Source organism: Rhipicephalus sanguineus, chromosome 4 (assembly GCF_013339695.2).
Source record: "Rhipicephalus sanguineus isolate Rsan-2018 chromosome 4, BIME_Rsan_1.4, whole genome shotgun sequence".
NCBI classification, from domain to species: Eukaryota; Metazoa; Arthropoda; class Arachnida; order Ixodida; family Ixodidae; genus Rhipicephalus; species Rhipicephalus sanguineus.
This window is the reverse complement of record NC_051179.1, coordinates 1,576,913-2,153,628: the sequence shown is the minus strand read 5'-3', so window position 1 is coordinate 2,153,628 and position 576,716 is coordinate 1,576,913. Positions and strand designations below refer to the sequence as shown.

At 48.1% G+C, this 576,716-nt stretch overlaps 2 protein-coding genes across 2 annotated transcripts; both read right to left on the bottom strand.

The window, feature by feature from the left end:
- Positions 1-28,770: 28,770 nt before the first annotated feature.
- Positions 28,771-48,801, bottom strand: LOC119388677 (uncharacterized). Its single transcript, XM_037656130.1, has 2 exons — positions 48,698-48,801; positions 28,771-29,035 (listed from the first exon to the last, which is right to left on the bottom strand). Exons 1-2 carry the CDS (start codon positions 48,799-48,801, stop codon positions 28,795-28,797), a joined length of 345 nt encoding a protein of 114 aa, XP_037512058.1. The 3' UTR covers positions 28,771-28,794.
- A 66,099-nt stretch (positions 48,802-114,900) lies between these two features.
- Positions 114,901-447,225, bottom strand: LOC119389195 (kinesin-like protein KIF12). Its single transcript, XM_049415048.1, has 8 exons — positions 447,214-447,225; positions 443,220-443,352; positions 402,465-402,707; positions 295,377-295,495; positions 224,380-224,484; positions 203,318-203,398; positions 185,272-185,393; positions 114,901-115,015 (listed from the first exon to the last, which is right to left on the bottom strand). Exons 1-8 carry the CDS (start codon positions 447,223-447,225, stop codon positions 114,901-114,903), a joined length of 930 nt encoding a protein of 309 aa, XP_049271005.1.
- Between the last annotated feature and the right edge of the window lie 129,491 nt (positions 447,226-576,716).

Genomic DNA, 576,716 nt, shown 5'->3' with positions numbered 1-576,716 from the left:
CTCATGGTTGACGTTCAGATTCCTTAAATTCTGGTGATAAGTGTTTCTAAATTATGCTCGCAGCTTTACCTTCCGGTTTGTGATGATGTACACAAGTTTCATATACAACAACAATTTGCTCTAAAAAAAATCCCGTCTCCCTCATGACGATAACGGGTGAAATGTTTATGAGAGTTATGTCAAACCTTTGTGCCTTATGATGTGCGGATAATTCATTTGGGACCCACCTTGCACACTTTAGAAAAATTTAGCCTGTTTTGTAAGATGGAATACGGTGAAGCAAAACTGTTATCTAAAGTATTTGCAATTTCGTCCGCTGTGATTCGTCTGTTTTCCATGACGATACCCAAACGTTGATGGCCTGCTCGATCTTTCCACGTCACATTAAGTTATTCCATGTTCGACTTGCACTATCGATTCAGAGATTTTGCTTCGTGATAAACAAATGTCACCATATTGTACTTGCATTCGACGAATAATTTCTGCAGGTTTAACACCTTCCGCAGGTTTAACACCTTCCCTGGTAAATATCTACAATGGGACTGCCATGTTTAACGGTCTGATACACTCTGACTAAAGCGGGAATAAGAGTCACACATTCCAGAGAAGTGTTGTGGACGACGCTAATCCGGTGCTGAATACTATACTCGGCGACAACTTATCTTGAGAGTGGAGCCAAGGCTACGGAGCCAGGGTTTCCGCACATTCGTGTGGCTCCGCAAGTAGTACAGCAGCGTGCGGCTGATTTCGGTTTTGCTTGCTCGCATCATTCACGCATTTAAAAAAACATATACAGGAGAAATGTGAATGGGAGAGACATTTTGATTGTTCAGTGTACGTTTTAGTGTCATATTACGAGTATATTTTTCTTGGAGAACTAAACAATGCATTTCCTGCCGCACACTGACTCACTACGTCATGGACACCTTGTTTACTTCGGAAAACGGGCATGCTGAAAAGGTGGTGCTGTCTATGAAATGGAAAGAACAGGAAAGCATTCTTGCAAAGTGAGCAATAACTGTATTTTACCTATGACTGTCCGCCACTATTTCAGTCTCATAATAAATAAAGCAGCGTTTATTTCAGCAAGGCAAATGAGAAAATTATCAGCAAACTAAAGTACTATGTTTTAGCAGGCATGCGTTTCGGTTCTGTAAATTCCACAGTGTTTTCAAGAAAAGTTGTCGCCGAGTGTAGCAGTGTTAACAAACCCTAGTGGGAGAGATAACAAAAATCGCTTTACTTTTTGACTTCCCCTCGTATATATACATCTGATTATCTTACAAATAATTTTTATTTATGCAAGTGATCTTTTCCTCAGTATTGTCGTTTTGCCACGCTGTAGGCAGTTTACACATTAAGTACCTTTTTCGAAGTTCTGTGCTCTATCAAGACACTAATATTTATAGATGTAAACACATGTTCTGCTAAAAAATAAACATCTTTGTTTGAAAGTTGTGTTCACTTATTTTGGTCAGTTGGACAGGAACGTTGCTAACATGCGTCAGAACTTCACTAACTTCAGGCATCACTATAGTTAAATGTTTACTGAGATGTGCTGGCACACTGTCAAAATATTTCCTGTGTGAACATTTGTGGCCTTTACATATAATTTAATGTTTACAGTAAACTTGATGTACCTAACACAATTTTAAGCATGTGGTGCATTGAAGCACTACATTATGAAAAGTTTTATTGCACATTACAGCAACATTTATTACAGCTATATTTCCTGCTTGAGATCATCCCACTTTGGGACGATGACAAAGTGTAGGCCCTTCTGTAACGCAAGCCAGGGTGACTAGGGCATGCAGCACAGAAGGGCCTGCATTTACATTCGGCCGTTCTTCTAAAGTAAGAGTAATCTCCATTAGGCAAGATGCATCAACCAAGCTTCAATGACCAATAGTCAAAGAAACATTGGTAACAGGTATTTAGGACGCTTAAAAAGAGTGTAATTTTCAAATTAACGTTCCGTTAGCATCTATTGAAAGTTATAAAGGAAATTTCAATTGGTTATCGGATGCCAATAGTCGACTAAATGTTGGTTGCTGGTATATAAGACGTTTAAAAACGGTCAAACAACCTTTAATTGAACGTTCCTTTAGCGTCTATTGAAAGTTATTAAGGAAATTTCTATTGGTTATCGGTGGCCAATAGTCGACGGAATGTTGGTTGCTGGTATATAAGACGGTCTGACGACTTTCAATATACCGTCGGTAGGTTCTATCGACTTTTCCCAATAAACTGTCTATTGACGGTTGGTACAAATTTTTGTAAGGGATAGTAAAAGATAGGTGTGCCTCAGTGGTATTTATAAGCCCACCGTAAATTTACACGTACGCCATGAATGTTTGTTGCTTAATTACACGGAAAAGAAGTGTCCCATCTGAGCGACATTGGACGTCAAGATCTGGTGCCTATATATACTCGGTGACCAAAGTTTGGTTGTGAAGCGCGGGTGCCGAGCGGTTGTCAGTGTGAGTGTTGTATTACTTTGCGAATGTTGTGTGTATGTTTGTGTACGTGTGATCGAGTTTGCGTGTTTCGATGCTAATTTAATAAAAGATTCTCTGGCGCATGGTGCGACAGCGAAAAACATTTTTTTTTCGATGGCTATAAAAATTTACTCCCATACTTACCTGGAAAAGTTCCCCTATGGATGTAAACAAATACTCCCCTCAGTCCATCCTAAACCGCCGTCCTTAACGGGGGTAAATTTTTTACTCCCCTGGACGGAGTATATAAAACCCCCATCGGGGCGTGCGCTAGAGGACAAGTCCATTTACTCCCATCTCGGCTTATTTTTGCTTACAGTGTAGAGGCAACGTCAGTCCTCGCGAACCTGTGCGATCGCTGGCTTGAGGCTTCTTTGTTATGCTCCGTTTGGTTATACAGGCAGTCTACTCTAACGAGATATTTCACATAGTTTGCACTCAGCGAGTGACTACCTTTCAAGCAAGAAGCCAGTTCAGGGGTCTCCAACGCGGTGACCTCGTGAAGCGGGAGCTTGGTTTTCTGCAAAGAGACAGCAACTGTAGACTATCTTGTGCTTTCTGTTCGTCGAAAATTATTATTTCGACAGTAAACAACACAGTTCCTTTCGAAAGTACTTACAGAAATGCCCTGGAGGGCTTCCGCGAGGTGTTTTTTGTAGAGCGCCGACAGCAAAACCTATGGGGATCGTGCCGGCGGTATCCTACCTAGCACGCAATCAGGGGCGTCCGACAGAGGGCGACTCCGTAACTCCTCGCCCTCAATACTCGCGAGTAGTTGCACCAGGGTGGAAGCTACGAGGTGTTACCGTGTAAGCAAGGCTTGCTCAGCGAAATATAGTTCTGTTTATAATTACACCTGAATTGGAGAGACAACTGCGGTACTTTGGCACGTGCTACGTCACAGCAACACATGATACGCTAACCCACGGACGTCAAGAGCATTTAATTATTGTTGTGCCGGTAACTGCCGATATTTGTGATGGTGAATAAACATGGCAGCGCCCATGCATACACGATCCGAACTCGTACTTGCCCACGGTGCTCACAGAAATAAATAAAGTGTTGAATCGGCTGGGTCATCTCACGCTGAGGACAAAGTACGTGTTGTCTTGTTATTGGGATCGGCTGTTCGTTTAGCCACGCATGCTAAGCCATGTCCTCGAGAATTTCATAATGAACCTCGGAAACAGTGCCACATAGACACGTATATATTGCTGTCGAAGCGACACAAATATAACTAAGCGCAAGCGTCTGTTAAGAGCTCCCGACGGTGACTTGATCATTTCGAGGTGCAATCGATGTTGTTTTTTGCGCGCCGCTACCGTTGCTGTGGTGTAGCGCAGGGGTCTCAAACACCTTTCGCTAGTGGCCGGCGGCTTCATACGGAATAGTTTTGTGACGTTGCTAAATAGTATTCGCATTATCCTCTCGCCTATATAAATAAACAGCGCTTTGTTCGGGTAAGAGACGCGTGACTGCGTGGACTCAAGGATTTTTTTCCCGTGCGGTTGTGATAAGTTGGAACAAGACCAGATCAGGGTGATCATCAGATCGAGGAGAGGATTAGACGTAGCCCGGGTCAACCTCGTTTTGCTGGCGAGAGCCGTCATCATGGCCGCCAAGATCACCGACGAACTAGCACGGGAGGACACAATTTGCCCCAACAGGATGCAAAACATCATCGTTATTTCTACTAGAGCACTGCACGGGCCGTGATTTTCGGCCCGGGCCCGGCCCGGGCCCGGAACTCGTTCGAGTTTACCCGCCCGAGCCCGGCCCGGTGATTCAATACGCGACCCGGGCCCGGCCCGAACCCGACAAAAAGTTTCGCCTACCCGGCCCGGCCCGGCCCGACGGCATATCAGGCCCGACAGAGGCCCGAGCCAATAATATAGGTCCAGAACACAGAATCTACAGCAAACTGTTTTAAGTAGCAAATACCTACGCTTTGTTGGCGAATATTTCGCTAACAATTCTACTTTAACCAACGGTAATTTCGTGTAAAAAGGGGTTCACGGTGGAAACAGTTGAGTGGACATACTGGTTACAATGAACGTTTGGTCTACTATCACTGGTCTAGTACTATAGTTATGGTATACTATAACTTTTTTTTTTTTTGCTAATGCAATGGGGATCATCAAGAGCGTTTTGTAGCAGATATTGCAGCAAGGAAAGTGATTTGCAGCATGGGTTCAGTTTCGATAGGAAGTACAATAAAAACAGAGGAGACAGAGAACAAAACGTTCTCTTCAATTTGTTTTTATTGCGCTCTTTACTGAAACTTAAAACATGCTCTAACGACAAAGGCAGTCGTGCACCCGGCTTCTGGATATGTAACACATGTCTTCAACATTTTAACACCTTGCCGCAGCAAGATAGAGGAAGGAAGCCAAGTTTATTACCTTGTTGTAAATACACTAACCTAGATAAAAATTATAACGAACCGTGCGCACCACGTGTACTTTTAGAAACACGTATAGGCAGCCGAAAGGACGAAAAAAGTATTAAATGCGAAGCATTTCTTAGCGAACCTCAGGCACTTTGGGCGTTTCTATCTACGTATCTATCTATCTATCTATCTATCTAGCCGCATACGTCTGGGCGCTCTCCTGGTCGTCTCCATAACTTGTAATACACCGAAATAGGCATAGCAGGGGATCAGTGTATGGCGAACACGATTCACTGGTCATGACATGAATAACGCAAAATACCTGTCGCGTACGTCATGAAACCCTTTCTCTCAGTCACGTGTGGCACATACCCGCTTACCAGAGTTCATGTTATGCGGGTATGTGCCACAGGTAATAGTCTCAACCAACACAGTAACCGCGAACACACACACTGACACGCAAGGAAAGTGATAACAATAATAATAATTGTTGGGGTTTTATGTCTCAAAACCACAATATGATTATGTGAGACGCCGTAGCGAAGGGTTCTGCAAGTTTGACCATCTGGTATTAACGTGCACCGAGATCGTACAGCACACGGGCATCTAGCAATTTGCTTCCATCGAAATGCGACCGCCGCGGCCGGGATCGAACCCGCGACCTTCGTGTCAGCAGCCGAGCACCGTAACCGCTACACCACCCCGGCGGATGCGAGGAAAGTGAAGAAGCTGAAGACCGAACGCCCCTGGAAGACGCTCAACTACTATGCACCCGTCGAGTACGCAGAAATCAGAGTCAATGTTTCCTACAATAAACCTGAGGAGGGAACCAGGCCTCTCATCATTACCGGTGACTTCAACATGGATTTATCAAGACCCAACAACGCCTCTTTATATTGCGTGAAAGACGGCTCGACTGTGGACAGGGCATCGAAAGACCTCGCTGCCACGTCCAGGACAGGAGGCGTCATAGATCATTTCATCGTAAGAGGCATCCGTTTTCCCCCAGCTGCACTATACCTTGCACTTCACTACACTTAGACCCCTCATAGCTGCGATCACGAACGAATCCGATAACAAGTCTGGTCCAGCCTCTGGTGCTCATTGATCACGGTGATGATGACCTTGCTCAATAACTGTCAAGAACCCCTCCTACACATACGCACAGGTTTGTGAAACGTGCGTGCGTTCTCCGTCATTCATAACGGACTAGTATAAGCAAAACTGTAACGCAACTGTAACAACTGCAACGTACGTGCAGTGGCGCCTGCGCGTGCCACTCGGCTGCGTACCACATGTTGTAAATTCTGTTCGTTACACTTTGTCGACGGAAAACTCGCCAGAAAGTCACACGAGGAAGCTTTAGTAACAAGGAAACAACTCACTATATTCACAGAATCAATACAAAAACGTTATCTTTTCTCAGTCTCTGGGTCGCATTAGCCCCCGTTTTGAGCCGCCAGCCCTCCGTCCGAGTTGGAGAGAGGGTTTCCTCCTTGCTTGCGGTTTTCGTCTGTCGGACCCCACTTCCCTCCAGGGCGTCTTCAGATGTTTCGGCTGAGGACGGTCCTGCTCCTTTTCTTTACTTTTGTATTTTCTACATTCCCCCCCCCCCCCCCCCCCCCCAAATGAGCGTCGCTCATTTTAGGTTGGTCTCCAGCGGGTATAGAAGCTGTACCGGTCGCCGAATATTGCAGTGAACGAATGAAAATTTGGGGGGTTTATCACACAGAAATGCTTTCGTGTTATCACACGAGAACATGCCTCTGTTCATCATCGGAATTCGAATGAAGGATGCGCAGACGCACTGATTATGCAAATATTGCCAGATCGTTTACGCTGGAGATGCGATAAACGCGACTATTTTCAGTCTTTCTGGCTTTGATGACACAATTTTCGGTCCAGAGGAATCGAGGATCCTTTCGAGGATGCTTTCGAGGTGGCTGCAGTCTTTCTTGGTTTTCTTGGCATCTTTGTTTGGCTTTATTGCTCTCCATCGGGATGTGCCACCTCCCTGCATCGCTCCCTGCTTTCTGTCTCCAAGAGGAGGAAGTTGAGAATTTCGGAAAGCTTTCCGTTGACGCCGGTCGCCATTACACTCGGGGAGGACGACTCTTGCCCTTCCGACTGGACCGTAGACACGTTAGATTTGCTGGCTCGGCTTGCTTGTCTATGGAATTCGAATATCATGTCTTCAGGAAGCGATGATAAGATTATGTCACACAACATCGCAGAGTACGTTGACGCGCTGACGCCTAGTCCACGCAGACCACGAATATGCATCTGTATGTGGTCATACAATCGGCGCAGTCCCCTTACGTCAGCCGATGAAGATACTTGTGGTGGCGCTCTTAATTTTCCAAGATGGTCTTGTTGGATCCTTTCTTTCATGTTGAAACTTTTTTAGCGCCCACAAAAGACGGAGGACACAGAAAGAAGGTACAAAACGAGCGCTTACTCACAACTGATTTATTTTTTGAAAGGGACTAAACATATAAGCACAACTAATCATCACAAAGCATGCGCGGAGCAAGTCATGAGGCATATTAGCAGATTACAACAAGTTAACCACCATGAATTCATACCAACTCGCCCAGCTTTCAGTTTTACTGCGATCCTTTCTTTGTCACCGTATCTACGCTGTAGTATGTCTACGGCATCCTCGTAGCGTGCTTCAGTCGCCTGCAGCCCTTTGATGGCGGTCATTGCTGATCCAGTGAGAAGCGACCTTAGGTATTGAAACTTCTGTGATTTCTATAGGCCGTCGTTGTCATGCACTGCCTGCTTGAAACATTCCCAAAATGATTGCCAAGAGGATAGCTCACCACTGAAGGTCTCCATGCTCAGCTTGGGTAGTTTGATCCCATGCTGTTGGACTGGCATAGGCATTGTGTGCGTTGGCTGCGCTGTTTGCACGTTGCTTGTCGGACCACTAGTCGTGACAGAAGCTGTAATTCTTGCCTTCAGAAGACCAACGATGTTGTTAACTCTGTCGTCGTACTGCACCGATTCTGCGTACTCTTCTTCGAAGATGTCGTCCGGAAGGCAGCTTTCCAAGTCGTTGTTAACCTTTCGCAGTTCGCTGTTGTTGACTTTGTAGAAGAGCTGACAGTTGCAAGGCGTCTGCACCTTCCAACGCTGTGGTAGCCTCTTTGATTATGATAGTACTCTGTCGCCGCAGGGTCCTTCTCTTTGCCTTGAGCTTCTCCATGTCGTCTTTCCCTTGTTCTTTTTCGCGGGCTGTTGCGCACTTCTCAGACGATGTCCTCTATCCCGGATTTCGGCACCATGTTGTAAATTCTGTTCGTTACACTTCGTCGAAGGAAAACTCGCCAGAAAGTCACACGAGAAATCTTTAGTAACAAGGAAACAACTCACTATATTCACAGAATCAATACAAAAACGTCTTCTTTGCTCAGTCTCTGCGTCGCATCTGCCCCCGTTTCGAGCCGCCGGCCCTCCGTCCGAGTTGGAGGGAGAGTTTCCTCCTTGCTTGCGGTTTTCGTCTGTCGGACCCTACTTCCCTCCAGGGCGTCTTCAGATGTTTCGGCTGAGGACGGTCCTGCTCCTTTTCTTTACTTTTGTATTTTCTACACCACATATCCAGGGAAACTTTCCTAAATAAAGCTTAGTTGCGAGTAACGCCTGTCCTGTGCGTCTGTGTCTCTTCTTTGTCCTGTTCGGATTCGCTCTATCCAGCATTGAAGAATATAAGCACTACATATCAGCTTACCGCGTCTGGTGTTGGGAACACCCATGTTGATGTTGGCATCGTTACGCAACTGTAAACAACTGGTTATATAATACATATGCGACTCTTCAACAGATGAGTTTACGTATACCACTTCCACATTTCTCTAGCGTCATTTCGTAACGTTTCGCTCAATGTGAAAAATTACGCCAGCGCATGCTTCGCATCCCACGGTACGTGGGATCTGCCGAATTTTTTTTGTTGTAGCATTCTTTTCAAGTATCTAGAGATTCCGGCTTTAAGCACGCCGTCCACCGTTGCATCACATATCCTGCCGCGCTAAAGTTTCTCGCACTGCATACGCTAGCCGCAGGGGTGCACATCTGCCTTACGAATTGTGAAGGTGTCGGCAGTCGTTGTTCTTAACATCCACCACTGGAGCAAATTTAGGATGTCTTTGTGGACCTCTACAGAATGAACGTAGCTGTGCAGCTTATCCCTTCATTACTATTGTTCCCGAACGTCGTGGCACTATTCAGTATCACCTATAAAACTCCTCTTTGAGGGCTTCTGCTTGCAGTTTTCAGCAGTGTATGTTATGCACGGCTTGCACCACGCTCTTTTTTTTTCGTATAATAATGCACTGTGCCTTCCTAACGATGTTGTACTGGTAAAAGGTGACCACTGCACTACGCGGGTAGGACTGGCAGGAGGTGGACGAAGCGATTTCAATCTGCTTTTGGTGTTCGTTACAGTTTGGTAATAAAGGCGCGAATAAGCTTCCCGGCGCTTACTCATTGGATGCCTATGGTTCGAGGTAAAGGGACATCACCCGGCACGGAATTCGTAATTGCCTTTTTTCAAGCCTAATATTTCGTCAAATGAATATATTTTGCCTGACGCCTTATGCTGTTTGAACCTATGCTATTCCTGCACATTCCAACGGTGTTGCGGCAGTGTCATGTAGCTCTCAGACTATACCTGTATAGCGCAGGGGACCCAAACGCGCGGCCTGTACGCCTCTCCCTAAAGGCCCGCGGGCCGCACAGGACTGTCTTCGTCCCATTTTTTTTTTCATTTTCATTTTCTTTGTAACTATGTTCTTAAGCTACACAGGCATGACAGGTCTAAAGCTTTTTTGTCGTGAGGCATCCCCTGCGGCCACCATATGTTGATACCTAACCGTGAAACAAAACTCTATATTTCAAAATCGGCGTCCAGATATCAGTCATGTTGAAGATAGGTATCGATATGTTGTTGGAATCCTGCCGCGAAATACCCTTCAGAAACAACACACATGTGATATATGGGAAAGCTGTTATTTTAAATGGCAACGTTAGCTGACATTTGGTATGACCTATCCCCCCTCCCCCCCCCCCCTCCCTCCACGCGCGCTTTTAGCTGCGTTACTGCGCTGGCTCTTGCGGGAGTAAATTTTTGTGAATGCGGCCTGCTAGTGGAGGTGGGTTTCGACCCCTGATATAACGGAAAAAAGGCGAAAGTTAAAATGTTAAAAAATTGGGCACACCAAGCTGGCTGCGCGCGTCCATCTCGCGCCACATGACCACTGGGGGCCGTTACGAAGCCACGGAAAAAGGATGTGTCTGTATAGGAATTTTATGTAACGAGACTCCGCGCACTCCTTTCGTTTTAGTGGAAGCCTGGAAATTTCAAAAAACGCTTCCCCGCTTTGGAGCTCTGTGATCGCTCTTGCGATAAGTTACAGGTATATATTTTTTATAATACATTTATTACGGCCATTACAGGATAACATTTGGGATATAATTAAGATGGTGATGAATATAAATAAAGCACTGAATAACGGCATGTGAACTATATAAGCGTCTGGTATATCTACCTTTATTTCGGCCATTCCAGATAAATCAAGTAGCCCCATATGCAAGGAGCGAAAGAAGTTCAGTACTTGTCTCTAAACAGGGGCGTAGCCAGAAGGTGGGGGGAGGACGGGGGGGTTCAAACGCCCCCGAGATTTTTTCAATTTTGCATGTGTATAATACACGCACACATACAAACGCACACACGAACGTACATAAAGTATGGTCGGACCACGCCCCCCCCCCCCCCCCCCGAAAAAAATTTCTGGCTACGCACCTGACTCTAATAAAATTTCTCCATAAAGCTTGCCCCACATAAAAAACCTTTTTTTTTCGGGACAAAATGTGAAACATCTGTATGTATGCGCAACGTATGTGGAACAAACTTGACGAGACACTAGAAAGAAAAACAATTTCTCTGTTATCAGTAAATTACTCTTTTGCGATTCCTAAAGCACCACGCTCGCCGGGACAAAACTCTTGGTAAGTGAGAAAATGTGCAAAAAGGTAAATGCGGGTGGCGACGGTCCCTTTAAATTCGCGCAGCAGACACCGTGACACCTTAGATTCTGACGGCGTCTAATGGGGCCTACGTAGTTCCTAATCACAGAAATGAAGTACACTGACCTTTGAGGGGGCCATAGACTTAACATACCAAGTTTAAGGAAATTTTATTGAGCCAATGTCCCCAAATACGACAAATACAGTTTGAAATCCGTGACGTCAGGCTCGGAGATTTCGACGCGAAATTTAAAAAATCGAATTTTGACCTTGATTTTCTTGTCTGATAATAAACTTATGATGGTGAAATGAATGACATTCGAGTTCTTAGAGTTCACTTTATCAGTCTAAACCGATTCAGTACTTCACTATAGCGTCCATTTATGAACCCAGGAAAGTCCAAGCCCGGCCCGACCCGAGCCCGCCGCCTCAAACCCGGGCCCGGCCCTAAGCCCGGAGCTTCAGGCCCGAGCCCGGCCCGGGCCCGCCGTGAGAACTACTTTACCCGGCCCGGCGCGGCCCACGGGCCGGGCCGGGCTCGGGTTTTCGGGTAGGCCCGAGCCCGTGCAGTGCTCTAATTTCTACGCCACACCAAAGCAACGCCGCAGCGTACGTAAAGGTGCAGAAACTTCACACAAACCAAGGTGCGTTCGAAGTCGCCGCTTACGTGGCAGCGCCCGATAATACGTGCAAGGGCGTAATCAAGAACGTTGGCCTTTCTTTCGACGACGCAACTCTTAAACGCCTGATCGTACACTACGGAAATCCCACAGCCATCGAGGCAAGACGCATAAAAAAGGCCAAAGTCGTTGCAATCCTCTTCGACGGGTTGGGCGTCCCGAGCACAGTGATGTGCGGAACCGCCATTGTTCCCTGCTCGCTATACAAGAGACAAGTCGACATTTGCAGGACGTGCGGAGGCGTCGGTCATCGCGCCGATGTTTGCCGAAACGCAAACACAACGAACCAGAAATGCCACAACTGCGGAGAAGCGCTGCGGGAAGACGCCGATCATCATTGCGAGCCTAAATGCAAGCTGTGCAATGGCGACTATCCCACCGGAGATCGCGAATGCAAAAGACGCTTCCACATTCCATACGTGGTGAGGAGGAGAAGACGCAGGAAACAAGAGCAAGAAGCAACTACGACAAGACGCGCCAGCCAACGTCACGTTCATGAAGCCCGGCGACGAACAGGTGGCGGGGCAGGAGAACGACTCGAGCGGTCGCAGCCGCTCTTGATCCAGGAGGCGTTCCCGATCCGGAGGGCGCCAACCGACCCGGTCGGAATCAAACAGCCGTGCGCCCTCCCGGGAGCGCTCCAGATCCCGATCGAGAACGAGACCAGCAGCGGCTTCCCAGCAACAGCAGCCAATCAACGGCACCTGGGCCAGCAGGGTTGAAGGCGCATCACGAAGCACAAGAATCTTCGCTTTGAACGTTGGCGGGTGCAGATTGTTGTGATTAGTGATGACACGTGCAGGCTTTGTGCTGTATCTTTAAATGTTTTGCTCTCGGTTTTATCGATTCACTGTTATTGTATATAAGGCATGTGTGATCGCAAATAAAACCATTAGTTGCAAGTTAGCGCTGTGTCTGTGCGTCCCTCTTCTCTGTCCCTGTCGTGGTGCGCTACGCCGTACGAATTATGAAGCACAAGCAGCAAGCCCACAGGTAAGGCACAGTCAGAGCATGCTCCCGACTCCCGCATACGAGCGCTTGAACACGAAAACAGGACACTGAGGAAGGAGCTTGAAGAGCTCCGGGCCTCAATAGCCAGGATATAGAGAGCGGCCACGTAATTAGCCAGCCGAGCTCACCTACACCGCCAACACTACGCATACAACAAACGACCCACAACACACATAAACGCAAAGCCGTAGAATGCGACAGCGATACGACGGAGGAGGTCAAGATGATCCCGAGCGATAAAGAATCCCCGCCGGCAAACACCGAGTGTGCACTAACTAAGCTAAACGACAAGATCGACACGTTGGCAAACACGCTTGCCAACTTCATGGAAACCTTCAAGGCTTACACGGGAAAAGACGACCAGAGGTTCGCGAGGCTGGAGAAGATGGTAGCTGACCCAGCTGCGACGATCGCTCCTAAGAGCCGAAACGCGGACAGCCCAACGGTTACGGCAAGCGTTCCGGAAATAATCTCTAGGGCCAGAGTCCAACCAACCAAAACACGCAAGCTCGCGGAGGAGACGAACCGCGACGCAGACAACCTCCAAAACCAAAATGGCCACTGCTCGTAACGACATCAAGATGTGGCAGTGGAACTGTAATTCACTTCAGAAACGCAAAGCACCACTAACACAACTATTGCTAGCATGTAAAGAAAGGGAAACCTGTGCGCAAAAACCAGACAATTTACAAGACGAGATAGACAGGACGGGTGCTTTTTTTTTTAGCGCCCGTCCTGTTTATCTCGTCTTGTGAATTGTCTGGTTTTTGCGCACAAGTTTCCCTTCAGCTATGCACCATCTCGCCGAATTTCAAGTTTTGTTAAACCATGTAAAGAAAAGCCGCACATAATGCTACTACAAGAATGCAGAGCCTCCAGGGGTACAGGGTAGCCAGGCCGACCCTGCACCACGAACAGATTATGGCGAGAGGGGTGGCTACCCTTGTCCGGAAGGACATAATGTTGGCCAAAAGGGACACCCCCGCATACAAAAAAGGCATGGAAACGGTCCTGGTGGAAATTCTACCACACAGGACCAATAAAAGAAGCTTTTTTGTGCTCAATGTATACAGTCCACCATCAGACAAGAAAAGAGACTACAACAGACTACTTACCTCCGCGGTCAAAATGGCGGGCGAAAATCCACTCATAGTAGCTGGCGATTTCAACGCCAGAAGCACGGAGTGGGGATACGCAAAAAACGAAAGAAAAGGCACTAAACTAGCTCAGTGCAAATGTGCTGGAACTGCAGCTTATAAACATCCTTGCCCTCCCCTCAAGAAAAGGCAATTCGGTACAGCGGGACACAATGCCTGACCTAACCTTCACCAAGAATGTCAGAGCTACCGGGACAACCTATCCGAGGACCTAGCGACCACCGCATCTTGGAACTCACTATCAACAACGAGGCCAAAGCGCCAAGAAAATTCAAACTCACGGACTGGGACCAGTTTCGTAAGATAAGAGAGGAGAAGGGCAGTCCGGACATATCGTACGACGCCCTCCTGAACGAGTTACAGAAGGCAGCAAACGAGGCCACCAAAGAAGTCGAGACGGACGAATCTGTCCAGGCCATGGGCTCCCATCTTGCCAGTTTGCTGCAGAAAAAGCATGACCTCAAGGAAGCTTGGAGCAAAAACAAGCTGAAGAGACACGTATGCGCAAAAATCGAGGAGCTTGGCCGCGAGATTGAATCTCACGCCATAAAACTCTGCGCACAGCAATGGAACAACACGTGTGACGAAGCAGACGGCAAAATGCGCAGAGGAAGCAAATGGGGGCTGCTCAAGCACCTTATGGCGGACAGCGACAAACCAACCAGAGGCGGCATCCAGCTGCAAATTGAATGGTTAGTGCAAAAGCACGTCAAGGAAAATGGTGGTCCCCAAGCTCTCCTCGAAACGCTGGCCGAAAAGTACCTCCCACTTGAAAGCAAAGCCGTTAGCCTGGGAAAACGAAAATCGCTCATATGGAGGTCGGCCGCAAGAGAAGCTAGACGAACCCTTCAGCGATGCTGAGATAGGGTACGCGCTACAGCAACTCAACGGCAGGTCGGCGCCAGGCCCAGACGGCATCGACAATAAACTGCTACGAAATCTAGACGATAAAGCAATCGTAATTATCACTAGGAAGATAAATGAGGCATGGGAAACTGGCACCGTGCCAGAAGAATGGCGTACTGCCAAAGTCTCGCTCATCCCGAAATCTGGCTAGCCGCTAAGCGTGGACAACTGAAGGCCCATATCCTCAATCGTGCGTCGGAAAGGCAGCCGAGCACGCAATACTGAACCGCATCACCGACCACATTGAAAGCAATGAACTCCTTCGATACAGCATTATTGGCTTTCGAAGGGCACTGTCCACACAGGACGCCATGTTGATGTTAAGAGAGCACACAAACCACGGACTCCAGCACATTCCCAAAGCCTTATTAGCCCTGGACCTGGCCAAGGCCAACGCGAACACATACTGAGAGAAATCTCGCACATGAACTTGGGCGAGAAATTCTACAACTACACCAAAGCCTTTCTGGTGAACAGAACCGCCACCATCCGCACAGGACAGCAATGCGGCGAACCCGAACGACTGGGAAATGTCGGCACCCCGCAAGGGTCAGTGCTCTCGCCACTGATCTTTAATGTGGCGATGCACAGGTTATCGGAGAAGCTGGATCAAATCCCCTCCGTGCACCATGCCATATACGCGGATGATATTACCATATGGGTCCGAGGTGGCCCCTCATACGGCACGATGGAAAGTATACTACAACAAGCTCTGAAAACAACAGAAGAATTTCTTCAGCCAACCGTACTTGCACTTCCCCCCACCAAGTCTACACTAACGCTCTTCGATCCACGGCCAAATTCGAGCACAGAGAAGCAGCAAGTACTGCTCAGAGCTAAGAAGCACCAAACGATACCGCAAGTATACACAGTCAAGGTACTGGGGCTTGTATTAAAGGGGCCCTGCAACACCTTTCTGAGTTATATTGGGATTGTCTCATTATTGACGTATGACTCTTCACGAGTCATATGCCGCAAAATTTTTTCGAATCCGCCAAGTCTAAGTGGTGTTACCAAATTATAGAAATCACGTTCCGCAGCTTTCTCCCACCACTCAACGCCGCCAGCGCGCAGAAAGCTGCGCGGGGCGTAGAGAGAGGGAGGGCGGAGGTGCGAGGAGGTGCCCAAGAGTTACGTCAGCGCCGGCGGCATTTTTTTTCTTCATTTTTTTCTCTCTGGCGTCTCGGCGCAACCACGTGGTCTGTGGCGCCATTTCCGGTCGGCTCACGTGGTCCTCGTCGAGCGGAGCCCATCGCACCGTGTATCGCGCGTGCTTGAAAACTGCGTGTCGGTTTGGTAATGTTGGGTGTGCACCTCGGACTGCCGTAGTGTTTTCATCGCTCTGCCAACCATGGACGCAAACCTGCGTGCGCGTTTGGAACGAACGACAGCTGAGATGGGTTTCGACCCACACTCCGATACACCGCCTCGTCGCACTGCTTGCGCTTGAATCGTATTCAACACGGCAAAGCTGCGTGCACCTTTCTCCCAGTGGCGGTACTTCGATGCTGTTTGGTTTTCGAATGCGGGCGCACAGCGAGTGCGGGCTGACAACAAAGAACTAAAGACTAGAAGACAGGATCGTGGGGCATCGGGCCGGCGCGGACCCATAGTCCTCCAACGCTCAAGTTTGCGCAGCGCCGTCCTCCGCCCCAGCGGAGAGAGGGGAAAGCTCCGGTAGCTCGGACGGGTTGCGCTTGCTTGGTTTTCCTAAAGTCCCTAGATTTTCCCATTGCGCGCGCGGAGTACGTGCTCCCCGGGGCTTTTATCTCGCATTTTTCACGCTATGGGTGCCGGTCATTCATCGTACTGGAAAGCAGGCACGCAGTCCTGCTGCATTGTGAAGTGTCAAAAAAGTTTAAAAATGACGAAGAGCCGAAAACTGCCCGTCAATTTCTACCGTTTCCAATGCAAGCAGTGCGAAGAGCAGAGGCGTCAAGAGTGGATTATGACAGTTCGCCGCACTAAGCGATGCTTTCGCGGTCTTGTCACCTTGAAGCAGTTTTTGTCGTACACAGTATTACGAACTATTAACGGGGAGAAACGCGATGGCCATGCTCATTTGAAAAAAAAAGTGCGTTTGTGAACCAAAGCTACAAAATATAGACAGCCGCTGTACATTTCGAGATCGCGCGCTGGCTTTTCGAGTCAACCATTTGTAATGTGACAGCAGCGGAGGATGTTGGCTTAATACACCACAGTTTAAATACCGTACCGTGAGTACTACAAGTGTTTTATTCTGCTGATGGCGGTAAATTAGCCGTCGCGGCTCACTGTAAACAGAATTATGCTGCATGTTTACACAGAGCGTTTATATTGGCCTTGCATGAGACACGCCGTGATTTCTTAGTAGGCTGAGGTGTTGTGCTGCTAAGACCGAGGTCGTGGGTTCGATTCCCGCGTATGGCAGCTGCAATTCGATGGGTGCGAAATGCAGTAACACCGGCGTACTTAGATTTAGGTGCACGTTAAAGAACCCCAGGTGGCAGAAATTAATCCGATGTCCCCCACCACGGCGTGCCTCATAATAATGACGTGGTTTCGGCACGTAATATATAGGCGCGTGAGCCCACGGCTCATGCTCCTTGCATGCGCTTGGGCCGCGGACGATATACAGTTGCCGTTGTGGAAACGAGCTGAAAAAATAAGCAAGGCGGCAATTAAAGTTTCGATGGCTTCGCGAAATCAGACGCGCTTATCATCGGGCAGCGCAAATCTCGGCATAATCATAAACGTGCGCGATCCCAGTGGGTATTTTATGGTATGATGCTGACCAAGCGAGCAGTCGAAACAACCAAAGCGACATTCGAATCAGCGAACACGGTGCGTGATCAGGCGTCGATATTATCCGAATTGAAACACGCCTCTGCAAGAAACATGCATGGCCGAAGTGGGCATGAAACATTTTTTTATGCGCGCATCATTATGCTGTCAAAGGGAGCTCTAAATGATCCAAGGTGGCATTGAACTTGCGATCCGACGTTGTTATCATCCGATGTAAACCTCGGCAAAAGTGAAACTCCCACTAAACTGAACACTGCGCATTGCAATGCCGCCAGTGACTCAACAGGGTAGATGTAAATTTATGCTCTTCACACTGAGCTCATGACAAACTTAAAGCTTCACGACAAACTTGGCATCCAAGCAATCGAAAGTTATCAGTCGAAAACGCACGCGAAAGCGTGCTGGATGTTTGCTGACAGCTCCGAGTAGACACGACTGCTGCAACGAATGTGCGTTTTACCGGTAACATAATTACAGAACTCGCGCAGTCACCTCCCTATTCATGTCAAAGAAATGTGCCCGTTCACCATCGGCACGCACGTAGCGCTCGCACAAACAGCATCGCCCTTGACGACCTGCTCTGTCCCGAAAAGGTGGTCGATCAACCGTCCTCCTCTGGTGAGATTCCCACCGTGAAAACGTTTTTTCCGTCTCTAGGATCTTTCTAAACCTTCAGAGCAAGCGACACGTGAAGCTGCACGTGCACGGCGAGCAGAGAACAGCGCGTGCAGGGTGCGTGAATGTACTGAGAAAGCGCTGTCAAAAGGCAGGTTCGAGGAGAAAAGCGACCGGTTTTTGCAAGAGGCGGCGAAACGCGTGCGACGCAGCGCCCCCTGGCCGAGCTTGGGAGGCCAGGGGGCGCTGCGTTGGAGGCCAGGCCTCCAACGCTCAAGTTTGCGCAGCGCCGTCCGCCGCCCCAGCGGAGAGAGGGGAAAACTCCGGTAGCTGGGACGAGTCGCTCTTGCTTGGTTTTCCCATCGCGCGCGCGGAGAACGTGCTCCCCGGGGCTTTTATCTCTCATTTTTCACGCTATGGGTGCCGTTCCTTCGTCGTACTCGAAAGCAGGCACGCAGTCCTGCTGCATTGTGAACTGTCACAAAAGTTTAAAAATGTGGAAGAGCCGACAACTTCCTGTCATGTTCTAGCGTTTCCAATGCAAGCAGTCCGAGGAGCAGAGGCGTCAAGAGTGGATTATGGCAGTTCGCCGCGATGCTTTCGCGGTCTTGTCACCTTGAAGCAGTTTTTGTCGTACACAGGATTACGAACTATTAACGGGGAGAAACGCGATGATCGCGCTCATTTGAAAGGGAAGTGCGTTTGTGAACCGAAGTTACAACAAATAGACAGCCGCTGTACGTTTCGAGATTGCGCGCTGGCTTTCCGAGTCAACCATTTGTAATGTTACAGCAGCGGAGCATTTGGGCTTATTACACCACAGTTTAAATAACGTACCGTGAGTACTAAGTGTTTAATTCAGCTGATTGCGGTACATTTCCCGTCGCGGCTCCCTGTAAACAGAATTAAGCTGTATGTTTGCACTGAGCGTTTATATTGGCCTTGCATGCGACACGCCGTGATTGCTTAGAAGGCTGAAGTGTTGCGCTGCTAAAATCGTGGTCATGGGTTCGATTCACGCATACAGCAGCTGCATTTCGATGGGAGCGAAATGCACTAACGCCGGCGTACTTAGATTTACGTACACGTTAAAGAAACCCAGGTGGCCGAAATTAATCCGAATTAATCCACCACGGCGTGCCTCGTATTAATGTCATGCGTTCGGCACGTAATAAAAAGCCTTGCATGCCGCTTTGGAAACGAGCTGAAAAAAGAACCAAGGTGGCAATTAAATTTTCGATGGTGTTGCGATCGGCGAGCCATCCTTTGCCGCGGGGCACCGGGACGGAAAAAAGCAGCCGCTTCACTGTGCGGCGATAAGGAAGAGCGCGAAGACACCCCGCTGATTCTCATGCGCCAGGAGGTGCATGGTTTCAATTTGCTCGAGACAGCACCATTGTCGCACAGCACCTTTGTCGCCGGTGCCGGAGCGGAAATGCGACACATGGCGCCTTTGTGCCCCAGGAAAGGCCGCGACGCCGAGTTTCCGCCGAAGACGGACCTGGGACCACCGCGCTGTGCGTCTCCGGCTGGTAGGTCGTCTACGCTCAAATCAGCGCCAGCTGCCCAGACGCCTACCAGTGGATTTGCCGGGCCTGCAGCCGCCGTTCGGCCGCATGGGTGGTCGGCTCGAGTAGCGACATGAGGGACTCATCACAACCCGCATGCTGGCGGCATCCTTCCCCCGACGCGACATCGTTGTGAGAACAATGCGCGTGTTCGGGTTGTGTGTGCGTGTGCTGGGGGCGGTGCCAGCAAAGTGACCTGCAGGATTCGCCGCCCGATTGGATGGAAACGTCTTCCCCTGTTTCCCCAGGTCTGGGATCTAGGGACCGCCAAGGGGTTAAAAGACGCGAGCGGATGCATGCGGAGGACATTCTGGAACGAGCTGTCCAAATGTAAAAATGTAAATAAACCTCTTATACGCTTCTTCTGCTCCTCAGTCCGGTTCCCTCCAACAGCAGCTCTTCTTGAGGACGAGGTCTGCGACCGCCTCCCTCCTCTACAACTTCCCCACTGGTGATCAGCGGATGGGATGGACCTGGTGGCATGGCACTGCAACTGCGGGTGAGCGTTTGGTTTCTGTATTGAGATTTGCCAGGCTTCGGACTTTGGGTTAATAGTTTGAATTCCTGGGAATCTAATCGTTTGGATGCAAAGTGCGGTTGTTTGAGCATCAGTGAGAGGACAAAGCCAGCGCTTGAAAGCAGTGACCATGGACCTGAGAAAGTTGCGTAAGGCAGAATTGTTGCTGTTGTGTGAGGAGTTGGCACTTAAATCTAATGAATCGATGAAGAAGTGCGATCTGTTGAAAGAAATAGATGACAGCGGTAGTAGTGCAGAATACATTGAAATTGCTTGGGAACTAGTTCAGAGGAATCTGAAGGAGGAGGAAACGAAAAGAGCGTACGAAAAAGAGAAAGAGGAAAGAGAGGTAAGGAAGCTAGAGCTAGAAATTGAGAGACGGCGCTTAGCAATTCAAGGAGCTGTAAGCGGTACTCCTGAAAGAGCAAGCGAGGGAGAATCCTATCGTATGGACAAGTGGATCCAGCCATTTAAAATGGGAGAAGATATAGGCTTGTTTTTAGTGCAGTTTGAGAGAACATGTGAAAAGGTGAACTGCGCTCCGGATACGTGGTCGCAGAGGCTTTTGACGTTGCTGCCCTGTGAAGCTGCTAATGTTGTGGCGAGGCTCGATGTAAGGGATGCGGACGATTACGAGAAAGTTAAATCGACCCTCCTAAAAAGGTACCGCCTCTCTACAGAAGCGTTCCGGCAGAGGTTTAGGGACTCAGCAAAAAAATGGAATGAGGACTATGCAGAGTTTGCATATGGGCTGAAAACCAACCTCATAGAGTGGCTGAAGAGCGCGGAAGTTTACGAAAGCCGTGATCAGATCGTTGAGTGCATTTGCCTAGAGCAATTTCTTCAGCGCATTCCTCAAGCAATGAAACTATGGATACAGGATCGAGATGGGGTTGACACGGTCGAAAAGGCAGCTGAACTGGCAGATGAATACGCGAGGCGTAGAAAGCTGAACGCGGAAGAGGGCCATGCCGAGGGCGGAAATACGCCGCGGAAATATTTTCCCACTAAGAAACCTGCACAAAATAGAAATCTAGAGCAGGCAGAAGCCCCTAGAAAAATCCCACCGCTGCCACCAGTGTTGGAAGTTGGGAGGAGCTGTTGCGATCGGCGAGCCATCCTTTGCCGCGGGGCACCGGGACGGAAAAAAGCAGCCGCTTCACTGTGCGGCGATAAGGAAGAGCGCGAAGACACCCCGCTGATTCTCATGCGCCAGGAGGTGCATGGTTTCAATTTGCTCGAGACAGCACCATTGTCGCACAGCACCTTTGTCGCCGGTGCCGGAGCGGAAATGCGACACATGGCGCCTTTGTGCCCCAGGAAAGGCCGCGACGCCGAGTTTCCGCCGAAGACGGACCTGGGACCACCGCGCTGTGCGTCTCCGGCTGGTAGGTCGTCTACGCTCAAATCAGCGCCAGCTGCCCAGACGCCTACCAGTGGATTTGCCGGGCCTGCAGCCGCCGTTCGGCCGCATGGGTGGTCGGCTCGAGTAGCGACATGAGGGACTCATCACAACCCGCATGCTGGCGGCATCCTTCCCCCGACGCGACATCGTTGTGAGAACAATGCGCGTGTTCGGGTTGTGTGTGCGTGTGCTGGGGGCGGTGCCAGCAAAGTGACCTGCAGGATTCGCCGCCCGATTGGATGGAAACGTCTTCCCCTGTTTCCCCAGGTCTGGGATCTAGGGACCGCCAAGGGGTTAAAAGACGCGAGCGGATGCATGCGAAGGACATTCTGGAACGAGCTGTCCAAATGTAAAAATGTAAATAAACCTCTTATACGCTTCTTCTGCTCCTCAGTCCGGTTCCCTCCAACAGCAGCTCTTCTTGAGGACGAGGTCTGCGACCGCCTCCCTCCTCTACAACTTCCAACAATGGCTTCGCGAATTCAGATGCGCTTATTATTGGGCACAAATCTCGGCATAATCATAAACATGCGCGATCCCAGTGGGTATTGTATAGTATCAGGGGCGTAGCCAGAAATTTTTTCGGGGGGTGGAGGGGTCCAACCATACTTTATGTATGTTTGTGCGTGCGTTTGTATGTGTGCGTGTACATATACGCAAGCAAAATTGAAAATTTTCGGGAAGGGTTTGAACCTCCCCCCCCCCCCCTTGGCTACGCCCCTGTATAGTATGATGCTGACCAAGCGAGCTGTCGAAACAACCAAAGCGACATTCGAATAAGCGAACACGGTGCGTGATCAGGCGTCGATATTATTCGAAATGAAACACGCCTCTGCAAGAAACATGCATGGTCGAAGTCGGCATAAAATATTTATTTATTTTTTGTTTGCGCGTATCATTACGCTGTCAAAGGGAGCTCTAAAAAATCCAAGGTGACATTCAACTTGCGATCCGACGTTGTTATCATTCGATGCAAACCTCGGCAAAAGTGAAACTCCCACGAAACTGAACACTGCGCATTGCGATGCAGCCAGTGACTCAACAGGGCAGATGTAAATTTATGCTCTTCATACTGAGCTCATAATAAATTTAAAGCCGCACGACAAACTTGGCATCAAAGCAATCGAAAAGTTATCAATAGAAAACGCACGCGAAAGCGTGCTGGGTGTTTGCTGACAGCTCCGAGTAGACACGACTGCCGCAACGAATGTGCGTTTTACCGGTAACATAATTACAGAACTCGCGCAGTCACCTCCCTACTCATGTCAAAGAAATGTGCCCGTTCAGCATCGGCACGCACGTAGCGCTCGCACAAACAGCATCGCCCTTGACGACCTGCTCGGTCCCGAAAAGGTGGTCGATCAACCGTCCTCCTCTGGTGAGATTCCCTCCGTGAAAACGCTTTTTTCCATCTCTGGGATCTTTCTAAACCTTCAAAGCAAGCGACACGTGAAGCTGCACGTGCACGGCGAGCAGAGAACAGCGCGTGCAGGGTGCCTGAACGTGCGGAGACAGCGCAGTCAAAAGGCTGGTGTGGGGACAGGAGCGACCGGTTTTCGCAAGAAAGGCGGCGAAACGCGTGCGACGCAGCGCCCCCTGGCCGAGCTTGGGAGGCCTTGCAGGTGCCGTGAAAATGCGAGTCTGCTTGGTTGCTGTGTCGCGGTTTCTCGGGAACGTGAGACTACGGGGAGGATACGCCGAGGTACGGCTCCGTGACATACTGAACAGAAAGCGAACGGGACTCTCGCCATACAGCGAACACAGGTATCCTAAACTAGCCGGCGCCAGCATTGTTATCGGAGAAATGCTGCACCGCTGCCTCGGTCGGTCGTGAGAACGTGCGGACGATGCAGTTTCCAGCTGACGAGGCAACACTCGAACGGCTGCCACTCTCAACGGCAACCGGCGATGGTCAAAAGCAAAGAAATATACACGATTTCGGCACTGCGCATGGTGAAGAAAACGCAACTACGAGCAGACGAGCTGTCGGTGAGACCGGAAGTGTTAATATTAATGTTTGTTCGGTGTTTTACCGGCATAACACAATATAAACATACATATTATCTGCTTATTGAACTCAAGATTAACAACGAAGGTAATAATGAAGGTGTTATCGTGATTATAACATCAGCCAGTGGTGGAACTGCCGACAATCGCGTCATATATTGCGGACTAATACATCATTTGTCGAGAGAAGAGAGAGCGATTTTCAGCTGACTGAGAATTTATTGTAAATTCCAGGCCGCTCGCTTCGCTATAATACAGTGAAACCTCGGTGATACGAATCTCACGGGACGACCAAAAATATTCGTATCATCCGAAATTCGTATCACCAGAAAGCATGGAAAATCAGCATGTGACAAAAGAAAGCCGGCGTACATTTTCATTTATTGTTTTTCGGGGCCGCAACAACGTCAGCAAGAACCCTGAATGATTGTCAGTTAGGTTTTTAGATGTAGGCAATCATACCAGCACTCGTAAATATGCGGCCCGTAGGCGCGTGTTTAATTACTGAACCAGGTGCGTTGTGACCAGCGACAGCAGTAGCCCCTTCAAAATTTTATTGCACGACACCAGCGAAAGTAACAAAAGAAGCGCTTTGATGCGATGGATCAAGGCCACAAAATTGTAGAACCACGGTCCTGTGTTATGATTTTGTTATCGCGGGTGTTGGGGTTGTTTTTTCGGAGATTTACAGCCGTTTCCGCACAAGTGCGACCTCAACGGTCGCGCATGTTGACGTTGTGAGGCCCGACTCCTTCGCCAAGACCGTCCTCGCCTTCTTTCGGCCCTCGTCCACCTCTCATAGGATGTCTGATGCATGAGGCAGGCACGTGTAAACACAGTACGACAGCAGCCCGCGTCGACGCGTTAGAAAAAAAAAAGCATGGCGCTAATGTCCTGTGTAATCTAAGCGCGAAGGCACACGGAGGCACATAAGAGCCTCAAAGATTCGTACACACAGTCTGGGAGGCCGTGATGAGTCTCTGAAGGTTTATTCTCACCGTAAGAAAAGTGTTTTTCTTACACCGTGATTCTGACGATTTGACGGTGCGGCACGCATGCCCACGCTGCCGTTCCCGCGCTCGCACGTGCTTGGCGCGTCTTCCGCGATAGCGCGGACAGCACCTCTTCGTACCTGGGCGGTAGCGTACGTTCGTATCAACCGTCGCTGTGTGAAAATCGGTTCGCAACAACCGTACTCCATTACATTGCAGGCCAATGGGCCTTGGCCGGGACCAACGACAAATTCGTATCACCCCGAACTTCGTATGAGCTGTGATCGTATCACCGAAGTTTCACTGTATTTGGCTCGCGTGTTCTCGGGAGCCTCGACTACCGATTGGTAGCGCTTTTTGACCCTGCTCAAAAAGTGTTGCAGGGCCCCTTTAAGCGCCAAGGCGGGCCACAACACGGAGGCGCTGAAACGCCTAGAAAAAAGCACAAACAACTTCGCAAGAGGCATTGCTAGAATCGCCAACAAGAGAGCAGGCCTTCTAGAAGACAACATCATGAAAGCGTATCACGCCTTCCTCCTGAGTCACGTAGCATACGCTTTTCCCTTCCTGAAACTAACCAAGGTCGAAATCAAGAAGGTCGACGCCATGCTCCGCAAGGGACTAAAAACGGCACTCGGCTTGCCCAATAGCACCATTAACGAGAAGCTCGAGCAACTCGGGCTACACAGCACGGCTGAAAAAATCTTTGAAGCTCAGAGAACAGCACTGATTACGCGCCTATTAACAACGCAGGCAGGCCACCTCATTCTCCGAGACGCGGGCATTCGCCCCATTTTTCAAACAGACGAAAAGACGAAACTCACCAACGATGTGAGGAAACACATTAAGGTTGAGCAAATCCCCCGCAACGTTCACCCAACCCTCAACGAAGGCAGAAGGAAGGACAGAGCGAGGGCGCTCATAAACCAGGCAAAAAAGCACAGCACGCACGCACTCTTCGTAGATGCCGCCCGCTACCACGGCAGGCAGGCGTTTGCCGTGTCGTCGACATAGACGGAAAGTTGATAAACGCGGCAACTGTTAAAACAAGACATGCCCACGGAGCAGAGGAAATGACGATCGCGCTAGCCCTGCAGAGCTGCCGAGCACATTCCAAAATTCGCACAGACTCCAAGACGGCGACACGAACATTCGCGGCTGGCCTTATAGCCAGAAGCACCGCTAAACTTACCGTCAACGCAATACGAGAAAACGAGAGTAAAGAAACGCTCATTGAAGAAGAAAAAGCGCAAATCCACACATCCTGGTGCTATGCGCGGTGCTTACGTCACTTACTGAAACCTGTATAGTTAGATGCTTTTGGTGTTCATGGCCTCATTGTGAACAAGGCTTCCGTATGGAAGCCGAAACGTCGTTTCTTTCTTTTTAAAACATTTATTTGGTCGGTGGTTGCCTTTTATTCTTCATCCTGGTTCCCAGCGCACATGGGCCGGAAAGCTGGACTCGACCACTGCAACCCCAACGAGGAGGTCAACCGTCTGGCGCGTGAACTCACACGCCGCGCCGCGGACAACGACCCCTCCAGGTGGGTGCGCTACCAGCACCTCAGAAGCAAAGATCAAACACTCACATACCGCGAAATCACTTCACATTACCGGGGACAAAGATGCACCTTCCCAGCCTGATACACTGCAGTTCTTGCGGACCGATTGGAATTCTGGTGTCATTCGCACAGGATACATCGAACACCCCGAATACATCGCGGAACATATCTTTGGCGCCCGTTTGAGGAGCAAAATATCGAAAAACATGGTGTAGCATTCGTCATTGAGCGTTGCATTTTTCTATCGAAAACCCTGCAACCACTCTCCTGGCTGATGCTGGTGAGGGGTGGTCGTGGAACTCACCTGATAATGTTATCCTTCCGAACTTTCTCGCTGGTTTTGTCGCATAACTTCAAGTTAGTGTAATAACTACACAGGCGTACATATGCATGGAATGAAGAGTGACGAGCTTTATCATGCCTTCTGCAATCAAAACAGTAAGCATGCAGACGATCACAGAAGCAGCTTCATTTATAAGAATAATGCATACAGATGTGTTCAAGTGTTTAAACTGCGCAAATAATTTTAGTTTGAATCGTGTTATGTGACCAATTCACTCAAAAAGTGCAGAAAGTCTCGAACAGCAGATTGAAACTTAGCGCCGGGCGCACCGGTCGATCGTGGCGCACTTTTGGTGGCGTCATCACAAGAGCGACCACCATTCTCCCATTGGTTTGTTGCGACGATACCCTGGGAAGACAGAAAGCCCCATTCGAGTACACCATACTTCTACACTAAGCCGATAAAAAAAATGCCGGCACCCGTCAATGCGTGTTCCCGCCGCCTCGAATTTATCACGTCGTCATGCGCTATGTGACCCGTAAGTTCAAAACGTACGACTGTATTTGCTTTATATTTGCGTCCTGAAGCTTCGAGAGCTATTTACACTGTTTCCAAGATCTACTCTCAAATCCTCGTAGACAAGGCTTAGGCATGGCTAAAAAACATTTGGTCTCCATAATAAAGACAAAGCATAGCTGATGCTTTGTCCCCAGCGTGAGATGACACAGAGCGATAGCCGATTTCGCCCTTTATTTATTGTTGTCAGGATAGATGGGCAAGTAGCATGCGCGATTTCAGATAGGTGCGGGCGGTCGCGTCTGCGTGGGTGCTGCCATGCTGATTTGTAACCGCAGTATCTGGCGGTTACTGATACAACAATTAAGAGCACACGACGTAAATGCAAAGTAAAATAAACATATAACGTGGCGTAGAATCAACCTTGTGAACTTTTGGGCGATTACATACAGAACTACATTAAAGTGTCGAGCTGGGCTTGTTGGTACATAATTTTGGCACACTGCAGCGCAAGCGCGCGCGCGCACACACACACACACACACACACACACACACACACACACACACACACACACACACACACACACACACACACACACGCGCACGCACGCACGCACGCACGCACACACGCACACACACACACACACACACACACACACACACAACGGACGGAACACGAACGACGAAGACGAGCGCTGAACTTGCAACAACCTTTATTGGAAAAGTTTCACATATATTTATGTTGTCCGACGCAGTCGTCATTCACTACACATGCGTAGGAACGCCAACTTTTTATCAGCTAGTAGCAGAGATGGTACGCTTACACAACTCTCCCCCAGATAGAAAATGCGTTCTGCTTCTATGATTTCTCGGGTGATTCGCGTTTTGCTCTTCTTAATGACGGAAGTGTTATGTAGCTCGGGTGCGCAATCCTGACACGTTATACAATGACTGGCTAGGAAACCTTCAACATCCTTTCCGTCACGCACATTTTTTAAATTGTTCGCATGCTCATTTAGCATATCGATTACGCACCTCCCGGTTTGGCCCACGTACACTTTTCCGCACTTTAAAGGGATTTTGTACACCACCCCTTCTGCGCATTCAACAAAGGGCCGCCTGTGCTTTGGGCCATAGACCTGCTGCTTCCTTGCCTCTGGGTCGGTCATTTTGCAGAGCTTAGACAGCTTGTGTGGTGCCGTGAATACCACTTTCACGTCGTACCGCTTGGCCACCTTCTTCAAGTTGTGAAAAAGCTTGTGCACACAGGGTATCACAGCCACCTTCTGCCTGCGCGGTGCGCTGGCTTCACAACTGTGCGGGCGATGGCGCAATTTCTTTAGCAGGCTCTCTGCAACCGAAATGAGGAGGGGCTGGGGATACCCAGCGCTGAGCAGTCTTTCAGCTTGACGCTCGAACGCTTCTGAACCACAGTGAGGGCAAGATTTGCCAAGAGCGTTCTTGAAGCACGACGTGGCAATAGCTCGTTTAACGAGCTTGGAGTGGGCGGACTTGAAAGTGAATGACGTCTTAGTGAATGACGTGTGCGTCGGACAGCATAAATATATGTGAAATTTTCCAATTAAAAGGTTGTTGCAAGTTCAGCGCTTGTCTTCGTCGTTCGTGTTCCGTCCGTTGTGTGTTTTTTTGCGCTGCAGTGTGCCAGAATACAGAACTACGTTTTGTCGTGCAAGCCTTTGACTTCCTTACACCCTGCAGCTGCAACCAGCTTGTGATTCGCTCGCCCCCACACACCATCACGTGGTCAAATATGGCCGCACCCATGCGCCTCTGCGCAAAATAACATTCCAATTCATTGCTATCGCATTCATTGGTTCACCCTTGCGGCGAAACTGTATTTTTTTTATTAAGTATCTACACTGTCATGTGCCTGTTTCCTCTCTGATGTGTCGCCATAATGAGTGCCGCAACACTTGTGTTCTGTGCACAGAAGGACGTACCGGCTGCAGGCTTGACCCTGTTGAAAGCAGCGCGGCGCAGCTTCGGGGCCAATGTGGCCACTAGTGGGTTGGACGAGAGCTTGGGTATACCGCTGGTGCCCCACGAGTTACGCCGTCTGCGCTCCACCTGTGGGCTGCCGCCGATGTCGTTCAGGCTGCGAGGATTCAATGACGTTGCTTAATTGTAAAGTCTCTCTGGTCAGCAATTCTAGTAGGAGAAATGGCTCCCGTTGCAGTTTTGAAATGATCCCGCGACTGTTCGGTCCCTGGGTATTGTTTGTGGTGGGTGCCGCTTTTTATCCCATTACCTCGGCTACTCCTTTCTATCCCGCCGTGAAGGCCGTGCATATGTTACAGAGGGCATTGTTCCCAGTGGTGTTCGGGATGCGCCTGTAGTAAAAGCCTCCTTTCCGGGTTCGTTTCGGTGTCGATTACAGAAGCGCCGTTGAACATACGGCCACGCTCATAGGCGTGCGCAGGGTTCCCATTCAGGGGGGAGGAGAGAGGAGATTCATCGCGGCTTCCCCCCTCCCTGTTAAGTCAATTTATGGGGTAGACTTTTCGCCCCCCCCCCTCTTCTTAGGTGGCAAGGGGGAGGGGCGGCCGCCCCCCTGCCCCCCCCCCCCCCCTCTGCGCACGCCTGTGGCCACGCTTCTCAGAGTGCTCTGCAAGAGCGCTGCGTTCCGCTTCCATTATCCTCACATTGTTTCGGCGTTGGCGGATACTGTCATGAAAGGCCTTGCTTTCACCTACGGAACTTGTTTTCACCGAAGGTGAATGCCACAGCTTTCATGACGGAATCTGCCAACACAGAAAGGGGAACGCAACGTAGCGCTCTTGTAGAACACTGTGAGAGGCGTGACCATCAAATCAATTTTCACGGCGATTCTGTGATCGACGCTGAAACGAACCCGGGAACTCGGCCCTTACCAGAGCTGCTGCACGCCCAGAACACTCCTGGGAACATTAACCGCTCGCTGGGAACAATGCCCTCTCATATCCAGCAATTCCGGACATCGCTTTTATACTCGGCGACAGCTTTTCTTGACATTGGAGCGAAGGCTACGGAGGCGGGGCCTCCGCACATTTGTGTTACTACGCAAGTAGTCCGGCAGCTTGCAGCCAATTTCAGTTCCAGTTTCGGTTTTCGCTTGCTCGCAGCGCTAGTGTGTTTAGCAAAATGTGTGCATGCAAAATGGGAACGTCGCACTATGATGAGAGTGCATACATGCAGCAAGTTACTGTGCTGTATATATACTGGTACATATAAAATTTTCCGCAGTTCAGAACGTTTTCCCAGCATTATTCAGCCTTTATAACAGTGAAGTTTAGATTGCGTGTTCAGTCAACAAAAAGTGTGGCAGCCCAGTATATACGGGTACGCGCCACACGTGATCGAATGTTAACGTTTACAGTATCGAGCCCTGGTACAGGCGAAATGGAAGGCCGGTTGCGGCACGATCCTGCCACGGGCCTGTCTTGTTTCAGTTTTGCTGTATTCGGTTTACGCCCACAAAGACTGTCAGCAATGATCGGCGCAGACTGCGCCTCAGTGTTCGAGAAGCCTCACAATTGTTGTAGATCGTTGTTAAGATTGCGCGCAAGACGCGAACAGTCAAGCTTATTTCAGAGCTTGAGTGGTCACCAGTGATAAGGCTGGAAAGTTCGATGCATGATGTATAAAAGACGGCGCGTCCCAACGATGAGCAGCTTTTCCGCGGCCAATGCTGTACTCGCCGCTATGCTGTACTCGCCGTCTGCTGCCTTCGTCAACGTCATGACCCCGTGAAAATATAATAGCTATGCAAACTATGCAAGATGACGACCGTCTCCACGCACACACCGCAGCAAAAATACGCAAGTACCATGATACCATTGAACTGGAAGATTTTAAGAGAGCTTACGCTTAATTCAATAGAGACTGAAACAGATTTTTTTATCGAGCTTCGCTCGTCAAGCACCTTCATGTAGTGTGATGGCCGCCGTTGTTTTTTTCTATCCCTGTGCATGCAGTATGTAACAGGTATTGTCTATAATAATAATTGTTATTGGTAGAAAAAAACGTATGCATAAAAACAGTTCATATCTTTTATTGTATCACAGCCATACGGGAAAATTCTCGAGGCCCGTGTATTTAGATTTAGGGGCACGTTAAAGAACCCCAGGTGGTCAAAATTTCCGGAGCCTTGCACTGCGACGTCTCTCATATTCATATCGTGGTCTCAGGACGTTAAACACCATGAATTATTATTAACATAACATTTTGCACTTGTGGCACAGAACGTGATAACCATAACATTTTGCTTGCACTCCATGTCGACATAACATTTGGCAAATGTGACCAGAACATGATAACCATAACTCGTTGCTGGAACTCTGTCAACATAACATTTTTGCAGTTGTGGCACTGAACATGATAGCCATAATTTTTTTCTGGCACTCCATGTCGACATAACATTTTGCACTTGTGACAAGAACATGATAACCATAACTCGTTGCTGGAACTCTATGTCAACAGTAACATTTTTGCACTTCTGGCACAGAACGTGATAACCATAACTCGTTGCTGGCATTGCTTGCCATAACCATTTATAATAAACAAATCAAAATAGGTAAGAGCAGGAACACATTGATAACGAAGAATGAGATGGTAGAATACATTAGGAAATGAGTAAATGAAAAATTCGGCAGATCCCACGTACCGTGGGAGTTGATGATATACGAATCATGCGGTGGGTAGGTGACTGTGGCGTAACTTTGTTTACTGAGCGACACGTTGCAAATGACGCTAAAGATTTGTATAAATTTTATACGCACACATATATATGTTTAATTGCCGCATATGTGTTATATAACCAGTTGTTTACGGTTGGGTAACGCTGCCAATGGCAACGAGGGTATTACCAACACCCGAAGCGGTAAGCTTATATGTAGTGCTTATATGTGTCCCGAGAACGCACGCAAGTTTCACGAACCCGTGTGCATGTGTGCAAGAAGTTCTTGACAGTTCTTCAACGAGGGCGTCATCACCGTGATCAGTGAGCACCAGCAGCTTGTCATGACTTGTTATAGGATCCGGTCGTGATCATGGTGACGAGGGGTCCATGTGTAGTGAAGTATGTGGTATAGTAGAGCTGTTGAAATTCGTAGATGTCTCGGTCATTTCGTCGACAAATTGTCTGTCGACAGAGCCGGCGACATGTCGAAACCTGAAGCCACCCTTCGCGTTGGTGAGGTATAGGCCGTCGAGGCTGGTAGGCCTGGTTAGTACTACGAGGACCAACATCAGTGGATGGTGTTTGTCGTATTCGTAGACTGCCTGGGCGTATGTGGCATACGTATCCTAGTCTACAAAGCGGCTGTCAGTCAATCTGGCATCATCCTCGGTCAGCATGAGGCCATCGCCCAGCGTCGTAAGGAATGAAGGGGACACTGCGTCGCTCTTGCGGACTAAGTGCACTTTACAGTGCGATGATGTGAATATCATACGTAACTTTCGTTAATGTATTCCTCCGGGGTCGAGCAATAATGCTTCAATATAGCTTGCTGAATCATAGGAATAAAAACGTAATGTTTATTACACTGCTATAAAAGCGGACCCAGCACTAGAACCACAGACGTTAATCTGATATGACGCCTGTATCGTAGGAGTACACATCGTAGGAGTATCATGTAGTGTTCATTGCTTTCTTGTAAATTTGACAGCAAGCACCACAACCAGAATCGACGTTGCACCGTTATTACGCCTGCGTAGGCTGTTTTTGCAAACCAGTTTATAGACCTGGCGTGGCTCAGTGGTAGAATACCTGATTTCCACGCAGAATACTTGGGTTTGATTCCTGCTGGGATCCCAATTTTCATTCTTTCCATTCCTTGAGTCAACGCTGCCAATGTTCGTTTTCCTTAACGCTCTAGCATTTAAGTTACCAGTGTCTGTTCTCGCCGCTCCTGGGTAGATATAATTTGTCAATCACCTGTGGCGCATACCCGTACACGCGGCCCGTGGCAAACGGGTATGTGGCACACGTGTCTAGTGGAAAGGGTTTGACGACGTACGCGACAGGATTTTCACGTTATTCATGTAATGACCCGACAATCAGATTCGTCAAATCCTCTTACCCTCCCATGCAAATTTTGGTCTACACCAAGTTAACGAGGCGATCATGATAGCATCCAGACGTAGGCGGCTAGATAGATAGATAGATAGATAGATAGATAGATAGATAGATAGATAGATAGATAGATAGATAGATAGATAGATAGATAGATAGATAGATAGATAGATAGATAGATAGATAGATAGATAGATAGATAGATAGATAGATAGATAGAAACGCTCAGAGTGCCAGAGGTTCGCTAAGAAATGCTTCGCATTTAAAAACAAAACAATGACAAGAAGCAGTATCACACTATCAGGTCCCATTGAGGCAGCAATGAAACAAGGCATCAAGCACTACTGGCATGACATCACACAGAAAAATGAACACAATTTTGAGCACTTCAATCCTCAACTAAGAAATGTGGTTTTCGCTAATGCAGCGTATAATGTAAAAGTTCATGGCTGTGATACATCATCACATCAAGCCGCTGTGACAGTACAGTGCACAGTACACGGCCGCTGACACAAAACGCACAGGTTTGAGCCTGTCGCATTTCGATGGATCAGAAATGCCAGACGCCCGTGTACTTATGTTTCGGTGCATGTTAAACAACACCGGATGGGCAAAACTTGTGCAACCCTATAGCACGGCATGTCGCATAACCACATCGTTGTTTTGGCACACAATATCCCAACAATTATTATGACACCACGGCAATGTAACCAGAACATACACGAAGTGCAACGAAACAGAGCTCAGCAGATTAAATTAAAATGAAGTCAATAAGCAATCAAAAGTAACTAAATAGCAGTGACTAATGGACCTCACAAGCAATATCCAAGTTTCTTGTTAGGCACGCGTGCAACCTTTTGATTGAAACTTTGAAAAAGCACACATGGAGATGCTCATGGCAGTTCTTCGATTCCGCTCATGTCAGAGCTGCTTGACTCATCAGAAGTACTCGAATCTGTGCCCAAAGAAATTATGAGACTTTCTGTTTGGCTGTCTATAATGCCATCCCGCTCCCATGTCTCATCCTCAAGCTTTATCACGTGATTGCAGTCTCGGAACCAGTTCTGCGGGGTCACACCTGCGATTCCTTCCAGCAACAGCTGCTCGACTGAATCGATCTTGAAGTCAGTGTTCTTTGAAGCAACAGAGCCTTTGACCTGGCTTTGACCTGGCGTTGCGTACGGCGGGGCTTGCTTGCCGACGCTGACGCTTGGCTTCGACGTCGGGGTTGCGTACAGCGGGGTTTGCTTGCTGACGCTGCCGTTGCGTTTTGGCATGTCGAGCCCGCGTTTCATCCGTAGCAGTTTCCCGCCGACGTTGCCGTTTGCGCTGGGCTTCCCTAGCCCGGAGTTTGGGGTCCGCTTGCCGACGTTTATGTTGCGCTTCGGCGCGTTGAGCCTTCCGCTGCTCCACCCGCTGCTCAGCGATCTCGGCAGGCGTTAAGTGGACAGGAGGTGTTTAGAGAGGGTTTGAGCATGCGCGTAAGGGTGGTCACGCCGCACACCACCACCAGAATGAACTCCGCCATAAGCTGCTTCGCATCAAATAAAGGCGTCCAGAGCATCTACTTTACGGCACGGACGCTCGTAGAAGCTTGGGTCCAAGCGCTGCCTGCAGGCAGAAAACGGTCGATCGCGACTCCATGATGACATGGCGACGCCATTGGCTGGTGGGGTCCTTTGACGGCGAAAAGCCGATTTTTTCTTGACATGTGTAACCGAGTACAGAAGGTGTTGGGTGTGGTGGGCGGGTTTGAGTCGAGGCGGCCGAGGGCCGCGGAATCAAGACGCACGCTCACCAGCAGAAGTGAACTCATTTTTTTTTTACTAGACACTTTTTTAATGCTACATCCTAGAGGGCGCCTAATATTCGCCCTCTACATCCCCCTTTTGGGAAAATAACACAGTAGTACCTCACTCTCATAACCATTGCCTCATGGCACGCTCTACATGTTCAGCCTCAACGGTGGACTAACGCAAAGTCCAGAGTGAGTGCGCGCAACCGAGACAGGCAGTATTGAGGGTGTAGCCGGGGCATCCAGTGGCGATGCAACTGGTAGAGGAGTAACCGCCCTAGGAGTTGGACTACTGGACGCAGGCTCTGAGCAAGTTGGAGTCTGTGGCTGGCGGGCTTCTGGATTCTTGTGGCAGTGGACTGGAGCTGCCGCTGTCACAACCACCCAATGACGGAGACTGCTGCGGAACCAGGTGTCTCCGGCTGCGGACGAGAGCACCTGCTTCTGTCTGGACCACGTAGGAGCGTGGACACTGGGCTAAGGCCTGTGCCAGCATATTCTGCGTCGCGAATCCATACTTTTTTCCAGGGGACGCAAATCCTGCGCAGCATGCCGACAGTCAAGACCTTGACGTCGTTGGGCAGTGTGACGCCTGTGGAAGTCGGCAGCGTGAGGAGCAACGTGGCTGGTGGGACTGGAAGGCGAGTCCTGAGGCTGCGCCCCATCTGCAGCTGAGCGGGGCTGTACCCGGTCACGCCAGGTGCGTTACGGTATGACAAGAGGGCCAAAGGTCAGTCTGCTTTAGGTGCCATTTTGTGCAAAATTGTTGTGCCGGTACTTTGGACCCTACAGAGTTCTTTATCGCCTCAGTGAAGTCAACTACGAAGTTGTCCCAGCAGCGCATCGCACCACTGCCATAGACTACGCTCCTCGGATGTTGTTCATGTCTCCAGGATGAAGCCGTACCATTCCCGTTTACTGCTAGCCACGAACTTTGTCGTGCGGAGCCTGCCTTCAGGACCATTGTGCATTGCTTTCTCATCTCTTTGATCTTGCCCTTGTGCTGTGCAACAGACGAACATTTTTTTGCTAAGCTTTCACTGTTATTCAGAGCGTCGGCATCAATAGGATCTCTTTTTTGTGTGGGAAGAGGGTGATGCCACGCGCTAGTGGTGGCAGAAGAAGAGAGCGAAGAGGTTAGTGGCTGTTGTGGCCGAAAGTAAACAGCCGTTCGCTTCGAGTTCCATGTTTGTCGTTTCCTCTCGCAACAATATTTAATGTAGCCAGAGGCAAACCTGGCCACTGCGTAGAAGCCATCAACGCTCGGGTCGCTCTGCGTTCATACAGTATGCTCACCCTTGCGTTGTGGGCCCAGGAGAAACACCATGACTTCCACGAAAACCTCGCGCATGTTTTTTTTATTCAAAGCAAGTAAGCTTAATGCATACTCCAGCGGCACTGATGCGATGCTGAGGCGTTAGTCCTAAGCGCCCAATTACAAACAGCCAATTCTCCAATTCATGTTCCGCGGAAGTCACTGTCGTCTGCCCATGCCAGATTACAGCGCCTAATGCGTTACAGCACCCTGAGGCTGAACATTCGTTGGAAACTTGTTTCTTGTGTTGTTAGCCACAGTTCTGTAGGCTCACTGGTCGAAGGAACGCTCGGGACGACATATATGCAGCCGCGCTCAGTCTACCGCCCCAATGTACCACGAACAATCTCCAGTACATCCGACAGATGTTCAGCGCCGGATATTCGAGAGTCCAGTGGACATCCGTACATATCCCAAATGACGTACGGCGGACGTCTGACAGACCTTTTCGCGCAAACAAAACTCAGACGTCCTCGACACGTCTTTCACGGGTATTCAGATGTCCGCCGGACTCAATAATTTGTACAAGGGCGTCCAGGGAACACGTGTCGGATTTTAAATGCGGACATCCGTGATAAATCTGGTATTTCTGAAGCCTTAATAAAAGACTTACATGCATCATTCAGTTCCACAATAACAAGCCTAATATCTAAATTAACAGTTGTGACTATTCAAGTTAATATACAGTGCCTTTATCATGCATATTTCGGCTAATTTGGTGCATGTGGAAGCAGTTCTCATACATTTATGATGACTGCCCACCAATGTAACTTACATTAAATATGTTGAATGGGCTCTTGCTGAGGATGTTGTGTCTTGGGGCAATATGTTATCACCCATGCAACCTTCAGTAAGAAGGTCTTTTAGTTGCTTTGAGGGCACATATTTGTAAACGCAACAGCACAGTAAAGAAAGTGGAGCATGGTGCATAGGTTGTTTGGAGTACAGCTTCTAAAGTATTGAAAATGGAGAAGTATGAGTTAGTTTTTTTGGTGTATCTCTTGTCATACTTCAGCTGTTCTCATGCTTTAGAGGTTGTACTCTATTCAAGAATAAGAGCACCAATTATATGCACCATTCTTTACTTGCTTTACTGTGCTGTTGTGTTCACTAATAAGTACCCCAAGGTAAATATAGGACACTCTCGCTGGTAACAGTTGCATGAGTGACAACACATTAGCACAGGGCACAAGATCCACAGCAGTAGCACGTTCAACACCTATAGCATTCCCGGCAAGTTCAACATATTTAATGTTAACTGCATTAGTAGTTTATTTAGTACACAGTCATCAGAAAAATATATAGCTTGCAAATGCGCCAAATAAGCTCAAATATGCAAAATAAAAGGCACTGTGTATTAAGTCAAATGCATGGTCATCCCAGTTAATGTATTTATTAAGCTTATTAATGTGAAACCAAATAATGCATATAAGCCTTTTAATAAGATTTGTGCAGCTTTTCGTGACGATCTGACTGAGGCATAGACTTGCACGATCAACAGCATTTTTATCAAAAAGCATACTGCAAACACATCACTTGTGTGCATAAAAACACCTGGCACAGCAGACCCTGACATATGAACACATTAACTAAAAGCTGATAAGGACCCACAAGAATTGAAAATAACAAGAGAAAGTGTACACGTTAATTTTAGCATCAGCAGAGTAGCACAGAAGAGAAATAATAAATGCACCTTGAAGTCAGTTAACACAACGTAAAGTCTAGTGTTCCTCCAGTAAGTAAAGTAATCTGCCCTGAACTTGTTTTACTTGCCCACATAAAGCAGTGATGTTAACATGTTTTTCTGAAGGAAAACGAAATTACTAGAATAAATTGACTACGCTTACATCTGAACTGCAATACCGCAACCTAAAGGATTAGAACAGAAGTGAACAAATATCTGGCACAAGGAATACACGCACATTTTGTACAGACATAATGGCATGTTTGCAACAATGAACAGTAATCCACATGATGCAAAAACAGATTGGCTCTTTCATTGGATGTCATGCATATAGACTGATATCAATGACACGTTATCTGTAGTAATTTCAGATCAGGAAGAGTATTTTGTAATTATGCCGGACAGTTTGTTCTCGGAAAAAGCATTCACAGCCATAACAAAGGATTTTAGGACGGTAATACTTAAACCATCAGTAGTTAGGCAACGTGCTGTCGACCTTCTGTTAAGACATATTCTTGAGAGAATAGCTCGCAATGTCAAGAAGGCTAAATCACTTACTTTAAAATTGTTTTTTTCAGCGAAAACACATAAGAACGAGATTCCTTTTCAAGCAATTGTTTCAGAGAAAGGCCCCTGGCAAGTCGCTGTATCTAGTTATTTGCAGAACTGCTTACCTTCGTTGAGTTTTCCAGACCCTTTTCATATGCGTAATTCTCAGGCGCTAGTTCAGTTCCTCTCACAGGAGAACCCCGGCTGTTGTAAAGCTTCTAGTATGGATATTGAAGACCTTTATTACTCCTTGCCGCATGAGGACTTGTTAAAATGTGTTAATGAATGTATTAACGAACAAGGGCACGAGACGGTTTTCACCGATAAATGTGGTGTTTCTACCGGGGCTTTTCTAGAAATTCCATGTATTTAAAATCGACGCTGGTAGGTTGGAAGGAAGGCGTTTATGTGCAGAAATCAGGTATATGTATTGGCTCTAAGGTTGCTCCGGTTCTTAGTGATTTATACCTTAGCAAGATTGACAAACTTTTGGAAGGTGCCTTAGGTAATTCTGTAATTAAGGGTTTTCGTTATGTGGACGATTACTTGATTTTTTTAGTGGTGAGGGCTTTGAAAACGTGGTAACCTCAGTGAACGAAAAATTTGAATTAAATGGAGGAGGGCTAACTTTGCTAACGAGTTGCCTCAGAATAATGCAATACAATTTCTACACATTTCCTTAACGTTTCAGAAGGACCACGTGTGCTGGCAGTATGCTCCTAGATCTTCAAAACCGCTATTAAATTTTTCGTCGAAGCACTCGAAGGTTGTGAGAAACGATATCGCCATGTCTTGCCTTAAGTCTGCCCTCACCAAGTCTTGTGAGCACAAGTCGTGTGAGCACGGTGTGAGCACATAACGCACAGCTTAGGCGTCTTTTAGATGTAGGTTATCCCCGTGATGCAGTGACCGCTGTCGCTGAGCGTTTAAAGAAATCCGTTATGTTAGGTCCGAGCATGGTTGCAGAAAGCGATAGGAAGAAACGTGTCGTAGGTATACCGTACATTCATTGCGTATCTCACAGGCTAAAAAAAGTAGGAAGTAGATACGGCGTTAATGTTGTTTTCACGGCTGCCAATAAGCTAGGTAAGATATGTGTCGCTGTGCAGAGGAAGAATGAGCGAGTAAAAGACAAGAAGCGAACTGATATTTGTTTCGTAAAACACACAAGCAAATTCACTGATTGCCGTACAAGTGTGGTGTGTAAGGTCCCATTCAGCTGCGGCCGCTTCTACGTAGGACAGACGGGCCGCTGCATTAACCAGAGATTATTAGAACATAAAAGATCACTAACCCGAGGCTCACCTTCTAATCTTTCGTTACATTGTCGAGATTGTACGTGCACGCCAAAATTCAATGAAGTTTGGCGCATTCAATGAATGCGCCTTCGCATTCAGTGAATGCGAAGTTTTGTACCAACGTTGGAATGAAGAAGCGCGTCTGATTATTGAGGCATGGCATATGGAGAATTGTGGTAGCGCATGCGTGAGCCAACCGTCGATTAACTTGCATAGAAATGAAATCAAATGCCTTCACAATTATCTTTCGCGTAGGCCCCCACGCGTGCCGGATTGAAAGGTTCGCCTATTGCATGGGCATGCGCAGATAAGTTTTCGTGCCTTCTTTCTTTTCCGCCGTTGTGCATCTATTCAGTTCTTAGTCGGCGTTTGTGGTGCCCTGACTTCTTTCTTGTGTCCGTGTTTGCACGCCCTGTCTTTTTTAGAGTGACATGCAAAGTTCGAGAGCGGCTTCAGAGACCCCCATTGCATTATTCGCGATAAAAAAGTCTCACGTATAGACCATTTTCACGGAGAGGAGGAGCGTAGCCTCGAACCGGTGTATTTTCGCCGCTCTCTCTCTCTCCACCGCGTCTCCAACCGCCCGACCGCTGCCGCTGGTGTGTGCGGATTCACGAGTTTTGCACGCGTGGTGCGTGAGAGGTCAACGTGTTTGCATATTTCGACGCGCTGAAGCAATTATGCTGCCGCAAATCGAAATGTCGGACGACAACAGGTTGACGAGCAACCACTGCGCTGTGTTTGGCTGCGGCAACAGGTATACGGAAGCGTCAAGGACTGGCAGCCGAGGCATGCGAAGTGCACAATCCGTTTAAATGACTTCGCTTCTCTTAGGTCGCATGCCTTCTTCTCCCGCATATAGTATATTATATGTGGTGCCTTCACTTATGGCCACTTTTTCAAGTCATCACACAGGTTGTGAATGTGCTTGGGTGCTGGTACACTTTATCATCTGCACCAAAGAGAAGAAATCTCAAGGCTGATGATTAATATCAAGATGTTTGGCCAAGAGTTGTTCTCTCATAACATCAACCTCTCTGATTTCTATGCTACAGCACATGATTTACAATGCCTGCGGCTAGAAAATGTTTCATCTTTGTGCGTGCAATTTCGAGATTATCGAATTAGCACTTTCCAAAATACATGACAGAAAGGCCCGCATGACATGTGTGCTTTGGCGCAGGTAGGCGTCTCTAACGTTTCGTCGAGAGCACGTTCTTTCTCGACTTGCCAATCTTGTGACGATAACTGGGGTAGCGTTATTACAACCGTACCTTTTCTTATTTCGCGCGGCAACCTGGGTGTCGTGAATAATCGGCCCACGTTCGTTAAAGCCAGGTCGTTACCTGGACACGTGCGCTCGTCGTAATGCTTCTCAAATATACGCCAGAAAACAATCTGACAATAATGTTACCAAAAACGGGCGCCCTTTCGGCGTATCGCTAGTGGCGGCGGCGCGCGCCGAAGCAAACTTACGCCATGCCATGCTTCCAGATGTGCAACAGGCCTATTTTCATTTTATCATCGTGTTGTTTCTACGCCGAATTTTGAGCTCACCCGTCGTACATCTGTTTCTTATCATGAGGCAACGATCAGAGGCCACAAGCTTTTAACTCCGACGGCGACACGAATGAACACAGGCATGGGTGTTTGTGCTCCTGTCGTTCCATGATTATTGTATTGCGACGTGCTAAGCGGAACCAAATGGTCTGTTAGGGATTAGAGTTACGTTTAACTTGAATAATCACGGCACGGAAATCTGAGAGTCATCTTAAACACTAATGCGCGCACCTAGCGCGCAGCCGGACAAAGGCCTACGTGTTCGCTCATCTCAATTTACGTTTCTCCGATTACTTCGAGAGTTGTCCAAAATGTTAACGCTCTCTTATAGTGCATATTCCAAGAACCACACAAGGGCAGCTATAACAAAACATACAAAGCAATTACCAATTTGCAGATGCTGCTTAAGAACTGCATTGGCATTCTACTCATCGTCGGCGCTGCTGCGGGAACGTCTCGTGGCAGCCGCTGCTTGCTGTTTCAGCCATTTTAAAGCTGACAGCTAAGCGATTATTTGCCAGCGCCTTTACACTCGAAAAGCGTTGCTCTGTTTTGCCCGTGTACCGCGAATAACAGCAATACCTTGTGAACTGAGCGTATACGCTGCATACACTGCCACGGAACCCCACACACCGGAAGGGCGGCGAAACATCGCAGACGCTAGACGGCGCTGCGGCGGTGGAGAGCTTTAAAAATGGCAGCCTCCTTGTGAAATTGGTGTATACCATTTTTTCCAAGCTTCAAAAAGAACCACGTGACTAGCGCATTCGCGCGCAGCTAACATGCTGTTCTCAGCCGTGGTTTGAGTGAACGAAATCAGCTACGGCCGCGACTCGCCGGCTCCTCTGCAGCGGTAGGCTGATAAGTTCGCGGTTGTTTTTTGGCCCGCGTCAGCCAGTTGGCGCGCGTGACGGTGCAAGTTGTAGCGAGTGCGGGCCAAGAAACCACCGTTAACTTATCGGCCTACCGCTGCAGTGGCGCCGGCGAGTCGCGGCCGCAGTTGATTTCGTTCGCTCAAACCACGGCTGAGAGCAGCATGTTAGATGCGCGCGAATGCGCTAGTGACGTGGTTCTTTTTGCAGCTTGGAAAAAATGGTATACGTGAGATTTTCTTTATCGCAAATAATGGAGTGGGGGTTTCTGAAGACGCTCTCGAACGTTGCATGTCACATTTCTTGCCTAACGTCCATGCTTAAAATGTACAGATGGGCTAGTTGGTGAGCCATGATTCTCGAATAGGCAGCGCACAAAAGCCGACGAACACGTACACAAAAAAGACGCAAACACAAGCGCTGTACTGCAACTCACTTGCAGTTGCAGTACAGCGCTTGTATTTGCGTCTTTTTTGTGTACGTGTTCGTTGCCTTGTGTGCGCTGCCTATTCGAGAAACTAAAGTCTATATTTAGCAATTTAATTAAATAATCCTAATTAACAAATTAATCAATTACGAAACAGAATAGTCTGTAGTGTGCAAGGTGGCTGTCAGCAATTTGCAGCTGATTTCACCTACCTGCCTCTAATATTGTATTTTTTAATCCTTGGCTAAATATGGCTGTGACACCTGGTATATGTGACTAAGACAGACTTGGTGAAGGTATCTCGCACTAAATTATATGCATAACACTGTGGTCTCACAAAAGTATGGCTTTGCAATAACAGCAACGTATATTATGTAGAAAGGAGAATCTTTCGTGACGTACAGTTGTGTATATTAACAGGTTCTTGCAGGTTATTTTACACAGAGGGCTCAATACTGGTCTCACGAAAGTGCGGCTTTGCAGTGACGTCAAGATAGTGATACATGATGCAATGCAGAGTACAAATGAAAGTTTAAAAAACCGCTTGCACTCTGCACTGTGTATGAACTATGCACTGGCACGTTGAATACTAACAATGGGCGAACAAATAGATACATATATAGAACAAACAGAAATTTAGGTAAAAAATATCTCGCATTTAATGTAGTGGTTTCCACGCACATTTTTTGTACAGAGGCACAATAAAAAGCAGCAATAGATGGCTTGCAGCGATCTAACCGTAAATGCCATGTTGGAGAACCAACATGGTGGGGCACAAAGTTTGCGATGTCACGTTAATGTTATCAGTACAGTGAGGTTCTTTATTATGTATGCACAGAGCCCAGAACAATCCAGTGGCATTGTGATCACATTGAAGCCGGTTAACTGTGATTCATTTATATACTACATAGATGTCATCAAAGCCATCATGTTGGAATACAGCATGTTAAGAACTTGCATCCATGAAACATGCAAGCTATCAATAGGAACTTGAAAATGCCCCCAAAAATAAAAACAAAAATACCATGGGGTAGCTACCTTCGGTCTAGAGAACATGCCTTGGTGTTGCACTTCACATAAGATTCGCAAAGTTGCTCAAGGTTCAGTCGCACAAACACACACATATCCAAGCAGGATACAGTGCCTTGATAATGGCTCCAATCAGTTGCAACCCAGTGGTAATGACAATGGCCTCCACTTGTTCTGCAGAAACATAAAGGTGCACAGGGATTATAAACGTATGAGGTACGGGAAAACAAAACAGTGCAAGCTTGCTTTGTGGATATTCATGAAGACATCGCACAATATAGCCTATTTGAATGACCACCTCAGAGGACGAGTCGTGCTCTAGACAGCTAATTTTACCAGTCGAAGGACACTTCTGCAGTAAAATCGAACCCAAGCATGAAGGTTGGGCGAGTTGGTAAGGATCCACTAGGAAGGCATTAACAGCGCATAGACAATAAAAGGTCGGGATAGGCACCAGCAAATCAGGGCTCTTTGCCTCTACTTATCCTATCGTTTTTAGTTATTTGTGCCGTGTTATTACTTTGTTCTTGCGTCACGCTGGTATGCCTGTTCTTTCTTACTCATTTTATGTGCCTACCTTCGTTCTACTGGTTTATGACTACGCTGTAGCGTGGAAGGGACACCCCTGTCTACGGAAGGAACACCTCGGCGACTGCATGCATTTGCACTTACTATGGGAGTTCGCTTTCGCGCTCTTCATCACTGTCACTACTGTACGCAAAAACGTGAGCAGATCTCAAGCGATATCTGTACATTGTTCCCCGCCATCGGTGTCTACGGGTCCTACGTATTCGCGGCAGTCCTCTTAATCAGAGCTCACATATGAGATTTAAGTTTTCTGAGCTGTTCCGACCGCTTGACCATGATGCTTCGGTACGTTTAACAAAGACTCCTCGGAACAAAGACGGTTGTGTTTACAACAATCCCACTGAACGGCTTCATTAGCAAAAACTTAAATAAATTTCTTAGTCTCCTTGCTTGTCTTCTCGCAAGCAGGCCCGTCAGGTGGTTGTGCCGTGTGTAGGAAACCAGAAAAAAAGTTTGACTTGCAGTGCGCGAGTTGTGACGGTAGGCCTAACCGCAGTTTTGTTAACGGCGTCAGCACTCCCCGCGCAAAAAATGGCCCTCTAACCATATGCACAGAATAAAAACTCACTCACCGAGTTTCCAATGCGCACAGTTGTGGTGCGACACTTGTGGCGTCTCGAAAGGCGCGCGAAAAAGCCCAGCTGCATTCTTGTTCCGTTGATCCGGCGATTGCTCTGTCGGTTCTCACTATTGATGGCCATGACGATTGGAGGTGAACGGGTAACGCGAAACCGAAGCGCTACAAAAATATACGGCGACAAGACCCACCAAAACACTGGTTAGGCGAGTAGAGGTTTTCTTTAGCCGTTTTGTTCCGGTTTTCGAAAAACAATTAAAAAGAGGTGGTTAGAAGATTTTATCTTTTCTTGAGCTCTACGCCAGGAGATGATCTTGCAGTATGACTTGCGGTGGCAGTCACTTTCAATGTAAAATCAAACGACTTTTGCAGATGTTTTACATATTATTGAAATCATCATGGTCATAGCATACGTACTTAATGCGTACGTGCTTAATGCGCCGACAAAAGCATAAACCAATTATTGTCCGTGGGAGGACATCCGCGGGACGCTCGCTGCTGGTAAATCCGAAATCAAACATCCACTGGACTTTCAGCGTATGTTAGAGTGCGCGCGTTTTTTTTTTTTTTTTTACATCCGAAAAAGTACGTCCTCCGTTTGTACGACGCATGTTATTTCCCGGACGTTGACGTTCAGCTCTAGATCGGACATCCAGTGGATAAGTGTGGTCCATTGGGGCGACGCAGCGCACATCGCGGTTATGGCGGTGCCTGCTGTTATCAAGTAATGAAACGCAGTTACGTTTCTTATCGATGACAGCAACCTTGACGAGTGAAATCTTGTATGGCTGCGAACAACTCTACACATCTAGAACTTTTTGTTGGGCTAGTTGGTGCATGTTTAACGGAAGGAAAAAGGGGCAAACGAGACTTACACAAGAAGGCGTTCGTCCATGCCACTTCTTGTGTTCGTCTCGTTTGCGCCTTTTCCTTTCCGTTAAACTATATACACGTCACGTGTAATAGCCCGCTCACGCTAGCGACAAGCCTACCGCAACGGCGCGGTACCGTAGAACGCCGGCCGTCGCCGCCCCTGCGAGAGCTGTCCAACGTGCACGGCGAGCTTCGCCGGCGAGTCTTTCGCGCCTCCGAAAAATCACAGCATATCCACGGAGTGAATGATGATGAGTGGGCGAAGCTGCGGAGGTTCATCGGTAAACCATGAATCTTCCGTGAATTCTGCCCAGTACATCATCACCGACGTGAGATCGGGCGCGTTTATACTAAAGGTTCGATGAGAGTTATGACGACTTGCAGGTCACTTTAATTTTACATGTACGCTGTGAATTTTCATTGTTTAGAAAACCATTGCTTTAGAAAACTTCTGGCGTCTTTCGTTAAGCAGCTGGCGTCTTTTCGTTTTGCTTTAGAAACATCTGGCGTTCTTTCGTTTTGCTTTTAGAAAACATCTGGCGTCTTTCGTTGGTTTATTCCATCAATCAACGGCGTTTTGAACAAATTTTTATTGTTTAATCACGCACAGGAGAAATCTCACCAGGCACTACCTTGGAGGTAAACAATGGCTGCTAATGGGAATGAGAGACAGAAGAAGTCGGCTTTTAGCTAACACTTACACTTCTACTTCTACTAACGTTTCCTACTGGAACATGCCAATGGCTGCTAATGGGGAATGAGAGACAGAAGAATTCGGCTTTTAGTTAACGCGCACGCTGCGAATTTTTTATTGTTCAACAACGCACAGGAAAAATCTCCCACCGGCACCACCTTGGAGGTCAAGATCTGGTACTAGCGTTACGACTGGTTACGCACTACGACTACTACGACTACGAGGGACGAATGGGTGCCGCCTTAAGGAGCTTCGCCCCTAAAACAAGGCCGCACTGCCAAAAGCATTTGTCGTCCACCACGAATCTATCAAGTGGCCGCCGTGCGCTCTGTAGCATGTAAGCTCCGAACTGATGCTTCCATGCTCTAGATTCATGTCCTTAAGCTTCGACAGCAATGTATTCGTCCTGATTCGGCGCCGTTTTTGAGAGCCGTAGTCAAATAATCGATAATGTAGGCTTAGCCAGTCGAGATGGGAGCTTCCGAAATCTCGGAGGACATAGATTACGCGTTTGTTAGTTGTTTCTAATCCTCCATAGGTGGCGCCACTTGACCTAATGCCACCTTGGGGACACTTTATTTGGTTTTACGCGACGCCTTTTTTAATGCTGGACAGATTAAAACGCTCTATTGATTGCTCGAACCATGCCTGGCAATGACACGGACGACAACCTCACTTCTAGCGTGAAAAACGCGGAGCAAAAATTTGCAGTGGCTTAGCTCGGCTATGCCAGGATATACGTAGCGTTAGCAAAGGTTCAGCTGATTATTCTTAGCTTTCCAGATTGTCTAGGATTATTAGCCTTCTTCTGTTCATTCTTCGTACGCTGAACCGCTAATTGCCAGGCACCTACTTCGGGATCCAATGAGATAAGCTTCTCGGCTCTACTGCGCCGTCGAGCAGCATTTGCGCTCTCCTTCTCCATGGCGTTACCCACCTGCAAACGCCAGTCAGAGGCGCTATCAAGCGGCTCCAGCGCAGTGTCAGACGGCAACTGCACAGCGAAGACGAATAGCTGCGCTCGCGCCGGCTCCACTGTGTCTATGGCTACGACGCCACTCCTCTCGAATGCGGCGCAGACCAGGAGCGGCGAGCCGCGCGTGGCGGTGACGGAGTCCGCGCGCGCGTCGGCGCCAGCGTGTCTGCCGCGCCTACGACGCCACTCCTCCCGAACGCGCAGACCAGCAGCGCAGACCCGCAGCGGCGAGCCGCGCGTGGCGGTGTCGGAGAGCGCGTGAGAGGCCAGCTCCGGTGACCCAGCTGTGTGACATCACTGATCCTCGCGCATGCGCAGCACGGCTCATGACGCTCCACGCGAAATCGGCTCCGGCTAGGCAATTGTAGCTAACGCTACAAAAGCAAGCAGCTCGAAGCGTCCCGCGGCGGACGCAGACGATGCGGGAAGCCGAAAGCAGACGATGCGGCGCGCCGATGTAGCTCTTCCGTCGCTGATTGGCCACGTCGCTCTCCGGCTGCCGGAGAACGGCGAGAAAATGGGTATCGGACCTATTCTCCGAACGGCAAAGAACGGCTGACGTGCGCGAAGAAAGTCGCTTGCGCACGGCAGCCTCAGAACGGTAAACGGCGAGCTGCCGTGCCGCTAGCGTGAGCGGGCCATTGAACAATCTTGCCGTCAACGGCAATTGTCGCAGCCAAGTCCATGAATAATCGGTTTTGACATGGACTTGGGATGGGAAACAAATTACCTTGATGGTCAGGTGCATCTAATGCATCTATAATGTGCAGAAGGGTGTTCTGAGGGGCCAGTTGGAACATGATGCAGTGGGGGAACAGTGCAAGAACGGGACGAAGAAAAAGTGACCACACAGCGCCTGTGTTGTGTGGTCACTTTTTTTTCTTCGTCCCGTTTTTGCGCTGTTCCCCCTCTGCATCTATAATGTGCTCCAGAGAGCACCAGAACAGTTCGCGTGACCCAGCCGGCTTGGCATGCTTGATGTAATGGGTATGCTATGCATTATCTCAGCCATGCTGGACACTTCAGAACGTAATCAACGGTTGTCGTACTCGATCGCTATCGAAAGTGTCCAGTATATGACACTGGCACAATAATAAGCGCCTTACCTTCATGCAGCGTGCTGCAACAGCGCTGTTGAGCGCGGCTACTGGTCCGTATCAGACAAGTACTTCGAGCTTATGTTCACTTTATGGAACGTGTAATTCTGTGCACCATTATGTTTTTTTGCAGGTAGTTGCTACAAATCGCTCTAAACGTCTCTAGGAGAGATTGCCAGAGATAGCTGAACAGAACAAACAAATGCACCACGCCGACAATAAACGATACTGGAAGTTTCCTGAGGCGCACCATTCAGGCGCAGGCTGTTTCATTTATACATCCCTGGTGCTGCATTTGTTATCAGGAGCGTGTTGAGTCAAGCATAGCGAGGGCTTTCTTATATGCTCGAAGCGAAGCCAACTCTTCCCACCTTCGGCCAATCTTGCAGACTGTGGGCGACAGCTTGAGTTCCTCACTGGTCCGGATGGAAGCTGTGCTTTCCTTGGGCACCTTTGCTTCAGCACGGGCTCCCATCTGCGTTTTTCAGAGTCACTGAAAAGCGCCACGAAATTGCTTGAAGCTCTAAACACATAGAATCTGGGTCTAGTACGTTGCGGCCGATGGCAGTTTATCGCCACCAAGCTTTACATTCGAGGCGTCGTCACGCACGATGGTCCTCTCCTCCCCCAGCGATCTCCAATTAGCCCTAGCTGGTTCCATTTTACCCCTGCGAACTTGTTAGTTTTATCGCTCCATCTAACTTGATGCGACCCCGTTGCTCTAACTGGCCACCGCTAGTTCTGCCCTACACATTTCGTGGCGGGTGCAGGTCCACTTCCTTTGCCTAATATCAACCACGTAAAGAAGCTATACCTGATTGTAACCTGACACACTTTACTGTCTCCCGATCTCTTGATGTTGCACCTGCAATTTTCCGTCCTACAGCTCGGTGCGTGGTCTTCTCGAGTTTCCTTGTTAGCCTCTATGTTACAGCTCCATCTGTTGAAACTTGAATTATGCAATGATTGTACATTTCTCACTTTAGGGACCACGGCAGTTTGCCTATCATCATTTGATAACGACTGCTCTATGCGCTCCAGCCCACCTGTAGCCTTCGGTGGAGTTCCTTTTAACGTGTGGCTTCCCCATAAGTAGTTGACTTAGGTAACATACCCGCAGCGCTTCGCTTGTCTTAGTCCGTCTGTTCCGTGCGTGTGCTGGTACACAGTTGTAGAGACTAAGACTTGGTTGTCAATCGTAAATTCTTTTTTTTCGCCAGGCTATAAATCATTATCTTTAATAGCAGTATTAGAGATGCGAGTTGAGCTAGTTGGTGTGAATTGACTTCAAACATAATTAGTGCAAAAAAGGACAACGGACAAGGCGAGGACTAAAGACAGGGCGCTAAACTTGTACTGAAGGTGAATTAGCAGAAAAAACATGTAATTCACAAGATGCGCAGCATTGTGTGTGCGCTCATTTTGTAGTGGGGTGCACATACACACACACGCACACAAAAGTAATCGCTCTTGCTTGTTGAACGAGGGCATTCCCAGGATTTGGGGACATCTGTACGTGGCGCAATCTCTCGGCGGCAGCAGCGGTGTCCTGCCATAACTGAACGGGGAATTCGCTAAAAATCATATCTGATGAAAAAAGGTAGTCATAAAAAAGAACTCCCGGTTATATGCAGCAGAGACCCACTGGAACATTTTATCAAAATTGCAGTACGGCACTACAAAGCGTGTGGCTTCTCAGGAACACGAGGGGCCCCATTGTACAATATTAAACACACTGGCAAGCCACGTGGTTTGTAGTGTGACACTGTAATTTATAATAATACTCTTTATTTTGGCATGTGGGCAAAGACATCTGTACATATGCCACAGAGATGAGGTAAAAAGGAAACAGACAACTGTTTCCTGATAGGCCTACATCACGGCTGGAAACAAGGACAGCAGTTAGGTCAGCAAAAAACATCCTGAACAGCGCAATTGAAATGCAGAAGTGCATTTTACCAGAATGTCCGAACAAGCCTCTGCTGTATAGAAACAGGAGTCCTTCTTGGTAAATGCCGCTCTTCCAGCTTTCGCTGTGACTGTGCTGCGCTTTCCGCGCAGGCCTGGTGTTTTTTTTGTCAGATATTATATTCTTCGCCTATTTTCTATTCATTTACGGCAGACCACCGCTGTCACCTACGAGAGATATGGCGCGACATGTCCCCAAATCCTGGTCATGTAGTTTCCAAACTTCCAGCAGTTCGCCATGCAGATTACCGTGCAACCGGAAAACGTGTAGTGCTTTTTCATAACAGGTTGAATATTTTAAGTAGGCAACAGATCGTAACAAAGCTAATAAAAAAATTCGGCAGATCCCACGCACTGTGAGAATCGATGTAATGCTAAGCAGCCAGCAAAAAGCTGCATATATCGCCTTGTCTGTCTTTGAGCCAAATGAAATCATTGATGCCATGGCATCTAGTACACTATATATCGCATGTTTGCCATGCACGCATGCATGCACAATCTGGTATATACCATGCCAATAAAACGTATATTCTGCTGTATACAATGCATGACCTGCCATTTATGTTCATAACGCACTCGTATCATGCCATACCAATTTTGGTATATATCCAGTTAACGAAACGGCCGGAAGCGCACCATGACAGTGTCATGTAACTCATACCGTACATGACACGCATAACATGATTCGCATGTTAAGACATGTCATTTATGTTCGTCATGCAGTCACACGCGCAATACCAATTTTGGTTTATATCAAATGAGCGAAATGGCCGCGAGTGAACCATGAGTATGTCATGTAAATTATGCCATACATGACATGCATATCATGGCTTTCATGTTGCCACTTGTCATTTATGTTCGTCATACAGTCACATCGCGCAATACCAATTTTGGTTTATATCAAATGAGCGAAATGGCCGCGAGTGAACCATGAGTATGCCATGTAAATTATGCCATAGATGACATGCATATCATGGCTTTCATGTTGCCACTTGTCATTTATGTTCGTCATACAGTCACATCGCGCAATACCAATTTTGGTTTAGAGTTGAAACCCGCAATAACGAAATCGGCGGGGAAAGCACAAAATTTCGCTCTTGCGGGAATTTCGTTGGCGCGAGAATGCGGCAAGAAAGACATGGAATTTACAAAAAAACACATTTTATTTCCAAAAGTCAGTAAGTTTGCTTTGGCGGGCCTTACCATGCAGCAATTTCATGCCTCTCGATCGGGAATCTCGTTTGCCACGGCACAAAGTTCGCCCCCTGCACTGGTCATTGACGGCGGCACTGCGCTGTCGCCAGTACCGTCATCAAGTGCGCCTACAGGCGAACCTTCCGGCTCCGCTGGATCAGCACGGATCAGCGCAGAATCGTAGACAGCGAGCTGCACGCAACGCCGAATTCTTCGGCGATGTCTATTTTTTTTCTGCCCTTTTCCACCTCACTGATGATTACAGCCTGATCTTCAACGTGGTGAACTTCCGCTTTTTCGTTGGAAGCGGCATCTTCGCAGGCAGCGAAATCGGACGAAGCAATCGCAACACACAGTTCACGTTGCACCAAGCGACCAAACAAACGCTCCACAAATGGCTCCACACACGCGAGCATGTGCGCGCAAAGCCGACAAAGCCAAGCACGGAGCCAAGCCAACGAACGAAACTCCATGAGGAATGTGGATTTGCCTACGTAGTCCGCGACAACGAGCAGGTGTTTCGGCAAGCCATCATCATCATCATTGTCGCCAGCTTTATGTTTTTTTTTGTAAACAATGATGGCGGCTGCTGCTCAAGTGCGCTGTAGCGATAGTTTTGCACAATTTAAGTGTAGCATGAATGCATTTCAGGAGTTTTGGAATGTAATTATTGTTGCGAGAGTAGATTATCTGCGCACTCGTTTCAAAAATTTCGTTAATGAGGGACTGCGGTATGAATATCTTTCGTAGTCGCGAGTTACGAAATGCATTGACTCCTATGGGCGTTCGCCGGTGCTCCGAAAATATTTCGTTGCGGTGAGAATTTCGTTCCCTCGGGATTTCGTTATCGCGGGTTTCGACTGTATATCAAATGAGCGAAATGGCCGCGAGTGAACCATGAGTATGTCATGTAAATTATGCCATACATGACATGCATATCATGGCTTTCATGTTGCCACTTGTCATTTATGTTCGTCATACAGTCACATCGCGCAATACCAATTTTGGTTTATATCAAATGAGCGAAATGGCCGCGAGTGAACCATGAGTATGTCATGTAAATTATGCCATAGATGACATGCATATCATGGATTTCATGTTGCCACTTGTCATTTATGTTCGTCATACAGTCACATCGCGCAATACCAATTTTGGTTTACAGTTGAAACCCGCAATAACGAAATCGGCGAGAAAGCACAAATTTTCGCTCTTGCGGGAATTTCGTTGGCGCGAGAATGCGGCAAGAAAGACATGGAATTTACAAAAAAACACATTTTATTTCCAAAAGTCAGTAAGTTTGCTTTGGCGGGCCTTACCATGCAGCAATTTCATGCCTCTCGATCGGGAATCTCGTTTGCCACGGCACAAAGTTCGCCCCCTGCACTGGTCATTGACGGCGGCACTGCGCTGTCGCCAGTACCGTCATCAAGTGCGCCTACAGGCGAACCTTCCGGCTCCGCTGGATCAGCACGGATCAGCGCAGAATCGTAGACAGCGAGCTGCACGCAACGCCGAATTCTTCGGCGATGTCTATTTTTTTTCTGCCCTTTTCCACCTCACTGATGATTACAGCCTGATCTTCCAGCGTGGTGAACTTCCGCTTTTTCGTTGGAAGCGGCATCTTCGCAGGCAGCGAAATCGGACGAAGCAATCGCAACACACAGTTCACGTTGCACCAAGCGACCAAACAAACGCTCCACAAATGGCTCAACACACGCGAGCATGTGCGCGCAAAGCCGACAAAGCCAAGCCCGGAGCCAAGCCAACGAACGAAACTCCATGAGGAATGTGGATTTGCCTACGTAGTCCGCGACAACGAGCAGGTGTTTCGGCAAGCCATCATCATCATCATTGTCGCCAGCTTTATGTTTTTTTTGTAAACAATGATGGCGGCTGCTGCTCAAGTGCGCTGTAGCGATAGTTTTGCACAATTTAAGTGTAGCATGAATGCATTTCAGGAGTTTTGGAATGTAATTATTGTTGCGAGAGTAGATTATCTGCGCACTCGTTTCAAAAATTTCGTTAATGAGGGACTGCGGTATGAATATCTTTCGTAGTCGCGAGTTACGAAATGCATTGACTCCTATGGGCGTTCGCCGGTGCTCCGAAAATATTTCGTTGCGGTGAGAATTTCGTTCCCTCGGGATTTCGTTATCGCGGGTTTCGACTGTATATCAAATGAGCGAAATGGCCGCGAGTGAACCACGAGTATGTTATGTAAATTATGCCATACATGACATGCATATCATGGCTTTCATGTTGCCACTTGTCATTTATGTTCGTCATACAGTCACATCGCGCAATACCAATTTTGGTTTATATCAAATGAGCGAGATGGCCGCGAGTGAACCATGAGTATGTCATGTAAATTATGCCATAGATGACATGCATATCATGGCTTTCATGTTGCCACTTGTCATTTATGTTCGTCATACAGTCACATCGCGCAATACCAATTTTGGTTTATATCAAATGAGCGAAATGGCCGCGAGTGAACCATGAGTATGTCATGTAAATTATGCCATACATGACATGCATATCATGGCTTTCATGTTGCCAATTGTCATTTATGTTCGTCATACAGTCAATCGCGCAATACCAATTTTGGTTTATATCAAATGAGCGAAATGGCCGCGAGTGAACCATGAGTATGTCATGTAAATTATGCCATACATGACATGCATATCAAGGCTTTCATGTTGCCACTTGTCATTTATGTTCGTCATACAGTCACATCGCGCAATACCAATTTTGGTTTATATCAAATGAGCGAAATGGCCGCGAGTGAACCATGAGTATGTCATGTAAATTATGCCATACATGACATGCATATCATGGCTTTCATGTTGCCACTTGTCATTTATGTTCGTCATACAGTCACATCGCGCAATACCAATTTTGGTTTATATCAAATGAGCGAAATGGCCGCGAGTAAACCATGAGTATGTCATGTAAATTATGCCATACATGACATGCATATCAAGGCTTTCATGTTGCCACTTGTCATTTATGTTCGTCATACAGTCACATCGCGCAATACCAATTTTGGTTTATATCAAATGAGCGAAATGGCCGCGAGTGAACCATGAGTATGTCATGTAAATTATGCCATACATGACATGCATATCAAGGCTTTCATGTTGCCACTTGTCATTTATGTTCGTCATACAGTCACATCGCGCAATACCAATTTTGGTTTATATCAAATGAGCGAAATGGCCGCGAGTGAACCATGAGTATGTCATGTAAATTATGCCATACATGACATGCATATCAAGGCTTTCATGTTGCCACTTGTCATTTATGTTCGTCATACAGTCACATCGCGCAATACCAATTTTGGTTTATATCAAATGAGCGAAATGGCCGCGAGTGAACCATGAGTATGTCATGTAAATTATGCCATACATGACATGCATATCAAGGCTTTCATGTTGCCACTTGTCATTTATGTTCGTCATACAGTCACATCGCGCAATACCAATTTTGGTTTATATCAAATGAGCGAAATGGCCGCGAGTGAACCATGAGTATGTCATGTAAATTATGCCATACATGACATGCATATCAAGGCTTTCATGTTGCCACTTGTCATTTATGTTCGTCATACAGTCACATCGCGCAATACCAATTTTGGTTTATATCAAATGAGCGAAATGGCCGTGAGTGAACCATGAGTATGTCATGTAAATTATGCCATACATGACATGCATATCATGGCTTTCATGTTGCCACTTGTCATTTATGTTCGTCATACAGTCACATCGCGCAATACCAATTTTGGTTTATATCAAATGAGCGAAATGGCCGCGAGTGAACCATGAGTATGTCATGTAAATTATGCCATACATGACATGCATATCAAGGCTTTCATGTTGCCACTTGTCATTTATGTTCGTCATACAGTCACATCGCGGAATACCAATTTTGGTTTATATCAAATGAGCGAAATGGCCGCGAGTGAACCATGAGTATGTCATGTAAATTATGCCATACATGACATGCATATCAAGGCTTTCATGTTGCCACTTGTCATTTATGTTCGTCATACAGTCACATCGCGCAATACCAATTTTGGTTTATGTAAATCTAGCGAAATGGCCGCGAATGTACCATGAGCGTGGCGTTCATGACATGCATGGCGTTCATGACATGCATGTTAAGATTTTCATGTTACCACGTGTCACTTATGTTTGTCATACAGAAATGTGTCGTCACACCAGCTTTCGTATATATCCATTCCTTTAAACGGCCGCGAGCGCCCTGAGACCATGTCATGTATATCATGCCGCACATGATATGCTTGTTATGATTTGCACGTTAGGACCTGTCATTATGTTGGTCCTGAACTCTTGTTACGCTATAACAATTTTGGTATATATGAAATTCACGGAACGGCCGCGAGAGCCCCAAGGCCATGGAATGTAAATCATGCTGTTCATGACACGCATGTCATGATATTCATGTTATGACCTGTCATTTATGTTCGTAATAAGGTCATGTTATGCCCCACCAATTTTGGTATACATCCGATTAAGGAAACGGCCAGGAGAGCACGAAGTCGTAGTCGGCTAGATAGATAGATAGATACGCTCAAAGTCGGAGAAGTTCGCTAAGAAATGCTTCACATTTAAAATTTTTGGCAAGAGGGAGCTGAACGCAGCCGTAGACTGAGCAGGCCGCCTGTGTAATCTCAAAGCACACAGAACCAATTTTACACACATTCCGGACTCGGTCAGCGAATAACGAGGAAGTGAAGTGCAATGTTACGAGAATTCGGGACGCTCGCCATTGAGCGGAACGTGTAATAAAACAACACCGGTATACGCTGAGTGTTTCAGCGGTATGGCACAAAATGTGTAGCGTAGAAGCTAAGCCGTTAGTAAGGGTACAGCCGTGATGTAGCAACATATTAGCCTGCGAATACACCGAACCAGGGCTTAAAGCGCCAGTGCTTGTCTTTCTAGTGTTTGTGGTTTGTCTTCATTTACGCTGAAGTTCTGTTCCTAAATGCTGTCTACCAGCTAGGCCCAACAAAAGTTTTATCGTGGGTTGTTGGAACGCGGTGCGAGCTGGCATACCGAAGAATAAACGCACCGTTTCTAGATATATCGGTCAAGATCCACTTTCGCGTTCGTATTATCCAATTTTGGGCAAAAATGTGATGGTATTAAACGCATGAAAATGCATTAATTCCAAGGGATGTTGGCCGGGAATAAAAACAGAAACCTATTAGGCTGAAAAACGTATTATGCAGAGTCTTATCAACGAGATTCCACTGTATATATATATATGCTACAGATTAATCGTTAAGAGAGGTGTTTGCGATGATCACAATGCAGTGAAGCCAACTCTCTCTAGAACTGAACAAATGCTTATGAATGCTATACAAATACATACGGGTCATTCCACGCGAACTGTCCCAGCCACGCTCGACCATCTGCGATATGATTAAAAAAAATTGAAGACTATCTATCCAAAGCAATAAGTGCTCCGCCTTGGCGGGAAAATTTTTTTCAGTGCCGCAAACCGCATGTGAATTTTTCGGAAAGCTCGAAATTATGGCTCGTAAAACGCGTTTTCGAAAAATCCCTTCTTTCTAAATTACGCTAGGACAAAACTTTCCCTACAGAAGGATCGTAGGCTTTTCACTTAAAATAAGTTTCACGAACGTTTACAGTTTCGTGGGTTTTTTATGTGGCCTTCAATATGGACAATGGCCCACATCGGATATTTTTGCATAGAAAGCCGACCATCCGTGAAATGTAATGTTTGGTATTAACTGATGGCCAGGAAGTTTTACCGTAGCCAAAAATAGTTTGAGACGTACATGGCGTGAAATGGTGTGTACAGCTGGCGACAAAGTTGCAAAAAAGTTCATTTTTGCCCATGTTTAGTCGTAAATTTAACATTGAGGTGTTCGTAGTAAAATTATGCTAAATGGCGGATTTACTAGCAACATTAGTTGTCTACTGAGTGAGAAAGTTCTATCAAGTTACTTTGTGTTAAGCAAGAAACACATTTTTGAAGTAGTGTTCTGCCGGTGTCTGTACTTGCTCGTGTTTTGTCTTCGCAGGAATGCGCCCAGCGGTAAATACAACCTACGTGGGCGCGAGGTTTGCCACGGAACAGCTAGATAACATAATCAACTTTGCCCGTGTTTATTTGAATGCTTTACTAGCGAGTATTGGCCTGAGTCAACGAGAAGTGCGAACCCCGCTACAGTGAATTTAACCGCATACAACTGTCCCTCGAAGGCCGGCATGGTGTGCTTACGCAACAGCGGGAAGTGACACCGATGCGTACAACACCCCGATGCTTGCGCAAATAAGCACGGGCTAAGATGATTATGTTGTCTAGCTGTTCCGTGGCGAACCTCGTGCCCACGTAGGTTGTACTTACCGCTGGACGCGTTTCTGCGAAGACAAAACACGAGCATGTACAGACACCGGCAGAACACTACTTCAAAAATATTTTCCTTGCTTAACACAAAAAGTAGTTTGATAAAAACTTTCTCAGTCAGTAGACAACTAATCCGGCTAGTAAATGCGCCATTTAGCATAAGTTTACTAGGAACAGCTGAATGTTAAAGTTACAACTAAACATGTGCAAAAATGAGCTGTTTTGCAACTTTGTCGCCAGCTGTGCACACCATTTCACGCCATATACGTCTCAAATTATTTTTTGGTTGCGGTAAAACTTCCTGGCGATCCGTTAATAGAAATTATTACATTTCACGGATGGTCGGCTTTGTATGAAAAAAATCCCCAATATGGGCCATATTGTCAGTATGTAAGGCCGCATAAAAAACCCGCGGAAGTGTAAACGTCCGGGAAACTTATTTTAAGTGAAAAGCCTACGATAGTTCTCTGGGGCAAATTTTGTCCTAGCCTAATTTAGAAAGAAGAAGTTATGTTTTTCTCTTGTTCGTTTGTTCTCCTTAATGTGGATTAAAGTCCCGTCAAGGACATGATCGACGTCGATGAAGCAGGAGGCAGGTTGGAGGTAATAAAAACATGAAGGTATATTGCAGCGAAATATTTAGTCATATGTACAGCTTGCCGAAGCACACTGATGATAACATTGACATCAACAGCGTCTTAGTCTTCTACTTAACTTTTCTTAAGTTAAAGCCTAGAACACTGCTACTACATACGACGAACCGAGTCTCACTGTTCGACCACCGAGTGGTTACGGCCCAGACAAAAGTTGCGTCATACGGAGTCTTACTGATCGATTAGTTAAGTGATAACAGCCTAGACTGAAGGGAAGCGAATTCCGTCCAGTCTTTATTACCTTGCGGTAAACAAAGAAAAGCGGAGGTGGCCATTGCTGGTCCGCCTCAACATTCTCTTTTCCAATCCGTTTACCACTCAAATTAAGCCACTCCTTTACTGGGCTGCCCCTAATCTCGACAGCAGTGTTTTTACAGTTTAGACAGGCCAGGCGTTTTGGCACTCATGGCTCTCCCTCTTCTTATCCCACGCTCTCATGGATTCCCACGCTCGAAATATATCGATATTGTAGCCCTGGTGCATTCACGCAATCTTCCCACACTCATCGAGTCGAAACCATAGTACCGGTCGTTAAAGAAATGGTCAACAGAGTGCCCCTGTCCCCTCAAACGGTTCCGGGAAACAAAAGGCGTTTGCGTGTCCTCGCCTCTCTCGCGTTCGGACCGTGCATCGCTGCGACTCGACCCCGCACCAGTCAGCGGGGTCGAGCGCAATCGACCTCGGCCCCGAGCCGGCCTCTGGGAAGCAGAGCAAGGTCGCGTAACGGTGTAACCGCAGCCACGGGGAGCCAGGGGAGGAGACGAGCTGCTCAAAGGAAGCCGTTTGCATTCGAGGGATAAGTGCGCAGTCAAAGACCATGCAGAGAGAGAGCCGAGAAAGAAGCTTTGTATAACGTACAGTGGCGCGCTGTCCCTTCTATCGACTTATGAGCGGCAAAACATAACAGAAGAGATTTTTCGAAAACGCGTTTTACGAGCCATATAGTTTCGAGCTTTCCGAAAAACTTCACATGCGGTTTGCGCCACTGAAAATTTTTTCTCGCTAAAAATATTTTGGCGGAACACTTCTTGCTTTGGATATATAGTCCTCGATTTTTTTTCAATGAAATCTCAGATGGTCGAGCGCCAAGGCTGGAACAGTTGGCGTTGAATGACCCATATATAATTCCCAATGTATTTCGGGCATTTATTCAACGTGTCAATCCAATCAAGCATCAAATGAAATTATTGTGGGAACGATTTTTCAAAAATAACTCGGGATGTGAGCTCAAAGTGAGTAACATTAGTTGATTCACTGGATCCAGAAGCTCAGGCACGACAACGCTATATATTATTTTCTCTACCACTTGCCTAATAAAGTAGGCAAAATACATGCGTCTTTGCAATCACAGCAGACGTGATGCACAACTAAAAGACTGAAAATTGAGTGGCAAACTAAGCAGACCAAGGTGAACCATTACTGATTCACGAGCAGGTAGCTTCACACTCAGATGCCTCGTGAAACAGTATGCTGTGCTAAGACGCTCTGTCTAACAGGGTGGTGGCCCGTGGTTTCAGGAGGCGTTGCCCGTGGTGTTCAGTTTCTCAGTGAATTGCATTCAGCAATACAATGACACCTGTGTTCTTCCGTTCTGCTGACACCCCGTCCACAAACATTCGCGATTGAAGCATTATTCGGAAAATTTCAGAGTATAATTTCCCCGCACAAAGCACTTCTGCCAAAAAATTCAACTCCAGCACTTGTCAAATGGGGGCCGCAGTACCACCGTCGGACTTCCGAGGGGGGCCGGGCCCCTCCTTAAAAAAATGGAGGGGAGGCGCCACCCCCGACTTTAAGCCCTGCACCGAACTCCTATGAGAAAATATCGGCATACGCCCTCAAAACACGCTACACATAGATTGAATTGAAATGGCGTTACACACGGGGTCGTAGTCACTTCATGAAAGGTCTCCGACTTCACTATCAATAGGAATTGCTAGGCCATAGAAGCGTTTATGGGCCATTTCCATTACAGAGAAGAAAAAGCTCCAAGTACAGATACATGTTCTGACGCAAAAGTTCAAAGAAGAGAAGAACACAGTGCACAGGCCGAGCGCGTAACATGAACTAACTTTATTTCGAAAAAAAATTGGCCACATATCTGCGTGCTTCGCTGCAAATGTCGTCTAAAGACGATAGAAGAGGCGCTGCGTGAGGTATGGACGCCATCTGGCAATACGTCGGAAAACATCGAGTGCTGTGTTGCGGCCTGGTAGTCCCGGCGCAGCAGTAGGCGAAGACCGGCGGTGACCAACGCGACCGGCGAGGACGCCATCCAGGCCGAACACGCGGTTTGGCGCGAAGCGCCGAAGCAGAAGAAACGTCCGCACTCAACGAGTACTCTCCACACACTCTTTTATTTACACGTCGCCTGAGTAAAACAGGAATGCCAGAGCGGCGCCCCATGGCATTCGTACAGTGCAATACAGAACCGAAACCGAAACACAACAATGAGCTCGTGCAGAGGGCACGGAGGAAGGCAAGTTTCAGCGCAATCGCATTTTCAGCGCAGCTTAAAGGGACCGACAACTGGCCAGAACGGGTGATTAGATTCTGGTGGAAATGTAAAGGCCGTCAATTATAGTGACAGATTCCAGAATACTTTTCGCGATCTGAGTAGGATTTATATTTTTAAATCGCGTTTAAAAGTAACAAAAACCGGCATGTCGCGCAGCCTAGCGCGAGCGCCATGAACCAGACGTATGCAGTCTTAAGCACTTTGTTGTACCTAGTCTAATGCTTTTACACGCACCAGAACGAGGGCTGAAAATTTGAATATGTATGTTATTGTCAATTCCCGTTTGTTTCTAAGGTAAAAGAAGTAAAGCATGAGATGTGGCGCTGCTTTCGTGGCTTCCAGTGAAACGGAGGCTGCGGCGCAGCGTGTATCCGAAACATATCCCCTAGGATGGCTGGGGCCCATACTGCGCCGCTATTGGCTGGAGATGGTCACGTGACCTACGTGCGCTTCCGGTATTTTTTGTTTGTTTTTGTTTGTTTTCAATCAACATGGCGGCGCCCACGTTCGCGTTTTGTTTTGCGCTGAAGCCGTGCCCGCCGTAGAGATGACGCTGAAATGTTTGAGCCTTTTGCTGACAAACGCCCATACGCCGATCGTTTTACGATGGATGAAGTGGTAATCAACATTAATCCGGGAGCGTGTACACGGCGTCGCCCCCTTTGGCGTGCTTTATAACGCGATCGTGTGGTATTTCTCGTGGGGTTGTCCCTCATGTGCTACTGGACCTACTGGATACCTACGCATGTGGGTATTGATGACAATGAAGACGCCGATCACCTAGCTTCAAGTTGTGCCCACAACGAATGTGACTGCCGAGAAATTTCATGCCTGTTTGACAACGCTCGTATGTTCATCCGCTGACATCTTCTGAAGCAGCACCCTGACCAGCGTGTAGCAAGCGGATTGTTCCCTGCCCGTATTCGTGGTCGTGGATTGCCTCGTCGTGACAGAGCCCTCTTATATAAGTTGGCTCTGTATGAGTGCGTGGGATATTATTCCGTCAAGAGCGTGTAGACAGTCCGTCATGTGGGTCATGTGAGACACTAAGCACAATTTTTTGTGTCCCGCATTCGTTATGCAGCGAGCACGTGCTAATTTGTGTTTACGTCTGTGTTATTTGTTTTTTTCTCCTCTTTCTTTCCCCCCTATCTTCATTTCCTCTGTTCCCCCTGCCCGTTAAAGGAGCAGGCAGGCATTGTGCCCCTTTAGGTGGCAGTTGTCAGCCTGTACCCTCTCTGTTTCCACTGTGCCTTCGTGTTCTCTATGTATTAAAACCTAATAATAATAACAATAACAATTGACACGACGCAAGAAACCCTATAACTTAATTTTGCTGGCGTATGAGTACATTCTTATTCAGCTACGGTGAAAAAAAAAGAGAAAGAAAAGACAGGAGGCACTTTGTGGATATTTGTTCATTCTTCACAACACAGCTCGATGCCGTTAAAATTAAAATTTAGCGCACGCAAATGTAAAAAAAAAACATGCTTCGGGAATTGCGTTTTCTAAATGATAAACTTCCAAGCTTCTGGTAAGTGTAGTACCTCATTTTGAAAAAGGCAGGGAGCAAAGCATACTCTTTTATGTGAACTAATGTAATTTTAATGGGTGCTCTGCTGCATTGAACTACTACTTCAACATGTAATGGGACATGTTATGTACATGTCAGCATGCAATGCATCCATCACAGTGAATTGGACATGCAGAACCAAGTAGTAATGCCAATTGATTGCCCATCAGGGCCCAAATATCGAAACCAAAACAGGACATACATTGAAATGAAGGACGGTTAACAAACTTAACGACATGATCAGAAAAAAAAGAGCACGAACAGAAGAAAGCAGAAGTCGATTCAAGAAATGATGTACTTGGAGAATATATACCTATATTTTGCAAACTCTCAACGTGGTACATTATAGCAGGAACATGTTTACTGTAAGAAATATGCAAAGACAAAATATACAGCACCCCTAGAACTACCCCCCACCCCCTGCCCTCCAGTAATTGGATGCACATACCACTTGAATATGAAGTACAGAAATAACGACATATGTCGTGAAATTGGAGCACAGACTCTTCTTTATTAATGTGATGTTCAAGGTTCACTAATGACATTAAAATAGCAAGCAAAATCCCATCCCATCCTTAAAAAGTGTTTGTTTTCCCTTTCCGCTTGTCTAACAGAACAGTGCACTGTTTATTCTGATGTATACATCATTACCTGCCCAACAGCACATATATTTCTTAACGAGAAACCAAATGCCAGCTGGAACCTCTTCAACTTGTAAACCATGCTGCTATTTTTCTGTATATTATCATTTTACACTGACTGCCACTTTCCATTCAATTGTATATTGTGTCTAGTTTTTTATCAGGCTTGCTTATCACATCAGTAAGTAGATTGCTAGTACAATACATTGTTTTCTAAGGCTCAATACTTCGTTAACGATTTGCTGTTTTATTAGCAAAAGTATAATATATAGCAGGTTCTTGATGCAAGCAAAAGTATCTGTGAAAGTGCTTCAATGAACTATTACCGACTCTTCATTCTAAAAAGACAGGGCGTGCAAACACAGACACAAGAAAGAAGTCGGGACACCACAAATGCCGTTTGTGCTTTGTGGTGTCCCGACTCCTTTCTTGTGTCCGTGTTTGCACGCCCTGTCTTTTTAGAGTGAAAACGTACCAACTAGCTCAGCTCTCTGTTATTCTAAAATACCGACTCTTGTTACAAAATAGGTGTGTGTTTTCAAAGTAGGTTACAAGTTATATGGACGCTATAGTACTTTTTCTGGGAAAAAGTGTGACAAATTTTGAATGAAATGGACAAGGATGGTTAACAGGTCAAGTAAGCTCTTAATTGAATAAATTATAAGACATTTGGCATTATTTGGCACTAGTGTATTTATTAGACATATATATGAACGGGGGTTTGAAACAGGGCCGTAACTAAGGAGAAGTTGAGGGGGTTCTGACACCCCCCAAAATTTTTTCGTGCTTTAACTTTTCGTGTGAAACTAAAATACTTCCATGCCTTCACAGCGACCACCAGTTGCCGCAGTTAGCCGTTCTACACACGAACACCCTTCGAAAAAAATTCCTGCGTACGGTCCTGGTTTGAAATATGCATTACTCATGTTACGCTTCCTAAAAGGCCCTTGTGTTTTTTGACAGGCATGAAATACAGATTAAGAATGCTTCCAGATTTGATGCTTTTATGTTACTTATAATGAATTGGATGACATTCATTCAGGAAGAGACAAATCGGCATGAGCACTACAATAAGAGAGAGCTGAGCTAGTTCGCATTCATGTTAAAAGGGCGTGCAAACACGGGCACGAGAGAGATATCAAGACTTCACAAACGCCGACTAACAACTGAAAGGACACACAGCGGCGGAAAAGAAAGTAAACATAAAAACTTGCCTGCGCAGGCCCAGGTAAGAGGTGATACCTATCGATAACTGTTCAGGATTTTTATTTCTGCTTTATGCATGTTAATGATGCATGCATCTATCTTGACATTGTCGAGAGTGTAAATGCACGACAAAATTCGATGAATGCGCAGTTTTCTACAGGCACAGGAATGAAGCAACACGTCTGATAGTTCAGGCATGGCGTGTAAATAATAATGGTAGTGCACGCGTGAGCCAGCCGTCAGTTAACGCGCATAAAGAAATTAAATGCCTGAACGGTTATCTCTCGTGTGTACCACCACGTGTGCGGACTGATAGGTATCACATCTTGCCTGGGCATGCGCAGATAAGTTTCGTGTCTAGGTACTTTCTTTTCGGCCACTGTGTGCCTTTTCAGTTGTTAGGCGGTGATTGCAATGTCTTCTCTCGTGTGTCTATGTTTGCACGTCACGTCTTTCAACTAGAGCACTACCTTGTGGTAGAGGTTCTAATCTGCACATCTTCAGTTCGATTCAAGCACTTTGTTATATCTGCATTAGTTCATTGCCAAAATACTGTTAAAGTCCTTTTTTCTCATGACATATGGAAGCATCTCTTATGAAACATTTGCAGAGAATTACAAGGAATCCACGACTTTCTACCTCTCTTGGGAGCCCTTACCATGTGAAATGTAAAGCATTATACTAAGCATATTTTAATAAAGGAACAAAGCTCTCATAAGCCTCATTTGTATTTGTACTGCTAGATTCACATACAGAATGAATTTACTCAAGGAATCTTGTAACTAAGTTGTCCCATGTCTCATTTTAGATTGGGCCACAGACACTACTTACTTTTCAGTGACTCCAAGGTCAGATAGTGTATTTTCAATTGCAGACCCATGTACTGTGTCCTTTCGTAAACCCTGTGCTCTAATTACAAAAGTATATCTCCTGTGGTTGCTAAATAGCTATGAAATTTTCATGGGTGGGACCAGTCCATCTGGTAGTTAGTATCCTGGCTGTGAATAATGGTGGGTGTTGGGGAAGCAACATAAATGAGTCACAAAACAAATTAGACTTTGAAGAAGTTTATTTGCTGTAAGCGCACGACAACTGCATTTATTCTAGTAGAGCGTGTGTGATCTCATCATTTATTGCAATAGTGGGAACAATGTCAGAAAATACTCGGGGGCCTTGGGGTCACATCACTGTATGTTCTGCAATATGGTGTTGAATGGAGTTTCCAGTGCAGTCTTCTGGCTCTCTGCTGAAAGTAAAAATAGGAGCAAGACAAAGGCAATTAAAAAAAACTGCGTACAGCAGACTGCAGGGTCGTTCTATGCTTTCCCAGTACCAAGAACTTTCTAAGGTCTTCTTCTTCAAACATTTTTACACAAAAGCAAAATTATTAGGTCGTGAGAGCAATTGTTGAGCACTGTAAATAGACGGGATCATGGTGGCCGGCAATGCTTATTCAACCTGTACACATCCCAGTGACGGCAACAGCTCCACCATCGGTGACGTGTGCGGCTTTAGTTATAGCAGACATGAGTACTTTTTGAGTCGGCGACAGAGAGAGCATTCATTATGGACACCTGAGCTCCAGTATCGACTAATGCCGTGAAAGAAATACTGACAACATGCACTTCTATTAGGTTCTTGTTCGTAGGGAGTGTCAACAGAGGATTGGGATCAGTCGAAAATGATGCAGCACTACCTCTAGGAGCTGCATGATCTCGTTTTCCGTCCGAGATGATACTTAGTTGGTCAGCATGGAATAGCGGCGTGGTTGGGGTGACGGTGAACGAGCAGTAGGGCGGCTGTTAGCAAAGTACGTACAGCTGGGCGAACACCAACGAGGGTCTGCATATGTATTAAATTGAGTTAATAGTGATGAGCAAGTAAATTGCAGCAATAATGTTCATACCTACCCGTCATTTGTGCTACAACTTTGCCCATTGTGACGACCTTGAGCAGCAAAGACATGAACACAGTGCTTGCCGCCATCTCATGCAACCTGGAAGGTTGTATGAGAGTTTGTTGTACTGACCCAGACCGCAACACTGGGAAGGGGGAGGTGGAAGCTGAAGTTGCTATGTATCATGAGTAAGCAGTGTAGAAATTTGGGCTAGTTGGTGAGCGTTCATCTTGGTTGAATTGACTGTTGGGGCAGGAGACTAAGAAGGAAGTGACACAAACAAGCACAGACAAGTTTTTGTGTGACTCCAGTCTTTTATGTGAGGACTGACTGTATTAACTACAGTAAGAAGTATGCACATGTCATTAAAACATGGTGTTTGAGTTCGGTAATTTTAGAAAAAATTTGATTTTGATTGCTATTTCTTCTGACTTCTAACGGATTTATGCAGGTCACTGAAGTTTTAATATCATACAATGGACAGAATTTATAAACAATGTCAGCCCACTGCAGTGGGTGGCGGGATTTTGCTGGGATAGCACGGTGAAATACAATACAAATACTTTTCAGCAAAAGTGCAAGTTAAGAAAACCTGTTTAAATAAAATGCGAAACCTTTCATTCTAGCAAATTTCATGTTGCTCATTGTTTGAATTTACAATATACCAATTATTTATTAACTGCAAAAGAACCACAAGCCTAACGAGTCTGGCCATAAAGTGCGCCAGCATGTACTTCTCCACTTAACTCGAATGCCTAGGCTGCATTGAAAGCACAGGCATCATCACAAGGCTGGTTCTTTCTGATAGTAAACAGTATATGAGTGGAAAACTTATGAATCTTGAAGCATCAGGGAAAGCCTTACTGATTAGCAAATGAGATGTGTATCACAAGGAAATGTCGGGCAGCCTGATGTCATGGATATATAGAAATCTAGGGCTGTCAGCAGAAAGTTGAGACGCTGTGGGTTAATTTCACCTTTTGGGACATCATAGACAAGTATACATGCATGTGTGCATACATTTATTTTGTTAAACATGGTAAAATACTCGTGTTTAGCGACAAAATGTATGTTAGAAAATGCGTGACTGGCAACTGCTCCGAAAGGCTGCTTTCCTGCTCGAAAGTGAGGTTTTAGTTGCTCCAGAAGCTGCGGAAAATTGGTTACAATTGATCACATCCCAAAGTACACATTAGACCACGCCATTTGAAAGGACCTCGTGCTGGGCATGTCCCTGTTGGTAATTTCATTTTTAATGACAAGCAATAAAAAGAATTATATTATACTGCAGATCCTGCCTAATCTTTTTGAAATTTTAGTCCCTAGCCTACTGAAATCCAGAGTTATAATGGTTGACATAGATAGTAGGAATAGATCAAGAGAACTAGGAGCAGATAAGAAACAGTGCTTTCCAACAGTACAGAAGTGGCAAACGTGGGCCTTTCATCCAATGAAGGTCAGCGAATATCGGCACAAAACATGTTCATTCGCAGTAGTACCCATATTTCAAAGGATCTGCCTGCCGAGGTGTCTCAATGCCGAATTAGTTGGTTTTTCTTGAGTGCATTCGATTGTTCCCGTTAATAGTTTTTGCGGCCTTCCTTACACTTGTCATACACCTTTGATATGCGGTAATTCTTTTTTGTTTGTTTTAAGTAGCTGTGTTTTTTTACTCCTTACTTGTCATACGCGACGACATTAAGATGCTGTGTATGTGATTTTTTCAGATACAATCTCGTACTGCTTGCTGTGATTTCTCCTCTCATCTCTCTTTTTCTTATTTCTGATCAACTAGGTGCGTAATAGTATTCTTTGCTTGCTTTTGATAAACTAGCTATGCCATTTAACATTTACTTTGTCGTGTGCAGTGCCGAGTGCTGTCACATGCAGCAGTAAGGTTCCGTACATGACAATTTCTCTTATGTATTCTCATGTTGTTTCATTTATTCTTGCATCGTTTTATATTCACTCCTGCCCAAGACCGACAGTACGTACGAGATAACTAAAACAAACAAACAAATAAATCAATAAATAAATCAGATTTTCAGGTTCAAATCTGTGCTTACCAAGCTGTATTGTATGCCTAGTGCTACCTCCAAGGCAAGACTGATGTTCAAAAACATTTTCTTGGGGGAGTTGATGCTTGTTGAACAACATGATACCACGCAGAAAATTACTAGAACGATTAAGACTAACTCTAAGCTGCAGACAGACCATAAAGAAAGCTACATCGGGTGGACCATGCATTTGCATCAACCGGACGAGGGAACACACTATTTAAGAATAGGGTAAGAGCACATGTCTTTCTGTGAATGGTGTTCTGGTGCAATTTTATGGCATCTCTTCAAGGTATTAGAACACACAGTTTGTTCCAAAATTTAACACCGCTTCACGTATTGTGGTGTTCTAATCCTGCTTCAAGTAAAAGATCTTCAGCCTTGTCGTCTAACATAGTATTTTAAATAGGGTCCCGGAAGTGTCCTTTCAATGTGGTCATGACATTATGTCTTTGATAACATGCACTGTGAAGTACTCTTCTCTCACAGTCATTTCTTTCAAAACATGTCACAGTCTAGGAAAGCTTCCTGCAGTTAATGCTTGTTTGTGGGCTAGTTGGTTTTGAAGCACAGCGAAATGATAAACGGCGCGAAATGGCACAGACAGAAGGAGACAGACGTGTGCACTGACTCGCAAATTATTTCATTTTCAGAAGTGCATGAAATATAGAGCGTTTCTTTTTTTTATGAGTGCACATGTCTGTCTCCTTTTGTCTTTGTCTTTTCATACTGTCTGTCATTTCACTATGCTTCCTCGCAGTTCTTTTTTTCATGCAAAACATATTTGCAGTTCGTTTCTCATATCTGTATCAGCAGCACTCATGTGTAATATGTTCAGTGACAGTAATAAAAGGAATGTGTACAATATTTCTAATAACTGTGTCTGCAAATATCATGCGTGTCTGTACTGTCCAATTATGTTTTTGAATTCAATAACCAACTTTTGTTTCACAATAATACACTTTTTTTTTCTCAATATTCATGTTGCATGGGCAACAGTGGACACTACTACTTGCACTGCATGTCTGATTCAACATGATAGAGATATGCATTGAAGCTGGCATGTACTGTTTACTGCTTCTTATTTCAATTTTTCAAAACAGCACAAAACGTTTTTGGACGTTAGTTTAACCATCAGTCTATGAGAAGAACTGCGCTCCCTACTTTTAATGTGATAGAGTGATCAAAGGCTTTGAAATTTTACGGATTGGCGAAGAGATAATCGGACAGGCTAAGTTACTATTTTCGAAAGACAATTTCTCTTCACCGTGTATTTTTTACTGCTAAATGTTGACAACATCCCACTAGTCTGTGTTAAAAAAAAAAGGGAGGGGGGGAGCACCCGCTATGCGCATTTCAGTGTCCTTCCTAAATGAGTATACTTGTATCTAGAGAACGCCAAGGCTCCAACCGCTACTATGCGTTTCATAAGCAGTGGTACTATACAGCGCGAAAGCTGGAAGGCGGTGCATCGCGTCATAAGAAAAAGATGACAAAGGACTCTAGGCACCGTGCATACGTTAGGAGCCGCCACAGTCGCGCGCGGCCTCCAGCGCCACAGCGGCCACGGCCGCAAACTTGACGGGATATGGGAGCAGACGACGCAAGCGGCAGCAAGCCTCTGCGCCGTGTTCTGCTGCTTCGCTCGACGCGTTTTCGTTTCCGTTCACTTTCAAAAGACGTTAAATTGTTAGCAGCTGCCACAGACCCTTGATGTTAGAGGGTATGCTTCTTTTCGCCAGACCTCGTGCAGGGGAACGCGGCAGCATAAAATGCATGAGCAAGGGAAGACGACACGGAGGCTACGGGCTCGTTGAGCGAAACTGCGCGCCGCTTCGTTCACTAAACGATCACAGCTTGTCACCCTCAGGCTAACGTGGCAGCAGACTTGGCGGCTGCTTGAAAGAGGCGACAATACCGGCGATTGCATTGCGTTCACAGCACCGATTTCAACCAGTGCACCCGAGCGTTCGTCACAGCGGCTGTTAGCTAGCCATGGCACTGCAAAGCGTGTCAATTATTATTACATTTGGGTTCAGAGAGCTACGTGCTATAGATTGTTTCTTCCAAGGAGCTAATCTAAATAAGAGCAGAGAGCTTCTCGATCGAAGCGAGGCTGGCGAGGCATGTTCACGGCTTCGTGGAAGAGACGTTGCACGGCGGATCGTCAGTCACGGGGAAGTGCGCACCACAGATGCGAATGAACGCGCCGGGAAGATCCGTGAAAATCGAGGTATGTCGCTTAAGTTTGCTTTTTCTTAGTTACAGGTCATGTAATGGTTTCTTATCACTTAAAGCAGGGACATCCGTGCGGCCAACTGGGAGTGCCGTGCCGGAGTCGCAGGAAAGCATAAAACCGCCGTGGCAGTTCCATTGTGCCTGAATGAAATTACTTGCGCATCGAAGACAAGCAAACCGCGATAATGGGGATTTCCTTTAATTAAAAACGTCTACCCGAAACACTCAACTGTGGCAATCACACAAAAAAAGAAAAAAGTGAGCGAGTTTTTTTTTCTTCTTCTCTCCTTTTGTCAGCTTCATTACAAATAATCTGGAGGAACTTCTGCCTCTACAGTTAGGGCAAAGAGCATCAACGTCGAGCACGTGCTGAGGTTTTTCGGCAGCACTGAGTGCACTTTGTCTGACGTGCTCCGGGCAGAGGCCAGCGACGCGGCATCACAGTCCCACCTCATGCTCCTTCCTGCCTCTACTCAAGCACTGAGCTTGTTTGTTTTGAAACGGACTATTTGCTCATTTTTATGTAGGCTCTCAGGCCAGCAGCTGAGTATATACAAGCAGTATGTCGAAGTGCCACATCAGGAAGTGGCCGAACTGTCACCACGCATGTTATTAAACAGAAATGCTTTGGCAAATGAGCGTTTCTGCATGATTATACTGCGACAAAGGTGTGAAGTAATACCTTTTCGTCTTGGCAATGAGTCTGCTCTGCGATGTACATTTAGTGCACTTATTTAGGCCGGCACATTTTTTTTCTTTTTTGTATCTCTAAGGCGCACAGGGTAATTGACATGCTAGGCAAACGTGCAGATTGCGTATGGTCTCTGATAGGAAACCAGTAAACTCGCGTACCTGGAGAATTTCTGTAGGTGTTACTGCACCCAACAGCGCAACAATTATTCTTAGAGTTTGGCATAACCGACACAAAACGAACAGCCCGCGAGAAGGCCGCGCGCCGTCATCGCGGAACCGTTGAGCGAGCAGGGCGAGCGGGTGAGAGTATCCCGTCAAGTCTGCGCTTGTTGCCGCTAGGGGAGCATTCATGGGCGGTGGAGTTACGTCTGCACGGAGCCTATAGCAAGAAGCAGCACCCCGTCACAAAAGACTGCAACTTTGAAACACGCGTAGATTACGCGCGGAACAGAAGACCGCAGCGTAAATACCACAGGTAAGACAACTACTTACCTTAAAACAGCTAACATCCGAAGGCGTACAAGTGCCGCGTCTTCCACGCCCGCCGACAGCGGACATAAACGCCGCCGTCCCAAAAGCCCAAACATATCGGCGTCATCTCTACAGCGGGCGCGGCTTCGCTTATGGACGCCGCCATGTTGGCGTAAAACAAGCAAAAAACAAAAAAAATCCCGGAAGTGCGTGTAGGTCACGTGACCATCTCTGGCCAATAGCGGCGCAGTATGGGCCCCAGCCATCCTAGGGGATATGTTTCGGATACACGCTGCGGCGCATGCGCGCGACGTCCGGCGGCGTTTCCCGCGTAGCTCGACTCTCGTCTGCTCTCGTCGCATCGGACTTTTGAAGAGTAGCACGCGAGTTTGCGCTGCTGCTCGCAAAATGCCATCGACTTACTGTTCTGTGGAGGATTGCTACCACCATGAACAGCATTGCTGGTGTATCCTACCACTTGTTTCGTTTTCGAAGGCTTAGCTTGGCTTGGCTTGACTAAAATGTGATAAAGCGACTGTGTACGGCCAAAGTACTTCTATAAGAAGCCCCAGAAAAACGCTATAACTATTGTAAAATAATTTAATAGGCTAGAAAGCAGTAGTCGCGGCACCGCGGGCTTTGCAAACGTAACATTGCCTTTTCATACTTAGGGCATAACTTGTCACCACTGCTGGCGTATAATCGCTATCGCGCTCACCTCTCACTGTTTGCAGCATGTGATATTAAGACTGCATAATCGCTGCATATCGAAAAACTCTGATTACAAATGTTTTACGGCGTTCTCCGCGTTACCACTCCGTGATTAGAAGCTCTGACCGGTAAGCTTCCCAATGCACTCAAGAAAACGGGTACCACAAAAGTTGGTTGTCGGTCCCTTTAAGAAACTAGGGTCTTTAAAATTACGTATGTATGCATTTTCTATTAAAGGAACACACCACCTAATGCTTACCTAGTGATGTCGCGCCTCAGATATGCGTAATATTTGCTTTTTGATCGACAATGTACACAAGTATGAACCTAGTTAGCCGTTCAAGATGGCTGGCCCTTGGGCAAGTGGTTCAACTTTGGCTAAGTGGCTGAATCGAGGGACGTGCCGACAAACAGAAAGACAGAAAGACAGACCAAAATTTCTCTGTTTAAGTATCCCAAGAAAGACTATCGTCTTTAAAAAAGACGGAAAGGCCCCTTAGGTGCATGCGTACCGCCGCTGCGTCGCTGATCAGGCATCGAGTAAAAAAAAAATCACACCATATCCGCGGAGTGAATGATGATGAGTGGGCGAAGCTGCGGAGGTTCATCGGTAAACCTTTTAGCTAACACTTACACTTCTACTTCTACTAACGTTTCCTACTGGAACATCCCAATGGCTGCTAATGGGGAATGAGATCAGGACGTCTTGAGGGGCTAGTTGGTTCATACTATGCAGGAAAATTTGCGCTAAACTAGAAAAGGACAGACTGGTTACGCACTACGACTACGAGGGACGAACGGGTGCCGCTTTAAGGAGCTTCGCCCCTAAAAAATCACAGCATATCCACGGAGTGAATGATGATGAGTGGGCGAAGCTGCGGAGGTTCATCGGTAAACCGTGAGATCGGGCGCGTTTATACTAAAGGTTCGATGAGAGTTATGACGACTTGCAGCTCACTTTAATTTTACATGTACGCTGTGAATTTTCATTGTTTAGAAAACCATTGCTTAAGAAAACATCTGGCGTCTTTCGTTAAGCAGCCGGCGTCTTTTCGTTTTGCTTTAGAAACATCTGGCGTTCTTTCGTTTTGCTTTTAGAAAACATCTGGCGTCTTTCGTTGGTTTATTTCATCAATCAACGGCGTTTTGAACAAAATTTTTATTGTTTAATCACGCACAGGAGAAATCTCACCAGGCACTACCTTGGAGGTAAACAATGGCTGCTAATGGGAATGGGAGGCAGAAGAAGTCGGCTTTTAGCTAACACTTACACTTCTACTTCTACTAACGTTTCCTACTGGAACATCCCAATGGCTGCTAATGGGGAATGAGATGAGGACGTCTTGAGGGGCTAGTTGGGTCATACTATGCAGGAAAATTTGCGCTAAACTAGAAAAGGACAACACAAAGAAGGAACACTTCTTTGTGTTCTTCTTTGCGCTCGATCTGTTTAAGTGTTCCTTCTTTGTGTTGTCCTTTTCTAGTTTAGCGCAAATTTTCCTGCATGGGGAATGAGAGACAGAAGAATTCGGCTTTTAGTTAACGCGCACGCGGCGAATTTTTTATTGTTCAATAACGCACAGGAAAAATCTCCCACCGCCACCACTTTGGAGGTCAAGATCTGGTACTAGCGTTACGACTGGTTACGCACTACGACTACAAGGGACGAACGGGTGCCGCTTTAAGGAGCTTCGCCCCTAAAAAATCACAGCATATTGTCACGTGGTCGTGACGTCGACGAAGACAGCAGTCAGCGTTTGCAGGATGAAACTGTTTATTTGGCCGAACTTGTGGCCGGAAAATGAGAACTCGAACTACAGCAATACACGCTGTACAAAGATAGCGGCGAACAGGGCGTCGTCCGTCGATCAACTGACAAGCGGTGAAGCGCGTCGGCATTTAAACATGTGCCGTCGAATATTCCAGCGTTATCGCTGGCTGTCCTGCAAATTCTAGAATAAGCTCGAGTGTGCGCGTCTTGCGCGCAATCTTAACAAAACGATCTACAATGATCGCGAAGGGTCTCGAACAATGAGGCGCGGTTCGCGCCGAGCGTTGCCGACAGTCTTTGTGGCCGAAAATCGAATACAGCAAAAGTGATAAAGAAACGCACGTGGCAATGCCCCCCTCTGAAAAAGCATCGTCCCGATGCTTTAAACAGAACAGGCCAATGCATGCAACAATAAATAACAAGAATAAAGCAACAAAGTAATATAAACAATAAGCACAAGAAAGAAAGCACAATAATAAAGCAAAATGACAGTCCTCAGATTCGCTAACGTGCGTAATATGGTTTCAGGCGCACGACATGGACGACTTCAGGTCGTGCACGGCGCCGCTGAGAGTTCGTAATGCCGTCAGGGACAACCTCGTAGTCGAGTGCGCCGAGGCGTCGAAGTACCCTGTACGGTCCGAAGTATCGTCGAAGAAGCTTCTCACTGAGTCCCCGTCGGCGTATTGGCGTCCATACCCATACACGGTCACCGGGTTGGTATTCCATGTGGCGTCGTCGAAGGTTGTAGCGGCGGCTGTCACTCGTCTGCTGGTTCTTGATCCGTAGGCGGGCGAGCTGTCGTGCTTCTTCGGCGCGCTGTAAGTAAGCGGCGGCGTCGAGATTGTCTTCGTCGGTGACGTTGGGTAGCATGGCGTCGAGCGTCGTCGCCGGGCTTCTTCCGTAGACCAACTTGTACGGCGTCATCTGCGTCGTTTCTTGGACGGCCGTGTTGTAAGCGAAGGTCACGTACGGAAGGACGGCGTCCCACGTCTTGTGCTCAACGTCGACGTACATAGCCAGCATGTCGGCGATGGTCTTATTTAGACGCTCTGTGAGGCCGTTGGTCTGTGGGTGGTAGGCGGTGGTGCGGCGGTGGCTCGTCTCGCTGTACTTGAAGATCGCCTGAGTTAGTTCCGCAGTAAAGGCGGTACCTCTGTCTGTTATGAGGACCTCTGGGGCGCCATGACGCAAGACGATGTGCTCCACGAAGAACTTGGCTACCTCGGCGGCACTGCCTTTGGGCAAGGCCTTTGTCTCGGCGTAACGGGTGAGGTAGTCAGTTGCTACAACGATCCACTTGTTGCCGGAAGTCGACGTCGGGAACGGCCCCAGTAGGTCCATCCCGATTTGCTGGAACGGCCGGTGAGGTGGTTCGATTGGCTGCAGAAGTCCCGCTGGCCTAGTCGGCGGTGTCTTCCGTCGCTGGCAATCTCGGCAAGTCTTAACGTAGTGGGCGACGTCGGCAGCAAGGCGTGGCCAGTAGTATTTTTCCTGTATCCTCGCGAGCGTGCGGGAAAAGCCGAGGTGGCCAGCCGTCGGGTCGTCGTGCAGGGCCTGCAGAACCTCTGGTCGCAGTGCCGAAGGAACAACGATGAGGTAGTCGGCCCGGGCCGGAGAGAAGTTCTTCTTTACGAGGACGTCGTTTTTCAAGAGAAATGACGCCAATCCCCGCCTGAATACTTTTGGAATAACGGCGGTCCTGCCCTTGAGGTATTCCACAAGGCCCCTGAGTTCCGGGTCGGCTTGCTGTCGTTCAGCGAAGTCGTCGGCACTTATGGTTCCCAAGAAGCAGTCACCATCGTGGTCGTCCTGCGGCGGTGCGTCGACGGGGGCACGAGACAAGCAGTCGGCGTCGGAGTGTTTTCTTCCGGACTTGTAAACGACGGTAATGTCGAATTCTTGAAGTCTTAGGCTCCACCGCGCGAGGCGACCTGAAGGGTCCTTCAAGTTGGCTAGCCAACACAAGGCGTGGTGGTCGCTCACAACTTTGAAGGGTCGGCCGTAGATGTAGGGGCGAAACTTCGATGTAGCCCAGATGATGGCCAGGCACTCCTTTTCTGTTGTGGAATAGTTGATTTCTGCCTTTGATAGCGACCGGCTAGCATAACTGATGACCCTTTCCAATCCGTCGGTCTTCTGCACAAGGACGGCGCCGAGTCCTACGCTGCTTGCGTCGGTGTGGATTTCCGTATCGGCGTGCTCGTCGAAATGCGCAAGTATCGGAGGCGTCTGCAGGCGTCGTTTCAATTCTTGAAATGCCTGGACTTGCGACGTTTCCCACCTGAATTCGACGTCGGCCTTCGTGAGTTGCGTCAGTGGCTCGGCGATCCGTGAAAATTCCTTGACGAAACGTCTGTAATAGGCGCACAAGCCGAGAAAACGGCGTACGGCCTTCTTGTCGGTGGGCGTCGGGAAGTCAGCGATGGCAGCTGTTTTCCGCGGGTCCGGGCGAACACCATCCTTGCTGATCACATGACCCAAGAACAAGAGCTCCTCGTACGCGAAGCGGCACTTTTCAGGCTTCAAAGTGAGTCCGGAGGTCTTGATTGCTTGAAGTACAGCTTCAAGGCGCCGAAGGTGTTCGTCGAAGTTTGAGGAAAACACAACGACGTCGTCCAAGTACACGAGACATGTCTGCCACTTCAAGCCGCCAGTACTGTATCCATAACCCGTTGAAAAGTCGCAGGTGCCGAGCAAAGACCAAAAGGCATGACCTTGAACTCAAACAGGCCGTCTGGCGTTATAAAGGCAGTCTTTTCTCGGTCTCTCTCGTCGACTTCTATTTGCCAGTAACCGGTCTTGAGGTCCATCGACGAAAAGTACTTCGCGTTGTGTAATCGATCCAGGGTGTCGTCTATCCGGGGAAGGGGATACACGTCCTTCTTCGTGACTTTGTTCAGGCGACGATAATCGACGCAAAAACGGAGAGTCCCATCCTTCTTCTTCACTAGCACCACGGGGGATGCCCACGGACTCTTCGACGGCTGGATGATGTCGTCGCGTAGCATTTCGTCCACCTGTTTCTTCACGGCCTCCCGTTCCCGTGTCGAAACCCGGTAGGGACTCTGACGGAGTGGTCGAGCATTTTCTTCTGTTATAATGCGGTGCTTAGTAAGGGGCGTTTGTCGGACCCGCGATGACGACGAGAAACAGTCCTTGTTTTTCTGCAGAAGGCATCGAAGCTGTTGCTGTTGGCGAGCGGGAAGACTTGGGTTTACGTCGAAGGGTGGCTCAGGTGTTGGGGTAGTCGTCGTAGCTTCGTCATGATCTGAAAAGGCAAACGCATCGCTGACGGCCAAGATTTCTTCGATGTATGCAATCGTCGTGCCCCTGCTCAGGTGTCTGTATTCTTGGCTGAAGTTCGTTAGCATCACGCTTCCTTTTCCTTCATGCAACCGAGCAATGCCCCTTGCAACGCAAATGTCGCGGTCTAGTAGCAAACGCTGATCGCTCTCGATGACACCTTCGATGTCTTCAGCTTTTTCGGTGCTGACGGGAATTATGATGCTGGAGCGAGGCGGGATGGTAACTTGATCCTCGAGCACGTTCAGGGCATGGTGACATGGATTCGTATCCGGCGGTGTCGTTTTGTCCGACGATAGGGTTATCGACTTGGTTCTTAAGTCAATGACGGCGCCATGATGGTTTAAGAAATCCATGCCAAGTATGACGTCCCTGGAGCAGTGTTGCAAGATTACGAAACTCGCAGGATACGTGCGATTATTGATTGTAACTCTTGCTGTGCAGACTCCAGACGGCGTTATTAGATGGCCTCCAGCGGTACGGATTTCGGGGCCTTCCCAAGCAGTCTTAACTTTCTTCAACTTCGTGGCGAAAGGCCCACTGATGACGCAATAGTCGGCTCCAGTGTCGACGAGAGCAGTGACGTTGTGGCCGTCAATGAGAACGTCGAGGTCGCTAGTTCGTCGTCTTGCGTTGCAATTGGGTCGCGGCGTCGGGTCACGGCTGCGTCGGTTTGTTCCGCTGCTTCGACGTGGCGTCGTCAGTTCTTCCTCAGGCCGTGAAGTTTCGACGTCAGGGCTTCGTTCGTCTTGCGGCGTGTTCTTTAGATTTCGTTGCGGCGTCGTCGTCGGCGGCGGAGGATCTTCGGTAGTTCGTCGTACAGCAACCGCACCTCCATCGGTTGCTGCCCTTAGTTTTCCGGATACGGGCTAGGTGACCGGCCCCGGTTCGGGCCAGTGTACTGCCGGCGGTGCGGAGACATGTAGCGGCCGGGCGACGGCGAGCGGGAAGGTCGTCGTTCTTGCCAGTGTGTTCCGGTGAGGTAGTCGTCGATGTCCCGAGGCCGTTCGCCTGGCTGCGGGCGCGGCGCGTTGACGGCGAATCCTCGAAGCCCCATCTGTCGGTACTGGCAGCGGCGGTATGTGTGGCCGGCTTGCCCGCAATGATAGCAGAGCGGTCGGTTGTCAGGGGCACGCCAAACGTCGGTCTTTCGAGGGGCGCATGGTTGTCCTGTCGGCGGGCGGTATGGCGTCGGTGGTGGTGGCGGCGGTGCCTGACGTCGGAACTGCTGCGGCGGCGCGGCGCCTTGACGCGGGCGAGGAGGGGCGGCGTTGCGTCGGGCTGCAGCAGCATAGCTCATGGCTTGCGGCTGAGGCAGTGGCGGTTCAAGGTTGCCCAGGGACTGCTGGATTTCTGATCGAACGACATCTGCTATCAAGTCCACTTGAGGCTGCGCCGAAGGTAAGAGCTTGCGAAGCTCCTCCCGCACGATCGCTCTGATCGTTTCACGCAGGTCGTCGGAGCCGAGGGCATGAACAGCTGGGCTGTCTTGAATCAATCGGCGATTATATTGGCGGTTACGCATTTCCAGCGTCTTCTCAATCGTGGTTGCCTCTGAGACGAATTCTTGGACCGTCGAGGGTGGGTTCCGTATCAGCCCAGCGAAGAGCTCTTGCCTTACCCCTCGCATGAGGAAGCGGACTTTCTTGTCCTCGGGCATGGCAGCGTCAGCGTGGCGAAACAGTCGGGTCATTTCCTCTGCGAAGATGGCCACGCTTTCGTTTGGTAGTTGCACCCGTGTCTCCAGCAAGGCTGCGGCCCTTTCTTTTCTGGGTGTTGGGACCTTGGGCTGCCTGGTTTGTTCGGGAAGGAGCCCGTGCTCTGGCTGCAGTCCCTTCTGCCTGCGGCTTGTTCGACGATCCGGGTTTTCTTTGCTGTCGTCCTCCTCGCGGCTTGGGCTTGGGTCAGCGCTTCGCGGGGGCGTCCGGATCATGGAAGAAGCAGCACCTCCACCAGATGTCACGTGGTCGTGGCGTCGACGAAGACAGCAGTCAGCGTTTGCAGGATGAAACTGTTTATTTGGCCGAACTTGTGGCCGGAAAATGAGAACTCGAACTACAGCAATACACGCTGTACAAAGATAGCGGCGAACAGGGCGTCGTCCGTCGATCAACTGACAAGCGGTGAAGCGCGTCGGCATTTAAACATGTGCCGTCGAATATTCCAGCGTTATCGCTGGCTGTCCTGCAAATTCTAGAATAAGCTCGAGTGTGCGCGTCTTGCGCGCAATCTTAACAAAACGATCTACAATGATCGCGAAGGGTCTCGAACAATGAGGCGCGGTTCGCGCCGAGCGTTGCCGACAGTCTTTGTGGCCGAAAATCGAATACAGCAAAAGTGATAAAGAAACGCACGTGGCAATATCCATGGCGTGAATGATGATGAGTGGGCGAAGCTGCGGAGGTTCATCGGTAAACCTTTTAGCTAACACTTACACTTCTACTAACGTTTCCTACTGGAACATCCCAATGGCTGCTAATGGGGAATGAGATCAGGACGTCTTGAGGGGCTAGTTGGTTCATACTATGCAGGAAAATTTGCGCTAAACTAGAAAAGGACAGAAGAAGTCGGCTTTTAGCTAACACTTACACTTCTACTTCTACTAACGTTTCCTACTGGAACATGCCAATGGCTGCTAATGGGGAATGAGAGAGAAGAATTCGGCTTTTAGTTAACGCGCACGCTGCGAATTTGTTATTGTTCAACAATGCACAGGAAAAATCTCCCACCGGCACCACCTTGGAGGTCAAGATCTGGTACTAGCGTTACGACTGGTTACGCACTACGACTACGAGGGACGAACGGGTGCCGCGTTAAGGAGCTTCGTATTAATTGTTTCTTTGTTGCAGGACCCTTTGCCGCCAGAACCTCAGTTTTTTTCCAGCAAGTACCCGAGCGAGGGCGGCACGCGGGTTGCGACCATGCCGCCACCGAAGGAACACTTCTTCAACGTTCGTACTCCGCCGGGGACGTCGGTGGACGAAGTAATCGATGCCTTGGAAGGCCTGGTCGGCATTCAGGAAATATACAGTGTCCAGCACCATGGAGGCTTTGACTTTCAAGTCGGCGTCAACTCTGTTGCAGCAGTCCAAACATTATTGGAAACCGGCGGTCTTCGCCTCGGAACCAGAACAGTCCCCCTAGTACCGGTGGCACGACAGGTGGCAAGTGTCACTTGTCTGTACCTGCCCTGTTACGTACCAGACAACGAGGTCGTCACAGGCCTGAAGTCTTACGGAACCACGTTGAGAATCGAGGAGGCCAGATACAAGGACCGTCCCAGCATCCGCACAGGAACAAGGTACATTAAAATGGACATGCGACTGGAAAACCCACTTCCGAATTTCGCGCGAGTTGGGGGTCATCGTGCTACTTTCGAGTACCGCGGCGTACGTCGTCTTTGCCGCCGCTGCAACCAGGAGGGTCACTTCAAGGCGCAATGCGACACCCCGCACTGCGCCAGGTGCGGCGTCTTCGGGCACCGCACAGATACCTGCACCGAACCGTGCCGACGCTGTGGCGGCGCTCACGCGAGCGTCGACTGTACCGCGAGGAAGTCGTACAGCATGGCGGCGGCAATGGACGTTGACGAATTCCCGGCACTCGGTACGGCGACCGCTGCAGCGCAGACGCAAAGGCATATGACTACCCTGCGCCCGGCGAAACGACCGAAGCCAAACGAGGACGGCCCGGAACCGCAAGTTATCCCTGAAAAAACGCTCGCGCAAGCTGCGGCCATTACGGCACCAACGGCACCGGCGCAGCAGCAGGAAGGCAGACAGACAGATGCGCCGACGCCAGCGGGCATGCGCAGCGGCGAGAGGCAGGAGGAGGAAGGCAGCCATGGCCATGCTGAGCCCACTGATCTCCACTAGGAGGAGCTGGATGGCGCATCGAGCACGCGGGCGTGAAGCCACCGGAAGCCGCCGTTTTTGTCCCGGAAAAGAGCTTTTCTCTTCTTTTTTAAAAGAAATACCTGTTTGTAGCGCAGTAAACTGTACGAATCGACCGGAAAAGTCGTCAGGGAAGAGATTTCACGCGTAAGTACCTCAAAGTTGCATTACATTTTACGCATTTTGTCCGTTGCAGCACTCCGCCGTATTCGGACGTTGCCGGCACAACGTCTGTCATCTTTCGTGTAGCGTTCGTCGGCGTCTAAAGCGAGGCGTAATCGCAGAGTTTGAAAAAATAAAAAATAAAAACGATCATAACAACAGCTGCCACCCGAGAATATTTGAATTGCGCGACTGAGACGCACAGAAGACGCCGGCTTCCGGGACAAAAAGGGCACCTTCCGGTGGCTTCACGAGCGCCCGCCTCGCAGAGCGGGGATGCGCCGTCCAGCCTTTTTAATGGAGGTCAGTGGCTGAGCCCAACCAAGCTGCCGCCGCCACCGAGGCAGAGAGGGCCGCAGACAGCAGCGAGGGAGAGAAGCGCGGTGTACACGGCACACGAAGCGCGAGCGGCGACGACGAAGGAGAAGACGACGCCGCCAGCGCAGTCAGTTGGGCCAGCGTTGACGAAACGGCCGCCGAGGAGAGCTGCCACGAGGACGGTCAAGGCGTCTGGATGGTAGACCGCCCCGAGGCTCGCAAAGGGTCACAGGGAGAGCGGAAGCTGAGCCTTGAAGGAGAGGACGGGGCCGGCAGCCAGTACCGCTGCGCACAGCCCTTGGTGGAACAAGTCAGGAGACGACGACGTGCCGCGCTGCCGGGAGGCCCCGCAGCCCACAAACGACCAGTCCGTCAGCGGCTCAGTCGAGCAAGAGAAGTCCAGAAAAGCGCCAGGAGAAGGAGACGCGCCGAAACCCACCAAACCGCCCATTTCCAGTCAGAAGCAACCGCGGCCCGAGCCGGCGCCACAACATGGCGGCGCCGCGCAGCAGCATAGCCGGGAGGGAGCTCAACATGGCGTCCAACATGGCGAAGCAGGAGGGAAGACAAGCCGAGGAGAGAAGACGGCGGCGGCTGTGTTGGAGGCCCAGAAACCTGCAGGAACACCGTCGTCAGACGAGCTTGAACCCGGGGAGCTCGTTATCGACGAGCGCGCACCGACATCTCTAGAATCCCCGAAACATACTCAGCAGCAACCGTTGTCGATGCCGGCAGGCGTCGGCCGAGGGCGGAACAGCCGGAGCCGAAACTCCCAGGCCGCCCACGGTGGAACTCTCTTCCAGTCGCTCAGGCCCTCGGGCCCGGGCGCGGCTGACGGGGGGCGCCCTCAACGCAGCGTCAAAAAGGTGCGACGTGACGCCGCGGGGCGCCTGCGAAGCCGCACGTCGGGCAGTGAGCACGAGGAGGCGACGTCAAAACAGCGTCCAAGCCAGCGGCCAGCGGCCGGCGGCCGACGACATGGACACAGACAGCGACTTCTTCTGATAGGTGGGTGCGTTCCATGTTTTCCCCCACCGCCCTGTGTCTTCAAGGCTGTCCTCGCCAACGAGGCGCCGCAGACTGACTGAACATTTCCAGCAATATGCCTAAGAAACCTTCGAATAATTGTCACCCGGGGTTTCCGCCCCGGCAAAAATGTTAAGTCGCTCAATGTCTGTAAACGTCTCTAGGTCGTGCAAGAGGCGCGTGGTAACAAGGTTTAGCGCTGTCAATGCACTATGCATAATAGTCTGTGAACATGTGTCCGCCCCCCCCCCCCCCCCTGTTCTTTTTTTTTTTAAATAGTACTGATGTCTTGTGCGGTTCAGATACCGGAAAAATGTACCTCATTCTCCGCGCCGTGAGTGTGCCGCTGTTTCCCGTCGGTTTCGTGCTGACAAAAGTTCTTACCGGGTGACGCGGTGCGCGTGGCATCTTACATCTGTCCTGTCAAGGCGTGCAACGTGTTTATTGCACTTTGGTATTTATCACCATTAGATATGCCATTATTTAGTTATCAAGGAGCATGAAGGGCGTCATGCGCCCACCTTTCCGAGAATGTGTCCTGTGCTATGAGTGCACAGCTGAGCAATGCTACTGCAAGCGATCTGTCAGAATTGGCACGGTAGCGTGCCCGCGATACCAAGCAACGTGAAGTCCGCGCCAAATGAGCGCCAGGTTTTTTTTTCTTTTTTTTTCTTTCCTTTTTTTTAAGCAGAAACAATTTGTCACACAGGGCATTGCTCAGTCGTGCACAAAGATCAATCAATTGAATTATTCTTGTGTAGCGTGAAAGTGAAAATGTCATGTATCCCACGTGTCATGCGCCGGAGCGGTCACCTGCCTTTTAGGTGGTGACGATAGGCAGTTGGCCGATTCTGCTGCGCACAAGTTTGTGCATTTCGCAGTGCAAGCTGTATTTGACAGTGCCATACGGTTAACGTCATGTTAGCAGCGATGGAGTGGACGAGTTCCCGATACCGGGCACGTGTTTTTATTTGTTTGTTTGTTTCATCTCTAGGGACATTTGATAGTGATATATTCGCCCGGGAACGACATATATCAAGTTGGGCATACAGCTCGAGACACCTGGCAAGAGTACATGGCCAAGTTTTTTTTTTTTCTCTACGGGGATCAAATAGTAGTGAAGTGCAAGCGCAATATGCGCGTTTCTGACCTTATGTCCACAGCTGGGCTGCCATACAGTGAAGTGGCATACTGCCCAAACATGAGTGCCTGATGCATTATGTCCGGTTTTTACTTTCTGAGAATAGGGTATTCTCGACAGTATAATGGTATCTCATGCACGACGGCCCCACAAGACGCGTGTCTAGTCCCCCCCTACCAGGTGTTGACGGGGGCCTACCGTAAACTGTGAGTGAGATATTTGTTGCATTTCGTTTGCCTAGGTTCCACTCGTAGTCCAACCAATTCGTGTTCTCGCATCGCTTAGTGAAGAATCTGTCACTCGGCAATCTTGTTGTGTTTACATGGTTTCTAGAATATCATAGGCACATAAATTAGGGGCAGCAGGAAAAAAAACCGTCACGTCCTTTTCTGTTCTCGATAAATGTAAATGTCTCTAAAAATAGTCACATGGAATGTCCGGGGCTTGCGCACCCCACAGAAAGAAAAGTTGGTAGTTAGAACAGCCAGAAAGTTGCAGTGCGACATTTTATGCCTGCAGGAGACGAACATAGATACTTTAAGCAAAGCCAGGGAACTTGAAAAGCAGTTCTCAGCCCGCGGGTTTTTCTCATTTCCCACACACCAAGCGTGTGGCACAGCCATAATAGTCTTTAATTGGTCTCTCCTTAACGGGGGCCATTTCACCTTCGACCCAGATGGTCGAATGGTAGCGTTCGACTTTGAGTTTCAGGCGGAGCAGTTTAGACTCATTAGCATATACGCGCCGGTAAAAAGTCATGCCATGGCAGTCTTTTACAGGCAACTGAACCCGATGCTCCTGGAAAGGAAGCACTTAATCTTAGTAGGGGACTTCAATTGCGTTTTGAATAATTTAAATGATAGAATAGGCCCGGGTAGAGAAAAAAAAGACATTTATAGTCTAGAATTAAGGAAAATAGTAGAACAATTCAACCTCGCAGACGCTTATGTACTGCGCCACGGGCAGACCTTCCAACACACTTGGTCGCGTACTAGCACGCAGGCGCGTCTAGACCGTGTGTATGTGACGTCGTCACTACAGACAGCAGTCGTAGACTGCCAGGCGGTTGATCCACCCTCGTACGCTCTAGGCATCTCTGACCACAGGCCGGTGGTAGTGGCATTAGAGGTTAAAGACAGGTCGCCATCCGTGGCGAGTGGACAATAGACTCTTTAGTGACGAGACGGCGAGGGCCAGTCTATGCAACCGTCTGGCAGCCTCTATAGGCGGCCATAGTTGGGACGCTCTCAAGCAGGCGTGGCGTGACATCTGTACCGACGAGGGAAAAAAGTTGAAACATCGTTACTCTGGTCTGGTGAGAGCAACGCTTCAGCGCATCCGGATAGTCGAAAGAGGGGATCCCACCTCCCTACTTATGAAGACCTACGCTAATGACTTAAAGTTAAGATTAGCACGGCTAAGGACGCTGACGTCCACCACGGCAAGCTCTTACCAGGCCAGACATTTACCCAGTTCTCACCCGGAGGTGCTTAATTATGTCAACAGTATCGTAGTCGGTCGGATGGAAGACCGTGGCAACTTGAGCAAACAGGACATAGCTAGGTTCTGCGCACACTTTGAAAGCATGGGGATGCGTGAATTACGTCTTGACTTAGATTCACTCCTTAATCATCCGTTTTTAAGCAATCTCCCACAGCTCTCCCCCGAGGAGTATTGCAGTTTAGTTGCTCCCATAACCCTGGAAGAATTAACGATAGCAATGCGCCACCTCCACAGAGGTTCCGCACCGGGAAACGATGGCCTAACAGTCGAATTCTATAGTGCATTTTGGGATGTCATAGGACCCACCCTGTGTGAGGTCTTGAATGTATTCACGAGTAGGCACACGCTGCCACAGTCGTTTAAGAGTGGCAGGATCATCCTGCTTCCAAAGACTCAAGAACACCTAGAGGACCCCCGTAACTGGCGTCCAATTACCTTATTAGGTACAGATTACAAAATGTTAACTACAGTTTTAACCCTGCGTCTACAGGGAGTCATGCCCTCGCTCATCACGTCTTGGCAGTCGTGCTCAGTGGTGGGCCGTAATGTCCAGACCCTAAACATGCTTAACAGGGATATCATAGATTACACGAGACAGAGACAAGCGAGGGGATGGCTCACCTCCCTGGACCAGGCACAGGCCTTTGACAGGGTTGAGCATAAGTTTATATTCGCCACCTTGCTGGCGTTTGGTTTTCCTAGACAATTTGTATACCTCATAATGGAACTATACAATGACATAAATAGTGACCTGTCTATAAATAATGAAACCGTAGCCTCTTTTCCAGTCACGAGAGGCGTGAGACAGGGATGTCCCCTTTCCCCCCTGTTGTTCGCGCTGACGGTAGAACCCTTCCTTATCCAAGTGGAAAACACCCAAGTGTCCTTGGGTTGCAGACCCCAGGCAGTGGCACAGTCAAAGTAGCTGCTTACGCGGATGACATAACCATATACCATAGAGACGAGGATAGCCTCGCCGCTGTTCTCAAGATTTTTTCTGTATATGCTGAGCTCTCCGGGGCAAAACTTAATTTTCACAAGTGTAAATCCTTATGTCTTCATGGGTCTCCGCTAACATGTCTTCACGGCATCGCCGTGGTAGATAGCGTGTGCATTCTAGGGATAAGCTACAGGGCCAATGGAGCGACCAGCGAGAGCTGGGAGGAGGAGGTGAAGGAGCTAAAACAGCAGATCACAAGGGCCCTAGAGTTTAACTTCCCGTACTATGTACGCCGGTACTTACTCATGGGCGTCTTTACAGGTCGCCTCTGGTTCTTGTCAAATTCATTAGTTATGCCCTACCAGGTCGCACGTAAGGTCAAGTCTCAGTTTATAAGGTTTTTCTGGAATTCAAAGACTCTCCTGGTAAAATATGAACAGTTAGGCTTGCCTCGCGAGAGGGGCGGATGGAATATCCCTTCGGCCGTCGTCTTGGCAGACACCTACGCTCTGAAAACAACCCTCAGGGTTTTGCAGTTACCAGAGGAGCACCCCGCCAGGAAACTGGCGACGTACTTCCTAGGAGTGCAAAGTCGTCTGTTTTTGCAGACGCAGGCACCGGGGCCGAAGGCGATAAACCCGACGCCCTTCTACAGGCATGTGAACGGAATATACAAGCGCATCGCCCAACTGAACCTGGACACTCCCCTCCTGGAGTGCCAAAATACAGAACTAGCACAGGAGTTATTAGTAAACTCTGGTTGCGAGGCTAAGAACCCCGGGTTTCCGTGGGTATTGTTGACCCCTAGTTGGCTGCCAGGCAGCATTTAGGATGTGGTGTGGCGTTTTGGGTGGTCCGTCTTGCCTACGGCGGACCGGATGTACGAGTGGCATTACGTTCGTTCGGAGCAGTGCGTGCACTGCCAAAAACACGAAGATAACAAACACGCGTTGATAACCTGCCGCGTGGCCAAGGTTTTCTGGTCCCTCGTGGACAAGGCGTACCACCCGTTGGGTATAGAAAGGTTTGTTAAAAGAGGCAGGTGCCCCAATGGCGCACTGGCACATCTAGTGTTGGCCGCCGGGATGTTTACATTGTGGGAAAACAGGGGAATAGCAGTCAAGCAGGCAAAGGCTCGCCAAAACCAGTGGCCGCTGCTGATGCGGATGTACAATATTGTATTAGATCACCTGGACACAGAATTTTTTCTCTTGGGCGAGGAAGAATTCTTGAAACGTTGGTCGTGTGCATTTGTAAAAATCGCCAATAACAGGGTTACGCTCACTTGTGCCCCCATACAGGGACTACGAACTACATAAAACCCACTGCCATGTCTTGTGGTGTGAGTGCTATAATATTGACTGTGAAAATGTGAAATATTGTTTGTGGATTTATTGTGGAACCTGTGCCAATGTAACTCAGTGTCAAATCGATTGTGGAACCGTATCTTCTGTGGAACCAGTGCTTTGTAATTTTGGAGGAAAAATAAAAATTCCCTTTTCGCCCCTAAAAAGCCATACTCGCTTTTCAACAACTTGTATAGAAGTGTCGCTAATACACTGCGTGTCCTTGTTCCTACCATGATAGGCTTCCACCAACTCTCTTCCCAAGGTATCAGAACTTCTACCCAGGATCTTAATCTCGCGAAGTCGCGCTGTACGATGGACCGGTAACTGCGCATTACTTTTATTTTTCAAGGAAAACTCATGCTCCCGCGCACGGTCGTTAATACATCTCCCAGTTTGACCTATGTTGGTCTTCCTACATGATAGTGGTATGACATACAGAACGCGGATGGGGCACTTTACGTATGGCCTGGCATGTTCATTTTGGCACCCATGCCTTTCTTTTTCTTTGCATACGCATACGCACAGGCCTTCCAACTTTCGAGGGGCGGAGAGCACGACTGACACGCCGTGTTTTCCGGCAACATTCTTAGTTGTGGCCCACAACTTGTGGGACAAAAATTCGGAGATCCCACGTACCCTGGGAATCGATGTTATGCGAAGCATATGCAGGATGGTGACTGTGGCGTAATTTTTCACATTGAGCGAAACGTTACGGAATGACGCTAGAGAAATGTGGAAGTGGCATACGCACACTCATATGTTGAAGAGTCGCATATGTATTATATAACCAGTTGTTTACATTTGCGTAACGATTTTACACTTTTAGTCAGCGACAGTTACATTGTGACGCACCACAGATGCAATCCGAGAGCTCTGCGCGTGCGCGGAAGCGGGGGCGGCAGTGTTGCGGCCGTGGATGCCCCCAGTTGCGGTAAGAGCTGTGGCGCCGCTCGACGTTGCTTTGGAAGCTTATATTTGTCCGTTATGACGGAGAACGCGCGCACGTTTCACGAATCCGTATGTATGTGTAGAAGGTGTTCTTGACAGTTCTTGAACAAGGTGATCATCACCGTGATCAGTAAGCACCAGCAGCTGGACCGGACTTGCTAATCAGATCCGTTCGTGATCGCGGCTATGAGGAGTCTAAGTGTAGTGAATTGCGAGGTATAGTGCAGCTGGTGGAAATCATGGATGCCTCTTACGATGAAATGATGTATGATGCCTCTTGTCATGGACGTGGCAGAGATATCGTTTGATGCCCTGTCCGCATCCAAGCCGTCTTTCACGCAGTATAAGGACCAAGCGTTGTTGGGTCTTGATAAATCAATGTTGAAGTCACCGGTAATGATGAGAGGCCTGGTTCTCTCAGCAGATTTATTGTAGGAAGCATTAACCCCGGTTTTGGCGTAACCCACGTGGTCCAAGTTGCGGACCACTTGGACGAGTGGATGGTAGTTGAGCGTCTTCCAGCGGTGTTCTGTCTTCAGCTTCCTCACTTTCCTTGCGTCCGCCGCGGTGGTGTAGCGGTTACAGTGCTCGGCTGCTGACCCGAAGTTCACGGGTTCGATCCCTGCCTCGGTGGTTGCATTTCGATGGAGGCAAAATGCTAGATGCACGTGTACTGTGCGATCTCGGTACACGTTAAAGAATACCAGATGGTCAAAATTGCCGGAGCCCTTCGGTACGGCGTCTCTCATAATGATATCGTGGTTTTGGGACATAAAACCCCGGCACTAATTATTATTATCACTTTCCTTGCGTGTCAAAGTGTGCGTTCGCGGTTACTGTGTTGGTTGAGACTCTGTATCACATGTGGCACATACCCGCATAACATGAGCTCTGGTATACTGGTATGTGCCACACGTCACTGAGAGAAAGGGTTTCATGACGTACGCGACAGGTATTTTGCGTTATTCTTGTCATGACCAGTGCATCGTGTTTGTCGTACACTGATCCCCTGCTATGCCAATTTTGGTATATTAGAAGTTATGGAGACGACCAGGAGAGCGCCCAGATGTAGGCGGCTAGATAGATAGATAGATACGTAGATAGAAACGGCCAAAGTGCCTGAGGTTCGCTAAGAAATGCTTCGCATTTAATATGTGAATGTATGGTACCACTTCAGGTCCCCGCCTCACTCGTGCGTCGCTGGTGCTTTGCGGCTTCATGCCTCTCGTCTTCAAAATGTTTTGGGAGATTGAACCAAGGACCGTACACGGGTAAGCGGCTGCCCGTAGCCTCTCTTAGTGCACTGCAATGCTGGCCTGCAAAGTTCAGCAGAGCCGACTCCAGGCATAGTTTCGCAATACCTCTTTTTACTAACGTGGAGTGCCCCGAATCATAAGGTAATAAATGTTGTTGCGCACCTGGGTTGTACTGCCAACAGACATGACCTCTTGTATGACGTAACCTTAAATCTAAAGAAAAATAGTTTTTGAAGTTCCCAATTGACGGCTGTCTTCCCATTTTCAAAATATTCTAGAAATTCGCTGTTTTCAATGCAAGAAACCAGCATGATTTTTTCGAATACATTTGAGGTGGTCGCCAAAATGGCTGGGTCGTTTGGCATGGAATGACCCTTGGAAGGGGCAGTGAGGGTGAGCGGAGAATGCAAAGCTTAGCATAGTTTTGTACAGTACAGTATAGCAAGAAAAGAAAAAGGGAAGTGAGGGAAAGGCCACCGCTGTTTCTTCAGTCTTCTAACCACTATTGCCTAGCTGCCCATATTTCTGCGTTGCTCATTCGACGTATCCGCACTTTGCGTTTTCATCCGTCGACGCCCACCTTGTCTTTGAACTCTGAATAAACAAAATCAGATCTTAGAGCCCCCTGTTCTACTAGTTACATGCGACAGAAGCGATATCGAGAGCCGCAAGCTCGACGCAGACGTCAAACATTCGACCACACGATCTCGGAGGCCATGCCCCGGCAGTTTTGTATTGTGAATCAACGAAATATCAAGGGCTCACTCGCACGATTCGTAATATTCGCTCCACAAGTGCTAAATTCCGTGCATATCGCAGGCATTACCTTTTTTAAAGACGATAGTCTTTCTTGGGGAACTTAAACGCAGAAAGTTTGGTCTGTCTTTCTGTTTGTCGGCACGTCCCTCGATTCAGCACTCGGCCAAAGTTGAACCACTTGCACAAGGGCCAGCCATCGTGAACGGCTCACTAGGTTCATACTTGTGTACATTGTTGATCAAAAAGCAAACATTACGCTTATCTGAGGCGCAACATCACTAGGTAAGTACTAGGTGGTGTGTTCCTTTAATAGAAAATACATAGATACGCAATTCTAGAGACCCTAGTTTCTTAAGCTGCGCTGAAAATGCGACTGCGCTGAAACTTGCCTTCCTCCGTGCCCTCTGCACGAGCTCATTGTTGTGCTTTGGTTTCGGTTCAGTATTGTACTGTACGAATGCCATGGGGCGCCGCTCTGGCATTCCTGTTTTACCCAGGCGACGTGTAAATAAAAGAGTGTATGGAGAGTACTCGTTGAGTGCGGACGTTTCTTCTGCTTCGGCGCTTCGCGCCAAACTGCGTGTTCGGGCTGGCTAGCGTCCCCGCCGGTCGCGTTGGTCACCGCCGGTCTTCGCCTGCTGCTGCGCCGGGACTACCAGCCCGCGACACAGCACTCATGTTTCCCGACGTATTGCCAGATGGCGTCCATATCTCACGCAACGCCTCTTCTGTCGTCTTTCGACGACATTTGCAGCGAAGCACGCAGAGACGCGGCCAATTTTTTCCCTTAGCACTGAAATTGCAGTCACAAATTATTAGCAAAAAGTAACGCTTTTTGCTGGTAATATCACTGCGTGAGCGATAGGTCATACTGATGAATGCAAACCACGTAGGTGCGTACACGTTTGTTTCACTGGCTTTAGGTCGAAAACTTGAACGCCCTAGAAAATTCTGTCAGTGGTCCATGTTCGGAACGCACGCACATGTTATGTTTTAGGTGTGACGAAAAAAATTGAATGACACTTTGTAAATTCCAAACTCTGTTCGGCGAAAGCCTGTGGTGATTCGACTGGCTATACCATGGTATCGGAGGAATCCACAATCCTGGGGCGCTTCTCCGAACCGCTTGCCGTGGATTCATCACCGAGCCGCTTGGCAGCTATCCGACTAAAGCCTGTTTCAGATGACAGCGATTTTGCTCCAAGATCGGAGCGGCTGCCGTCGCGGGAGACCTAAAAATTCCATGCATCTCCACAAAGTGAATCATGTCGAGTGGGCGAAGCTTTGGGTATCGTATGGGTGAGTAACGTGGCGTTACCCGAGCGTTGCCCCATATAATGTAAATTGAGCGACATAAAGTGACATAAAAAGTCGACGACAAAGCTATGTCCTAAGGTATATAATGTCTACGTTGAAGTCACCGACTACTATAAAGGGTTCGGGCTTGTAGGTGTTTTATATTGTTCCGTCACAATTATGATTGATATTCGTTTATTGTAAAGCTTTCTTTTATTCAGATACACATGTATATGTTTCGACTATAGCAATGGTTTTCTATATACCGTGATAGCCGACAGTGAGAGTCGACGACAAAGTTAGGTCCTAAGTTCCTTAATGTCTACGTTGAAGTCGCCCACTAGTATAAAGAGTTTGTGCTTGTAGGTGTTTTATATTGTTCCGTCACAATTGTGATTGATATTCGTCTATTGTAAACCTTTTTTTATTCACATACACATATATATGTTTCGACTATAGCAACGGTTTTTGATATACCGTGACAGCGGACAGTGAGAGTCGACGACAAAGGTAGGCCCTAAGGTCCATAATGTGTACGTTGAAGTCGCCGACTAGTGTAAAGGGTTTGCGCTTCTAAGTATTTTATATTGTTCCGTCGCAATTATGATTGATATTAGTGTATTGTTAAACCTGATACCTGATGTTTCGATTTTACACGATACTGTGCCGTGGGCACGAACAACGGACAAGCCTCGACCCTAAGGTGCTTCGCCCCTAAAACAGGTTTTAGAGCGACCGCTGGTCGCAGCGATGGAGATCGCCGGAGTTGGAAAAATTAGCTAGCGGCAGAGCGTCTGCCCAAGGTCAACCAATGGGAGAGCAGTGACGTGGGGAGCACGTGACTGCCGGAATGGAACCTAGGAGCGGGCGTGTGCGCCGGGAGGAACTCGCTTTCCTAGCAGACGACATTCGCTGCAACGAGCTGGCAGTGTAGAAGCGCCGTTCTTTTCCTTTTGTTTTTCTCTACGGCGCTTTCATGAAAGCAGAAAAAATCGTTCGCACGTGTCATTTTGTTCTTTTGCATTTTTATCGAATCGTGGCACCAAGGTCCGGACAAGGGGGGCCCTACGGCACTCCTCACTTGTAGTTCGCAGCACGTTTTTGTTTTTTCTTGTTTACTACTCTGGCCCAGCACGTTCGATAGTTTGCTGTTTTCCTTGTTCAATGTTCACGTACCCCAAAGACGACAAACGCCGCCTTTTTACTGGAATGCCCATAGGCAAAAAGACAGATGAGCTCCTTCAGAAACGCACAATATTGTCGACTGGGCCGCTTGCATCCGGTTGCCGGCCCAGATGGCGCACCAACACCTTGCGGCATTCGAGAGCAAAAGCCACCGAAAGCCCTGTGAGAGCCTAAAACCACAAAAGCCAATTCTTTCTTTTGCTTTTCCATGGCCAAGCGTATCAGAGTGCAACAAGACTTGCGTGGTAAAAAAAGAAAGTTGCAACAGAAATAAACGTGACTACTGAAGTTGTTTAATTGCACTCTGATGCACTGCACCTTTTCATCATTGAAGGTTTAGGCGCGTGAAAATCGAGCGCCGAAGTAGGTGAAACTCGCAACCCAAGCGCACCAAAACAAGCGAATTCGGAGAAAGGAACCTGCGGCGGGCGCTTTCCACAACCATCACTGCGCATCGCAGAGGCGCACGCCGCGCGAAAGCGGTGCATGTGAAACCAAGCCGCGTCCGAGCGTCCTGGTGCCGCTCGATTGCCGCGGGTCGCGCCGCTCAGTCGGTCGCATGTGAAACGGGCTTTAAGCGCGAGACAGACGTTACGAGTTGCCATGCGATGCGATGGCCGACGCGGCGGTGCGGCAACCGGAGTGGTGGCGGTCCGATGCAATGTAAGGTCACCATTCCGGCTGCCGCACCGCCGCGTGGGACGTCGCATCGGATGGAAAATCGCACCGTCTGTCTCGGCCTTTACTCGACTGCCGCAATGAGACGTCTGACAAAGGAGTAGAGTACTGCACGGGCCCGCTTTATGAAGCCCGAGCCTAGCCCAGGCCCGTGGTTCCAAGCCCGGGCCCGGCCCGGGCGTTCATTACTAAACTTATCCAGGGCGCGCGTGTTCATGACCAGGCCGGGCCCGGACCCACTAGAGGATATTAGTTGTTGATGACGATTATTAACGATGCCTTGCGCTTTGTAGCGGTCGATCGAACGGAAAATCCGGTGTGTGCATGCATCGAAATGTTGCTTTGCCCGCGGTGGTAGCTCAACGGTTAAGCTGTTTCACTGTTAAGTCCTAGGACGCAGGTGCGATTGCCGCGGCCACTGCGGCCGCATTTTAATGGGGGCGAAATGCACGAACACCCATGTACTTGTACAACCACTTGAGGACACCCATGTACTTGTACGCCCACTTGGAGTTCTTCAACGTGCACCTTAGGGTGCACGTTGAAGAACTCTAAGTGGTCGAAATTATTCCGGCATGCAATGCATAACGCTCGCGTGTGCTCAAAGGCCCGACATAGGCCTTTTAATGAGCGGGCCCGAGTCCAGCCCAGCCCGCAGCCTCAGGCCCGAGCCCGCACCAGGCCCGCGGCTTCATGCCCGGGCCCGGCCCAGGCCCGCACTATCAAGCCCGAGCCCAGCCCGGGCCCGCCGAAAACCTCTCCGGACGGCCCGGCTCGGCCCGCGGGCCGGGCACGGGCTTTTGGGTCGGCCCGGGCCCGTGCAGTGCTCTACAAAAGGGCGTTACCGCGCGCGCCACTGTGCCATCAACACGCGTTGCGGAACAGTTGCGCAACGCGCGTTGGACGGAGCAACGCCCAACTGCTGCTCTGCGCCGCTGTGCCAGCACGTGATCGCTGAGAGAGTGTGAGCAGGAAAGGCCACGGCTGGCACCGTGCCAGGGCATGATCGGACGGACGGACGCCGTGGGTATAAGACCAATGCCTCCTTGACTAGGGTACCTTGATGCCCGCGCGCTACGCTGAGGGTGAGGACAGTTGCGTCGTCTGCTACGATGACCGCCATTGCGCCTCCCGCCGCAGCTAGGCAGCATGCGAAACGCGCTACACAACGCGTTTACGGTGCACGGATGCGTCCGAAAATAAGTGCACGCTAGCGAGCTTTTGTAGCGTTAGCTACACTTGCCTAGCCGGAGCCAATTTCCCGTGGATCCTCATGAGCCGTGCTGCGCATGCACGAGGATCAGTGATGTCACACAGCTGGCTCACCTGAGCCGGTATCTCACGCGGTCTCCGCCAACGCCGCGGTGCGACTGGCCGCTGCTGGTCTGTGCGTTCGGGAGGAGTGGCGTCGTAGCCACGGCAGACACACTGGTGCCGGCGCGGGCGCAGCTATTCGCCCTCGCTGTGCAGTCGCCGTCTGACACTGCGCTGGAGCCGCTTGATAGCGCCTCTGACTGGCGTTTGCAGGTGGGTAACGCCATGCAGGGGCGTAGCCAGAAATTTTTTCGGGGGGCGGGGTTCAACCATACTTTATGTATGTTCGTGCGTGCGTTTGTATGTGTGCATGCCTATGTACGCAAGCAAAACTGAAAAATTTCGGGGGGGTTTGAACCCCCCCAACCCCCCCCCCCCCCGCTTGTCTACGCCCCTGACGCCATGGAGAAGGAAAGCAGAAATGCTGCTCAACGGCGAACAGCCGAGAAGCTTATCTCATCGGGTCCTGTAGTTGCCTGGAAATTAGCGGTTCAGCGTACGAAGAATGAACAGAAGAAGGCTAATAATCCTAGACAATCTGGAAAGCTAAGAATAATCAGCTGAACCTTTGCTAACGCTACGTATATCGTGGCATAGCCGAGCTAAGCCACTGCAAATGTTTTCTTTTTCTTTTCTTTTTTGAAGCTTAGATACCCTTTAGTGCTTTTCTTGCGTGAGTACTTACTAAGGAAGCATGTAATTCATGTAAGCTGACGGCCTGTGCATGCGTTATGCGCTAGAGGTAGATGTAGACTTTGTTATGTTGAAAACGAATCCTCTTGTCAAATGACTAGAAAATGACTAGAAAGAATTAAGTCAAATGCCTTACTCAATTTCCTCGTAAACTCTGCATTCCAAATAGACAAGGAATCGTTTAAAGTATTTATATACATGTCAGCAGCAGCAGCAGCAGCAGTATATATATCCCAACACACGAACTTTAGTGATGCGAAGCTACCTAAGGGCGAGTAAGCCGGCTTATTTTGCTAAGTTTACAAACAATTTACTCCTTTATTAAAAATGACATCAGGCATATTGTACAAAAGATAAAGGACCGAGGGGCAGTATGGTGCAAATATCCTGCTAAGATGAAATGAGAGTTTTTTTATGAATATTATTGCTGACATTTCTTGCTTCTAATCTGGGGCCGCATTTGTATCGGCACTCGAATTGCACCTTGAGTCCTTATCAGAATGATGAATACGTGTTTACTACGCCATACAACTTTTTTTCACGCGCAGTGTCTGTGTGTTCTTCCTTTTGTATCTGCAGTTTTCTTTTTTTTTTGATGCCCGAGTGCATGCCCATGTTACTGTTTCCAATACTGTTCTGCATTTTGTGCTGCATATCCAATGAGTCGTTTATTTGTCTTTTTAATTAAAAATATAATCGGGGGTCTTACGGTCCAAAACGATAGTAGGATTACTACGCACGCCGTAGTGGAGGGCTCCGGAAATTTGGACCATCTAGAGTTCTCTAACGTCCACTAGCATCGCACACTACACGGGCCTTTAGCATTTCGCCTCAACCGAAATGCGACCGCCGCAGCCGGGATCGAACCCACGACTTTCGGGTCAGATGGTACGGAAAGAAATATAGAAAACAAGAACCCGCCGTGGTTTTAGTTATGGTGCTCGACTGGTGACCCGAAGGTAGCGGGATCGAATCCCGGCCGCAGCGGCCCCATTTCGATGGAGGTGAAATGACAGAGGCCCGTGTACTTAGATTTAGGTGTACGTTAAAGAACAACAGATGGTCAAGATTTCGGGAGCCTTCCACTATATACGGCGCCTGTCATAATCATATCGTGGTTTTTGGGACGTAAGTTCTCACAAATAATTACTATTAGAAAAAAAAAGACGGATCTGATCTGCAGAAAAACAGCATAATATATTCCATGATACATTTCACATCACAAAAACAGCGAAAGCAGACATCAAAGGCAGATACAGGACCAACCAAGTGCACTAAAGAATGTTTGCGAAGTAAAATGCAGGACTCATGCACACGTGAACCAAAATATTTCAAGCATGTAGCTGATATCAGTGTGTCCATTTATTACGCAAGGTTGACACCGGCAGAAGTTATCCTTGCATTTCCATTCTAAATAGCGGCCGGAAACTTACGCTGCAAGTGCATAATGTGTTCTTCGGATGACGCTTGTCACGTTTGATTTTTACTGTCCAAAGAAACCTCGTATCTTCGAAAACGATACAGCTCCCAGCGTACCTGGAATGATTGATGCACTGCAGCACGCCCCACCCGGCCATGGTGACAGTAGCGAGCGCGTACAAGTGGTGGGAAACGAGCACCGACCTAACAACAGCACGCACGCCACGCACAAGTGACCGGGCGGCCACGCAAAAATGGCGGCCACGCTGCCGCCAAGGCCGAGGAGGCGGCAGCTGCCCTTCAAAAGCTGACATCACTACGCATCGAGGCATTCTATCCTTGACTAGATGCCCGCCGCGTCGCTTGCTTTCCCATTGCGGCGGCGGCGGTTCCCTCAGTTCCCCACAAATCCATGAGGCGGCGCTCATAATAGAGTCTTTTAGCAAGTTACGGAAATACGGTACGCAAATACGGTAAGGCAGTACGGTACCGCTCCTCCTTTCCCGGTCGTTGAGCGGCCAAAGCACAACCAGCGGGAAAGGAGGAACGCTACCGTACTCCCTTACCGTATTTGCGTACCGTATTTCCGTAACTTGCTAAAAGACTCTATTGTATGGAACTGCGCAGCGCGGAATACAGGACGAAGCACTTGAAGAAGCACACACGGACAGCGCTGACTCTCGACTGAGGTTTAGCACGTTGCCTTTCCGCGGAGAAAAAAGAGGGAGAGGGTACGGAACAGGGTATATCGGCCCACGCGGCGGGCATCTAGTCAAGTAGGCATTGATGATATATTAAAGGCTTTCGACTTAAAAGATCGGCACGCACAGAAGAACTTGGCCATCGGCTGGCTTGTACCGACAGTTCGCTCTCCGGCTACGCCCCACCTGCTCTGCTGTTTCAGTCGTCGATGAATACGAACTCAATAAACCCCCGTAACGATCGGAGGGGGGGGGGGTGCTGGGTAAGGAAATGTGGAACTTGACTGTTGGACACTCAAGGTCGTCTCTATTTTGCTATAAGAGGGACCACCGCAGCCACAGACCGGTGCCCCGGTGACTGAAGTGGTCTGCCCTGGCCCGTTGCGTCAACGCGACCGATCAGTATTCAGCGGCTTGCTGTACAAGAGTGGCTCGCTGTATAAGAACGGGTGAGCGTGCGCAACCCCTGGTACAACGCCGGCAAGCTTATTTACCTGTCATTTTATTTGAGCGGTGTCGCCAGCGCGTGGCAGCGAAACCAACGAAGTGATTCGCCGACATGGGCGGCCTGCAAAAAGTATTGTAACGAACGTATTCGGCCGCCCCGCCGTTTGCTAGCGTCGAGACGAACAACGTTTGCGTGAGGCATTCACAAGTTTTATAGAAGACGTAGCGTCCCTGCGTAACCGCGTCGACGTCCCAATGGCTGATTCCGAAAAAAATATCGACTAACATTTAATTAGATGAGGTTATAGCGCACACAAAAGGCACGACAGGCGAAGTAACTGCCTCGCTTCTTGGTGGGCAGCTCAACCGTGTCATTAGGAAAGGCACGCCTGACATGAGGAGAGGAAACATTCCGGTGCTCGCGGGGGCATCGAGCAGTGCTGGAGCTAATCGGGGAGGCCACGGGTGAAGAGTGGGCTCTCTCATGAGGCGCTTGTGATGGATACGGTGCCGTCTACCGGTGCCAAGCGCACTACAGTTTTTATCATCTGCAAGTACCGATGGGACGTCTGCGTAACTGATGCATGACCGGTTGGCTTTTTGCATATTTTGAACTTGCCATAAAATAGATATCAAACTGCTCCAGTGTCCGAACATTAAAGAACATTTCATATGATAGCATCCAGAATTATCCAGTGAAAATCGATTGACGTCCACGTAGCCACGCAAGAAAATCCATACCTGCAGCTTGGTGCTTTCCGGCGGCTTCTCAGAGGTGCCAGGCCGATGCATTGAGTTCCTGCGCGCAGAAATAACAGTACAACGCCTGTCAGTGCACGCTATTTGGAAAAGAATGAACGAAATGCCCCACACCACTGGCGTAGCCAGAAATATTTTTTTTCTGGTGGGGAGTGGAATCGCTTCAGCTCCAACTGCTTTCCATTATCTATCTATCTATCTATCTATCTATCTATCTATCTATCTATCTATCTATCTATCTATCTATCTATCTATCTATCTATCTATCTATCTATCTATCTATCTATCTATCTATCTATCTATCTATCTATCTGTCTGTCTGTCTGTCTGTCTGTCTGTCTGTCTAAAAGAATTGCAGGTGCACGTTCACGCAAAAGCGAGACAAAGAGATCTGTCGTTTCGGCCTTGGACTGGTCTTTCTCAAGAGTGGAGTTTACAGGTACATTCGTTCATTTTAGACCCGGTCGATCAAAGAGAGAAACCACGGAAGCGTTGCTTTACAACAGCGAGAAAACCGCGCCAACGAAACACAAGCACACACACACACACACACACACACGTGCACGCGCGCTATGTCATAAGGCATGTTCAATGAGATGTAAAAGTTGGAGAAGCCTTTGTACAGTAACAAAAAAACAAGAGCAAAAGAAACAACAACATAACATGTACTCCCTTAAAAACAAGCAGTTATTCCGTGTACGAATACAACCGATGAGCTAAGCTCCTTAGAAATGGGGTGCAAACGACTATGCACCTTATCTCGCTGCTGGCTTTCATGAAGGTGGTAGGGTGGGGAAAGCGTCTGCTGCGCTCGGTGGCGGGAACTGCTGAGCGAGTGAGTGTGCGGCACGCGCAGCGCAGGAAGAGGGAGGCAGGTGGGAGAGGGGTGGGAGCGGTGATGCGGCAGTGACCTTCGACGGTGGCAACGGAACGCAGCGCTCGGCGCGCGCAGTATTTCATTGTCTTCAGATGCGAAGCATCTCATGCTCGGGGGTATGTCTCGCGGCCTTGGCCTGGGCGTCGGCACTCACACTACGCATGCGCAACTCTCCTCCTTCCCTCTCTCCAACAGCTGCGCGTTACTCACTCCACTTCTCTCCCAGCACCTGCTTGCGCTTCTCCTGCGTTCTCGCTTCTGCTCTCGCGGCGCATGCGCTACTCTCCTCCTCCTCCTCTAGTCTCCTATCTTTCAAACGCGTAGAGCGCTGCCCGCGTCGTCCAGCGCTTGCTTCGGTTGACTTCTCTGAAATGCGGGTTCGACGTGCCGAAATTCTCTCCTGCAGAACGCTGCGATGAGCGCCAGAGCATGTGCGTCTCCTACCCCTCTCTCTCCTCTCCTACGCTGCCCCCCTCTCGCGCGCCTGTCGACCGCGTTTCCCGCTTGCCCTGTGAAAATTAACGGCCAGGCTAGAGGGAAGACACGACGCGCGTAGTGTTCCTCTTCGCGTTCCACGATGCAAGGTCGGTGGCACGCCCGCAGTCGGTAGCATGCCCAACGAACGCCAACGGAACGCGATCGCGCAAGTGCTCCGGCTTCGCATTGCCTCATGGTCCCCTTTAGCGGGAGATGGTGTAATTTTTGCGCCGGTGCCGGGTGGGGAGACCGTCTGCTACTACCTTCGACAAAGCGCCCGTAGTGCGCTAGAATGATAGTTGTAATTTAACGATCCAAGATATCGGTGGTGAAATTGAAGACGACCATTATAACCAGTTGTGCACAGAGCTTATTTCTTTTAAACTCAAATTTTTGGTGCGCTACAGCCAAACCGCTCAAGGCCTGAACATTTCCTCCTAAATCACCGGCCACTGCAACCTGAAACGATGCTTAAGAGAAGGGAGCCTCGACGGCGCGGATGAGTGCAGGTCCAAGGAGCTACGCTCCTAAAAAAGATCTCCGCCCAAGCACTCCGTACAGATGGTTAACCAGCGAAACTGAAACGTGCAGCCCCGGTGTTAAGCCGTCGGTTAATCCCGACGGTGTACACCTCGTTCTTGCGTTCCTGTCAGTAATTCCCTTACTAAAATGGATTTAGACAGGCTATAGACTGTCTAAACCCGTTTTTAGACGGTCTATAGACTGTCTACATACATTTTTAAGGGATGGACCTTGTTTGGGACTCCACGCATGAACTCCATGTCTCAGTCAAGGGCATCTCTCACGAAGTCACCGCTCTCTAGTTGTTGACGAGCGATGGTGCTCGTAACATCGTTGGTACGGAATGTAACGGTGATATCGACGACGTTTAACCGAATCACGTTCATGGACATGTACAAGATGCGAGCCGGTCCCACGACTCGACGGTTCGAGCACCGTATCTCACTGTTGGCTTTGGAGAACGGCGCGGCGTGTGGACGTGATTTTCCGCGGACGTCCGAAGTATATCTGCAGAAAACAACTCGTCCGCGTGTTCGTCGTAGAGTAGGGACAACGGGAACCTGCCCTTCTCCGCGAGCAATGGCTAGGTAATGCATGCCATCGACGAGACGAGTTGAGTCCACGGCTGCGTCGTCGAACACCGCCATGTGGCTCACTGCGTGAATGGCAGACGCGCACTGAACAGGATCGTCGGGATCCGTAACTTCGGCAGTGGCTTCGATCTCGTCTCCGTTAATTGGCTCGTCTCCAGGGACGGCGTCTGACTTGGCGGGGTCTACTCGTATTTTGTGATGTCAGTACAAAGGGGTGTCGATGAGGTAGAGTAGCCAGGCATTGATGTTGCATTTCTTGACGAGGCCCCGCTTGTGCGTAGGCTTTGCGAGGAGACGGCGCTTGATATGTACATCGATTGCTACGTCGTCGGCGATGTTACACGGCATACATTTCAGGATGTTTTGCATGTTGATGGGCATGTTCACAACTTGTCCCTTGATTGCATATTGTCCGCTGCCGTGTGTTAATCACCAAATGCACATGAACGGCAGACGCGGGGTCACTATTCGTTCCTCGACGACGTTGAGGCTGGGCAAATATGAAGGCATCGGAGGGTAAACGTAGCCGTTGACGGTGCTTAAATTTGGCAGACCACCTTTGGCAGACTGCCTTTGATTGGCGATTCCTTGCATGTCCTGCAGACCCGAAAGTGACCGACATCGGGAGCAGCCGAGAACCACCGCGTCAGTACCTCATTGGCATTGTTCTGTTGTTCTTGATACCGGATCCGGTCGATCGTATCCAGGTTGTCAAATCACAGGCAGTCGCAGCCACAGCTGAAGTGCCACTCAAGAAACTCCCGCCGAAGGCGGGCGTTTCCCCCAGGGAACGCGTTCGCACCATCGCCACGTTGAAGCTGCTCTGCCCGCACCGCCGCCTCCTCGCCGCTTCCTCCAAGCATCTGCCCGCCATGACGCGGATGCTTGGGTACGACGGAGAGAACGACGTCACAGACGGCGCATCCAATGTAGAAGTTTCTGCCAGGATCGGACGGACGGACTTTCGTTTCGCCTAGCCATATACCGCATTGCTGTAACAAATATGGTTGATCCCTCCGTCATAGGAATTGGAATAACACGAAAGTAAAGCGTGCCCTTATAGAAGTAACTGAATGTTTACTGTACATTTATATAAGAGAGTTTGCATAGTGTATATTGATGTCTGGCAGCTAATGGCACCGTTTAACGTGTATGCACCCACTTTGATGATTGGTGGTACAACTCCATCCCGACGACTAACGTCCATGTTAAATGATTAAACAAACCCTTGTGGTAGCTGTAGTAGTTAACGGTGAAAGCGTAATCAGAGAACGAGGTGTGATAGCCAGAAGAGCGTCGCATAGTGGACGCAGAACTTGGTCGCCATCCCGCAGCATGTTAAAATATGATTGAACACCACGGCCGGACTAGAGGGAAACGCAAAGCGCGTCGTGCCGCCCCGGTAGCCCGGCCGCGATTTTTCTCGGGGCGAGCTCGTGAGACGGGAACGCGGTGTTACAGCCAGCAGAGGCAGGCGCGCGTCGCAGAGCTATTTTTGGTTTGGATTAGCGTGATGCTATGAGCGAGGCCGACGCCTTTACGGCGCTTGGGCTAATGTCGCCACCTCGCGGTGTGTTAATGCATTGACAAAATTTATCTTCTATTGAAAACGCGCCGAATAGCACGGACGTGTAGCGCGTCGCAGGTGCTAATCGCGGAGGCCATAGTACTCACGAATTACTTTACCTTACCGCTCCCAGAGGGCAACACCACTCCGCCGACCGGGAGAGTGGTAGATATAAAAGGCGCGTTTGTAAAGCATCTAGAGTCTGTGACCATGGCGCAGTGGATAGCGTGCCAGTCATCTGCTGTTTGCGGACCGAGCGGTCGTGGGTTCGATGCCCGTTGACGGAACCTTTTTTCTTCGCCATCTGATCGTGTGAATTTTTTCAACGTCATTCCCGTGACGGAAATACGTCACTGAAGTCTTGGTGGACCCCGGCATAAACACTTTCGTGCAAAAAAAAAATTAATGAAACGGCCGCAAGAGCCCAAGACCGTGGCATGTAAATCATGCTGTTCATGACATGCATATCATGATTTTCATGTTATGACCTGGCATTTATGTTTGTAATACGGTCATGTTGTGTCATACCAATTTTGGTATACATCCCATTAACGAAACGGCCAGGAGAGCTCAAAGTCGTAGGCGGCTAGATAGATAGATAGATAGATAGATAGATAGATAGATAGATAGATAGATAGATAGATACGCTCAAAGTCGCGGAAGTTCGCTAAGAAATGCTTCGCATTTAAAAAACATGGCTGATCCCTCTGTTATAGGAATCGGTATAACACGTAAGTGAAACGTCTCTTCACAGACGTAGTTGAGCGTTTGATATGCATTCTGTCGCCCCAAGGGCGAAGGAATGGATGCTATAGCATCAAATTGTAATTTCACGCGAAGGACGGCAGGCAGCTCTAAACTGCAACGCGCTGCTCAAGCAGAAAGGACGCAGGGAACGAACATACACAGAATGAGCTTATTTCTGCTGTAACTTATTCTGTGTGAGCAGCGCGCTCCTTTCGCAAAAGCGGCCGCTGCAGTGAGCGAAGTGACCTTGGTGCTCTCAACGCAAACTTTCGATGAGAGCACAAGACGTACAAACCACCGCCCTCACGAGATAAGCGCGCGCACGATCGACCACGCCCTGTAGAGGCGCGCGCTCATGACGACGCGTGGAGCGACGACCTTTCAAGCGCGCTGTTCGAACCCTTCGCGCCATCTCACTAGTGACAACGAAAACACGCTGATATACCACCGATCTCCGAGTACCGCCACTGGCAAATGGTGTATAAAATAGCTCGCCGTTAGCATAGCTAAGAACGTGCCCTCTGTGGCTGAATCATTTCGCGCCGCGCGCTGCGGAGCGAGGCGTCGTAAGTTCGACTCACGGTGACTGAACTTTTTCTTCTACTTTTTTATTTGCCCTTTGTTAGTCTTTATACTTTACAACGTCACATCCGTGACGGAAATACGTCAGTAGAGCCGTAGCGGACTCCGGCATAAAACACATTCGTGTTAAAATTTGGGCAGTTACGTACTAGTGGTGCGAAGACTGACGAAACAGCGGAACTGGTAGCCGTGCCTAGCATCTCGGCAACCTCCAACTGGCCTAGCTCTGTCGTCCTGTCGCTCCACTAAACTATGCTCCGCCCTCCTTTTCCTCCTTACTCATTGCTCCTTACCCTCACTTCCCTACCCAATCCATGCTATACTGCACTGTACATGGTGTTACGACCGGCTGTGGAATTCATCATGGCAGGCGCCGCTGAGCGTGAAGCTGTCTGTGAAAAAGTTTCCCTAAGGGTAGGGGCTTGGAGGGAGGCACAGAGCGCCACATTTTTCTGGAGCCAAATAACCAAATACTCAAATGCGCTACCAAACGTAAATAATATCCTACGTAAGTATTACCAGAGTCATTCAATGCTTCTTATGGTCACGAAACTGCCGCGTCAGTTTCATATGGAGCCAGCGGCCGCCGCCAGAAGCGCAGCTGTGCTTGAGAGGCGATGCGAACGCTGCTATCGCTGGGGTTGTGTGTGGGAAGCCTCGGTGTTTTAAGCTTTCTAAACTTCCGCAACGGTCGCTTTGCTTTCACGCTTTTACTTCTAGCACTCAGCATGCATAAATACATTTCTGAACGCGTTTTCTGTTTTAAAATGAGCACCCGGGAGGAGAAAAACTAGCTCAATTAAAACATGCAGCTCGCGGTGGTATCAGCAGAAAAAATACAAAAATTCGGGGATTAACGACAGAATACCAAGATATATAATTACGAACGCCGTAGCAGGGGACTTCTGTATGACTTTTGCCACCTGCAGGCACAGCTGTTTGCTCGTAAGTCGCTCGCTGTACGCCGCCGGCCGCAAGTTGATTCGTCTCGCCTTCACGCTAGATGTTTGACAACAGTTGTGGCATGTAGAGAAAGACACAGTTTGACCTGTACTTTATTTCAGAAGACATCATTCTCTGTGAAGCATATTCTACGCAACGTTTCTTCCACCTGCACCGGCAACGCACTCACACCGGCCGCCGGCCGGCTTGGTGCCGACGACGTAGCGAAGCCTACTTCGTATCGCTTCGTAGTTGTAGCAGGTAACTCTGCGGGAATACAACCGCTGACGAACAGCTTACTTTTGTTAACGCTGGCAGTGTTCTTCGTAGTTCTTCCTCATTCGGCACATTGAAGCGAGTTATCCGTGGCGTCCGGGCTCGAAGGCTTGCACTTGTTTGGGTCCGGAAGCTCGTTAGGGAAGAAACGTGGGTGAGCGCGCTCGCTCGCTCGCTGCGTGCGCTGCGAGAGTTGCACTTGACTCTCATAACAGGTTCTATTCGTTGTAATAGTGGTTCGCTTTCACTCTGGCGTACAACCGATATGACTTGTTTTAGTCTAGCCGACAGGGCCGAGCAGTGCAGCACTTAGCAGGTGATCGGCGCGCAGTTACACTCCCCGTTGGTCCCTTTCTTGCCAGGCGTTTGCGTACGACACGCACTACGGTGCGGTCTAAACAGGGCGTCGGCGACGCTCGGACCTCTTCACAGGCTGACTCGCGTGGTCGTTTGCATGGTGGTCGCACTGTAGATGAGCGAGATCGAGGTTTGCGCTTTGTGAGATACGAAGGAAGTCCTTCAAAAATCCTTGGAACGGTGTCAGCCTTCAGCGTTGGTTTGTCGCGTTTCTGCGACACGGAGTCGCCGTTGATGTTAAAATCATACGCAGTGATAATGTCCGAGGCGTCGAAATGGTTCGCACACACACGTGTATACTTCGACTCAAAGTTAATTATCACCGCTTTCTTGCAGTGTTATGGCCCGCTTCCATTTCTCGCGCTGCTGCTTGTCTAACGGTAAACAAAACGACACCTTTTTGTTTCCCTTGTAGCCGGAACGGCACCCCGGCACGCAACATCTGCTAGGCATCCTAGTCCTGCGACAGCGTTTCCTCTAACTTGAACATATGATATCCAGCAGCTTGTCTCGCACTGCGCGAGTACGCGGACGGCGCAGACGATCGCCTCTGTGGCGCAGCGGCGGCGCGTTGCGGCATTTTCGAGCAGCGTATGAAGCGCGCCCATAGCGTGACGGTGCAGTTTCGTGACCATAAAGAGAATTGAATGACTCTGGTATTGCCCAATACTGGCAAGCAACGAGCGTCTTAGAAAAGCGTTTTCCGGAGTACCAAAGGTCGTGTATCGCCGCAGTAGGAATTTTAAGGACATGTTAGTGCATGCAGAAGTAAACCCTCATTCTACTGCCCACATAACACCTTGTTTTCGTCCAAGATGCAAGACTTGTAAACACCTTGAAGATGACGTTATAGTTAAAAGTACCGGAAGTGATTACGTCCATCATATGAAATCTAGTTTTCCCTGCACTAGTGCAAACGTTACCTACATGATCGAATGTTCATATTGTCAAAACGGTACAATGGCGAAACGGGACAACCCGTTAATGTTAGATTAATTGGGCATCGCGCGGACACGGCGAAGAAGTTACCAAAAGCAGTGGTACAACATTTTATAGTAGCAGGTCATAACTTCGAAGATCTCAAACTTTAGATACTTCAGTCAAAGTGCCGGTCCCCAAGAGACAGAAAATATACAGAGTCATACCTTATTGACAAGTTCAATACACTCCAGCCAGCAGGTATTAACGTTTCTAAGGGGGCTCTTGAATCTATTCGGTATGGTGCATATGTTGGGACCTAGAAAGGAAGACAAAAAGGAAGCGGAGAAGCGACCCACTACGCACGTGTTTTAGGGGCGAAGCTCCTTATGCCGTGGGTCTGTCCATCCTCCGTTTGTAGCGTTGTAGTAGCCACCTCTAGCTCGTGAGAAGCGCGCGTTCTGGTATGCAGTAGAAGAAGAAGACGACGTTGACGAGTGAGACTCTCGTGCGTGTTTGCCTGTGTGGCATTCTTTCTTTACTGCGCGCGTTCTGGTATGCAGTAGAAGAAGAAGACGTTGACGAGTGACACTCTCGTGCGTGTTCGCCTGTGTGGCGTTCTTTCTTCTTTACTACGTCTCGTGTTTTCAACGACAGCCGAAGACAACATTTCAGAAGTAACGCGCCATGAGGATCCCTCTTGGCACGCTTCTCGCTCGGAGTCACCAGATGGAAGACAAGGCTGCGGAACGGAGGGCACGGAAGGCGGCGGCAGCGCGCGCTCGCAGACAGAATCCTGAGGTGAGAGCCCATGAGGCCGAGCTGCACGTCGACGCCGCGAAGCAGATTCCGCCGTTCGAGCCCGCGAAGCCGAAGCTGCTCGACAAGCTGCATGGCTGCAGCGAGAAGACCCCGCCGTTCGAGCCCGCGAGGCCGAAGCTGCTCGACAAGCTGCAGGGCTGCGGCGAGAAGACCCCACCGTTCGAGCCCGCGAGGCCGAAGATGCACGGCTGCGGCGCGAATCGGCATCGTACACTCACCGTTGCATTGGACTGGCGAACCTGCTGCCTCCGGCGGCACACACACCATCACGGTCCTCCCTGGGGTTCCCGTACTGCTGGCCGCTTTCCACTGCCCTACGGTGTCGACGATGGATGCTACACCGAGACCCCCCGGAACTCAACACCACCAAAGCTACTGCGCCTTCCGCTTGCAGGGGGTGAGCGCACCGTCTAATGCGCCGAACGATGTTGACCCACCCCCACATCTGGTATCGCATTGGGCCTCGCAGCGTCATCACACAAGAACTGTGACGTCATCAGAGATACCACGAAACCACTACAAAAGGAGGCAGCCTCGCGGGTCACCGTGTAATGGGCTTGGCAGCACGACAGCGACAGCTATGGCTCGACCTAACTGGCTCGTCTTGGCTATGCAGGTAACTAACTGCCGTTGTTTGCCAGCAATCACTGACTTGGGCAATTTGACAACGGGTATCATGACCATATCGACAATACTAATCACTACTATGATTTGTTAGCGAGAACACGGAGAAGGAAAATAACTGAAGAAGTGTATTTGACGGCAAACACTTCCGCGAATGCGCAACTGCCCTACCAAGCGCGGCAGATCAATGCCCTTCTGCTTACGGTGGCACCTCTGGTGGCCACTTTTGTCCCTATATGAAACATTCGGGGAAGTTTCATGACCACTGAAAAGTATTGAGGGACCATGGTCCTACCTTTTCTTGTCGACCTATGGTGCTACCTACTCATCTTCAGCGTTACTATAAGCCTTATATCGGCTTACGTTAATACTCAAGTCTAATCACACATATATCAACGCACTAGCGTTCATGCGCTACCTCGGGGGGGGGGGGGGGGGGGGAGGTGCCATGACTTCTCCTCGCAAACTCTTTCACGGGAAGTTCTTGATAAAAACGTCTCGTCTGGGTTGCGTATTTCATAAAAATGTCCTTACTGGATTGAAACCACTGATAACTCGCATTTGAAGGTGCAAGATCAAAAGGCGTATCCTAGAGCACCGATTATGTGAGATATTGGCGTCAAAGAGCTTTGACACCATGATCGAGAAAGCTAATTTTACGCTAACAGACTCATGAGTCAGCTCGCTCACGCTCACGCAGACTCAGGTGAAGCCGTGAGTCTGAGTCTGAGTGGGTCCGGCTGAGAAATAAGTTGGTAAGTTTGAGTCCGAGTTAGTCCGACTGAGTAATAAGTTGACGAGTCTGATTCGGAGTGACTCCGGTTGAGGAAACGTTTGGTGAGTCTGAGTCCGAGTGTGCCCTTAGAGCAAAATATATTTCTTGAGTGAGTCTGAGTGAGCTTCAATTGTTTTTGCCGACCTATGCCTCAACACATGCCTAGTCATTGTGTTCAGAGGATGAAGGTAAACTGTACTAATTCTTTTGACAAACTTCTGCAATTTCTTTAGTTGAGTGTGTGTTACATCTGTCTTTACGAAAACATACTTCTTCAGATTTGCATCTGCCACAAGTGGGCACAGTGTCAGGATGTGTCAGTGACAGCACAGTGTCAGGATGATGGTCACTGCTGCGGTCATTGCTACGGACATGATACATTCTTACTTTTATTTTTAGTCTAGTTATCATCATTGACAGGTCATGAAATTTCCCAAAGATGTCCTGTGACACGACACCTGCGAACCATTAACAAATAAATTAATGGTATATTACAAGCATTCTGCTCCATATAGCCCTCATTTTTTCAATTACCAAACAAGGAAATCTTTGAGGTCCCTACAGGCATTCAAATGTCAATGAATTGCCGTGTGATACATATCTCAAGGAAATAAATGAGTGCTTGAGAGACGGGTGTTAATTATAACACCGTTTAAAGTCACCGAAGCAGCTGTAAGAAATAAAGTAGGAACTTAAATGCACGCTGGTACCTCAGCTCACCTTCTCTTTCCTTAACCGAGTATTCGAAGGTGTTACAAGAAGTCTGCGGTGCCTTATGGAAATAACGAAATGTTTGACGACCCTCAAGAAAGTACCAAAGTAACGCCTTAGCACAACAAGAACGGCTATTTGGGCTAGTTGGTTAATATGCATATTGAAATGCGTGTCGTCCACCTTTGCTTTCCGTTCCTCGCTTTTATACCTTTCCTTCAGCACTACCGTGCTTGCGCTGCAAACCCTTTCAATTAGCACAACACGTTGTGGGGCTAGTTCGTGACACATTCTTACTTTTATTTTCAATCTAGTTATCACCATTGACAGGCACGCACATCCGGTTTGGCGCGTGCCTGCCTGTGGTGATGACTGGACGGCGCGCACTATATCATTGCTAATGCTTGCCTCTCTTCGCCTTTCATTTGACACCGATAGTACATGTGCACTTAGTTGGACCAGTTGGTTCTGCATGTCGATGAAGTGGGTACGCTGCTCAGGTGCATTGAGGCAAGCATTGACAGGTATGGTGCAGTTGGCTTCCAGAATAGATTAGGAATTCCTGTCGCAAGCTTTCGGGAACTGGTAACTTTTTACCTGTGCTCTACATACGTTCGCTGGGAGGGAAGCCTTTACCTGCAGCGTAGTGGCATTTGCATAGGGTCTAGTTTGGCACCCATTTTAAGTGAACTATTCTTAGTGTAGTGAGAAAGAGAGAGAAGAGCTTCCGCGTCTGTTGTTGCTGTGCGCGCGATCTACCTTCGTGTTCTGCCGGTGCTACCTCGACCGTTTAAGACGTCGGTGTCTCGCAATAAATCGTCGTACGACATTAGGTCAGATAGACGAGCTTCTCAACAGTTAGTTCGCACATTGCAATGTACTAAAAATCTTTAGGTTTTTAGATGACTTTTTTGTAATTTTTGACAAGAGTTCTACTGGGGCTCACTTTGATGTAGAAGGAACCTTGACCGCCTTTAGGCAGACGTTAGCGCCTTTGCAAGTGACAAATAAACTTCCGTTAAACGGATCCATTCAGTTTTTAGACTTGTATATCATCTTTCACAGTAACCATGCATGCTGGGGTTATCAGCCAAGAAGTAACAAACCGATTTTACCCTATGGATCGGCTCATTCTGAACTCGTGAAACGAAGCATCGCCAACATGTGTCTAAATAATGCATTTAATAAAATCATGCCCTCATCGTGTGCAGCAATGTTTTTTAAAACAAGTAAATCGTCTAAAGGCGTCAAGCTACCCTGACCACGTGTGAGTGTCTGTGTCCGAGGTACTAGTAATAAAGATAGATAAGCAATCTTTTTGTGAACAGAACAGCGATAAGTCTAACAGGAACAAAAAAGTAGCGGTCATCCCATACATTCATCGCATATCACACAATTTTAAGAAAGCTGCTCTGAAGGCCGGTGTGAAGTTAGTATTTTTTGCTCCGCAAAAATTATCCAGATTGTGCAGATTGACAAAGCCTTGTTCCAGTGCTCCTCTCGTCTGCGACATGAACCGCAGGGTAAATTTCTTTCAGTACCAGAAGGGTGTTGTGTACAACATTCCACTTTCACGCAGAAAGGTGTATATAGGGCAAACTGGGCGCTGCCTTAAGCGTCTAAGAGAACAAGCAATAATGCCAGGAACGGTAACAACGGTCACCTCCCAACTCGCTGCCAAAGGTGCTCCTGCAGCCCGAAATTTGAGCAGTGCACAGTCATATCTCGCAGCCATAATCAATCGGCGAGGCTCGTTGTTGAAGCAAAATATATTTTAGAACTCGCAGAATCGTGTGTCAGCATAGGTTCATTGACATTATCAAAGAAAGAGATTGAATGTTCGAGTGCTTAGTAACGTGTAATGCACAGGCCCTGTGTCACGTGCTTGAGTGTATATAAGTGACGCTACTCCCTTTTTCCAACAAGTTGTAAGTTGCGCAGTGTGTGTCCCGTCTCTTGTTCGTCCTCGTCTTTAAAGCGCATCCACTTCATCGATAGTACCTATCGTGTAAAGACAGAATAGTTCGCAGCATACCATTATCTTGTGATTTCTTTTACATAGGAAAATTTTCCCGTTGTATTAATGATAGGCTACGCAAGCGCGCAAATAATGTTAATAATAAAACAGCTAGGTGGCTGGTTGGCAATCCATTGCAAAAATCGCGGTGCAGGCCTACATTTGAACAGCGCAGTGTAATAGCCAGGAGCAAAAATGAAATGACGCGGTTGATAATAGAAGCTCAAGGCATCTCTAAATTAGAAGATAGATGCATCAGCGAGGCATGCATTCCCCTGCATGTGAAAGAGAGCTTTTTGAATGGTAGTGCACATGTGTAATGTGAACTCTCAGAACATGCGTGGTAGCATGCCTATCACTCAATTCTCGAAATAAAACTGTTGTGAGTTCGGGCTTCGTGTTTCTAATTGTGTCTTCCGTCTGTCCGTGTCTCAGACGCGCAGCTTTGCATTCTAATGGCAAACAAGCAGGCTCAAATTGCAACTTTAATCTTGGTAAGCTGTAGAAGGCGGTATAGATTATCCTTGAAAAGGTCATTAGCATCCTGTGTCCTACACACCACATAGTTGGGAATTGAATGTTGCCGATAGAAACCTATAATTTCATGCTCAATATTGCGATGGCACACAACGCTCTGTCACCACGGCCACGACGCGAGATAAAGTATCTTGCCGACAGAGGCGATATCCGGGAGGGGAATTTCATGAGGCCGTTTTGTGACCAGGATTTTGTGATAGGAACATGGGCATCAGATGCAGCTCTAATTCTCCATTTTCTTACACACACTCCCATAACTATGAAATTAGGTGTAGCTTGCGTGTTCGGCGTCCTCTTTTAGCACAGCTCTGCGCTTCATCCTACTGCTGTCGCACACATAAAACTTCGTTTAGACAGGGTTTACGTAAGTATACCGTTTTCTTCTGAGTCTGGTTTGCCGCTTTCCCAAAGTTGTTTCGCCTGCTGTCAGAGCTATAGTCGTTTCCATTCTGCCTCGAATGTTCGGGCGTTGCTTCTTTTTCTCTTTGATCAAGCATTGAAAGTTATGGTGCGCTTTGCCCGGCGTTTCCAAGCGTCCGCTAAGCGACAAGCTGCTGACTCGTATAGACTAGGGGTGTGCGAAATTCAGAGTTTAATCGAATACGAATGGAATAGTGATCATACCGAATCGAATACGTATCGAATACTGTTCCAATAGTTTTCCAATAATATGGCAACAATTTTCAAGACAGGCCTAGAATTCTACAACTTTTATTGCGATAGCAATTATATGGACAGTCTCGACGAGTTCTTGCCGTCGCCGTTGCCGTCATGTCCCTCCCGTGTGAAGTCTAAGTTGATAAGATCCCCCCGCGCATCGCATGTTCTACCGCGGGTAAAAGCGCGCGCGAGCGGGGGCGACGAACGCGGCCGAAGCAGAGATGAAACGAGCCGGACAATTTCCGTCGCTCGGAGGGTGCATGCGATAACATCACCCCGCTCGGCCTACCGTCGAAGCAGACAGAAAACGCCCCGCTCGGCTTTAACGACCATAAAAAGACGCGAGGGGGGGGGGGGAGGGGTCGCGCGAGCAGCAACTTTGAACTTTGAATGTAAGGGCGTGATCGCTGGCGCGCGCTATCTCGACAGCCATCACAGCGGGCGGCTCGTATATCTGTCTACGTGCTGAGCTCTCAACGCGAAGTGACTATGCGGAGAGCATCTCTCCCTGGAACGGTCGTATTCTCTTACACCAGAGTTTTGTAGTTACGTGAGATCGGATACAAAACAGTCAGCTGCCAGCCTCACTTTGTATAACACTACAATTTGTTGCTATCGCATTCATCGCTTCTCCCTCGCGGTGAAACTGTGACTTTTTTATTTCAGACAAATATTCTCAAAGTTGATCAAAGCAGCATTGCCGCAAAAGATACCACAGTTATGCAAATTGAGGTAAGCTCGTATACAGTAGCGACTTGAGCCTTCGAGGTATTTCTTTAAGTGTAGGGTCAATACAGCACTTACTTCAGTATTGGAGGCGGTACTTTTTCACCGCTTTTAAATCATATCAAAACCTGAATGTTAAAGAATATTAAATGAAAGAACAACATGAATCTCATGATAATTATTGTGTATTGAGGACGCTTTCTTTCGGCGACACTGGAATTTAAAGTGAAAATTCCTTCTTGCAGTGATGAGTAAAGCTTCCATAGTCCCATAAAAGCTTGACCTGCGCGCATCCTTGTAATTCACTAATTAAAAGTACAAAAATGATCATTCGCTCTTCCAACGTTGTGTTTCTTTGGAGAAGTACGGCTATTTGGGCTAGTTGGTTGAAATGCATATTGAAAGGGTTTGCAGCGCAAGCACGGTAGTGCTGAAGGAAAGGCTTAAGCAAGGAACGGAAAGCAAAGAGGGACGACACGAGCGCTTTCTTTGGGGTTTCCCGTCGGAGCTGAGTATTCGAAAAGTATTGGAAAAATATTCAGTACTTGCAACATCCGCTAATCGATTCGGCTACTGAATTGAATCGAACGCTATTCGATACGTTATTCGTAATTTTCGAGTCTTCGCACACCCCTACTGTATACCCCTGAAATCGCCCTTTGGCTAATTAATTTATCACGCAAAACTGCTTCATATTCTCCTGGTATCAGGCATCCTTGACCCGGCTTGAATGTTTGCATGTTTACCACGACTGTCACTCACTTTTTTTCCAGGGCGTCCAGAGTTTTGATGAGTCGCTCATTCTCCCTGCAGACAAGCTCGTGGTCCCTGACCAGCATCTCCCGCATGTGGTGCATGGTGGCGTTCTCGACTCTGCGAATGAAAACTGCACACTGTACAAGCCGTATAGATTCTATAACTTAAGCGCCACAGACACAACCGTACGTGACAGGATCCTTCTCAATGCAGACTGTCCGTCCAGATCACCGTCAAAAGTCGCCAATATGGCGTTTCACACTAACTATTGCAATTCTATCAGCAGCCTCAAATATATTGTTCTCACGTCGTCCTTTCAAAGACCACGAAAGGAATATTAAGCGCTAACTTTTGTTAAAACAATTGGAGCACACTCCACTGAGATTCCTATGGAGGCGATATTAAGATCAGAAATCACACAAATCGCAAAGTGTAGGGTACATCGCCCCTCTGTAAGATAGTTTACAGCACAGCTCCTACGCGCCCGTTTGTGGCTTTCGTGTTTTCAACGGCGCGCATGTTTTTAGGGGCGAAGCTCCTTAAGGCGGCACCCGTTCGTCCCTCGTAGTCGTAGGCGTAGTAGTCGTAGTGCGTAACCAGTCTTACGCTTTGACCTCCAAGGTGGTGCCGGTGCGAGATTTTTCCTGTGCGTTGTTGAACAATAAAAATTTCGCAGCGTGCGCGTTAACTAAAAGCCGAATTCTTCTGTCTCTCATTCCCCATTAGCAGCCATTGGCATGTTCCAGTAGGAAACGTTAGTAGAAGTGGAAGTGTAAGTGTTAGCTAAAAGCCGACTTCTTCTGTCTCTCATTCCCATTAGCAGCCATTGTTTACCTCCAAGGTAGTGCCTGGTGAGATTTCTCCTGTGCGTGATTAAACAATAAAAATTTTGTTCAAAACGCCGTTGATTGATGAAATAAGCCAACGAAAGACGCCAGATGTTTTGTAAAAGCAAAAAGAAAGAACGCCAGATGTTTCTAAAGCAAAACGAAAAGACGCCAGCTGCTTAACGAAAGACGAGAGATGTTTACTAAAGCAATGGTTTTCTAAACAATGAAAATTCACAGCGTACATGTAAAATTAAACTGAGCTGCAAGTCGTCATAACTCATCGAACCTTTAGTATAAACGCGCCCGATCTCACGTCGGTGATGATGTACTGGGCAGAATTCACGGAAGATTCACGGTTTACCGATGAACCTCCGCAGCTTCGCCCACTCATCATCATTCACTCCGTGGATATGCTGATTTTTTTTGTTAACACAGTGATGCTACCGAGGACTTCTGATTTGGAGCAATTTTTGGAGCAGCAAAATTTCCGTTTTGGAGCACTTTGGAGCAGCAAAAGTTTTCATCTTGGAGCACTTTGGAGCAGATAATTCTGCATCTGGGAGCACTCTGGAGCAGCAAGTTTCACGTCCTGGAGTGTACTACGGAAGTATATTGCATTAACATTCAAGCACCTGAATATTATTATGGGGCTCTTATGAAAGCTAGAAATATTTCGATTCATTGCAAATCTGATGGAAAAAATCATCTCAGGAGAACTGCATACTTCATTCGCTAATGAAAATATGAGGGCTCATGCAGTTGAGTGTTCTGAATTAACCTCTTCGGCGATTATTTTAGACACTAGCAAATAAACAAACTACAGGATCAATAAAATTGCAATTTATAAATAACACTCTAAACACATCTACGTGGTTATCAGAAGACGTGGTAGACAAACGCCGTGACGTACAACAGTGCCTCAATGCCAAAGAGTCACTGTCCCTGATGCATTCCCCTAAGAAAACTCCAAGGCGAAAGCCAGGTTCTTTTTCTTCTCGATCGATGTGTTGATCCTCCCCCTCCCTCTCTGCAAGCTTTCTGCACCTCACCTGGTTTTGCGCTAGCTCCATGATCAGTGCACCGATCACGGAAGCAGTGTAAAATGGCGATGGCATGTGATGACATCGTCATGTGACATCACGATATATGACGCCATGATGCCGTGACAAGTTTTGACGATCTATGACGTGTTGATGACGACATCACATGATGATTATTTTTTGCATCAATCGAACGCCGCCGACGGTCAATTTTTGTGTTTGATAAAGCATCTAAGGCTTTCTCCCTGCCGTACGCCCTTCTTTATTGGGATTCTCTCGCTTTCTTTATGGAGGACTATAGTGGCCGTGGAGCCGTTGTAGATTTCTTCCATTATGTTTATGTAGGCTTCATCGATGCCCTGATTCCGCAGTGCCTGCATGACTGCTGATGTCTCCACCGAGTCAAATGCCTTCTCGTAATCTATGAAGGCTATGTATAGGGGTTGGTTGTATTCCGCACATTTCTCTATCACCTGATTGATAGTATGAATATGGTCTATTGCTGAGAAGCCTGTACGAAATCCTGCCTGGTCCCTTGGTTGATTGAACTCTAATGTCGTCTAAGGCTTTCGCATTAATATTTCGGATTGAACGTTAACAGCCTGGCCGTTAACAACCTGGTTTTACATACCAAACTGTCCTCCACCATGTCACCTCTGTGCCATGCGCGAAGCAACTTCGCTTATCATCCACTTCACAGCTCCTCAATTTTTAAAAAAAATTTATTGTGATAGCAATTATATGGACACTCTCGGCGGATTTTTGCCGTCACCGTTGCCGTAATTTTCCGTATAAAGTACAAATTAGTAACATCCCCATGCTCATTCTAGCCGCGGGTAAAAGCTCGCGAGCGCTGGCGGCGAACGCGGCTGAAGCGGAGATTAAACTAGCCGGCCGTCTGTCTCCGCTGCACGGACAGCGCATGAGATAGCATCTTCCCGCATGCGGGCCTGCCCTCGATTGCTCATCAAACAGAGAGGAGACGCCCCGCCTGTCTTTCGTAAGGAGCATGGAGGGACGCCAGGGGAGCGGAGGGGGGGGGGAGGAACCGCATCGTTCGAAGGGCGCAGTCGCTTGCGCGCGCGCTATCTCGAGGCATCAGGAGACGGCTCGTAAATTTGCTGTGCTCTCAACGCTTACTTTGCGTTTAGAGAACTGAGAGCACGAAAACGCTTTGGTTCCTGGAGCGGCCATTTTAGATGCGAAGTATCTTATGGCGGAGTTCAATCCGGTGGTGGCGGTGGTGTGCGGCGTGACCGCCCTTACTGCGCTTGCGCATACCCTCTCAACTCCCCCTCCCCCTCTCCACGTCTCCTTTCCTCTTTCCCTCTCCCCTTTCCTCCTCTCCCCTCCCTCTTTCCACTCTTCCTCTGAAACGCGGGCTAGACACACATTCTCTCCTGCGCAACGCCGCGATGAGCACCAGCGCACGCGCGTCCCCTCCCCCTCTCTCTCCTCTCCTACGCTGCCCCCCTCTCGCACGCCTGCCGACTGCGTTCCCCGCTCGCCCTGTGAGAATTAACGGCCAGGCTAAGGGAAGACAAGACGCGCGTAGCGTTCCTCTTCGCGTTCCACGACGCGAGGCCAGTAGCATGCCCAAAGAACGCCAACGGAACGCGATCGTGCAAGTGCTCCGGCTTCGCATCGCCTCATGGTCCCCTTTAGCGGGAAATGGTGTAATTTTTTCCTTAAACCAGCGTTTTGTTGAGTTACGCGAGATCGGATCCAAAAGAGTTAGCTGCTAGCCTTACTTCGTTTAACAATACAATTTGTTGGTATCGCTTTCATTGCTTCGCCCTTAAGCGAAACTGAGTTTTTTTTTAACCGTCAGCTATTGACCCTCGAAAGCGAGGGGCGGACGTGTAACATGGCGTAGCCCCTTCACTGTGGGCCGTCAGCGACGGGCCCGCTACTGACAGCTGCGCATATGCGGCTGCTCCGACCAGGAGATATGCTGTTATTAATGAGATGATATTTTATAAAAGCCAGCGAAAAATTCGAATTGGAACCCTAGCTAGTGAGCTCGAAAGGGCAGGGCCTTTTAGGGGGTAGTTAGCGCAGAGTGATTACAAACTCGGATGTGCTGGTGGAGGGAATTACAAAAAAGGTCTTCTGGATGAAGATCCATGGATAAAGTATATCTCAGGAAAAGTGTCAACGCGTTCCCACCGTTCGCGTGCTCTTCCATAAACGCGAAGCAAGAAAAATTCGATATTGTTCCATATCTACTGCTAGCGATCTCAGATTTCATTCGGCGATGTCCAGAAACAGAAGTGACAGACATTTTAGCGGCACGCATGTAGTCATTACTGAACATTGCTTTCAAGCGGTGCCGTACGACGCTTGAAACGAGCTATCGCAGCGTTTCTGAAACAGACGACGTTCGCCGATGAATTGCCGTCGCACTATCTCGCTACCGATAGGCCTAGACGTCACGAGCCTCTGCGGAGAGCGCGTTTTGCTGTCGAGCTGACTTGCAGAACAGAAGCTGCGTCGGCACCGTGCATGGCATCATGGCTTACTCGGCACGCACGCGCGAGCGCCATTTATTCAGCGGAATAATTCTTGGTCCATGGTTGCGACTTTGGCAGCCCCAAGATCAAGCTGCACATGTTCTGACGCGCCGGCGGTGCGATTGCCGGTGATAGATGCCACCAAACCCTAGACTTTGGCGCAGTTTGGCGCAATTTTTGTCGATATTATCAGGATGGCGCAGTAAATACAATTTGGCGCACTTTGGCGCAGGAGTGGAATCACTGGTTAACAACGACAGGGCGACAGAGGCATTTGCCGGGTCTTTAGCTACGCCGTTTCCGTCCACTTCCCCTGGGAAAGAGAGGCGCCTATAGAGAAAAAAGCAGTGTTGGTGGCAGCGCGTTACAAGTAACGCCGTTACCGGTGACGCATTACTTTCTTCGGTAATTTAGTTACGTACTCGTTATTATTCCGGAACTGTAACGGGTAACGTACTTACGTTACCATTTTTTGGTAACGTGAGGGGTCACGTTAAAGTTTTTGTTTCATTCCAAATATCCGGGAAGTTTTACACAAAACTTCGTTCGTAGGCGCCACATTTCCAGAGCTGTCCTTTTGTCGCAGCGGCGGACTGCTATCGGCCTGCCAGGGGCTGACAATAGGAGCGTCATCGAATGCGTCAGTCGACCACCTATTTACAGTAGGTGCAGACGTATTTACCAAGGCGCGAAGCAAGCTGCCCAACGACAGTTTTTAAATAGAGCAGATGCTCTATTTAAAACTAGTTGTAGTTGTCATATCATCGTCCCTGCAATACTATCGCACTGTTTATCAGTCTTGTTTTCAAAACAAAATTAGCTTCCATTTATCTGTACCAGCGGGCACGCGTTTCTGGTTGTTGAATGCCTGAGTGAGCGAGGCTGACCTTGAAAGCCTTCACATAAGCACTTGTAATTTTAACGCGGTAGCGTTAGAGAGCTCGTGTCGCAGAAATTCCGCTGTCGGCGTCGGCACCGTTGGTTGTGAGCGAAAAATCATCCGTGAGCGAAAAATCGAGAAAGTAGCAAATAAAATAAAGGATAAAAATCTTCGGTCCCAATGAGGATCGAACCCGGGCCGTTCGCGTGGCAAGCAGGTGTCTTACCACAAAGCCACGCTGTTGCTTGCAGTTACTTCGGACAAAAACACTACATAAATGTCATGTAGTGAAAGGAGTCTCGACGCATTTTGTTCGGCAGGTGTCACGACGAAAACGAGCCCATACGGTAGGCGCATTCGCGAGGCCATCAAACTACGTCGAAAAACGCCAGGATAGTGCAGCCATCGCCGCTAAATACACACACGAACTTTCAAACAGCTCTACAAATGGACAACTATGTCCATCTAGAGGAAAACATATCAAGCAAACGCAGCAAACGCTAGATAATGTGCTGCCATCTGTGAGGCATTGTGAGAAATATGTCTCACTTTTTATGGCATCCGAGAGGGCCGGCGCGCGGCGTATATCTTGGAGGCCATGCGACTCTTGCTTTAGATCGAAAGCCTGTAAAATTCGCGCGCGTGTGTGCGTGTGTGTGTGTAACAATACACATTGGAACGAATGGAACACACTGCCATTATCATTGATTGATTCAGTTGAGTCAATTGACCTGATTGATTACTGATATTCTAACACTGGAATTGAAATGTAAGCATTTATTTGTATATTTTTCGCCTTTTTGAATTCTGTGTTTTGTATTGCAAACTACCCCTCCTGCCTGGGCCCATGTGGGCCTGCAGTATGTTGTAAATAAATAAATAAAAATAAATTAATAAGTATGCACTTAGTGGTTGAAGTGCGCACTAGGGGCCGGATTTCGCTATCGCGTTCAACTCTTAAAGGCGAAGCTTAAGGGTCCCCCAATTTTTTGCGGCAGTTATACAAGTTAAAGGGGCAAAAAAATGGGGGAGGGGCGAAGCATGTAGGGAAGGGTGTTTCAGCTCCGCTAACGTGAAATATGTGGAGGGGCGAAGCATGCAGGGTGCGCCGGTGTTTCCCACAGCAAAATCACTGCTAATGGGCAATGAGAGGCAGAAGAGATATTAGACAGACCCGCAGTCCGCTTTTAGTTAACGTGCACGCTGCAAATCTTTATTGTTCAAGTACGCACAAGAGACATCTCCCACCGGCACTACATTGCAGGTCAAGATCCAGTGCCTATATATACGTGGTCGCCGGTGAACGGTTGTGCGGCACGAGCAGTCGGTTTTTAAATGCGAACCATTTCTTAGCGTACTTCTGCGACCTTGAGCGTGTCTATCTATCTAGCCGCCTACGACTTTGTTCTCTCCTGGCCGTTTCGTCATTGGGACGTATACCGAAAATGGTATGGCACAACATGACCGTTTGACGAACATAAACAATAGGTCGTAACTTGAGAATCATGACATGCATGTCATGAACGGCATGATTTACATGCCACGGTCTTGGTGCTCGTGTGGCCGTTTCGTTAGCTTGATATGTACCCACATTAGTATGGCGTGACAATACTGTATTAAAAACATAAGTGACAGCTTCTATCGTGCAAATAATAACACGCATGTCATGTACATCATGATTTACATGACATGGTCTCTGGGCGCTCGCCGCCGTTTAATTTTATGGATATATACCAAAATTGGTACGACGAAGCATTTCATTATGGCGAACATAAATGACATGTGGTAACATGAAAATCATGACATGCATGTTATGTACGACATGGCATACATGCCCCGCTCATGGTGCGCTTGTGGACGTTTCGCTATCTTGAAATCTGGTATTGCGTGACGTGACTGTAAGAAGAACATAAATCACAGGTGAACTAACAGACAGCAATGCCAAGGAGAGTAGAAAAAAGAGTGTTCCACACTATCCGCCATGGCTGCGATCGGCGCTGACTAATACTCCTAAGTTTAATCCACATATATACTCTATAAAGTGGACGGGCAGATGACCGCCGCCGTAGCTCAGTGGTAGAGCATCGGACGCGTTACTCGAAGATCGCAGGTTCGGTCCCTGCGGGCGGCAAGGAATCTTATCGTCCACTTTACTTTCTTCACATTTCTGTCCTAACTACTACAAATAACATCCCCTATACTTTCCTTGGCATTATTGTCTGTTAGTCCTAATTAATATTGTGTCTCACAAAGAAAAACGAGCCCTTGAAAAGTTACCGTCTTTCCTACATGCATGTCATACGAGTATACGGCATGATTTATATGATACTGTCTTGGTGCGCTTCCGGCCGCTTTCTTAATTGGATATACGCCAAAACTGGCATGGCATGACATGAGTGCTTGGCGAACATAAACGACAGATCATGCATTGCATATACCAGAATATACGTTTCGTTATATTAAAGATTGTACATGCATGAATGCATGACAAACATGCGAAATACAGTGATCTAGGTGTCATGACGTGAATGACTTTATTTGCCTCAAGGACAAACAAGGCGATGTATGCAGCTCTTTGCTGGCTTCTTCGTATTACATCGATTCCCACAGTGCGTGGGATCTGCCGGATTTTTTCAGTTAAGAAACTCGCTCGCAGACGCTGCCTGCGTCGGCGTTGTCTCTCACGGGCGAGGGCGCGTTCTCGTTCCTTGCGAGCTGGTAGTTCAGCGTTCATCGCAGAAAGAGCGTTTCCATAGTCAACGCGCGCCGTTCACCCTCTCTCGTCACACGGCGAACGCTGCGGCGGTGGCGCTCTCTCTTGGGCTCAAGCAAATGGACTGTCCCGGCAGCATAAGACGATGCACGCCGACAGGCCGAGACGCTAAGGTGCTTCGCTCTAAAACACGTCTTCTCATTTTCATTCGACTTGGTGAAACAGAATGGAACAGGTGCATTGTTTGCAGTGACGTGTTGTGGGAGAGCACGCGCGCCCATTTCCTTTCCTTAAGGCCCGAACACACGTACGCGTTGCAGCGCGTCAACGCGTGACTTTTTGACGCGGCGTCGCGCCCTCTCCCTATGGGGAGAGAGGGCGCGCGGCTACGCGAAGCTGCGCGCCCTCCCGCTCCATAGGGAGAGGGCGCGGCGCCGCGTCAAAAAGTCACGCGTTGACGCGCTGCAACGCCTACGTGTGTTCGGGCCTTTAAGGCTGGCGCGATCGCGAACTGACGGCGGGAGCCAAGGGACCACTAGGAGAGGAGCACCGTCGCCCTTTCCGGACAACCCCTTCTTTCCCGCCGCTCCTCGCGCCAATCCTCGCATCCCGGCTTGCGGGAAAGGGAACTCGCCCTGCGAGGGAAACAACCCTCGCGCTGGGGAGGGACACGGGAGGTGAATAAAACAACCGAGCAGACGGGCAGACGGTCTCTCTTGCTCTGCTGACCTGCGAGGTACCACCGCACCGCCCCAAGTTCCCCGAGCCGAACATCGACCGAAGGTGTAAGCGTTACCCTTTGTTTTCTACTAGAGCGGACTATCCCTCTATGCGACATTTACGCGTTATTGCTAGCGCAGCAATAAAGTGTTGTTTGTTGGTCTAGCCTGTTGCCTTATTCGCCCGAACCCGTCGTAGCTGCGATGACTCGCGCTACGGGAAGGGGACGTTGACACATGCACGGTACGACTATTTGCGGCTGGGACCGGAGCTAGGCTTCTGCACCAGCCGTACGTAGAGCGGACCCCTTCAGTGTTTACGGGCTGTGCGCTAATATTCGAAAATTTGATATTCAAATGGAACAGTGCGTTCTTCGATTCTACCATCGAATCGAATAACAGTCATTTGTAAGCCATAATATTTCTGAAATTTCAAAATGTTAACTGCAAAGAAGTAAGGCCAAAATTAGCGCCGAAGCACGATAACTGTCATTCCTGTTGGGCATATTAGAGGAATAAAAGGCGAGAGCTCATGTATAAGGCATGCTACCTCGCCTGGGAAGCGCGACTTAATTAACAATGAGCATTCGCGCTTCCTGAACAATTATGTGGATACGTCTATTTATTCCCCCCCAGTTGCTTCCTTTTCTCAACTCCGGCCGTGAGAGGGCTCCAATTTTTTATTTTTAACACGAAAGTGTTTTATGCCGGGGTCCCCCAAGACTTCAGTGACGTATTTCCGTCACGGAAATGAGGTCGAAAAAAAAAAACGTTCCGTAAACTGGCATCGAAACCACGATCGCTCGGTCCGCAACCACAGATGCCGGGCACGCTGTCCACTACGCCACGGTCACATTTTTTTTCTTTATAGACTCTAGAGGCTTTACAAACCCGCCTTTTTTATCTACCACTCTCCCGGTCAGCGGAGCAGTGTTGCCCTCTGGGAGCGGTAAAATAAAGTAATTCGTCATTACTGTGGCCTCCGCCATTACCACCTGCAACGCGTTACACGTCCGTCCCATGCGGCGCGTTTTCAATAGAAGTTGAATTTTGTCAATGCCGCAACACACCGCGAGGTGGCTACCTTACCCCAAGCGTCGTAAAAGCGTCGGCCTCGCTCATAGCATCACGCTAATCCAAACCAAAGTAACTCTGCGACGCACGCCTATCTCACCTGGCTGTAACACAGCGTTCCCCACTCACGCGCTCGCCCCGGGAAAAATCGCGGCCGGGCTACCGAGGCGGCACGACGAGCTTTGCGTTTCCCTCTAGTCCGGCCGTGCGTGTTCAATCACATTTTAAGGTGCCGCGGGATGGCGACCAAACTTTGGGTCCAATATGTGACGCTCTTCTGGCTATCACACCTCGTTCTCTGATTACGCTTTCACCGTTAACTACTAAAGGTTTCTTTAACCATTTAACATGGACGTTAGTCGTCGGGATGGAGATGTACCACCAATCATCAAATTGGGTGCATCCACGTTAAACGGTGCTATAGCTGCCAGATATCAATATACATTGTGCAAACTCTCTCATATCAATGTATAATGAACATTCAGTTACTTCTGTAAGGGCACGCTTTACTTTCGTGTTATTCTGACTCCTATGATGGAGGGATCAACTATCTTTTAATTTTTAGTTGCCTACATTCACTCACCGAAGGAAAGCAAATCAGCACTGCAGTGCGTACCTGCCGCCATATGCCCACAAATGCTGTGTACCTGTAGCATGCGCCCATTCCAATACGTATCGACCTTCTTTTACAGCAAAGCTGTATATGAGTGATGGCGAAACCGGGTTCTTTACGTGCACGTTAAAGAACTCCAAGTGGTCGAAATTTCCGGAGCCCTCCACTACGGCGTCCCTCATAATGATATTGCCACGTACGTTTCTTATTATCACTTTTGCTGTATTCGTTTTTCGCCCACAAAGACTGTCAGCAACGCTCAGCGCAAGCCGCGCCTCATTGTTCGAGATGCTTCGCGATTATTGTAGATTGTTTTGTTAAGATTGCGCGCAAGACGCGAACAGTCGAGCTCATTCTAGAACTTGCGCGACAACCAGCGATAACGCTGGAATATTCGACGGCACATGTATAAATGCCGACGCGCTTCACGCGCGCTAGTCAGTTCATCGACGCTCGACGCTCTGTTCGGCGCTATCAGTGTATTGGTTTAGCTTGACTTTCAGTTTCCCGGCCACAAGTTCGGCCTAATAAAGAGTTTCATCTCGGACGTACTGACTGCTGCCTTCGTCGACGTCACGACCACGTCACATCTGGTGGAGGTGCTGTTCGTTCATGTTCCGAACGCCCCCGCCAAGCCGTGAACCCAGCCCACAGCGCGGAGATGACATCGACGCCAACCGCGAGCTAGCCGTAGGCAACAAGGTCTAGCACCGGAGTACGGGCCTCTACCCGACAAGACTCGGAAGACCAAGGCCAGGACCACGACTGCGGCAACGATGACAGCCACTGCGCCACCGCCCGCGATCGTGATGCAGCAGCCAAGGGAGCCGCCGATCTTTCGGGGATCATCATGTGAGGACCCAGAAACGTGGCTCGAGTCGTACGAGAGGACTGCGGCCTTCAACAACTGGGACCTCAGCGACAAGTTACGCTACGTGTACTTCGCTTTGGAAGACAGCGCCGGGACGTGGTTTGAGAACAGGGAGCCTACCCTGACAACGTGGAACATCTTCCGGACCAGCTTCCTCGCAGCGTTCAGAAGCGTCGTGCGAAAAGAAAGAGCCGCCGCTTTACGGGAGACACGGGTCCAGCTCCCGAACGAAAAAGTGACAATCTTCGCGGAAGAAATGACCGGACTCTTCCGCCACACCGACTCTAACAGGACCGAGGAGAAGAAGGTCCGTTTCCTCATGCAAGGAGTAAGGCAAGAGCTCTTCGCTGGGCTCGTGCGGAACGCACCCAAGGCAGTCCAGGAATTTGTCTCCGAGGCCACCACAATCGAGAGCACGTTGGAAATGCGCACCCGGCAATACAACCGTCGCTTGATCCAAGACAGCGCAGCGGTTCAGGCTATCGGCTCCGCCGATCTGCGGGAGACCATAAGGGCCGTAGTGCGCGAAGAACTTCGTCGAATGTTCCCCTCGTGCCAGGCTGAAGATGCCTCGATCGCAGACATCGTCCGACAGGAAATCCAGCAGTCCCTGGGCGTCCCTGTGTCAGCGCAGCCGCAGCTGCAAGCAATGAGCTATGCTGCTGCAGCCCGAGGCAACACCCCCCTCCTCGACCACGTCAACACGCCGCGCCGCCCCAGCAGTTCCGCCGCGAGGCACCACCGCCACCAACACCGACGTCATACCGCCCGCCAGCCGGCCAGCGATACACGCCGAGAAAGACCGACGTTTGGCGTGCCCCTGACAACCGCCCGCTCTGCTACCACTGCGGGGAGGCCGGCCACACGTACCGCCGCTGCCAGTACCGACAGATGGGGCTACGCGGATTCGCCATCAACGCGTCGTGCCCGCAGACAGGCGAACGGCCTCGCGACATTGACGACTACCTCACCGCAACGTTAGGCGACAAACCAGCGACCTCGACGTTCTCATTGACAGCCACAACGTCACCGCTCTCGTCGATACTGGAGCCGACTATTGCGTCATCAGTGGACCTTTCGCCACGAAGTTGAAGAAAGTTAAGACTGCTTGGGAAGGCCCCTAAATCCGTACCGCTGGAGGCCATCTAATAACGCCGTCTGAAGTCTGTACAGCAAGAGTCACAATCAATAATCGCACGTATCCTGTTAGTTTCGTAATCTTGCAACACTGCTCCAGGGACGTCATACTTGGCATGGACTTCTTAAACCATCACGGCGCCGTCATCTACTTAAGAACCAAGTCGATAACCCTATCGTCGGACAAAACGACACCGCCGGATACGAATCCATGTCAACATGCCCTGAACGTGCTCGAGGATCAAGTTACCATCTCGCCTCGCTCCAGCGTCATAATTCCCGTCAGCACCAAAAAAGCTGAAGACATCGAAGGTGTCATCTAGAGCGATCAGCGTTTGCTCAACATTTGCCTCGCAAGGGGCATTGCTCGGTTGCATGAAGGAAAAGGAAGCGTGATGCTAACCAACTTCAGCCAAGAATACAGACACCTGAGCAGGGGCACGACGATTGCATACATCGAAGAAATCTTGGCCGTCAGCGATGCGTTTGCCTTTTCAGATTCTGACGAAGCCACGACGACTACCCCAATACCTGAGCCACCCTTCGACGTAAACCCAAGTCTTCCCGCTCGCCAACAGCAACAGCTTCGATGCCTTCTGCAGAAATACAAGGACAGTTTCTCTGTAGAAAATTGGTTTAGCGCTGCAAAGTTGAGGACGAAAAAACATGGACAACACAGACGTCAGGTTTTTTTCGTCCTCAACATTGCAGCAATAAAAAAATTTTCTACAGTGTGTTCCAACTACCCCCACCCAAGCTCTTCTGGACTGTTTCTCGTCGTCATCGCGGGTCCCACAAACGCCCCTTGCTAAGCACCGCATTATAACAGAAGAAAATGCTCGACCACTCCGCCAGAGTCCCTACCGGGTTTCGACGCGGGAACGGGAGGCCGTTAAGAAACAAGTCGACGAAATGCTATGTGACGACATCATCCAGCCGTCCAACAGCCCATGGGCGTCTCCTGTGGCGTCTTCTGCTTCGATTATCGTCGCCTGAACAAAATCACAAAGAAGGACGTGTACCCTCTCCCACGGATAGACGACACCCTGGATCGACGCCACAACACGAAGTACTTTTCGGCGATGGACCTCAAGACCGGCTACTGGCAAATCGAAGTCGACGAGAGAGACCGAGAAAAGACTGCCTTTATAACACCGGAAGGCCTGTTCGAGTTCAAGGTCATGCCTTTTGGTCTTTGCTCGGCACCGGCGACTTTCCAACGCGGTATGGATACAGTGCTGGCTGGCTTGAACTGGCAGACGTGCCTTGTGTACTTGGACGACGTCGTTGTGTTTGCCTCAAACTTCATCGAACACCTCCGGCGCCTTGACGCTGTACTTCAAGTAATCAAGACCTCCGGGCTCACCCTGAAGCCAGAAAAGTGCTGTTTCGCGTACGATGAGCTCCTGTTCTTGGGCCACGTCATTAGCAAATCTGGAGTTCGCCCCTACCCGCGGAAAACAGCTGTCATTGCTGCCTTCCCGCCTCCCAGCGACAAGAAGGCCGTACGCCGATTTCTCGGCTTGTGCGCCTATTACAGACGCTTTGTCAAGGAATTTTCACGGATCGCCGAGCCACTAACTCACCTCACGAAGAACGACGTGGAGTTCAAGTGGGGAACGGCACAAGTCGAGGCATTTCAAGAACTGAAACGACGCCTGCAGACGCCTCCGATACTTGCGCATTTCAACGAATACGCCGATACGGAAATCCACACGGACGCAAGCAGCGTAGGACTCGGCGCCGTCCTTGTGCAGAAGACCGACGGACTGGAAAGGGTCATCAGTTACGCTAGCCGGTCCCTATCCAAAGCGGAAGGTAACTATTCCACAACGGAAAAGGAGTGTCTTGCCATCATCTGGGCTACGTCTAAGTTTCGCCCCTACCTGTACGGCAGGCCCTTCAATGTTGTGAGCGACCACCACGCCTTGTGTTGGCTAGCCAACTTGAAGAACCCTTCAGGTCGCCTCGCAGGGTGGAGCCTTAGACTTCAAGAAATCGACATTACCGTTGTTTACAAGTCCGGAAGAAAACACTCCGACGCTGACTGCCTGTCTCGTGCCCCCGTCGACGCACCGCCGCAGAACGACCACGATGATGACTGCTACTTGGGAATCATAAGTGCCGACGACTTCACTGAACGAGAGCAAGCCGACCCGGAACTCAGGGGCATTATGGAATACCTCAAGGGCAGGACCGCCGTTGATCCAAAAGTATTCAGGCGGGCACTGGCGTCATTTTTTTTGAAAAACGACGTCCTCGTAAAGAAAAACTTCTCTCCGGCCCGGGCCAACTACCTTATCGTTGTACCTTCGGCACTGCGACCAGAAGTTCTGCAGGCCCTGCACGACGACCCGACGGCTGGCCACCTCGGCTTTTCCCGCATGCTCGCGAGGATACAGGAAAAATATTACTGGCCACGCCTTCCTGCCGACGTCGCCCACTACGTGAAGACTTGCCGAGATTGCCAGCGACGGAAGACACCACCGACTAGGCCAGCGGGACTTCTGCAGCCAATCGAACCACCTCACCGTCCGTTCCAGCAAATAGGGATGGACCTACTGGGGCCGTTCCCGACGTCGGCTTCCGGCAACAAGTGGATCGTCGTAGCAACTGACTACCTCACCCGCTACGCCGAGACAAAGGCTTTGCCCAAAGGCAGTGCCGCCGAGGTACCCAAGTTCTTCGTGGAGGACATCGTCTTGCGTCATGGCGCCCCAGAGGTCCTCATCACAGACAGAGGTACCGCCTTTACTGCGGACATAACTCAGGCGATCTTCAAATACAGCGAGACGAGCCACCGCCGCACCACCGCACCACCGCCTACCACCCACAGACCAATGGCCTCACCGAGCGTCTAAATAAGACCATCGCCGACATGCTGGCCATGTACGTCGACGTTGAGCACAAGATGTGGGACGCCGTCCTTCCGTACGTGACCTTCGCTTACAACACGGCCGTCCAAGAAACGACGCAGATGACGCCGTAGACGTTGGTCTACGGAAGGAGCCCGGCGACGACGCTCGACGCCATGCTACCCAACGTCACCGACGAAGAAAATTTCGACGCCGCCGCTTACTTACAGCGCGCCGAAGAAGCACGACAGCTCGCCCGCCTACGGATCAAGAACCAGCAGACGACTGACAGCCGCCGCTACCTTCGACGGCGCCACATGGAATACGGACCCGGTGACCGTGTATGGGTATGGACTCCAATACGCCGACGGGGACTTACTGAGAAGCTTCTTCGACGATGCTTCAGACCGTACAAGGTACTTCGACGCCTCGGCGCACTTGACTACGAGGTTGTCCCTGACGGCATTACGAACTCTCAGCGGCGCCGTGCGCGACCTGAAGTCGTCCATGTCGTGCGCCTCACACCACATTACGCGCGTTAGCGAATCTGAGGACTGTCATTTTGCTTTATTATTGTACTTTCTTGCTTGTGCTTATTGTTTATTGTACTTTGTTGCTTTATTCTTGTTATTTATTGTTGCATGCATTGCCCCCCCCCCCCCACTGTTCTGTTTTAAGCATCGAGACGATGCTTTTTCAGAGGGGGGCATTGCCACGTACGTTTCTTATTATCACTTTTGCTGTATTCGATTTTCGCCCACAAAGACTGTCAGCAACGCTTAGCGCAAGCCACGCCTCATTGTTAGAGATGCTTCGCGATTATTGTGGATCATTTTGTTAGGATTGCGCGCAAGACGCGAACACACGAGCTTATTCTAGAACTTGCGCGACAACCAGCGATACCGCTAGTCAGTTCATCGACGGTCGACGCTGTGTTCGCCGCTATCAGTGTATTGCTGTAGCTTGACTTTCAGTTTCCCGGCCACAAGTTCGGCCTAATAAAGAGTTTCATCCCGGACGTGCTGACTGCTGCCTTCGTCGACGTCACGACCACGTGACAATATAATAGTTCTGGGACGTTAAACTATATATTAAATAATAAAATTTGCAACATGAATTTTCGGCAATGTATATACGTTCATGTATTCATGTACCCACTCGCACGGGTCGTGAAGGGCCTGCAGTATACTTAAAAAAAAATAAAACAAATATGCCATACCCTTCTATCTGACATCGTCCTAACCGACGCTTCGGTTCACCAGGTGCGGGCAGGACTTTGATATCGCAGACCGGAAAGTTAGCGCCGGAAGGAAGCAGTGAGCAAAACAGGGCGTTCTCGGTGATCCCTTACATTCAAGGAGTATCCCACCGCTTCAAGAGATTGGCGGCACGCTTTAACGTTAATGTTGTTTCTTCAGCCTCAAGTAAGATAAAGGGGATTTGCCCGAGACTGCAGCACCGGCAAGAACGAAACGAAAAGGCAAGAGGTCAGTGCACCATGAAGCATGGCCTTCGCTTTGTGTCTTGTGTAAAGGGGGTTGTGTACCAGATCCCCCTTTCATGTGGGAAAGCTTACGTGAGCCAGACTGGCCGCTGCCTGAACATCCGTCTGCGCGAGCACCACAGCTCCTTAAAATGTGCTCCGTCGTCGAATTTGGCCTTACACTGCCGTCGGTGTGGTTGCGATCCGCAGTTTGAACAAACCTCCGTTTTATTCCGTCACAGGGTACAATAACCTCGCGAGATAGCGAAGGCTTGCGTCATCCAGAGGCAAGGCACCTCGTGCGTAAGCTAGCCGTCTGTGCACCTACACGATAAGGAATTATCAATCCTTAGCGTAGCTTCATAAGATCGCGTAAATACCTGATGTCGCACGTGGAATAGAAAAGGGTGTATGAAGATGTGTATTTCATTCTTTTTCTAAATGATTGGAGTACTGTACTGTCAAATGTTACTTTGTTGCTTTCCTTCTTTGGTTTTTTTGGTTGTCATTGCTGTCCGGCGCATGAGATATTCTGCGCAGTAGTACGAAATGGTTTCTTGACAGTCTAAAGAATTTTCATGTCATGAGCCTGATGCTTGTGATCGTTGTGATTAGTGATGTTGTGGCGAAGCAATTGGACTGTTTAACGGTTGCGCTCGCCAGCGGCTCCTAGTGGGTCATCCTCTTCTAAACGCCGCTCGCGCTCGGAGCCCGTGCTTTTGCTTTGACTGCCGCCATAGCGCATTGTCGCCGAGTGCCGTCCAATAAACAGCTTAACAAATTGGTGGAGAGTGCTGTGCTCCCATTCGATGCCCCTGGAGCTTCGTTCCCGTACTCTGCCATCTACCATGCCTCAAGACGCCGCTCAGCAAACCCCGCCTCCCACACCGACCACATGCACCGGTGTCCCACGCATCCGCGATCCACCAATCTTCACTGCCGCCAATGGCACCGACGTGGAGGACTGGCTCGCAATTTACGAGCGCGTGAGCGTGCCCAACAAATGGGACGAAGCAGGCAAGTTGGGCAACTTGGTCTTCTACCTCGCGGGAAAAGCAAGCTTGTGGTACAACAACCACGCGTCCGATTTTGCGACTTGGTCGGATTTCAAGACCGCTGTCATCAGCGTTTTTGGCCGCCCTGCAGTTCGTAAGCTGCAAGCAGAACAGCGCTTACGCGAACGAGCTCAGCAGGCCGGTGAATCTTTCACCAGTTATATCGAAGACGTCCTCTACTTGTGTAAGAAGGCCAACGGCACCATGTCCGAGTCTGACGAGATCTGGAACGTTATGAAGGGCATTGACGACGATGCTTTTACCATGTTGCTCTCCAAAAACCCTTCCACCGTGGACGAGGTCACAACACTGTGCCAGAGCTACGAGGAGCTCCACCGGCAACGTTCAATGACCCGTCGCTCTCTATCACGTGAAGAAGAGCTTGCTGGCTTGGCGGCCATACCTCACCAGGCCACGCTGCTGGCAGAAGTGGTCATTCGTGCGCGAGGAAATCGCACGCCAGTTCTCTCTCCTGGCCTTCGCCCACCCGCCGCACGTTCAACAGTCGTCGACGACTCTTCTTCCTCCCCTCCGCCGAGCGATTGGGCAGGAAATTGCGGAGGTGATGCCTGAGTACCACCAGTAACCTCCGGCTCCTGCGCCACAGAATTACGTTCAATATGTCGCCAGGACGCACCAGGCAATCCCTGCGGCTGCACCATTGAGTTACGCCGACGCCGCCGCTAGACCTCCGTCCTTGGAAGCGGGCGTGCCGGCTATGTATGCTGCCGTCATCCCTAGGCCCCTACTGCAACCCACCATGCAGTCATTTCAGCAGCCGCCCCGTCAATCGCATCCTGCGACATGGGCGGGACCTGCCCCGGCGAACCGACGGCGCACACCAGACAATCGGCCCATCTGCTTTGCATGCGGTTATGCCTGTCACGTGGCACGTTACTGCCATCGCGTGCAAACGCCTCGAGTCGCGTCACCCGCCACAAGGCAGTCCAGCCGTGCATTCTACGACCCGCTTATGTCACCGACGTCACGCCCAGCTCCATCCACTCGCAGCTCTCCGTCTTCACGACGTCGCCCACTGTCACCAATGCGGCCACGTTCCGTCGCACGAGAGCAGGAAAACTAGTCGTCGCAGTCCACGAGGCAAGGGCTGCGACGCTATCGAACTGTAAAAGCCCTCAGCGAAGTCCATCGAATGTCATAGACGTGTTTGTGGACGGTGTTCGCGCATCTGCCCTTATCGACATTGGAGCCGCCGTATCCGTTATGGACGCTAAACTTTGCCGCTTACTTCGAAAAGTGATGACGCCACTTTCTGGGATGTCCCTCCGTACCGCGAGCTCCCAGAGTATTCATACTACAGCAGTATGCACTGTTCGCGTCATCATTCAGGACGTTCTGTACGACGTCGAGTTCATCACAATTGCGGCATGCTCTCACGACGCCATCCTGGGATGGGATTCTCTCTCCCGCTACGACGCCGTAATTCGTTGCGCACCAGCCGCCCTCGAACTCTCACCGTTCTCACATTTGACGCCCGCAGACAGTCCAGCGTCATTCACCAAGATCCTCGTCAAAGACGATACCAAAGTTCCTCCAAACTCGTCAACAGCCGTGCCAGTTTACTGCGCCGGTCTCTGCGACACCATTGCACTCCTTTCGCCATCTGACCGCGTTTGCACTAGGAAAGGGTTGCTGGTACCTTTCGCGACCGTGCAAGTCACTCAGGGTAGCACCGCTATTTTCGTTACCAACCCATCGCCCCACATTGTTACGTTGGTGCGAGGGGAATGTCTCGGCAGAGTGGAGACCCTCGAAGAGGCACAAGTTCTGGACGCACCCGATGACTTGCACTGCACCAGTCCCCGTACGATCAGTGCCGTTTCCACGTCTGATTCATCACCCGCGGATGTATTTGGTCCCTCCATTGCTGAGAACCTTACATCGGTCCAGCGTTCCCAGCTTCTGTGCCTGTTGGAAGAATTTCGCTCTTCTTTCGATGTCGGGCAAATTTCTCTTGGCCGCACGTCCGCTGTTACGCATCGCATCGACACTGGCGCCCAATCACGTGTCTCCCACAGAGCGTCGGGTAATTAATGAGCAAGTCGACGATATGCTTCGACGCGACGTTATTCTACCCTCGGACAGCCCATGGGCGTCTCCTGTTGTTCTCGTTGCCAAGGACGGTTCTGTGCGGTTTTGTGTGGACTACCGAAGGCTCAACAAGATCACTCGGAAGGATGTTTATCCGCGGCCGCGAATCGACGACGCGATTGACAGCCTCGAAGGAGAAGAATACTTTTCATCTCTCGATTTGCGCTCGGGGTACTGGCAAGTACCCATGGCTGATGACGCTCGACCGAAGACAGCCTTTGTCACGCCCGACGGCTTGTACGAGTTCAACGTCATGCCGTTTGGTCTGTGCAATGCGCCTGCGACCTTCGAGCGCATGATGGACACCGTTCTGCGCAACTTGAAATGACACACGTGCTTCTGTTACCTGGACGACGCCGTCGTTTTCGCTCCGGACTTCTCCACGCATCTTCAAAGTCTGCGGCATGTTTTGACGCGTTTGAGCAACGCCGGCCTCCAACTGAATCTCAAGAAGTGCGGATTTGCAGCGTGGCAGCTGACAATCCTAGGCTACGTCGTGTCCAAGGACGGAATCCTTCCCGATCCGGCGAAGCTTCGGGCCGTGGCCGAATTTCCCAAACCTACGTCCGTCAAAGAACTGCGAAGTTTCGTAGGACTGTGCTCATATTTTCGACGTTTCATACGCAACTTTGCCACCATCATATCGCCGCTGACGAAGCTCCTCGGGTGTAGCGGGCCCCTACTTTCATGGTCGTCCGAATGCGACGACGCGTTCGCAAAGCTCCGTCGTTTGTTGACGTCTCCTCCCATACTACGTCACTACGATCCTACGACCCAACGGAGGTACACACGGACGCCAGCGGTGTAGGCCTCGGCGCTGTTCTTGCGCAGCGCAAACCAGGGTTCCCCGAATATGTCGTAGCATACGCAAGTCGCTTACTAGAGCCGAGACCAATTACTACATCACGGAAAAAGAGTGCCTGGTGATCATCTGGGCCCTTAGAAAATTCCGACCTTATTTGTATGTTCGCCCATTTGATGTCGTCACCGATCATCACGCATTATGCTGGTTTTCGTCATTGAAGGATCCCTCGGGCCGTCTCGCCCGCTGGGCACTTCGCCTGCAAGACTACGACATCCGCGTGCTGTACCGCAACGGATGCCAGCATGCTGACGCCGACGCCCTATCGCGCTTCCCCTTGCCTGACGATAATGCCTCCTGCTCAGTATCTCACATTGCTGTTTCTTCCATCGACGTTCACACCATCGCCACCGAGCAGAGCAAGGATAAATGGATCGCCTCGCTGATAGACTTGGTCACTGATCCGTCGGCAACACCAACCACTCGCGCGTTGCGTCGTCAAGCCCACCATTTCGCCATTCGTGACGACCTACTGCACCGACGCAATTACAACGCCGACGACCGCCAGTGGCTACTTGTGATACCCTGAAGTCTGCGTGCTGAAATATGCGAGTCCTTCCACTCTGATCCGCCACGGGCGCACTCTGGGGTATCCAAAACTTACCACCGCATTCGACAACGATACTTCTGGCGAGGGATGTACCGCTACGTGCAGAAGTTCGTCCGCTCCTGCCTCGATTGCCAACGCCGAAAACCTTCAACGCACGTGTCACCAGTCGGTCTACAACCATTACCTTGCCGTAACCGTCCGGTTTGGCGCGTGGGCGTCGATTTGTATGGACCACTTCCTTTGACGTCGGCTGGTAACCGATCGGCCATCGTCGCCGCTGACCATCTAACGCGATACGCCGAAACCGGTGCCCTTCCAGCGGCTACAGCGCGCGATGCTGCCTCCTTACTGTTACACCGATTCATGATGCGTCACGGTCCACCCCAGGAGCTTCTCAGCGATTGAGGCCGTGTCTTCTTGCCGGAAGTCGCCGAAGCCATTCTCAAAGAGTGCCATGCTGTTCACCGCAAAACTACTGCTTACCACCCGCAGACGAATGGCCTAACCGAACGCTTTAACCGCACTCTCGACGACATGCTCTCAATGTACGTCGCCGCCGATCACACAAATTGGGATGCCATTCTGCCCTTCGTCACCTACGCCTATAATAATGCCCCTCAGAGCACTACACCATTGACACGATACTCCCCTACAAGCCGGATTCGTCTGATTGTGCGCCTATTTCTGACACAGCCAGGCTCGCTGAAGAGTGTCGCGAGCTTGCAAAGACCTTTACAACGCACTTACAAGAGCGGCAGAAAAGCCTTCGCGGTGGCACCGCCACTTCTGAGTCCACGTTCTTCCCCGGAGCGCTCGTATGGCTCTCGGTCCCTACCACTGCAACTGGCCTCTTCAAAACTATTTCCGAAATACGAAGGCCCCTACCGGGTCGTCGAGCGCACATACCCGGTCAACTACCTGATCGAACCTATCGAACCAGCTTCGGACATGCGCCTTCGAGGGCGCGACATAGTCAACGTGGAGCGCCTCAAGGCCTACTATGACCCACTCATAATGACGAGCTGTTAGGCCGCCGGACGGCTCCCTTTTCGTACCCGGGGTAATTGTGGCGAACCGATTGGTACTGTTTAACCGTTTCGCTCGCCAGCGGCTTCTAGTGGGTCATCCTCTTCTAAACGCCGCTCGCGCTCGGAGCCCGTGCTTTTGCCTTGACTGTCGCCATAGCGCATTGTCGCCGAGTGTCGTCCAATAAACAGCTTAACAATGTATATATTCTTGCGGGTACGAAAATAAACGTGGTTTGAAGTTAGCTCTTGTGCTGTCTACGTCTCTACCTTTTGTGTCCGTGTTTCATGCGCTACCCAGTCGAAGTTATAGGTATATGAGAGCTTGCGCAATGTATACTGGTTTTTGGCAGCTATGGCACCGTTTGATGCAGATGCACCCATGTTCACGCTTAGTGGCACGTCTCCATCACGATGACTAACGCCCATAATCATGATTAAACCGTTGTGGTAACTGAAGTTGTTAACATATATTTGGAGACAGCGAATCGTGAATCCCGCTTAAAGACGACATCAACAAGATAATCAACACTGGTACTCGATATGCACTTCTTCAAAATGTCGTCCCTTAAGGAGAGAAACGGCATGGTGTGCACTTTCTAGTAATGGGTAACCGACGCCTGTGCCACACTGCACTTCAGCAACAGAGGCAGAGGTTCGTAGCTTGAGCCGCAAACGCCTGCGTCCCTCTGGCCTCTGTCTCGCTCCGCCAAGGCACGACAGTCGCCCGTCGAAATCGTGTCCTTTCTGCAACGCGTATCGCAGCAGTTTTGTTAGTCGTTGCTCTCGCAATCGAAACGGTCGGCGGCGGAGAAATGCCGTTGGTGCATGTGGAAGCTGCGCTACTCCGATGAGCCCGCGCACGCTAACACGAAGCGAAAGGCAAAGAACGTAACTGCGTCTACGGTGCCTCCGCGACGCCAGGGGGTCAGTGTACCTCGCTGGTATCGAGACGCTTCAACCATGACCTCCGAGATTGCGCGCAATCTCGGAGTAAGCGCTAGTAAGTGTCGATCGTGACGCATTACTTCCTTTCACCTCTCAGAGACGGCGGCACCGCCCCGCACCGCCCCGCCTACCTACACCGCCAACAGAGAGCACCGTGCGAGAGAGAATATGTGAAAGATATAAAGCGCGTCCGTAAAGTGTCCAGCATGTGCCACGGTATCTTAGTCAGCTAAGCGTCGGGCGTTTAACGTCGCGGCCGCGAGGTCGTGGGTTCGATTCCCAGCTGCGGATCTCTTCCTTGGTTTTTTAACACGAAAGTGTTTTAGCCGGGGTCCACTAAGACTTCAGTGACGTGTTTCCGTCACGAAAATGACGTCGAACAAATATACACGATCAGATGGCAAAGAAAAAAAGTTCCGTCAACGGGCATCGAACCCACGACCGCTCGGTCCGCAACAACAGATGCCGGGCACGCTATCCACTGCGCCACGATCGCAGACTCTAGAGCCTTTGCAAACGCGCCTTTTATATCTACCACTCTCCCGGTCGGCTAAGGTCCCTATATTAAATGCGAAGCATTTCTTAGCGAACCTCTGGCACTTTGAGCGTTTCTTTCTATCTATCTATCTATCTATCTATCTATCTATCTATCTATCTATCTATCTATCTATCTATCTATCTATCTATCTATCTATCTATCTATCTATCTATCTATCTATCTATCTATCTATCTATCTATCTATCTATCTATCTATCTATCTATCTATCTAGCCGCGTACGTCTGGATGCTATCATGATCGCCTCCTTAACTTGGTGTAGACCAAAATTTGCATGGGAGGGTAAGAGGATTTGACGAATCTGATTGTCGGGTCATTACATGAATAACGTGAAAATCCTGTCGCGTATGTCGTCCAACCCTTTCCACTAGACACGTGTGCCACATACCCGTTTGCCACGGGCCGCGTGTACGGGTATGCGCCACAGGTGATTGACAGTTTATATCTACCCAGGAGCGGCGAGAACAGACACTGGTAACTTAAATGCTAGAGCGTTAAGGAAAACGAACATCGGCAGCGTTGACTCGGCGAATGGAAAGAATGAAAATTGGGATCCCAGCAGGAATCAAACGCAAGTATTCTGCGTGACAATCAGGTATTCTACCACTGAGCCACGCCAGGTCTATAAACTGGTTTGGAAAAACAGCCTACGCAGGCGTAATAACGGTGCAACGTCGATTCTGGTTGTGGTGCTTGCTGTGAAATTTACAAGAAAGCAATAAACACTACATGATACTCCTACGATGTGTACTCCTACGATACAGGCGTCATATCAGATTAACGTCTGTGGTTCTAGTGCTGGGTCCGCTTTTATAGCAGTGTAATAAACATTACGTTTTTATTCCTACGATTCAGCAAGCTATATTGAAGCATTGCTCGACCCCGGAGGAATACATTAACGAAAGTTACGTATGATATTCACATCATCGCACCGTAAAGTGCACTTAGTCCGCAAGAGCGACGCAGTGTCCTCTTCATTCCTTACGACGCTGGGCGATGGCCTCATGCTGACGGAGGATGATGCCAGATTGATTGACAGCCGCTTTGTAGACTAGGATACGTATGCCACATACGCCCAGGCAGTCTACGAATACGACAAACACCATCCACTGATGTTGGTCCTCGTAGTACTAACCAGGCCTACCAGCCTCGACGGCCTACACCTCACCAACGCGAAGGGTGGCTTCAGGTTTCGACATGTCGCCGGCTCTGTCGACAGACAATTTGTCGACGAAATGACCGAGACATCTACGAATTTCAACAGCTCTACTATACCACATACTTCACTACACATGGACCCCTCGTCACCACGATCACGACCGGATCCTATAACAAGTCATGACAAGCTGCTGGTGCTCACTGATCACGGTGATGACGCCCTCGTTCAAGAACTGTCAAGAACTTCTTGCACACATGCACACGGGTTCGTGAAACTTGCGTGCGTTCTCGGGACACATATAAGCACTACATATAAGCTTACCGCTTCGGGTGTTGCTAATACCCTTGTTGCCATTGGCAGCGTTACCCAACCGTAAACAACTGGTTATTTAACACATATGCGGCAATTAAACATATATATATGTGTGCGTATAAAATTTATACAAATCTTTAGCGTCATTTGCAACGTGTCGCTCAGTAAACAAAACTACGCCACAGTCACCTACCCACCGCATGCTTCGTATATCATCAACTCCCACAGTACGTGGGATCTGCCGAATTTTTTATAAAGGTAGCGACAACTACACGCGCGCCCTCTAGAGGGGTCCAAGGAGCAGCGATAGCAGACGACGCGCCGCTCGCTCCTGTGCATATTGCGGGCGCCTGAAACCGAACTCGGGGCTCGCTTGAACCGTTAAATTATTAATATTTGTGGCTTAAGATGCTCATTAGTTATCAAACTACGGGGACAATAACTTTAACGAGCACGGAGCACGCTAAATATTGAAATAAAACGCGTGCGTTTCCGAAGCAGGTTCCGAGCGGGTTCCCCACAGCAGCTGTCATGCAGGGCATTTATTTTTTTCTTTGCATATTTTGACATTCAGCGTAACTAGAAGAACAGGTGGTGTTTGGGTGAGTTAAAAGTGCTTGTTTTCTAGCTCGAATAAAATAGGCAGGTAACTTCATCGGAAACTTCGTCGGGCACCTAGCGCTCTTGTTTTGCGTAGCGCAAAATACGCGCTATTATTGGTTTGACTGTGTTTGTCAGTGTTCAGAAGTCTTCCCACGGTTACATGGTATTTTTAACTAAACTTATTTCGTTTATACTCTAAGAGGTTTACTTAGGAGAAGAGGGGATATTCCACAAATGCAGTTGCAGTGCATTTGAGGAATATAAGCAACTTGAGTATACCTTTCAAGATCTAGGAAATATAGTATGCCCACTAGTGTCTCCCCCATTTTAATGTTTAACTGTTTTTAACAACGTGCATTTATCTAAAGCCGTCCCCCTTTTACTGCCCCCGCTGTCTCCGTGTCCCGCAGATATAAAGGTGCGTTGCAATGTTACCCAATGCAATTTCAAATAAATTTGAGGTATGTATACACGTACGGGCCCTAAAACCAGACTACAACCAGAAAAGCTGTGTTGGGTGGCTTTTTGTAGAGATGCAAGAAAAAAGAGTACTTATTGAAAAACTGGGTTTTATTGCATAAATTCATAATAATTTTTTTTCTTTGGTAGTTTTGTTGTGAGCACTGATCCCCCCTCATTCGCTTGCAGGGTGGCTTCCGTTCCTTCTGCCTTGGCAAATCAGCAAAGATGTTCGGTGCGGCATATATGGTTTCAGTCTTTTCCTCCCAGTGTCTTGCAGTATTATGTATTTATTCGAACATGTCAAAACCATTCTGGGTCTCTGGGGAAAACATCACGCGGAATGCTTCAACGAAGAAGTCTTAATCGACACAGCAGTGCGGCAAAACACGGCAAGGTGTGGCAAAAAACTAATCCCAAATGCTCATTTCCCTGTGAGCTTGTAGTGTTGAAGCCACCTCGGTGAGAAATATCCGGGTGTTTTCTGTGGGCACAAATTTCTTGCGACTGATTATGTTGGGCCTTCCTTCAGCATATATTTTTGTCACCGCGAGGAACGAAAGGAAAGGAAAAGGTTTTTTTTTGTCATCTGCGCGGGGAGGCAACCGAAGGCATAGAGACCCGACATACTAAAACGTCACGCACCAAACATTAGGTTCAAACGCGGAATTCCTGCGTCCACTCAACTTCAGGTACATAAACGCTTCTAGTCTGCAACAACAATGCGACAGATGCGCGTGAAGTGCTCTCTACTTGCTAAAATCGCCCCACTCCACGCTTGAAAACCCAGTGATCCGTACCTATCGCCGACACAGCGCTGCCGCCGCTGGACCCTTTGGGCGGGGCGCGAAGGCGAAAAGGTCACGTGTCGCCAACCGACCTATCGCGGGGCGTGGCGGCTGGATCAAGACCTTTCGCTAATTTTCAAAGATAAAGGGACTTTACGGTCGGCGGGGTGGTGTTGCCCTCTGGGAGCGGTAGAGTAAAGTAATTCGCCTTTATTGTGGCCTCCGCGATTAGCACCTGCAACGCATTACACGTCCCTCCCATTCGGCGCGTTTTCAATCGAAGTTCAATTTTGTCAATGCCTTAACACACCGCGAGGTGGCGACCTTAGCCAAGCGTCGTAAAAGCGTCGGCCTCGCTCATAGCTCTGCGACGCGCGCCATATACCTAAAGGTAGCATGTACCTAAAGGTAGCATATACAGTAGCTCTAACTGCACAGTGCACAGCGCGCGCTCTCACGGCCACCGAAAGAAATAAAAGAAAGTGGAGAGAGGAGCAACCTTGGAGCATGGCATATTGGTGGAAGCAAGAGGAAGTGTTGCGTCGTCGGTGTGGCTTATTGTCGAGAGATGGCGCTAGTTTGTTTTTGCGCAACGGAATCGCAAATTACATTCAAAATGCATGGGATCCTATGGGGGGTTGGGAGAGGGTGCAACCGCCTGAGCCGAGCGGTGGCGCCATCATACCGATGCACGAGGCGGATAGCACCAATTAACGTGGATGTGCTCACTTGATGATTGGTGGTACATCACCATCCCGATGACTAATGCCCCGGCATGTTAAAATGTGACTGAACACCACGGCCGGACTAGAGGGAAACGCAAGGCGCGTCGTGCCGCCCCGGTAGCCCGGCCGCGATTTTTCTGGGGGCGAGCGCGTGGGCGGGGAACGCGGTGTTACAGACAGGTGGGGCAGGCGCGCGTCGCAGAGCTATGAGCAAGGCCGACGCTTTTACGACGCTTGGCTAAGGTCGCCACCTCGCGGTGTGTTAAGGCATTGACAAAATTGAACTTCGATTGAAAACGCGCCGAATGGGAGGGACGTGTAATGCGTTGCAGGTGCTAATCGCGGAGGCCACAATAAAGGCGAATTACTTTACTCTACCGCTCCCAGAGGGCAACACCACCCCGCCTACCGGGAGAGTGGTAGATATAAAAGGCGCGTTTGTAAAGCCTCTAGAGTCTGTGATCGTGGCGCACTATGGGCCGATAACATTGACTAATGTTGACTACAAAATACTAATGAAAGTTCTAGCGATGCGGTTGCAAACAGTCATATGTACACTGCTTGGCCCACACCAAACCTGTGGAATAAAAGGAAGGTCAATTTTTACGAATATTCATACAACAAGAAGCATATTAGAGTGTTGTGACGCTGACTTCAGAAGAGTTGCAATGTTGCAAATTGATCTAGCGAAAGCTTTTGATCTAGTTTGTCATAGCATTCTGTTTAAGATATTAGAACACGTTGGCGTTGGCTCTGTGATACTACAGGGTGTTAGAATGGCTTATGACAATTGTTCAACAAAGTAATTGTGAACCGCCTGTTAACTGAAAAAAATTAATGTATGTTCATCTGTAAGGCAAGGGTGCCCACTTTCACCATTATTATTTGCTTTGTACCTAGAACCCCTCTGTGTAGCCATAACAAAAAATTGGCCGCGTATCTGCGTGCTTCGCTGCAAATGTCGTCTAAAGACGATAGAAGAGGCGCTGCGTGAGATATGAACGCCATCTGGCAATACGTCGGGAAACGTGAATGCTGTGTTGCGGGCTGGTAGTCCCGGCGCAGCAGCAGGCAAGACCGGCGGTGACCAACGCGACCGGCGGGGACGCCAGCCAGCCCGAACACGCGGTTTGGCGCGAAGCGCCGAAGCAGAAGAAACGTCCGCACTCAACGAGTACTCTTCACACACTCTTTTATTTACACGTCGCCTGGGTAAAGCAGGAATGCCAGAGCGGCGCCCCATGGCACTCGTACAGTGCAATACTGAACTGAAACCGAAACACAACAATGAGCTCGCGCAGAGGGCACAGAGGAAGCCAAGTTTCGGCGCAGTCGCATTTTCAGCGCAGCTTAAGAAACTAGGGTCTCTAGAATTACGTATCTATGTATTTTCTATTAAAGGAACACACCACCTAATAGTTACCTAGTGATGTTGCGCCTCAGATATGCGTAATGTTTGCTTTTTGATCAACCATGTACACAAGTATGAACCTAGTGAGCCGTTCACGATGGCTGGCCCTTGTGCAAGTGGTTCAACTTTGGCCGAGTGCTGAATCGAGGGACGTGCCGACAAACAGAAAGACAGACAGAAAGACGGACCGAAATTTCTGCGTTTAAGTTCCCCAAGAAAGACTATCGTCTTTAAAAATCCAAGTATTCAAGGTTTTCACCTAGGAGCGTGTGAGGTGAAGATATTAGCATATGCTGATGATGTTGCCGTTTTTTGCAGCGATCAGGAGAGCGTAACCATTGCCATGAACGTTGTGCGAAGGTTTTGTGATGCTACCGGGAGCATTGTAAACTTAGACAAGTGTGCCGGCCTGTGGCATGGAAATTGGCAAGTGGCCCCTGCGGTCCACGAACGAGTCAAAATGGTTTAATAAGCCTAATACCTATCTCGGTGTGCCACTAGACAAATATAGAAAAAACGATGACCTGTGGGCTGAAAAAACCGGAGAGCTCTCTGTTTTGACGCAGAAATGGGGTGGACGTGATATATCTGTATTCGCACGCGCGACAATATGCAACGTCTTCTTGGTATCGCGGTTGGTCTACTTGTTACAAGTACTGCCATGCACCAGGATCAATACACAGAGGATTCATAGGCTATTGGCAGTTTTCGTGTGACAGTCCCAGTATGAACGGACAAGCCGCAACAACCTTTTCTTAAGACTGAAAAGAGGAGGATTGGCTTTACCGCACCTATTCTTGAGGCAAGTTGTTTCAAGGTTTCTTTTTCTACGGACATTCCTTCAAATCAGACTTGCATCAGCTTTGCCTAACTTTATTGTTACTTCACATGATGAGCTCCGTCATGGTGTCAGTAGCTTTCTGCGAGAAGTTGTTTTGGCTTTTCGATTTCTCAGTGCCAGATTTAGTTTGGATTATCTGTCTAATGTCACTCGAAAGCGTTTGACGAGAGATTTGATTGAAAGTGTTTTTTCTGTTCCTTTGTACCGATCTATGTATAGTGGAGGCCAAGGAGAAGACGTTTTGAAGAGAGTTAAAAAAATGATCGTACCAGCCGGAGTTAAAACGTTCTTTTTTAAGTTACACACTGATACGCTTCCGGTTAAAACGTGGCTAGAGCAAAGAGGTGACTTTTTACCTTGGGGATCCAATTGCTTACTCTGTCAAAAACCAGAGTCGATAGAGCACGTCTTTATCGATTGCTGGGACGCCTTTTTATTTTGGGATGTTCTCCAAAGAACACTTAAGAAAGAACTCCCACTTACACCACGCGGGATTCGGTTCTTAGCAATAAAACCGGAACTTTTAAAATACGATATGTTCTTTCTCCTTGGCTTGCACAGTATATGGCGAAGCCCCATGGCAGTTAGGCATTGTGATTTAGATGCTCGGCCAGTTCGTATTTATTTTATTGAACAAATGTGCAAGTTGCGGGAAGTATTTGCAAAACTCTGCTACGATGATGAACTACTGAATGTTATGGACGACCTGTGTCATCTAAAACCATTTTAAGAATGTGTGGCACGTGGCATACTATGCTTAAACTATAACACTAAGCTTGAAGCTTAGTGCGGATGTATTTGTTTTTGTTTGAATGTTACATTCTGCAATAAAGACAAAAAAAAAATCGTGGCGCAGTGGATAGCGTGCCCGGCATCTGTTGTTGCGGACCGAGCGGTCGTGGGTTCGATGCCCGTTGACGGAACTTTTCTTTCTTTGCCATCTGAACGTGTATATTTTTTCGACGTCATTTCCGTGACGGAAATACGTCACTGAAGTCTTGGTGGACCCCGGCATCAAACACTTTCGTGTTAAAAGAGTGCCTGGCGATCATCTGGGCTCTTACAAAGTTCCGACCCTATTTGTATGGTCGCCCATTTGATGTCGTCACCGACCATTATGCACTATGCTGGCTGTCGTCATTGAAGGGTCCCTCAGGCCGTCTCGCCCGCTGGGCACTTCGCCTGCAAGACTACGACATCCCCGTGTTGTACTGCAATGTACGCCAGCATGCTGACGCCGACGCCCTCTCGCGCTCCCCGATGGATGGATGCTATGAGCGTCCCCTTTATAACGGGGCGGTGACAAGTGTGCCACCAGGCTAGACAAAAATAACCCTTTACTCTTCTTTTTCTTAGTGTTGGCCTAGTGTTTTTACTTCAATTAAAACTATCTTACTCCAGAAAAAAAAAACCTAAGTCTTAAGCTCCGTTGTCTGCCCTTTACGGCAGAATGTCCTTATTTTTTTCCAATATTTATTTTTGTCATTTCTCTCTAATTTTCTGCCACCAGTACTCTAACCGTCTCTTACTTATTTCAATCGCGGGTGTGTTCAGCTTTCCATTGTCTCTAAAACCCAAGGCGTCATGTAGGCTCGTGCCCAAACGCACACCTGGGTGGATGTCTCCGCATTCAATCAGAACATGCTCCGCCGTTTCCTATCTTCCCCGCAGCACGTGCATTGTTCTTCTTCTTTACTGAATCTCGCTTTATAACTACCCGTTCTAAGGCAACCCGATCTCGCTTCAAACAGTAAAGCGCTTCCCCTTGAATTATCGTAAAATGCCTCCCTCCTTATTTCATTTTCGCCCTTTCGCTAGTTACTCAAAGCCGGTTTTTTCTCCATAGCTGCCGTCCAGTAAATCCTCTCCGCCTCTCTGACTTTTCGCTTAACGCTCTTTGTTGAGATACTGCTTACACTACCAGCAGCATATTTACTAGTGAGCCTCCCAGTTCTTTTTCTCCACTGTGTGTCTACCCTCTTCCTGTACAAATAACGGAACACTTTCTCTGCCCATCTACTCTCCTTCACATTTCTTAGCCTTTCTTCGAACCTTATTTTGATCTGAGCCTCCCTCGCCTCAAAACCTGCCCATCCCATATCCCCATTTACAACCTCATTTGTCGTCTTCCCGTGAGCACACAACGCGAGGCGTTCCACAGTCCTTTCATTTATATTCATTCCCGATTGCACCTCTGCCCTCATGCACACCACTGAGTTCCCAAAATTAAGCCCCGGAACCATTACACCTTTCCACAGACCTCGAAGCACCTCGTACCTATTGTATCCCCACAACGCTCTGTGCTTCATTATTGCAGCATTCCTGTTTCCTTTTGCTGCCGAGGCTTTTTCCTGTACCTCCATGTAGTTGTCACCCTCATTTATCCATATTTCGAGGTACTTGTATTCGCGCACCCTCGGTATTTCTTGGCCCTGTATTGACACTGCCTGATCACAAGGATCAATGAATACCATCAATCCACATTTTGTTACACTAAATCCTAGTCCTAGAGCTTCCCCTTCTCTTCCGCATATATCCGCCACCTGCTGTATATCCTCTCCACTGTCAGCAAATAAGACAATATCGTCAGCATAAAATAATCCTGGAAGTTCATCTTGGTTGAAACAGCGCTCACAAAACGACGACGAAGTAAAAAGAAACCGCAGGACAGGCGCTGACTCGCAACTAAAGTTTATTAGCAAAAACATGCAAATATATAGGTGATGTGCAACACAAACAAAACAACAACTAAAAACATCAAAAGCAAAAAAAGCAAATAAAACCAAACAAGTCTCAGGCAAGTAAAAGCAAAAAGGCAGGTATCACACTCTGCAGGCGCTGCAAAGGTACGAAAATTCTGCGTCACTCAGCGAAAACGATCGCATGCTAACGCACTTATCTCCTTTTCTTCTAATGTGGAAGGCCTTGATCACTTCCCTTGCTACCTGCTCTTTATGATGCGATAAAATCATTGTGTCACTGAAGAAGGGTGCGCAGCCGCATTCGTGGCAATGAGCGGCGAGAGAATACGGCTTTGTTTCTGAAAATGATCCCATGTCCTAACCTTTACAGCCCCGCCACTTTGGCCTCACTAATAGCAATTTGTGTCTGCAACGCCCGTACGGCAACATGGTACAAGACACAAGGGTCTTGCCCACCAAATGCGCGGGGAGCCTTCGGACCCCTACAACCCTCTGCGACGCATGCCAAAAGGGTATGCAGCGTTTCGCGCACAGAATGGTGGCGTAACGCTCGGTTTTATCAGGAGCAACTTCGATTGGTTTGCGAAAGGGAAGAGGGCTTCCGCTACAACAGACACCGCCAACAAAGTGCGTACCATGAGTGGCGCCACATCATCGACAAATCGACGGACTTCCTCTGTGACCAAGTACGACCGAGCCTTCCTCCAAAAAGAAAGAAGGTGCCTACCCAAGAGGGAAAGGTACTCGTCCTGGGCGATGTGACTGTGCCGGAGGAATGCAAAAGACTGTTGGTGAAAGGACCAAAGTACGCGACAGCACCTTTGCTAACGCCGGTGGACAATGTCGTTCACTCAAGGGAAATTGGCGCCAAGGTGGTTGACGAGTTTCGGGCTAGATGTGTGAGTCGAGTCGAGTCGAAAAAACTTTATTGCAAGGGAATTCAGGACCTCCCAGGCCCCCTGGGTCCCCGCGCGACCCCACCACACTCAAACTAGAGTGTACTAGAACTGGAGAGTGCCCGGAACGAGCTTCGAAAAGGGAAGCCCAAACAGGGTCAATCCGCTTGTAGCGCTGCGATCGGTAGTCTGCAATGTGCCGTCGTTTAAGAGATGCGCGCGGCTCCGCCGAAATGATGCAGGGGTAGAATGCCCGCTTCCCACTCAAAAGGCCCGGGCTCGAATCGCAGCTGCAGATGGTGGGTTTTTATTCTTAGTGTCACCTTTTGTAGCTGTATTGGTTTTCCTTTATTTCTTAAAGCTAGCTTAAGTGTCTACGTGTTGGTTCAAAAAGTAATGCAAACTGTGAAGTAATATAGAAGAAATTTGAGAGCGAGCGCAGTTATTTGCAGCGCCACCGCCCGGGATTTGGCCTCCGAGATTTTCGCGAAGACGAGACTGGAAACAAGATATCACATTTTACGTTACTTTTTTAGCAATACGTAGCAAGAGAAGCTAGTTTCAAGAAAGAAAGTAAAAAACCAACGCAGCTATAAAAGGTGACACTAAGAATAAAAACCCACCATGTACAGCTGCGATTCGAACCCGGGCCATTTGAGTGGGAAGCGGGCATTCTACCCCTGAACCAATTTGCCGGAGCCGCGCGCAACTCTTAAACGACGACACATTGCAGACTACCGATCGCAGCGCTGCAGGTGGATTGACCCTGTTTGGGCTTCACTTTCTGTACATTGGTGCTGCGGCCGTTCCGAGCACTCCCCTGTTCTAGTACACTCTACTCAAACGTTCATGTCTAATAAGTCCAGATGTGTGACTGAGTGCGTGGACGTTGTTGCGAGGACAGGTGAACCACAACGTAAGTCCGAAAACACCCAATCTGTAGTCACTACTTTGTCCAACAGACAGCTCAGGCTTGTTACTGCCGATAAAGGTTTTTTGTCGTGCTTCCTGAAGCGATGTACCGAGAAAATGCTAATGAGGCTATTGAAAAGAACTTTGAAAAAGCGAAAGATAATATTACTAAAGTTAAACGAACTGCCGTGAATTTGCTGAACGCCATGAAGAATTGTTACCGAAGTCAAAAAGGCCAAAAACAGTTTCCTGCATGTATTCTTTGCCGCGAAAACGCACAAACCCGGTATACCGTTTAGGTCAATTGTGACCGAGAGGGGCGCTTGGCAACATGCTGTGTCGGGATACTTGCAGCGGCATTTAGCTACTTTAAATGGAGATGATCCGTTTCGTGTTCCCAATTCTTCTGCCCTCGTAGAGCTCCTGCAGCAAAAAAATCCCGGTAAATGTCAGGCTGTTAGTGTTGACGTAGAAGACTTATTCTACTCAATACCGCATGATGAATTAATGAGAAGTGTGAAAATGTGCGTATGTGATTTCAACGATGAACACGCCTTTTTTGTAGTTGTCAAGTTCCTCTGGAATCCTTTCTAGAGTTAGTATCATTCTACCTTAAATCCACATTTTTTAAACACGAAGAAGATCTCTACATCCAAAAGAAAGGAATTTGCATTGGTTCTAGAGTGGCGCCCATTCTTTGTGAAATATTTCTGAGTGTTGTGGACAGGAAGTTGGCACAAGGTTTGGATGGAATGGCAAAACATATTTTCCGCTATGTTGATGATTATTTAGTGATTTTCGACGATATTGTCGATATTCCGTCAATATCTTGAAGGTGTTCCGCGAGAACGGCAGCGGCCTGAACTTCACGGTTGAGATGATGAAGGACGGAGCCCTCCAGTTCCTAGACCTCCAGTTAGAATTTTTACCCACTCATGTTTGTTGGCGCTACCATCCTCGTTCACTGAAGCCACTTCTGAACTTCACATCAAATCACTCAAAAATAATAAAGCAGGGTTTAGCCCGTTTTTTTGTGTCCGTGCTGCTTTGCAGAAATCCTGTCAGGATAGATTGCAACTAAGCTTTGATGAACAGGTTGTTAGACTTAAACAAGTGTGTTTTCCGGAACACGTAATTGCCCAAGCGTGCGGTAAGGTGCGTAAGCACCTAAAAACAAATGGAACGCAGCCTGGGAATGATGAGCGGACCGCTAGAGCAAAAAAGTTCACGGTCATACCGTACACTCACCGAGTGGCACACGGTTTAAAAAACGTGGCCAAAAGATATGGCGTTGACGTAGTTTTTTCATCTCCTCATAAGCTAGTGTCCATTTGCGCAAAGGAAGCCCGACAACCCGCCCGCCAACGCATCAAGAATCAGCCGATGACCGACAGCCGCCGTTACAATCTTCGACGACGCTTCGTGGAATACCAGCCCGGCGACCGTGTTTGGGTCTGGACGCCGATACGCCGTCGTGGACTCAGTGAAAAACTTCTTCGGCGATACTGCGGTCCAGGCCCGTAGCCAGGAATTTTTTTCGAGGGGGAGGGCACTTGCTGAAAACCTAGCCTTTTTGAGAAGAAACACCTATTTTCATGATTTATTTTTGGTAAAAACACCTATTTCAACAAAATTTTCGGGAGGGGGGTTTTAGCCCCCCCCCCCCCCCGCCTGGCTACGGGCCTGCTTTGGTCCATACAAGGTGCTTAGACGTCTCGGCTCTCAAGACTACACTCTTAGAACAAAGGGAGTGGCCCGACGCCCTTTGCGAGAGTTTTGGCTTGTCCCGCTGGGCACTCCCTTTTCCGAGGTGAAACAACTCCCTCTAGACAGGGAGCGATTCAACGCCTCCTCATGGAGTACAGTACTCCGTCTGCGATAGAGTGAAAGCACTCCTCCGAGGGAGTAAAGCTATCACGTTGAAACAGCTTTGAAATAAAATTAATCGAGCACAGAAAATGGCACAGTCATACGCGCACACATTCACGCAACCAAAACACGTAGAGCGCTCGCAACCAAAACGCATACATTAGAGGATTTTAGTCTGTCCGGCACACCGCTCTACGCAAAATGCTTTGAGTGTACCAGAATACCGGGTTTGAACTGCGCATGCGCACGCCCGGTAAACATGGCCGTGCCGCCGAAAGCGATTGCCACCTCGAATCTATCAAGTGGCCGCCGCGCGCTCTGTCGCTCATCTCCGAACTGATGCTTTTATTTGCTTTAGGTTCACGTCCTTAAGCTTCGACAGCAAGGTATTCGTGTCGATTCCGGCACCGTTTTCGAAAGCCATACTAAAATAATCAATGATGTAGGCTTAGCGAGTGACAATCCCGGAATCTCGGAGGTCATACATTATATGTTTGTTTCTTGTTTTTATCCTCCATAGCTGGCGCAACTTGACGTGGCGGCAGCTACGGCACACGCTATCCGGTAATGTGCTATCCCTTCGCTTTACCGAAATACCGGACAGACTAAAATTCTCTATTAAAACAATACAATACAATAATCTTGACGCGGCTTTTGCAGAATTTTAGTTTTCATTTTTCTTGGCTAGGTACGGCCTGCAGCGCTTACGTGTGGCGTCATGTCAATAGGCGGCCCTAAAGCGGCTGCGAAAAAATTTGGCACTCGAACAGCGTTTCACGGAATAATTCCTGTAATACTTGTCTCTAGGGATAATTAGAAAATGAGCATCAATGTAAACACGCACACACACAACACATACAAAATCGCACACGACACAGGAATCGAACTCACTACCACAAGCACACGCCACAGAGCCACCGCATGCTTCGTTGACTTTTCACGGCCTTATATAGCCCCGCCACGGTGGTCTAGTGGTTATGGCGCTCGACTGATGACCCGAAGGTCGCGGGATCGAATCCCGGCCGCGGCGGCTGCATTTTCGATGGAGGCGAAAATGTTTGAGGCCCGTGTACTTAGATTTAGGGGCACGTTAAAGAACCCCAGGTGGTCGAAATTTCCGGAGCCCTCCACTACGGCGTCTCTCATAATCATATAGTGGTTTTGGGACGTTAAACCCCAGATATTATTACGGCCTTATATATTTACAAAGTGGTTTGCAACGAGAGGGCGGAGCTTGCTATTTTTTTTTTTTTTTTGCATTACCGGCGTGTGTTTGCGCGTGGATTAGGTTAGTAAATGGTTAGCGCGGCGCCATGAACTCACGAAGGCCACCGTTAGCACCTTCAGCTCCGACTTCCGTTCGTCGTTTGTCGTGCCGCAAGAGAAATGATAAACGTGTGCTTTTGTGTGTTCACCATACATTGTGGCTGTCTCGCTCGCCCAAACATTTGCTGATACCGGCGTGACAAGTACCTTTAGGTAGCGAAACTCACGTATGTGTATTCTACGAGCGTGTGCTGTTGGAGCAGTTTTGGTTATTTTTGCCGCGAGCTGCAAGTGTCTGCAGTGCGTTCTCAGCTGTTCGAAGACAATCATCTGTCGCATATTTTTGTAACATACGTCGATGTCAGAGTTCCAAGGGCATTTTAGCGTGCACCTATACAAGCATGTGCATTTATTGCGCGTGTAGGTGCTGTTGCGAGCTGCACGCAGGGTCAGCGGCACCTCTGAGCAGTTAGACGAATATTTGCGTGATGAGCACTTATGCGCGCTGAGGCACGACAGTGCTTCTGAATTAGTCATAGTCAGTATTGAATTGCTTTTATACTCGGAGACTAGCTACCCTTTTACTAAATAACCTCTACTCTTCCGTATCACGCTGCCGTTAAAATGTACGTCGAAGGCGTCCACCAAGGTTAAGCACGATGTCCATTAATTCGCGAGTGACATGTCTCTCTTAAAATAGAAAAGATAATACTGTTGCACTTCTGTATTGCGAACTTCCGCGTGTAGTTGGCACTACTCCTGAAGAGATTGTGCAGTACCTAATAAAAAATGACATTATTGTATGCCTCAGTGAAACAGCTGTTCTTCAGAAAATAAGGTTTCATTTTAATTCGTAAAATATTTTTGTCATGGCAGCACACAACTTGACTTCTTCGTGATTCAGGACTACACATAGCACGAACATGAGTGCAGCAGATAAATAAAAACTGAAAAAAGTGGGTGCCATGTGCACTCCTACTACCTCGTGTACCTGTAGTTGATGTCCAAATCTACTATACAAATTATGCGACCATTGATAAATGATCAACCCATCAATGTTCGATCACAGTTGATCAGTTTCCGTTTACTGCCTGTCGCTTATTTGCACGATGTTTCGCAAGAATCATCGGTTCAACCCATATGGTAGAACGCAAGCATTATCTGTAACATACAGTGGTTCTCAAGGGGGGGGAGTTGCCAGCGAAGCCATTTTAGGGGCTAAGCTCCTTATAGCGGCACCCGTTCGTCCCGTAGTAGTGTGTAACCAGTCTTAAAAACGGAGGGGGCGTGCACACATGAAGGCTCCCTAAAGACAATGCGCTGCGACAGTACGTGATATGTATCGCCCTCTCCACTCCTACGCTTCCCCCTCTTTCTCCTCTCCCGGTTATGCATTGCGGCGGAGCTGACTTATGCTTTCCATGAGATAACTGTAAAGCTTTTACTGCAATTTTCTACCACATGTGCTTTTCCAGGCTTGCATATTTGAAGAGAAAGCGTAGCAAGAAACAGCTGAAATGTGGCGGCAGATCGCACAACTTAGTGACAAGCTGTTGAGATTGAATTGGCGTGGCACTTTAGTTTGACCATTCTTTGCCACGAAGAAACACAATGCACCTATTTCGTGCTGCATGTTGTGCTAACTTATAAGCCTTCCCCTTCCCCCCCCTTATCACTCACTTCAAGGGGTCCCTCATCACTTCCACCAATCCACAAGGGGTCTCCAAAACATCCATAGCTGAAAATCACAACCTATATGTCAGAGCCTGAACAATTTCTTTTACATGTACAAGGACCTTTTTGTTTGAATGCATTACAAATTCTTAAACTTCAAATGATACAATAAATGCTGGTTGCAGTGCTGGGCAGTATCGAAGATACATGTATCTTAGATACTATCTTAGATACTCTTTGGGTATCTTGTATCTGTATCGCGATACGTCTCGAAAGACGAGTATCTGTATCTGTATTTTCGATACATTCGAAAATGTATCGTGTACCTTAAGATACAAGATACTTCTATCGCAACAAAACCATGCGACACAATAATCACTGGCCAAGCTCCGCTTCTGAAGCTGGTACTGGTGCCACTAAGCCATCTGAATAAGGGCAGTGACGTTATTCTATTTTTACGCCAGAGTCATCCAGTGAGGACAGAAGATGAGCAAGACAAGATCGCGGACGTCTACGCCCAGCCCACCTACCTTTTGTTTTCTCGATTTCTTTTCTTTTTAGTTGCTCCAATGCCGCGACACTTGCTCTTAGCCACTGTCCTGCGCCACGTACTCCACTGCGTGCGGCGTCTGTGGCGCAAATTCTGATGTTGTTACAGCGTCGTTATGGAAGATTCTCTTGAGCCTTGCTCCGTAATAAAATGTGGTGCGTGCAAGAATGGGGTTGCTTTGTGTCGCATGGATTTTACATATCAGCGATTAGAAGGATCTCGTGCATGTAAGTTTGACTTGCATGCAGTGAATTAACATATATGCAAATAGGATTCCAACAACTTTAGCACCACTGGTACTGATGCTAGATCTAATAGAGCAAGCGTTTACCTAACAGAAAATAACTTGGCGTATCATATTTTTCACTTCCATCTACATTTATTCAAAAATGTATGACATCATAATTTGATTATTAGCACAAGTACTTGCTTAGCTGTCATTTTCCATCACATACATTACCTAGGTCTCTGCACTGTTATTCCGGTCTGGTCACTGCAGTATGTCCTTTGTAACGCGCTCCCAAAATAAGATTTCTGCTTTATTCTTCTGTCTGCTTTATTTCTACAACTCTTTACACATTTACACGTTGCCAAGGCGATCTTGTAAGCAATTATATAATTATGTAGGTGTGCCTTCAGTTTAGAGTACAAAATATTCTGTTTACCGCTTAAGAAAATAGCGACATTGAGTTTGCATTATAATAATGGAAATCATTAGGAGCCATCTGAAAGATGTTAGGGGATTCGAGGAACGTTGTTTTACTGAATGCTCCGTTTTGCTCATCAGCGTCTCAACGAGCCGTTTCAGGCAATGTTCCACAGGCAATGAGTTTTCTATTGTCTCAACAAGCAAGTTGACAATACTTCATGCTCATAGCTATTAAGGGCGCCGTCTGTATTGTGTTTCTGTACTCATTCAATGTGAATGTTTGATACACAACCACTTCTATATTTTACTTATATTTATTTTCTTGTTTTAGGCCTTAAATATTTTTCTTATTACTAATCGCCACGTAATGGGAGCTATAAGCGGCAATAGCGCGAATAGCGGCGGTTTCCTGCGACGGTTTGTGCAACCATACAATACGTCTGAGACATTTCTGTATTCGAGATGTTCTCTCGTTCAAGAAAAATTGTTAAAGATTGCGCGTTAGTGATTAAATAAACAAAGAACCCCTTACGCTAGCAGCTAAGTAGAACATGAAAATTCATTGCTGTTTTACGTCATCTACGTATACACCAGGGGTCTCAAACTCGGCCTATAGCCGGTAAGCCGCTGGCGCGAAATTTAGCTCCAAGGGCTGGGACAGTGAAGATGGTGGGGTCGGAGAGAGTTTGAACAAAATGACGTTGCCATTTGAAAGGAAGCCTCTCCCATATGTCATATAAAGGTCATTTCTGAAGGGGATTTGAAGTCAGGATTCGAGAAACATCGATGCCGATGTATACAACGAGTGAAATCTGGACGCGGATTGAAATATAGTTTTTGCTTCATGGTTATGTTTCAGCACATGGTGAACACATGTTCCTCACGAAAGAAATGCTTGAGGCCAGTCATGTCTGTGTAGCTCACGAACATACTTATTTAGAAAAAAAATGGGACGGAGACGGTCATGTGTGCCGGCCGGGCCCCTAGCGTATGGTCTCAAACCCCGTATACGCCAAGCACCCCACCCCCCCAAAAAAAAGCCTACCAGCGTTGTTGCTGCTGTAAACCTGTCCGAATATACGGTATTGTGCAAACAAGGTAAAAGTCCACACTTGTATTTGCGCCGTCGTGCGAAGGCTTCTTATTGACGTTATTGTGATTATATGACAACCCGCTAGCTGGGCGGCAAGTTGAGCAGCGACTCCCATCAATTGCAAAAATGACAAGCAAGAACCGCTAACAGCCAAGTGTATAAAAGAGTTGTCCTGAGAAGAAGCTAGAACAAGCCTCAATAAGTTGTTTTGGAAGGCAACTAATGCACTTCGAGCAAGAAGGGCAAAAGTTTTGAGCTACTAACAGACATTTCATTCATGTGAAACAAAATAGGTCACAGTCAAGAAATTTTCGAGAAGTCATTTTCGTGTATAGGCGTTTGCTGATACATTATATGGATCTATAATAACAAATTTGAGAATGTATCGAAGTATCTTAAGATACAATTGCCAAGTATCGTATCGGATACAATTATTGTGGCAGTATCTTGTATATGTATCTCCAATACTTCTGGCCTGAGTATCTTGTATCGTATCGCGATACAATTTCAAAGTATCTTTGCCCAGCCCTGGCTGGTTGTAGTACTTTATTCGAATCAAAACAATACCATCCACAATGTCAATGTAAATTATACATTTTCATCTACCACAGAACCTATGCTCATTATCGAACAGATGAAACAGCATACACAATGCAACTTGAGCACTAATTCACAGCAGTAAAATATTATGAAAGTATAGTTCAAAAGTTTACCACAAAGCACGACACATACACTTCGCAATGCCAGTATGCAAGTACAATCCAAAGAGATGGCATGCACAGTCCAGGGCGTCCGCAGAATTTTTTTCAGGGGGGGGCAACCGCTGGGTGAGGGGGGGGGGTATGGTAGGTTAGCACTAAAAAAGCACTATTTATGGTCTGAGTTACGCACGTGCGAAAAAAAAATCGAAACAACGAATCATTGGATTGGAAAATACATTGGATTTTGTTAATGAACAAATAACTAAACGTAATAAGCAAAATGCGAAAACATAGCACCGCTCTCAACGTGTTAATTTTGGCGCAAAGCTAGAAACATGAAAAAAGACAGAGGAAAGAGTCAGAGGGGCACCAAACTACAAACTGTTTATTGCCGGCAAAGACTGGAAATCAAGAAAACGTATACGCATGCGCAGGGGCGTGAAACGTTGACGTCAGCATGTCAATACGTAAGCTAGCTGTCCATTAAAAACGATCTCTCAGATTGATACGATACAAATGATGTGCCACTGACACAGGCGGACCCATTCCTTAAAATATGAAACGCTTCTAAAAGTTATCTCGCCGTTTGGTCTCTGCTCTTGCCAACAATCTTAGCTTGCTCGAATCGTGGCGTATATGAGCATGCCTTAACATGCACCGGAAGATGCGCACCATCACTTCTAACAATACTATTGGCGTGCTCCCTCAGGTGATCATTACGTCCCGTTTGTCCTGTGTATAGGCCTTGCCATTGTCACAGCTCACAGGAATTTGGTAGACAACATCGGCACGCCGCCTGAAGGGTTTCACGTGCCTCTTTTGGCACCCTTGCTGCTTAGCACTAGAGGTTCGCTGGCACAGCTGTGCCAGTTAATTTGGCGCGGAAAACACAACAGGAATTCCACGGCTAGTTGCCACCTTCTTCAGGTTATGGCTCACTTTGTGCACGCACGGTAGCACTTGTGGTTTTGCACGCTCCCGTTCTCTCAAGTGCTCTTCCAGAGTACTGATTTTCACTTTCCGTAGCAAAGACTCGGCGACATCAACCAAGACCACCCGAGGGAAGCCAGCCTTTTTGGAGTTTGCCAATCTGAGTGCAAATGCTAGTACATCATGTGCGAACACGACCCGCGCAACGCAGATTGAAGGCAATAGATTGAAGGCAATACATTGAACAATCATGAGACAATAGCGCTTTTGTGCTGCGAGGCAAGTAAGCACAAGAAGCATGATCGTTTTTCAAAGCCGGGCAAATATCTAAAAACTGCAAACAATTGTCGGTCTGAAGCTTATGAGTGAAAGTTAGTCCCTTAGAATTCGTCTTCAAGGCACCTAAAATGAAATATACCATTTCATGGTAAGGCACATGACATATCTTATATTAAACAATAAAAAATTCGTCAACATACCTAAAAATAGAAAATGGATGAAATGAAGTAGAAGCACATTGTGGTGCCTGGTCAACACTAGATAAAAAGATGTACTGAAATTGGTGCTACACAGGACTCGATACAAATGCCTTTCTTTTGTAGGTAAATGCCACCGTTAAAAGAAAATAAGGTGCTGTTGAGATAAATATTAAACACAGTCATCGAAATAGAGACCGACATTTCTGCCCTAGCAACAAAATCAGCCTCGCCACTTTCTTCAATGCACTGCTTAACTGCAGAAAAGAGCTCAGGGTGGAACAGCATAAAAAAGATCATTCACATCTACTGAAAAGAGATATCCTGTATTGTCATTGCAACGAAAAAATTCAACACCATATGTTCCCCACTCAATGATCATCATTCGGAACGGTATATCAACCTTGTGGGTTTTAGCGTTAAAATGCTAGCAAGCTATCTGCTTTGGACATATAAATCTGCTTAGACATACGCTTACCCCCAACTTCTTCACACAGTTTACCTACGTTCTTCTCGACTTTTGTCAAGCTCACTTTCACACACTTGAAATTCTTATTAACAGCCTGCAAGGCTTTTTCATTAAAGGCACACCGAGACAATATCACAAAACCATCTTCTCTGTCCGATTGCATTATGCATAAGTCATTGTCTCTGAAAAAAGAGATTAGACGATTCAACGCATGCACCTGGCGTCCAGCTCCTGTTTTGGGCGCACATCTCTGGAGACTGTCAACATCGTCCAGTAAGCACCGCTCACGCTTCTTCGAAGACGCTTTTAAAGACGATAATCTTTCTTGGGATATTTAAACGGAGAAATTTTGGTCTGTCTGTCTTTCTGTTTGTCGGCACGTTACTCGATTCAGCCGCTCGGCCAAAGTTGAACCACCAAGGGCCAGCCGTCTTGAACGGCTGACTAGGTTCATACTTGTGTACATTGTCGATCAAAAAGCAAACATTACGCATATCTGAGGCGCAACATCACTAGGTATAAGTATTAGGTGGTGTGTTCCTTTAATAGAAAATGCATACATACGTAATTCTAAAGACCTATAGTTTCTTAAGCTGCGCTAAAAATGCGACTGCGCTGAAACTTGCCTTCCTCCGTGCCCTCTGCACGAGCTCATTGTTGTGTTTCGGTTTCGGTTCTGTATTGCACTGTACGAATGCCATGGGGCGCCGCTCTGGCATTCCTGCTTTATCCAGGCGACGTGTAAATAAAAGAGTGTGTGGAGAGTACTCGTTGAGTGCGGACGTTTCTTCTGCTTCAGCGCTTCGCGCCAAACCGCGTGTTCGGGCTGGCTGGCGTCCCCGCCGGTCGCGTTGGTCACCGCCGGTCTTCGCCTGCTGCTGCTCCGGGACAACCAGCCCGCAACACAGCACTCATGTTTCCCGACGTATTGCCAGATGGTGTCCATATCTCATGCAGCGCCTCTTCTATCGTCTTTAGACGACATTTGCAGCGAAGCACGCAGATACGCGGCCAATTTTTTTTCATGTTTTAGCTTTGCGCCAAAGTTAACACGTTTAGCAAACTCAGGCGCCAACTCGCCCAAGAACAAGTTCTTTTTTAGCACCACTCGGGGAAGAAGAGTGCATGTTCAGTCTCGCTGCATGCGGGATTTCAACTCGCGCGAACTGATCACCACCAGCGCACAGTACATCATGGTCACCAACATATAACTGTAGTCCGTCAGTTTTCTTTGAATAGTAGCTGCAGCCGTCTCGGGTTTTTCTAGGCGAATTGCGTGATGACACGCGTGATAAAATCATCCTTGTGTTTCATAACACGCTCTCGGTGCACACTCATCATACAAAGGCCGTCCAACCTGTCATTTGTCATTGTTGAGCGTAGCCATGTTTTGACTCTCCTCATTGTACTGAAGGAGCGTTCGACGGTGCAGGTGGTAACAGGCAATGCCAGAGCTACCTCAATGGCTTTTACGACAGCGGGGAAGAATCTCTTGGCCTGAATCAAGAGTTCAGAATAAGTTCATTCTGAGGTGTCCCTAGTTTTGTTGTGCCACATCTCGTACCAAGATATGCTCTCTTCCTTGAAGTTCTCGATGCTATAAAATTCTTGGAGTTCATCAGCGAGGAAAGCAAACTCAACAAGGCTCAAAGATTTCATTTTTGTTGGATGAAGCTGCAGAAGCTTGACGCTCTTCTCATTAGTGTCAGAAAAGCGGCGAGCCAAAGAAGCAGTGAGAAAGTCCAAGTAAGGCACATATATTGCCACGCGGTAATATTTCTCCGGCGACTGTATCCCGTAGTTGTCTCGGTGGGTCTGACGAGAGTAAGGTCAACTTGTTGGCTAGTTGGTAAAGCATGATGACACGGGAAACAGCGCGGTAAACGACGACAAAGAAGGAACACACACACCACACCACACGAAGCGCTGACTGACAACTGAAGTTTATTCGGGCGAAAAGTATATATACACACTTTTAGGCGCACCACGTCACAAACAAAATGACACAAACAATGCATGAAAAAGCACAGAGACACAAAAAAACAGAAACCTTGGACATCGCCACATGGTGCATCGTGACTGGAAGGCGTAAGCGGTTCAGTTGATACGGTTAGCCGATAAATACGAAATTTCTTTGTCAGATAGTAAAACAGATGGACTACTGACACACTTTTCTTTTAACAATGAAATGTGATGCGCTTCGATAATCTCTCTTGTCATTTGATTTTGGTTCCTAGCTAACACGTCACAATACTCAAACTTTGGGCGACAACCACATTGCTTACAATGAATACCCAAATGGCCACTAACGGAACTGGTCACGTTATTGTTATGCTCACGAAGTCTATCATTTAAACACCGGCCAGTGTGGCCGATGTAGAATCTGCCGCATGACAAGGGAATGCGGTAGACGACGTTACTTATACATGACACGAAAGGTGACTTGTGTTGTTTACTACAGCCGATACTGTCATCGGGGGTGCTGTTGACGCGGTTACACATTTTTGACAACTTGTTAGGTGCACTCAAAACGACTCTAACATTGACCCGCTGACCAATCCGCTTCAAATTGTGTGATACTTTATGCAAGTAAGGTAAAACAGTGAGTTTTTGACCTTGCGCATGTCTAACGTTAGTATCACTTGCACGTGCCGAGGGGTTACAAACGTTTATTTCCTTAAAATGATTTTGTGCTACCGAAGCTAGCACGTAGTGCGGGTAACCAGCTCCTATCAATCTAGTCACCTGGCCTTGAAAACTATCACACTTACAGTGCATGCACGATTTTCGGAGCGCGTTCGACATGCACAACTTGGCGATTCCTCTTTTTATCAAATTTGAATGGGAGCTGTGAAACGACAAAATGGGTTTCTTGCTGCGCGGTTCAAAAATCCAACAGACACCCTCGGAACTCCATTTTAAACGTAGGTCCAGAAACCTAATCGAATTCTCAGACGGCATTTCACAGGTTAATTCGAGGGGATTTGCACAGGATCTGAAAATATCTACTAGATTAGACGCGGATTCCTCAAACAAGCCTGAGTCACAGTCTAGGCACACCAGAAAATCGTCAACGAAACGGAAAACTTTTAAAACACAAGAATGGGCAATACATGAGGAAACCTTACGGTCAACACTGGCCAAGAAAATGTCACTAAGAATGGGTGCGATACATGACCCTATACTAATTCCTTGCCTTTGTAGGTAGGTGCACCCCCCCCATGATGAAAAAAGTGATTTCAAATAAAATGACAACAGTTCAAGGAAATTTGCAACAGTTAATCCAGTTGAATTTTGAAAATCTACAGCGCCAACATTATCTATACAATCTTCTACGCACGACAGCAATGCGTCTTGGGGCATAGAGTAGTACAGATCTTTTAGATCTATTGAAAAAGCGGCAAATTTCTGCGGGTGTCGATGCTCCAGAAACTCGATAACGTCCTCAGATCTTTTAATCTTGAAAGGATCACTAGGAGCAAGCAACGAGAGCTTGTCTTTTAGGAACAAGGAAACACATTTTTGCCAAGTATTACTTTCAGATACAATCACTCTGAAAGGGGCGCCGATTTTATGTGTTTTAACTGTAAAAAACATCTTTAGAGCGTTCGAAGTGCACTTGCTCATGCTCTGCGCAAGGCTCTTCAGATTCAATCTTTTGCACAGCTTAAGTACTTCAGACTTGACCTTAGCCAACGACACATCATCTTTACGCGAAAACACGGAGTCAATCGCTTGAGTTCCTTTCACCTTATGTAAGGATTTCGGCATTACTGCGAAACCGCCTTCTTTATCTGCTTCAAGCAGACGTGTTTTCGCGTAAAGATGATGTGTCGTTGGCTAAGGTCAAGTCTGAAGCACTTTAGCTGTGCAAAAGATTGAATCTGAAGAGCCTTGCGCAGAGCATGAGCAAGTGCACTTCGAACGCTCTAAAGATGTTTTTTACAGTTAAAACACATAAAATCGGCGCCCCTTTCAGAGTGATTGAATCTGAAAGTAATACTTGGGAAAAATGTGTTTCCTTTTTCCTAAAATACAAGCTCTCGTTGCTTGCTCCTAGTGATCCTTTCAAGATTAAAAGATCTGAGGACGTTATCGAGTTTCTGGAGCATCGACACCCGAAGAAATTTGCCGCTTTTTCAATAGATCTAAAAGATCTGTACTACTCTATTCCCCAAGACGCATTGCTGTCGTGCGTAGAAGATTGTATAGATAATGTTGGCGCTGTAGATTTTCAAAATTCAACTGGATTAACTGTTGCAAATTTCCTTGAACTGTTGTCATTTTATTTGAAATCACTTTTTTCATCATGGGAGGGGTGCACCTACCTACAAAGGCAAGGAATTAGTATAGGGTCATGTATCGCACCCATTCTTAGTGACATTTTCTAGGCAAGTGTTGACCGTAAGGTTTCCTCATGTATTGCCCATTCTTGTGTTTTAAAAGTTTTCCGTTTCGTTGACGATTTTCTGGTGTGCCTAGACTGTGACTCAGGCTTGTTTGAGGAATCCGCGTCTAATCTAGTAGATATTTTCAGATCCTGTGCAAATCCCCTCGAATTAACCTGTGAAATGCCGTCTGAGAATTCGATTAGGTTTCTGGACCTACGTTTAAAATGGAGTTCCGAGGGTGTCTGTTGGAGTTTTGAACCGCGCAGCAAGAAACCCATTTTGTCGTTTCACAGCTCCCATTCAAAGTTGATAAAAAGAGGAATCGCCAAGTTGTGCATGTCGAACGCGCTCCGAAAATCGTGCGTGCACTGTAAGTGTGATAGTTTTCAAGGCCAGGTGACTAGATTGATAGGAGCTGGTTACCCGCACTACGTGCTAGCTTCGGTAGCACAAAAGCTTTTTAAGGAAATAAACGTTTGTAACCCCTCGGCACGTGCAAGTGATACTAACGTTAGACATGCGCAAGGTCAAAAACTCACTGTTTTACCTTACTTGCATAAAGTATCACACAATTTGAAGCGGATTGGTCAGCGGGTCAATGTTAGAGTCGTTTTGAGTGCACCTAACAAGTTGTCAAAAATGTGTAACCGCGTCAACAGCACCCCCGATGACAGTATCGGCTGTAGTAAACAGCACACGTAACCTTTCGTGTCATGTATAAGTAACGTCGTCTACCGCATTCCCTTGTCATGCGGCGGATTCTACATCGGCCAGACTGGCCGGTGTTTAAATGATAGACTTCGTGAGCATAACAATAACGTGACCAGTTCCGTTAGTGGCCATTTGGGTATTCATTGTAATCAATGTGGTTGTCGCCCTAAGTTTGAGAATTGTGACGTGTTAGCTAGGAACCAAAATCAAATGACAAGAGAGATTATCGAAGCGCATCACATTTCATTGTTAAAAGAAAAGTGTGTCAGTAGTCCATCTGTTTTACTATCTGACAAAGAAATTTCGTATTTATCGGCTAACCGTATCAACTGAACCGCTTACGCCTTCCAGTCACGATGCACCATGTGGCGATGTCCAAGGTTTCGGTTTTTTTTTTTTGTGTCTCTGTGCTTTTAAATGCGAAGCATTTCTTAGCGAACTTCTGCGACTTTGACCGTATCTATCTATCTATCTATCTATCTATCTATCTATCTATCTATCTATCTATCTATCTATCTATCTATCTATCTATCTATCTATCTATCTATCTATCTATCTATCTATCTATCTATCTATCTATCTATCTATCTATCTATCTATCTATCTATCTATCTATCTAGCCGCCTACGACTTTGTGCTCTCCTGGTCGCTTGGTTAATCGAATGTGCACGAAAATTGGTATGGCGTAACATGACTGTATGACGAACATAAATGACAAGTCATAACATGAAAATCATGACATGAATGTCATGTACAGCATGATTTACATGCTACGCTCATGGTGCGCTGGCGGCCGTTTCGCTAGCTTGATATACACCAAAATTGGTATCTTGTGACGTGACTGTGTGACGAACATAAATAACACGAGTTAACAAGAAAATCATGACACGCATGTCATGTACAGCATGACTTACGTGCCACGCTCATGGTGCGCTGGCGGCCGTTTCGCTAGCTTTATATACACCAAAATTGGTATCTTGCGACGTGACCGTGTGAGGAACATAAATAACACGAGTTATCATGAAAATCATGACACGTATGTCATGTACAGCATGACTTACGTGCCACGCTCATGGTGCGCTGGCGGCCGTTTCGCTAGCTTGATATACACCAATATTGGTCTCTTCCGACGTGACCGTGTGACGAACATAAATAACACGAGTTATCATGAAAATCATGACACGCATGTCATGTACAGCATGACTTACGTGCCACGCTCATGGGGCGCTGGCGGCCGTTTCGCTAGCTTGATATACACCAATATTGGTCTCTTCCGACGTGACCGTGTGACGAACATAAATAACACGAGTTATCATGAAAATCATGACACGCATGTCATGTACAGCATGACTTACGTGCCACGCTCATGGGGTGCTGGCGGCCGTTTCGCTAGAATGATATACACCAAAATTGGTATCTTGCGACGTGACCGTGTGACGAACATAAATAACACGAGTTATCATGAAAATCATGACACGCATGTCATGTACAGCATGACTTACGTGCCACGCTCATGGCGCGCTGGTGGCCGTTTCGCTAGCTTGATCTACCCCGGAATTGGTCTTGCGCGACGTGACTGTGTGACAAACATAAAAACACGAGTTAACATGAAAATCATGACACGCATGTCATGTACAGCATGACTTACGTACCACGCTCATGGTGCGCTGGCGGCCGTTTCGCTAGCTTGATATACACCAATATTGGTCTCTTCCGACGTGACCGCGTGACGAACATAAATAACACGAGTTAACATGAAAATCATGACACGCATGTCATGTACAGCATGACTTACGTGCCACGCTCATGGGGCGCTGGTGGCCGTTTCGCTAGATTGATATACACCAAAATTGGTATCTTGCGACGTGACCGTGTGACGAACGTAAATAACACGAGTTATCATGAAAATCATGACACGCATGTCATGTACAGCATGACTTACGTGCCACGCTCATGGTGCGCTGGCGGCCGTTTCGCTAGCTTGATATACACCAAAATTGGTATCTTGCGACGTGACTGTGTGACGAACATAAATAACACGAGTTAACATGAAAGTCATGACACACATGTCATGTACAGCATGACTTACGTGCCACGCTCATGGTGCGCTGGCGGCCGTTTCTCTAGGTTGATCGACCCCCAAGTTGGTATTGCGCGACGTTACTGTGTGACGAACATAAATAATAGGAGTTAACATGAAAACCATGACACGCATTTTCCTCAATGACATACAAGACGATGTATGCAGCTGTTTGCTGGCTGCTTCGCATTACATCGATTCCCACTATGCGTGGGATCTGCCGGCTTTTTTTCATGCTTTGTTTGTGTCATTTTGTTTGTGACGTGGTGCGCCTAAAAGTGTATATATATACTTTTCGCCCGAATAAACTTCAGTTGTCAGTCAGCGCTTCGTGTGGTGTGGTGTGTGTGTTCCTTCTTTGTCGTCGTTTACCGCGCTGTTTCCCGTGTCATCTGACGAGAGGCTTGCCTTGGCACAAATATCACTATGGTTAAGCGATTGGCTGCCTCACTTGCTGTTCTCATGATGTCAGAAAACTGCTCTTCAGCGTTAGTCCGGTGGTCGCGAAATATATTCTGCAGCTCAGTGATGTGGTCGTGTACAGAATGAAAGTTCATGGTTACACTCTGCAGAACGTTCGTAACAGGTTCCAGTCGTGCGCTGTACTTCGCTACGATGTGCAAGCAGACAATGAAAGATGAGCTTGTCGTTGCGCAGTAGAGGATGTGAGCTCGTTGCCTAGTTGCAGCATTCGAGGTTGATTCCATTGATGCGAGCTCCTCGAGGGCTTCAACTATGGCCACGTAATGTTGAGAGAAGGTCCTAATTGACTTGTATTTTGCAGACCACCTTGTTTCACAGCATCGGAATGTTGGGTACCAATTTCCTTCGAAGTACGCTCTCACGGAAGAAGTTTATGGTTTGCTTGATGATGCCTATTGTGTTGCGAATTTCAGAGACTTCGTTCAAATCGTTGATCACGAGTTTCAGTTTGTGGCTTGCGCAGTGGAAGAATAGTGCCTTTGGAAGCTCTTTCTGTATTATTCTGTTAACTCCAGCTTCTCTTCGAGCCATTGTGGAGCATCCATCATACCTCTGTCCAACGAGGTTAGAAAGAATCAGCCCAGCATCCTTTAAAAACTTCAAGATTGCGGCGGCGATGCAAGCTGAGTTCAGCTGATTCAACTCTACAAATTCCATAAAATGCTCTCGAACGCAGGCATCCGTTCCTCTCTTGTCAACGAAGCGAATGCCTATAGACATCTGCTCTGTTCCTGCAATATCTGCAGTTTCGTCCGCAAGGACGGAAAAAGCAAATGCTGTGTTAACTTCAGCCACTATTTCCTCCCTCAGGATGTCGCCACAGATTGTGATGATCTCGTTCTAGACTCGGGCGGAAGTGTACTTTGCATTACCAGGAGAAGATGCAAAGTGTTCTTGAAGCCGGGTATCTCCTGCTTCTACCCGAAAGTAAAGGAGATCATTGAAAACTCCACTGTCAGACTGCTTCCCGCGTACTGGCAAGCCATGCGTTGCACAAAATATCATGGTGGAAATGATCGGAAATAGTGTCTGGCGGTTCCTTTCGTGCAGGGCTTTGTTTAGCTGCTGTACAACGGGTACTTTCTTGCCTGACATCACACCCATAAAGTTCTGTGAGGCGGCCATTGCTTCCTGGTGCCATTGGGATTTCCCTTGATCCCGGCACGCCTCGTGCATTTTTTTGTAGTTACTGGAAGTGCGCACGATAATACTACCTTGAGTACCCCGATGAACATTTGGAGGAAAGGTAACGCAGAAACGACAAAGGGCGTCTTTCAGTAGGCAAGCCAAGGGGCGTAATCTGCCAGCCATTGGTAGCGAAAAGTCCTCTTGCCAGGTGTTAGATCTTTCTTAAATTCATATGTAGCATTTGGCGACCATGGATTAGTCAGAAGGCGTAACTTCAAATTGTCTGGGATGCCCGCGAGTTTAGCTTTGCCTAGAAACTCTCCCAAATCATATTCTTGAGAAATGTTAGTTGCTTGCTTGCTGTTGTCACTGTTATTTAATCTGAAGCAAGGAGAAGTATCATCGTGGCTTACTGTGTCGTGGTAGCTCACTGATGGTGGAACCTCTTCCATGGTGGCGACGACCTCAGGCACTGTCCGTTGGTGAAAGTCTGCATCACTAGGCTGGTCAACTTCTGCAAAATTGTCACACGCCACACTAGAATCGTCCGCCGGACAGCTCGGTGACACTCTGTCAGACATCTGTGGACGCTTGAAGAAGCGTCGGATATCCATAATTGGGGACCGGACGAGGCAAAGCTGTCAGAGTTCCTGGTGGTTGACCACTAGAAAATATACGCACACTGACTGGAAGGATAATTATTCAAATGCTCACGTTAAAAATTCGGCGGATCCCACGCACTGTGGAAATCGATGTAATGCGAAGCAGCCAGCAAAGAGCTGCATACATCGCCTTGTTTGTCTCTGAGCCAAATGAAATCATTCATGCCATGGCATCTAGTCCACCATATATCGCATATTTGTCATGCACGCATGCATGCACAATCTAGTGTACACCGTGCCAATGAAACGCATATTCTGGTATATAAATGCATGACCTGTCGTTTATGTTCATCACGCACTGGTGTCATGCCATACCACTTTTGGTATATATCACGTTAACTAAACGACCGGAAGCGCACCATGTCAGTGGCATGTAAATCATACCGTACATGACATGCATAACATGATTCGCATGTTAAGACCTCTCATTTATGTTCGTCATACAGTCACATCGCGCAATACCAATTTTGGTGTATATCAAGGAGCAAAATGGCCGCGAGTGCACCATGAGTGGAGCATGTAAATCATGCCATACATGACATGAATATTATGGTTTTTCATGTTACCACCTGCCACTAATGTTCATCATACAGTCACATCGCGCAATACCAGTTTTGGTGTATATCAAGCTATCGAAACGGCCGCGAATGCACCATGAGCGTGGCATATAAGGCACGACATACATGGCATGCATGTCATAGTTTTCATGTTACCACCTGTTATTCATGTTCTTCATACAGTCACATCGCGCAATACCAATTTTGGTGTATACCAAGCTAGCGAAACGGCCGGGAATGCACAATGAGCGCGGCATGTAAATCATGACATACATAACCTGCATGTCATGATTTTCATGTTACCACCTCTCATTTACGTTCGTCATGCAGTCGCGTCGCGCAATAGCAATTTTGGTGTGTCAAGCAAGCGAAACGGCACGAGTGCGTCATGAGCATGACATGTAAATCATGTCGTGCATGTCATGCATGTCATGATTTTCATGTTACCACGTCTCATTTACCGTCGTCGTACAGTCGCTTCGCGCAATAGCAATTTTGGTGTACATCGAGCTAGCGAAGCAGCCGCGAATGCATCATGAGCGTGGCAATTAAATCATGACATACATAACATGCATGTCATGGTTTTCGTCTTACCAACTGTCATTCATGTTCTTCATACAGTCACATCACGCAATACCAATTTTGGCGTATATCAATCTACTGAAACTGCCGCTAGCGCATCATGAGTGTGGCATGTAAATCAGGTCATACATGACTTGCATGTCATGATTTTTATGTTACCACGTCTCACTTACGTTCGTCATACAGTCGTGTGGCGTGACACCAATTTTGGTGTATATCACGCAAGCGAAGCGGACGCGAATGCACCATGAACGTGGCATGTAAATCATGACATACATGACATGCATGTCATGGTTTTCATCTTACCAACTGTGATTCATATTCTTCATACAGTCACATCGCGCAATACCAATTTTGGTGTATATCAATCTACTGAAGCTGCCGCTAGCGCATCATGAGCGTGGCATGTAAATCAGGTCGTACATGACTTGCATATCATGATTTTTATGTTACCACGTCTCACTTACGTTCGTCATACAGTCGTGTCGCGTAACACCAATTTTGGTGTTTATCACTCAAGCGAAACGGAGGCGAATGCACCATGAGCGTGGCATGTAAATCATGACATACATGACATGCATGTCATGGTTTTGATCTTACCAACTGTCATTCATATTCTTCATACAGTCACATCGCGCAATACCAATTTTGGTGTATATCAATGTACTGAAATGCCGCTAGCGCATCATGACCGTGGCAGGTAAATGAGGTCGTACATGACTTGCATGTCATGATTTTCATGTTACCACGTCTCACTTACGTTCGTCATACAGTCATGTCGCGTAACAACAATTTTGGTGTATATCACGCAAGCGAAACGGACACGAATGCACCATGAACGTGGCATGTAAATCATGACATACGTCATGGATGTCATGGTTTTCGTGCTACCACCTGTTATTCATGTTCTTCATAAAGTCACATCGCACAATACCAATTTTAACGCGATAGCGTTAGAGAGCTCGTGTCGCAGAAATTCCGCCGCCGGTGTCGGGACCGTTGGTTGTGAGCGAAAAATCATCCGTGAGCGAAAAATCGAGAAAGGAAATGGACAACTATGTCCATCTAGCGGAAAACATATCAAGCCAATGCCGCCTTTCCAGAGAAGGCGTTGATCAAGCAAACAGCAAACGTTAGATAATGTGCTGCCAGCTGTGAGGCATTGTGAGACTCTTCATCGCCTCCGAGATGGCAAGCGCGCGGCGTGTATCTTGGAGGCCATGCGACTCTTGCTTTAGATCGAAAACCTGCATGTACCATTCTCGCGCGCGCGCGTGTGTGTGTCTGTGTGTGTGTGTGTGTGTGTGTGTGTGTGTGTGTGTGTGTGTGTGTGTGTGTGTAAAAATACACATTAATAAGTATGCACTTAGTGGTTGAAGTGCGCACCAGGGGCCGGATTTCGCTATTGCGTTCAACTCTTAAAGGCGAAGCTTAAGGGTCCCCCAATTTTTGGTGTATATCAATCTAGCGAAACGGCCGCGAGTGCGCCATGAGCGTGGCATGTAAATCATGTCATACATGGCATGCATATCATGATTTTCATGTTGCCACGTGTCAGTTATGTTCGTCATACAGAAATGTCTCGTCATACCAGTTTTCGTATGTATCCCTTCATTTAAACGTCCGCGAGCGCCCCGGGACCATGTCATGTAAATCATGCTGCACATGACATGCGCGTCATGATTTGCATGTTAGGACCTGTCATTATGTTCGTCATGAACTCTTGTCACGCCGTACCAATTTTGGTATATATGAAATTAACGGAACGGCCGCAAGAGCCCAAAGGCCGTGGAATGTAAATCATGCTGTTCATGACTTGCGTTTCATGATTTTCATGATATGACCTGTCCTTTATGTTCGTGATAAGGCCATGTTATGACACACCAATTTTGGTATACATCCGATTAACGGAATGGCCAGGGAGCCCAAAGGCCGTGGAATGTAAATCATGCTGTTCATGACATGCGTGTCATGTTTTTCATGATATGGCCTGTCATTTATGTTCGTAATAGGGCCATGTTATGACATACCAATTTTGGTATACACCCGATTAACGAAACGGCCAGGAGAGCACAAAGTCGTAGGCGGCTAGATAGATAGATAGATAGATAGATAGATAGATAGATAGATAGATAGATAGATAGATAGATAGATAGATAGATAGATAGATAGATAGATAGATAGATAGATAGATAGATAGATAGATAGATAGATAGATAGATAGATAGATAGATAGATAGATACGCTCAAAGTCGCAGAAGTTCGCTAAGAAATGCTTCGCATTTAAAACACGAAAGCATTATATTTACAAGGAAGTCTTATTTACAGGCTAATACACAAGCTCACAAATTCATTCGTCTAGCTCAATCTCGCTCGCGCACCCTCACAGTCGAGCGACCGGGCCATGCACTGCTTGCCGCTCGTTGCTCTCTCGTCCAGTGTCCTGGTTGTTTCATCTCCGCACAGCCATGCACTTAAACACACTGAACCACACAAAGAGAGGCGCACGGGTGCAGGGGCTTACTGTCGAAAAAACGGAACGATGTGGCCGTGTCGGCTCGGACATTGCGCGCACCACAAAGTGGGAAGGTTGCTGGAATCATTTATGCGCTGTCGCCGCTCTGGCGAGGTTCCCCGTGATGAATAGCGCAAACTAGACGCAGGGCTGGCCATCATAAATATATTCCGACACGCCGAATTTGCTACCTTGTTGAGGTCCCCCACACTGGAGGTGCACTCAACAAGATGCGTGCTCACAAGGGTTGACGGCTCGGGCGTACCAGCGTATTACACAGTGAGTAACGAAGGCGAAAACACAATGCCCTGTACGGTGTCTCTTCGTGCTGCTATCTCTCTACAGAGCTGAACAACAGAAACCTCCCCTGAAGAAGGGCCGGAGCACATGCGTGCCGGCATTGCTACCATCGGACTTGGAGGCGCCCGGCGCCTGAACGTGTCGAAATGATTAGAACAGATCGCCCTTCAGCCCTTTTTAACGATGACACCTTTCGAAGACGGCAAAACGACACGTGCCCGTAAAACCTATCGACACGCGACAGTCCAGAGGTGCCACCGAAAGCGTGAAAGCGGGGGCTGCTTTCACACGTTTCGCAGGGTGCGTCGCCGGCCCATTCGTGGCGGCTCTTTTCCTTTCGCCGTTGACAACCATGAGTCACGGTTTAAGTGTTTAAGCATAGACGCGTTGCCATTAGGCTGTAATCATCGCGCGGATGGGCACGGCTGCATGGATGTGTGTCGGAGGCCAAAAAAGACTCCCATAGGAAGAAGGCTTGATTGTGCTTTCAAGGGGGACGAATAAAGCTATTGATTTTGTTTTGCTCTGTGTTATTGGTCGGGCCTTAAACTGGGCCTAAACTTTAAGGTGGTGGTCACCTTTAATGATATTTGATTGGCTGATCTTCTGATGGCATTTTTGAATAACCGTCGCAACTGGCTTGTTAACCAAGTGAGTGAGTGAAACAACCTTATTGATGCTTGTTAACCAAGTTTTTTTTTAAACGCGAGCAAAATCTCGATAGCCAGTACAGTCTGAGCTGAAGCTCCAGGCAAACCCTGTACCATGGCTATACCTAGGCTCTAACCAAATGAACAATGAGTACAGTAGGTACTGCAAAGTTTGTCCTTTTTTGTAAATTAATTTCTGCTTCTGAATATATAAATACATCCTGCGTCGTGACTCCTCAGTGTCGTCACTTCCTACGGGTACTCATCATGTCGCCTTCGTACACGCTGTACTTCACGATTCTTTTGTCAGCGTTTGGACACATTCCTAAAAAACTAACATCCACATGCAGTAGTATTTTATTTTGAGATGCGTATTACATTGCCGCAACATTAACTAAACATGTAAGCAACATAAATACATGACTCCGGAAAATGGTAAGGCGATTTAATTTCCATGAGCATGAACGGCCCGCTGTTGTGAAGGTATAATCGATGCCTTATAAGGACCAACAACAAGGGCAACGAGCTCCACAACAAAGCACAGCATGCAGCTTGTACAAGCCCACAAGCTTTCTGAGTGACCGATATGAAAGCATTGTTTGGGAGCTTGGGTGAGAGGCGCGACGCCATGGGATATTTTTACAGTCTTTTAACGAAGTGTAGCGGTAATGATTTCTTGCTAAATGTGGCCGTCAATTTTGTGAGAACTGAAGTTCTTGTGTCAGACCGCGTAAATCTCTTAGTTCAGGAAAAGTAAAACATGAAACTTGTATCTCAGAATTATTCGCTATCTTCAATAGCCATCGCAGGCAGTCTCACTGCCATGACTTGACGTCTACATTTGTCATAGTCTGTAATCTGCAAAATTGGTTCGCAATCCTGAAAGTTGTTCCATACGGATATTGCGAGACCGAAGTGTGTTAATGAAGCTTTGCAGCTTTTCGCTAGCGAAAAAAATTATTCCTATCTATATATATATATATATATAGGGATAATAGAGAACTTCTTCTGGCTACCGTCATAAAAATTGTGAAAAACTCCGTGCTGCAGTATAAGAAACAAAACAAATATTTATTTTATCGAAACAGTTTCGGCTGGCGCGCGGTCCAGCCTTCTTCGGAGGATGTAATTGAAATGACATGGCCCAATCTGCTGCACCAGGGCCACCCGCCCAGTTTGGGTGCCAAACGAGAATTTCAAAAAAAGATAAAAAAAGAAAAAAAAATCGAGAAAAGAAAGAAGAAAGAGAGAAATAACGAAGTCATCAACAGCGACAATTGCTTTGTTGGGGCATTCGTCAACAGCTGCAGAACGAGGGAGGGAAAGAACAGTGGTAGGACAGACAGAGAGCCGCCGGAGGCGGGCGAGGCGGGTGGTTTATCCCTGTCTTATCTTCGTAGGGTAGATAAAAAGGCGGCCTGAGCAAGCGACCAAGGAAAAGGGGAAAAGAGAATTGTCGCTTCTACACATCACGCACATGGGCCAAGTTCAGATGGTACCGCAGTTAACCCGCGGCGCCGGGCCGTACACACACTAGAAGAGATACATACGACCCGCTCTAGCTTTGGGAAAACTTTGGCCACGATACAAGGCTAAAAGTACCCCCCCCCTCTCTTTCATATATATATCCCGAATTCCAGGGGGGGGGGGGGCAGATGCCCCCCTTGCCCCCCCCTTGCCCCCCCTTGCGGACGCCCATGTGCCTAGTAGTGGCACAGCCAGGGGGCACACCTAGCCCCCCCCATCAAAAAAAATTTTTTTCGCTATGGCATACAGAGCCCAAAATGGCAATTGACCACATCGGCCTGCCCGGCTCCCACTTCAAATCAAGGAGATGCCCCCCCCCCCGAAAAAATTTCTGCCTATGCCCCTGATGCACAGAGAACTTGGTGTCTGCATACGCATGAAGGCAACTCGATAAGTAATAAAGATCTGCAACACTTAGGCATGTTGGTGTACCATTTTTCTTATATATTGCATTAGTTTGCCCTCAGGCATGAAAGCATGTTACACATGATTGTGCAGTACAATTTTTTGTATAAAGACCTGTGGTGTCGACCATAGATCCACCTGCCAAGGTTTATTTTAACACAGTCGCCTTTATTCACATACTTTTAAGAAATAATGTAAATTTATAAAGTTAAGCTTGGGAACATGACATTATTTCACAACCCTATTCACCCGTATTATTATGCATAAGTAGTAGACCAATGGTTACAATATTTACATGCCAGCTAATGCCATCAAATGCGACCGGAAAGTTGGTTCCTCGTCACCTTCAATAGCTCACTTTATGGGTCATGCAGAAGTATCACATTGAAAATGAATTCGAATACCGTGACAGGAAAGTTACCTCAGAGTTAAGCAATAACATGCTTTGAATTAAAAATTCCCCATCAATACTGGTGGTGGCTTGGCACATTAGAGCCAAGGACTGGACATGCAATGAGGTTGAATAAAAATTGAACACGGAATAAACAACGGCTGTAAAACAGTCAAGAACCATGCTTAGTAAATTAAATGAGATTACTTCAGCATCTTTTCAATCCATGTAAAAGTTTCAAACGCACACTGTTATTGGAAAGTTTCGACTCAACCCCGTGCATAACACAGTGCAGCAGTCCAAGTGCTGACAATCCTAAATACTGAGAGATGTACAAGATCATCACTATAGTATACTGTAAGGCACAGGAGTGTTCACAGAAGAGACCGTCTTGTAGACAAACAGGTGGGCCAGAACTGTTGCTGCTTTGCCAAAAGTGTTCAGTCTTCCTGAGAAAGATATCAAGCAAAGAAGTCCATTAAGCTTTCTGCATACATACAAAATACCAACTTGACTTCTCTTACTGTAGACTTTTCCGAAAAAACACGAAAATACAAAATTAAGAAGGTGCTAATTATTTTCTTGTGAGATATGCAATGAGTGTGCAGCATAATTTAAACTTTTTTAGCGCGCACAAAAGACAAGGACAAGCAAGAGACACACGAGCGCTCGTGTGTCTCTTGCTTGTCCTTGTCTTTTGTGCGCGCTAAAAAAGTTTAAATTATGGATCCATACCAACTTGCCCAGTTATCTGTCTTACTGAAGTGTGCAGCACACTTTCATTCTCGCAATATCTAGAAAGACGCAGCATTATAATACAGAAAGACGAGGCTCATTTGCTTGTCCATGTTTTGCTGCCATGTTTTTATACATGTAGCAAAAGAACAAGGTACAACAGCTAGTGTGCAGTGTTGCTTGTTGTTTTGTGGAGGCAACTCCTATTACAAAAAGGTGGTTGATGCCTCCGTCATAGGAATCGGAATAACACGAAAGCAAAGCGTGCCCTTGCAAAAGTAACTGAATGTTAACTGTACTATCGTGAGCAATAGGAGCTCGAACGTGCGACCGCGTGGCGAATAGCCTCAAAACCGAGATAACGTGATACGTGGATGGCGCTGCCGGAACCGGAGCATTAATATCGCTCACGTTTATACTCATGTATACTCCCACCAACGTCAGCGTCTGCTTTATATTTATTGATCAGAGGCGTGATTTGCGGAAGTAGAGGGGGAGGAGATGCCTTGACCCCCCCCCCCCCGCAAACTTTTTCGCAGGGGGTTACTGATAAAAATATCTCGTGTGAGTCATCTCTTTCAATAGAAAGGTCCTTTTGAATTGCAAACTCTGATAACTCGTCTTTGAAGGTACGACATCAAAAGATGCTAAGCAGAGCACCGATTATGCGAGATATTGGTGTTAAAGAACACTGACACTATGGTAGAAAAAGCTATTTATAGGCTAGCGGACTCATGAGTCGACTCACTCAGACTCAAATTGAGCCGTGAATCTGAGTCCAAGTGAATTACATTTTGGTGAGTCTGGTCCGAGTGAGTCCGGTTGAGAAAAATTATAGTGAGTCTGAGTTTGAGTAAGTCCGGATGAGGAAACGTTTGGCGAGTCTGAGTCCCAGTGAGTCTAAGGGCAAGAAATGTTTGGTGAGTGAGTCTCAGTGAGCTCCACGTTTTTTGCCGACCTATGGTGACAACAGGACTAACATTTGTGTCGCAAATTTGTGAACAGTTTTGCAACTACCGAACACAAAAATAAAGTTAAACACCATAATAACAATGTGCTGGTGAGCTTCAATGTATATCGATGTACAGGCCACTTCATTGTTAAGGTAATGCATCACAATACTGGCCGTTTGAAGCAAAACGGAAAGGCGAGCTAGTTGGCGGGTAATAGGCGAGGTTCAAGTTTAGGTATATATTTTCTGCTGAAGGAATAAAGCTTTCAATTCTGAGTAAGCGCTCGTGATGTGCACTTTCTTGTCCTTGTCTTCTTAGCACTGCCGTTATATAAGTACTGACCATTTCGCCAGGAACACTATGAATCCCTCACAATACAGTCAAAATCATGCTACAGGTGTCTATTATCGAGGCACTCCACTGTAAATTCAATATAGTGCTATAGGCGTGACAGAGTGCAGGTGCGGATTCTGCATACTGTATCGGATGACTGAGATAAGAGCTACCATGAAATTGGACTCAAAATAGTGATACTCTCAATGTTTCGAATGTATCAATCACTTGCTTCATTACACACAGGTATGCATTGCACAATTCAGAAATGAATTCTATTTGATCACACTCTCCTAATGAGATTGCTGCTACCAACCCAGGTTCTGTGAAGCATCCAGATGAGCTTCAAGAGTTATTATCAAGCTGCTGGTGTCCACAGCTGCATAGAGTTGCATGTGCCATATTGAGCACCATCTGCAAAGAAAAAGAAATGTACACATTTTTTGCAGACTCACTATTTCATGCTGCACTAAACAGCTGTAAAGCACACCAATACCTAATTCAGATAACCGGCATAAATTCAGTTAGACGTCCATGCATGAAACAATCTTTTAACTCTAAATTTATTATCCTAATGCACTCGAACGCCAAGAACTACTTCAGTACATAATACAAAACTGGCAGTGTATATAAAGCATTTTTTTTGTCTCAGGAAAAACGGATTCCAGAGCTGTTTCATTGCTGCCCCCATTTGATGTTAGCATTGAAAGTGCTGCTGTGCTTCTTACGCAAAAGTGAGCTTAGAGACAGACTTTACAAGGCATCATACTCTTCTTTCCTGTTTTGTTCTTTTTCTGTACAGTTTCTTTTGTATTATCCTTTATTCCTCGTACGCTCTTCCTTTGCACAGCATGGCCAGCCAGTTTGAGAACTGGCTAACCTGCCTGCCTTCCCATCTATTTCTTTCTTTCCTTCCTTCATTTTAAGTCTTGCAGCATTTACAAATAAACACATCAAGTTCATTAGTATAGTGTTGCCAACTGCACAAACATTCATAACCTACAGCCAACCTACAGCCAACATAACCTACAACTACAGCCAACCACAAATTTCACTGCCTGTGCGAGACCAGAAAGCAAATACTTGCGGTTTCAAGTTCACTCCACACCTACCATTTCGTCAAAAACACAGCATTTGAGCTTTTGATAAATTAAGTTGTTTGCCGTGTATCATGCTAATGAAAGAGCTCAAAAAAAAGTATGATACAGCACGGAGTAGGTGCACAACAGCACATCCTTTGAGAATTTGCGATAGAGTCTCCCTTGAGAATTTGCAATAGAGTCATCTGGTGATCTGCGTGCCATTGTCTACTGCTTCTGGTGCTGCACTAAACACAATATTTACATTCATCAAGAAGCATGAAGGTAGGAAGCTTACATATGACTCACAGAAGTAAACCATAAGAAATGACGAAAGGTGTTCTGTTCTTGCTGAACATTAGTTATTTTTTAACTGTGATAATGTTCAATGGCTGCTTAGCCTTGCTTCAAAGCTTCATAATAGTCTTATGAGAGTCACATTTTTTTAATGACTGTCCCTCTGCTATCAGAATTGCATTGAGTTGACTTGCACTGATGTGACTGAATAAGCCTGGCACAGCTCACACATCTTCAACTGGATGAGAATATTCACATGAAATCCAGGAAAGTTCAAGATGTCACGAATTATGTAGCAAAATTGTCACTATTAAGTGACAACATCGTAAAATACACGTGCTTCACCATAAACGCTCTCACTTAACAGACAACTTTCACATAATATGACCATAATCATATCTCTGCAGCATATTTTATTCGCTCTAGTCCAACGTAATGACGTAATTACCCTATGGTATGCTGTTCTGTTTTTTCTCTTAGACACGAACAAAGTGCGCAATGCAGAAATGTTATCGAAAAGTATTCCCACTTGCTAATATTAGGGAGGTTTGTAATAGCGTACGCCAGACCCGTAGCCACAGGGGAAGGGGGGGAGCGAAATTGTGATGGAGGGGGGTGTTTTACCGAAAATAAGTTAAGAAAATAGGCGTTTTTCTAAAAAAGTGAAGTGCGCAACGAAGAGCTCCGGAAGTTTCGCCCATCTGTTTTTCTTTAACGTGCACTGACATTGCAGAGTACACGGGCGTTTAGCGTTTCGCCTCCACCGAAATGATACCGCCGCGGCCGAGATCGAAGCCGCGACTTTCGGGTAGACAGCCGAGCACCGCAACCATTGTACAACCGAGGCTGACAACTACAACTGAATCAAATGGAAACAAAAGCTAGCCTTAATGCACACATGGCGGAGTGATAACCGCGGCCTCTCGCTTGTTTATATTTTCTGAAAGCACGCTGCCACATTAACACTTTATGGCAAGCAAAGAAATTATAGAGCACAAATTGTCTTCATTGAGGCGTACCCGCTCTTCGATAGACTGGCCGTGCGAAGCGTGTGCCTTCACAAAAGCTTTTTAAACGCGCATCAGGCATCACACGTATGTGCGCATAATGCTTTTCCATTCCGCTTTTTATTGTACTTTCCACGCGACACACTGAGCAGCACTACACACGTGAGCGACGCGAAACTGAGAACACAGAAGCACCACTTACCGTTCGCATTTCCGACTGTGCCCAGCTAGGTGCTGGCCGAACACGCATACACGAAGGTGCAAGCTCGCTTGAGTCTCCAGACCATCATGAAATCAACACGAACACGCTCACAGTACGGGATGTTGCACTGCCGTCGCTGAATGCCGTTCACGTCCAGCGTTGAGATCACAGTCGCGCACACACAGGACACGGGCACGCACAGCCGACACAGCTGAGCAATTCGGAAATTTCGATGACCGGGCAACGGAAGAAAATGGCGAAGGCAGCGACGGGCGACCAGGGCGACGGCGAGACTTCGACTTTAGCACGCACGCTTCTCCTCTCCTGGTGTGCGTGTGTGTGCGTGCTTGTTTACGGTTGCGTCATCGTGTTTCTCTCTCGGCGGCTCATGTAACAGCCCTCCCGTTTAGCGGCCGCTTGAAGGAAGTCGCGTTTATATATATCTTTTTTTTTGACGCGATAGCGTCCAAGAGCTCGTTGCGCAGAAATTCCGGTGTCGGCGGCGTCGGCGTCATTGGTTCTGAGCGAAAGAGCAGCGTTGGTCCTTGGTCGTGAGCGAAAATTCGACGTAGATGCAAAGAGAGAGAGGGCGTTTGCACTTTGGCTTTCCTTGCGCCACTGTGTATACGTCTCCATTGAGAAGCGAAGGCAAGCTAGCGATTGAGAAGGCGATAGTGTGTGTGTGTGTGTGTGTGTGTGTGTGTGTGTGTGTGTGTGTGTGTGTGTGTGTGTGTGTGTGTGTGTGTGTGTGTGTGTGTGTGTGTGTGTACGAATATCGCTGTCGCGTTTTAAAGGCGAAACGTAAGAGTCCCCCCTTTTTTTTTCCTTTTTTTTCTCAGGCGTTCTGTCCCCGGCATTTTATTGCGTACGCTGCGGCGTGCCGCGTCTAGTCAGTTTATAACTAGGACCTGACTCAGAGTGTGCGTACGTGTGAGTATAATCGCGTACATTTATGGTCGCATATTCTTTGTGCATGTCAGCGGTTTTCGTCGCGATAAGTTGGCGAGGAATGTATCGCCGTCACTTCATCGATTGAGCTACTGCCAAAGATATTAGACTGCACGAACTTTTCTTTACAGCTCCATATATTTGGAGAATTGCAAGACTAAAACAAACTTTGAAACAAGCTCTTATACTGCAGGAGAGTAAAACAACTTTTTACTCTCTCGTGGGATGCGGGAGTGAAACAGGCACTTTACTCTCTTTCGCCAGCAGGAGTGAAAGGCCTTTTCACTCCTCCTGGCAAAAGAGAGTAAAGCGCCTCCCTAAGAGAGAGTATATTGAGGTTTGCGGGAGTAACAAAGCTCTTTAACTCTCACTGCAGGAGTTTCAGTTTTTAGAGTGTACGAGGTCACCCCGTACGGCATTACGAACTACCAGCGACGCTGCACGACCTCAAGTCGGCCATGTCGTGCGCCTTAAGCCGTTTTTTACGCGTTAGCGAATCAGTGGACTGTACTGTTTGCTTTGTTATTGCAATTTGTTTGTGTATGCACTTGTTTTTCCACCATCTATGTTCTGTGACAAGCATCGGGACGATGCTCTTTCAGAAGCGGGGGGGGGGGGGTGTCAATGCCACGCGCGCTTCTTTTGCTTTGTTTATGTAACTGGTCAATTACATGTATAATCACTGTCTTGCGCAAACCGGGCCGGAATATCTGGGAACCTTCCAGATTATTTCAGAATCTTCTTATAAGATTGAGCGCGCAAACGCGGACAGTTGAGTTCATTCTAGAACCAACGCGGCCACCTGCGGTAAGGCTCGAATATTCGATGCCGCACGTACAAATGCCGACACGCTTTACCGCTGAGCAGTTTATCGACGGCCGACGCTTTGTTCGCGGGTATCAGTGTACAGTTTGCATTGCTGTAGGTTGACTTTCCGTTTCATGGCCACAAGTTCGGCCAAATAAATAATTTCATTTTGGACACGCCGACAGCTGCCTTCGTCAGCGTCACGACCACGTGACAATATGATGCCTGCATACGCTCTACGACGCATTTCATATGACTGGAAACAATCAGCAACCACCTGAGGAACGTGCATAGACCTTGGCTTTGCCAACTTTAGATTAGATCCACTTGAAGAACCATTGGCTCTCCGTTTCACAAACCGCAAAGCACTAATAATGAAGGGAAAACGGAATCCAGACCTCAAGACCATATACGAACTATAACAAGAGAATTAAAATAGAAGGGCATTAAAGAGGAACGAAAATAAATACATTTGTATAGATATATAGACTTTATGTCACTCAATTTACATTCGCAGTGGCAACGCGCGGGTGATGTACGGTGGCATACCGGTACGATACCGAGTGCTTCGCCACTCGTCATGATTCATATTAGTGGAGATGCGGTGATTTTTTTAAATATGCGGACGATGTCGTAGCATATTTCTTTCTTTCTTTCTTTCTTTCTTTATTTGTTTCTTTCTGTGCAAGTACAGAAAATGGAGCGAAGGCAAAAGGCTTAAAAGCCTGACAAAGGGCCTTTGCTCCAAGTGCAGTGAGGCACGCAGGCCGTCATAAGCACTTTGCAGGATACAAATAATAGGAATGAAAGAAAAAATAAAAAAAGGTACATGTGCAAAATAATGTAACAAATACAGCAATAATAAAGCATTATTTCTAGTATGGAAATGTATACACTACAATCGTAATGTTCGACATACCAATTTGACATTAGTTGCGAGTGCTCATCGCAATTACATAAGGCATACAGAAACGACAAATAAAAAATACACAGGGATGCTCGGGGAAAAAGTACACAAACATACGATTAGGAATTGTCGTACGGTGTAGCATTTGTACCAGAAAAAAACAAACAAAAAAAACATGAGATACAATATGGGCAAACAGGAAACAAAAACAGTAGTCAAGAAAATTCAATGTTGTTTTCAATCAGTACTATCCTGATCATTTGCTTAGAAACTGTGCAATTTATATCTAGAAAGCTGTCGATTTTGTTTAAAAAGGTGGGTACCTGGAAAGATGTGTGTTGCCGTCCGTAGATCGTTCGAGTCTTTGGAGTCCTTCTAGCATAAGTACGAAAATCATACAGAGAACCACGAGGATCCTGCCAATGATAGAGTCTATTGCGTTTTATGTACTGAAATAACTTAAAATAGAAAATCTGGCTGGCTTTGAGCATACTAAATTTCGAAAATAGCGGTTCTGTCCGCAAGTCACGTATAGGGCCACGAAAATCCTCAAAGATTCTCAGGACCCTCTTTTGCAAAATAACCAATTTAGAATAGTTCGTTAGTGTTGTAGTCCCCCACACAAGCGCGCAATAAGAAAGTCGTGAGTAGAAGAGAGTGTAATAAAGTGAATTTTTTAGCCACAGTGGTATGAGAGAACTTAACCTGTATAAGCATCCAATACTTTTACTAAGTTCTGACATTAACTTCGCTATATGCTCATTCCAAGACAAGTCCTCTTGAAACCAGACACCTAGGAACTTCTGACTCTTAACTTGTTCTAATATATGGCCCTGGTATCTAATAGTCATATTAAAATTTCTTGGCTTATTCACGGGGGCAAACAGCATGTACTTGGTCTTATTTGCGTTTAAGCACAACTTATTGAGTTTCAACCATGACGAGAGCTGGTTCAAAAAAAGGTTCACGTTCCCTTCTAGGTCGACAAGTGAGGAACCCTCAAAAAAGATGTTGGTATCGTCCGCATACATTACTAGTTTGGGGCAATCTGGAATGTGGCAGAGATCATTAATATAAATTATAAATAGGAGGGGACCCAGAATGGATCCCTGCGGCACTCCTTTCTTCACCACGACGTATTCTGATGGCTCGTTATTTATGCTCACAAATTGGTATCGATTTGTTAAATAGCTTTTCAAAAGGTCATGTGCAATTCCTCGTATACCACATGAGCTTAATTTATGTAAGAGGACGTCATGACATACGGTATCAAACGCTTTACGCAGATCTATGAATAGCCCAACTGTGTATAATTTTTTCTCGAAATTATCTATTATGTGATCTTTTATTTGAATTAATGCAAGCTCTGCAGACTTGTTTTTTTGGAAGCCAAATTGTGCATCATTTATAATATTGTATTTATCAAAGAAATCCTGGAGCCGCTTGTTCATTGCACTTTCATATACTTTCGACAAAACAGGTAGCACTGATATGGGACGATAGTTGGTCATGTGTTTCGGATTGCCGCCTTTAAAGATAGGACATACGCGAGCAATTTTCAGCTTGTCTGGGAAAATGCCCGTGGTAAAAGAAAGGTTGATAATATACGCTAGGGGAGCGGATAACACATCGGCTACGTATTTTATCGGCACAGGTTTTATTTCGTCGTACCCTGCTGCACATTTATTTTTTATTTTCCTAATACTTTTTTCAATTTCGGTGCATGTGACAGGGGTTAACAGAATTGTATTGGGAATGCTGCAATTTTTTAACAACAGATGTAGATCCTCACCATCTATGTCATCTTGGGTGTCACAGCTAGTTATGAAATACTTGTTGAATGCCGTTGCTGCATCAACATTATTAAGGACTCCCGCTTCTGTCTCTATGATGGTTATATTGCTATGAGCTTTGTGGCCCAGCAGGTCTCTGACCTCATCCCAAATTTTCCTTGGGTCATTGCTTATTCTGCTGAAAACATCTGCGTAATAGTTCATTTTGGCCTGTTTCAATTCATAATTAAGTTGATTTCTGTATTTCTTGTATTCCTTTAGCGTATTCATGACGCTATATATAGTATATTGCTCGAGGTTGCATTTTTAGTTGTCACAAACAGTCGGAACATTACAAGGAGGTCTTTCTCCCTTTGTCATAACACATGAAATTTCACACGAGGATTCCCTCTGGTTCAGTAAAAACAGTAAATGCGTGCGTATTCAATAAAGCATTTCACTAGAAGCACAGGTGCGCTTAGAGGGTCTTCTTGAATGTTGGTCCGCGACCGAGCAAGTGCGGGGTGTGCTTGGGGCGGTGCACGAATATTCAAGTGAAGCGTGAGCCCGCTATAACCTAAGCGCCAAATGCTCCGCCGAGTTCTGGCATCGCGGCAGGCCGACCTTACCTGAGAGCCTCGTTCTCGGCCATGTACTTGTGTAGGAGCGCCTTCTCGTCGCCATCTTCCGAAGGTTCACCGCCCACGGCTAGCACGTTGCCTAGGTGTAGCTGCCCACCGCCGTTCAGCAACTGAATTCGAGATTAGTATAGATGGCAACGTTGTTGAACAGATGCGCCATACTAACAATATCGAGAGAACGTCATTCGAGAGCAGTTAGAAAGGTAGAAAGTTGCGCCATGCAATGGAATAACATGTTATAGAGGAATCCGCCTTTTTCGTCTTCCTGTGCTACTCGGCGCTGGAAACGTTATGGTATACTCGTAGTAAAAAAGGTAGCAACTCCAGCTCTTAGATTGCACGTCTTGACACGTCTACTACCTTTCGCTAACATTTCTCCTTTAGATGTAGTAAATATTGCCGTTACTGCTTGGCGTGTCAGGGTTAGTAGTGGTTACTATCACTGTAGATCGCTCTGTTGCGTGTGTATCTTTCTTGTGTGCCGTCGATTCGTTGCACTATACAATCTACAGTGATGTTATACCAACAAGCCCAGTCTTCAACCTTAGAGGCCAAAACTTGCCTACAAGACGACTTAGTAAGCGTTATTACCTCTATCTGTTGTGTTATTATCGCCGCTAGAGTGACAGCACACTCTTAAAAAAAAGGGTGTCTGTACTGACTACCTTTGGGTGGTAATCGCCTCGCTACACATATGATGACCTTTTGGGGTGTCAAACGACTCCCTTCGTTCTTCAGACCAACGACTCCCTTCTTCACAATTTGGGGTGTCAAACGACTCCCTTCGTTCTTCAGACCAATGACTCCCTTCTTCACAAGCAGAGAGTCTACGTTACTCCCAACGCAGGAGTCTACATGACTACCTTTTATTTCCCGCTAGTACCTCTAGGTAGTCAGGGTGACCCCTTTGCCATGGTAACGCTGACCCCCACTGGAGCGTTCCTTTGACTCCGTTGTCCTTAAGGACAGTGGTGTACATGACTCCCCTGGCAAGAGTCAGTGTGACCACTTCGTGGTACTCAATGAGACACTCTGCAACAAATAATGCGTTTATTTTTCTTCTTGGTCGATATTGATGAAACTTGCCGAGTTTAGGTTTACTTATGTGGCGATTTCAAATATGCAATTATCTGGAAGAAAACGCAGTTTTTACACATAAAAATTTCATGTGTCTTGATGAGCAAGCCTTTCCAAACTTGGAGTTACAAAGTAAATCGACATATCGCTATAGTTAGGGGATAAAAACTGTATGCAATAGTTTTAAAGGAGTTTACTGCGCTGTTCTGGCAAAGGAGTTTACTGCGCTGTTCTGGCATAATGTTCATGAACCCGCTAGCCCACATACGAACTCGCGTTTTAAACCCATTTGAGTTAAAAGTTACGTAATATTGAACTCTCGTGAGCGAATCACCAGCTAGACATACACTTACTGGTCAATGTTCAGAGACTATGAATATTGTTAAGTGGGTTTAGGACATGCATTCTGGTTATGTTGCATACAGTTCCCATTTCATATTATTGTGATATGCTTACTTTGTAACTCGTGCAGGCCTAACATGGCACATGAAATGTTTGATATACTTAACACGACATATAATAGTAGAAAAATATTTGCATTTTCAAAATCAGCGTACAAATACACATAAACTAAACAAGTTTTATAGAGATTGATCAAGAATTTCAAAAGAACTTCAAATCAGAGCGAACACCATTAGGGTTTTTATCTGACAATCGACGAAAGTTGGTGCCGCTACCTCTTGTTACTCAACAAGGCACTTCCACCGGGTTTACTCAAACAGGAACACTGTGGTGGATGCATGACAGCCGCAACAAGTTTTTGTAGCAACTTTACAGTGCTGCATTCGATTCCTCTGGGGGAAATAAAATACTACTCGAAGTTTATATAGATGAGTCTCAGAACAATTTCCGCTCGCGTAAAACAACAAAAAATGTTGATTCTAGAAGAAAGTAAGCCATGCAACACGGAAACAGAAGAGATGCGGACAGCTCAAACGCTAGCGTTTGGTTTGTCTGTGTCTTCTCTTTCACGTCTGCATGCCTTCATCCTATAAACAAACTGAAATTTCTGCGATTTGTAAAATTATTCTTTGAATCGGTTTTAAACACTTCATGCCATTTCATACATGTCCACATTGTAATGACAACCTACTGTTTTATCAGTAAGCACCTAAACTATAGGCACAACATCCTGCGAATAATGCGTAGTCCTTAGCCACGTCACCACAATTGTTAAGCATTTTATATATATATATATATATATATATATATCTGTGTGTGTGTGTTTGACATTTTTGAGCGCGCAAAAGAACAGGGACGAAAAACGACGCGGACACAGCGCTGACTTCCAACATATGCTTTATTTTCTACAGTGGTACATATATATATATAGACAACAAAAAGCAACGCACGCAGGTGCATTGTACAGGAAGGCTTCATGTAAAACCACAAATAAGTATGCATGATAAGCAATCAAACAACCTGATACCGGATTTTTTTCTTCTTTAAGAGATCAAGCGGTCATTCCTGACTACCACTATCGTCTAGTCACCCTGTGGGCCTTGCTTAGAAAGTCTAGTTCTTTTTGGATAGGTCAATTGAAGGTGCACTAATGCACATGTCTCCCAAACTTGCAATCTTCGCCGCTTCAATTATCTCGCGTGTTGTTTGTGCCTGGCTCCTTCCTGTCGCAGTGCACTGCGAATACATGTGATCGCACCCACACTTCCTGCAGTGTAAAGCCACATGTCCCACACCTCCAGTTCGCATGTTATTTGCGTGCTCACGCAGCCTGTCATTGGCACACCGTCCCGTCTGCCCTATGTATTTCTTGCCACAGGACAGCAGTAACTCATAAACGATGTTGTTCTCGCATTTAACAAAGCTTTCTTTGTGCTTTTTTTGGCACCTGGGTTTTTCAGAACCACTGTAGGAGGCCTTGCACAGATTATAAAGCTTGTTTGGTGCTGAAAGGACGACTCTTACGTTGGCGTTGTTTCCTATCTTTTTCAGCCTATGTGAGACATCGTGAAGGTACGGTATGACGGCGCATTTCCGCTTGACAGGCTCCGTTTCTGGTGAAGCCTGCTCCTCACCCTCGCGAGCATGTTTGACAGTCTTGAGAAGACCCTCCGCCACAGATGTGACGACATACTGAGGAAACCCCGCCTTTTTCAGGCAGTCAGCTTGCGCCTGGAAACTACACGAACACTTGTGAGGACATGAGCGGCGAAGCGCATTCATTAGGGTTAATTTTGCAATACCCCTTTTAACTAGCTTGGAGTGGCCCGAAGAAAACGGCAGAAGCGGCTTATTGGCCCTAGGCTCGTACGACCAGCAGACCTGGTCTCGCTCGAAGAACATTCGTAAGTCAAGAAAACGCAAGGCGTTGTTTTGCGGCATTTCATGCGTGACTGCGAGCGGTTGCAGGAAACGCGTGAACAGATCAAGTACGTTTGAAGAATCATTGCCAAATTCGCCTGGACTTGATTCTAGAAAGACAACGTAGTCGTCTACATATCTAAACACCTTCTTTACATTTGTGCCTGTTAGCTCTGTTTCTAGTTTCTAGTAACAGGCACAAATGTAAAGAAGGTGTTTAGATATGTAGACGACTACGTTGTCTTTCTAGAATCAAGTCCAGGCGTTGGCAATGATTCTTCAAACGTACTTGATCTGTTCACGCGTTTCCTGCAACCGCTCGCAGTCACGCATGAAATGCCGCAAAACAACGCCTTGCGTTTTCTTGACTTACGAATGTTCTTTGAGCGAGACCAGGTCTGCTGGTCGTACGAGCCTAGGGCCAATAGGCCGCTTCTGCCGTTTTCTTCGGGCCACTCCAAGCTAGTTAAAAGGGGTATTGCAAAATTAACCCTAATGAATGCGCTTCGCCGCTCATGTCCTCACAAGTGTTCGTGTAGTTTCCAGGCGCAAGCTGACTGCCTGAAAAAGGCGGGGTTTCCTCAGTATGTCGTCACATCTGTGGCGGAGGGTCTTCTCAAGACTGTCAAACATGCTCGCGAGGGTGAGGAGCAGGCTTCACCAGAAACGGAGCCTGTCAAGCAGAAATGCGCCGTCATACCGTACCTTCACGATGTCTCACATAGGCTGAAAAAGATAGGAAACAACGCCAACGTAAGAGTAGTCCTTTCAGCACCAAACAAGCTTTATAATCTGTGCAAGGCCTCCTACAGTGGTTCTGAAAAACCCAGGTGCCAAAAAAAGCACAAAGAAAGCTTTGTTAAATGTGAGAACAACATCGTTTATGAGTTACTGCTGTCCTGTGGCAAGAAATACATAGGGCAGACGGGACGGTGTGCCAATGACAGGCTGCGTGAGCACGCAAATAACGTGCGAACTGGAGGTGTGGGACATTTGGCTTTCCACTGCAGGAAGTGTGGGTGCGATCCCATGTATTCGCAGTGCACTGCGACAGGAAGGAGCCAGGCACAAACAACACGTGAGATAATTGAAGCGGCGAAGATTGCAAGTTTGGGAGACATGTGCATTAGTGCACCTTCAATTGACCTATCCAAAAAGAACTAGACTTTCTAAGCAAGGCCCACGGGGTGACTAGACGATAGTGGTAGTCAGGAATGACCGCTTGATCTCTTAAAGAAGAAAAAAATCCGGTATCAGGTTGTTTGATTGCTTATCATGCACACTTATTTGTGGTTTTACATGAAGCCTTCCTGTACAATGCGCCTGCGTGCGTTGCTTTTTGTTGTCTATATATATATATGTACCACTGCAGAAAATAAAGCATATGTTGGAAGTCAGCGCTGTGTCTGCGTCGTTTTTCGTCCCTGTTCTTTTGCGCGCTCAAAAAGTCAAACATGAATTACCAACTTGCCGATGCCTACGCTCTCTCAATATATATATATGTGTGTGTGTGTGTGTGTGTGTGTGTGTGTGTGTGTGTGTGTGTGTGTGTGTGTGTGTGTGTGTGTGTGTGTGTGTGTGTGTGTGTCATTCCATGCCAAGTGTCCCAGACGTGGCGCTCGCACATCACAGATTTTGCTGATAAAATTTGTGCCTTTTTCCTGTGCCACATGGAGTATTGTGGCAAAACACTTTTGGTCGAAAAAAATTTTGACAATCATGGCACCCCCTCGAAATTCGCTTCTATTTATTAAACTGTACCTAATAGAAAAATGTGTATAAAATCTATTTTTGTGTGTTGAGCTACGAAACCGCGCTTGCGCTATCACAGAGGTTCTGTTTAGTTGTCCCATTCATTATTTCCGATTTTTTTTGTGTTTCACTACCAGCTACGTAGCTTCAAAAACTACAAAAATCTTCAATGTTCGTGAATTTTTCTTGAGCTATTTGCAACTCACCCTAACCAATATTAATCATAGCCTGATTTCCAGGAAAGTGTATTTTAGTACAGAAATGTTTAGGGGTAAAATAGACTTCAAATCTTTCCGAAAAAATTGTGATATTTGAGAAAATGTACGATTTGTCACATGTTTGACCGTATTTTTCATACTGATGCGGTCAAAGTAAAAATCCTCGTCATGTGGCGTTTGATAGAAGACTTCATCGTTAAGTAACGAAGAAAGTCTAATCAAATATTTTTTTTTGTTTTAAGGAAGAAAATAATTTTTGAATTTGGCCCTCCGATCGCGCAGTGCATTTCATTTTGCTGCCACTTCGCCGCAAAGCACGTGGTCGCCCTTACAGCTGACACTCGTCACAGGCAGCGGCCAGATGCGAGATGTATGTCAGCGGCTCGTGAGTGGTCGAAAGTCTTGTCGCGCTGTCAGGGCGACGAGTAATGAATTTGCATTACAATGAGCATTTGCTAGGCGGGCCCAATGGGAAATATGGACGCCCGAGAGCAGCATGTGGAGTCGTTGGCACAATGTCCTAGAGGGACGTCTGCACAACTAGCATACACATACTGAAAGAAATAATGCACACTGTACACACTTCTTTCTCAGGGTATACATGTTGTACAGACGGCCTCTAGCACAATGTGCCAACGACGCCATAGGCTGCTCTCGGGCGTCCATACTTCCCATTGGGCCCGCCAAGCAAGCTCACATTGTAACGCGAATTCATTACTCGTCGCCCTGACATCAACGTGACAAGACTTTCGACCACTCACGAGCCACTGACATACATCTCGCATCTCGCCGTTGCCTGTGACGAGTGTCAGCTGCAAGGGCTACCACGTGCTTTGCGGCGAAGTGGCAACAAAATGAAATGCACTGCGCGTTCGGAGGGCCAAATTCAAAAATTATTTTCTTCCTTAAAAGAAAAAAATGATTTGATAAGACTTTTTTCATTACTTAACGATGAAGTCTTTTATCAAACGCCGCATGACGAGGATTTTTACTTTGACCGCATCAGTATGAAAAATATGGTCAAACATGCAACAAATCGCACATGGGTACGCATTTGGGCTGCTTGGTTCATGATTACGGGTGAGAAACAGCGCTAAAAAGACGGGACAAGAAAGGACACGAGACCACGGCGCTGACTAACAACCAAATGTGCTTTATTCCTTCAGTCAGCATAAATATACTTCACCACTAACGTAATGAAAATACAGAAAACTCAGCCTGCGCAGAGGCAGTAAGGCGATCAACGAGACATGAATTCTATCTCCTTCGGAAGGAGGGAAATCGAGGGGAAGCTTACACACGTTAGTGGTGAAGTATATTTATGCTGACTGAAGGAATAAAGCACATTTGGTTGTTAGTCAGCGCAGTGGTCTCGTGTCCTTTCTTGTCCCGTCTTTTTAGCGCTGTTTCTCACCCGTAAATCGTACATTTTCTCTAATTTCACAATTTTTTTTCGGAAAGATCTGAAGTCTATTTTACCCCTAAACATTTCTGTACTAAAATACACTTTCCTGGAAATCAGGCTATTATTAATATTGGTTAGGGTGAGTTCCAGATAGCTCAAGAAAAATTCACGAACTTTGAAGATTTTTGTAGTTTTTGAAGCTACGTAGCTGGTAGTGAAACACAAAAATTCGGAAATAATGAATGGGACAACTAAACAGAACCTCTGCGATAGCGCAAGCGCAGTTTAGAAGCTCAACAGACAAAAGTAGATTTTATACACATTTTTCTATTAGGTACAGATTAATAAATAGAAGCGAAATTCGAGGGGGTGCCAGGACCGTCAAAAATTTTTTCGAGCAAGAATGTTTTGCCACAATACTCCATGTGGCACAGGAAAAAGGCACAAATTTTATCAGCAAAAGCTGCGATGTGCGAGCGCCACATCTGGGACACTTGGCATGGAATGACCCTTAAATATAAGAGCTACAGAAAGATCACGAAGGTCCTGATACTGTAGGAAGGCATTTGACACACGACGTACGTTTTAGCACTATGCTAATGCTAAAACGTACGTCGTGTGTCAAGTACCTTATATATATAAGGTATGATATATATAAATATATATATTTAGCTGTGGTATGGAGAGTTCTGTACAGAACTGAAATACAGAAACACCGTCCAGAAATACAGCGAGACACATTACTGTCAAATGCGGCAATATACTAGACCTGGCATAAACATTAGCATAGCCAGCAGTCAGTTTTTATGAATAGGAATCAATGGCCAGCCATCAAGCACTTCTTTGCGACATCCATTACATATTTTATGTGGCATACAGCGCAAAACATGCAACATGTGTAGTTCTCATGTAGTACAGGATTCTCATGTAGTCATCTGATATACAGGACCCCAATAGGTGACACAGCTTGTGTGCATGAGCTTGGCAGTGTCGTGTTCCCAGACCATGTCAGGGTCAGGTGGCATTCTGGCGAAAGGGACAGCAGGTTGCACTGATTCGAGACCACTCACGGCCAGACCTTAAGCGTGGCTATTCCGAATTCTTGGACACGTCTTGACTACCTCGAGACACGAAGTTTCCAAGGAGGCTTCCTGGTCAAATGCAGCTGTAGAGCTTCAATGTGCAGTCTTGAAGCAACCTGAAATAGTCAAGTGCACAAAAATAAACACATGATGACAGACAGATCGATCACCTTTTAATCTGACAAGGGCAGCGCTCACACACCAGATTCCATGAAGTGTCATGGCAATGAACAAAACCAGGAATACTCATTAACTTTGCTGTACTTTGAGGGTCTGTTACTCCCTTAGCCAGCTGCAACTGTTTCCGCTGCATGACCTCCGTACAATTAGAAGGATGTTTTTTTAGAGAACGCATATTTCTTATCAAAATTGTATAATAGTCATGCTCAAGATGTTTTCGCGCACACACTCTATGTCAAGAAGGAAATAGTTTGCTGCAACTAAAATGGCAATGAAGAAATTAATTAACAAAAACTCATTAATTAACTTTTAATTCCTGACCTGGAGGTAGTTGTTTATATTAGAAAGTTGTATCGCGTGCCAATTTATGGCATACACATTTTTTTAATCGCGAAAGTTACACGTAATTCGTGATATTCATCCTTGAATTTCAAGGACGAAATCGAAACTGATAGCGCCTGACGTGCAGGAAACGTCGCTTCTCTGTTACGTAAGCTCGGAGCTACACGTGAAAGAAGGTGATGATAGTTTAATGAAGGTGGGCCGAAGCAGAATGTGATCAGGAAAATCTGCAAGCATTCAGAAATACACAAGTAAACAGCTTATTATTTGGGTGCGATGTGTGGTACTTATCTGTAAACATAGAAAGAAAAGGTTGATATTACTGCCGTTTCGGATGCGCGCATCTCGAAAGAAACAAATGAGCACCAAACGCCACATGCAAAGGTAAGGCGATCCGCTGACGCAAGTTAGATGACTTGCCAGTTTTCACGAAAAGGTACGACCACGACGCGCCTTCATTCAAATTTCGTCACTCCCTTGTCGCGGGCAGCTCCGGTCTGACGTAACATAAAAACCGCGTTTTCTGTGTGCCGGACACGATCAGTTTTGATTTAGCCCTTAAAATTTCACAATAAATATCTCGAGTTACGTAAAACTTTCATGATTTCTGAAAAATGGGTATACCATAAAGCGGCACGCACTACAAATTTCTAATATAAACAACTGCCCTCAAGTCAATAAATAAAAATTAGTTAACAGGTTTTTGTTAATTAGTCCTGTCAACGCATTTTTTGTTGCGGCAGAATATTTCCGCCTCGAACTAGAGTACTACTGGAGCGTGACTGTCATAGAGTTTTTTTATAAAAGATATGTACTGTCTGAAAAAAAATCACCCTGTATAGCATGGCAGCAGTATTTTAATAATAATAATAATTGTTGGGGTTTGACGTCCCAAAACCACGATAAGATTATGAGAGACGCCGTAGTGGAGGGCTTCGGAAGTTTCGACCACCTGGAGTTCTTTAACGTGCACCTAAATCTAAGCACACGGGTCTAAACCATTTTCGCCTCCATCGAAAGTGCGGCCGCGGCGGCCAGGATTCGATCCCGCAACCTGCGGGTCAGCAGTAGAGCACCATAACCACTAGACTAGCAGTATTTTAATGAAGACCTGTAGGTCGCGGGATCGAGTCCCGGCCTCGGCGGCTGCATTTTCGTTGGAGGCGAAAATGTTTGAGGCCCGTGTACTTAGATTTAGCTGCACGTTAAAGAACCCCAGGTAGTCGAAATTTCCAGAGCCCTCTACTACGGCGTCTCTCAATCATATCGTGGTTTTGGGATGTTAAACGCCAAATGTTATTATTAGTTTAACGAAGAAAACGGCAAAATGTGTATACAGCTACATGAAATATGGCGAATGTACGACAAGACTAGGCTTGCCTTCACTGCCTTCTTTCTGTCGCATCATTGTGAGCGTGCCCTTCTAGTGCCTGGCTTCAGAACAGCTGCACGAAGGTGCAGCTATTCTAAAGGCCTAATGTGCCATTTTTTCTTCAGATCTATATCAACAGGCAAAGGTCTCGTTTTTCCGTTTGTCTGGAAGGACAACCCACCAGCCAGCGTTGACCAGTATAGAGGGTTGGGAGCAAACTCGGGCAAACTGTGCAGCACAAACATCACCTCAAACCTCAAACAATTGAGGTGATGAGAAGCGGTCAAACAAAAAGGAACAGTGCTGAAGTGACTTATATACATATTAAAAACAACAGCTGATTATGGCACGAAATTGGGACAATTAAGGTGCATTGTAAAAGAATGTAAATGAGGTGCCCTGCTGTAAAAAGTGCTAAATATTCATTGCAGACTATGGCGAATAGAATTCAAATAGGATACAGCGAGTGTTTCGAGGTATAATGACGAAGCAATAATTGCTAGAGATTTATGAGCGAAAAGCACAATGCGATTAAGCGGTGCTACATAGTGGGAGATCACGGATTAATTTCAACTACCTGGAGTTCTTCAACGTGCACAAATCAGAGGGCATGGGAGTTTCTGTATCTCGCCCCTTCTAAATGCAGCTGCAGGGGTCAGGAATAGAACCCGCGTCCTTGGGCTTCGCAGCATAACGCTTCCAAGTCCATTTTAAGGGATTTTTGTCCACTGCCCACAACATCACTGTAGACTGTATCTTTGTGTTGAAAATAATAACGAACTGAACCACGGCTGGTATAACAAAGGCATCCAATATCCACGAAACAGAGTGTTTGAGCAGTATGTTTACTGCCATTATTACTAGCCGGTGTTGTGTTTACTATTAGGCACTAGCACCACACCACATTAGACAAAGCAAGTATCACAGGAGGATGAGGTTATGCTGGTATGCAGTTTGTGGAAAAAAAACAAAAAACTACAACTTTGAAGTGAACTCACATTTACCTTTGTTGCATGATATTTTTTAGCATCATAAGATCAAGTCACCACTGTTTCAATTAAATGAAACCGTGCTACAAAAGCTATTGCATCAAAGTTTTATAGCAGTTACGCACGCACGCACGCACGGACGCGCGCGCGCGCACGCACGCACGCACGCACGCACGCACACACACACACACACACACACACACACACACACACAAACAAACAAACAAGCAAACACGGCGAGAAGTTCGAATATGCAGCGAATAAATACGTATTAAACGTGTTTCAACGTCTGGGTAGCAAAGGAAAGAAACACTAAATTCTAGAGTTTCACGAGCCAAAATCATGATCTGGACATCAGGCATGTTCGGGTCGGGTGCATTAGATTGATTTTGATCAGCTGATCTTACTTACCCTTCAAATATATATCGGTGCAACGTTGCTCTACGTGTCACCATACTCGACTTGCAACCGAGATTTCAACTCGCAATTTCATGTTTTTCTGGCATGTATGGAATAAGGAAACACGATATTGGCGCGCACCACTCCGTTTTACCCGCTACTGGATAGTCCAGTGCGGTTTTCGTCGTTGCCAAGCCATTGAAACACGATAGCAAAATCCGTGCAACTGGAACATCAGAAAGACAAGTGGCAAAGCTACGTGTGAAGCGAATAAAAGAGTTGTAGGCAGAAGCCGGCAGAACTCACCTGAAATCTATAACGACCGTAGGAGCGTCGTCCACAGGCTTCGTCTGTCGGTGCCACTGGGATCCGTCATGCGCTGCCATCTTGCTCAGGCAAGTTCACGACGAAACGAAGCTTACTGCAGGGACTTCTCCGTCCGGAGGCTGCTTTTCCCAAACACTGAGTGACACTGCTTCAGCCAGTCACGGCAAGCGTGAGCCGACGACACGATACTACGCCACGAATGCATAGCACGGAAGGAAAGTCACGCAAAACGATCAGCCAGACACGGCAAGAGCGAGCCGACGATACGATACTACGCCACGAATGCATAGCACGAAGAAAGTCACGCAAAACAATCACTTGCAATCACGCCTGACGACACAGATTATTCTGGCGGACTACAGAACGACCACAACGAGACGGATCACGAACAATGCTGTCTAACGACGCCAGGCCAAAATGGCTGTCTCGTACTGATGGCTTCGGCTTTGGATTAAAGTAGCCTCCACGAACGCCTAAATGGTTTCGGTTTTGTTTTGGTGCTATAGAACACACATCCATGCATAGTTAAAGCTCTATTGAATAATATCAGGGTGGAGGAGGCGAAGCGTGCCCTGTGTGTGTCTGTAAGGGCTGTACGGTGGGAGGGGGCGCAGGTGAACGTGCATCCCCTGCTCTAGGGGCTAGGGAGAGTGAGGTGAGGCCGTGTGTGCGTGCCTAGCTGTGCTCAACGTTTGCTGAGCGATTTGGTGGCCCGCGCGGATTATCGTGAAGATATAGTTTAGCTGTGGCGGGCAGAAATGATGACCACGCGAGCTATAATTCTGGTAGTATTGTCGCTCTTTAGGAGACGCGGTAAAGGGTCGCCTTGATAACCGGTCTGCGCGGTTATCATGCCAGCTTTGCGGCACATGTTTTTACGGCCGTCGAGTTAGATGTGTTCCCGATCGCCAGTGCGTTCAACACCATGCACGTCCATTTCACTAATAAATGTATGTTTTCTGCCATACATGCTGTCGTAGGAATCTACAAACCTCGCTTGCAAACGTGCGAAGATTCGCAAATTTGTCAGCGCTGCCATTGTTAAACGTTGTCATAACTCTGAATGTTTCGCTTGGGGGCAAAATTTTTTAAGAACCCTGTTTACTTGTAGACGTTTTCGAAGCTCCGTTTCAGCAATATCGTAACTGAAGCCATAACACAATACGTGCGTAATTCCACATTTTACGAATCCATGTTATATATTCTCAACCAAAATTTTTCGGTATACCACAAGCCAAAGCAGCGAACTGTATCTTGGTCGCAGCCAGTGAAGATTTCTTTAAAAAAAAAACCCACCCTGTATATGCAGAACCATCACTGACTCCCTTGGAGCAAGGGAGTCATCTATTTCATTCAGGAGCGTCGACCAGAGCATTGTGACTCCCCTTAGAAAAAAAGGTGGTCATCGGCTGCCACAAAGAGAGTCAAGCAGACGTGACTCCCTTTTGACTCTCTTTTTTTTAAGAGTGCAGCGGCTCGACTATCGCGACAGTTCCTATATAAACCCAGTCATGCGGCCACCAAGCCGAATTGCATGCAGTACGCGCTTGCATGGAATAAACTACGTTCAGTTTTGTTTCCGCATTCTTCCTTCGTCCACTGTTTCCACCCCCGACGAAAAGTGATGCTGTCGGCTGCGGTTCATTATGCTATAATTGTGAGATTGTTAAGAAACATTTAAGATCACAGATTTCGGTGGCGGCGTCATATGCGAAAAACCCGGTGCCGGCGAGCGAACGCACAAATGCGGCCCTCGAAGGTGCGCCGGTCACATGTGTATTTGCATGCGCCGTTTTTACATAATTCTCGATTCTGGGCTTGTCTGCCCTTTCTGGTATGACAATCTTATCTTTTGTCGAGGTGACGTGTCACGTTTCATCGTTGCTAGGATACGAGCGCATGGCTCTCGTTGTGGCCTGTAGCAACTGAAGTATTGCGCTGATAAGTATATGGGGCCAATTGTCGGCATGGAGGAAGGAAGAACGCACCAAGCTTCGTTTGCCACCGATAGGGCAAGGGCTCCTGAATTTTTCAGTACTGTGCAGTACAGTCGAACACGACTATATCGAACGAGGATAAATCGAAATATTCTTTGCATCGAACTATTTTCGAACACTGCAAAGCTTTAACGACAATGCATAGCAAAATAGCCGAAACACTTAACATATCGCTCCGAGAAGCTGGCTCACACATTATTGGCTTTTCCCCACGAATTCCGTGTGTATTTCGGAGAGGATTCGGAGCGATACCGCTTCCCATCACGTGCTGTCATTTCTCCGTCGCTGCTTCTCCGCTCGTTTTGTTAGCACCATCGATGCCGTGAAAATGAAGCAACTGCTGCTCTCCACACAGCTAGCGATAATCAGAACGGGTCTGGCGCCGCCGCTGCGTGCGGCATGCCAACAAGTTCACGTGTACGATATTGAAAAACAAGGCCTATTCAGGGCCAAGGCGGAGAACACGCTTCCTGCGCCCGACGAGTAAGCACAGCTGTGAACGAAGACGTTATTTACATTTATACCGCATTTTCTTGCTTAAAACACGGCTCTGCATGTTAGCCCGCATCCCCAACTACAAAACACGGGAAAATAAAAATTTAAAAGAAAAAAGTCCCTCGTATTCCGTGAAGGCGTGTTTCTTACATTACCATGAAGCAGTGCCGCATAGCCAACTTGCGCATCGTAATTCGCATTGAAAGTGCGATATCATTAAGTTGTATATCGCATTATTCAATATATCGAACCAATCCCCCGTTTTTTGCGAGTTCGATATATGCGGGTTTAACTCTATGAATAAAAGCATTTTCGACAATTGCTGCTCTGCCTATCAGCGCTGCGGTCGCTAAATAATTCCTGCATTTCTTTATTTTTGCAAGCACGCAGCGAATTATCTAGGTAAGATTTGCGCCGCTGTGCAGACAACGATTGACGACGGAAAAAACAAAAGGGACGCTTAAATTTGTTCTTACAACTTACCGAGAAGTTTGCTGATTCCCGTACTGATATACAGGCTTTTTAAGAATATGTCCGAAATTCTCAAAAGTCAGGATAAATGCGATATTTGTTCGATGCCTTCAGAATTACTTCTTCTGTAGCCGCAGGCATTTTAAGGCGGCTAAAGACATAATTTGAAACGGTGATTAAGAAAGTTAAAGTAATTAACTTTTTAATTCGCGGAGTTAGGCGGCTATGTCAAACGGGAGAATTGAAGTTCTTCATGCGAAGATCCCATCGCAGTTTTGAGATATAGAAAAAGCAGCCTCTAGTAATGATTGTGGCGTAACGAAATTCAACGAAATTCAGCTGCGAAACCGAAGCACCGATGAGCGCAACTAAGTCCCTAGATTTTTCCCTTTTTGCCTAAGTACCGACAACTGGCTCCTCTCCCGACCCTCTCTCTCGCGCAGCCGGCATCTGCCACCATGTTCTTCCTAAGTTGGAAGATTTGCAAAGCCACGTACATTGTAAGGAGTGGGTTTCGGCGGGTCTCGTTAAGGTAGCTGGTTCCCGTCGTCCATCCGCATAGCCGATGTTTTCCAGTGAGGAAGAGGCGTTCTTACAAAAAAGAACGTAGCTTTATTTACAGGTTACAAGTGACAGAGGATATGAGTGAATCAACTCACTCGACTGAACTGAACTGCTCCGAACCGAGCTCCTTAACGACAAAAGTCTCCGGCTTTCATAGCCCCGAGTGTGTCAACACTGAGGCACTTGAAAACCGGTGCTAGCAGCTTCCGCCAAACCTGTGACTTGTCATCCCGGCGTCCGGCCTCCAGAAAGGGGGCAGTTAGTCACACAATACACCCGTAGGCCGAGAAGTCCAATTGGGGAACACCAGTGCACCACACAATTCACGCGCCACGCCCTGATGACTCCAATCCTGAGAGAGTAGGAAGTCCGAAAGGGGAGAGGGGAAGTGTCGTTGACTTTGGGGGGGGGGGGGGAATCAGCTTACTTGAGCACGTGCAAACCTTCATGTCTGCGCTCGGGTAAAAGAATGCAGTGGTTTGATGAGAACCCCTCCAGAGGTGCTATCCCATGCCCATTACACCGCGCCAGAAAGGGGTGTCCAAGATTCGCCCGATGTTTTCCTCGGAACCCGTCTATGGCGGCATTCCACGCTCGCTCGACCACGCGGGCATATGAATTGTCCAGAAAAATGCGGCGCTCTGTGTCTCAGTCCAAGCGCCTACTTATGGCGAAACCCTCTTACTGACAGGCCTGATTCACAGGATCACGCGCAATGGCGCCTGCCAAGAAGAATTCCAGGGCCAAACGTAATAACGCCTAAGCACTTTAGCCACGCATCTTTCAGCGGACCACATGCGAATGCGACGCGCCTTTCTCCTCGCGCTAGTCCACCGTCGTTAGTGAGCGGGGGGTGCGTTTCACCAGGTGCTGAAAAAGCGTTAGGAAGAGCATGGCTACCGAAAACGCGTGTTAGCCAATGAGATTCGTCGGTGGTGCTTCAATGGTTGTCGGTACTTAGCAAGGAAGAGAAAAAACATCGCTGATCCTCCGTCATAGGAATCGGTATAACACGAAAGTGAAGCGTGTTTTCACAGAGGTAGTCGAGCGCTTATTGAGCATTGTTTCGCCGAAAGGGCGAAGCAATCAATGCGACAGCAGCAAATCGGAATGTCACGCGAAGAACGGCAAGCAGCTCGAAACTTGCAGCGTGCTGCTCAAGCACAAAGGACGCACAAAAAGAACACACAGAGGACGAGCGCGAACTAACAACTGTCACAGTTGTTAGTTCGCGCTCCTTTAGCAAACGCAGCGCGCTCCTTTAGCAAACAGCAGCGCGCTCCTTTAGCAAACGCGGCCGCTGCAGCGAGCGAAGTGACCTTTGTGCACTCTGTAACTTCAATGTAAACTTGCGGGGAAAGCAAAAGACATACAAATCGCCCCATCACGAGATAAGTGCGCCCGCACAGGTGACCACGCCCTGTAGGGCAAAGCACAGGTGGGGCGTGCGTGCATCGAAACGAGCGGTGCGACGACCTTTAAAGAGCGCCCTTCGGGCCATCTCGCTGATCATCATGAAAACAGGTGCCTCCAAGCTATGCGTACCGCCAGCCGTAAATGGTGTATATAAATAGCTTGCGCTTAGTATGCTGATGAACGTAGGCTTTGTGGCCGAGTCGTTTCGCGCTGCGGAGCTAGGGCTCGTGGCTTCGATTCCCTGCGACGGAACAGTTCTTCTCGTTTTTTTCTTTGTCATCTGTTCGTGCACACTTTACAACGTCATATCCGTGACGGAAATACGTCAGTGAGGTCTTGGTGGACCCCGGCATAAAACACTTTGGTTTTAAAAAAATCTAGGGACTTTAAGCGCAACAAGCCGACGACCAGAATGACGTCACTGTTCAAGACAGCAATTGCAGAGGCGTAGTTTTTTCGCGTTCGTTAACGTAAGCGCATTATGCGTGCAATAACTGCATGTGCAGCCCGCGCACCCGCAAAACGAAGTAGTTCGAGGGTTGATATAAGGAGGCTTACTCATTCTGGACGCCGTCTCAGAAGAATATGGCTTCGGTTTCGGTTTCGCCGTTGAATTTTTTTTTAATTTCATTACTTCGCAATTACTACTAGAGGCCGCTTTTTCGAAATCTGAAAGCTGCAATGGGTTCTTTGCATGAAGGACTTCCATTCCTTTCCATTTCTTTCTTAGACATAAACTCCACTGATTAAAAAGTTAATTAATTTAACTTTCTTAAATGATGTCCCAAACGATCTGAAGACGCCTGCAGCTACAGAAGAAGTAATTCGGAAGGCATCGAATTTTGGACACATTTCTTTAAACTTTAGTTGCGGGCGCTTTTGCGTAGGACAAACGGGCTATTGCGTTCATCAACAACCAATGGAGCATACGAGTTGGTTTAATGGAGGCCGATCATCTAATCTTCTTTTTTTTTACATTGCCGAGAGTGTAAATACACGCGAGTTCGATGATTGGACAGTGTCATACAGGCACAAGAATGAAGAAACGCGTCTAATCGTTGAGGACTGATACATCAATAATAGCATATGCGCATGCGTGAACCTGCCTCGGATTAATTTCCGTAAGGAAGAAATTAAATGCCTAAGTAGCTATCTCTCACGTATAAACCCGTGTGTGCCAGATTGACAGGTACCGCTACTACAGCTGCGCTTGCGCAGATAGGCCTCGTGTCTTTCTCTCTCTTCCGCCGCAGTGCGCCATTTCAGTTGATCCTCGATCTTTGTGTTGTCTTGTTCTTTTCCCTTGTGCCCGTGTTTGCACGTCTTACCTTGTTCTATTATGAATGCTTACCAACTAGCTCAGCCTTATCCTCGAACTAGCAGATATCCTCGACTGAGCGGCTGGTGGTTCAAGAGAAACGAAACCAAATGTAAGTGAATAAACTTTCTACTAGCAGCCGCTCATCGGTGTTCGGCGCTAGTGTTTGTTTTTATGACATCCTCTCATGTCACGGTGTTGTCTATTCGAAGCTAACTCTTTGACATTTAAGCTTAGATGCTTGTAACTGTGCTTGTGTGAATCAGCGAAATTAATTTGAAACCGTGTACGGCTTAAAGTACGCAAACCTGTTGGCGCAGGTAGCTGTTTTCCATGCGCAGTAAACGAACTTCTCGGCGAAGACTGAGGATCAGCAGCTCCCGGGGGTCCTGAAAAAAAAAAACGTGTTTCACTTATGCTATGACACATACAGGCACAGGCTGATGACTCAGACATCTGTGTCTGAAGATGCGTGAGCGAATTAGGATGTGCGCCTAAGTACCTCATTATGACGACTTACTAACTAGTCAAATAGCAAGTTCAACTAAGTGAAAGCGTGCACTCGGAGTCTTCGCTAGAGGCTATGCCATGCCTTCACTGCATTCGCTGCTTACAAATGCATGACGAGGCTGTTTCCCAAGACTGCGTTATGAGCAACTCGGATTATGCGACTGGCGAAGCTGCTTACGGCCAGTATTTGCAGCATACGTGCCGCATAAATGTCCGAATGTACTGAGAAAAAAAATCTGACAGAAACAGCCTACTGGAGAATCGCGATATACTGCGTAGTATTGAGCAGAATGCCTTGAATGTCTTCACTAACGCGCGATGAGAAACTCGTCCACATTTGTTGTCGCTGGAGCGGACGCTTCGACAAGCGCACTTTCCTTTTGCAAGGCTGCAACTGCACAGCGTAGTCTGCTTGTCAAAACGTCGGCTCCCGTCCCTTCAAGCTTCCAACTGCTGAGTTAAACACGGCGCGCGAATCAAGTGGTACAAAATCCACATCACTGGTGGTGCCAGAGATGTTTGAAATTTGTGACGACTTCATGATCTAGTCACATAAAGTCATAAAGTCAGTCACATATAGTTCGCTGAACGAAGAAAATAAAGTCATATGACATCCTCATCATGTCATCGATTCGATTCTCCATGCGATCAAATGCAATTGACTAAGAGGAGAGAGAGGGGGAGGGGACGCGCATGCGCTGGCCCTCATCGCGGCGCTGCGCAGGAGAGAATTTCGGCATGTCGAGCCCGCATTTCAGAGGAGCCAACCGAGGCAAGCGCTGGACTGAACGCGCGCAGCGCTCTACTATTTGAAGGAGAGGAGACTAGAGGAGGAGAGTAGCGTATGCGCCGTGAGAGCAAAAGCGAGAACGCAGGAGAAGCGCAAGCAGGTGCTGGTAGAGAAGTGGAGAGAGTAACGCGAAGCTGTTGGAGAGAGGGAAGGAGGAGAGTCGCGCATGCGTAGTGTGAGTGCGGACCACAACGCTACGTGCGGATGACCACGCCGCGTTACATACCCCCGAGCAAGAGATACTTCGCATCTAAAAATTCGGCAGATATCCCACGCATTGTAGGAATCGAAATTATGCGAACCCGTCAGCGAGTAGCAGTACAAGCCGAATTTTCTTTCTTTTTTTTTTGTAGTGCGTAGCACTTTGGGGGCCCGGCTTGTCTTCCATCGATAAATGTGACTCATGTGGCGTGATCAGGCTCAAAATCAAGTGGTCAATAAAGGCCCAAAACGAGGCTAGCAATGCTCAAAACCGGATGAAAGTAAAATATGTCTAAAATAATGTAATTTAGCGAAATAACCAAGAAGTAATCGCGTTACTTCTTCGTACGCTTTGAAAACACGTGGCTGACTCCCGCACCGCGTAAGAGAGGGCGGCGCCCCCTCACCAAGAGCACGGTTGCTCCTCCTACCGGCGTTTCTCTGGCGCTACTGCTAAAGCGGGAAACAACCTGACGGAACTCGCTGCAGACGACACGTATCTCAAGTGCCGTAACAAGCAGAAAACCTATAAAATGCATCAAAATGTAGCGCGCATGTTGCACACCGAGTTTGCGAATTGCCCTAACAAGAATCTATTTGGTGCCGGGGAAACCGCACAGGCTGATCTCAAACATTAACGTATTCGATGGTTTGGTAAACGGAGCAGTCGGAACTCTACGAACTGGAATCGCTGCGTGACCGCGCTACACACTTCCTCGCGTGTCACAATAGGGGAGCTGCATTTTTTCCTTTGAGCCAAGCGTTACGTGGTGGATCGACGTCATTGTGCAACTCGAGTAGTGCGTGCAACTCGAGTAGGCTTACCAGGCACGCCCACTACACTAGCGCGCAAAAGGTAGCTCATGGTCCGACGTAACACTGTAACTACCGTTACCCAGGCACGTCATTTTCATGGCAACGAAGTGCACGCTATGGTGGCATGACGTGTATATTATGGGTGACTGTCTTCCAAAGGTAAGACACAGAACAGACATGCACAGCGCTAACTTTCAACAATATAGTTCATTCATAGGATATCAACAGTAGGCTTACGTATATCCTACATCATGTGCGTAAGAGGACACGCGCTCAGAAGAAGCAATCGCACGTCTAATGCGCATCTTCGCGTTACTCTCAAATATTCCATTTGTTTAGCTCATAATGACATAGATGGCTTACTGATGCATGTGTTACCAAACTCGGCGATGAATTGCAGTTCGACTATTAGCCTTGTCAATTATTACTGTTCTCTCCAATGATCCTTGTTTGATCAAAGAGAGGCTGGCACGCGCACTCCTTGCAGTGAATCGCAAGAAACCCGTTATGCTGCACCTTGCCAACTTTGTTCTTGTGTTCATTTAGCCTCTTGTTGATGCATCTGCCGGTTTGTTCCACGCAGCATGCGCCATCCGGCATATGGCACCTGTGTTGCACGCTACAAGCTTGTTTCAGTGGTTCTTGCCACACACACCTATTTCCACGCGCTCCGGTTTTGCCTTTCGGCATAGACTGTTCCGCTTGTTCGGCGCCGAGGAAGGAAGGAAGGAAGGAGAGAAAGGAAAGGCAGGGATATTAACCAGTCTAGAAGGACCGGTATGCTGCCCTACACTGGGGGAAGGCATGGGGGAGATATAAAGATAGAGAGAGAGAGAGAGAGAGAAGGAGAGCACGCACTCACAAAAAGTCACACACATCTCACAGTCATGCTAACGTCGTTAGTCTATAACCGCCGGTGCAGGTTTGAAGCCTTCAAGAAATTGAGCACTGCCTTCGTCGCCTTCGCCCGCGATGACCTCTCAGGATGACATTCCAGAATGGTTTCTGCCGTCATCGGTCTGGGATCTATGCGAGCAAGAGCGACTGCGAGGGATTTTCTCTGCGTATTGTAGCGAGGACAGTCGCAGATGTATACAACATGCATCTTGCAACGCCGTGCTATTTTCTTCAGGTTGTGTGAAACGCGATTAATGTATCACAGCTACTGTTTTCATTTCCGGCGTAGGGCACGCTTGCGGGCCTTTGTTGGAGAAGTGGATGAGGAAGAGAAACCTTTATTGAAGGTAGTGATGCTAGATAGCCCTTATCTCCACCGGGCTGGCCGACAACCCTAGTCCGGGACGTCCTTAGTCGAAGCCGATGCCCGAGCTCGCTGGACCAGAGTTTGCTGTTCCTCTAGTTCTGAGCTATTCAGCATGCAGGGTCACCTCCCAGTCCTATTTGGTGGGGTTGGGGATTGGGGTAAATTTTGGCTCACTTGGCAGGCCCAGACCATATGGTAAGTGTCGGCCACCTCACCGCAGTACTGGCACTGCCCACTTATTTTTTGGTCGTAATGTTTTAGTACGGCTGGACAGAGCAACGTGTTTGTCTGTAGGCGACGCAGGACGCGCTCCTCCATCTTCGAGAGTCCCTTCGCTGGTGCGGGATACAAACGGCGTTGTTCAATGTAGTATTCTCTCATTTCTCGGGACTTGTTAAAGGTGTGGGACGTTCAGGCCTATCAGGGTAACGGGGAATCTCCCGGCAAGTAAGTACGGGGGCCGCTGCATCTGCAGCCTCGTTACTCCCCGGAGACCCTGATGACCTGTAGTCCATATTATTCGTTTTGGGATAGGACTGCGGTCCCTGATGCTGAATTTTAATATTATATTGGTCAGCGGAGAGATTTCTCCAGTCAGATAGCTCTCGCAGGCTCTTCGAGAGTCTGAACCTATTTGTTTTAATTTAGGACGGGACACTAATATCGGAACAAGCAGCGAGCATTGTTCATAAACCCTCTCATACCACCGCGACCAAGGAGAAGGGAGGACGCCACATTTCATGGTTCCCGGTTCATGTAGAGGGAGTCGTTAATCTGGCGGGGTGTAATCCCAGTGAGCGGTGTAAACTTTGCGCGCTACAAGGATAAGAGTGGACTGGACGAGGAAAGAACGATACGGGACAACACAAGCGCGAACTAACAACTGTTTATTTTCACAGAATCACGACCAAATATGTACACACAAGAAATGGGTGCAAACAACCCGAAAAAAAAATTCGGCAGATCCCACGTACCGTGGGAATCGATGTTATGCGAAGCATGCGCTGGCGTAATTTTTCACATTGAGCGAAACGTTACGAAATGACGCTAGAGAAATGTGGAAGTGGTATACGTAAACTCATATGTTGAAGAGTCGCATATGTATTATATAACCAGTTGTTTACAGTTGCGTAACGATGCCAACATCAACATGGGCGTTCCCAACACCAGACGCGGTAAGCTGATATGTAGTGCTTATATTCTTCAATGCTGGATAGAGCGAATCCGAACAGGACAAAGAAGAGACACAGACGCACAGGACAGGCGTTACTCGCAACTAAGGTTTATTTAGGAAAGTTTCCCTGGATATGTGGTGTAGAAAATACAAAAGTAAAGAAAAGGAGCAGGACCGTCCTCAGCCGAAACATCTGAAGACGCCCTGGAGGGAAGTAGGGTCCGACAGACGAAAACCGCAAGCAAGGAGGAAACTCTCCCTCCAACTCGGACGGAGGGCCGGCGGCTCGAAACGGGGGCAGATGCGACGCAGAGACTGAGCAAAGAAGACGTTTTTGTATTGATTCTGTGAATATAGTGAGTTGTTTCCTTGTTACTAAAGATTTCTCGTGTGACTTTCTGGCGAGTTTTCCTTCGACGAAGTGTAACGAACAGAATTTACAACATGGTGCCGAAATCCGGGATGGAGGACATCGTCTGAGAAGTGCGCAACAGCCCGCGAAAAACAACAAGGGAAAGAGGACATGGAGAAGCTCAAGGCAAAGGAAGGACCCTGCGGCGACAGAGTACTATCATAATCAAAGAGGCTACCACAGCGTTGGAAGGTGCAGACGCCTTGCAACTGTCAGCTCTTCTACAAAGTCAACAACAGCGAACTGCGAAAGGTCAACAACGACTTGGAAAGCTGCCTTCCGGACGACATCTTCGAAGAAGAGTACGCAGAATCGGTGCAGTACGACGACAGAGTTAACAACATCGTTGGTCTTCTGAAGGCAAGAATTACAGCTTCTGTCACGACTAGTGGTCCGACAAGCAACGTGCAAACAGCGCAGCCAACGCACACAATGCCTATGCCAGTCCAACAGCATGGGATCAAACTACCCAAGCTGAGCATGGAGACCTTCAGTGGTGAGCTATCCTCTTGGCAATCATTTTGGGAATGTTTCAAGCAGGCAGTGCATGACAACGACGGCCTATAGAAATCACAGAAGTTTCAATACCTAAGGTCGCTTCTCACTGGATCAGCAATGACCGCCATCAAAGGGCTGCAGGCGACTGAAGCATGCTACGAGGATGCCGTAGACATACTACAGCGTAGATACGGTGACAAAGAAAGGATCGCAGTAAAACTGAAAGCTGGGCGAGTTGGTATGAATTCATGGTGGTTAACTTGTTGTAATCTGCTAATATGCCTCATGACTTGCTCCGCGCATGCTTTGTGATGATTAGTTGTGCTTATATGTTTAGTCCCTTTCAAAAAATAAATCAGTTGTGAGTAAGCGCTCGTTTTGTACCTTCTTTCTGTGTCCTCCGTCTTTTGTGCGCGCTAAAAAAGTTTCAACATGAGAGAAAGGATCCAACAAGAGCATCTTGGAAAATTAAGAGCGCCACCACAAGTATCTTCATCGGCTGACGTAAGGGGACTGCGCCGATTGTATGACCACATATAGATGCATATTCGTGGTCTGCGTGGACTAGGCGTCAGCGCGTCAACGTACTCTGCGATGTTGTGTGACATAATCTTATCATCGCTTCCTGAAGACATGATATTCGAATTCCATAGACAAGCAAGCCGAGCCAGCAAATCTAACGTGTCTACGGTCCAGTCGGAAGGGCAAGAGTCGTCCTCCCCGAGTGTAATGGCGACCGGCGTCAATGGAAAGCTTTCCGAAATTCTCAACTTCCTCCTCTTGGAGACAGAAAGCAGGGAGCGATGCAGGGAGGTGGCACATCCCGATGGAGAGCAATAAAGCCAAACAAAGATGCCAAGAAAACCAAGAAAGACGCCAGCCACCTCGAAAGGATCCTCGAAAGGATCCTCGATTCCTCTGGACCGAAAATTGTGTCATCAAAGCCAGAAAGACTGAAAATAGTCGCGTTTATCGCATCTCCAGCGTAAACGATCTGGCAATATTTGCATAATCAGTGCGTCTGCGTATCCTTCATTCGAATTCCGATGATGAACAGAGGCATGTTCTCGTGTGATAACACGAAAGCTTTTCTGTGTGATAAACCCCCCAAATTTTCATTCGTTCACTGCAATATTCGGCGACCGGTACAGCTTCTATACCCGCTGGAGACCAACCTAAAATGAGCGACGCTCATTTGGGGGGGGGGGGGGGGGGGGGGGGAATGTAGAAAATACAAAAGTAAAGAAAAGGAGCAGGACCGTCCTCAGCCGAAACTGCCGAAACATCTGAAGACGCCCTGGAGGGAAGTGGGGTCCGACAGACGAAAACCGCAAGCAAGGAGGAAACCCTCTCCCCAACTCGGACGGAGGGCTGGCGGCTCAAAACGGGGGCTAATGCGACCCAGAGACTGAGAAAAGATAACGTTTTTGTATTGATTCTGTGAATATAGTGAGTTGTTTCCTTGTTACTAAAGCTTCCTCGTGTGACTTTCTGGCGAGTTTTCCGTCGACAAAGTGTAACGAACAGAATTTACAACATGTGGTACGCAGCCGAGTGGCACGCGCAGGCGCCACTGCACGTACGTTGCAGTTGTTACAGTTGCGTTACAGTTGTTATGCTTATACTAGTCCGTTATGAATAACGGAGAACGCACGCACGTTTCACAAACCTGTGCGTATGTGTAGGAGGGGTTTTTGACAGTTATTGAGCAAGGTCATCATCACCGTGATCAATGAGCACCAGAGGCTGGACCAGACTTGTTATCGGATTCGTTCGTGATCGCAGCTATGAGGGGTCTAAGTGTAGTGAAGTGCAAGGTATAGTGCAGCTGGGGGAAAATCCTGGATGCCTCTTACGATGAAATGATCTATGACGCCTCCTGTCCTGGACGTGGCAGCGAGGTCTTTCGATGCCCTGTCCACAGTCGAGCCGTCTTTCACGCAATATAAAGAGGCGTTGTTGGGTCTTGATAAATCCATGTTGAAGTCACCGGTAATGATGAGAGGCCTGGTTCCCTCCTCAGATTTATTGTAGGAAACATTGACTCTGATTTCTGCGTACTCGACGGGTGCATAGTAGTTGAGCGTCTTCCAGGGGCGTTCGGTCTTCAGCTTCTTCACTTTCCTCGCATCCGCCGGGGTGGTGTAGCGGTTACGGTGCTCGGCTGCTGACACGAAGGTCGCGGGTTCGATCCCGGCCGCGGCGGTCGCATTTCGATGGAAGCAAATTGCTAGATGCCCGTGTGCTGTACGATCTCGGTGCACGTTAATACCAGATGGTCAAACTTGCAGAACCCTTCGCTACGGCGTCTCACATAATCATATTGTGGTTTTGAGACATAAAACCCCAACAATTATTATTATTGTTATCACTTTCCTTGCGTGTCAGTGTGTGTGTTCGCGGTTACTGTGTTGGTTGAGACTATTACCTGTGGCACATACCCGCATAACATGAACTCTGGTAAGCGGGTATGTGCCACACGTGACTGAGAGAAAGGGTTTCATGACGTACGCGACAGGTATTTTGCGTTATTCATGTCATGACCAGTGAATCGTGTTCGCCATACACTGATCCCCTGCTATGCCTATTTCGGTGTATTACAAGTTATGGAGACGACCAGGAGAGCGCCCAGACGTATGCGGCTAGATAGATAGATAGATAGATACGTAGATAGAAACGCCCAAAGTGCCTGAGGTTCGCTAAGAAATGCTTCGCATTTAATAAAACTCACACATGCGCAAGAACTATTGAAGAGAGGGCTATCCTTAATCCGGCGCCCACGTATCTCTATGTCTGTTAGCTACCTTGGCTTGAAGGAATGACACTTCCGCTTCTGTAAGAAATATTGAAGGAGCGCTAACACATGTGTCTACGCCGTTGCGGTGCATAGCGAAAGCTTCTATGATTTCTCTTTATTTTGAGTTGTGACAGCATGAAACAATCTTTGTGCTATCAAATTTGGGATGACATTGACACTTATTACAATGAGTAGCCAAGTTTTCGGGGTGAGTGATCTGTTTGCAGTTATAATTATACTCGCGTTGTCGAGTATTTACGCACCTTCCAGTTTGTCCCACATACTTCTTTCCGCAGGAAAGGAGAACACAATAAACATCTTTTTCGCATTCAATGAACTTGTTCGAATGGCTAACACTGCACACATTGCTAGACCGCTGTTGGTCGTTGTTAACTTTCTGACAAAGTGAAATAAACTGGTCAGGAGCCGTAAAAACTATTGGTATGCCGAACCTGTTCGTGATTTTCTTTAGTCCATGGGAAACTTTATGAATGTAGGTAATACAACCGGCCTTTTATTTTGTTTTTTCTTCTTTTGGTTCATCTATCTTCCCATTAGTCCTGACTTTCTTTAACACCTTCTCAGCCAGGGATGCTATCATGGCGTCCGGGTAACCGATTTTCCTTAATCTGTCTACTTGATTCATCAGGCTTCTAGCTACGGTGTGCGCGCACGACTTTTGGCAACTGTTGAGCAAGCACGCGTACGCAACGCTCCTTTTAACCAATTTCGAGTGTCCAGAGTCAAAATTCAAAACGCCTTTGTGACCCCTCACTGCATATTCCCAGCATGTGTGCCGTTCGCCCTCAGAAATCATGACATCCAAAAACTTTATAGCCCCATTATTGGGAAGTTCATAAGTAAACTCTAAAACTTGGAAATGACACTTTAAAAACTGATATAATGTCATCCGCGTTTACAGAGGAACCCTGTGCTACAGGAAAACACAGTAAAAAATCGTTAACGTAGCGGAAACAAGCAACCACATTGTACCCGTTCAAGTTAGTCTACAGCTTCCGGTCTCCCTTCCGGATTAAGGATAGCCCTCTCTTGAGTAGTTCTTAGGCATGTGTCAATTTTTTTGTTCGGGTTGTTTGCACCCCTTTCTTGTGTGTACATATTCGGTCGTGATTCTGTGAAAATAAACAGTTAGTGCGTGCTTGTGTTGTCCCGTATCGTTCTTTCCTCGTCCACTCTTATTGGCCCCTACCCTGGCTCTTCCCAGTGAGCGGGCTCACTGTCTGGCGCACGATTTCACGCAGACGACCCAGTTCTTCAGGATTGTAGCCCTACAGACCCGTTATCAACATTCCACAAGATTACAAGCAGACGGACTTTCCCCAGTCCCATGTTGAATAGGGCTCAGTCGGTCACGTTCAGGTTATTGTAGATGCGAACGTGTGCCACCCCTGGAGCACTTAATCGTCTTGACCCTGACTTTCCGCAGTCCTGCTCTAAATGCGGACACGAGTCCTGCTCTCTTGATCATGTGCTCTGGCTGTGCCCATTCGATGTGGGCTCCGGTCTGCACTATAAGATGAAGTGAGATGAAGCCCTTCGAAGTTCGGACATCACTCTTCAACTACAGTTTGTCCAGAGGGCCCGGGCCGTCGCCGAGAGTCACCGCCTCCCGGTTCCGTCCTGGGTGGAGCCGCCGACTTCATGGGGAGCCCTAGGCCTCCCTTCATCATTATCCTCAGGACTATTAAATAAAGTTCCTGTCACTGTCACTGTCACGGCCGATGCGCTGGCTACTTCCTCTGCCTGATTTTAGTTTGTGGCTTTGAAAATGAGGCCGTCTACCTGCGTTCCTTTATGGACGACCGTCGTCGAAGGGCTACGACCGTCGCCGAAGGGACCGCCGCCGTAAAGTACCCCTTCGGCGACGGTCCGACCACGTCGACGAGAAGAGTTGATTAAGCGGGCTTTCTGTAACCGAGGTCATGAAGTGCTGTGGGTACTCCGAGTCACAAATACATTTTGTTTGCTCCCTGACGCTTAGGTGCAAAAAATGTTCGCAGGAGTTCTTCAAAGTGTTAGTGAGGCACATCTTAGCTATGCCTCGCTTAACAAGTTTAGAGTGCGCTGAATTATATAGAAGTAATAGCTTGTTGGCATAAATGTGATAATACCAGCGCGTCTCATTATCATTCAAAACAACTTGCACATATAAAAACGGGATGACACCATCACAAGGCATTTCAAAGGACACTTCGAGTGGTTCTAGACGCTTTTGCACAACGAATTAGACCTTGGAACACACATGCTCAAAACGTACGGAGGTGTAGTCAATAAATATTAAATCGTAACGGAACACTTTAAGTACTTGCGATCCTTGTCACACTTCATCAACAGAGGTAAATACACATTACCCAAAACCGGAGCAAGACAGGACCCAATACACGCACCATTATTCTGCAGGTACGCTGATCCTTTCCAAGTAATAAAAGTCGACGACAAATAAAAACTAAGGAGCTCTTTGAAGATTTCTACAGAAAAAAAATTCGGCAGATCCCACGTACCGTGGGAATCGATGTTATGCGAAGCATGCAGGGGATCATGACTGTGGCGTAATTTTTCACATTGAGCGAAACGTTACGGAATGACGCTAGAGAAATGTGGTAGTGGTATACGTGTTGAAGAGTTGCATATGTATTGATAACCAGTTGTTTACAGTTGCGTAACGATGCCAACAGCAACATGGGTGTTACCAACATCAGACCCAGTAAGCTGATATGTAGTGCTATATTATTCAATACTAGATAGCGCGAATCCGAACAAGACAAAGAAGGAACACAGATGCGCAGGACAGGCGTTACTCGCAACTAAGCTTCATTCAGGAAAGTTTCGCTAGATATATACACAGCCTAGTGGCACGCGCAGGCGCACTGCACGCACGTTACAGTTGCAGTTGTTACAGTTGTTATGCCTATACTTGTCCGTTTGACGGAGAACGTACGCACGCACGGAGAACGAACACACGCACGCACGCACGAACCCGTATGCATGTGTGGAAGGGGTTCTTGACAGTTCTTGAACAAGGTCATTATCACCGTGATCAGTGAGCCCCAGCAGCTGGACCGGACTTGGTATTCGGATCCGTTCATAATCGCCGCTACGATGGGTCTAAGTGCAGTGAACTGCGAGGTATAGCACAGCTGGTGGAAATCCTGGATGCTTCTCACGATGAAATGATCTATGATACCTCTAGTCCTGGACGTGGCAGCGAGGTCTTTTGATGCCCTGTCAACATCAAGCCGTCTTTCACGCAGCATAAGGACCAGGCGTTGTTGAGTCTTAATAAAGCAATGTTGAAGTCACCGGTATTGATGGGAGGCCTGGTTCTCTCGGCAGATTTATTGTAGGAGGCATTGATCCCAGTTTTTTTTGTAATCCACGTGGTCCACGTTGCGGGCCCCGAGGACGAGTGGATGGTAGTTGAGCGTCTTCCAGGACAGTTCAGTCTACAGCTTTGTCACTTCCCTTGCGTTCGCCGCGGTGGAGTAGCGGTTACGCTGCTCGGCTGCTAACTCAATGGTCGCGGGTTCGATCCCGGCCGGGGCAGTCGAATTTCGATGGAGGCAAAATGCTGGATGCCCGTGTACTGTGCGATCTCGGTACAGGGTAAAGAATACCAGATGGTCAAAATTTCCGGAGCCTTTCGCTACGGCGTCTCTCATAATCATGTCATGGTTTTGGGCATAGGTCGGCAAACTCACTCATGAGTCGACTCACTCAGACTCATATCGAGACGTGAGTCTGAGTCTGAGTGAGTCCGGGTGAGTAAAGTTTTTGTGACTCTGAGTCCGAGTGAGTTCGGTTGGGAAAAGTTTTGGTGAGTCTGAGTCCGAGTGATTCCGGTTGAGGAAAATTTTGGTGAGTCTGAGTCCGAGTGAGCCCTAAGGGCAAAATATATTGCATGAGTGAGTCTGAGTGAGCTCCCCATTTTTTGCCGACCTATGGTCCTATCTACTCAACTTTAGCATTACTATCAGCCCTATGTCAGCTCACTTTGATAGTCCCGTATACTCCCGCATACTTCAACGCGCTACCGTTCATACGTCAGCTCAATATTTATTGATCAGAGGCGTGAGTTGAGGAGGGAGAGGAGGGAAGTGCCTTGACCTCCCCCCGCAAACTTTTTCACGGGAAGTTACTGATATAAATATCTCGTGTGAGTCATGACTTTCAATAAAAAGGTCCTTATTGAACTGCAAAATCAGATAGCTCGTATTTGAAGGTACGAAATCAAAAGGTGCTAAGTAGCGCACCGATTATGCAAGATATTGTCGTTAAAGAGCATTGACATTATGGTAGAAAAAGGATAATTAGATGCTAACAGACTCATGAGTCGACTCACTCAGACTCACTCAGACTCAGATCGAGCCGTGAGTCTGATTCTGAGTGAGTTCGAGAGAATAAAACTTTGGTGAGTCTGAGTCCGAGTGAGTCCGGTTGAGAAAAATTATAGTGAGCCTGAGTCCGAGTGAGTCCGGATGAGGAAAAGTTTGGTGAGTCTGAGTCCGAGTGAGTCCTGAGGGTAAGATATGTTTCGTGAGTGAGTCTGAGTGAGCTCCACATTTTTTGCCGACCTATGGTTTTGGGACATACAACGCCAACAATTATTGTTATCACTTTTCTTGCGTGTCAATGTGTGTTTGTTCGCGGTTACTGCGTTGGTTGAACTCAATTACCTGTGGCGCATACCCGCAAAACATGAACTCTGGTATGCTGGTATGTGCCACACGTGACTGAGAGAAAGGGTTTCATGACGTACGCGACAGGTATTTTGCGTTAATCATGTCATCACCAGTGGATCGTGTTCGTCATACACTGATCCCCTGCTATGCCAATTTTGGCATACTACAAGTTATGGAGACGACCTGGAGAGCGCCCAGACGTAGTCGGCTAGATAGATAGATAGATCCTTAGATAGAAACGGCCAAAGTGCCTGAGGTTCGCTAAGAAATGCTTTCCATTTAATACCTGCTTTGTCAGTATTACCTTGTCAGTAATACGTTGTCAGTATTTTTTATGCTAAACGTTTATATTTTAATCACGAAACTTAGTATCACGTGACCTGCTTCAGCGACCCAAACTAAGGACTACTTTTCGCGTGTAACATGTGCCAACCGCAGTGGGTGCTAACTATAGTTTATTCCGGTTAACTGAGGTCCGTCGTAACTGAGGTTAGCGTGCCCGTGTAACTAGGGTAAAAGTCACCTTTGCACCACATATCACTTTACGGCAACAGCACCACCGCGAGAGGAACACTATCTTCTTGGGACAACGAAACGGATGGGAAGCTCACACAACCTTTGCTTTTGTTAATTTCAAACGCCCCAACAATTTATCTAGTCATCTGATCTGAATTTTCCTTGCCAACTATCTCACTAATATGCGCATTCCATGAACAATCAGCAGAAAACACGACGCCTAGGTACTTTGTTCAACGAAATCTAAAATGTCGCGAGATTGAATTAAACCGGAATGCGTTTACTACATGTGTAAGGCCAATATTAGAGTATGCCTGCCCACTATGGAATCCATCGGAAGCCAATCTCACTTCTCAGATTGAAAGTATTCAAAACAGAGTGACCAGGTACGTCCTGGGCAGGTACCGTAGATAAGACAGTGTCACAATGATGAAAGAAGAATTGAATTGGGAGTTGTCTTCGCGCCGACGAAAGTTAAGGCTGAAACTGTTTTTTTTTCAAATATATAACAAGGTAGGCATAAACAAAGATACTTACTTAAAACACCTTTTTATCTTTCTAAACGTAACGATCACAAACTCAAAATCCGTGAATACCGGCCCAGGGCGTGCATGTTCGCTAATTCCTTTTTTTCCGAAGTGTGCAGCAAACTGGAACAAGCTTTCGGAAAAACAAGTATGTTGTGCAAATGAAAACCTAGTTGTATCTCTGTTGTAACCCCCCCCCCCCTGCTGTAACACACAAGGGCAATGCGGGGTAATTCTTGGATAAAGAATAAAGAAAATCAAGCGGCATGAAGACATCTTGTCTGGTGCGATGTCGTGCCCAAAGTGTACGATTACTGGGTGCTTTTCATACGGCGCACCAGCTGCCTCGAGCGCAGGTGTCGTAGATCCGGGTTGCCAGACGGACGGGTGGGCTCCATCTTTTAAGAAGCGCAAAATGACACGGGGACGAAGCATAGACACACACATTTCGTCCCCGTGTCATTTTGCGCTTCTTAAATGATGAACCATTTCCAACTAGGCCAAACAGCCGTTTTGCTGGGCTCCATCTAGAATCAGAGCATGATTTGTCGAATTCGGTTGACAAGAGTATGAAGTTGGGCATGTTGGTAATGCATAACTGTTCACGTAGCGCAAAATTTGACACTGGACAAGACAGGGACGAACAGCGCTCGTCTTCGCCCTCTCTTGTCGAGTGTCAAATTTTGCGCTACGTGATCAGTTCGAATTCGGTGTAGTCAGCGGCAAGCACGTTGGCGGAAGGTGGCCTGGATCGATGAGCCATGACCAGATAGCCCAGGTGATAGTGGCCTGAAACATCAAGTGGCATGAAGGCATCTTGTGTGGTGCGATGTCGTTCCCGAAGTGTACGCTTGGTGGGGGCTTTTAGGACCTTGTTCCTTATGCTCGGAGCTTGTCTATCGCCGTAGTAGCCGCTAGTTCTGATTGCTGCCGCTAGCTTGACGTAACACAGGTAAAGCCACGACGGCCTTCTCACCCGTCGCGAAAGCAATGGGAGAGTTTCTCAGTATGTTTCGCCGCCCGTCGGCGGTAGGGGCGCTGCGACCCTGACCGTGCATCCCCTGCGCCGCGCACACGGCACAAGAGTGTTGCTCGATGTGAAACCGCGGAATGGGGCTTCTCGACGGAGAAAGGGGAGGGGGATTATTCAAGGAGTCGGGGGTAGAGGGAGGATCGTCTCCTTTCAAAAAAAAAAACTAATGTTATCAAACGGCTCGCCGCATAATGTAGGTGTGCATGTGCTCGTGGATAATACAAGCTTAAACTCAGTAAAACTGCGGAAGAATCGGCTAACGAGGCATAATGCAGGAGGGTAGCGAATTGGGCGAGTTGGAAAATGCTCATTATGGTTGCGCAAACGAAACACGGACGAAAAGAAGAAAAAACGACGACACAAGCGCTATCTAACAACTGAATGTTTATTGGAAAAAATCACAAATATATATGTATAAGAAAGAGAAAAAACAACAAACCCGCACATGCGCTAAAGATAATTGACAGATAAAAACGTGTATGCTAACAAAACTACGCCCTTTCCAGGAAAGACACTTCCTCATCAATCAAAGCGATAGAAGGGCAGCTCACGCAGTTCTCTTTCTTAGACATATATATTTGTGATTTTTTCCAATAAACATTCAGTTGTTAGATAGCGCTTTTGTCGTCGTTTTTTCTTCTTTGCGTTCGTGTTGCGTTTGCGCTAACCATCATGAGGCATAATGCAGGAGGCATAAAGCACTGGCAACGATCAGAGAGAGAGATAAACAAAGCTGCACCTGTTCTGCAAGCAGAGAGCACCAAATACCTTTGGCCCTTGGTCTCGTTGGACAATGAGGCCGCAATTAAGAGAGGTCGCCTTCCCTTTGCTAGCTATTTTCTATTTCTTTATTTTTCAAAATACATTTGGAGTGGTTTTCAGGGCTAAAAGCTGCGGTCTGCAGCTTGACAGCTCTTTGAAACACTTACGTGAGTTGTATCTCTAATGGTTGAAAATAACTGCGTATAGGGAGAAAGAAAGTAAAAAAACAAGAGAGGACTCTTGCTGCTGAATAACCCCTTCGGACGGCACGCCCCGAGAGTGGTACCTGGTGTTAAACGCCACCTGGAAACATTAATTCCGGGGACCCCGAGCTCTTTTGCGTTCCTTTTGTTAGCGTCAGGATGGCTGGGCCGTAAAATAAGACAATAGAAAACGCAACGCACGACACACAGTTAAAAGGGAAAAGGAAGTTTACATTTAATTATCAAGAACTTGGTTACAACGCAAAACTCATAACACAAAGTCGCATACGCATATTCGCTCAAATCGCGCGCTGCTAACAACGCACAACCGCTCTAATTGCACCGCTAAAACGTACAACCGCTCAAATCGCTCGCACTTTTCAGACTCTCCTCGTCGCTTATTATTATTACAGACCTCAGATTTGACTCTTGCGCTGCGCTTCTGACGACCAACAACAGGCAGCATCAGCTGTACAAGCTACTGCGAGCACAAGACAGGAACGAGCTACACAACCCGAGGCCTGAGTTTCTATAGCTCTTTTGGTCAAGATAGTGGTTTTTTTCGATAAGGCCTCTGAACACCTGCCACGCAGGAATGTACTAGAAGTTTTGGAAACAGCAGTCCAGCCCTATTTGCAACGCCATCCCATCTTAAGCTGTCCTGAATGCGTTGACGGCAGCCACTCCCGACGATCCACAGATCTCATAGCCGAAAAATTCCTAAGAATTCTCCTCGTCATTCACGTAAACCAACTGACTGACGCAAACGACAAGCCTTCCACCTATGCACACAAGCCGACTAGGAAGCATTTTAGGTTGTGAACGAGACATTTGTGAAGTCCGGCAAAGTTTTCACTTGAAAGCGTTCAACTATTTGCGAACGCTTACGAGCAATAAATATTTATTTCCAGACCTCAGATTGTCTACACGTTTGATGGCGGAGAGCTGTACTACCGGCTCTTGCATTTATACTTTTTTCGATAAGCTTAAGCTCGATGCACATTGCGCACATAAGAAGTCAGAATAAACAATTTGTGAGCCTTCAACGTTACGCAACTTGTTTTTCAACGCGCGGTGAGTGAAGAAGCGCGCCCGAACTCATGTGCCGGCGTTGCGCGCGCTGTACGGAGCGGCGGAGGAGGGTCAGGGTCGCAGCGCCCCCCTCAAAGCAGCGGCGAGAGGCATGTACTACACCCGATGCGAAGGCCGTAAGAAGCGAGCGCGCGCGTGCGGTCTAGCCCGGCCGTGGTAAAGCATAACCATCTCAGCGCACGCTCGCGCGAGAGAGGTCTTCTTCCTCTTGTTCTTCGAGCGCTTTGACGATGATATTGACGCAGGCAAAACGACATATAGCATAGCCAACTGTAGCATGCGGCGCTCGCTCCACTCCGGCGCGTGCTCTAGTTTGATAGAAGACCGCTAGAGGGCCACAACTGCGCGCTTCCTCTCTCTTTCGACAGTCGTCAGTCAGTGCGCTTCGATACTAATAACGTGAACGAAGAAGACAAGGCCGTGTCACTTCTTCATATGACAGTAGAGGAATTGTACAGAGCATTCACGGTTTACCCGATTATCTCCGAGCAAACGCCTCTAACATCGTTCACTTCGTGGAGAAGGTGGAGATTTTTTAACTGCGCGCCAGCCGCCTCGAGAGCAGGTATCGTGGGTCCGGGTTGCGAAACGGACGGGTAGGCTCCATCCAGAATCAGAGCATGATGTGTCGAATTCGGTGTAGTCAAGGCAAGCACGTTGACGGAAGGTGGCCTGGATCGATGAGCCACGACCAGATAGTCTAGGTGATAGTGGCCTGAAGCATCAAGCGGCATGAAAGCATCTTGTCTGGAAGCGATGTCGTGCCCGAAGTGTACGCTTGCTGTGGGCTTTTTATACTGCGCGCCAGCTGCCTCGAACGCAGATGTAGATCCAGGTTGCCCGACGGTAGAGTAGGCTTCATCCAAAATCGGCATATGGTGCGTCGAATGCGGTGTAGTCAGCGGCAAGCACGTTGACGGAAGGTGACCTGGATCGATGAGCCATGACCAGATAGTCCAGGTGATAGTGGCCTGAAACGTCAAGCGGCATGAAGGCATCTTGTCTGGTGCGATGTCGTGCCAGACAAGATGTGGTTAGAGCCTAGTAGTCTGTTGTCGAGCAAGCTATTGAATTCCAGTACTTTCCTTCTCTACGCTAATTAATTGGCTTCTTGCATATCAGTTTCTGCAGTTCCCTCCTCACTTCTAGGCGAATTCGAGACTTAATCACCCTGTGGTCTGTGGATCGCATCTTGCCAACCACTTCCACATCCTACACGATTCCAGTGTTTGCGCACAGTATGAAGTCTACTTCGTTCTTAGTTTCGCCATTAGAGCTCTTCCTCATCCACTTGCGGTTCTCGTGCTTTTGGTAGAAGGCATTCAAGATCCGTAAATTATTGTGTTCGGCGAACTCTACTAATAACTCCTCTCTGGCGTTTCTAGAACCGATGCCACACTTCCCCACTGCCTAGTTTCCAGCCTGCTTCTTGCCTACTTTGGCAAAGGGAAGCTGAAGGGGTTTTAGAATTTGGTAAAACTTTGTTGTTAACAAGGACCAACATTATTGTCGACAATGGCGTAATTGTTTCACTGTTGTGGCAGCAGGAGCTTTAAAATAGGCGAAAAAATGTTCATCTTGCTCCGCCCACGCGAACGCGCCGAATGTGTAGGCGTGGAAACCAACTAACCGGAACTACGTCATAGTCGGTAGCTTTGGCGGAGCCGCGCAGCACTGTCGTATCTCCAACCGTGACCTCCGTGACTAGTTCCGGCTGCGCGCGTTGGTCGAACTGGTCGCGAAGGCCATGGTTTAAAAGTGCTGATGATGCCGATGACGAGGCACATCGAAGGTGACGTCACGGCGTTCTCTCAGCATCTCAAGAAGCCCTGCGGCTGCAGCCGCTGTTTTCTGCCAAGAAAGGCTCTTTGCGTTCACTTCTGTGAACTCTTACATTGGTTTTCGAATTCAGCAGGGATCAAAACTGCCCAAATGGTTGTTTTCATGTCAGCTAAATGATCGTCATGGCTGGATGTGGGCGCGTAGGCCTGTAACAGCTTCATCTTGTACCTCTTGCTAAGTTTAAGTACTATACATGCCACCCTCTCACCAATGCTGTAGTATTCCTTTGTGCTGCCAGCTCTGTTTTTATGGATAAGGAACCCCGCCCCCAGTTCTCTTCTGTTAACCAAGCGACGATAGCATAGGACATGCCAATTTTAGAGCGCAGCGCTTCGGCTCCTGTTCCTGCGTTGAGCGGCGTTGCCGTCGCCGTCAGTGGCGTAACCGATAGACATGAAAAAATTATAAAACGAGAAACAAATACCCACGATTGAATGGGATTTGAACCCGAGCTTTCTGCGTGGCAGTCGTGTATTGTACCATAGAGCCACGCTGTTTTTTTCCTTTATTTCCGATTGTATGTCACACAAACATGGACAACATAATTATGTTACAAAACACAAAAAACATGCAAGCACACATCTGCCGTCAACACTGAATGAACAACATTGCGATTTAAAAGTCCTTCATAGTAAGCAGGGGTTCTCCCTCTCCAAACATGAAGGGACACATTCTTTTGTTATTTCTATTTCGATAAACCGTGCCATACTTTCTTTAAAATACTGCCTTGCTGGTCTTCTGTCTTAGTCACATGGTTGAAACTCATTTGCAAAACGACCCTATACAGGTGTCATGTCGGGCACGGAATCGCGTTAACCTAATATAGCGTGACAGAAGGGTAATATAACAACCAGTCGTCACACAATGGTAATGGCGCAACGAGTGTTTCCCACCCACTGCAAAGTGCTCAGCCATAATTCTTCATTATGATCAGCCGCATGCAGCATCAACAAAGTGCGCATAATACCTTACAGATGTGTAGCGTGTTCCTCGCTTATCCGCAGAAAGACGAACAATGGCGTAGTGGGTATGTCCTACTTCAAATAAATTATGATTTTTGCGTAGTCGATACCTTGCGGAAAACCCAAACTACAGACACAGTTGGCCTTGCTCTAAGACGAAGCTGCGCTTAGAATTCGCTTTAGGCAATATCGTTACGTCGGTGAATTTTTTTAGCAGTGATATAGGCCAAATCTGACCTAATTTCACTGAGCCCCATCACATCCCATTTAACACCCTCTAGTTCCTTGAATAGCACGGCTGGAATCACCTCAATAGATAACGTTCTTGCCTTAAACGTCGCTAAGTTCAGATTCCAAGGACGGCCTCTCCGGACCCAGAAATTCTTAGCACCCTCCGCTGCGTCGCAGCTCTGACCGCCGCCGTGACCAATTGCTTCGCATCCGCTGTGGACTGAGGGCCAAGGGTTAATTTATATATTCATGTGGAACGTAGCGGCGAAACACTGCACCAGGGTGGCCTATTATTCTCTGGTGAGAGACTGCATTACCGGCTGTGGTCACTGGCAGGGGCGTAGCCGGAAATTTTTTCGGGGGAGGGGGGCTCAACCATACTTTACGTATGCTCGTGCGCGCGTTTGTGTGTTTGCTGTATATATACGCAAGCAAAATTGAAAATTTTCGCGGGGGGGGGGGGGTGGGGAGCCAGGACCTCTTGCATGTGAGGCTGATGCTCTGCCTCTACGCCATCGCTGCATACACAGCATCGCTGCATACATTCATCATAAATTGATCACACACTGTATAAATTGATTGAGTTCATCGAAAGGTTGTGACCAGCTTGGATCACTGCGGCACCTTGTGCAGCAGATCTCAACAACGTGCTTTTTTCTACGTGCCGTCCATGGTGTATTCCGTATAACCCAAGCTATACGAACGCCGACGTGCGAGTGCTACTAACAGGTGCCTAAGTCAAGATTAAGGTAGTCTCCGTGATTTTTGCAGACGCAAAACGGCCTTCAGTGGGAAGATTGTGTACTATGAGGCTCGCTGTGCTGCTCTTATTAAAGTGGAGGGGTGATGTGCGTGCAATTGTAAATAAATTTGATAGGACAATACGCAATAATTCGAGTCTTATGGCAGCTCTCCTTCGACCATTTTTATCGAATTCAATCGGCGCCACAAGTGCAAGCATAAGTAGCTGAGAGTTTTCTCAGCTTCCTAGCAGCTCATTCCTGTACTACTGGTGCGAGGTTGTGTGGGAGTTTTCTTACCATTCGAACCATTGGCTTCGTCTTGACTTTCTTGGCTCTGGATGCATACCGCAGAGTGTTGATTGTCTCGTGGGCATTGGAAGCGCTCGGAGAAACGCAGGCTATCTGCACAGAAAGATAGATCTTAAGATACGTCACATTCTTTTAACAGCGAAGCTGTTTAAGGTCGACGAAGGCCTGGCTCGCCTCGAGAAAAAGCTATCATCAGCATGAACGGCTTCTACGTTATATGGCATCTCGTGTCGCCACGCACCTGGCACAGCGGCGCCTAGCTCGTGCAACGCAAGAACACGGCCGGCGCTCTCTCTTTTCGTCCTCTTCTTCATCATCTGCTTCGCTCCCCGAACACATGCTCCCGGCGCGCGCTCTCCCACTGCGCTTACTTGTCCGGCGTGAGGGGTAATAATTGGGATGGGTGAGAGAACGAGTACAGAGAAAGATAAAGAAATAGAGAAAGAGAGTTGGAGATAGAGCCCGAGAGAAAGAGATGGACAGAATGAGAAAGAAATAGACAGAAAGTGAAGAAAGAGGTAAAAAGATAAACACAGAGAAATACGCACAGAAAACAAAATAAAAAAAGAAACAGCCAGAAAGACAGGCGAAAAGCATGGAGGAATACAGAGAAACAAAGAAAGAGAGGGAAGGAGATAGTAAGATAGAGGAAGTTGGAAACAGAGAGAAAGGGAGGAAATAGAAACCGAAAAATAGAAAGAAATTGAGAGATAAATAAAGAAATACAAGAAAATCCTGCAGATCCCACGCACTGTGGGAATCGATGTAATGCGAAGCAGCCAGCAGAGAGCTCTATAGATCGCCTTGTGTGTCTTTGAGGCAAATGAAGTCATTCATGCCAATAACATCTAGTTCACTATATATGGCATATTCGCCATGCATGCATGCATGCACAATCTGGTATATACCATGCCAATGAAGCGTATATTATGGTATATACAATGTGTGATCTGTCCTTTAAGTTCATCACGCACTCGTGTCATGCCGTCGCAATTTTGGTATATAGCCAGTTAACAAAACGGTCGGAAGCGCACCATGACAGTGTCATGTAAATCATACCGTACATGACATGCATGCCACGATTTTCATGTTTTACCTGTCGCTTATGTTCGTCACACAGTCACGTCACGCAATACCGAATTCGGAGCATGTCAAGCGAGCGAAACGGCCGCGAGTGCACCAAGAGCGTGGCATGCAAATCATGTCGTATATGACTTTGATGTCATGATTTTCAAGTTTCCACCTCATTTACGTTCGTCATACAGTCACATCGCGCAATACCAATTTTGGTGTATATCAAGCTAGCTAAACGGCCGCAAGTGCACCATGAGCGTGGCATGGAAATCATGTCGCACATGATATGCATTTCATGATTTTTCATGTTACCACCTATCATTTATGTTTGTCATGCAGTCACGTCACACAATACCAATTTTTGTGTATATCAAGCAAGCGAAACGGCAACGAGTACATCATGAGCATGGCATGTAAATCATGCCACACATAACATGCAGGCATGGTTTTCATGTTACCGCTGTCGTTTATGTTCGTCATACAGTCACATCGTGTAATACCAATTTTGGTGTATATCAAGCGAGCGAAACGGCCGGGACTGCACCATGAACGTGGCACATGACATTGCCGATACATGACATTGCCGCCTCTCATTTGTGTTCGTCATACAGTCGCGTCGCGCAACACCAATTTCGGTTTATATCAAGCTATGATACGGCCGCAACCGCGCCATGAGCGTGGCATGTAAATCATGTTGTATAAGACTTGCATGTCATGATTTTTAAGTTTCCACCTGTCATTTGCGTTCAATATATAGTCACATCGCGCAATACCAATTTTGGTGTACATAAAGATAGCCAAACTGGCGCGAGTGCACCATGAGCCTGACACGTAAATCATGCTGTACATGATATACGTTTCATGATCTTCACGTTAGGACCTGTCACTTATGTCCGTCTTGAACTCTTGTCACGTCATACCAATGTTGGTATATATCAAATTAACGAAACGGCCGCAAGAGCCCCAAGACCGTGGCATGTAAATTATGCTGTTCATGACATGCATATCATGATTTTCCTGTTATGACCTGCCATGTTCGTAATACGGTCATTTTATGCCGTACCAATTTTGGTATACATCCCAATAACGAAACGGCAACTGGAGCACAAAGTCGTAGGCGGCTCGATAGATAGATAGATAGATAGATAGATAGATAGATAGATAGATAGATAGATAGATAGATAGATAGATAGATAGATAGATAGATAGATAGATAGATAGATAGATAGATAGATAGATAGATAGATAGATAGATAGATAGATAGATAGATGTCCGGGAGGAAGATGCAGAGGCAGCATGACGGCACTGAAGGGAAACTTAACGGCGTTTATTTAAATTGTTTACATTGCGAGTATTTATTTACAAGACGAACATCTTGTGTTACATAACGAAGACTTCGTGTCGAACGAGCCCGCGGGGGCTCATTTTAAAGGGTCTGTTTTCTCTAGATCCCTGGATGGGGGAATAGCTCCTAGTTGGGACTGTCCTATCACGTCACACACAGCACCAATGGGGGTGCCGCCCACACCCGCCCTGGTCAACGTCCTCGACTGGGCGTGGCCACCGCACTCTGCACCTGTGGCACCAAGGGGGTCTTTCTTTGCCATATAAATGCCGTGGGGTGATGGGCCACACGCTCGGACAACCGGGCGCATCAAAAGGTCCGCCGCTCCGAATTACCTCACCGCTCAATCGGCAGGACGGGTTGTCATCCGCGCAGACGCCGCTGTCTCTTCCAGGAAGATGCCGCGACCGGAGACCATTACGGTCGTATCGTCGAACCTTGATGTGTAGGACTGCATGGTGCCTCACTTCCCGTCTCGGGAGGACAATTCAAGTGCTTGAACGGCTGTCAGCAGGCAAGCAGCCCTTCGACGCCTTGTTCGAAGAACAGGGGACGCCGCTTCCCCTTGGGCGCAGGTGCCGATCGTAAGAATGCATATTAAACTTGTTACACTTACTATCGGCTCCGAATGAAACGCCAGCAGTGGTGCGCGTGGTACAGTTCGCACCCTTATACGCTCTTGCGGTTTGCCGCTCGTGAGCCAGATTCATGCTTGCGACTGTGCCGTGCTGCCCAATCGTGATGAATGGATGGATGCAACTTCATTTGAAATAATCCATGTGAGTGTGGTTGGGCCCCTAGACGTCCGGGAGCCCCCTGGCCGACATCTCTAGGCAGGCCCGGTTCACCAGCCTCAGCTGGTCGTCGGAGCCAGTGGCCCGAAGAGCGGCCAGCCACGAGGAAAGGGAAGGATTGGGAATAGGGTCTACCACCAGGCGCTTTGGGCAGCTCCACAAACAGTGGAAGAGATCAGCCCGGGGAGCCTCACAGGTGGTGCACTGTGGGTGATGGAGAACTGGGTAAAAAAATGATGGCTGATCCATCCGTCATAGGAAAAGGTATAGCACAAAAGTGAAACGTGTCGCAGAAGTAGTTTATAGTTTATAGTGCATTGGAATATGAGAGCTCGTACAATATCTACTGTTGTTTGGCAAATATAGCACCGCTTGGTGTGCACGCATCTGACTCACGTTGACGCCTAGTGGCACATCTCCGTACCGATGAATAACGCCCATGATCATGATTTAACCCTTGCGGTAGCTGAAGCTCTTAACATATACGTGGACACCGCATATGGTGAATCCCGCGCACAGATGCCACCAACAAGCACATAATAAACACTGATACTCGATATGCACTCCTTCAAAGCGTCGTGAAATGCGAAGACAAACGATACGCGCGTCGTGTCTTCCCTCTAGCCTGGCCGTTACTTCTAACAGGGCGAGTGGGGAACGCGGTGCGACAGCCAGGCGAGCGTCGGAGAGCTATTTGAGGGCCGAAGCTCCTTAGGGTCGAGGCTTCTCCGTTGTCCGTTGTAGCCAAGCTAGTACTGGAAGCGCTCGCTCTCGCACTCATGCCAAAGAGAAGCCTTCTTCCTCTTGTTCTTCGAGCGCCTTGATGATGATCATAGTCACATATAAAACCACATAAAAAAATTGAAAAAGAGGAAGCAAGCGAGAAATAGAGACAAAGGAGTTTAAAAAATAGGAACAAAAATAAAATAAAGATAAATAAAGAGAAAAAAATTAAGAGCAAAATAGAGGAGGAAAGAAAGAGAGAACGGAAGAGAAACGAAGAAGGCTGCCCAGATCCGCTGTTTCTTCAGGCTCGATCAGAGGGACTTGCATTGACCTCGTCTTCTCAAATTTCAGGTTGGATCACACACATGAACCTTTGGCTTTACATTTCACCGATCATAAGGCGGTCGTAATGAAAGAAAAGCGCCGCCCACATCTCAAAACCATATACGCAGTGTGATTAGTAAACAACTTTGTATATGCCGTACAGACGTGTTGTCACGTCTTTGCATGATCGAGTTGGCGATGTACAGGGGGTTCACGGTTAATGATCCCCCGGAGCTTCGCCCACTCGTCATCATTCACTTCGTGGATATGCTGTGATTTTAAATGCGAAGCATTTCTTAGCGAACTTCTGCGACTTTGAGCGTATCTATCTATCTATCTAGCCGCCTACGACTTTGTGCTCTCCTGGCCCTTTCGTTAATAGGATGTACACCAAAATTGGTATGGCGTAACATGGCCTTATGACGAACATAAATGACAGGTCATAACATGACAATCATGATATCCATGTCATGTACAGCATGACTTACGTACCACGCTCATGGTGCTCTGGCTGCCGTTTCGCTAGCTGGATATACGCCAAAATTTGTATCTCGCGACGTGAATGTGTGACGAACATAAATAACAGGAGTAAATTTGAAAATCATGACACGCATGTCATTTACAGCATGACATACGTGCCACGATCATGGTGTCTGGCGCCCGTTTCGCTAGCGTGATATACATCAAAATTGGTATTGCGCAACGTGACTGTGTGACGAACATAAATAACAGGTGGTAACACGAAAATCATGAAATGCGCGTCATGTAGCGTATGATTTAGACGCCTCGCTCATGGTGCACTCGCGGCCATTTTGTTAATTGGATATATACTTAAATTGGTATGACATGACAGGAGTACGTGACGAACATAAATAGCAGGTCACGCATCGTATATACGTAGCAGAATAGATGTTTCATTAGCGTGGCATATACCAGATTTTACACGCATGCATGTATGACAATCTCGCGATATATAGCGAACTAGATGTCACGACATGAATGACTTCATTAGCCTCAATGAGAAACAAGACGATGTATGCAGGTCTATACAGGCTGCTTCGCATTACATCGATTCCCACACTGCGTGGGATCTGCCGATTTTTTTAACACGAAAGCGTTTTATGCCGGGGTCCACCACGGCTCCACTGACGCATTTCCGTCACAGCTATGACGTTGTAAAATATAAAGACTACCATATGGCAAAGAAAAAACTGTAAGAAAATTCACCTGGAGTCGAACTTACGACCTCTTGAGCGCCAGCGCGCAGCGCGAATCGACTCCGCCGCAGACGGCATGTACTCTGCGATGCTAACGGCGAGTTATTTATTATTTATGTACCCCATTTGTCGGTGGCGGTACTTAGAGATCGGCGGTACAGCTTTTTTTCGTTATCACTAGCGAGATGGCGCGAAAGGCTCGAAGAGCGCGCTTTAAAAGTCGTCCCCCACGCGGATTAGCGCTCGCCTCGACAGGGCGTGGTCGCTCGTGCGGGCGCTTATCTCGTGCGTGATCTCGGTGGGAGCGTGCTGCTCACACAGAAATAAGTTACAACTGTGAAAGTTCGCGCTCATCCTGTGTATGTTCGTTCCGCGCGTCCTTTCTGCTTGAGCAGCGCATTGCAAGTTTCGAGCGGCGTGCCGTTCTTCGCGTAACATCACAATTTTATGCTGTAGCATTCATTCCTTCGCGCTTGGGGCGAAAGAGTGCAGAACAAACGCTCAACAACGTCTGTGAAGACACGTTTCACTTTCGTGTTATACCGATTCCTATGACAGAGGGATCAGCCATGTTTTTTTTTAGATATGGATGGATGCTATGAGCTTGGGTAAAGCTGCCACCTGACTGTGTGTTAAAGCGTTGACGAAATTAAACTTGTATTGGAAACGCGCCGCATGCGACAGTCGTAGCTACGGCGTGTTTTTTTCCCCAGCCTGGTGGCACAGATGTCACCGCCCCGTTATAAAGAGGACGCTCATAGCATCCATCCACCAATCCAAGAGCACTGTAAGAGGAAAGTGTGAAAGATAAAAGGCGCGTTCATGTAGCCTTCGTAATGTGTGTGGCAGTAGCTCAGTGGGCTAAACGACCGCCAGCCATCGTCATAAATTGAGAGGTCATGGGTTCGACTCCCGTCAACGGAACTTTTTGGGGCGAAGCTCGTTATAGCATCACCTGGCCAGTCGTCGCTCCATCCGGCGTTCCCCCGCCGTCGCGCCTCCCGTATCATTCAATAGATGGCGCTGTCCCGTAGAGATGCATGCGAACTGCAGTTGGGTGACGATATACTAGATGGCGCTATCCCATTGAGATGTGTGCAATATGGTGGTTGGGTGAATGCACGCTAGATGGCGTTATAGGTGCCGCTGTTCTCAGATTGGCTACTGCGCCCGTTATCTCTCATTCTCCTTGATCGTCGCCGTACGTGGAGGAGTGCGCTTGCCGGATCGTTCTGCTTGGCAGACCATGGGCGACGAGGAGCGCCGGGTGCGGAAGGCCGCAGCGTGTCGTGCTCATCGGCAGGATCCCGAGGGGCGAGCTCGAGAGGCTGCCACCAAGCGAGCGCAACAGTAATCAAAGCGGCGTATCGCTTTGATTACTGCTGGACGAAGCCACTGAACATTTCACGGTGTAACCATGATTGCTTGAAAGCTTCGCCCAAGCTCTTCATCATTCACCCGTGGATATGCTGTAATTTTTTCTCATAGCTTTTGCTCTTTGCCATCTGATGGCGTTCATTTTGCTGACGTACTTCCGTGACGGAAAGGCGTCATGAAAGTCTTGGTGGACCCTGGCATAAAACACTTTCGTGTTAAAAAATAGATCGGGTGTGCGTGACTGACAATGGTGACGACAGGACGGCGCGCATTATAAAGTTCCTAATGGTTGGAGAACACGCTGCTCTGTTGGTGTTTCATTTGTCACGGATAGTACAGCTTGGGAAAGAGCAGGAAAAATCGGCGAATGAGTCCGGGAAGAGGAGAAAGGGAGCTCTTACCAATACTTCTTTTGGCTCATGACTAGTTATTACTATTCTTTACCGCCCTACAACAAGACTGAATATTTTAAGGTGAAAGCCTTGGATTTCTGATCAAACGCGAAAATTAACCGTCGGCGTCCCGAGTCGGCAGCGTCAAAACGAGGGATGCAGAAAATCATGACATGATGGCGTTACCTTATGACGTCCGCATGACATGACAGACCGCCAAAATCGGCGACTTCATAACGTCACGTCACAGGATGACGTCATCACATCACATCGTCGATATGCATTCCCTCCTTGATCGGTGGGTCGATCACGGAAGCAATGCAAATCCGCGTTACGTCCAGAAAGCATTCGGATGGTGCGAGGAAGGAACAATACATCGACTGAAGAAAAAGAAGATGGCTTTCGCCTTCGCGTCATCTTAGGCGGATGCATTGGGGACCCTGTGAGTGTATTTAGTACAGTGACCGCATCACGCACTATCAGGAGTCGACAGAGGAGAGTGATTTACATTATTACATTCGAAGCATTCGCAGCGCCTACATCAAGCCACGATGATCAACTGGTTGAACGCTTCTACGAAGACGTAGAATCAGCAATGAGTAAGGTAAAGACACAGTATACTGTACTGATGGGCGACTTTAATGCAAAGGTAGGCAAGAAGCAGGCTGGAGATCATGCAATTGGGGAATATGGCATCGGCTCTAGAAACGCCAGAGGGCAGTTACTAGTAGAATTTGCACAACGCAATAATTTACGGATCTTGAATACCTTCTACAGAAAACGGGCTACTCGTAAGTGGGCGTGGAGGAGTCCTAATGGCGAAACTAAAAATGAAGTAGACTTCATAATGTGCGACCACCCGGGCATTGTACAGGATGTGGAAGTAGTTAACAAGATCCGATGCAGTGACCATAGAATGGTAAGATGTAGAATTCAACTAGCCGTGAGGAAGGAACGGCAGAAACTGATACACAAGAAGCCGATTAATGAACAAGCTCTGAGAGGGAAAGTACAGGAATTCAGAGTTTCACTTCAGAAAAGGTACGCGGCTTTAACCGAGGAAACCGACCTTAGCGTAGACGCAATGAATGGTAATCTGACTAGTATCATTAAGGAGTGTGCAGTGGAAGTCGGGGGTACAGTCTTTAGACAGGACACTGGTAAGCTATCCCAAGAGACGAAAAACCTCATTAAGAAAGGTCAAGCAATGAAAGCCTCAAATGCAACAGACAAAATAGAGCTGGCGGAGCTTTCGCAGTTAATCAATAGGCGAAAAGTAGCCTACATAAGAAAGTATAATATGGAGAGAATTGAGCATGCTCTAAAGACGGAAGAAGCCTCAAAGCTATGAAGAGAAAACTGTGCATAGGAAAAATCAGATGTATGCATTAAGGGACAAGGAAGGCAAGGTCACAACCAATCTGGATAGAATAGTTGAGATAGCGGAAGAGTTCTACAGAGATCTGTACAGCAGCCGAGACAGTCAGGATGATAACGTAAGAAGCAGCAATAGCCCAGAGGAATCTGACATCCCACCAGTGTTGACAGGAGAAGTAAAGAAAGCCCTAAAGGGAATGCAAAGAGGCAAAGCAGCTGGTGAGGATCAGATAACATCAGACCTGTTGAAAGACGGTGGAGAGATTATGTTAGAAAAACTGGCCACCCTGTATACGAAGTGTTTCTCGACGGGGAGGATACCAGAATCTTGGAAGAATGCCAACATCATCTTGATCCATAAGAAAGGGGACGTCAAGGACCTGAAAAATTACAGGCCCATCAGCTTACTGTCCGTTGTCTACAAGCTATTTACAAAATTGCTAACAGAATTAATACGACATTAGAGTTTAATCAACCAAGGGACCAGGCAGGATTTCGTACAGGCTTCTCAACAATAGACCATATTGATACTATCAACCAGGTGATAGAAAAAATCACAGCATATCCACGGAGTGAATGATGATGAATGGGCGAAGCTGCGGAGGTTCATCGGTAAACCGTGAATCTTCCGTGAATTCTGCCCAGTACATCATCACCGACGTGAGATCGGGCGCGTTTATACTAAAGGTTAGATGAGTTATGACGACTTGCAGCTCACTTTAATTTTACATGTACGCTGTGAATTTTCATTGTTTAGAAAACCATTGCTTTCGAAAAATCTGGCGTCTTTCGTTAAGCAGCTGGCGTCTTTTCGTTTTGCTTTAGAAACATCTGGCGTTCTTTCGTTTTGCTTTTACAAAACATCTGGCGTCTTTCGTTGGTTTATTTCATCAATCAACGGCGTTTTGAACAAAATTTTTATTGTTTAATCACGCACAGGAGAAATCTCACCAGGCACTACCTGGGAGGTAAACAATGGCTGCTAATGGGAATGAGAGACAGAAGAAGTCGGCTTTTAGCTAACACTTACACTTCTACTTCTACTAATGTTTCCTACTGGAACATGCCAATGGCTGCTAATGGGGAATGAGAGACAGAAGAATTCGGCTTTTAGTTAACGCGCACGCTGCGAATTTTTTATTGTTCAACAACGCACAGGAAAAATCTCCTACCGGCACCACCTTGGAGGTCAAAGCGTAAGACTTGTTACGGACTACGACTACTACTACTGCTACTACTACTACGACGACGACTACGAGGGACGAACGGGTGCCGCCTTAAGGAGCGTCGCCCCTAAAAATGCGCGGAATACAACGAACCCCTATACATAGACTTCATAGATTACGAGAAGGCATTTGATTCGGTGGAGACATCAGCAGTCATGCAGGCACTGCGGAATCAGGGCATCGACGAAGCCTATATAAACATAATGGAAGAAATCTACAGCGGATCCACAGCCACTATAGTCCTCCATAAAGAAAGCGACGGAATCCCAATAAAGAAGGGCGTACGGCAGGCTGACACGATCTCTCCAATGATATTCACCGCGTGTTTACAGGAGGTTTTCAGGGCCCTAGATTGGGAAGAATTAGGGATAAGAGTTAACGGAGAGTACCTCAGTAACCTGCGATTCGCTGCTGACATTGCATTGATGAGTAACGCGGGAGACGAATTACAGCTCATGATAACTGAACTGGATACGGAAACTAGAAGAGTAGGTCTGAAAATTAATGTGCATAAAACTAAAGTAATGTGGAACAATCTTGGCAGAGAACAGCGCTTTGCGATAGGTGGTGAGACACTGGAAGTTGTAAAGGAGTACGTCTACTTAGGACAGGTAGTAACCGCGGAGCCGAACCATGAGAGTGAAATAACTAGAAGAATAAGGATGGGATGGGGCTCATTCGGCAAGCATTATCAAATCATGAATGGTATTCTACCACTATCACTCAAGAGGAAGGTATATAACAGCTGCATCTTACCGGTACTTACCTACGGAGCAGAAACCTGGAGACTTACAAAGAGGGTTCAACTTAAATTGAGGACGACGCAGCGAGCGATAGAAAGGAAAATGATAGGTGTAACCTTAAGAGACAGGAAGAGAGCAGAGTGGGTCAGGGAATAAACGGGGGTTAAGGACATCATAGCTGAAATCAAGATGAAGAAATGGATATGGGCCGGGCACGTAGCACGTCGGCAGGATAACCGGTGGTCATTAAGGGTAACTGACTGGATTCCAAGAGATGGCAAACGCGTGAGGGGCAGACAGAAAATTAGGTGGGTAGATGAGATTAAGAAGTTTGTAGATATAACGTGGCAGCAGAAAGCACAGGACCGGGTTGATTGGCGGAACATGGGAGAGGCCTTTGCCCTGCAGTGGGCGTAGACAGGCTGATGATGATGATGATGATTCGAAGCATCTTAAGGCGGAGCTCAAATGGTGTGCGGCGTGACCACCCTTACTGCGCAAACCCTCTCCACACACTTTCTCTCCAATCCTCCACTCCCCGTCTCCACTCCTTCTCTCCGCTCCTCCTTCCCTCTCTTCCCCCTCTCCACTCCCTCTCCTCGTTTAGATAAAAGGCTCGCGTTAGGTCGTACACACGCTCACTCACTGCGCCGGCTGCGCCGGTGTCATGAGTTCCAACGTCAACGTCGGCGCCAGTTGCAGTAACAACTTAACGCCTGCCGAGATCGCGGAGTAGCGGGTGGAGCACGAAAGGCTCGACGCGCCGAAGCGCAACGTAAAGGTCGGCAAGCGGACCCCGAGCTCCGGGCTTAGGGAAGCCCAGCGCAAACGGCAACGTCGGCGGGAAACTGCTACGGATGGAACGCGGGCTCGACATGCCGGAACGCAACGGCAGCGTCGTCAAGCGAACCCCGCCGTACGCAACGCCGACGTCGAAGCCTAGCGTCATCGTCGAGCCAACGCGTTGGCTGCGGACAGACGACGCGAGTCCAACGCCCGTGCAGAACGCCTCGCTAGACAACTTCAACGCCCGGGATTCGACGGTGCCGACGCCCGGTTCCCGCGCGAATTCCTCGACCGGAGCTTCGCACAGCTGCAGCGTATGCGAGCGACTTTGGTTCGATAACAATCTAACCGAGGTGGGTAGCATGCGCAACGAACGCCAACGGAACGCGATCGTGCAAGTGCTCCGGCTTCGCATCGCCTCATGGTCCCCTCCAGCGGGAGTTGGTGTAACTTTTTTATAGCATATTACGTGTTATTACGACTTGCGATGCGAAAGCTTTGTATTTATCGACGTTAGTAGATCAATACACTAATTCTGTTCAGCATACTTTCAAACGAACGTGAACGAATCAGCAAACGTTGATTTATCAACGTAGGGATTAAAAAAACGAATCAGCAAACGTTGATTTATCAACGTAGGGATTAACAAACGTTGCTTTATCAACGTAGGGATTAAGAAACGTTGCTTTATCAACGTAGGGATTAAAATATGCTGCAAAAAATTACAGCATATCCACGGGTGAATGATGAAGAGCTCGGGCGAAGCTCCTGAAGCAATCATGGTTACACCGTGAAATGTTCAGTGGTTTCGCCCAGCAGTAAACAAAGCGATACGCCGCTTTGATTATTTTTCCTTTTTCCTTTTTGATTTTCTTAATCTTTTTAAAATTATTTTTATTTTTCTTATTTTTTATTTTTTATATAATTTTTTCATTTTTTATTTTATTTTTGCTATCTCTATGGGACAGCGCCATCTATTGAATGATACGGGAGACGCGATGGCGGCGCACGCCGGATGGAGCGACGACCGACAAGGTGATGCTATAAGGAGCTCCGCTCCTAAAATAAAGTCACAGTTTCGCCGCAAGGGCGAAGCAATGAATGTTATAGCAAGAAACTAACACTATATGAAGTGAGGCTCGCCAATGAATACTCTATGTTTGAACAGCGCTCCTGTTGCAAAGGCGGCCGATGCAGCGAAGGAAACTAGCGTGCTTCAAGTGTCGAGCTGTAACACTTGATAGTTCGCGCTGATCTTCTGTTTGTTCGTTTAGCGGCCTCTCTTGAGCTCGAGTTACTTTGGTACGCTCTGTAACATGAGCGCGGATATCACGGTGAAAACTCGAAACATCCCTCTTCTCCTCACCACGAGAAAACCGCGCGAGCAGACAGCGGAGGGGCAAGGTTCTCCCTGCGTAAATATAAGAAGAAGCGAGCGAGCTCGCCGGCTCGCCGGCTCGCCGACGACTTTTAAGTGCGCCCGTCGCGCTCCTAGCGCCATCTCGCTGGTAATGAAGAAATGCTTATAAGCGCCTACCGTCTCTGAGTCTGTTCAGCGGTAAAGGGTGTGTTATATAACGCTCGCCGTTAGGTACGTCGAGGATCTGCGTTTCGTGGCGTAGTGGTTAGCGCCACTCGCTGCGGAGCGATTGGTCCCTGGTTCAATTCCGCGCTCCGGAAGCATTTTTCTGAATTATTTTTCTTTAGGGCTTTTATATATTGTCACGTCGTGACGTCGACAAAGACAGCAGTCAGCACGTCCGAGATGAAACTGTTTATTTGGCCGAACTTGTGGCCGGGAAACTGAAAGACAAACTACAGCAATACACTGATAGCGGCGAGCGTTGCCGACAGTCTTTGTGGGTGAAAACCGAATAAAGCAAAAGTGATAATAGGAAACGCCCGTGGCAATATATATGCATGCTTATACATATAGGATGCATGACGGCGACGGCAAAATCCAGCCGAGACTGTTCATATAACTGCCATCGCAATAAAACGACTGCCCACAGCCTACCAATATTTGATGTCACCGTCGTGCATCCCCTTTCGAGATGTGCTCTCAAGCTTTTTATTTCTTGTTTAAATTTCAAGTACTTAGGACGCGCTTACACGGTAGCTGCTGTAATCTAGGATTTAATCGAAAGTTGTTGCCTGTAACGACCATTTAATTTATTTCAATGACATAGCACTTCGTTTGTCATGCGCTTAAAACTCCGAACAAAGGAATTGAGCCGAAGGAGCAGGCTTGGCAACCGAACACGCGCAGCACGCGGTATACGTATTGTTGGGTTTCGGGTGTCTTAGCTTGCGGCTGCATCTGCGCATAGCAGATAGACGAAGCGGACAAGGCGACGGTGAGTTAAGGCAACTTTATATACATATAAACAGAGGCATTACATATTCGGCACTAGGGCCGACAGCTTATTCGGCTCGCACTCATGTGCGACGACGACCCGGGATTTCTTCGTTCGCTGTCCGCGTCTCCCCGCGAAGCTTGGTTCTTTTATAGCCTCGGGATCCCTTGCATCAGCCAGTACTTCGAAGCGTCCAATCAGGAACCGCCGTTGGTCGCTGGCTGAAATTGGATCCGCGGATGAAAGGGCTTGCCGCAAATTGCGTGAGGAATTGCCTTCGGTTGCGTCAGACGCATCGCAGGAGTTGCCGGGGGTTGCATGAGACTCCCGCCTTGGTTGGCACCCGTTTCATCAGGCACCTCGCTGGTGTTGACGTTGGTTGCATCAGACAGTGTATCGATGTTGACGCCACTTGCGTCAGACGTTCAACTAGCTTGAATGCCTTGCCGAAGCAAGGAAGTTGGGGATGGGAGGCCTGGCATAACACTGCGCATCAAGAACCAGCAGCGGGCCGACAGCCGTCACTATAATCTTCGACGACGCCACATGGAGTACCAACCCGGTGACCGTGTGTGGGTGTGGACGCTGATACGCCGACGGGGAATTAGCGAGCAGCTACTTCGACGATACGTCGGACCCTACAAGGTGCTCTGACGTCTCGGCGCCCTAGACTACGAGGTTATCCCGGACGCCATTCCACACTCTCAGCGGCGCCGCGGACGTCCTGAAGTCGTCCATGTCGTGCGCCTTAAGCCGTTTTTTGCGCGTTAGCAAACATGAGGACTGTACTTTTATTGCGATAGCAATTATATGGACAGTCTCGACTCAATTTTGCCGTCGCCGTCATGCACCATATATGTATAAGTATGTATATATATTAAAAGCCTCAAAGAAAAATAATTCAGAAAAAAATGCGTCCGAAGCGCGGAATCCAACCAGGGACCTCTTGCTCCGCAGCGAGTGGCGCTAACCACTATACCACGAAACGCAGATCCTCCACGGAGCTAACGGCGAGCGTTATATACACACCCTTTACCTCTGAACGGACTCGGAGACGGCAGGCGCTTATAAGCGTTTCTTCATTACCAGCGAGATGGCGCTAGGAGCGCGACGGGCGCATTTAAAAATCGTCGGCGAGCTCGCTCGCTTCTTCTTATATTTGCGCTGGGAGAACCTTGCCCTTCCGCTGTCTGCTCGCGCGGTTTACTCGTGGTGAGGGGAAGAGGGATGGTTCGAGCTTTCACCGTGATGTCCGCGCTCATGTTACGGAGCGTACGAAAGTCACTCGAACTCAAGGGACGCCGCTAAACGAACAAACAGAACATGAGCGCGAACTATCAAGTGTCACAGCTCGACACTTGAAGCACGCTAATTTCCTTCGCTGCTTCGGCCGCCTTTCCAACAGGAGCGCTGTTCTGAGAGTATCCCTTGGCGAGCCTCACTTCGTATAGCATATAGTGAACTAGAACCAATTTATAGTATAGCATTAGTTTCTTGCTATCGCATTCATTGCTCCGCCCTTGCGGCGAAACTGACTTTTTTTGCGTTATTATTCCAGTTAATTTGTGTATGCACTTGTTTTTTTTCCCTTTTATGTTCTGTCACAAGTATAACAAGTGTCACAAGTAGGGGGTCAATGCCACGCCCGCTTGTTTTATTTTAATGTATTCGAGTTTGACCAGGAAGGACCGTTATCAACGTTAGACGCTGACCACGCTGCAGTGTTGGAGAAGCTTCGCAATTGTAGTAGGTCGCTTTGTTAAGATTGCGCGCAATACGCGAATAGTCTAGATAATTCCAGAATTTGCGCGACCACGAGTGATAAGACTGGAATGTTCGATACGTGATGTATAAAAGACGGCGCGTCCCAGCCATGAGCAGATTATCGACGGCCGACGCTCTGTTCGCCGCTATCAGTGTACAGCGTGTATTGCTGTAGGTTGACATTCCGTTTCACGGCCACAAGTTCGGCCAAATAAAAGTCCGGCAGATCCCACCAACTGTGAGAATCGAGGTAATGCGAAGCGGCCAGCAAAGAGCTGCATACATCGCCTTGTTTATTTTCGAGCCAAATGAAATCATTCATGCCATGGCATCCAGTTCACCATATATAGCATGTTTGCCATGCACGCGTGCGAGCACAATGTGGTATATACCATGCTAATCAAACGTATATTCTGGTATACCACCGCATGACCAGTCATTTATGTTCTTCACGTACTCCTGTCATGCCATACCAATATTGGTATGTATCCAGTTATCTCAACGTTCGGAAGCGCACCATAACAGTGTCATGTAAATCATACCGTACATGACATGCATAACATAATTCGCATGTTAGTGCCTGTCATTTATGTTCGTCATTCAGTCACATCGCACAATACCAATTTTGTTGTATATCAAACGAGCGAAATGGCCGCGAGTCCACCATAAGCGTGGCATGCAAATCATGCCATACATGACATGCATGTCATGGTTTTGATGCTACTACCTGTCACTTATGTTCGTCATACATTCGCGTGACGCAATACCAATTTTGGTATATATCAAGTTAGCAAAACGGCCGCGATCGGACAATGAGCGTGGCATGTAAATCATGCCGTAAATGATATGCATATCAGAATTTTCAAGTTACCACCTGTCATATATGTTTGGCATACAGTCACGTTGCGCAATACCAATTTTGGTGTATATCAAGCGAGCGAAACGGCTCGAACGCACCATGAGCGTGGCATGTAAATCATGTCGTACATGACTTGCCTGTCACGATTTTCATGCTACCACCTCTCATTTACGTTCGTCATACAGGGGGCGTCGCGCAATACCAAATTTGGCGTATATCAAGCCAGTGAAACGGCCGCGAATGCACCATGAGCGTGGCATGTAAATCATGTCGTACATGACACGCATGTCATGATTTTCATGTTACCACCTCTCATTTACGTTCGTCATACAGTCGCGTCGCGCAATACCAGTTTTGGTGTATCTCAAGCCAGCAAAACGGCCGCGAATTCATCATGAGCGTGGCATGTGAGTCATGACACACATGACATGCATGTCATGGTTTTCATGTTACCAACTGGTATCCATGTTCTTCATACAGTCACATCGCGCAATGGCAATTTTGGTGTATATCAATCTAGCGAAACGGCGGCGAATGAGCCATGAGCGCGTCATGTAAATCATGTCGTACATGACATGCATGTCATGATTTTCGTGTTACCACGTGTCAGTTATGTTCGTCATAAAATTTGTTGCTGGGCTAGTTGGTGCATAGTTAAAATACAAGAGGTGGCGCCAAAAGAAACAAGGACGAAACAGGAAGAAGAGACGTATGCAAACGACGTTGTATACGTCTCTTCCTGCTTTGTCCTTGTCCCTTTTGGCGCCACCGTCTTATATTTTAACTATGTTCGTCATACAGGAATGTCTCGTCATACCAGTTTTCGAATATATCCATTCATTTAAACGGCCGCGAGCGCCCCGAGACCATGTCATGTAAATCGTGCCGCACATGGCATGCGTGGTATTATTTGCAGTTTAGGACCTGTCATTATGTTCGCCATGAACTCTTGTCACGTCATACCAGTTTTGGTATATATTAAAAAAACGGAACGGCCGCAAGAGCCCCAAGGATGTGGAATGTAAATCATGCTGTTCATGACAGGCATATCATGATTTTCATGTTATGACCTGTCATTTATGTTCGTAATATGGTCATGTTATTCCATATTAATTTTGGCATTCATCCGATCAACGAAACGGCCATGAGAGCACAAAGTCGTAGACGGCGAGATAGATAGATTGACAGATGCGCTCAAAGTCGCAGAAGTTCGCTAAGAAATGCTCCGCATTTCAAAGTTTCATTTTGGACACGCCGCCTGCTTACTTCGCCAGCGTCACGACCACGTGACAATATATATATATATATATATATATATATATATATATATATATATATATATATATATATATATATTTGTGTGTGTGTGTGGAGACTCCAGCAACACGATAACAAAGAGTGCATTTTATACCATGCCCCAGAACAAGCATACACATCCGTATCATACAAGTAAGTAGTATTTTGTAGACAACATTTTGCTGGGCGAGTTGGTGTACCTTCATATTTGTTTTTAAGGCGCGAAGGAACACAATCACAAGGAAGGACATGGGCGGCGCTCTGTTCCGTGTCCTTTCTTGCGAGTGTATTCCTTCGCGCCTTAAAAGCAAATATAAGCAGTATTTCCAACGACGACTGTTTATACATTCACTATTCAGGATTTTCAAAAAGGGATAAATGCTTGGAAGGCGGCGGAGGAAAAGGCTAGCACGGGAGATGAGGCAACGAGTGCACATGACCGTGTTGCATCCTCTCTCGTCCTTGTCTTTTGAGGCGCCGCTTTCCTAGAATTTATCCATGCACCAACTAGCCTAGCAACGCATTTTGAAGCAGTGACTATTACATGTAGCCGGAATAAGTGGAGCCGAGACCGGAGCTCAACGAGAACGCAACATGAACTGTGTATTCCGTTCATACCACCCCAGCCCTGTTCTCCTCACTCCCACTTCCGCTCGCAGCAGTGGTGGCGCTAGTAGCCGGTGGCGCTAGAGCTGGTGCAGCACACAGTAGCAATTGACACACTCCTCCCCCTTCAGTTCTTGTCATGGAGTATACCGGTTCACAGGACGTCTTGTTCGGCCACTTCTTCGCAGCGGAACAGGGCTTCCTCCCGATGGAGTGGCTGCTTGTGGTAGCCCAGTTCTGCGGTTGGATTGACTTTGTGGCTGTTCTGACTGAGCAGCAGCTCCTGCAGGCTCCACAGGATCTGTTGCTTGCTGTTCAGCTGGCTGATCGAGAGGCACAGTGTTTTCAGGTGGCGGTGCTTGTACGAGGTTGGGGCGAATGTGGTCCCCATGTCTGTGCCACACAGTTCCATCTTGTAATACAACCTTAGATGAGGCGCACCTCGTAGGACCGCTAACAGAAGCAGGTACCCATGGTGGGCCTGATCGGAAGTTCCTGGTGAACACTGGGGCACCCGGGTCCATTGTTGGCGCAATGCGGCAACCCTTGTCCGCACGCAGCTTTTGCTTTATCTGCTTCAATTGAACAGACGATCGAAGACTTGGGCGCATGACATCTAAGGGTGTTTTGATTCGTCTCCCCATGAGCAAATCACACGGCGCACGGCCGGTTACTTCATGAGGCGTTGAACGGTAGTGAAAGAGCACCCTGGCCACTTGTGTCCTGAATTTACCCGGTGTGCTTTTCTTCTGTTTACCTTTGATGGTCTGCACCACCCGATCTGCAGCCCCGTTGGAAGCACGGTGATAAGGAGGCACCAGCATGCGACGGATGCCATTCCTGTTCAGGAAGCCAGCGTACTGGATGCTGGTGAATGATGGCCCATTGTCTGAAACAATGATGTCTGGCAGACCACGCTGAGCAAAGGAAGTCCTGAACACAGAGATTGTGGCTTCTGCAGATGGTGATGGAACAGGGTGAACTTTTACCCATTTGGAAAAAGCATCCGCCATCACGAGGAAGTAGTGTCCCATGAATGGACCTCCAACATCAGCATGGATCCTGGGCCAGGGCGTGTCAGGAAATGGCCATGGCATATTTCGTATCCTCCGGGCAGACTTCTGGTGTGCTTGGTAAACATGGCAGCTCCGCACCTGGTTTGTCATGTCATTATCGATTCCATGCCACCACACATGAGACCTAGCAATGATCTTTGATTTCTCAATTCCAGGGTGGCCAGCGTGCAACAGCTTAAGGACTTGGGATTGCAGGGACTTGAGAATGATGACACGGGCTCCCCACAAGAGGCATCCTTAGTGCAGACTAAGTTCATTGGTCCTTGTAGTATAAGGCCCCTAGTCTCCGACCTCCGGAAGAGGACTCCCGGTCAGGACCGCCTCAGCCACTTGTGACAGCATGGCATCCCTTACCGTAGCACGTCTAATGACTGCACGTCACAGGACATCAGGGCATGCTTGTTCTAGCATGAAGAAATTGGCAGGCGTCGTGTCCTGAACCTCAGTTGCGGAAAGAGGTAGCCTACTGAGTCTATCAGCATGGTGTAGCATACTGCCTGGCTTGTAGACGAGCTTGAATTGATAGCTTGATAGAGTGAGTGCCCACCTGAGGACTCTCGGTGATGCCTGGCCTGGCACACCTCGACTTGAACCAAAAGGTCCTAGCAATGGCTGGTAGTCTGTTACAGCAGTGAACGGCCGTCCCCACAGGTACTCATGGAATTTGCGCACACCAAAAACCAAAGCAAGGCCTTCCTTGTCAGTCTGACTGTAGTTCCGGTCAGCAGCAAGCATGGTACGTGAAGCAAAAGCCGCAGGTCTTTCGGTTCCGTCTGCTTCGGTCTGTGCCAAGATTGCACCCACACCATACGGTGACGCGTCGCAACTGAGCACAAGTGGCTTCTCAAAAGTGTAGTGGGCCAAAACAGGTGCACTTGATAAGAGCCTTTTACTTGTGATGAAAGCTGCACCTTTCCCCATCAAGAAGCAGCTGATGCAAGGGACGCAGTCTTGCTGAGATGTCTGGCAAAAACCCTCTGTAGAAATTAAGCAGGCCAAGATAGCTTTGAAACTCCTTCACATTCTGTGGCTCGGGCGCATTGATGATGGCCTCTCCCTTCTTGGGGTCGGGCTTGAGACCTTGCATGCATATAATGTGGCCCAGGTATTCCACTTCGGGAGCGAAGAAAACGCACTTCTTCCGCTTCAAGCTAAGGCCTACTTCCGAAGTTTCTGCAAGACAATTGTCAGATTTGCCAAGTGGTCTTTGTCGTTGATGCCTGTAATAACTATGTCATCAAAGTACACAGCTGTTTTCGGCACATCACGAAGCAGAGATTCCATCTCTCGCTGAAAAATAGCAGTTGCGGCTGAAACGCCAAAAGGTAGGCGCGTATACTGGGAGAGACCCATGTGTGTGTTGATGGTCACGTATTCATGGCTTTCTGCATTCAGAGGTATCGGCTGGTAGGCGTCTCGCAGATCAACTTTTGTAAACTTCTGACCTCCTGACATGACTGCCCACAGCTCTTCAGCATGCGGAACTGGGTAGGTTTTCATGAGCCACACAGCATTGCCTGTTTGCTTGAAAGCTCCACAAATTCTTATTGTGCCGCTTTTTTTTTGAACAGGCACAATCGGCGCTGCCCACTTGGCTGTCTTCACGGAAATGAGAATGTTCTTACGCTGCAACCTCAGGATCTCCTGCGTTACGAGGTCAACCAACGCAAACGGCCGTGGGCCTGGTTTGCAGAATTTCGGCACTGCATTGGGAGGCACAAAACTTTTGGCAGAAAATCCCTTGAACGTGCCCATGCCTTCTGCAAATACCTCCGGGAAACGAGCAATCAACTCGTGGACATCACTAACATGGTTAATTTGTTTGAATCCTTCGACGCCAATGCCCAAAGCTTGGAACCAGTTGCGCCCAAGCAACGTTGGAGCAGTGCCACTCGTGAGGTACAACGAAAGGACCCGTTTGTGCCCCTTGTACCCGACGCGAACGTTTGCCTTGGCCTTGACTTGCTCGAGCTCCCCACAAAACCCGCGCAAAAATACGTTTGAAGCTTCTAGACTCACTTCTAAGAAGGCCCGTTGAAACTTTTCTACCGGCATTACGGAGACGCTTGCCCCGGTGTCCATGTCCAACTACATCGGAAACAGTTTGCCAAACACTTCCACGGTGCAAAGGAAAGGCGGCACAGTCGGCTCCCCACTTAGGTGCCACATTTCAAAAACGTCAGCACTGCGAGGAACATCAAGCACGTCAGCATTGTCGACAGCGTTTACCTGTGCGGTACGTGTTTTAGGGGCGAAGCTCCTTAAGGCGACACCCGTTCGTCCCTCGTAGTCGTAGTCGTAGTAGTCGTAGTGCGTAACCAGTCTTACGCTTTGACCTCCAAGGTGGTGCCGGTGGGAGATTTTTCCTGTGCGTTGTTGAACAATAAAAAATTCGCAGCGTGCGCGTTAACTAAAAGCCGAATTCTTCTGTCTCTCATTCCCCATTAGCAGCCATTGGCATGTTCCAGTAGGAAACGTTAGTAGAAGTAGAAGTGTAAGTGTTAGCTAAAAGCCGACTTCTTCTGTCTCTCATTCCCATTAGCAGCCATTGTTCACCTCCAAGGTAGTGCCTGGTGAGATTTCTCCTGTGCGTGATTAAACAATAAAAATTTTGTTCAAAACGCCGTTGATTGATGAAATAAACCAACGAAAGACGCCAGATGTTTTGTAAAAGCAAAACGAAAGAACGCCAGATGTTTCTAAAGCAAAACGAAAAGACGCCAGCTGCTTAACGAAAGACGCCAGATGTTTTCTAAAGCAATGGTTTTCTAAACAATGAAAATCCACAGCGTACATGTAAAATTAAAGTGAGCTGCAAGTCGTCATAACTCATCGAACCTTTAGTATAAACGCGCCCGATCTCACGTCGGTGACCATGTACTGGGCAGAATTCACGGAAGATTCACGTAATAATACGGAAAAGCGGGCTAGTTGGTTTTGCTGCATATTGGAACTTTAGCGCACACACACGAGGACACACAAGAAAGAACACACGGACCAGCGCAGACTATCAACTGATTTTTTATTCACCAGGAAACCATCATATATACTCAATTTCCGCCCTCATGAACACTGCGCATGAGCAAATTGGCATCGTACAATTTTTTCACAAAAATAAAACCTTTACAAAGGATGATGTAATCTTACATCTTGTTCAACAATTCTATTTCTTTATCATGCAGCAATACTGAAGGGTGACTAACGCACATGTCCTTAAGTCTAGAAATGTGCCACGCCTCCACTATTTCTCTTGTCTTCTGATTGGGGTTTACATACATAACTTCAGTTCTATCAAACAACGGGTTGCACGACCTAGAAGAACACCGCGCGCAATGCATAGCCAGATGTGTTTCTGGCCTTCCCTTCAAATTGTTCAGATGCTCTTTTAATCTCACATTCAAGCATCGGCCCGTTTGACCTACATAACAGTGGCCACTGTTGTGGCCACTACATAACAGTGGAAGATTCACGGTTTACCGATGAACCTCCGCAGCTTCGCCCACTCATCATCATTCACTCCGTGGATATGCTGTGATTTTTTCGTGGCCGTACAGTTCCCGCAGCAGACGCGTTTCCCTTCGCGAATGTCTCGGCCTTCCGCAAGTTACAGACGACTACCGAGTGCCCCACTTTCTTGCAGTAGTGACACTACGACTTGCTGTGTCTGCATTGCGACACTAAATGGCCTCTGTCGCCGCATCGGTAACACACCATGCTCTTGGCCCAGTGAGTTGGCCGGTGAGTTGGCAAACCCGGTAACGCGATACCCGGTGAGTTGGCAAACCCGGTAAACTACTTGCAGTTGCCTGACACAGTTCACCGGCATCCTTTTAGCGGCTTCCATCGCCAAGGCAGTTTTCACTGCGTCCTCGAATGTGAGGTCGGGAATCTCGAGTAGCCGCGTCTGAACCGCTGCGTTGTTTATGCCACATACAATTCGGTCTATTAGCATGTTGTTGAGTTCGGTTCCATAATTGCAGTGCTCAGACAAACACTCGAGCGCCGCAACAAAATCGCTGACTGCTACTCCTTCGGAACGCCCCCTCGAATTGAAACGAAACCGTTGCACCACGACGGATGGGGTGGGGGCGTAGTGCCTGCCAAGTACGGCCAGTATCTCGTCGAGCGTTTTATCTTGGGGTGTGTCCGGCTTTACAAGGTTACGAAGTAGTGCATAGGTACGATGCCCGCAGCAGCTCAAAAATATTGACCTTATCTTTGCTGGCACGACGTCGTTGGCTTCGAAGAACTCTTGGACGCGCACCACGTAAGCAGGCCAGGCGTCGCCTTCCCCCTCGAACGCTTCGATCCTACCAAAGGTAGGCATGGTTGCTCACGCGGTTCTGTCTTCGTCGCCAGTTGTTACATGTAGCCGGAATAAGTGGAGCCGAGACCCTAGCTCAACGAGAACAGAACATGAACTGTTTATTCCTTTCACAGTGACGATGAGAATGAATATTTATGAGCATATGTTACCTGTGTCGCTCCCAGCAGTACATTTCCTAAATTTGTGACTTTTCATTCTTATCAATAAGCTGTTATCGTTAATTTTGTTTATTGACAGAGGTTTTCCCCAATTAGTACTGACATAGTTTACTTGGCAGTCTAGATGTTTGCCTGTATATTTTGTTTTGTTTGGTCTTAGTCCAGCTGGTGATTTTGCCATGTTATATTTATTGTTAATATATTCAGTAATATGATCAACTGGCCCAGCTTTGTATTATAAACGCTGCACGAAATAGTGCAGCGTTTTTATTATAAAAAGACCACTGGAAAAGGTACGACATATTTCATATTACATAAACTACGCGGTTTTGAAAAGGCGCCACTTGGTAGTATTTTTATTGGTGGTTATTGCTCGAACGAGCAATGCGAAATATTTATTTTGTAAAAACATGCCTCGCACAGAAGCATGCCGACAGATGTAGGGTACACAAATGAAATTTTCGCGTATAGTACAAATCGTTTTACAGAGTTTACTCATCATTAGAGACCGGATTTTAGGCAAATGCCTATTTTGTTCCTTGCATTCCTATCGTGCCACTTTGATATATGAGCATGAATTAGAGGTTAAGAAGGGGTTTTATAGTGTTTTTTCATAGTGCCTATAAATGCCTATTTTTGGGGTTCGTGCCTAAATCACTATAAGTGCCTATAAATGCCTATTTTAAAAAACGGCGCCTATACGAGCACTATTTAACCTCAAATTTCGCTTTCGAGTGCAGTTCGAAACCGTTATTCATGTTACCGGGCAATATTGACCTTTGAAAACTTTATGGGGTTCAACCTAGCCCTCTAGTTCAACCAACTACCGGAAAAACAACCGCTAGCAGCAGCGAACCGGAATGGCAGCCCGTCTCAGCCTCTGTAGGGGAACGGGGAGAGGGAAATAACGATGGGAATCAGAAAGAAGAGGAGAGTGGCGTCCATTGCCCAGGACGCGGCGTGTGGCTAGTACAGCCGGTTGTCCAGTCCAGTGTCCCCAAGTAAGTCAAGAAGAGCCTTGAAGACCTGGGTGTGTCGGTGGGCAGGGAACAGGAGGTCCCTCTGTGCAGCCGCGGGAAGGTGGAGAACGAATGCGAAACCGTGGAGTGCCGTCAGGGGAAAGGAGGGTTAAGATCAAAATCAATAAAAAAATGTGGTGCGCACGTGGCTCTTGTTTTCTTTGTAATTTACTTCTGAAAAAGCAGCTCACGAAGTGACATAAGCAATTGTAGTTAGACACCGGGAGTTGTTGCGTGCCCAATGAAGAGCGTTTTACCACAAGAATGTTTCAAATTGGCTCATTATGAGCCGAGAAACCGTGATGTGAGAAGGCGATCTTGAAACCCTTGCCACTAGCCCCGTGTAGCCTTCGCAAGCCGGGTCCCTTCCCTGCCCTCTTCAGTATCGGAGCCGTAGGATCACATGACGCAGACGCATCAACATGTCATGCGCACGCAAGGTGACGTGCGCATGACGTGGCAGGGCCAGCTCGTGAACGCGATCGCTATTGTGTCGTTTCGGCGTTCCTTTCTGTGGGATGGACGCCTCGGTGCGCGCACGTTTGGAGAGGCTGGCTCGGATCATGTATCGTTACCGCGATACACTGCGTCGCACAGCTAGAACTCTTGTAAGGGACGATGCACCAAAAAGGCGCCAAGCGTTGTCGGGGCTGGCATCGGCACGACGCGGGCATGGCAAGAACACGAACGCATGCGTCGCACGAACGCAGGCAGATTAGTCTGGCATCTCGCTGCGATTAGAAGTAAAAAAGAAAAAGAAAAAATTGCGAAGGTTGCACTAAGCCGCGCAAAGCTCGAAACAGCCAAACTGGACGATTCTGAAGACTCATCTGGCCGCTTCGGTTGTTTCTAGGCCTTAGCTAGGTGATGCAGGTTATTTATACGTTGATACTGAGCGTAGAGGTTCTAGTTAAACCAGACAGTCACAGACACGACACGGATGTCCAAGCTCCCGAGACAGAACCTCGCGCTGAAACGAAGTGTTCGCACCTCATAGATCTACGGGCACGTCGTCGTTGACGTAGGCCTTCCATCGCTTCGGGGTCTTCTCGAAGCCGCCGTTGCCTTTCCCGTTCCCTAGTATTCTCTGGTTGTACGTACTCGGGCTCTTCGGCTCGCCGCCATCGCTTCTCAACCATTTGTTGGGCTAAATGTTGCCGTCTTCATCTTTAGTTGACCAGTGGTGAGTAGTGGGACTTACCCAATTTCTGTGGCACATATCCGTTTACGATGGTGATAGTTTTCTGATAGGCCGTGCCACATATCCGTTTTCTGGTAGGCCGCACACGTAACGGCTAGCCTTAACAGCTTTGCTGTGAAAACGCGTGCAAATTCCGTTTCTGTGTTTTATTATTTCTCTCAGCTTTCGGTTATTCATTCAAGCAACACATTAAACAAATTACACATGTCTCGAATACTTCTCGCAGCGTCATATGCTATTGTTGACGACGTCAGAGACTCAGAGCATCAATGTCTACCTAGGTGAGCGACGTAAGAGCACAGGACCACTCATTGCTGAACGTCAGCCTTTCCTGCACGACGCAGGACCACTCATTGTTGTACGTCAGCCCTTCGATCTGGGGGCGCGCGCCTACGAGAAGAAGGGCAACGGCGTTCAGTTTGAAATTTCACATCTTTCCGCGGCGCGTAGTGTTGTAAACCTTGGCAGACGTGATCGTGAGCGCCCAGTGCATGAATTACACTTGTCAGCTCGAATTGCTCAAACATGGTGAGGGGCCCATTTAGGTGTTCACCAACAGGGGAGAAATTGACCCTACGCGATTAGCGCCGGCCATTACGAGGCATCCCTCCCTTCTGGTCTTTTAGCGGTCTGGGTATCTGCTCCTGTGCTGCCCTTCTCAGCCACGCCGAAAAGAAAGAGACCCAGGAGTGCGTTGATTCGGCGGTGGGCTCTTGACTCACCATGCTAGGCAATAAAAGGACAGAGCGTGTTCTGCGAGCCGTGCCGGTAAAGGGACAATTGCATGGCTATGCAGAACCGTTGGCGCCTTTGTGCCATCATAAACAACATGATTTCTGGCTTTCCTGTCGTACATAAAGGTCGGGCACATCTTTGTTTGAAATGATATGAATTTATGTAAAAATTTATTGTGCCTATATTTACGATTTTGGAGGCCTAAAACAATGTTTTGCCTGCCTATTTTTGGCGCCTAAACGCACTTTTTTAGTGCCTAAAAATCCAGCCTTTACTCATCATACTCGTGACGTGTTTGTCACATATCATGTGTTCGTCAAGGTAAATTTATACCAGTTCGGGTCTGTTAAAACATATTAGTAGCTCTGCACCTTAATATCTCAGAAAAGATAAAGTCGCGCCATGTGCACAGATTACAAATTTAGCTTGCTATCAATGTTTGGTACATGGTAAATGGAGAGTATGAACAGAAAAGGTCACAAAGCGCTTCCCTGTGAGGTACTGCGTCTGAGAATTCACCTGCAAATATTACAGCCCGATTTACACGTTGTAGATACGATGAAGTTCAAAAACTTCCTATGCCTCCAGTAGCATAAAATTCCAACTTTCTTAACAAAGCGTTGACGCAGTCAACTGCTTTGGAGAAGTCTAATAATAAGCCGAGTGCCACTTTGTGACATTGAGTTTTGCAATGTAAACTCATAAGCAAGGATAGCAAGCTTCGTCGATATGATTTTACGGAAGTATTGAGATTATAAAGGCCAACGAATGGTACCTTCGCGGTCACACTTTGGCCTTTTATTTATGAGAGCGGGGGCAAGGAGGGCAAGTGTGCTTTACCACTCTTAATTCCTCTAAGTAAATATGGCTATGCAAGCGCCAGAACTTCACACTTGTATTGACAAGATGTGGACTGGCATAAGAACAAAGTTGTCCGTTTTCTTTTCTGTCTCGTATAAGCCAATTGCTGTTTTTGAGTGGTCCAAGTCTTCTGTGTCATGCCCACAGCGCCTGTTCGTAACGCGATGCAACGAAAGGAGCAATAACGTCCCATCTGGTAATGACTGCCCACGTATTGTTAGGTAGAACATCAAGGTACTAAATTATTTCTGATACTGCTATTTCGCCATTAGTTCTTCGGTCTTGGTTATTATTTGTTGGTCGGCGCTAAAGTAGCTTGCCTGTCGCACAACGTCACCAAACCGCAAAACTTACGACGTCAGCATTACATGTAAGCACAACACCGCGCATTAGTGTTAATATATCGAACAATGACTAATTTTTTTCGTCTTGTTCCGAACGATAGATTACATGGCATCACGACAATGGTTTGGCAGAGGCTAGTCGCGGCAGGCAGCGAGAATGAATTTATTTGCGTATAATAAATAATTTCAGGGCTAGTATAACGTCGTTGAACCGTTCGTGCGCGTATACGGCATGGCTATATGTAAACTCCTCTTTGTTGAGAATTCGTTTTTAACACGAAAGTGTTTTATGCCGGAGTCCACAAAGACTTCAGTGACGTATTTCCGTCACGGAAAAAATTTACACGTTCAGATGGCAAAGAAAAACAGTTCCGCCAACGGGCATCGGACCCACGACCGCTCGGTCCGCAACAACAGGTGCCGGGCACGCTATCCACTGCGCCACGGTCACAGACTCTAGAGGCTTTGCAAACGCGCGTTTTATATCTACCACTCTTCCGGTCGGCGGGGTTGTGTTGCCCTCTAGGAGCGGTAAAGTAAAGTAATTCTTCATTACTGTGGCCTCGGCGATTAGCATCTGCAACGTGTTACACGTCCGTCCCTATCGGCGCGTTTTCAATAGAACATCAATTTTGTCAATGCCTTAACACGCCGCGAGGTGGCGATTTTTTAGCTCAAGCGTCGTAAAAGCGTCGGCCTCGCTCATATAATCACGGTAATCCAAACCAAAAAAAGCTCTGCGACGCGCGCCTGCCTCACCTGGCTGTAACACCGCGTTCCTCGCTCACGCGCTCGCCCCGAGAAAAATCGCGGCCGGGCTACCTGGGCGGCACGACGCACTTTGCGTTTCCCTCTAGTCGGGCCGTGGTGTTCAATCGCATTTTAACCTGCCGCGGGATGGCGACCAAGTTCTGCGTCCAATATGCGACGCTCTTCTGGATATCACACCTCGTTCTCTGATTACGCTTTCACCGTTAACCACAGGGGTTTGTTTAATCATTTAACATGGACGTTAGTCGTCGGTATGGAGATGTACCACCAATCATCAAAGTGGGTGCATGCACTTTCATGATTGCTATAGCTGCCAGACATCAATATACATTGTGCAAACTCTTTTATATCAATGTGCAGTAAACATTCAGTTACTTCTGTAAGGGCACGCTTTACTTTCGTGTTATTCCGATTCCTATGACAGAGAGATCAACCATCTTTTTTTAATCGCCTTAATCCAAAATACTAAGGTCGTTGGAAGCTACAGTAAGATCAGCTAGGCGAATAAGATTATTTCGGAAACACAGGCGGAATCTTCATCCACCGCGGTTCCGCGTCAGCTATGCCAAAGTATAAAACTCAGCGCATCTGCGCGCTCATCGACTCACTTGAGCCGAGGGGATATAGCAAGCAGTGCTTTAAATTTTCGAAGAAAAAGCACAGGCATTCCCTGTAAACTCCAGTAACATTAATTGACTCAAATCTTCATAAATTCTGCTGGTTCCCGCCCTAGCTTGCGTCACCGGTGATGTAAATTTGATGTGAGGTAGAACACAGGACGTAAGACTCTTACGCCTGAAAGCTCAGCTCCTCCGCATTGCAAGAGCGCAAGGCATGCAAGCGTTCATCGTCACAGGATAGCGCGCACTTACAACGGGGACAAAGGGAGAAGAACACGAAAACACAAGCGCTGTGTTGTCGTGTTCTTCTCCCTTTGTCCCCGTTGTAAGTGCGCGCTATCCTGTGACGATGAATACATACTAACTCGCCCAGCTTTCTGCTTTGTTATATGCAAGCGTTGTATAGGCGACTCGCACCGCAGAGAATCTATACGGTGCGCCGTGGTGAGGCGCGGAACACGATCTTCACTTCACAAGCTGGGGATACATTTAAATTTCACAATCTAATTTAGAGACAGTTGTGTCAAACAAAAACTTCGCCATAATTGTTGGTTTGTCACTGCGCTGTCGGCAATGAACGTTCACAAAAGTGGGGGGGGCTCAGCCCCCCGACTTTCGGGAATGGAAGGGCCAGCGCCCCTTGCCCCCCCCCCTCCCACGGTGATACGCCTATGTTCAAAAGTATGGCTGTGATTTGTGGGCGTATGAACAACAGAAATGGATGAGAAGTTCTCAGCCAATGTGCGGTTAAAAACTGAGGCACAAATATCTGTTGAAATGGGGTTTCAGAAGAATCGGCCTGTGTGATAGCGTCACTGATTAAGGGATTAATAGTTCTCCAGAATTTTAACACGAAAGTGTTTTATGCCGGGGTCCACCAAGTACATCCGTCACGGATATGACGTTGATAAAATGGACGCCAACGGGTGAGAAAGAAAACCAAGAAAAAGATAGCCCCCCTGGGAATCGAACCCACGACGTTGCGGCCACGACGGCAAGCGCCCGACGCGCTACCGACTAAGCTAAATCGGAAGATGATAGACACGGCGCAAATGCGCCTTTTATCTTTCACACATTCTCTTTCGTGGCGGGCGGAGCTAAAGGCGGAGCGGGACGGTGCCGCCGTCTGTGAGATGTGAAAAGAAGTAATGCTTCACGATCGACACTTACTAGCGCTTACTCCGAGATTGCATGCGATATCGGAGGTCATGGTTAAAGCGTCTCGATACCAGAGAGCTAGACTGGCCGCGCTGGCGTCGCCGAGGCACCCTTGACGCAGTTACGTTCTTTGCCTTTGGCTTCGTGTTAGCGTGCGTCGGCTCATCGGAGTAGTGCAGCTTATACGTGCACCAACGGGATTTCTCCGCCGCCGACTGCTTCAATTGCGAGAGCACCGACTAACAAAACTGCTGCAATATGCGTCGCAGAAAGGATGCGATTTCGACGGGCGAATGTCCTGCCTTGGTGGAGCGAGAGCAGCGCCTGCGAGACAGAGGCCAGCGGGACGCACGCGTTTGCGGCTCAGGCTACGAACCTCTACCTCCCGTGTTGCTGAAGCGCAGTGTGTGTTATGTATGCACGAGCACAGGCGTCGGCTACCCATTACTAGAAAGCGCACACCGTGCCGTTTCTCTCCTTAATTGACGACGCTTTGAAGAAGTGCATACCGGGTACCAGTGTTGATTATGAGCTTGTTGATATCATCCTTACGCGGGATTCACGATTCGCTGTGTCCAAATATATATGTTCACACCGTCAGCTACCACAACAGTTTAATCACGATCATGGGCGTTAGTCGTCGCGATAGAGACATGCTGTCAACGTGGGTGCATCCACGTCAAACGGTGCTATAGCTGCCAAACACGAATAGACATTGTACAAGCTCTCATATATCACTACACAATAAGCACTACTTCTGTGAAGACACGTTTCACTTTCGTGTTATACCGATTCCTATGACGGAGGGATCAGCCATGTTTTTTTTCACATTTGTGTTAACATAGAGGGCAGTGCATGTGAATGAAAATGTTTTTTTTTTGCATGTCGAAGGGCTTGAATGTACAACGCAGACACCGTAGTGTACAAATTCGAACGTTCACTAGTAGGCGAAAGCTTTGCGGCGCGAAAGGAACGCTATTTTTCTGTTCGATAAACGCCTGATATGGCTGTTGTACCAGGGAGCAATTGAGTTGTTGGTTACGATACGGTGTGGGATGCAGCGAGTTGAGGGATTTTATCTGAAAACATTCAAGTTGGTTTGCACACCGTCGAGAAGAAGACCAGTGAAGCTCCATTGTTGATGGCCTCAAAATTACCTCTGTTGTAGTCACGAATCATTTTTTTATTTTTATTTTATTTTCGGCTGGGCAAAATAATGGCAAAATGAACAAGCAAATAATCGCTAAGGGCCGGAAGGTACGTTATCGGCGACATTATATGGGAACTCTTTGTTAGTATTAAGGGACCCTTTGAAACAAGGCAGTGGTTGAACTTGCCGAGATATCACACCTCCAAAATAATTACGAAGTGTATTGTGAAATAACGAAATGCTCGCTGAGCCGCACTTTACACTCGCTGCGAAGTGTAAGCATTACTACAAATGAGAGTAAAACGCAAGAGGCGGAGATGGCGACACGCGAACCTTGCAATTTCTTTTATAGCAGAGTTTTATGCCGGGGCCCTCAAGCAGCTTGCGTACGCAAGCTGTTGCGTTTTGTTGTGCTATTCTTGGGTACAAGGGTTAGCGAACAGAAGAAAGCGGGTAAAGCACAGAAAAACGCAATAACCCAACGGCTTGGGTTCTAATATTGCGCGAGAAGTAAACAATTGAAAGGAGGTGCCCGCGAATAGTAGTAGAAACTAGCTTCAAACACCACTGTCATTGGCCACGTATTCGAGAAAGCAAGGATCATTAGGTACGTACCACATTTTGTGCACAACGGAATGGCATATATGGGACTTGTGTTAATGTGTTGCATCAAAACGGGAGCCGTGGGGGCGCAAAGGGACATACGTGTACACGTGGCCAAGAAATGATGGGGAAACGTATAACTACCGTTAGTGCATTTCAATGAGGAATCTGAGATACAACGTACAAAGAAAAAACACGGTTGATCTCTCCGTCATAAGAATTGGTATAACACAAAAATTCATATCTTCGATAGCAAGAAATTGGAATGTCACACGAAGAACGAGAAGCAGCTAGATACTTGCAGCACGGAGCTGAACCACAAATAAGTACTACCGAAAAGAATGCACACGCATGCAGAAGGCAAGCATGAGCTAACAACTGTCGCAGTTGTAACGTCTTTCTGCTTGAGCAACGCACTGAAAGTGTCGGCAATGGAGAATCAGGTGCTCTTAGATATTTCTTTTTCTTTTAAACAGCGTCGCGTGGAGTGACACCCTGCGTCTTCTGCCACACGGGACGTCTGATGTAAGGCGTGCCTAAAGTCTCTTTAGGTGTGTCCGGTGTTCTTTGTTTTTGTTAGGGGCGAAGCTCCTTAAGGCGGCACCCGTTCGTCCCTCGTAGTCGTAGTCGTAGTAGTCGTAGTGCGTAACCAGTCGTAACGCTAGTACCAGATCTTGACCTCCAAGATGGTGCCGGTGGGAGATTTTTCCTGTGCGTTGTTGAACAATAAAAAAGTCGCAGCGTGCGCGTTAACTAAAAGCCGAATTCTTCTGTCTCTCATTCCCCATTAGAGTCTTTTAGCAAGTTACGGAAATACGGTACGCAAATACGGTAAGGCAGCACGGTACCGCTCCTCCTTTCCCGGTCGTTGAGCAGCCAAAGCACAACCAGCGGGAAAGGAGGAACGCTACCGTACGTCCTTACCGTATTTGCGTACCGTATTTCCGTAACTTGCTAAAACTCTCTATTAGCAGCCATTGGCATGTTCCAGTAGGAAACGTTAGTAGAAGTAGAAGGGTAAGTGTTAGCTAAAAGCCGACTTCTTCTGTCTCTCATTGCCATTAGCAGCCATTGTTTACCTCCAAGGTAGTGCCTGGTGAGATTTCTCCTGTGCGTGATTAAACAATAAAAAATTTGTTCAAAACGCCGTTGATTGATGAAATAAACCAACGAAAGACGCCAGGTGTTTTCTAAAAGCAAAACGAAAGAACGCCAGATGTTTCTAAAGCAAAACGAAAAGACGCCAGCTGCTTAACGAAAGACGCCAGATGTTTTCTAAAGCAATGGTTTTCTAAACAATGAAAATTCACAGCGTACATGTAAAATTAAAGTGAGCTGCAAGTCGTCATAACTCATCGAACCTTTAGTATAAACGCGCCCGATCTCACGTCGGTGATGATGTACTGGGCAGAATTCACGGATGATTCACGGTTTACAGATGAACCTCCGCAGCTTCGCCCACTCATCATCATTCACTCCGTGGATATGCTGTGATTTTTCTTTTTTCCTTCCACATTACGAGTGGGTACAGAAAAGGACCACTTTGCTGTGCGCGTCTCAAGGGCAGTTTTCAAAGTGAAAGAAAATTAGGAGCGTTGCGTGATAGAAAACACGCTCAAGCTCCTCTGAGATTGAACGAGGTTCAGTCTCAGAGGAGCTTCAATGAACGAGGATGGAACGAGGTTCAAACCTGGGCCCTCTGCGTGGGAGCCCAGTATTCAACCTCTGAGCCATGCCGGTGCTTCGCACTGCTTTGCAAAAAGACCCTATACAGGCTTCATGTCGGGAAGGAACCACATTAACATATTTAATATAGTGTGGTAGAAGAGTAAAATAAGCACCAAGCGTCGCACAACGCGAATTCTGTAACCAGGCGTCATACAATGGGAATTGCGCAACGAGTAGGTTGTTGAATGCTTCCAACCCATTACAAATGGTTCCGCCATAAATCTTCATTGTCATCAGGCACAGCATCAACAAAGTGCGCATAATGCCTTACATGCGTTTAGCAGGTACCACGGCTCTCCGCAGAATGACGAAAAATGGCATAGTGCCTGCTTCCCTACATCTCAAGAATTACAATGATTTATAGCGTAGTGGGTTCCTCGCAAGTGCACTTGTATTGGTTGCCAAGGAAGCTCATAAGCGCATGATCCATTTCCTCGGGGTCTCAGTAAAGTTCTTCGCCCCCCCCTTCTCTCTTCCACGTCAACGTATGTTATACAGCATGGCGGGAGCGGGAAATAGCGACCGGGCGTCACCCAATGCAAATTACATAACTGGTGGGCAGTTTAAAGCTTCCAACCCATTACAAAGGGCTGAGCCATAATTCTTCATTGTCATCAGTCTTCGCTTCAACAAAGCGCACATAATGCAATAAAGACGTGTTGCTGGCGCCTCGCTTCTCCGCAGAATGACGAATAATGGCTTAGTAGGTGCTTCCCAACTTCACAAAAATTATGATTTATGGCGTAGTGGGTACCTTGCTAGTGTACTTGTATTAGTAGCCATAAGGGAGCTTACAACGGGCTCTAGAAACGCCACTCTTCCAGCTTTCGCTGTGACTATGCTGCGGTTTCAGCGCAGGCCTGGCGTTTTTGGAGATGCGTGATTACTTTCTGCTCTTCAAAATAAACTAGCGTGACATGGAATATCTCCCACGTGTACACTTGCTAAATGTGGTGTATATCTGCTTTGCATTGCACTAATAAGTGCCATTTTTAAATGACACCCGATTCAAACATGCGTTGTTACCATTGAACTGCATTACTGAAACACAGTAAATGCAAACGTCTTGCCTACATATTGTAGCAAAATGGCAAGTTGGGCGAGTTGGCGCATACTCACGTCCTGAAGAAACAGCGCAGATCAAAAATGAAAACAAGAAATCGCGGAAAGACACACAGCGCTGCACACCGAACTGGAGGTTCATTGGGTTTTAACTTTCGCGTTTTAACGCGGTCTTCCATGGCAGGGCTGTGTAGGCGGCCGTCCAGTCCAGATAATCCTTCCGCGTTCGACGTCATTCCACTCACCACGCTTTCTGTTTCAGCAACTTCTGCACGCAAGGGATTGACAACTTTTCTTGAGCTTTGGCACTCGTCTAGTTAATATTGTTTGCTGTTCGATATGGAAGGACAAGGCAAAACACGAACAAGTGGTCTACCTTTGAATGAGGAGGCGGCTAGCTTGTAAGCTGGAAAAGATGAAAATGCCCCCACCTCCCCGAAGGGAATCGTGAGGAAATGCGAATGCATTTATTGCGCCGAGAGTACACGGCGCAGTAATTTTAATGGCGTAAATTAATGACGAGACGAGGATTTGTACCGTAACCATTTATTTACACATTCATCAGCACCTGTTTGTGTTGTCATTGTACCTGACGGCCATAATCTCAGCCTTGTGGTCGCCGTTGGCGTTTCACAGCGGCGTCTCGAGCACACATTTCGAGAGGCGCCCAGCCAGCGGACGGGAGAGTGGGGCGCAGGGAGGAGAGAGAGCGAACGGCGAGAGAAGGAGCGGCGAAGCACTGCACCCAATGCCACCTAGAAGAGCGGTGCGGAGCCGGCGCGCGCCCGCGCATACCGCGGTGAGGAGGCGGAGCGCGCGCAGTCACGTGGGGTGTGACGTCGCTGCGCCGTTGCTACAGACGCTCCTCTCCTTTCCTCGCGCCGTTGCTATGGGACGGCGGATTCAGGGTCGCTTATAAAGTGCATTCGCACTTAAAATATGGTCGACACGACTGCAGGTCGCAGCACCTTGCGCTCTAACTTGAAGTCATACTGCTTGAAGTGAACGAAGTGAATGTGCGACTTCTTCGCAGTGACCGATCTCCACCACGGCGACAGGTCTTGGGCATCGCAGTTATAGTGAAATGTCCAATCACATTAGGCACTCACTGATAGAGCCAACGAAACAAAAAATTAACACTATCTTCCCAAAGGGAACCCTGATGGGATGCGAAGGAGCAGCGTTGCGCACGGGTGGCGTCACGGGTTGAACGGCGCTAACGCGAGTGCTGCGGTGAGCGCTGGAAGATTTGTTTGAAGCGATCGCTGGCGTAGGTCTTGTCGTTTCTTCAGAGTGGACACGGGCGCTGGACCGGAGCTGGCGCGCGTTTCGCCTTGACTACCACGGCCTTGTGATGGGTGAAGTGCACGCTGAGAGGTTCCTGCAGACATTCGACGTCGAAGTTGGCAAAGACCAGATCGATGCACGTTCCCCTCGTCGGTGTTGCAGGCGCGACGTCGCCATTCGCGAACAAGATCGGCTTCGCTAACCCTCGCAACGCCGGCGACGGCCGGGTTAGGCCTAATCGCTTCGGCGGATGTTTCGGCGGGCGAAGGAGCGTCGTCTTTCGGCGTCCTCTTCATCGCAGATAAACGAGCCGAAAGAGTGTTACCACTCGATGTGCGCTCGAGCGTTGCGAGAGGTGGAGAGGGTGAAGCGAGAGAGAGGTGACACGTACAGACATGTTTAAACGCGTACGTTAGGCGCGCATCAATGGCTGTGTTCCAATTCTGGACAGCATCGTAGACACTCTACGCTGACAGCTTAGAAGACAGCATCGAGATCATGTTGTCCGAGAAATAGAACGCGTCTAGAAGACATCTGCGCTACGCGACGCCACCTCGCGTCGACAAGAAAAAGCTAAGAAAAAAACAAACGTAAGTTATTTCTTTACCTTTTTTCGTGTTGAAATCTATCAAAAATTGAACGTAGCTCACATTGAGCGCCTGGAAAAGCGTCTGCTGGTGTGCAGACGACCATACCGGCGACATCAGAGCTATCCGAGCAGTTCGCTGAGCCGCCATCTTGTTTGGACAGCAAAGTAGCCTGCACCGTATTTGTCTCAGATGGCGTCTTTTCGAAGCTGTCTATTTTGCTGGCTACGTGAGAATCGGACTGGGACATACGATGGCCGCTGTCCGCTTAGCTGTCTATTTAGCTGTCTACGGTGAGTATTGGAACACACCCAGGTTTATTGCGCGTGAACCGACGAGTCGGTGGTGTAGCGAGCGGCGGTAGAGGCAGGTGTTGCGGGCGACCGGACGAGGCGGCAGCTGCGGGCGCTGCGGCGGGCGCGCGGCAGGCGAGGGAGAGAGTGACGTCAGCGCGCACTGCGAGGGGAGCGTGACTTCAACGCGCAGCTGCGGCGTGAGCTACTTGGCACCGCTACGGTCCCTAGAATAGGGACCGTAGCACCGCTACAACACCTGCGGCGAAGGGAGCGCGTTGTACGATTTTCCATGCGATGCGCCGGCCGGCGCGGCGGTGGGAGAGAGGGAATGCTGGCTGTCCGAGGCTATGAAAGGTCACCATTCCGGTTTGCCCACCGCCGTGTCGGTCGTCGAATCGCATGGAAAATCGTACCGTCTGTCTCGGCCTTGAAGGCTGACAGACGGTACGATTTTCCATTCGATGCGACTTCCGGCGCGGCGATGCGGCAGCCGGAATGGTGACGTTTCGTGACGTTTCATCGCATCGGATCGCCACATCGCATGTCCGGCGTGTATCCAACCGGGCAGATATTTTCGCCGCCGCATCGGACCGTCGGAAGGCCGCAGCCAATGACAGCTCGGGAGACGTGTGTTGTCGCGCCGCTGGTGGCGCCCTCTCCATGTCGCCGCTCCGGTCACCGTGGCCAAGGCGCGTCGGTGGAGTGGAGCCTCGGAGCATTTGCCGCGATCGCCACTCGCAGCGGCGTGATAAACATCGAGTACATTTTGTTTGTGACGTCAAAGAATTCCTGATTGAATAAAGTGATGCTTGAAGTGTGCCATTTCTGCAAGACAGTGCCCGTTTCCAAACCACTAGCGAGATCGCGAGCAGCGATGCAAGGCCATTTCGCAGGTAAACACAGCGACGCCGTCGTCTCGGCGAGCCGGCTCACTTCGCTTCCACCTTTGCTCTTCACATCGATGACGTCGAGAAAGTTAATAGCGTATGCTAACGCGTTACATGCGAGTACAAAGCTTAATCGTGTTGGCAAAAACAAGCGCTCTATGGGGAACCAGCGCTGGAGTTTCCGCGGACAGGGTGCGCCGCCCTGCCGGGCACGACCGGAAACACACGGGCATACAAACAAATACGAGTGGCTGCTAACGTGAACCATGCCGCCGTGCGCGATCATCAAACGAGGAAAAAGAAGCGTCGAGACTGGCGGTATTGTTCTATTCACAAATGCCACAATCAAAAATGTCTTTAATAACTGAAAAAATAGTCCGGAGCATAGTTGACTCCCTTCGGCTTTGCTTTCCATCGATGCACATGGCTTGGCGCTCTGGAAAACATCACAAATCTTTTATTTGAAACTGGCCTTGAAAAAGCCGGCAGATCCCACGCGTTCTTCGAATCGATGTAATGCGAAGCAGCCAGCAAAGAGCTGCATATATCGTCTTGTATGTCATGGTTTTCATGTTAACTCCTATTATTTATGTCCGTCACACAGTAACGTCGCGCAATACCAACTTCGGGGTCGATCAAGCTAGAGAAACGGCCGCCAGCACCCCACGAGCGTGGCACGTAAGTCATGCTGTACATGACATGCGTGTCATGATTTTCATGTTAACTCGTGTTTTTATGTTCGTCACACAGTCACGTCGCGCAAAACCAATTCCGGGGTAGATCAAGCTAGCGAAACGGCCGCCAGAGTGCCATGATCGTGGCACGTAAGTCATGTTGTACATGACATGCATGTCATTATTTTCATGTTAACTAGTGTTATTATGTTCGTCACATAGCCACGTCGCGCAATACCAATTTCGGGGTAGATCAAGCTAGCGAAACGGCCGCCAGCGCCCCATGAGCGTGGCACGTAAGTCATGCTGTACGTGACATGCGTGTCATGATTTTCATGTTAACTCGTGTTTTTATGTTCGCCACACAGTCACGTCGCGCAACACCAATTTCGGGGTAGATCAAGCTAGCGAAATGGCCGCCAGCGCTCCATGAGCGTGGCACGTAAGTCATGCTGTACATGACATGCGTGTCATGATTTTCATATTAACTCGTGTTATCTCTGTTCTTTACACAGTCACGTCACGCTATACCTATTTCGGGGTAGATCAAGCTAGCGAAACCGCCGCCAGCGCCCCATGAGCGTGGTACGTAAGTCATGCTGTACATGACATGCGTGTCATGATTTTCATGTTAACTCGTGTTATTTATGTTCGTTACACAGTCACGTCACAAGATACCAATTTTGGTGTATATAAATCTAGCGAAACCGCCGCCAGCGCCCCATGAGCGTGGCACGTAAGTCATGCTGTACATGACATGCGTGTCATGATTGTCATGTTAACTCGTGTTTTTATGTTCGTCACACAGTCACGTCACAAGATACCAATTTTCATGTATATAAATCTAGCGAAACCGCCGCCAGCGCCCCATGAGCGTGGCACGTAAGTCATGCTGTACATGACATGCGTGTCATGATTTTCATGTTAACTCGTGTTATTTCTGTTCGTTACACAGTCACGTCGCGCAACACCAATTTCGGGGTAGATCAAGCTAGCGAAACCGCCGCCAGCGCCCCATGAGCGTGGTACGTAAGTGATGCTGTACATGACATGCGTGTCATGATTTTCATGTTAACTCGTGTTAATTATGTTCGTTACACAGTCACGTCACAAGATACCAATTTTGGTGTATATAAATCTAGCGAAACCGCCGCCAGCGCCCCATGAGCGTGGCACGTAAGTCATGCTGTACATGACATGCGTGTCATGATTGTCATGTTAACTCGTGTTTTTATGCTCATCACACAGTCACGTCACAAGATACGAATTTTGGTGTATATAAATCTAGCGAAACCGCCGCCAGCGCCCCATGAGCGTGGCACGTAAGTCATGCTGTACATGACATGCGTGTCATGATTTTCATGTTAACTCGTGTTTTTATGTTCGTCACACAGTCACGTCGCGCAATACCGATTTCGGGGTAGATCAAGCTAGCGAAACTGCCGCCAGCGCTACATGAGCGTGGCACGTAAGTCATGCTGTACATGACATGGGTGTCATGATTTTCATGTTAACTCGTGTTATTTATGTTCGTTACACAGTCACGTCGCAAGATACCAATTTTGGTATATGTAAAGCTAGCGAAACGGCCGCCAGCGCACCATGAGCGTGGCACGTAAGTCATGCTGTACATGACATGCGTGTCATGATTCTCATGTTAACTCGTGTTATTTATGTTCGTCACACAGTCATGTCACAAGATACCAATTTTGGTGTATATCAAACTAGCGAAACGGCCACCAGCGCAGCATGAGCGTAGCATGTAAATCATGCTGTACATGACATGCGTGTCATGATTTTCATGTTATGACTTGTCATTTATGTTCGTCATCCAGTCATGTTACGCCATACCAGTTTTGGTGCACATTCGATGAACCAAGCGACCAGGAGAGCACAAAGTCGTAGGCGGCTAGATAGATAGATAGATAGATAGATAGATAGATAGATAGATAGATAGATAGATAGATAGATAGATAGATAGATAGATAGATAGATAGATAGATAGATAGATAGATACGCTCAAAGTCGCAGAAGTTCGCTAAGAAATGCTTCGCATTTAAATGTTAAAGAAAGCACATGACAGCTTAGGTTGCGTAAGCATCGCGCCGTACATTACACATACCGTATTTACTCGATTGTAACATGACTACGATTGTAACGCCAGTGGTGATATTTCATTACGTCCAGGAAGAAAAAAATTTCGGTATTTGATTGTAACGCGAGGGTCGACTTTAGGTTGCAAAAATCTAGAAAAAAATTCGCGTTACATTAGAGTAAAACGGTATTATACGTCACTGTCACGTGCACAGCTCTAGACCGGTTACAAATCGATGACCACTAGAACCGTGTTGTCTACTCATGTCCAATTGCTGATGACACACTGCATGTCAAACTCGGAATCACCACGAGGTCAATTACCACTAGGTTCCTCAAAGGCATAGCAATTATATGGACAGTCTCGTCTGATTTTTGCCGTCGCCGTCATGCTGCGTATATGTATAAGTATGTATATATACTTCAATATCCCAAAGAAAAATAAATCAGAAAAATGCTTCCGAAGCGCGGAATCGAACCAGCGACCCCTGAATTCGCAGCGCGGTGCGCTAAGCACTACTCCACAAAACGCACATCCCTTTGGTAGTTTTTACCGTTTGCAGTCCTCCGAGACGAAGGCGCTTATAAGCGTTTCTTCATTACCAGCGAGATGGCGCTAGGAGCGCGCGGGCGCACTTAAAGGCGTCGGCCAACTCTCTCGCTTCTTGTTATATTTGCGCAGGGAGAACCTTGCCCTTCCGCTGTCTGCTCGCGCGGGCGCTCGAACAAGCTACCGCAGTGTTCATGATTCTCAGCAGATCGAGCTACGTGGAGGCTCTCACCGCGCGTCACGTGCGTGTAGCTAAAAGCGTTTCAGATGTCGTGCACGTAACGTACGTGTACTTTTCACGTTTGCGTATGAGAAGTCCCTACGCACGTGAAATTAAAGCTGTCTAGTAGCTGCCGGGTAGTGATGGACGCACGGTAGTCGCAGCGCGTCCATCACGGGCCGCTTTTCTTGCTATCGCATTCATTGCTTCGCCCTTGCGGCGAAACTGTGACTTTTTTTTAGGTATCAGGCTTAGACGACGGCCGATCGCAAGTTTGCAAATGGTCTGCAGACGATGGCGAGTCGACGTCGTCCGCTAACACCACTGATCTCCACTTTACACCGGCCTTTTTACATTTTTTTCACGCTTCACCGTCAGCTTCAAAAACGTTTTTTTTTAAGACTGCCATACGCGCATTTAGTGGGCACATGCAAGCCGTTAAAAACACCGTAAAGGAAAGCGTGTAGCGAAACAGCTTCTGTAATATAGTACGAGAGCTGTAACTACAGATTACGTAAATGTGATATGCTCGCTCAAAACAGCTCACTGGGCTGGATGTTCTCAGTGCTGCCTGAGGTACTAATTTTACTTCAAAGCGGGCGCACAACGAGCACACTGCATACACCGTCGAGCTTGCTAGCGCAATTTGAACACTTACGTGTAAGTTTACGTCGCACGGTGCTTGACACTTCGCCGAAAGGACACAATCGCTGTCTCTGCGAAAAACAGCTTCTTCCACATCATAGACATACTTTGCATTGGACAGCTTCCGTCCTTTCGTCAGCACACTCTCGCGAAGGTACCCGTCCGCACACATCACATCACTGAAACCGCAGCGGAGAATAATAGGTGGCATCGCTGCTCGCCCGCTGCGCCACAGTGCAGCGAAGTGTCACGATCTTCGTTAGCCTTGCGCGTCCCAAAGTAAACGACGCACATCGAGCAAAAGCCGCGGTAGTGTCGAATGACTTTCAGCATGCGTTTGAACGTGCAACGAGGTATGTGAGGGCACGTTGAAACGTGCCGTCCTACGCCTCGCGGCGGCTCTGTATTACTAGATGTTTCTCAGCTAGCTCGCCAGGGCGGCGCAGCTTGTACATTTTAGGCGCGCCACGTGGGCAGCGCTGGCTACCCATGACGAGCTCACGTGTGATCGTAGGCGACGGCCGGAGTCCGCCATGCTAGGCCGTCCTCTCGGGGTCGTGAGTCACGGCGAGCTGTTGCGATGTGCTCGTCGTTCGCGAAGGCTTAGTTTTAGTGATTACTTTCAAATAGAACGAAGCGTGGCTGTGCAAAGTTGTTTGTTTTGTGCTTCATTACAAGGATACGAAGTCCTCCGAGTGTGCATGAGGAGACACCGTCATGCACACTCGTTCGCCCCGTGTGTGCTGAATCGTCGTAGGCCGCATGCCGGACATCCGACGCCGCACGCCGGATCGGAGGCAAAATCGTACCGTCTGTTTCGCGCCTTACACAGGCTAGTCAAATAGCTGCTTCGCATCTAAAAACCCGCACCTTTTCTACCTCCTAAGCAAGCGTACGGCTGCTCATTTCCAGCAAGAGCGTTTGCTTGAGCTCGCCCGAGCCAACGCCCCGAGCGTTCGCTTACAAGCGGCCGTGGTTTACCGATGTGCAGCGCCCCCGCGGTAGCGTCCCAAACCCCGCATGTCACGCGTTCCCCCACTGAAAACGCACCCATTCGGCTGGCCGCACCTTTTTTTTATTGAGCGGCCGTGGGCATGTTAAATAGTTACTAACATCCCGGCCAGAATAGAGGGAAACGCAACGTGCGTCGTGTCTCCCCTGTAGCTCGGCCGCGATTTTTCTCGGGGCGAGCGTATGGAGGGAACGCGGTGTTACAGCCAGGCGCGGCAAGCGCACGTCGCAGAGCTATTTTTGATATGAATGGATGCTATGCGCAACGCCGACGCTTTAAAGAGACACTAAGGGCAAACATTAAGTCGACGTTGATTGTTGAAATAGCGGTCCAGAAACCTCGTAGTGCTACTTTTGTGCCAAGGAAGTGCTTATTTTGAAATAAAATCACGTTTTAGTGGTCCGCATCGCGCTAGCGCACTTCAAATCACCCGCCTGAAAGCGGTCTTTCTCACGTCACTGTTGCCGTGCCCAACGTTGCCCGCCTTTACTGCTGTGCTGTGCTGGGCACTGGCGGCGTGCACCATTCGGGCATCCGGCAACATCACATGCATGCGGCATTTTGTCGAACTTTCTGTCAGAGCGACTTTCACGAGCGCGCAAAACCCATGCTGCAGTACGGGATACCGAAACTACCACTGAGAGGCGACCGCGTGAGCGAAGCAGGGCACCGGGCGAAGCGCAGTTCGGCGAAAACGGAACCTTTGAACCACGCGCGCCGTTCCCCATGGCAACGCCAGAGAGGTTCTTTTTTCCATGAATCGAACAGAAACGAAAAAGCAACATTTTATTACGTCTCTTGATGCATGGAAGGTTCTTTTTTTATTGCAGCTAGTTTGATTACGAGTAATTCATTGTAGTCGGACTCTCTCACGTCATCGGGATCATTTCCAAAATGTCCCGCTCGGGGCGTTCATCGTGTCATACATTTAGCTTAATTTCTCGGTAAGCAGGGCACTGCTGTTGATAATATTGCCGTTTTAGACGTTGTCATACATTGAGCTTTCACTGTGACATAAATTTTTATTTGCCTTTAGTGTCCCTTTAAAGCCCCTAGTAGCGACACTCTCCTCCTCCGTTGTCGTTCTACCTCGGTCTCGTCTCCTTCGCACTCTCTTTTCGAACGTGGCGCCACCTGTTTGTTTAATTGATTTTTGTTTAGGAGTTGTCAGCGCTTTCATATAGCACCGGCTACTCGTTTTCGCAAATATAATTCGGGAAAATCACAGCAATGAAAAGAATTGCATGAAAGAGCACCAAGGGAGAATTTGTGTGTCTTCTTCTAGAGCACACAATTTCTCTCCCGTGGTCTACGCACATTTATTAACAGTAACCTTTTGCTGCTGTTTGATAAGTTATTCTAAAATTATCTAAACGAGCCTAACGCTGGCCCATGACAGCTCTGTGTAGTGCCGCATAGAGTATACAATATGTGCGAGAGCATGTGCTTGACTTTCATTGGTAAATTTAGTAGTTATTTTTCATTAGTAAGCTACTTTTTTCATTGGTAAATTTCAATTCACAAGACACACTCCAGTCTATGAAACCACCGCGCGCGCAAGATCAGCTAGTCCTGGACATCAGGCGCTTAGGCAAAATTCATTGGGTCCCTTATGCATTTGCCTAAGACGACTGGAGGCGAAACCCATCTTCTTCTTGTTCTTCTTCAGTTGACGTATTGATCCTTCCCACACCCCTCCGAAAGCTTTCTGCACCTTACCTGGTGTTGCATTGCCTCCGTGATCAGGCCAACTGTCACGGAGGCAATACAAAGCGGCGATGTCAATTGATGTCATCGTGTGATGTCACGTTATGTGACACCATGATGACGTCTTAGTGATGGTACCATGATGTCACCAGTGTTGGTGACTGTGACGTCATGATGAAGTCATTTTGTGACGTCTTCGCGGGATGATATTCTGGATCACTCGTGTTGACGCCGCCGACGTCGCCGACGGTCAGCTTTAGTGTTTGATGAGGCATCTAAAGCTTTCGCATTAATGATGCGCCAGAAGGCGTACATCAATTACAGTTGATATATATGTGCGGCGTTAGTTGCTTCAGTAAGTGATTAAACACACTGACCGTATTGCGCAAGTGCGCCTTGTAGATGTATCTGACATACGAACTATATCGCTGAATAAACGAGCAAACGAATGTAAAAACTAGCGTGTTATCGTAAACGTTTCCTTCGCGAGACGTCCACTCGCGGATATAAACGTTCACACGAAATAGCACGTAAACGTACACGCGCGAAATACCACGTACACGTAAGGTTCCTAAACGATGAACGCACGCTGCGACTCGGTTGGGCATGCACGCTTTGCATAACTACCTTCGCATCGCAAGTCCACCGGCTGATCGGTCAACGTGAAAAGATCAGTGAAAGATATTTGCCCTGCATTAAACGAGCACGCAACAAAAACAAACGGAGAGTATCAACCATCGTCTGTTTAGTTTGCAGGGAGCATCCATCCAACCTATATGGAGGTCACGCACGCGGATAGTAACGTGAGTTTTCGCACTCCAGCTTTGTTTAGTCAAAATAGCTGTGCCGAATCTCTGAAGTTTCGCATCACATTGTTTACCGTCACTCCGCGCGCATGATGCTAGCTGCGCACAAACCAAAACCGCGAACTCGAAGCAGTCGGCGCATTACGTCAACGACAAAACGTAACCACGTATTGTGGTTACATTTTCAGAAAACGTAACCCCGCAGAAGCAGCAATAAAACGTACGTTAGAGATGGCGACGCACTGCAGTGCGATGCCTGCTCTTATACTGCGTTAGAGCGGCCATCGAACTTCGCGAACTTCGGCGCATAGTTACAGTATGAGAGCCTCGCAACTTACCTCGCATAGTCGAATCGAAAATGTCGGCCTGAAGCTCTCCCTTCCGATTATGTGCAACGAAGTCTTTCGTCGCAACTCGTTGCGCTTACAGGACGGTATCCTGAGGAGATTTTTGCCTTCGCTAGACGTGTTCTGATATCAGAAGGCACAGCCGCCGCGCATGGCAACCAACAGCGACGCCCATCTTGTGGGAGAATTATTTCACAGCACCACGCGCACGGAATGACTAGTGCGTATCCATAAAACACATGCGCTGTGCAACAGTGAGCCCACGCTTCACGAGCAGAGATGGCAATCGAGAGCGACTGTAATAAACGAACGCTGCGCGCGGTCCCACGTGATGGCAGTTGGCCAATACCGACGCGACGTCAGCCTCGGAGAGGGCGGAGGATGGAGAAAAGAGGAGGCGCGCTTTTAACCACGTAGGTCGCTACTTTACGAAGTTTCAGGGGCTTTACGACGCTTTGGCTCAGGTCGCCACAACGCGGTGTCTAAAGGCGTTGACGAACCTGCACTTTTCTTTCCTATTGGAAACGCGCCGAATGGGACGGACGCGTAGCAACGACACGTTGCAGGAGCTAATCGTGGAGACCATGGTCATGACGCATTACTTCACTTTACCGATCCCAGAGGGCGGCACCACCTTGTCGACCAAGAGCACTGTGAGAGAAAAGTGCGATATAGAAAAGGCGCGTTTGTAAAGCATCCACAGTGTGCGACCGTGGCGCAGTGGATAGCGTGCCAGCCATCTGTTGTCGCGGGGTGAGAGATCGTGGGTTCGACTCCCGTTGACGCAACTTCTTAAATGCGAAGCATTTCCTAGCAAACTTCTGCGACTTTGAGCGTATCTATCTATCTATCTATCTATCTATCTATCTAGCCGCCTACGACTTTGTGCTCTCCTGGCCATTTCGTTAATAGGATGTATACCAAAATTGGTGTGGCGTAACATGACCTTATGACGAACATAAATGACAGGTCATAACATGACAATCATGATATCCATGTCATGAACGACATGATTTACATGTCACTGTTTTGGTGCTCTTGCGGCCGTTTCGTTAGTTTGATATATACCGAAATTGGTATGGCGTGACAAGAGTGTATGACGAACATAAGTGACAGGTCTTAACGTGCAAATCATGACACGCATGTCATGTACAGCATGACTTACGTGCCACGCTCATGGTACGCTGGCGGCCGTTTCGCTAGCTTGATTTACACCAAAATAGGTATCGCGTGACGTGACTGTGTGACGAACACAAATAACAGGAGTTAACATGAAAATCATGACACGCATGTCATGTACAGCATGACATACGCGCCACGCTCATGGTGCGCTGGCGGCCGTTTCGCTAGCTGGATATGCACCAAAATTGGTATTGCGCGACGTGACTGTGTGGCGAACACAAATAACAGGTGGTAACATGAAAATAATGACACGCATGTCATGTACAGCATGACTTACGTGCCATGCTCATGGTGCGCTGGCGTTTCGCTAGATTGATATACACCAAAATTTGTATCTCGCGACGTGACTGTGTGACGAACATAAATAACAGGAGTTAATATAAAAATCATGACACGCATGTCATGTACAGCATGACTTACGTGCAACGCTCATGGTGCGCAGGTGGCCGTTTCGCTAGCTTAATATACACAAAAAATGGTACCTCGCGACGTGACTGTGTGACGAACATAAATAACAGGAGTTAATATGAAAATCATGACACGCATGTCATGTACAGCATGACTTACGTGCCACGATCATGGTGTCTCGCGTACGTTTCACTAGCTTGATATATATCAAAATTGGTATTGCGCAACGTGACTGTGTGACGAACATAAATAACAGGTGGTAACACGAATATCATGAAATGCGCGTCATGTAGGGTATGATATAGACGCCACGCTCATGGTGCACTCGCGGCCATTTTGTTAATTGGATATATACTTAAATTGGCATGGCATGACAGGAGTACGTGACGAACATAAATAGCAGGTCACGCATCGTATATATGTAGTAGAATAGATGTTTGGCTTCGAGTGAGCGTGCGTCGGCTTATTGGAGTAGTGCAGCTTCCACGTGCACCAACGGGATTTCTCCGCCGCCGACTGCTTCACTTGCGAGAGCACCGACTAACAAAACTGCTGCAATACGCGTTGCAGAAAGGACGCGATTTCGACGGGCGAATGTCGTGCCTTGGTGGAGCGAGAGCAGCGCCTGCGAGACAGAGGCCAGCGGGACGCACGCGTCTGCGGCTCAGGCTACGAACCTCTACCTCCCGTGTTGCTGAAGCGCAGTGTGTGTTATGTATGCATGAGTACAGGCGTCGGCTACCCATTACTAGAAAGCGCGCACCGTGCCGTTTCTCTCCTTAATTGACGACGCTTTGAAGAAGTGCATACCGGGTACCTGTGTTGATTATGAGCTTGTTGATATCATCCTTACGCGGGATTCACGATTAGCTGTGTCCAAATATATGCTCACACCGTCAGCTACAACAACGGTTTAATCATGATCATGGGCGTTAGTCGTCGCGAAAGAGACATGCTGTCAACATGGGTGCATGCACGTCAAACGGTGCTGTAACTGCCAAACACGAATAGACATTGTACAAGCATGATATATCATTACACAATAAACACTACTTCTATGAATACACGTTTCACTTTCGTGTTATACCGATTCCTATGACGGAGGGATCAGCCATGTTTTTTCGACGTCATTTCTGTGACGTTTCATGCTCTGTTTCCCCTCTCCTGCGGCAAGTTGTATGTAGGCCAGTCGGGTTAATGCATAAATGAAAGACTCCGCCAGCACAATAGCACCTTAAAGGGAACGCCGACGTCACACCTTTCGACGTATTGTAGGGTGTGTGGATGTAAACCGTTCTTCCACAACACTGTCATCTTGCACAAGCATAGAGATAAAAGGGCACGTGAACTTGCGGAAGCGTACTTCATTAAAGATGCGGGAGATTGTTGCATATCTGAGCCGTCCGTTTGCCTTTTAGATTGTGAGCTACGTAAGCTTAACGAGTTCTTTGACTAAAGGTAACTTCCGCGCATGCGTTGTTGGTTTTCTGGTGTCTGAATTATCTTTCAATAAACTTCAGTCGTTAAACAGCGCTCGTCTTGTGTCTTCTTCTTTGTTCTCCGTCCAGCTCGCGCTGAAAAGTTTTCAAGAATGCTGTGAAGGAAATACGTCAATGAAGTCTGCGTGGACCCCGGTATGAACACTTTCGTGTTTAAAAAAATTACACCATCTCCCGCTAAAGGGGACCATGAGGCGATACGAAGCTGGAGCTCTTGCACGATTGCGCTCCGTTGGGGTTCGTTGGGCATGCTACGGTTCCGAACCTCAGGTTCTGCTGCTCGACGTTCAAGTTCCAACGCTGCGCTACGTGCTCGAAGCTCAGGATTCGCTGCTCGACGTTGACGCTGCGAAGCTGCTTCGCGCTGACGAAGTTCAGGGTCCGCCGCTCGCTTCAAGCGTTTGCGTTCAGCATCGCGTGCCCTTCGCTCCGCAGCTTTGTCTTGAGTGGACGCAATTGGGCTGATGCTGACGCGTGCTTGCGTCAGCGCATTCACTGACGAGACTGTTGCTTCCATCACGCTTCATCGGAAGCACCAATGGAGTCAATCGGAGTCAACCAAACCAAGCGCTGCACTGAACGCGCGCTGCGCTCTAACCGCTTAGAGCAGGAGAGTAGCGCAGAGAGTAGCGCATGCGCCGCGAAAGCAAAAGCGAGAACGCAGGAGAAGCAGAAGCAGTGCTGTTAGTGAAGTGGAGAGAGTAACACGCAGCTGTCGGAAAGAGGGAAGGAGGAGAGGCGCGCATGCGTAGTGTGAGTGCGGTCTACAACGGCGCGTGACAGTAGAGTCTTCTAGCAAGTTACGGAAATACGGTACGCAAATACGGTAAGGCAGTACGGTACCGCTCCTCCTTTCCCGGTCATTGAGCGGCCAAAGCACAACCAGCGGGAAAGGAGGAACGCTTCCGTACTACCTTACCGTATATGCGTACCGTACAGCTCAGTCTACCATCCGCAAAGTAATTCAGTCGAGAAACTTCACTCTGTAATGAAGCGCATTCTGCGTGCGCTCTGTTTCGAGAAAGGCGCCGACTGGGACGAAGCTGTTCCCGCGATGCTCTTTGCTCTGCGCTCCGTCACTCACGAAGCCACTGGGTTCACGCCGGCGGAACTTGTTTACGGTCGAGCACTTCGCTCCCCGCTGACGTTGTTGAAAGAAAAGTGGGAAGACAAGTTCGTAGACAAGTCAGTTGTCGAGTACGTGCTGACCTTGTTGAAGCGCCTACGTGAATCACAAGAACTGGCGCAGATAAACATGGCAGAAGCGCAGCAACGCTCAAAGGTCTACTACGACAGATCCGCACGCACACGAACCTTCAAGGAAGGCGACAAAGTGCTGATTCTGCGGTCGTCAAAGGCAAATAAACTGGAAGTAGCATGGGATGGGCCGGTCACGATTAAACAAAAGCTCTCCGACACCAATTACTTGGTAACGACGTCCGGTAAACGCGATGATGTGACGATATACACTGCAATCTAATGAAGCCTTTTATCGAACGCACTGAGACGTTGAGCATTGTCCTTAACGAGCCTGAAGAGATCAACGTTCCTCTACCCCAAGTGCCAAGCCCCTGCTCTTCCCCATCAACAGAAGAGATACTCGAATCTGTCACTAAACAAGCTTCTCTAACTGACAAGCAGAGAAAGGAGTTAGAACTGCTTGTGCGTAACTTCAACGACTTGTTTAGTCCCTCTCCCGGCAGGACAAATCTCGTGGAGCACGACATTGAGTTAACATCCAACCAACCTTTCCGAACCAGGATGCACAGATTTTCACCCCGTCACGAGAAGATCCTGAACGATTGTGTTCAAAACATGTTGACACTGGGTCTAATCGTGCCAGGAGAAAGCGAGTATGTGTCACCTATGTTTATTGTAGAAAGTCCAGGCAAGGAACCGCGACCCTGCATCGATTATCGAAAATTGAATGCGATAACAAAAACAAAGATGTTTCCCATTCCAAACGTTGAGGCCTTGATCGAGAAAGTGTCCGCGGCACGGTACGTTTCTACGTTAGATTTGGTACGCGGTTTCTGGCAAGTGCCACTAACGGAAAACACCAGTAAGCTCGCCACTTTCATGACACCGACAGGCACATATCGCCCTCTTGTGCTCACTTTTGGCCTCAAGAATGCACCCTTCGCATTTTCAAGGTTAATGCATGAAGTGCTCAAAGGAGCCGAGTCGTTCGCTGTTCCGTACCTTGACGACATAGCTGTTTTTTCGAGCACCTGGGAACAGCATATGGAACATCTGCAGCAGGTATTCCTTCGAATACGCGAGGCAGGCTTGACTCTCAAACTCGCCAAATGTCGTCTTGCGAGCTCTGAAGTCCACTACTTAGGGCATGTTGTTGGCCAAGGGAAGCGACGTCCTTCCGAAATAAAAGTTGAAGCAATCACTAGCTTTCCTTTGCCGAAAACAAAGACTAACTTGCGTTCCTTTTTGGGTTTAGCTGACTACTACAGAAGCTACATTTCCAACTTCGCAAATATCGCTAGTCCTCTCACAGACGCACTGCGCAAAACTGAGCCAACTATTGTGCGTTGGAATAAGGCCCGTAAAGATGCTTTTGCTGTGATCAAAAAGATTCTTGTCAGCAAACCGGTCCTCGTGGCACCAGATTACTCTCTCCTTTTCTTAGTTCAGTGTGACGCCAGTGACCGCGGAATGGGCGTTGTTCTAAGTCAAGTGAACGAAAAGGGCGAGGAACATCCTGTTGTCTACGCCAGTCGAAAACTAACATCACGCGAGCAAGCCTACAGTACAACTGAAAAAGAATGTGCTTGCTTGGTCTGGGCTCTCGAAAAGCTGTCGTGTTACCTCAAAGGCTCCTCATTTGTTTTTGAAACTGATCACTCACCTTTAGTCTGGTTGAATCAAATGTCAAACAAAAACAGCCGCTTGATGCGTTGGAGTCTAGCACTTCAGCAATTTGATTTCTCAGTGTGGCACAAGAAAGGCAAACAACATGCTAATGCTGACTGCCTTAGCCGAACCTATTAAGTGTTCCTTGTTTCTTTTCTGTGCATTGTTACGAAGTGGTGTTTTCGTGTCGAGGAAAGCCGGGAGGCTGGCGAGCCGATGATGCCGGAGATGTCGGACTATCGCTGTGGGCAGATCAAAGAGGCAAAACGTTTATAAAAACGTAACAACGTTTATAGCAGGTATAGCAGGTAATAGCAGGTGATAGCAGGTTATAGCAGGTTATAGCAGGTTATAGCAGGACAGAGCCTGCCAGCACGACCAAGTCGGCTGGGGCGTCTCTCTAACAACGGACCAGGCCGGTCTTAAATAGGGGACCAGTCCATTGTTGACAGGGTGGCTCTTTGGTCCCAGGTGTTGACGTTCTTCTAGTCCCCTGACCATACGCCGGCCGCAGGTGTTGACGTTCTTCTAGTCCCCTGACCATCCGCCGGCCGCAGGTGTTGACGTTCTTCTAGTCCCCTGACCATCCGCCGGCCGCAGGTGTTGACGTTCTTCTAGTCTCCTGACCATCCGCCGGCCGCAGGTGTTGACGTTCTTCTAGTCTCCTGACCATCCGCCGGCCGCAGGTGTTGTCTCCCCGTTCGGTCAGGTGCTGCGGCTCCCCGTTCGGTCAGGTGCTCTGGCACAACAGCACCCCCGCCACAAGACAATGCATCCAGAGTTCGAGCTGTTAAACGCAGCTCGGATGATGCGATGCTGGTTGACCGTTGTCAACTGTGGTCGTACAGCTCTTTTCCTTGAGGAGTGACCTCCACGGCACAGCAGCAGTTTACTGGAACTGCCAAGAAGCAACACAAAGCCAAACCACTCCGGCCAAAGTAAGTGCCCTCCAAATGCTGATCAAATCGCCAGACCAGCATAAAAGAACAAAACATTTCCTAGAGACTACGCTAAGCTAAAATTAAAACATCACGAGCAACGTATCTCAGGAAGAATACCAAAATGAGGACGTGCCTCTAGCTAAGTGTCAGTACGTGACACTGCTAAAACCAATCAGAATGTCTTCGCGAGCGATTCTCAATGGTGACATCGGCGGATTAGGGACGATCGAAGCAGCTGGGGAAGACTCAATTTTGCCCCAAAACTACAAACACCTAAGTGCTCCCTAAATCATGCGCCTTGGCACCACTCGCAAGCGTTCTAAATGTTTGTCAACAAAACATCTCAGGACAAATAACACCAGCCTTTCGCTGAAACGCTTTCGCTCATTGCACTTGGCAATTGAGTACTACATTAAGAAAACAAAGCGCCTCAAACTAAATACGAAAGAAAACTGAAAATCAAACTCACGTGTTTAACACAAAACAATGAGAAACCAAAATTACACTGACGCGCATACTAACACGTAACGAAAAACACGTAAGAAGGCATGCCAAACAGAGGCTTTTCACATTCAGCCTTCATCCCTGTAAGCACAACGAACAGCACTTCTCATACGTGCTAACGGTCGCGCTTCTAAATACCAAAACAAAGGTATCTTAATCGGAGGCTTTTAACTTAGCCTACATCTCCTTTAAAACAATTCACAGCTTTTTACATTAGCGCTGACGGTCATGGCTCTAAATATTAAAAGAAACAAATAACCAAACAAATGTCTCAATGTCTGCTTCTACGATGAGGAGGAAATTAAAATTTACAAAAAACATTGACGCATTCCTTACTCATCAGCAGACGACCACATGTAAGCACATAAATTAATTACCAAAATTGGATACAAGAGAAAGCCTTGGTATCCGTCATTGTACTGTGCTTATCTCCCTACGGCACCCCTTCAGACGAGCTCTGGGGAGACGCGCATTCCACCCTTTTCGAGGGGTGCGATCTACACAAAGGGACAGGGAACAAACCTGTTCGACACACTTAGTCGCGGCTACCTTTGTACCGTGGTCGCCGAGCTCAGACAAACCGGCATACCAGCGGTTTTGTCTGCCCATTGTACCACTCCGGGCTAAGCCGGTACCCTTTCGCCACGGTGGGGAACAGCCTTTGTCGCTCTTTCGGTGTACGCGACACCTCGCTGCGCTCCTGCCGCTTCTTCGCATAGGAAAGATTAGGCGATGACAACGGCGCTTGAATTTACTTGAAATTCGGGTCTTCGAGACGCGCTTCACGCCTAATCTAGATCTCAGCAGCGGCCGGAACTTCAATCTTTTCTTAGTGAGCCTTTTCGATTTCTTTGGCCTAACCTGGAGCTTCGCGTCTCGCGAGACCATCGCACGGCGTTTAGCCATTTTAGCTCGCTTGTGGCCACCTGTCTCTTTCGAGTTCGCCCTACGTTTTCGCCGACGCCTCTTTCTGCCCGAACGGCTCGCAATGCTCGCAGCATTGGCTTTCGTACTCGCAAGTACGCTGCATTCTATTTTCCTTGCCAAGGCTTCAGACGGCTCAACTAACTGATTCTCGGGGCCGCGGCTAGGTGTCTGTGCGTCTGACCTAATGTTAGTCCCGACACGCTCTAAGTCAGCCAGCTCGCCCTGAGCTGTCTCTATTCGTGGCGGTGTACCACTGTCGCGGGTACAACCCTTTTCTTGGCCTTCGAAGTCGGCCTTTTCATCACCATGACGCACTTCGGCGTCCTGCGCCTCGCGATCGGCTTCGGCCTCTAGCGCTTCGCGATCGGCTTCGGCCTCTAGCGCCTCGCGATCGGCTTCGGCCTCTAGCGCTTCGCGATCGGCTTTGGCCTCTAGCGCTTCGCGATCGGCTTCGGCCTCTAGCGTCTCGCGATCGGCTTCGGCCTCTAGCGCCTCGCGACGGGCTTCGGCCTCTAGCGCTTCGCGACGGGCCTCGGCGTCAAGCGCCTTACGACGGGCCTCGGCGTCCTCTATCGCCTTACGACGGGCCTCGGCCTCCAGCGCTTCGCGACGTTTCTTGACCTCTTGGTCTCTGCGGCGCGCCTCGTCTTCCTGTGCTTTGAGACGGGCCTCAATTTCTAGCGCTTTGCTACGCGCTTCAGCGCTGTACCTATAGTCACGACATTCGCAGTCAGCCGGACTTGAAGCAGCAAAGTGGCTGAACAAAGCATATTTAGCTTTATCAAAGTCATGCGCTTCCTTAGCTGATAAGCGCTCCAAAACAGCTGCGACCTGGCACGGGAGCAACGCGAGAAGCCTCTCCACCAAAAGGTCTTGGCTAATACCAACATCTTCGCAGACCTGTTCAAACCTATCAAGAAAAGACACAATGTTCTCGCCTGTCTCGAAGATCTTGAGTTGGCATTGTGCTCGCTGCCATTTCAGCGCCTGAATCTTACGATTAATCTCTTTCATTTTAAGAGCATGTTCTCGCTGCCTCTCTTCGTGCCTTTCGCGTTCTTCCGCCTCCCGCTTTTTGCGCTGCTTTTTCTCACAAATTTCCTCCCAGGTCTCGTCAGCTTCCTCGATGGTCACGTTCTCCGCCCGCATCACCTCGAGAATCGCTTCCTTTGTTTTTGCGGACCCGGCGGAAATCCCCAAGTCCTCACAAATTTCAAGGAGCTCCTGCACTAGGTATTTCTCCATCGCGATCTCGTTCCTCGTGATGCCTTGCTACAAAATTTACTCTTACTTTAAAACGAATACCATGGTTCAAAGTGAGTAAATTGAATCAAACAAAAAACAAAACTCTCTCCTAGCATCTGCCTGTGCTAGAGAGGTCTGGCGAAATGACCAGTAAACGTTGGGCACTCACCCAACCAAAGTTGTCGACTCCGGTCGAACTCGTGGCTGCCGTCGAGCGGTGTCGTGGTCGTCCTCGCTCCTCGGGCCTGCAGGGATCCGATCCGGCTCTCCAAACGTAGGGATCAGGATATCACCGTGCAGCCAAACGTTGAGGTAGCGTATCCCAGCTTGTCCAACGATGAGATGAGGTAGCGTATCCCAGCGTGTCGAACGATGAGATGAAGGTAGCGTATCCCACCTTGTCCAAAGATGAGAAGATGGTAGCGTATCCCAGCGCTGCCAACCACTGTTAAGAATGGGGTTTACGCGACGATGAAAGCCGGGAGGCTCGCGTGCCGATGTAGCCGAAGATCGGACTTTCGCTGTGGGCAGGACAAGGAGGACAAAACGTTTAGAAAAACGTACAACGTTTATAGCAGGTATAGCAGGTAATAGCAGGTAATAGCAGGTTATAGCAGGTTATAGCAGGACAGAGCCTGCCAGCACGACCAAGTCGGCTGGGGCGTCTCTCTAACAACGGACCAGGCCGGTCTTAAATAGGGGACCAGTCCATTGTTGACAGGGTGGCTCTTTGGTCCCAGGTGTTGACGTTCTTCTAGTCCCCTGACCATCCACCGGCCGCAGGTGTTGACGTTCTTCTAGTCCCCTGACCATCCGCCGGCCGCAGGTGTTGACGTTCTTCTAGTCCCCTGACCATCCGCCGGCCGCAGGTGTTGACGTTCTTCTAGTCCCCTGACCATCCGCCGGCCGCAGGTGTTGTCTCCCCGTTCGGTCAGGTGCTCCGGCTCCCCGTTCGGTCAGGTGCTCTGGCACAACAGCATGCAACTTGGCGCAAGTATATTTTTTTTTCATTATCGTGTTCGGCTTTCACGTTATCTGCTCCCAGTGAAATCAACTGTCGGGCTTTTCCAAGCTTGGGCGCCAGGTTGCTTTTGACGTAGTTTCTGCGTTTCTTCCGCTCGTCCACTGAGCCATTTCAGATCCTGTCGTGCCGGATGGCGAGATCAACCCTGCTCCAGGCGCCTGCAGCCAACTCCCGTGCTGCAGCCAATCGACACTCGGCGAGTGGTGAACATTGCCTCCTCTTGGCCTTTAATGCCAATCTTCGCGGACGTGTTCCAGCCAGAAGACGCGCAATGTCATCTCCATTTCCTTCTGCGGTGGCTACTTCAACGACCAGTCCCACCATGCACCTCAGCGTCTTCGCCCACGCCATGCACAAGGACAATATGACCGTGCGAAACGTGTCAGTGCTGTGCTTGGACAAACCTGCCCACGTGTTGGCTGCCTGTTCCCACCTCCAGCCGTTCATGAAGCGTCATCCTCTTGAACGCCTTCCGCTATGGGTAGCTTTGGCCGAGTTGTAACATTCGCAGTGCTCGCCCTCTTTCTACGTCGGGGCTTTCTGATCACATTGCCCCGCTTGCTGTTATCTTGCTGTTTTCTTTTCTTTCGTGCCAACCTACGATTGGCTGCGTAGCGCTTAAAAACGCGCCGCAAGGTGAATAAACTGGGATTGTCTTCCTGGCACTGCTTGAGTCGTCTCTTTCCTGGGCCGGCTGTCGTCCAGCCGCCGAATACGTAACACGCTGCGAAGCTGCTTCGCGCTGACGAAGTTCAGGGTCCGCCGCTCGCTTCAAGCGTTTGCGTTCAGCATCGCGTGCCCTTCGCTCCGCAGCTTTGTCTTGAGTGGACGCAATTGGGCTGATGCTGACGCGTGCTTGCGTCAGCGCATTCACTGACGAGACTGTTGCTTCCATCACGCTTCATCGGAAGCACCAATGGAGTCAATCGGAGTCAACCAAACCAAGCGCTGCACTGAACGCGCGCTGCGCTCTAACCGCTTAGAGCAGGAGAGTAGCGCAGAGAGTAGCGCATGCGCCGCGAAAGCAAAAGCGAGAACGTAGGAGAAGCAGAAGCAGTGCTGGTAGTGAAGTGGAGAGAGTAACACGCAGCTGTCGGAAAGAGGGAAGGAGGAGAGGCGCGCATGCGTAGTGTGAGTGCGGTCTACAACGGCGCGTGACAGTAGAGTCTTCTAGCAAGTTACGGAAATACGGTACGCAAATACGGTAAGGCAGTACGGTACCGCTCCTCCTTTCCCGGTCATTGAGCGGCCAGAGCACAAACAGCGGTAAAGGAGGAACGCTTCCGTACTGCCTTACCGTATTTGCGTACCGTATTTCCGTAGCTTGCTAAAAGACTCTAGTGTCCGGAGACGGCATGTGTAGCGTCGAAACACGTGCGTTACGACAAGCCTGAAAGCGTGGCCGAAGCAGACGATGGAGTTCGGCGCTCTTTTTAACACGAAACTGTTTTATGCCGTGGACCACCACGGCTCGACTGACGTATTTCCGTCACAGATATGCCGCTGTAAAATATACACTAACAGATAGCAAAGGAAAAACTAGCAGAAAAATCCGGCAGACCCCAGGCACTGTGGGACTCGGTGTAATGCGAAGCAGCCAGCAAAGAGCTGAACACATCGTCTTGTTTGTCTTTGAGCCAAATGAAGTCATTCATGCTATGGCATCTATTTCACCATATACCGCATGTTTGCCATGCACACATGCATGCACAATCTGGTATATACCATGCTTGTGAAACGTATATTCTGGTATTACAATGCATGAGCTGTCATTTATGTCCATCACGCACTCGTGCCAAGCTATAGATTTTTTTGGTATATATTTAGTTAACACAACGGCCGGAGGCGCACCACCACAGTGTCATGTAACTCATACCGTACATGACATGCATATAACGATTCGCATGTTATGACTTGTCAGTTATGTTCGTCATACAGTCACGTCGCGCATAGGGATGGTAAAATCGATGAACGATTAATCCATTAATCGACTAAAGGACTACAATTAATCGATTATTCGTCATCGATTTCCGCCTTTCGAATAATCCAATTAATCCATTAAAGCTACTCGATTACGGCACCCCCCCCCCCACTTCCGCTGCCAACCTCCCCCCTTGGCCAGAGCGCATGACTTCGAGGCGCGCTATCCTGAGACGCAGATGCCGTGCACATCGCCTCTCTTTCACTGCTTTCACTACAGCGCATATTTCTGCGCTAGCAGAACGAGCCCGGAGCTGGCGGCGGCCGTACCCCATAGAGAAAGATATGAACTCGCCCTGAACTCCAAGCACTCCCCAATGCTTCAAGCCCGGACATGAGGCGGCTCCACCCCATCGAGGCAGAAATGAACTTGCCCGGTTCGATCCGGCTCACAGCCTAATGCTGCTGCTGCTACTGCCTTCACCTCCTCTCTCTTAAGCTGGTTGAGCGTCGCCGAGTATACGTGGGGCTTGCGTCACTTGCGTGTTATATTGTGTAATTATTACACATTCGTGGTTATACTGCTACCTTTGGGACGTCATAATGCCGGGAAGAAGAGCGCAGTGTGGTCGTTGTTCGCAGAAGATGAGAAAACGAAGACTGCAATGTGTAACAAATGAGGCAAGCACTTCTCGAAGCCAGCAACGGAGACTAAGATATCACCAGATGCACGCCCACTCTATTCACGTGCCAAAGAGCCATCTCCCAAAGAAAGATGGCAACGACGAAGGTGACAGTGTTGAAGAACTTTCTCCTGAAGACACCAATCCGCCTCTTCAAGTAAGTTATCAGTATCTCGCTATTTAGCCAACAGCCATCTCCCGACGACGGGCTCCTTGTGTCCAGTGTGCGAAATTGGGAATTTTCGCACACTGGACACAAGAAGCCCATCGTCGACACTTTCGAAAGAGGGAATTTTCGATATAAAAAGATTTGGGTCCTTATCAAGCACGAACGATGCCTCTCAAACAAAGAGATATCGGTTTTAAATCACCCATAAAAAAGTCGATTAATCGATTAAAACTTTCTACCAAAAGCAATTAATCGATTAAAGTCTAAATCGGTTAACGATTAGCGATTAATCGATTAAAAATTTTTAATCGCCCATCCCTATCGTGCAATAGCAATTTTGGTGTATTGTCCGAAAGACAGAGTTAAGCAGAAGGCTTTTTCTTTTTCAAATAGTGTTAGAGACGTTCTTTTTTGACTGCTCTTTTGAGAGGGACCCTCGGAGAAGAATTCGAGCCGACGGGGGGAAGCTACATCCGGTCGGTCCGTTTGTGCCCCGTGCCCAAACGAGCGAGCGCACAGCAGGGGTGCTCCTGGACGACCGGCGACCGAAACTCTAGCACGTGTGTGCGAGTCGTCGCTGCTTGCTGGAATGTGCTGTTTACAGAAAGTGCACTAGTTTTGTTCCGAAGCAGGATTCAAGTGACCACGTAAACTCGTGTGGGGATTGGTTACCTTCGACTTGCCTGATTGGTCCTAAAAAGCCGATTGCCAATTGGTGGAAAATCCCGAGGTTTGCGTACCCGTGAATGCTGCAAAATCCCATTTAAGCAGCGACTCGGGCCCATTTTTGGGAGAGCGGACTCGGGGCCCACGAGCATCGCACCTCCAGAGACCAGTCATGCAAGCCGGCGGGGTATGCCATCACTTTCTATGTTTTGTATTCATTTCCCAGTGTATTTTGTAAATTCAAGTTCTGTTAGATAAAAGAAAACCCAATGAGTGCTCTCCGAATCATCCTGTTGACTCCTCATCGCTTGCCTGTGCGGAGTTGCTCCCACACTTCTTCGTCTCCCTGGTTTTCCGATGCTCTTAGCTTTTAACAACCCCGACGTTTCGCTACAGTATATCAAACGAGCAAAATGGCCGCGAGCGCCCCATGAGTATGGCATGTAAACCATGCCATACATGACATTCATGCCATGGTTTTCATGTTACCATCTGTCACTTATCTTCGTCATACAGTCGGGTCGCGCGATACCAATTAAGGTGTATATCAAGCTAGCGAAACGGCCATGAGCGTACCATGAGCTTGGCATGTAAATCATAACATACATGACATGCATGTCATGGTTTTCTTGTTACCACAACTCATTTGCGTTCTTCGTAGAGTCGCGTCACGCAATACCAATTTTCGTATATACCAAGCTAGCGAAACGGCCGCGAATGCACCATGAGCGTGGCATGTAAATCATGACATACATGTCATGGTTTTCATGTTACCCACTGTTACTCATGTTCTTCATACAGTCACATCGCGCAATACCAATTTTTGTGTAGATCAATCTAGCGAAACGGCCGCGAGTGCGCCATGAGCGTGGCATGTAAATCATGTCGTACATGTCATGCATATCATGATTTTCATGATACCACCTCTCATTTACGTTCGTCGTACAGTCGCGTCCCGCAATACCAATTTTGGTGTATATCAAGCTAGCGAAACGGCCGCGAATGCACCATGAGCGTGGCATGTAAATCATGACGTCCGTGTCATGATTTTCATGTTACCAACTGGTATTCATGTTCTTCATACAGTCACATCGCGCAATACCAATTTTGGTGTATATCAAGAGAGCGAAATGGCCGCGAGTGCACCATGAGTCTGGCATGTAAATCATGCCGTAAATGGTATGCATATCCTTATTTTTAAGTTACCACCTGTCATTTATGTTGGTCTACAGTCACGGCCCGCACACACCAATTTCGGTGCATATCAATCTTGCGAAACGGCCACGAGTGCGCCATGAGCGTGGCATGTAAATCATGTCGTACATGTCATACATGTGATGATTTTCATGTTTCCTCTTTCATTTACGTTCATCTTACAGTCGCGTCACGTGATACCAATTTTGGTGTATATCAATCTAGCGAAACGGCCGCGAATGCACCATGAGCGTGGCATGTAAATCATGACATGCATGTCATGGTTTTCATGTTACCAACTGGTATCCATGTGCTTCATACACTCACATCGCGCAATGCCAATTTTGGTGTAATATCAATCTAGCGAAACGGCCGTGAATGAGCCATGAGCGCGTCATGTAAATCATGTCGTACATGACATGCATGTCATGATTTTCGTGTTACCACGTGTCAGTTATGTTCGTCATACAGAAACGTCTCGTCATACAAGTTTTCTTAAATATGCATTCATTTAATGGCCGCTAGCGCCCTGACACCATGTCATGTAAATCATGCTGCACATGACATGCGTGTCACGATTTGCACGTTAGGACCGGTCATTATGTTCGTAATGAACTCTTGTCACGGCATACCAATTTTGGTATATATGAAATTTACGGAACTGCCGCACGAGCCCCAAGGCCATGGAATGTAAATCATGCTGTTCATGACATGCGTGCCATGATTTTCATGTTACGACCTGTTATTTATGTTTGTAATACGGTCATGTTATGCCATACCAATTTTGGTATACATCCGATTAACGAAACGCCCAGGAGAGCACAAAGTCGTAGGCGGCTAGATAGATAGATAGATAGATAGATAGATAGATAGATAGATAGATAGATAGATAGATAGATAGATAGATAGATAGATAGATAGATAGATAGATAGATAGATAGATAGATAGATAGATAGATAGATAGATAGATAGATACGCTCAATGTCGCAGAAGTTGGCTAAGAAATGCTTCGCATTTAAAAGTTCCCTCACCAAGAGTAGAACTTACGACCCCTCGGTCCGCAGCGCGCTGCTTGAAACGACTCGGCCACAGACTACACGTTCTTCAATATACTAACGGTGAGCTATTTATATACACCATTTACCGTCGGCGGTACTCAGAGATTGGTGGCACTTCAGCGTGATTTCGTTATCACGTGAGATGGGACGAAGGGATCGAAGGGCGCGCTTTATGGGTCGTCGCCCCGCGCGTTGCGATGAGCGTGCGCTTCTATATGGTGTGGTCGCTCGTGCGCGCACACTTATTTGGTGATAGGGGTGGTTTGTACGTCTTGTGCTCTCACTGCAAGCTTACATTGAAGTTACAGAGAGCACGAAGGTCACTTCGCTCACTGCAGCGGCCTCTTTTGCGAAATCAGCGCGCTGCTCACACATAAATAAGTTACAACTGTGACAGGTGGTTCGCGCTCATCCTGTGTATGCTTGCGCGTTCGTTTCATGCATCCTCCTTTGTATTTGAGCAGAGCGTTTTAACTGTCGAGCTGTGACAGTTGTTCGTTCGCGCTGATCCTATGTATATTCCTTCCGGGCTTCCTTTCTCCTTGAGCCGCGCGTAGCAAGTTTCGAGCTGCTTGCCGTTCTTCGCGTGACATTACATTTGTTGCTATAGCATTCATTCCTTCGCTCTTGTGGCGAAAGAATGCACAACCAACGCTCAACTACGTCTGTGAAGACACGTTTCACTTTCGTGTTATACCGATTCGTATGACAGAGGGATCAGCCATGCTTTTAACACGAAAGTGTTTTATGCCGGGGTCCACCAAGACTTCAGTGACGTATTTCCGTCACGGAAATGACGTCGAAAAAATTTCCACGATCAGACGGCAAAGAAAAAAAGGCTCCGTCACCGGGCATCGAACCCACGACCGCTCGGTGCGTAACAACAGATGCCGGGCACGCTACCCACTGCGCCACGGTCACACATTCCAGAGGCTTTACAAACGCGCCTTTTATCTCTACCACTATCCCGGTCGGCGGGGTGGTGTTGCCCTCTGGGAGCGGTCAGGTAAAGTAATTCGTCATTACTATGGCCTCCGCGATTAGCACCTGCAACGCGTTACACGTACGTCTCATTCGGCGCGTTATCAATGCCTTAACACACCGCGAGGTGGCGACATTAGTCCAAGCGTCGTAAAAGCGTCGGCCTCACTCATAGCATCACGCTAATCCAAACCAAAAATAGCTCTGCGACGCGCGCCTGCCTCATATGGCTGCATGGAGGAAGGAATTAGAGCACTGCACGGGCTCGGGCCTACCCGAAAACCCGAGCCCGGCCCGGCCCGTGGGCCGGGCCGGGCCGGGTAAAGTAGTTCTCACGGCGGGCCCGGGCCGGGCTCGGGCCTGAAGCTCCGGGCTTAGGGCCGGGCCCAGGTTTGAGGTGGCGGGCTCGGGTCGGGCCGGGCTTGGACTTTCCTGGGTTCATAAATGGACGCTATAGTGAAGTACTGAATCGGTTTAGACTGATAAAGTGAACTCTAAGAACTCGAATGTCATTCATTTCACCATCATAAGTTTATTATCAGACAAGAAAATCAAGGTCAAAATTCCATTTTTTAAATTTCGCGTCGAAATCTCCGAGCCTGACGTCACGGATTTCAAACTGTATTTGTCGTATTTGGGGACATTGGCTCAATAAAATTTCCTTAAACTTGGTATGTTAAGTCTATGGCCCCCTCAAAGGTCAGTGTACTTCATTTCTGTGATTAGGAACTACGTAGGCCCCATTAGACACCGTCAGAATCTAAGGTGTCACGGTGTCTGCTGCGCGAATTTAAAGGGACCGTCGCCACCCGCATTTACCTTTTTGCACATTTTATTGCGATAGCAAATATATGGACAGTCTCGGGTGATTTTTGCCGTCGCCGTCGCCGACGCCGCCGTCATGCACCGTATATGTATAAGTATGTATATCTCCACATCCCCTCCCCCTCTTTACTTTCCCTCTCCCCCTCTCCCCTCCCCCTCTCCACTTTCCCTTTCCCTTCTTCCTCTCCACTTGCCTCTCCCCTCCCCCTCTCCACTTTCCCTATCCCTTCCCCCTCTCCACTTTCCCTCTCCCTTCCCCCTGTCCACTCTTCCTCTGAAACGCGGGCTAGACATACCGAAATTCTCTCCTGCGCAACGCCGCGATGAGCACCAGCGCATGCCCGTCCCCTCCCCCTCTCTCTCCTCTCCCACGCTGCCCCCCTCTCGCATGCCTGCCGACTGCGTTCCCCGCTCGCCCTGTGAGAATTAACGGCCAGGCTAGAGGGAAGACAAGACGCGCGTAGCGTTCCTCTTCGGTTTCCACGGCGCCAGGTCGGTAGCATGCCCAAAGAACGCCAACGGAACGCGATCGTGCAAGTGCTCCGGCTTCGCATCGCCTCATGCTCCCCTTTAGCGGGAGATGGTGTAATTTTCTTGCTATCGCATTCATTGCTTCGCCCTTGCGGCGAAACTGTGACTTTTTTCTCACCAAGAGTTTTGTCCCGGCGAGCGTGGTGTTTTAGGAATCGCAAAAGAGTAATTTACTGATAACAGAGAAATTGTTTTTCTTTCTAGTGTCTCCTCAAGTTTGTTCTACAGACGTTGCGCATACATACAGATGTTTCACATTTTGTCCCGAAAAAAAAAAACGCTTTTTTATGTGGGGCAAGCTTTATGGAGAAATTTTATTAGAGTCAGGGGCGTAGCCAGAAATTTTTTTCGGGGGGGGGGGCGTGGTCCGACCATACTTTATGTACATTCGTGTGCGCGTTTGTATGTGTGCGTGTATTATACACATGCAAAATTGAAAAAATCTCGGGGGGCGTTTGAACCCCCTGTCCTCCCCCCACCTTCTGGCTACGCCCCTGTTTAGAGACAAGTACTGAACTTCTTTCGCTCCGTGCATATGGGGCTACTTGATTTATCTGGAATGGCCGAACTAAAGGTAGATATACCAGAAGCTTATATAGTTAACATGTCGTTATTCAGTGCTTTATTTATATTCATCACCATCTTAATTATATCCGAAATGTTATCCTGTAATGGCAGGAATAAATGTATTATAAAAAATATATACCTGTAACTTATCGCAAGAGCGATCACAGAGCTCCAAAGCGGGGAAGCGTTTTTTGAAATTTCCAGGCTTCCACTAAAACGAAAGGAGTGCACGGAGTCTCGTTACATAAAATTCCTATACAGACACATCCTTTTTCCGTGGCTTCGTAAAGGCCCCCAGTGGTCATGTGGCGCGAGATGGACGCGCGCAGCCAACTTGGTGTGCCCAATTTTTTAACATTTTAACTTTCGCCTTTTTTCCGTTATATCAGGGGTCGAAACCCACCTCCACTAGCAGGCCGCATTCACAAAAATTTACTCCCGCAAGAGCCAGCACAGTAACGCAGCTAAAGGCGCGCGTGCAGGGAGGGGGGGGGGGAGGGGGGATAGGTCATACCAAATGTCAGCTAACGTTGCCATTTAAAAGAACAGCTTTCCCATATATCACATGTGTGTTGTTTTTGAAGGGTATTTCGCGGCAAGATTCCAACAACATATCGATACCTATCTTCAACATGACTGATATCTGGACGCCGATTTTGAAATATAGAGTTTTGTTTCACGGTTAGGTTTCAACATATGGTGGCCGCAGGGGATGCCTCACGACAAAAAAGCTTTAGACCTGTCATGCCTGTGTAGCTTAAGAACATAGTTATAAAGAAAATGAAAATGAAAAAAAAAATGGGACGAAGACAGTCCTGTGCGGCCCGCGGGCCTTTAGGGAGAGGTGTACAGGCCGCGCGTTTGGGTCCCCTGCGCTATACAGGTATAGTCTGAGAGCTATACGACATTGCCGCAACACCGTTGGAATGTGCAGGAATAGCATAGGTTCAAACAGCATAAGGCGTCAGGCAAAATATATTCATTTGACGAAATATTAAGCTTGAAAAAAGGCAATTACGAATTCCGTGCCGGGTGATGTCCCTTTACCTCGAACCATAGGCATCGAATGAGTAAGCGCCGGGAAGCTTATTCGCGCCTTTATTACCAAACTGTAACGAACACCAAAAGCAGATTGAAATCGCTTCGTCCACCTCCTGCCAGTCCTACCCGCGTAGTGCAGTGGCCACCTTTTACCAGTACAACATCGTTAGGAAGGCACAGTGCATTATTATACGAAAAAAAAAGAGCGTGGTGCAAGCCGTGCATAACATACACTGCTGAAAACTGCAAGCAGAAGCCCTCAAAGAGGAGTTTTATAGGTGATACTGAATAGTGCCACGACGTTCGGGAACAATAGTAATGAAGGGATAAGCTGCACAGCTACGTTCATTCTGTAGAGGTCCACAAAGACATCCTAAATTTGCTCCAGTGGTGGATGTTAAGAACAACGACTGCCGACACCTTCACAATTCGTAAGGCAGATGTGCACCCCTGCGGCTAGCGTATGCAGTGCGAGAAACTTTAGCGCGGCAGGATATGTGATGCAACGGTGGATGGCGTGCTTAAAGCCGGAATCTCTAGATACTTGAAAAGAATGCTACAACAAATACTTTTTTCGTCCTTTCGGCTGCCTATACGTATTTCTAAAAGTACACGTGGTGCGCACGGTTCGTTATAATTTTTATCTAGGTTAGTGTATTTACAACAAGGTAATAAACTTGGCTTTCTTCCTCTATCTTGCTGCGGCAAGGTGTTAAAATGTTGAAGACATGTGTTACATATCCAGAAGCCGGGTGCACGATTGCCTTTGTCGTTAGAGCATGTTTTAAGTTTCAGTAAAGAGCGCCATGAAAACAAATTGAAGAGAACGTTTTGTTCTCTGTCTCCTCTGTTTTTATTGTACTTCCTATCGAAACTGAACCCATGCTGCAAATCACTTTCCTTGCTGCAATATCTGCTACAAAAAGCTCTTGATGATCCCCACTGCATTAGCAAAAAAAAAAAAAAAGTTACAGTATACCATAACTATAGTACTAGACCAGTGATAGTAGACCAAACGTTCATTGTAACCAGTATGTCCACTCAACTGTTTCCACCGTGAACCCCTTTTTACACGAAATTACCGTTGGTTAAAGTAGAATTGTTAGCGAAATATTCGCCAACAAAGCGTAGATATTTGCTACTTAAAACAGTTTGCTGTAGATTCTGTGTTCTGGACCTATATTATTGGCTCGGGCCTCTGTCGGGCCTGATATGCCGTCGGGCCGGGCCGGGCCGGGTAGGCGAAACTTTTTGTTGGGTTCGGGCCGGGCCCGGGTCGCGTATTGAATCACCGGGCCGGGCTCGGGCGGGTAAACTCGAACGAGTTCCGGGCCCGGGCAGGGCCCGGGCCGAAAATCACGGCCCGTGCAGTGCTCGAGAAGGAATACTAAGCAGAGGCTGTTACGTCACATTTTCTGAAGCCGGATGTGGGGGAGGGTAGAGAGCTCCTCCTCGCAAGATTGGTCACGCTTCGGCTCGCTTGCGCATGCGCAACTGGCGCCGCGGTGGGCGAGGATCCCGAGCGGGGAGAGTATTTCCGCAGCGCGTTAAAAAAGTGCGGCCGGTGCGGCCCTCTGGCGGGGGTCTGGCCGTTGCCAGGCGAGCGAGACCGACGAGACGGAGATAGGACCAAATAGGACGGAGACGCGGTGGCTCCGGCCATCGTATGATAGTATGCGCTCCCCTTCTGCGGTAGTGTTATGTTATTTCGGCAGCGTAAAAAGCTGGGCTTGGTGTTCCCTGACTACTGTGCGATGGAGTTAGGAGAGGCTAGGATAGACGCACATCATTATCTTTGTTTATTGCTAGCGTGCATGCTTGTTGTTGACATCCGACCGTCAGTTCGTACGTGTTGCATATCGTGCTTTAATTGTGGTGTTAATTCTAATGCGGCCGGACTGCTCGCACTGAGCTTACAAGAGTGCCCCCTACCTCTAGGCCGCACACCTTGATTTAACAGCACTAACATTGTTTCATTTCGTTGTTGCTGCAAGTATAAATTCTGAGTGAACAAAGCAGTACAAAAGCGTGCACGGTCGGCGCAGAGCATTACGACGTTCGGCGACGAGTATGGCGAGTACGAACAAGGTTCTGTCTTCGGGAGAAGAAGCGGCGCAGCGGGAAATATGATGGGAATTCGCTAGAGCATATGGGCCCAACGATGACGGGCCGACCCCGAGTTTCGAGTGAGAGAGGCGTGTCGCCGGAACTGCACGACAAAACTCGTCGGGAAGAGAGACGTCGGCCGCCCAGCAACGAAGGGAATCCGATCCTGGCTTGCGAGTGGCCAAAGCAGGAGCTCACGGACCGTTTAGCGGCGTCATATTATCATCGCTGTATGGACAGCTAAAATAGTACTTAATAAAAAACGCACCCCAAAGCCAAGAAAAAGGCACCAGCTCCGCAGTTTCATCAGTCTTCGCGACGCCAAGTCAGTGAAGCTGTGCTAAATTTTACCCTTGAATGTTGCATTTGTGCGCTGTGACGTGCAGCTCATGCAGTTACTGCTTCATCGCAATGCCCACTGAATACGTTGTAATACCAAAGGAAGCATAGCACTGCCGCAGAACCCAACGACGGTCGGAGTGCCGCCGCGGCCGCGTCTTCGTCGCCTAGGCAACCGCGACCGCCGCGCGCGGAGCAGCTCTGTGTACCACGTGACTTTTTTAACGCGCGGCCGAAATACTCTCCCAGGCGAGCGTCGAGTTCGGTCACGCCGGGCCGCCGCCAGCTGGCAGACGAGCCTGAAAAGTGAAGCTTTTGTGCCTCTCAAGAACAAACGTGCTGCGATGCTCGCTTGTAGCGGGCCTGGGTGCCACTCGCAGCCTCATTGCGTCCCATACCGTACTTCTCCAATAAATTTCAATCTTTGCACTTCGTGTTTGATCAGCTGAATGCAAGTAATCAACGGTGCAACTCGGCAGGATAATCGCCGCGAAGAGCTCGGTTTTTTCTGCAGAAACGGTAAGTTCGGGGTACGTAACAGTGGCATCTGAATTGATCTTGTTACGCAGGAAGGTGATGCGCCTCCGCTCTATCCTTTGACCGTGAGTGTCATTACACGTTCGCAAGAACGTCGTGAATGGCACTCGAGCCAAGCTGTAGCAGCACAGGTCGGTCGACTGCGACCACATCGAAGAAAACTTGTCCGCAAATAAATTTCCCGAGCACAAACGTAAACAGGATGCGAACAATTCAAACAGCTTCGCAAATCGCCTTCAAACACTACTGGATCAGGCACGTCTTTAATTCTTGACGCAGGAAGCTTCGGTGAGCACGCCGGGCCACTGTTTTCCAATCGTTTATTGTGACTCTTGTAGACGGGAACGGGTCACCGCCGACTCTCGCATTATGAGCCGTCTGAGCTGTCGTTTTCGTCTTGGAATTCTAACCTTCTAGCGCTGAGGGACGCAAAATAGCACATTGCCGAACAGCGAAGCAGCGGCGCCAACCATTTTCGGAGAAGCTGCTTCGAAAACAACCGCTTTCGACGGCTAGCAAAATCAATTAAACACGCAAGCGTTAAGACCAACGCTGACAGCAGGCCTCAAACACGTTACATCGTCCGCGAAATGCTACGACTGCATAAAAATGCGCATTCGCTGCTCCAGCCGGCTCTGTCAACAACGCGGTAATATGGATGGTGGCGCGGACGACGCGAGACCATCCATGCGCGAGACGACGGCGTCGTCGGCGTGACCAAGGTATCCCAGAAGCCATTGGAAAAGCACGTGACTTCCGCCACACTTTTTGCAATGCAACTGGGCGAGCGAAGGCCTCTCCTCATTTATTTCCTTCCTCCATGTATGGCTGTAACACCGCGTTCCCCGCTCAAGCGCTCTCCCCGAGAAAAATCGCGGCCGGGCTAGCGGGGTGGCACGACGCGCTTTGCGTTTCTCTTTAGTCCGGCCGTGGTGTTCAATTATATTTTAACATGCCGCGGGATGGCGACCAAGTTCTGCGTCCAATATGCGACGCTCTTCTGGCTAACACACCTCGTTCTCTGATTACGCTTTCACCGTTAACTACTACAGCTACCACAAGGGTTTGTGTAATCATTTAACATGGACGTTAGTCGACGGGATGGAGATGTACCACCAATCATCAAAGTGGGTGCATACACGTTAAACGGTGCCATTAGCTGCCAGACATCTATATACATTGTGCAAACTCTCTTATATCAATGTACAGTAAACATTCAGTTACTTCTGTATGGGCACGCTTTAATTTCGCGTTATTCCGATTCCTATGACGGAGGGATCAACCATGTTTTCCCATGATGCACTGCGCCGACGCATGGTGGCGCGCGCGACTTTTAGGAAAGGTCCATTGGACTACACAGGACAACACGGCGAGGCAAACGTTTGCTTGGAATGTCCTTCAAATCGCTCTCTCCACAGAAGCCAAGTTCTTTCGAGCTCTGTCATTGCCGGATGGAGTGGAAATTCCACCGACCGATCTTTCGGCGAATGCGATGTTTGTGTTTTCTTGAGATATAAAAAAATATGTCAAGAACCTTCCAGACATCGCAGACAGCCTTATTTTCACGAATACATACTCACGATTAACGCCATTCCAGTGCCACCAAGGCTGTCGGCCAGGAGCTTAGTAAGGGTGCTGTCCCTGTATGGGATATGGCCAGTTCGCTTCTTAGGGTCCGCCAGGCATGATATGCAGTTACCTGGATGTGTAAATAAATCAACCAGTAAATGCATTACTATTACAGTACTTACGTGTACGCGACATTTTTTAGAGGGGTACTAAATGCAGATGCCTGCTCATCGTAGACTTTTGAAATACCATTCGAGAAACCTCGTAGTGCATGTATCATGCCCTGGAAGTACTTACTTTTAAAGAAATCGCGTTTTAGTGATCCGCATACCTTTAGTGCAATACAAACCGCCTGCCGACGAAAAGGCAATTGTAATTTAGCATTCCAGCGCCTTCCTTTAATTCTCAGACAACATGGCGCCTACACCTCAATTTAAGATTATTCGTATACTTTGCTGGTCGCTGCTGCTGCATTATATTGCTGCTCGTGGATACAATAAATTCCAGGAAATCTCTGGATACCCGGGCGTTGCTTTGTAGTGTCAAGACTCAAGAAGCTGCATGATATCCAGGTGTCAGAGTGCGGTAGAGTAGCACGCCCGCCCCATGTGTGTGCTGTTACCGCTCGGTATGAGCCTCTCTTGACGCTGCCGGTGCGCCGAAAAACGGCACGATAGAGTGATGCGTGCCTTGAAATCTGTGCGCGCAGCCTTCAGTCGTATGATCCGCGTTGTACCTGGCGACTCTTTGTGTGGCAGCATCGTGGAGGAAGGAAAACTCAGGAGACGCCCTATGGTATCCCAATGCATTGCGAGAAGTGTGGCGGAAGTGACGTTAGATTTATGGGGCAAACATTCCGGTATGGGGCAAACAAAACAGCAGACACCCCGCGGCGTGCTCTCCGCGCTGGTTTGCGTCTGCTCAGATTTGTAGTACCGGCGTAAACTTAGCGCGTATTGTGCGGTTCCACGTAGTAAAACGTTGCAAGTAGACGTTTACCAGGCTGTTAGTGCGTGGCAGGCCCGAGCACTGCGTGCTGACGTTCTTCGTCGAGCGTTTTTGTGCAACAGCACAGAAAGTACCGGTACGTGCCGTGATCAAAACATTCCACCCCTCCATCACCGTATGCGAACTTACCTTGCAGTGACTTACGCGTTCTGCTGGGCGTTAGATCTTTCTTTTCCTTTCTCGTAGCCCGATTTCCCGATCTATTGCCCGATTAGCGGTCCTTTGCTCGTGTATATGGAGTGAGCGCAGTAGCTATTCGGTGCAACGCCAACCTATAGTTGACGTAACTTCACGTCGAAAAGAGGACACCGCTGAATTGTATACGCGATCGTGCACGTAAAGTTTGTAATTCCAGTGCGCACACAACACAAGCACGCAGCAAGCACACACCAAACAACACATACATCACGTAGTCCGACAATAACAACAAAAGTTTATTGCCCTTTCGTTGAACGACACAGCCTCTAAAACGTACGATGCCTTCAGCGCATGTTATGTACGGCGCGTCAGACGCCACGAGTTCGGAGTTGACAGAATGAGTAACAAGCAACAGAGCGTACATCCGAGAGATTCGCACGCAAATACCATGCCCTAGTGATCAGCAATGAAGTGAACGTATACGTACACATGAAAAGTGACACCCGGTACTGTCCGCAGTGCACGCGATTTGCACCGGTTATACGCAACAGCTGGGCATTGCGTAGTTTTCCTAAAGAACAGAGAGAGCAGCATGTGTGAATCGAATACACCGCTCGCACGGCGAAAGCAAACAAACAAAAAAAGGCCGTAAAATTTCGCGATCCGCGCATGCGCTTGCAAACGACGCGACGGAAATCGCGAAATGTTTCGCTCCTCCTTCGCTAGGAGGCGATGCGGGTGCTTGTGATGTGGAGGCTTCACGATTGTGACGTCAGGGCCTCTCCTTAGTATTCCTTCCTCCATGGGCAGCACAGCCAAAGCTACGTGGGCGGAGCTTCCGCACATGCTTCACTACGCCAAGTGGCCTGTTTGTAGGCGGCTTCGTTTTAACGGCGAAGCTGTTGTAGCTATCACTAGTTTGTACGGTGTCACCAGAAAACTGATCATCATGAACCGGCACGCGCTGTCTTTGTCGTCTTGACGACGACGACGATGGAGCCAGTGGCTGTTCTGCTTTGCTCCCAAAACACAAGCGCCGATTTCTCCGGCGCGGGCTGCAATAACTCTGATGGGCGAGACAACGAGTACAGAGACAGAAAAGATAAGAAAGAAAAATAGACAAAGGGAGAAATTCTCGGGGGAAAAATTTTCTTCGCGAGGCGAACCCGCGTACACACTATCTGAAGGGGGGCGTCTTAACCACGCGGCTATCCAGGCACGCTAGCAGAGCACAGCATAGCCTTTTAAAGTACGTAAAGCAAGGGGGCGGGAAAGCAAAGTGAGGGAGAGGAGGAGGGGAGATAGTAAAGCATACCCTAGAAAAAAAGAGAGAGAAAAACAGAGAGCAGGAAATGCATGTTGTGGCACGACATAGCCAATCCTGTAGCACACGGCAATAAATACTCAATGCGTAGTGGACTAAACTACGATCGCTTTAATGGCGACATAGAATACGAAGAAGAAGAAAAAACATGGCTGATCCCGCTTTCATAGGAATCGGTATAACACGAAAGTGAAGCATGTCTTCACAGGGGTAGTTGAGCGTTTATTGTGCATTGTTTCTCCACCAGGACGAAGGAATGAATGCTATAGCAGCAAATTGTAATGTCTCGCGAAGAACGGCAAGCAGCTCAAAACTTGCAGCGCACTCTAAAGCAGAAAGGACGCACGAAAACAGCATGCACAGGACGAGCGCGAACGAACAAATGTCACAATTGTTACTTCTTTGCAAGTGAGCAGCGCGCTCTTTTCGGGAACGCGGCCGCTGCAGCGAGCGAAGTGACCGTCGTGCTCTCTGAATTGTCAACGGAAACTTGCAGTGAAAGGACAACACGTACAAACCGCCCCGATCTAGAGACAAGCACGCACGCACGCACGAGAGACACCCCCTGTAGAAGCGCGCTCGCAAGGTGACGCGCGGGGCGACGACCTTTAAGGCGCGCCCTGCGCGCTCTTGGCGCCATCTCGCTAGTGATAACAAGAACACGCTGAGGCCACCAAGCTCTATAGTTGTATCGGGAACGGTAAGTGGTGTATATAAAGAGCTTGTCGATAGTGAGCTTAGGAACGTGCGCTCTGTGACTCAGTGGTTTCGCGCCGTGCGCTGTGGATCGAGGGGTCGTAGGTTCGACTCCCGGAAACAGAACTTTTTCTTCTAGTTTTTTTCTTTGCCATCTGTTAGTGTATATTTTACAACGTCTTATCCGTGACGGAAATACGTCAGTGGGGCCGTGGTGGACCCCGGCATAAAACACTTTCGTGTTAAAAACATGGCTGATCTCTCTGTCATAGGAATTGGTGAAAAACGGAAGTGAAACGTGTCTTCAGAGGCGTAATTATACGTTTGTTGTGCATTGTTTCACCCCAAAGGCGAAGGAATGGATGCTAGAGCAACAAACTGTAATGTCACGCGAAGACGGGCAAGCAGCTCGAAACTTGCAACGCGCTGCTCAAGAGGAAAGGCGCACGGAACGAACATACACAGGATGAGCGCTAACTAACAACTCTCACAGCTTTACAGGTAAAGCGCGCTGCTCAAACACAGAGGACGCACGAAACGAACGCACAAGTATACACAGGATGAGCGCGAACTGTCACAGTTGTAACTTATTTGTCAGCAGCGCGGTCCTTTCGCAAAAGCGGCCGCTGCGGTGAGCGTAGTGACCTTCATGCTCTCTGTAACTTCAACGCAAACTTTCGGTGAGAGCACAATACGTACAAACCACCGCCATCACCAGATAAGCGCGCGCACGAGCGACCACGCCCTGTAGAGGCGCGCACTCATGGCAACGCGTGGGGCGACGACCTCTAAAGCGCGCCCTTCGAGCCCTTCGCGCCATCTCGCTAGTGATTACGAAAACACGCTGATGTACCACCGATCTCTGAGTACCACCACCGGCAAATGGTGTATTAAATTGCTCGCCGTTAGTGCGGCGAAGAACGTGCGGTATGTGGCCGAGTCGTTTCGCGCCGCGCGCTGGGGCGCGAAGGGGCGTAAGTTCGACTCCAGGTGACGGAACTTTTTCTTCTAGCTTTTCTTTGCCATCTGTTAGTCTATATTTTACAACGTCATCTCCGTGACGGAAATACGTCAGTGTTCCGTGGTGGAGCCCGACATAAAACACTTTCGTGTTAAAAAAAAACGTGCATATGTGGGTCGCTTCTTTGCTTCCTCTGTCTTCTTTTTTAGGTCCCAACCTCTTCCGGGGCCTCAGCTGTGGTAGAGCGATCTCCAGGTAGTATATCTTCTGCGCGGGTCTTTTCAAACTTTTTCCGCTACCCAAGCGTAACAGGCAAGCGCGAACAATTCCGTCATTGTCGAGGTAAACTTCTTCAACTCTTGCCAGAGGCCACATAAACTTCTCTTTGTTGGGTGTGTCCACAATCACGATGCCTCCAACTGCTATGTTGCGGAAAGAAGATCCAGGAGAACGATGTGCGGATGGTAGAGCGAGAATATACTCGTGTTTCCAACGTCTCCAAAAGTGATCCAACAAACTTTGGCGATGTTGTAAACGCCGTCAATATTCCTTCGCACCGCTGTGGTTCACTGAATCTGCTGTTGAATCACCATGCGGCAAAGTGGTAAATTGTTGGCCTATAAGAAAATGTGCTGGCGTAATCGCGGATGGCTCTCCAGCTTCGAGGCAGGCGTAATAAGTGGTCGGGAATTAACCACAGCCTCGACCTCGGTAAGTAGCGTACCGAGTTCTTCAGCAAAAAGGCTGTTTCGTCCGAGGACTTTACGTAGGGACGTCTTCATTTATCTAATCAGTCTTTCCCACCAACCGGCCCACCACGGCGCCGCATCCACGATGAATTTCCATTTAATACGCTGTGTCGTGACGAACGACTGGGAGTCGGTCTCTTCGATTGGGTCCATTACCTCCCTTAGTTCCTTAGATGCTTTTTTGAATGATCGAGCGTTGTCTGAGTAAATGACGCTGGGCAATCCTCTCCTAGCAAAAAATCTTCGGAATGTCAGCAGGAAGCCACTCGCAGTCATGTCGGTCACCAACTCCAAGTGTATCGTCCGCGTTGACGCACAAGTAGAAATTGCAATGTACATTTTTGGTGGCATTGGCAAAGACTCGTCCTGCGAAATCCACGCCTGTAGTGTCGAATGCCTTGGATCGTTCAATCCTGCAGCTCGGAAGTGGAGATTGTGGCGGCGAACTTGCCTTCGCTCTATAGCGAGCACATAACGCACAATGGTTTATCACCATCTCCACTGTTCGGCGAGCTCGTATAACCCAGAAGCGCTCTGTCAGGTGGTTTAGCGTGGCGGTTATACCTCCATGCATTTTGCGAACATGGGAATCTCGAACTTCAAGAAACGTGAAGTAATACCACCAGGTAGCACCAATGGGTGCTTTGTACCAGGGCTTTCATTGAAGTTTTGTAGCTTCCCACTATTTCGAAGCAGGTTTTCTCCATCTAGAAACGGTCGCAAGTCATTAAACTTTAAACTTTTATGTAGAACCTGCTTCTCAAGAAGCGCAAACATTTCATCACCGAAGGCTTCACTTTTAACTTGGTGTATCCGACAACGCTCAGTTGCCAATACTTCCTCTGTCTTCAGACATCCATACCTCAGGCAACTTTTATTGGCGTTGTGTATGAAGCGCCGTACCCACGCCCTGACTCAGCAGTTTGATGAGAGAACTGTGCCTTGTTATGTCAAAGATTGGCGTTCTCCGCTCATGCGTTTTGTCACCTTCTTGTATAGCTGCGTATATGTGCCGAGTTAATTACTTCATGATCCTATACAGCGGCTAAGAGTTTCCTGAGTGGCCATTCAGAAGGACTTAGGCGCAGCCAACTCGGCCCTTGCCACCAAACGTTCTTTTGGATCAAGGCGTCCAGCGATTCACCCCTCGTTAGCAAATCCGCAGGATTTTCATCACTTGGGCAATGCTGCCAGCTGCAATCCAGTATTTTTGTCATTGCGTTGATTTCAGCGATGCGGTTTCTAACGAAGACTTTTTACTGCATGAATCTGCTTGAATCCAATTAAGGACAGTTGTAGAGTCTGTCCACATAAAAGAAAGTGGTCTGTCAAAAAAGGAGTATATGCTTCTTCGATATATTTCAGCAATAGGCTGCCTATTAGCGCTCCCATTAGGTTGAGGCGTGGTAAAGAGAGAGGCTTCAATGGGGAGATTCTTCATTTCGAAGCAATAAGACTTGTGCTGATGTCGCCGTTAGCTAGCTCAGCGCGAACATATGCAAGGAAAGAATACTGATGCGCACACACATAAAAACACGGACTCAGGAGACTCGGACGAGCGCAAACTTTCAACTAACTTTATTTTTCGTCGTCAACAATATATGCCATCAGTCACGTGGTCACAACGCTAATCGCTTTTCACTGTCAGATCACAACAAGCCACGCAAGAATCTCTTTTCACCATGCAATAAGGAAACAGTAGGCTGGCTAACACACGCGTTTCCTCTATTTGAGATAAAATAGGCTTCCAAAAGTTCCCGTGCGGTGCTATCTTGGCTTCGGCCCAAAACTCTGATCGCTCGGAAATTCGGTGCGCACATGCAATGTCGGACATGCACTGGTAAATGCGCGTTCTCTTTATTAATTATGGTCAATTCATGTTCCCTTGCACGAACGTTGATGCACCTTCCGGTCTGCCCGACATAAGACTTTCCACATGAAAGCGGAATCTCAGACGACACCAACCGCGCAGGCTACATAAGGCATTTCGTGCTTCATGCCACACACTCCAGGACTCTTCTTAGCCGAAGAAATTTTCGGGCAGAGCTTTGCCAGCTTGCGCGGGGCTGAAAAAACCATCGGCACATCGTGCCTGCCCGCAACCTTCTTCAGATTGTGAGAAGTGCGGTGAATGTAGGGCAACACTACAGGGCGGCTTCTGGATTGCGGCCCTGGTGCCTTACCGGAACGGAGTGCTTTTGACTCTCGAAGGAGAGCCTCTGCGACTGCCGTAACGAGCGTGCAAGGGTTTTTACGTCTCGCGTTGAGAGAACGAAGGTCACTTGGCTCACTGAGCGGCCGCTTTTCCGAAAGGAGCGCGGTGCTCACGCAGAAACAAGTTTAAAATGCGACAGTTAGTTCGCTCTCATCCTGTGTATGTTCGTTCCGTGCGTCCTTTCTGCTTGGGCAGCGCGTTGCAAGTTTCGAGATGCTTGCCGTTCTTCGCGTGACATTACAATTTGTTGCTGTAGCATTCATTCCTTCGTCCTTGGGGCGAAAGAATGCGCAAGAAACGCTCAACTACGTCTGTGAAGACACATTTCACTTTCGTGTTATGCCGATTCCTACGATAGAGGGATCAGCCATGTTTTTTAAATGCGAATGCATTTCTTAGTCGGGCTATGTCAGGCGTCCGGCGTTGTTCGCGCGCCTCTCCGCTCTCACTCCCCCTCACACAGCAGCAGCTGCGGGCGCGCGCGCTTATCCTCGCCCCTAGGAACCGGAGCAGGTGGTGCGGGCGGAGTATCGGAGAGTGAGTGGAAAGGAGGAGCGCGCTCTGGTGTGTAAGGGCGCTCGCATCGCGGGAGCTCGGCGGAGCTCCCGCGTGTGTGGAGAGAGTGTAGGAGAGGGTAGGTGCAGTTCTTCGCCGCTCCTTCTCTCGCCGTTCGCTCTCTCTCCTCCCTGCGCCACCGCCTCAATGCAGTGCGTTTGAAACGCGTTTGTAGCGTTTGTGCTGCCTTGGCACAGCCTGAAAACAGCGCGTTCTAAACGCGTTTGTGCTGCATTGAAGGCGGTGGCAACATCCCTGAGGTGATTACGAACGCACGTAGGAAGCGTTAGTTGAAAGAGGCGCCCAAAAGGGAGACACTTGAGCGCGTTGATGTGTCCAGCTTTACGCCATTAAAATTACTACGCCGTGTACTCTCGGCGCAAGAAATGCATTCGAATTTCCTCACGATTCCCTTTGGGGAGGGGGGGGGCATTTTTTTCCATTTTTCGGCCTCCATATATATTTTTCATTGCGATAGCAAATATATGGACCCTCGCGGCTGTTTTTTGCCGTCACCGACATGCCCCGCATATATATATGTGTGTATATAATAAAAAGACACAAAAAATAAAGCCGCAGAAAAAAATTCTGGAGTACCCGACCATTCGAACCAGCAACCCCACGCTCTCCAGCACGCTGCGTTAGAGAACTCAAGCACACGCTATGTATGCGCCGACAAAATAACGGCGAGCTATTTAAATACACAATGTACCGTTGGTGGTAAGCAAATATTGAAGGAGCCTGAGCGTGTTTTGTATCACGCAACGCTCCTAATTTTCTTTTAATTTGAAAACTGCCCTTGAGACGCGTAAGGCAAAGTGGCCCTTTTCTGTACCCACTCGTGATGTGGAAGGGAAAAAAACAAAGAACATCGGGTACACCTTGCATCAGACACCCCCGTGTGGCAGGAGACGCAGGGGGTCACTCCACGGACCGCAGTTTAAAAGAAGAAGAAATATCTAAGAGCGTCTGATCCTCCATTGTCGACACTTGCAGCGCGAAGCTCAAGCACATAGACGTAACAACTGTGAGAGAGAAGAAATAGTAGAGAAGGAAAGGCAGGGAAGTTAACTAATTTAGGAAAACCGGTTTGTTACCCTACACATGGGAACAGGGTGGAGGAGATTTAAAGATGTACAGGAAAGAGAAGAAAGATAGCACATGACACAGCAGACACAGACTGGGAGAGCTGTTAGTTCACGTTTGCCCTGTGCACATGCCTGTGCGTTCTTTTAGGGCGTCCTTCTTTGTGCTTCAACGGTGCACTGCAAATATCGAGCTGCTTCTGTTTCTTCGTGTGACATTTCAATTTCTTGCTATCGCATTCATTGTTTCGCTGTGACTTTTTGTACTCTTACTAATCACCCCATAATCGGAGCTAAAGGAGCAATAGTGCGAATTGCGGATGTGACCTGCGGCGCATTGTGCAACGATGCAATGTAATATAATACACGTTGGGCTAGGCTATGGCATCAGCCATGTTCTTTATTTAGAACACCCTCGTCTTCCTCGTCTTCCCTCAGTCCTTCTCTAACTTTTTGACAACGTCCACGTACATACAATACGTCTGAGACGTTTCTGGGCTGCACTTCTTCGCTCGCAGAAGAAAATTTCTTAAAAGATTGCACTTAGTGAGCATGTCGCTAAGGAACGCTTTACGCCAGCAGATGTCTAGAATGTCAAAACGCATTGCCGTTTTAGCTCCTGTATACGCATCGATTCTATACGTATACCATGCGTCAAAAAACGTCGCTACCAGCACTGTCACTGCTGTACACCTGTCCGGTGATCCGTTATTACGCAAACGGTAATACGCTTACGGACAAGGTAAAACTCCAGATCGCTATTTGCGCCATTGTGCGAAGGCTTCTTATTGAAGTTCTTGTAATTAGACTGCAAGCCGCTAGATGGTCGGCAAGCAAAGCAGTGGCTCACATGATTTACAAAAGCGACAAGCAGAAACAGCGGACGGCGCAGTCTATAAAGAGCTGTCATGTTAGGCCGCCAAGAGAACCCCATTAAATTGCTTCGGAATGAAACTAATATAATCTGGGAAAAAATACAAAACTTCTCAGATACTAACAACCATTTCGTTCAAATGAAAGAACGTTGGTCGCAGTTAAGAAATTTTAGGAGCTGTCTGGCGAGGTTCTTCGGCTGGGGCGAAGTCCCGCGCCGTAACCTGGATTCATCCATGCAAAGCGTCGTGGAACGCGAAGAGGAACGCTACGCTCGCCATGTCTTCCCTCTCGCCTGGCCGTTAATTCTCACAGGGCGAGCGGGGAACGCGGCCGACAACCAGGCGAGCGTCGGACAGCTATTTTAGATGCGAAGCAGCTTTTGCTCGGGGCTGTGTCCGTCCTTCCATTGGCGACCATCCGCTCGGGAACCATGTGCGCTGGCACGCGCTAGCGCGTTCGGGCCTGTGTAAGGGGCTGGGTAAGACGCTGTGGCCCCTCCCCCTTACACTCTCTCAACAATCATGTGACAGCGTCGGGGAACGAGATTCTGCAGACGCGCGATGAACCAACGCGTTGTATCCTAGTCAGAACGCGCTGGCACGCACTAGCGCGTTCGGGCCTTTGTTAGGGGCTGGGTAAGACGCTGTGGCCTCTCCCGCTTACACTCTCAGCAATCACGTGATCGTGTCGGGGGTGTCTGCAGACGCGCGATTAACGCACATGCTCCCGCGTGGCGTGCCGATGAACCCGCGTGGCGTGCTCCAACGAGAGTTCGGGAGGAGCAACAGCAACAGCAACTACCACGGCCGCTACATAAAAAAAAAACAGGAGCGGCCTGTTGCGCCGCGTCGCCGTCAATGGGCGGGCGCGACTCGGCTGAGTTGACAGTTGCGGCCGCTGTTTTGGGTGAGGGCGCCACTACTCCAGTAGACAAAGCAGACGCTGGTTCGTGTTACAATGTGGTCGTCTCAGGACTTAAGCGTGTCCGTGTGCTTTTTAACGCGATTGCGTTAGAGAGCTCGTTTTGCAGAAATGCCGCCATCGCTGTCGGCGTCGCTACGTCGCTTGTGAGCGAAATATCGTCCGTGACCAAAACATCGAGAAAGATGCAAATAAAATAAACAATAAAAATCTTCCGTCCCATAGAGGATCGAACCCGGCCCTTTTGCGTGACAAGCAGGTGTCCTAGCACAAGGCCACTATGTTTTTTTCCCATGGTATTTATTACAAATGTGTGTAATTAGCATACATAGCGAACAAAATACTCAAGGCGGCCTCTACCAGCGTACAAGCGTTACACAGAAGTCCTAAAAGGGTATTAAAGCTATACATTTCATGAAGAGTGGATACCAGTCCGGTTGAAACTCTAATTGTTCGTAAAATTCTTTTAGCTGAAGAGCCATTTGAGTGAAATGCAACCGCTATGATACCATGGGTTCCGCATGCCTGTCTAACATGCGAGTTTTCCATAAACTGTGCATACCCATTAGTAAGGGCATGTCAACAGGCATAGAATGGCTTTTCGGTGGCATGAGAACGTATGCTATACGAATTTAAATCGGGTTGTTTTTTAAAAGCCCTTTGTAGAACGTCCCAGAAGAGCATGGCGTCTTTACAGAGCAATGTTCTATAGTTTCCGGAACTTCACAGAAACGACAGTTAACTTTCTATTTTCTCTTCTAGACCATGCTAACATTGGTTCCACTATATTCAAAGGTATAAAACTATGCTACAGTGATTGTTCAACTCGTTTGATTGTTAATGGCCACCTGTCAAAACCTGTGTCGATTCACTCTTCTGTGAAGCAAAGCTGTCCGTTGTCGCCACTGCTTTTTGCCCTCTATTTGGAACCACTGTGCTTAAGCGTGATTCGATCTTGCAATGTTCATGGTTTCAGTGTTTGCGGAATTGAGGTTAAAGTATTAGCGTATGCGGATGACCTGGCGTTCTTTTGTACAGACATTTCCAGTATAAAAACAGTGGTGTCCACTATTCGGGAATTCGGAACCATTTCTGGTGCACGAATGAACTTTGCTAAAAGTTTAGGACTGTGGTTTGGCCCGTCGGCTTATAAACCAACGAATTTCGAGGGCACTGCATGGTCTTGTGTGCCACCGAAATACCTTGGCGTTCCATTGGATGCATATAGTCAAGCGCACATTATTGGAAAGAACGTGTACCCAGCCTAAAGCGTTACGCCCAGACGTTTATTCCCCATAGCCTCTCAATTTTTGGCAGAGCTAAAGCATGCAATCTATTCCTGGCAACAAAATTATTCTACGTACTGCAAATACTACATTGTTCCAGGGTTTACATTCAGAAGTTTCACCGAATCTTTGCTACCTTTATTTGGTCATTGTTACGTTGGCAGCAGAGACGCCGCCGGAGACATGAACATGTCGGTGTCACCAGGCAGAAGACAAGCGTTTATTGTGCGCTTCTAACTTATATCTTGAAAGGAGGGGAAGGGGGCAAAGAGGGAACAAGGCAAGAGAGAAGAAGCATGCAAGTTCTGTCTTGCGTCCACTTCGGCAAACGCTGGCGTTGCAACACTCCTTCCGCCTTAGTAACCATAACGGTCTCACCGGTTTTTTGTTCTCGTTGACCGTCGTAGTAGTTGTGCTTCTGCAGACGCGTCCATGGCGTCTTCTGTTGTCGCTTTGTTGTCAGGTAGCGCCGATTCCCGAGTGTCCTTGCTCTCCAAAAAAATCACAGCATATCCACGGAGTGAATGATGATGAGTGGGCGAAGCTGCGGAGGTTCATCGGTAAACCGTGAATCTTCCGTGAATTCTGCCCAGTACATCATCACCGACGTGAGATCGGGCGCGTTTATACTAAAGGTTCGATGAGTTATGACGACTTGCAGCGTACTTTAATTTTACATGTACGCTGTGAATTTTCATTGTTTAGAAAACCATTGCTTAGAAAACATCTGGCGTCTTTCGTTAAGCAGCTGGCGTCTTTTCGTTTTGCTTTAGAAACATCTGGCGTTCTTTCGTTTTGCTCTTACAAAACATCTGGCGTCTTTTGTTGGTTTATTTCATCAATCAACGGCGTTTTGAACAAAATTTTTATTGTTTAATCACGCACAGGAGAAATCTCACCAGGCACTACCTTGGAGGTAAAGAATGGCTGCTAATGGGAATGAGAGACAGAAGAAGTCGGCTTTTAGCTAACGCTGCGAATTTTTTATTGTTCAACAACGCACAGGAAAAATCTCCCACCGGCACCACCTTGCAGGTCAAAGCGTAAGACTGGTTACATACTACGCTGCGAGGGACGAACGGGTGCCGCTATAAGGAGCTTCGCCCCTAAAACAATCCTTTGTCGCACCTTCGTACTTGGTCCATGTGGCGACGGACAATCCCTGCCTCAGTCTCCACTTCCAAATGTCGAGCAGCGGTCGTGGCTCTGACCCTTCCCGGCGTCCATTTGTCGCCCGTTCCATAGTTTCGCACATAGACGGATTGGCCGGGGGCGAAATTCCAGTCGGTGTCTTCCGTCGGCTTGGTCGAGACACTGTGGTGGTTCCTGGTAGGAAAAGACAAGTCCAGCCTTGTGCGCAACCGGTAGCCCAAAAGCCTTTCCGAAGGTGACAGTCCGGATTGTTGAGCAGAAAGCACGCGGGCCAGGGAGGTCGTCAACTCGGCGTTTCCAATCTTCTTTAATCCGTCCTTGAACTCGTCGCCACTGTTACGTTGGCAGCAGAGACGCCGCTGGAGACATGAACATGTCGGTGTCACCAGGCAGAAGACAAGCGTTTATTGTGCGCTTCTAACTTATATCTTGAAAGGAGGGGAAGGGGGCAAAGAGGGAGCAAGGCAAGAGAGAAGAAGCATGCAATTTCTGTCTTGCGTCCACTTCGGCAAACGCTGGCGTTGCAACACTTCTTCCGCCTTAGTAACCATAACGGTCTCACCGGTTTTTTGTTGTCGTTGACCGTCGTAGTAGTTGTGCTTCTGCAGACGCGTCCTTGGCGTCTTCGGTTGTCGCTTTGTTGTCAGGTAGCGCCGATTCCCGAGTGTCCTTGCTCTCCAAAAAACAATCCTTTGTCGCACCTTCGTACTTGGTCCATGTGGCGACGGACAATCCATGCCTCAGTCTCCACTTCCAAATGTCGAGCACCGGTCGTGGCTCTGACCCTTCCCGGCGTCCATTTGTCGCCCGTTCCATAGTTTCGCACATAGATGGATTGACCGGGGGCGAAATTCCAGTCGGTGTCTTCCGTCGGCTTGGTCGAGACACTGTGGTGGTTCCTGGTAGGAAAAGACAAGTCCAGCCTTGTGCGCAACCGGTAGCCCAAAAGCCTTTCCGAAGGTGACAGTCCGGATTGTTGAGGAGAAAGCACGCGGGCCAGGGAGGTCGTCAACTCGGCGTTTCCAATCTTCTTTAATCCGTCCTTAAACTCGTCGCCACTGTTACGTTGGCAGCAGAGACGCCGCCGGAGACATGAACATGTCGGTGTCACCAGGCAGAAGACAAGCGTTTATTGTGCGCTTCTAACTTATATCTTGAAAGGAGGGGAAGGGGGCAAAGAGGGAACAAGGCAAGAGAGAAGAAGCATGCAAGTTCTGTCTTGCGTCCACTTCGGCAAACGCTGGCGTTGCAACAGTCATCAAGTTACGAGCCGATGAGGCGTGACAATGTTTTTAGACCAGTTTGTGCAGGTGGTCTTGGGTTGGTGCATCTCTTTATTAGACAATTGGTATCCCGTTTTAGGGGCGAAGCTCCTTAAAGCGGCACCCATTCGTCCCCGTCGTAGTACGTAACCAGTCTTAACGCTAGTACCAGATCTTGACCTCCAAGGTGGTGCCGGTGGGGGATTTCTCCTGTGCGTTGTTGAACAATAAAAAATTCGCAGCGTGCGCGTTAACTAAAAGCCGAATTCTTCTGTCTCTCATTCCCCATTAGCAGCCATTGGCATGTTCCAGTAGGAAACGTTAGTAGAAGTAGAAGTGTAAGTGTTAGCTAAAAGCCGACTTCTTCTGTCTCTCATTCCCATTAGCAGCCATTGTTTACCTCCAATGTAGTGCCTGGCGAGATTTCTCCTGTGCGTGACTAAACAATAAAAATTTTGTTCAAAACGCCGTTGATTGATGAAATAAACCAACGAAAGACGCCAGATGTTTCTAAAGCAAAACGAAAAGACGCCAGCTGCTTAGCGAAAGACGCCAGATGTTTTCTAAAGCAATGGTTTTCTAAACAATAAAAATTCACAGCGTACATGTAAAATTAAAGGGAGCTGCAAGTCGTCATAACTCTCATTGAACCTTTAGTATAAACGCGCCCGATCTCACGTCGGTGATGATGTACTGGGCAGAATTCACGGAAGATTCACGGTTTACCGATGAACCTCCGCAGCTTCGCCCACTCATGATCATTCACTCCGTGGATATGCTGTGATTTTTTTCTACTTTCGGGACTGCGATCATCGGCTGCTTCGAACATTTTTACAAGTGAATCTCGTCGATGTTTTACCAAGTTTAGTGGTATCTGCTAATTGTGCCTCGCCTCCCTATTTGCAAGGATTCATGCCTGAAGTGTATGAATCAGTGCGGTTTTTGACAGTAAGATTCTCTAACGACTATTTATTCTCTAGTTCACGAAAAGATCTATATAATGCCATATTAGATATGTTGTTTTCTGCACCTTTGTACCGCTTACTATATCTTAGATTGCCTGGACACGACGTGCTTGTGCGTGTGAAGAAAATGCCTATTTCACCAACATCCAAGACATTCTTCTACAAAGTGCATACACAGACGCTGCCTGTGAAGACCTGGTTAAGCAGCAAAGGCATGTTTGTATCTTCAGTTTAAAGGCCACTATGTTACTTGCAACTGCTTCGAGAAAAACAGTACATAAATGCAATGTAGTGGAAGGAGTCTCCTTAACGCATTTTGTTCGGCAGGTGTCACGACGAAAATGAGCCCATTCGGCGATTTGTAGGCGCATTGGCGAGGCCATCAAACTACGTTTCTTGCGCGACGCTATGCTTAGAAAAAAGCCGGGAAAGTGCAGCCATCGCCGCTACAAACACACACGGACTTTCAAAGAGCTCCAAAAATGGACAACTCTGTCCATCTAGCGGAAAACATATCAAGCCAGCGTCACCTTTTATGGCCTCCGAGATGGCGGGCGCGCGGCGTCCCCGCCATCTCGGAGGCCATTTTCCTTTCTAGAGGAGGCGTTGATCAAGCAAACAGCAAACATTAGATAATGTGCTGCCATCTGTGAGGCATTGTGAGAAACATGTCTCGACTCTAGCATAGGGAAGTGCTTTAGGTTGAAAACCTGTACCAGTGCCTGTACCATTACTATAGATACATAGCGCGTACGCGTGTGTGTCTGTGTGCGTGTGTGTGTAACAACACACATTACTAAGTATGCACTTAGTGGTTGAAGTGGGCACTGGGGGCCGGATTTTGCTCTCGCGTTCAACTCTTAAAGGCGAAGCTTTAGGGTACCCCAATTTTTCGTGTGTTTCTTGTGTCTTTCTTGTGTGTGACCGCGTGTGTGGGCAGCTTGCCTCATGTTTCCTGCTCGCGAGTACGGTTTGCTGGTGCGCGCGTGTGTGGCAGACGGTTTTTTCAGCGGTGTGATGCCGCGAAGCTCTTGTGTGCCGCTGTGCAACTCGAGCGCGTGAAAAGACGCTACTGTGAAGTACCACGTATTCCCGTGCGATCTAGTGTCGGGAAGCGTAATATTCGTAATAGAGCGCTTCTTTTTGTCACAAAGGAGCGTAAAACAGGCGCGCGCCGCCGCATCCTGACGACAGCATCAAGTCACTGCTCCCACAGTGTCCCTTCAACGGGCGCGCGCAACGAAAAAAAAAAGAACAAGCTTCAAAAGGGGCCCAGGGCGTGCCCTTGCCCTCTCCACCGAAGACGCCGTCGCGACAGCCTAACCAGCCTAACGCCCGCGCAGATCGGGAGAATTCGAAAAATCAAAGTGGAAGCGACCGTTTCCGCAGACGAGTTGGAGAGACGAATCCCTTTCCCCTAGCTGTCACCATGCTGCGTGCTACGCGCCGAACAATTGCTTGGAATGTTCGCGAAACCCGGAAAGATCCAAATGAGAGACGACGAAGGGTAGGACAGTATGGTGAAGTCGGCGAAGAAGTTGTGTTGTTTGAGTGAGTCTAGTAGAGCGGTCAGTCGATCTTGATGAATCGAGTGATGACGCCGTGGGAGCACTGTTTTGAAAAGTGTCGCCGAACGACGGTGATCAGAGCTGGAATTCGTCTGAGTGTTTTCTGAAAGTGAAATACTTGAGAATCGTTCGAAGAATTGTGGGCTGCACACATTTGGTGAATATTCAAGGCTTTTAAGTGTTCTTGGATAGTTTGGAATGCATGAGATTGCATTTGTAGCGCGGTAAGTTTGTTCCCGTTGTTTTAAACACCATCTAAGTGATGTTGTGAGTTGTAATTGATACCTGCCGAGTGTGCAAGCTTGCGTGATGCTTGTACTGCCTGAACTAACAATAGATTTTGTTTGTGTTGTCTCTTGGCTCTAACTCGGTGTTTGGACCACAACCGGCGTTCGTTGGCGCAAGAAAAGGACCTACATTTGAACTATGTGTGCTTTGATGGTGCGTTTCGGTGGGCTGATAAGTCAGCCCTTGGAATCTGCCCGGCAACTGCCTCCCTCTTAACGGGATCAGTGATTGAGTTACACTTTTCATTTTAGGTGAGTCAGACGGGCAGCATTCATGGAGAGTATTGAGGCCCACTCTACAAAACATTGGTACTCCTAGGCGAAACTGTTCATATATGTGGGGTAATCGGCACTTCTAATTAAGACTTCAATAATCAACCTGTAATGTGCAACTATAAAATGCGTTATGTACGGATTGATTGAAGCGTCGCGCGTACAAACGCAACTGTCGAAGCGCTTCTCCATGAAAGGCTGTACGGGAGCGATGGCGCCAGAGCGGGCGCAAGGAGAACTAGGCCCCACACACCGTTTCGGCGCCGCGCAGCAGGCCGCGCCTGTATTTTTTTATGTAGCGGCCGTGCAACTAATTAATTCATGGTGTGCTCCACGTGCAAGGACGCGTTAACATCGGGCAATGTGCCCGTGATGAACGGAACTTTAAGTCGACCCATGCGCTGCTTCGTATCCCCACATGGTGCCCTTTAGTGGGACATGGTGTAATTTTTAAGGGCTACTTTGTTGTGTGCGTCTCGAGGGCAGTTTTTAAGTTGAAAGAAAATTAGGAGCATTGCGTCTGCAAGTGTCGACAATGCATGGAGGATCAGACGCTCTTAGATATTTGTTGTACATATACTTCAATGTGCATATAATTGTAAATTGTGTATATAGTTCCTCAAAATTGTATATTAATAAAACATTGTGTATATATGCATTAGAGGTGTGCACGGGCTCCGGGTAGCCCGAAAGCCCGAGCCCGACCCGGCCCGCGGGCCGGGCTCGGGCGGGCCGACGTATTTTCACCTCGGGCCCGGGCCGGGCTCGGGCTACTTGGAGCTTTATCGGGCCGGGCTCGGGCCCGGCGCAAAGCCCGACTCAAGCCCGAAATATAGAGAATGAGCGGGAATTGTTTTCCAGCACGCATGCAGCGCCTTTTCCGCGACCGCCCTTTACCACTTTTCCTTTCCATTCGCTACTTTAAACAAAAGGGGAGCAGGTAAAGCCCTGCCTCTGTTGCACTCCGACAAACAGAGAAGTAACACCACCTGCGCTAGTGACGGCGCCACGCGACTGTTCGCGTTATATTTAAGGCCAAATCCCATATGAGTGAAAATGCACGCGACTGCGACCCGGCCTAGATCACCTTCGTGCAAACTGACGCTTGCATGGGCCACGGCCGGGCTAGACCGCACGCGCGCGTGCGGTCTAGCCCGTTCGTGCATGGGCATACGGGCATACCCTATGACCCTATACACGTGACGGCTTTAGCGAGCGAACTCCATTGTTGCTCATGAGGCCGCAGGCATGCAATGCAAATAAAATATTTCGCAAATAAAATGCAAAATGCAAATAAAAGTCTCGCAGTATTTTTTATATGCACGTGCATAATTATTACGTTATTTGTTGGTGTACAGCTGATGTGTTTAGTACGTCGCTGATGTACATCCGGTTCGGGTGTTTTGTGACTTCCTTATGACGAGGGACGGTTTCCAAACGTGAAAAAACCGAGCGATCGCGCGATTTCGACCACGGGATACATCGCGCGAACGGCCCGTTTCGTCGCTTGTCGCTGACGCGTGCATTTTGTCGCATATGGGGTTTGGCCTTTTCGTCGTGTATCGTTTGATCATATTTCATATGCTCAACGGAATGCCAAATTACCGGAAAACGATGTTTTGTTTTCGCAGCGAAACTTCAAAAAGACAGGCCGGGCCGGGCCGGGCCCGGGATTGTGTTTTCGTACGTCGGGCCGGGCCGGGCGGGCTCGCAGCCCTTTGCCGTCGGGCTCGGGCGGGCCTTCGACAAAGTCACCGGGCCCGGGCCGGGCTCGGGCTCGGAAATACGGCCCGTGCACAGCTCTAATATGCATATATAACAACGTGTGTCACATCTTCATATGATGGTAGATGACTTGTACGCAAAATTCACGGGTTTTCCCGATCTTCTCCGAGCCAGCTCCTCAATCATCATTCACTTCGTGGATATGGTGTGATTTTTTAAGCAAACATTTCTGTGCATGGGCTAAACGCCCACATTCATATATCTATAATAACACATTTGCGGATGTATTGAAATATCTTAAGATACTACAAACGTATAGCTTTAGAAAAACCATCTATTACAGCGAGAGGATTAGGACGAACTACGGCAGGCAAAAGTTAGCACACCTCATTCCTCCATTTGTAAATTCAAACAGCATGGTTATCAGCATATTGAACGAAAGTCGTTCAACAACAGTTTTCAAAAATACGATACAGGCTTATCTACTCTCGCTTCAAATATGATATGTCTGTTTTGTTCTTCTGTGTAATATTGCGCATCTCGTGTGCTGTCTAGGAAATGTAATGCACCTTAAATTTGTACAAGCGAGCCACGGTCCTATTGACTTCGCGACCTGTCACTTGTTGATAACTGTTCAAAATTACGACTGTATTATTGAAGGTTTTTTTTGTGTTTAAAGAGTGCATGTATAAGTGCCTTAAGAATTTCTTTTCCTTTCTTCGTCTACACTCTCTTTAGCTTCGCTGTGTCTCTTTTTTTACAAATCTATAACTATTGTATTTTCGCTGTATTGAATTTGTGCTCATGCTTTAAAGACATACTGATCGTTGTGCAATATTTTGGTCTGGGCAGGAATTGGCGCATTGTCAGGCATTTAGTTGCCTTTTCGCCACCCCGTCCCATTAAACCACTGGATAAAGATGTATGCTTCAATGATGAATAAACTTCAAACTTTAAACTTCAAAAGCATCGTATCGGATACAATGATTACTGTAGTATTTTGTGACTGTATCTCAAATACTTCTTGCCTGAGTATCTTGTATTGTATCGCGGTACAATTTCAAAGTATCTTTGCCCAGCCCTGCTGATGACGCAACATGAAAGCAGCGTAACAAACCCACGCAGCCGTGATCCGACGCCACGACCTAACCGCAGCGCAAGACGACGAACTAGCGACCTCGACGTTGTTATTGACGGCCACAGCGTCACAGCTCACGTCGATACTGGAGCCGACTATGCCGTCGTCAGTGGGCCCCTCGCCTCGAAGTTGAAGGAACTTAAGACTGCTTGGGAAGGCCCCGAAATCCGTACCGCTGGAGGCCATCTAATAACGCCGTCTGGAGTCTGCACAACAAGAGTCACAATCAATAATCGCACGTATCCTGCGAGTTTCGTAATCTTGCAACACTACTCCATGGATGTCATACTTGGCATGGACTTCTTAAACCATCACGGTGATGTCATCGATTTAAGGACCAAGGCTACAACTCTATCGTCGGACAAAGCGACACCGCTGGATATGAACCCATGTCAACATGCCCTGAACGTGCTCGAGGATGAAGTCAGCATTCCATCTCGCTCCAGTGTCATAATTTCCGTCGGCACCGAAAAAGCTGAAGACATCCCAAGTGTTACCGAGAGCGATCAGCGTTTGCTGCTATACCGTGACATTTGCGTCGAAACAGGCACTGCTCAGTTGCATGAAGGAAAAGGACGCTTCTTTTTCCTTCATGCTAACGAATTTCAGTCAAGAATACAGACACCTGAGCAAGGACACGACGATCGCATACTTGGTCGTCAACGATGCGTTTGCCTTTTCAGATTCTGACGGAGCTACGACGACGACCCAAATACCTGAGCCACCCTTCGACGTAAACCCAAGTCTTCCAGCTCGCTAACAGCCACAGCTCCGATGCCTTTTCCAGAAATACAAGGGCTGTCTCTCGTCGTCATCGCGGGTCCGACGAACGCTCATTGCTCGACCACTCCGTCAGAGTTCCTATTGGATTTCGACGCGGGAACGGGAGGTCGTTATGAAACAAGTCGACCAAATGCTACGCGGCGACATCATCCACCCGTCCAAGAGCCTGTGGGCGTATCCGGTGGTGTTAGTGAACAAGAAGGACAGGACCCTACGTTTCTGCATCGGGTATCGTCGCCTGAACAAAGTCACGAAGAACGACGTGCACCCTCTCCCACGGATAGACGGCGCCATGGATCCACTCCACAACGCGAAGTTCTTATCGATGAACCTGAAGACCGGCTACTGGCTAATCGAAGTCGACGAGAGAGACTGAGAAAAGACTGCCTTTATAACACCAGACGGCCTGTTCGAGGTCACCCATTTTGGTCTTCGCTTGGCACCTCCCACTTTCCAACGCGTTATAGATACAGTGCTGGCTGGCTTGAAGTGGCAGACGTGCCTCGTGTACTTACACTACGTCACTGTGTTTGCCTCAAAGTTCGGCAAACACCTCCGGCGCTGTGAAGCTGTACTTAAAGCAATCAAGACCTCCGGACTAACCCTGAAGTCAGAAAAGTGCTGTTTCGCGTACGCGGTGCTCTTGTTTTTAGGCCACGTTATCAACAAATCTGGAGTTCGCTCCAACCCGCGGAAAAGAGCTGCCATCGCTGCCTTCCCGCCGCTACCGAAAAGAAGGCCGTCAAGGAAAACAAGGCCGTCAAGGAACTCACCTCAAGAACACCGACGTCTAATTCACATGGGAAACGGCGCAAGTCGAGGTGTTTCAAGAACTGAAACGAGGCCTGCATGCGTCACCGATACTTGCGCATTTCGACGAATATGCTGATACAAAAATCCGGTCCGACGCAAGCAGCGTAGGACTCGGCACCGTCCTTGTGCAGTGGACTGACGGACAGGAATGGGTTATCAGCTCTGCTAGCCGGTCGCTATCGAAGGCGCAAGCCAGCTATTCTACAACAGAAAAGGAGTGCCTTGTCATCATCTGGGCTACACGCAAGTTTCGCCCCTACCTCTACGGCAGACCCTTCAATGTTGTGAGCGACCACCGCACCTTGTGTCGGCTATCTAACTTGAAGGACCCTACAGGTCACCTCGCATGATGGAGCCTAAGACTTCAAGAATTTGACATTACCATCATTTACAAGTCCGGAAGAAATTACCATCGTTTACAAGTCCTGAAGAAAACACTCCGACGCCGACTGTCTGTCTCGTACCCCCGTCGAACCACCTCCGCAGGCCATTCAGGATGGTGACTGCTTCTTGGGAGCCATGAGTGCCGACGACTTCGCTGAACGACAGCAAGCCGACCCGTAAATCAGGGGCCTTGTGGAATATTACCTCGAGGGCACGACCGCCGTTGTTCCGAAAGTATTCAGGTGAGGATTGGCGTCATTTTCCTTTAAAAGTGACGCCCTCGCTAAGAACCTCCCTCTAGCCCGGGCTGACTACCTTTTGCACTGCGACCAGAACTTTTGCAGGCCCTGCACGACGACGCGACGGCTGGCCACCTCGGCTTTTGCTGCAAGGTCGCGAGGCTGCAAGAAAAGTACTACTGGCCCCGCCTTACCGCTGACGCCGTTCGTTACGTGAGGACTGCTGGGACAGTCAGCGACGCAAGACACCGCCGACAAGGCCAGCGGGACTTCTGCAGCCCATCGAAACTCCTCGCCGACCGTTCGAGCAAATCGGTATGAACTTACTGTGGCCGTTCCCGTCGTCGACTGTCGGAAAAAAGTGGATCGTCTCTGGTAACGTTAAACGTCAGCCTTAGAACAACGATAGGGCTGCCATGCTGTTTGTGTGATGGGTCATTCCACGCCAACTGTCCCAGTCGGGGCGCTCCACAAAAATCAATTTCTCTGAAAAAATCTGAGAAAATTACGCACTGATAGACATTAGTTCTACAGTATTTTCCCAAAATATTTTGAGCGGCAAAAGCTTTCGGGCCCGTGAGCGCCATTTGAAATCATATGCAGCTTTTCTGGACACCAGCGGCCTAGTTCGCGTGAACGACACCACGTGGCGTATCGACCTTAAAGAATTCAAAAGTCCCGCCATGACGTATGCAGTGACGCGGCACTAAATAAAAGAGAATCAAAAGAAACAGTACACACGCCCCGAGACTGTCGCTTAACCTCAGTACGCAGAAAAGAGAGCGCTGTGTGTCGGCGTTATCTCGACGGCGACGACTGGCAATGAATCGGCAGTTTTTCTAGACGTGCCACACCAAATGTCTGGCCGTTATAGACGCGCCCGCGATGCATCAAGAGAATCGTGCTTTTATTTGTTTGTTTAGTATCTTGCGCTGCCGTACCGGTGGGATATTGAAGCAGCATGCTGCTTTCCGAGTTTTTTTCAGCTAGCGGGAACCATTATGTTTGGGTACGAACAGGATATTGTGGTTGCATATTAACCAAATTTCCTTTGGTGTACCACTTGGGTGATGCTTGTTTGCTCCTTGCGTTACCTCAAATTAGAACTGGATAAGTTTGAGAACGCTAGGAATGAGAGTAAAAAAAAGAAAGTTAAAGATAGTTTTTAATTTGTTTTGCTTTAGTTCTTATTGAAATGTGGCTGCCACCGCAAGCTTGGCGCCGTCCAAGCGGGTGTGCAAAAATGATACAGTCGTTGAAAGATGATCTTGTACACCGGAAAATGTGAACTTGGTTAGTTTTTTTGTTAGGAATGAACGTATAGTAGAACATATACGACTGACGCGTTGTGTAATAATCTCTAGATCTGCCGTCTATCCCGCTAAAAAAAGGCACTTATCTATCATAATTGCATGTCTTCTTTCTCTTTCTTTTTTTTCCCCTTTTTTCTCACGGTTGACTGACTCATATGCTCGAGGTGATTGTCTTGAATCCTGTTGGCGCAGATACACCAATAGGTTACTCTAATGGGCTGGAAGTTCTCCTGAAGCTCTCCTTTCATGTTCTGTAGGCGCAGTCTCTTTCAACTTTGCACTACAGCAAGCACGAAGTCGATCATGAATCACCTACTGGCCCAATCGTCCACTTTGATCAGCACAAAGAAATTCAGAAGAGCGAATTTTGGCGTTTTTGCGCTGACAACAACGATTGTTAGTTCAACATAATATAGTAACTATTCCTACAATCTCTCAAAATCACTTCTTTATTCTGTATCACTCCTGATGTAGAATACAAAACGCATTTGACTTGCTCATAACGGGTCACAAGAAACATCAGAGAAAAGCGATCCCTTTAATTCCCCCTTCTTTCGTTCACCCAGCATATGAAAATTTCTTCAGTTGTGAGTGGAGCTCCTTCTGTTGCCACGAAGATGTGCAGGCGTTCCAAACGAAATCTTAAGCCTTTCTTTCCAGGAGGTTCCATTAAGAGAACAATGGTGTTTATGCGCACAGGAATTTTGATTAGTAGTTTTTCACTCGTAGCAATGACTGAAAAATACCAGTCTTCAGCCAGATAAAGCCTAGCGAAATCTGTTTTTCCCTTAATATCTACTGCTTTTCAAGCAGTAGTCTTCTTCCTCTGAAAGCCCAATGGAAAATGACCCATGTCGAATAGAATGATTACAGCTCCGCTCGAGGGTCTTCAAAACCGGAGCTTTTTTTTGTACCTCATAATGCAAAATATCAGCCGCGTATTGAATCCTGGAATATTCTGGCTTGATTGGAATGTCAAAGCTGCGAAGACATTCCTGGTTGGGATTCTTTTTTGGCTCAAACGTGTAGGCCCACCTTGAAAGTCCCTTCCACTGTATCGGGTAGTTTTGTCTCTATTGTAGATAAGGAAATCATAGTAAAATAGATAGTAAGAAATATATAATTCAATATTAAATTTTACTGCAACATAAAAGTTGCAATAGAAATACGCGCGAAAGCGACAAGAAAAATTAATAACATTTCAGAAAACACGATAACTGGCATGTAGCCTCGACTTTAATAATAGGGATATCTGCACGCAGGTGTGAAGTCTGGTTAATGCGCATCAATAGCACAGTGCTATCATAGATGCATGCGTTTTAGAAAACACCCTCTAGACATGGTATTCCCTCTCAGCTTTGCCTGAGTGGAAATAGCTCAAAGAATCTAGTGTCATCTAGTGTCAAGCGCGGGGCCATGGTGAAGTTCTACGGAGCTTTCAAGCGTCAGCTTACGAGCAAGCAGCCCGACGCGAAAAACCGCAGAAAACTTATAAGTGGACGCAAATCTGCTGCTGGGACAATGTGACCGCGAACGGCAAATCAACACGCAGCATAGCTTTCATCGCGCGCTGACAACGGTTCGCTTCGCTTCGTTTCCTTTTTTTCCTTTTTTTCTTTTTTGTTTTTGTGATAAACTGTTGACAGCGCTTCCAACGGCCAAAGCAGTTGTTACATTCGCGGTGATAACCAACGATCGAAAATGCAAGGTAGGCGCATCAGTGGGGCTGCGCATCAGGGGCGTAGCCAGAAATTTTTTTCGGGGGGGGTTCAACTATACATTATGGATGTTCGTGCGTGCGTTTGTATGTGTGCGTGTATATATACACAAGCAAAACTGAAAATTTTCGGGGGAGGGGTTTGAACCCCCCAACCCCCCCCTTGGCTACGCCCCTGCTGCGCATGCTCAGAGGTGCCCCGTTTTCAACTGTAGATGTCGCTCGTGCAGCTCGGAGCACGACGCTCCGTCGTTATAGATATGAGAGTTGACCACTGTACATTGCTGCTAACATGGGTACCTGTTAAGGGAAAGTCATCAGTAAAGACAACATGCATGTGTCCATGCCTGGACTTCCCTCTTAGTTACTCCCTCTTATTACTCTTTCAGCGGCGTGAAGTGGCGTTGCGGCAACAAAGGCAGTGTGTAATCGGCTAATATTCCCTATGAAATTACCTATGCTTTTCAGGAAAGCAGCGTACACTAAAGAACGTGTTGAAAGGGTGTCGTTTCGCCTCACAAAAACAGTCCTGATATCGTGCATGCCTCTCGATTGCATTATCGCCGCGCGCCCGGCACTTCCAGGTCACAAATGGCATGCACGTTATGAGCGTGAGACAGCATTCTTCATAGGAAAGTGGCGAGTGTCGAGAATTCAAGAAAGGAAACGCAAGCCAGCAGCAAAGCAGCCGGTTGAAGATCTCTCCGTCGTTGCTATGGCAACGGCGCGCGCGGCCGCGCTCGCTTCCGTGTCTGCTTGCCTACCGTTTCGCCGTCTGTTCCGTGCACACCGCTCCCCGCCGCCGGCCTGCGCCAGTCAGCGAGGGCGGTGGGTTGTTGGGTAAATGGATGGGGCACTTGCTGAAGGCCTTGACATTTTTAGAGAAACACCTATTCTCATTATTCTTGTGAGTAAAACACCGCCTCCGTCAAACTTTTGGGAGGGGAGGCGGGCCCTTGAGACATACCCCCTAGCTACGGGCCTCGCCTCTGGACTCCTAGGTGGCCCCGGTCGGTTGAGGTTAACTAAAATCTGGGTTCCTTTTCTTCGTTATTAAGTAATGGGTTTTGTCGTAATAAAAAATAAAACATTAGAAGTTTACTTGCTCCATTTCCAAAAGCGAAACCGAAACTGCAACAAATATCTTGGTTGCAATGCACCAGCGAAAAAAACAAGCAACTAAATCTTCAACAGCGTTGTACTAGTAATAATAATTGCTGGAGTTCTACGTGCCCAAACCATAATATGTTTATGAGGCATGCCGTAGAAGAGGGCTGCGGAAATTTCGACCACTTCAGGTTCGTAACGTGCATCTAAAACCAAGTACACGAGCCTCTAGCATTTTTGCCTTGTTCAAAAATGCTGGAGCCGCCGTCAAACCTGTGCCCTTTGGGTCAGCAGCCGTAAAGCCCCTCCATGCGTTTTCCGCAGCAGACGCGATGGAGGGGCTTTAAGCAGCCGAGCACCGTAACCGCTGTACCACCGCGGCAAACATAAGCAATTCTGAGAGAGACAAAAAAAGAAAAAACCGCATTGGGATTCGAACCAAGGCCCCAGCGATTGCGCGCAAACAGCCAGCGTGGATGATCAACCCATTCAGCCACAGCGCGCGGCGGCTAGCCCGTGATACGATAGATTTTATAAAGGTACTACGGTAAAACTCTCCTTGCAACGCTCCTTGCAAGTGTCCCCACCTTCCAAAGAGCAGGAACGGAATGCAAAAGTGAAAACAGCTGCTTTCTGTTTGCAGAAATGCGCTGTAGACCATAATTCGATGTTTCACAGCGCAAGGAACGAGGACGACATTGGAAAACACACACACCGCTGAACTTAAAACTGACTATATTTGCAAACTTACAGCAATATATATGCGCTCTTCACCAAGAAAGAAAAAAAGAATAGAGCAAATGAAGCATACAAAAAATTCCAGAAAAAATCGTAGAAGCCCAAACAATTTTGAAACGTGATAAAAAGTGCACGAGTGCAGCTTCGCTTGCTCTTTCGAGCAACGAAAGTGAATTTCTTGTAATCGTAAAATATATGTGACATCGATGATGGGTTGTTGTTTCCTGCGACTACAATTTTTTGTACACCAGGCCTGCAATTGTCGCGTGACCAAAATCACGTAACATCGCACATCTACTTATGTGACTACAATCACGTAACAACTAGCCACGTGACTAAAAATCACGTAAAATCAAGTAATTAGTCTCGCCACTAAAATCCCGTAACGTCAGGTAACTATTGACGTGACGTGTTGGCGCCAAAAACTTCGGAACAACCGGGTGGCGTGGGGCAACCTCAGCGTCCGCACTGGACTCTAATAAAGATGTACTTTCTCTCTCACGTGACTAAGATCCCATCACGTAACTACTAGTGACGCGACATTTCCCCTTCAGAACCATGCAACAAGTGCGTAGTCTGGGGAACCGACCGAAACCTGAGAAGAATAGATTATCCAAGCCTAGCCATATCCTATAATACTATACTAGCAAAAACTTTGCACCTCTAGCAATAGCTTGGTATTACTAGCAAAACCTTAGAAGAAGCTAGGTCGAACGCTAGCTCCGCTTTCGGTTCCAGCCTTACGCAACCAGTACATGCTGCGCACATTTTCATTTACAGATGTTTAAAATGGCATCTTATTGCGGCACGTTGAGGTGGGCTGCGAGTGCGTTCGAAAAGCTGCTGAATCACAGGATTTTCGTTTTGTAACTGGGAGCACCAGTCCCTGGACTTCCCGAAAGCTTTGATCCACACACGTCATATCACACGGACCTATCCGATGCAGCGCACAGTGCTATGTGGTGTTAAAGGAGAAGGCATGCTGGTTTTTTTCTGTTCACGTAGAGCGATAGATATGTCAAGAGATTAATAAAAATCCCAGTTTCACCGCAAGGACGATGCAGTGAGTGCGATAGCAACAAATGAAGTAAAGCTGCAGGCAGCTAACTCAGATGCAGTCTCGCGTAACTCTACAAAATGGTGCTGTAAAAGAACTCAGCCACTCCAGGTAGGAAAGGGGATTTCGCACAGTCTCTTCGAGTTGAGAGCGCAGCATATAGATGGGTATATGAGCCGTCCGCTGATGCTTGTCCAGATAGCGATATTGATTTCATTTAAGTTAGGGCGAAATCATTGCACTGCTGTTTGAAAAAGAACAAATAATTTTTCCTATTCTTTGATCGGCTAAACTATCTGTTGGTTTCATTAGTAGTGTTGAACAAAAAAAAGAACCCCTCGAAAAATTCCCCTTCATTCGTTAAGATTACGACAAACACTTGCGTTAACCCTAAAGTAAAAAGCAACCATAAAAACCGTCTAACTTTGTCATTTAATTACTATGCTTGTCTAAGCTTAGTTCGCTTCCTTTACGTTGCTGAATTGTAGGTACCTGAGAAGATCGTGACGGCATCATTTGAGAAGGGAGAAATAAGTTTCCACCACAATACGCGTACAAAAGTTCGAAACAGCTTTGTTCACCATAACTTGATCGGGCGTTCTGTTCCTTAGGACGTTTATAAAAGAATTACAAATGTAGATCTGAACGATGTGATACGCGTGGAGTGTTTAAACATACACTAAAAAGTCATATAATAAAGAGGAAAAAAAAAAAAAAACGGCAGCTCAAGATTACAGTCAAGAACCGAAACCGAAACGATAGCTCTTTTTTGTTTCGGCGGCGACATCCTGTGCGAAGCTGCAGAACTAAGTCACGGGCATAAAAAAAAATGCTGATCCGTCGCCAGGAATCGAACCACTGACGGCGCGGTTACGCCGCGCTTTGAACTTGAGCGATTAGCTCGCTCGGCTACGGTGGATGCCTTGCCGCCGGTGGTAAGCAAGGGTTTATCAATTTACCACAAACATTTGAACGACCACGCTTCATAAAACGCGTTAGGGAACAATGTTATGCCAATTGCGGCAAGTTGAGATTGGCTTCAAACGAAAGCTGATTGTCAGGACTACAAGCGATTTCCTGACCATTACCATAACTTGCTTAGTTTTACGACAGTGACCGTTTTTGTCTCGAAAAACAGGGCACATTTTTCGCCGTTTCCATAGACTCCCATTGTACAATCTTTAACTGCTCTGGGAACAAAATTGAAGCTTACTGCAACATGATCGCTGCAGTCTTCTCGTCCGTTTAGGTTCCCAGAAGCGCTCTGTGGTCTGCGTTTTTCAGCATTCACCCTCTACACTTAATTATTCGGGAAAAACTTGCCAGTTCCATTGAAAACGCGCTAGTTTCGCGCCGGGGCCGCCAGGGGCGCTGGCTGTGATGTGTCCACAAAAGCTGGATATGTCTCAATATGGTGGAAAACCAGGTACGAAAGAAAAAGTCGCTATAAATGGACCGTTTCACGGATTCATTCGAAGCTTGCTTTTTTGTTTTTAGAACATGGCGCTTTTATTATAGGGCAGTTGCTTAGAGTAGCTTTATATTTTTCACTCCTTAGTGCTTAGGTAAAATTGAGTAAATTGCAGTGTTTTCTGGAATTTTTTTGCAAAAGACAGTTGTAGACCAAATATATTGATTATTTTTACAGAACTCTCCATAACACGTACTATCTCCTAAAGTTTTTGCTTCATTATTTATTGGGGAATTTTGGAATCTAAGCCAATGGTATTGTTATATTCTTACCTCTGTTTATTATGTTCTTGATATGTAATATACATTATAAAGTACTAACAAAAGGAACTGAAAACGATGTGCTACGAATACACTACCTCTTTTCTATGCAGTGAATTCAGTCGGTTTGTATTGCCCCCATAGCAAAATAATGCTATAGTGGGACTCAACTTCAAAAATTTTTTTCTTGACTAAAACAAAAACTACTTCGATTAAACTTTCTGTGGACGAAGTTGTTATGATTCTCAATCGTATGCGCTTCTCTGCTTATTTTTTCTTGGACCACCTTAGGGTGCTACAGACGTCTGAACATAGGCCAATGTAGCGTTTTTTCCAAGTTCAAGATTTTATTTTACGGCCTGTGCGCCGCACACATGCAAAACAAAAACTTTAGGAGATAGTACGTGTTATGGAGAGTTCTATAAAAATAATCAATGTATTTGGTCTACAACTGTCTTTTGCAAAAAAATTCCCGAAAACACTGAAATTTACGCAATTTGACCTTAGCACTAAGGAGTGAAAAATATAAAGCTACTCTAAGCAACTGCCCTATAATAAAAGCGCCATGTTCTAAAAACACAAGAAAGCAAGCTTCGAATGAATCCGTCAAAACGGTCCATTTATAGCGACTTTTTCTTTCGTACCTGGTTTTCCACCATATCGAGAATTTCAAGTGGCGCTCACGGGCCCGAAAAATTTTTGCCGCTCAAAATATTTTGGGAGAATACTGTAGAACTAATGTCTATCAGTGCGCAATTTTCTCAGATTTTTTCAGAGAAATTGATTTTTGTCGAGCGCCCCGGCTGGGACAGTTGGCGTGGAATGACCCTTATCTGTCTGCTCTTTGTACATCGTATCTGTTGCGGCTGATGACGTCACACCAGTCTTATATATAATGGTTGCTCAACACTGAATAAAGGCTGATTCCTGGTTGTTCAAGCAGTGCCTCGGTTACATCATGTGGCGACGAGTATTTGACGGAACCCAGAAGGGTAGGCTCAGCCATGCAGTTCAACGGCGGTAGCCACGGACGAAATGTTGCACCGGATTACGCCAGCATTCGAGCAAACATTACGGTTCTTCAACGGACCTTACGGAAGCGCCCCTACACCGCCATTGTGCACCTGAGTAAGCCACGCTCGTCAACCACAGATTATTGAGTGCTTTCACATTATAGAATGTCGCACTTGTGAAAGTTAAGCGAGTTTGATCCACGAACTCAGAACTTTGAGTTATACCTTGAACGCTTTGAACTTTTCATTACTGCGAATGATGTGAAACAGGAAAAAATTTGACGGTGTTTTTGACGGCCTTTGGTTCAGAAACGTATGAGGTCCTAAAAAGCTTGGCTGTTCCGGACACGCCTGCTGACAAAACATTTGACGAGGTGAAACAGCTGCTTAAGAGTCATTACAGTATCCCAGACGTCATATTTTTTAGCGCAAACAGGAAGAAAAAGAACGAACTGGCTGAGAAGAGAAGAAGACAGTGCACAGGTTATCTGTCTTTTCCGCGGTTTTTTCTAAATAAAGCCAGTTGATGTTTAGCGCTTGCCCTGTGCACTGTCTTCTTCTCTTCTCAGCCAGTTCGTTCTTTTTTTTTCTCCCTGTTTGCACTAAAAAATATGACGTCTGGGATACAACACCAACTAGCCCGAGAGGAAGATTTATTGAGTCATTACAGTACCTCGAGTTCAGGGATTGCTGAACGATGTAAATTGAACAGGCGTGTGCAACACGAACAAGAAAGTGTCGAAGACTTCATTGTAGAACTAAAGCGCCTGGCCAGAAAGTGCCACGTCGGCGAATTTTCGAACGATGCTATGAGGGACAGGCTGGTGGCGGGGGTACGAAATGAGGACAGCCAGCGGGCGTTATTTGCCGAGGGAAGTTTGACGTTCGAGAATGCATGCAAAATTGCTTTGGCGCGAGAGTTAGCTGCACGCGACTCCGCCCTAATGAAGGATAATGATGGCAATATAAATGCCGTGAAAAGTCAGCAAAGAAGGAAAAGGGAAGGGATACGGTACTTCAAGTGAGGCTCGGCCGAACAGTAAATGCGAGCGATGTGGCAAGAACCACTCCTCAAATAACTGTTGGTACAAAGAGTTCAGGTGCCGCAAATGCGAGCAGATAAGACATTTGCAGAGAATGTGTCTGAATGAGCCCACACAACACAACCGAACTAACGTGGTAGGAGTGGAGGAAGAAACGGAGCAGGAAGTGTGGCACTTCGTAAACATGACACGGTCTTGTTACGAGGTCAGCATAGAGGTAGAAGGCCGACCACTGCAGATGCAGATTGACACAGGCGCAGCAGTAACGATAGTTCCAGAAAGCGTGTACAAGGCGACTTTCCCGCAGGTAATGTGCACCCCATCCCGAGTATCGTTACGCACATAAACGGGAGAACAGCTGCAGCTTAAGGGACAGTGCGAGGTACTGGTCAACCACAATACCCAGCGAATGACCTTGCCAGTAGTGGTATTGAAAGACGAAGGCAGGCGACTCCCTGTGTTGTTGGGTCGTGATTGGCTCTAACGTCTCAAATTAGACTGGCACGGAATAGGAAACGTGCGTTGTGAGGACAGGGTGCACGCACTCAAAGAGAAAGTTCACTCCGTGTTCTCAAGTGAACTGGGCGAAATACGGGGTTTCGAAGCGAAAGTTCTTCTCTGGGAAGGCTGCACGCCAGTTTTTTGCCGCGCTAGACCGGTCCCTTTCGCCGTACGAGAGCCCCTAGAAAGACAGATAATGAGTATGGTACAGAAGGGTACATAAAGCAAGTCCCTCGCAGTGAGTGGGCCACTCCCATCGTGACGATTACGAAAAGCGATGGTACTTACCGAATTTGTGGAGACCACAAGATAAGTATGAACCCGGTTTTAAAAAACGATCATTATCCCTTGCCGAGGCCGGAAGACTTGTACTCGAGCATTGCAAACGGCAAAGTTGTTTGCGTTCTGGATTTATCATTGGCGTATCAACAAGTGCCTCTCAGTCCGGAATCCAGACCACTGTTGACCATTAACACGAGCTTGGGTCTTTTTGAGTTTCAACGACTGCCATACGGGGTGGCCAGTGCGCCCGCAATTTTTCAGTCCCTAATGCATACAGTAATAAGGGACATACCGAACATCGGGTGTTATATCGACGACGTCATTGTGGCAGGTTTGGACGCAACTCATTGCCAAAAGACTCTTGAACAGGTCTTGGCACGGATCCGTGATTACAATATCACGTTGAATGAAGCCAAATGCTGTTTTTTGAAGATTACGTGACTTACTTGGGTCACAAGGTAGATGCAGAGGGAATCTACCCGACCGAAACAAATAAAAATGCAATCTTGCAGGCATCAGAGCCTACAACCAGGACAGAACTAAAGACGTATTTGGGGATGCTCAATTTTTATGCCAAATTTCTGAATAATGTCACAACAATCGCAGAGCCACTTTACAGGCTCCAAAGAAAAGAGCGAAAGTGGTCTTGGACGAAGGAACAAAGCGGCGCTTTCGCCGCGACTAAGAGGCTACTCACAAGCAGCCGCGTCTTAACATTCTATGATGTAGGAAAGCCGATCGGGTTGTTGTGTGACGCATCAGCGTACGGGATCGGGGCAGTTATCTTCCACGAGACGGGGGATGGCTAGCGGCCGATCGCATTTGCTTCGCGAACGATGACACGGGCAGAAAAGAACTACGCGCAGGGTGAACGCGATGCCTTTGCCTTGATTTTCGGGTTGAAGAAATTCCACCGCTACCTGTACGGAAGGACCTTCGCCCTGTACACGGACCACCAGCCGCTCGTCGAGATTCTGGGGCAAGATCAACACGTGCCTAGCATAGCCGCTGCCAGCATGCAACGATGGGCGATGACGCTGGCGGCTTATAAATATCAGCTGAAGTATCGACGGGGGAAAAATGTAGAAGTAGCGGACGCGTTGTCGAGACTTCCATGCGCAGATTACAGGCTCCGTGCAGACGTAACTCCGCTGCCCGAGCGAAGTCGTCCCTAGCGGCAAGAAGCGCAGATTTGGCGGGATGCTCTCACGCGCTCGCAATGGGGTGAATTCGAGGAACGAAGCCTTTTACGATCACTATACTTTTCGTGCTTTTCGCGCTTGGCCAGTGACGAGAGCGACGGTCCGTCCGCGTTATCAACGCGATCAGTCAGCCGCCGGTGGTGGGCGATAAGGATATTATACCGTAAAACATCGCTCCGCGATTGCACCCCTGCTCGCTCCACGCTCCCGCTGTGACGGCGCGAGGTATTTTCGCGGGCAGTTCGATTTCTGTGAGTTGCGCTGTTCGTGGGAATGCCGAACTCCAGGAATAATTGCTGCGAAACGAAGCACACGCGCTAACGCTACGTTCTCTGACAGCTGCTAACAATTCGACGTCTTTTGGAAGCAAACGGGAAAGAAAACGCCTCAAGCGAAGCGCCAAAGAACGGCGCAGTGGCTTGCCACCGCCTGCGTCGTCTGCTCTTTATCCCGCCAAATCTGCTGTCGTGGCCGCTTTGGCGCTGGAGGCAGCGCGCGACTGTGGCGGCTCCTAACGTATGCACGGTGCCCATAGCATAGAAGAGCCAGCCGTGTGTTTGGCAGTCTTTGAGTGCCTTCCGTTAACAGCCGAAATGAACGCAAGAGCGTCAAAAAGGAACATAATTGTGTCCCGCGTTGCCAAATTCACAATGAATAGCTGGCCCAGCAACTCCGCAGGGGAACTGAAGCCTTACAATGCCAGGCGGTGTGAACTGTCGCTTGAACAAGGCTGCGTCACGTGGGGCTCCAGCGTCGTCATTCCAGACTCTCTGCGTGATCAAGTGCTCAACTTGTTGCACGAAGAGCACCTCGGGGCCAGCCGCATGAAAATGCTCGCCAGAACTTATGTGTGGTGGCCGGGAATGGACAATGCGATTCATCAATACGTTCAACGATGTTCGATCTGTCAGGCCGTCCAACCCGCCGCTGAACCGGTACCCTTGCACTTGTGGATGTACCCGGCAAAATGTTGGTCACGAGTACACGTGCATTTTGCAGTCAAGGATGCGAGTGTGTTTTTGGTGTTAGTCGACGCTTACTCGAAATGGGTGGAAGTGTGGCCAATGGCTTCCACGTCTGCAACTAAGACAATCGAAAAACTTCGAGGCACATTTGCCGCATACGAACTTCCGGAAACGCTGGTAAGCGATAACGGACCACAGTTCACGTCCGCGGACTTCTTGTCGGCTAATGGTGTGAAACATGTGAAACACGTTCGCATTCCTTCCTATCACGCCGCATCGAATGGGGCGGCAGAACGCATGGTGCAGACTGTCAAGCGAGCCTTGCTAAAACAAGTTTTGGAAGAGAACGCTTCGGGTAGTCGCTGTTCATTCAAAGAACGAGTCGACAAATTTCTGTGTGCGTATCGAAACACTCCCAGCAGTGTGACAGGGCAGTCGCCGGCCCAGTTGTTTCTAAGAAGGCAACCGCGCACGAAGCTTTCTTTATTGAAACCTGATTTTCCTGATTTTGTGAATGCTATGCGGGATAAGCAAGAGGGCGTGAAAGAACACTGTGAAGAGAGGCGTGGTGCGGCACGTCTGTTTCTTGTGGGTGAGCGCGTTTACGTGAAAACTGTGCGCGGAGAACTTGTGTCGTGGCAGGAAGCAGAGGTGACTCAAGTGGTCAGTGCGGTGACGTATGTGGTAAAAGTGCACAATCAGTTTCGTTTCGTCCACGCCGATCACGTGCGGTCTCTACATGCCGGCGCGTCTACGAAAGTGGACGACGTGGAGAGACAGCAAAACCAAAACCCTCCAGCGGAGACGGCTCCTTCCACACTTCCGATGCCCTCAGCCACGAACTTCGAGCCCATGGCGCTCATGAAACCGATTCCTGATCCGACAGCAAGGGAACCAGGCGGCTACGCCGCAGTCGAACGCCCCATGCCTCCGGAGGCTCCTATACAGCCCGAAGTGACGACACCGACTTCACCTCCCGCTGCAGTGCTCAGTTCCCCTAAGAGCATTGACAACCAGGAGAATTAAAACGTTTAACTGGGCAGGTTGGTGTGATTCCATCTTGAATGAATAAACCGCGCGAAAGAACGAGGACGAACAGAAGAAACAACAAGAATCAGCGCCGTGGTCTGTTGTTTCTTCTGTTCGTCCTCGTTCTTTCGCGCGGTTTATTCATTCAAGACAACCAGGAGCTGCGTCGTAGCACGAGGGTGCGAAAGCCACCGGACCATTTTCAACATGCAGACTTTCGCAAGTGAAGTGACAAGGTAAATGTATATGGTAGCGAAGCTTCCGTAGAGGCCCATACGTTCACAAAATGGCTGCTTATCAGCTGCTCATGGGGCTTAGCGCCATCTCTGTGAGGAGGGAACACTTCCGGCGGAACAAAAAATAACGCGGATGCGATGCAATATCCGGTAAAAAAGTGACGTCATTTTGTTGTCACTAGCGCAACATTTGACCTCAAAATATTTTTCTTAGGCCCCTGATCGCTAAGGGCTCGCGCTACAGCGAGCCGGCAAGCCCTTGGCGAATGCGCTTGAAGCCAACGCTAGCTAAACTAATATCGACCCGTGACTAAACAGCGGTGTTTAAGCGTACCGCCGTTCAATTCGCCTTGGTTTTACTAGGAAACCTTATTCTTGGAGCTTTCATTCTGCGTTCTTGTCATCTTCCATAGCGTGAATAAAGTAGGCAGCAGCGTACCTCTCATGTTTGCAACGTTGCTGACTTGCTTCGCACATGCGCAGGGGACCTAAAGAGCGCATTGCATGTGTGCTTCAGTTCTAATGAGAAGAAATGACGGCTGGTCCCGCCATAATAATGGTATGTCAGTTTCATTCAATGGTCACAATAACGCAATTTCATCACACCCTACATAATGCGCAACAAATGTCGTAATAAGTATAAAATGTGCGTACACTACATGCATATGTTTTGCCTTATGTTCCGATAAATTAACCTTACGTGTAACCAAGGAGGTTAAAAAAAGTTGCTGGAGTGGCGATTATTGCGCAAGAGTGAAGCCATGCCCACCAAAAGATGGCGGCTGCGCCCGCCATCTTAGTAGGGGCAAGATGAGCCATCGGCGTTTGGCGAAGGAAAGCGAACGTTTTCCTCGCACGCCAGACGAGTGTAATATGGCAACTTTTACGGGTCACATATTGCTGCAAGTGTGTCTTTGTGTTACTAGTTTCCATAAGTAAGCCTCAAAGTCATGGCAAATTTTATTCGAGATCAATCGTCAATACTCCTATGGGCGGGTTTCTTTTGTTAGCAACAACGATCTTTTATTTTATAATCAACGCAGTATTTACACTAACAGATCAAAGCCATTTGATCTCTAAGTGGGCACCACCAGAAAAGAGCATGTTTCCGAGCTCTTTGGTGGGCATAAGCTGGCTTCACTTTCGCTGGCAAGGCGTTGCGAGAGCTTCCACTCCAGAATTTTAGATGTGAAGCATCTTATAGCGGAGTTCAATCCGGTGGTGGTGGTGGTGGTGTGCGGCGTGACCACCCTTACTGCGCATGCGCAAACCGTCTCCACTTCCCATCTCCTCTCTCCTCCCCCTTTCCCCCTCCCCTATCTCTTTCCCCTCCTCTATCCCCTCCCATCCCCCTCTCCACATCACCTCTCCCCTTCCCCTTCCCTCCCCCTTTCCCATCACCATCTCATTTCCCCCTCTCCACTTGCCCTCTCCCCTCCCACTCTCCTTTCCCCCTCTCCGCTTTCCCTCTCCCCTTTCCCCTTCCCTCCCCCACCCCCTCTCCACTTCTCTCCCTTTTCCCCCTCACCACTCCACCTCTGAAACGCGAGCTCTACATGCCGAAACACTGCGTCGCATCGCCTCATGGTCCCCTTTAGCGGGAGATGGTGGGAATTTTTTTTTAAACCTCCTTGCGTGTAACGTATCAAGACATGCGAATTGTAGCGCGACTGATAACTTAGCGATGTGCTCACCGATAGCAGGAAATCAGGTTGACACTGCGTGTTCACGAAGGAAACCTGGCAGCAGGAATACTGATTCATGAAAATCTAGCAAGCACACTACTCCGAACCGTTGCGCCAGTGTCTTATCTAGAAGAGAGGGCTCGCCCGGCATACGCCTGTTGCTACTGCATCCTTGGAACACCACATCGTATCTGCGAGTACCGAGGAAAGCGTTCGGCGTGAAATGTTAGCCGCGTCGTGCCGTTGCCCGTTGAACACCGCAGCCAACACGTTCACCAACGATGTAACGAACCTCGCAACTTCTCGAATACCAAAATCAAGTTCTCACCACAATAATTCACAGAACGCATGCAAGTGTGAAACGCCAGAACACGTGAGGGGGCGTGTCGTTGCAGACGAACTTACGAGCGCGCCTTTCGATGCACCGCAAGGGCTGCACTGAATAACAATGACGTGCGCCTCTCTTCAGGGGGCGCTAAGAAAAAGGTTTTTCGTAATAATTAAACACTATCATACATTCTTGGCACATTGCCCTACATATTGTAATTCGGAAAATAAATGTAATTTGTAAAACATAAAGATTGCTTCGCCCTCGAATAAAACTTGGTTTTTCGGTATTAGTGTTTGTTCCCTCCAAACATAGTCGCGCTTCAGGCGCAGCACCCATAATTCCACTTGGTGGTATCGTTGGCAATAGGTTCTGAACCGCTTTTCGCCCGAAGCTTCGCGACCTATTTGAATCGACCTTGGAAGTGATACCTTCATTTAGAGAGGGACGAGATGTGGTAACGTGAAACGTCAGCCTAAGAAGAGCGATAGGGCTGCCATGCTGTTTGTGGTATCTGTCTGCTCTTTTTACATCGTATCTGTTGCGGCTGGTGACGTCACACCAGTCTTATATATATTGGTTGCTCAGCACTGAATAAAGGCTGATTCTTGGTTGTTCAAGCAATGTCTCGGTTACATCATCGTCGTAACTACCTCACCCGCTACGCCGAAACAAGGGCCCTGCCCAAAGGCGGCGCCGCCGAAGTAGCCAAGTTCTTCATTGAAAACTTCGTCCTGCGTCAGATCCCCCGAAGTCCTCAGCACCGACAGAGATACGGCCTTTGTGTTGGCCTTAGTCGGGCGATCTTGACAGCCAAACAAGTCGCCACCGGTCACAGACTGCCAACCACAGACCAATGGCCTCACCGAGTGTCTAAATAAGCCCGTCGCCGACATGCCGGCCATGTACGTCGACTTCGAGCGCAACATGTGGGATGCCATCCTTCCGTACGTGGCATTCGCATATAACACGGCCATGCAAGAAACGACGGAGATGACGCCATACAAGTTCGTCTACGGAAGAAGTCCGGCGACGACGCTCAAAGCATGCTACCCAACGTCACCGATGAAGAAAACCTCGACGTCACCGTCTGCCTTCAGCGCGCCGAAGAAGCCATACAACTCGCCCCTCTGCGTATCAATAGCCAGCAAACGACAGACAGCCGTTATTGGAACCTTTGACGACGCCACGTGCGCTCTTACAAAAAGTTAGTAAACAGTACATACATGCTTCTACTAGCTTCGAGCGTAATATGCCGTAATTGTTGCCGTCTTATGCAATATTTCGAAAAGAACTATAATGTTCTAGATTACGTCGGAACAACAGTTTCGTGCTGCGTAATCGCATACATATATGGATACAGTGGTATAAATGATACTGGGTAAAAATATCACCGCATCTCCACTAATTTGAATCATGACGAGTGGCGACGCACTGGGTATCGTACCGGTATGTCACCGTACCTAACGTGCGCGTTGCCTCTGTTAATGTAAATTGAGTGACATAAAATGTATATATATAGAAATGTATTTATTTGGCTCCTCTTTAATGCCCTTCGATTTTAATCCTCTTTTTATAATTCGTATATCGTCTCCAGTTCTGGATTCCGTTTTCCCTTCATTATTACTGCTTTCTTCTTTGTGGTCTGTGACATAGAGAGCCAATGGTTCTTCGAGGGGGTCTAACCTAAAGTTGGCAAAGACAAGGTCTATGCAATAATGCATGTTGCTGGGCGAGTCGGTCGTACATCATTAAACAAGGTGCTGCGCAAAGGAAACACGGACAAGGAAGTGAACGAGGACGGGCGCAGGCTCGCGACTGAATTTTATTGAAAACAAAACGCATATATATACCACAAAAACCGCAAATTCATCTATGCGCATGCCAGGAATCTGCTTTCATTATCGTACAATGTTATGGAGGTGTCACTGACGCAAATGTGTGCTTTTTTCTTCATGAAGAAAGCCTCGGCAAGCTCACGTGCCAACTGGTTCTGACTACGCCTCAAGATTTTTGTTGTTGCCAGCAAAGGCTGGCACGGTTTGCCACAGGCAGCCGACGGGCACGCGCTGCAGTGAATACGCAAATTAGAACCTTGTCCGTTCTTTATCGAAAGGTAGTGTTCCCTTAGTCGTTCATTTATACACCGGCCCGTTTGGCCGATGTATAATTTCCCGCATGTCAGAGCGATTTCATATACCACCCCCGTCGAGAACTCGACGAACTGAGTGGCGTGGCTTTTGGTGCAAACTTGCAGCGTGCCCGGAATACGCGGTCCGCGTCCAAGAAGAACGCTGTGCTGTACACGCACCTATAGGCACCGTTCAGTCGAGTTTGCCAGTCTGACTGCAGCGCCAGAGTACATAGCCTAGCGGATAAAAAAAGCAACCTTGACACGGCCTCAATGAAATTGGAACGCGACGCGCGCGTTTCGCGCCCTGCATCTGTCGGCGGATTGTGGCCGGGATCCGTGGCCGGGATACATGGGGGACGCGAGCACGCGTCTATTTTCTGCGTGCCCCTAACGGTGAATGTCGAAGACTTTGAGACGGGGCAGTGTGAGCAACGCAGCTCCATCTGGTCAGTGTGCGGTGCCTATACGGGAGTGCGCCAGGGCTCTCTGACCTTCGCTGGCCCTCTCGTCTGGTGTGTGCTCTGTGCCCTTGTGTTTTAAAGGCGCGTCCCTACGCCTTGTTTATTAATGCTAATATGTAATTAAAACGCGTCTTCTACTTGTTCGTGGGAAGCGTCGCAAGCGTCCTTCATCGCCGGAGCCTGGGTGTCGGCCTCAACCCCTCCTCGGTCATATCAACATAATATATATGGTACAAATTACAACCTAATTATAACCTAAATGGCAACCACATTTCTTCAGTGAGAGAATTTGAGTATTTAAGAGTATTCTTGACAGAAACTTTATCTTGGGATTGTCATATTCGATACGTAACAGCTAAATCTTGCAAAGTATTCGGCTTCCTGCGGAGAAACGCAAAACGCTTCCCGATAGAAACAAGGCAACTACTGTATATGTCCGCTCTATACTCGAGTTGCTCGCACAGTGTGGGACCCGTGGTTAAAAAATGACTATAAGTTACTAGAAAAGGTACAGAACTTAGTGGTAAGGATTTGTCCTCAATAATTATAGGTGGAAATTTAACATACCCCTTGCAAAGGAAACTATGGAAATACGGAGGAAGAAAATTAAGATTAAAAATGTTTCATAACATACTTCACACAAGAACCGGTATAGATAAGGATAAGTACATATTTCAACCGCACTACATCTCATCACGAATCGACCACACTACAATAAGTACAGAACCAATAGAGCGTATGCTTGGCCATGTTGCTAATTCATGTTTCACTTTTTTGAGCGCACAAATAGACAAGGACGAAAAGCAACGCGGACACAGCGCTGTGTCCGCGTCGCTTTTCGTCCTTGTTCATTTGTGCGCCCAGAAAAGTGATGCAGAACCGAGTCGTTCAGGAACACATTTTTTCCACGCACAGTCTCGGAATGGAATCACCTAACCAATGATGTTGCCACCATGAAGTCTAACGCTGCCTTCTACTCCATGATATGATGCTATGTGTCTTTGTTGTCATGAAGAATGTTGAGTTTGTGTAAATGCTTGTTCCTTTTTCTTGTATGTTCTTTTTTACTGTACTTGATACCTGTAAATATGTCATTACCAATCATTTGGTGTGTAACTCCCCCCCCCCCCCCCCTTTGTAATGCCCTATGGCGCTAAGGGTACTGTGATACATAAATAAAATAAGCGTACGAACTTGAGCTTGTTGGTACACATTCATAGTAACAAAATAGCGCCAGAACTACAAGGACGAGACAGATGAAACAGGACTAGCGCTGACTACTAATTAATGCGTTTATTTTCACAATGCGAATATATGCGCTTCTGGGATGTGCTTTGTCAACGAAGCGTAGAACGCGCAACTGCGCAGATAGTTAATCTCTTTGTGTGATAGAAGGGGATGATGCATGGGTGACCTGCCACATGGATGGAGAAGGCTTCATATATTTCGCGGGTGCGATTATCACGGTACCGGCGCACGATGCGCGTCCGCTGAAAGTTTGGGGTGCATCCACATGCGGCACAATGTATTGCCAGATTGCTACCTGTTTTGGTTCTAATGTTGTTGGAATGTTCACGCAGGCGATCGTTCACACAGCGGCTAGTCTGACATATGCAGTATGTAGTTGCTGCCGCAGGATGTGGGGAACCTCGTAGATAACACCCAACCTGCAAGGGACGAAACGGGTGACATGATTCTTTTTTGCACTCCTGACTGCAGGACTTGAGTTCTTCACTCTCCTGCACAGCGAACTGAGTTTCATGGGTGCCGAATAAACGACGTTGACACTGGCGCGTGCGGCATCTTTCTTGATGCGGTGGGACACTCCATGTAGATAGGGTATCACCGCAAATTTCGCTTCTTGTTCAAATTGCTGGGGTGTAGTCGAAAATAGCCGTCGCTCCCTTATAATGGCTTCCGCTAAACCAGACAGAAGCTGTTGGGGAAAGCCTGCAGTCGTCAATCGCTGGACTTGCTGAGAGAAGCTTGTTGCAACCTGATGAGAGCAAGACCTGCGTTTTTCATTGTAGACAGCTTGACGAGCTTGGAATGGTGAGGTCTGAATGGAAGAAGGCCCTTCTCTGAGCGGGGCGCATACTTCCAGCACGTGTGCACTGCACCGAGGTGCAACATGAGGTCAAGAAAACGCAGTTGACCGTTAGCGGGGAGCTCCTTGGTGAATGAGAACCCGGGGAAGCACGTCGAGAAGTGGGCGAAAATTGTGTCGACCTTTTCACTGCTCTTTTCAGGAGTCCTCCGGAGCAGCACCAGTAAGTCGTCCACATACCTGAAGGTCCTCATGACGCCAAACCGTCCGATACCTTCTTGCAGCTTCCTGTCATAACGCGCTAGAAGCAGGTGACAGGATTGGGGCTATGCAGGACCCGATGCAGACGCCATCTCGCTGCACGTACAGGACATCGTCATGTTTGATGACGTTGGAGGAAATGTGGAGCTGCTGCAGTTCCATGAATCTGGCGACGCTTGTGCCAACCGCGTTGTGAAAACGGGTTGCACCGTACACATCGATACCTTCATGGACAGTGTCAACGAGAGCTGCCTGGGGAGTGAATAAAAAAGGTCCTTAATGTTAACTGAAAAAAGTCAGTTTCGCCGCAACGGCGAAGCAATGAATGCGATAGCAACAAATTGGAATGTAAAGCGAAGAACGGAAACCAGCTCGAAATTTCCAGCGTGTCGCTCAAGCGCAAAGGACGCACGAAAAGCACACACTCAGGACGAGCGTGAACTATCATGCGTCACAGCTCGGCACTTGAAGCGCACTTCTCAAACATAAAGCAGGACGCACGAAACGAACGAACAGGTACACACAGGACGAGCGCGAACTGTCACAGTTGTTACTTATTTCTGTTTGAACAACGCGCTCATTTCGCAAACGCGGCCGCTGCAGCGAGCGAAGTGACCTTCGTACGCTCGTGACTTCAGCGCGGACATCGCGGGGAAAGCACAAGACAGACAACACTCCGCTCCACCTCTCCCCCCGCCCGGCCCCTTCTTTCCTCGGATAAGCGCACGAATGCTGCACGCCCTATAGGGCGAAGGGAAACGGCGTTCGCAGGAGCGGGGCGAGCTGGCCGACGCCTTTAAGTGCGCCCGTTTAGGGAGCCTACATGACCGGCTGTATTAAGGTGATGTCAGCCTTTGACCCACTAGATGCCGCCAACGCACCGCCGCCCGCCAAAACACAGTGTTGCCTGACAGCAACGCCGCGCTGGGAGCGGCGGCTAGTCCCAATATGGCGGCGCGCAGAAAACTATGCATCTTGGTGCCCGCACTGCGTCTACTCCCGGTTGCGTTTAGTTCTCAACAATACGGCGTCGAGCGTTGCGGTAGCGTGTTAAACGCTGCCGGTGAAGCCCTGGATGCTGCGTACCACTCAGCACCAACCACAAGAGAAAGAGCGTGCGAATGTTCCGCTTCCCAGCGAGCCCTGGCCGACAACTCTGGCTGGCTCAAGTGAAGCGAGACGGCTGGGACAGTGCGTCTCGTATTTGCTCTGTGGGTACTGCGTATTTCGTTCAGTTTTTTGCTGCAGCACACTTTATACGTGTTTCTCGGTGATCGCGAATGCGTAGATAACGATGTTGTTATTGCTGCGTCCACGCATTGCGAGTAGGAAGCCTACAAACGGGACGCATCCGAGCGTCCGTACGCAGACGCGCTCGCTAGTCTGAGCTGTTGCCTCTCTTGCGTGAGTTCGCGTCAGCGTAACCTCAGTATTATGTCACCATAGGGCCCCTTATACCTTTGCCTAAGAGGACAAGAAGTAGAAAGCCTTCTCATTTCGCTCTATTATATTGATCCTTACCCCGGAAGCTTTCTGCACCTAACGTGCTGTTGCATTGCCTCCGCGATCATAGGCATTGCAACATTTAGAGGCGTAGCTCCTCTTAGTCTAACCTTGTCACATCTCCGTTGTCCGGCGTATCTCCCGGCAGCCGGCAGTAAACGGCAGTATCTGCCCGGTGGTGGTGGTGGTGGTGTGCGGCGTGACCACCCTTACTGCGCATGTGCATACCCTCTCCACACACCTCCTCTCCACTCCCCCTCACCATTCCCCATGTCCTCTACCCCTCTGCCCTTTCCCTCACCGCTCACCCTCTCCACTCCCTCTCTCCCCTTCCCCTCCCCTTCTCCTCTCCCATACCCCTCTCCCCTCCCCCTTTCCACTCTTCCTCTGAAACGCGGGCTAGACATGCCGAAATTCTCTCCTGCGAAACGCCGCGATGAGCTCGAGCGCATGCGCGTCCCCTCCCCTTCTCTCTCCTCTCCTACGCTGCCCCCCTCTCGCCCGCCTATCGACCGCGTTCCCCGCTCGCCCTGTGAGAATTAACGGCCAGGCTAGATGGAAGATACGACGCGCGTAGCGTTCCTCTTCGCGTTCCACGACGCGAGGTCGGTAGCATGCCCAACGAACGCCAACGGAACGCGATCGTGCAAGTGCTCCGGCTTCACATCGCCTCATGGTCCTCCTACGGTACCCCCCCCCCCTATCTTGCCTCGCAGCGCCGACGCAGGCAGCGTCGCGGCAGCGTCTTGATTGAAAAAACCGACCGCTCGCGCTGCACAACCGTTCACTGACCACCCCGTACATATAGGCACTGGATTTTGACCTCCAAGGTAGTGCGTGTGTGCGATTTCTCCTGTGCGTGATTAAACAATGAAAATTCACAGCGTACATGTAAAATTAAAGTGAGCTGCAAGTCGTCATAACTCTCATCGAACCTTTAGTATAAACGCGCCCGATCTCACGTCGGTGATGATGTACTGGGCAGAATTCACGGAAGATTCACGGTTTACCGATGAACCTCCGCAGCTTCGCCCACTCATCATAATTCACTCCGTGGATATGCTGTGATTTTTTTATTTTCCACTCTCGTAGTTAAGCATTGCCTCCGAGATGGACACACGTTTCACCAAGCGACGATGGCGTGTGATGACGTCATCATGTGAGGTCATGTGATTAACTCATCATGAAGCGTTATGATCACGTCGCAATTTTCCGAGCTCTCTGACATCATGATGACGTCACACGGTCGGCTCCTTGATGACATCGATTGACATTCAGGTCATGCGACTTTCGATGCGCCGTCGGCTCGCACGCATTCACCTATTCAGCACGTGACCTCTGCCTACCTTTATTCCGTTTTCTTGAATCATTTGTGTTGACACCGCCGCCGACAGTGTGTGGTGATATCATACGTGTTACGTCATCATGAGTCTCATGATGACGTCATACTTTGGTGTCATACCATGGTATTGCTAATTGATGTATCCGCTCGTGTTGACGCCGACGCTGGACGCCAACGACGGTTACATCTCGCGTTGGGTACATCTAAGACTTTCGCCTTAATACGGCTTTCGCCTGAAAAAGGGCCTTTGAATACACAGCAAGTCACTGCTAACCGTGTAGATCACGAGTAAATCCATTCATGGCAACCCTTGTGGAGAGCAAGAGTGCTTCGCGTAGCTGGAGGGAGAGTCGGCTAGCCCCATATGGCGGCGCACGGAAAACTATGCTGAATTTGGTGGAAGCTGGCAACAGCGTGCCCCATTGCCCGCTGGTTTTGGCTGAGTTTCTTGAAGGCATTTATTAAGGTGTCTCCACCATTTATTAAGCCAGCATGGCTTTCGCAAAGGGTTATTCACTGTAACACAACTTACGACAATCATTCACTACCTTGCTAGTACTCTTGACAAGTCAAGCCAAATTGACGTTATATTTTTGGATTTTAAGAAAGCATTCGATCTTGTTCCTCATAGTAAACTCCTAGAAAAATTGCAGTCAATTAACCTTCCAGCATACATTATTAACTGGGTAGCAGCTTATTTGTCTAATCGCAAGCAGTTTGTATCAATAGATAATTATTTTTCTAATGAACTTTCCGTAACCTCTGGAGTTCCCCAGGGTAGTGTGTTAGGGCCATTACTGTTTCTAATATATATAAATGACATTGTTAATGCAATTTGTCTCCCAATACAAATTAGGCTATTCGCAGACGATTGTGTTTTGTTTAACGAAGTTTGTTTCCTTAATGATCAGTTAATACTTAACTCTAACCTTCAAAACATTTTGTCGTGGTGCAAGCGGTGGGGCATGGAACTGTACACTGAAAAAACTGTTTACATGTCTGTAACAAAAAAAGTTAACAAATAGTCGTTCATTGACAACCTAGGATCCACGCCGCTCACCAAAGTAAACCAATATAAGTACCTTGGAATCACAATAACCAGTGACCTAAGCCGGAATAACCACATTTCCAACATCTGTAACTCTTCTTTCAGAAACTTTGTATCCTCAGGCACAAACTAAAACATGCTCCTCGTGACACTACATTTTTGGCTTACACATCACTAATCCGACCAAAACTCGAATATGCTTGCATCGTATGGGACCCCTACACAAAAACTAACATTAATGCATTAGAGATGATACAACGCCGAGCAGTTAGGTTTATTTTTTCTAAATATAGAATAAATGACTCTCCCACAGCCCTAATGAAACATCATAATATTCAGACTCTACAACTCCGAAGGAAAATACACCGGTTAAAATTTATTTTCCAACTTAAAAACAATTGCTTCTCTCTTAGCCCACAGGCTTATGTGTCCCCACTTACAGCACGTCGAACAAGGCATCGTCATGATCTTTCTCTAACGCCATACAGCACAAGAACTAACCTATTTAAGTTTTCCTTCTTCCCACGAACTGTAAAAGATTGGAATAACCTGGAGGTATCGCAAATAATAAACGCAGATTCTATTGAACGTATATCTATTTAATGTTATCAACAATGTCACATTGATTAACTCTTCGTTCGTTAGTTTTACTGTTCCTGTTCTTGAGTATTTAAAAAGTGTTATTGCTGTCTTCGATCTTGTATGAGTATTATCTAATGTTCATGCGTGCGCATTATGTTCTCTATTATTACTTTTGTTTTGTTCTGATGTTATTGTTATTCTTTTTTTCTTTTGGTCTTTTAAGCTTGTCTTATTTCGTTGTGGTTTCTGTGAATGTATGTATTTATGTGCTGCCCTCCTGCATGGACCCAATTAAGGTCTGCAGTATTGTGTAAATAAAAATAAATAAAATAATAAAAACGGCCGTTCATGTAGGCTCCCTACGCCCGTTGCGCTCCTAGCGCCATCTCGTTGGTAATGAAGAAACGCTTATAAGCGCCTGCCGTCTCCGAGTATTGCGGTAAAGGGTGTGCATATAATGCTCGCCGTTAGCCACCTGGACGACCTGCGCTTTGCGGCATAGTGGTTGGAGCCACGTACTGCGGATCGAGAAGTCGCTGGTTCGATTCCGCGCTTCGGAAGCTTTTTTCGGAATTATTTTTCTTTGGGACTTTTATATATATATTGTAGGCATCTATTATGCACTTCTTCCTCATCTCTGTATTATTGTAATCATCATCACGCGTTTGCCTTTCATCATCATCGTCTTCGGGTGTGTGCTCTTGATCATCGTGGCCGTGGCGCTTGTTCACTCTCGACGTCGCGACCAAATAAACCTCGTTACGACTGAGACGTCATGATATATACATCCTTATACGTATACGCAGCATGACGGCGGCGACGGCAAAAAGCAGCCGAGACTGTCCATATAATTGCTATCGCAATAAAACCTTATACTCCTGGTGGGCATGCGTCAAGCAGGTACTGCGTCTGATGGTTTCTGAATGATGAAAGGGTCATTCACTTCAAGTAAGTTCAGGCCTTTCTGCAGGTACGTTCCCGAACATTTCTGCCAGGATCCCACTTGGGAAACAATAGCTCGCAGAGGTGAACCGTCTTTGTGTCTTCACTATAAAAAACGCTGAAAGGCTTTCTCTGAAACGCTTTCTCTGTGTTGGCAGTCAGCGCTGGTCCTGTTTCATCTGGCTCGTCCTTGTAGTTTTCGCGTTGTTTTTTACTATGAAATAAAATAAGCAAAGAGAGAAAAACAGAGAGAGAGAGAAAGAGGTGCATTAAAGAAAGATAAATATATAGTGGCAGACAAAGAAAGATAGAAAGAAGTAGAGAGAGAGACAAAGCATAGCATAGCCTTGTATAGTAAGGTGGGAAGCTTAGAATAACAGAGAGCTGAGCTAGTTGGTAAGTATTCATTCTAAAAAGACAGGGCGTGCAAACAAGGACACAAGAAAGAAGTCAGGACACCACATACGCCGACTAACAACTGAATAGACGCACAACGGCTGAAAAGAAAGAAGGCACGAAAACTTATCTGCGCATGCCCATGCAACAGGCGAACCTATCAATCCGGCATGCGTGGCGGTCTACGTGGAAGATAACTGTTAAGGCATTTGATTTCATCTTTATGCAAGTTAATCGACGGTTGGCTCACGCATGCGCTACCACTATTCTCGATATGCCATGCTTCAATCATCAGGCGCGTTTCTTCATTTCTATGACGGTACAACACTGCGCATTCATCAAATTTTGGCGTGCACTTACAATCTCGACGCCCCGCCGCGGTGGTCTAGTGGTTATGGCGCTCGACTGCTGACCCGAAGGTCGCGGGATCGAATCCCGGTCGCGGCGGCTGCATTTTCGATGGAGGCGAAAATGTTTGAGGCCCGTGTACTTAGATTTAGGTGCACGTTAAAGAACCCCAGGTGGTCGAAATTTCCGGAGCCCTCCACTACGGCGTCTCTCATAATCATATCGTGGTTTTGGGACGTTAAACCCCAGAGATTATTCTTACAATCTCGACAATGCAAAGATAGATTAGAAGGTGAGCCTCCTGTTAGCGATCTCTTATGTTCCAACAATCTCTGGTTAATGCATCGGCCCGTTTGTCCTACGTAGAAGCGGCCGCAGCTGAAAGGGACCTTATACACCACACTCGTACGGCAATCAGTGAATTTGTTGGTGTGTTTTACGAAACAAATATCGGTCCGCTTCTTTTCTTTTACTGGCTCAGCCTTCCTCTGCACAGCGGCACAAATCTTACCTAGCTTATTGGCAGCCGTGAAAACAACATTAACGCCGTATCTACTTCCTACTTTCTTTAGCCTATGAGATACGCAATGAATGTACGGTATACCTACGACGCGTTTCTTCCTATCGCTTTCTGCAACCATGCTCGGACTTAACACAATAGGCTTCTTTAAACGTTCAGCGACCGTGGCCACTGCATCACGAGGATACCCTACATCTAAAAGACGCGTAACCTGTGCGTTAAAGCTATCACTCATTTTGTGCTCACACGACTTGGTGAGGGCTGATTTAAGGCAAGACATGGCGATGCCGTTTTTTACAACCTTCGAGTGCTTCGACGAAAAATTTAACAGCGGTTTCGAAGATCTAGGAGAATACTGCCAGCACACGTGGTTCTTCTGGAACGTTAAGGAAATGTCTAGAAATTGCATTTTATTATTCTGAGGCACCTCTTTAGTAAAGCTCAGCCCACCTCCATTTAATTCAAATTTTTCGCTCACGGAAGTTACCACGTTTTCAAAGTCCTCACCACTACAAAAGATCAAGTAATCGTCCACATAACGAAAAACCTTAATAATCGAATTACCTAAGGCGCCTTCCAAAAGATTGTCAATCTTGCTAAGGTATAAATCACTAAGAACCGGAGCAACCTTAAAACCAACACATATCCCTGATTTCTGCACATAAACGCCTTCCTTCCAACCTACAAGCGTCGACTTTAAATACATGGAAAGGATTTCTAGAAATGCCCCGGTAGAAACACCACATTTATCGGTGAAAACCGTCAGGTGCGCTTGTTCGTTAATACATTCATTAACACAATTTAACAAGTCCTCATGCGGCAAAGAATAATACAGGTCTTCAATATCCATACTAAAAGCTTTACAACAGCCGGGGTTCTTCTCTGAGAGGAACTGAACTAGCGCCTGAGAATTATGCATACGAAAAGGGTCTGAAAAACTCAAAGAGGTTAAGCAGTTCTGCAAATAACTAGATACAGCGACTTGCCAGGTGCCTTGCTCTGAAACGATTGCTCGAAAGGGGATCTCGTTCTTATGTGTTTTGGCTGAAAAAAACAATTCTAAAGTAAGTGATTTAGCCTTCTTGACATTACAAGCTATTCTCTCAAGATTATGTCTTAACAAAAGGTCGACAGCACGTTGCCTAACTACCGATGACTTAAGTTTTACCGTCCTAAAATTCTTTTCTATGGCTGCTAATGCTTTTTCTGAGAACAAACTGTCCGGCATAATTACAAAATACCCTTCCTTATCTGAAATTACCGGTCTGAGTTTCTTCTCGACACAGTAATTAACCAAAGGCTGGATAGGATCAGAACACTTGAGATGCATATTAGAACCCATGATGCTAGCAACGCAGTCTGAAATGCAGTGGGAACGGTCTTCTTCAGGAACAAGTCTAGTGATTGTACGCGGCAAACTTAAAACGTCTATTGGTTTCAGGTTCGCCTTAAAACAGTATTTAGGACCTAAGGCAAGGGTTTTGCAGTGACTATCATCTAAGGCAGCTCCTCCAAGGACTAGCAAGTTATTTTGCGGTGAAACAGTAGAAATAGTCTTCCTCTTACATGGTTGAAGCTCTCGAAGTTTTACCCTGCATATGAATTCCGCATGCTGGTTAGCTACCCTCATCCAGTCGGCGTACATCTGCTTCTGGCGGCGATCGTCACGCGAAGTCTAGCAACGGACCTTGAGGCATTCCTGGTAAAATCTCACTTGACGCCATGATTCCGCGGTCAATATGGCACATATCCTCCTGGCATGTCCGGTAGAAGGTTCCAGAAAGCCGCACAAAAGTTGAACTTCAACTGGGTAAACTCTATTCTTCGAAAACCATGAAAAAAAATCACAGCATATCCACGGGGTGAATGATGATGAGTGGGGCGAAGCTACGGAGGGAATCATCTGTAAACCGTGAAACTCTTCCGTGAAATGCGCCCAGTACATAATATAAAGAGTGTGAAACATCGTGTATATATTAAACATCAAACTTTTATTGTACTGTTGGTTTACGTGGTCCCTTCATTATCACTTGTGATCGGTGAAATGCAAGGAAGAAGTCCGCTCCCGAGCGAAAGAGCGCCAAGAGCGACCGCATTCCCCGCTCGCCCTGTGCGAATTAAAGGCAAGGCTAGAGGGAAGACAGGACGCGCGTTCCACGACGCGAGGTCGGTAGCATGCCCAACGAAACCCAACGGAACGCGATCGTGCAAGTGCTCCGGCTTCGCATCGCCTCATGGTTCCATTTAGCGTCCCAAAACCAAATATATTGCTCAAGGTGTGCCTTGCGTTTTTCGTAGAAATAATTTCTTTATCATGTACATTAAGACGAAAAGTTGAAAGCTCACTAGAGTGTATCGCCCGCAAAGTATGTCTTTTAGTGTGATTTAACTCTCGTACGGCAGGGTCCTCGCGCCGTTGCCGGTCCACCTCGCCCGTTGACGATCGGGCGAGGTGGCTACATACAACTACTACTACTACACTTTAAGAAAAACATCTGGCGTTCTTTCGTTCTGCTTTTACAAAACATCTGGCGTCTTTCGTTGGTTTATTTCATCAATCAACGGCGTTTTGAACAAAATTTTTATTGTTTAATCACGCACAGGAGAAATCTCACCAGGCACTACCTTGGAGGTAAACAATGGCTGCTAATGGGAATGAGAGACAGAAGAAGTCGGCTTTTAGCTAACACTTACACTTCTACTTCTACTAACGTTTCCTACTGGAACATGCCAATGGCTGCTAATGGGGAATGAGAGACAGAAGAATTCGGCTTTTAGTTAACGCGCACGCTGCGAATTTTTTACTGTTCAACAACGCACAGGAGAAATCTCCCACCGGCACCACCTTGGAGGTCAAAGCGTAAGACTTGTTACGGACTACTACGATGACTACGAGGGACGAACGGGTGCCGCCTTACGGAGCTTCGCCCCTAAAAGTTCTAGTACGGACCAAGCAAGTAGCAATTAAAGAAGCCAAAGAGGCAGGATTGTTCAGATAAGTAGGAGAACACGGAAAAGGGCTCAGAGTAATAGAAATGAAGCTTAGAATAACAGAGAGCTGAGCTAGTTGGTAAGTATTCATTCTAAAAAGACAGGGCGTGCAAACAAGGACACAAGAAAGAAGTCAGGACACCACAAACGCCGACTAACAACTGAAGAGACGCACAACGGCTGAAAAGAAAGAAGGCACGAAAACTTATCTGCGCATGCCCATGCAACAGGCGAATGAAATGGAGGTGGGCTGAGCTTTAATAAAGAGGTGCCCCAGAATAATAAAATGCAATTTCTAGACATTTCCTTAACGTTCCAGAAGAACCACGTGTGCTGGCAGTTTTCTCCTAGATCTTCGAAACCGCTGTTAAATTTTTCGTCGAAGCACTCGAAGGTTATAAAAAACGGCATCGCCATGTCTTGCCTTAAATCAGCCCTCACCAAGTCGTGTGAGCACAAAATGAGTGATAGCTTTAACGGACAGGTTACGCGTCTTTTAGATGTAGGGTATCCTCGTGATGCAGTGGCCACGGTCGCTGAACGTTTAAAGAAGTCTATGGTGTTAAGTCCGAGCATGGTTGCAGAAAGCGATAGGAAGAAACGTGTCGTAGGTATACCGTACATTCATTGCGTATCTCACAGGCTAAAGAAAGTAGGAAGTAGATACAGCGTTAATGTTGTTTTCACGGCTGCCAATAAGCTAGGTAAGATTTGTGCCGCTGTGCAGAGGAAGATTGAGCCAGTAAAAGAAAAGAAGCGGACCGATATTGGTTTCGTAAAACACACCAACAAATTCACTGATTGCCGTACGAGTGTGGTGTATAAGGTCCCTTTCAGCTGCGGCCGCTTCTACGTAGGACAAACGGGCCGATGCATTAACCAGAGATTGTTGGAACATAAGAGATCGCTAACAGGAGGCTCACCTTCTAATCTATCTTTGCATTGTCGAGATTGGAAGTGCACGCCAAAATTTGATGAATGCGCAGTGTTGTACCATCATAGAAATGAAGAAACGCGCCTGATGATTGAAGCATGACATATCGAGAATAGTGGTAGCGCATGCGTGAGCCAACCGTCGATTAACTTGCATAAAGATGAAATCAAATGCCTTAACAGTTATCTTCCACGTAGACCGCCACGCATGCCGGATTGATAGGTTCGCCTGTTGCATGGGCATGCGCAGATAAGTTTTCGTGCCTTCTTTCTTTTCAGCCGTTGTGCGTCTATTCAGTTGTTAGTCGGCGTATGTGGTGTCCTGACTTCTTTCTTGTCTCCTTGTTTGCACGCCCTGTCTTTTTAGAATGAAGGTGGGAAGGTAGGGGTGGGAAAGGGAAGTGGGGCTGAGTGATGTGAGCGTGAGTAGGATGAAAAGGGAAGGAGAAAGAGTGAATCAAAGCATCGCCTTGTATAGTATAGTATGACAAGGAGTGGGAGTAGAAAGTGAGGGTGAGGAGGAGGGAAACGCCACCAGCTTCGCACTAGTAATGCTCTAGCTGCCCCAAATGTTTTCCATGAAGCTAGCATATTCGTGGAGAAAGTCGTGTAGTATATTCGTGTTTTTTTCTCGAGGCGAGAGCTCACTGCCGTAATACAATACTAGCGGTTTACAGCATGCCTTGCAGACCACTCCTTGTGATCCCGTGCTCACGGTTAACGAAATGTAATGCGCCAGAACGATAGCCAAAGCAAGGTTGCGCTCACGCAAAGAAGAAAAAAATTGGGGCAGCTGCGCACTAGTGGTGCGAGGAAACAGCGGAGTTCGTGGCCTTCCTCACCCTCACATCACTCCTCCTCATCCGTACTTCTCCTTCCTTGCTATTATCTACTATACATGATTATGGCATGCTTATTTTCTCTCATTTTCTGTGTCTATCTTGCTCTTTATTTGTCTCTCTTTCTTTCTCTTTTCCTTTCTCTTTTATCATTTTCTCGTTCTCTCGCCCATTACATCGCAATCATACGGTTACCATAAATGCTTCTCCGGCTGGCGTGCCTGGATAGCCGTGTTTACGACGCTCGCCATGGGTCGCGGGTTTGAATCCCACCACGCAAAGAAATTTTATTTTGTTTTATTTATTTTTCACCATTCACTTCTCTCCTTCTTTTACTTCCCTTCCTCCAACGCGTTGCTAGGCAACGCGAGATTCCATCGCCATTCATGATGGTGTAGTTTTCTCTAACGCTATGCGGCGCAACCAAAAGCAACCAAAAGCTAGAAAAATTACACCATTTTCCGCTAAAAGGGACCATGAGGCGATGCGAAGCCGGAGCACTTGCACGATCGCGTTCCGTTGGCGTTCGTTGGGCATGCTACCGACCTCGCGTCGTGGAACGCGAAGAGGAACGCTACGCGCGTCTTGTCTTCCCTCTAGCCTGGCCGTTAATTCTCACAGGGCGAGCGGGAAACGTGGTCGACAGACGCGCGAGAGGGGGGCAGCGTAGGAGAGGAGAGAAAGGGAGAGGGGACGCGCATGCGCTGGCGCTCGTCGCGGCTTGCGCTGGAGAGAATTTCGGCATGTCTAGCCAGCGCCCTCTAGGTCTAGCCCGCGTTTCAGAGGACGAGTGGAGAGGGGGAGGGAAAGTGCCGAGGGGAGGGGAAGGGGAGAGGGGGATAGGATAGGGTGACCCTAGAGGGGGAAAAGGGATAGGTGAAGTGGAGAGGAGGAGTGGTGACGGGGAGTGGAGAGGAGGTGCGTGGAGAGGGTATACGCATGCGCAGTAAGGGTGGTCACGCCGCACACCACCACCACCACCGTTTTGAATTTCGCTATAAGATGCTTCGCATCTAAAAAGACGAACGGAGATGGCTATGAAAAGGCGTTGCACATGATTAGTGTGTGCTTGAAGCGTTAGCAAGTAAACGTTCACGCTAAGGGCAAGAACGTGGTCACTGACACAGCAGACGGTGGCGGTGCCATAGCCCGCGGGTGAGACATAAAGTGCGCAAGTTCACGGCCATCACTCAGCCCGCTACCCTTTTCTAGAATACTTTATCGCAACTTAAAGGGGGGGGGGGGAGAAAAGAAATCTAGGTATCTTACAGCCATATTGCGCGAGCGTATATTATGATGCTGATAATCACAGTCCTAGCAGCGGCGTCTCTCAGTCGTGTAACTTAGTTCGCAACACCACCGTTATCCTTATTTCGTTGCACTGCCTAAGATACAGTTTTCCTTATTGTTTAGGCGTTCTCTCGTAGAGCACTGCGATAAAGCGGAGAAGGCGAGACGCCGAGACAGCGAAGCGCGTTCACGCTAAAAGAAAACAAAACAAGAAAAGGGCAAATAAATGCCCCCACCTCCCTGAAGGGAATCGTGAGGAAATGCGAATGCATTTCTTGCGCCGGGAGTACATGGCGTAGTAATTTTAATGGCGTAAAGCTGGACACGTCGACGCGCTCAAGTGTCTCCCTTTAGGGCGCCTCTTCCAACGAACGCTTCCTACGTGCGTTCGTAATCACCTCAGGGATGTTGCCACCGCCTTCAACGCAGCACAAACGCGTTTAGAACGCGCTGTTTTGAGGCTCTGCCAAGGCAGCACAAACGCTACCAAAGCGTTTCAAACGCACTGCATTGAGGCGGTGGCGCAGGGAGGAGAGAGAGCGAACGGCAAGAGAAGGAGCGGTGAAGCACTGCACCTACCCTCTCCTACACTCTCTCGCACCACATGCTCCGGCTGCTAGAGGCGAGGATAAGCGCGCGCGCCCGCAGCTGTTGCTATAGGAGAGGGAGTGAGAGCGGAGAGATAACACCTGCCGGCGTGCGGACAACGCCGGATGCCTGACATAGCCCGACTAAGAAATGCATTCGCATTTGAAAGCGGAGAGGCGTCGACAGCAGCAACGCCAACAGGTACAACGAAAGCGTGATCGTACAAAAGCGGAGAATTCGTCAAACGACCCTGAGTCCGAAGAAGAACGTGTTCACTGTCTGCCATCGCTCGCGCATTCTCACGTTAAACTACTAACATTTAAAACCCTTGTACGTCCGAAACTTGATTACGCCTCCCCTATACGGTCCCCACATCAAGCATACACCTCATCAAAGCACTCGAATAAGTCCAAAATCGTGCGGGAAGATTCGTTCACTCATCGTACACTTATCACACAAGCGTATCACGACTGAAGGCACGATCCTACTTAGGCTTACTGTCAGCCGGCCGTCGCTTTTTCACAAGTTCTCTTACAGCTCGCTTCAGCAGGCACCATATTATTGGCCCCATCCCCACGCCTTTCCCTTCGTTATGGGCGTTACTTACAAGTAACCCGTCCACACAGCCGCACTACGACCTTCTCCGCATACTTTTTAGAGCGCAGCACATAGAGCGTTTTTGCCGGCGTTTTTCCGGCGTTTCGTTCCCCGGCGTCACTCAGTGTCGACGCTACCGGTGACGGCGGCCGAAACGTCCACGTCATCACGTCCAAGACATGGGCAGCGTCGGCGTAGACGCCGGAAGCGGTTGATGGACGGAGAACCAATCAGCGCGCAGCCGGCAGCGACTTCCGCCTACGTAACGGCGTCGTCGCTGCTGCCAAAATGGCTGCCTCCCGCCTCGGACCTATGAATTCGTCACCGTGCAGTGTGTGGCCCACAAGTTCCCAACTTATGCTTGTATTTGACCTGGAAGCTTCGACAGCAAAGCGCTCGTAATATTTTCCAACTGCTTCCGAGAGCCATACTCAAGTCCATCGCTAGGCTTAGCAGGAATGAGTGAATTGGCCTAATACGTGGCCTCAAAGATCAGCGACAACTACAAGCTCAGACGCCATATATTACGAGCTTGTGGTTCTTAATCTCAATAGCTGGCGCTACAAGTAAAATAAAGAAAAGGTCACAGTTTCACCGCAAGGGCGAAGCGATGAATAAGATAGCAACAAAATGTAGTGTTACACGAACTGAGGCCGGCAGCTACCTGTTTTGTATCCGGTCTCGCGTAACTACAAAATGATGGTGTAAGAAAATACGGCCGCGCCAGGCAGCGATGCTCTCCGCATAGTCACTTCGCGTTGAGAGCGCAGCACGTAGAAGGGTATACGAACCGCCCGCCCCGCTGTGATGGCTTTCGAGATAGCGCGCGCGCCAGCGATCGCGACCGCGCCCTTAGATTCAAAGTTCAAAGTTGTTCCCCGCGCGACACCCCCCCCCCCCTCGCGTCTTCGCGTCTTTTAAGGCTCGTTAAAACAAGTGGGACGTTTCCTGTCTGCTTCGACGGCAGGCATCTCGAGCGGGGTGATGTTATCGCATGCACTCTCCGAGCGACGGAAATGGGCCGGCTCATTTGAACTCTGCTTCGGCCGCGTTCGTCGCCCCCGCTCGCGCGCTTTTACCCGCACTAGAACATACAATTCACGGGAGATCTTATCAACTTGGACTTCATACCGGAAGGACATGACGGCAACGGCGACGGCAAAAACCCGTCGAGACTATCCATATAATTGCCATCGCAATAAAGTAGACTTTTCGGTGGCACTGAGACTCGTTTCTCGCACTACAAAACTGCAAATGAGACATAAAACCTATAATCAGGAATATTTCTTGTTGGTCCATTGACGGTAACTGCGCACTGCTTTGCGAGGTGTCAGGTTCATTCCGCCGGGTCGCAATGAAAGACGCTGGGCTGGCGCTGGCCTCAGCGCCTCTCATGTGGTTGGCCGCCCTCTCTGGCGGCGTTTATGTGACGACGCCAAGCGACGCATCGCCAGAAAACGCCGGCAAGAACGCTGGATATGCTTAGGGCTTTAGGCGCCCGGTCCTGCGTAGAGCGGCGTCGCCATCGCTGTTGGTGGCGTAACCAATAGACATGAAAAAAAAAATGCCCCCCACCTCCCCGAAGGGAATCGTGAGGAAATGCGAATGCATTTCTTGCGCCGAGAGTACACGGCGTAGTAATTAGATACTTTGAGAATTGGGGCCCCAAGGAGCTTGGGGACTCAAGAAGCTTGCGAGCCGCCAAGGCGCATGCGCAGAACCCAAGCCACTCTTGGGCTCTTGCGCTCGCGTTGACCCGAGACGCAAAAATTGAAAACTAGCGTGGGGCCCCAAGGCGTCTTGGGTCGGAGAGATAACACCTGCCGGCGCGCGGACAACGCCGGATGCCTCACCAAGCCCGACTAAGAAATGCATTCGCATTTTAAAAAATCCACACCATATCCACGAAGTGAATGATGTTAGAGAAGCTTGCTCGGAGATAATCGGGTAAACCGTGAATACTCCGTACAAGCCGTCTGCTGTCATATAAAGACGTGACATGTTGTTATAGTAGCGATTGTGGTCATGTTCTTGTCGAACAACAAGCGGTCGCAGACTTTGCGGCTGTGGCCGAACGTGTGGTGGAGGAAATCGCGCTTGAAGGGCGCGTCGGCGCCACCACACTCTTAAAAAAAATGGAGTGACCCTCTCTCCTTTAAGGGAGAAACGGCGATGTCCCCAATGTTCGTCTTCAAATGGAGCAACCGTTCCTCCCTTTTCAATGAAGAAACCGTCAAAATCAAGATGGCTGACGCCAAGCCAGTGAAGCGAGCAATAGATTTAGGCCTAGCGAGCGCATCGATTCTCGACTGATAAAGCGTATGCGGCACTGGCAGTCACAAAAAACGGTCCCACTGAGCTTAATATCGAACGCTATGACAATAAAAATCAAGCAGACAAACCTGTAGTGATGAAAACCTCGCGAAACAGAACTTCGGAACTCGTACGTTTCGCTCGGCCAGCGAGACGGCGTTCACTTTAAAAGAGACGGATACTGCAAAGGGGCTCTCACCCGGAGACTGTACGTTAGGCTTGCTGTCTTTATTTGTCGAAGCGTCACACGGTGTAGCGACGTTATCCACGCGTTTGTGCCTCCAAAATGTACATTATGTCGCATCAAAAGAATCCCGGCGCAGCAGAGCATAGTTTCGATAGATAGATGTTCAACTTCATATAAGTAGGTGGAGCTGTGAGAGCGCCGCGGCCGCGAAGTAGGTGGTAGCTGGCGCCATCTAGAGGGATTAAACAATACTAAAAGAAAAGTTGTTTCTGACTGAGGCGGCGTACGTTGATACTGGACACGGCATTTCGGGGAGGTAGGGCCATTCATGGATTACTCAAGGACACCGGAAAGTTGATACGCACACGTTCACTAGGCAGACACAAGTACGCACATTCAATTCATTACATACACAATTCATTCGCATGTATAAAAAAAGTCACAGTTTCGCCGCAAGGCCGAAGCAATGAATGCGATAGCAATGAACTAATGCTATACGAAGTGAGGCTCGCCAATGGATACTCTCAGTTTGAACAGCGCTTCTGTTGCAAGGCGGCCGAAGGCGGCCGCCTTGCAAAAGGCGGCCGAAGCAGCGAAGGAAACTAGCGTGCTTCAAGTGTCGAGCTGTGACACTTGATAGTTCGCGCTCATCTTCTGTTTGTTCGTTTAGCGGCGTCCCTGAGCTCGAGTGACATTCGTACGCGCCGTAACATGAGCGCGGACATCACGGTGAAAGCGTGAAACATTCCTCTACCCCTCGCCACGAGAAAACCGCGCGAGCAGACAGCGGAAGGGCAAGCTTCTCCCATGCGCAAATATAAGAAGAAGCGAGCGAGCTCGCCGACGACTTTTAAATGCGCCCGTCGGGCTCCTAGCGCCACCTCGCTGGTATTGAAGAAACGCTTATTATCGCCTGCTGTCTCTGAGTCCGTCCAGCGATAAATGGTGTGTATATAACGCTCGCCGGTAGCTACGTGGAGGATCTGCGTTTCGTGGCGTAGTGGATAGCGCCGCTCGCTGCGGAGCAGGAGGTCCCTGGTTCGATTCCGCGCTTCGGAAGCATTTTTCTGAGTTATTTTTCTGTGGGGAATTTATAGATATATACATACTTATACATATACGGTGCATGACGGCGGCGACGGCGACGGCAAAATCCAGCCGAGACTGTCCATATAATTGCTATCGCAATAAAACCTACAACACAAACAACTCACTACAGACGCACACGTACAGGCGTTTACAGATACCCCTCTAAGAAGCGCTGGCCCTTATATAGTCACTGAATTACAGTGGACTATGGTGGCACAAAGATGCGTCATTTTTCTTCAACTCTTTACGGTTTCATGGCTGCGTCACAATATACGCCTACATTATTAAATAGTAGCTATGGCTTAGCCAAGCGCACCAGTTAATCTAAAGCCGCATGATAATGAACAATATAATTACAGAGAGTTGATTAAGTTAGTGCGAAAACGACCATACTGACAACCGTTCATACCATTCCGACGATATTTTGAAGTAGCGCCATCTTCCGACAGCGGCCACAGATGAAATTTCTCTCTCTGATTTCTTTATTTTCAATAGTTACTGTGTGAGAGCGCAACATCGGCAACATAGTTCAGATTCCGTCGCCTTCGTTGAATGGTTTGGCGTTAACATCTGTTCACATTCTGTTCATGCGTTGACCACAAGTAGGACGATGGGCCATGGATTCTTTCAACTGCTAGCCCTTCAGTGACAATGCTTCTGATGCGGTACGGCCGTCTCATTTATGTATAGTACGTTACAACGCGGGTCGTGCGAAGAAACAAGACAAGATGGCCTCGCACCGGACGGTGGTCTTTCGAGAGCGATGTCAGTGGCTCTTGGCGTCGCGGCAGCTCGATTACTTGAGTAGAGAAACTGGCGCTACACCGCGCGAATTATGGAAAAGAACGCTACCCACACTACGTGTTCTGTAATATTTCAGTACGCTGTACCTACATGCTGCTCTGCTACTGTTACGTCACGGTATTCGCCTGGCGTGTGAAATTGTGGTCATTGTGCGACAACTGTGTAGTTGTCGTTGTGGCGGTGGTTTGTCTTGCGTTGGATTTGGAATACTCTTTTCACAAAGGTGAGTGAGAGTGTTAGTGATTACCTACTGTGCACAGCTGTCATTAGAAGCGCATTTTGTGTTGAGTTTCGCACGCCAAAGCAAAATCCTGAGAACGAGAGATACATACTGCACGCGTGCATAAGTCGGTCCTAATTCTCAGTGATGGCATGCGTGTTCCAAAACGCATGTGATTGAGAATTTTGGCTTAATTGACAGAAGTCATTGACTTGTTTTTCAGGTATGTGCAATTATGATGCAGGTTAACGTTAAAATGCGGCCACGGCGGCCACATTTCAGTGGGGGCGAAATTCAAAGAACACCCATGTGCTTATGTTCGGGTGCACGTTAAAGAACCCCAGTTGATCGAAATTAATCCGTAGTCCCGCACTACGGCGTGCCTCATAATCATACGGTGGTTTCGACACGTCAAACTCCAGCAATTATATGTTATCGTACTTTCACGCGTGCACTGTCCAGTGGTATCACGTTTGCTAAAATGTTGTAAAAATTAACCTTCATGCTTCTTTATATTGCTTGTTGTATAGATAAGTGCTATAAGTGCTGTGTAAAACTAAAAACGCGTGCTCTAGCCAAGTATGTTAACGCCGAAAAAAATTGAATTATTGGTGTACAGTCTAAGGTGTTCATTACAACAAGACTGTTTTGTGAAGCGGTACTTGCTGTATTTATGACAAGCAGATCGTGCGCAAACGTATACAAACAACACGTGACACACGGAAGTATGCGGCGCATCGCGCACACGCCGAGCCTATAAAAAAAAAAACGTCACACAGGTTACTCAACACGTAGAACAAAAACAATGAACGTCACTCGTGTGTTGCTCGCATCAATCCTAGGTACAAGTAATTGCACGCGACTGGCCGAGATCGGTAGCACTGGATAGTCTGGTCTGAGGCTGCCGAGTGAGCGCAAAAGGGCAGCCGCTCTCCGCAGCACGGAATTACAATTTAACTCGGCGTGCGCATGCGCGCGCGCGCTAGTCACGTGGTTGAGGAGAAAAGTTTCTCCCTTGGCGCTTGCCGCAAGAGGGCGCGACGGGTAAATCGTCCGCAAAGGAGAAAGTCGCGGCTCCGAAGGAGGAACGGAGCCCGTTGCTCCATTCTCGCTCCCTTTTTTTTTTAGAGTGCAACTTTAGGTAGCGATCGCTTTCGGCGCTTGACCGCTGCATCCCGCGGCCGTACCTCATCGAGGTTCTCTTGCCGCCGCTTCCGCGCTGCTTCGGCTTCACGGGCTTGTATCTCGGGGTCCGCACGACACTGACGTCTCTCTTTGGCCTCGCGAGCTCTTGCGAGAAGCGCGCAGTTGTGACCCTTTAGCGGTCTCCTATCAAAATAGAGCACGCGCCGGAGTGGAGCGAGCGCCGCATGCTACATTTGGCTATGCTATATGTGGTTTTGCCTGTGTTAATATCATCTTGAAGGCGCTCGAATAACAAAAGGAAGAAGACTTCTCTTTCGCGCGAGCGTGCGCTGAGATGGTTGTAGTATTTCACCTGTGTTACGTGGTTTTGCCTGCGTTAATATCATCATCAACGCGCTCGAAGAACCTCTCGAAGAAAGCGCTCGAAGGCGCTCGCGCGAGCGTGCGCGTGTAACAGTTTTGGCTATGCTAAATGTGGTTTTGCCTGCGTTAATATCATCATCAAGGCGCTCGAAGAACAAGAGGAAGAAGTCTCAACATGTTCAGCGCAAAAAAGAACACGAAAACACAAGGAAGGGCGCGACACAAGCGCTGACTAACAACTGAAAGTTTAATGGAAGAAATGTGTCATATATAAGCAGAAAGAAAAACAAAAAATCTTATCCCCCACCAGGCATGTAATCACGTATGCTGAAGATATGTAATCTCAGCTTCTCTGAGAGCGATTGAAAGCTGGCTCACGCATCTGTCTCTTGCTTTTATAATTTCAAACGCTTCAGCGATTTCACGCGTGCGCTGGTCCCTGTGCCTCATCATCACAGCGGTTTTGTTTAGCTCGGCTGCGCATCCGCACTGCCGGCAATGGAGGGAAAGATGCGTAGATGGTGTACCTTTCAGAGAGCTAGCGTGCTCCCTTAGACGGACGTTAAGACAACGACCCGTCTGCCCAATGTACGCACCACCGCATGACAAAGGGACGGAGTACACCACTCCGCTCGCGCATTCAGTGAAACGCTTAGACTGCTTCATACAGCAAGAGTTTTCGTGTTCTTTTTTGCGCTGAACATGTTGAGTATGTTCCAACTAGCCCAGTTTGCCACCTTATGAGGAAGAAGACTTCTCTTTCGCGCGAGCGTGCGCATGCTACAGTTGGCTATGTTAAATGTGGTTTTGCCTGCGTTAATATCATCGTCAAGGCGCTCGACGAACAAGAGGAAGAAGGCTTCTCTTTCGCGCGAGCGTGCGCTGAGATGGTTATACTTTGCCTGCGTTACGCCAAGCTAGCGGGAGCAGTGAGAACCAGCGGCTACGGCGATGAACAAGCCCGGCTACGGCGATGGACAAGACTCAAGCATAAGAAGCAAGCTCCTGAAATACCGAGCACCGAATGGGTTTTGATCCCGGGCCCTACGCGTGGCAGTAGAGTATTCTACCACAGAACCAGGCTGTTTTTTTTTTGTTTATTGATCAAAGCCACGCTGGTGCTTGAAGCTCATTTTCAAAAAGACCCTATACAGGCATCATGTCGGGCAAGAAATTACGTTAACCTCTCTAATATAGCGTAGCAGAAGAGTAAAATAACAACCACTCATTGCGGGAGCAATGAGAACCAGCGGCTACGTCGATGAACAAGCCCGGCTACGGTGATGGACAAGAGCCGAGCATAAGGAGTAAGCTCCTAAAATACAGAGTATCGAATGGGATTTGAACCCGGGCCCTACGCGTGGCAGTAGAGTATCCTACCACAGAACCAGGCTGGTTTTTTTTTATTGATCAAAGCTACGCTGGTGCTTGAAGCTCATTTTCAAAAAGACCCAATACAGGCGTCATGTCGGGCAAGAAATCGCGTTAACCTATATCTAATATAGCGTGGCAGAAGAGTAAAATAACAACCAGTCATCACACAATGCTGATTGCGCAACGAGTGTGTGGTTTAATGCTTCCTACCCACTGCAAAGTGCTCAGCCATAATTCTTCGTCGTTATCAGCCACATGCAGCATCAACAAAGTACACATAATACTTTAAAGATGTGTAGCGGGTACCTCGCTTAGCCACAGAAAGACGAATAATGGCGTAGTGGGTGCTGTCCTACTTCAAAAAAATTACGATTTATGGCGTAGTTGATACCTTGCAGAAAGCCAAAACTTCAAACACAGTTGGCCTTGTCCCAACACGAAGCTACGCTCAGAATTCGCATTAGGCAGTATCGTAATCGTCGGTGAATTTTTTTGCCGTTCATTGACTGAGCGAAACGGCCTGCCCTGTTCTGTCGCTGAAGTCACCGGCTCATGAACATTTACTGAAAAGCTTAGGCACTAATTCTTTTGATTTGTATATGCGGTTACTAATTATGCACTGCACAATTGTAAACACACCCCTTATGTAATATCCCCCCTCCCACGGAGGGGCTCTTTAAGGAAATAACAGCAAAGTGAGGAAGTGAAGCGCCTGATAAGCGTGCGGACAGGCGCCTACAGCAAAAACGCGAACACATCTTTGCTGTTAATCCGTCGCCATATGAATATTGCGGCGCCAGTAAATTTTTCCTGGCAGTTTGCAGCCCTGCTCCACACACAGTCATATATGAAGGGGCAAAATTGATGCATTCATCATAGCGATAAGTATATTGTTACGCGCGAAGGCGACTGAGACGTTACAGCTGAAGGGCCGTTTATTAGGTCTCGAAGGTGAGCGCAGGAGCGGCCAACAGGTTGTCTCCCTCAGCGTCGTCGTCTTCTCTCTAGCTGCAGCGCGGGGCGGCCAGCACGTTCACTGTTCTTCGTTGTCCTCGCAGGTACGCGCAACATTCCTCTCCACGCAGACAAAGCCCGCCGGGCGAGTTCATTGATTCATCTTGGTGTGCACGACTTCAGGCGAGCGACATGAACGGCTTGGGTTTTAGCAGTTCTTGTACCACTTTTCGTGAGGCGAGCTACTATGTACGTGACCTCCGTGAGTTTCTTAATGACAACAAACGGTCCGTCATATGTGGCCAAGAACTTTTGGCTTAACCCACGTCTCCGTGCCGGAGTCCATAGCCACACTAAATCGCCGGGACGATAAGTTGCAGGACGATGGCGGATGTCGTAGCGTGCTTTGGATTTGTCTTGCGATGCCACAGCGCGTAGACGAGCAATACGACGCGCCTCTTCCGCAAGGCATAGTGTTTCGGCGACAGAGATGTTTTCGTGCGTAGAGAAAGGCAAAACTGTGTCGAGTATGTGCCGTGGCGGGCGTGCATACATCAAGAAGAAAGGCCTATAACCAGTTGTCTCGTGCTTAGCGGTGTTGAACGCGTACGTTATGAATGGTAGCACGTCATCCCAGTTCTTGTGGTCGGACGAGACATACATAGAGAGCATGTTTACAATTGTTCGATTGGTGCGCTCCGTGAGCCCGTTCGTTTGCGGGTGGTATGGAGACGAGTGACGCAGGTGGGACTCACACAGTCGAAGCAGCTCCTCTACGATATCCGCCGTAAATTGTCGTCCACGATCACTGATGATCACCTGAGGTGGGCCATGTCGAAGGATAACGTGTTGCAACAGGAACACCGAGACGTCGATGGCAGTTGCGGAGGGCACGGCTGCCGTCTCGCAGTAGCGTATGAGGTAATCGACACATACAATTACCCAGCGATAGCCTTGCGCTGATTTTGGAAAAGGGCCCACGAGGTCAATGCCCACTTGTTGGAAAGGTGTGCTTGGAGGTGGCACCGGCTGTAGGAGACCAGCCGGAGCAGCAGATGGGCGTTTGTGGCGCTGACACTGCGTGCAACTGGCCACATACACCTCGATAGACTGTCGCATTCCAGGCCAATAAAAGCGTTCCTTGGTGCGGTAGAGCGTCCGCGCAGAACCTAGATGTCCGGACGTAGGATCGTCGTGCATAGCACTTAGAATCGCTGGCCGAAGGCTTTCCGGCACCACCAGAAGGAAACGTGCGCCAGTGCTGGAAAAGTTCTTCTTATACAAAAGTCCATGGCGTACACAAAAATTGCGTGCTGTAGGAGCTGTGAAGAGCAGTGCTAATTTAGTGTCCTTTCGCTGTTCGTCCTTGAAAGTGCTGAGGTCTGGAAATTTCGGCGACAGGGAAGCTACAACGTGGTCGCAATCATCGGCGTCACACTCGGTATTGCTGAGTGGCATACGTGAAAGGCAGTCCGCATCGGCGTGTCGTCGACCACTCTTATACGAGACGGTGAAACTATATTATTGGAGCCGAAGCGCCCAGCGTGCTAGACGGCCACAAGGGTCACGAAGGTTCACAAGCCAACACAATGAGTGGTGGTCGGTGACGACTGTGAATGGGCGCCCATACAGGTAAGACCGAAACCTCTGAATCGCAAATACTACCGCGAGGCATTCTTGTTCTGTAACAGTGTAATTCTGCTCTGGCCTACTCAGGGAGCGACTTGCGTATGCGATCACGTGTTCGCAGTTACCGTAGCGTTGAACTAGGACGGCGCCAATTCCTATGCCACTAGCATCTGTGTGAAGTTCTGTCGGAGCTGAAGGGTTGAAGTGTTGAAGAACAGGCCGTGACGTCAGGAGGAACTTCAGTTGACGAAAAGAGGAGTCGCACTCCGGAGTCCACTCAAAGGGAATGTTCTTTCGTAGCAGACATGTCAGCGGATACGCGACGTCGGCAAACTTAGGTATAAAGCGACGAAAATAGGAGCAAAGCCCAAGAAAGCTACGGAGCTCCTTAACAGAGCGCGGTGCACTGAACGCTTCAACGGCTGCTGTCTTCTGGGGATCTGGGCGGATGCCATCCTGATCGACGAGGTGTCCGAGCACAAGGGTTTGGCGGTCTCCGAAGTGGCACTTCTTTGAGTTTAGAACAAGGCCAGCGTTTCTGATACAGTTCAGTACAATATCCAGACGTGAATTGTGTTCGCTGAAGGTGCGGCCAAAGATGACGACGTCGTCGAGATAGCACATGCAGATGTTCCACTTCAAGCCGCGAAGGATAGTGTCCATAAATCTCTCGGAAGTCGCCGGAGCGTTGCACAGCCCAAATGGCATCACGTTGAATTCAAAAAGGCCGTCAGGGGTTACAAAGGCAGTCTTTTCCTTATCCTCAGGATGCATCGGAATTTGCCAGTAGCCGGATCTTAAGTCTACGGAGAAAAAGTAAGAGGCCGAATGAAGGCAGTCGATGGCATCATCAATACGGGGAAGTGGGTACACGTCCCTTTTTGTTACTGCATTCAATCGGCGATAGTAGACGCAAAATCTCCAAGATCCATCTTTCTTTTTAACAAGAATCACTGGAGCTGCCCATGGACTCGCCGACTCTTGTATGACTCCTCTTTTCATCATTTCTTGCACCTGCTCGTTAATAATCTGACGCTCCGTTGGTGAAACGCGGTATGCCTTCTGTCTAATTGGATTTGCCGAACCCGTGTTGATAGTATGACGTGTCCGAGAAGCAGGGATCGAGGGCACTTTGTCCTTCTGCGCAAAGTCGAATACAGAGACGTGCTTCGAAAGCACATCCACCAACGTTCGGCGTTCACTCGTACTCAGCGACTTATTCACCATTGACAGAAGAGCCGTTTCGGAACTGTGACTGCGATATCCTTCCAGCACATCTGTAAGCTCCGTCACCGATAAGGCCGCGTGTTTTCCGCTAACGACGGCTAACTTCAGGCCATCGGGAAGCATGACCGGCTCCGTGGAACAATTGACAGTCCATAAGCCAGCGCGTCCGCCTTTGATCGACACCACACAATGTGGAACCAGGACACTCTTCTTCATACAGTTGATGTGCATTGGTTCAACGTTGGCATCAAAGCTGGTGGAATGGCTGCCGCAGCAAACAACAGGAACACGAACGGTTGATGATGGAGGTATGATAGTGTCGCCACAGACACACAATGCCGTCTCGCCCTCCGCAGGGTTTTCCAGGAGTGCTGACGGTACGTGTCCACTTAAGAATATCGTCCCTTCGCGGCAGTCGACAGTGGCACCACACTCCCGCAAAAAGTCCATACCCAAAATAACATCATGTGTCGCCCGGGGAATAGTCACGAACTCCGTCGTAATAACGTGGCCTCCCAGAAACACGTCAGCACTACACACACCAACAGTCCGCAGCGGCTCACCACTCACTCCGCAAAACTTCGACGCTTCATCCCACTTAAATACAACCTTTCGTCCCAGCGTATTTTTAAAACAAGCACTCATGACCGAAATTGTTGCCCCCGTGTCTACCAAAGCCATCACAGGCACATCGTCAACAAAAACACGCACTTTGTTCTTGAGCATTAACACAGGAGGTATTTCTCGCATTAGCACATCTCCGGCGACCTCACCTCCATCGGCCGCGCTTGCTAGTTTTCCGATGGCAAAGGAGACGTGGTGCGACGCAGCGGTGAGGGTGAGCGGGGAGCGCGAGGACGTGGTGGTGGCGTCAAACTCCTGTCAGATGTCGGGGAGCGATTCCGGAAGCTGCGTGCCCAATAATCGTCGCTAGGCGGAAGGTGTGTTGCTCGCGGGACGTCGTGAGGTCGTTCGGAAGGTCGTGTAAATTGCGGTGGTGGGCCATACCGTGGGGCTACGCGACGGTTACAAAACCGCGAGATGTGTCCTGGGACACCACAGGAGTAGCAGACTGGGAGAGGTCGAAACCTTGATTGTTCTTCTATGAACCGAGCATCATATTCTCTGGTGTAGTGGGCCGGTTCGTCTCGTACATCATAGCGATAGATGTCGCGTCGCGAGGAAGGCGGACGCTGAGCGCGCCGGTCATAGCTGGGAGCTGGAAAGCGTGAGGTCCTTCTTGACTGTGGGGCTGCGTTGTACTCTACAGCCGCTGCGCCAACCATCGGTTGCCAAGGGGCCGGAGGGGTCGGAGCAGTCACAGCCTCCCGTGGCACATGGACGGAATGGTGGTCCACTGCTGAACGTGACAGCTCTTCATAGCGGGAAAGTTCTTCGCGGACAATCTGTCGGATCGTCGAAGACAGGTCTTGGCAGGAGCTCGTGTCGACGCTTGCAACCGTCGTAACGTTTGTCAGCCGGCCAAACTTTGGAGCAATCCTGCGCATTTTGAGCTGTTCAAAAGTACGGCAATGCCGAATGACCTCGGTCACAGAGCTCAGGTTTTCTTTTCCCATGAGGAAATTATAGACATCCTCGGCAATGCCTTTCAGCAAATGGCCGACTTTGTCTTCCTCTGACATTTGAGCATTGACCACCTTGCACAGCTTCAGCACATCTTCAATATACGTGGTGATTGTCTCACCTGGTAGCTGCGCGCGTTGCGACAGTGTCTGCTCCGCACGCTTCCCTTTGACGCCTGAGTCGCCGAAACACGCCTTTAGTTCTTGAACAAAACGGTCCCACATCGTCAGCGTGTCCTCGTGGTTCTCGTACCTCACGAGCGCCGTGTCGGTAAGGCAGAAGACCACATTGGTGAGCTGAGCGACGGCATCCCAGCCGTTGGACTTGCTCACTCGCTTGTACTGGACGAGCCACGCGTCAACATCTTCTCCCGATTTTCCTCCGAAGGGCGGTGGAACTCGATAGTACTGGAGTGGACCGCAAGGCGCAGCCCTGGGGGCGTCGCCTTCTTCGGGCATGTCGGACACGGTTGTGGCAGATGGCGGGAGGCCTGCAAGTCGACGGCTTCGACGAAGGTGTAGCAATGGTGGTTCCGTCGTTGCAAACGCGTACCCAGCACCTCCACCACTCTGTTACGCGCGAAGGCGACTGAGACGTTACAGCTGAAGGGCCGTTTATTAGGTCTCGAAGGTGAGCGCAGGAGCGGCCAACAGGTTGTCTCCCTCAGCGTCGTCGTCTTCTCTCTAGCTGCAGCGCGGGGCGGCCAGCACGTTCACTGTTCTTCGTTGTCCTCGCAGGTACGCGCAACAATATTTTCCAAGCTTAATTTAACATGAACCAATTCGGAGACGCTATTTCCGGCAACAATCTTATACAACATTGCGCTGCTTTTGCAATGTGCTGCTTCAGAACCTCGCTAGGGTGGCTAGAATGGGGAGGTGTGAAAAGCAGCCGCGAAAACCGGTCCTCAAAGTGCGCCGATGCCGCAAGGGGCGCTGTACGCAGGGGCGCGGTAGAGTCACTAGAAAAATTTCAGAGTATCGCATCTGTTTTCCGCGCGCCGCCGCCGACGCGATTGGCTTACTCGCATCACGTGACCTCTCGCCGCCATATCCCTTCCAAGCGCTTTGGGTGCAGGCGCGTTCAATGCAGAGCGCGGCCGGACATTTAGCAGTACCACGGTCCCTAGAAGTACTTCGTCGCTTTTTTAAACGCGTCTTGCAGATGCCAGGGAGTAGCTCACCAGTAACCGAACGTTGCTGGTGAGATACTCCGGGAAATTCGTATATTTTTGCATTCCGTGTGGGAATCATTAACGTCAAAGAGCGTCGTTGTACGTGGCTGCATAGTTGGCCGCGGAATGGATTCGCCCCCCTCGAAGAACACTCCTTTCTGCAGTGAACTACACAAACTTTGCTGGAAAAGCTCTCATGCAACAGGATACTTCACCTTTTCGGTTCTCTATGTTCAGCGATATTGAAAACTACATACTACATACCTTTCTATTTGTTCGGCTGTTTATATCTCGATCTGTTATCTACATTGTGCATGCATTTCGAGTTATAAGCGTGTCACGCACGAGAGCAAAATCGAAGACTTCTTAAAATAATAACTGTTCACTGTATACCTTGAAGGTAATTGTCGCATGATCATTTGCCACTGCGCAAAACTGAAGCGTGGAACTCTGTTGATAAACTTGGTATAAGGCAATGTTATTAAGCGTATTTTATTTTTTTTTTCAAAACGGAATGTTGCTAATGCTGCATTGCGCCGAGCGTACCCTTACAATACTGTTTAGTGAGTGAGAAATGGTCAAAGCAAAAAAAAAAAAAAACAAATTGGCATATCCTCTCACGCATTGAGGGAATCGATTTCATGCGAGCCCTAGACCTTTGTACATACTGTGTTGCAGTAGCATGCGCGTTAAAGCTTTACGGGATGTGCTATTTCTGATCAAAATAACATAAAGCACTGCATCGAGGAAGTTTCAACAAGAGTGCATTACGAAAAAAAAATTGAAACTAAAAGCAGTGCAGAAACCGAACCCCAGGAGTTTACGCGCTGGCAACGCCAAAAAAAGAGAGAAAACTTTGTCGGAACACAGCAAAATATTTGCAAATGCACTGAAACGTTGGGAATATTAAGGAGACAAACAATAGGAAATGAAACAACTGAGTAGTGGCGTCAATCACTTTTGATGGCCTATTTTCTGCGTATCTGTTAGGAAATGACAACGTATCCGCAAAATAAGATGCACCTTACCTACCGCACGCCGATTCGCCCATGCGTTAGGCTGCTGGCGTTCCGCGAACCGAGACAAATACTTCACGCACAACTTCCACTTACCGTACACACACCACTTCTATTACAGATAACACCCAGCTGAACAGCAAGCATGGTGCGCAAGTCAGGTATCCGTCATCGATCAGTCGAAGGACGCAATGCTGAATGTTCTCGATGGTCGATAATGTTCTCGAATGCGCTATGAAGTGAACCTGAACACCGACTGCAAAGCAAGCGCAAACAGTCAACATTCACCAAGTGTCGAAGTAAATGGTATCTCACACGGTCATTACGCTAATGCAACTATGTCTACAGCTCCGGACATTGCGAACACACCCGGCCGTGAAACGAAAAGAGACCGATGAAGCCACGGAGAGAGTTCGCGAGCACATGGCAACCTTCGCCGCACGTTTCATTAGCTACACCGCTTACCGCGCAGTCAATGACTCGAAATCACTTCTGATATCCTTTTGAAGAAACACACACACATATTGCAGTTACGCCGAGCGTAACACGGCATCGAGGCGAAAAGATCGGTCACTTCTCAACACACGCTACCAACCCGCCGGACGGTCCGGAAGGGAAATGGCCGCCGCCGCTCAATGTTGCCCGCGTGCAGCCTACCTTTGCGGTACTCTGAACATTTCCAGTGATTCTAGGGCGCGGGGAGTCGGCCATACGACGTGCCGCGTAGCGCTACTGATATCCGGCAAACCTGTCTCGCGCTATTTAGCTTGCATCAGTTTTCTGCGTTAATCGTCTTATTCCTTTTCCCTTTCAGCGGGTGCAGTAAAAAAAGGGCACACTGTCACATCTTCCTTTCTTAGTAAAAAACAGCGCGAAAACTACGAATACGAAGACAGATGAAACAAGACTAGCGCTGTCTCGTCCTTGTAGTTTTCGCGCTGTTCTTTACTATGAATGTGTACCAACAAGCACGACGCGCTTTGTGTACGAACAAAGCACGACGCGCTTTGCGTTTCCATCTAGTCCGGCCGTGGTGTTCAATCACATTTTAACATGCCGCGGGATGGAGACCAAGTGCTGCGTCCAATATGCGACGCTCTTCTGGCTATCACACCTCGTTCTCTGATTACGCTTGCACCATTAACTACTACAGTCACCACAAGGGTTTGTTTAATCATTTAGCATGGGCGTTAGTCGTCGGGATGGATATGTACCACCAATTATCAAAGTGGGTATATCCACGTTAAACGGTGCTATAGCTGCCAGACATCAATATATTTTGTGCAAACTCTCTTATATCAATGTACGGTAAACATTCAGTTAATTCTGTAAGGGCACGCTTTACTTTCGTGTTATTCCGATTCCTATATGACGGAGGAATCAACCATGTTTTTTAACACGAAAGTGTTTTATGCCGGGGTCCACCAAGTACATCCGTCACGGATATGACGTTCATAAAATGGACGCCAATGGGTGAGAACGAAAAAAAACCAAGAAAAAGATACCCCGCTGGGAATCGAACCCATGACGTCGCGGCCGCGACGGCAAGCGTCCGACACCATACCGACTAAGCTAACTCGAGAGACGCTAGACGCGGCGCGAACGCGCCTTATATCTTTCACACATTCTCTTTCGCGGCGGGCGGAGCGGCGCGGTGCCGCCGTCTGTGAGGTGTGAAAAGAAGTAATGCTTCACGATCGACACTAGTAGCACTTACTCCGAGATTGCACGCGATATCGGAGGTCATGGTTAAAGCGTCTCGATACCAGAGAGGTAGGCTGGCCGCGCTGGCGTCACCGAGGCACCCTTGACGCAGTTACGTTCTTTGCCTTTGGCTTCGTGTTAGCGTGCGTCGGCTCATCGTAGTAGTGCAGCTTCCACGTGCACCAACGGGATTTCTCCGCGGCCGACTGCTTCAATTGCGAGAGCACCGACTAACAAAACTGCTGCAATATGCGTTGCAGAAAGGACGCCATTTCGACGGGCGAACGTCGTGCCTTGGTGGAGCGAGAGCAGCGCCTGTGAGACAGAGGCCAGCGGGACGCACGCGTTTGCGGCTCATGCTACGAATCTCTACCTCCCGTGTTGCTGGAGCGCAGTGTGTGTTATGTATGCATGAGCACAGGCGTCGGCTACTCATTACTAGAAAGCGCACACCGTGCCGTTTATCTCCTTAATTGACGACGCTTTGAAGAAGTGCATACCGGGTACCAATGTTGATTATGAGCTTGTTGATATCATCCTTACGCGGGATTCACGATTCGCTGTGTCCAAATTAATGTTCACACCGTCAGCTACCACAACGGTTTAATCATGATCATGGGCGTTAGTCGTCGCGATAGAGACATGCTGTCAACATGGGTGCATCCACGTCAAAGGTGCCATAGCTGCCAAACACGAATAGACATTGTACAAGCTCTCATATATCACTACACAATAAGCACTACATCTGTGAAGACACGTTTCACTTTCGTGTTATACCGATTCCTATGACGGAGGGATCAGCCATGCTTTTTTTTCTTATTGGAATATCGGCGGCAGAATAAAAAGGAAGTGGTCTGTTATTTCAATTGATTGCAAAACTTGCACAACGGCCGGGGACGCCATGAGACCAACATTATATAAATAAAAATTCACTCGTGGAATTCGACAGCGTAATCTGCTGTAAGAAACTTCTAATTGTCAAGATGCACGCCGCTGTTTATTCCAGCAATACCTTACATGCACGAAATTTTAAAATTTATCCAACGATAATTTGGCAGTGTCGCTTTGCAAAAAAGCATTTCTATACTTTAAAGCTGTCGCATGAGCCGTATCTGGTAAATTAGGGCTCAGAGGCCGACACAGAGATACTGAAACACATGAATCCACCATTTCATTCAGATACAATTCGCGGTAGCCCGGAACCGTCAGAAACCAAATTTTTTGTAAGTTTGCAAGTATTAGATAACGAAACATGCTCAGGAGTGTTGAATTTGTTGCCGTATATAGGAAGTGCTGAACATACCGAAAGCGAATCTGCAACTATAACTGCTGTTGATTCATTTGACGAGAGCTTGCTAAAACAACAGCCAATATTTCTGGAATAAATATAGGTGTATATATACGATGATAAGAGGAATATAGAAAAAAAGCGTTAATTTCTTCAACCCAATAGGGAGCACGGCTAAGCGCCTTAGGTGTATGATCGGGAAGTCGAATTGAAAAAGACCACTGAAAAGAGCGAGAGAAGATGCCTAACCCAACGTTACTAGACTAGGTTGCTAACCTAACCTTGCCTTCTACAGGCCTAACCTTGCCTTCTACCAATTCATAGGTCGCGGCTTTTTAATTGACGTAATGAGTTGTATTGCTAATTGTCATGTGAGCAAGGTAATCGTGTACTGGTCATTTAAATATAGAAATGGCATTTGTTTAGCATTAGGAGAAAAAATATCACGAAATGGTATGCGAAGGGTCGAACTGAGCTTACTTGACGACCCAATATGTTATATTTTTACAATAAGTAGTTCTAGCAGCGCTTATGCGAATAAAATCTGAGGGATGTGCACTCACGACCAATGTGCTTCAAAGAATAAACTAGGTTTTTAAATGAAAACTTATAATGATTGTCTCTGATGCGAACTGTGTATCTCTAAAATGTACGTTTGAACTGTTGGTATCTCTGATCTAATTAGAGATCATGGTAATCGTGCTTTCACATCTAACACGTTGTTCGCAACGAACAGTAGAAGTCCAAGGCACAAGCGCAAATCTTTCCTTTCTAATAGTACTAGAGGTTTCATTTTTAAGCTGCGTTGCCAAAGAAAAAACAACAAAAAGATGGTTGATCCCTCCGTCATAGGAATCCGAATAACACGAAAGTTAAGCGTGCCCTTACAGAAGTAAGTGAATGGTAACTGTACATTGATATAAGAGAGTTTGCACAATGTATGTTGAAGTCTGACAGCTATAGCACCGTTTAACGTGGATGCACCCACTTTGATGATTGGTGGTACATCTCCATCCCGACGAATAACGTCCACGTTAAAGGATTAAACAAACCGTTGTGGCAGCTGTAGTAGTTAACGGTGAAAGCGTAATCAGAGAACGAGGTGTGATAGCCAGAAGGGCGTCGCATATTGGACGCAGAACTTGGTAGCCATCCCGCGGCATGTTAAAATGTGATTGAACACCACGGCCGGACTAGAGGGAAACGCAAAGTGCGTCGTGCCGCCCCAGTAGCCCGGCAGCGATTTTTCTCGGGGCGAGCGTGTGAGCGGGGAACGCGGTGTTACGGCCAGGTGAGGCAGGCGCGCGTCGTAGAGCTATCCTGTAGCGTTAGCTACACTTGCCTAGCCGGAGCCGATTTCGCGTAGATCATCATGAGCCGTGCTGCACATGCGCGAGGATGAGTGCGGAGCCGGGATCTCACGCGCTCTCCGACACCGCAGCGCGCGGCTCGCCGTTGCTGGTGGCGGAGTGCGGGAGGAGTGGCGTTGTTGCCGGGCAGACAGACTGGCGCCGGCGCGCGCGACTCGCCGCTGCTGCTCTGCGCATTCGAGAGGGGTGACGTCGTAGCCATGGCGCGCGCAGCTATTCCCCTTCGCTGTGCAGTCGCCGTCTGACAATGCGCTGGCGCCGCTTGATAGCGCCTCTGACTGGCGTTTGCAGGTGGGTAACGCCATGGAGAAGGAGAGCGCCAATGCTGCTCAACGGCGCAGAAGAGCCGAGAAGCTATAGTCATCGGATCCCGAAGTAGCTGCCTGGCAATTAGCGGTTCAGCGTACGAAGAATGAACAGAGGAAGGCTAAACGTGCTGCGGAGACACTGGAGGAAAGGGAGGAACGTCTAGCAAAGCGGCGTCGCCAGGATGCTGAGCGACGTGCCCGACCACCTCTGCAGCAGCAGCAACAACAAGACGCCGTCGATGACGTCAAGGCTCGCCGATCTTAGCGAAACTGTGAAACTTAGCGAAAGCGCCAGTGGGACTCGGACCTTCGAGACGGACTTCGTAAACAATCCGTTTGGATACGTGTGCGACGTGTGTGAAAGACTATGGCACATGAAAGACTTGACGCCGCTAAGTAGTGCCATGCGTGACACGTTGAGTTTAGTAGCGGCGCCTGAGTGGGGTGAAACCGTGGCGGGGATTTGTACAACGCGCAAGAACTTTATCGTTAAGCAGAACATTCCGCTCTTTAGCGTTACCAATGGGTATCGTTACCCGGCCATGCCGCCAGGTCTACCGGTTCTGAACGATGTGGCCGAATGTGTGTCATTGGAGCAGCAGTAAGCATGACAATCAACCTAATCCTAGACAATCTGGGAAGCTCAGAATAATCAGCTCAACCTTTGCTAACGCTACGTATATCCTGGCGTAGCCGAGCTAAGCCACTGCAAATTTTTTTGTTTGGATTAGCGTGATGCTATGAGCGTGGCGGACGCTTTTACGACGCTAGGGTTAAGATGGCCACCTCGCGGTGTGCTAAGGCATTGACAAAATTGAATTTCTATTGAAAGCGAGCCGAATGGGACGGACGTGTAACGCGTTGCAGGTGATAATCACGGAGGCCACAATAATGACCAATAATAATCCGGCATGCGTGGCGGTCTACGTGGAAGATAACTGTTAAGGCATTTGATTTCATCTTTATGCAAGTTAATCGACGGTTGGCTCACGCATGCGCTACCACTATTCTCGATATGCCATGCTTCAATCATCAGGCGCGTTTCTTCATTTCTATGACGGTACAACACTGCGCATTCATCAAATTTTGGCGTGCACTTACAATCTCGACGCCCCGCCGCGGTGGTCTAGTGGTTATGGCGCTCGACTGCTGACCCGAAGGTCGCGGGATCGAATCCCGGTCGCGGCGGCTGCATTTTCGATGGAGGCGAAAATGTTTGAGGCCCGTGTACTTAGATTTAGGTGCACGTTAAAGAACCCCAGGTGGTCGAAATTTCCGGAGCCCTCCACTACGGCGTCTCTCATAATCATATCGTGGTTTTGGGACGTTAAACCCCAGAGATTATTCTTACAATCTCGACAATGCAAAGATAGATTAGAAGGTGAGCCTCCTGTTAGCGATCTCTTATGTTCCAACAATCTCTGGTTAATGCATCGGCCCGTTTGTCCTACGTAGAAGCGGCCGCAGCTGAAAGGGACCTTATACACCACACTCGTACGGCAATCAGTGAATTTGTTGGTGTGTTTTACGAAACAAATATCGGTCCGCTTCTTTTCTTTTACTGGCTCAGCCTTCCTCTGCACAGCGGCACAAATCTTACCTAGCTTATTGGCAGCCGTGAAAACAACATTAACGCCGTATCTACTTCCTACTTTCTTTAGCCTATGAGATACGCAATGAATGTACGGTATACCTACGACGCGTTTCTTCCTATCGCTTTCTGCAACCATGCTCGGACTTAACACAATAGGCTTCTTTAAACGTTCAGCGACCGTGGCCACTGCATCACGAGGATACCCTACATCTAAAAGACGCGTAACCTGTGCGTTAAAGCTATCACTCATTTTGTGCTCACACGACTTGGTGAGGGCTGATTTAAGGCAAGACATGGCGATGCCGTTTTTTACAACCTTCGAGTGCTTCGACGAAAAATTTAACAGCGGTTTCGAAGATCTAGGAGAATACTGCCAGCACACGTGGTTCTTCTGGAACGTTAAGGAAATGTCTAGAAATTGCATTTTATTATTCTGAGGCACCTCTTTAGTAAAGCTCAGCCCACCTCCATTTAATTCAAATTTTTCGCTCACGGAAGTTACCACGTTTTCAAAGTCCTCACCACTACAAAAGATCAAGTAATCGTCCACATAACGAAAAACCTTAATAATCGAATTACCTAAGGCGCCTTCCAAAAGATTGTCAATCTTGCTAAGGTATAAATCACTAAGAACCGGAGCAACCTTAAAACCAACACATATCCCTGATTTCTGCACATAAACGCCTTCCTTCCAACCTACAAGCGTCGACTTTAAATACATGGAAAGGATTTCTAGAAATGCCCCGGTAGAAACACCACATTTATCGGTGAAAACCGTCAGGTGCGCTTGTTCGTTAATACATTCATTAACACAATTTAACAAGTCCTCATGCGGCAAAGAATAATACAGGTCTTCAATATCCATACTAAAAGCTTTACAACAGCCGGGGTTCTTCTCTGAGAGGAACTGAACTAGCGCCTGAGAATTATGCATACGAAAAGGGTCTGAAAAACTCAAAGAGGTTAAGCAGTTCTGCAAATAACTAGATACAGCGACTTGCCAGGTGCCTTGCTCTGAAACGATTGCTCGAAAGGGGATCTCGTTCTTATGTGTTTTGGCTGAAAAAAACAATTCTAAAGTAAGTGATTTAGCCTTCTTGACATTACAAGCTATTCTCTCAAGATTATGTCTTAACAAAAGGTCGACAGCACGTTGCCTAACTACCGATGACTTAAGTTTTACCGTCCTAAAATTCTTTTCTATGGCTGCTAATGCTTTTTCTGAGAACAAACTGTCCGGCATAATTACAAAATACCCTTCCTTATCTGAAATTACCGGTCTGAGTTTCTTCTCGACACAGTAATTAACCAAAGGCTGGATAGGATCAGAACACTTGAGATGCATATTAGAACCCATGATGCTAGCAACGCAGTCTGAAATGCAGTGGGAACGGTCTTCTTCAGGAACAAGTCTAGTGATTGTACGCGGCAAACTTAAAACGTCTATTGGTTTCAGGTTCGCCTTAAAACAGTATTTAGGACCTAAGGCAAGGGTTTTGCAGTGACTATCATCTAAGGCAGCTCCTCCAAGGACTAGCAAGTTATTTTGCGGTGAAACAGTAGAAATAGTCTTCCTCTTACATGGTTGAAGCTCTCGAAGTTTTACCCTGCATATGAATTCCGCATGCTGGTTAGCTACCCTCATCCAGTCGGCGTACATCTGCTTCTGGCGGCGATCGTCACGCGAAGTCTAGCAACGGACCTTGAGGCATTCCTGGTAAAATCTCACTTGACGCCATGATTCCGCGGTCAATATGGCACATATCCTCCTGGCATGTCCGGTAGAAGGTTCCAGAAAGCCGCACAAAAGTTGAACTTCAACTGGGTAAACTCTATTCTTCGAAAACCATGAAAAAAAATCACAGCATATCCACGGGGTGAATGATGATGAGTGGGGCGAAGCTACGGAGGGAATCATCTGTAAACCGTGAAACTCTTCCGTGAAATGCGCCCAGTACATAATATAAAGAGTGTGAAACATCGTGTATATATTAAACATCAAACTTTTATTGTACTGTTGGTTTACGTGGTCCCTTCATTATCACTTGTGATCGGTGAAATGCAAGGAAGAAGTCCGCTCCCGAGCGAAAGAGCGCCAAGAGCGACCGCATTCCCCGCTCGCCCTGTGCGAATTAAAGGCAAGGCTAGAGGGAAGACAGGACGCGCGTTCCACGACGCGAGGTCGGTAGCATGCCCAACGAAACCCAACGGAACGCGATCGTGCAAGTGCTCCGGCTTCGCATCGCCTCATGGTTCCATTTAGCGTCCCAAAACCAAATATATTGCTCAAGGTGTGCCTTGCGTTTTTCGTAGAAATAATTTCTTTATCATGTACATTAAGACGAAAAGTTGAAAGCTCACTAGAGTGTATCGCCCGCAAAGTATGTCTTTTAGTGTGATTTAACTCTCGTACGGCAGGGTCCTCGCGCCGTTGCCGGTCCACCTCGCCCGTTGACGATCGGGCGAGGTGGCTACATACAACTACTACTACTACACTTTAAGAAAAACATCTGGCGTTCTTTCGTTCTGCTTTTACAAAACATCTGGCGTCTTTCGTTGGTTTATTTCATCAATCAACGGCGTTTTGAACAAAATTTTTATTGTTTAATCACGCACAGGAGAAATCTCACCAGGCACTACCTTGGAGGTAAACAATGGCTGCTAATGGGAATGAGAGACAGAAGAAGTCGGCTTTTAGCTAACACTTACACTTCTACTTCTACTAACGTTTCCTACTGGAACATGCCAATGGCTGCTAATGGGGAATGAGAGACAGAAGAATTCGGCTTTTAGTTAACGCGCACGCTGCGAATTTTTACTGTTCAACAACGCACAGGAGAAATCTCCCACCGGCACCACCTTGGAGGTCAAAGCGTAAGACTTGTTACGGACTACTACGATGACTACGAGGGACGAACGGGTGCCGCCTTACGGAGCTTCGCCCCTAAAAGTTCTAGTACGGACCAAGCAAGTAGCAATTAAAGAAGCCAAAGAGGCAGGATTGTTCAGATAAGTAGGAGAACACGGAAAAGGGCTCAGAGTAATAGAAATGAAGCTTAGAATAACAGAGAGCTGAGCTAGTTGGTAAGTATTCATTCTAAAAAGACAGGGCGTGCAAACAAGGACACAAGAAAGAAGTCAGGACACCACAAACGCCGACTAACAACTGAAGAGACGCACAACGGCTGAAAAGAAAGAAGGCACGAAAACTTATCTGCGCATGCCCATGCAACAGGCGAATGAAATGGAGGTGGGCTGAGCTTTAATAAAGAGGTGCCCCAGAATAATAAAATGCAATTTCTAGACATTTCCTTAACGTTCCAGAAGAACCACGTGTGCTGGCAGTTTTCTCCTAGATCTTCGAAACCGCTGTTAAATTTTTCGTCGAAGCACTCGAAGGTTATAAAAAACGGCATCGCCATGTCTTGCCTTAAATCAGCCCTCACCAAGTCGTGTGAGCACAAAATGAGTGATAGCTTTAACGGACAGGTTACGCGTCTTTTAGATGTAGGGTATCCTCGTGATGCAGTGGCCACGGTCGCTGAACGTTTAAAGAAGTCTATTGTGTTAAGTCCGAGCATGGTTGCAGAAAGCGATAGGAAGAAACGTGTCGTAGGTATACCGTACATTCATTGCGTATCTCACAGGCTAAAGAAAGTAGGAAGTAGATACAGCGTTAATGTTGTTTTCACGGCTGCCAATAAGCTAGGTAAGATTTGTGCCGCTGTGCAGAGGAAGATTGAGCCAGTAAAAGAAAAGAAGCGGACCGATATTGGTTTCGTAAAACACACCAACAAATTCACTGATTGCCGTACGAGTGTGGTGTATAAGGTCCCTTTCAGCTGCGGCCGCTTCTACGTAGGACAAACGGGCCGATGCATTAACCAGAGATTGTTGGAACATAAGAGATCGCTAACAGGAGGCTCACCTTCTAATCTATCTTTGCATTGTCGAGATTGGAAGTGCACGCCAAAATTTGATGAATGCGCAGTGTTGTACCATCATAGAAATGAAGAAACGCGCCTGATGATTGAAGCATGACATATCGAGAATAGTGGTAGCGCATGCGTGAGCCAACCGTCGATTAACTTGCATAAAGATGAAATCAAATGCCTTAACAGTTATCTTCCACGTAGACCGCCACGCATGCCGGATTGATAGGTTCGCCTGTTGCATGGGCATGCGCAGATAAGTTTTCGTGCCTTCTTTCTTTTCAGCCGTTGTGCGTCTATTCAGTTGTTAGTCGGCGTATGTGGTGTCCTGACTTCTTTCTTGTCTCCTTGTTTGCACGCCCTGTCTTTTTAGAATGAAGGTGGGAAGGTAGGGGTGGGAAAGGGAAGTGGGGCTGAGTGATGTGAGCGTGAGTAGGATGAAAAGGGAAGGAGAAAGAGTGAATCAAAGCATCGCCTTGTATAGTATAGTATGACAAGGAGTGGGAGTAGAAAGTGAGGGTGAGGAGGAGGGAAACGCCACCAGCTTCGCACTAGTAATGCTCTAGCTGCCCCAAATGTTTTCCATGAAGCTAGCATATTCGTGGAGAAAGTCGTGTAGTATATTCGTGTTTTTTTCTCGAGGCGAGAGCTCACTGCCGTAATACAATACTAGCGGTTTACAGCATGCCTTGCAGACCACTCCTTGTGATCCCGTGCTCACGGTTAACGAAATGTAATGCGCCAGAACGATAGCCAAAGCAAGGTTGCGCTCACGCAAAGAAGAAAAAAATTGGGGCAGCTGCGCACTAGTGGTGCGAGGAAACAGCGGAGTTCGTGGCCTTCCTCACCCTCACATCACTCCTCCTCATCCGTACTTCTCCTTCCTTGCTATTATCTACTATACATGATTATGGCATGCTTATTTTCTCTCATTTTCTGTGTCTATCTTGCTCTTTATTTGTCTCTCTTTCTTTCTCTTTTCCTTTCTCTTTTATCATTTTCTCGTTCTCTCGCCCATTACATCGCAATCATACGGTTACCATAAATGCTTCTCCGGCTGGCGTGCCTGGATAGCCGTGTTTACGACGCTCGCCATGGGTCGCGGGTTTGAATCCCACCACGCAAAGAAATTTTATTTTGTTTTATTTATTTTTCACCATTCACTTCTCTCCTTCTTTTACTTCCCTTCCTCCAACGCGTTGCTAGGCAACGCGAGATTCCATCGCCATTCATGATGGTGTAGTTTTCTCTAACGCTATGCGGCGCAACCAAAAGCAACCAAAAGCTAGAAAAATTACACCATTTTCCGCTAAAAGGGACCATGAGGCGATGCGAAGCCGGAGCACTTGCACGATCGCGTTCCGTTGGCGTTCGTTGGGCATGCTACCGACCTCGCGTCGTGGAACGCGAAGAGGAACGCTACGCGCGTCTTGTCTTCCCTCTAGCCTGGCCGTTAATTCTCACAGGGCGAGCGGGAAACGTGGTCGACAGACGCGCGAGAGGGGGGCAGCGTAGGAGAGGAGAGAAAGGGAGAGGGGACGCGCATGCGCTGGCGCTCGTCGCGGCTTGCGCTGGAGAGAATTTCGGCATGTCTAGCCAGCGCCCTCTAGGTCTAGCCCGCGTTTCAGAGGACGAGTGGAGAGGGGGAGGGAAAGTGCCGAGGGGAGGGGAAGGGGAGAGGGGGATAGGATAGGGTGACCCTAGAGGGGGAAAAGGGATAGGTGAAGTGGAGAGGAGGAGTGGTGACGGGGAGTGGAGAGGAGGTGCGTGGAGAGGGTATACGCATGCGCAGTAAGGGTGGTCACGCCGCACACCACCACCACCACCGTTTTGAATTTCGCTATAAGATGCTTCGCATCTAAAAAGACGAACGGAGATGGCTATGAAAAGGCGTTGCACATGATTAGTGTGTGCTTGAAGCGTTAGCAAGTAAACGTTCACGCTAAGGGCAAGAACGTGGTCACTGACACAGCAGACGGTGGCGGTGCCATAGCCCGCGGGTGAGACATAAAGTGCGCAAGTTCACGGCCATCACTCAGCCCGCTACCCTTTTCTAGAATACTTTATCGCAACTTAAAGGGGGGGGGGGAGAAAAGAAATCTAGGTATCTTACAGCCATATTGCGCGAGCGTATATTATGATGCTGATAATCACAGTCCTAGCAGCGGCGTCTCTCAGTCGTGTAACTTAGTTCGCAACACCACCGTTATCCTTATTTCGTTGCACTGCCTAAGATACAGTTTTCCTTATTGTTTAGGCGTTCTCTCGTAGAGCACTGCGATAAAGCGGAGAAGGCGAGACGCCGAGACAGCGAAGCGCGTTCACGCTAAAAGAAAACAAAACAAGAAAAGGGCAAATAAATGCCCCCACCTCCCTGAAGGGAATCGTGAGGAAATGCGAATGCATTTCTTGCGCCGGGAGTACATGGCGTAGTAATTTTAATGGCGTAAAGCTGGACACGTCGACGCGCTCAAGTGTCTCCCTTTAGGGCGCCTCTTCCAACGAACGCTTCCTACGTGCGTTCGTAATCACCTCAGGGATGTTGCCACCGCCTTCAACGCAGCACAAACGCGTTTAGAACGCGCTGTTTTGAGGCTCTGCCAAGGCAGCACAAACGCTACCAAAGCGTTTCAAACGCACTGCATTGAGGCGGTGGCGCAGGGAGGAGAGAGAGCGAACGGCAAGAGAAGGAGCGGTGAAGCACTGCACCTACCCTCTCCTACTCTCTCGCACCACATGCTCCGGCTGCTAGAGGCGAGGATAAGCGCGCGCGCCCGCAGCTGTTGCTATAGGAGAGGGAGTGAGAGCGGAGAGATAACACCTGCCGGCGTGCGGACAACGCCGGATGCCTGACATAGCCCGACTAAGAAATGCATTCGCATTTGAAAGCGGAGAGGCGTCGACAGCAGCAACGCCAACAGGTACAACGAAAGCGTGATCGTACAAAAGCGGAGAATTCGTCAAACGACCCTGAGTCCGAAGAAGAACGTGTTCACTGTCTGCCATCGCTCGCGCATTCTCACGTTAAACTACTAACATTTAAAACCCTTGTACGTCCGAAACTTGATTACGCCTCCCCTATACGGTCCCCACATCAAGCATACACCTCATCAAAGCACTCGAATAAGTCCAAAATCGTGCGGGAAGATTCGTTCACTCATCGTACACTTATCACACAAGCGTATCACGACTGAAGGCACGATCCTACTTAGGCTTACTGTCAGCCGGCCGTCGCTTTTTCACAAGTTCTCTTACAGCTCGCTTCAGCAGGCACCATATTATTGGCCCCATCCCCACGCCTTTCCCTTCGTTATGGGCGTTACTTACAAGTAACCCGTCCACACAGCCGCACTACGACCTTCTCCGCATACTTTTTAGAGCGCAGCACATAGAGCGTTTTTGCCGGCGTTTTTCCGGCGTTTCGTTCCCCGGCGTCACTCAGTGTCGACGCTACCGGTGACGGCGGCCGAAACGTCCACGTCATCACGTCCAAGACATGGGCAGCGTCGGCGTAGACGCCGGAAGCGGTTGATGGACGGAGAACCAATCAGCGCGCAGCCGGCAGCGACTTCCGCCTACGTAACGGCGTCGTCGCTGCTGCCAAAATGGCTGCCTCCCGCCTCGGACCTATGAATTCGTCACCGTGCAGTGTGTGGCCCACAAGTTCCCAACTTATGCTTGTATTTGACCTGGAAGCTTCGACAGCAAAGCGCTCGTAATATTTTCCAACTGCTTCCGAGAGCCATACTCAAGTCCATCGCTAGGCTTAGCAGGAATGAGTGAATTGGCCTAATACGTGGCCTCAAAGATCAGCGACAACTACAAGCTCAGACGCCATATATTACGAGCTTGTGGTTCTTAATCTCAATAGCTGGCGCTACAAGTAAAATAAAGAAAAGGTCACAGTTTCACCGCAAGGGCGAAGCGATGAATAAGATAGCAACAAAATGTAGTGTTACACGAACTGAGGCCGGCAGCTACCTGTTTTGTATCCGGTCTCGCGTAACTACAAAATGATGGTGTAAGAAAATACGGCCGCGCCAGGCAGCGATGCTCTCCGCATAGTCACTTCGCGTTGAGAGCGCAGCACGTAGAAGGGTATACGAACCGCCCGCCCCGCTGTGATGGCTTTCGAGATAGCGCGCGCGCCAGCGATCGCGACCGCGCCCTTAGATTCAAAGTTCAAAGTTGTTCCCCGCGCGACACCCCCCCCCCCCTCGCGTCTTCGCGTCTTTTAAGGCTCGTTAAAACAAGTGGGACGTTTCCTGTCTGCTTCGACGGCAGGCATCTCGAGCGGGGTGATGTTATCGCATGCACTCTCCGAGCGACGGAAATGGGCCGGCTCATTTGAACTCTGCTTCGGCCGCGTTCGTCGCCCCCGCTCGCGCGCTTTTACCCGCACTAGAACATACAATTCACGGGAGATCTTATCAACTTGGACTTCATACCGGAAGGACATGACGGCAACGGCGACGGCAAAAACCCGTCGAGACTATCCATATAATTGCCATCGCAATAAAGTAGACTTTTCGGTGGCACTGAGACTCGTTTCTCGCACTACAAAACTGCAAATGAGACATAAAACCTATAATCAGGAATATTTCTTGTTGGTCCATTGACGGTAACTGCGCACTGCTTTGCGAGGTGTCAGGTTCATTCCGCCGGGTCGCAATGAAAGACGCTGGGCTGGCGCTGGCCTCAGCGCCTCTCATGTGGTTGGCCGCCCTCTCTGGCGGCGTTTATGTGACGACGCCAAGCGACGCATCGCCAGAAAACGCCGGCAAGAACGCTGGATATGCTTAGGGCTTTAGGCGCCCGGTCCTGCGTAGAGCGGCGTCGCCATCGCTGTTGGTGGCGTAACCAATAGACATGAAAAAAAAAATGCCCCCCACCTCCCCGAAGGGAATCGTGAGGAAATGCGAATGCATTTCTTGCGCCGAGAGTACACGGCGTAGTAATTAGATACTTTGAGAATTGGGGCCCCAAGGAGCTTGGGGACTCAAGAAGCTTGCGAGCCGCCAAGGCGCATGCGCAGAACCCAAGCCACTCTTGGGCTCTTGCGCTCGCGTTGACCCGAGACGCAAAAATTGAAAACTAGCGTGGGGCCCCAAGGCGTCTTGGGTCGGAGAGATAACACCTGCCGGCGCGCGGACAACGCCGGATGCCTCACCAAGCCCGACTAAGAAATGCATTCGCATTTTAAAAAATCCACACCATATCCACGAAGTGAATGATGTTAGAGAAGCTTGCTCGGAGATAATCGGGTAAACCGTGAATACTCCGTACAAGCCGTCTGCTGTCATATAAAGACGTGACATGTTGTTATAGTAGCGATTGTGGTCATGTTCTTGTCGAACAACAAGCGGTCGCAGACTTTGCGGCTGTGGCCGAACGTGTGGTGGAGGAAATCGCGCTTGAAGGGCGCGTCGGCGCCACCACACTCTTAAAAAAATGGAGTGACCCTCTCTCCTTTAAGGGAGAAACGGCGATGTCCCCAATGTTCGTCTTCAAATGGAGCAACCGTTCCTCCCTTTTCAATGAAGAAACCGTCAAAATCAAGATGGCTGACGCCAAGCCAGTGAAGCGAGCAATAGATTTAGGCCTAGCGAGCGCATCGATTCTCGACTGATAAAGCGTATGCGGCACTGGCAGTCACAAAAAACGGTCCCACTGAGCTTAATATCGAACGCTATGACAATAAAAATCAAGCAGACAAACCTGTAGTGATGAAAACCTCGCGAAACAGAACTTCGGAACTCGTACGTTTCGCTCGGCCAGCGAGACGGCGTTCACTTTAAAAGAGACGGATACTGCAAAGGGGCTCTCACCCGGAGACTGTACGTTAGGCTTGCTGTCTTTATTTGTCGAAGCGTCACACGGTGTAGCGACGTTATCCACGCGTTTGTGCCTCCAAAATGTACATTATGTCGCATCAAAAGAATCCCGGCGCAGCAGAGCATAGTTTCGATAGATAGATGTTCAACTTCATATAAGTAGGTGGAGCTGTGAGAGCGCCGCGGCCGCGAAGTAGGTGGTAGCTGGCGCCATCTAGAGGGATTAAACAATACTAAAAGAAAAGTTGTTTCTGACTGAGGCGGCGTACGTTGATACTGGACACGGCATTTCGGGGAGGTAGGGCCATTCATGGATTACTCAAGGACACCGGAAAGTTGATACGCACACGTTCACTAGGCAGACACAAGTACGCACATTCAATTCATTACATACACAATTCATTCGCATGTATAAAAAAGTCACAGTTTCGCCGCAAGGCCGAAGCAATGAATGCGATAGCAATGAACTAATGCTATACGAAGTGAGGCTCGCCAATGGATACTCTCAGTTTGAACAGCGCTTCTGTTGCAAGGCGGCCGAAGGCGGCCGCCTTGCAAAAGGCGGCCGAAGCAGCGAAGGAAACTAGCGTGCTTCAAGTGTCGAGCTGTGACACTTGATAGTTCGCGCTCATCTTCTGTTTGTTCGTTTAGCGGCGTCCCTGAGCTCGAGTGACATTCGTACGCGCCGTAACATGAGCGCGGACATCACGGTGAAAGCGTGAAACATTCCTCTACCCCTCGCCACGAGAAAACCGCGCGAGCAGACAGCGGAAGGGCAAGCTTCTCCCATGCGCAAATATAAGAAGAAGCGAGCGAGCTCGCCGACGACTTTTAAATGCGCCCGTCGGGCTCCTAGCGCCACCTCGCTGGTATTGAAGAAACGCTTATTATCGCCTGCTGTCTCTGAGTCCGTCCAGCGATAATGGTGTGTATATAACGCTCGCCGTTAGCTACGTGGAGGATCTGCGTTTCGTGGCGTAGTGGATAGCGCCGCTCGCTGCGGAGCAGGAGGTCCCTGGTTCGATTCCGCGCTTCGGAAGCATTTTTCTGAGTTATTTTTCTGTGGGGAATTTATAGATATATACATACTTATACATATACGGTGCATGACGGCGGCGACGGCGACGGCAAAATCCAGCCGAGACTGTCCATATAATTGCTATCGCAATAAAACCTACAACACAAACAACTCACTACAGACGCACACGTACAGGCGTTTACAGATACCCCTCTAAGAAGCGCTGGCCCTTATATAGTCACTGAATTACAGTGGACTATGGTGGCACAAAGATGCGTCATTTTTCTTCAACTCTTTACGGTTTCATGGCTGCGTCACAATATACGCCTACATTATTAAATAGTAGCTATGGCTTAGCCAAGCGCACCAGTTAATCTAAAGCCGCATGATAATGAACAATATAATTACAGAGAGTTGATTAAGTTAGTGCGAAAACGACCATACTGACAACCGTTCATACCATTCCGACGATATTTTGAAGTAGCGCCATCTTCCGACAGCGGCCACAGATGAAATTTCTCTCTCTGATTTCTTTATTTTCAATAGTTACTGTGTGAGAGCGCAACATCGGCAACATAGTTCAGATTCCGTCGCCTTCGTTGAATGGTTTGGCGTTAACATCTGTTCACATTCTGTTCATGCGTTGACCACAAGTAGGACGATGGGCCATGGATTCTTTCAACTGCTAGCCCTTCAGTGACAATGCTTCTGATGCGGTACGGCCGTCTCATTTATGTATAGTACGTTACAACGCGGGTCGTGCGAAGAAACAAGACAAGATGGCCTCGCACCGGACGGTGGTCTTTCGAGAGCGATGTCAGTGGCTCTTGGCGTCGCGGCAGCTCGATTACTTGAGTAGAGAAACTGGCGCTACACCGCGCGAATTATGGAAAAGAACGCTACCCACACTACGTGTTCTGTAATATTTCAGTACGCTGTACCTACATGCTGCTCTGCTACTGTTACGTCACGGTATTCGCCTGGCGTGTGAAATTGTGGTCATTGTGCGACAACTGTGTAGTTGTCGTTGTGGCGGTGGTTTGTCTTGCGTTGGATTTGGAATACTCTTTTCACAAAGGTGAGTGAGAGTGTTAGTGATTACCTACTGTGCACAGCTGTCATTAGAAGCGCATTTTGTGTTGAGTTTCGCACGCCAAAGCAAAATCCTGAGAACGAGAGATACATACTGCACGCGTGCATAAGTCGGTCCTAATTCTCAGTGATGGCATGCGTGTTCCAAAACGCATGTGATTGAGAATTTTGGCTTAATTGACAGAAGTCATTGACTTGTTTTTCAGGTATGTGCAATTATGATGCAGGTTAACGTTAAAATGCGGCCACGGCGGCCACATTTCAGTGGGGGCGAAATTCAAAGAACACCCATGTGCTTATGTTCGGGTGCACGTTAAAGAACCCCAGTTGATCGAAATTAATCCGTAGTCCCGCACTACGGCGTGCCTCATAATCATACGGTGGTTTCGACACGTCAACTCCAGCAATTATATGTTATCGTACTTTCACGCGTGCACTGTCCAGTGGTATCACGTTTGCTAAAATGTTGTAAAAATTAACCTTCATGCTTCTTTATATTGCTTGTTGTATAGATAAGTGCTATAAGTGCTGTGTAAAACTAAAAACGCGTGCTCTAGCCAAGTATGTTAACGCCGAAAAAAATTGAATTATTGGTGTACAGTCTAAGGTGTTCATTACAACAAGGACTGTTTTGTGAAGCGGTACTTGCTGTATTTATGACAAGCAGATCGTGCGCAAACGTATACAAACAACACGTGACACACGGAAGTATGCGGCGCATCGCGCACACGCCGAGCCTATAAAAAAAAAACGTCACACAGGTTACTCAACACGTAGAACAAAACAATGAACGTCACTCGTGTGTTGCTCGCATCAATCCTAGGTACAAGTAATTGCACGCGACTGGCCGAGATCGGTAGCACTGGATAGTCTGGTCTGAGGCTGCCGAGTGAGCGCAAAGGGCAGCCGCTCTCCGCAGCACGGAATTACAATTTAACTCGGCGTGCGCATGCGCGCGCGCGCTAGTCACGTGGTTGAGGAGAAAAGTTTCTCCCTTGGCGCTTGCCGCAAGAGGGCGCGACGGGTAAATCGTCCGCAAAGGAGAAAGTCGCGGCTCCGAAGGAAACGGAGCCCGTTGCTCCATTCTCGCTCCCTTTTTTTTTTAGTGCAACTTTAGGTAGCGATCGCTTTCGGCGCTTGACCGCTGCATCCCGCGGCCGTACCTCATCGAGGTTCTCTTGCCGCCGCTTCCGCGCTGCTTCGGCTTCACGGGCTTGTATCTCGGGGTCCGCACGACACTGACGTCTCTCTTTGGCCTCGCGAGCTCTTGCGAGAAGCGCGCAGTTGTGACCCTTTAGCGGTCTCCTATCAAATAGAGCACGCGCCGGGTGGAGCGAGCGCCGCATGCTACATTTGGCTATGCTATATGTGGTTTTGCCTGTGTTAATATCATCTTGAAGGCGCTCGAATAACAAAAGGAAGACTTCTCTTTCGCGCGAGCGTGCGCTGAGATGGTTGTAGTATTTCACCTGTGTTACGTGGTTTTGCCTGCGTTAATATCATCATCAACGCGCTCGAAGAACCTCTCGAAGAAAGCGCTCGAAGGCGCTCGCGCGAGGCGTGCGCGTGTAACAGTTTTGGCTATGCTAAATTGTGGTTTTGCCTGCGTTAATATCATCATCAAGGCGCTCGAAGAACAAGAGGAAGAAGTCTCAACATGTTCAGCGCAAAAAAGAACACGAAAACACAAGGAAGGGCGCGACACAAGCGCTGACTAACAACTGAAAGTTTAATGGAAGAAATGTGTCTATATAAGCAGAAAGAAAAACAAAAAATCTTATCCCCCACCAGGCATGTAATCACGTATGCTGAAGATATGTAATCTCAGCTTCTCTGAGAGCGATTGAAAGCTGGCTCACGCATCTGTCTCTTGCTTTTATAATTTCAAACGCTTCAGCGATTTCACGCGTGCGCTGGTCCCTGTGCCTCATCATCACAGCGGTTTGTTTAGCTCGGCTGCGCATCCGCACTGCCGGCAATGGAGGGAAAGATGCGTAGATGGTGTACCTTTCAGAGAGCTAGCGTGCTCCCTTAGACGGACGTTAAGACAACGACCCGTCTGCCCAATGTACGCACCACCGCATGGACAAAGGGACGGAGTACACCACTCCGCTCGCGCATTCAGTGAAACGCTTAGACTGCTTCATACAGCAAGAGTTTCGTGTTCTTTTTGCGCTGACATGTTGAGTATGTTCCAACTAGCCCAGTTTGCCACCTTATGAGGAAGAAGACTTCTCTTTCGCGCGAGCGTGCGCATGCTACAGTTGGCTATGTTAAATGTGGTTTTGCCTGCGTTAATATCATCGTCAAGGCGCTCGACGAACAAGAGGAAGAAGGCTTCTCTTTCGCGCGAGCGTGCGCTGAGATGGTTATACTTTGCCTGCGTTACGCCAAGCTAGCGGGAGCAGTGAGAACCAGCGGCTACGGCGATGAACAAGCCCGGCTACGGCGATGGACAAGACTCAAGCATAAGAAGCAAGCTCCTGAAATACCGAGCACCGAATGGGTTTTGATCCCGGGCCCTACGCGTGGCAGTAGAGTATTCTACCACAGAACCAGGCTGTTTTTTTTTTGTTTATTGATCAAAGCCACGCTGGTGCTGAAGCTCATTTTCAAAAAGACCCTATACAGGCATCATGTCGGGCAAGAAATACGTTAACCTCTCTAATATAGCGTAGCAGAAGAGTAAAATAACAACCACTCATTGCGGGAGCAATGAGAACCAGCGGCTACGTCGATGAACAAGCCCGGCTACGGTGATGGACAAGAGCCGAGCATAAGGAGTAAGCTCCTAAAATACAGAGTATCGAATGGGATTTGAACCCGGGCCCTACGCGTGGCAGTAGAGTATCCTACCACAGAACCAGGCTGGTTTTTTTTATTGATCAAAGCTACGCTGGTGCTTGAAGCTCATTTTCAAAAAGACCCAATACAGGCGTCATGTCGGGCAAGAAATCGCGTTAACCTATATCTAATATAGCGTGGCAGAAGAGTAAAATAACAACCAGTCATCACACAATGCTGATTGCGCAACGAGTGTGTGGTTTAATGCTTCCTACCCACTGCAAAGTGCTCAGCCATATTCTTCGTCGTTATCAGCCACATGCAGCATCAACAAAGTACACATAATACTTTAAAGATGTGTAGCGGGTACCTCGCTTAGCCACAGAAGACGAATAATGGCGTAGTGGGTGCTGTCCTACTTCAAAAAATTACGATTTATGGCGTAGTTGATACCTTGCAGAAAGCCAAAACTTCAAACACAGTTGGCCTTGTCCCAACACGAAGCTACGCTCAGAATTCGCATTAGGCAGTATCGTAATCGTCGGTGAATTTTTTTGCCGTTCATTGACTGAGCGAAACGGCCTGCCCTGTTCTGTCGCTGAAGTCACCGGCTCATGAACATTTACTGAAAAGCTTAGGCACTAATCTTTTGATTTGTATATGCGGTTACTAATTATGCACTGCACAATTGTAAACACACCCCTTATGTAATATCCCCCCTCCCACGGAGGGGCTCTTTAAGGAAATAACAGCAAAGTGAGGAAGTGAAGCGCCTGATAAGCGTGCGGACAGGCGCCTACAGCAAAAACGCGAACACATCTTTGCTGTTAATCCGTCGCCATATGAATATTGCGGCGCCAGTAAATTTTTCCTGGCAGTTTGCAGCCCTGCTCCACACACAGTCATATATGAAGGGGCAAAATTGATGCATTCATCATAGCGATAAGTATATTGTTACGCGCGAAGGCGACTGAGACGTTACAGCTGAAGGGCCGTTTTATTAGGTCTCGAAGGTGAGCGCAGGAGCGGCCAACAGGTTGTCTCCCTCAGCGTCGTCGTCTTCTCTCTAGCTGCAGCGCGGGGCGGCCAGCACGTTCACTGTTCTTCGTTGTCCTCGCAGGTACGCGCAACATTCCTCTCCACGCAGACAAAGCCCGCCGGGCGAGTTCATTGATTCATCTTGGTGTGCACGACTTCAGGCGAGCGACATGAACGGCTTGGGTTTTAGCAGTTCTTGTACCACTTTTCGTGAGGCGAGCTACTATGTACGTGACCTCCGTGAGTTTCTTAATGACAACAAACGGTCCGTCATATGTGGCCAAGAACTTTTGGCTTAACCCACGTCTCCGTGCCGGAGTCCATAGCCACACTAAATCGCCGGGACGATAAGTTGCAGGACGATGGCGGATGTCGTAGCGTGCTTTGGATTTGTCTTGCGATGCCACAGCGCGTAGACGAGCAATACGACGCGCCTCTTCCGCAAGGCATAGTGTTTCGGCGACAGAGATGTTTTCGTGCGTAGAGAAAGGCAAAACTGTGTCGAGTATGTGCCGTGGCGGGCGTGCATACATCAAGAAGAAAGGCCTATAACCAGTTGTCTCGTGCTTAGCGGTGTTGAACGCGTACGTTATGAATGGTAGCACGTCATCCCAGTTCTTGTGGTCGGACGAGACATACATAGAGAGCATGTTTACAATTGTTCGATTGGTGCGCTCCGTGAGCCCGTTCGTTTGCGGGTGGTATGGAGACGAGTGACGCAGGTGGGACTCACACAGTCGAAGCAGCTCCTCTACGATATCCGCCGTAAATTGTCGTCCACGATCACTGATGATCACCTGAGGTGGGCCATGTCGAAGGATAACGTGTTGCAACAGGAACACCGAGACGTCGATGGCAGTTGCGGAGGGCACGGCTGCCGTCTCGCAGTAGCGTATGAGGTAATCGACACATACAATTACCCAGCGATAGCCTTGCGCTGATTTTGGAAAAGGGCCACGAGGTCAATGCCCACTTGTTGGAAAGGTGTGCTTGGAGGTGGCACCGGCTGTAGGAGACCAGCCGGAGCAGCAGATGGGCGTTTGTGGCGCTGACACTGCGTGCAACTGGCCACATACACCTCGATAGACTGTCGCATTCCAGGCCAATAAAAGCGTTCCTTGGTGCGGTAGAGCGTCCGCGCAGAACCTAGATGTCCGGACGTAGGATCGTCGTGCATAGCACTTAGAATCGCTGGCCGAAGGCTTTCCGGCACCACCAGAAGGAAACGTGCGCCAGTGCTGGAAAAGTTCTTCTTATACAAAAGTCCATGGCGTACACAAAAATTGCGTGCTGTAGGAGCTGTGAAGAGCAGTGCTAATTTAGTGTCCTTTCGCTGTTCGTCCTTGAAAGTGCTGAGGTCTGGAAATTTCGGCGACAGGGAAGCTACAACGTGGTCGCAATCATCGGCGTCACACTCGGTATTGCTGAGTGGCATACGTGAAAGGCAGTCCGCATCGGCGTGTCGTCGACCACTCTTATACGAGACGGTGAAACTATATTATTGGAGCCGAAGCGCCCAGCGTGCTAGACGGCCACAAGGGTCACGAAGGTTCACAAGCCAACACAATGAGTGGTGGTCGGTGACGACTGTGAATGGGCGCCCATACAGGTAAGACCGAAACCTCTGAATCGCAAATACTACCGCGAGGCATTCTTGTTCTGTAACAGTGTAATTCTGCTCTGGCCTACTCAGGGAGCGACTTGCGTATGCGATCACGTGTTCGCAGTTACCGTAGCGTTGAACTAGGACGGCGCCAATTCCTATGCCACTAGCATCTGTGTGAAGTTCTGTCGGAGCTGAAGGGTTGAAGTGTTGAAGAACAGGCCGTGACGTCAGGAGGAACTTCAGTTGACGAAAAGAGGAGTCGCACTCCGGAGTCCACTCAAAGGGAATGTTCTTTCGTAGCAGACATGTCAGCGGATACGCGACGTCGGCAAACTTAGGTATAAAGCGACGAAAATAGGAGCAAAGCCCAAGAAAGCTACGGAGCTCCTTAACAGAGCGCGGTGCACTGAACGCTTCAAACGGCTGCTGTCTTCTGGGGATCTGGGCGGATGCCATCCTGATCGACGAGGTGTCCGAGCACAAGGGTTTGGCGGTCTCCGAAGTGGCACTTCTTTGAGTTTAGAACAAGGCCAGCGTTTCTGATACAGTTCAGTACAATATCCAGACGTGAATTGTGTTCGCTGAAGGTGCGGCCAAAGATGACGACGTCGTCGAGATAGCACATGCAGATGTTCCACTTCAAGCCGCGAAGGATAGTGTCCATAAATCTCTCGGAAGTCGCCGGAGCGTTGCACAGCCCAAATGGCATCACGTTGAATTCAAAAAGGCCGTCAGGGGTTACAAAGGCAGTCTTTTCCTTATCCTCAGGATGCATCGGAATTTGCCAGTAGCCGGATCTTAAGTCTACGGAGAAAAAGTAAGAGGCCGAATGAAGGCAGTCGATGGCATCATCAATACGGGGAAGTGGGTACACGTCCCTTTTTGTTACTGCATTCAATCGGCGATAGTAGACGCAAAATCTCCAAGATCCATCTTTCTTTTTAACAAGAATCACTGGAGCTGCCCATGGACTCGCCGACTCTTGTATGACTCCTCTTTTCATCATTTCTTGCACCTGCTCGTTAATAATCTGACGCTCCGTTGGTGAAACGCGGTATGCCTTCTGTCTAATTGGATTTGCCGAACCCGTGTTGATAGTATGACGTGTCCGAGAAGCAGGGATCGAGGGCACTTTGTCCTTCTGCGCAAAGTCGAATACAGAGACGTGCTTCGAAAGCACATCCACCAACGTTCGGCGTTCACTCGTACTCAGCGACTTATTCACCATTGACAGAAGAGCCGTTTCGGAACTGTGACTGCGATATCCTTCCAGCACATCTGTAAGCTCCGTCACCGATAAGGCCGCGTGTTTTCCGCTAACGACGGCTAACTTCAGGCCATCGGGAAGCATGACCGGCTCCGTGGAACAATTGACAGTCCATAAGCCAGCGCGTCCGCCTTTGATCGACACCACACAATGTGGAACCAGGACACTCTTCTTCATACAGTTGATGTGCATTGGTTCAACGTTGGCATCAAAGCTGGTGGAATGGCTGCCGCAGCAAACAACAGGAACACGAACGGTTGATGATGGAGGTATGATAGTGTCGCCACAGACACACAATGCCGTCTCGCCCTCCGCAGGGTTTTCCAGGAGTGCTGACGGTACGTGTCCACTTAAGAATATCGTCCCTTCGCGGCAGTCGACAGTGGCACCACACTCCCGCAAAAAGTCCATACCCAAAATAACATCATGTGTCGCCCGGGGAATAGTCACGAACTCCGTCGTAATAACGTGGCCTCCCAGAAACACGTCAGCACTACACACACCAACAGTCCGCAGCGGCTCACCACTCACTCCGCAAAACTTCGACGCTTCATCCCACTTAAATACAACCTTTCGTCCCAGCGTATTTTTAAAACAAGCACTCATGACCGAAATTGTTGCCCCCGTGTCTACCAAAGCCATCACAGGCACATCGTCAACAAAAACACGCACTTTGTTCTTGAGCATTAACACAGGAGGTATTTCTCGCATTAGCACATCTCCGGCGACCTCACCTCCATCGGCCGCGCTTGCTAGTTTTCCGATGGCAAAGGAGACGTGGTGCGACGCAGCGGTGAGGGTGAGCGGGGAGCGCGAGGACGTGGTGGTGGCGTCAAACTCCTGTCAGATGTCGGGGAGCGATTCCGGAAGCTGCGTGCCCAATAATCGTCGCTAGGCGGAAGGTGTGTTGCTCGCGGGACGTCGTGAGGTCGTTCGGAAGGTCGTGTAAATTGCGGTGGTGGGCCATACCGTGGGGCTACGCGACGGTTACAAAACCGCGAGATGTGTCCTGGGACACCACAGGAGTAGCAGACTGGGAGAGGTCGAAACCTTGATTGTTCTTCTATGAACCGAGCATCATATTCTCTGGTGTAGTGGGCCGGTTCGTCTCGTACATCATAGCGATAGATGTCGCGTCGCGAGGAAGGCGGACGCTGAGCGCGCCGGTCATAGCTGGGAGCTGGAAAGCGTGAGGTCCTTCTTGACTGTGGGGCTGCGTTGTACTCTACAGCCGCTGCGCCAACCATCGGTTGCCAAGGGGCCGGAGGGGTCGGAGCAGTCACAGCCTCCCGTGGCACATGGACGGAATGGTGGTCCACTGCTGAACGTGACAGCTCTTCATAGCGGGAAAGTTTCTTCGCGGACAATCTGTCGGATCGTCGAAGACAGGTCTTGGCAGGAGCTCGTGTCGACGCTTGCAACCGTCGTAACGTTTGTCAGCCGGCCAAACTTTGGAGCAATCCTGCGCATTTTGAGCTGTTCAAAAGTACGGCAATGCCGAATGACCTCGGTCACAGAGCTCAGGTTTTCTTTTCCCATGAGGAAATTATAGACATCCTCGGCAATGCCTTTCAGCAAATGGCCGACTTTGTCTTCCTCTGACATTTGAGCATTGACCACCTTGCACAGCTTCAGCACATCTTCAATATACGTGGTGATTGTCTCACCTGGTAGCTGCGCGCGTTGCGACAGTGTCTGCTCCGCACGCTTCCCTTTGACGCCTGAGTCGCCGAAACACGCCTTTAGTTCTTGAACAAAACGGTCCCACATCGTCAGCGTGTCCTCGTGGTTCTCGTACCTCACGAGCGCCGTGTCGGTAAGGCAGAAGACCACATTGGTGAGCTGAGCGACGGCATCCCAGCCGTTGGACTTGCTCACTCGCTTGTACTGGACGAGCCACGCGTCAACATCTTCTCCCGATTTTCCTCCGAAGGGCGGTGGAACTCGATAGTACTGGAGTGGACCGCAAGGCGCAGCCCTGGGGGCGTCGCCTTCTTCGGGCATGTCGGACACGGTTGTGGCAGATGGCGGGAGGCCTGCAAGTCGACGGCTTCGACGAAGGTGTAGCAATGGTGGTTCCGTCGTTGCAAACGCGTACCCAGCACCTCCACCACTCTGTTACGCGCGAAGGCGACTGAGACGTTACAGCTGAAGGGCCGTTTATTAGGTCTCGAAGGTGAGCGCAGGAGCGGCCAACAGGTTGTCTCCCTCAGCGTCGTCGTCTTCTCTCTAGCTGCAGCGCGGGGCGGCCAGCACGTTCACTGTTCTTCGTTGTCCTCGCAGGTACGCGCAACAATATTTTCCAAGCTTAATTTAACATGAACCAATTCGGAGACGCTATTTCCGGCAACAATCTTATACAACATTGCGCTGCTTTTGCAATGTGCTGCTTCAGAACCTCGCTAGGGTGGCTAGAATGGGGAGGTGTGAAAAGCAGCCGCGAAAACCGGTCCTCAAAGTGCGCCGATGCCGCAAGGGGCGCTGTACGCAGGGGCGCGGTAGAGTCACTAGAAAAATTTCAGAGTATCGCATCTGTTTTCCGCGCGCCGCCGCCGACGCGATTGGCTTACTCGCATCACGTGACCTCTCGCCGCCATATCCCTTCCAAGCGCTTTGGGTGCAGGCGCGTTCAATGCAGAGCGCGGCCGGACATTTAGCAGTACCACGGTCCCTAGAAGTACTTCGTCGCTTTTTTAAACGCGTCTTGCAGATGCCAGGGAGTAGCTCACCAGTAACCGAACGTTGCTGGTGAGATACTCCGGGAAATTCGTATATTTTTGCATTCCGTGTGGGAATCATTAACGTCAAAGAGCGTCGTTGTACGTGGCTGCATAGTTGGCCGCGGAATGGATTCGCCCCCCTCGAAGAACACTCCTTTCTGCAGTGAACTACACAAACTTTGCTGGAAAAGCTCTCATGCAACAGGATACTTCACCTTTTCGGTTCTCTATGTTCAGCGATATTGAAAACTACATACTACATACCTTTCTATTTGTTCGGCTGTTTATATCTCGATCTGTTATCTACATTGTGCATGCATTTCGAGTTATAAGCGTGTCACGCACGAGAGCAAAATCGAAGACTTCTTAAATAATAACTGTTCACTGTATACCTTGAAGGTAATTGTCGCATGATCATTTGCCACTGCGCAAAACTGAAGCGTGGAACTCTGTTGATAAACTTGGTATAAGGCAATGTTATTAAGCGTATTTTATTTTTTTTTTCAAAACGGAATGTTGCTAATGCTGCATTGCGCCGAGCGTACCCTTACAATACTGTTTAGTGAGTGAGAAATGGTCAAAGCAAAAAAAAAAAAAAAACAAATTGGCATATCCTCTCACGCATTGAGGGAATCGATTTCATGCGAGCCCTAGACCTTTGTACATACTGTGTTGCAGTAGCATGCGCGTTAAAGCTTTACGGGATGTGCTATTTCTGATCAAAATAACATAAAGCACTGCATCGAGGAAGTTTCAACAAGAGTGCATTACGAAAAAAAAATTGAAACTAAAAGCAGTGCAGAAACCGAACCCCAGGAGTTTACGCGCTGGCAACGCCAAAAAAAGAGAGAAAACTTTGTCGGAACACAGCAAAATATTTGCAAATGCACTGAAACGTTGGGAATATTAAGGAGACAAACAATAGGAAATGAAACAACTGAGTAGTGGCGTCAATCACTTTTGATGGCCTATTTTCTGCGTATCTGTTAGGAAATGACAACGTATCCGCAAAATAAGATGCACCTTACCTACCGCACGCCGATTCGCCCATGCGTTAGGCTGCTGGCGTTCCGCGAACCGAGACAAATACTTCACGCACAACTTCCACTTACCGTACACACACCACTTCTATTACAGATAACACCCAGCTGAACAGCAAGCATGGTGCGCAAGTCAGGTATCCGTCATCGATCAGTCGAAGGACGCAATGCTGAATGTTCTCGATGGTCGATAATGTTCTCGAATGCGCTATGAAGTGAACCTGAACACCGACTGCAAAGCAAGCGCAAACAGTCAACATTCACCAAGTGTCGAAGTAAATGGTATCTCACACGGTCATTACGCTAATGCAACTATGTCTACAGCTCCGGACATTGCGAACACACCCGGCCGTGAAACGAAAAGAGACCGATGAAGCCACGGAGAGAGTTCGCGAGCACATGGCAACCTTCGCCGCACGTTTCATTAGCTACACCGCTTACCGCGCAGTCAATGACTCGAAATCACTTCTGATATCCTTTTGAAGAAACACACACACATATTGCAGTTACGCCGAGCGTAACACGGCATCGAGGCGAAAAGATCGGTCACTTCTCAACACACGCTACCAACCCGCCGGACGGTCCGGAAGGGAAATGGCCGCCGCCGCTCAATGTTGCCCGCGTGCAGCCTACCTTTGCGGTACTCTGAACATTTCCAGTGATTCTAGGGCGCGGGGAGTCGGCCATACGACGTGCCGCGTAGCGCTACTGATATCCGGCAAACCTGTCTCGCGCTATTTAGCTTGCATCAGTTTTCTGCGTTAATCGTCTTATTCCTTTTCCCTTTCAGCGGGTGCAGTAAAAAAAGGGCACACTGTCACATCTTCCTTTCTTAGTAAAAACAGCGCGAAAACTACGAATACGAAGACAGATGAAACAAGACTAGCGCTGTCTCGTCCTTGTAGTTTTCGCGCTGTTCTTTACTATGAATGTGTACCAACAAGCACGACGCGCTTTGTGTACGAACAAAGCACGACGCGCTTTGCGTTTCCATCTAGTCCGGCCGTGGTGTTCAATCACATTTTAACATGCCGCGGGATGGAGACCAAGTGCTGCGTCCAATATGCGACGCTCTTCTGGCTATCACACCTCGTTCTCTGATTACGCTTGCACCATTAACTACTACAGTCACCACAAGGGTTTGTTTAATCATTTAGCATGGGCGTTAGTCGTCGGGATGGATATGTACCACCAATTATCAAAGTGGGTATATCCACGTTAAACGGTGCTATAGCTGCCAGACATCAATATATTTTGTGCAAACTCTCTTATATCAATGTACGGTAAACATTCAGTTAATTCTGTAAGGGCACGCTTTACTTTCGTGTTATTCCGATTCCTATATGACGGAGGAATCAACCATGTTTTTTAACACGAAAGTGTTTTATGCCGGGGTCCACCAAGTACATCCGTCACGGATATGACGTTCATAAAATGGACGCCAATGGGTGAGAACGAAAAAAAACCAAGAAAAAGATACCCCGCTGGGAATCGAACCCATGACGTCGCGGCCGCGACGGCAAGCGTCCGACACCATACCGACTAAGCTAACTCGAGAGACGCTAGACGCGGCGCGAACGCGCCTTATATCTTTCACACATTCTCTTTCGCGGCGGGCGGAGCGGCGCGGTGCCGCCGTCTGTGAGGTGTGAAAAGAAGTAATGCTTCACGATCGACACTAGTAGCACTTACTCCGAGATTGCACGCGATATCGGAGGTCATGGTTAAAGCGTCTCGATACCAGAGAGGTAGGCTGGCCGCGCTGGCGTCACCGAGGCACCCTTGACGCAGTTACGTTCTTTGCCTTTGGCTTCGTGTTAGCGTGCGTCGGCTCATCGTAGTAGTGCAGCTTCCACGTGCACCAACGGGATTTCTCCGCGGCCGACTGCTTCAATTGCGAGAGCACCGACTAACAAAACTGCTGCAATATGCGTTGCAGAAAGGACGCCATTTCGACGGGCGAACGTCGTGCCTTGGTGGAGCGAGAGCAGCGCCTGTGAGACAGAGGCCAGCGGGACGCACGCGTTTGCGGCTCATGCTACGAATCTCTACCTCCCGTGTTGCTGGAGCGCAGTGTGTGTTATGTATGCATGAGCACAGGCGTCGGCTACTCATTACTAGAAAGCGCACACCGTGCCGTTTATCTCCTTAATTGACGACGCTTTGAAGAAGTGCATACCGGGTACCAATGTTGATTATGAGCTTGTTGATATCATCCTTACGCGGGATTCACGATTCGCTGTGTCCAAATTAATGTTCACACCGTCAGCTACCACAACGGTTTAATCATGATCATGGGCGTTAGTCGTCGCGATAGAGACATGCTGTCAACATGGGTGCATCCACGTCAAAGGTGCCATAGCTGCCAAACACGAATAGACATTGTACAAGCTCTCATATATCACTACACAATAAGCACTACATCTGTGAAGACACGTTTCACTTTCGTGTTATACCGATTCCTATGACGGAGGGATCAGCCATGCTTTTTTTTCTTATTGGAATATCGGCGGCAGAATAAAAAGGAAGTGGTCTGTTATTTCAATTGATTGCAAAACTTGCACAACGGCCGGGGACGCCATGAGACCAACATTATATAAATAAAAATTCACTCGTGGAATTCGACAGCGTAATCTGCTGTAAGAAACTTCTAATTGTCAAGATGCACGCCGCTGTTTATTCCAGCAATACCTTACATGCACGAAATTTTAAAATTTATCCAACGATAATTTGGCAGTGTCGCTTTGCAAAAAAGCATTTCTATACTTTAAAGCTGTCGCATGAGCCGTATCTGGTAAATTAGGGCTCAGAGGCCGACACAGAGATACTGAAACACATGAATCCACCATTTCATTCAGATACAATTCGCGGTAGCCCGGAACCGTCAGAAACCAAATTTTTTGTAAGTTTGCAAGTATTAGATAACGAAACATGCTCAGGAGTGTTGAATTTGTTGCCGTATATAGGAAGTGCTGAACATACCGAAAGCGAATCTGCAACTATAACTGCTGTTGATTCATTTGACGAGAGCTTGCTAAAACAACAGCCAATATTTCTGGAATAAATATAGGTGTATATATACGATGATAAGAGGAATATAGAAAAAAAGCGTTAATTTCTTCAACCCAATAGGGAGCACGGCTAAGCGCCTTAGGTGTATGATCGGGAAGTCGAATTGAAAAAGACCACTGAAAAGAGCGAGAGAAGATGCCTAACCCAACGTTACTAGACTAGGTTGCTAACCTAACCTTGCCTTCTACAGGCCTAACCTTGCCTTCTACCAATTCATAGGTCGCGGCTTTTTAATTGACGTAATGAGTTGTATTGCTAATTGTCATGTGAGCAAGGTAATCGTGTACTGGTCATTTAAATATAGAAATGGCATTTGTTTAGCATTAGGAGAAAAAATATCACGAAATGGTATGCGAAGGGTCGAACTGAGCTTACTTGACGACCCAATATGTTATATTTTTACAATAAGTAGTTCTAGCAGCGCTTATGCGAATAAAATCTGAGGGATGTGCACTCACGACCAATGTGCTTCAAAGAATAAACTAGGTTTTTAAATGAAAACTTATAATGATTGTCTCTGATGCGAACTGTGTATCTCTAAAATGTACGTTTGAACTGTTGGTATCTCTGATCTAATTAGAGATCATGGTAATCGTGCTTTCACATCTAACACGTTGTTCGCAACGAACAGTAGAAGTCCAAGGCACAAGCGCAAATCTTTCCTTTCTAATAGTACTAGAGGTTTCATTTTTAAGCTGCGTTGCCAAAGAAAAAACAACAAAAAGATGGTTGATCCCTCCGTCATAGGAATCCGAATAACACGAAAGTTAAGCGTGCCCTTACAGAAGTAAGTGAATGGTAACTGTACATTGATATAAGAGAGTTTGCACAATGTATGTTGAAGTCTGACAGCTATAGCACCGTTTAACGTGGATGCACCCACTTTGATGATTGGTGGTACATCTCCATCCCGACGAATAACGTCCACGTTAAAGGATTAAACAAACCGTTGTGGCAGCTGTAGTAGTTAACGGTGAAAGCGTAATCAGAGAACGAGGTGTGATAGCCAGAAGGGCGTCGCATATTGGACGCAGAACTTGGTAGCCATCCCGCGGCATGTTAAAATGTGATTGAACACCACGGCCGGACTAGAGGGAAACGCAAAGTGCGTCGTGCCGCCCCAGTAGCCCGGCAGCGATTTTTCTCGGGGCGAGCGTGTGAGCGGGGAACGCGGTGTTACGGCCAGGTGAGGCAGGCGCGCGTCGTAGAGCTATCCTGTAGCGTTAGCTACACTTGCCTAGCCGGAGCCGATTTCGCGTAGATCATCATGAGCCGTGCTGCACATGCGCGAGGATGAGTGCGGAGCCGGGATCTCACGCGCTCTCCGACACCGCAGCGCGCGGCTCGCCGTTGCTGGTGGCGGAGTGCGGGAGGAGTGGCGTTGTTGCCGGGCAGACAGACTGGCGCCGGCGCGCGCGACTCGCCGCTGCTGCTCTGCGCATTCGAGAGGGGTGACGTCGTAGCCATGGCGCGCGCAGCTATTCCCCTTCGCTGTGCAGTCGCCGTCTGACAATGCGCTGGCGCCGCTTGATAGCGCCTCTGACTGGCGTTTGCAGGTGGGTAACGCCATGGAGAAGGAGAGCGCCAATGCTGCTCAACGGCGCAGAAGAGCCGAGAAGCTATAGTCATCGGATCCCGAAGTAGCTGCCTGGCAATTAGCGGTTCAGCGTACGAAGAATGAACAGAGGAAGGCTAAACGTGCTGCGGAGACACTGGAGGAAAGGGAGGAACGTCTAGCAAAGCGGCGTCGCCAGGATGCTGAGCGACGTGCCCGACCACCTCTGCAGCAGCAGCAACAACAAGACGCCGTCGATGACGTCAAGGCTCGCCGATCTTAGCGAAACTGTGAAACTTAGCGAAAGCGCCAGTGGGACTCGGACCTTCGAGACGGACTTCGTAAACAATCCGTTTGGATACGTGTGCGACGTGTGTGAAAGACTATGGCACATGAAAGACTTGACGCCGCTAAGTAGTGCCATGCGTGACACGTTGAGTTTAGTAGCGGCGCCTGAGTGGGGTGAAACCGTGGCGGGGATTTGTACAACGCGCAAGAACTTTATCGTTAAGCAGAACATTCCGCTCTTTAGCGTTACCAATGGGTATCGTTACCCGGCCATGCCGCCAGGTCTACCGGTTCTGAACGATGTGGCCGAATGTGTGTCATTGGAGCAGCAGTAAGCATGACAATCAACCTAATCCTAGACAATCTGGGAAGCTCAGAATAATCAGCTCAACCTTTGCTAACGCTACGTATATCCTGGCGTAGCCGAGCTAAGCCACTGCAAATTTTTTTGTTTGGATTAGCGTGATGCTATGAGCGTGGCGGACGCTTTTACGACGCTAGGGTTAAGATGGCCACCTCGCGGTGTGCTAAGGCATTGACAAAATTGAATTTCTATTGAAAGCGAGCCGAATGGGACGGACGTGTAACGCGTTGCAGGTGATAATCACGGAGGCCACAATAATGACGAATTACTTTACCGCTCCCAGACGGCAACACCACCGCGCCAACCGGGAGAGTGGTAGATATAAAAGGCGCGTTTGTAAAGCATCTAGAGTATGTGACTAGGGCGCAGTGGATAGCGTGCCCGGCATCTGTTGTTGCGGACCGAGCGGTCGTGTGTTCGATGCCAGTTGACGGAGCTATTTTTCTTTGCCATCTGATCGTGTAAATTTTTTCGAAGTCATTTCCGTGACGGAAATACGTCACTGAAGTCTTGGTTAACCTCGGCATAAAACACTTTCGTGTTAAAAAACGACGCCTTTACCATGATAGGGCGAACATACATTTTGTTAAGCAATATTACTGCATTCCTTCGCAATTCAGTTTTTTCGTTTCAGAGTTTTCGTAGCAGCCAGGAACGAAGCACCAGCGTTCAGTTCTCTTCGTTTTATAGCGCATTATAACCACAGCTCACTAATGCATGACCCGTGTACAATAAAGAACACGTAATTGGTGAAAAGAAAAAATCACGCCGCGTTTCCTTCCAACGGGCAATCTGCGACAGCGGCGGGTGTACCCGCGCCCCCTGCAGCAGCGTCCCTGGCGGCATCGGCGCGCAGACGAACCCTCCCAGGCAAGGGAAACGCGCTGCGCTCAGCACACCTCCCCATTCTAGCCGCCCTAACCTAGGGATAGTTGTCCTATCCCAAATGCTGAATACTTGAGCAGTTTCATACCGAGCACAAGAAGAGACTTGTTGATGTTGTTTGCCTCGACGAACGTGTTTCCTCGGCTGCGCGTCTTCTTGGTCTTCTCGGAGCCAGCGAGGTCGACGAGGGACAGCTTTCCCTGGCGCCGGATGAACGTGTTCGGGTCATCGGGGTCGTGCACTTCGGAAGCCAAGCTGATGGTCAGTATGCTGTGGCTGCGACTTGAGTGTTCGTTCATGTCGTGACTGCGCACCTGGCGGTTCTTGCGGCCTGCACAGTAAATGGTAGCGCTGCAATATGCCGTAACGTGGAAAATCTATTTCATGAGCGTGTTTCTTTTTATTGCGGTCGCACGTGACTGCACAGTTTAAGCCGCAGCGAGCCATATGACTGCAATGAATTTACGCAGAGTACCACAAAATGCTGACGCCAATCGTCACCACAACCAACCCACCCCTCCGTCGCCTTCGAGGTGCTCCTGCTCACATATTCCAAAGTCGATCTAAATAGGTCGCGAAGATTCGGGCGAAAGGCGGTTCAGAACCAATTGCCAGCAACATCAGCAAGGGGAGTTATGGGTGCAGCGACTGAAGCGCGACTAGGTGCGCGCGACAAACAGTAATAGCAAAAAACCTTCTAAGCGCGACTAAGCCGACTAAGCGCGACAAAACCGACTAAGCGCGACAAACACTAATAGCGAAAAACCAAGTTTTATTCAAGGGCGAAGCAATCATAATGTTTTACAAGTGAAGTATTTTTTCCTGAAAAATATTATGTAGAATCAACGTGAAAATATTTTATGACAGTGTCTAATTATTACGAAAAACCTTTTTCTTAGCGCCTCTGAAGAGACGAGCGCGCCATTATTGTTCAGTGCAGCCCTTGCCGTGTCTGCATAGGCGTGCTCATAAAGTTCGTCTGCGGCGACACGCCCTTCATGTGTTTTGGTGTTCCGCACTTGTACGCATTCTTTAAATTATTGTCGTGAGAATTTTTGCTGTGCGCGGAGTCGCGAAGTGCGTTTCATCGTTGGTGAACGTGTTCAGGAGAGTGCCCAACGGGCAACGGGACGATGCGGATAACTTTTACTGCTGTTACGATCGGCCCCTGTGCCGAAAGAGAAGCGGCGTCCCCTGTTCTTCGAACAAGGCGTCGAAGGGCAGCTTGCCTGCTGAGAGCCATTCAAACACTTGATTTGCCCTCCCGAGACGGGAAGTGAGGCGCCATGCAGTCTCACACATCAATGTTCGACGAGACGACCGTAATGGTCTCCGGTCGCGACATCTTCCTTGAAGAGACAGCGGTGTCGGCGCGGATGGCAACCAGTGCCGCTAACTGAGCGATGAGGTACTTCGGAGCGGTGGACCTTCTCATGCGCCCGTTTGTCCGAGCGTGTGACCCATCGCCTTACGGCCTTCACATGGCAAGGAAGGACCGCCTTGGTGCCACAGGTACTGAGTGCGGTGGCCACGCCCCGGTCCAGGACGTTGACCTGGGCGGGTGGAAGCGGCACCCTCTATAGTGTCGTGTGTGACGTGATTGGACCGTCGCAACTTGTAGCAATTCCCCCATCCAGGGATCTGGGGAAAAGAGACGCTTTAAAACGAACCCCCGCGGGCTCATTCGACACGAAATCGTCGTCATGTAAACGCGAAATCTTCATTATGTAACAAGATGTTCGTTATGTCAGACGAAAATGTTCGTCATGTAAGAAAATGCTCGCCACGTAAACAATGTAAATAAAGCACGTTAAGTTTCCCTTCAGTCTCTTCATGCTGCCTCTGCATCTTCCTTCCTAGTCTCCGGGGCCTGCAAAGGCCGCTCGCAACAACTGGATGGCAGACGGTGGGAAAAGACGGATCGACGGAAAGCGACATGGTCCGGAGGTCAGCCGAAAGCCCTAGAACGTGGAATTCGGCGTGATCGACGCGGCGTACCATGAACGCACGGTATGGGGTGAGTGCCCGCCTTTGCGCTTGAGAGTTATCGAGTCTTTTAGCCAAGGCCCGTTAATAGATAAACGTTGCAACTGCTAAGAAACTGTGGTTGTTATCTCAGCACTGAGCAGCACGCGGTGTTGATCAGAGCATGATAGGATAAGCAGAGTACCTCAGGTTATTTGATAGACGCAGATCAGGGTACGTTGCGAGAGTGTTTTGGGATGTTTGAAACAGTAGAAGAGTGACGGTGAAACAGGAAAACGGTAGAGACGGATGTTGGCCATGTGATGCTGGTTCTCTGGTTAAGCTTTTGGTATCTGCTGTGGGATTTGCCAGCCTTCAATTTCTCTAGACCCAGAATTGAAACGCGGGTGGGTTTCTGCTTTGTGAGAGCTGAGCCAAAGCAAAGTAGACGCCACGGACACGATGAGATTGACGACAGATAGCCTGTTTGAGTTGTGTTGGGAGCTCGACTTAGATGTAGGCGACGATACGCCTGCATCTGAAATCTGTGAAGTAATAATTGAAAGCAATAACAAGGAGGATATTGAGTACTTCGGGAATATAATCCTAATTGAACAGGAAACGAGAGAGGTTAAGATGAAAAGAGAACAGGAAGAGCAAATAGAGGAAGCAAGAGTTAAAGAACACAGGAAGGCGATGCAAGCATTAACTGAGGAGTGTGAAAGATTGGAACGCGAGTGTGAAAGGTTAGAATCGAGCGAGATAGAAAGCAGCAGAGTGGTCACTCTGTAGATGCAGCGCACGAAAGTTGCGAGGAACAGTCGAGTGCGGTGCAATTCAGAGCCGTTGAGAAAGTTAGCACGTGTGAGAGCAGCGTGTTCATAAGTCAACTGAAGGTATCAGCTGCGGAAGAGTTTCCAGTAGCAGTAGAGGCTGTTGTAGGCCAGAATGAGCGCGAAGAGGTGTTGTGTCAGTGGAGTGCTAGAGAAGCAGCCAAGAGCGGTGGAAAATCTGGCGCAGACACCATGTGAGCGTATCGCAACAGTGGATCTTGCATGCGGTGTCCAAGGACTTGTCCACCCGCTATTCGAGAACACCACAGTAAGTTCAGGAGATGGCGCCAAAGTACAGTGTGGAGAAGAGAGGGCAGTTGTGAGCTTCCAGGTATGTGAGCTAGGTTCACGTGACTGTATCGCAAAGGTGGGTCTTGCATGCGGTGTCCAAGGATATGTCGACCCGTTAGGCAAGAATACCAGAGTGACATAGGCGTATCTACCGGGGGGGCAAGGGGGGCGCTAGCCCCCACTGAGAGATGTTAGGGGCGGCCGAACCCCCAACATCGACAGTGGTCATTGTCGGTTACAGACTGGGAAACTAACAAGTGAGGCAAAGTTTTAAATGCGAACCATTTCTTAGCGAACCTTTGGCGCTTTGAGCGTTTCCTTTCTATCTATCTATCTATCTATCTATCTATCTATCTATCTATCTATCTATCTATCTATCTATCTATCTATCTATCTATCTATCTATCTATCTATCTATCTATCTATCTATCTATCTATCTATCTATCTATCTATCTATCCGCCTACGTCTGGGTGATCTCATGATCGCCTCCTTAACTTGGTGTAGAACAAAATTGGCATGGCAGGGTAAGAGCATTTGACGAATATGACTGTCGGGTCATGAAATGAATAACGTGAAAATCCTGTCGCGTACGTCTTCAAACTTTTTCCTCGAGACATGTGTGGCACATACCCGTTTACCACGGCCCCCGGTGTACGGGTATGCGCCAGAGGTGATTGATAGTTTATATCTACCCAGGAACGGCGAGAACAGACATTGGTAATTTAAATGAGACAGCGTGAATAAAAACCGACATCGGCAGCGTTGACCAGACGAATGGAAAGAATAAAAATTAGGATCCCAGCAGGAATCAAACCCAAGCATTCTGCGTGGCAATCAGATATTCTACCACAGAGCCACGCCAGGTCTATAAACTGGTTTGTAAAAACAGTATCTGCAGGCGTAATGTCTGTGCAATGTCATTCAATTGTGGTTGTGTGCTGGCTATCTAATCTTACAAGAAAGCAATAAACAGTGTATATGCACTCCTGCGATACAGGCGTGATATCAGATCTACGGGGCATGGGGTACATTTTAGCGCAAACTATGAAAGAAAGCACGGCAAAAGAGTAGAGGAAAGCAGAAAGGTCGAACGCTAAACCTAGCGCTCGACCTTTCTGCTTTCCTCTACTCTTTTCCCGTGCTTTCTTTCATAGTTTGCGCTAAAATGTACCCCATAGATTTCAACCAACTCGCCCAGCAACAAGTCTTACTCATCAGATCTACGTCTGTGGTTGCAGTGTTGGCTCCGCTTTTATAGCAGTCTAATCAACATTACATTTGTATTCCTATGATTCGTAAGCTATATTGGAGCATTTCTCGATACCGGTGGAACACATCAACGAAAGTTACGTGTGATATTCACATGATTGCACCATAAAGTGCACTTAGTTTCGATAATACTGACGTAGGTACTCTAGGGTGAATGCTGACATTACGTCGCACCTCAAGTTACCCTTTAAACGCCAGTGTTGTCGACGTACCTGGTAAGCCAACGATGTACACACAGCTACTACAGTTACAAAAACACGTCGATCCACCTCGTCACGCTTGGCTCAAAGCGATCAAGTACACCATAGAAGTACTCGCTGACTGCTTCGCATGAAACCGATTTCCACAACGCGTGGGGTCTGCCGATTTTTTTTTACTTGAACGCAGTAATAACGTAATTCGGTAAAAAATCTTTCCTACAATTCTGTTGTGACGACTGTCCTCCGTGTGTCATGACCACGCCTTGGAGGCTCTCTGCGGTGCGGCCTGTCTATTGCACGCTTTCTCGCCGTGCGCTCGAGCATTGCAAAAAACGCTATCGCTCAGCAGGGGCTTTGTAAGATTACAGCAATCTGTCATGATTTTATTTGTTCGGCATGACCTCAAATTTAAGTAATCGGCGACGCAAATACGGGCGGGAACCAGTAAACGTTTTATAGCCCTATCAAACGCTCTCCTTTTTCAGGAAATTTAAGTTCTTTCCTTCAAAACAAATAGCATAGCCTCTGCTTCATATCCAAGCTGCTGTGAGTCGATGTGTGTTCAGAAGTGTCGAGTATTTTAGTTGTGCCGATCCAGGAGAGCTAATAAAGATTCCCACTTTAGTGAACAAGGGTGTCAGTGCAGGCTAGTTGGTGTTGAAACCCTGCATTCCCCTTGTTCAGTATATTGCCCGTTCGGCAGGCCCTTTTGTAAGTCATGCTCTCCAGGACAGCACCTCTTTCCTGTCATCTTCTGTCTTACCATCTTCGTACGCGGCGCTACACCCAAACCCATTTTAGTCTCTGATTAGCCTGACTCACAAGTTGCTTATCATATGGTAGCCTGCAGCAATCGCGGCGGCTTGTAACAAGGCAGTGGACTCAGCACATTGAGAAGCCCAGCTTTCAGGTTTGCCCTGTAGCTTGATCTACCCCACCACGGAGATGATCAGCGTCCATGGTTTTCTGACTAAGAAGGCTGCCCACCTGCGAAGGATTGTATCTGTTCCTAATAATGTTTATTTCTCTCTCTACCTCTCTGTCAGCAACGATGAGTTCACAGAGTGGTAGAGAGGTATACGCGCAAAAACAGCTCAACGTCGTTATACTACAACTGAAAGTATTTGTTGTACACATATGAATCCATCTCGCCCGCTGCTACAAGTAGCCGCTGCCAATGCCATTGGTGGGTAGCCTTCTTGAATTACGTCCAGAATGGGACTCTGTCTGGCTATTCTAAAAGAAATAGTTATCGTTCAGCACAGTAATGCACTGTTTATTGTGCACACTTCATTTTAACACCGCGAGTTCGCAGACTTGTGAAGTCGCGCAACAACGAGGCGATTTCATAGCACACCGAAACTTTTTGACGAATAGCGATGAACCGCACCTCCACCAGTGTCGCAACGCGGAAATAACAAGGTACAGGACCACGTTGCGACGACGAAAGACAAGTCTGTATTCGGATAACCAGAAAACACAAGAGCAGACGCTTCAACGTCGTCTTCAGAGTGATGTCCGGAGGTGACGCCAAAGAACAGAGTAGAGAGTGCAATGAAGTTGTGGACAACTCCGAGGCATGCGAGCTAGGTTGTTCGGAGAAAAACAGCTGCATTGTTCCCAGATGCGTTAAGCTATCCGCCAGTCTAGAGAGCGAAGAAAATGATTATTTGTATGTAAATCATTTAAACTGCGCGGGTGAGACAGCCAGCGAAAGTGCTGATGAGCAAGAGATGCGAGCGGGAGGCTCTAATGTTGAATTCCAATGGCGGAGTGGGAGCAAGCTTTTATGCTCCTTTTGGAGCAAGTGTGTTCCAATGGCAGAGTGAGGGCGGGAGTTTAGCGTTCCAATGGGAGAATCAGAGCGGATTCAGAGCGGGAGTCATTCGGTGGAGCAGTGAAAGTTGCTCCGCAAAAATCGGCGGAGTGGACCGGAACTCGGCGTGACGTACTTCCTTTAACACGTTTGCCTGCTTGGGGGTGCTGCCGGTGTTGTTTGTTTTGACAGTATATACACTCTAAGCCGCAAAGGTGCGAAATGGGAGTAAGTGCTGCATTTCGTCCCCGCAACAGGTAGTTCGTCCCCGGAGGGATTAACTGCAAGACGAGGGTGCCGTGTGCAAAGTGAGGGAGGAACTGTTAGACCACAGGGAGCAACGTTTACTCCCATGGAACTTTCCGGCGCAGTGGCGGCCTCGAACGAATGGTCAGCATGCGCGTATTCAAAGAGTCCGCTAAAGAAATGAACTGTTAACAGTTTATTTAAGTGTAAACGGTCTTGTCAACTACGGCAACTGCGGCAGAAGTAAAGTAATATCGTTCATATGGCATAATAATAAACAAATGTGAAAAAGCTCCCACACACACAAAAAAAAATGTGCTCGCGCCCAAGCTGTATCAATGCGCGGCGTGGTGGTCTCGTCGTATGCACGGCAAGCTAGGACTCGGCGGTCTTGCGGTGTGTTGTGGATGTGTTCTCGTTTCCTAGTTGCGATTGCTGTCACTTGTGGTGCGCTGAATCATCTTCGCGTTGTGGTAAACGTGATCTGCTACTGGAATGAAGTGCTACCCTATCGAAACGCTACGCGCCGACTGGGACATCGCCTGAGAGGTGAGTGTAAACAAGGCTGCCATCACTCCGCGTGATTTTACCTGTGTGCAGTTGATATGTAACGATCACCGCTTGTTTAACATTCACGTTCTGCGCGAACAAAACACGCATGATTGATGAGCTCGCGCGATACAGCGTCGCGATTGCTGCCCCGTCTGCTATAGGATTACAAGCATGATGGTTGGGCCATCGAAACATGGTAACCTCGGTAAAGGCTCAACATTAGCTGTAGCAAGTACAGCTGTTCAAAAATAGCTTTGTTTTCAGTGCTGCCCAAATAAGCGTTGTTTATCAGAAATATTCGCGACTTTTTCAAACAAAATTCACGTAAACTCCGCACAATATCTTTTATTGCAATCTAAACAAGTCATTTCGGAAGACTGGCTGTTAAAATAGTATGTCTAGCTAAAGGCTTAGCACCGCTAACACGGGCAGTCGGCGACGGCATCGGCGATTTCGCTCGTTTGTAGCGATGATAGGAATCATTTAATTTTTCTATCTCTCAAATGAAGAGCAAGCTTTATTGATAAATAAGTGGGCCCACTAGCGTGTCGCTGTGAAAGCGTGAAACGTTAAACTCGAGGACGGGTTTTTCGAACTTCATAACACATTCTGAACTGTTCCAATGCAATGCTGTGAAAGAGTAGTTTTCGTCTAATTTTTACGCATGCAGCATTTCTAACAGACGCCTTGTGACGTAACTGGAAGTGCACGAACAGTTCTGCTGGAAATATTAATGCTTCTGCAATTACTTTTTCAGGAAATCGATGAATGGGAGCGCTGCGCCTCCTGAGAAACGTCTTCAACAGCTTGCAGCTATATGAACACGCTCTCAGCAGCTGTCAATGGTGCTGTTGCACTTCCTGACGTCGGCTGGACAGCATGCATTCGAATAAAACATTGCACTTTTCATTGTGTCTCCTATAATGCAGGGAAACCATCCTATCTTCTGTATTCAACAAAGTTGTTCAATTTATGTGTACGCACGATGCTGCAGAATTGACACGAGTCGTTGAATAAACTTCGTTGTCTCTTTAGACGTTTTCGTTTTTTTTTTGTCATTAAACAGACATTTTCGCTGAACGGTATAACCAACCGTGTTCTGCACAGTGAGAAGCGAGCAAGCTTGGCACGTCGACGGGAGCATATATGAGAACGCTTATATATACATACATTCATCAAGCGCCCAAATTCGCTCGAAACACGCGCGCAAAAAAACCAATCCAACGCATTTTACATTTTCATGAACGTGATCACCGAATGGTTGCTTGCGAAACACTGAAGGCTGAAGTCTAATATAAGGAATCTTGCTACTTTGACTAACATGGCAGAACGCGCATCTTCCAGATGCTGCCTGTACATATATAGCCTCGGTAATATTCACTCTGCTGCGTACTGGCGTGTGGTATAGTGGTTAGCGTACGCGACTGCTGATTCAATGGTCACGAGTTCGAATCCTGTGTGTTTGTTGTGAATTTTCTGTAGTTTACTTCTGAATTTATTTCCGTACAATAATTGTATATGTCGTCAAATGCGTGTATCAACCTCCAATTCTCGGTAATTCAACCAGAAACTGTAATAAATTGATTTTTTTTAATCGAGAAGGAGCAACTGTTAGTCCCATCAGGGGTAACAGTTCGTCCCTACGCAGCTACCATGCAATAAATCAGTTACTCCCTAAAAGGGGTAACTTTTACGCCCCGACATTTCGTCCCTGAAAACAACTGAGGACTAACAGTTCGTCCCCTGACAGTTACTCCCTAAAGGACGAATCGTTCATCCTTTAGGGAGTAATGGTTGTGGCAGTGCAGTTACCCCCCAAAAGGACGAACCACAGACCCCTTTTCGTCCTTTGCGGCTTAGAGTGTACGGGCGACATGGGCGTCTGGATAAATCGTGCGGCATTGCTTCCGCTGATCCATGGCGACAGCTCCGCGTCGGAAAAACTCCAGTTCCTGCACGAGCGATTCATCGGATAGTGACAGTGACGCTGAAACTGCCGCGTACGAGTGGGAATTCGACAGCGGGATTAGCAGAATGCAATAACTACACGCAAGGAATTCTGGGCAACTTAAGCATTTCCGCTTCCTCCTTGCTCCCATGCTTGCTCCGGCGGCGCGGACTGTGTTCCAGTTGCGGATTTGGAGGCGTTGCTCTACGCCAGAGTCGAGTGCTCGCTCGCAGAGTCCATCCGCTGCTCCATCTCTGCCATTGGAATTCAACATTCAACAACAGAGACGCCGTCGAGCCAGGAGCGCGGCAAAAGAGACGACGACTTTGAAGAAAGGCTCTGAATTCTTCTGTCTGTCATTCCCCATTAGCAGCCATTGGCATGTTCCAGTAGGAAACGTTAGTAGAAGTAGAAGTGTAAGTCTTAGCTAAAAGCCGACTTCTTCTGTCTCTCATTCCCATTAGCAGCCATTGTTTACCTCCAAGGTAGTGCCTGGTGAGATTTCTCCTGAGCGTGATTAAACAATAAAAATTTTGTTCAAAACGCCGTTGATTGATGAAATAAACCAACGAAAGACGCCAGATGTTTTGTAAAAGCAAAACTAAAGAACGCCAGATGTTTCTAAAGCAAAACGAAAAGACGCCAGCTGCTTAACGAAAGACGCCAGATGTTTTCTAAACCAATGGTTTTCTAAACAATGAAAATTCACAGCGTACATGTAAAATAAAGTGAGCTGCAAGTCGTCATAACTCATCGAACCTTTAGTATAAACGCGCCCGATCTCATGTCGGTGATGATGTACTGGGCAGAATTCACGGAAGATTCACGGTTTACCGATGAACCTCCGCAGCTTCGCCCACTCATCATCATTCACTCCGTGGATATGCTGTGATTTTTTCTTCATTTTTTTCTCTCGGACGTCTGGGCCAACCACGTGGTCTGTGCCGCCACTTCCGGTCGGCTTGCGTCGTTCTCGTCGAGCGGAGCCGATCGCACTGTGTATCGCGCGTGCTTGAAAACTGCGCGTCGGTTTGGTAATGTTGGGTGTGCACCTCGAACGCCGTAGTGTTTTCATCGCTCTGCCAACCATGGAAGCAAACCTGCGCGCTCGTTTGGAACGAATGACAGCTGAGATCGGTTTTGGCCCATACTCCGATACACCGCCTCGTAAGACGGCACTGGCAGACGACCCCGAAGCGCCGCCATTACCGGACGCCGGCATTGTTATCGAGGACATGCTGCGCCCCTGCCTCGGTCGGTCGTGAGAACGCGCCGACGATGCAGTTCCCAGCTGACGAGGCAACACTCGAACGGCTGCCACTCTCAACGGCAACCGGCGATGGTCAAAAGCACAGAAATATTCACGTTTTCGGCACTGCGCATGGCGAAGAAAACGGAACCACGCAACTACGAGCAGACGAGCTGTCGGTGAGACCGGAAGTGCTAAATATTAATGTTTGCTCGGTGTTTTTAACGCGATAACAGAATATAAACATACATATTATCTACTTATTGAACTCAAAATTAACAACGAAAGTAATAATGAGGGTGTTATCGTGATTATAACATCAGCCAATGGTGGAACTGCCGACAATCGCGTCATATTTTGCGGACTAATACATCATTTGTCGAGAGAAGAGGGAGCGATTTTAAGCTGACTTTGAGAATTTATTGTAAATTCCAGGCCGTGCGCATCGCTATAATATTTGGCTCATTGTAAAAAGACAGGGCGTGCAAACACGGACACAAGAAGGAAGTCAGGACACCACAAACGCCGACTAACAACTGAAGAGACGCACAACGGCTGAAAAGAAAGAAGGCACGAAAACTTATCTGCGCATGCTCATCCAACAGGCGAACCTATCAATCCGGCACGCGTGGCGGTCTACGTGGAAGATAACTGTTCAGGTATTTGATTTCATCTTTATACAAGTTAATCGACGGTTGGCTCACGCATGCGCTACTACTATTCTCGATATGCCATGCTTCAATCATCAGGCGCGTTTCTTCATTTCTATGCCGGTACAACACTGCGCATTCATCAAATTTTGGCGTGCACTTACAATCTCGACAATGTAAGGATAGATTAGAAGGTGAGCCTCCTGTTAGCGATCTCTTATGTTCTAATAATCTCTGGTTGATGCATCGGCCCGTCTGTCCTACGTAGAAGCGGCCGCAGCTGAAAGGGATCTTATAGACCACACTCGTACGGCAATCAATGAATTTGTTGGTGTGTTTCACGAAACAAATATCGGTCCGCTTCTTGTCTTTTACTCCCTCATTCTTCCTCTGCACAGCGGCACAAATCTTACCTAGCTTATCGGCAGCCGTGAAAACAACATTAACGCCGTATCTAGTTCCTACTTTCTTTAGCCTGTGAGATACGCGATGAATGTACGGTATACCTACGACACGTGTCTTCCTATCGCTTTCTGCAACCATGCTCGGACTTAACACAATAGACTTCTTTAAACGTTCAGCGACCTTGGCCACTGCATCACGAGGATACCCTACATCTAAAAGACGCGTAACCTGTGCGTTAAAGCTATCACTCATTTTGTGCTCACACGACTTGGTGAGGGCTATCTTCCACGCAGACCGCCACGCGTGCCGGCCCGATTGATAGGTTCGCCTGTTGGATGAGCATGCGCAGATAAGTTTTCGTGCCTTCTTTCTTTTCAGCCGTTGTGCGTCTCTTCAGTTGTTAGTCGGCGTTTGTGGTGTCCTGACTTCCTTCTTGTGTCCGTGTTTGCACGCCCTGTCTTTACAATGAATACTTACCAACTAGCTCAGCTCTCTGTTATTCTATATTTGGCTCGCGTGTTCTCTGGAGCCTCGACTACCGATCGGCAGCGCTTTTTGAGCATGCTCGAAAAGTGTTGCAGGGCCCCTTTAAGGCAGTTTAATATGAAGCTTATACTTGTATCGGGATTGGGAGCTTCAGCGAGAGCTCGAAGAAACGCTTCGATCGCTGCTTTGTGTTTTAGTTGTACGATTTAGGGCAGGTTGTTTTCACATGATATTTTTGGACTCGATATGTCTCAGTGCGGGCAGGGCCCTCTCCTGTGCCTGTGGTCGTGTGTGTGTATGCGTATGCCCAGGAAGGAAGCACCGAGGAACGAGTGTGGGAGTCCATGGTTCGGCGTCATTGGCAGTGTCCCGGAGGACGCGACTTTCACTGACGCTTCGGGCAACCTGTACAGCTGGTCACCCTCAGGTCGACTCTCCCGCCGGTGGACGAGCTGTTACAATCGGCCCCTGCGCCTAAGGGGAAGCGGCGTCCCCTGTTCTTCGAACAAGGCGTCGAAGGGCATCTTGCCGCTGATAGCCGTTCAAACACTTGAAATGTCCTCCCGAGACGGGAAGTGAGGCGCCATGCAGTCCCACACATCAATGTTCGACGAGACGAGCGTTGGTCTCCGGTCGCGACATCTTCTTTGAAGAGACAGCGGCATCAGCGCGGATGACAACCAGTCCCGCTAATTGAGCGATGAGGTAAGATGATGTGCCCGGTTGTCCGAGCGTGCGACCCATGCGGCCCTACGGCCTTCGCATGGCAAGGAAGGACCCCCTTGGAGTCACAAGTGCTGAGTGAGGTGGCCACGCCCCGGTCGAGGACGTTGACCTGGGCGGGTGGGGGCGGCACCCTCTATAGTGTCGTGTGTGGCGTGATTGGACCGTCCCAACTTGGAGCAATTCCCCCATCTAGGGATCTGGGGAAAAGAGGCGCTTTAAAATGAGGCCCCGCAGGCTCATACGACATGAAATCGTCTTCATGTAAACGCGAAATCTTCTTCATGCAACAAGATGTTCGTCATGTAAGACGAAAATATTTGTCATGTAAGGAAATGCTCGCCATGTAAACAATGTAAATAAACCACGTTAAGTTTCCCTTCAGTCTCTTCATGCTGCCTCTGCATCTTAGTCCCAATTCTCCTGTGCCTGAAATGGCCAGTCGCAACACCGCCGAGTGCTTGCTTCGCTACCCGCGGGAACCATGTGCTGTGCAAGGACGCAATAGGAACACACGTATGCCTGACGACCCATGTCTTCTAGATAAGAAAGCGCTTAACCGATAAGGTTCGGAATATTGTGCTCGCTGGATTTTCGTCAATCAGTATTCCTGCAGCCCGGCTTCCTTCGTGAAGACGCAGTGCCTACTATTATTCCTGCTATCGGTGAGCATATCGCCAAGTTATATATCGCGCTAGATTTGCTTGCCTGTATAGGTTATAACAGTAATTTATCGGAAAATAAGGCAAAACATAGTGCACGTAGTGTCCGTTCACTTTTTGCAAATATTACCACACTCGGTGCTCATTGTGTGCAGTGTAATAAAATTGCGTTATTGATACCATTGAACAAAACTGAAATGACATAATTTTGGCGTGACTAGGCCTGATTTCTTGTTCATAGAACTGCAGCGCGCAAGCAATGTACACTTTAAAGGGGTACTGACGAATATGACCTCGCTAGTGTACTTGTATTAGTAGCCCCAAGAGAGCTTACAACGGGCCCTAGAAACGCCGCTCTTCCAGCTTTCGCTGTGACTGTGCTGCGATTTCAGCGCAGGCCTGGCGTTTTTTTTGCGTGAAACGAAAGGTCAAGCCCTCAAGAGCCAAGAAACGGTATTGCTAAGTGCGAGTGCGCCCTGAAAAAGTAATTACAGTATGTTTTTAAAAGCTTGTTTTGGTTCCTACTGTACCTTGACGTCGCAACACGGCATGAGCTTCTCGTCACGTGCTCGCACAATATATAGTGACGTTTTCACGGCCGCTCCTCACCGTGGGTCCGTTCGTGACGCACAAGCGGCCATTTTAGAGAGAGAGTGAGAGAGGGGGTTTATTTATAGAAAGGCAGAGAGGTCGGCCTGAGCGATAGTATGCTCTAGCCTGCTACTCTACACCGGGGGTGGGGAAAGGGGAGAAAAAAGAATGATGGATGACGATGGTAAGTAGGTGACTATGTACAGTCCCGTCTAGGTGGTGCAGTGCTATAGCCGCGCATCCAGTCCAGTGGCTTGTAGGAAAGCTGCGACCGCTCTTATGACCACAGTTGTGCTGTTGGCGTCAGGCCAAGGACCCAACACAACCTCATCAGTTAATGGCCTATTATGCACTCCTTCAGTAGAGGAAATCAGTTTCTGTCGTTCGCGTGCGTATGCTGGGCAGGTACAAAATATGTGCTGAAGTGTTTCTGGCACTTGACAGTGATCACAGTTGGGACCGGTGTCACTGCAGCCGATGATATGTGCATAACGTCTTGTGGAGGCCACACCAAGACGAATTCGGTGAATCATACTTGTGGCGTGTCGTTTTAATTTACGAGGCATACAGAACCTCATTTCGGGGTCCCATTTGTGTAATCGCCGGTGTCGTCGCTCCGGTTTGGACCAGTGCTCAAGTGTGAGGTTACGCATTACGTACCGAAGCAGGGCGTTCGTGTCTGGCCGTGAAAACGCAGTGCGCACTTCAGGGCCACTGGTCAAGGCTCCTTTAGCTTCGGCGTCTGCGTCTTCATTTCCCATTATGCCGCAGTGGGCAGGAATCCACTGGAAGGTGACCAGGTGGCCATTTGTTGAAGCAACGTGAAGAAGCTCCATAATTTCTATGGCTAAAATATAGTATGGACCTTGTCTCATGACGCAATTAATGGTTTGCAAAGCGGGTTTTGCATCGCAGAATATCGTCCATGTACGAGGTTGCTCTCCAGATCTGAATCTGATTGCCTCCCGGATAGCAACAAGCTCTGCGGCAGTTGATGTGGTCTTGTGGTCTATTTTGTACCGTCGAGGTATAACCATCTGTGGGATGACAAAGGCTGCAGCAGAGGTACATAGCGTGGTGGATCCATCGGCGAACACATGCACGGTGCCGCCGTACGCTGTATAAATGTGTTGTATGGTCAGTTGTTTGAGGCCAATTGGTGAAACTAGGGACTTCTTCGTAATTCCAGGAATCGCAAGGCTAACAGGCGGTTTAGGCAGGACCCACGGAGGTGTTCCAGGAAATCTCGGGGAAGAAAACCTTAATGGTAGAATGTTTTCATGCCGTGATACTGCTTTTGAAAAACTGTAGTTTGGGTGGGTGGCGCGGAGTGCTGCTAGCGGGTGCTGCCTGTGTCGGGTCAACAGGCGAAGATGCACTCGAAGTGGCTCGCAGCGCATGTATACACTGATGGGACAAGCCCGAGCTTCCGCGATGGTTCCATTCGTTGACGTGCAGCGTGGTAGGCCCAAGCATGTTCGCAATCCTTGAGCTTGAATACTCTCTAGCGTGTTCACACAGCTCGGTCTCATGTTTGAGAGCACCGGCATGCTGTACCGTATATATTGTCACGTGGTCGTGACGTCGACGAAGACAACAGTCAGCACGTCCGAGATGAAACTGTTTATTTGGCCGAACTTGTGGCCGAGAAAATGAGAACTAGAACTACAGCAATACACGCTGTACAATGATAGCGGCGAACAGGGCGTCGTCCGTCGATCAACTGACAAGCGGTCAAGCGCGTCGGCTTTTATACAGGCGCTATGGAACTTTCCAGCAATATCGCTGGTGGCGGCGTTATCTCTCGACATAGCTGGAACATTCGCGTGCGGCACGCAATCTTAACAAAACGATCTACTAAAATCGTGAGGCTTCTCGAACACTGCTTCGCGGCCAGCGTCGAGCGTTGATAACCGTCCTTGCTGGTCAAACTCGAACACATCAAAATAAAAGAAGCGGGCGTGGCAATATTCTACAAACAGCGCATTGTAGAGTTGAACAAGTGACAATTCTGATGGGCCCCATCTTGCTCCTGCCACAGTCCGAAGAACGAGAACAAAACTTTTCAATTTTGATTTCAGTGCTGCGACGTGTCTCGACCATGCTAGATCCCTGTCTATGATTACCCCAAAGAACTTGTGGTGCGTTACAGTAGGTATCGCCGTTCCATTAATAGTTATAGGGTATCTTGACATATGTTTGCGCGTGAATGCAAGCACTGCGCATTTGTCAATGGAAAGAGTGAGAACCTGGCGCCGTAAATATTTAGCTGTTAACGTCACTGCACGTTGATGTCGAGCACGCAATTGCGGACGAGTAGCTCCGGACGCCCATATGCATATGTCATCCGCATATGCGCTGACTTTTACCGTGCTGGGAAGTTCTGCTGACAGTCCAATCATAGTAACGTTGAACAGAATTGGGCTGAGAACTCTCCCTTGGGGAACACCACGGTGAATAATATGTCGATCGGTGTCTCCGTCGCTTGTCGTCATGTATATGGTACGGTCACTGAGGTAACTTACAATCCAGGCGTACAGCCGTCAGCCGATGTCTAAATCTTCCAGTGCGTCAAGGATCGCATAATGCAGCACATTATCTTGGGCGCCCTTAATGTCTAGGAAGACGGCCGCTACTAGTCTGCGTCGGTTTCTTTCCTCTTCAACATTTGAGATCAAGTCGACCACACCGTCGACTGCATATCGTCCTCTTCTAAAGCCGTTCATAAACGCAAGAAAGCAATTCTTGCTTTCTAGAAGCCACTCTAATCTTGACAGCACCATCCTTTCCATTACTTTCCCTACGCAGCTGGCTAAGGCGATCGGTCTATAGGAGGAAAGGGCATGAGGACACTTCCCTGGTTTGAGCAACGCAATAATGCGACTGCATTTCCATTTAGCTGGGACATGTCCCGACTCCCACGAGTTGTTATAGTGGCAGAGCAGGATATGTCGTGCTTCTGTACCAAGATGGCGGAGTGCAGCGTACGTGATTCCGTCAGGTCCTGGTGCCGATGAGCGTCGGGAAACAGAAATGGCAGCGTCAAGCTCATGCATTGTGAAAGGCACATCGAGGCGCTCATCAGACGATGGGGGCGCTATGGTGGTAAGAGTCTCAATCACAGCATCAGTGGTGGCCGCGATAAGGCTGCATTAGTCTCCGGCTACGTCAATTGCTCCTCGACCTTGATGTAGAGCCACGGCTTGGAATGGTTGACTTTGTTGTGGAATTGTCTGCAAACTTCGTACCACCCGCCAGATCTTAGATAGAGGTTGCCTTGGGTCAAGAGATCCGCAGAATGACCTCCACCGCTGCCTGTCAAGCTTGTCGAGATGCCGAAGAACGTGTCGTTGAGCTCGGCGACAGGCGGAGAGGTCGGACGGGGATTTCGTTCTTCTGTGTCGTCGTTCTGCGCGGCGACGGATTGCACGAAGTGCCTCGTATTGGGAGTCGGTTGCTGATATCTGCATCGGTAGGTTAACCTGTCTGGTTGTGTCACGCAGAGAATAAGCAATGATATCCTCTATTTCGGATGATACAGTTGTGTCTTGACAGATGCCTTGAACAAGGTCCAGTCTGTTTGACGGATGTAGCGTGAAGCTGAGCGGCGAAACCACCTAAACTGAACATAGGTTGGGAGGTGATCGCTACCACGAGTCTCCAAATCCGTGCACCAACATGCAGAAGACAGAAGGCTCCTGGATACAAAGGTAAGGTCGAGGCAACTGCTATAAGAAGTACCACGAATAAATGTAGGTGACCCGTCGTTGAGTACGCTTAGTCAATAAGTGCACATAAAGTTCGCCAAGTCTCTTCCACGGCAATTCATCGCAGTGCTACCCCAGAGGGGATGATGTGCATTGAAGTCACCAATCACAATGTGTGGGCTTTGTGCGGCTTGCAGCACGGTCTTCAGGTGGGAGCAGTCGATCTTCGCGCTTGGGTGGATGTATCCTCCTATTACTGAGAACGTCCGCCTTTTATGTTTTATAGTCAGGATCATGTAATCTTTGCTAGTGTGCGGCACGATGTCGTGTCTTAAGTACGTCAGATCGCATCCTATACAAATTAGTACTTTACTTGTACGTTGATCGCTGCGAGACCACATTTGGATGTACCCAGAGATGCGAAAAGTCGAATCCATGTTTGGCTCGCAGACAACAATAACTGGAAATTGGTATTTAAAAACCCATTGTCTGAAATCTGACAAACGGCCACGTAGACCTCGAGCATTCCATTGCATAACAAGCGACTGCCGCATGCGTTCTTCGAACATCAGTGCCATGTTCGCTTATTGAAGAACCACCAGAAGTGGCTCCAAAACTTCCAGTAGCTGGACAGCAGCCTTAGCAGCGGGTGTGTTTAGGCCGCCAGGAATCTTGCGCATTGAACCCATCAAATTTTTTAACATAGACTTGACGTCTGCATTATCCATCTTTTCATTGTCTTCATTGGGTGCAGTAGCACCATACGATAAGGGCGTACAGGCGGCTCGTGATGGTAGCGAAGGCCACTGAAGCTCCGACGTATTCAGAGCCAATGACTGCTTGCTTTGCGCTTGCATAGACTGTGAAAGTAGTGAATCTTGTGTACCATCCTTTGTGGCCGCCAAAAGCAGGCGAGGAGGTGATGAAGGCTTGGCTTTGGGTGTTGATTCTTCTACGCGATGAACACTGCTGCTTCGATTGCGTCGCAGTCGTGAACGATGTATACGGCGCCGCACAGCCCTTGCAGCTTCTCTGTGAGTCGAGCGGTCTCGAACCATCTTCTTCATAATACTTATTTCATTCCTCATTTTGGGACATTCCTTTGACGTTGCGTTGTGGGCGCCCGAGCAGTTTGGACATTTCGCAGCGGCGTTGCAGTTATCACCATCATGAAGTCCACCGCAATGTTTGCAGGTTACTGCAGCCTTGCAAACTGCACTGACGTGCCCGAATTTCAGTCATTTATGACACTGCAGAGGCCTAGGCACGTAAGGGCGCACCGAATGCCTCACGTACCCGACCTTTACATGTGTAGGCAATGTGTCCGACTGAAACACTATTTTTACACATCGGGACCGCCCGAAGCGATGAAAACCAACAATGGGAGACGACGATGACAGCAGTTTCTCAAGGCTAGAGTCTGTGATGTCTTCGTCCACGTCGTAGATAACTCCTGTGGTCGTTTCCTTGTCGTATGCGGAGAATGCGCGAACCGAAATGTTTCCCAGCTGAACAATCGCTTTCAGTGTGTCCAATATGCTCTTCGTAGTGACCTCCACAGACAGGATGTTCTTTCGAGCATTTATGCGTATTTCTGCAACTTGGCCAGGGGCGACAAGCTCAAAGTACTCCGACAGGCTCTGCCTGTTCAGCGAGTTCAAGATGTCTGTCGTCGATGTGGGCACATACGAGATTGTCTATGACCGCATGCTACTCGCCTTTTTCGGTGCTTGTGGACCAGTCGGCGATGTCCTTCTGATTTTCCTCTTCAGGCGGCGGCTTGATACGACGGTGAAGTCACTGTCCGAGGCCATATCTTCTGTGGAAGAGCCATCGGAAGTATCAATGTGGACCACGCTGGGGCCGAAGTGGTCACTCGCGTCGGAGGCAGAATGATGTGGTCGTCCGGGGCCCAGTTGCTGGATGGGGTTTTGGTCCCCCATTCTAAGGGACAACGTCTCTCAGAGTTCTTGTCGTTGAATGTAAGATCACGGCAGAATAGTTAGAAAACTCAGTTTTCGTACCTAACGTCATCACAACTTGCCAGACTGCTGCGCGAAGTTACCAGAATTTGTGCTGTAGCCTGACGTCAAGCTAGTGTTGATGTCAGTAGGTGCGTCATGGAAAAATTGACCTTAATATCTAATTAAAATATATTATGCCTAAACAGGAGAACAGGGACCGATTACTCACATATAATGTATAATGAAGTGACGAAGCATTACTATATGAACAGAAAAGAATTCCCAGTGCCACACGATAAGCTCAATAGAGCTCAAGCGGTGACTCTGAGATTGTTACAGACAGGCACTTACCCGAATCCAAACTTTATTAGCAAGATATATCCAGAAAGAGAGGTACAAATCAGTTGCGAGAAGTGCAATGGCATCATTACTCTGGATCACGTGCTATGGCAGTGTCCTGTGGCTTTCACAGACTGACAAGGAAGGCGACTGGTGGCAAAGAGTCCTTCACAGTGGAGCTCTTTCAGATCAAGTTCAGGCCGTCCAGAAGGCCCACGATATGGCGGTAAGGTTAAGCCTTACTGTCCCAACGTGGCAGCCGCCTGCATCAACTTAGGGTTGATCTTCAGGACCCGAATAAAATTCATCATACTATACCATCAGCATTTGCTGAGCTTCACACTTGCTCAGAGCCGTCTCTGCATACAGGAGATTTTTATGGCAGACAGAGTAAACTCGCCTTCGAAAAAAGGTGTCAGTACCCCTTTAAGGAACCTGCGTATGTGCGAGGCAAATAAGCAAAGCTGCAAATATGAGGGGTACGCTGCTGGTTGCTTTAATGCGACTGCGGAAGATGCCACGAACGCCGAATAAAAGTTGCAATAAGTTTCCTAGTAAAACCAAGGCGAATTAAACGGCTGTACACTTAGACACCACTGTCTAATCATGAGTCGATATTAATTTAGTTGCTGTTGACTTGAAGCGCACTAGCCATGCACTCGTCAGCACGCCTTAACGCGACTCCTTAGCAACCAGGGTCTACAAAACCAATTTTGTAGCGTTAGCTACACTTGCCTAGCCGGAGCCTATTTCGCGTGGGTCATCATGAGCCGTGCTGCGCATGCGCGAGGATGAGTGCGGAGCCGGCATCTCACGCGCGCTCCGCCACCGCCACACACGGCTCGCGGCTGCTGGTGGCGGAGTGCGGGAGGAGTGGTGTCGTAGCGGGGCAGACAGAATGGCGCCGGCGCGCGCGACTCGCCGCTGCTGCTCTGCGCATTCGAGAGGGGTGACGTCGTAGCCATGGCGCGCGCAGCTATTCCCCTTCGCTGTGCAGTCGCCGTCGGACAATGCGCTGGTGCCGCTTGATAGCGCCTCTGACTGGCGTTTGCAGGTGGGTAACGCCATGGAGAAGGAGAGCGCCAATGCTGCTCAACAGCGCAGAAGAACCGAGAAGCTTATGTCATCGGATCCCGAAGTAGTTGCCTGGCAATTAGCGGTTCAGCGTACGAAGAATGAACAGAGGAAGGCTAAACGTGCTGCGGAGACACTGGAGGAGAGGGAGGAACGTCTAGGAAAGCGGCGTCGCCAGGATGCTGAGCGACGTGCCCGACCACCTCTGCAGCAGCAACAACAAGACGCCGTCAATGACGTCAAGGCTCGCCGATCGACTGCCTATACTGTGAAACTTAGCGAAAGCGCCAGTGCGACTCGGACCTTCGAGACGGACTTCGTAAACAATCCGTTTGGATACGTGTGCGACGTGTGTGAAAGACTATAGCACATGAAAGACTTGACGCCGCCAAGTAGTGCCATGCGTGAAACGTTGAGTTTAGTAGCGGCGACTAAGTGGGGTGAAACCGTGGCGCGGGTTAGTACAACGTGCAAGAACTTTCTCGTTAACCCGAACATTCCGCTCTTTAGCGTTACCAATGGGTATCCTTGCCCGGCCATGCCGCCAGGTCTACCGGTTCTGAACGATGTGGCCGAATGTGTGTCATTGGAGCAGCTGTAAGCATGACAATCAAGCTAATCCTGGATAATCTGGAAAGGTCAGAATAATCAGTTGAACCTTTGCTAACGCTACGTATATCCTGGCACAGCCGAGCTAAGCCACTGCGATTTTTTAGACAAAATTTCGCGCTAGGGCCAACAAAATAACGTCACTTTAATACCGAATGTTGCGTCACATCCGCTTTATTTTTTGTTCCGCCGGAAGTGTTCCCTCCTCACACAGATGGCGCTAAGCCCCATGAGCAGCTGATGAGCCGCCATTTTCTGAACGTATGGGCCTCTATGGAAGGTTCGCTACCAGTTATATTTTAGAATAACAGAGAGCTGAGCTAGTTGGTAAGTATTCATTCTGAAAAGACAGGGCGTGCAAACACGGACACAAGAAAGAAGTCAAGACACCACAAACGCCGACTAACAACTGAAGGGACGCACAACGGCTGAAAAGAAAGAAGGCACGAAAACTTATCTGCGCATGCCCATGCAACATGCGAACCTATCAATCCGGCACGCGTGGCGGTCTACGTGAAAGATAACTGTTGAGGCATTTGATTTCATCTTTATGCAAGTTAATCGACGGTTGGCTCACGCATGCGCTACCACTATTCTCGATATGCCATGCTTCAATCATCAGGCGCGTTTCTTCATTTCTATGCCGGTACAACATTGTGCATTCATCAAATTTTGGCGTGCACTTACAATCTCGACAATGTAAAGATAGATTAGAAGGTGAGCCTCCTGTTAGTGATCTCAAGTGAGATTTTACCAGGAATGCCTCAAGGTCCGTTGCTCGACTTCGCGTGACGATCGCCGCCAGAAGCAGATGTACGCCGACTGGATGAGGGTAGCTAACCAGCATGCGGAATTCATATGGAGGGTAAAACTTCGAGAACTTCAACCATGTAAGAGGAAGATTACTTCTACTGTTTCACCGCAAAATAACTTGCTAGTCCTTGGAGGAGCTGCCTTAGATGATAGTCACTGCAAAACCCTAGCCTTAGGTCCTAAGTACTGTTTTAAGCCGATCCTAAAACCAATAGACGTTTTAAGTTTGCCGCGTACAATCACTAGACTTGTTCCTGAAGAAGAGCGTTCCCACTGCATTTCAGACTGCGCTGCTAGCATCAAGGGTTCTAATGTGCATCTCAAGTGTTCTGATCCTATCCGGCCTTTGGTTAATTACTGTGTCGAGAAGAAACTCAGGCCAGTAATTTCAGATAAGGAAGGCTATTTTGTAATTATGCCGGACAGTTTGTTCTGAGAAAAAGCATTAACAGCCGTAGAAAAGAATTTTAGGATGGTAAAACTTAAGCCATCGGTAGTTAGGCAACGTGCTGTTGACCATTTGTTAAGACATAATCTTGAGAGAATAGCTTGTAATGTCAAAAAGGCTAAATCACTTACTTTAGAATTGTTTTTTTCAGCCAAAACACATAAGAACGAGATTCCGTTTCGAGCAATCGTTTCAGAGCAAGGCACCTGGCAAGTCGCTGTATCTAGTTATTTGCAGAACTGCTTAACCTCTTTGAGTTTTTCTGACCCTTTTCGTATGCGTAATTCTCAGGCGCTAGTTCAGTTCCTCTCAGAGAAGAACCCCGGCTGTTTTAAGGCTTTCAGTATGGATATTGAAGACCTATATTATTCTTTGCCGCATAAGGACTTGTTAAAATGTGTTAATGAATGTATTAACGAACAAGAGCACCAGACGGTTTTCACCGAAAAATGTGGTGTTTCTACCGGGCATTTCTAGAAATCCTATCCATGTATTTAAAGTCGACGCTGGTAGGTTGGAAGGAAGGCGTTTATGTGCAGAAATCAGGGCTATGTATTGGTTCTAAAGTTGCTCCGGTTCTTAGTGATTTATACCTTAGCAAGATTGACAATCTTTTGGAAGGCGCCTTAGGTAATTCGGTTATTAAGGTTTTTCGTTATGTGGACGATTACTTGATTTTTTGTAGTGGTGAGGACTTTGAAAAGGTGGTAACTTCCGTGAGTGAAAAATTTGAAATAAATGGAGGAGGGCTGAGCTTTACTAAAGAGGTGCCTCAGAATAATGGAATACAATTTCTAGACATTTCCTTAACGTTCCAGAAGAACCACGTGTGCTGGCAGTATTCTCCTAGATCTTCCAAACCGCTGTTAAATTTTTCGTCGAAGCACTCGAAGGTTGTAAAAAACGGCATCGCCATGTCTTGCCTTAAGTCAGCCCTCACCAAGTCGTGTGAACACAAAATGAGTGATAGCTTTAACGCACAGGTTACACGTCTTTTAGATGTAGGGTATCCTCGTGATGCCGTGGCCACGGTCGCTGAACGTTTAAAGAAGTCTATTGTGTTAAGCCCGAGCATGGTTGCAGAAAGCGATAGGAAGAAACGTGTCGTAGGTATACCGTACATTCATCGCGTATCTCACAGGCTACAGAAAGTAGGAACTAGATACGGCGTTAATGTTGTTTTCACGGCTGCCAATAAGCTAGGTAAGATTTGTGCCGCTGTGCAGAGGAAGAATGAGGGAGTAAAAGACAAGAAGCGGAGCGATATTTGTTTAGTAAAACACACCAACAAATTCACTGATTGCCGTACGAGTGTGGTGTATAAGATCCCTTTCAGCTGCGGCCGCTTCTACGTAGGACAGACGGGCCGATGCATCAACCAGAGATTGCTGGAACATAAGAGATCACTAACAGGAGGCTCACCTTCTAATCTATCTTTACATTGTCGAGATTGTAAGTGCACGCCAAAATTTGATGAATGCACAATGTTGTACCGGCATAGAAATGAAGAAACGCGCCTGATGATTGAAGCATGGCATATCGAGAATAGTGGTAGCGCATGCGTGAGCCAACCGTCGATTAACTTGCATAAAGATGAAATCAAATGCCTCAACAGTTATCTTTCACGTAGACCGCCACGCGTGCCGGATTGATAGGTTCGCATGTTGCATGGGCATGCGCAGATAAGTTTTCGTGCCTTCTTTCTTTTCAGCCGTTGTGCGTCCCTTCAGTTGTTAGTCGGCGTTTGTGGTGTCTTGACTTCTTTCTTGTGTCCGTGTTTGCACGCCCTGTCTTTTCAGTTATATTTACCTTGCATATTCTGCGCGGGCATCGTATATCAAATCTCAGAATGACGCCGACCTCGAATGTTGACCTCCAATGTTCCCATAAGGTTAATACAGTTACTATCGTAAAAGTCGCTTTAAGTAACGCTCAGGAGACCAGCGCCGAAAGCCTATGCTACCACAGGCACTAGTGTTGACAGAAAATTTGTGAAGCTCTGTTTTTTCCCTGTAATAAGAAGCTCCCCACACGTTAATCGTGGTAACGAAACTCATTTGCCCCAACGCGAGCCTAGTTATAAGCTTGCATGCAACGACCGGTTTCAATTTCGAAAACAACTTGGCAGCCCCGTGATGTACCCGACCTGCTCAGAAACAACAACGACCGCATATATCCGCGACGTCACTGCCACTTTCTGCAATGTCATCAGCACTGCTGTTTCTTCTGCTACGTTGAGTGCTTCTTTCAAGGTCGATTCAAATAGGTCGCGAAGCTTCGGGCGAAAAGCGGTTCAGAATCTATTGCCTACGACACCAGCAAGGGGAATTATGGGTGCTGCGATTGAAGCGCGACTATATGTTTGGAGGGAACAAACACTAATACCGAAAAACCAAGTTTTATTCAAGGGCGAAGCAATCTTGATGTTTTACAAATTACATTTATTTCGTGAACAATATTATGTAGGTGCAATGTGCCAAGAATGTAGGATAGTGTTTAATTATTACGAAAAACCTTTCTCTTAGCGCCCCCTGAAGAGAGGCGCACGTCATTGTTATTCAGTGCAGCCCTTGCGGTGCATCGAAAGGCGCGCTCGTAAACTCGTCTGCAATGACATGCCCCCTCAGGTGTTCTGGTGTTTCGCACTTGCATACGCTCTGTGAATTATTGTGGTGAGAATTTCATTTTGGTGTGCGCGAAGTTGTGAGGTGCGTTTCATCGTTGGTGAACGTGTCGGCTTCGGTGTTCAACGGACGACAGCGCGAGGCGGCTAACATTTCACGCCGAACGCTTTCCTCGGTCCTCGCGGAAACGATGTGGTGTTCCAAGGATGCAATAGCAACACGCGTACGCCTGGCGAGCCCTCTCATCTAGATAAGACACCGGGGCAACGGTTCGGAGTAGTGTACTTGCTGGATTTTCATGGATCAGTATTCCTGCTGCCCGGTTTCCTTCGTGAACACGCGGTGCCTATATATTTCCTGTTATCGGTGAGCAGATCGCTAGGTTATCTCGCGCTACAATTCGCATGTCTTGATACGTTACACGTCAGGTTAATTTATCGAAACAAAAGGCAAAACGTAGTGGACGTAGTGTACGCACTTTTTGTACTTATTACGACATTTGTTGCTCATTGTGTAGGGTGTGTTAAATTGCGTTATTGTGACCATTGAATAAAACTGAAATATCATTATCTTGGCGTGACCAGGCGTCATTTCTTCTCGTTAGAACTGAAGCACACATGCAATGTGCTCTTTAAGTCCCCTGCGCATGTGCGAAGCAAATAAGCAACGCTGCAAACATGAGAGGTACGCTGCTGCCTACTTTATTTACGCTGAGGAAGATGACACGAACGCAGAATAAAAGCTCAAAGAATAAAGTTTCCTGGTAAAACCAAGGCGAATTGCACGACGGTACAATTAAACACCGCTGTTTAGTCACGGGTCGATATTAGTTTAGCTATTGTTGGCTTCAAGCGCATTCGCCAAGGGCTTGCCGGCTCGCCGTAGCGCGAGTAGAGCACTGCACGGGCCGGATTTTACGGCCCGGGCCCGGCCCGGGCCCGCTTTATGAAGCCCGAGCCCACCCGGACCCGTGGTTCCAAGCGCGGACCCGGCCAGGGCCCGGGCGTACATGACCGAACCCAGCCAGAGCCCGGCCCGTGGTTCCAAGCCCGGGCCCGGCCCGGGCCCGGGCGTACTTGACCGTACCCAGCCCGAGCCCGGCCCGGGCCCGTCGTTCCAAGCCCGGGCCCGGCCCGGGCCCGGGCGTTCATTACTAAACTAATCCAGGGCGCGCTTGTTCATGACGAGACCCGACCCGGGCCGCTAGAGGATATTAGTTGTTGATGATGATTATTAATGATGCCGTGCGTTTTGCAGCGGGCGATCGGACGGAAAATCCGGTGTGTACATGCATCGAAATGTTGCTTTGCCTGCGGTTGTAGCTCAGCGGTTAATCTGTTTCGCTGTTAAGTACTGGGACGCGGGTGCGATTCCCGCGGCCACGGCGGCCGCAATTTGATGGGGGTGAACTGCAAGAACACCCGTCGGTTTCGGTTCAGTATTGCACTGTACGAATGCCATGGGGCGCCGCTCTGGCATTCCTGTTTTACCCAAGCGACGTGTAAATAAAAGAGTGTGTGGAGAGTAACCGTTGAGTGCGGACATTTCTTCTGCTTCAGCGCTTCGCGCCAAACCGCGTGTTTGGGCTGGATGGCGTCCCCGCCGGTCGCGTTGGTCACCTCCGGTCTTCGCCTGTTGCCTGCTGTTACTACCAGCCCGCAACACAGCACTCATGTTTCCCGACGTATTGCCAGATGGCGTCCATATCTCACGCAGCGCCTCTTCTATCGTCTTTAGACGACATTTGCAGCGAAGCACGCAGATACGCGGCCAATTTTTGCGTCCGCCATTCGATATCTTGGTTAATTGTGCCGTATTTGGGTGCAGCTATCGCACAAAATCGAAGAGTGACACACGTGAGAACGCAAAACCGGTTAAGTTTTATTCGTTAGCGAACGTTATTCGCGTACAATGTCGCCGTACTCTGGAGGTTTCGGCGAAAAGTTGTGACGAATGGTTCAGCCGCCCTCGCCGGGCTCAAAGGCTGTGTGGTAAGCGCCTGAGAGTAGTTTACCTGCAAATGGAAACTCCTTAAGTTAAGACTCCGACAGCTGCGTATCAAAAAGAAGGAAATCCATTTAATCAGACGCGAACAAAGCACGAAAAAAAAATCGCATTGACACAGTAAATGCATTCAGTTTCTGCCGCATTGCACTAAATCGCGAAGACGTCTGCGAAAAGCACGATACAGTAAAGTACTCAACGTTGGACTGTCCATATTTGCACATGCGCGGTACATTGCAAGCTAAAATAAGACGCGCACGATTGTTTTTCTCGCTAAAGTGGACTTCTGGCTGCGATCGAGTTTTTGCACACTTGCACGCGTGGCTTGTAACCATGGTCTCGTGAAATGATTTAACGCCATAGAGACGACTGTTCACCGCGATCGAACAAAGCCTGTAAAGCCTGTAAAGCCTGTACAAAGCCTGTAAAGGCCTGCTTTGGTGGGTGGGCAATCACGTCAAAATTTCAGTCTCGTTCGCACTCGACTGCAATCGAAAGTACACCCCCGTGTAACGGTGCTTTTAGATGCATTACTTCGTAAGCGCTGTTCACCTCGCTGCTTCAACCAACTTCGTAGAGAATCGCACTAACATCAAATTGTTTGGCAAACACGCCTTTCGCGCTTACAGCTGAAATATCAGTCCAACGCTAAAGATTGCCTTACCTTTGCGCGCACAACGACGCAGTCGCAGTAACTTTTCAGCGAGGGTTCCCGGACAAACCCACTCTTCCAAACATTTCTTGGCTTTCAGTTGCTCATGCGTCACAAAACTTGTAGCGTGCACCAAGTACTCCTTTATGTCTGAAAGATCCACCTTCCGTACGAGCGTGATGAGGCTTCCTTGCTCGTCAGAATGAGTGCGTCAACGCCACCGCTGAGAACCACTTTGTCCGCGTGTATCGCTGTTTCACATCGGCTTCCAATTTAACAGCTTACACGCTAAGCGAGACGAGCGCTCATCGCCCATGAATGCAGCAGCTTCACAACCGGTAAATGTAACATTTTTAGAGCCAAATATACTAAAACAAGAGGAGTTCGCAGGAAATACAGCTTGTGGGCAGTGGACTGTGAATGCACCGGTCGGGACCAACGGCCTCAAAAATGGCGGGCACGCGGTTGCCATCACAGCCTGCGCACTTTCCGCTATCGCTTCTGCCAACATGACGTCACGTGAATACAACCTATACCTTTACGTTTGAATAAACCTTGAAATGTTGATGATAACGGCATTTAAATTATATTTAATTTATATAAGATTGTATCACCGCTGCGGCAAAATCACGAGGGGTTTTTAGCGTGTACAGTATCCCGGTATACGCAAAGGGGTTACCGGGCTATCCGACGATGGTGTCGCCATCTTGTGACGCTTCGTGCAAATATAGTCGTGGACACCTTTGTTTTTGCCTACTGTTTTTGAGGAAAAAAAATGATTGAAAAGGTAACCCATTCGTAATTATACTGCAGCAAGGCATTTACACCAGAAGTAGAACGCACGATGTTTCTGCAATAACAATTTTTTGCTTGCCTACTTCATCTTGTTCCCGCTAGATGGCGTCACCTATCCAGCCTGTCGGGGTATTTATGTCAAGGCTTCTCACGTTTTTACGGCTTCGGTATTCTATTCCTAGGTCACTCTAGTGACTCTAGCCGCTGAAACAAAGTGATCGCAATTGGCGCTCGCACTTCGGCTTATTTTTACTCGGCGGCTGGAGCCTCGGCAAAGTGGGTATTGCGAGTAGCCGCGAACGAAGGTGGATTTGCGAGATAGGGCCGTAAACTTAAAGCCAATCCGGAGAGTAGTTCACGTTCTGTAAAAGCCTGCGTATGCGCAGATTCCTTCCGGCAACTCGTAACACGGTAACGTAAAGCTAAAAGCCCCTAATACAAACTAAATTCGCCTAATAAAAGGCATGGTTGCTCTAGAACGCCAGCACCTGAAGCTGCTGTCGTCGCAAGTTAAATGGCGTGTTTACGTATAACATTTCGCATAAATATATAGCCTGAGAATGTGGCAATAAAATGCGAAGCTTCGCGAGACTCCGTGTATACTTCACGACAAACAAGCGGTTGAGAGAAGTACACAGTTGATTCGCAACTTTCAGCTACGGTGGCGCCGCCACGCGGCAACCGGTGAAAGCCGCGTTCCGGTGATAGAACGAAAACTTGCCTGGCGACAACGTGCGGGCTGTGCTTCGTCGTCGGTGTGTCCTGCAACTTGTTGTGCGTGTGGCCGGTGAATTACGATGGATTTTGTTGGTGCAACATTGTGGAACCTTTGCGGTTCAGAAATGGGTAAACAGCACAAGAGAAATCGCGTGTACTGCGTGCCCAAATGCTCAAACCATGTACGGTGAAAGGCGTCGTAAACGTGGCTGTTTTTCCCTTGGACCGGGGGCAGAAAAGGCAATGGGATATCCCCGTGCGCATCGGAAAGCTTGTCACACAGAAAATGATGGTTTCCATCGTGCTTCTCAAATCGGCTGAATTTTGGGACGCAACTGAATTCCTCGGATATTACGTGCCAATACCACGATACGATTATGGGACGCGCTGTAGTGAGGAGCTCCGGATGAATTTCGACCACCTGGGGTTCTTTCATGTGCTCCTAAATCTAAGCACGCAGGTCATCTTTTGCATTTTTCCTCCATCGAAATGCGGCCGCTTTGGCCGGGAATCGAACCCGCGTGAACATGCATCGCAACACCTTATGTACTGCGCTACTACAGTCCTTGGAGACAGCAGGCGAGTGCTCTTTTCTTTTAGGGGCGAAGCTCCGTAAGGCGGCACCCGTTCGTCCCTCGTAGTCGTAGTCGTAGTAGTCGTGGTGCGTAACCAGTCTTACGCTTTGACCTCCAAGGTGGTGCCGGTGGGAGATTTTTCCTGTGCGTTGTTGAACAATAAAAAATTCGCAGCGTGCGCGTTAACTAAAAGCCGAATTCTTCTGTCTCTCATTCCCCATTAGCAGCCATTGGCATGTTCCAGTAGGAAACGTTAGTAGAAGTAGAAGTGTAAGTGTTAGCTAAAAGCCGACTTCTTCTGTCTCTCATTCCCATTAGCAGCCATTGTTTACCTCCAAGGTAGTGCCTGGTGAGATTTCTCCTGTGCGTGATTAAACAATAAAAATTTTGTTCAAAACGCCGTTGATTGATGAAATAAACCAACGAAAGACGCCAGATGATTTGTAAAAGCAAAACGAAAGAACGCCAGGTGTTTCTAAAGCAAAACGAAAAGACGCCAGCTGCTTAACGAAAGACGCCAGATGTTTTCTAAAGCAATGGTTTTCTGAACAATGAAAATTCACAGCGTACATGTAAAATTAAAGTGAGCTGCAAGTCGTCATAACTCATCGAACCTTTAGTATAAACGCGCCCGATCTCACGTCGGTGATGATGTACTGGGCAGAATTCACGGAAGATTCACGGTTTACCACTGAACCTCCGCAGCTTCGCCCACTCATCATCATTCACTCCGTGGATATGCTGTGATTTTTTTGCTTAATTTAGAAGACGACGGTCAATAAAACTATGCCTCGCGAACGAGAACCACATCAAAACGGCCTGCCGAAACTCACACCGGCGAGCGGCGGCTGGGCAGACGCCGCTGCCGTCTGCGATCGAGCGCGAGCACGCCGTAGAGTGAGCAAATTTTGTTAACACGATTGGGATTGTACTCTTATGTCAGGCGTCGACATACGCAATTAGTTTTCTCGACACCCTCAATATTAAGAGCAAAGGTGGAAGCGAAGGAAGCCGGTTGGGTAAGACGGCCTGCAGTGTCACTGCTTATCTGCGAATGCACCGCAGGTGCCTTCGCATCGTGGTTCCTGATCTCGCGAGTGGTGTGGATGCCGGCGCTTTTTTGTAGCGTTAGCTACACTTGCCTAGCCAGAGCAGGTTTCGCGGGGGTCATCATGAGCCGTGCTGCGCATGCGCGCGCGACTCGCCGCTGCTGCTCTGCGCATTCGAGAGGGGTGACGTCATAGCCATGGCGCGCGCAGCTATTAGATGCGAAGTATCTTAAGGCGGAGCTCAATCCGGTGGTGGTGTGCGGCGTGACCACCCTTACTGCGCGTGCGCATACCCTCTTCACACACCTCCCCTCCACTCCCCCTCACCATTCCCCCTGTCATCTACCCTCTCCCATTTCCCCCTCTCCACTCACCCTCTCCACTTTTCCTCTCCCCTCCCCTCTCCCATTACCCCCCCCCCACTTCCCCGCTCCTCTACCCCTTTCCACTCTTCCTCTGAAACGCGGGCTAGACATGCCGAAATTCTCTCCTGCGCAACGCCGCGATGAGCTCGAGCGCATGCGCGTCCCCTCCCCTTCTCTCTCCTCTCCTACGCTGCCCCCTCTCGCCCGCCTGTCGACCGCGTTCCCCGCTCGCCCTTTGTGAATTAACGGCCAGGCTAGATGGAAGATACGACGCGCGTAGCGTCGCTCTTCGCGTTCCACGACGCGAGCTCGGTAGCATGCCCAACGAACGCCAACGGAACGCGATCGTGCAAGTGCTCCGGCTTCGCATCTACTCATGGTCCTCTTTAGCGGGAGATGGTGTATTCGCCTTCGCTGTGCAGTCGCCGTCTGACAGTGCACTGGTGCCGCTTGATAGCGCCTCTGACTGGCGTTTGCAGGTGGGTAACGCCATGGAGAAGGAGAGCGCAAATGCTGCTCAACGGCGTTGGAGAGCCGAGAAGCTTATGTCATCGGATCCCGAAGTAGTTGCCTGGCAATTAGCGCTTCAGCGTAAGAAGAATGAACAGAGGAACGCTAAACGTGCTGCGGAAAGCTAAACGTGCTGCGGAAATCTGGAAAGCTCAGAGTAATCAGCTGAACCTTTGCTAACGCTACGTATATCCTGGCATAGCCGAGCTAAGCCACTGCAAATTTTTTGATAAGTGCCACACTGGAAGCACCGCATTATTGACTTAGGAATTAGTTTGCATTATAAAATAATTGTAGCACATCTTTTTCATGCCATCGATAGCGGCGATACCGGCAAATACCTCGGAATCCTCGGACATGATGATGCGAGCGGTAAGGAACCGACCAGCGGCACGACGTTGCAATGCCTGTCTCCCGTACTGCTGCCACTATGGCTATACGGCCGTGCGATCGCCGGACCGGGCGGATGAGAAAAATCTGCCGAGTTTGACGCACGCCGGACGCCCGATCCGGCGACCCCGTACGGCGAAACATCACCATTCCAGCTGCTACACCAGCACGTAGGACGTCAAATCGGATGCTCAATCGTGCCGTGTGTCTCGCAGTTTATGCTCTCAAGCGTGAGCTACTTCATGCATGGGAAGTTCAATGCGGTGGAAAATTATCCTAGCCGGCAAGCGGCAGCAACCAGCGACAACACATGCGGCGATCACTCCATGTGTGAAGGTAATCACCGCATCGACAGCCATATTGGATTTCTTGTGGCGCCCCCTATAGTTGCTGAAAGTTGCGAATAGACCTTACATTTGCGGTTTTATGCTGAACGACAGTCTGCAGTACAAAGCAGCAAAAGCCCCGACTGCAGTGTTGCAGCAGAGATCACGCAACGCATACTTATATCGCGATGCGCAGAAAGACTGACAGCGAGCTAACGCCGCTGCCTCCCCCTCCTCATCTCTACCTTGTCACTGGCTGATTTTGGCGGGAGGGCAGTTATCGCAATCGGGTCCGGTAGTTTGTGTTTAATCTCAGAGCAAATGGACGTTATCAGCTCGGACGGTGTTGTCTTTTCAAAGGGGAGGCGACTCTTCCGCAAAAAAGAAATATTATTAATATTGATATTAATAATAACAACGATAATAAAGCAGAAGAAAACACACGTCCGGGCAAAAAAGAAAAAAAGAAATTACTGGCCTTTTGCGCAAAGGTAGCACGGAAAAGCCTGTGTTTTTGCGAGGGACTCATTACCTTGACGTTTTCAGACGTTTACATTGTTACTTTCTATTCTCTTTCGAACATCACCACTGGTTCTGCATGCCTATGCTCATTTCACTAACGTGTCAGAACGCGCAACGACCCGACATAACCCCGTTTCCTTTCAGGCGGCGCCGTAGCGTTTGGAGGCGTAGTGGTTAGCGTGCGTGCATGGCGATAAAGTGGTCGCGAGTTCGAATCCTGTGTGTTTGTTGCAAATTTTCTGAAATTTCTTTCTGAATGAGATGTCTGTTTATCGTTTGTACATCGCAACAAATATCTGTATACCTCAATATGCTCTATAAGTCAACCAAATCGAATTTTTTTCGGCCCAAGAAGAAACTAAGGAGTAACGGGAAGGAGCATCCGTTGCTCCCTTGAGGAGCATCAGGAAGGAGTAACCGTTGGTCCTCAAGGAGCAACTGGGCGGACTAACCATTCATCCCCTGAAGGAGCAACTGAAAGGAGAGCAACGGTTCGTCCCCTTGCCGTTGCTCTTTTTAGGAGAGTTCATGGTTTCCTTGTTGTGCTGCAGATGACGAGACGAGGACGGTAGGTCGATACAGGGACACAGGACAGGTGGTGCACAACACCCCTCGTCCTCGTCTCGTCATCTGCAGCACAACAAGGAAACCATGAACGACCACCAACTAGCCCAATTCATCGCTCTTCTAAACGTTATTTAGGAGAGTAATGGGAGTGGCAATGCACTTGCTCCCTCAAAGGAGGAACCCCTATACCCTCGTTGCTCTCTTTTGGCTTAGAGTGTTGTATAAGCGATACAACACGCCATTTCTCAGCTGGAAAGAAATATTTTTCCTGGCGGGTTTACTCGTTCTCTGACGCTCCGTGATCTCTTGAATGGTGGGATCCTCTAACTGTTCAGTAACTAACTTCTCCCTGTTCCCACTCTGTAGTGAAGTGAAACTGTTTGATACCGGCGGCAGTAACGCACGCTCAAGTTCACCCTCACTCTGCGGTTCCTGAGATTCATTCTCTGTTTGTCCGATCGCGGGTGCCTCGTTATCGCAGTTATTCTAGTTAGTTTCCTTCGCTTCTGCCACGGTTCTGTCGTGTGTTTCCTCCTTAGCGTTATTCTCAGAAGTTAGCTGAGTTGCCAGTTCTCGGGCCTTTGAGCGGGTTAAGGCCTGCACTACAGGGTCACCGAAAAGGATGCCCCTTTCTCGCAATAACATATCCGACTTGCTTGAGAACAAGTATGGATACGATTTAGGAAGTTTTCCTGAAACCGCAGCCTCGGTTGTTAGTTTACCGAAAGGGCCCTCAATGACCACCGTTGCAATGGGCAAGCATACGCTCTGCTCTTCCACCACCTGGCGGATCCACGAGCATTGTCCCGTGTAGCCGGATGATGACACATACGGCGGGTGGACAAGACCCATCGTTGCCGCCGAGTCGCGCAGCACTTTGCATGGCCTCCCATTCATAACCATTTCATGCATGTCAGGCTCTAATAACCTCATGTTTTCTTCGCAGTCACTGACATACGAAAACGCCACCCCTTCTTTTCTGCAGTTCACCGCTATGTGACCCGTGTCACTGCATCTAGCAAGTGAGTTGCTTCCGAACTTCAAAAGCATTCTTTGCTTTTTCCGCGTTGGGCACTTTTTCAGTTTGTTCACCGTCACCCTTCTTTTGAAAGTGGCCAGAAGAAACTTTTTTCCGTCTTTCTCGTTTCGAGAGCTCGAAAAGCGCTTTCTGTAATGATTATTTGCACTTGAATTGACATTGTAGGTCCCATCAGCTCCCAAGTTGCTGTTATACTGTCTGCGCGATACGTATTCCTCGACGAGTTTGGCCGCTTTCATCGTAGAACTTACGTCACCCCGATCCTGTAACCAATTTCTTTCCTGCTCTGGGAGACAGTTGCAAAACTGCTCCATCAGAATGCTCTCTATTACCGCGTCCCTGTATTGTAGGACTCAGTGCTCTTTAACTATTCAATCAAATTCGCTTTCAGGTTGTACGGAAAATCAGGATAGCTGTACTTTCGTACAGTTATCTGTACTTTCGCAGAAGGCAAGCCTTGACTTTCTCGTGGTCGCCCGCGTCCTCCTTGCTGAGTCGCACAATAACCTCCGCCGCCTCGCACGGTAGAACCGTAAGCAGCCTTTGAGACCAGGTGTCTCGCTCAAATGACCTATTCTCGCACGTTCGCTCAAAATTCGCCAGATGCAGACCGATATCCCCTGATACCACGTATGGCTGCAAGTACCTAGACATCTTGAACTCTGGCTCCCTATTTGGAAGACGTTCCGCTTGCTGAGGACTACTGCCCGACCTCAACTGAAGTTCTAGTTTGCGGAGCTCAATCTCGCGATCCCGTAATTCTGCTTCGCATTTTAAGCGGCGTTCCTCTCTTTCACGCTCACGCCTCTGCTCTTCCTGCTGTCTGAGCCACTCCTCCCTTTTTTGTTTGATGAGTTCCCATTCCTAACAGAGCTCCTCATCATCGGCCCCCTAATCAGTGATCACCTGTATGATTAGGGTTTTTCGTGCCAAACCCTTTGAATCTAGCATACGATCCATCGATATTTCCTGACAGGTTCACACGTAAAACTCACTCGAGCGATCGCTATGCCATGTAAATAACTCACTGTTTTTTTTTTTTGCTTTTGCTGTTAGTGTAAAACATGCAGCAATTAGGGCGCTGTCGTGATGGCGTGTATATATGAATAAGGCAGCGAGCAGCGGAGTTGGCAGGTTTATCCTGGTGTAAGGATAACAGTAACGTAGGCCAGAAACGGTGGCGGCAGTTTCGCGATTTCACCACATATTTCTTTTGTTGTTCTTTGAAGCAAGGAGGAGAAGAAGAACACAGCGGAGGTCCCTGCCCTTCTTCAGGTTCGCTCTTCGGAAGAAACTATCGATATCACGTAGCTCTCTGAATCCAAACGTAATAATAATTGGCACGCTTTGCAGTGCCATAGGACTAAAACACGAGCCGCGACGACGAACTCGGCTGCACTCGTTAAGTCGGCGCAGCGAATGCAGTGTCATGGGCGTTCGATGGAAAGCGTTTTTAACACGAAAGTGTTTTATGCCGGGGTCCACCAAGCCTTCGGTGACGTATTTCCGACACGGAAAAAATATACACGATCAGATGGCAAATAAAAAAATTCCGTTAACGGGCATTGAACCCACGACGACTCAGTCAGCAACAACAGATGCCGGGCACGCTATCCACTGCGCCACGGTCACAGACTCTAGAGGCTTTACAAACGCGCCTTTTATACGTATCTACCACTCTCCCGGTCGGCGGGGTGGTGTGGCCCTCTGCGAATGGTAAAGTAAAGTAATTCGTCATTACTGTGGCATCCGGAATTAGCACCTGCAACGCGTTACACGGCCCTCCAATTCGGCGCGTATTCAATAGAAGTTCAATTTTGTCAATGCCTTAACACAGCGCTAGGTGGCGACCTTAGCCAAGCGTCGTAAAAGCGTCGGCCTCGCTCATAGCTCTGCGACGCGCGCCTGCCTCACCTGGCTGTAACACCGCGTTCCCCGCTCACGCGCTCGCCCCTATAAAGATCGCGGCCGGGCTACCGGGGCGGCAGTACGCGCTTTGGGTTTCCCTCTAGTCCGGCCGTGGCGTTCAATCACATTTTAACATGCCGCGGGATGGCATGAAGTTCTGTGTCCAATATGCGACGCTCTTCTGGTTACCACACCTAGTTCTCTGATTACGGTTTCACCGTTAACTACTACAGCTACCGCAAGGGTTTGTTTAATCACTTAGCAGGGATGTTAGTCGTCGGGATGCAGATGTACCACCAATCATCAAAGTGGGCACAACCACGTTAAACGGTGCTATAGCTGCCAGACATCAATATACACTGTGCAAACTGTCTTATATCAATGTACAGTAAACATTCAGTTACTTCTGTAAGAGCACGCCTTACTTTCGTGTTATTCCGATTCCTATGGCGGAGGGATCAACCATGTGTTTCATTCAGTGGCCGCTACAGTGCAATTGCTGGCAAAACTGCCGCTGAGTTCCCTGCCGCGTTAGCCCGACGGTGATAAGCTGTGACTGTTTAGTGAGCGAGGCGGCCCGCGTTACACGTGCGCAGTTTCGCTCAACGGACTCGTCACCTCGGTTGTCTTCGCCCAGCTCATGCATTTTATGTTGCCGCGGTCGCCTGAGGATACACGAGGTATGGCAAAAAGAAGCACACGCGTTACCGCTATGTTCTCTGACAGCTGTTAACAATTTGACGTCTTTTGGAAGCAAACGGGAAAGAAACCGCCTGAAGCGAAGCACCAAAGCTCGGCGCAATGGTTTGCCGCCGCCTACGTCGTCTGCTTTCTTATCCCGCCAAATCTGCTCCGTGGCCGCTTTGGCGCTGGAGGCAGCGCGCGACTGTGGCGGCTCCTAACGTATGCACGGCGCCCATCAGGGTTAACAATTCTAAACTAAAAGCCACGAAAAACATATAACCCCCAAAAAATATAAATAATGCACGACGCGCATCAGAAACCATATACACGTGAGAAAACCGCGGAAATCAGCTGGTTATGTGGCAAAAAGATCGGGAACAAGTATGGGGCGAAAGTAGTTTTTTCCACGCCGGCGAAGCTCCCCAATGTTTGCAACCTCGTAAGCAAAAAACGCCAGGCCTGCGCTGAAACCGCAGCACAGTCACAGCGAAAGCTGGAAGAGCGGCGTTTCTAGGGCTCGTTGTAAGCTCTCTTGGGGCTACTAATACAAGTACACTAGCAAGGTGCCCACTACGCCATAAATCACAATTTTTGTGAACTTGGGAAGCACCTACTAAGCCATTTCCCCTACGTGAGTAGGGGAAGCGAGGCACCAGCTACACGTCTGTGAGGCATTATGTGCACTTTGTTGACGCGACGACTGATGACGATGAAGACTTATGGCTCAGTCCTTTGTAATGGGTTGGAAGCTTTAAATGGCCCACCAGTTACGTAATTTGCATTGGGAGACGCCCGGTCGCTATTTCCCTTTCCCGTCATGCGTGGTACCTGCTAAACGCATGTAAGGCATTATGCGCACTTTGTTGGTGCTGTGCCTGATGACGATGAAGAATTATGGCGGAGGCCTTTGTAATGGGTTGGAAGCATTCAACAACCCAATCGTTGTGCAATTGGCATTGTGTGACGCCTGGTTACAGAATTCGCGTTGTGCGACGCTTCATGCTTATTTTACTCTTCTACCACGCTATTTTCCATATGTTAATGTGGTTCCTTCCCGACATGAAGCTTGCATAGGACCTTCTTGCAAAGCAGTTTCAAGCACCGGCATGGCTCAGAGGTTGAATACTGGGCTCACACGCACAGGGCCCAGGTTCGAACCTCGTTCCATCCGCGAATTTCTTTCTTATTTCGTATTTTTTCTTATTTCGAGCGATAGTGGTTACGGACACCGGCGGCGGCGGCGGCGGCGGACAACTACGGCGCCAAAAACGGCCGCTGAAATGATCTCATAACAGCTTTCGCTGTAACAGAAAGGTGTCAGTGAGCCTCGTAGGAGTGATTGCGTTGTACAGCACCGGAATAATTATGTACCTTGCGGAGTCTGTGGTTTACCAGCTGCCATAAACATGTGAGAAATCGTATATAGGTGAGAGCGCAAGATCCATTAACATGCGATTAAGGGAGCATGAGCGATCTCTTTCTAACGCCCCAGCTTGCATCTGTGTGCGCGCTGCCGGGAATGCGGTTGCGAAGCAGTTTTCAAAGACGTGGCCAGTCTGTGCAAGGAAGAAAAAATATTAGGCCGCAGGGTAATAAAGGCCTTCCATAACAATGAGAAGGGCGAGGGATTATTCTGACAAAAAATGTGCCTATCTGCGCTCCACATGCCACATACCCTGCTGATTACCGCGGTTTTTTCACGTGCATATAGTTTCTCATGCACGTCGTGCCCCTTTCGTGCTTTTTTTTGGTTACATGTTTCTGATGGCTTTTACTAGATACTTAAAATACGAGCGCGTAACTTAAAGAGTGACTTAGGAAGACAAAGACAGTTGATAATTTTTAATCCCTACGGGGACATGTGTCAATCTAGGGCCTTGTAAAACCTGCACGCGGTGAATAGCATTGGCGAGATCGTGTCACCCTGCCTTACACACTTCTTGATTGAGATTTTGTAGTTTTCCTTATGGAGGACTATGGTGGCTGTAGAGCTGCTGTAGATGTCTTCTAGTATGTTTTTATATGGTTCGTCGATGCCCTGATTCCGCAATGCCTGCAAGACTCTTGATATCTCGAACGAGTCAAATGCCTTCTCGTAATCTATGAAGGCTATATATAGTGATTCGTTATATTTGACGGCACTCAGCTACAATACGCAATGGCGACAGTCAAGGCAAAAGCACGAACTCTCTGCGCGAACCCCGTTCGTTCAGACGGGAGCAGGAGAGAACGACCCATTAGAAGGCGCTGGAGAGGACGACCCATTACACAGTTCTTAAGCTTCGCTACAAATACCCCGGGTACGAAAGGGCAGCCACCCGGCGACCTAACAGCTTGTCACTGTGAGCTGGTCATGGTAGGTCTTGAGGCGCTCCTGGTTGAAAATGTCGCGCCCTCGACGACACATGTCCGAAGATGGTTCAATGGGTTCGATCAGGTAGTTCACCGGGGATGTGCGTTCGATGACACGGCAGCAAGTCACAGCAAGATATCGGGATGTTTTAGAAAATTCCTTTTGATACACACTGCACTGAATTGTCTCGCCCATTAGAATAGAGAGGATTTACATGCTAAAGAAACGGAGCATGCAGTGTAGCGAGGAGTAGGAAGACATTTCAACAGTGATTAGCTCATTTTAGGGGCGAAGCTCCTTATAGCGGCACCCGTTCGTCCCTCGTAGCGTAGTATGTAACCAGTCTTACGCTTTGACCTGCAAGGTGGTGCCGGTGGGAGATTTTTCCTGTGCGTTGTTGAACAATAAAAAATTCGCAGCGTTAGCTAAAAGCCGACTTCTTCTGTCTCTCATTCCCATTAGCAGCCATTCTTTACCTCCAAGGTAGTGCCTGGTGAGATTTCTCCTGTGCGTGATTAAACAATAAAAATTTTGTTCAAAACGCCGTTGATTGATGAAATAAACCAACAAAAGACGCCAGATGTTTTGTAAAAGCAAAACGAAAGAACGCCAGATGTTTCTAAAGCAAAACGAAAAGACGCCAGCTGCTTAACGAAAGACGCCAGATGTTTTCTAAGCAATGGTTTTCTAAACAATGAAAATTCACAGCGTACATGTAAAATTAAAGTGCGCTGCAAGTCGTCATAACTCATCGAACCTTTAGTATAAACGCGCCCGATCTCACGTCGGTGATGATGTACTGGGCAGAATTCACGGATGATTCACGGTTTACCAATGAACCTCCGGAGCTTCGCCCACTCATCATCATTCACTCCGTGGATATGCTGTGATTTTTTTGTTCATAGGTGGAATTCCCCTTACCTTCTTGTAGAACGCCGTCTAAATCCCCAAGGTCCTCACATTCAACGACAAACAAGTTTTCGGCATAGAAACCCTTGTCCTTCGACCAGCGGACAGGAAGCGTCCTGTGCGATGGGTTTAAAAGGTCTAGCACCTGCAAATGACAACAGAACATTGCTCAGAAGCCACACACAGCAGACGTGCAGCCTATTTCATCGTGTTTTGCTAAATTGATGACTAAGCCTTAGATATTCTACAAAATCAAATGTGCCATGGATTGAAAACGTACAGTGAACAGAACAAAGACCTTCATTTTCGGCAAGCGTATCCAGACGTACAAACGAACGCTTACGCTGTATGCGCTAAAGAATATTCTACATTGTCCAGTCCTCATTTCCTCCCCGAACAATGCGCTATATGATCTCAGATGAGCCGACATAGAACACTGATATTCCGTACTACAAGTTAGGACATTGCCTACTTCTAGACGTTTTTCATAAGTACGCCACCTGGTGGTGGACTTTTACAGCGAAAGCTGTTATGAGATCACAACAAGGGCCGTTTTTGGCGCCGCTGCCGCCGCCGCTGCCGCCGCCGCCGGTGTCCGTAACCACTATCGCTCGAAGTAAGAGAAAATACGAAATAAGAAAGAAATTCCAGGATGGAACGAGGTTCGAACCTGGGCCCTCTGCGTGGGAGCCCAGTATTCAACCTCTGAGCCATGCCGTTTTTTTTTCTTTATTGCCTTGCATATCAAGACTGCTTGAAACTGCTTTGCAAGAAGGTCCTATACAGGCTTCATATCGGGAAGGAACCACATTAACATGTGCAATATAGCGTGGTAGAAGAGTAAAATAAGCATCAAGCGTCGCACAACGCGAATTCTGTAACCAGGCGTCACACAATGCGAATTGCACCAGTAGGTTGTTGAATGCTTCCAACCCATTACAAAGGGCTCTGCCATAATTCTTCATCGTCATCAGTCACAGCATCAACAAAGTGCACATAATGCCTTACAGGTGTTTAGCAAGTACTACGGTTCTGCGCAGAATGAAGAAGAATTGCATAGTGGCTGCTTCGCTACTTCACAAAAATTATGATGATTTAAAGCGTACTGGGTTCCTCGCAAGCGCACTTCTATTGGTTGCCAAGGAAGCCCATAAGGCTCCCATGGTCCATTTCCTCAGGGTCTCAATAAAGTTGATTCGCTCTTTCATTCTCTCTCTTTCTCACGTTAGCGTATGTTATAAATCGTGGTGGGAGAATGAAATAACGACCAGGCGTCACACAATGCGAATTACGTAACTATTGGGTCCTTTATAGCTTCCAACCCATTACAAAGGGATCAGTCGTAATTCTTCATCGTCATCAACCGTCGCATCAACAAAGTGCACATAATGCCTTACAGATGGTACCTCGCTTCTACGCAGAATGACGAATAATGTCGTGGTGGGTGCTTCCCAACTTCACAAACATTATGATTTGTGGCGTAGTGGGTACGTCCCTAGTGTACTTGTATCAGTAGCCACAAGAGCGTTTATAACGGGCTCTAGAAATGCCGCTCTTCGAGCTTTCGCTGTGACTGTGCTGCGCTTTCCGCGCAGGCCTGGCGTTTTTAGCGCCAGTCCCGTCCTCTCTGTCTGTCCGTGTGTTGCTTTGCGCTACAATTCTTTCCTTCAGAAGTTTTTAGTTAGTTTCTTTTGCAAGGGAACCTGGGATAGCCAGCGCCATCACAAAGGCTTGGCTTGAGAGCGGGGAATGTGTTTGAGTCGGCGGACAGCTGGTCCTATGGTAATTCGCCGAAACTTCTTGTGCGTTCGCGTTCTTTTGGTGCGCTCTTTTCGCGTTCCATTTCACAGGAGTGGCACTTTGTGCCAGGGTTAGCAGTCAGCCTCGACTTACCGTGGTAGTCGGAGTATTACCTCAACCATGGAACGGGAAAAGGCTGATTTTCTGGAACGAGCCTGTAGCGACGGCCCCTTCTTCGCTCTTTCTTGAGACATGAACTTGTACTGCTGTTTTGTGACGCGCAACTGATAATTATGCCTTTATATGATTGTGCTTTGGCGGTGCAGTCTAAACGCGAATGCCGCTGTCCCTGCCTCGAAACATTTCGGTACGGAACCTCCACGTTATTTGGTTTGCCTTGGACAGGATGCTTTTCAGTTCACAAATTTCAGTGTGAGCTGAAACCGTACCCAAACCATACCCATACCCAATTACTCAATTATTTTTCTTTGGGACATATATATATATATATATATATATATATATATATATATATATATATATATATATATATAAGTATGAGAGGTGGCACTTCAAGAAAACTTCATTTATTACGTCGACGTTTCGGTCAGAGCCTGACCTTTCTCTTGAGTCTTGAGAAAGGTCAGGCTCTGACCGAAACGTCGACGTAATAAATGAATAACTGTAGAAACAGCGCTAAAAGACGGGACGAACGAGGAAAGGACACAAACAACGGCGCTGCGTAACGCGTAAAGCCTGTTTCACATGCAGCGATTTTGCTCCAAGAGCGGAGCGGCTGCCGTCGCGGAAGCCCAAAAACAGGTTTTTTCGAGCGACCAGTGGACGCGCGATCGAGATCGCCAGAGTTGGAAAAATTCGCGAGCGGCAGAGCGGCTGCCCAAGGTCAACCAATGGGGGAGCAGTGACGCGGGGAGCACGTGACCGTAGGGATGGAGACGAGAGCAGCCGCGCGCGCCGGGAGGAACTCGCTCCGACTCGGTTTCCTAGCAGACGACATTCGCTGCAACGAGCTGGCAGTGTAGAAAACGCCGTTCTTTCCCTTTTGTTGTTCTTTACTGCGCTTCCATCAAAGCAGACAAATCGTTTGCACGTGTCATTTTGTTCTTTTGTATTTTTATCGAATCGTGACACCAACATAGGTCCGGACAGGGGGAACCTACGACACTCCGCACTTGTTCGCAGTAGACGTTTCAGTTTTTTTTTTTTACTACTCTGGTGCAGCACGTTCGAACAGTTTACTGTTTTCTTTTCCCTTTTTTTTTTTAGTGGTCACGTACCCCGAAGACGACAAATGCCGCCGCCTCTTTACTGCAGAATGCCCATAGGCAAAAAAAAAAAAAAAAAAAAAGAGACGAGCTCCTTCACAAACCCACAATGTCGTCGACTGGGCCGCTTGCATCCGGTTGCCGGCCCATACGGCGCACCAGCGCCTTGCGGCATTCGAGAGCAAAAGCCACCGAAAGCCCTGTGAAAGCTTAAAACCCCCAAAACAAATTCTTTCTTTCGCTTTTCCATGGCCAAGTGTATGGGCGTGCAACATGACTTGCGTGGTGAAAAAAGAAAGCTGGAACAGAAATAAACGTGACTACTGAAGTTGTTTAATTGCACTCTGATACACTGCACATTTTCATCATTCAAGGTTTAGGCGCGTGAAATTCGATCACCGAAGTAGAAGGCTCGTGAAACTTGCAACCCAAGCGCACCAAAACAAGCGAGCCCGGAGAAAGGAAACCCGCGGATAACGGGCGCTTCCCACAACCATCACTGCGCATCGCAGAGGCGCGCGCCGCGCAAGAGCGGTGCATGTGAAACGAAGCCGCGTCCGAGCGTCCTGCTGCCGCTCGATCGCTGCGGGCCCCGCCGCTCGGTCGCTCGCATGTGAAACAGGCTTAACGCGTAACGACGCGTTCGCTAAGCTCCGTCGTTTGTTGACGTCCCCGCCCATACCACGCCACTACGACCCTACGGCCCCAACGGAGGTACACACGGACGTCAGCGGTGTAGGCCTCGTCGCTGTCCTTGCGCAGCGCAAACCAGGGTTCCCCGAATATGTCGTGGCATACTCAAGCCCTACGCTTACTAGATCCGAGACCAATTACACTTTCACAGATAAAGAGTGCCTGGCGATGATCTGAGCCCTTACAAAGTTCCGACCTTAATTGTATGGTCCCCCATTTGATGCCGTCACCGACCATCATGCACTACGCTGGCTGTCGTCATTGAAGGATCCCTCAGGCCGTCTCACCCTCTGGGGCATTCCGCCTGCAAGTCTACGACATCCGCGTGCTTTACCGCAACGGACGCCAGCATGCTGACGCCGACGCCCTCTCGCGCTCCCCCTTGCGTGACGACAATGCCCTCTGCTCAGTATCTTACATTGCTGTTTCCTCCATCGACGTTCACACCATCGCTACCGAACAGCGCAAGGACAAATGGATCGCCTCGCTGATCGACCTGCTCACTGATCCGTCGGCAACACAGTCCACTCGCGCGTTGCTTCGTCAAGCCCACCATTTTGCCATTCGTGACGACCTACTGCACCGACGCAACTACAACGCCGACGGCCGCCAGTGGCTACTAGTGATACCCCGCAGTCTGCGTTCTGAAATATGCGAGTCCTTGCACTCTGATCCGCAATGCGCACCCTCTAAGGTATCCAAAACTTACCACCGCATTCGACAACGATACTTCTGGCGAGGGATGTATCGCTACGTGCAGACGTTCGTTCGCTCCTGCCTCGATTGCCAACGCCGAAAACTTTCAACGCACGTGTCGCCAGCCGGTCTACAACCACGGCCGCCTGGATCGGGGCGCGCGGCCGTGTTGCTCCGGCCGTCCCATGCGGACGGAGGAGGCGTAATTGCAGAAAGGGGCGTGACCGCTCCTTTCGCCGCACCGTGGCGCGCGCCTACTACCCTCCATTCCTTTGCTATCTATGCGGGAAGGTTTGGGGCGCCTTGAAGATATCGTTGTAGAGTAACCGTGGGTTAGCATAGCAACTCACTCACCCTCACAAAAACGCACATAAAAAAGTAGATGGCGGCTATCGCTATATTTATTTTTGTGTGTGCACGCGCCAGTCCCTGTCGTGATGATGGTGCCCAAAGTGAAAACACCCGTGAGCCACTTTTGAAGAAAATTGTTTTGATGTTCCTGAGTGCAGCATATCAGTAAAAAGTATACATGCGAGGGAAAGCACGAGATTTATTAAAAACTCCTTTTTTTCTGGGTGCTTCCAGAATAGGCGAAACAATGCGAAGGTTGGTTCCGCTACTTAAAGGAGGTTGGCGGATTTCCCTTGAGATGCTGCGGCCTTGAGTGCGCGAGCTTTACCTGCTGGAAGGAATGCCGCTTTGACGTCGAGGCAACGTAATCTTTCTTGGTGCTTGACTTTCAATACGGCACGCTTCTGAAAAACAAAGTAAATTACACACGGAATCCCAGCGCAGACTAAAAACAAATTACTTGCCTGAAGTCAATATGGTATGACAATGTGAAAATGCATATGAAAACATATATGCTAGTCGCAGAAAGCCATATCAGCAGCCGCTCAGCCAACGAGCCGGTAGATTAGTTCGAATCTGAAAGGGCAAAGCGCATGCACGCAATAATGGAGGCGGAAATTGGGGGACCCTTAAGCTTTGCCTTTAAGAGTTAAACGCGACAGCTATATCTGCGCGCATACACACACGAACGCACACACACACACACACACACACACACACACACACACACACCGCCGCCGACACCGGAATCACTGCGAGACGGGCTCTTTCATGCTGTTGCGTTAAAACGACAAGCGATACCAAAACGAGAGAAGGTGGCCATTGCGCGACCGACCCTTAGCTAATTCGCAGGCGACAAGCGTCGCTCATCGCTTTCGCGTTCGAATTCGCCTAATGCGGCCTGCGCTTAAATAAGAACGTCGCATTCGCATCACTGTCGTATCGTGGGAACTTCATAATGCAAACAGACGTGCCCACAACAAAATGTTGCCTATGATCGGCAAGGTCAAAACGACTACAGCATTATCATTACCGCAATTTAGTTTTCCAGCAAGGTCATGCTCTTAAAGGAGTACTGACATGAATTTTAAAATTTTGCGGGTTGTTGCTCTAAATGAAAGCACGGGTGTCGAGAACCCTAAAAAGAGTGTCGTGGTGCCTGGGGATGCATTGCATATATTTTTAATACCGCTTCTTTCAACCAGCAGTTTCGGGTTCGGTTTCGAGAGGGCGGCTTCATAGTGACTTGTTAAGTCTGCCCGTGACGTCACGGGCAGACTGCAACCCACAGAATATGCACTTGCGGCGGTATTTTGTAAGCATTCCTAAAACGGATGGAGGCGGTCCGTCCGTTTGAGTCGCACGTGACTAGAAATGTGAGCACGCGATTCGCCGCGGCGCTCGTCACGGCTCACATTGACCAGTCGCGTGCGACTCAAACGGACGGACCGCCTCCGTCCGTTTTAGGAATGCTTACAAAATACCGCCACTGCTGTCCTTTGCTGTCAGTCGAACGTGGTTCATGATGAGTGAACTGTCGTCCAGTGCCTCCGACAGCGATTTCTGTGATTTAGGCTGCATGCAGAACCCAGACTTCGCAAACCAAGTGAGCAGACTTGAAACGTCATAGGGCTTCCATGCGGTGAAGCTGCCTTGCAGATGCTGGGAGATAAAAACTTTAAAATCAAACTTAAATATTTATACGTGTTTCCCGGATGCGGTGTGGGGAGAGCGTTAACACTACATGCCAAGGAAACCAAAAACGTCCGTTTTGCTGCACTTCAAAATCGTGTCAGTACTCCTTTAAGACAGCGCTCGACTGCAGAAGATAGCTTTCTTTATGGTGAGGTATGAAAAAAAAAAGCTATGCAGTGTCGACGACGACGAAAGGCATTTCTTTTAAAAAGAAGCATGGCGCGCGCTGATCCGGGCGGCTGTGGGAGAAACTAGCGCCAAAACAAAGTATGAGAAGCACTGCAAATCACGTACTCGGCACAATCATGCGTCATGGCATATGAACACGTTGCGCCACACGAAGCCGCCTAAGCACGCTGCTTGGCCCTATCTGGATCGTAATATGGTACAGAGAACAACACTCACTGTGTAAAGCCCGAATAAGAGTACATAACAGCGTACCTTGATTCCAGTCACTACGTGCACGATGTCCAATGTGCATTTTTCCAAGCACATCTGCGGCTGTCTACGGCGCGGCCAGCGCGGCATCATGCGCAAGGGGGTGGGAGAAGAGCGTCGCGGCGTGCGGCGGAACTACCTCAATTACATTTTTTCAAAGGGGCGCGCGCCGAATGGGACGGCCGGAGCAACACCGTCGCGCGCCGATGATCTAGGCGGCCGTGCTACAACCATTACCTTGCCCTAACCGTCCGTTTGGGCGCGTGGGCATCTATTTGTATGAACCACTTCCTCTGCCGTCGGCTGGCAACCGCTGGGCCATCGTCGCTGTTGACAACGCGATACGCCGAAACTGCCGAAACCTCCGCTCTCCCAGCGGCTACGGCGCGCGATGTTGCCTCCTTCCTGCTACACCGATTCATGCTGCGTCACGGTCCGCCCCAGGGGTGCTATCGCGGAACGATTCTATTTTTTATTCCAATGCTTTTCCGCGTGACGTCTTCGCTTGCGTCAGCGCTGGGCGGGAACGCGCAACGTTTTTTGAATCGTCCAATCACAAGCTCTCTGTGTTGCCCGGATGTTTCTTTTTCTTTTCTTCAGCCTTTCAGGTTCCGTATAGTTATTTTATTTAATAAGAAAGCGTGTAATGAAGCTAATGTCGTATGCTTAATAAACTAAAATTGTTTTACAAATGGAACACATAAAAATGGTAGGAATTTAAATCAAAGAAAACACAAGTATCTCTATATTTTGAGTCGTAGCCGTATTTGCGCCATATGTGCAGCCAAGCCGTGTCGTGCAGCGCAAGGAAAATGGTTGCCGATGTCAAACGAACAGTTGAGTGTGTGTGGTCGCCCGTAATACGTCGCAATTAGTCCAAGGTGCGGATGGTTACTGTCGGCTAAGAAGAATTGTAGACCCTGCGATCTTTCCGGAAGCCGCGGAATCTGCTGAACCGAGGTGAGTAGAAGCGTGTCGTGCCGTGGTGTGTGTTCTGGGCTGCATGCATCCGTCTGACGAGTTTCTTTTTTTTATCTGTAGCATCGCAACGGAGAAGAAATCCGAATGACTGTGAAGCGTTACATAGCCAACAAGATGCGATTGAGAACTCACAAAGCAGCGAGTACCGTTTGTTGGGGCACCGCCACCGCAAAGCGTCACTTCATGAACGCGGTGCGCTGCATTGTGCATCGACAGTACTCCGTTGCGCCAGCTACCAGGCCGATCCGCGAAAGCTGCTGCTGCAGCTTCGATTTCGAAGGTAAGTGTAGCGCAAGGAGGTTTTTTTTTAAACCTTAGTGTAGCGCATTTAATATTTTTGTTAGGTTAAAAATATCATACGGAAAAGAATGACAGTGCGAAAATGAGAACGATTTTGGCAAGGTAGAACGATTAGCGCAGACGAAGCTTTTGCCTCTTAAATTTTGTCTGCGGGATGGCTGAAGTGGTAAGTCGGTTGGGAAAAAAAATTGGCCGCGTATCTGCGTGCTTCGCTGCAAATGTCGCCTAAAGACGATAGAAGAGGCGCTGCGTGAGATATGGACGCCATCTGGCAATACGTCGGGAAACACGAGTGCTGTGTTGCGGGCTGGTAGTCCCGGCGCAGCGGCAGGCGAAGACCGGCGGTGACCAACGCGACCGGTGGGGACGCCGGCCAGCCCGAACACGCTGTTTGGCGCGATGCGCCGAAGGAGAAGAAACGTCCGCACTCAACGAGTACTCTCCACAAACTCTCTTACTTACACGTCGCCTGGGTAAAACAGGAATGCCAGAGCGGCGCCCCCTGTCATTCGTACAATGTATAAAGGCGTTTATTGACAGCACTAGTCGACGAAGCACAACGGCGACAGTCAAGACAGAGCGCGGGCTCTGAGCGCGAGGAGCGGAGCCGAAGGGGACGACCCACTAGAAAGCGCTCGAGAGGGCGACCCATTACAGACTAACAACGCTTCGCTACAATTACCCCGGGTACGAAAAAGGGAGCCGCCTGGCGACCTAACTGCTTGTCACTATGAGCGGGTCATGATAGGGCTTAAGGCGCTCGACGTTGACAATGTCGCGCCCTCGACGGCGCATGTCCGAAGATGGTTCAATGGGCTCGATCAGGTAGTTGACCGGGGATGTGCGTTCGACGACACGGTAGGGGCCGTCGTACTTGGGCAGCAGTTTGGAAGAGAGGCCAGGTGCAGTGGTAGGGACTGAGAGCCATACGAGTGCTCCAGGGCTGAACGTGGGCGAAGATGTGGTGGTGTCACCGCGAATGCTCTTTTGCCGCTCTTGGTCATGCGTAGTAAACGTCTTGGCAAGCTCCCGACATTCCTCAGCAAGTCTGGCTGTGGCAGAAATAGGCGCACACTCAGACGGATCCGGCTTGTATGGAAGGATTGTGTCGATTGTGTGCGACGGGTGTCTGCCGTACAATAAGAAAAAGGGGGAGAAACCAGTAGTGCTCTGAGGGGCGGTATTATAGGCGTAGGTGACGAATGGCAGAATGGCATCCCAATTGGTGTGATCGGCGGCGACGTACATCGAGAGCATGTCGCCGAGCGTGCGGTTAAAGCGTTCGGTGAGGCCATTCGTCTGCGGGTGGTAAGCAGTAGTTTTCCGGTGAACAACGTGGCACTCTTTCAGGATGGCTTCGACGACTTCCGACAAGAAGACACGACCTCGATCGCTGAGCAGCTCCTGGGGTGGACCGTGACGCAGCATGAATCGGTGAAGCAGGAAGGAAGCAACATCGCGCGCTGTAGCCGCTGGGAGGGCGGCAGTTTCGGCGTATCGCGTAAGGTGGTCAACAGCGACGATGGCCCAGCGGTTACCAGCCGACGTTAGAGGAAGTGGTCCATACAAGTCTATGCCAACGCGCCCGAACGGCCGGTCAGGGCAAGGCAGAGGTTGCAGAACTGCCGGCGACAGGTGCGTTGATGTTTTGCGGCGCTGACAATCAATGCAGGAGCGAACGAACTTCTGCACGTAGCGGTACATCCCTCGCCAAAAGTACCGTTGGCGAATGCGGTGGTAAGTTTTCGATACCCCAGAGTGTGCGCACTGCGGATCAGAGTGGAACGATTCGCATATGTCGGAACGCAGACTGCGGGGTATTACGAGTAGCCACTGGCGGCCGTCGCCGTAATTGCGTCGGTGGAGGAGGTCGTCGCGAACGGCGAAATGGTGGGCTTGACGACGCAACGCGCGAGTGGATGGTGTTGCCGATGGATCAGTCAGCAAGTCTATCAATGAGGCGATCCAGTGATCCTTGCGCTGTTCAGTAGCGATGGTGTGAATGTCGATAGAAGAAACGGCATTGTGAGACACTGAGCTATGGGTATTGTCGTCAGGCAAGGGGGAGCGCGAGAGTGCGTCGGCGTCAGCATGCTGGCGTCCATTGCGGTACAGCACGCGGATATCGTAGTCCTGCAGGCGAAGTGCCCAGCGGGCGAGGCGACCTGAGGGATCCTTCAGTGACGACAACCAGCATAGTGCATGATGGTCGGTGATCACATCAAATGGGCGACCATACAAATAAGGTCGGAATTTCGGAAGGGCCCAGATGATCGCCAGGCATTCCTTTTCGGTGACGGTGTAATTGGTCTCGGCTTTAGTAAGCGTACGACTTGCATATGCCACGACATATTCAGGGAACCCTGGTTTGCGCTGCGCAAGGACAGCGCCAAGGCCAACACCGCTAGCGTCTGTGTGTACCTCTGTAGGAGCCGTAGGGTCGTAGTGGCGTAGTATGGGAGGCGACGTCAACAAACGGCGGAGCTTTTCGAAAGCGTCGTCGCACTCGGACGACCATGAATGGAGGGGCCCGTTACTTCCGAGGAACTTCGTCAGAGGCGATATGATAGTCGCGAAATTTCGAATGAAGCGCCGAAAGTAGGAACACAGTCCTACGAAACTGCGCAGTTCTTTGACGGACGTAGGTTTCGGGAACTCGGTCACGGCACGAAGTTTGCCTGGATCGGGGAGAATTCCGTCCTTGGACACGACGTAGCCGAGGATTGTCAGCTGCCGTGCTGCAAATCGGCACTTCTTTAGATTCAGTTGCAGACCGGCGTCGCTCAAACGCGTCAAAACATGCCGTAGGCGTTGAAGATGGGTGGAAAAGTCCGGAGCAAAAACGACGACGTCGTCGAGGTAGCACAAGCACGTGTGCCATTTCAGGTTGCGCAGAACGGTATCCATCATGCGCTCAAAGGTGGCGGGCGCATTACACAGCCCAAACGGCATGACGTTGAATTCGTACAGGCCGTCGGGCGTGACAAAGGCGGTCTTCGGTCGAGCGTCGTCAGCCATAGGTACTTGCCAGTAGCCTGAGCGCAAATCGAGGGATGAAAAGAATTCGGCGCCTTGCAGGCTGTCAATCGCATCGTCTATTCGCGGCAGTGGATACACGTCCTTACGAGTGATCTTGTTGAGTCGTCTGTAGTCGACACAGAAACGCACAGAACCGTCCTTCTTCGCAACAAGAACGACAGGAGACGCCCAGGGGCTGTTGGAGGGTCGAATAACATCGCGTCGAAGCATGTCGTCGACTTGCTCGGTGATTACACGGCGTTCTGTGGGAGATACGCGATATGGACGTTGCCGCAGTGGCAGGTGGGCGCCAGTATCGATGCCGTGCGTAACGGCCGACGTGCGACCGAGAGACGTTTGAGCGACATCGAAAGAAGAGCGAAATTCTTCCAACAGGTCCAGAAGTTGGGAACGCTGGACCTGCGTAAGGTTGTCAGCTATGGTGGAACCAAACACGTCAGCGGGTGATGAACCAGACATCGAAACAGCACTGAGCGTACTGGAACTGCGGCCGTGCGTGTCATCAGGTTCGTCCATAACTTGTGCGTCTTCGAGGGGTTCCACGCTGCCGAGACATTCCCCTCGCACCAACGTAACACTGTACGGGGAGGGGTTGATTACAAAAATAGAGGTGCTTCCCTGAGTGATTTGAACGGTCGCGAAAGGCACCAGCAAGCCTTTCCTTGTGCAAATACGGTCATATGGCGAGAGGAGTGCAACGGTGTCGGATAGACTGGCGCAGTAGACGGACACCGCCGTGGACGAGTTTGCAGGCAATTTGATGTCGTCTTTAACGAGTACCTTGCTCGCAGCCGATGGACTGTCTTCCGGCGTCAAATTACAGAATGGTGACAGCTCTATTTCGGCTGGTGCGCAATGAATGACGGCATCGTGGCGGGAGAGAAAATCCCATCCGAGGATGACGTCGTGAGAGCAGGCAGGAATTATGATCAGTTCGATGGCGTACATAGCGTCCTTAATCATGACGCGGGCTGTGCACACCGCTGTAGGGTGAATACGTTGGGCGCTGGCTGTACGGAGGGAGAGCCCGGAAAGTGGCGTCGTCACTTTGCGCAGTATTCGGCTAAGCTTTGCGTCCATAACGGATACAGCGGCTCCAGTGTCGATAAGGGCAGATGCACGAACACCGTCTACAAACACGTCGATCACGTTCGATGGGCTTCGCTGAGGGCTTTCGCAGTTCGATCGCGTCGCAGCCCTTGCCTCGTGGACTGCGACGACTAGTTTTCCTGGTCGCGTGGGACCAGACGTGGCCGCATCGGGAACAGTGAGCGGCGTCGTGGTGACGGTGAACGGCGGGTAGAGGGCGCTGGGCGAGACGGCGGTGACATAGGCTGCGGTGAATCGTAATACGGGCGGCTCGACTGGCTTGGCATGGTTGAAGCGACTGGGGGCGACTGCACGCGATTGCAATAGCGGGCGACGTGACCGGCGCAACCGCACGCAAAGCAGATGGGGCGGTTGTCGGAAGTGCGCCATCGGTTCGCCGGGGTGGGTCCCATCCATGGCCCAAGACGCGGTGGACGGGGCGGCGGCTGATAGGACTGCATGGTGGGCTGCAGTCGTGGCCTAGGAATGACGTCGTCGTACGCAGCCGGCACACTCGCCTGGAAGGCCTGTGGTCTGGTGACGACTTCGGCGTAAGGATGTGGGGCAGACACAGGGATCGCTGGGGGTGGCCTGGCCACAACTTGCGCGTAACTGAGTGGCGCAAGCGCCGGAGGTGGCTGGTGGTATTCCGGCATGACCTCCGCGATTTCCTGTTGAATAGCGCGGCGTAAGGGAGGCAGCAGTGTGGTGGACGGCTGTTCAACATGCTGCGACTGAGGCAAGGTCAGTAGAGAAAACTGGCGGGCAATTTCCTCGCGCACAAATGACTTGACCTCGGCGAGCAAGCCCGAGTGATCAGAAATGGCCGACAAGCCAGCGAGGTCGGCGTCGCGGGATGGAGGTCGACGGGTCAGCAACCGCTGCCGGCGCAGCTCCTCGTAGCTTTGGCAGAGCGTGATCACCTCTGTCACGGTACGAGGGTTCTTGGCGAGCAGCATGGTGAAGGCATCGTCGTCGATGCCTTTCATAACGTGTCGGATCTTGTCAGACTCAGACATGGTTACGTCGGCCTTCTTGCACAAGTCGAGGACGTCTTCGATGTAGCTGGTAAACGACTCACCGGTCTGCTGAGCTCGTTCACGTAAACGCTGTTCGGCTTGCAGTTTACGTACGGCAGGTCGGCCAAACACGTCGATGATGGCGGTCTTGAAATCGGACCACGTGAGGAAATCGGTTGCGTGGTTGTTGTACCACAGGCTTGCCACACCCGCGAGGTAGAAAACCAGGTTGCTCAGCTTTCCTGCCTCGTCCCATTTGTTGGGTACGCTCACGCGCTCGTATATCGCGAGCCAGTCCTCCACGTCAGTGCCATCCGCGCCGGTGAATATAGGAGGGTCGCGGATGCGGGGGGAACCGGAGCATGGTGTCGGTACAGGGGGAAGCGTTTGCTGGGCGGCGTCTTGAGGCATGGTAGAGGGCACGGTACGGGATCGAAGCGCCAGGGGCATCGAACGGACCGAAGCTGGTTGGACGGCGCAGCACTCTCCACCAAATTATAAAGGCGTTTATTGACAGCACTAGTCGACGAAGCACAACGGCGACAGTCAAGACAGAGCGCGGGCTCTGAGCGCGAGGAGCGGAGCCGAAGGGGACGACCCACTAGAAAGCGCTCGAGAGGGCGACCCATTACAGACTAACAACGCTTCGCTACAAATGCAATACTGAACCGAAACCGAAACACAACATGAGCTTGTGCAGAGGGCACGGAGGAAGACAAGTTTCAGCGCAGTCGCATTTTCAGCGAACCTTAAGAAACCAGGGTTGTAACATTGTAGGGCGAGTAGGGCCAGAAGGACCGTCACGACGAAAACCTGCCTCCTCAGTCGTATTCGCCTGTAACCTTGGTGTGGCTTCGCATTCCCTCCTCCTCTCCTGGCCTTTCCACAAAGCTACTGCCTAAGTACGAAGGCCCCTACCGCATCCTACGTCAAGCATCCCCAGTTAACTATATGATTGAGCCTGTTCAATCATCTACGGACCGCCGTCGTCGCGGCCGCGAGACTGTTCACGTCGATCGACTGAAGCCGCATTATGACCCACCAGTTGTACCTGTTCCTTAGGTCGCCAGGAGGCCAGGATGGCTCCTTTTCCGCGGGGGAGTGATTTGTAACATGGTAGGGCGCAGACAAGAACGCCTGCGAAAGAAGACGACGAAGACGGTTGTTGCTGGCGCTCGCGCTTGCTCGGCTTGGACCGCTGATCGCTTCAGCTGTGGCAATCTTTTAATAAACGCGTTACTGTCTCAACGTTAAACGCATACCATCAAGGTCTTTAAAATTGCGTATCTATGTATTTTCTGTTAAAGGAACACACCGCCTAATACTTACCTAGTGATGTTGCGCCTCAGATTTGCGTAATGTTTGCTTTTTGATCAACAATGTACACAAGTATGAACCTATTCAGCCGTTCACGATGGCTGGCCCTTGGGTAAGTGGTTCAACTTTGGCCGAGTGGCTGAATCGAGGGACGTGCCGACAAACAGAAAGACAGACAGAAGGACAGACAGAAAGACAGACCAAAATTTCTGCGTTTAAGTTCCCCAAGAAAGACTATCGTCTTTAAAAATGTCGGTGAAAGGACCGCGCGTTTCGACGGTTCAGAGGGACATGCTGATACAGTTCCTGGAGCAGCACCCGTACCTCAGGAGATCTTGCACGGAGGTCTCCCCGCGCATGACTGCTGCTCGAAAGAAGCAGCTGTGGCAAGAAATCGCCACGCTGCTTAATCAGCAGGGGCCCGCCGTTAAATCGCCACAACTATGGCGTAACCACTGGGCCAATATGGTGTATGGCGCGCGGAAGGAGCTCGCGAGATCGACAAGCGAGAGAAAGTGAGCTCTGTAATAATCTTCGCCTTCATTGTCGTTTCACGTTGTGGTTGTGTTTTTTTATTTTGCAGTGCCACGGGTGGCGGCAGGGTTGGCGGCGTTGACGGCCACGTCTTGTACAGCGTCACGGCGGAATGCGCTTTACGCCGAAGCACGACAGATGACGCTTTCGGCCTGTTGCCATCTTTTACATGCTCTTCTATGGACGCGACGCATAAAAATCGTGATAGCGCCTCGTACATCGTAAAATTTCTAGGATTTCTGTCTGTAACATAAGTCAGTAGATATGACAGATATTTTAGCTGCAGTTACTAATCGATACTCCCAGAATTATAAGCCGTACAGCGCTTGAAATTAACTGCTAGTAGTGGCCCCTGAGCAGACGACGTCTGCCGCCACATGCACGCGCCCTTTGCTCCTCGCTCGCATGTTGTGCGCGCGCATGCGTGGCCTTGGGAGGAAAAAGTTCCTTCGCGATTTGCTGGTTTCTTAAGTGCTCTCAGTGGCTTCCGCGCGTTGCGCCGGCGGCGCCGACTCCTCGATGTTTGCGCGCGCTTTTCACGCCGCGACAAAGGAGAGTGCTTTGCAGATTTCGACGAGTGCTTCTTCAGGATGGGGCAGAAATATGTCGTGCCGAACTGCAGCAGTGGGTACGCGTCCTGCAAGGAGAAGGCAATTACCTTCAAACTCAAAGTTCCTAGTGACCCAGTGAGGTTGGAGGCGTGGGCTCGCGCCATACCAAGAAAAGACCGACGTTGACGCCTCGTGACTACATTTGCGAGAAGCACTTCTCGGACAGTGACATAGACAGGCGGCGCTTATATGGCGAGCTTGGTGGCGAAGTTCTCCTCGACAAACCGAAACGGCCAGTGTTGTTACGAGACGCCGTGCCTTCAATCTTTCCGCGCGCTCTCCCAGCCACTTGTCTGCTGTTTCTAAAAAAAAGACAACGTGAAATTTCTACCACCCGGGATTTTGTAACATACACCTAAATGCAAGCACACGGACGTTTAGTATTTCGCCTCCATCTAAATGCGGCCGTCACAACAACCTAAATCTGAATTGATGGCATACAGGGTAAGTCCCATCATTCGTTGAAATAAATTATACCTCCGCGCTCTTTCCTGTCTCCCTCCTTCATTCCTGCTGGTTGCGCAGCAAGTCGAGTTTAAATTATACCTAACTCATTGAGTTCACGTTATCAAAAATTATAGATTTCGCGTTGTACAAAATATATCACGCTGGTAATTTTCCTGTATGTGACGCCATTTTTCTCGTTAACTTACCGAAAAAACTTGGAGGGCGCTTGAGCTTCGCCTTTAAGAGCAGAACGCGATAGCGTAATCGGGCTCCGTGCGCATAACCTTCTCAATTGCTAGCCTCACCGACGCCGACATCGGTATTTCTGCGAAACGAGCTCTTTAACGCTGTCGCGTTAAAATATGGAGCCGGCGAGGACGCACAAAAACACATCCATTCGGGCGTAAAGCGCGAACGGCGAATCGGCGACGAATGGCCTTGAACAGACGAGCTTCGTTTGAGAGCGCGGTTAGAGGGACGCGCGCATTTTTCCTTCTCCGCTAGCGGACTCTCACGACAGAGGGCGCGTAAGCACTGTGCCCGATTCCGTGACTTTATTACGACGCCCGAGCGAGCGCAGTTCCGCCTCCTCAAGAATTCTTGCCCCGTGGGTTAGAGCCACGCGCTGCGGATCGAGAAGTCGCTGGTTCAATTCCGCGCTTCGGAAGCTTTTTTCGGAATTATTTTTCTTTGGAACTTTTACATGTATCCCCTTCAGTCACGAATTATGATGCACTGTCTGCAAATGCGTCAAATTCGCATGGCATAGTTCGAAGGCACTCAGTATTACATTCCAAGAGAGAAATTGAAGGAATGTGTTGTTCTGGGCAGAGTGTCGGAACGGAACGAAAACCGAAAACGAAAAACGAAAAAAAAAAAAACGATATTTTTGACCGGAACGAAAACGTAACCGAAACTTTATCGATTATTTCGTTCCGGAGCGAAAACCGAAATTTTTTCAATCGTTTTTCGGTTCACGGGAAAACTTCGCAATCCGGAACAACAAACCACATGCAATGTGAGCATATCTCTGAATACAGTATTAGCGCGTACCTCAGGCAGGAATTCCAAAGCAAATATACGTTCAAATCGTGAGAAAAACGAAAACAATGGCAACCAGAGATATATTAACGCAAATGGGCTTTTGCGCGCCTGTCACGCAGGCCAAAGTGAAGAGGGCGTTGTCGGCGCTGAAGTCTGTTAAAATTAAAGCTGTTATGAGACCACAACAGCTGATTTTGGCGGCATAGTTGTCCGCCGCCGCCAGTGTCCGTGACCAGTATCGCGTGATATAAGAAAAAATTAAATGAGAAACAAATTTCTAGGATCGGATGGGAGTTAACCCGCGCCCTCTGCGTGGTGGTCAGGTCTTCCACCACAGTGCCACGCTGGTGCTTGTAACTCCTTCGGAAAAATACTCTATACAGGTGTCATGTCGGGCAGTGAATCGTGTTAACTTATATTATAACGTGGCAGAAGAGTAAAATAACAACCAGTCATCACACAGTGCTAATAGCACAAAGAGTGTGTAGTGTAATGCTTGCCGCCAGTGTTGCGGAGTTGTCCCACCAGAATTGGAATGACTCCGGAATCATTCCACATTTTCGCGACCCCGGGAACGAAATGGGGACAACGCTTGAAGGAATGGAATGGGAATGGAATTACGTCTTTTTCCGAAAATAGAGCACGTTTTGGTCTACGTGCTGTTTTTGAATCTTCAAACATTAGGAAGTCAGAGCCTCGAAATAACAATAAAGCAGCATTGCTAAAATGGCTTGGCCGATTACAAGCACGGTACATTTATAAGCAACGCGCCTGCTGCAAACCGACGCATAAGGTAGTGTACAAAAAAATGCATTATCTCAGCAGATATCGAAGGGAGAAACAAATTACTCCTGCGCGCTGGTTGCCATTGACACCCCCACACGAAAGTGGCGAATACGCTATGCACAGCCTGATCTTTATCTCACGAGCAGTTTAGTACCTCACACGCGTAAATAGCCTTTGCTACAAGGAAGGCATTGCATACCTGCGCACAGGCTAGCACAGAAAGTTCTCCTCACCCCATCCATGCTTGCGAGGCGCGCTTGACAAACGTGAGTGCTGACGAGCAGTGCGGCCCAGTGTTCCGTATTCGATGCAAAGGCACAAGGTGCCCGAGCGGTGCACTGTTCCAACTAATACCAGCATATCTACAGGGTTTTGCTCTCCATTAACCAAATCTTGGTTTCTCCATATTCACGACCGCTTAGACGCGTGACAAAACTGCGTAGTCTTCTTCAATACTACTTTTGTCAGCATAAAAATACGCTATGTCGTCATTTTAGCATTGGGACATTTAAGCTTAAACAATATTAAAACACCACCATTCGTTCGAACATGCTCACCATGCAAATACTATAAGTAGCGGGAGAACTGTCCCTATGGGAATTAGTAGGATGGTTGTACTGCACGAGATATGCCGCCAAGCTACTATCCCTCGACCTTGGTAACGTGTTTTGCGTACTTTTGCAGTTCTTAATGCATCTAATGACATCAGCTCTATGGGGCGTTCATTCTTAACTCAATAAAACTATCAAGATGCCTTTCCTACGTTGAAGAATTGCAGGAATGAAACTGAACTGCCATTCCATTCCCAGAGTCCGAATGGGCTAAGTTCTTTCATTCCGAGGAATTGAAAGGAATGGAATTGCGGCAAGTTCTAATTCCCCGGAATGGAATTGGAATGGAATGGAGGTGCCCATTCCGCAACACTGCTTCCCACCCACTGCAAATTGCTCAGCCATAATTCTTCATCATCATCAGCCACAGCACAAAGTGCACATAATGTCTTACAGATGTGTAGCGGGTACCACGATTCTCCGAAGAATGACGAAAAATGGCCAAGCGGGAACTTCGTTACTTCAGAAAAATTGCGATGATTTATGGCGTAGTCTGTACATTGCATGTGTACTTGTATTAGTTGCCCCAAGAGACTCTACAACGGGCTCTACAAAGTCCGCTCTTCCAGCTTTCGCTGTGACATTGATGCGTGTTCCGCGCAGGCCTGGCGATCTTTTTATCAGAACAGCGGTCTCGCACATCAGAAAGTACTCTCAATGACGTGCTGCTTCTGAGATCGTGCTCACTCCCTTGACACAAAGCACTGAGCCCACTAAACAAATTCATGTTCGTCTTTTGAGAAAATAAATACTACGACTTTGAAATTAATACTGGTTTGTGCTGGTTGGTAGGAATTCGTGGTACAGTTACTTCCACTCCTCTGAACAACATGTTTCGCCCTTGTCCCGCTTTCTAAAAAGAGGGCAAGTAACTTCATCACAAATCCAATGTTTTTTTATGATTACCTTAACTTCAAATTTTTGCATACAAAAAAAACCGTTACGAACCATTACGGAACATTTTTTTTTTTCGTTCCGGAACATAAACCGAACGGAACTTCTGGCGGTGGAACGAAACTAAAACCGAAATGAAAAACATTTCGTTCCGACACCCTGGTTCTGGGTGAGTTTCAGTAATTAATGTTAATTTGCGTGTAACTAATTATCTAATTATTCTGCCATCAGTCAGCTTCAATAATTGCATAAAAAGGATCAACTATTAGGGCCGAAATGCATACACAGCTTGTTTTTTGGTTGTATTCGTTTATAGCGGAGAAAAAAAAATCGTCTTGACGTTGGTCCTGCAACGCGGCACGTCGAACGATCGTCTAACATGGTGGTGTCTCCGGCAAAGAGATTTTCTGCAGCAATACCAAGCAGACTAAAGTTAAATGACCGCCACTTGTCCACTCAGGAAGCCTTCAGGAATGTGCACACCGAGTTTCAGGCCATTTGATGAAAGAGGCGGCGTGTGACGCACCTCCAAAGTTCGCTTACACAATTGTGTACGCCGGGACTGAATGATGCTGAGGCAAAAACCAGTCAAAAGACGCCGGACAAAGGGAAGAAATGACACACACAAGGACTGGACTAGCAACTGTGCTTTATTAGCTTACAGCGCCTCCCAGAAGAACCACGGCGCATGCGCTAATCACGTAAAACCATGAAGTCAAAACCCAAAACAAGAAAAAGCAAAAGCAGAAATTGGCCTACATAACGGCCAAGAATCTACCGCCAGAGTGACAGGACCTCGTATTCCTTCTGCAGTAATGCAATAGACGTACTGCTTACACAATCATCGCGGTGCGTGTTTATATGATAAGCCTCAAGGATTTCGCGCTCCTCCTTGCCCCCACCTCTACCTAAAATCTTAACATTGGAAAACAGCGGCACACAACCACAGATCTGGCAGTGGCGGGGAAGATTAGCCCCGTCTGACGTTTTCAACGAATTGTGGTGCTCACGCAGTCGTTCATTCAAGCATCGGCCAGTTTGGCCGATGTATACTTTTTTCGCATGTTAGCGGAATCGCATACACAACATGTTTGGCGCAAGTAGTGTACTTGGTTTTATGCCGAATAGAACACACCGGAGTGCTAGTGTTTCCGCGAGCAACACGTGCACACAGCGCAGAAAGTTTGCAAGGCGCCGAAAAGACAACATCTACGCCCTGTCTCAAAGCGACTTTTTTCACATTGTGGGAAACCTTATGTATGTAAGGCATCACTACAACACTCTTCCGTTGGGAATCAATTGGTTCTGGACGTCTATTCGCCGACCTTTTCACCTTTTGCAGCAGCGTTTCTGCTACAGCTGTCAAGACCTGCCTGGGAAAACCCGCTGCTACCAAGCGCTCAACCTGACAGTCAAAACTTGACTTAACGCAGTGGTGGCAACTCTTCTGCAGTGCATTACGGAAGCAGTTACTCGCGATCTCTCTTTTAACAATTTTTGAGTGCGCGGACGAGTAGGGTAACAAGGATTTCTTGCTTCTGGGAGAAAAGCACCAGCACAAATGTCCATCATCCCTAAAAGTAAGCAAAAGATTCAAAAACCTAATGGAATTGTCAACCGGAAGTTCATGGGTAAAAGATAGGGCATTAGAGCAACCTCGGAAGTAACTCAGAACTTGTTTTACCGCCAGTGTGACGGTGTCATTAGATGATAACTTTAAAATGATCAAGAAATCATCAAGATATCTAAAGATATGACAAACACGTGAATCATGAAGAGAGCCCTGAAGCAGGTTGTCAAACTTGGCTAAAAATATCTGGCAAAGAATCGGTGCTATGCAAGCCCCAATACAAATTCCTTTTTTCTGTAAGAACTGCGAGCCATTGAATTCCACGACCGTGGAAGAAAGATACATAGTTAACAGTTCAAGGAACGCGTCAACGGACAACCCACAGGCATTTTGAAAGGAAACAGAACCATTCTGATCAATCAGTTCACGCACAGCTAAAAACAGTTCACCATGGGGGATGCTATAAAGCGTCGTGTACCAACTGACCCAGACTTCGACGTGACTGAATGATATATATATATATATATATATATATATATATATATATATATATATATATATATATATATATATATATACACTTATACATATGCGCAGCATGAGAGCGGCGACGGCGACGGCAAAATCAAGACTGTCCATATAATTGCTATCGCAATAAAATTGGGTAAATCCCACTACTCGCCACCGGTCCACTAAACGTGAAGAAGGCAACAGTTAGCCCAACAAATTGCCGACGACGTATCAGGATTTAATTGCATTATTAACAGAAATTCATTAAAGTCTTTCTCAGAATGGGTTTAAAATACAAAGTTTTCTTCTGTAAAGCCTACTTTGCATGTTTGCATGTTTGGGTGTGTAACACGAAGACAACTTACGGAGCATCACCCAGGATGTGATGCTCCTGATTAAGGGGCAAATTATCGACCGACGAACCCTAGATATTCGAGGAATATTGGCCCTAGATCTCGCCAAAGCGTTTGATACTATTTCACATAAGTTCATCCTGGAGGCGGTCGAGAGCATGGGGTTAGGACCAAGGTTCCACGCCTATGTTCGCGCCTTCCTCAGGGACCGCAAAGCAACCATAAAGATTGGGCAGTCAAAATCAGGAACCTTCACCCTGGGTGCTAGGGGCACGCCGCAGGGTGCGGTAATTTCGCCTCTCTTGTTCAACATAGCCATGAAAGGCCTCTCGGAGCGTCTTTCCACTGTAGCCAATACAAACCACGCCCTATATGCCGACGACATTACTGTCTGGTGCATGGGAGGTTCGGATGCTGAGGTGGAGGAAGCGCTCCAGATGGCGCTGTCTATCACAGAAAGTTTTTTGGAGGGCACGGGGCTTCGGCTTTCACCCTCCAAATCGGAGTTGCTTCTCTACAGACCTGTTAGCCGTGGGAGGAGGCCCCACTCACCGCTTGATCAGGTACAGATTGCGCTAACCACAAGGGACGGGCAAGCGATTCCCAGAGTGAACTGCATTCGGATATTAGGTTTCCTTCTTGAATGCAATGGCACAAACACACAGGTTCTGGCCCGCATCACCTCCAAGACGGAGAACATGATTCGGCTTATTTTACGGGTTTCAAACCGCAGGGGAGGGCTGAGGGAAAGTAATCTCCTTCGGCTCTACCACGCGTTCCTCATGAGCCATATTATTTACGTCGCATCATCTCTAAATTGGTCTAAACGCGAGGAGGATAAACTCGACACTTTAATGCGGAAAAGTATTAAAAGGGTGCTAGGACTCCCCATGAGTACCGGCACGGACAGGCTCATGAACCTGGGCATGCACAACACCCTCTAGGAGGTGATTGAGGCACAGCAACTAGCTCAGGTCGCGCGGCTCTCCTCCACCAAGGCTGGGCAGCGTCTCCTACAGTCGCTTGGATGTCATCATACGGGCAGTGCGGAACAGAAGATATTTTTATCACAAACAATGAAGGGTACTTATGAGGTGGAACCCTTCCCGCGTAATGTACATCCGCGGTACAATGTTGGCCGGCGAACGGCACGGGCCAAGTCTCTGCTTGACTTCGTAGGTAAATCCCCGGAAGGTGGCTTTCGTCGATGCGGCGCAGTATGGCCGCTCGGACAGCTTTGCGGCCGTGGTTGTTGATCATCGCGGTCGCGTACTAAACTCAGCTTCCGTTAGGAAGGTGTCTGCCTCCGTAGCAGAGCAGGTAGCGATAGCTCTAGCTATGAAGGACCCTTCGCGTCCTGAGATATTCACCGACTCTAGGGCTGCCCTCCGGGCCTTCGCTTCGGGTGTGGTCTCAAGAGAGGCTGCCGCTATTCTCAGTTCGAGGGCTGTAGGAGGCTTTCACACAATTACCTGGTTCCCGGCCCACATGGGCTCAGGGGTTCATCCGACAGTTCCCAACGTCAACGAACTTGCCCATAACCGTGCGCGAGAAATCACGTGCCGCGGCGGTGCGGGCGGGTCCGGAGGCGGCTTCACGGAGAGCTTCAGGGATCCACTTGGCACCTTCAACGAAGTTACTTCGCACTATCAACTGTCAAGGCGGCGATACCCCCTCCCGCATTCCAAGCTTACTAGGCCGCAGTCGTCGGTTCTCCGGATGCTGCAGGCAGGTTCCTTCCCGTCTCGCAGCACGTTTAGCCACTTTGCTGAAGGCATAAATCCAGGATGTCCTAGCTGTGGGGCGGATAATTGCACACTCGCTCATATGCTCTGGCAGTGCCCGGCGTTACTTAGCGCAAAGTTCAGCACAGAAGAGGACTGGGAGAGGGCTCTTAAAAGCAACGAGCTCTCAGTCCAGCTGTCGGCAGTCCAGGAGGCCTGCGAACGGGCGGAGGGCCACGGTCTTCCAGTACCGGCGTGGGCGCGGCCAGCAACTGCGGCGGACCCCCCTTCGGGGGTTGTCTGATCGGGGTTCTCCAGGACCAAATAAAGTTCATTTCATCATCTTCTTCTTACGGCAAAATCGCTGCTAATGGGCAGTGAGAGATAGAAGAAGAAGAAAGCCCCTTAGGGTAAGCTACATTCCGACGACGGTAGTGGAGCTGAAATACCCTTCCCTACATGCCCGGTTTCATGCCTGACACTACTAGTGCTTCATCAAACAAATCTCTCACAAAACAATGTGCTGAATGACCTCGGTCAGGCCTTCTTCTTCTGTCTCACATTCCTCTTCTTATGTCTCTCAGCGCCCACTAGCAGCGATTTTTCTGTCGGAAACACCGGCGCACAATGCATGCGTCGCCTCTGGCCAGGTTTTAGATGCGAAGCAGCTTTTGCTTGGGGCTGTGTCCGTCTTTCCCTCACGCGTCCGCTCCCCACTGCACATGTGCCAACTCTCCCCCTCTCCTCGTGTGAGTGTGAGGAGATGGGGTGGAGGAGGTGGCGTGAGCACTGCCTCCGCTTCGTTTCTCCTCTCCCGTTTCTCTCTCTCCGCCACAGCTGTGGGCTCGTATATAATGCGGCGCGTGCTCGCTCCAGTTTCACTCTCCTTCGCAACGGCGCTATGGACGCTCGCGAAGCTGAACGTAAACGGCAACGCCGGCAAGCGTTGCACTCTCCTTCGCAACGGCGCTATGGATGCTCGCGAAGCTGAAGGTAAACGGCAACGCCGGCAAGCGAATCTCGAAGCTACGAGGCAACGCGAAGCCGAAGCGCACCGGAAACATGGAGCTGGAGGATAACATAAGCGGTACACAACATATACACAACTCCACACACAAATGAGACATACACGGAAACATACAAATGGAACAACAATGGAACACAAGTGAATACCCAGCGCTGCTTCGCATCCCCACATGGTTCCCTTTAGTAGGAGATGGTGTAATTTCTTGCTGATTATTTTGCTTTATATTGTTCTTTCGTACTGTATGAATTTTTTCACTTCCATGTCCTGTTTTGAGCATCGGCGATGCTTTTTCAGAGGAGGCATTGCCACGCGTCTTTGTGCTTTATTTTAGTGTATTCGGGTTTCACTCACAAAAACTATTAGGAACGCGCGGCGCATGGACCGCGCCGCAATATTTGGGAAGCTTCGCGATTGTTTTAGGCCATTCTGTTAGGATTATGCGCAGGGACGCCAATAATCAAGTATCTACGAGAGCTTACGCGAGCATCAGCGATAACCCTGCAAGGCTCGATGACTGATGTATAAAAAAACATGGCTGATCCCTCCGTCATAGGAATCGGTATAACACGAAAGTGACACGTGTCTTCACACTAGTAGTGCTATTGTTGTAATGATATATGAGAGCTTGTACATGTTTATTCGTGTTTGGCAGCTACAGCACCGTTGACGTGGAATGCACCCATGTGACACCATGTCTCTATCGCGACGACTAACGACCCATGATCATGATTAACCCGTTGTGGTAGCTGACGGTGTGAACATATATTTGGACACAGCGAATCGTGAATCCCGCGTAAGGATGATATCAACAAGCTCATAATCAACACTGGTACCCGGTATGGCACTTCTTCAAAGCGTCGTCAATTAAGGAGAGAACGGCACGGTGTGCGCTTTCTAGTATGGGTAGCCGACGCCTGTGCTCATGCATACATAACACACACTGCGCTTCAGCAACACGGGAGGTAGAGGTTCGTAGCCTGAGCCGTAAACGCGTGCGTCCCGCTGGCCTCTGTCTCGCAGGCGCTGCTCTGGCTCCACCAAGGCACTACATCGCCCGTCGAAATCGCGTCCTTTCTGGCAACGCAATGTGCAGCAGTTTTGTTAGTCAATGCTCTCGCAATTGAAGCAGTCGGCGGCGGAGAAAATCCCGTTGGTGCACGTGGAAGCTGCACTACCTCCGATGAGCCGACGCACGCTACACGAAGCCAAAGGCAAAGAACGTAACTGCGTCAAGGGTGGCCTCGGCAACGGCAGCGCGGCCAGTCTACCTCTCTGGTATCGAGACGCTTTAAACCATGACCTCCGATAGCGCGTACAATCTCGGAGTAAGCGCTAGTAGGTGTCGACCGTGAAGCATTACTTCTTTTCACCTCTCACAGATGGCGGCACCTCCCCGCTCCGCCCGCCGCGAAAGAGAATGTGTGAAAGATATAAGGCGCGTTCGCGCCGTGTCTAGCATCTCCCGAGTTAGCTTAGTCGCTAGGGCGTCGGGCGCTTGCCGTCGCGGCCACAGCGTCGTGGGTTCGTTTCCCAGCGGGGTATCCTGTTTCTTGTTTTTTTTTTCTTTCTCACCCGTTGGCGTCCATTTATCAACGTCATATCCTGGACGGATGTACTTGGTGGACCCCGGCATAAAACACTTTCGTGTTAAAAACAGCGCGTCCACCGATGTGAGATAACTCGACGGATTTTCGGGTCAGACTTTTCTAGATTTACGCCAGCTCGGATGGTAAAAGAGTGAGCTCCTAGCTCTATTTCATATATTATTAAAATTTATTGCTATTGCATTGATTGCTTCGCCGTTGTGCCGACACTATGACTTTCTTTTTGTTATCCAAACCGAAAATCCGTTCGATATGTACAGAAATCATTTCTCTCCTGCATACTTGCCAAAAATGCTCTTCGGTGTGTATGAAGTTCACGCAAACAGAGAATAAATGCGGCTTACGTGCTCTTGTATATCTCCAAGTACGAGGCCTGCACGAGTACTCGACGCCTTTGCGCTGCGCGATCTCCCCGAACAGGTAGCCGAACGTCAGCTGCATTATGCCTGGTCGCTGGCTCCACCTTCCGGCCGCCTCCTGCAATAGACCACACTCCAGTACTGTGTGAGAAATGTGACGGTAGGTTCTGCGAGGTTTGTTCTCGACGAACCAAATCCCATTGGAATAGATATACTGCCAGGTAAGCTAACGACCGCTTGGGAAGATATGTATTGAGCTATATAGCTTATATGTGACCAGGCGGAACCATTCAACCGTTGGAACCATTAGTGTGCTTGGCCTGCCTACCGTTTCTCTGTAAACGGCAGTTTGTTCGCGACCAGTGTCTGGTGCATCATTGTAGAGATAGGTAGCCAACTACTTTTGCCTTAACACACAGGTGCTACGAGGCTGTTCATGCCACCTACGGTAAAGTTAGGGGGACCCTGAAATGTTTATGGCGATTTTGTATAAACGTTTTAAGCGGTAAAGGAAGTAATATGCAGGCGGACTTAATCTCTTGCGCCGACTGTGTACACTTATTACAAGTACTTTAAACACGCGAAATCGCTACACACAGCAGCGGCTCAGCTGAGCAAGTAAGTTTTCAGCTTCACCGCGTCCTCATTATGTAGCACTGTACCTCCTAAAGTGGCGCATTGTGGAATAGCGAAAAAAAAAAACAAACATAGCTGATCTCTTTGTCATAGGAATCGGTGTATATACGAAAGTAAAAACGCGTCTTCACAAAAGTAGTGCTTATTCTGTAGTGATGTATGAGAGCCTTTGTACGATACCTATTGGTGTTTGGCAGCTATAAACGCTGTTAACGTGGATGCACCCACGTTGACGCCTAGGGACACATCTCCATCGCGACGACTAACGCCGATGATCAGCGATTTCACCGTTGTGGTAGCTGAAGTTGTTAACATATACCTGGACACAGCGTATCGTGAATCTCACTCAAAAATGACACCAACAAGCACATAATAACCACTGGTACTCGATATGCACTTCAAAGCTCGTCAATTAAGGAGAGACACGGCACGGTGTGCGCTCGCGAGGAATACGGCACGCTGCATCTGTGCTCATGCGTACACTACCACACTGCGCTTCACCAACACGGGAGACAGAGCGCGCGCAGGCGTTCCACGTACCGCTGGCCTCTGTCTCATTCCACCAAGGCACGACATGCCCCGTCGGCACGGTGCCTTTCTGAGCGCTTATTTGCAGCAGTTTTATTAGTCGGCGTACTCTCGCACCTCGAAACAGTAAGCGGGGGAGAAAACACCGTTGGTGCATGTGGAAGCGCACTACTCTGTCAACGAGCCGTCACACGCCAACACTAAGCGAATGGCAAAGAACGTAACAGCGTCTAGGGCACGGTGTAAGATATACACTCGAGTATATATCTTACGCCATGGTCTAGGGCGACTCCCGATGCCAGCGCAGCCGGTGTTTCTCGCTGGTATCTAGACGCTTTACCCATGACGTTCGAGATTGCGCACAGTCTTGGAGGCCATGCTTAACTGCATCGTTCGCCGACTTGTTCCCTATCGGCGCTAGTGAGGTGGTCATGACGCATTACTTCACGTCCCCGTTCACAGACGGCGGCGCCGCCCCGCCCCGCCCCGCCAACAGGAAGCACGGTGCAAGAGAGAATGTGTGAGAGATATAAGGCGCGTTTGTGGAGTGCTGTGCATGTGCATCGGTAGCTTAGTCAGTAGAGCGCCGGGCGGTTTACGTGGCGGTCTGACTGGTCGTAACTTCGATCCCCTGCGGCGGAACTTCTTATAGTTTTTTCGTGTCTACTAGCGCCTCTACTAGTCGGTGTCTACTAGCGCTACCCTTCCAAGTATGAATTTCCAACTCGCCCAAGAAACAGTCACTCTCCCTCGCCTGCCGCGCGCTCGCCGCAGTGCCCGCAGCTGCCACCTCGTCCGTTCGCCCGCAACACCTGCCGCTACCGCCGCTCGCTCCGCTCGCTAACACCGCTGACTCGTCGGTTTCACGCGCAATAAACCTGACGCGCGCCTAACGTACGCGTTGAATATGTCTGTACGTGTCACCTCCCTCTCGCTTCACCCTCTCCACCGCGTTAGCGCCGTTCAACCCGTGACGCCCTCCCGTGCGCAACGCTGCTGCTTCGCATCCCCTCAGTGTTCCCGTTGGGAAGATGGTGTTATTTTTTCTTCTCATCTATTAGCGTCCATTTATCAAGGTCCATATCCGTGACGGAAATATCTTGCTGAAATATGCTTAGCAGAGACTTTGTCTGGGCAGTGGTGCGACATTGCAAAATAACCAGCACGAAGGACGGGACTGAAGACACAAAAACCACAGGACGAGTGCTGACCTATCAACTGAGATTATTTGATGAAAGTGCTTTCTTTCTAGTATCACATGTCACCAACAACAACACGCCCACATCCCGAAACCAGTAATAGCACTGTCATGAACGCTTTATCATACAAAACCTGAATCAACGCACAGTTAACCACCGAAAACAGCACCCAGAGATTATACCGAAACCGCATGGCAATTGTCGAAACACGCTTTAGACACGTTATCACAGTTTACAAGTAAATGCGCACATCTCGTTAGAACACTGTGTTGCGCCTGCTCCTCCCACAGCACAGTAGACAGCAAGATGTTCCAACGACTAAAACCCATAAAGAGAAGAAAACCACTAAAGAAAAACCAACGACTAAAAACGTGGCAGCTGGAAAAGACGATGAACCCCCAACAACCGCAAAAAAACGAATGTGCTCTGTCATACAGAAGATGATAACAGATGAAACCCAGCCCTGTCTAATTAAAAGTTAAACTAAAGGTTTGCACATACATGGCCCTTCCAAAAAGGCCATCTCGTCTTTGGAGAGAGATAAGGAAGGTTTCGCTAACCACATTGATCGCCACTTTGTTGATAAAGAACGCCTCCATATTACTCTCTCCAATTTGTTGCTCACTCTTTTTCAAAAACTGCTTTAAAAAACACAACCACCCCTGCGGCAGTGGGTCCGCCAGGTGCCCCCCTGACCTTGTTTACCACATATCAACCTGTGCTCTCGAGCCCTATCATTAACACATCGGCCCGTTGGCCGATGTATTTCCGTCCGCAACTGAGCAGGATTTCATTAACGACCTGAGCTGGCAAGCAGTGAACTGTTCCTGTGCTTCTTCCAGACAACTCAGGCAAGCCTGTCTAACAAGGAACAAACTTTACTCAGCTTCTGAGGGCAGAAAAAACAACATTGACTCCGGTCTTGGTGCTACTTTTTATATGTTGTGCGATACATTATGTAGGTACGGAATTGCCTGTACCCTCTTCTTTTCTTCTTGTTTCGCCTTCCCTGAGCTGTTTTATTGTCTGCAGCAGCTGCTCACACCGGAAGTAATGGTTAATTCCGGTATCTGAACGCAAAAGGCGCGTAATTTCGGAGGAAAACCCTGATATTGCACAAGGTGGGGTACACGACTTTTTAACAGATGCGCCGAAGACACGTGATGGCGATCCCTCTTTTGATAGTTTTAGAATGACTTTCCGGGGGGTAAACTGTGCGTTGATTCAGGTTTTGTATGATAAAGGATTCATGACAGCGCTATTACTGGTTTCGGGAGTGTGGGGCATGTTGGGTGGGTGACATGTGACACTATAAAGAAAGACTTTCATGAATAAATCTCAGTGGTAGTCAGCACTGGTCCTGTGGTTTTTGTGTTTCAGTCCCGTCCTCGTGCTGTTATATTTTGCAACGTTACTGACGTTTGGTGGACCCTGGCATACACATTTTCTTGTTAAAAACAACACACAGGGGCACAGGAAAGACAGGACGGCAGAGGTGCTACCAACACATAGCGCTTAATAATCACTAATAATATTGGGTTTTTCGTCCCACAACCACAACAGATTATGAGAGATGCAGCGCCGTAGGGGGGCTCCGGAAATTCGCCCCTCTGGTGTTCTTTAACGGGCACCTATATCTAAGTACAACCGGGCCTCTACCATTCGCCTCCGTCGAAATTGCGACCGCCGCGGCCGGGATCGAACCCGCGACCTTCGGGTCAGCAGCCGAGCACCGTAACCGCTATACCACCGCGGCGGACAACGATAGAGCCTCTGTCGTCTCTCTTGCCTGTGCCCCTGTGTGTGTTTTTATTGCGTTATTCCACAATGTGTTCATACCAACTAGCTCGCCTTTCCTTACTATTCCTAAAGGGGCCCAGCGACGTTTTTGCGTCTCACTTCTTTAGCACTGGAACGCTTGTCGTAATTAATGCCTAGAAACCAAAAATTCACCGATGATTACAATACCGCCTAATTCGAATTCTGAGCGCAGCTGTTTAGATGTCTTGATTTTGCGATAACTTGAGGCGCGAGTGCCTCGCTAACCGGGAGACCGCGGAAGGAAGCGCGTGGGCGCGTTCCACAATAGCCACCGCAGACAGACCTCCGTTAATGCAGCGCTTTATTTCTATATAAGGTATCGGTGGACGTCCTCGCCACATACCTTAGTCATGACGTCATCGGCGACCGCACGACAGCGCGCACTACTGTAGCGCCGCGGGTGGCCGCCGCGGAACCAGTCGTCTTGCCACTGTCGTTCCCTCCTCCTCGCGTTGTCCTCGCTATCACCGTCTTTCATGCTCCGCTGCACTCCACTTTAGTTCTCTTTCGATCTCGTTCGTTCTATCCATTACGCCGATGGCGACGCCGCTCAACGCAGGAACGGGCGCCTAAGACCTGCGATCTAAAACGTATTGGGCGAACAGCAGTGCGAATGATTTCACGGAAATTCCGAACCATGCCACTGAGTTCTCTTTGGTAAAAGTGCACCGCAGTATTCACCGACGCTGAAGTCAATTCGCTACACGGTCAAATCCAAGGGCTCTACATTGAAGATTTTGCGATCAGGTTGCGCTTCACCAAGGCGTCCGTGTCGGCTGTCACGTCGCATATACACAACAGAACACCTAAACATAGCTGAATAACAGTAGAGATCTTCTCTTCTTTTGTGAAGCATGTGTCATGTTTTTAAATGCGAAGCATTTCTTAGCGAACTTCTGCGAGTTTGAGCGTATCTATCTATCTATCTATCTATCTATCTCTATCTATCTCTATCTATCTATCTATCTATCTATCTATCTATCTATCTATCATCTATCTATCTATCTATCTATCTATCTATCTATCTATCTAGCCGCCTACGACTTTGTGCTCTCCTGGCCGTTTCGTTAATCGGATGTATAACAAAATTGGTATAAATAACATGACCGTATTACGAACATAAATGACAGGTCATAACATGAAAATCATGACATGCATATCATGAACAGCATGATTTAGATTCCACGGCCTTGGGGCTCTTGCGGCCATTCCGTTAATTTCATATATACCAAAACTGGTATGACGTGACAAGGGTTCATGGCGAACATAATGACAGGTCCTAACGTGCAAATCATGACACGCATGTCATGTGCGGCATGATTTACATGACATGGTCTCGGGGCGCTCGCGGCCGTTTAAATGAATGGATATATACGAAAACTGGTATGACAAGACATTTAGACATGACGAACATAACTGACACATGGTAACATGAAACTCATGACACGCGTGTCATGCACGTCATGATTACATTCCACGCTCATGACGCACTCGCGGCCGTTTCGCTAGGTTGATATACACCAAAATTGGTATGGCGCGATGTGACTGTATGAAGAACATGAATAACAGGTGGTAATATGAAAACCATGACATGCATGTCACCCTTATGAAAATGAATGTTGAGTTTCTAGTGTCGACTTAATGCACTCCTAATGTGTCATTAGCCAGGCATTTGACGTGCATTGCCTAATGTCGTTTAGCGATTAAAGCACATTTGAGAATCAAATGGCAACGCACATTAACCTTGCCTAATGTCGTTTAGCGATTAAAGCACATCAGAGAATCAAATGGCAACACACATTAACCTTGCCTAATGTCGTTTAGCAATTAAAGCACAATAGAGAATCAAATGGCAACGCACATTGGATTTCTGGTGACTGCAGTGGCCTGATTTTCTTTGTCATGGCTAATATCAAAAATCATCCCCAACATGAAGCAGCACCATATGTCCTTCAAGAAGAAATCCTTTGTAAAAGTGTTAATACAGCTAGTGATCTGTTAGTCTAGCTTACATATCAAGTTTCCCGGGCATATTGATGAAGCCTTATATAGTGCGCCAGAAATGTTGGTTCAGAGTAATGTTGAGGTTTTACATGCCACTGACGATCGGAGCTTACGCCATTATTTGATGGCGTGATGTCCGACTCCATGCATGATAGCGCAGACAGAGAGACAAAGAACTTTAATGAAGAAGTACTGAGTGACTATCTGGGAAGGACCCGTTGGATACATGAATTTTGCGTGCCATGTAGATGTTACAATTTATACGGAGGAAAGAAGTGGAAGTTCAAGGGCTCGTTTTTTCTTTGATAGACACAATATTATGGAGAAGTGATCCATTTATGCCAAGGAAAGTATAAGGGTATTATTACTAGTAATTGTAATGCTCACATTTACATTACAATTACTACTAGTAACATCCCCTATACTTACCTTGGCATCATATGCCTGTTAGTTCTCATTAATATTTTATGCGGATGAATTTTAAGCATGTTTCATGAGATGAATCAGGTGTTTGACTTTTATTATGTAAGATGCATTATAAATTACACTTGTGTAACTTCGGATTATAGTATCTTGTGAATAGACTGGAAAAAGTGCAAAATCAAGCAGCTAGATTTCTAAGTAATAACTGTAATTCGTTTTCAAGTATTTCAGAAATAAAAAGGACATTGGCATTCTAGCCATTAACAATAAGAAGGCAACTAGAACTCCGGCTGAGATTTCGTCAAAGTATTCATAATAATAATAATAATAATAATAATATAATAATAATAATAATATAATAATAATAATAATACTGTACTAATACTCATAATATCCTGAGAGCTCGGACCGACGTCTCGCTTCGACAAGATCATTAGATCACGAAATATACTGCAACACGCATCAAAACAAACACTTCTGGTAGTTTGTTCTTCGTAAGAACAATATATAGTATATACATTTTAAAAAATACGGAAGCGTTTCCTAACAGTCTATATCGTTGCATAACTAATAATGAAATCTTTCGGTTCCCTATGATAACGTCGATATCAATAACATGACGTGTGTGGAGTTATTCTTCCCAGGTATTTGAGTGACGTACTTATGGTAAATTTTGTACATTTTGTATAATCCCGCATCAATTGCGTGTTTTTTCTTCTTTTCTCTATGTGTCTTGTACAACAATATGTCGCTACTTGTGTTGTGTTGTGATCCATGTCCCTTTCTCTGCCCTAATGCCTTGTGGCGTTGTAGGTAAATTGTAAATAAATATAAATTAATTAATCCCAGTGCCGTGTACCCTAAGCTTACTTGTACAAACACGTATGTGCGTGAACCACTTCCGTTTCCGACGCAACCTATGTAACAGTAACAATGCTGGTGTCACTTTCAGGCTTCGAGTAAAACAGTTTGCCACGAGAAAAAAACATGTGCGTCAAACGAAATGCGACAGTCTAAAACACTTAAAACGCAGGGCCGCGGAAACGCCCCACGGAGGCAGCGTGCATGCGCCGCTGCGCAGCTGATTGCCGCGGCTGTGAAGTTGTGCGCCCGGTCGCAGAGATGGCGCTGGCGCGCCGTGTTGTGGACTGTAGTTACAGTGACACTGTACTGTGGAGCGGCCGTGGTACTGTGTGTAGATAGCGGAAGTGGCAGCCGGCGGCTGCGCGCGCAGAAGTATAATTTAACCTTACGAGATGGCGCCATAGTAGCGTGCGTTGTGCTAGAGAAGTGTATCGGTCTATCTGCGACGGCTGCGGTGAATCGCGCCTGTGCGCTGGTTCTCACGATCTCGGTTAGCAAATCCAGCGGCGTGGCAAGACAGTCGGGCGTGCTTGGCTACTACATTCGCGACGTGATAGATTACACGTAATATCGCGATATAGAAACGCGGACGCCGCTGCGCCCATATTTCACATTAGGAATGCCATAATCGTCGATGATTTTTTTTAGTGCAAACCCCCTTCATGTACCTTTAGGTTCGAATAAAAAACGAACGAGGGTCAGTTCTGGAGGGAGTGAGAAGTGAGGCCTTTTGTTAAATCTTGAGCATCTGGGTGTAGCTTGCGAGCATTGGCGTAAATCACGGGGGATCGGGGGGTCCACACCCCTTGCAAGTGTCCCCGTTTGGGATTTAACTTTAGAACATCATATATTGAATTACTTGACGTTAGTACAGCGCATTCAACTTTTTTGTAAAGGCTGATTATGATTTAGTGTGTACCTTTGTGGAATACCCCTTAGTTGTGTCAGACTATAAAAATCGCAAAAGTCGCTGGACCGGTTCAAATTATTATTATATTATTATTATTTTATTATTATTATTATTATTATTATTTTATTATTATTATTATTTGTATAACCCCGCATCAATCGCGTGTTTTTCTTCTTTTTCTCTATGTGTCTTGTACAACAATATGTCGCTACTTGTGTTGTGTTGTGATCCATCCCAAGCAACGCTGGCCGACTGCCGACGTTTGGCTGATCACTGGCAAATAGCCGGCAGCCGACTTCACTGGCCACCAGGCATCCGAAAAGGGTCGGCCGGAGGTGCGCTGCCAGCTACGTCGGCACAAGATCTGCTGCACGATTCGTGCCACCGTCGGTGGCCAAGTGAACGCCGAGCGCGCCAAACGCTTGTCGGCACTAGGTCGGCTGCACGATTCGCACCACCGTTGGTGGCCGAGTGAACGCCGAGCGCGCCAAACGCTTGTCGGGGCGACAAGTCGGCAACACGTCGTGCCGGCCTTGGTTGCCGGCAGAGAATTCGAACAGCGTGTATTATTTTAGGGCATAAAATACACTGCAGGAAGTGTAAACAACTCCTACAGTGTGATTTTTTAAACATTACAAAAATCACCTGTGACACACAACATACTTGTGGTCCTTGAGCTGATTACACCAAGTGATAGAGATTATTTGTGCGAACAATCCAAATACATTATTGACTAAATAACAAAATAATAGCGAGTCATTACATTCGTGCATGGTTTCTCCAGGCGTGCGTATCTAGATTTTTTCGAGACCATCATTCGCCAAGTGTGCGACAGTATTTATACATGGGCCTTAAACTAGGCTTTTGTCGTTGTTCGATGCTTAAAACGGATTCTTACAAAAATAAACGTGACTGAAGCAACAGTGAATTTCTACCTCAAATTTGATGGCATAAATATTAAATCGTAAGATTTCATTCCAATTATTGCAAACTCAGTGGCTACAGTTAGTCAGTTGCAGTAGGTAAGGCAGTGTAATTTGAAGGTCATAAATGAACTTTATTTATTTTGCTTTTTCATGCAAGTAATGTCACCCGCTTGCATTAAACCGAGCTCACATAATACATTTATGTCATTTCTGAACTAAAACGGCCATTAAAAACCATTCTGTATAACTTAAAAGAAGCATCGTCTGTATACAGACAACATGAAGCATGAAAATTTTTGCGTGCTGCCCGAGCAGCGCTTTCACCCAAACAGTCTGTGGATAGAGAACGCAATGTTTTGTTCTAACAGCTAGTCCTTTATTATGTAATTTGCGCAATGGAATGAGTAAACGTTCTCATCTTTCGCTGACGGATAAGTCAGGCAAACGGAAATCCCATATATGCTATGTGAAAAAAAACTCATCAAAAGGCGTGGCCGCAATGTAAGATTTTAGTACCAATACACGAATAATATAAACAAGAAATATTATTTCAAGGTTGTTAGAACGAACACATAGCGATGGCAATCCACGGAAGACTCGTGCTGTGGAAAATAAAACGCAGAAGGTGGAAAAGTGCGGGAAAGAGCAAAGAGGGTCGGCCTCAGGCCACATAAAGGAACCGCGCGCTGCTCTACAGTATAGCTAGGGAGCGTGGAGTGAAAAACACACTTAAAAAAAAAAGCAAAATAACATGCGCTACTGCGGCCCGCGCCCCGGAAGCTCCCGGTGGGGAGGGGAAACTTCTTTTTTTCTTTTTTTCCGCTGTTCTCCGGTTTTCTTTCTCAGCGTGGAGCCGCCTCCTCTTTCGAAGAAGCCGCACATCTGCAGGCCCGCCGTCAGTGCCCAGCAGTGCTTTTTGCCGCCAAGATAAGAAAATGGGACACGTCCGAAACAGCACCACTAAAGACTTGCGTTTGTCAAAATTTACGCGTGTACGTCTAGGTAGTAACAAGTTTGAATTAAGTTAACGCGAATTTATCTTTTTCTTTAATGTGCAATGTAGTTACGCCTTTATCTCTTACAGATAATAAGCTCATATTCCTCGATATGCCTATTTGAAAAGTTTCTGTTATCCCATCACTTTGTCAGAGGTCGCCTTGCATATGTTTGTGACATTCATCATTTTAGCACAGCATTTCAAGTAAAAATGAACCCTTGTTTTTAATAAAAGACAAAGCAAGTACACCGTAACCTACATTATAAAGAAATTAAAATAATCCCAACGATGCACTGCCTCAAGATCCGAAATAATGCCAGTCAGAAATCGCATTGTGATCATTTTATACGTCTTGAAAATACTAAACAAAAAGATAAGCAAGCGAATATGATGCATGGAAATGCATGAGAAACATTCCGCGGATTTGTCTGATCTTCTGACTCATGCGTATAAAAAGAATCGCATAATGGAGCATTTGCGGCGGGTAATGCGCAACGCGCACTGCTGTTCTGTTGGAATGTTAATAAAATGTTTACTAGTTCTGTTATTTCACAGAATGATAATTATCAATGGGAGCAACACGTGCTTAAAACTGGACGCTGTATCTTTATATTTCTGTGATTCTATGGAGGTTGTAGCTTTATATTTCAAGACGCGTTAGACAAATGCATAGCTAGTGCCTCGCGGTAATCTGCCGTCGTCGGTGCCTCGCATGCAAAACGAAAAAAAAGTAATAAAATTACATTGCTAATAGTAGACGCTTCACGTGCCGTTGACGATATGTGTGGCTGACTGTAGAGGGTGCGCAACGTAAGCGTACCGTACGTTTCTACACATATGAGAACTTAATTATCAAGTCCCTTGCTGACGCACCACATGGGACCAGGTGCACTGCTCGACACCGTTAGATTGATTTATATATTTGTCCAGCCTTGCATCGGCTGCATAGAGTGATGAGGATTTGTCAGCAGAGCTCATCAATCTAACGCCGTTGTTATCGAAAGCAGAGCAAAATAACGCGACGTGGTGAAAAGTATCCTGTCTCTGATCGATGTGACAATTGAACCTGGTCATTTTACTTTGAAATTCAAGTAGGTTTCGAGCTAACAGCGCGAGCGCGTTTTGGGCAGTATGTTGAGGAATGTCATGTATGTAGCTACAACCCTCGATGACGGCCTTTGGTCAAACAGGAAACCGGCCTAAGGGATAACATCGAGTTTTGCTCTGAACTGACTGAAGTTAAGCTAAATCGGATGCTGACTATACATGCGATGGCCATAATGATGAGCGCATGCATTGGCATCAATATGGAAGTTGGAGTTCTTCGGCGTTGTGAAGAATTATTCGATCGGAGAATATCGTTAAAATATTTTATAACCTTGAGAAAATCGCAAGATTTGAACACTCTGGAGATCAATGTATTTGCCACCAGGAAGTACATAACGGATAAGAAGTGCAATCACGCGAATTTATGTTTAACGTGGCTTTACAATGGTCCATTGTGCCGCGGTATAGAATTGACTGAAATAGTTCGCAAATGGCACGTTTTGTACCGACCATATACATTACCATCTATTAATAATAACTTTATTGAAAATGAATTAATTCATTCTTTCTCCCATCGGAAAGGTTTTGGCTGCTTTATAGCGAGACCAAAAAATATTAATTTCGTCACACGAATTGTGCGAAATAGAGTTCTCGCGGACTGTACAACTTTAATGGAAAATTTCAGATACGTTTCAGGGGCGCGAAAGCTCTAACTGAATATATGAAAAGCTGAATTGCGAAGTGATCTTAAAATCTGGCGTTCTTGTATTATTACATGTCCATTTGTCTAAGAATGACGTCCGCATTTGCAGTTCTGCTCCAATCAATAACCCCAGCACTAATTACATGTTTGCTGTGCCTCAGTTTTCCCCGAATCCAGCCGAATATTTCTGATGTGCACAATAAGTATGTGAAAAGTACAATTGCGGAGTTGGTTAGGATGCGAATTTAAATGTCGAATTTTTCACCTGTTTCGCAAGGAACTTCAGAACCTTTAGCGATCGGGCCGCTGAGAATCCTCCGCCGCATTGTCATGAGCACCTTTAAAGCTTATGATGGCCTGTTATGATGAAGCACTTATATGCTCAATGTACAGTGGTACGACGTGAGTGCTTTTCAAGTGTACCGAGCGTTTACGGTTTCTGCTCGAAGCTCAAGAAAATGTCCGCCTTTGCATGCATTAGACGCAAAGCATTTGGTTGAACAACATCAATAAATGGAATAAATGCGAGTACCGAGCAGAAATTTAATTTTGATCCTGATACTATAGCGCGCTAATCCTATTAAAATATCGATGATTTTGAACTGTCCACCGAACTGTCCACCGCTTTAGCACGGTCGTGATATATATATGATTGATCTGATACAGAGGGAGGACATCAGATATAATGGCATTTGGAATATAGAATCGAATATCATCATACTTGATTCGGTCTTCGGGAATAGCCCATATGCGTTTACGAATGTTTCAAATATCATCTATGTCCAAATAAACACAAATTAGCGTAAAAGTCGCTTGCAGCGCCAGAATTCGATAGTCCGCACACTCTGAAGAGTTTTAATTTTGTACTTGATGCTCAGTTTATGGTTTTCATGTTATTTGTTTTAATGTTAGGGTACCAACGATATTTTGTGTTAACAACGAAAACGGTTCAATTCAAATCGATTCGCTTCTTGGCCGCATGTGCTTCAGTGGAAATTTCTGCCGCGCCTTTTTTTTTCTCACCAGACAGAGCTGATATAGCAACACGTGCGTTCCCCCGAAAAAAAAAAACGAAAAAAAAACAAGTGGTGAGATGGGTCTTCGCGGTTCTTGCTTTGAGAGAGAGCACGCGCAACATGCATCACATCCCTCTCCCAGAAAGAATGACAAGTCCTGAAAGGAGGAACGGAATGTGCCGAGGGCGGCGGGGCGTGCAAGCGGAGCGCCGGACCTCGGACCTCGCTCTCGCGGTTTTGTTTTCTTTGTCACCGCGCTGGGGAGGGAAGCAAGCTCCGTGGCGTGCGTGGACTTCCCTTCCTGCGAAAGTCGTAGCTCTTTCGAGCACTACGCAGAGGCGGGCAAGCACTCAGAAGCATTTCGTTTGCCCTTGATCCTGAGGCGCGCGGCCGTCTCCCGCTGCCGAGGATTTGACGCGAACTCCGTAAGTGACATTCTATTTCCTCGGTGTATCGTATCGTGACTTTGTCTAGCGACAAAATCAAATTTTATTTGCGCAATTGATGCGTCAATCTGGTCGTCTCTTCTAGCGGGCAGATCAGAAATGTTCAGGCGAACGGTGGTTATATTTGTCCGTGGACCCAAGACATCGTTGACGGGCAAATATGTAAGATTTTCTTGTTTTTTATTTGTGGCATCTTATTGTAAGACCGTAACCTATTTGCCGTTTTCTCTAAGGAACACTGCAACAAGGACTGGTGTGGATAGCGTGCTGCGCTGGTCTCGCCCACTGAAAAGAATTCTGGTAAGACGCATGCTTGGTTACGAAAGTTTCACGCAATCACTTTTCATCTGATCGCAAGTGTGCTGTAAATGCCGACTGCACAATATGTGACTGGCCCGCGGCCGCTTTGAAGGTAAGATTGTGTTCTCATTAATCTATTTATTGTACCATTGTTTTGCAGTTACATTACGAGCCAACAATGAAAACCTCAATCCATCCTGTCTCCACATATTATCTAGTTTGTGCGCTGTGGAGCTTGAAAGCACTTCTCAGAATTTCAGCACACTGGCATTTATTGTAAGTGCAATGTTTTTCTTATTTGTGCAGTGACAAAATAATTTTGTTTAGTTGTGTGAATAGAGTTTCTAGACGCGACATGACTGTGCAACTGGCCAAGTAAATAGTCTACCTTTCTCAGAGTATTATTCATTGTTCTTTCTTTCAGTATTTCCCGACAGAAGAACAATGCAAGTCTCACATCTTGATGCGGGTGGCGATTTACCCTCTCACATCTCGACGGTAAAACGTCGCATCTGCGTACGTGTTCAGGGCCAAGAGCACGAGAACTGGCCGAAAGAAGGGAGCCGATCCAACAAGAATGCCGTCCGTTTATATATATGTCAGCGCTATCATGCAGCGATCAGAACAATAATTGAACCAAGAATTGGGTAGATAAACACGTTGGGCTAGTTGATGAACTGCGTGAAGGAAATGTATATCGATCCCTCCAAAATATGTGACTATTGAAAATGCTGAAGAAGACCAGCTGCCTTTCTTATTTCATCACCATTTCTTAATCCATTTGTGGCTGGATGTATACTTTCTCAGCTGGGTAAATGCAGTGGATGTTTCAGTGATTAATTGCCCAAGAAATTTTATTAATTTTCTTGTTCTTTTTTTTTCACAGGGTACACGTGCAGCAAGTTTACAACGAGCACTCTTCACTTAAAAAATAGCCTTTCATCGATGCTCAGCAGGGAAATTAAATGAAGGGGAAATATGACAACCATGTGGATGTCATATTTCCCTTTCATTTATTCACCCATTACTTCTGCTCAATAATGTTTTTATTCATTTTCTTGAGAAATGCCTTTGTCGAGCACAACTGCATGTTGTGTTGAACATGCATACGTGCACATTTGTGTTATACTGGCTTCATATGTCAATCATTGAATTTATGGTCAGGCACAAATATAATTACATCTGATCACTCATAACAAGTGTTATTATGCATGGTAGCTAATTTTTTTATATGATTGTTTTCGGTGTCATTGGCCACAATGCTCAGCTTGGCTGCTGGTCATTGTAATAAGATGTTTTATGCTTGCTAGGAAAGCACTCTCAACAACACACAAGTGCAATTGTTGTCAGTATGTTTTGAACGATTCAATGTGGCCAATATATTTTTCAGCCGCAGTAAGATGTCCTGAAGGAACACATCAAAGAGTCGCATGACTGTTGATGCTGGAAGTCATTTTGTGCTCACCAGACAATCAATTGTAAGGACACCTCAGAATGACGGTGGCCAATATGTTTTTGAATGACATTACAAGTACATTAGGAAAATTCTAAAGAATAACATTAAACAGTCAAATGACGGTTGATGACGATAGTCGTTTCATGCACACTAGACAATCACTTGTATTCACGCATCAGAGAATAATTTGGAATCACGCATCAGACAATCACTTGTATTCACGCACCAGACAATCAGTTGTATTTACGCATCAGAAAAATCGGCCAATATGTTTTGAATGACATTACAAGTACAATAATTTATTCTAAGAATATCAATAGACAGTCAATGACCGAAATGTCAGAAGTCATTAGACTTTCTTGTTAAACTCATCTCACATTTTCATAAGGGTGTATGTCATGCTTTACATGCCACGCTCACGGTGCATTCGCGGCCGTTTCGCTGGCTTGATATACACCAAAATTGGTATTGCGCGACGCGACTGTATGACGAACGCAAATTAGAGGTGGTAACATGAAAATCATGAATGCGTGTCATGTATGACATGATTTACACGCTCATGGTGCGCTCGCGGCCGTTTCGCTAGATTTATATGCACCAAAATTGGTATTGCGCGATGTGACTGTATCAAGAACATGAATAACAGGTGGTAACATGAAAACCATGACATGCATGTCATGATTTACATGCCACGCTCATGGTGCATTCGCGGGCGTTTCACTAGCTTGATATACGCCAAAATTGGTTTTGCCTGACGCGCCTGTATGACGAACGTAAATGAGAGGTGGTAACATGAAAATCTTGACAGGTAAGTCATGTGTGACATGATTTACATGCCACGCTCATGATGCGCTCGCGGCCGTTTCGCTCGCTTGATATACACAAAATTGGTATTGCGCGATGTGACTGTATGAAGAACATGAATAACAGGTGGGAACGTGAAAACCATGACATGCATGTCTGTATGTCATGATATACACGCCACGCTCATGGTGCATTCGCGGCCGTTTCGCGGGCTTGATATACCCCAAAATTGGTATTGCACGACGCGACTGTTATGACGAACGCAAATTAGAGGTGGTAACATGAAAATCATGACATGCGTGTCATGTATGACATGATTTACACGCTCATGGTGCGCTCGCGGCCGTTTCGCTAGATTTATATGCACCAAAATTGGTATTGCGCGATGTGACTGTATCAAGAACATGAATAACAGGTGGTAACATGAAAACCATGACATGCATGTCATGATTTACATGCCACGCTCATGGTGCATTCGCGGGCGTTTCACTAGCTTGATATACGCCAAAATTGGTTTTGCGCGACGCGCCTGTATGACGAACGTAAATGAGAGGTGGTAACATGAAAATCTTGACAGGTAAGTCAGTGTGACATGATTTACATGCCACGCTCATGATGCGCTCGCGGGCCGTTTCGCTCGCTTGATATACACAAAATTGGTATTGTGCGATGTGACTGTATGACGAACATAAATGACAGGTCCTAACATGCGAATTATGTATGTCATGTATGGTATGATTACATGACACTGTTATGGTGCGCTTCCGGCCGTTTAGATAAGCGGATATATACAAAAATTGGTATGGCATGACAGGAGTTCGTGATGAACTTAAATGACCGGTCATGCAGTTTATATACCAGAATATACGTTACATTGGCATGGTATATACCATATTGTGCATGCACGCGTGTATGGCAAACATGCGATATATGGTGAACTAGATGTCATGGCATGAATATTTCATTTGGCTCAAAAATAAACAAAGCGATGTGTGCAGCTCTTTGCTGGCTGCTTCGCATTACATCGATTCCCACAGTGCGTGGGATCTGCCGGATTTTTTTACAGCGAAAGCTGTTATGAGATCATTTCACCGGCCGTTCTTGGCGCCGTAGTTGTCCGCCGCCGGCCGTCGGTGTCCGTAACCAGTATCGCTGGAAATAAGAAAAAAAACGAAATAAAAAAAAATTCCAGGATAGAACAAGGTTCGAACCTGGGCCCTCTGCGTGGGAGCCCAGTATTCAACCTCTGAGCCATGCCGGTGCTTGAAACTGCTTTGCAAAAAGGTCCTATACAGGCTTCATGTCGGGAAGGAACCACATTAGCATATGTAATCTAGCGTGGTAGAAGAGTAAAATAAGCACCAAGCGTCGCACAACGCGAATTCTGTAACCAGGATTCACACAATGCGAATTGCGCAACGAGTAGGTTGTTGAATGCTTCCAACCCATTACAAATGACTCTGCCATAATTCTTCATCGTCATCAGGCACAGCATCAACAAAGTGCGCATAATGCCTTACATGCATATAGCAGGTACCAATGCTCTCCGTAGAATGACGAAAAATGGCACAGTGCCTGCTGCCCTACTTCTCAAAAATTACAATGATTTTATAGCGTAGTGGGTTCCTCGCAAGTGCACTTGTATTGGTTGCCAAGGAAGCTCATAAGCGCATGATCGACTTCCTCGGAGTCTCAGTAAAATTACAATGATTTATAGCGTAGTGGGTCCCTCGCAAGTGCACTTGTATTGGTTGCCAAAGAAGCCCATAAGCGCATGATCCATTTCCTTGGTTTCTCAGTAAAGTTCTTCGCCTCCCCCCCCCCCCCCCCGTCTCTCTCCCACGTCAACCTATGTTATACAGCATTACGGGAGAGGGAAATAACGACCGGGCGTCACCCAATGCAGATTACATAACTGGTGGGCCGTTTAAGATTCCAACCCATTACAAAGGGCTGAGGCTTAATTCTTCATCGTCATCAGTCGTCGCGTCAACAAAGTGCACATAATGCCTTACAGACGTGTAGCTGGTGCCTCGCTTCTCCGCAGAATGACGAATAATGGCTTAGTAGGTGCTTCCCAACTTCACAAAAATTGTGATTTATGTTTCAGTGTAGGCCTGGCGTTTTTTCAGGCTGACGAAACGAAGCTGTAGAGACGGTAATACTTTATTTGACAGTTTGCGAGCTCTAAACTACAATTAAGGTAATCTTTTTATTATTGAACAAAACCTAATTAAGGCTGCAAGAACTGTATGTGGTTTCAGTTTTCTACTTTTACCGGCACAACGATTGTCATCGCGTGCAGTAGCCAGAGTTGCGGGCGTACCTACACCGCTTGAAGATCACAGAACGTAGATCGAAAAATTCCGTTTTAAAAATTTGTATTAACTTTCCAGAGAAACTGCTGCAGGTTGGCACTTCAGACTGTAGCTTTATGTTGTGACACCAAACAAAAAACATGGTTGATCCCCCCGTCATAGGAATCGGAATAACACGAAAGTAAAGCGTGACCTTACAGAAGTAACTGAATGTTTTCTGTACACTGATATAAAAGAGTTTGCACAATTAATATTGATGTCTGGCAGCTATAGCATCGCTTAACGTGGATGTACCCACTTTGATGATTGGTGGTACATCTCCATCCCGGTGACTAACTTCCATGCTAAATGATTAAACAAACCCTTGTGGTAGCTGTAGTAGTTAACGGTGAAAGCGTATTCAGAGAACGAGGTGTGATAGCCAGAAGAGCGTCGCATATTGGACGCAGAACATGGTCGCCATCCCGCGGCATGTTAAAATGTGATTGAACACCACAGCCGGATTAGAGGGAAACGCAAAGCGCGTCGTGCCGGCCCGGTAGCCCGGCCGTGATTTTTCTCGGGGCGAACGCGTGAGCGAGGAACGCGGTGTTACAGCCAGGAAAGGCAGGCGAGCGTCGCAAAGCTATTTTTGGTTTGGATTAGCGTGATGATATAAGCGAAACCGACGCTTTCACGACGCTTGGGCTAAGGTCGCCACCTCGCGGTTTGTTAAGGCATTGACAAAATTGAAGTTCTATTGAAAACGCGCCGAATGGTACATAGGTACAAACCTGTAACGCGTTGCAGGTGCTAATCGCGGAGGCCACAGTAATGACGAATTACTTTACTTTGCCGCTCCCAGAGGGCAACGCCACCCCGCCGAATGGGAGGCGTATATCCGAAACATATCCCCTAGGATGGCTGGGACCCATACTGCGCCGCTATTGGCTGGAGATGGTCACGTGACCTACGCGCGCTTCCGGTATTTTTTTTGCTTTTTTTGTTTTCAAGCAACATGGCGGCGCCCATGTTCGCGTTTGTTTTGCGCTGAAGCGGTGCCCGCCGCGTAGAGATGACGCCGAAATGTTTGGGCTTTTGGGACGGCGGCGCCTATGTCCGCTGTCGGCCGGCGTGGAAGACGCGGCACTTACGCCTTCGGATGTTAGCTGTTTTAAGGTAAGTAGTTGTCTCACCTGTGGTATTTACGCTGCGGTCTTCAGTTCCGCGTGTAAGCTACATGTGAATTTGTTTCAAAGTTGCAGTCCCTTTGTGACGGGATGCTGCTTCTTGCTATACCGCGCGTTCACCCAAGAGTCCTTTGTCATCTTTTTCTTATGACGCGATGCACCGCCTTCCAGCTTTCGCGCTGTATAGTACAGTGCTTATGAAACGCATAGTAGCGGTTGGAGCCTTGGCGTTCGCTAGATAAAAGTATGCGCATTTATTCTGAAAATGAAATCATTTGCGAGTCAGTGCACATGTCTGTCTCCTTCTGTCTGTGCCATTTCGCGCCGTTTATCATTTCGCTGTGCTTCAAAACCAACTAGCCCACAATCAAGCATTAACTGCAGGAAGCTTTCCAAGACTGTGACATGTTTTGAAAGAAATTACTATGAGAGAAGAGTACTTCACAGTGCATGTTATCCAAGACATAATGTCATGACCACATTGAAATGACACTTCCGGGACCCTATTTAAAATACTATGTTAGATGACAAGGCTGAAGATCTTTTACTTGAAGCAGCATTAGAACACCACAATATGTGAAGCGGTGTTAAATTTTGGAACAAACTGTGTGTTCTAACACCTTGCAGAGATGCCATAAAATTGCACCAGAACGCCATTCACAGAAAGACATGTGCTCTTACCCTTTTCTTAAATAGTGTGTTCCCTCATCTGGTTGATGCAAATGCATGGTCCACCCGATGTAGCTTTCTTTATGGTCTGTCTGCAGCTTAGAGCTAGTCTTAATCTTTCTCCTAGTGATTTTCTGCATGGTATCATGTTGTTCAGCAAGCATCAACTCCCCCAAGAAAATGTTCTTGAACATCAGTCTTGCCTTGGAGGTAGCACTAGTCATACGATACAGCTTGGTAAGCACAGACTTGAACCTGAAAATCTGATTTATTTATTGATTGTTTTTGTATTTATTGATTGTTTGTTTTTTTTTTTAGTTATCTCGTGCGTACTGCCAGTCTTGGGCAGGAGTGAATGTAAAACAATGCAAGAATAAATGAAACAACATGAGAATACATAAGAGAAATTGTCGTGTACGGAACCTTACTGCTGCATGTGACAGCACTCGGCACTGCACACGACAAAGTAAATGTTGAATGGCATAGCTAGTTTATCAAAAAGCAAGCAAAGAATACTATTACACACCTAGTTGATCAGAAACAAGAAAAAAAAGATATGAGAGGAGAAATCACAGCAAACAGTACGAGATTGTATAACATACACAGCATCTTAATGTCCTCGCGTATGACAAGTAAGGAGTAAAAAAACACAGCTACTTAAAACAAACAAAAAGAATTACCGCAGTTTAAAGGTGCATGACAAGTGTAAGGAAGGCCGCGAAAACTATTAACGTGAACAGTTGAATGCACTCAAGAAAAGCCAACTAATTCGCCATTGAAACACCTCGGCAGGCAGATCCTTTGAAATATGGGTACTACTGCGAATGAACATGTTTTGTGCTGATATTCGCTGACCTTCAGTGGATGAAAGGCCCAGATTTGCCACTTCTGTACTGTTGGAAAGCATTGTTTCTGATCTGCTCCTAGTTCTGTTTATCTATTCCTACTATCTATGTCAACCATTATAACTCTGGATTTCAGTAGGCTGGCGACTAAAATTTCAAAAAGATTGGGCAGGATCTGCAGTATCATATAATTCACTTTTATTGCTTGTCATTAAAAATGAAATTACCAACAGGGACATGCCCAGCACAAGGTCCTTTCAAATGGCGTGGTCTAATGTGTACTTAGGGATGTGATCAATTGTAACCAATTTGGCGCAGCTTCTGGAGCAGCTAAAACCTCACTTTCGAGCAGGAAAGCAGCCTTCGGGAGCAGTTGCCAGTCACGCATTTTCGAACACACATTTTAAGTCGCTAAACACGAGTAGTTTACCATGTTTAACAAAATAAATATATGCACACATGCATGTATACTTGTCTATGATGTCCCAAAAGGTGAAATTAACCCACAGCGTCTCGACTTTCTGCTGACAGCCCTAGATTTCTATATATCCATGACATCAGGCTGCCCGACATTTCCTTGTGATACACATCTCATTTGTTAATCAGTATGGCTTTCCCTGATTCTTCAAGATGCATAAGTTTTCCACTCATACACTGCTTACCATCAGAAAGAACCGGCCTTGTGATGACGCCTGTGCTTTCAATGCAGCCTAGGCATTCGAGTTACGTGGAGAAGTACACGCTGTCGCACTTTATGGCCAGACTCAGGCTTTTGGTTCTTTTGCAGTTAATAAATAATTGGTATATTGCAAATTGAAACAATGAGCAACATGAAATTTGCTAGAATGAAAGGCTTCGCATTTTATTTAGACAGGTTTTCTTAACTTGCACTTTTGCCGAAGAAGTGGAACCGATTTACAAGGGTTGTATTTCATCGTGCTATCCCAGCAAAATCCCGCCGCCCACTGCAGTGGGCTGACATTGTTTATAAATTCTGTTCATTGTATGATATTGAAACTTCAGTGACCTGCATAAATTTGTTAGAAGTCAGAAGAAATAGCAATAGAAATCAAAATTTTTTTTAAATTACCGAACTCGAACGCCATGTTCTAATCACATGTGCATACTTCTTACTGTAGTTAATACAATCAGTCCTCACATAAAAGACTGGAGTCACACAAAAACTTGTAAGTTTGTGCTTCTTTGTCTCACTTCCTTCTTAGTGCCCTGCCCCAACAGTCAATTCAACCAAGATGAACGCTCGCCAACTAGCCAAAATTTCTACACTGCTTACTCGTCATACATAGCAACTTCAGCTTCCACCTCCCCCTTCCCAGTGTTGCGGTCTGGGTCAGTACAACAAGCTCTCATACAACCTTCCTGGTTGCATGAGATGGCGGCAAGCACTGTGTGCATGTCTTTGCTGCTCAAGGTCGTCACAATGGGCAAAGTTGTAGCACAAATGACGGTTAGGTATGAACATTATTGCTGCGATTTACTTGCTTATCACCATTAACTCAATTTAATACATATGCAGACCCTCGTTGGTGTTCGCCCAGCCGTACGTATACTTTGCTTTGACTAACAGCCGCCCTATTGCTCGTTCACCGTCACCCCAACCACGTCGCTATTCCATGCTGACCAACTAAGTATCATCTCGGACGGAAAACGAGATCATGCAGCTCCTGGAGGTAGTGCTGCATCATTTTCGACTGATTCCAATCCTCCGTTGACATTCCCTACGAACAAGAACCTAATAGAAGTGCATGTTGTCAGTATTTCTTTGACGGCATTAGTCGATACTGGAGCTCAGGTGTTCATAATGAGTGCTCTCTCTGTCGCCGACTCAAAAAAGTACTCATGTCTGCTACAACTAAAGCCGCACACGTCACCGATGGTGAAAGTGTTGCCGTCACTGGTATGTGTACAGGTTAAATAAGCATGGCCGGCCACCACTATCCCGTCTATTCACGGTGCTCAACAATTGCTCTCACGACCTCATCTTAGGGATGAACTTTCTATCGATGCATTCTGTCATGATCAACTGTTCCGCCGGTACTGTTTGCTTGGATCTTCCTCTTTAGCCAGATACTGGCCCCAAACTCCACAACCCCTGTACCACAGTCTTCAACCACATACCGCCTAAAGTCCCAACATTCATTGAATTGGCAACAACTTCACCTGTGCTTGACGGTGACTACGTCATCACGCCTATTCCTGATGTCCTTCTAGCGCACGACATCACGGTGCCACACTATGTCGTAATCGTAGCTGCTAACCGGATATATGTCACCGTTATCAGTTTCAGCTTCGTGAAGCAAGTGCTACCTCAAGGAATCTCAATCACCACACTGCGATCCTTATCAGATGATCACGTCACCACTTCTGCAGCCAACGTGTGCTCAGATCTTCCTTGTCGCCCACCGGATGCCAGATGCCTCGACATGGCATTACGCCCCTTGATCGCCCCAGACCTCAAACCTGAGCAATCAGCCGCCCTATGCCGCCTTTTGGCATCCTACCACAACATATTTGACATCAACAATCAACCACTCGGCCTGACTTCACTTGTAAAGCACCGCATAAACACTGGTGATGCTGTTCCCATTCACCGCTGACAATATCGTGTATCTGCCGCAGGGCAAGGTCATTCAAGAAGAAGTGAACGAGATGCTGGCCAAAGGCATTATGGAATCCTCATCAAGCCCTTGGGCATCGCCCGTCATACTTGCTAAAAAGAAAGATGACATGTGGCGTTTCTGCGTTGATTACCACCATCTAAATCCAATTACAATTTTCTGTGAAGTGTGTAGTTGTTGTCCTTGAGAGGTTTTTTTCTGCTGCACAGCTGTCGCCTGTCTACTACAATGAGAACTAAAGATCAGAAATGTAACTTAAGTATGTATTTCAAGCAACCATCATCTTTCTTTTTCTCTCTCTCCGAAAAACTGCGAAAATTTCACCTTAGTGCAATACAATGCTAACTTAAGTATGTATTACAACGGTAAAATGTATTTCAAGTGACTGCCTTTTTTTTCGCCGGAAAACCGCGAAAATGTCTTCACTTACGCTTAATGAAAATTATGCGAATTCTGCTGCAATGTAGCAAGATGTAGCAGGTTCCACCTCATCACTGTGCACTTGCAGCAGGTGTGCTAACATCGTGGATTCCCACAGTAGCACTATAGAGATAAACTGAAATGCTTAAATCACCCACACAAAAAGCCTTTACAAGCAAAAGTCTTCATTGATTCGTTAAAAAAGAAAAAGAGAAAACAACTCAAAAGTGCCGACAGGGACACACCCAGCAAGAGGTCCTCTCAAATGGCAAGGTTTAACATGTACTCTGCAGCAGGTGTGCTAAAACCGTGGAAATGTCAGCAATCTACACAAAACTAGTGCTCGTATGCATGCAGTTTTGTGTGCTCACACAGGCAGCTATGTTTACATAAAAAACCACTCTGGGTCTCGCCTTACTCGGCGCTCTCTTAAGGTGAAATCGCAACTGGTTGCTATAAAATTGTCTCCAAATAATTAGCCATCATGTGCTCAAGAAAATGAGGTTTTCAGGCATGATAAGTAACTCAGCTACATATTGCAACAGACAAAAACGCGATGTAAAATTTTTGTGTCAGTACTCCTATAAATTCACTGCTTAACATCACTGCAAGCACTGCTTAACATCATTTCTGGGGCGCTTTGTGTTAGCATGAGTTGGCCTATGCAAGCTCTTTCATTAATAAATGCTTCTGTCTCACATACATGCACATTTTTAAGCAATGTGACATATCTTTTTTTTTTGCTCATGTTTGTTGTGTACCTTCAGCTCAATGTTGCAAAAGGTCTGGTTATTTGTGTTCAGTATATAGCCTTGGTGTCATTTTAATTGATGTGTGAAGAAGAAGACGCGCCGCCGGTCAGCAGTATCGCGAACGCTCGCCGCGCGCTGCTGGTCGCTGGCATCTTTCTGGACGGTGCTCTGGCCCGACTCGCTGTGTTTGTTCAAAGCGTCACCACAGGAACGCATCGCCAATAAACCTCGTCTCAATTGGTGTAGGGTGCTGAGGGTCCCCGTCAACTGAACCTGGAGCTGAGAAGCAGAACACTTCCGCCCGTCATGACAACCAACGTCGACCAACCGGCCCCGTCCGCCCAGTCCGGCAGCGGCACCGGAGTTCCTCGGCTGAGGGACCCCAAGGTTTTCAGCGGTGCCGATGAGACCGACGTAGAAGACTGGTTCACTAACTACGAACTGGTGAGCGCGCACAACAAGTGGGATGACGCCGACAAGTTGACCCATGTCGTATTTTATCTCACTGACGTTGCCGAAATGTGGTATCACAACCACAAAAGCGACATCCCGACATGGTCAGTATTCAAGACGTCTTTCGCTGAAGTGTTTGGCCGACCCGCTGTCCGCAAATTTCGCGCCGAACAACGCTTGCGCACTCGAGCACAGAAGACGGCTGAAACGTTCACGAGTTACATTGAAGACATCATCGATCTCTGTAACCGTGTCAACGCCGCCATGCCTGAGTCTGACAAGATTCAGCACATCCTCAAAGGGATCCACGATGGCGCATTTCAGATGCTCCTGGCCAGGAATCCTCGCACCGTTGCGGAAGTCGTCACCTTATGTCAAAGTTATGACGAGTTGAGGAAGCAGCGCGCCCTGACTCGGCCATTTTCATCGCACGCCGACTCGCTCTCGAGTCTTGGTACTGTTCCCGAGCACTCGCCGACGCTTCAGGAGATCAAGGACTTCGTGCGCGAAGAAGTTGCTCGTCAACTTTCCTTGGTCCCCTTCACACAGGAGCCGCCCTCTCGTCTGCCGCCAACGCTCCGCACTGATTTAACATTAGGCACAGCAGACAAGCAGTGCAGCTCGAGGTTAGCACGGATGCACAGCAAGGGTAAAAAGAAGCCTCTCTTGCACAAGTGCCACAAGCAGTAAGGGAAAGCACGAGCGGTACTGTTCAGAACAGTGCAAAGAAAGTGAAACGCAACATACAAGTGACTTGGGATAGTACATGCTCAGTGTGAAAGCCTGAGGAACAAGAAAGTGTGGGAGAGACAGCTTGTGCACAACCAGTCGCAAAGTTACCGCATAAACAAATTGCAGATCGAGCGCCATGTGCGACCACTAAGGGAAATTCTGCAACACTTTTTGTGAGGCAGAAGTGCCGCCTAGCCGTGGTTTTCTTGACTCTCGAGAGAGGGCATAATTCAAGATGGTGGGAGACTCGAGGGACGTCCAAGCAGTGCTCCGCACCCGAGGTTTTGAAAAAGTTAGAACTTGCATCTGCTTTATCATTTAAAGAGTGCGTCCCAATTGAAGAGAGGATGCAGTATCCAGCTGAGATGAACTGAAATTGCCGTGCGTCCATCGGGGGTCATGGGAAAAGTATTCAGTGCCTGTATTGTGCACTATTGCACAGACAGCAGCCAGCTCTGATTCTGTCGAGTCTCATCAGATTATCCACATCATCCAGCAAGCCCCTTAAAAACTGTCTTTGTCATGAGGAAGTTAACAATTTAAACACGTACATGAAGGTTGGTCATAGCGTACACTGTGAGGCATATTGCTGCTCACAAGTACATGATTAAAACAATTGCCCCAGTGCCTAACTTGGTGCAAGCAAATGAATAATTTGTCCAAGAAAATGTGCTTGCACAAAATTGTGTGGTAAGCACAGCCAACCTACCAGTCATTTCTTTAATGACGTACGACCATTCGATCTACATGTGAACACTCGTATCACACAGCGCTGTTCTTCATTGGTAGGGCCATATGATTTCCGGCTGTGTCATAACTAAACACAAAAGAAAGATACTTTTTGTAGTGTAAGCTGTTATGAGCTCACAACAGCCGGTTTTAGTGGCAAAATTGTTTGCCACTGCCGCCAGGGTTCATCGCAGCTGTCATCCTTAGTCAGAAAAAAAGCCCAGGGTGTGAGCTGGAATCAAACCCGGAATCCACATGATAGTCATGCATCCTGCCGTGTAGCCATGCAAGTGCTTGAATGTTCTTCACAAAAATAATCTTTCCAGGCATCATGTTAGGTGAGAAATCACATTTACAGATGCAACATTGCTTGGTGCAAAAGTAGAATTGCACAAGAAAGCTTCCCACTCATTGCAAAAGGGCTGAGCCATAATTCTTCATCCTTATCATCAGTCACAGCATCAACAAAGTGTGCAGCTATGTGAGCACCTTACAGATGCATAGTGGGTAGTTTGTTACTGTGCTAAATGATGGCGATTGGTGTAGACGGTACCTTGTAAGTGTACTTGCAGTAGGCACCTTGTGAGAGTTTACTATGGTCTCTATAGAAGGCCACTTCTCCAGCTTATGCTGTGACAATACTACGTGTTCCATGCAGGCCTGACATTTTTTTCTGCATTCACCAGTTTTCCTTTTGGCTTGACATCTTTAGTCTACTTGTGCTTGTGTGATTTTTTTGTTTTCATGATAATTTTTTTACCACTCTTCAACATTTTGTCAGGTCAACAGAAATCAGCACTGACAGAGAGCTCCCAAGGTCTTAGATATAGTTGACGTTACTTGAATACTCGTAGTCCACTTCTTGCTGTCAACTCTGAGCTTACACAGTTGGTTCTAACCTGCTGCTTGTGATTGTAGTGTACTAGTTGAGTATGAAAATATTGCACAGTAACAGTGAACACATAAAAACATTAAGATGTAATTTTACAGGTGTTTACAGTTGGATTAAGTGACAAATAGTCAGGTATTTATTTTTAACACTAATATAATGCCTGCTGTGAGCATTGCCTCAAGAAATTTTTGAAACTGCAAGTTAGGACATATGCCACTTTGCTTGGGCGGGTTTACTTATGAATAAAAATAGTTCGGAAGGAAACATGTTTCTTTTGGACCAGTAGGTGCAGGAGTTACTTCCAGCAATGACATGAAAAAATAATTTTGCTTTTGTGTAAAAATGTTTGAAGAGGAACACCTTACAAAGTTTTTGGTACTGGGAAAATATAGAAAGACCCTGCAGTCTGCTGTACACAGTTTTTTTTTAAATTGCCCTTGTCTTGCTCCTATTTTTACTTTCAGCAGAGAGCCAGAAGACTGCACTGGAAATTCCATTCAACACCATATTGCACAACATACCGTGATGTGACCCCAAGGCCCCCGAGTATTTTCTGACATTGTTCCCACTATTGCAATAAATGATGAGATCACACACAACACTTTTCACTCTACTAGAATAAATGCAGTTGTCGTGCGCTTACAGCAAATAAACTTCTTCAAAGTCTAATTTGTTTTGTGACTCGTTCATGTTGCTTCCCCAACACCCACCATTATTCACAGCCAGGATACTAACTACCAGATGGACTGGTCCCACCCATGAAAATGTCATAGCTATTTAGCAACCACAGGAGATATACTTTTGTAATAAGCGCCCAGGGTTTACGAAAGGACACAGTACATGGGTCTGCAATTGAAAATACACTATCTGACCTTGGAGTCACTGAAAAGTAAGTAGTGTCTGTGGTCCAATCTAGAATGACATGGGACAACTTAGTTACAAGATTCGTTGAGTAAATTCATTCTGTATGTGAATCTGGCAGTACAAATACAAATGAGGCTTATGAGAGCTTTGTTCCTTTATTAAAATATGCTTAGCATAATGCTTTACATTTCACATGGTAAGGGCTCCCAAGAAAGGTAGAAAGTCATGGATTCCTTGTAATTCCCTGCAAATGTTTCATAAGAGATGCTTCCATATGGCAAGGTTTTTGAGAAAAAAGGACTTTAACAGTATTTTGGCAATGAACCAATGCAGATATAACAAAGTGCTTGAACCAAACTGAAGATGTGCAGATTAGAACCTCTACCACAAGGTAGTGCTCATATTTAAAAGACGTGACGTGCAAACATAGACACACGAGAGAAGACATTGCAGTCGCCGACTAACAGCTGAAAAGGCGCACAGTGGCTGAAAAGAAAGTAGACACGAATTTTATCTGCGCATGCCCAGGCAAGATGTGCTACCTATCAGTCCGCACACGTAGTGGTACACGTGAGAGATAACCGTTCAGGCATTTAATCTTTATGCGCATTAACTGATGGCTGGCTCATGCATGCACTACCATTATTATTTACATGCCATGCCTCAACTATTAGACGTGTTGCTTCATTCCTGTGCCTGTAGAAAACTGCGCATTCATCGAATTTCGTCGTGCATTTACACTCTCGACAATGTCAAGATGGATGCATGCATCATTAACTTGCATAAAGCAGAAATAAAAATCCTGAACAGTTATCGATAGGTATCACCTCTTGCCTGGGAATGCGCAGGCAAGTTTTTATGTCTACTTTCTTTTCCGCCGCTATGTGTCCTTTCAGTTGTTAGTCGGCGTTTGTGGTGTCTTGATTTCTCTCTCGTGCCCGTGTTTGCACGCCCTATCTTTTAACATGAATACGAACAAACTTCATCCTTTCTTATTTAACCTTTATTATTTCTCTCCTATTGTAGTGCTCATGCTGATTTGTCTCTTCCTGAAATAATGTCATCCAATTCATTATAGGTAACATGAAAGCATCAAATCTGGAAGCATTCTTAATCTGTATTTCACGCCTGTCATGTCGTGACAATTATAAAGCGCCTTGTTATCCATAATAAAAAAACAAGGGCCTTTTAGGAAGCGTAACATCAGTAATGCATATTTCTTCACAAATAGAAGTGATGCATATTTCAAACCAGGACCGTACCCAAGAATTTTTTTCGGAGGGTGTTTGTGTGTAGAACGGCTAACTTTCGCAACTGGTGGTCGCTGTGAAGGCATGGAAGTATTTTAGTGTCATATGAAAAGTTAAAGTACGAAAAAATTTTGGGGGGTGTCAGAACCCCCTCAACTTCTCCTTAGTTACGGCCCTGTTTCAAACCCCCTTTCATATATATGTCTATTAAATACACTAGTGCCAAATAATGCCAACTGTCTTATAATTTATTCAATTAAGAGCTTACTTGACCTGTTAACCATCCTTGTCCATTTCATTCAAAATTTGTCACGATTTTTCCCAGCAAAAGTAGTATAGCGTCCATCTAACTTGTAACCTACTTTGAAAACACACACCTATTTTGTAACAAGAGTCGGTATTTTAGAATAACAGAGAGCTGAGCTAGTTGGTACGTATTCATTCTAAAAAGACAGGGCGTGCAGACACGGACACAAGCAAGAAGTCAGGACACCACAAAGCACAAACGGCGTTTGCGGTGTCCTGACTTCTTTCTTGTGTCCGTCTTTGCACGCCCTGTCTTTTTAGAATGAAGAGTCGGTAATAGTTCATTGAAGCACTTTCACACATAATTTTGCTTGCATCTAGAACCTGCTATATATTATACTTTTGCTAATAAAACAGCAAATCGTAAACGAAGTATTGAGCCTTAGCAAACAATGTATTGTATTAGCAATCTACTTACTGGTGTGATAAGCAAGCCTGATAAAAAACTAGGGACAATATACAATTGAATGGAAAGTTGCAGTCAGTGTAAAATGATAATATACAGGAAAATAGCAGCATGGTTTACAAGTTGAAGAGGTTCCAGCTGGCGTTTGGTTTCTCTTTAAGAAATATATGTGCTGTTGGGCAGGTAATGATGTATACATCAGAATAAACAGTGCACTGTTCTGTTAGACAAGTGCAAAGGGAAAACAAACACTTTTTAAGGATGGGATGGGATTTTGCGCGCTATCTTGATTTCATTAGTGAACCTTGAACATAACATTAATAAAGAAGAGTCTGTGCTCCAATTTCACTACATATGTCGTTATTTCTGTAGTGCATATCCAAGTAGTATGTGCATCCATTTACTGGAGTAATTACTGGAGGGCAGGGGATGGGGGTAGTTTTAGGGGTGCTGTATATTTTGTCTTTGCATATTTCTTAAGTAAACATGTTCCTACTATTATGTACCACGTTGAGAGTTTGCAAAATATAGGTATATTCTCCAAGTACATCATTTCTTGAATCGACTTCTGCTTTCTTCTGTTCGTGCTCAGTTTTTTTTTCTGATTGTGTCGTTAAGTTTGTGAACCGTCCTTCATTTCAATGTATGTCCTTTTTTGGTTTCGATATTTGGGCCCTGATGGGCAATCAGTTGACATTACTACTTGGTTCTGCATGTCCGATTCACTGTGATGAATGCATTGCATGCTGACATGTACATAACATGTCCCGTTACATGTTGAAGTAGTAGTTCAATGCAGCAGAGCACCCATTAACATTACGTTAGTTCACATAACAGAGTATGCTTTGCTCCCTGCCTTTTTCAAAGTGAGGTACACTTACCAGAAGCTTGGAAGTTTATCATTTAGAAAACGCAATTCCCGAAACACGTTTTTTTTACATTTATATTGTGCTAAATTTAATTTTAACGGCATCGAGCCGTGTTGTGAAGAATGAACAAATATCCACAAAGTGCCTCCTATCTTTTTTTTCTCTTTTTTTTCACCATAGCTGAATAAGAATGCACTCATACGCGAGCAAAATTAAGTTATACGGTTTCTTGCGTCGTGTCAGTTGTTATAATTATTATTATTACTATTATTATTAGGTTTTAATACATAGAGAACACAAAGACACAGAGGAAATAGAGAGGGTACAGGCTGAAAACTGCCACCTAAAGGGGTACAACGCCTGCCTGCTCCTTGAACGGGCAGGGGGAGCAGAGGAAATGAAGATAGGGGGGAAAGAAAGAAGAAAAAAACAAATAACACAGACATAAACACAAATAAGCAGCGCTCGCTGCATAACGAATGCGGGACACAAAAAACTGTGCTCTAGTGTCTCACATGACCCAGATGACGGACTCTCTACACGTTCTTGACGGAATAATATCCCACGCACTGATGCAGAGCCAACTGCTAGCTTATATAAGAGGGCTCTGTCACGACGAGGCAATCCACGACCACGACTACGGGGAACAATCCGCTTGCTACACGCTGGTCAGGGTGCTGCTTCAGAAGATGTCAGCGGATCAACAGACAAGCGTTGTCAAACAGGCATGAAATTTCTTGGCAGTCACATTCGATGCGGGCACAACTTGAAGCTAGGTGATCGGCGTCTTCATTGTCATCAATACCCACATGCGTAGGTATCCAGTGGCAAATGAGGGACAAACCCCACGAGAAATAACACACGATCGCGTTATAAAGCACGCCAAAGGGGGCGACGCCGTGTACACGCTCCCGGATTAATGTTGATCACCACTGCGTCCATCGTAAAACGAACCGCGTATGGGCGCTTGTCAGCGAATGGCTCAAACGCGTCATCTCTACGCGGCGGGCACCGCTTCAGCGCAAAACAGACGCGAACATGGGCGCCGCCATGTTGCTTGAAAACAAAATAAACAAAAAAAATACCGGAAGCGCAAGTAGGTCACGTGACCATATCCAGCCAATAGCGGCGCAGTTTGGGTCCCAGCCATCCTAGGGGATATGTTTCGGATATACGTGAACGGGATGATGGTAGATATAAAAGGCGCGTTTGTGAAGCCTCCGGAGTCTGTGACTGTGGCGCAGTGGATAGCGTGCCCAGCATCCGTTGTTGCGGACCGAGCAGTAGTGGATTCGATGCCTGTTGAAGGAGCTTTTTTTTCTTTGCGTTCTGATCGTGCATATTTTTTCGAGGTCATTTCCGTGACGGAAATACGTCACTGAAGTCTTGGTGGACCCCGCATAAAACACTTTCGTGTTAAAAGAACGGTAAACTACGGTAGACAGTCCCCTTTGTATGTCAGCAACATTTTGTAAGTTCGAGCAAACATATTTAACATGTTTTTTGCAGCACATATGTGTCCAGTGAGAAAACATCCCCTATGTTTTTATGAAGGTCCCAACTGAATTTATGCGGCCATAAATTTCTCTCTTCAGGCTTTGCTGCGCCCGTTCTTGAAGCATGGTAGATGACGATTTTAGTATGAAACGGACTACAAAACTATTTTTGAAATTTTTCCAGCGCTTAGGCAAAATCATCATCAAATCATTCGCACCATAAATTATGCGACGCATCTTGCATCAAGGCAGCTACAGGCAGCAATTAGTTACCCTCTTTCTGAGCACTTTTTTGCCTCCTTAACTTGAGGAACGTGCAATCATCGCTGGCGACAGCAGCGCAGCGCGCACGACACGCCGTCGGGGCAAGCGAAATTTGTTTCCGTGGTCGCTACAGGAACAGGGTGCCTTGGTGCGCGCGCGCTCCGCTGAGGGTGAGGACAGGCGCGTCGTCTGCTACGACGGCAGGCATTGCGAATCCCGCCGCAGCTCGGCAGCATGCGAAACGCGCTACACAATGCACTTGCGCTGCGCGGATACGTCCGGAAATAAGTGCACGCTAGTGAGCTTTCTCTTTTCCTTTTCTTTTTTGAAGCTTGGGCAGCTTTTATTGCTGTTGTTGCCTAAATGTTTATCAAGGAAGCATGTAATTCATGTAAGCTGACGGCCTGTGCATGTGTTATGCGCTAGAGGTAGACATAGACTCTGTGATGCTGAAAACGAATACTCTTCCTTACGCCGGAAACCACAAACTCTAAAGCCTTACTTAATTTTGTCGCAAGCTCTGCATTAAAAATACACAAATTATCGTTTAAAGTATTTGTATACATGTCAGCAGCAGCAGCAGTATATGTATCTGAACACACATGATTTAGTGTTGCGAAGCTACCTAAGCGCGATTGAGGTGGCTCATTTCGCTAAGTTTGCAAACAATTTACTCTTTTATTATAAATGGCATCACACATATTGTACACAGAATAGAGGGCCGAGGGGAAGTATGGTGCAAATATCGTGCTAAAATGAAACGAAAGCTTCTTTATCATTATTATTGCTGACATTTCTTGCTCACAATATGTAGCCGCTACTGTATCGGCACTCGAGTTGCACGAGTCCTTATCGAAACGATGAATACGTTGTTGAGTAGCACGCCGTAAAACTTCGCATGCGCGCAGTATCAGTGCGTTTTTCCTTCTTCTTTTTGTATCTGTAGTTTCTTTTTCTGTATCTGCAAGTTTTCTCGCGTGCCCAATTGCATGCACATATTATTGAGTGTTTCCAATACTGTTCTACACTTTGTACAGCAGATGCACGACGTCGTTTAATTGTCTCTTTTTATAATAATATTATATAGGGTTTTACTTGCCAGAACCATGATATGATCATGAGGCACGCCGTAGTGGAGGGCTCCATTTATTTTGACTATCTGGTGTTCTTTAACCTGCACTGACATCGCACAGTACACGGGCCTCTAGCATTTCGCCTCCACCTAAATGCGACCGGGATCGAACCCGTGACTTTCGGGTCAGCAGCCGAGCTCCGTCTATACCACCGTGGCGGACGTATTTTTTAAGGCGAAAACCTTAACTGCCTCATAAAACGCGAAATTTGACCGTTGGCGTCCCGCGTCTACGGCGTCAGCGTACCACGACGTTGGGGACGGGGGTGCAAAAAATCATCACGTGACGACGTCACCATATGACGTCATGACTGCTTCACAAATTTTGGCGTGACGTCATATGATGCCCTTCTCACAAGGCATCGTAGCTTGGTCAAAAGTGGGCAGATCACGGAGGCAGTGCAAAACCAGGAGAGGTGCCTCCGATCTTGGAAGCAATGCAAAACCGCGCTTTGTGCGCAAAAAACTGAGAAGAAGAAGATGGCTTCCGCTTTCGAGCAGTCTTAAGCGAACGCATAAGGGAGCCTGTGAGATTTTATTTCTTTAACTGGTTTTCCATGACGTACTCATTGTACAACTTTACTTTGTTTCTTGTATTTTTTACTGACATAGCGTGTCTACTGTACACAATGCTTCCCCGTCTTCTTGTTGTTTTCATGCGTCTTCTTTGTATAGACGTTTCGCGAGAACTGTTTGTATGCGCATTCCTGTATGAGCCTTCAGGGCTTACTTGATTAATAAATAAATTATGCTTGCTCAAAGAAATAAAATACTGAATGTGTGTGTGTGTGTGTGTGTGTGTGCGCGTGCGTGCGTGCGTGCGTGCGTGCGTGTGCGCCCGTGTGTGTGTGTTACTATCCAGTGTACAGGCCATTTGTGCGCATTAATGCGCGCTGACAGAAACAATTACACAAATAAAACGCAAAGTACACAATAAAACACAACTGCCACTAGTCGATTCACAATGATCGTAAATGAATAAAAAACAGGAAGTGCGTAATTATTTAAGACAGGACGAAAATGTAACCTTGAAACACAGAAACAGGGAAGGATAAAAAGCATGTAACTGCACACATACATACAGGGGCACCAGACCAGCACAGAAGGCGTACTTGAAACACGGAAAGAAATATAAAAAACAAGAACCCGCCGTGGTTTTAGTTATGGTGCTTGACTGGTGACCCGAAGGTTGCGGGATGGAATCCCGGTCGCAGCGGCCCCATTTTGATGGAGGTGAAATGACAGAGGCCCGCGTACTTAGATTTAGGTGTACGTTAAAGAACGTATAGTCAAAATTTCGGGAGCCTTCCACTATACACGGCGTCTCTCATAATCATATCGGGGTTCTTGGGACGTAAATTCTCACAAATAATTATTTTTAGGAAAAAAATTCGGCAGATCCCGCATACCGTGGGAGTCGATGTTATGCGAAGCATGCGGCGGGTAGGTTACTGTGGCGTAACTTTTTTTACTGAGCGACACATTACAAAATGACGCCAAAGATTTGTATAAATTTTATAAGCACACATATATATGTTGAGGAGCCGCATATGTGTTACATAACCAGTTGTTTATGGTTGGGTAACGCTGCCAATGGCAACGTGGGTATTACCAACACCGAAAGCGGTAAGCTGATATGTAGTGCTTATATGTGCACAGAGCACGCACGCACGTTTCACGAACCTGTGTGCATGTGTGCAAGAAGTTCTTGACAGTTCTTGAACAAGCGCATCATCACCGTGATCAGTGAGCACCAGCAGGTGGTGATGACTTGTTATAGGATCCGGTCGTGATCGTGGTGACGAGGGGTCCATGTGTAGTGAAGTATGTCGTACAGTAGAGGTGTTGGAATTCGTGGATGCCTCGGTCATTTCGTCGACAAATCGTCTGTCGACAGAGCCAGCGACATGTCGGAACCTGAAGCCACCCTTCACGTTGGTGAGCATAGGCGTGCGCAAGGTTCGCCTTCAGGGGGGGAGGGAGGTTTGTTGCAGCCCCCCTCCCAATTATGTCATTGTACGGCGCTGACATTGCCCCCCCTCCCTATTATCTCAATGTGGAGGGCTGACTTTGCGCCCCCCCCCCTCTTAGTTGAATAAGGAGGGCGGCCGCCCCCCCTGCCCCCCCCCCCCCCCCTGTGCGCACGCCCATGTTGGTGAGGTACAGGCCGTCGAGGCTGCTAGGCCTGGATAGTGCTACGCAGACCAACATCAGTGGATGGTGTTTGTCGTATTCGTAGACTACCGGGGCGTATGTTGCCTACGTAGCCTAGTCTACAAAGCGGCTGTCAATCAATCTGGCATCATCCTCGGTCAGCATGAGGCCATCGCCCAGCCTAGTAAGAAATGAAGAGGAGACTGCGTCGTTCTGGTGGACGAAGTGCACATTACGCTGCGGTGATGTGGATATCATATGTAACTTTTGTTAATGCATTCCTCCAGGGTCGAGCAATGCTTCAATATAGCTTGCTGAATCATAGGAATACAAACGTAATGTTTATTAGACTGCTATAAAAGCGGAGCCAACACTGGAACTACAGACGTTAATCTGATATGACGCCTGTATCGTAGGAGTAGACGTCGTAGGAGTATCATGTAGTGTTCATTGCTTTTTTGTAAAAGTAGATAGCCAGCACCACAACCACAATTGGCGTTGCACCGATATTACGCCTGCGTAGGCTGTTTTTCCAAACCAGTTTATAGACCTGGCGTGGCTCAGTGGTAGAATACCTGATTGCCACGCAGAATGCTTGGGTTCGATTCCTGCTGGGATCCTAATTTTCACTCTTTCCAATCGTTGAGTCAACGCTGCCGATATTGGTTTTCCTTAATGCTCTAGCATTTAAGTTACCAATGTCTGTTCTCGCCGTTCCTGGGTAGATATAAACTGTCAATCATCTGTAGCGCATACCCGTACACCGCGGCCCGTGGTAAACGAGTATGTGCCACACGTGTCTAGTGGAAAGGGTTTGACGACGTACACGACAGGATTTTACCGTTATTCATGTCCTGACCCGGCAATCATATTCGTCAAATCATCTTACCCTCCCATGCAAATTTTGGGCTACACCAAGTTAAGGAGGCGATCATGAGAGCACCCAGACGTAGGCGGCTAGATAGATAGATAGATAGATAGATAGATAGATAGATACGTAGATACAAACGCTCAAAGTGCCAGAGGTTCGCTAAGAAATGCTTCGCATTTAAAAGAAGGATCTGATCTGCAGACAAACACGCATAATATATTCCATGATACATTTCAAACCACAAAAATAGCGAAAGCGAAAATCAAAGGCAGATACAGAACCAACCAAGTGCAGTAAAGAATGTTTGCGAAGAAAAATGCAGGATTCATGCACACGTGAACCAATGAATTTTAAGCATGTAGCTGATATCAGTGCGTCAATTTATAACGCAAGGTTAACACCGGCAGAAGTTATCCTTGCATGTGCATTCGAAATACTGGCCGGAAACCTACACTGCAAGTGCATAATGTGTTCTTCGGATGCCGCTTGTCACGTTTGATTTTTACTGCCCAAAGAAACCTCGTATCTTCTAAAACGATACAGCTCTCAGCGTTTCTGGAATGATTGGTGCACTGCGGCACGCAACACCCGGCCATGGTGACGGTGACGAGCGCATAAAACTGGAGGGAAACGAGCAGCGACCTAAAAACAGCACGCGCGCACAAGTGACCGGGCGGGGGATGCAAAATGGCGGCCACGCTGCCGCCAAGGCCGAGGAGGCGGCACCTGCCCTTTCAAAAGCTGACACCACTCTAAGCGGGGGCACGCGCATCGAGGCATTCTATGGGAGAGGTTCTTCGCAGTACGTTCCACATGGGTTTCTTTTGCGCATGCGTGGCCGTCGCCTAGCAACGGAGACACGCGCCTTGCGAGCGCGGCCAGATGTTCTCTGGCGCGGCCGAGCACAGGCATTTCGGGCGTGTGGTAGTGCGGTAGTACGTACGGTCCCTAGGATATACTGAGCGTAGTGGTAGTGCCGCTTGGCCGCTGCGACTACGCTCAGCACTTGTTGAGAGCAGATTCCGTGTCACTTTTTCTGTGGCGCGGGGCACCGTGGAGCCTGCAGTGGCGACAGCACCTAAAGAAGATGTAAGGCGCCTGCGGGACTTGTTAGTAGCGACTGACATTTGCGTGCGGTAGATATTACCGTACTTATGGCGTTTACCGTACGGAGGTGGTAAGATGCCCCAATGAAATGGCCTGTACTGAAGTACAATAAAAACTCAGGGTCCCCTTATGCTCATTTGCCCGAGACGACTGGAAGGTGAAAGCCACCAAGATGATGTTCTCGATGAATTACCAACCCGTTCAAACGCTCACGTTAATAGGCCTAGTTGCTGCATTAGAGCTGTGCACGGGCCGTATTTCCGAGCCCGAGCCCGGCCCGGGCCCGCTGACTTTGTCGAAGGCCCGCCCGAGCCCGACGGCAAAGGGCTGCGAGCCCGCCCGGCCCCCGGGCCCGGCTCGGCTTTTTGAAGGTTCGCTGCGAAAACAATCAGCGACGTGCTAAGCACATCATGCTGTACACCAACAAATAACGTAATACTTATGCACGTGCATATAAAAAATACTGCGAGACAACGGTAAACGTTTTACGTACCAACATGCAACAAATATTCTATTTGCATTGCATACCTGCTACAGCGCGGCACTTTTGCTATACAAGTAGACGGCCTCATGCCAGCAAAAATGGAGTTCGCTCGCCAAAGCCGTCACGTGTATGGGGTATGCCCATGCAAGCGTCACCTTACACGAAGGCGATCTACGTCGGGTCGCTCGTCGCTGTCGCATGTATTTTCACTCATATGGGATTCGGCCTTAAATCTAACGCGAACAGTCGCGTGGCGCCGTCACTAGCTCAGGTGGTGTTACTTCTCTGTTTTTCGGAGTGCAACAGAGGCAGTGCTTTACCTGCTTCCCTTTTGTTTAAAGTAGCGAATGAAAAGGAAAAGCGGTAAAGGGCGGTCGATGAAAAGGCGCTGTATGCGTGCTGGAAAACAATGCCCGCTCATTCTCTATATTTCGGGCTTGAGTCGGGCTTTGCGCCGGGCCCGAGCCCGGCCCGGCAAAACTCCAAGTAGCCCGAGCCCGGCCCGGGCCCGAAGTGAAAATACGTCGGCCCGCCCGAGCCCGGCCCGCGGGCCGGGTCGGGCTCGGGCTTTCGGGCTACCCGGAGCCCGTGCACACCTCTATGCTGCATAATTTCACAGGTAAGAACTTTAGCACAAACGAGGACGAATTACAAAGAGATATGAGACGAGCCCTGGCGCAGTGCGCGTGTTCTGTGCCGGTTGGAATGGAGCAGCCCAAGCACAGACCCTTAATATTTTCATGAAGCTAGATGCATGGGTCGCGAGCCGCTGCGGATGCCTGCGTGCAGCGCATATAATCGCCTATCGTAGCAGCTGCACGCCCAATACTTCTTTCAAATGTGCCCGCATGGGAGCCTTCGTCCCTTTTCCTGTTCTTCTAAGCTTAATTTCGGCTGTTGTAGAGCGACATTCTTAGTTGAGTCCTCATAGCCGTCGGCGTGCGGCGTCTGCTAGCGTGCGCTGCCCATATTCTCCAAGGCCAGGCGTTTGCGTGAGACGGGTCAGTAGAGTCGAAAGAACAGGGAAAAATCTAGGGACTTTAGGTGGCAGCGCGCGATGCCCATGGTTGCCAGGCGTGACCACGCATGCGCAAAGGAGACCCATGTGGAACGTACTGCAAAGAACCTCTCCCGCACTCTATTGGCCTCGAGGGCCACCACAGGAGAGACCAGCGCTGCTATCGCTGTGACGTGGAAAACGCCATCACGTGACTCTCCTTTGCCGCCGAAAGCTTTGCCAACGCTGCTAGCTGCATATCATGCCCGAGGTTGAAGCTTTGTTTTTTCTTCAGCATGGTCTATTGCTCTGTGCCGCAGTGCCGAACGTATTCGACCGAGCCCGGTGTGAGTTTCCACGCATACCAATAAGCAGCGAGATGCGTGGTTGATAAAGCTTCGAATGGGGAAGCAACCCAGCATCCATTATCGCGTGTGTAGTAAGCACTTTCGCGAAGAAGATTTTGTGTACTGCGTTGGAGCTAAAATATTTTAGTTCGGTAAGTACTACGTGAGACCTTCAGTGACTGTACAGATAGGAATTTACGACGTTTATTCACGCCAGGCTCGAAAAGATGGTGCCTGGTTCCCGAAGCAGTGTCGTCGCAAAAGCTTCCTGTCCAGCCTTTGGGCCGCCCACAACACACCGAGCGTCGCCGGAAGGCACTCGGCACAAGGTCGGCGAGAGTGACTTTGTCTCGATGTTGTTCTTTTACGCTGCATGTTCGGACGTGGTCGGCCTTATAGACTGCCTCTCCTTCTGTTAGCAGCCGCGATGTGCTGAACTGCTGGTCAACGAACTCGTTGATGCCAGAGACCGGCAGAGTCACTGAAAACGAGATACGGTAATTGTAATTAGTAGTCGAACAAGCGATTCACACATGCTGGCATGATATCACATCAGTCAATGTACCCCTCGCAGAGAAGCACACGAAGCGGAAGCGTGGATAAAGGAGACAAAAATATATATGCGGCTGAACTTCCACTTACTAAAATATATCTGTTACCTCACCACGGTAACAGATATATTTGTTGTGTACATTACTGTTATTGTGGCAAAATAACTTATGGCTACCTTTACGAAAGATCTCGCGAACGTAATAACCAATGTCGAAGCATCGTTTGCACTCGGCCATTTGATTACGCGCTGAAAACTAGGGCGAGACGTTGCCGTGAATTGTGCGCGGCAGTCCGCGCCGATCGAAATGGTACGTCTCGGCCGTGCAACTTCCACGCAAAAGCAAGAGATAGGTGCGCGATGTCGCGCTTGCCTCACTGAAGATAAATGTACACGAGATGCGAGGATGCTTCGAGTTACACATTATTAGGTAAATCGCATAACTCACCTTTTGCAAGAGTGGCCTCTTCACGTTCGGTGTACATGGCTCCGCGCGCACTCGCTCCGCCGAGAGTGCACGGCGCGATGATGACAGCGCGTTGCCTCACGAAAAACCTTTGCTGGCAAACACACTGATTGCTTCACAGCTAATACATGTGCATTCAACGCTTGCAAAAAGAGAAAAAGCGCGGCGGAACACTGGCGACGTCGAACACTCCGCGCACTCGGCACCGCGTGATGCCGTTTTCTACGTCACAGAGAGATTCCGGCAGACGGCGGCACGGTATGTTCTCGCCGCCAATACAGGGAGGGACCGCAGCGCCACCATTCGGTACAGCCGGAAATGCGCTTTTTAGGCACTTTTTCTCCCTGAAGACCGCCGCTGGCCTAGGTTAGGGGGGCTAGAATGGGGAGGTGTGCTGAACGCAGCGTGTTGCCCTTGCCAGACAGGGTCACTCTGCGCGCCGATGCCGCTAGAGGCGCTGTTGCAGGGCGCGTGGGTACAGCCGCGCACGAGACTAAAAAGCCACCTAAACATCGCCCAATGTTAGCGGTGTAAGCATTTTTCATGTTGGCTACCATGTGCTGCCGAGCAAAACTAGCGCCGTGGTGTACCCAGAAATTCCCTAGTCCAGTTGACGAGAGCAACGAGAGGCCGAGTTGAAACAAGTTACTTGATGGCATCTTGATGGCGTGTCTTCTTTAAAGATTTTGTGTACCTGTGTCATGCCAGCGCCTCCTTTGGTCATGCTTTGTTGTGTTCCCTCGCGAGTGTTCGCTTAGAAGTGACTGAGATTGCTAAGACTACCAGCAGCTACTCTGCTGTCAGTTTGGATGAAGCGCGAAAGAAAAGGCACACATATACGCATATACTACCGCTCATACAGCGCTACGTGTGGGTGTATGTGTGCCTTTTCTGTCCCTGTCTTTCGCGCTGCTCCCTTAAGTTATGTTGAACCAACTAGCCAACAACTTCACTCTTCGAGGTATCAGCGGTGTTCCGATCGTAAGCGCCTGGTATAACTCGGTGCGCTCCAGAATGAGTGATTTGCCTTGTTAAGCTTCACCGCTGCACAGTGGCGTTATGCGAAGAAAACTTAAGGTCATGTGAGCTCTAGCCCTTCGTGGCCGAGAAGGGTTCGCTGCCGCAAAGTGGTTGATTTAAAACATTTACGGCTTCGAAGCAACTTAAAGGAATCAGTCATCTTATGGGACTGTCCGAGACGTGTGAATATTAAAGCTTACAGGTGTATTTTCGATTTGTAATAATGAATATATCGAATTATTTCGCGATCTCCTTCGAATCCGATGTGTCCGACGGTCTTCAAGTGAGGTGAAACTTGAGGCACTCGAGAGCGTGCGTTGCGTTAAAATGTCTGTGTATGCCCTGCTTTAATTATGTTACCTCGCGAGTGTTCGCTTGAATTGATACAGATTGGTAAGACTATCAGCAGCGCTAAGAAATCCATCATCTGCGCCAAGGAGATTTTAACCTCCTTGATCTGCGCCATTTATTATTTGACCTGAAATGTAGCGCTGGTGTTTGAAGTAGACATCCGTAGCGGCGCCTGTCGCAATTGTGCAGCAAGTTCACTATGCGATAACGATTCAGGCCACCTGATTCATTGGTATTTTGTAATAATCTCTGTTGGCATAATTAAGTTTCTCCATGACACTATGGCTTGGTCTGTTCCCTAATGTAGAGGTTTGCTGCATGCCAATTCGTTTGCGTGGTAGAAGAATTGAAGAAACCTTTGCTGTGCACTTGCGCATTTATTAGACGTTTGGGTGCTGGTACTGTGACTGTAGACTGCGTGGGCGCCTTTTTTGTAATTAAAGGAGACAAAGCATCAGGTAACGTATGTGGCAGTTACGATTTCTCTGCTGGTGGGCTTCGCTGCACAACGAATCGTCAATGCACAGTACATGCTTTGTGGCATAACACAACTGCAATGCCATAAAGCTGACTATAGTGAATCTGTCATCTTGTAGCACGTATATATAATGTAAATTATAATATATTGATACGAAGTGTCACTGTCGGTGAAAAACAAGGGAAGCGCGGGTAGAGAAAGAGGACGACGACGTGGCTCCTACGATTTCCGCGGTCTCTGTGCCCATTAAAAACCCCCTTACGCTACTTCAGAGTACGTAACAGATTGGTGGGTGGTGCTGGGTAAGACGAAACCAACAACGGAAGCTTCACTACCTGAACTTCGCCGCAGCCGCCGCCTTGCCGGACTCCCGCCTTCGCCGATCGAAATGTCCCAAGAGCAGACCTCTGCTGCTTCGACGCCAACTCCGACGGGTTCCGTGCCCTACTACCGAGTGCCACCAAACTTCGGCGGAACCTCAGAAGAAGACGTCGACGTGTGGCTCAAGAACTATAAGCGGGTGAGCAGGAGCAACGGCTGGGACTCGGAAGCGCAGCTCAGGCATGTTGTGTTTTCGCTAACTGACACTGCTCTCATGTGGTACGAGAACCACGAGGACATGTTTACGACTTGGGACCGTTTTGTCGAAGAAGTGCAGAAGTGCTTCGGTGATTCTGACGCAAAGAAGAAGCGCGCGGAGCAGACATTGGCTCAGAGGGCACAGCTTCCAGGAGAGACATGCACGACATACATTGAAGAAATCTTGAAGCTGTGCAATATAGTGAATGCTCGGATGTCTGAAGAAGACAAGGTTGGACATGTTCTTAAGGGTATAGCCGAAGACGTGTACAATTTCTTAATTGGAAAGGAAAGCCTGAACTCCGTGTCTGACGTGATGAAGCACTGCCGTACCTTTGAATCGCTGAAGATGCGACGGATCTCTCCGAAATTCGGCCGCTTGTCTAACGTCCCAACTGTGGCTAGCGTCGAAACAGTGTCGCCCAACGGCCTTGCTTGCACAATACGACAGATTGTCAGAGAAGAGCTGCTTCGATGTCAGCAAACATCTCATCACCCCAACAACTTTCAGGAGGCCTATGCAAGAGAACCAGAGCATGTACGAACTCCGGCTACTCTCGCTTCATGGCAGCCATCGGTCAACGCAGCTGATCCCGATGAATACCGAGGCACACGGCAGTCTGGGTTCTCACATCGCACACCACCCAATTACGGACGGCGTTTCCGCTCGCCTGGTTACCGTCAACGAACGTCGCTTGGCTACGGTGCCCCTGAAGAGCGGCACTACTATTCCATGCCTTCTGAGAGGAGTGGTTACTCCGAGCAGCCGCCTGTATCTCGACTACATCCGGTGTGCTACAACTGTGGCGTCCCGGGTCACATCGCACGTTTTTGCAACCACCGCAGTCCATACCAGCGACAGCCTTCTCAGCCTTTCGACCGTCCACTCTACACGCCACGGCCACCATGCGCACCAACCGGATTCCGCTACCCCTCGCCGGCTTCTGATCGAAGCTTGATGCCGCCACCATCTCCACGAGCTCCGCGAACACCGTCGCCACGGCGACGCACGCGGTCACCGCCGCCGGAAAACTAGTCGGTGCGGCCAATGGGGGTGAGGCCGCGAGATACCAGGCGCTATCTACAGATATACCCCCGTCAGCGTTTATGTTGAAGAACAGAGTTCACGTACTTGTTGATACGGTACCTACTATGGCACTTGTAGATACAGGCGCGACGATCTCTGTGATGAGTGTAAATTTTAAGAACCTTCTCGGACCTAAAGTGATGTTTTGCCTGAGCCCTGGTGTGACATTCCGTGGTGTGAGCGGTGACGCGTTGTGTCCAGTGGGATTTTGTACTGCGACGTCTCCTTGTGTGGCAAGGTATTTTGTACAGAATTTGCGGTTATTCCACGGTCGACACATGGCGTTATTTTGGGTATCGACATTTTGCGTGAGTGTGGGGCAACTGTTGACTGCAGAGGTGGGCACCTTTCCCTGCATGGTACTTTTCCAGCTGCGCTGTTAGAGAATTCCTATTGTGATGACTGCATCTTTTTCGTCTCCGAGGACACAGTCGTTCCTGCGTTTTCTGCCGTGTGCGTTCCCGTGACTTGTTCTGGTAACAACTGTGCCATGTTTGACGCCACACTCGAACCGATTCCTTTGGCCTGTCTGAAGAAGAACATTCTAATTCCCCATTGTGTGGTGTCTGTTGTTGATGGTCGAGCGGGTGTGTGGACAATGAACAGTTCCATGGAGCCTGCAGTTTTGCCAGCCGGCATGAAACTTGCATTATTTAAACCTGAATCGTCTACGACGCTGGTTGCGCTTGTTGATGCTACAGACCAGAGTGGACGCCCAGATTCGCAAGGTTCAGAGGATTCCCAATTGCTACAAATGATTAGCAAGTCGCTTGGCCAAGGCGAACGTCATACACTGTTTGACGTCCTCTCTAAGCATTCAAAAGTGTTCGATTTTTGTAAAGATAGCCAAACGCCCTCGTTTCCAGCGTCCCGGATACGTCATCAGATCCACACTGAGTCGGCGCATCCCATACGGCAGAAGCCTTACCGAGTGGCACCATCAGAGCGCAAAATCATCGACGAGCAAGTCCAAGAGATGCTGGAAAAGGGGATAATTCAGGAATCGGCGAGTCCCTGGGCCGCTCCCGTCATTCTAGTTAAGAAAAAGGATGGTACGTGGAGATTCTGCGTTGACTACCGCCGCCTGAATTCTGTTGCCAAGAAAGATGTCTATCCGCTGCCGCGCATCGATGACGCCATTGATTGCCTGCATTCCGCTTCCTACTTTTCTTCTGTTGATCTACGATCAGGTTACTGGCAAATTCCGATGCACGCAGCTGACAAGGAAAAGACGGCATTCGTTACGCCTGATGGACTGTACGAGTTCAACGTAATGCCATTCGGATTATGTAATGCGCCTGCGACGTTCGAGAGATTCATGGACTCTATTTTGCGTGGTTTAAAATGGCAGATCTGTATGTGTTACCTTGATGATGTCGTAACATTTGGACGCACGTTTCAGGAGCATAACACGCGCCTAGATGTTGTGCTCACCTGTATTGAAAAGGCTGGCCTTCTACTGAATTCGAAAAAGTGCCACTTTGGCGAGCGACAAACATTGGTGCTGGGCCATCTCGTCGATAAAGATGGCATTAGACCTGACCCACAGAAGACAGCGGCCCTTGAATCGTTCGAGCAACCCAAATCTGTGAAACAACTTCGCAGCTTCATCGGGCTATGCTCGTATTTCCGGCGGTTCATACCCAGGTTTGCGGATGTCGCTCATCCTCTGACGAGACTTCTCCAGAAGAACAGCCCGCTTCAGTGGAGCCCCGAGTGTGATGCCGCTTTTCGCCAGCTGAAGTGCTTGTTAACTTCACAGCCGATACTTCGGCACTTCAATCCCTCGTCGCCAACAGAGATCCACACGGACGCAAGTGGCATCGGTCTCGGCGCCGTTCTCGTTCAGCGCTCTGGTAACAAGGAACACGTCGTGGCGTACGCAAGTCGTTCTTTAAGCAAGCCTGAACGCAACTACACAGTGACCGAACAGGAATGCCTAGCGGTAGTCTTTGCAGTACAGCGGTTTCGCTCATACATCTATGGCCGCCCGTTCACCATCGTCACAGATCACCATTCCCTTTGTTGGCTGGTCAACCTTCGCGACCCCTCCGGTCGCCTTGCACGATGGGCCCTTGAACGACGGGCGCCCGCTTTCTGCTGGTCGTTCCTGTGTCTCTTCAAACATCTGTTCTGCGTCTCACGCATGACGACCCGACCTCTGGTCATTTAGGAACCGCACGAACACTTAGTCGCACCAAAGAGCGGTTCTATTGGCCTCAAATGCGCAAGACAATCGAAAAATATGTGGCCAGTTGTACGCAGTGTCAGAGCCACAAGCGGCCCAACTCAGGTCCAGTCGGTCATCTGCAGCCCGTAATGCCCCCCAGTTCTCCCTTTGAAAAGGTCGGCATTGATCTTATGGGACCATTTCCCCGTTCTCCAAAAGGCAACCGGTGGATAATTGTATGCGCTGACTACCTGACGCGGTACTGCGAGACGGCTGCCTTACCCTCAGCCACGGCAGGCCAGGTTTCGGAGTTCCTGTTGCATTCAGTCATACTCCGGCACGGGCCACCTCGCGTGGTGATAAGTGACCGTGGTCGCCAATTTACCGCCGATGTGGTAGAATCATTTCTTCGCTTGTGTGCCTCCAAGTTCCGACACTCAACTGCTTATCACCCACAAACTAACGGTCTGACCGAGCGCACAAACCGAACGTTCATCAACATGTTATCCATGTACGTCACCTCCGACCACAAAAACTGGGATGAAGTATTACCGTTCGTGACGTACGCCTTCAACTCTGCGAAACACGAAACTACAGGTTACAGCCCTTTCTACCTGCTCTACGCTCGCTCGCCTCGACATACGCTGGACACTATCTTTCCTTTTGTCGTTCATGACGACTTGTCAATTGCGGAGACATTGTGTCGCGCAGAAGAGGCTCGTCGACTTGCACGCTTACGTACATTGGCAGCGCAAGACTCCTCCAAAACACGCTACGACAGTCAACACTGGCATGTAACCTATGTTCCCGGTGATCTAGTGTGGGTGTGGACCCCAATACGCAGACGTGGCTTGAGCCAAAAGCTACTCGCACACTACGCCGGTCCGTTCGTGATCCTCCACCGTCTAAGCGAGGTAAACTACGAAATCGCACGTCTGACTACTAGTGGCCGACGTTCATGCAAGACCGAGGTGACGCATGTTGCCCGCCTGAAGCCGTATACACGAAGGACACAAGAATGACTCGCCCAGAGGGCTTCGTCTGAGAGAGGAGGAATGATACGAAGTGTCACTGTCGGTGAAAAACAAGGGAAGCGCGGGTAGAGAAAGAGGACGACGACGTGGCTCCTACGATTTCCGCGGTCTCTGTGCCCATTAAAAACCCCCTTACGCTACTTCAGAGTACGTAACAATATAGTGCATTGAATACAAGGGGCAGTGCAAGCATGGCGTAAACAAGCAGGGTACGAGTCAATACATGGTCCGTGTGCGCAGCACAGATTTCTTTGCGCTCCACAATGAAGGAATTGCTTTGTAAGTTTTACCGCTACACAGGGGTGTAATGCGACGAAAACTAAATGCCACGCTGTGAAGCTTGCTACCTGTGGCTGTAATTAGTTGCTGGAAAGATGTATCGCCAGGTTGCATCACTGGCGCAAAGTGTTGTCAGGACGTCCGATACGTACACGTTTCACACGGGCAGGTTGATAATAAATAAGTAATGGGAAAGCTTTAACGGCTTCACAGCAGATTTAGAACGAACAATTGTCTCGAGGGACAGTCTGAGACGCATGAATATTTATTGATATTTACCGAGTATGTGCAGCACAATCTTCGTTTCATTGAGCTGCACATAGTCAGTATATATCAAGACATGTACCAACTATATTAAGCTTCAGACAGGCATTTTATGCATTTTTATTTACGGGTATATCGAACTATTTAGCGATGCCCTTTGATATTGATTTTCCTGGCGTAAACAAATACTTTTTTTCATTATGTGATATTTAGGAGATGTTGGTGCTTCTGTATAGCACCGCCTACTCCTTTTCACTGATGATAGGATATGTGAAAAGCACAGCAATGAAAAAAAATATTTCATAAACAACAGCTTGGCAAAAAGAGTTATTCACAATTAATGGTGTTTCATATATCGGCTTGATACCGTACGCATGCGATGGGAGCCATTCATGCATATGCGACATATATCGGTTGAGGGTGGCCTAGATCCATCACCACGATGTACGTGTTCCGTAGGCACCGGGAACTCCACTGATAGATAATAAGCAATCTGCATCGCTGCGCCTAGTACACACATACTGTGCTCCAAGTAGGGAGGCCAGCTTCGGCGTGACGCTCGTTCGCGTGGTGGCTCGATCGCCACAAGCATTCGTTTAAAACAAGCAAGCACCTTTTGGGAAAAGCTGGCTTTTCTGGAACCACAAAACAAGGCCCATGTCTCAAACTTCGTGGTCCAAAAAGAACCAGCTTCGTAAACTAATGCGCTTGATACGCCAGCAAGGTTAACACAAAAATGAAAACTAATGCACTGTGCGGCTATGCCTGCGCAGTGATCTCATTGAGCTGAAACAAAACTGATTCCTCCTACTTGCGAACTGCGTGCCCCTTAGTCAAAAAGTGGCCCTTCCCAAAGAAAGCAGCAAGTATGCACCTTTATTCGTGCGTCCATTAAATCAAGCCACCTGCATTTCCATGGTTAAATCGCACGATCAACGTCGTGCACGCACGTAGAGCCACGGGACTAGGCTAGGTACATCTCGCTTGGAATTTCCTAGGGACAGCACCAAAAAGTGGTCTGGCAACGCGGGCATGTTTTGGTGGCTTTTTAGTCGCTACAGCCGCCACTGTCGCAGATTGCCCGTTGGAAGGCTAGTGCAAGCAAACGCGGCGTCATTTCTTCTTTTCACCTCTCTCTTACATACGGGTCATGCATTTGTGAGTTGTGGTGTTAAGGTCCTATAAAACGTAGAAACCTGAACGCTGGTGGTTTGTTCCTGGCTGCTACGAAACTCTGAAACCAGGTTTGGGAACTCAGCTTAAAAATGAAATACTATTAGAAGGGAAATATTTGCGCTTGTGCCTTGGGCTTCTAATGTTCGTTGCGAACAACGTGTTAGATATGGAAACGCAATTACTATCGTTTTCTAATTTGATCCAAGATACCAACAGTTCAAACATCTTTAAAGATATATACGTACACTTCGCATCAGAGACGATCGTTATATGTTTTCATTAAAAAAACCTAGTTTATTAAATGAGAAGCATTTCTTAGCGAACTTCTGCGACTTTCAGCGTTTCTATATCTATTTATCTACCTAGCCGCCTACGACTTTGTGGCCTCCTGGCAGTTTCGTTAATGGTATGTTTACAAAAATTGGTACGGCATAACATGACTGTATGACGAACATAATTCGCAGGTCATAACATGAAAATCAATATATGCATGTCATGAGTGGCATGATTTACATGCGACGGTGTTGGTGCTCTTGCGGCCGTTTCGTTAATTTGATATATACAAAATTGGTATGAAATGACAAGAGCGCATGACAAACATAAGTGACATGTCCTATCATGAAAATCATGACATGCATGTCATGTACAGCGTGATTTACATGATATGGTCTCCGGGCGCTCGCGGCCGTTTAATTAGACGGATATATATATACTGCCGCGGCGGCCGTAGATATATAGAAGACCGCGGCGGCCGTGGTCCAGATCTCACACTAGAGAGGAGGCGGCACGCAACTGCCAGCGTGGCGCCATCGCAGCCGACGCAACTGCCCGCAAGGCACTCCAAACACAGCGGGAGGTGTCCGGCACCGGTCCCCGCTCCGACATCCGATGCCTCTCATCATTCTGCGACCTCGCGTTTCGCCCCTTGGTGCGAAACCGCTCTCGCCCCGAGCACTCAACACAAAAAGAAAAGCTGAGCGGCCGCTGTTGGGGAGCGAACTGAGAGACACGGCCTTCTCCCCTGAAAACGTAAACACGTCGGCATCCTTAGGGCGCACCGCCATATGCGGCCTTACAAGGGCTATGACGTAAAGGTTGTTTTTTCTGCTCGTGCACTGTTACCAAAAACCGTACATGTATAGGGAACCCAAGCTCAAGTTTGCGGCGCAACGACAGCGCCGCGCTGACCGCGCTGCGGCTCTGTCGGAAAGCTCTGGAGTGTAAGCGCGGCCGACTCAGCCCCTTTCACGGTAGCGGTAGCGCACGTGCGCGCGCGTTCTTCTGTCGGTGCGGGTAACTGGGGGGCCGTCAGCTCGGCACGTTGAACTGAGAGGCTTGCTGTGCGAAGCTGCGCGTTTCCGCGATGGCAGAAGCGACACCGCGGAAGCGCAAGCGACGTCCGAACTATTGGGGTTTAGTGGTTTGCCACAACAGTGCAGACAACACCAAGGCACACGATTCACGTGTGAAACTGTATCGGTTGCCGGGCGTGTCGCACGAGAAATAAAGGCGGCAAGCGTGGATAGCTGACAGCGCTGTCTCGCCTTCTATTTTGGCTGTCTGAGTTCATCGCTTTCGTTCAGTTTCAGTTTCAGTTTATTGAACGTATTTGGATGGGGGTTACATATGGGGAGAAGTATACAGAAAGAGGTCCCTTAGTGCGAACACTGCAATGGAACCTCTTGTTATAGAATACATAAGAAAATAAAATCATGAGCAGAAATAGCGCCAAACAAGGATAGAATGCGCACAAAATAATAGGAGTGGCATTATAGTATGCAAAGACAATTTATACTATTTGACACTGAAAATACAAGAAAGGTAGCAAAATAAGTAAGAGCTAACAAAGTGTAATGAAGCAATCTTTAGGTCAGTATAATAATAAATATTTCACATGAATAAGAGTGTAATGAAAGTGAATAAAGAATACATGAAGCATTGTGAAAGCGACGATGAAGTAACGACAGTGATTACATATAGATCAAATATCCAAAGGATGGTTCAGAAAAAGGCGAACGGAATGTTTGAAAGCATATAAAGAGGGCGAGGTTTTGGCCTCCAAAGGCAGAGTGTTCCACACCTTGATTGCGGAGAAGCTTACTGTTTTTTGTCCATAGTTTGTGCGCGCCTTGGGCGGAAAAATATTGCTTTGAAGGGAGAAACGTGTATTATTAGAGGAAATCGTAAATTTCTTACCTACGACAAACAGCAGATTCGGATTACGTACCATGCGGTAGGCAATTACGGCTAAGTTAAAGACGATAATATTTGAAATGGGAAATATATTTAGTGAAGAGAATAGTGGAGCCGAATGAGCGTGACAATTACTGTGCGTTATTATACGGAGAGCCTGTTTTTGAATATGCGCTAATGGGCTTAAGTAAGTTTTATATGTAAGTCCCCAAGATTCAATGCAGTAGTTGAAATGACTATGAAGGAACGCAAAATAGAGAGAAGTTAGAGTAGGGAGCGCAAAATATTGGCGGGCTCTGAGCAGAACACGAATGCCATAGCGGTCTTTCTAATTATTTGGTTAATATGTTCATTAAAGTTCAAGAAACAGTCAAGTTCGATGCCGAGAAATGTGCACTTGTCAGATGGGAATATTTCATGGTTATTGACATACACTGGTAGTGCGTTATCACGTTTTTTCGACCGGGAACTGAAAATGACATACTTTGTCTTAGATGGGTTAATAACAAGCTCGTTTTTATGGCACCAACTAATGACGCTCTGAAGATCACTGTTTAGCTGGGTGGTTAGGGCAGAAATGGAGTCATGTGCAGTGAAAATGGTGGTGTCATCAGCGTAAAGCAAGGATTCTGTGTCAGGTGATAAACAGTCTGCCAGGTCATTTATGTAGACGAGAAATAAAAGAGCACCTAACATAGATCCTTGTGGGACTCCTATATTGATATTTTTGGAGTCCGAGAGCACGCCTGAAATAGATAGAACTTGTGTACGGTTCAGTACGTAACTAGAAATGAATTCTCGTGAAGGGCCAGTTACACCATAAGAAGAGAGCTTGTTCATGAGAATAGCGTGGTCGATCGAATCAAAGGCTTGACTGAAGTCAATGAAGACTGATCCAAGGAACTTCCCGTCATCACTTGTATTCCTGGTATTTTCAGTAAGAGCAACTAGCGCGAGATTAGTGGAAAGCCCTTGACGAAAACCAAATTGATGGGGTGATAAGAGCTGAAATTTTTCGAGGTAACTTCTGAGACGACTGGAAAATAGTTTTTCAACTACCTTACTGAAAAAAGGAATAATAGGGATGGGCCTATAATTATCTATGACTGATTTATCACCTTTCTTATGAACAGGTACTACCTTGCTTTTCTTTAGTTCGGAAGGAAATATGGAGTGCTTAAAGAATAAGTTCACGATATGGGCAAAAATAGGGGCAATGACATCAACAATGTCCTTTAGTGTCTAGCGGATATGTTGTCAAGCCCAGCGCTAGTTATTTTAAGATTCAAGATCGTGTTGCGAACTTCAACTGGACAGGTTGAAAAAAGATAAAAACATGGCTGATCCCTCCGTCATAGGAATCGGTATAACACGAAAGTGAAACGTGTCTTCACAGAAGTAGTGCTTATTGTGTAGTGATATATGAGAGCTTGTACAATGTCTATTTGTGTTTGGCAGCTATACCACCGTTTGACGTGGATGCACCCATGTTGACAGCATGTCTCTATCGCGACTACTAACGCCCATGATCATGATTAAACCGTTGTGGTAGCTGACGGTGTGAACATATATTAGGACACAGCGAATCGTGAATCCCGCGTAAGGTGATATCAACAAGCTCATAATCAACACTGGTACCCGGTATGCACTTCTTCAAAGCGTCGTCAACTAAGGAGAGAAACGGCACGGTGTGTGCTTTCTAGTAATGGGTAGCCGACGCCTGTGCTCATGCATACATAACACACACTGCGCTTCAGCAACACGGGAGGTAGAGGTTCGTAGCCTGAGCCGCTAACGCGTGCGTCCCGCTCCTCTGTCTCTCAGGCGCTGCTCTCACTCCACCAAGGCACGACATTCGCCCGTCGAAATCGCGTCCTTTCTGCAACGCATATTGCAGCAGTTTTGTTAGTCGGTGCTCTCGCAATTGAAGCAGTCGGCGGCGGAGAAATCCCGTTGGTGCACGTGGAAGCTGCACTACTCCGATGAGCCGACGCACGCTCACACGAAGCCAAAGGCAAAGAACGTAACCACGTAACTGCGTCAAGGGTGCCTCGGCGACGCCAGCGCGGCCAGCCTACCTCTCTGGTACCGAGACGCTTCAACCATGACCTCCTATATCGCCTGCAATCTCGGAGTAAGCGCTAGTAAGTGTCGATCGTGAAGCATTACTTCTTTTCACATCTCACAGACGGCGGCACCGCCCCGCTCCGCCCGCCGCGAAAGAGAATGTGTGAAAGATATAAGGCGCGTTCGCGCCGCATCTAGTATCTCCCGAGTTAGCTTCGTCGGTAGGGCGTCGGGTGCTTGCCGTCGTGGCCGCAACGTCGTGGGTTCGATTCCCAGCGGGGTATCTTTTTCTTGTTTTTTTTCTTGCTCACCCGTTGGCGTCCATTTTATCAACGTCATATCCGTGACGGATGTACTTGGTGGACCCCGGCATAAAACACTTTCGTGTTAAAAAAAGATTGCAACGGACGCCGACTGTCGTTAATGCACGATTGCCCGGATTGAGTGGTGATACTAGAAAAATACTGACTGAAAGCATTTGCAATGGCATCAGAAGTGCGAAGGGTCTTTCCATCGTGACATATTTCAGTAATACAAGTTGCAGATTTATTTTTATTTAGAAATGAGTTAAGTATTCGCCACTGCTTTCCCGTATTTTTACCAGCTTGGATTATTAAATTTTCATAGTGATCTCGTTTCGCTTTTTTAATATGAGGTTTAATGTATTGCTGTATTTCTTGCAACGTTCTTTTAAAGCCAGATTAAAAGGTTTTTTCTTCGATTTTCTGTATAGGTTGTCTTCCTTTCGTAGACAGGCGAGAAGTCCTGGTGTTAACCAAGGGTTCAAGGGAGAGAATGCTTTCTTCGGCACAAAACATTAGACGTTGAGGAAGTTATAGCATCGGATATAAGGGAAGAAAATTCTCTATAAGCGGTCTCAGGGTCAGTGCAAGAGGTAACGTGGGACCAGTTTATTACACCTATAGAATCAGTAAACTACGTTTTGACAAATACCGACTTGGAGAAGCAAGTATTTGAAGGAGTGGCCACGCGATGAAAGCGAAGCGCTACAGGGAAGTGGTCAGTAATATTGGCACGAATGATAAAAGCCTCGGGAGGAGTATGAAGATTCGTTAGGGCGTGATCAATTAAAGTACCAGTAGTGTTTCTCACACAGCGGGTGGGTTCGTTTAAGAGCGAATCAAGACCATATCCAAGAAAAGTGTTTTTATATAGACTAGAACTTGAATAATCTAAAATGTTGATATTGATGTCACCCATGATGACTATATATTTGCTTTCTTGCGTGAGTGAATGAAGCAAGACGTCAAGGGCGGAGCAAAAGTTCGGCACGGAAGAGCTAGGTGAACGATATATGCAACCGAGTACAATTTTGCGCGAATTGCTATTGAAATCAGTACTATCAATTTCTACCCAAACTGCTTCACAATCGGGTACATCAAGAACCAGGTCAGTTCTGCGTTTGTAGCTAACATTGTTAGATATGAATATCACGGCGCCCCCATGACACGAGGACGCACAATGATTGTACTCTGCATTGTAGTTCGGAAAGCAAAACAAATTTCTATCCGAATCGGTAAGCCAAGTCTCGGAAACATAGATTATCGAAAACGGAAAGCGAAGAGAGCAAAAAAGGGCCTGATAATCATCGAAGTGTTTACGGAGACTTCGCGCGTTAAAATGAATGATCGAAGTATAGGTCTGAGATGATGAAGACTGAAGGTTATCAGTGGCAATGTAAGGCATTGTGACGTCACGATATGAGAAGAGCTTAGTTTGAGAATACGCTTAGGTCAGCTTCGTCTCAAATTCGAAATACACGGCTGTCACTTGTTTTGCGGGCCTTGATCTGACAGTCATCCGTCCACAAAAATTGTCATTTTCTTTCTTTCTTCAGATTAAGGGCCATTGCGAAAATTTTCTTGTTTTGCTGGGTCAGGTGATCATTTATGTATACAGGCCGAGCATCATTGCCTGAAAAGCCAAGATCGCTAGTCTGCAACCGTGCCTTTCGTGCCTTGCTTATGAATTCAGCCTTCTTTGATCTAGAAGAAAAGCGTGCTATGAGATGTTTTGTATTTCAGCTTGAGGGTACGCGATGAACTATGTCAACGTCAGAGTCAGAAAGGGGGCATTGAATTTTGTTACCAATGCTCTGAAGAATTGCTCGGCAACTTTCACCCTGAGTGCACGGAACTCCTTTGATTTCTATGTTATTTTTACGGGAGTATTGTTCCATCTCAGCAATTCTTTTTTCGAGTTCAGAGTTCCGAGTTCAGAGTTCCGAGCACTCAAAGTCTTGTTTTCAGCTAGCAAATGTTTCTGGCCAGCCTTCAGTTTTTCAACTGTTTCATTGAGGAAGTTAATTCACACTGATTTTGAACTCGTCGATTTCTTTTTTCAACTTTTCTATCGATTGATTTGGGTGAGCATACATCCGTGATGTAGCGCGGGAAACAACATCCTCAACAACTACACCAAGTTTCCCCTGCAACACATTTTCTAACACTTCTAAACGTTTTGCAAGCTCAGCGAACGTAGGCATCACGAGGTTGTACAAAGCTCTAGAAGCAGCAACAGAAGCGGCGTAAAACAAGAGAATGTATAAAGAAGGTGGGATGCACACCTGTAGGTAGAGTACAATTTAGTATTCCATTCGTAGCCGCAACCGCTGCTGCTAAAATGGCTGGCTCAGGGAACTTGCAGGGCCTTTTATCCAGGAGCGAAGCGCTACGAGTCGATGATCTGCGCAGGTTATAATGATGTGCTGAGGAGTGCCACCGGAAACCTTCACGCAGGCGCAGGCTTTGCGGATCCAAGATTATGAGCACGGGGTTGAGGCCAAACCGCTGTCTTGATCGGTGTGTCGAATCCACCTGTAGGTAAGTACAATTTAGTATGCCATTCGTAGCCGCAACCGCTGCTGCTAAACTGGCTGGCTGAGGGAACTTGCAGGGCCTTTTATCCAGGAGCGAAGCGCTACGAGTCGATGATCTGCGCAGGTTATAATGATGTGCTGAGGAGTGCCACCGGAAACCTTCACGCAGGCGCAGGCTTTGCGGACCTAAGATTATGAGCACGGGGTTGAGGCCAAACCGCTGTCTTGATCGGTGTGTCGAATCCACCTGTAGGTAGAGTACAATTTAGTATGCCATTCGTAGCCGCAACCTCTGCTGCTAAACTGGCTTGCTGAGGGAACTTGCAGGGCCTTTTATCCAGGAGCGAAGCGCTACGAGTCGATGATCTGCGCAGGTTATAATGATGTGCTGAGGAGTGCCACCGGAAACCTTCACGCAGGCGCAGGCTTTGCGAGTCCAAGATTATGAGCACGGGGTTGAGGCCAAACCGCTGTCTTGATCGGTGTGTCGAATCCACCTGTAGGTAGAGTACAATTTAGTATGCCATTCGTAGCCGCAACCGCTGCTGTTAAACTCGTTTCGACTGCCTGAATCGACAAGTAACTACGCCTCACACTTCCCATTCTTCGCAATCCCAGGCCTGCGAAAAACAAACTCCTTTGGTTACTTACACAGACATTTTGCAGCACTACAGACTAGGCCGTCTCCACTACCCTCCAGCTTATAAAGACCTCCCCCGGCGTGGTGCCGTCCTGTGGCGCAAGCTTCAGACGGGTGTCTTTCCTAATCCCTGGCTTTATAGCAAGGTATACCCACACCTCGTGACACCACACTGCAGATACTGCTCACAGTCAGCCACCCTCATACACATGGCGTGGACGTGCCCACAGTACGCTGACGCTTGACACACAGAAGATACTTGGGAGTCCCTTCTGCGTACCGACTCGGCACAGCAACGCCGGGTAATCTCACGCGCATTGAAGGCCGCGGCGTCCCAAGGCATTCCCGCTCACATCCTCTAAGCAGCGTAACCGATCTCTGGGTCGGTCCCCTATTTTGGGAGAAATAAAATTTTGATGATCATCATCGGTAAGTAACGCGGCGCATGCACGCAGCGACTACAGTAATGATTACTCGCTGTCTTCTCGCATTGTGTAAGTCCAGTTACGGTTGTAGGTGAAGCAACTTTGTGTTTTGATTCCCCGTGTTCGTGAGACCTACCCGTCGTTGCTGAACGTTCACACTCGCGTTATACCGTCAGGGTTGCGCGGTTGGTTGAATTCAACTGAACTCGGCACAACTGAACTCGTCAGAAGTTCGGCGCCTGCAATTCACGCGTCGGGAAGGCTGCTTTATCACGCCGGAACGGACGCCTGTGCATTTTCAGCAAGCTTTGACATCGTTCTGCAGGTTTGCTTTGTTTTTGTCACTTTATTAGGGTGATATATATTTAAGCCGCTAAATATAACTGACACTTAATACATGCTTTGCAATTGCAACCTTGAAGTAACCACCTTCTGACTTTGCGCGATTTTCTAGCCGCGTTCGCGCAGCAGATTTTACACGCCTGTCAAGTCGATATCATAAAAAGAGACTGCAAGCATGACGCGAGAGCCTAAAAAACGAGGCGAGCAGTTCATCTTGCTTCAGAGTGGTTAAAGCTCAGCTAGCTGCCTCGCGTCTTAATCGGCGGGTGATTCTCCAGCGGCACGGAGGACTTGACTCTAACCTTCTCAGGAAACAGTACAATGGCCGTATAATTTTTTTTTCGCACGCCACAAACGTTTCTTCACAAAAGTACACGGCTGTCTACTGTAAGCACGCCATAAAATAACAATAATATGATTCGTAGTCCACACCGCAGAACACCGATAGCTTGTACGGCTTCATTTCGGAGTGCATGTGGACCATTATTCATCTTTAGCATGACAGAATGAGACTTACCGCGAGGTATACGTCCTACACGGTGTAATCGCGACTTGGGGAATGCATTTCGCTTTGAGTCGGGCGTCGCTGTCGTCGATCGTCTGCTCTTCACCGTTAACGTGATTGACGAGCCTTTCTCCTTTGATCAAGTTCGCTTTTCGGAAGTGCCAGTCAAACTTTAAGGTCCTTTTGAAGCCTCACTGCAAGCGGTACATTGTGAGGCGCCGCAAGTGCACCGCGAGAGCTCTGCACGTGCACAGAAGCGAGCGGCAATGCGGTGCAGAGAAGGGAAAACGCGCGCTGCTTACACTCCAGTTTCTATTTTTCTGCCAAAGATGGCGCTGCCTGTCAAGAGCAGAAGCGCCGCTAAGCGTTGCTTGGGAAGCCTATAGGAGCGCGCTACGGGACCGAAGCCGCGCGAACGCCGTAACGCCAGCATCCTGTAGCGCGTCTTAACGGTTCCCAAGCAATTTTCCAGCAGAATTGTGTTAGGGGGCACGATAAGTAGTTACATTTACTGTGATTGGTCTTACGTGAGTGTGGTTGTATTATACGATTTACAAGGGCCCGTACCACAGCGATTTCGCTTTTGGCTTTTGCGGCATTAATTTCGAACGAACTACTTCTTTGTTCGGCGGAATCCGCGCCGCGACCGCTTCACGCCATCGCGCTCAAGAACACTGTTAGGCGACGGCAATATTGCGCAAGCGTTGTTGCTACGGTAGGACGGTAGTTTGAGATTTCTCGAGCAGCGGTGGCTTTGTTTTAAATGCGAATGCATTTCTTAGTCGGGCTATGTAAGGCATACGGCGTTGTCCGCGCGCCTCTCCGCTCTCACTCCCTCTCCCATAGCAACAGCTGCGAGCGCGCGCGCTTATCCTCGCCCCTAGCAACCGGAGCAGGTGGTGCGGGCGGAGTAGCGGAGAGTGAGTGGAGAGGAGGAGCGCGCTCTGGCGTGTGTGGAGAGGGTGTAAGAGAGGGTAGGTGCAGTGCTTCGCCGCTCCTTTTCTCGCCGTTCGCTCTCTCTCCTCCCTGCGCCACCGCCTCAATGCAGTGCGTTTGAAACGCGTTTGTAGCGTTTGTGCTGCCTTGGCACGCCCTGAAAACAGCGCGTTCTAAACGCGTTTGTGCTGCATTGAAGGCGGTGGCAATATCCCTGAGGTGATTACGAACGCACGTAGGAAGCGTTCGTTGAAAGAGGCGCCCAGAAGGGAGACACTTGAGCGCGTCGATGTGTCCAGCTTTACTACGCCGTGTACTCTCGGCGCAATAAATGCATTCGCATTTCCTCACGATTCCCTTCGGGGAGGTGGGGGCATTTTTGTAGCGTTAGCTACACTTGCCTAGCCAGAGCAGGTTTCGCGGGGGTCATCATGAGCCGTGCTGCGCATGCGCGCGCGACTCGCCGCTGCTGCTCTGCGCATTCGACGGGGTGACGTCGTAGCCATGGCGCGCGCAGCTATTAGAAGCGAAGTATTTTAAGGCGAAGCTCAATACGGTGGTGGTGTGCGGCGTGACCACCCTTACTGCGCATGCGCATACCCTCTCCACACGCCTCCTCTCAACTCCCCCTCACCATTCCACCTGTCATTTACCCTCTCCCATTTCCCCTCTCCACTCCCCTCTCCCCTCCCCCTTTCCACTCTTCCTCTGAAACGCGGGCTAGACATGCCGAAATTCTCTCCTGCGCAACGCCGCGATGAGCTCGAGCGCATGCGAGTCCCCTCCTCTTCTCTCTACACTCCTACGCTGCCCCCTCTCGCCCGCCTGTCGACCGCGTTCCCCGCTCGCCCTGTGAGAATTAACGGCCAGGCTAGATGGAAGATACGACGCGCGTAGCGTCGGTCTTCGCGTTCCACGACGCGAGCTCAGTAGCATGCCCAACGAACGCCAACGGAACGCGGTCGTGCAAGTGCTCCGGCTTCGCATCTACTCATGGTCCCCTTTAGCGGGAGATGGTGTATTCGCCTTCGCTGTGCAGTCGCCGTCTGACAGTGCGCTGGTGACGCTTGATAGCGCCTCTGACTGGCGTTTGCAGGTGGGTAACGCCATGGAGAAGGAGAGCGCAAATGCTGCCCAACGGCGCAGAAGAGCCGAGAAGCTTATGTCATCGGATCCCGAAGTAGTTGCCTGGCAATTAGCGCTTCAGCGTAAGAAGAATGAACAGAGGAACGCTAAACGTGCTGCGGAAAGCTAAACGTGCTGCGGAAATCTGGAAAGCTCAGAATAATCAGCTGAACCTTTGCTAACGCTACGTATATCCTGGCATAGCCGAGCTAAGCCACTGCAAATTTTAGGGGCGAAGCTCCTTATAGCGGCACCCGTTCGTCCCTCGTAGCGTAGTATGTAACCAGTCTTACGCTTTGGCCTGCAAGGTGGTGCCGGTGGGAGATTTTTCCTGTGCGTTGTTGAACAATAAAAAATTCGCAGCGTTAGCTAAAAGCCGACTTCTTCTGTCTCTCATTCCCATTAGCAGCCATTCTTTACCTCCAAGGTAGTGCCTGGTGAGATTTCTCCTGTGCGTGATTAAACAATAAAAATTTTGTTCAAAACGCCGTTGATTGATGAAATAAACCAACAAGAGACGCCAGATGTTTTGTAAAAGCAAAACGAAAGAACGCCAGATGTTTCTAAAGCAAAACGAAAAGACGCCAGCTGCTTAACGAAAGACGCCAGATGTTTTCTAAGCAATGGTTTTCTAAACAATGAAAATTCACAGCGTACATGTAAAATAAAGTGCGCTGCAAGTCGTCATAACTCATCGAACCTTTAGTATAAACGCGCCCGATCTCACGTCGGTGATGATGTACTGGGCAGAATTCACGGAAGATTCACGGTTTACCGATGAACCTCCGCAGCTTCGCCCACTCATCATCATTCACTCCGTGGATATGCTGTGATTTTTTTTACCTTCCCGCACTTTTTTCGCTACAAGAACAAGGTGCAGCCCTGCAGCATCGACGTTGTCGCAGACGCGACGGCTCCTCTCAAAGCATTGCATGGTAAGTTCCAGTAACTTGATGTTTTTCCGGTGTCAGGGAGTTGTATATCCAGAAATAACCGACCCTCTGTGTGCCCGTACGGATGCCTTTCTTTATGGCGTGCTTTCTTGCTGCAGGCTAATCTCGTGTGAGTTGTTTGACGACGTTCAGCCGCCGTTGTTATTTGTGGTCACGTAGCTGAACCGCGGAGCTTGTTGTACAGTCAGGCTGCATGAGTAGTCACCCTGGGAACTTTGTCGTAACATTGTCACCGAATTGTGTGCCGGTGCTCGTTTCTTCGTTTAGCCGTGGTGATTCGCGTCGTGTATGGTGTGTCGTTGAACGAACTTTTGTCGGCATTGTCGGAGTGCTCACATGGCACTTGCGTATAACTCACATCTACTAAATATAGTACATGAAAGCGCGATCAGAGATGACATCCGCGCTGCACTGGAAAAAAAAAAAACATTTGGACGGTTCGGCTGCCCACGCTACTACGGAATATAGGACGAAAGGATATTTTCGCGGACCAAATTAGTCACTTTCTTGCAGAAAGTTCATCAAGTATATTGCAGATCGCCATGTCTTTGGTAAACTGATGTTTTATTACGTATAGTACGCATAGTCAAGCACAGTGGGCTGGCATAAAGCGTAGAGGGTTATCCGTTCGGCAGCCTCTACGTCCCTCGCTACCGCTGTCGCCGATCTCGTGAAAAAAGTCACAGTTTCGCCGCAACGGCGAAGCAATGAATGCGATAGCAATAAATTGGAATGTAACGCGAAGAACGGAAAGCAGCTCGAAATTGCCAGCGCGTCGCTCGAGCCCAAAGGACGCACGAAAAGAACGCACACAGGACGAGCGCGAACTATCATGCGTCACAGCTCGACACTGCAAGCGCACTGCTCAAACATAAAGCAGGACGCACGAAACGAACGAACAGGTACACACAGGACGAGCGCGAACGAACTGTACCAGTCGTTACTTATTTCCGTTTGAACAGCGCACCTCTTTCGCAAACGCGGCCTCTGCAGCGTCGAAGCGGCCTTCGTACGCTCTGTCACTTCAGCGCAGACATCGCCGGGAGAGCACCATAGGCCTCCAACGCTCAAGTTTGCGCAGCGCCGTCCGCCGCCCCAGCGGAGAGAGGGGAAAACTCCGGTAGCTGGGACGGGTCGCTCTTGCTTGGTTTTCCCATCGCGCGCGCGGAGAACGTGCTCCTCGGGGCTTTTATCTCGCATTTTTCACGCTATGGGTGCCGTTCCTTCGTCGTACTCGAAAGCAGGCACGCAGTCCTGCTGCATTGTGAGCTGTCACAAAAGTTTAAAAATGTCGAAGAGCCGAAAACTTCCTGTCATGTTCTACCGTTTCCAATGCAAGCAGTCCGAGGAGCAGAGGCGTCAAGAGTGGATTATGGCAGTTCGCCGCGATGCTTTCGCGGTCTTGTCACCTTGAAGCAGTTTTTGTCGTACACAGTATTACGAACTATTAACGGGGAGAAACGCGATGATCGTGCTCATTTGAAAGGGAAGTGCGTTTGTGAACCGAAGTTACAACAAATAAACAGCCGCTGTACGTTTCGAGATTGCGCGCTGGCTTTCCGAGTCAACCATTTGTAATGTTACAGCAGCGGAGCATTTGGGCTTATTACACCACAGTTTAAATAACGTACCGTGAGTACTAAGTGTTTAATTCAGCTGATTGCGGTACATTTCCCGTCGCGGCTCCCTGTAAACAGAATTAAGCTGTATGTTTGCACTGAGCGTTTATATTGGCCTTGCATGCGACACGCCGTGATTGCTTAGAAGGCTGAAGTGTTGCGCTGCTGAAATCGTGGTCATGGATTCGATTCACGCATACAGCAGCTGCATTTCGATGGGAGCGAAATGCACTAACACCGGCGTACTTAGATTTACGTACACGTTAAAGAAACCCAGGTGGCCGAAATTAATCCGAATTAATCCACCACGGCGTGCCTCGTATTAATGTCATGAGTTCGGCACGTAATAAAAAGCCTTGCATGCCGCTTTGGAAACGAGCTGAAAAAAGAACCAAGGTGGCAATTAAATTTTCGATGGCTTCGCGAATTCAGATGCGCTTATTATTGGGCACAAATCTCGGCATAATCATAAACATGCGCGATCCCAGTGGGTATTGTATAGTATCAGGGGCGTAGCCAGAAATTTTTTCGGGGGGGGGGGGGGGGGTCCAACCATACTTTATGTATGTTTGTGCGTGCGTTTGTATGTGTGGGTGTACATATACGCAAGCAAAATTGAAAATTTTCGGGGAGGGTTTGAACCCCCCCCCCCTTGGCTACGCCCCTGTATAGTATGATGCTGACCAAGCGAGCTGTCGAAACAACCAAAGCGACATTCGAATAAGCGAACACGGTGCGTGATCAGGCGTCGATATTATTCGAAATGAAACACGCCTCTGCAAGAAACATGCATCGTCGAAGTGGGCATGAAATATTTATTTATTTTTTGTTTGCGTATATCATTATGCTGTCAAAGGTAGCTCTAAAGAAATCCAAGGCGACATTAAACTTGCGATCCGACGTTGTTATCATTCGATGCAAACCTCGGCAAAAGTGAAACTCCCACGAAACTGAACACTGCGCATTGCGATGCAGCCAGTGACTCAACAGGGCAGATGTAAATTTATGCTCTTCACACTGAGCTCATAATAAATTTAAAGACGCACGACAAACTTGGCATCCAAGCAATTGAAAAGTTATCAATAGAAAACGCACGCGAAAGCGTGCTGGATGGTTGCTGACAGGTCCGAGTATACACGACTGCCGCAACGAATGTGCGTTTTACCGGTAACATAATTACAAAACTCGCGCAGTCACCTCCCTACTCATGTCAAAGAAATGTGCCCGTTCATCATCTGCACGCACGTAGCGCTCGCACAAACAGCATCGCCCTTGACGACCTGCTCGGTCCCGAAAAGGTGGTCGATCAACCGTCCTCCTCTGGTAAGATTCCCACCGTTAAAACGTTTTTTTCCATCTCTGGGATCTTTCTAAACCATCAGAGCAAGCGACACGTGAAGCTGCACGTGCACGGCGAGCAGAGAACAGCGCGTGCAGGGTGCCTGAACGTGCGGAGACAGCGCAGTCAAAAGGCTGGTGTGGGGACAGGAGCGACCGGTTTTCGCAAGAAAGGCGGCGAAACGCGTGCGACGCAGTGCCCCCTGGCCGAGCTTGGGAGGCCTATACAACCCCCCGCTCCCCCGCCAGCCGCCCCCTTCTTTCCTCAAGATAAGCGCACGAAGGCGACCACGTTCGCAGGAACGGGGTCACGATCTTTAAAGCGCGCCACGCGCGGACATCGCGCCATCTACGTGGTAACTCAGAAAGGATACTGATGTAAGAGGTGTATATAAACAAGACCAGCGCGAACTAATTGTGACAGTTGTTACTTATTTCTGTTTGAACAGCGCTCTCCTTTCGCAAACGCGGCCGCTGCAGCGAGCGAAGCGAAGCACCCCACCGGCCGCCACTTCTTTCCTTGAGATAAGCGCACGAAAGCGACGACGCCCTGTAGAGCGAAGAGCAACGGCGTTCGCAGGGGCGGGGCGACGATCTTTAAAGCGCGCGCGCACGTCGCGCCCAGGGTTGCCAGGTCGAAAATACAAAAAATAGCCAGAAAATTGAAAAAAGTAGCCAAAATGTAGCCAACTTGAGCCAAGGGCAGTAAAAGTAGCCAAAAGCAGCCACACATGTGTGAAATCCACTTCTACATTTGTATTTAAATGACTAAATGCAAAAGCCTTCCGGCGAAATTGTAAGTATGTGCTGCCTGAAGAATTCAAAATCATAATTCCGGAGATTTCAGCATAAATTCTTGACTTTAGCAATCATTTTATGCATGAAGACATAGTGCTCGCGCTGTTGAAAAAAATGAGTCTCTCTCCACGCGTCTTGCTTGACTTTTCTTGAAATGACTAGAAGTTGCGACAATAAAATTGAGTCTACGGCATGAGTTACGGCATTGAAACATAAATGAAAGCCCTTTCGCAAAAATTTCTTCCATGATGACGAATCCAGAGTCGCAGTCCGTACTAAGCCTAAGAAACGATAGAAGCAGTTCGTCGGATATCCAAGAAGGATTGTTTGTTGGGTGAGTTGGTACGACATTCTAAGGAGAGCACCAAAGAAAAAAAAATAGGACACAAAAGGCAAAAGCGGCAACAGAAGCGCTCACTAACAGCTGTTATTAGTGAGCGCTTGTGTTACCGCCTTTTCCTCTCGTGTCCTGGTTTTTCAGTGCTCACTTGAAATGTCGGATATACTATTTCTAATGTCGATGAGTGCACAGAGCCCTCGATGCGGAGCCCTTTCGATTCCTGTTCATTTGCAATTTCGGTTTAAAGCCACGTTCAACAATGGGTGATCTGCAAAAACAGGCTCCATGCAACAGTTTCCGCTGAGTCCTTACCAGGCATCCAAAAGCATTGTTTAGTGTGCGCGACGCCTGCTTGACAAAGGTTATACACGTATAGGTTTTTTTATATATATATTTATGTTATGATCGACCATTGAACCTTACGCTTGCTTAAGCCACAGCGCCATCCTTTTCATTAAAATTCATTATCCGCGTAATCAAAATGGAAAATTCAGTTAGTGGAGCAGGAAGCACGCTTTGGCTGCCATGTTTTGGTACCATACACTCGAACACCAGTGGCTGCGACGTCACCAGATATTGATAATTTTACTCAAATCGAGGGGACAAGAAACTAGCCAAAAAGAAGCCAAGTAGCCAAGACGATTTTTCTGCCGCCACCGGCCTAAAAAAAGTAGCCAATTTGGCGCAATGTAGCCAAACCTGGCAACCCTGGTCGCGCCATCTATGTGGCCACTAAGAAAGCATCCTGAATTACATGGTGTATATAAATAGCTCGCCGTTAGCAGGCTGAAAGACTGTGCTGTCGTGGCCTAACGTCTAACGCGGCGGGCTGCAAAGCGAGAGGTCGCCCGTTCGATTCCGCGCGTCGGGAAGAATTTCTGAATTATTTTTCTTTGTGGATTTTTTATATATATATACACATATACATATACGGTGAATGACGGCGGCCACCGACGGCAAAAATCAGCCGAGACTGCCCATATAATTGCTATCGCAATAAAATTCATCTCGTGAGCTGCGGTTATCACAGCGCGACTATTTTCGTTGGGGCATCGTTGATAAGTTCCAACTTCCAACGCTGGCGAAAACGAAACGCAGCAGATGCGAAGCGCGCCAGCTGGCACGGATCAGATATCTTGATCGCCACTGCGCCGACGACCCGGCGATTTCCTTTCGCCCTTGAACGAACACGCTATATGTCGCCGCGCGGTGTATGTGATATAGACGTCAGACTCTGGAGTTTCCAAGACGTGTGGCGCCACCTGTCGGAGAAGTATTGAGTAGTGCATAGACCGACTCCCTCGCACAGTTTGCTATGGGACCAGGTGCAACTAGCGAGTGCGAAACAACGACTGAGCTTAATATCGCGTGTGTTTGCGCATTTAACACTCAGAACGAAAGCTGTGAATTGCTTTCCGCTAGTCGGACGCGCCACCGAACCGTCGTGAAGTGCTTGCTGGATCACTCGCCAGAACGACGGCGAAAACAGCAGCAGACGAGACCCCTCCGCACGCTACGAAGAAACGCCGCAAAAGACGCACTGTTGCGTTGTGAATTGCCACGGACGTAAAAGACTGAATAACAACGTTAAGTTTTACCGATTTCCATAGTTGTCGTACGAAGAAGAAAGGCGAGAGCGCTGGATACGGGATGTTGCGAGCGTGTTGGGTAAGCGAAGTATACCCGCGTTCTCCACATTCGGTCGCATGAGAAAGTGTGATAATGTTGCTCTGCTGTTGTTTTGCGTAGCCCTGATGAAGAACCGTGGTAACCTTGACTATGAAGCTCAGCAGAGGCTCTGACCGCGGTGCTTGTCGTGTAACACGAAGTGAGCAGCTAGAGACAGACTGAAGACGCGTGATACGCACACCGCGACGAGTTGGTCGTCACAACACAGCATCGCGGACGTACGTTTTCAACGCTCAGAGTTCTGGTTCTAACTAGCTGACACGTGCGTCATACAAGTAAATCGCAGAATGTTGGTCGTGACCACCTTCAAGTTTGTTTCGCCCGTGTCCTCCATGGTTGCCGTAGTTATCTCGGAGGCCAAGATTTTGCCTTTGGTTGTACCCCGCAAAAGTGGACACGCACGTATCCCCATTTGCAGTACACACAAACGGAAGACGACCATCAAGAGAGCATTTGAGGATGCGTAATAAAACAGCCCAATGCACAGAAAGCGATGACATGAATTAACGGAGAATGCAACTGCAAAGGCGAAAATCGCCAGGGCCATTCGTCCCTGATGAACGGAGTTTTGTGCCACTGATCGTAAGATCATAGCTAATTAAATTGATCGTGTATGTACTTTATCGCTGTGGCATTACGTATATACCCGATTTTAACGCATTTAGGCGCTAGAGAACGGATGTCGGAGGGTTTGCCTCGAAGGCGATGTCGTACGATGCTCGCTTGTACTTCCGAGTTGCAGCGCGCCGGAATAACTAAAACTTATTATGAACATTCGCTTGCGGACGGCTCTCTTTGCACTACCCAGTTAGTGCCAGGGCTGCGATGAGGGCGCTGGTGGCGGTGTTTTTCGCAGCGCCGCCTGGGCAGAGTCTGACGTCTATATGTTTAGTTCTGGTCAGAGATTGTAGGGATGTACCGTATTTACTCGATTGTAACGCGAGGGCCGACTTTTCGTTCCGTCCATGAAGAAATAATCGCTATTTCGGTATTCGATTGTAACGTGAGGGTCGACATTAGGTAGCAAAAATCTTGAAAAAAAAAACTCGCGTTAAGTTCAAGCAAATACGGTGGTACGTGCATGAGTATCTGTTACAGAGTGTATGTCATAGCGTAAGCAGGGGTTAAAGATCACTTCTTTGAATGCGTCTAACGTGCACAAGTGGGGTTGATATGCCAGCAAATTAATTCTGTACATCAGTGAGTAAAGGTGAATGCGGCTGAATGGACAATTGTGAGCGTGGTAAGAAACATCAAACTCGTCTTCAACTGAAAAAAAAAATAGTTGTGTACTACAGCATCATTCTCCGAAAACTGAGAACAGTAACGACCACTGTCCTTCTTTGTGCCAAACACTTTAGAGGTAGCTTCGGCTTTTAACTATATTGCAAAATAATTTTAAATGTGCAATCTTACTGAACGTTTGTGCAGTTCACTTTGGGCGTTTCCATCCATAATGATTGAGTAGCTACATAGACATGAATGGGAGTCCTCGTAAAGTAGAGTGAGCATATGCCTGAACATTGTCCATGTTTCATTCTAATAGCAATTACCGTGCACAGTCCAGTTGTCCAACTTGCAGCTAGTCCCACATTATCTAGGAGACATCCATGCAGCTTTAACAAACTAATACAAAGCAAACCCATAAGGATTCCTCCACAACAATGCTTCGCAGTCGAGGAAAATTTTTCAAGGTAGTGATGTACAAACACAAGGTGAAACAAAGTAATCTGCCTTTCTTTTCCCACATAGGTTACCGCAAAATTTCTTTCTCAGACCTTCGGTTTTTGCTTTAAGCTCTTTGATAAGTGCAACTTCATGCTGCCACCTGCAAGCCATTTAATTCGGGCGGTGTTATGTGTACCTTAGAAAGGAGATGATCCTGAGTGTGAGCCCCAGACCAGGAGAAAGTTGTCTCGGATATGAAGTTTCACCTTGAAAGAACTTGTATGGGTCTCCATTGTAGCAGGCTGCTATGATTTGGCTAGATGTCTCATTCTGACATTGTTAATTCTCCGCCTTGCAGATTTTGCAGAATTCCTCTTCCTATTACTATTTTTTGTTTGACCAATTTAGGGTTGCTTTGATTGTATGTCTTCTGTTATCCAGAGCATTGCATTCTTAAACAAGCCACCATGCATCTACCTCTTTTATTTAAGACGAATGTGAAAATATGGAGTCACGACAAGACCATCGAAGGACCGCAGTTGTGAGCATTGTTGATGCCATCAAAAAGAGAGCAGCGGGCAGACAAGAGTAGCAGTTTGGGCGTGTTGGTATCCCATGACGTTCTGAGTGTTTAGCGCAACTCGGAGTAAAAGGAAACAAAGGTAGTAGCAGAAACGAGGGCAAAACGACAGCATGAGCTCTAACTTCCAACGGGTGTTCCTACCTTTGTTTCCTTTGACTCCGAGTTGCTTTAAACCAGGGCTGGGCAGTATCGCGATACAAGAGTATCGCGATAGTATTTCAGAGATACTTTTGAGTATCTGTATTTCTGTATCGAGATACATTTGAAAAATGTATTTGTATCTCAGTAGTGAAATACATTTACGATGTATCGCCTGTATCGCGATACTATGCTGGACACGGGTATCTCGTTACATTGTTTTTTTTTTGTCGGAAATGAGTTAAGGCGTGTTTCCAATGGGGGAATGGCGTTTTTTTTTCTTTTTTGTGCCAAGACAAGCAAAGACGCGCCACCGGTCGCCGACAGATAGGGCGGCGATGGTTTCCGCTCATGCACAGAATGGTCCATGTGGTAAAGCGCGCGACGCCGCAGACGGCAGAATCGCGGGGGCAGTGTTGTCGGCATCTGCCGACGAAAGTCGCTGTCTCTCAAGGTCAGTGCAGCACGCCTAATTTTTTTCAGGTGGCAAACCATTACTTCGCGACCCCCCGCGCGGATACCGCCTTGGAACAGGCTTTGCAATGCTTCGCGTGTGTTCAGTTCTCAAAGCGGCGGCACTTCCAAAAGCAGTTCCAGTAGTCGCGGCGGAAGAGACTAGAAGATGGCTATCTTTGACGCGCTTTCAGCCACCTCTCCAATGTCAGGGTGCGTTCCTAATTGATTACATGCGTGAAACGGTCTTTTGTGGTAGCAGGCTCCCTCACCGCCGGAGCCGACTTCGCCTGTTGCGGCTTTCTGAAATAGGTGCTGGTAGCGTCGGTGGTGGTGGTGAAAGCTTCATTGAAGCCGACAGGGACAGACGGCTGAGGATTCCGAAAATGGGGACAGACTTCGGATTCTCAACGGTCAGAACAACCCAAGTGAGGGCGGAAGTGTTTCGGTATCTAGATGACCCGAGAAGAGATATCGCCACGCTGCAGGGCAATCCGGCTATGAAGGCGACATTTATTCACTGTAACACGAATTTGTGCTCGCCTTCAGAGGTAGACAGACTTTTTTTCTTTCGTGAGTCTTGTGCTGAGGCTGAACCGACGCTGTTAGAAGACAGCCTATTTGAGATGCTCACACAGCAACCTTCTCAGTAAAGCAGATCTTATGTGCGAAGTAAATGCATACTTTTTCTCAATTCACTGGTTTTCATTAGTGATTCGAGTGATTTGCTTAAAGTGTGCTATTTCTAGCAAAGCTTAGTTTGTTCGCTAAGTATGTCGATTTCGGTGTCCAATCCTTGTTACTGTTGTTGTGAAATAGTGTATTTTTATTGCAATTGATACTTGTAATTATGTCTTTATTGCTAATTATGTACTTTGTCCACCCCCTCCCCTGCAATGTCTTAATGGCGCTGAGGGTACTGTAATGAATGAATAAATGAACTGAACGTTTCGATGCGCTGTAACTTTAATTAAAACATTATGCTGCACTAATAAGTGTCTTTGCGTAGTATAAGCATCCTTCAAATAAAAAAAAGTATTCCAGTACCTGTATCGCTGTAGCTGTATTACGGAATACTTTTTTCGTCTTATTGCAAAAGTATCTTTGAAATATCCCGTTACGTTAAAAGCAAATGTATCTCAGTATCTGTATTTTAGGCTTCCAGTTCATGTATTTCGATATTTGTATTCCGGGATACTTTTCTGAGTATCTCTGCCCAGCCCTGCTTTAAACACTCAGAAAGCAGTAAAATTTTATATGTGTGGCAATGACGAAACTAAAACTTGTAAATATATTTTGAGCTAGTGCTAATGACTCGTAATACATCCCTATTGCAGTCGAAAACTAGGAAGGGCATACTGCATTTTCCTTGCCATATTTTTAACCTGTCATTTTCTCTTACGAGTGTATTAACACCGCGCTGTTTGCTTTGTATAGCTCCTTATTCTGGCTAAGTAGATTGCAATGGCCATACATTGCCGCTGCTTCCCAGCTTAACAAGCCTTGAACATTTGATGTGAGAAATCCTATGAAATGGTTTTATAGCTTATGTTAGTTTTATTTATGTATTTTACCTTCGGCCTACAGGGAAAAAGATTAAACTTGACGAGCAGCGGCAACAGCTTAGGGTAACGGAACTTGGCTGCTGATCCAAAAGATGCGGGTTCAATCTCGGCCAGAAACCCCAGGTGGTCTAAATTATCTAGAACCTTTCATTACGCCATGCTTCACAATCATGTCGGTCTTTTGGCACGTGAATTCCAAGCAACTAATAGTAAACTTGATGCAGAATATTTGTCTACATAGCAAATGGTTTTATTGGCACTTTTATGTCAGTACACCTAGCATTTTTTGAGCAAGATTAAAAAAAACATGTGCTCCCCGCTCCATAGGGAGTCTGAATATGGCAAGCACTTGCTTATTTCAAAGCATCAAAATTATTTGCATTTCATATCTACACAAAAAAGTCACAGTTTCGCCGCAAGGGCGAAGCAATGAATGAGATAGCAAGAAATTAATGCTATACGAAGTGAGGCTCGCCAATGGATACTGTCAGTTTGAACAGCGCTCCTGTTGTAAAGGCGGCCGAAGCTGCGAAGGAAACTAGCGTGCTTCAAGTGTCGAGCTCTGACACTTGATAGTTCGCGCTCATCTTCTGTTTGTTCGTTTAGCGGCGTCCCTTGAGCTCGAGTGACTTTCGTACGCTCCGTAACATCAGCGCGGGCATCACGGTGAAAGCTTGAAACATTACTCTTCGCCTCACCACGAGAAAACCGCGCGAGCAGACAGCGGAGAGGCAAGGGTCTCCCCGCGCAAATATAAGAAGAAGCGAGCTCGCCGACGACTTTTAAATGCGCCCGTCGCGCTGCTAGCGCCATCTTGCTGGTAATGAAGAAACGCTTATTATCGCTTGCCGTCTCTGAGTCCGTCCAGCGGTAGAGGGTGTGTATATAACGCTCGCCGTTAGCTACGTGGAGGACCTGCGTTTCGTGGCGTAGTGGATAGCGCCACTCGCTGCGGAACAAGAGGTCCCTGGTTCGATTCCGCGCTTCGGGAGCATTTTTCTGAATTATTTTTCTTTGGGCGTTTTATATATATATACATATTTATACATATACGGTGCATGACGGCGGCGACGGCGACGGCGACGGCAAAATCCAGCCGAGACCGTCCATATAATTGCTCTCGCAATAATATTATAACAAATGTGAACTCTGCTGCTTGCAGACGAATCTCCTAGATGGAATGGAGGTCGACGAAAAAAAACGCCAGGCCTGCGCTGAAACCGCAGCACAGTCACAACGAAAGCTGGAAGAGCGGCGTTTCTAGAGCCCGTTAAGCTCACTTTGGGCTACAATACAAGTACACTAGAAAGGTACCCACTACGCCATAAATCACAATTTTTGTGAAGTTGGGAAGCACCTACTAAGCCATTATTCGTCATTCTGCGGAGAAGCGAGGCACCAGCTACACGTCTGTAAGGTATTATGTGCACTTTGTTGACGCGAAGACTGATGAAGATGAAGAATTAAGGCTCAGCCCTTTGTAATGGGTTGGAATCTTTAAACGGCCCACCAGTTATGTAATCTGCATTGGGTGACGCCCGGTCGTTATTTCCCTCTCCCGTCATGCTGTATAACATAGGTTGACGTGGGAGAGAGACGGGGGGGGGGAGGCGAAGAACTTTACTGAGACCCCAAGGAAATGGATCATGCGCTTATGGGCTTCCTTGGCAACCAATACAAGTGCGCTTGCGAGGAACCCACTACGCTATAAATCATTGTAATTTTTGAGAAGTAGGGCAGCAGGCACTGTGCCATTTTTCGTCATTCTACGGAGAGCGTTGGTACCTGCTATATGCATGTAAGGCATTATGCGCACTTTGTTGATGCTGTGCCTGATGACGATGAAGAATTATGGCAGAGTCCTTTGTAATGGGTTGGAAGCATTCAACAACCTACTCGTTGCGCAATTCGCATTGTGTGACGCCTGGTTACAGAATTCGCGTTGTGCGACGCTTGTTGCTTATTTTACTCTTCTACTACGCTATATTGCATATGCTAATGTGGTTCCTTCCCGACATGAAGCCTGTATAGGACCTTTTTGCAAAGCAGTTTCAAGCACCGGCATGGCTCACAGGTTGAATACTGGGCTCCCACGCAGAGGGCCCAGGTTCGAACCTCGTGCCAATCTGGAATTTTTTTCTTATTTCGTTTTTTTTTTCTTATTTCCAGCGATACTGGTTACGGACACCGGCGGCGGCGGCGGCGGCGGCGGCGGACAACTACGGCGCCAAAAACGGCCGGTGAAATGATCTCATAACAGCTTTCGCTGTAAAAGCGTTAAGCTGCTTAGAGGAAAGCACCGAGAGCGGCACCCACACATTCACAGTATGCAATGGGGAGTGGATTTCAGGCAAGTGTATTGAAACGTTGCTACTTTTACATAAAAAGCACGCAGTAATTTCACGCTTAGTATAGCAGATATAGTTTTGCTGTGGTCTGTGTTGGCCCGGAAAGTATTTTAAGGCAACGCTTTGTGCTTTCCAAGTGTCAATGAAAGCTCATGATGTAGCACAGTCCTGGCACCATATATTGCTTCTAGGGTTGAACTTCCTTGGAAAAACTTTAGCCAGGATGTACTACATGCATTAGACAATGCTGCAACTCTTCAGCCACCGAAAAAGCAGGAAATAGTGAAAATGATAGCAACTGCGTGCCATAAAGTAAAACAGCGGCATTTGCAAAAGAAATTTGGAAGGAACGTCTTCTCGACCATTCCCACAGGTATACATTTCAGCTAACTATATTGGACTTTCTATTGTAAGTGTACTGTACAAGTTGAAAAAATAAGCTAAAGTGGTTACTTACGTTAAACAAAAGGAAATTCAAATCTTGTGGCAGCATTTGCGAACGTCTGCACAATTGATTGATGCAGTTTAAGTTTTTAACACCTGTGCTAAGAGAGCAGGCAAAATGGCAAGCTGAGCGAAAATGTAGATCAAAATGTCACCATCAATTTCAGCAGAAGGGTGATTGCCTTTTATCATCTACATTTGTGCCTTGCTGAGTGCTAGTACTACCCATCAGGACCTAATTGGTTTGAGGTCTTCGGGGGTTTTGAAGATGCACACAAAAAGTGTATAAAGTCTCTATGGAGCAGTTATTGCCATAATTAATTCTGTAGTATACATCAACAGTTAAAAAAAGTCATTGTCAGGATTTCAGAAGTGCTTTCACTGTGCATGTTCACAGACAAGGGGCACGCTTCTAGCTTTAGTTTATACTTCAGGCTCGATTAAAGAAGTGTTAACCACGCTCGAATTATTTTGTAAAATGGAGTAAGAGATTTTTGGGTTCTTCGAAATCTAAAAATCTAACACAGTGACCCCTAAAAGCTACCGTGACAGTGCTGTATCGCTAACCCACGCCTGTGCACGTATAAAATTCACGAGAGCAGCCCGAACCTAATCCTTCCACATCTGGGCGATGCAAACAAGGTAGACGGTCCCGTGAGTCTATGGAAGGCTGCCGCTATGCAAAGCAACGAATACAATGATTGTGCAAGTGGGCCAAGCAAGACTGTTGAGGGGACAATCAGTGCTGTCTGTCGCATGAACCATGAAATAATGAAACCAACTACCATGGACGCATGTGGGAACATTAACCGGGGCAATACGCTGCTGTCGCCCCGGGCGCCACCTGGTACGTAAGAGCACTGCCGGCTGCTGAGTATATTATGTGCACAGGCATAGCATGCGGCCTCATCAAAATAAAACTAGGGTCGTGACTAAAGTGGCCAAATGTTTTCCATGATAGCTTTAGAGCACATGCTCGAAGAAAAACCCATCTGTGTCAAAATACGAAAGAAAGCACTGCTTTTTGCTCATTTATTGCAAGAAAAGCGTTGCTAAATCAGACTTGGTGCCAAGTTGCCATGCTACTTTCGCTAATTCGGGTAGATGACAACATCAAAATCTATGAGCACCTGCCGGAGAATTGAAATTTTTTTGTTAGACTGAGAAATTTCGTAAAATCGTGTTTCGTAGATAGAGTTTTAACTGTGGATAGCAACAGCTCACGAACCTATAGGGACAAAATAGCTTTTAAAAGGAGCGCCTCATTTTTGAGGGTGGCAAGAATATTCTAAAGAAGGAAGGAGAGTGCAATTGTCTATGTAATTTCACTTAAGTAGGTACTATCAGAAGCTGGAGTACATATAAACTAGAGAATTTCTGATGTTCCCGAGAGTATTGGCCTCGAGAGCCACCACAGGAGAGACCGGCGCTGCTATCGCTGTGGCGTGAGAAACGCCATCACGTGACTCTCTTTTGGCGCCGAAAGCTTTGCCAACGCTGCTCGCTGCACCTCATGCCCGAGGTTGAAGCTTTGTTTTTTCTTCAGCATGGTCTATTGCTCTGTGCCGCAGTGCCGAACGTATTCGACCGAGCCCGGTGTGAGTTTCCACGCATACCCCAAAACCAAGAAGCAGCGAGATGCGTGGGTGATAAAGCTTCGAATGGGGAAGCAACCCAGCATCCATTATCGCGTGTGTAGCAAGCACTTCCGCGAAGAAGACTGTGTACTGCGTTGGAGCTAAAATGTTCGGTAAGTACTACGCGAGACTTTCCGTGACTGTACACATAGGAATTTACGACGTTTATTCACGCCAGGTTCGAAAAGACGGTGCCTGGTTCCCGAAGCAGTGCCGTCGCAAAACCTTCCTGTCCGGCCCTTGGACCGTCCAAAACACACCGAGCGTCGCCGGAACCAAGAGCTGGAGATAAGTAGTACGTGACTGTCTTCCTTCGGTTTGCGTAACTTGTGGGGGGGGGGGGGGGGTTACGTGCAGCGTGCTATGCGGAAACTGACGATTTGCTAGTCTTGGTGTAACTTCACTACGTAGGCCGCGGCGGTTGCATTTTCGATGGAGGCGAGAATGTTTGAGGCCCGCGTACTTAGATTTAGGTGCACGTTAAAGGACCCCAGGTTGTCGAAATTTCCGGAGCCCTCCACTACGGCGTCCCTCACAATCATATCGTGGTTTTGGGACGTTAAACCCCAGATATTATTATTAATTTCATTACGTAGTTTTTTTGTCTTGCCAATAGCGCACATGCAGCATCTCGCGCAAAGGATACCTTGAAAAGCAATTCCGTCGTAAGCAAAAGCGGTTGGTGCGTTTGCGTGTTCTCTTGTGTGTGGTTGTTGTGCTCAGTTTTTATTTGTGAAGCGCTGCCTTGTGGTTATGTATCGCCAGCTGCAAGTGATAGTCTAGTGAGCGTGGCTGTGTAGAATAAAGTTCCGCTATGACGAACTTGTTTTGTGCAGCGCTGGACTTAGGTAGTGTAGCGAAGCGTTCGAACTTCGTAATGGGTCGTCCTCTCGAGCACCTTCTAGTGGGTCGCCCTCTTCGGCTCGAAGAGAACGCAGCTCGCGCTGAGAGTCGGCCCCGCCTTGACTGTCGCTGTATCGTCGAGTATCGTCGCCGCTGATAAACCTCTTTATAATTTGGTGGAGGTGCTGGGCCTTCACAACAACCTCGGTCCTCATTCGATGCCCCTGGCTCTTCGATCCCGTACCCTGCCGCCTACCATGCCTCAAGACGCCTCCCAGCAAACGCCCCCGCCCGCACCGACCTCATGTCCTGGTGTCCCTCGTATTCGCGACCCTCCCGTCTTCACTGGCGCCGATGGTACCGACGTGGAGGACTGGCTCGCGATTTACGAGCGCGTGAGTGTCCCCAATAAATGGGACGAGGCAGGAAAATTGACTAACCTGGTTTTCTACGTCGCGGGTGTGGCGGGCCTGTGGTACAACAACCACGCATCCGATTTTACGACGTGGTCCGACTTCAAGACCGCCATTATCAACGTGTTTGGCCGCCCTGCCGTTCGTAAGCTGCAGGCCGAACAGCGCTTACGTGAACGCGCTCAGCAGGCCGGCGAATCCTTCACCAGTTACATTGAAGACGTCCTCGATTTCTGTAAGAAAGCCGAGGCCACCATGTCCGAGTGTGACAAGATCAGGCACATCATGAAAGGCATCGACGACGACGCCTTCACCATGCTGCTCGCCAAGAACCCCAGCCCAGTGGCAGAGGTCATAACGCTCTGCCAAAGCTATGAGGAGCTGCGCCGGCAGCGATCGATGACCCGTCGCTCTCCATCACGCGACGCCGAGCTCGCTGGCTTGTCGACCGTACCCGACCACTCCGCGTTGCTCGCAGAGATGAAGACATTCGTGTGCGAGGAAATCGCGCGCCAGTTCTCTCTGCTGGACTTTGCTCGCCCTCGGTACGCTCAACAGCCGTCGCCCACCCTTCCGCCTCCCCTCCGTCGAGCAATCGAGCAGGAAATCGCGGAGGTCATGCCCGAGTACCACCAGCACCATCCGGCTCCTGCACCTTTGAGCTACGCCCAAGTTGTCGCAAGAACACCCCCACCAATCGCTACGGCTGCCCCACACATTTACGCCGAAGCCTCCGCTCGACCTCACTCTTTCGAGGCGGATGTACCGGTAACCTACGCCGACGTCACGCACAGGCCACGACTGCAGCCCACCATGCAGTCCTATCAGTTGCCTCCCCGTCAATCCCGTCCTGCACCATGGGCGGGCCCTGCCCCAGCGAACCGATGGCGCACACCTGACAATCGCCCCATATGCTTCGCATGTGGTTACGCCGGCCACGTGGCGCGCTATTGCAATCGCGTGCAGCCGCCTAGAGACGTGTCGCCTGCCACCAGCCAGTCGAACCGCCCATATTACGACCCACCTACGCCTCCGTCGCCGACGTCTCGCCCAGCTGCATCTACCCGCCGTTCACAGTCACCACGACGCCGCTCGCTGTCACCGATGCGGCCACGTCCGGTCCCACGCGATCAGGAAAACTAGTTGTCGCAGTCCACGAGGCAAGGGCTGCGACGCTATCGAACTGCGAAAGCCCTCAGCGGAGCCCATCGAACGTGATAGACGTTTTTGTGGACGGTGTTCGCGCCTCTGCCCTTATCGATACTGGAGCCGCCGTATCCGTTATGGACGCTAAACTAAGCCGCCTGCTACGAAAAGTGACGACGCCACTTTCCGGGCTCTCCCTCCGTACAGCCAGCGCCCAAAGTATTCACCCGACGGCGGTATGCACCGCCCGCGTCATCATTCAGGACGCTCTGTACGCCGTCTAATTCATTATAATTTCTTCATGCTCTCACGACGTCATCCTGGGCTGGGATGTTCTCGCCCGCCACGACGCCGTCATTCATTGCGCACCAGCCGAAATAGAGCTCTCACCATTCTCAGATTTGACGCCGGCAGACAGTTCATCGGCTGCGACCAAGGTATTCGTCAAAGACGACATCACAGTTCCTGCAAATTCGTCAACGGCTGTGTCAGTCTATTGCACCGGTCTCTGCGACGCCGTTGCACTCCTTTCTCCATGTGACCGCGTTTTCACTAGGAAAGGCTTGCTGGTGCCATTTGCGACCGTGGAAATCACTCAGGGCGACACGGATATTTTTGTGACCAACCCATCCCCGTTCATTGTTACGTTGGTGCGAGGGGAATGTCTCGGCAGAGTGGAACCCCTCGAAGACGCACAAGTTATGGACGCACCCGACGACACGCACTGTCCCAGTTCCCGTACGCTCAGTGCTGTTTCCACGTCCGATTCGTCACCTGCTGATGTGTTTAAGTCCTCCATTGCTGACAACCTCACATCGGTCCAGCGTTCCCAACTTCTGTGCCTGCTGGACGAATTTCGTTCTTCTTTCGATATCGGGCAAACTTCTCTTGGCCGCACTTCCGTTGTTACGCATCGCATCGACACTGGCGCCCAACCACCACTGCGGCAACGTCCATATCGCGTGTCTCCCGCAGAACGTCGGGTCATTAATGAGCAAGTCGACGATATGCTTCGACGCGACGTTATTCGGCCCTCGGACAGCCCATGGGCGTCTCCCGTTGTTCTCGTTGCGAAGAAGGACGGTTCCGTGCGGTTCTGTGTGGACTACCGACGGCTCAACAAGATCACTCGCAAGGATGTTTATCCGCTGCCGCGAATCGACGACGCGATTGACAGCCTGCAAGGAGCCGAATTCTTTTCATCTCTTGATCTGCGCTCGGGGTACTGGCAAGTGCCCATGGCGGATGACGCTCGACCGAAGACAGCCTTTGTCACGCCCGACGGCTTGTACGAGTTCAACGTCATGCCGTTTGGTCTGTGTAATGCGCCCGCGACCTTCGAGCGCATGATGGACACCGTTCTGCGCAACTTGAAATGGCACACGTGCTTGTGTTACCTGGACGACGTCGTGGTTTTCGCTCCGGACTTCTCCACGCATCTCCAACGTCTGCGGCATGTTTTGACGCGTTTGCGCAACGCCGGCCTCCAACTGAATCTGAAGAAGTGCCGATTTGCAGCGCGGCAGCTTACAATCCTCGGCTACGTCGTGTCCAAGGACGGAATCCTTCCCGATCCGACCAAGCTTCGGGCCGTGGCCGAATTTCCCAAGCCTACGTCCGTCAAAGAACTGCGCAGTTTCGTAGGACTGTGTTCGTACTTTCGACGCTTCATACGAAACTTTGCCACCATCATATCACCGCTGACGAAGCTCCTTGGAGGTAACGGACCCCTAAAGTCGTGGTCGTCCGAGTGTGACGATGCGTTCGCAAAGCTCCGTCGTTTGTTGACGTCTCCTCCCATACTACGCCACTACGATCCTACGGCCCCAACGGAGGTACACACGGATGCCAGCGGTGTAGGCCTCGGCGCTGTCCTTCCGCAGCGCAAGCCAGGGTTCCCCGAATATGTCGTGGCATACGCAAGCCGTACGCTTACCAGAGCCGAGAACAATTACACGGTCACGGAAAAAGAGTGCCTGGCGATCATCTGGGCCCTTACAAAGTTTCGACCTTATTTGTATGGCCACCCATTTGATGTCGTCACCGACCATCATGCACTATGCTGGCTGTCGTCACTGAAGGATCCCTCAGGCCGTCTCGCCCGCTGGGCCTTCGCCTGCAAGACTACGACATCCGAGTGCTGTACCGCAACGGACGCCAGCATGCTGACGCCGACGCCCTCTCGCGCTCTCCCTTGCCTGACGACAATGCCCCTTGCTCAGTATCTCACATAGCTGTTGCTTCAATCGACGTTCACACCATCGCTACCGAACAGCGCAAGGATAAATGGATCACCTCGCTGATCGACTTGCTCACTGATCCGTCCGCAACACCATCCACTCGCGCGTTGCGTCGTCAAGCCCACCATTTCGCCGTTCGCGACGACCTACTGCACCGACGCAATTACGACGCCGACGGCCGCCAGTGGCTACTAGTGATACCCCGCACTCTGCGTTCTGAAATATGCGAGGCCTTCCACTCTGACCCGCAATGCGCGCACTCTGGGGTATCCAAAACTTACCACCGCATTCGACAACGATACTTCTGGCGAGGGATGTACCGCTGCGTGCAGAAGTTCGTTCGCTCCTGCCTCGATTGCCAACGCCGAAAACCTGCAACGCACGTGGCGCCACCAGGTCTACAACCATTACCGTGCCCTAACCGTCCGTTTGGGCGCGTGGGCATCGATTTGTACGGACCACTTCCTCTGACTTCGGCTGGTAACCGCTGGGCCATCGTCGCTGTTGACCACCTAACGCGATACGCCGAAACCGCCGCCCTCCCAGCGGCTACAGCGCGCGATGTTGCCTCCTTCCTACTACACCGATTCATACTGCGTCACGGACCACCCCAAGAGCTTCTCAGCGATCGAGGCCGTGTCTTCTTGTCGGAAGTCGTGGAAGCCATTCTCAAAGAGTGCCATGCTGTTCACCGCAAAACTACTGCTTACCACCCGCAGACGAATGGCCTAACCGAACGCTTTAACTGCACGCTCGGCGACATGCTCTCGATGTACGTCGCCGCCGATCACACCAATTGGGATGCCATTCTTCCCTTCGTCACCTACGCCTATAACACCGCCCCTCTGAGCACTACTGGTTTTTCACCCTTCTTCTTACTGTACGGAAGGCACCCGTCGCACACCATGGACACGATACTTCCATACAAGCCGGATCGCTCTGAATGTGCGCCTATTTCTGCCACAGCCGGACTTGCTGAGGAGTGTCGTGAGCTCTCCAAGACCTTCACTACGTATAACCAAGAGCGGCAGAAGAGCATTCGCGGTGACAACACCACTTCTGCGCACACGTTCCTCCCTGGAGCGCTCGTTTGGCTCTCTGTCCCTACCACTGCAACTGGCCTCTCTTCCAAACTACTGCCCAAATACGAAGGCCCCTACCGTGTTGTCGAATGCACATCCCCGGTCAACTACCTCATCGAACCCATAGAACCGTCTTCGGACATGCGCCGTCGAGGGCGCGACATTGTCAACGTGGAGCGCCTGAAGCCCTACCACGACCCCCTCATAGTGACTAGTTGCTAGGTCGCCAGGTGGCTCCCTTTTCCTATCCGGGGGTAATTGTAGCGAAGCGTTCGAACTTCGTAATGGGTCGTCCTCTCGAGCACCTTCTAGTGGGTCGCCCTCTTCGGCTCGAAGAGAACGCAGCTCGCGCTGAGAGTCGGCCCCGCCTTGACTGTCGCTGTATCGTCGAGTATCGTCGCCGCTAATAAACCTCTTTATAGTAGTGTCAACCATCCGGGGAGCTCGGGAAGAGCTGCGTTTTTATGTGCGATGTTTGGTGTAGCTTATAAGCAAGTATTTACGGTGTCCCACATGCAAAGTCAACCGTTTATAAATCCAAAGAGAGGCTTTTTGGGGGTAGTTGGGGAGTGTGGAATGAATTGGTAAACAAGAAAAGCAGTGCAATGGAAAGTTTAGCGTAGTGCTACACATGCACAATCAAAGCCAATCACTGCAATTTGCTAGAACGCATGCAGCTCGCTCTAATGCACTGTTAGTGTGTACACCATAATGAAAGCTGAAAAAAATTCATCGCATAGATACTGCGGTTGCTACGTCTGCAGATGATCTGCCATTGGCCGAGGTCTCTACCAAGAACAAAGAAGAAGCAGTGGACAATGAGCCGCAGCCCCCCACCAGTACAGCGGAATTCGTAGACGGGCAAGTGACTGCTGCTGCAGATATTGGTAAGCATACTGGTAACATTTTTTCACATGCAATAATATTTCTGCTTTCAAGGGTCACTCAAATTCTTCATGCTTCAGATGATCCCGTCAACATTGAAGAAGTGATGGCGGACATCGGTATTCAAGTTGACACAGCCAATGCCAGAAGACGGCCCCGCCACGGTGGTCTAGTGGTTATGGCGCTCGACTGCTGACCCGAAGGTCGCGGGATCGAATCCCGGCCGCGGCGGCTGCATTTTCGATGGAGGCGAAAATGTTTGAGGCCCGTGTACTTAGATTTAGGTGCACGTTAAAGAACCCCAGGTGGTCGAAATTTCCGGAGCCCTCCACTACGGCGTCTCTCATAATCATGTCGTGGTTTTGGGACGTTAAACCCCAGATATTATTATTATTAATGCCAGAAGACACCAGCCACTAAGTATATCAAATGTTCGGGACACGAAAGCCCTCACTGAGCTGACCGGTGTTCCATCTCTAGAACGTTTCTATAATTTATGCGATATCTATACTGGCAGCCGCATACTGATGCAGTCTAAGAGCTTCTGCATATCTAATGAAGATGTAGTGCTTCTGAGTTTGATTAAGTTGCGCCACAACCTACCATTTTCTTTTCTGGGTATCCTTTTTGGTATTCACCGCACCACAGCGTCGAATATTTTTAAGTCGACTGTCACCATCCTTGGTGAAATCTTGAGTAAGGCAGTATACTGGCCAACCAAGGAAGCGGTAGTTGACAATTTGACTGTGCACTTTAAGGACAATCATAATGTGAGAGCTGTTCTACACTGCACAGAGATTCCAATTCAGCGACCAAAGGACCTGGAGTCCCAGTTATTGACGTACAGCTGGTACAAAGGTACATACACTGCTAAGATATTGGTGTCTGAAACCCCGGGTGGGCACATAAGCTATCTGAGTCAGGCTTACGGGGGAAGGGCTTCATACACCCACATAACTAAGGAAAGTAAGATACTGGAGAAGTTCCTTCCTTCCATTGATAGCGTCATGGTCGACAAAGGGTTCCTTATTGATCAACTTTGCCTCGAGCATCATGTGGCAATGGTGCGTCCACCATTTTTACGAAAGCAGAAGCAACTTTCAAAGAAAGATGCTGAAAACAATCAGAGTATTGCGGCTATCCAGCGCATGAAGGCATTCAAGATTCTCTCAGGGAACTTTGGAATTGAGCTCTTTCCTTACACTGACGACATTGTAAACATTGTAGCTGGCATTGCCAACCTCTCCAAGTCCATCTTCAGTCAGGATAAATATTTACCTCGGTAACCTTGTTTCAACATTTAAGTATGGATCAATGAAAATTGTTGGACAGTGGTGTGCGGTCGGTTTGCTAAGGTACATTTTTTTGCGGGCTGTATGTCATCAGCGACATACTTTTTTTTGCTGGATAACTGCTTGTATTTTATCTATTATGAGATCGTCTATTACATTTTGTCGACACATAGAGCTCCTTCTCACATCTCTCTGTGAATTCTACATAATCAGTGCATAATAATTTTAAGTAAAGCATATATTCACGAAGTGTTTGTATAATGTTCTACCTCCATTGTTTTACTTACATTGAGAATCATGTACATGCATCCTGAACTCGCAGTGGAGTAAGAACCTCTGTCAGGCCACACAGCCTTTAGCTCTTGCTCCTCTTTGTGGATGAGAAACAAACTTCAAATAACCAATGCCAGTCTGACATAGTATTCGCATGAATTGAAGTCATGGTGAGGGAGTGATCAGCTCTCATGCAAGCTCAGTGATACAGTGATGAAAGGGAAGTCACTTGTATGGCTGAAAAAAACAAACTTGCCGGATAGTCACCAGACTGAACACAAATGTCCATATATTCTGGCTGTGTTGTGAGAACTAAGAACGTTTCATGGACATGTGCTATTTTTACTGCTTTATTTTGTCCTAGTGATGATAGCCGTGGAAAGACTAAAGTTAGTTGCATGCTGAATGTCTTGAAATAAGTTTCTATTTCGTGAAACAAGGTCAAAACTCCTTCCGCCACATGGGTTGGATCCAAGCTGATTTGTGAGTTCCTGCATCAAAGATTTTCCAATCCAACTGAGGAACTTGCTGCTGTTTCCATCAGTGTTGGAGTATCTCATAGGGAGCATGATTTCATAGTCCAGTTGCAATGCCTACTCATCACTCACATCTGTAACCTTATAAGCAATGCGTATGTATCTTGCCTCAGTTGTAAATGGCCACACCTGTCGCACTGTTGATGTCAAGATACACAGCAGTGCAGGTCGCCTGTAGTGGCACCTCATGCATGCTCTATCGAAGTGTCCTAAAAATGCTGTACTCAACAAATCTTCAATGCGTGGTCATGGCAAGTGCCTGCTGCATGTGCTGCCGAGTAGTGTGCATTGATTGCTGTGATGTAGAGAGAACACAGTTGCTTGTGCATGTGCATGCAATTTGATGAAACAGAGTCAAGGTGGTGTGACGGAACTTGTGTATTCTTTTCTTTGTAACAGTACAGTGATTTTTGCATCTGTTAACACTTCAACCACTATTGTCTTAATGCGACCTACGTTGGTGCACTTTCATGAACAATGTGTAGTAGAACATAAAAAAAAGAAGTACCCACATATCTCTATCATTAAAGACAGTTTGTATGCCGTACAAACTGCCCATCGGGGCAGTTTGTATGGCGTGCGCCCGCATCACAGTTCTTAATAGAGGTCTCACGTCGTGTGGACCCATTCTTGTTCTCAACGTGTTCACTCTTGCGTACACAGCATATGCAATTGATGCAGTTAATAATCCTTTCCTGTACTCCATCCAATCCAGTGACTTTGCTTGGTCTAATGATTTCATTTTTTGTGCATGTTAGTGAATGTATTAGTAATTGTGTTCATAAATGTCCTGCATAGAGATGGCTCCAGCTGAAAGGGCCTCTTTCACTGCATCTAGCAATGTTGGCGACTTCCTCGGGAAATAATCGTCTGCTGGAGTGGCTGCACTGTTGCTTGTGTTCTTTTGGACGGTCAGGAGAGGCAATGGACAGCTTCCTTCACTGGACTCTACCAATGTTGGTGACTTCCTTGGGGAACGACGGTCTGCTTGAGTGGATGTACTGTTGCTTGTGTTCTCCTGAACGGTCAGGAGGGGCACTGAACAGTGTCCTTCGCTGCACCTATTCTGCCTTTCAGATGTGTAGCATGTCATTATTGAAGCACCGCTGCTCTGTCTTTCTGTGAAAAATAAAATGTCACAAAAAGCAATGTAGAGCACAGTATCCATTAATATCATCCTGTATAAACTCATGACATGAACCTGATCACACAATTAAGAAAAGTGTGATTACTTGTGTTTCTTCATGACAGTTATATAACATCGTGCTGGCTAACATGAGAAGAGAACACAATGACGCTAACAGTGCAGCTTTGAAGTGTGGCATGACAGATAAAATGAATAAATCTGAAACGTGAAATAGGCACTGGTCATTTTCAAGCACGACTTACCGGCCCAAGCCTTCGAGTTTTTAACGTAAGACATATTGCAACAACTAACTGATTGTATCGCACTCCATTCACTTTGGTACATGTACATACTGTTTTGGCTGTGGCAAAGTGAGGGTGACGTGTATGGCAGCTGGTATAAGAGCCTCGTGAGGATGTCTCCTTCGGGAAGCACAACATTGTTTTTCCTTTACTGAAACAAAACACAAATGTGATGCAATTTGCAGGATAGGAGCCGAAAACATAAAATTACAATTTACGACACCGTATATAGAAATCGGAGTTACTTTTATCCGTTGTAAAAATGCTCATACTATGGAACATCCATGCAACCTACTGGGATAGATATTTACCTTTTTTACACACGAAAAGACAATAACTTTTCTTGGTGCATACTTCTGTGATACGCCTGCCTTCTGGGCTTTACCCCACTGCTGGGACAAATCAGTTGAGGACAGAACTTCAAAGCTCTGTTTTGCATGTACGTGCAGGAGCACGGCTACCATGGGCTTGCATTTGTGTTGCCTGTAACATCTTCAACTGTGCATTAGCATGGAGAAGTAAACCTTGTTTCTACAATTGAATATGCATGCTTATTGCCTTAGTTCAATTCCAGTAGCAGAATATATAATTAGCTTGTGCAAGTAATAAAACATATTTATGCATGAAATATGCACATACACTATGCAGAAGCTAGGTGCGAGCGAAAATTCCGTGTTTCACATAAGTAAATGGCTCTTTTTTCGAGTAAGACCACACAATTATACCCTGCTTTGCAACTACACGATGCGGTGTTCATTTCTCTGCCCTTTACCACAACCTCGACCTCATGGGGAGAATGGCTTATTCCAGCTGTTTGTAGCACAAGGGCGGCGAGAGTGATAAAGGAGACAAAGATATATGCGGTTGAACTTCTACTTATTAAAATATATCTGTTATAAATCATCGTCCGGCAACAGTTCTGGCTAAAGGGGTGAGCCGCACTCACACGAGCGTTGTGGACATTACTGTTATTGCGGCAAAATAACTTATGGCTACCTTTACGAAAGATCTCGCGAACGTAATAACCAATGTCGAAGCATCGTTTGCACTCGGCCATTTGATTACGCGCTCAAAACTAGGGCGAGGCGTTGTCGTGAATTGTGCGCGGCAGTCCGCGCCGATCGAAACGGTACCTCTCGGCCGCGCACCTTCCGTGCAAAAGCAAGAGATAGGTGCGCGATGTCGCGCTTGCCTCACTAAAGATAAATGTACACGAGATGCGAGGATGCTTCGAGTTACAGATTATTAGGTAAATTACATAACTCACCTTTTACAAGAGTGGCCTCTTCACGTTCGCTGTACATGGCTCCGCGCGTACTCGCTCCGTCGAGAGTGCACGACGCGACGATGACAGCGCGTTGCCTAACGGAAAACCTGTGCTGGCAAACACACTGATTGTTTCACAGCTAATACATGTGCATTCAACGCTTGCAAAACGAGAAAAACCGCGGCTGAACACTGGCGACGTCGAACACACCGCGCACTCGGTACCGCGTGATGCCGTTTTCTACGTCACAGAGAGATTCCGGCAGACGGCGCCACGGTATGTCCTCGCCGCCAATGTAAGCAATACTTCATGTACATATGATACTGAACGACAAAAAATGTGTAAAACAGAGGGCAAAAAGTAGCGTGCTGCCGTGGTCCATGCAAAATGATGCATATATCGATATGTCTACACGAAAAACTGGGAATTTTTTACGGGGGGGGGGGGGGGCTCGTTTATATGTTGGGCACACCCGAATAAATCCAACAAACAATTAGGCCAGGGAACGCATAGAGGAGGTTAATCAATGCTTTAAATGTAGCGTGCAATTGTGACATAAACTGAAACTAATTGAAGTGGACGAAAAATCTTCCTTTCCGTCGGTGGGATTTGAACCCATTCTTTCGTTCGTTCACGGGGAGGGCCTCGCCACGGTGGACTCAGTGCTTTAAGGCTGTGTAATAAACCTTAAGGTTTATTGGTCAACTGCTGCCTCGTGCAAAGACCATGTGTCATGCGATGCCTTCTGGCAAAAAGAGTGTTCTGCACTCACCGCCTGGTCTACGAGCAGCGCTGGCTAACACTCCGAGGAATTACATGCACAGAAATACCCAATGACATGGATGAGAAAGTCTTCCATCATAGCTCAATTGGTAGAGAATTGGACGCAGAATTCTATGGTAGTTAGTTCAGATCCCACTGATGGAAAGGGTTAGTTTTCGTCCACTTGAATTCAATTAAATTCACAATACAATTAGTACGCCACAGTCAACAGCAAGAATTACTATCATCCATGCTTTCCCTGGCCTAATTGTCCGTTCAGTTCATTTGGTGTTGTCTCAATGTCTCTAGCTCAACTGAAGCGTGCTTGAAGTGTCAAGTATCCGGAAGCTTAAGGTTTAGGGTGAGCGTTTTGGGACTAATGGTGCAAGAATATAAGTCGAGCAAACCCATAAGCTATTTGTGAGTCTGCTCTGTAGCTTGTCAAAGGGTCAGTGATGCCCTGATGGGAATGGCTTTCATAGGAAGCTGCATACTTGTAAAAGTGCAAAAGAGAGAAAGAAAACACAGTTGTAACATGCACAGGTATTGCCTTGTAACTAAGCTTCCAAGGATTTACTTGACATCATGAAGAAAAAACATGTTTGAATGCAGACATCATGCATGTGCCAAAACAAAAATACAACAGACTATGTTTGTATATGTATTCCAGAGATATACAAATGCGGCCAGCTCGCAATTGCCCTATTTGTAAGAATTGTGTGTGGTTACATGGATGGCACTTAATGATGTGTTGCATCTTTTTAGACTTACAGGTGTACAACTGGATGGGAAGTTGCGTAATCTGCTGAAAGATGTAGAGCTGCTGCCCACGTCATTCCTTCGCTCGAACACTAGGAATGATGCTACCCTAGATAAATCAAGCTGAAATGAGCCATGGGATCAACGATGCAGGAACAGTTAGGCTAATACCCCTAGTAGTGGCCTTCTTCAAAGCTGACCTCAACCAACTCGCACAAATGCATGAGGTGAGAGGCACTGTTAACATATATACGTTGTATATGAGTCGCACTTCTGCATAGATTAGTCAGTTCCCGGGGTGCAATGCCGGCAATGATTGATTGGTTAGCAGTCATTCTCTGATTTCCACTGCATAGGTGAAACATTGCTAAAGGTTTGCTAGTGGGGGATGCAGGCAAATAGGCAGTTGTCCTAAGCGTTTGGCCAAGCAGAACCACGAGCGCACGCTGGTGTCTATTGCAGCTATCGAACTTAATAAGGAAAAGATATCTAGCTTTTACCAGAATGGAAACTGAGAATGTACATGGGAATAAACTATTCTACCCTGAGCCACGCTAGTGCAGGCAACTTGCTCCAGACAGTGATTTTGGTCTTGTCCTACCGCTGAAGAAGTAACGCATCTGACTGCTTAGTTGCACATATTTCTTCAAAGTTGTGCAGTATCTCACTAAGCTCTCGTGCATGTGAATTGTTTTAAAGGAGCCACTTTTCTGCAAATGGCTACGCGGCATTCATCGGCAGAAGTGCTATCGCCAACCTAGCCATACTATTATGCTCGTCCAGCCACACATGTGCAGCTTCATAGGTGCAAATATCTAGTCCAGTTTTGCACCGTGTGTCATACCACAGGAGATGCTTAACATTGAGCTATACCGCTCCGAGCTCAGTACTTAAAGTAAGCATCATCAAACACTTTTTGACGATCTCCTTGATGCCTGCTGCTCCTGCTTATGTAGGGACTGTGGCGGGCATCTTGGACATGGAGGTATTTTACCATTGTATATGGTACAAACGCATTACATTCCATTCTCTGCGCTACACTAATACACTGTAGGGTGATTCCACGTAAGATCGATCAAACAGTGGCTGGTCGACCTCTTAAATTTATTTCACAATTTTATATATTATTGCCTGATCAGTGGAAAGAAGAGATCTGCAATTTGTTTCGCCACGAAAAATTGTTTCGAAGCACAGGAAATCAATAATGACGAAGAGGTGGAGTGGAGCGCTCATCCGCTCTGCTGTTTTGGCCAACTTTCGCTACCAATTGCACAAAATATAATAAAGTTAGGTAGCTGAAATTTCTTTAACTAAATGTATGCATGTTTTTGCTTCTGTTCAGGCATTTTTAGTTTTTTTGTGTAGTGTAGATGTTTTCATAAAAAAATCTTAAAATTTGGCCCAGGAAAAGTTATTTTATTTACTTTGAAGGTCTTTATCTCAAAAAAGCCTTGTAAGAGAGCGACAAAAATTCCGCAGTACGTTCTTCGCATAATTATCTACCAAAATTCCGAATCTTATTTTTATATAACTTTTCAGTAAAGAGATACGACTGGGTAAGTTCAAGAAAACACCGAACAATGTGAACTTGCGACGACAATTAAAAAAACCCCATTTTTTATATTTCTTAAACTTTGTCTACTTATTCTCCTTGCATCAGCTTTCAGAATCATTGAAAACATATAGCACAATTTTGTTGCACTAATAGTTACGCCCCCCCCCCCCCCCCCCCCCAATGGGACCCTTAGGCAAAAATTGGCAATTCCGACTTCTTGCCACGCAAGTGTATAAAAGGCAGGCAGGATTGAATTTCTTTTTATTAAAAGGCCAACAGTACCGAAAAAGGTTTCGGCGGCACTGAAAACGTTAATTTTGAAATTATTTGGCCACTGCAGCGGCCACGAGCGCGGGGTTACCAAGCACGCGCGCGCGCACCCGAGATGCTCGTTGTAAGAGTCGGCGGAATGAAAGCTCGTTTTCGCGTCCTCAGAGCGACTGAGTTCCAAACAGCAACACCTTTCGGGTGACTTGAACGCACGTGCACCGGTAGTCGCAGTAATCTGGTTAATGACGTCGATTTCTTTTTCAGGGGACATAAGAATGCCATCGTTCAACTGCGCGTTCCGTGAAGATCTTTCATTGCAGTGGTAACGAAAGCAAGCGTAGCACAAGTAGTCCGTCCCACTGACAGTCACTGATCTTTCGGGTGTTAAACGTTCCTTCAAAGCATTGATGTCTAGGTTAAATTTTGGCTTCTTTGCAATATATAAAGGAGTACTGAAACGATTTTGAGACATCACAAAAGGGACATTTTTTGTTTCGTTGGTATGCAGTGTCAACGCTGTCCATACACCGGCGTCAGGGAACACGTTTAAAATATTTTACTTTGACTTTGAAGTTTTTGTCGCTGAGCATTTGCAAGCAAGCCCCGCTGCAAGGACTATCCCGACGAGTCAAGACAGTTCCCCCGAGTTTGCGAGTTTTGCGTCCTGCATTCAGCCGAAATCGTAGAAATCACGGTCAGGGTCACTGAACGACAATTGACTCATCGTTGCTTATGTGCACCACGAAGAGATGACGGATCTGCCGCTAGTATGTCGCGAGTTTCTGTATCCCCGTGACGTCACACTGCTATGAAACGCCACTGAGAAGCCACCTCAATTTCGAAGCCAAAAGTGTCTTTTTAAGGTGGCGCTAATTAAAATATATACGATGCATTCCCAGGCACCACAATAGTCGTTTTAGGTTTCTCAACACCAGTATTTTTATTTAGAGGAACAATCCGAACTTTTTTTAAGCTTCTTACGCTTTGAAAGGTAGTCTCCACAATACACTCATTTAGAGCTATACAGTCTCGCCATGAGACGCACAGGAGGAGTAGAGTAAGAGCAAAGCACATGAACTATTGGCACCGAATGAAGTGTGAACAGCAGACCGAACGCGCGGCCAGTTCAGGCCGTCAGCTGCAGACATCTAAGATAGGCAAGCGCATCCGGTTACCGATAGTCTTGCTTTTCTTTCCTTTGACATTACATATTTTGCTTTGCCACTGGAGCGCCACGTTCATGCTTTCCACTGATCGCTAACGGCGCAGCGCAGTTTCTCTGGCAGCAGCATGCGTGAAGCGAGCACTCATAGCTCCGTTATAGAGTTTTCATCTTGTGTCCACCTCCGCTGTGTTATGAGTGCCTAGCTGCGATGCGAACAGAGAGCGGATAGAATAGCGAAGCTCCAGTGCACGTGCGTTCAAGTCACCCGAGAGGTGTTGCTGTTTCGAACTCAGTTGGTCTGAGAATGCGAAAACGAGCTGTCACTGCGCCGTCTCTTACAACGAGCATCTCGGGTGCGCGCGCGCGCGCCTGCTTGGTAGCCGCGCGCTCGTGGTCTCTGCAGTGACAAAATAATTTCAAAATTAACGTCTTCCGTGCCGCCGACACCTTTTTCGGTACTGCTGGCCTTTTAATAAAAAGAAATTCAATCCTGCCTGCACTTTATACACCTGCTGGGCAGAAGTCGGAATTGCCAATCTTTGCCTAAGGGTCTCATTGGAGGGGCCGTAACTATTAGTGCAACGAAATTATGCAGTATGTTTTCAATGAGTCTGAAAGCTGATGTAAAGAGAATAAGTAGACAAAGTTTATGAAATATAAAAAATGGTGTTTTTTTTAATTGTCTTCAGAAGTTTCCATCGTTCGGTGTTTTCTTGAACTTAGCCCGATCTTATCTCTTTACTGAAAATTTATATAAATATAAGATTCGAATGTTTGGTAGATAAGTATGCGAAGAACGTAATGCAGAATTTTTGTCGCTCTGCTACAAGGTTTTTTTGAGATAAAGACCTTCAAAGTAAAGCAAATAACGTTTCCCCGGCCAATTTTGAGGTTTTTATAAAAACATCTACACTACACATAAAAACTGAGCAGAAGCAAAAACATGCATATATTTAGTTAAAGAAATTTCAGCTGCCTAACTTTAACATATTTTGTGCAATTCATAACGAAAGTTGGCCCAAACAGCAGAGCGGATGAGCGTCCACTCCACCTCTTCGTTATTATTGATTTCCTGTGCTTCGAAAAACTTTTGGCGGCAAAACAAATTGCGGATCTCTTCTTTCCACTCATCAGGCAATAATATATAAAATTTTGAAATAAATTTAAGAGGTCGACCAGCCATCGTTTGTTCGATCTTACGTGGAATCACACTATATTTTCATTACGCTGCAACTAATGCCATATTGTCACGCTCTATAGGCGATGTAGGGGCAAGAACAGCGGAACGACAAGACGCGAAACGACAGACACCATCCAAGCACTCCTCGCCTTCGTCTTCTTCGCCTATTTCGGCTGGCCACGGCATGCTGGCTCAAAACACCAGGTGACATTATTCCCCCTCCCAACGGAGCATCGACTCGATGCTAACACACAAGAGATACACTGAAGGGGCCGATAAGGAAAAAAAGCTAAACAAGAGAAAAAAAAATAAAAGAAAAATTCGGCAGATCCCACGTACCGTGGGAATCGATGTTATGCGAAGCATGCGCTGGATGGTGACTGTGGCATAATTTTTCATGTTGAGCGAAGTGTTACGGAATGACGCTAGAGAAATGTGGAAGTGGTATAAACACACTCATATGCTGAAGTGTCGCATATGTATTATGTAACCAGTTGTTTACAGTTGCATAACGATGCCAACAGCAACATGGGTGTTACCAATACCAAACGCAGTAGGCTGATATGTAGTGCTTATATTCTTCAATACTGAATAGCGCGAATCCGAACAGCACAAAGAAGAAACACAAATGCACAGGACAGGCGTTACTCGTAACTAAGCTTCATTCAGCAAAGTTCCCCTCAATATACATACAGCCGAGCGGCACACGCAGGCGCACTGCACGTACGTTACAGTCACAGTTGCGTTACAGTTGTGCTTCTACTTATCTGTTATGACGAGAACGCACGCACGTTTCACGAACCCGTGTGTATGCGTAGAAGGGATTCTTGACAGTGCTTGACCAAGGTCATCATTACAGTGGTCAGTGAGCACCAGCAGCTGGACCAGACTTGTTAATCGGATCCGTTCGTGATCGCGGCTACGAGGGTTCTAAGTGTAGTGAAGTGCGAGGTATAGCACAGCTGGTAGAAATCCTGGATGCCTCTGACGATGAGATGAACTATGACGCCTCCTGTCCTGCACGTGGCAGCGATCTTTTGACGCCCTGCCCACATTCAAGCCGTCTTTCACGCAGTATAAATACCAGACGTTGTTGGGTCTTGATAAATCAATGTTGAAGTCACCGGTAACGATGAGAGGCCTGGTTCTCTCGGCAGATTTATTGTAGGAAGCATTGGCCCCTGTTTTTGCGTAATCGACGTGGTCCACGTTGCGGACCACGTGAATGAGTACATGGTAGTTGAGCGTGTTCAACGGTTGTTCTGTCTTCAACTTCCTCACTTTCCTTCTGTCCGCCACGGTGGTGTAGCGGTTATGGTGCTTGGCTGCTGACCCGAAGGTCACGGGTTCGATTCCGCCCGCGGCGGTCGCATTTCGATGGATGCGAAATGCTAGATGCCGGTGTACTGTGCGATCTCGGTGCACTTTAAAGAATACCAGATGCGCAGGACTATCTTAATAAAGTTCATTGTCTGTCTGGTCAAAATTAAAGCCCCAACAATTATTATTACTATCACTTCCCTTGCGTGTCAATGTGTGCGTTCCCGTTTACTGTGTCGGTTGAGATTTTGTATCACCTGTGGCACATACTCGCATAACATAAACTCTGGTATGCGGGTATGTGCCACACGTGACTGAGAGAAAGGGTTTCATGGCGTACGCGGCAGGAATTTTGCGTTATTGATGTCATGACCAGTGAATCGCGTTCACCATACACTGATCTCCTGCTATGCCAATTTTGGTATATATTAGAAGTTAAGGAGGCGACCAGGAGAGCGCCCAGACGTAAGCGGCTAGATAGATAGATAGATAGATAGATAGATAGATAGATAGATAGATAGATACGTAGATAGAAACGCCGAAAGCGCCTGAGGTTCGCTAAGAAATGCTTCGCATTTAATACGTTAGAAGACATAGCGAAGATGCACGCGGAAGAAAATGCGGTTTGTGGTCCGCAATAAGGGAAGAAAACGCAGTTCACAGTTCTTTGGAGAGCTAACTGACAACAGCAAAGGGAAAAGAAAGTTTGCTGCACGACGAAAATAAGAATAGGAGTATCACCGCGTAAAAAAATGGTTTTAGGCGTACGACATGTACAACCTCTGTGCGCGGTACACGGCGTTGGGACGATGCTGGGCCTCCTTCTGGGATAACTTCATAGTTAACCTCGTTCACACGCCTCAGTACTTTGTACGGTCCGATGTACTTGCTCAGGAGTTTCTCGCTGAGACCTCGTCGTCGAATGGGAGTCCAAACCCAAACTTGGTCACCAGGTTCGTAGGTAACTTGTCGATGGTGGATGTTGTACCTTCGTGCATCTGCACACTGCTGCGTTCTTATGTGCACGCGGGCCAGTTGACGCGCTTCCTCTGCGCGCTGAATGTAATCCTCGACGTCAGGAGCTATAGCTGCTCGTGCTGGGAGGTGTCGTCATAAGGAATCATAGCGTCTAGCATGGATTGAACATCTCGGCCATAAACGAGGCGGAATGATGTGAATCGAGTCGTCTTCTGCGTTGCGGTGTTGTACGCAAACGTTACGTACGGTAGGATTTCGTCCCACGTTTTATGCTGCACATTCACGTGCATAGAGATCATGTCCGCCAGCGTTTTGTTCAGCCTTTCTGCCAAACCGTTAGACTGAGGATGGTAAGCAGTGGTCTTCCGGTGGTTCGTGTAACTCAGCTTGAAGATGTCGTCCAAGAGCTTTGCCGTAAACGCTGTCCCTCGGTCAGTGATGATGAATGACGGGGCGCCGGGACGAAGCACAATGTGATGCATGAAAAACTGGGCGACTTCGGATGCTGTCCCGCGTGGTAGTGCCTTCGTCTCAGCGTAACGCGTCAAGTAATCAGTTGCGACAATGATCCACTTGTTTCCGGAGTAATACAAAGGAAACGGCCAAAGGAGGTCCATTCCAACCTGATCAAACGGCGTATGCGGTGGATCGATGGGTTGTAGGAGGCCTGCAGGCTTTAAGGGTGGTGACTTGCGACGCTGACATTCGCGGCATCCTTTCACGTAGCGCTTGACGCAAGCAGCCAGTTTAGGCCAGTAATATAGTTGTCGCACCCGATCAAGAGTCCTCGAGTAGCCCATATGGCCAGATGTCGGTTCGTCGTGGCAAGCTAACAGGATGTCATCGCGAAGGTCTTGAGGCACGACTAGAAGATGAGATCTGCTGCCGGCACCGGTGTTTCTTTTGTATAATATGTCGTCTCGTAAGCAAAATGACGGCAACGTTCGCGAAATAGGACGAAGGATTGACGCGGTGGCCCCTTCCAAATGGTCAATGATGAGCCTTAACTCAGCGTCCGTTCGTTGCTTAGCGATTAGATCCGCCCCGCAGAGAGTCCCCAGGAAGGCGCTGTCGTCTTCTGTGGCTGCACTTTCAGATTTGAGAGGGGCTCGTGATAGCGTGTCGGCATCTTCATGCTTTCTACCCGACTTGTATACGATGGTGACATCGAATTCCTGAAGTCGCAGTCTCCATCTTGCTAATCGGCCAGAAGGGTCTCGGAGGTTAGGCAACCAGCATAAAGAGTGATGATCAGTCACAACTTAAAATGGGCGCCCGTAGAGATAAGGCCTAAACTTCGTGATAGCCCATATTACCGCGAGGCACTCCTTCTCGGACGTTGAATAGTTGATCTCAGCGCGTGACAATGTGCGGCTCGCGTAGGCGATAACTCTTTCGGTCCCATCTTGAGTTTGCACCAAGATAGCTCCGAGACCATTGTTGCTGGCATCAGTGCGTACCTCTGTGTCAGCGTCCTCATCGAAATGGCGAGGTACGGGAGGAGAAGACAATCAATGTTGCAGTTCCGCAAAGGCAGTCGATTGTTCTTCAGCCCATATAAATGGTGTGTCGTCACGTGTAAGTCTGATTAGTGGCTCCGCAATCTTAGAGAAAGTTTCGATAAAGCGGCGATAATACGCACACAGACCCAGAAATCGTCGAAGACTTTTCTTGTCCGTCGGAGCTGGAAAAGCTGCCACGGCAGCAGTCTTCTCGGTACTGGGCCGAACACCGGCAGCGCTCACAACGTGACTGAGGAACTTTAGCTCTTCGTAGCCGAAATAGTATTCCTCAGGCTTGAGGGTGAGGCCAGCCGATCGAATGGCTTCGAGAACGCTCCGTAGGCGACGAAGGTGTTCGTCAAACGTTTCCGAAAAGACAACGACATCGTCCAGGTAGACGAGGCAACTGTTCCATTTAAGGTCAGCGAGAACAGTATCCATCATTCGCTGGAATGTGGCCGGAGCGGAACAGAGGCCAAAAGGGAGCACTCGAAATTCGTAAAGACCGTCCGGAGTTACAAAAGCATTTTTTTCGCGGTCCCCCTCATCGACCTCTGTTTGCCAATAGCCACTTTTCAGGTCGATTGAGGAAAAGTACTTTGCGCGCCTGAGCCTGTCTAGCAAATCTTCGACCCGAGGCAACGGGTACACGTCTTTCTTTGTGACGTTATTCAGCTTCCTATAATCGACACAAAACCGAAGTGTGCCATCCTTCTTTTTAACAAGGACGACTGGCGATGACCACAGGCTGCTTGAGGGCTGTATTACGCCGTCTTGAAGCATTTCCTTCACCTGCGTTTGAATCGCGCGTCGCTCGGTTGGTGAAACACCGTAAGGCTGCTGCCGTACAGGGTGCGCGTCGTCGTAGGTGATGACAGGATGTTTTGTAACCGATGTCTGACGTATCTTCGACGAACGTGCAAAGCAAGTGTGGAACTCCAGCAACAAGTCGTGCAGCCTTTGTTTGTTTTCGCCAGGAAGCGTGGGACTTATATCGACTCCGCGTAGAGGTGATACATCAGTGCCGATCGCCTCGGATGCAAAACACTCAGTGACATCGGCTACTGGGTCGGCGTAGGCGATGACAGTACAAAGGTGCCGGTGCTCGTAGCTGAAGTTTGTGACAAGAACCTCGCAGTGGCCATCACAGAGGTCAACCAGGCTTCGTGCTACGCAGACACCTTGGGAAAGGAGTAGGGAACAATTGCTTTTCGCCACCACTTTGCCGTGTGCTAATCCGTCGCACGCACTTTAACCACGACACTTGCGCGCGGTGGTATCGTGACAGCGTCGTCTATTACACGCAGACGTACTCGATGGTGGCTGGTGTCGTTCGCTGTTGTGGCACCATTTGTCGAGAACGTGACGAGGCGTTGTCGAGTGTCGATGATAGCACCGTGCTCCCTAAGGAAGTCCATTCCGATTATCTGGTCTCGAGAGCACTGACGGAGAACGCTCAAGCTGACAACAAAGGTACAACCGCGAATCTGTATTCGTGCCGTGCAAACGCCGAGTGGTGTGACGATATGCCCGCCAGCAGTACGAATTGGCGTTCGGTTCCAAGGCATCGTCACTTTCTTGAGAAGAGCGGCCAATTTTTCACTTATTATGGAATAGTCCGCACCCGCATCCACTAAAGCACTGACTTTGCGACCGTCGAGAAGTACTGGAATGTCCAAGGAAACCTTTCCGGAACCAGCCGGTAACGTCGTCGTCGGTGAATCGTCGGTTCGCGTAAGCGTCGATGGGGAGCCTTGAGCATGTCCAGTCTGAGCGGCCTCGCCCCCGAAGGTCGCTGTGGTTAGTTTTCCCGGCGTGGGCTGGGTGACCGACCCTGCACCGCGCTCGAATAGCTAAGGCGATTACGGGGAAACCGCCTCGGTGATGGGGAGCGAGGTTGGTGCAGGGATGACGAGGATCCACGCTGCTGGGCAACATAATCTTCGATTTCAGGGGGCCGCTGGCCGAACCTAGGTCGCAGTGAATTCGCCGAAAATCCGCGTAGGCCAAGCTCCCGGTATGTGCACTGTCGGTATACATGCCCAGCTTTGCCACAGTGGAAGCAGAGGGGACGTCGATCTGGTGCACACCATACGTCTGATTTCCGCGGGGCCAGTCGATGGTCAGTGTAATACGGGGCCGCTTGGACTGTCTGTAGCATGGCTGGGGCCGCGGTGTGAAGCGGCATTGCAGGTGTGACCGGTTGCCTCAAAGTTTGAGCATATACGACATCCGGGGGAAGTCACTCGGCGGTTGAGGTTTTCTCATAAAAGGAGGTTCTCATAGGGCATGCTGGACTTCATCTCGGGCAACGCTGGACAAAGAGGAGATAGTGGGCGGCGAGGGTACTGACAGCTTCTGAAGTTCTTCGCGTATTACTGAGTGTATGAGCTCTCGGAAGAAATCAATGTGGCCACCGAAAGCTCCCAAGCAGTCCATTTTGTTTTGAGATGCCGAAAGAAAAGCCGATCAAAACATGCAAGTTGCTGACCGCTTTCTTTTTTTTTCCTTCCCTGAATGATGCGTGCCTGCCATGGCCTGGCGAGTGTTGCTTGTCTCAACACTTCAATGAGTAATTGAAATTAAAACACTTCATGTTCACAACAAAGCCCCAGCGGTATCATTTGAGAAAGAGTTAGACAAACTTGTGTGCTGTTGCATCCACATTCTTTGGCAAGTAAGCACAAATTGTTTGCCCAAAGCTCCAGATCGTTTGCCCAGCACAGGTGTTCACTTTTTTTTTAAACTGTGAGCGGTATCTTAACAGGAGATTAAACAATTAAATCATTATTGCAGGGGCTACTTCCGTAAAATGCCTTCGTCTAATGACCAAAAAAAAGGGACCTGAGCTGCTCCGCGTGCTTCAAATTTTTCGGCGAAGCGATGTCATTTCTGAATGAGATTTAGGTAGAGTAAATGTAAGACGAACCTCACATCTAAATGTCTTCGTTGTGGCCATTAGCATAGGAGAAAGGTTAATGTGAACTTCTATGACCTTCACACTTGAAACTGCATTGTGATTAGGCAATAGCCTGAGCAAGTGGTCTGTCGCTGTGCGTTGCCTTAGTGCTTACAGCAAGTTACGGTATTCGGCTGCTGGCCCAAAAAATTCTGGTTTGGTCCTGGCCGCAGCGGTCGCATTTCGACGAAGGTGAAAAGCGACCGCCGTGGCCGCGAGGTCCATATACTGCAATGCAATGCTAATGCACACTAAATAACCCCAGATAGTCGAAATTCGGCGGAGCCCTCCGCTACGGTGTGCCTCGTTATGATGTAGTTTTGGCATGGAAAACCTACAAATTATTATGAGTTACTGGTCTTTTGTGGAAGCGTCAATCATCATCATCATCACCATCATCATCAGCCTGTCTACGCCCACTGCAGGGCAAAGGCCTCTCCCATGTTCCGCCAATCAACCCGGTCCTGTGCTTTCTGCTGCCACGTTATACCTACAAACTTCTTTATCTCATCTACCCACCTAATTTTCTGTCTCCCCCTCACGCGTTTGCCATCTCTTGGAATCCAGTCAGTTACCCTTAATGACCACCGGTTATCCTGCCGACGTGCTACGTGCCCGGCCCATATCCATTTCTTCTTCTTGATTTCAACTATGTTCAAGCGTCAATAAGCTTAACGCCTATTCAAGGTGCTTGTGGTTCCAATGCAGAAACAAGAAGATAAGGTATTTTGGTGCATAGTGCACGACAAGAGGTTATGTGTGGACCTTTATTAGGCCCCAGAGACACGGTGAAGTGACCACACTCAAAGCACAGATCACTGTCCAGCTGAGTCCCCGCAACCGATGATGAAGAACATCACATGACAATTAACATGTATGAAGAACAAAGATGTGCGTAATACACGCTCAAAGTATTCTTAATGCTTCACAAGGGGTCATTATAATGCGGTAAAAGGGATGCAGCGCTTATTCTATCCTTACACTCTTACCACGGCATTTTATTTATTTTGTAAAATAAGTAGCATGCGGGCAGCAGATAGCCTCAGGTAATGAATGATTTTGTTAAACGCATGACACTAATAAAAGAAACAGATTGAAGAGGCCTCAATGTCAGTGTTAACGTCTTGAAATCGGCTGGTTGGTACATACTGCTTTTTGAACGAAGAAACAGCGCTAGAACAAGGACGAAGACGAGAGGAGACAAACACGGCGCTGACTATAACAACCCTATGTTATTGCGTTTGCAAGTCAATATATACAGGGGAAACAGAATCAGTATATACATCGGGGAACAAGATATCGCTGTAACATTGCGAAATCATGCGGACGGTGCTACATCGGCCAAACCGGCCGATGTATCAATGAGAGGTTACGTGAACATGCGTACTCGATAAAAGGGTCAGTCAGCAGTCATCTAGTTGATCATTGTAGGAAATGTGATTGCGAACTAGTTTTTAAAGATTGTGAAGTACTAGGCACGTATGCAGAGCAACGCCAACGTGAGATCTTTGAGGCTTTTTGCATACAGATAAGTGAAGAATGTTGTGTCAGCGCAGCGTCGCTATCGCTTCGCAAAAATAAATGTTGTACATTTCAAAACGCTGATTTCGTAATGTTACAGCGATATCTTGTTCCCCGATGTATATACTGATTGTGTTTCCCCTGTATATATTGACGTGCAAGCGCAATAATATATGGTTGTTAGTCAGCGCCGTGTTTGTCTCCTCTCGTCTTCGTCCTTGTTCTAGCGCTGTTTCTTCGTTCAAAAAGCTCAATGTCAGCTTCTCGCGCCTATATCATCGCTGTTGATATTGGAATCATAAGCAGTGACGATGTGGCCTCAATATATTTGATTCACAGGGAAGCTTACTTCAATTCAATGTTGGAATCACTTCTGTTTTGCAGCGGTATGACCCGTTTTCATTTCTCGTGGTACTCCTTGTAAAAGGAGTGGCCCACAAGCACCCAGCACAGGCATGGAATTATTGTGCCCCCTGACCCCCCAATACATCACGTCGTTAAAAGAATAACAGCACATGTCCAAATGCACCTCGACGGTGAGCTTGTCTCGCACTGCTCAAGCGTGTGAGTACGAGAACGATGCCCTCAGCGGCACAGTGAATGTCACCACGCTGTGACAGGTTTGAGTAGCCTATGAAGCTCTGCCATAGCGTGATAGCGGAGTTTCGTGACCTGAAAAGTATTTAAGGACACTGCTTTAAGTGTTCTGAGCCCTCGTAGCCCAACGTTCGTACTTATTTTCTCTTCCTTCACTTCCAGTTGCTACTGTTGGCTGATCTGCCTGTAAAACTTCAATAAAATAATTTCCTATTAACCTCCAGAGAATACACGTGCAACACTAAGCATGTGTAAACATAAAAATATTTGCTTTTTATTGCAAATTTGCTTTCTTTAGGCCAGTCCATCTCCGAAGGTACCTGTCACCTGTTTGTCGTTAAGGAGCTCATCATGCCAAACATCGCCTTGAAGCTGGCTGTTGAGTACCTGTTTGCTGTCCACTACTGCTTGAACATCAAATACGCTGCATGTGTGGGGGCGACACTCGAATTTCTTCAGAGGCGAATATCATTTGTTTCTTATTCATTATGAGAAAATTGACTTTTTGAACAAAGCAGTTCTGTTCAAGAAGCGTATGTAGATGGAGGTGCATTAGGGGTAGCCTCAGGTCTTATTGAGAAAAAGCATGCATCTAACGTAGATTATATGTTGGGCTCTGTGTTTTTGGAGTTTATTTTTCTTGAAATTGGGAAGGTGTTCTTCAGAGTTTACTTTTTAGGAGGAAATTCGGTGTTATCAGAGCTTATTTCATGTAAATCTCCAATTCTCCGAAATTTCGCACTATATGTTGTTGCAATGGGTGCCTATTAATTTTATTTCCAATTACCTAAAATGTGTTGCATTTTTGCTGATAATTCTATTTCTCCATTCTTTCATTTTTTTCTCACTTCCTGTTCATTTACCCTGTTAATAAGGCTGCTGATGTGCACTGCTGTAAACTCGCCAAAGTGTACAGACGGGTCCACTGTTAAAGGGAACGCTTGCGTGCAGGGCATGTTGGGATTTCGCTCTCTTGCAAAAACATAATGGCTTAGATTTGCATACGACTACTGATGGTTGACAGTTCTGCCTCTTCTTGACAGACTAGTGCAGCGCATGAGCAATGTTTCCCTGTCCGCTTGCTGTTAGAGGGCCAGGAAAATGAAAGGTGCTCATTGGAGTGTTTCCTTTAACAGTGCACCGTACTGTAGATCTGGAGGGGGGGAGGGGGCAGGAGCTAGTCAAGCTGCTTCTCAGCTTTTTCTCCCACCCTCCCTCATCTTGATGAAAAATAAGAGACCTATTTTATTATTATTCCCAATGCTCCGAAATCATAGAAGAAATTATATCTGAACACGAAAACATGCGAACACATTAAGTGTATTTTAGATGTCTGGAAGGTTTGAACGCGCACACGTATACATGCAAGCACAAATATTAGAATGCAAAACACCTAAGTTTGTTCGTATTGCAACCTTAAAGCTTGTAATAGACGCAAGTATATTTTACGAGGTTGCTGCCACTGAGGTAGGTACGCTCCTTTCGATTGATGATTCTCAGCTTTGAAAATGCCCTTCGAACATGTAAAATGCCTTTAATATTGAAGTTTATCGGATAAATTCGAATTGTCAGAAATTTTACCGGCGAGTGTTTATCAATTTCTTTCGGATTTATCTGAAACGCGAAGCCCTAATTATATGGCAGTCAAAACTCGGCTCATTGTAGTTAGTAAATGTTTCACTTCGAGAACTCTAGGTATCTGGTATAAAGTATACACCCTACAGGTGATGGCTTATTTGCTTTGTTCATCGTTGCGCTGTCCACTTCAAGCGATATAGGCTAAACAGGAAACTTCCATGTGCTTAACACTTATATCTTGCATTTCAGTGTTCATTAGTAATATTATTAGGGTATATGGTCATGTGTCGCCGCTTAGATCTGTATGTGGGTTAATGTACAGTGGTGGTAATGGGTTGAATGTCGTGCGAGGCTTTACATTAGGCAGTTTTCATATAGGGGCTCCAAAAGTGAGGGGACCCAAGGCACTTGGCGTGTGCTGGCTTCCGTTGACGCAGGATCTTTGAATTTTTAGGGGCGTAGCTCCTCCTAGTCTAACCTTGTCACGTCTCCGTTGTCCGGCGTATCTCCCGGCAGCCGGCAATAAACGGCAGTATCTGTCCGGTGGTGGTGGTGGTGGTGTGCGGCGTGACCACCCTTACTGCGCATGCGCATACCCTCTCCACACACCTCCTCTCCACTCCCCCTCACCATTCCCCATGTCCTCTGCCCCTCTCTCATTTCCCTCTCCGCTCACCCTCTCCCCTTCCCCTCTCCTGTACCCCTCTCCACTTCCCCTCTCCCCTCCCCCTTTCCACTCTTCCTCTGAAACGCGGGCTAGACATGCCGAAATTCTCTCCTGCGCAACGCCGCGATGAGCTAGAGCGCATGCGCGTCCCCTCCCCTTCTCTCTCCTCTCCTACGCTGCCCCCCTCTCGCCCGCCTGTCGACCGCGTTCCCCGCTCGCCCTGTGAGAATTAACGGCCAGGCTAGATGGAAGATACGGCGCGCGTAGCGTCCCTCTTCGCGTTCTACGACGCGAGGTCGGTAGCATGCCCAACGAACGCCAACGGAACGCGATCGTGCAAGTGTTCCGGCTTCGCATCGCCTCATGGTCCTCCTACGGTCCCCCCCCCTATCTTGCCTCGCGGCGCAGCGGCGCCGACGCAGGCAGCGTCGCGAGGCAGCGTCGCGGCAGCGTCTTGATTGAAAAAACAGACCGCTCGCGCTGCACAACCGTTCACTGACCACCCTGTATATATAGGCACTGGATTTTGACCTCCAAGGTAGTACGTGTGTGCGATTTCTCCTGTGCGTGATTAAACAATGAAAATCCACAGCGTACATGTAAAATTAAAGTGAGCTGCAAGTCGTCATAACTCTCATCGAACCTTTAGTATAAACGCGCCCGATCTCACGTCGGTGATGATGTACTGGGCAGAATTCACGGAATATTCACGGTTTACCGATGAACCTCCGCAGCTTCGCCCACTCATCATAATTCACTCCGTGGATATGCTGTCATTTTTTGAAGAGGGCAAGCTTTGTGTCTAGCCTGCAGCGCCATGACGCAAGTGTTAGGCAAAGGCAAGCTACGACGAATAATGATTAAAAGCTGGTACAGGAATTAGCCTTTGGTACGCATATTCTTTTAACTTTTAAATTCAAAGCATTTCTTAGTTTATCAAAGGCACTTTGGCCGTTTCTAGCTACCTATCTATATACCTAGCTGCTTGCCTCTGGGCGCTCTCATTTGGCTCTCAATTATGGTTTATACCAAAATTAGCATAGGAGGGTATCAGTGTATGACCCTTTAAAAGGGTGTAAACTTGAGCTTGTTGGCTTGGCTTCTTAGCAGGGAACAGCGCAGAAACACGAGACAAGAGAGGTTGACAGGACTTGGCGCTGGCTAACAACATGAGCGTTTATTTCGTAAGTGCACAAATATATACGCTTTTTGGGAGAAGGAAATAAACAAAAGAGAGAGGGGGGAAAGTCAACGCATGCGTCCCAACTAGTCCATGACGGTGCTATGATCTCGTGCGGAGATACTTAATTTCCTTGTCGGTTAGTGCGATCGATGGTGTGCTTACACATGATGGTCCAATAAAATGAATTGCGAGTGCTTCATAGATTTCGCGGGCACGGCTATCACGATATCTGCGCAAGATGCGCGTCTGATCAAAATTAGGACTGCAGCCACAGTCGGCACAGTGAATAGCTAAATTGCTTCCAGTACGCGCCTTGAGGTTGTTCTTGTGTTCTCGCAGACGTTCGTTGATGCAACGGCCCGTATGCCCAACGTAAAGCCCTCCGCAGGACGTAGGTACCTCGTAGATCACTTCAGTCTTGCAAGGCACAAACTGTGTTGCATGATGCTTCTTGCAAGTGGAAGGACTTTGGCGAGGGGCATTCACCTTCCTGCACAATGAACCCAGCTTTATCGGTGCCGAAAACACCACTCTTACGTTTGCACGTGCAGCTGCCTTCTTGATTTTCTGCGAAACGCCATGCAGGTATGAGATGACCGCCACCCTTGCCCTGTCCTCTTCAGCACGAGGTCGAACCGTCTTACGGTGCTCCTTCAGGAGGGCTTCTGCCAGCCCCGACAGGAATTGGTCAGAGAAGCCAGCCTTCTTCAACCTGCAGACTTGATTAGTGAAGCTGGAAGCAATTACATGTGGGCAAGACCTTACTAGCGCATTTTTCATAGCAGAGATAGCAATAGCCCGTTTGACCAACTTAGAGTGGTGGGATGAAAATGGAAGGAGGTCCTTTTTTTAACGCGGTGAGTACTCCCAGCAGGTGTGCTCTGCACCAAAGGCTACCTTGAGGTCTAGGAAGCGTATTTCTCCCCCCTCGGGTAGTTCCCTCGTGAATAAAAGACCGGCAAAGTTCGCACAGAAGCACAGAAGCACCGAGAGCCGCAGCAAGGTCGACAAGATTTTTGAGTACTTCTGTGCGAACTTTTTGAGTG

What these genes read in the sequence shown, in the direction of transcription:
- LOC119388677 (XM_037656130.1), bottom strand. Translation starts at nt 48,801, where the DNA reads ATGGGAGCCCGTGCTGAAGCAAAGGTGCCCAAGGAAAGCACAGCTTCC. An exon ending in GTCTGCAAGATTGGCCGAAG is followed by an intron (nt 29,036 to 48,697) that starts GTGGGAAGAGTT and finishes GAATCCTCGCAG; the next exon opens with CCTGAACGACATCGGCGGCA.
- LOC119389195 (XM_049415048.1), bottom strand. An exon ending in GCACTGGAATGGCGTTAATC is followed by an intron (nt 224,485 to 295,376) that starts GTGAGTATGTAT and finishes CTTTCTGTGCAG; the next exon opens with ATAGCCTGCGTTTCTCCGAG. An exon ending in GCCGAGAACGAGGCTCTCAG is followed by an intron (nt 115,016 to 185,271) that starts GTAAGGTCGGCC and finishes TTTCATTCGCAG; the next exon opens with AGTCGAGAACGCCACCATGC.